The sequence below is a fragment of the Barbus barbus genome (assembly GCF_936440315.1).
Source record: "Barbus barbus genome assembly, chromosome: 2".
NCBI lineage: Eukaryota > Metazoa > Chordata > Actinopteri > Cypriniformes > Cyprinidae > Barbus > Barbus barbus.
Window position 1 is genome coordinate 19,240,336 of NC_136730.1, and position 517,538 is coordinate 19,757,873.

General features: G+C 38.0%; 21 protein-coding genes and 1 pseudogene across 48 annotated transcripts; 9 read left to right on the plus strand and 13 right to left on the minus strand.

The window, feature by feature from the left end:
• Nucleotides 1–47,330: 47,330 nt before the first annotated feature.
• Nucleotides 47,331–49,334, minus strand: LOC306887274 (potassium voltage-gated channel subfamily A member 1-like; the record flags this gene model as incomplete). The annotated part of the gene is made up of 1 exon (XM_079444901.1): nt 47,331–49,334. The coding sequence occupies one exon, from the start codon at nt 49,332–49,334 to the stop codon at nt 47,331–47,333; it is 2,004 nt and encodes a 667-aa protein (XP_079301027.1).
• A 5,625-nt stretch (nt 49,335–54,959) lies between these two features.
• LOC306881248 (gonadotropin subunit beta-1) lies at nt 54,960–56,090 on the plus strand (the record flags this gene model as incomplete). Its single annotated transcript, XM_079435253.1, has 2 exons — nt 54,960–55,112; nt 55,872–56,090. 2 exons carry the CDS (start codon nt 54,960–54,962, stop codon nt 56,088–56,090), a joined length of 372 nt encoding a protein of 123 aa, XP_079291379.1.
• Nucleotides 56,091–59,357: 3,267 nt separating this feature from the next.
• LOC306881767 (uncharacterized protein) lies at nt 59,358–78,836 on the minus strand. Its single transcript, XM_079436041.1, has 5 exons — nt 78,667–78,836; nt 78,004–78,202; nt 77,741–77,881; nt 75,701–75,759; nt 59,358–59,836 (listed from the first exon to the last, which is right to left on the minus strand). The coding sequence occupies exons 1-5, from the start codon at nt 78,735–78,737 to the stop codon at nt 59,614–59,616; spliced, it is 693 nt and encodes a 230-aa protein (XP_079292167.1). The 5' UTR covers nt 78,738–78,836; the 3' UTR covers nt 59,358–59,613.
• A 570-nt stretch (nt 78,837–79,406) lies between these two features.
• Nucleotides 79,407–82,365, plus strand: LOC306881258 (annotated as a pseudogene). The gene is made up of 11 exons: nt 79,407–79,431; nt 80,251–80,369; nt 80,545–80,647; nt 80,734–80,822; nt 80,935–81,084; nt 81,173–81,334; nt 81,418–81,487; nt 81,573–81,664; nt 81,750–81,894; nt 82,106–82,207; nt 82,318–82,365. The product of its transcript is annotated as an uncharacterized misc_RNA (transcript).
• A 511-nt stretch (nt 82,366–82,876) lies between these two features.
• On the minus strand, nt 82,877–90,765 carry LOC306844012 (transcription factor PU.1-like). 4 transcript variants are annotated; one of them, XM_079375823.1, is made up of 6 exons: nt 90,400–90,759; nt 89,728–89,820; nt 89,550–89,631; nt 87,662–87,855; nt 84,353–84,521; nt 82,877–84,208 (listed from the first exon to the last, which is right to left on the minus strand). In XM_079375823.1, the coding sequence occupies exons 1-6, from the start codon at nt 90,439–90,441 to the stop codon at nt 83,895–83,897; spliced, it is 894 nt and encodes a 297-aa protein (XP_079231949.1). In that variant the 5' UTR covers nt 90,442–90,759; the 3' UTR covers nt 82,877–83,894. The 4 variants fall into 4 exon arrangements, with proteins under 4 accessions (XP_079231949.1, XP_079231950.1, XP_079231951.1 ...); XM_079375824.1 differs by having other exon boundaries at nt 89,550–89,628; nt 90,400–90,754; XM_079375825.1 differs by lacking the exon at nt 89,728–89,820 and having other exon boundaries at nt 90,400–90,765.
• A 17,235-nt stretch (nt 90,766–108,000) lies between these two features.
• LOC306882966 (zinc transporter ZIP13) lies at nt 108,001–121,827 on the plus strand. Of its 2 annotated transcripts, none has more exons than XM_079437996.1 (10): nt 108,001–108,146; nt 109,089–109,445; nt 113,281–113,388; nt 114,246–114,379; nt 117,427–117,555; nt 117,723–117,812; nt 118,592–118,642; nt 118,873–119,005; nt 120,357–120,456; nt 120,581–121,827. In XM_079437996.1, exons 2-10 carry the CDS (start codon nt 109,097–109,099, stop codon nt 120,654–120,656), a joined length of 1,170 nt encoding a protein of 389 aa, XP_079294122.1. In that variant the 5' UTR covers nt 108,001–108,146; nt 109,089–109,096; the 3' UTR covers nt 120,657–121,827. The 2 variants fall into 2 exon arrangements, with proteins under 2 accessions (XP_079294122.1, XP_079294121.1); XM_079437995.1 differs by having other exon boundaries at nt 108,044–108,146; nt 109,070–109,445.
• Nucleotides 121,828–125,969: 4,142 nt separating this feature from the next.
• On the plus strand, nt 125,970–134,836 carry LOC306882601 (transmembrane protein 178B-like; the record flags this gene model as incomplete). The annotated part of the gene is made up of 4 exons (XM_079437324.1): nt 125,970–126,348; nt 130,780–130,893; nt 132,125–132,262; nt 132,506–134,836. The coding sequence occupies 4 exons, from the start codon at nt 125,970–125,972 to the stop codon at nt 132,754–132,756; spliced, it is 882 nt and encodes a 293-aa protein (XP_079293450.1). The 3' UTR covers nt 132,757–134,836.
• On the minus strand, nt 134,631–157,438 carry LOC306882586 (growth arrest-specific protein 2-like). Of its 2 annotated transcripts, none has more exons than XM_079437304.1 (8): nt 157,271–157,438; nt 151,847–152,009; nt 147,906–148,015; nt 146,915–147,056; nt 145,087–145,150; nt 144,587–144,995; nt 144,370–144,477; nt 134,631–136,084 (listed from the first exon to the last, which is right to left on the minus strand). In XM_079437304.1, the coding sequence occupies exons 2-8, from the start codon at nt 151,989–151,991 to the stop codon at nt 135,875–135,877; spliced, it is 1,188 nt and encodes a 395-aa protein (XP_079293430.1). In that variant the 5' UTR covers nt 151,992–152,009; nt 157,271–157,438; the 3' UTR covers nt 134,631–135,874. The 2 variants fall into 2 exon arrangements, with proteins under 2 accessions (XP_079293430.1, XP_079293431.1); XM_079437305.1 differs by lacking the exon at nt 134,631–136,084 and adding an exon at nt 142,253–142,564 and having other exon boundaries at nt 157,271–157,325.
• Nucleotides 157,439–173,121: 15,683 nt separating this feature from the next.
• LOC306881821 (uncharacterized protein) lies at nt 173,122–176,614 on the minus strand. 2 transcript variants are annotated; one of them, XR_013785166.1, is made up of 7 exons: nt 176,285–176,614; nt 175,750–175,866; nt 175,549–175,580; nt 175,335–175,382; nt 175,167–175,234; nt 173,776–173,908; nt 173,124–173,473 (listed from the first exon to the last, which is right to left on the minus strand). XR_013785166.1 is itself a non-coding variant. In XM_079436127.1 (4 exons), the coding sequence occupies exons 1-4, from the start codon at nt 175,401–175,403 to the stop codon at nt 173,300–173,302; spliced, it is 444 nt and encodes a 147-aa protein (XP_079292253.1). In that variant the 5' UTR covers nt 175,404–175,417; the 3' UTR covers nt 173,122–173,299. The 2 variants fall into 2 exon arrangements, 1 of the variants encoding a protein (XP_079292253.1); XM_079436127.1 differs by lacking the exons at nt 175,549–175,580; nt 175,750–175,866; nt 176,285–176,614 and having other exon boundaries at nt 173,122–173,473; nt 175,335–175,417.
• A 590-nt stretch (nt 176,615–177,204) lies between these two features.
• Nucleotides 177,205–187,933, minus strand: LOC306888043 (vesicular glutamate transporter 2.1; the record flags this gene model as incomplete). Its single annotated transcript, XM_079446144.1, has 12 exons — nt 177,205–177,617; nt 178,023–178,150; nt 179,086–179,196; nt 179,412–179,544; nt 180,159–180,308; nt 181,758–181,900; nt 182,251–182,337; nt 182,645–182,732; nt 183,195–183,309; nt 185,551–185,669; nt 186,173–186,428; nt 187,848–187,933. 12 exons carry the CDS (start codon nt 187,931–187,933, stop codon nt 177,276–177,278), a joined length of 1,758 nt encoding a protein of 585 aa, XP_079302270.1. The 3' UTR covers nt 177,205–177,275.
• Nucleotides 187,934–191,185: 3,252 nt separating this feature from the next.
• On the minus strand, nt 191,186–219,613 carry LOC306886580 (anoctamin-5-like). 4 transcript variants are annotated; one of them, XM_079443791.1, is made up of 20 exons: nt 219,317–219,543; nt 208,942–208,986; nt 207,472–207,533; nt 204,555–204,662; nt 202,935–203,003; nt 202,189–202,593; nt 201,122–201,237; nt 200,822–200,956; nt 199,821–199,926; nt 199,685–199,745; nt 198,963–199,114; nt 197,192–197,266; nt 196,517–196,745; nt 196,042–196,220; nt 195,842–195,939; nt 195,575–195,705; nt 194,461–194,666; nt 194,039–194,241; nt 193,817–193,922; nt 191,186–193,072 (listed from the first exon to the last, which is right to left on the minus strand). In XM_079443791.1, the coding sequence occupies exons 1-20, from the start codon at nt 219,390–219,392 to the stop codon at nt 192,842–192,844; spliced, it is 2,793 nt and encodes a 930-aa protein (XP_079299917.1). In that variant the 5' UTR covers nt 219,393–219,543; the 3' UTR covers nt 191,186–192,841. The 4 variants fall into 4 exon arrangements, with proteins under 4 accessions (XP_079299917.1, XP_079299918.1, XP_079299919.1 ...); XM_079443792.1 differs by lacking the exon at nt 208,942–208,986 and having other exon boundaries at nt 219,317–219,613; XM_079443793.1 differs by lacking the exon at nt 204,555–204,662 and having other exon boundaries at nt 219,317–219,571.
• LOC306886591 (U5 small nuclear ribonucleoprotein TSSC4-like) lies at nt 218,877–223,109 on the plus strand. 5 transcript variants are annotated; one of them, XM_079443833.1, is made up of 3 exons: nt 220,486–220,534; nt 220,846–220,972; nt 221,439–222,846. In XM_079443833.1, the coding sequence occupies exon 3, from the start codon at nt 221,516–221,518 to the stop codon at nt 222,437–222,439; it is 924 nt and encodes a 307-aa protein (XP_079299959.1). In that variant the 5' UTR covers nt 220,486–220,534; nt 220,846–220,972; nt 221,439–221,515; the 3' UTR covers nt 222,440–222,846. The 5 variants fall into 5 exon arrangements, with proteins under 5 accessions (XP_079299963.1, XP_079299959.1, XP_079299960.1 ...); XM_079443836.1 differs by having other exon boundaries at nt 220,497–220,534; nt 220,846–220,961; nt 221,439–222,755; XM_079443835.1 differs by lacking the exon at nt 220,486–220,534 and adding an exon at nt 221,214–221,232 and having other exon boundaries at nt 220,844–220,961; nt 221,439–222,755.
• A 2,475-nt stretch (nt 223,110–225,584) lies between these two features.
• On the plus strand, nt 225,585–235,796 carry LOC306886818 (anoctamin-9-like). Its single transcript, XM_079444135.1, has 24 exons — nt 225,585–225,834; nt 228,458–228,514; nt 228,881–229,012; nt 229,112–229,257; nt 229,360–229,409; nt 229,775–229,833; nt 229,943–230,028; nt 230,113–230,247; nt 230,365–230,458; nt 230,977–231,037; nt 231,126–231,208; nt 231,299–231,403; nt 231,483–231,647; nt 231,728–231,764; nt 231,847–231,958; nt 232,037–232,094; nt 232,239–232,336; nt 233,356–233,552; nt 233,756–233,908; nt 234,000–234,147; nt 234,291–234,404; nt 234,526–234,619; nt 234,742–234,854; nt 234,956–235,796. The coding sequence occupies exons 1-24, from the start codon at nt 225,808–225,810 to the stop codon at nt 234,996–234,998; spliced, it is 2,367 nt and encodes a 788-aa protein (XP_079300261.1). The 5' UTR covers nt 225,585–225,807; the 3' UTR covers nt 234,999–235,796.
• A 438-nt stretch (nt 235,797–236,234) lies between these two features.
• Nucleotides 236,235–254,791, minus strand: LOC306886807 (plakophilin-3-like). Of its 2 annotated transcripts, XM_079444112.1 has the most exons (14): nt 254,652–254,791; nt 253,409–253,556; nt 248,604–248,698; nt 247,312–247,949; nt 246,156–246,279; nt 244,846–245,050; nt 243,024–243,198; nt 242,516–242,633; nt 242,140–242,304; nt 241,318–241,497; nt 240,815–240,968; nt 240,162–240,357; nt 239,028–239,115; nt 236,603–237,784 (listed from the first exon to the last, which is right to left on the minus strand). In XM_079444112.1, the coding sequence occupies exons 1-14, from the start codon at nt 254,676–254,678 to the stop codon at nt 237,743–237,745; spliced, it is 2,355 nt and encodes a 784-aa protein (XP_079300238.1). In that variant the 5' UTR covers nt 254,679–254,791; the 3' UTR covers nt 236,603–237,742. The 2 variants fall into 2 exon arrangements, with proteins under 2 accessions (XP_079300237.1, XP_079300238.1); XM_079444111.1 differs by lacking the exon at nt 254,652–254,791 and having other exon boundaries at nt 236,235–237,784; nt 253,409–253,821.
• Nucleotides 254,792–257,682: 2,891 nt separating this feature from the next.
• LOC306886824 (CD81 protein-like) lies at nt 257,683–280,093 on the minus strand. 2 transcript variants are annotated; one of them, XM_079444150.1, is made up of 9 exons: nt 279,905–280,093; nt 271,007–271,121; nt 259,740–259,837; nt 258,976–259,050; nt 258,770–258,883; nt 258,570–258,659; nt 258,391–258,474; nt 258,208–258,279; nt 257,683–258,111 (listed from the first exon to the last, which is right to left on the minus strand). In XM_079444150.1, the coding sequence occupies exons 1-8, from the start codon at nt 279,968–279,970 to the stop codon at nt 258,217–258,219; spliced, it is 705 nt and encodes a 234-aa protein (XP_079300276.1). In that variant the 5' UTR covers nt 279,971–280,093; the 3' UTR covers nt 257,683–258,111; nt 258,208–258,216. The 2 variants fall into 2 exon arrangements, with proteins under 2 accessions (XP_079300276.1, XP_079300275.1); XM_079444149.1 differs by having other exon boundaries at nt 257,683–258,279; nt 279,905–280,081.
• An 8,678-nt stretch (nt 280,094–288,771) lies between these two features.
• LOC306884809 (voltage-gated potassium channel KCNC1-like) lies at nt 288,772–332,281 on the plus strand (the record flags this gene model as incomplete). 3 transcript variants are annotated; one of them, XM_079441017.1, is made up of 4 exons in its annotated part: nt 288,772–289,353; nt 312,302–313,229; nt 329,467–329,727; nt 330,376–330,503. In XM_079441017.1, the coding sequence occupies 4 exons, from the start codon at nt 288,784–288,786 to the stop codon at nt 330,501–330,503; spliced, it is 1,887 nt and encodes a 628-aa protein (XP_079297143.1). The 3 variants fall into 3 exon arrangements, with proteins under 3 accessions (XP_079297143.1, XP_079297141.1, XP_079297142.1); XM_079441015.1 differs by lacking the exon at nt 330,376–330,503 and adding an exon at nt 332,142–332,281 and having other exon boundaries at nt 288,784–289,353; nt 329,542–329,727; XM_079441016.1 differs by having other exon boundaries at nt 288,784–289,353; nt 329,542–329,727.
• A 12,358-nt stretch (nt 332,282–344,639) lies between these two features.
• LOC306880492 (tryptophan 5-hydroxylase 1-like) lies at nt 344,640–351,089 on the minus strand. 2 transcript variants are annotated; one of them, XM_079434033.1, is made up of 11 exons: nt 350,892–351,089; nt 350,146–350,280; nt 349,557–349,740; nt 349,364–349,464; nt 349,134–349,201; nt 348,850–349,046; nt 348,573–348,708; nt 347,183–347,309; nt 346,969–347,064; nt 346,253–346,386; nt 344,640–346,155 (listed from the first exon to the last, which is right to left on the minus strand). In XM_079434033.1, the coding sequence occupies exons 1-11, from the start codon at nt 350,979–350,981 to the stop codon at nt 345,981–345,983; spliced, it is 1,443 nt and encodes a 480-aa protein (XP_079290159.1). In that variant the 5' UTR covers nt 350,982–351,089; the 3' UTR covers nt 344,640–345,980. The 2 variants fall into 2 exon arrangements, with proteins under 2 accessions (XP_079290159.1, XP_079290160.1); XM_079434034.1 differs by lacking the exon at nt 350,146–350,280 and having other exon boundaries at nt 345,092–346,155.
• Nucleotides 351,090–354,063: 2,974 nt separating this feature from the next.
• Nucleotides 354,064–358,442, minus strand: mns1 (meiosis-specific nuclear structural 1). 2 transcript variants are annotated; one of them, XM_079438139.1, is made up of 10 exons: nt 358,291–358,442; nt 357,947–358,159; nt 357,541–357,668; nt 357,353–357,455; nt 357,042–357,271; nt 356,676–356,892; nt 356,480–356,587; nt 355,525–355,782; nt 355,269–355,394; nt 354,064–355,163 (listed from the first exon to the last, which is right to left on the minus strand). In XM_079438139.1, exons 1-10 carry the CDS (start codon nt 358,291–358,293, stop codon nt 355,050–355,052), a joined length of 1,500 nt encoding a protein of 499 aa, XP_079294265.1. In that variant the 5' UTR covers nt 358,294–358,442; the 3' UTR covers nt 354,064–355,049. The 2 variants fall into 2 exon arrangements, with proteins under 2 accessions (XP_079294265.1, XP_079294266.1); XM_079438140.1 differs by having other exon boundaries at nt 357,947–358,217; nt 358,291–358,430.
• An 11,972-nt stretch (nt 358,443–370,414) lies between these two features.
• On the plus strand, nt 370,415–373,880 carry LOC306884491 (intelectin-like). Of its 4 annotated transcripts, none has more exons than XM_079440393.1 (8): nt 370,415–370,498; nt 370,953–371,026; nt 371,113–371,247; nt 371,329–371,576; nt 371,730–371,888; nt 371,979–372,099; nt 372,294–372,397; nt 373,420–373,880. In XM_079440393.1, exons 2-8 carry the CDS (start codon nt 370,960–370,962, stop codon nt 373,570–373,572), a joined length of 987 nt encoding a protein of 328 aa, XP_079296519.1. In that variant the 5' UTR covers nt 370,415–370,498; nt 370,953–370,959; the 3' UTR covers nt 373,573–373,880. The 4 variants fall into 4 exon arrangements, with proteins under 4 accessions (XP_079296519.1, XP_079296522.1, XP_079296520.1 ...); XM_079440396.1 differs by having other exon boundaries at nt 371,116–371,247; XM_079440394.1 differs by having other exon boundaries at nt 370,436–370,843.
• On the minus strand, nt 373,751–425,849 carry LOC306884456 (integrin alpha-11-like). Its single transcript, XM_079440327.1, has 30 exons — nt 425,678–425,849; nt 416,146–416,257; nt 406,219–406,331; nt 405,217–405,308; nt 404,871–404,985; nt 404,387–404,514; nt 404,156–404,304; nt 403,829–403,973; nt 403,060–403,225; nt 402,722–402,792; nt 399,749–399,893; nt 399,342–399,490; nt 398,429–398,572; nt 395,859–396,062; nt 395,619–395,749; nt 395,079–395,245; nt 391,266–391,405; nt 390,875–390,985; nt 390,645–390,730; nt 390,366–390,570; nt 390,086–390,184; nt 384,477–384,553; nt 383,906–383,989; nt 383,728–383,818; nt 383,531–383,644; nt 382,865–382,948; nt 382,307–382,417; nt 376,250–376,345; nt 375,437–375,550; nt 373,751–375,300 (listed from the first exon to the last, which is right to left on the minus strand). Exons 1-30 carry the CDS (start codon nt 425,727–425,729, stop codon nt 375,223–375,225), a joined length of 3,573 nt encoding a protein of 1,190 aa, XP_079296453.1. The 5' UTR covers nt 425,730–425,849; the 3' UTR covers nt 373,751–375,222.
• Nucleotides 425,850–444,761: 18,912 nt separating this feature from the next.
• On the plus strand, nt 444,762–494,662 carry LOC306884463 (coronin-2B-like). 5 transcript variants are annotated; one of them, XM_079440335.1, is made up of 13 exons: nt 444,768–444,893; nt 475,064–475,197; nt 478,749–478,949; nt 484,355–484,471; nt 485,812–485,961; nt 486,178–486,342; nt 487,472–487,588; nt 488,235–488,339; nt 489,275–489,371; nt 489,957–490,069; nt 491,471–491,561; nt 491,656–491,795; nt 491,907–494,605. In XM_079440335.1, exons 1-13 carry the CDS (start codon nt 444,791–444,793, stop codon nt 492,072–492,074), a joined length of 1,701 nt encoding a protein of 566 aa, XP_079296461.1. In that variant the 5' UTR covers nt 444,768–444,790; the 3' UTR covers nt 492,075–494,605. The 5 variants fall into 5 exon arrangements, with proteins under 5 accessions (XP_079296462.1, XP_079296461.1, XP_079296463.1 ...); XM_079440338.1 differs by lacking the exons at nt 444,768–444,893; nt 475,064–475,197 and adding exons at nt 477,186–477,328; nt 478,024–478,317 and having other exon boundaries at nt 491,907–493,750; XM_079440336.1 differs by lacking the exon at nt 475,064–475,197 and having other exon boundaries at nt 444,762–444,893; nt 491,907–494,662.
• On the minus strand, nt 494,599–500,677 carry LOC306884511 (acidic leucine-rich nuclear phosphoprotein 32 family member D-like). Its single transcript, XM_079440435.1, has 8 exons — nt 500,347–500,677; nt 499,077–499,141; nt 496,924–497,073; nt 496,690–496,812; nt 496,300–496,495; nt 496,095–496,207; nt 495,952–496,006; nt 494,599–495,845 (listed from the first exon to the last, which is right to left on the minus strand). The coding sequence occupies exons 1-8, from the start codon at nt 500,360–500,362 to the stop codon at nt 495,781–495,783; spliced, it is 783 nt and encodes a 260-aa protein (XP_079296561.1). The 5' UTR covers nt 500,363–500,677; the 3' UTR covers nt 494,599–495,780.
• Between the last annotated feature and the right edge of the window lie 16,861 nt (nt 500,678–517,538).

Here is a 517,538-nt window from a genome sequence, read left to right on the forward strand (position 1 = left end):
CTTCTTTATTGGCATTCATGATTCTATGAAGAACCTGTAACATCTATGGAACTAAAATTTTCTTTACAGTGAAAACCGTGAAAAATAGATCACCCATATGTTCTTCACACTAAGAAAAAGGTGTTTCGTTTAAGAACTGTTCACTGAAAGGGGATGCCAAAATGGTTCCTCTGTTGTTTCTCCGAAAAACCCCCTTTTGGAGAGTATTTTCTTCTGAACACCAACAGACAACAGTAACCTTTTAATTTATGCGTTTTTTTTATTTATTTTTAATTTTTTTTAAGTTTCTTTTAAAGGGAAGCTGTAGTTCAATAAGCATTTCATTGAATTGTTCTCCGGATAATGCGAGTATCATTCCTGACATTTTTATACAAATCAAATTATAAAGGCAGATATACTATATTTTGAAACATTCGATACTAATAAACATTCACTCAATACATTCCATTCTTTTTTTGTATTCAGTCAAAACTACAAAGAAATGGTGAATTGTTCAGTGATCTCGACTGTAACTAACATCCTGTTTGTTCTATGTTCTTTGACATAGTGACCAAAAGAACAGCTTTACAAGAATGGGCCTCCAATAAAAACGTTCCATCCAAACAACCTGTTATTCATATTATAGACACATGAACACATAAAAATGCGGAATTTCCGGTTTTCCTGCTTGAGAGAAAAGAATGTGCCTAAAAGGTGTGTTGACATTTTATTCATCATAGACCAGCCCAAAAGCATTCTTAACATGTTCTTGCTGTCATTTGTTTCATCATTTCCTAATCTCAAATCAGTTTGAAAGTGTGAGTGTTAAATGCATACCCACAGAAGAGCACATTTGTGATGAATCTGTAAGGGCAACCCTTCCACTGAATGGAGTCGAGCCCGGTTGCCCTGACTCTTTTATCCTCTCCTAGAAAACACTAGCTCTGGAGGGATTTGCACCGGGCCATCATTTTTTTTTTTCCAGTCCACTGAGGGAAGCTCTATCTATTTTTGGCATCACATGACAGACTACCACAGCGTACCAAAGAGCCAAAACTCACACAATATCCTCCAGGCCTACAGCCAGGTGACATAAGGACCCACTGTGAACAAAACAACAGGCTGTTGTTGTCAAACACTTTTGGATTTCGGAAAACCTGATGCTATTATTCCATGTCTTTCAAAAACCCACTCTTATGCCACATGATGCAGTTTAGGGAGACAATTTGGTCTGAGAGCCAGATTTCAGAAATGAAAGAATTAAGGATGATAGAAAGCAAGAGAGTCCATTTTGATGAGCTTAAGCTCAGTCTGTGAACCCGCAGCGAGATTCAACCTGAGATTCAATCAACAGAGTTTCAGCTCTAAACCTCTTATCAGCATAATGTATCACTGGAATTAATGCTGATTATTGACTAAATTCATTCAAATCTGTCAAGGATTACGTTCTTCAGTCAAGTGAAAGTGAGCCTTAAGATAAGTCCAGACGTCTAAAAAAGCTCTGAAAGTTGTTCTTGGCAGCTCTACTTTTTGACCTCAACAGAAACGTACAGTGAATATTACAGCTTGAGGTAGCATTGCAGATTTATAAAAACACATGTACTTGTTCTGTCACATTTTTAAATAATGTGAAGTTGATTTATGAAGCTAAACAAGTCATTAATTATACTGTCATTAATTATACTCAACATCATGCGCTTGCAAAATGTTTTAAACTGTATATTGGTTTGTGAGTTTAACCTCTCTAAGAAGAGGTTGTAATTTTCCCACAATGAATGCAGGCCTTTCTTGGCATTTACTGTATGCAACAACTGGGCAAACTCAGCAAGGATATGGCAGCTAGGAAACTAGCCAGGAAACATTTACAGAGATTCTGCACCTTACTAAAGCCTAGCAATCGAGCATGATCCTCAGTCATCATTGCTCTTAACAACACACATTCACAGAGGAAAAGGAGAACACATCTGGTCCTTATTGGAACCAGAGAAAAAATGAGTCCAAGCCAAACTAATTATTCAGCACCACAGAGAGGTATTAATACAAAAAATATTTACTTACGTCATTGAAAGGTTACGTGTGATAGTCTCGTCTAGCCAGATCTTTGGCAATAATCTGGTCCACATTGCATCTTATTCCGGCCAAGAACCATCTGTTTACACAGGACAAGCTGCCTGTCATGACACGTTTGACCTCTTGAGGTAACCAAAGAAATGAACTACATCCGCCATGCTGGCATTGTCCTTTTGACCTCTTATGTTCTTTTTAACTGTTTTTCTAACATTAATTTCTTTATTTTATATAATTTTATCACAATTTTTAATTACTCAGTACATCTTTATCATTCTATATATCTGAGTGTCTTTTCTTTTGTCTAAATAAGTAATTTATATGATTTATAATGGTACTAGGCACAGACTTCATCTTAGTTTTGGTTGTATTATTGTAAGCACATCAAAGTGGTAGTGCTTATATATATATATATATATATATATATATATATATATATATATATATATATATATATATATATATATATATATATATATATATATATATATATATATATATATATATATATATATATATATATATATATAATGAAAAGTGCCTATATATGAAAAGAGACAGTAGAGAAATTTATGAAGTTTTTCAAGATATTTTAAATAAATCACTAAGAAATTTTGAAAAAGAAAGTATCCATTAAAATTAGTTTTTTAACATTTTTAACATTAATGATAATAAATGCTTCTTGAGCACCAAATTAACATATTAGAATGATTTTTGAAGACTCGTGGCACTGAAGGCTGGAGTAATGATGCTGAAAATTCAGCTTTGCCATCACATGAAAAAAATAATTAAAACAGAGAACAATTATTTTACATTGTAATAATATTTCACAATATTAATGTGTTTTTGATCAAATGCATGCACCCTTGGTGAGTGCAAGAGACTTCTTTTAAATATATATATATATATATATACCAACAAACCTTTTAACAGTATTTTAAACAAAATGAAAAATGACAGATAAGAATTTAGTCAACAAACTGCCAGTCAATTTATTGTCAGTCATGTGAAATTATACTCCATCAGCCTCACAAACAAATTCTTACAGACTGTATCATACTCGAGCACAGTTCAGTTTATTCAGGCACCTTTAAAGGTACATAATTGTTTGTGTACACTTTCAATGGACATGACTGCTACTATTATAGTGAGCGACCTACTTTTTTTGTGATACTCCAGGCACCTTAATAGCTTTTAGATGCATTTATGCATTTAGCAGATGCTTTTATTCAAAGAGACTTACTTTTTATCAGTTCATGCATTCCCTGAAAATCAAACCCATTTGCTAGAGCCATGCTTTACTGGCCAATATATAAAACATTTAGTGCAAACTACAATGATCAACAGATGATACACAACGGCTCTGCTGATGAGAACTGAAACAATGTCATTTTCATTCCACGATTTTAAATGTGGTCATTTAGCATCTCCCAAAGAGCTGTTTATTCTCAGCGAACAACTGCGGATTAATTTATTCAGCACACTTTGGAGGGCTGTATGAAAACTGTGATGTCATGCCACATATTGGATGGAAAATGATGACTCATGTGCGTTTGTACGCTCACTGAAGAGTTGGTGTTCAGCTGACTCCGTGGCTTTTTACGTTGTTTCATTGGCAGGTTACGGAGCCTGTAGTTGCAGAGCGAGGTTGTAATATGGATAATGTGCATGGCTGCAACAGAGCTAATTTGCAATAGACCGAATGAACCTGCTCTTTAAACAGGCTAGAAGCTTTGCCTTTGAATTCACAATATTTATCAAGTGATCAACACAGCGATCCTATGCATAAGTCGGTGCTAGCTTGAACGCGAGGGAGCGATAAAGAGATAGGTCTGTGGTGGGCGTTTGACTGCTCTTGAGGAGTCAACGTTGTGGGAGGGATCCCAAAGTGCACACACACTTCTCGAACGCTGGCAAAAACATTTACCCAATATCCAAGCAATGTCTATGATGATTGCATAAGATTAAGCTTGCTAGATTTTGCTGGCTAAAATGTAAGATAAACACACAATTTTTGAGTCTAGCAATATGAGACACATGCGCTCGAGCCCTTTCTCTCAGATTGGTTAGATCATGTCTCCGCTGCTGCTTTGAACCACTTGAACATCAGACATGAATACAACCAAGCTAAGTGCTGCCTAAGGCTTAACCTAACCTGCAATGGACTACTGGGAGCTCAACAGAGAGGAAGGGCGACCCGGTCATTTAAACAAAGTGAAGTGGACCAGTAAAAGAGTACCCGATACACATTAGAGGGCCGCTGTACTGACAAAACCTTCTCCAGGCTGGAGATTTCTTTAACGCTTTCTTGAAGAAATAAAACTTACTATGATACATTACATTATGTGGATCATACACAACAGCATCTTACATACAAATATATATATATATACTTCTATAATGACAACTCTCGGAGGGACTGGCATGGTAATGTACATGACAATGTTAATGTGTTTGGTTCTGACGGAATAGATCTGCTATGCTGTTGTTGCTGTGGTAGAGCAAGTACAGAGACTTGCTACTGCCAATACATCCACAACATGCTGTGAGCATATAAGAGCATGTAAGATATACTGCTGCTGCACATTGATATGAATAACCCCCATTTATAACATGCATAAAATCACCCTGTAGCAGATCTATACAGGTGGAGCTGGGGGAGGTGGAGGATTTCTGAAGCATGCTGCAACTGCTACAGCAAGCGCTAGCCAAGTATTTGAATGTTGAGCAGCAAGCTCATTACCTGCTGAAACTAAATCCAGAAGAACTGTGGCAATGTCTCCAAGATGCTACCTGCAAGGCTGCCTGAAAAACTATGTGCAAGTGCACCTAGGGCAAAAGCTGCTTTAAAAGCAATGGATGGTCACACTAAATGTTGATTTCATTTAGTTAATACAAGTTAATTGATGAAGAAAATCTATTTATGACATTATTTTTGACAGCATCCTCATGTTACAGCATTTTTACACAAGTGCATAGAAATGTGCATACGCTGCTTTCCACGCATGTATTTGGATTTATAAAACATTTATTTGGTGTAAATATGTGCGCACCGTACGGATGCTCTTGACTGTACGTACGCACGCTTTTTCCTGGAGTGAGAAATGTAATGAAGTAAACAAGGATTTTAAACTGTTTTAATTTCGATATACACATTTACATTAAATATTCCCCTCTCATTAATGGAGATAAACACTGAAATTAGCCTGCATAAAGTCATTACGCAGGAGTTAAACCAAAATTATATGAATTTAGACATTTGTAGTGGATGCGCTTGATCACTTTTCCTGTGGCATGCAATGTTTTAATGAGTGCTACAATAATTCATATTTATACTAAACTGCACATCTCTATTTATCTGATAACTAATTTTTATGGATATTTTGATATATTTATTCTAAAACATACTGGATGATTTTGGCAATAATTAATATGGCACAATGGCATTTAGTCCGTATCTCATATTTCCTTAAGGTCTTGTACCTTTGACGGTGTTAAACATGGTGTCACGTGGATGGGAATATGCATGGAAATGATATGCAGATTATGTTATGCATCGTAAAACTAGGTGTTGTAAGCTCCATATATGGTGATTTCTGGGAGGAGACGGGGTGGAGATGCATGTACGCACAATCTTCCCCTGACTGGGATTTATAAAGGGATTCTGGCGTACGCATGCTTTTATAAATCTGACAACTTTTGTGTGTGTACGCAAAATCGAGCTTTTGTGCGTACATACACTTTTAGGATGAAATCTACGGAGAGTTTTATACATGAGGCCCCAGATCTCTGCGTGGAGCACTGGCTGTTGTCAGACTTCTTGTGCAAACAAAAATCTTACTGGATTATTACAACTAATAGCAAAATGACTTATTTGGAAATATAAACCGATATCTCCTACTGACACACTACAGCAAAAGATAGAAATAACTGACTTGAAACCATTTTTATCTGGTGGAAATACTAGTGTTCTAATACTTTTGGCCACCACTGTATAAGAACAAATAACACATTCTTTGCTTCATGTTCATTCTAGAAGTTTTTCTGAATTCTAAATCAGCACAGGTGTATTCATCTTCACAGAGCGATACGGGAGAAGGTCAGAATACACCTCTGCTATATGTCATTATTTAGAGTCAGCCAAATAGTTCATCGCCCACAAACTCATCCACATCTCACTGATGACTGTGTCGTTATGAAAGCATTGCCGTGGCACTCATGTGCTTTGGCAGGTGGCCGCAGGGAGTGAAGGATTCCTGGCTCTGACTATCTGGGCAGAACAATGCCAGAATATCACAAAAAAACAAAACAAAAGAATAATGTGGAATAGGTCCATACAGAGAGGTCAAATAAATGTATTATTCAGACATGGGACTTTTATAACGTCAGATATCAGTGATGACTGGTCACGCCAAACTGACACAACACAAACTGTCATATTTAAATTAATGCCAATGAATAATATTTAATATATTTAAATTCTAACATTTACACTATTATTTAAAGGATTGGGGTCAGTAAGTCCCATTTTCACCTAGGGCTACAAATGGTAAAAACAGTAATATTGTGAAATATTATTAATATAAATGCAATTTATTTCTGTGATGGTAAAACGGAATTTTCAGAAATAATTACTTCAGTCTTCAGTGTTAACCTACATGATCCATCAGAAATCATTCTAATGTTCTGATTTGGTCTTATCAAAATCAAACAGTATAATAAGAACCTTATAATAAAACCTTATAATAAACATTTTTCTTTTTTATCGTTATTATTTTGATTTTACGGATTGTCATTTTAATCATAGCATAAATTAAGAATATTTTCATATAAAATGTTTGCATGTCCTGCACTCAAAGCTACTGGATGACTTTGCAAGATGTAGAATTGTGTGGTTGAGTCATGGAGACTAAACTTGTTTTTTTTTTTTTTTTTTCAAGGGTCAGTAAAAAAATGGCACAGTTTTCATTTTCGAGTGAACTAACCTTTGATAAGACCTTTATTAGCTTTGAATCCGTGTTCCACTCAGAGATGAGGTGATGAACGAGAAAGGCCAAGCTGGATACCTATGTCACTGCGGGTCTGAAGTGGGTAAGACTAGGATGCTGGATTTTATTCAGATACTGGCTGGGATGTGGCCTGGATTTGGATATGCTTTGATTCAGACGACTGATGGGGGATCGGTTTATCACAAAGAGCAGAAGCATTGGCAGTATTCTGGAAAGGGCAAGTGAATGGTAAACTTGAAGCTTTTGGGGCCGCTGCATTACATTTGCAGAAAATAATACATTGTAATATTGCACTCTCAGAAACCAGCCAGTAATTTTACAATACAATTAGAGCTGTTTTTGACTGAGCCAAGATGGCCAAAGTGAAGCCAACTACACTAAAAGACAAGCATTATGTTTGAAAGTCAAGACATTCCAGAGTTTTTCGACATTCAGAAGTTACCCTTTTATGATTCACTGGAGGCCGATCAGATAAATTTTGCCCAGGTGTGATGCAATGACAGTGTAACATCATCCAGGGGAGACACCTGCCCTTGCCAAAGCGTAAAACCTTCTATTAAAACAAAAAAGCTGCTGCATAAACTTTATTTTGTTAATATGGGTTAATGATAAAAATGTGAGAAGCATCTCTAAGGACAAATGTGCCATCTGTTTGCAGCATGTGTGAGTCTGTCCTTTGCCACCCAGTACAATGTCAGGACACCACTTCCTGTTTACTTGTCTCCTAGAAATCAGCGGACATAACGCTCGCTATTCCACATTTCTTTTCATTAATTACAGTAATACTAAGCAGTGTTATTTTAGTATGACTCAGATACTATTATAGTTTTCATTAATATTTTGAATTTGTTTTATTTTTATATTGGACTGTTTTCTTTATATTTTTAGTTAAAGCTTTAGTCATTTTCAGCCATTTTATTAGTTTTTAGTACATCAAGTTGCTGAAATAATTTTATTTTATTTCAGGTTAATTTTATTTTATTTCAAGTAACATATTTAATGGATTGAATTTTTTAGTTTTAACTATAAAAACTATAATAACCTTGATAATGTTTTCCCACTGCTACACAGTATTATTTTCAAAATTGAAAATAATAATAATAAAATGTTTCTTTAGCACCAATTCAGCATATTAGAAGGATTTCTGAAGGATCATGTGACACTGAAGACTGGTGTATTGGCTGCTGAAAATTCAGCTTTGCCGTGACAGGAATAAATAGCATTTTAAAGGTATTAAAAAATGGAAAAATTTGAATAGCAGTGTACAGTCGTGCATGCGACAGGGCCCTATATGAATGCAGAATGTGAAATGCACAGCTGGTTGTGGTATTGTCGTGTGTATCACGATTGTGAAATTTCTGTTTTAGTGTCCATGGTGAAGCCATTGGCATCTTTGTGTTGTTCTGGCAGCCTCCTGAGGAAAGACCACTGGGTACGAGACAACTCTCCATCTGCTTCCTGTGACAAAGCTTGCAGGGCCTCTCCGTCTTGTTCGGCCCTGCCGAGTTTACAGTCTTGGTGACTGGCGCCAAGAAGCCGTTTCACACTGAAGCAAGAGAGTGTCTGTGAGACTGAAGACAGATTGAATGATAGTAGTCTTGTAGAGTCATGCCGGTTCATGACTGCCGCCCTGTGAAACACTTAGCAGAGTCTTAGATGCGACTACAGTGACTTCTCAAGTGGCAGATATCAAATTCTCCTTTATTTTTAAATGAGTGCCTGAAGGAGTTTAGCAGTCATTACTTATTTTTTTGTTTCAAATGAAAGTTATTTAATATTTAAACAAAAACAAAGCAACAAAATATAGGTCTACAAAAAATTCATATAAAGATAATGGGTGAATTCCAAACGGAAGTGAGCATCCCTATGCCCTACTCTCTTCGAAGGGCAGAGCCCTTAAAGTGAGTTCTTTGAAGGGTGTAGGGCATTACTGTCTCGTATAAGCATCTGGAACTCCCTTGGCGAAGGGAATGACTGACCAGATGTTACCTTGACAACGCTGCGCGTGCATGCAGCATTCAGCGCTCCAACAGTTGTTGCAAATAAATATTTCTTATTGTTATTATTTTATTTAAATACTGTCTAATTGTGTCTTATTTACTATTAAACTTTTTCAAACTAAACTTGCTTACAATACAGTCTTAAATCATATATCACTGATGAAAATATTTTTTATTACATGAAAATAAAGACAAATTTAATTAGTTTATTCTACGTTTGTATGTAAAGTCAAAATAAACTCACACTTTGCTTTAAAATGCATCACAAGATCTAACTGAAGATCACATGATCACAAACGGAAATCACTTCCGTGAAGTGACCATTGCATGTTCCCTTCCCTAACGGACTTCTGGAAGGGCCCTTCTTGAAGGGATTCAGTTGTTCACTTTCGTTTGGAACGTCCCTACAAATGTTGTATCCTTCCTGAAGTGCCCTTCAAGGGCGCAAAAAAAGCCATTTGGAATTCGCCCAATATGTGACCATGGACCTCATGGTCTTAAGTCAGAATTTAGATTTATACATCATCTGAAAGCTGAATAAACAAGTTTTCCATTGATGTGTGGTTTGTTAGTATATTTGGTCGAGATGCAACTATTTGAAAATCTGGAACCTGAGGGTCCAAAAAAATGTAAATATTGAGAAAATCGCCTTTAAAGTTGTGCAAATTAAGTTCTTTGCAATGCATATTACTAATCAAAATGAAGTTTTGATATATTTGAACTTGAATTTGAACTTTACTTAATATCCTAATGATTTTTGGCATAAAAGAAAAATCAATAATTTTGACCCATACAATGTATTTTTGGATATTGCTACAAATATACTCCAGTGACTTAAGACTGGTTTTGTGGTCCAGGGTCACATATAATAAATACATTAATAGTATTAATAAATACAATAAAACAAACCCCAGTAAAAAAAAAAAAAAATACTACTAAAATGTATTTAGCATTAATTTCATGCTAAGTATACTACAAATACATTTACATATTTATGTGCTTAATAAAAATACCTTGCAATTGTAATTTTGGAGTACTAAACTGGTATACTTAAAGATAGCAAAATTGGAACAAATAATTTTATACTTAATGCATTTTAATTGTGTGAAAGTAAAGATATACTGAATTATATTGTAACTATACTTCTGGTACACTTTAAATATCTTGCATTTATAGACAAATATTATTCAAAGATCATACAATCCTCATCAATAGTGACATTAAAACACATTTTAGGCTTAATATTAAGAAATATGCATTGTGCACAAGTACTCCAAATAAGTTTATCATAATATTTTTTATGTCAGTAAGTCTCGAGTGATATGTCAGTAAATGTGTCAAGAGATTTTAACTATACTTAGAATTATTATTTTTTTTTATAAATTAATTTTTTTAACAGGGAACATACAGTAAATTTTAGATATATACGAGGCAGCGCAGGCAGTGTGACAGAATAGCTGAAGAGCGCATTAAGATCACATATTATGTTCCCGGGAGTGACGGCAGCAGAGAGGGTGAGTTATGCACACACACCTTGTACACATTCATAAGATAAGTAGACCCTGGAGCAGCTCTGGGTGAGTAGCCACAGGATGGATGTTTTAGAGGGATTTACGGCAGTGATGGCTTGTAAACATTTGTAGGCATGATGCCAATAAGAAATAGATGTAGCTGTGGCAAAGATGGAGAGAGAGTTCCTCTGATCTAACCTCACCGTGCTCTTCTCGCTTCACCCGAGGAATCGCTAGCGTTAGAGCATTTTTAACCAGCCATTACCTAGAATTAGGATGTTAGAACGCTCGTTTACAAATCTCTGCAAATGCAAGACAATAAACAGATGTTCAGGACGCGTGTTACCTTGCACGTCGCTGAATTGCTTTCACACTCACATATTCCAGATGGAGTTAGAACTCAGCACTTCAACTGAGGCAAAATGTTTGTAGCCGAAACAGTGAATGCAGATCTCAACCCACCATGTACGAGCTTTTTATATGAATTAATTTATTTATTTCCGTGAGTGTTCCATGGCCAAGCGGCAGACCCTCCGAAGGTAGTCCTGTTCATCACAGAGACAGCATGTGGATCTGAGCTTAGCCAAGTCCAATCCCAGCCCCTCTCCGCCTGTCACTTAGCCAGCACAGTGTGACACATTCAAAGCCTCTCCACTATTCATTAGCATAGAAGCTCTGTAAAATTAAATAAATATCTTTCCCTGCCTCATCAGTTTGAATTTGAGGAAAGAATGGTTACGTAAGTCTGCTAAATTTATCAATGCTCATTTTATGCAAAGCCCAAGCTTACAGGCGGAGCCTGCGTGGTATTCCAACAGGAGGATGCCTTTCATTTCCCCCCCAAGAAATTATATTCTATTTCTGTCCATGAAAAAGGAGGAAAAGATGCAAGATCTTTAAAAAGTCGGGCCATTTTTACCAAGGACTTCTTGGCTCAGGGGGCTTGTTTTTGCAGTCCGTCAAATTAAGCATCCATGAGAAATTCATTTGTGACTTGACTCACTGTTTGGGGGCAAAGCACTGCAAAAAAGAAGAGAACGTATATAGTCTGTGTCACTGAAATAGCTTTGTACATAGCAAAATGAAAGAGTCTTGTAGTGTGTGTGTGTGTGGTTTGAGTCTTTGATGAATGAATTGGTATTCTAACAGTGTGAGGCTGGAAGTGAACTGCTCTGCTCCCACAGGAAACTGTTAGTGTCCCTCTTTCTGTCTGTCTCTCTCTTCTCTCTCACTTACTCTCTCTGTGAGGCTGAATGATATGCCCCATGCCTGTGAGCTGCTCAGCCATATACAGGGCTGACTGACAGCTCCCTCAGAGCAGCTTAAGCTAAGACGGCACAGTGTAACACAGTTCAACATAGCTCAGCTGAACACTACACTGCATACCACTTACCTGCACACTCCAAAATTAGATTTGCACTACACGTGCAACAAAACGTAGGACAACACGTTGAAAGTTACACCTTTGGGTAGTGTTTTTCTAACTGTCAGAGTGGAAATAATTGGTGCAAAGTTTGAGAATATCTTGCCAGAAATGCGAAAAACTTCTCAAATTCAATTAATAAGTTTTTTTGGTGGGCATATTAACTTGTATTTGAACATTTCTGACAAGACTGATCAGTGTTTCATGAACTGCTTTTCAGCTGCACTTCTCACATTCAAAAGATAAACATATAGCACAACCAATATAGTCCAATTCACAAATAGTTGTTTTAATTAATCATTCAAAAAGACTCATAAGTTACCTGTTTGAATCTGTCTGACAAATCCTTCTGATGAATATATATATATGGGCCATTCTAAAGAATTGGTCCAAAGTCAGAGTTGGAAACGTCTTGGAAAAAAAAAAAAGGGTCTGACATCCAAGGTACACATTTAATTGTGCAGTCAATTCTCATATTGTATTTTCAGAAAGTTTTGGAATATTTGTCTTCTCCCCAAATTTGTCACTATTGAAACACAGTAATAATGATTTAATTAGAAGGGTCATATTGACCTATTATGATTTTGCTTACATCCACAGTGTAAATATATTTTTGCTCTTTGATAGAGGTAAATCTATAATTACATTTTTAACAATATTTCAAGTGTAATTTATGAGATTTGTTATATTTTGAATCCAAATTTTCTTTGTAAAAGGCAAAAAGTTAATCATACTGATTTAAAGTTAAGGATTCATTAGTTTGAATATACATTGAACCAAAAACCATCATAACATCTTAGTTGATAATTCATTCTACTTTATTTTTGACAAAACATTCGGTAGCACATTTTTGGTAGTGACATTAATGCTTTGGTAGCAAGCACATCACATTACAGAATTTTAACTCGCATACTAAAACATACTAAAATTCAAAAAATGCATAACTGTACTAAAATTGTTTATTTCCCACAAATATGAGGATTATGTGTTCCCTTTTGTTATTACTGAAACAATGATGATATGTCTCAGTTGTGACTGTTTCAGTAGTGACAGTTCTAGGGATAACACCCAAAAAACACAGATGTCACTACCGAAACTCCACCAAATGTTTCAGTATTGACATTTTAAGATACTTTTGAACCTAGCTCAAAGATGCTAATCAGTACATGGTTAGCTAGCACAGTTCTAAACAGTGGTACACATATAAAAGCTAAATGTTATGGAATAACTCCCAAAAAAGTGTGCTTAACTGCAGAAAAAAATGTGTTCGGTAGTGACGTTACACACAGATTTTTCAGATTTTTAAACACGTTTACCCCAAAATGATGGGACCCATGTACTCACACCTTGTAGCTATGAGAGAGGGGGACACGGGAATATCTCCTGATCCTAAATTTAGGGGTGTAGTTAAAATTAGTCTCGGCCAATGGACTAAAACATACACTGTTTCAGTAGTGACATGAAAAATGCGGGACATTTTTTTTTTGAACATCACTTAAAATAATAAAAAAGATGCTTTTAAAACAACAATGGAAAAAAAAAATCTATATAATTTTCTTAAATTGAAATTCAGGGGTTAGGGTTCAGCCACCTCCCAATTGAAAGTACCCAATAAATGATGATTTTATATATATTAAGCTCACTAATATTATTGTGGGTTTCAATAGATAATAGAATGATCTTAGTAAACATCTAAGATCTGAATAATTAAATGCTTTTTAAATATGTTTTTTTGGTTGTGGGACAACAGTTTGCACCAATTCTGTAAAATGGCCCATATATTCTATTTTATCTGTTGTATGTTTTATAGCTTATCATAACCCTTATACAATGAAATTGAAAAATAGGCATACCTAATTTACTAATATGACATGGAAAAATGTAAAAAGTGAACTATAAGAGAACAAATGCATCTATTCTCATATTTCACTCTGAGAAGTTTATGGTGGGCCTTAAGATTCATTACCTCTCTAGGTACAGTAGGTACCAGCATAAAGTAGTTTAGGAACCTCTGTTATGCAACACACTTCATCACTGAATGCTGCAGTTATATGCACCATCAATGCTAAAGAGGAATTCTAAAAATGAGCACCGCAGCATGTCTCAACACAGGGGGAAAATCTCAACATGGCATAACTTCAATAGGAAACTATGACACTTATTCAGATAATCCTTAAACTGTCCTGTCAATCAAACCACACGCCTGCATAAAACCCTCACGTCACTTGCATTTGCAGCCTCTCCGAGAGATGTTCTCTGCATGCAGCCTCTGTCGCTTCATTGCTATTTCATCCCAAATTACCACACACTCGTCTGTCCTCATTGAAATCAGCTAGTGACTCACTGTAGCATCAAGATACAGCACTTGCAAAAATTCCCATTTTCTCCAAATCACCCCCATGCATTATCTCAACCTCCTCCGAACATTCCTCGTTGAAATCTGAATCCAAAGCTGACCCCCTTCAACACGAAATGTTTATGCTGCAGCTCTCATAAATGTCAGCCCATCGTTAATCATGCAAGTGTACATGTGAGGATGTTTTTACAATGCATGAAAGTCATCACATGACCACTGCTCAACTTGGCTCAAGCATGGCTGTAAACAAGACTTGAATTTGATATCTATGTTTTTAAATGAGCATATTTTTATCCACATTTATTTTAAATTGACTTGGAGTGCATTTAAGGAAGGCAGGACCGCGAATGGTTGTAATGCCTGTTTTGTGCTATTAATCTCAAACTTTTCATATAATGTTCGCTCAAAATAAGTTATAATTTATCCTTTATCTGTATAAATGAATATGTTTTTTTAATACGTATAATTTAATATAAAGAGTACTTTGGTAAAAATCCACTGCATTTTATTTGAAGCATTTTATTTCAAAAAGCATTATGTTTTACTTCAAAACAAAAAACAGTACAGTGATACTTTTTTTTATTTACTTTTTTTACTTTATTTTATTTATATAATTATATTAATGTGCAAAATTTTATCAATAATAATAATGTATTCAAATATATTTAAATTAATTTAATTATAATATATTAATATACTAAATCAGATTAATGTATAAAGAGTACATTTGATAGAGATCCTCCGCATTTTTGTATTTCAAAAAGTAAAAAAATACAAATAAAAAAAGTATTCAAAAACAGAAAAACATTATTTTATAAGCTATACACACAATATTATGTTAATATGTAAATATCTGAATTATTATGTAATGTATTTGGATCTAATATTAGGTATTAAATATTTTTAACATTTAGGCGAAAGGTTTGAGATCTGCTGTTATAGCCAACAAGCTGCCACTGTTATGGCTGACCAACATGATTTGGGAATTCTGTGGCATTGTTTTAAGGTTACTTCTAAACGGTCATTGAGCTGTGTAGAGTGGCGTTCATTCCCATTCGGTCTGAAACTTCATTTGTAACTCTAATCCCCAGTCTCACGCACACACATGCATACATACACGCGTGGCCACCTAGGACGATGAGGGCACTGACAGGTCAGGGGTGTCACAGCAGAAAATATCAGGCCGGCTCCTGCTGCTCAGGTTCAGCCCAGGCCCCCGATGAGTGGCAGAAGCCTTTGAAAGTGTGTGCGTGCGTGCATGTGTCCGTGATGCGTTTGTGCGTCAGTCAGAGGCCTTTCCAAAAGAACCCGGCGCATTGTGTGCTCCGAAAGGTTGAGCAGGCAAATGGAAATATCCATTGTAGATGATTGACAATGCTTGACACCCTTATATATTACACTGCCGAACGCTCATTGGAAATATACGTCCCACCCCCCCAGTCTAAATCCTCTGAGATAGAGCCTAAGCACAGCGCTTCTGCACGACTCTGTTCGTGTGCTATTCAGAGGCATGAATGTACCATTCAGTCGCTCACAATCGGAATAAATGTAACCCGACACCTATTCCGCTGTGAGAAGGAGAACGCCTCGGAATATACGGCCTATATGAATATCTACAGCTCGACATGAGTAATATATCATATCAACTTCAGAAACTCGACAAATCCAATTATTCATGTTTGTAGTGGCTGTTTGAAAGCTTTGGCTGTGAGCAAAAGAGGGAGTTTTTTGCAATAACAGTTTATATTTGACAGCGAAAAAGTGCACCTCAGCCCTAAGGTGCGTTCGTTTCTAAAAGGAAAACATTCTTACAATCTCACTGAAAGAAAGGGTCTCCCCTAAATAGATCTACCATGTGACTTCTCTTCTGTTCTCTTCTGTTCTCTTCTCTTCTCTTCTCTTCTCTTCTCTTCTCTTCTCTTCTCTTCTCTTCTCTTCTCTCGTTCCATCTCCTCTCCTCTCCTCCACTTGTATTTTTGCTCCAGACAATTCACACTGGCAGTTTCCATGACAACAAATAGAATTTTCCCTTCACACCTCATGCGGGTGCATTTCACCGCCAGTGCATCGAAGACAGCGCCCGCCTCTCGTGTCACAAACTGTCTGTGCCATGCTCTTGTGCTCCAACCTCCATTTCTCCCAACCAAAAAGCCCTCATCCCTCCTCCTCTACCCATGTCACTAAGCCTTAGCTCCAAGCTACAGCCCACTAGCTTCCTCAAGGCCTCACGCTGGCCGCGAGGGCACGAGTGTCATATAGAATCACGCTCTCTGGTCCTCATTTCCTTATCTCTCGGAGGCCGGTTTGGTATTATGGGTGGGTTAAGATGAGTCACATGCATGGAGTTCTCAGAGCTGAGAATGATGTCAGTAATTGCACAGAGCGGCTGAGGATGTGCCGCGTGCCCGTGGCGGTGTGTGTGTGTGTATGTCATGGATGGCTGAGTATATGCGGTCTTATGTGTTCTGTTCTCTTACAATTCAATCGTTTCTGCATCAACAGTCTTCTCTCTCTCTGCCAGAGCATTACTTCCATTCACTCTGTCATGCTCCTATTCTTGTTCATACATTTTTTTCTTCTGCACTCGTTCACAATTTTATCTCTTCCTCTCATTCCCGTGGAACTGTCCCTTGACTGTTATTCTGCTCTGTCATCCATTGTCCTACTCTTTTATTTGAGTCTTTTTTCACTCTGTGCACCTCTCCCGCTCTCTTATCTCACTCTCTTTGTTTCACATAGTCCTGCAGAGCTACCAGACTGGTCTAACATATAGTCATAGCTGCCGAAGGGACCCATTTCAAAAGAGGCTTCTGTTGCCAAGACAGCAGATTTTCTCTCTGCAAATATTACAAGATGTAGTTACAGCACATTTAAGGGTGAAGTGTTGTTGTCAGCCCTTTGTGCGCCTTACTGTGAAGTAGCTCAGTTTGATTGCTATCATCCATCAATATAAGTCAAAGTTTGGAATAATTGGCTGCCTTCAAATTCATGAGTTGGAATTGAACTGAATTGGCCACATCCCAGAGGAAGTTGAATTGTAATGTCAAGAAGAGGAATTGACTGAATTGTAATTCAAAGAGATTCCTCACAGATAATGCATTCTGAGAGTGCTTCTGCACTGGTCCATTCCATTCCATAAAATAAATGTTTGTTGTTGTTTATGAAATTGTTGTTTATGATCATACGAATTGTCTATTCGTATGATCTATTATCTATTCATCCACCTATCTTTTCACGCCAATGAAAATGTTGCCATGCCGCGTATAAACCTTTAAAATAAAAAAATAATAAAAACTTAAAAACTAGGAAAATTTTCCTTGATAAACTTCTAGTTGAAATTAGTTTCTACTTCAGGTTGAAATTCTGCATCCTGTTTTTTAAATCAATTCAAATGAAATTAACAGGATTGGAATTTGCATTGTGAATTCAGTTCTGACTGGCGCACAAGCCTGACGTCAACACGTTATCGAACTTTGAACTTGATATTACACCATAAAATAACAAGGAAGCCTTGACCTTTGAACTCAACCTGTCAAAAAGAAGGATTCAAAGCTTTCCAATTAAAAGACAAGCATCGCAACGATCATTTAACAGTTGAGTAAGTACTGATCACAGACCATATGTCATTTATTACACACGTATCTCATAAATTATGTAAAAATGCAATTGATCTCTTCCTCAGTTGCTGTCCAAAGCGGGAAATAATTTGCCTAAATCTTCCTCTGCCCATGACTGGCAATCATTTTTGGGCAAATTAAAATTTTGATTATCACTTGATTGCTTTAATTGGTTGAGAATCAAACGCCGTCTGAAGAGGCCCTGGGAAAAGAGCTGGTAATTAGGGTACAGACTCGTGATGAGGAAGAGGGCACAATGGCATAGCAAGAGAGAGATTATCTGAGGATGAGTTGGGGGAACCTAAAATGGGGGGATTAGAGTGAAAAGAGAGAGGGACCAAGGGTACGGCGCAGAGAGAGTCAGGTTAAAGGAAACTGTTGGAGCGTAAAACGGTGTAGAATTTCTAGGGACAGTGACGGGCCAGGCATTATGTTTCTAGCAGTGTTAGGCATAAGGCTAGCTGCTTACTGCCATGTTCCCTGGTAGTGTGAACGCTTCAGAATGCCCACCATGTGCTTGGCTATTGTCCTGTGTCAGGTTTAATGTTACACCTTTGAGTGATGTGGACTATTTCTGGAAGACAGCCACAAGCCCCAACTCAAAGCCAGCAAGAAGGACACTCATGGCCTGTTTCATTCAATGACCTTGCATGTGGGTGATGCTTAAAGTATCGCTCTCCTCAGACCAAACGGGACTAGCTCATTGGCAAGCCAGTCGCCATAAATGAGCGTATGGCCAATGGTAACAAACATGCTCGGACACAGCAAATGCGAATGTGACAGCTGACATTCCACGTCAGAAATGTTACGTAAGCATGCCAAAGCAGAAGCGCCTTCGCCGAAAGCGAAGACGGGAAGACCTCACAGATTGTTTCAGGGTCCTCTGGCAAGTTCACCCCCGTTTTACAGACAGCAATGATGGGCGTTCGTCTATAAATATCAGCACCAAGCGCTGATTTACACCCTGTGACCGTAGCCCAGAGTCCACAGGCACTGACCTTCAAGGCGGAATGCAAACACACAAAGACAAATCTGTCTCTTTCCATGTCAGCTTCTACAGTTTACAGTAAATAAAGAAGCCCACAGAGAGCGGGACGATCTATAATTAAAGTAGAAAGGTCACCTGTACCCTAGTACCTGATGACTCTCGTCCTCCAGCCACTGGTGACTTTTCCCTGAAGTCAAACAACAGCAGCAGATAAGACTGAGACTAATTAACACCTCATTTATTTTGGTGCACTGATGTGGACAAGCGAATGTGCGTAAAAGGGGAAGGACCACATCAGCATTCAAGTGTTATTGTGTTTACATTGCCGCATTTGAGCGTATGCGTGTGACCCCTGGATGGATATTTTGTTTGCAGGATGTGAGCTCGGGCACATTGTCTTCAGTGGGAGTTCAGCTACTGCATCTGGAGCAAATCCAAGAGGCTAGTAATTGCTCCATGCAGCTTCCATGTTAAATATTTAAACGCTGCCGTACATGAATGAATGGAGGATCAGGTGTCAAAAACAAGTCTGTGGGCCCTTGCAGCAGAAAATGTCCCATAATGGCAAAACTCTTTGTCCTCGGTCACAAGTCTCAGTCAAAGACGGCACGAACACATGGCGAGGGACTTGTTAGACTCGTGCTACATCAACTGCCACGCACACAAATGGAGATTTGAGTCTCAGACGTGGAGCAGGATGACTGCTAACATAATGAAGAGTTAGATTACCAAAACCATTCATTCAAAAATGCGCACACAGAGGAAAGATAAAAAATGGCCTTCTTTGTTTTTATTTAATATATTGTTTTGTTTTTTTAATTTTCAACATTGCACATAATTTCATTTCCATCACATGTCATATTGCTGCCTACAAAATGATATGCATGTAGAAAAATCCAGAAGATTGATGAATTAACCCCCGAAAAAGAAACAGAAAGAAATGATACAGGGTCTCCAATATACAAAAAAAAAAAAAAAAAAAACAGTAATAAATAAATAACACAAATACATCGTCAATCAGGATGCAAGTTTTCAAAACCAAAGCATCATGCAGAAAGAAAGGGTAAGCCCATCCAAAACTCACATGAATAGAAGAACATCTGGTTATTTATTTACTTCTTTGAGGGGGGTGATTCTATACACTTTCCTGCCGTCTGGATTGTTCATCGTAAGAACACAGACTCACCGAGTGCATCTCCCTCGGCATGCTTGTTAGGAGGCACAAAAGCTGACCCAACACACACCAACACACCTCTCATCGAAGCGGAAATACACAGAGGTCCACCTGTGATTACCAAAATGATCTGATATTAGATTCATATTTCTGACGTGTGATTGCCTGTTTTTGTGTTAGTGACCTGTAGCTGCATACATTGCTGTAGAACGGACACTAGAAGTAAGGTGATCTGGTAATTGATAGAGATCTCTTCCAGTCAGCAATGTTCTCCTGCGGTTTCGTTACTGTGTGGAGACAATGGTGAGCAGCCAAGCGTTACACAGGTAACTCTGTCCATTACGACACTTTACAAAAGTGAAAAAAATGCCTAACGATTCTGAAGAACTTATGTAAGCTCACTGAAATCCATTAACAATGAGCAGACAGTCACTTGTACACAAAGTACAATATATTCCATGCTGTAATGAAAGTCACAAGATTGTTTTTATTGTTCATACGGTACATCAAATATCACATTGGTGTGCTAAGGTTTCAGGTATTCTTTGATTGCTATATTTTAAGTTGCATTTCTAAGGATTCTCTTCATTTTGTCTCAATATCTCTCACACAGTAGCAGGGATTCTGGCTGTTTTGCAATCAAATAGGGATGCACAATATATCAATATTAGAGATTTCTTTAATTTATAAATTGGATCGGTGTGCCGAATCCCACTCCTGGAAGGCCACTGTTCTGCAGAGTTTAGTTCCAACCCCAATTAATCACATCTGAAATCAAGATCTTCCGGATCACTAGAAAATTCCAGGAAGGTATGCTGGAACAAGCTGGAGATAAACTCTGCAGGACGTTGGCCTTCCAGGACCAGCATAGGACGCCCCTGTATTGGATAAATATCGGCCGATATTGAATATATATATTTGTGCATGCTTTTTCCACCATTTTTACATTTATATACTCGTAGCCATCATCTAACGTTCGCTTGAAGTTTTTAAAAACACTAATTCAATAACACTGTTAAACGTCACATTTAGCGAATCTTAAAATGAATATTCTCTACATTACAATTTTGTGAGGCCTAAATTCACTTGTAACACCTAAAAAACATTTGATTTTAGTTTTTCATTTTAAAATTTATAAAGAGAAAATAGCATAGAAGAGAGCCATTTATTTTCTATAAGCCATAACATAAAAAAACAATTATTGTTATGATTTTATTTTTATGCTTCCCTAACAATCAAACAGAATTCAGAATGGTAATATTGTGTGTGCATCTGATAAGTGAGCTTTTAGATTTCTCTCCGTTGCATTGCATATTCCTGTGTAAATCAGTCTGCATAAGCCACTGTTTAATCGCAGCAAGTTGAATATGAACAAAATAATCGATCGAATCAATGAGAGGATGTGCTGATATGGTCTATCTCGTTTAGCAGGTAATTCTCCTGTTTATTTCACAGAGCAAAGCTTCCTTTTCCTCCAAAGCCAGCTGACCACTCAGCACTGGCAGAGCATCTCCATGGTAACAAAGTCTCCTCACGGTTGGCTGGTAATTCTTGGCTGTTGACTCAGTGTGTAATGAAAGAGCCATGCGCATCGCATCATGGATGTTAAGGAATTATTTTGTTCTCCAATGTAAACCATTCCGATCCAATGCGTCGAGCACAGAGCAACATGTCGTTGTGACATCATAATAGCACTAACACATATTTACATATCAAAGTCACATGCAGATCTACAACATGTGACGTGACGCAATGCTCCATGTTTAGTTGCTTCATGGCGCTGATCCACCTGATGATCTCTGCTTCAGTTTATGAAAAGCACTCAGCAAGTGGTCCTCTGCTAGAGAGTCCAGTCAACTAACTAACACACACGCTAAAAAAAGAGAGAGCCGAGGAGAGAGAGTCTGCAACCGGCAGGATCAGCTTCCACGAGGTGCACAAAAACATTAGGAATTAAGAGAACGAGAGAAAAACAGGGCCCGGGACTCGAGAAGGCTAACAGTCAAAAAGTAGATCTGCCTAAAATGACGTGTGACCTTGAGGACACAATAAAATAGACATCTGCTTATGTACATACGTCGTGTTTCATGTGCATCTATTTTTACTAGGTCTAAATCTCTTCAAGAAATAAAAAGAGGTCCAAACATAGAACAGATTTTCAGGGTTCAACTTTGGTTATATAATATTCAAGGCTAGATTTAAAAAAATAGATAGTACACTTCCATAGAACTTTGCATACAGATTACTTGAATGTATTTCCATGACAACGAAGCAGCTGGTTCATTCTAGAAATTGTTTGTGTTAATATTCTATAAGATCAGAACACGTTTATCCTAAAATTCTGACACGTCATCTATTCGGAGTACTTCCGACAGGACAGACAGACAGACAGAAAGAAAGAGAGGGACAGAGAAAGAGAAGACAACTGTGTGCATAAGTCTGCATGCTTGGTTGCATGTCAGATAGGCAAGGAAGGAAAGCAAAAGACAAAGAACGAGAAAGGAGTGGGAGATGAAAAGAGAGACAGAGACAGGGAGGATTGCAGGGCGGTCATTTCAGAGATCGTATTGTCGTCTCTTTCTGTTGCTGTGTCTCCCAACAGAAAGAGAGTGTTAGTTAACTGGGAATATGACTTGCAGATCTGTTTATATGTGGCTTTATTGTCATGCTGTCGGTGTGTGGCACTGTAATTTGCAGTCTTCTGTTTGAGGGCACTATTTATAGAGGGTATTGCAAAAGGGGCGAAAATTCCCAGTTCACAACAGCAGAGTTGTGTTATTCCTGTTTGCGTTGAACTGATCGGTAATATTTATATACCAAACTCTGATATTTAAAGTGAATGCAGGCAGAGAGAAGCAGACTCAGCTCACCATCTGAGTGCTGGGCATCAGTCCAGTAATGCACCAACTCAAATGAATAACCAGCTGTTCACCAAACCTGATGGCACCCACATTTCAACTTTCATCATTTATCTGCACCTTCGAGACCATCAAGGCCAAAAAACATAGATCTATTATTCAAAAGGCTATTAGTGATGTTTTACGCCTCTGGGTGTTCAAGGGACTGTTAACATAAAAATGAAAGTTCTATCATTTACTCAGCCTCATGTTGCTCCAAACCTCAATGACTTACTTTCTTCGGTGAAGCAACTGAAATAATTTCAGTCAAAGCTCTGTTTATATGAACCCTAAATTTTGTAATCCAATTCACATATTGAAAAAGTGGACATATATGTCAGAAGAGCTTTTTAGCAAATATTTAGTACACCTCCATTGACTCCTCAAGTGTCTCAAATATTTAGTGTCTCCTCCACTGACCAGGAAGACATGACACTTAAACATATGCATGATCGTAAGATGTAAAATATGTGTAAACATTCGCTTGTTCACAAGGTATTTTTGAATCCGATTGAGAAAATAGTTGGATTCAAACGTTTATGTGCTTATTTTTTTCCTGTTCATTGATTTATTTCAGGTCTACATCATACCTTGCACTCTGATTAAAGGGGTCATCATTTTACACAAGTTGATATGATTCTTTAAGGTCTTAATGAAAAGTCTATAACATACTTTGGTTAAAATTTCTCAATGGTAGTGTAAAAACACCTTCTTTACCCTGTCAAAATCAGCTCTGTTTTCAGCACGCTGATCTAGTCCATGTTGCTTTAAATGCTAGTGAGCTCCGCTGACCCCGCCCCTCTCTTCCATGGAGTGACGAGCAGACCATAGATATGTGTAGATTCCCTATTCGACCGCTGCAGATACGTTGACGTATCAGCCATTTCGCATTCACCATAATAATCAATGAATATTCAAAGATATACAAGAGTATAACTTGCTGTTGTAGACGCACACAGTCAATGCGCTCAAAGATTCGCAGACCGTTCCAAAAATGGCGGATGGTTTATCGCGGCCCATAGAAATAGTCCATAATGAGGAATTTAAGTATATATGTCTATGGAGCATACTAAACTTCAGTCACAAAACTGGCTAACTACACTTTATTAGGAAAAGCGATTTGCAAAGATTCATAAAAACGCTTATACTCATTTCTTTTGTAGATAAAGCTGGATCACGAATGAATCGGGCGAACATAGATGCATTTATGTAGATCGGGGATCGGCGCATTCACTTCAAAGTGAAAGTAACGTTAATCCTCTGCCTCTTCAGCGGCTCAGATGTCGAGTAAATGACAACTGCTATATTCATTATTACATCCAACAACAAAACACATCTTAATCTGAGACGTCTTGTCTTCCCCTGCACCGGAGGTGGACAACTCTCAGCTCACTCAGGATGGGTCTACGGTAAGACGGTCTTGTCAATCAACTATCGTGGGAGGGGCCTGTACAGAACTACATCATTCTGACAGGAACCTCAGAACCGCCTGATGTGAGAGAGGGGATTTTAAAATAGGGATTTAAAAAAAAACACTGGGTGGATTTTTATCATTATAGAATGGATGTGTACACACACTTCCAACACACATTTATGTTCAAACAACTTGTAAAGTGAATTTTGCATCCGATGACGCCTTTAAAATTTGATTATTTGGGTCCATGCAAACATATTGACTTGCACTGTATGGACAAAAAAACGCTAATTTATTTGTCAGAAAAAGGAAAGTCATATGGGTTTGGAATAACACGATGAGGGTGACTAAATGATCAGCATATTTTCTGAAATTTGGGGTGAACCGTCCCTTAAAATACGTTTAGGGTTTCAATGACAGACACAGCTCTTCTAATCTAAAAGTGGATTGTTCTTGATTGTTGAAGCTTTGAGCAAAAGCAATGAGTCTGGTGCTGAGGGGAATGTGATTTGACCCTGCATTCATACTGTAGATGTGTGACCCGTCCAGACTGACATCATTGAGCACTGCCACACTGAATTTCTCCATTCCAGCTGGCAGTCTTTTGGTTTAAGAAATAAAAAGCGATAAAAGTAGATGGAAGAGGCTGCCACAGACAGACAGTAGACTTTCCCTTCACTTATATTTAACAGCTTTCACCAGGCCTACCACAAATAAAAAATAAAAAAAAACAAGTGGCAATATTACACCCAAACAAATATTTCTCTATTATAAGAAAATATTCACATCTGTTCTTGCAAGACACTGATTCACTCATAAAGAGGAAAATGAAAACATGTCAAGCTTTTTTAAGAAGTCTCCTGCTGCAGATTCCTCTACATAAAGATGTAATGTACTGTGTCTTTAAGGCATTTATTGGGGCGGGTCTTAAACAGTTTGACACCTGGCTTGATGATGGACTTCCTGTCTTACTGCTCGTCAAAGAGGCTGCAGTGTCCACTCTCTATCTGATGCCCAGCAGGATCTTCAGCGACACCTGCGTCGACCGGTCCGTCCCGTCCACTTGCCGTCCGTTGACTGGCAGACATGGCCGTTCCCCTCTGTAGGAGTCCAAAGGCTGACGGAAAAGTCTCTCATAGACAAGACTCACGACACTGCAACAGAAAGGAAACAACAAAAATGTTGACTACTGACACAGCTTTTATCATCTAAATTGTCTATCATCAGATTTTAGTCAAGCTGTCTCAGTAACAAATTAAAGTAAGAGTTTCCTCAGTCATGTCATTACAGCATCAGTATTTACACTGATGAAATGCAGTGTCAAGTGACACACAGAAGATTGTCCTGTCCGGCACATGAACCCAGACACCATTCACCTGTAAAGGGCATACTTTACCATTACTTAACAACAACTGCAAGCTAATGAGATTAGGGGTGAATTCATTCAAAAGCACCCTACTCACTCAGAAGGACAGAGCACTTGAAGTGAGTGGTCTAAGGGTGCAGAACATTATTGTCTCATATGTTGCACTACCGTTGTTTGGGGTTGTAAGATATCACGTAGACCATGATGCATTTTATTTTTTACAATTCTTTGATAAACAGAATATTCAAATGAAAAGCATATAGAAATCGCTTGTAACAATTGTAGAAGTTTTTACTGTCAATTTTGATCAATTATTGCATCCTTGCTGAATAAAAGTTTGTTTAATCTTATAGACCCCAAACTTTTGAACGGTAGTGTACATTACTGTTGTTTTATTTCAAAACAGAATTAAATCCTTCATAATATCAGATTAAAATTCATACAGCTGTTAGGACTGCTGTAAAAAGTAAATAAAGTTTTGTGTAAATATATACTATATGCATCTTTCATAGTAATGTCTTTTCATTTGGCATTTGGTTAAAACAAACCAACATAAAAAATGCAAAGATGTACAGGATTTTTAATAAATAGGTAAAAAAAAGGATAATTTGTCAAATAAATTACCTCAGGGTTCACAATTACTCAAGAGAAAGCACTACTCTGAATCACATGATTATAACAGTAAAATTACTTCTTTTATTACATGTACCCATCCCTGCACTTTGGTATTTGCCTTAGCTAAAATCATCCAGAGATCTGCCCTTCAACACAAAAGCATACTAGTACACATAAATAGAATGAGAAAAAAACTTTTGAGAATGTACCTCAACAGAAGATGTTAGGCAGAATGACAGCCTCAGTCACCATTTACTTTCACTGTATGGAAAAAGATATCAGTCGTCCTAACATCTCCTTTTGAGCTCCATGGAGGAAAAAAAGACATGAGGGTGAGACAGAATTTTCAGTTTTGTGAAAATCACTTTAAGTCATTTACAATACAGCTTGAATTGCAACAGGACAGCTTGCCAGTCACATGTACTTTTAACCACAGATGTCCATACAAAACAATGCCAGTTAAGCTAATACCATGAAAGCATACGTCTCAGCAAGAAAGTCCACAATAATCATTTTCAGTGCATTCCATAATGCCTAAAATGCCAGCTGCAGAACAAAAGTCATTGGTTGACAAGCTAGTGGCCATGTCACGTACCAAAGTGGCAAGACACTGCATAGGCTGCTCATCCGTCTGACAAGATAGCCAACAGAACAGATGAACAATCCATCCTCCAATGTAGACTGATTACACCAGAACAGCGCCAACACGTCACTCAGAAGTGTAAGCTTTTGCCAGCCAGTGAACATTGTCAGGCCCTCTTGCAAAAATGTGTGGGAAAACATCCTATAAATTATGCTTCAGAGCCTCTTTTGCATTAAAAAGTCAGACATGATACAGAAAGCTCTACAAAATAATGACTCATATAATGTTCACAGTTAGTGCTACTTTTGCTGACTTTTGTTCACTTTTCTTTTTTGCCAGTGAATAACTTATATATTTATATTTTTATAAAATACAAAAAAAATCACTTATATTTTGTAATTTGACATTAAAAAAAAAAAAAAAAAATACTGTCGGTGTCAGTGAGATTCATTTTTGAAAGGAATTTATACTTAAATTCTGCAAGAAAGCATTAATGTCATGGCCTAATGGTTAGAGAGTCGGACTCGTAATCCAAAGGTTGCGGGTTTGAGTCTCGGGCCGGCAGGGATTGTAGGTGGGGGGAGTGAATGTCCAGCACTCTCTCCACCCTCAATACCACGACTGAGGTGCCCTTGAGCAAGGCACTGAACCCCCAACTGCTCCCCGGGCGCTGCAGCATAAAATGGCTGCCCACTGCTCCGGGTGTGTGTTCACGGTGTGTGTGTGTTCACGGTGTGTGTGTTCACGTTGGATGGGTTAAATGCAGAGCACGAATTGCGAGTATGGGTCACCATACTTGGCAGTATGTATGTCACTTCAGTTCACTTAAATTGATCAAAAGTGACAGACATGTATAATGTTACAAAACGTTTCCTAATGTACATAAATGCTTTATATTCTTAAAAGGATCCTGAGAAAAATGTAACAGTTTCCACAAAAATATTAAGAAGCAAAACTGTTTTCACAACAGTTTTTTGAGCACTAAATTTGCATTTTGGAATGAGTTCTGAAGCATAATGTGACACTGAAAAAAATCAGCTTTGCAATCACAGTAATAATATATTTAATATATACTAAATTAAATAACATTTTTAAACTGTAATAATACTTAACAATATTACTGTTTTTACTGTGTTTTTGAATAAATAAATGCAGCCTTAGTGAGAATACATTTGAATACATTTCAAAATCATTGAAAAATGAACAGTATACAACAAGTAAAAAGTGACTAAATACAAAATGTATTTTAATAATAATCTAATCTAATAGCATTGAAAAAGGACTGAAGATAATTAGCATTCTGTACAGTTGTGTAGCTGAGTAGTAAATTACTGTAACTGTGTGTGCAATAGACTTATTTATTTTGGAGAACAGTCTTCAGCAAGCATGTCTAAGCTACTTGAAATGCCTGTTTGATTTTCTAATTCTTCTCTTACAGCTGAAATTCTAATAAACACTATGAAGTAATAAATAAACATTGATAAACACTGGCATAGCGTTGGACTGGCAAGCCATCAAATGTGTGAGATCTGTTTCTGTGCTGAGAAGTCAAACGTATAAAAACAGCCAAGCATATGGTCTAATCAATCCATAATATTTTGAGTTGATTCATGCCACTGGAAACAAGCGTACCCCTCAAGAGCCCCCGACTAACATACACTTTCTCCTTCTGACTCTCTCCTTGCTGCTCTCCTCTTTTTCCTCTCTCCGCTACTAAACAACGTTCATATTTTCCTGGCACAGGAGAGGTCAAAACATGACTGAATAAGGAATTCTCCAGTAATTGAGTCCAATTTTCCTTTTTCTGAGACATTTCATTCCGTAGCTAATTTTAGCGCTCCTGCACACAGTCTTTTCTGTGCTGTGAACAGGGATCCAGCAACAACCACAAATCCCATGAACTATGACAAGGCTGAAGCTGCACCGCTCAGATTTATTGTACAGCTGGGATTAACAGATTAACAAAAAAAAGGAAGGTAACAAAAAGAACGATAACATTTAGATTCAGAATTTAGTATTTTTTACAATAACTATATTTTATATATACACACACCACTTTTCTTTTTTAACCAAAATCAAACTTCATAATTATTTATGCATGTTAGCTACTCTCCAATTTGACTGAAGGAGCAGCCTTCCAAGATTGTTAATATACAGTCCAACAGTTCTAGGACATTTCATTGCTTGTTTCACTTAACCTGTGTGTTAGTGGTGGGAATCTTTCTGCATATTTCAACATTACACCAGTAGGTGGTGACAAGTGAATCATTCATTGACCAATTTGTTGAAAAAAAAGAATTAAGTTACTGTCTTTATGAGAAGGTCACTAAATCATTCATTCAACCTCTTCTTTTCAAACACGTATTAATTTAGCAAAAATAAATAAATAAATAAATATATATATATATATATATTTATGAGTAAGTCATTGAATCATTTACTCAACTGATTCGTTCAAACACAAAGATTCATTCAGAAATAAATAATTATTGTGGCTTTATTTGGAACTATTGTGAGTGGAGGAAAAACAGACAAAGTCACTAGCAGTACTGTGTCTAAAATGTAAGTTAATATTAATGTTTGGTTTATTGAACTGTATAAAAGCAATATCACACTAGCAATTGCACTACTGGTCTAAACATCAACACAGCCATAATTAAATAAAAACAAACAAAAAAACAATCTTGCTAGTGTGATATTAATTAGTCACCTTCATGTCGTTCCAAACCCGTAAGAACTAAAATATTGATGAAATCCGAGAGCTTTCTGAAAGACAGACAGCAACACAGCTGAAACATTTTATAGCCCAGATGGGTAGTAAGGACATCATTAAAATTGTCCATGTGACATCAATGGTTCAACCTTAATTTCATAAAGCTACAAGAATACTTTTTGTGCACAAAGAACTGTAGACTGTATTCTACTGTAGACTGTACAAAGACTGTATTCAGCAATTTCTTCTCTTCTGTGTCAGTCTTCGCCAAGTGTTCACAAGAGTACCACAAGAGTTTTCTTTGTGCACAAAAAGTATTCTCATCGCTGATGTCACATGGACTATTTTAACAATGTCCTTTCTACCTTTTTCTACTGGCGTTGCTGTCTATGCAGGGTCAAAAAAATTGGATTTCATCAAAAATATCTTAATGTGTGTTCTGAAGATGAACAAAGATCTTACGGGTTTGGAACGACATGAGGTTGAGTAATTAATGACAGAATTTTCACTTTTGGGTGAACTAGCCCTTTAATACCTAATATTCACAACAAGGCCATCATACACATTCAGTCAAAAACAAAATGTCCACAGCAGAAATCCACATCATTTATCACTGCAGATCTATCCTGAGCAATGAGCAATGTATCTCTCTTTGGCTTGCCTGAATGCCTACATAGATGCTGTTGTTTTTTCCCTCTGTCTCTCTCTTCTTATGCCTCTCTTGGCTTGCGTCCCTGTAGCAGGCAGAGCATGTAGTAAGTATGTGAGTGTAACGCTGGAACCCTCGGCATTCTGATTTCGGGGGTGGGGGGTGGGGGGTTACACAATGGAGGCACATGTGCCTGATGTGCCTCTGAGTCATAGGACTCTATGATAGACCGTCAGTGCGAATTAGCGGCATCCCGTTCACGGGGGCGGGGGCTATGGAACATCATTAAAGCAAAGACGTCCTCCGCCCCCTCAAAACAAGGCACAAACACAACCACGTACGACTAAGGCATCTACACAGAATGCCTTTTTCTTTACTGAATGCCTCTGATCAAGAACACCGGAATGAGAATCGATCCCTGACGAAGTCAGTGGTACATCAGGGGTCTCTGCGAGACAATGAAGACGGCAACATGAGGTGCTACGCTCTGTCGAGCAATTATTGATTTTTAATCAGAGGAAGTTTCGTTCTCTCTACGGACAGCCTTGAGTTTGACAGCAAAGCGTTTACAATTAGAGATTGCTTTCTTGATTCATCCATCACAAACATCTCTAATCCTGTAAACTAAGTGGGTTGACAGTCGGAGAGCTAAAATATGACACATGTAAAACCATTTGTAGATAAATTTGTACGCTGAATATGCACTGTACAACCTGTAATGTGGCAAGACTTTGTATTAAGCTCTTAAAACCCTTTCACTAATTCAGTTGCACAATGAAGCATGACCTTGAATATTAGTGTGCATTTACCAGGGTAAAAATGAAACCGAAGCGCACACACACACTTTCCATGTCAAACACACACCCAGCTTGCTGAATACTGAAAATGAGAAGAACTTAAATTTAGCCAATACATTTAGCCAAAAAAAGAAAGAATGCAGCTAAGACAACGGATAAATTATTCAGGACCACAAACACAATTATATTTCTTATTTTTCTTCCACATAAACTAAAGCACAAATCAAAGTGAGAGCTGTTATTAGAGGTTATTTGCCATTATACCCTTCTAACATTCGTGTCATTTCAGGAAAATGAAGTAGTGCATTCCCCAAGTGGATGAGCAACCAATTTTGCGACGGTGCATGGATGTTTTAGCTTGTACAGGGTTATAAAACTCCAGTTTTAGCTGATGCTTCTGGCAGTGTTAACAAACACGTTCTTGTAGCAGCATGGGGACTAAAAAGGGCAATGTTCAGAATGACGTTAAAAAAGACTTGTCAGTGGTGTTGCTCTGAGGCAGTGTTTATTAATAGATTTAAATTAGGGGAATAGTAAAAATGGATAAAGTCTAACAGATTTAATTGTACACTCTCCCTCTAGCAAGAAAATGATAAAATGTACAAACAGATGTGTGCATGAAATTTACATAAACACTTGAGAGTTATATGTCCAAATAAGGACATCACTGTCTGACTAATTCCTCTGTAAAATGATGTTTCAATTAAATCATCAAGCTTCAGTTAATTCAGCGTTCTCTCTTGGCACTGGACTCAACTTCAAATACCTGAATAAAAAAATCAAGACACAATTAAGCTGTTTTCATTTAGTATACATTTCCGTAAGCTGGTATGTGGTTTGCATTCACTTCAGTTTATGTCAAAGTTTACCCATATCAGAAAATATATACGATATATATATATGATTTGGTAATTAATTAATTTATAGGTATTTAATCTTATACGTACATAATGTTTAAAAGTTTGGAGTCGCTAATATATTAAATTTTTAAAAAAATAATTCTCACCTATTCTGTTTTATTTGATCTAAAATACCATAAAAACAGAAATATTATTTTTTTTTTAAATGTAATTGTTTTTTATTAGAGCTGACAACGTTAACGCGTTAACACATGCGATTAATCTAAACATTTTAACCCGTTAATATTTTTTTTACGCAAATTAATCTTAATATTTGTATTCTATATAATTGCACTGTCCTTGGAGCGGACCTGACCTACATTTCACTGCTGGTTATACCCTGTATAATTGTGTATGTGACAAATAAAAACTCTTGAATCTTGAATTAATCGTTTGATAAGTTTGACCCCAACTTCTTGCCATCATCACAGCACGGAAAGTAATATATCATTGCCTGCGTCCCAATGTGCCCAATGTGCACACTATCCATCCTAAATTATATGTGATATTAGTAATTTTCAGTACTATTTAGGCCAGATAGGGTGGATAGTATGGGACGTAGGGATTGTGTGATTATGAGGCGCCGGGCTAGACAAAAGTGAAGCAAACACGGAGAGAGAGAGCGCGTGTGACCGAGAGAGAGAGAGAGAGAGAGAGAGAGAGAGAGAGAAAGAGAGAGACAGTGCGCGAGAGATATGTGATAAGAGTACAGCGAACCAGTGTTGCCAGGGACGTGGTTTTCCCGCACAATTGGGCTATTTTGAAAATACAGTCGCGGGAAAAATTACAGAGCAGTTGGTTGCGGTTTTTTTGGATTACTATTATAATGTACCGCGGGCCCCCAAAGTGTATACGCATGTGATCGCAAAAGTAAGTTATTACAAATACTCGATGGTGGTTTAAAGTAAGTTCTGAGTAAAAGTGTAATATTAATCTCATAAACTTATGTAGCATGATGCTAATGTTAGCTCTAATACACCTGCAGAGGTTATTCTTCTTCATAATGCATTTTATCATAATACTTCATGTAAGGTCACAAGAAAATGTTTTGTTGTATTTATTTAGAAATACTTTTAGTTGGATAAATGTATACTGGGATTGAAGCGATGTGGCTTGGTAAACGTTTTATTACCAGTATAAAGGCTGATAATGGCTGAAAAAAAAAGAATAATAAGGATTATATCTCATACTTTGCGGAGATGTGAAAGGTTCTGTTTCCTTAAACTAGTTTGTCATGCATTTCTTTATTTCAACACATTTACAGGTAAATTATAGTATTTTAAATTTTCGATTAATTATGATTAATCACAGTCCAGGACTGTGATTAATGCGATTACATTTTTTAATCGATTGACAGCACTATTTTTTATATAATAATTTTTAAAATGTCATTTATTCCTGAGTTCTTTTAGCAGCCATTACTCACATATTCAGTGTCACGTGATCATTCAGATTTTATTCTAATATGCTGATTTGGTGCTCAAAAAACATTTCTTATTGTCTTTATTGTTATAAACAGCTATTCAATATTCTTGTGGAAACGGTGACAATTTTTGACAATTTTTTGTTTTTCCTGAATGGAAAAACAGCATTTATTTGAAGTAATATAAAACACACATTTTACTTCTCCCTACTTCCATTTACCTAATGTGATCATGTAACTGATCTCCACCCAGGTTAGGTCAGAGCTTTGTGAGCCAACATGGATGGTGCTGCTGTGTGTAAAGTTCTCTAACTACTCTAACTCATACTTAATATTTATTGCATGTATGTAAGGAAGATCAATGTAAGTGATTGGTGCTGGATGATCTATGAGACAGTGCTTACATAGTGTCTCTTACAGAGTATATAATCTTTACCAATAAATCCATTAACCAATGAACATGCAGATGCCGACAGAGATTATGAAGCCAAGAGTTTCTGCTTTTGATTCGCACATCTCTCTATGAGATGAGATTTATTGTTTGCTTTCAGCCTCATCAATCACACAGACGTATCTGAAACAGAAATGATATCAGCAGTCATCCCGTGCCCGTTTTCATCTCTTTTCATGCGCTAGATTTATGCTGCCAATGACCTTCATCCCTATTAGAGGAAGACAGATCTAATGCCTCAGACGGGCTCTGCCTAATGCCAATTATGTCTCGCTATACAGCCATGAGAAACACATCTGGCCTTCCAGCAAGTGGGGGTACAATGCAAGACTAACACAATGTCACAGACCACTACATTAAATATGCACCGTACTACTGCTGTCCTAATAAAACAAATACTGGTTAGTTAGAGTGTGCATGTTAACAAGCAGGTTAATAATTATTTACATTTTTTTATTACTGTTTTAAGTACATGGTTTAAAACTTAAAATTGACAATTGACAGTGCATAAGCTGCCAAATCTGAGCCTTTTCTGTGAATATATGCTTAACTGAGGGCCAGTACTTATAAAAAACAAATCTTTTGTATTGATTTAAAAGATTTAATAATGAAAACATCATGGTCAACAAAAGTCATAGAGGCTACTTTTTTGTACCAATGACCCCAGTTATTAAAAAAAATGCAGCCTGGACTTTTGTGTTCCGATGAAAAGAAGTTATACAGTGTCAAGCAAACATGAATGTGTAGATACTGCCATAGGGTAACGTGCTTTGCTCAATGTGCAAAATGATGATTGCAAATGGAATGTGAAAGTGGGAATTGATCTTAAGAATAAATACTTTCATGACGCATGTTAAACCACAGCCTCACCCAGACTGATGTTTTGTGAAATCAACAAGAGATCAGGTTCTGTTGAAAAGCTAGTGGATGATTAAAGCAGATAAACTACAGAACACAACAGAAGTTGTCACTAACAGAAAAGACAATGCCAACACCCAACTGTGTCTCATATTTTTTTTATATTTTATGCCATATGTAATCACCCCAAAACATGCCCTTAAAAGAGAAGTGTGTCATTTATACTCTACTAGCATCACCAAACAGAATTTTAATAGTAATAGTAATAGTATTAATAGTATTGACTGTTGTCAAACAGGTTTTCTGAACAGTCCACCCATCAAACACATAGATAGTTCTGCCCCAAAACGTATACCTTATAAAACTAAAAATAAATATATAAGATTTAATATTAAAATATTTAAATTGTGAGTGATGAAATCACCAACAATGAACCCACAATCAACTACACCATATTAGCATCCAAATCCAATGAAACAACAATATTGTATGCTGATGGGTTGTCAGCTTGAGGTTTCAAGCTGTTGCAGCTGATAGACATTTTTCAGCATTTAGTGAAGGTGAGTGGGAGGTCTTGAGAGAGTTTTTTATCAGCGACAGGCATCTTCATCATGCTGTTGCCCAGTGCATGCTGAAAACACCCCCTACATAACACTTCATTCCCTTCACCCGGCCCCTGCATAACACCTGCACACAGCCATGTACTTATTTGCGATTCAACAGTCACTGCCTTTGATATTACCTCACAAAGTGAATTTAAAAGCTATTGATTTTTCTCTTTCTGCCGTAGCAGCCTATGATTCAGCTATCAGCGTCTAAGCTGCACAGTCGTTGGACTTAAAATGCTTTCTCTGCCTCCTCCAAACACAAACTCACATACATGCACGGACATAAACACACATACTCATGCACCAATCAATAATGCTTTACCTGACACTATCTGTTGCAGGAATACTCGGTTCTGTCATATGCACTGAGGCATAGCATTATGCCTTTCGTGTTTGGTTATTGCAATTTGTGACAGATGAATGAATACTCTCAGGGCTCAAGATGCCATTTACATTAGCAGTCAAGCTAATAAAAATGAATAAAGCAACGGCAGTCGGATCACATGCAGCTGCATATATTGTGGCTTTACAGATAAAGAAAAACAAATAAAAGCAATTTTTACATTTTCAATAAAACAAAGAGAAGAATCCTTAAAGAATGAACATCTTTGCAAAATTAACGAATCAGAACACTGCAATTAAGACGATGCAGATATATGTATATTTTGTATACCAATTCACAGATGTTATGGACATTTTGACTCTATTGTCACATTAGTGCTGCTCACACTGCATTTTAGCTTACTATTCAGCAGCAATGTCACTTTTACAGTGTGTCAACATAATTTTATGAAACGTCTTGCTTGAAAGTTTCACGCGTTGGCTTTACTGTTTGGACAATCCACTTCTTATACAGCCTGCTTCATCTACAATGGCATTTGAAACATAAGAGTATTTCTAGACTGAGACAAATCTCCCTCACAAGCTCACAATGAGCACTGCAGTCTACTGCCATTTTTCAAGGCTCATCTAAATGAAATCAGGGCAGCTAGGTGTGGGAGACACAAGCAAGATGTAAGTGCAATGTCACCAAAGAGAGAACGAATGTTGTCAGACAAGAACTAAACAAGAATATACTGGAAAGATTTGAGGGGAAAAGAATCCAGTGGTGTCTAAAAGTGAGGGATTAACAACTGTAAAGGTAGAAACCCATTTGAAATCATGCCACTTTAACTGAGGATTATTTGTTAAACAAATAATTGTGGATTTAACTGTTTGTTTTGTTCTTGTCAATTACAGTTAAAGTGTATTACACATTCATCTTAAGAAGACTCATATAATAAAATGTATGATTTCCTTTAAGGCTCTGTAAACAAATATTGCATTGCACCGGGGTAGAATAATATGAAAAATATTTTACATATTTAAAATGATTTAAATTGACTTCTTAACCTTTAATCTTCAGATTCTCCGTCTCTGAAATGACTTTCACTTTCGGCTGATATCACAAATCCCTCATACTCCAAATACCTGGCTCCATTCTGATTTGTAACACCCCCTTTTAACGATCCAATCAATTCCTGAAGAACAAAATCAAGTCTCATTCAGCCTTTTTCTTGAGTATTCTGTTTCTGATTAGAAAAGTGAAATGGGCAGCAAACAGCCCATGAAGCATTGTGCAGGGTGCTTGAAACTGCTCCTTTGGAGTGCACACATTAACGCACTACTGAACCCTAAAGAAAGGTGTTTTAACACATTTCTATGATTTATTCAACGGATAGCTAGTTCACCCAAAAATGAAAATTCTGTCATAATTTACATTTGTTGTCATTCCAAACCTGTAGACGTTCTTTCATCTGAACAACATAAAATATTTGGCTGAGTCAATGGGATCTGAAACTATTTGGTTGCCAACATTCTTCAAATATTTTATATTACACAAAAGGAAGAACGTCATAAAGGTTTGGAAGAACATGAAGATGAGTAAATGATGAGTAAAACTTTCCTATTGACAATAATATTAGGCTACAGTTTAAAGTGCTCAATTCTCTGCATTACACAAATCAGCTAATTATGTAATGCTGTATCGCTACAGGCGAAAGTCAGAACATACAGAACAAAAGATGCAGTCACAAATCACACTCACAGTGTCACTGTGGTTAACTGTGCTAAGCTGAGGCAAGAGAGTTTGCATTATTTAAGCGACAGGGAGAAACTTGTCAAAATCCATGTGGAAAGAGGGCAGCAGCTGCCGTGATGAGCTGTGCTTGGGGATCTAGCCTTCTCAGTAAGGAGCAGGAAAGCAGTTAAGTGCTCCACATGTTGCACGCAGCAAAGCCTGAGGGAGCGGCAGAGATATCATGAGCCAAGTCGTGGCGTCTGCCACACTGCAATGAATATGGAATCACTATAAACAATACCCAGGTAACTGAGCGAGAGAACACAGCATAAGAGATGGAGGGGAAAAAGACCTGCATCTCATAGGCATTTAAGAAGAGCCAGGGGGCATGGCACCTCCAGTGGCAAGGGCTGAAAATGTTTGATTGCTGTTTGAGCATGTGAAGAAAATGAATGACTTTTGTTAAAATGACCATTGTGGATAGAACAGTGTACAAATCTACCCTTCTGCTTCTGTGTCTTAAACTTGGCTGTTGCCATGCCAACCAGCATGTTTTTTCCCCCCTATATTTTCTGATGACAACAATTCATGTGATGCACTGTTTCCTGTAATTGTGACTACTCTGAAAATATATTTATGTCCCCTCTGCTCATTAAACAGTTCAGTGTAAACATACCTTACGTATATTTGCACCCAGAAATCAAAATGTATACTCGCCATGTGCCAAATGTAAGAAAAATCAGACTTATAAATAAATGGATTTTCTTGGCATTTGACTGGTAGCTTAATTAGGAGCTGTAACATTATGCACTGTTTCAGTGCCAAGAATGATAGTTAAATTCTGGCTGATTTCTGCTTGATGTAAGTGACATGACAGAATAAAATGAGACATACAAGCACTCTCCTAAAGTGTCTAATAATGATGGAAGTGTGATCTGTCCGGACACGACCATAAAAAGATGAGCTCATTAAGGGACTTACTTGTCCTGCACATCTAACAACTAAGCTTTTCTACTGAACCGCATGATGTGATGCATTTGTGACATTACTTGCATTAAGCCACCAAAATGACTTTTTATTATGAGAGAGTAGAGATTGGCGAATACCTGATGCTGTGACTAACCTTCACTGTGACCTTCACTGTTTGCCATAAATATGCATGGAAAAAAACAACTAATTCAATCATATTTAAACTCTATAGTCTTCTAAATCCACTATCTATTGGCAGTTGGCAAGATGTTAATTTTAGATACAGTATATGTCGCTTCAAATATAACTTGTGGCTCCTCACAAACCCACTTTCGTTTACAAGGAGTGGCACTTTTGGTAACAATTTACTTAAAGCCTTTATGTATAATGCATTATAAAAGTAGTCAGTCTCATGAATAATTGTAACCACAGTTAATACATTATAACACTTATCGATTCATTGTCACACTATGCATTTTAAATTCAGTTATAATTATTTACGACAAGATATAATGTATTACAACTCACATTATGAATAATTATAATACTTTACACCCTTTAATAACCCTTCAATGATGCATTATTCATAAAGGCTTCAAGTAAAGTGTTACTACACTTTTTTCTAATGTAAATTCATTCTTAATTTCCATTTGACGTTGTATCACTTTAACACTATTAACAAGAAGCCAATACTACAATATTTATATCTTATTTTTATATCAAAGTGAATCAAGCTTTTGCCTTTTTTAATTCACTGCCTTCAAAATAAACATTCACAGCCTCCTTCAGTGAAAACACAACTGCACAAAAGTAACTCTGCCAATGCTGAATCATCTAACACGAATCATCTAGTTAGAGCAAAACTTAACAAAAAAAAAAAAAAAAGGATAAAGAAAACATTGTTTCAATCAAGCAACAAGCAAGTCCTATCTCTCCTTCTCTCTCACATACACACATATTTAACTCTGGAGCTAGTACCATAAAATAGATTTTAGCTAAGGTTTCCACGGCAACATTAACATTTCCGCCCCCCAAACTAAGACAGCTCTATAGCTGTACAGAGGCTGAGAGAGAGAGAGACAGAGAGAGAGAGAATGGAAAGGAAAACTCTCCCTCCATTCCTGCAGACAGAACAACAAGGGGGATGTCAATCATCTTGCTAGGCCTCATCCATCTGTCTGTATGTAACTCTAGAGTGGAAATAGATTTATGTGAACTAATATGTAAAGTTTACAGACACAGTTTGACAGAGATTGTATACAAGCAATCAAGACAAAATACAATACAGCCATTCTAATACATTGATTATTTGATTTGATTTAATGTATTGCATTTCTAATCTAGAGTTATTACTTTATATTTCAAATTACTGTAAACACATCTTGCATTTATGATGGGAAGAATCAAAAACAACTTCAATATAAACATCATAACAGGATAATGTTATGGTGTTGCCATATTACATTCATAGTGTAAAGCTGGATGGGATTTTCGTAACATTATCATATATCATTGTCACCTCATTATGCCAGTGCCTCGGCCATTAAACTACATTTCGTAAAGCAATATGTTTCATAACAGTTTTTCGTTGAGGACTACATCACCAGAGCAATAAATAAATTTTTATAGTGTTACAAGAAAACATTTTGTTGATAAAACAGATTTGTATCCCTGTGCAAATCTACATTAAACATTTGGTTAGCAGACTAACTAAATGAAGCGAATAAAAAGCTCTCAAAGAAAGCCATAAATACTCTTGTACCCTCCGCAACAGTACTATAAATAAAAACACAAAAACACATTAGTCTACGTTTATACTAACAGCAGTGTGTCCATCCCATAGAGAGACAGGAAGTGCTGGCTAATTCCAAAGGCCTAAACTGCAGTTTCTCTGCCTGCTCTCTGGAGGCAGCATGACAAGCCAATTAAAGCACAGGAAATCCACCAAGATAAACATTCAGACCAGAATTATCACAACAATGAAGATTTCCTTGCTCAGCACAGAGGAGATATGTAAATAGCTGTAAAATGGGCCAGGATGCGAGGCAAATGCTAGAAGTTGATATTCTATTTCAGCTGCTATATCATAAGATCCATAGACAACATCCAGGAAATGATGGGCCTGCTTGTGCAGCAGCATACTGCATTTACAGCTCAGCAGTTTCCATGCTGTATTTCTGAGTGCATGAATGTCAGAAGGTCACTGACTACCGCTTGGCTTTGCTGTCCGCCTATAACCACCAAACAGAGCAGGAATTACATCAGGGCACAGTTGGTCCCGTTTGTAATTCCTTTCTCCTGATGAGTGTGTGTGTGTTCTGTGGATTGGAGACTATAATGCAGAGCAAGGCCACGGTACCTCCCCAGGACACTACAATGTCACGTCTTGAAAGATGGTGTAATTTGGAGGGAATGGATGGTTGAATAACTTGACAAGGAAGGACAAGAAACTGAATTGTTGTATGTTTCGATCTTATGCATTTGGGAAATCTGTCTTTAACTAATAACTAGGGCTGTAACAATTCATTGGTTTTGCCAATATGCCACCACCTGTAACTACTACAGGTGTGTTCAAACCACTGATTCAGTTGGTAAACCAAGTAAACCAAGACGTTAAATCATTATATGTAAAATACAAACTGCAATTTTACTAGTAACATAAAGGTATGATTGCTATGACTTAGAGGTAAGCCAAACAGCTAAGCGCAGACATTATTTTACATTACTGTTATGTGTATTTTATTATATATTGATTGGTATTTTACCCCATCTCAGGCTGTACTGCTTTTATTAAATTATTTGCTCTAAGTAGCCTATGTGTTTAGTATAAAATGCTTTTCCTTTCAAGTTACTTTTGCTGCAATAAATAGTCTTAAAAAGTCTGTCCATCTCCTCTGTCTTGCTTGAAATACATTAGGGGAAGTCTTTTAAGAAACCTATAAAAGAACTGTGAATCAAATCGACTTGCTGTCAACTATAATAACTGCATATATATAAATGAACAGATCCATTAAAACGTTAATATTGAGAATAGCATACTGAGATCTCTCCTGTTCCAAAAACTTTGTAGAACATGCCAAGTTCAATTGTGGTGAAGATGATATATTGATGTTACGTGTGCTATAAATGTCTTTGTTAGGGATTGCCTTCAATCTTTACTCTTTTTAAAAAAATAATTAATTACAGTGTTTTATTCTTATTCGAAACTGACAACAAATGTAGCCTTTGGAAAAATCTTGTGGCATCTAGTGATATTCAGATTGTACTGTTTATCATATTTAGCAGTCCTGAAGCATCAGTCATTATTTTCTACAATATCTGGAGAACAGAATTTACTCTGAGCAGAATTCAATTGGATTGCACGTCCTATTCCTTCAGCATTATTGAAGTGTGTTCTCAAGCATATGTCGGTCAAATGAAAAACAACTCAAGTAACCATCGGTCACAGTACTTTGTTAAGGGACTGCTCGTGTACAACAGTACACATATAATTCAACATAATTTGACAGATCAGCTGAAGAGGAACACCTGTTTTCAGTAATTGCGTGTTCGCACGCTACGCTAATAAAGGAGGTTGTCCTAAGAATCATTTTCTAAATAGCTTCAGGAGCTTTTGGAATTGTCTTTTGATTGCTTTTTTCAATCACTTGCTCTTCTTCACGCTATATGTGAAAGCAGATGACAGACATTATGTGCTGACCTCTGCTAAGGTCATGAAGTTTGTTAGAGCGTCCCATTGCGTGTGTCCCATCTTGGGTCTCTCATCAGAGGGGTCAGTCCTATTAGTACAGACAATGCACCCTGACCCTCTGGGCATGAGCTGTCAGATAAGAGAAACACAACCCAACAAGACAGAACTGCTCAGCAACACACACGTCCTGACCTCCAGTGCCCTGCCCTATGGGAGTGTTATTAAACCCCGAAGGGAAATGTTTTTGTCTATGTGTGTGTGTTTGTGCGTGCCCATGACAAGTCAAGCACACAAACAAACACATCAAGGACGGATATGCTGACAACAATAGATCGAAGCTTTAATCTTACTCATGAAATATATGCAGAAGAACATGAATATATTTTCATCAAGTCTGTTCTTCCACACACCCAGGTGCAGTCACTCTGTCTGTATTCCAGGAAAATATGAGTGTACAAACCTCAGCAGACATGACTTGAGGGTGAAAGGCCCGTCTGTTAGAAGCACTAAATCTTTTACTGAATTAGCTCTTGGGTCAAGGAAGTGTAACTTTTTCATGTCCTATCAAATAATTTATTTATAAAGCACATTAAAATGCAATTTACACGTACAGTGACTTGAATACATATATGATTGGCATGTTTTTTTTATTTCTGTAATCAAATGAATTTATTTATTTTGCTAGGGGGATTTTTTTACCCTTGTAAAATCAGAAATATAGGGGTAAAAACAACTGTGCTGATCAAAGTCATGTGGTGCAACTATGCAGAAAAATACTGGGGGGAAAAATAAAACAGGAAATGATATAATAGAGAGAACCCCTGCAGACCCTCAGCACTGTGTGTCAAGGTCAATAAGTCTCTTAAAATATCAGATGATTTGACCTTTGCATTGCGAGGCAAGGTTAGTTCAGGTTGTAAAATGTCATGTGATGCAACTAAAAAAAAAAACATTATGATATTTATGAATACATATTCACTAACAATGCAATACACATACCTTGAGAGAGATATTTAACACCTTGTTCACAAGTATTTTAAAAAAATCTAATTTTTCTTGATGTTTGCACCACATAAGTAATTAAACTGAAGCTTTTTAAAAAATGGTTTAGAAATATTTTAAAGCCAACATAAATACAAAGAGTTTTTACTCCTTTTATACTGTGCATCACTGACCCTCTTACTGAACTTGTTCTTAGCTGAGGGACTCATTGAAAGAAACCACTGGACACCATCCAAACAAAACTCTCTGCAAGCCCTGTGATCCTAAAAACTCAGTTTGCACCCCTCTATGCATGAACATGTACCTCTATGGCATGAAGATGTTAAACATTGCTTTATATAGAACAAGGAGTAATGCTAATTTGTCAGCTGCATCACACCACCTGTGCTTGGGGCCACACAATGCACTTGACACTAACAGCGGTTTTGAGGACAACACTTGGCAGAAATAAAATCGCTAATTTTAAGGTTACATAAGGGTAACGAGCTAGTGTTTTTCTGCCCAACTAATTTTAACACATGCAACACTGTTGTTTCTACTGAGACAAGATGAGGGGATTATGGAGTGAAAAATCTGCCATGACAACTCAGTTTCTAATCTATAGTGCTGTTTTTTTTTCCCATCTTCCACTAAGCCCCAATGTATGTATGGTGATCAAGCCACGTACAGCTACACTTCTGTGTCATACTACACACATCACACACAGCAGCTAATTAATGCCCTGAGTGGAGCGATGCTGATTGCTTTCGGTTGGACTAATGCCACATTACTCTGGCTCTCCACACTGCTCAAATGCCAGTCTTGATATTTACAGAGTGTCAGTGTTATGGGAATGAGTGCTGTTACTCTGATCTATCAATATGGCAAAATGTCTTTCGTAGTCATGGGTGATTGATATTAGGAAATCTAGTTTAATATCTATTTACTGTGGCATTGAGTCTGATATTTATGAAGGTGATGTGGGTGAAGGGTTTTATTGATTTATTACACTCTCGCAGACAAGCGAGCGCACAAATATGGACCTACACTTTAAACAAATAACATGCATTGTGAACTGTACAGTCCACTGATCTCACAGGAATTACATTCTGTTTTTCAGTCTCTGACACGCATGTGATTCTGTAAGTTATTTTACAGAGAAGTGAAGGAAGCCGCCACAAATGGAGGGATAAGCTTCTGCCTTGTAGAAGAAGAGGCAAATGGAAGGAACCGAGAAAGAAAAGGGAAAGACAGATTGAGAGAAAGATGCCAATAATAAAGTCTGAGAAAGAAGCCAACTTTTAGTTTGGTATCCATTTTACAAATGCCTGGACTGAAGCACAACAGATTGTTTTCAGAAAATATCCTCTGAAGCTGAAGCAGATTCATCTTTTGGATGCAGTAAATCATTAACAACGTTTAAGCCCAGAGAAACATTAAAGGGCTCAAGACGGGCAACAGCCATTACTTCATAGCCAGCACCAAATGCTTTAAAAATGTTCAGCACAGCAAATAACTAGTGCTGTGAAGTATTGGTTCAATCCAAAATGAACTACAGCAGAAAATGAAGACACAGAGCTAGAGTAACACCTCTCCACAGGCTATGCAACGTTAACCTGTAAACGAGTGCTTAATAGTCTGGGTTATCATGAATATGAGTGCCTGCGCTTATATGTGCAAAAGTACTGCATGACTCAGCAAGCAGGATCTCATAATGTTTAAGGACTATCAATATATCCTCCTTTACACTGAATATCATTTCAGATTTTAACAGTAAACAAAAAGGTTTAGTACAGAAACTATGCACTACCACTTCTTAATTGCAGTGCAGTTGGACAGCCAATGCACTCCCTTAACATTGCATACAGAAACACGAGATATGTATTAAAGAGCATTTGTGTGAAAAATGTCAATCAGATAGACCATATAAAAAAGAAATAATTCAGTCTATTACAGTCTATTATAAACAATAATTATGAAAAGAAAGTTATTGCATTTTGATTCTGATAAAATGTGGTGAAGATAATAAAGGCTTTCTTTATGACAAGCACCAATGAAATGTTCATAATAAGACCAGGAACGTGCATTAAGAAACTAAATATGGTTTAGAGTTAAAAGATTTGCATATCCTCTGTTGAACTATATGGATAAAATCATGAAGACAGTAATAATATGCTTTAAAACTGTTTCTTTCTTTTTTTACTTAAAGGCAGAGCAGTTTGCCTGGAATTTAATGTCACTATATAACTTGATATCAGTAGTGCATCTACTACAAGCTGTAAGAGAATCACTACTGAAAATGGACACTGTACATAGTGTGTATAGAGGTGACAGCATTAACAGCTGATAAATGCCACTTGTTGGTTACTTTTTCATCAACTTACACAACCATTTTTCTTGTAACAATCCCACAAGGCACTAGATTGACATGACACAGAAGGCACTTATGATAATCTAATATCGAGTGTGCACATTTTACACAAGAACATTTTAGCCAAGTAATAGTGAGAGATGAGCAGACTGAGAGAGGCCATAGTTATCTCCCTGTAGCGTGTGCTAAGAGTATGTCTTATTAATGACAAATATCGATTTACTGGAGATTAAATGGTAATTATCATGTCTATAAAAAACGGTAACAGCTATTATGACATTAGAGAATGAAGCTTTTTGGATTGCAAGGGAACACAGCACAGTTAGTCGTCTCTTCGACAATAAGCCCCTTGTTGCTAAGCAATTCAAGACATTGTTGACATATTATTATAAAACGAGAAAACATGAGAGTTGAAATCGCATGCGTGCTGAGATCACGTGGAACACCTGTTCCTAGCCATAACAGACAACTAGTAGGTCCACGCAGATGTGTAAACACCTGGATGCTGCGTAAAGCCGAGCGTGTATAATGACAACATGATTGCTGTGTGACTAAGCAAATCTTGATGCAGAAATTGCTTACCTGGGTTCTGCAAAGCACTGCGCATGCTCAGTGGTTCATCGTGCACTCCATAAGGATGAGAAACCGCTGTGCATGAAGTCCACCAAGTTCATGTTCCCTTCCGTGCTGTACATTTCCGCCAGCATTTTTATAAAGGGATGCATTGTCATTTGGTAAAGGGCTGAAGACAAATAGTTGCATGAAGCATTCCCTTGAAATATACTCCCATGACAGTAACTTGAAAACTGTGGCCAAACTGATCCTTCAAGCCATAGTGTCGTTGACTCTGTTGATCAAGGTGTTTACTTAGTGAGAGAATGCGAACCGGATATTTTGGCCTCGGTATTCCATAATGTGACTGTCTAGAAAGAATGAATCCTTGCAACGTGTGATGGATGAATTATGGTGTTTGTTTCAAATATTGTGCTACTGAACAAAAATTAACATGACTGATTTGTTTTTCAATACTCACAAAAGGGACTGACTATAAATGACTCCTCAGTCACTGTGGACAATGCACAAAGAACTACACAGGGTGTGCTAAAGGGGGGTTTTACCAGAGTGTAGAACATACTGAATACTGCCATGCGGACACATGTTTGCCATAATGGGATTTAAGATAGTACTGCATTAAGTTACGCAGCATGCTGCTTTCCAATTAGTCATAATAATTCAAATACATTAAAATAATTCATTACTATTAGCTGAATTGGTTTTCATCAGAGAAGACTACAGTGTATGTTTGCTAGTATTTCTAATTAATTAATAATGCAAGTCATAGTATGATTACTGAGTCGTTTTTCAATGTCCTCCCTCTCTACCTCAGTGTTACCTGTTTCTTTCCTCTGCATTAAACTGGGAGACTATAACATAATTGATGATAGTGCAAACGATTTAAACGTTATTGCATAATAGCATTAGATAAAAACTCGCCTCTTTTCCCTACAATTACTGACAAATGTAACTCATAAAGTGCCTATGCAAGTTCCTTTTTGTTGCCTTCATTAATGAACCGGGAGTCGTGGGCAGATAGAGACACCTCTCCACGTCACGTAAAGCTGGTGGTTTTTGCGTTGCCTGTCACGTGATTACAGGGTATGTTTCACTACAAAAGTAGCCACATTGCAAAAAATGTTTCAGCTCAGGTCCAGAAATTGTTGAGTGCGTGTATGTATGTATGTTGTGTTTGCGCACGCGCGTACTGTATATGTCTTCAAGTTGTGCATGTGTGCTGTTAACTGATTCATTTGTGCAGTCATCTTTATGAAAACCTCCCGAGGAGGTTATCGTTCGTCCCATAATCATACATCTGTCTGTAGGGTTCGTGAATGGGAACTGTTTTTTCCGCCTAAGTCAGTACCGTTCCCTCTGCTCGGGCTCTGCGTGTCAGCCCCGCACAGAGATTCTGTTACACCCTCCTCCATCTCCATGTACTCTGCCGCCTTGTCACCCAAAGACGACCCCGATGGGGACCCTTTGAATTTTCTCAGGAAATCCGGAAAGTACGGGCAGCCCGGCGGGGGCTGTTCCACAACGGTTGTCTGGTCCTCGTTATCAGTTTCCCGGTGGTAGAAGTAGTTGAAGTTGGACACGATGACAGGGACTGGAAGCGCAATGGTCAGGACACCGGCGATGGCGCACAACGAGCCCACGATTTTGCCCCCGACCGTGATGGGCTTCATGTCCCCGTAGCCCACCGTGGTCATGGTCACTACAGCCCACCAGAACGCGTCTGGGATGCTGGTGAACTGAGACGAGGGCTCGTCTGCCTCCGCGAAGTACACTGCGCTGGAGAACAGGATGACGCCGATGACGAGGAAGAAGATAAGCAACGCCAGCTCTCTCATGCTCGCGCGCAAAGTGTGCCCCAGGATCTGGAGACCTTTCGAGTGCCGAGACAGTTTGAAGATCCTGAACACGCGGACGAGTCGTATTATCCTCAGGATCGCGAAACTCATCGCCTGTTCCCCTTTGCCTTGCTGCTGAGCGAGGTCTGTGCCGAGAGTTATGAAGTAAGGCAAAATAGAGACGATGTCTATGGTGTTCATCGCGTTTTTAAAGAAATCAGCTTTACTGGGGCTCGCGAAGAAGCGCACGATGATCTCAAACGAGAACCAAATGATGCACACCGTCTCAATTATGAAAAAGGGGTCGTTGAACGGCGTAAATCCATTGTCCGCCTGCGTGGAGTTTTTACCTGGGCTGAGGAATTCTTTGTCGTCCCTGAATTCTGGCAATGTTTCCAAACAAAAGATGACAATGGATATGACGATGACCAGCACTGACACGACCGCGATCCCTCTGGCTGGACTTGAACTCTCCGGATACTCGAAGAGCAGCCAGATCTGGCGTTTGAACTCGTCCTCGGGCAGCGGCTTCTCCTCCTCCTTCACGAAGCCCTCATCCTCGCGAAACTTGAGCATCGCCTCTTCCCCGAGTTCATAGAACTTGACCTCCTCGGAAAAGATGTCAAACGGCACGTTGGCAGGTCTCTTCAAGCGCCCCCCTGACTGATAGAAGTACAGAATGGCGTCGAAGCTCGGTCGGTTCCTGTCAAAGAAGTATTCGTTACGCAGAGGATCGAAGTACCTGATTCGCTTCTCAGGGTCCCCCAGGAGAGTGTCTGGGAACTGCGCGAGAGTCTTCAGCTGGGTCTCAAACTTCAAGCCCGACACATTGATGAAAACTCTCTCGCAGCAGCCGTACTCGTTGTAAACATTTTCGTAGCCTGACTGAGGACGCCTGTCCGTTAACGAAACCGTCTCCTCTTCATCAACCATGTTATAGACAAAACTCGACCTCTTGCTTTCCCTGTCCTCCTCTTCCTCCTCGCCCTCCGCCTCGTCCTCCTCGATCATGATGTCCTCCTCGGATCCTAGGAGCGCCAACTCTGATTGGCGTAGATCCCCGCCGAGTGCCGCGCGGTTCCGTCTCCAGCGCGCGACGCCTCGTTGCTTTTTTCGCTCTCGGAGAAGTTGCTGTGGCGGCTCGTGGTGTTGCTGCTGCTGCTGTTGCGGCTGTTGGGAGGAGGATGAGGAGGAGGAGGAGGGGCGCGAGGCGGTCCCGGCGCTACTGTTGTTGGCATTCGTTGAAGAGGCGGTGCGACTCTGATGCGGATGGTTGTGGGGATGGCCGCTGGACCCACCTCCCTCTCCGACCGTTCCGGCTTCGGCTGCTGCCGCGGCCGCTGCGCGAGACTGCCTCTCCCGCTCGCGCTCTTTCTCCCTGGCGCGAGCCTGGGCATATCCATATGGCAGGTGTGTGTTGCAGCCCCCGCTGTCCGCGCCCACCATAGCAAACTCCATCTTCTCAAACTACGAAGCGTTCAGAATGATGGAAAACGGGCTGAAGAACCAGGCTGAGCAAAAGACGGCCTCAGCAAGTTCATAAATGCACTTGACTGGCACTGTAGGTCCGCTGCCTTCGGAAGTGCTTTAAGCTCTTTCAGTGCACTTTTACTTATTGTAATTGGACTTTACAACTGTGGCGAAGCGATGCGCTTCTGGTGACATCATCGTCATCATAATCATCATCATTATGAGAAAAAGGTGTCCAACAGTTCTAGAATCCATGTGTGCGCCGCGCGCCTGCGTTATCCAAAAGGAAACCGAATGCAGGAGGAGAGCTCCGTTTTCTGAGGTGCTCGGTAGAGACTTTATTCGCCTATGAAATCACTGGTCCCCATCGTCGCTGTGAGGGAGGGGTGGGGTGAAGGTTTGTTCCGTCCTCTGCCCCTTCAGTGGCTATGAATGAATCACTGAATCCGCTTGACACCAGCAACAGCTGCAAAGAAAAGAAAAACGTGTTGTAGAATGCAAACTGCTCGTAATGTAGCCCAAGCAGACTGTGATGGATAGCCTATGTACACCAACATAAGCAGAACATTTGAAAAAAAGTAATCAGTAACAGAGGCATAAGTCAGTATTCCTGCGCTACATATTTATCATAATATTAATAACAAATAATAATATTAATAACAAGTACTACTGTGGCACATCCTTATTGTAACAGGCCAGCCAAGCAAGGAAACAGGAAACGTGATATTACTGATCCAAAATCCCTTGACAATTAATTATAAACAGTCGTCGCACGCAATTTATCAGCCCTCTCATGCACTCTACTTTCCATTATTCGAGCCACTTACGTAGGAAATGATATGAGGATGTCTTCTGAGCTTCCACCCTCAATATAACAAGCTAGAGACGGCTTTGGATGTAAATCCCAGGTTTGTCCAAATTTCCCTCTCGCTCAGATATTCCTCGACGTAGCCAAACGCAGAACATGACACCTCAACAGTCAGGTGTGATCGCATTCGAGGGATGACAGTTTTGGCCACGGCTCGCCGTCGGGTCTTTATTCAACAGGATCTCTCATCACCTGCCCATCTCCCCCTCCCCAAAAAAACATGCACCGCTGCATTAAGCCTGGACTCGCACTCACCAAAAAGCAGGTGCTGCTACCGAGAGCATGCTGCGTGGCTCCATAAATTACATGAGCGGCGTCAGAATCGAGATGTATCAAAGTTTAAGGATGCCATGTGAAATAGCCTTAGGTTAGTATGCGCAGCGCGCATCTGTCTGCCGCTCAGTCTCGCCCGTTGACCATTGTGCTCGTGTTATTGGGGAGCTGCGCTTCGCCGCGAGAGGCACGTTTGCGCCGCGCGGAAAGACCTCGATCGCCCCCCCGTGGTCGTTGTAGGCGCGCACCGGTATGCTGCAGTTCTCAAACTTCGACTTATGCATCTGTTTACATCCAGTTCATCGTAACTGCCTACCCGAGGGACTGCTGCAGAGCACGAGCTGCACACACTAAGCAGCCTGTGTGTGGCTCTGTCAAAAAGCCACATACACTTTCTGTCACGGCCTGTTTGTGTATAGTCATCGTTTGGAAAAAGTTAAGAATGTAAACACAACATAAAAAAGATGAATGTGATTGTGTCCTGTGAGCTCTGCACTTCACTCTTCCACACTCTATTAAACAAGCAAGCTTTTATACAAAGAGCATAAATAAAAGATTCACCTCCTTTAGCTTAGCATAGAGGGTTCGAAACTGGGGCCCGGGGACCTCGTAGAGAAGAAAAGTGGGTGCTAGGATCTTCTGAAAACTTTAAGAAAAAAGAAAAAGAAAGACTTTACAACATTTACACTTTAAATGTTGATGTAATTAAATATGTTTAACACAATAGTTTTCAAACCACTTTTATCAGAATTTGAAATAATTTCTGTTCTTTCTAAACACAAGGAGACACAAGATTCATCACAGTTTTCAGTTTATTTTGTTGTAAAATAGAACCTAACTTAAACATTTGGTAACACTTTATTTCGATAGTCCACTTTAGACATTCTACTAAGTAACTTTGCAACTACATGTCAACTAGTAGTCATTAGAGTATTAGTAGACTGTCTGTTTAATATCTTCTAACACTTTATTTTTATGGGTCCACATCATACAATATACTAACTATCAGAAGCTTTGCAAATATACGTCAACTTATTCTACTAACCCTAAACCTACCCTAACAGTCTACACTGAGAGTTAATAGATATGTAGTTGCAATTTAATGAGAATTAGTTGATATGTAGTTGACATGTAGTTAAAAAGTTATTTAGTTAGTAGCATGTCTAAAGTGGACTATCAAAATAAAGTGTAACTAAACATTTATTTTAATAAATCTATTTTTTATAAAATGTATTTTTATTTTATAATCAAATAATATTTTGTATCAATTTAGTTTGCCTCTAGAACATTGATAATATAGGGCAAATTATTTAATTTGGTGTATAATATGATAATATGTGAGTTGGCATTAGCCCTCAGTCATACAAACTATAGTGGCACTGTAAAAAAAATAAAAAAGACAATCAAGATAATTTAAACTCATTTTAAACTGATATTTGTTTTTCTGAGATAGTTAATCATATGATGCTTTGTATGAAAGTGAAATGCAAATGATTACTCCCACTACGCCACCTGCCTGTTTCTCCAGGCACTCTATTTTGCAACGGAGAGCTTTAGAAAACCAGTTTCAGCAGTAGCACTCTGAATGCGTCATATTTATCACCTAGAAAATAAACATTGTATTTCACAAGACAGAGAAATGCTTAACAAAACTCATGTCTTACTCTGTTGTAGAAGGGGAAATGTGTGTGTGCTACCAGAATGATTGTGCTGTTTGATCCAGCTCATTAGTTATGCAGCAGACATTGTGTTTGCTCTTGTTAAAACAGTTTTCATTGACCAACCTTTACTATCTTGACAAATGGACTTCTTGCTGTTTTATTACTCAAATACCCCACCTTAGCTTGTTTTGGACTTAGCTTATGTTTCTTTCTACGCTTGTCTGTTCTGTGAAGAATCTGCAGCTGGCACTATTCAGAATAGAAGGGGGCAGTATTTCACAAGACAACATTTAGTCATTGTGGGCAAGCACACAGGATGGCTGCTTTATATGTGTAGAGAGTAAAGATTCTGACTGTAGTGTGAAGGTTGTGGGTGTGCGATTGGATAATGGCTTATAGTTATTAGAATAATGGTGCTGACTGCATAGTAGGCCAGGAATGGGGTCCTGAATATGACTGTGGCAGCAGTGAGAAGTACATTGAGACCTGAGTAAATGTGAGAATTACTGGATATATAGAGTCAGACAGAAGCATTTTGGATGCACTTATGGGATTGAAAGGCAGATTTTCTCTACATTAAAAAGCCTTATTCGGATAGAGCACTTGTCGCAGTGTGATAAATGAAGGTCAGTGGGTCATCTTGGACAATTTCCAAATTTGTACACATCAGAAGTCAATGACTGTACAACCTTCAAAAGCGATGGAAAGAGACTGGGGGCGGCTGAAAGAAAAAAGAGCTTTGTTTTGTCAAGGTTGAACTGGAGATGAAAGGCTGTAGAGCCAGACTGAGATCTGTTAAAGAAAATGAACACAATCAAAATGAAAATCTAGGGCACTGTATAACTTTAAAACAGATAATGGTCAAGGCAATAATGGCTAGGCCTGCTGTTAAAATAGAAGTAAAGAATAGTTATTTTACAGAGGACAGTTTTGAAGACTATATCGAGGGGTGAGAACCAGGAGGGAGTAAGTGACATTTTTGGTGAAATGGAGATATATATACATCAAATGAAAGCTCTTAATGAGCTCTTTCTACTGGAAAAAGTACTGTCATCCAAAATTTGTATTCTAAACAATTGAAATCAGTTCACAAAGTCAGATCAAACTATGGTAAAATATTTGCTTTGGCTCTCCTGTAAAGTTGGTGAAATGTCACTTATGCCTTTCTGGTTCTCACCCCTCGATATACTGTCCATAAAATGTTCAGACGTTTGGGGTCAGTAAGATTTTTATGTTTGAAATAAGTCTTTGTCTTCATGTACACTGCTAGATATATCTTTTGACATTTGTATTTGAAAATTCAATGGAGATTGAAATGCTCACAAGCTTTGAAAAGTGTAATGGGTGATTTGATTTCATGCATTAAATTAGTGAAGGATGCTTTAAACTGATCAAAAGCGACAGTAAACATTTAGCATTTTTTTAAATATCATTTTTAATTTATGAGATTTCAGTTTCAAATAAATGCTGTTGTTGACGGCACAGCAGCAGCCATCACTCCAGTCTTCAGTGTCACATGATTCTTCAGAAATTATTTTAATATGCTGACTTGGTGCTCAGTTACTAATAACAATTCTTATTATCATCAAAGCGGGTTTTTTCAAAAAAAGGGTTTTGCCGCTTAATATTGTTGTGAAAATCATATTACATATTATTATTATTTAAAAGAATAATAATAGAAATAATAGAAATTGTAAAAGAACATCTTTCATTTGAAACAGAGATTTCTTAAATTAAAAAGTAAAAGTTTTTGATCTGTCAAAGACATCTGAACAAACTGCCACATTTGATCGATTTATTGTATCATTTATTAATTTAATGCATCAAATTGCCCATTACACTTTTCAAAGCCCATGAGCATCTCAATCCCAATATAATTTTTAAATATCAATACATGGATCTAGTGGTTACAAAAAACACACACACACACACACACACATACACACACACACACACACACACACATCACCTCCATCTGTTATGAGAGACTGTTTCAAAAGTTAGCCAGGTAAAAACCGAACAGATGCTGCGGAGACTAAAAACTGATTGATTTTTGTGAAATATTCTTAAAACTATCCTGCAGAAATACATTTTTGAAGCAGCCAAGTGTGGATCTCTTAGAGACGACGAGCTGTTGTAACAGTGATTTTCAATCCAAGAATTGTGTTGCAGAACACTGACCTTGAAAAGCAGAACATCAGTGGTGGCCTTTACATGGATCCTGTTCTGTCTAAGCCTCTTCCAGACTGAATGCCATGGCCATAGGGCTTTTGGGGATTTGTACCACCTCCACAAAAGCAAACGCAGTAGTATGATAAGACATGGCTGCTCTCAACTAGATGTGGGCGTCACGTCTGACAGGAGGATATAAGTGTCCAAGTGGACTGAGGTGAAAGGATATTGTCTCAGTGAAACTCCAGCAGGTAGGACTGACATGAACTTTATATTAGTATTTTAGCAATTATATTTATATCAGCATGAACTTTATATCAGTAATTTGACTTCAATTTCAGTGAGTTTGATAGTTGCTTTTCCCAACCCAAATCTGAATTTATTCACCTTAGTTGCTCAACTAATTATATTTTAGCCAACTTTTTGTTTATGTCCAGGCTATGTGAGCTGGTTTAGTATGGTCTGGGTTGGATTGTCCTTTTAATAGTGATTTTCTTTACAAAAAAAATGTATTAATTATGCAATAAAGCCCAAGATGGATACAAAATGCAATGCTAATACTTTACCCACTGCAGTACCTGTATTTGATTAGCTCCACACTTTCGCATTGATTCCCAGATGAGGATGCACTTCGTTGTTATGGTGATGCTGTTGCCAGCGCTAATGAGGGCAGGATCAGAATGCAGGTCCAGCTGTCGGCTCACCAATATCTCCATTACCGTGGAAAGTGAGGAATGTGGCAGCTGCATCACAATTGACACCACTGCCTGTGCCGGGCTTTGCAAAACACAGGTAGGATGAAGTAATATTCTTCTGACCTTTCTTTTAAATGGATTTGTGCACATTTTACATATATGTGAATTTATATATATGAAATTTCAGCAGCTATTACTCCAGTCTTCGGTGTCACATGATCCTTTAAACATCTGTCTAATATGCTGATTTGGTGTTGTTGGTATAAATGTAAAAAACTATTTATTTGCTGCTTCATATTTTTGTGGAAATCCTTTTTTTTTTTTTCAGGATTCTTTGATGAATAAAAGATTCAAAAAACAGTATATTTAAAATAGACATGTATTTGTAACATAAATGTATTTTCTGATCACCTGAATGCATCCTTGCTGAATAAAAGTATTCTTTTTTTTTCATTCTTACCCCAAACTTTTGAACAGTAGTGTCACGGCTTCCACAAAATCATTAAATGGCACAAATGTTTTTACATTTAAATGTTTCTTGTGCACCAAATCAGTCAATTAGAATGATTTCTGAAGGATCATGTGACACTGAAGGCTGAGTATCGATGCTGAAAGTTAACCTCTGCCATTGCAAGAATAAATTACATTTTGAAATAATAAAAATAAAATAATATTTCACAATATTACAGTTTTTACTGTATTTTTGATCAAATAAATGTAGCCTTAGTAAGCATAAGAGACTTCTTTTAACAATATATATGTGTCTATTATTTCTCTCTTTCTCTCTCTCAAGTATATATGCAGAACATTCATTCTTGCTTTAGCACTAGATAAAATGTACTTTTTTTTTTGGCAGGAAAGTGTTTACCGTAGCCCACTGATGCTGTCCTACCAGAACACCTGTAACTTCAGAGAATTGACCTACGAGACCTATGAGTTTAAAGGCTGCCCTGCCAGGGCTGACTCCGTTTTCACTTACCCAGTGGCCCTCAGCTGTGAATGCAGCAAGTGTAACTCTGACATCACAGACTGTGGAGTTCTCAGCCAGCAGACACTCAGCTGCAATACACATTAGACAAGGAAACCAAACCCCGCTCTGAAACCATTTGAAAGCCTTTTGTACAATTTCATGATGAATATTTCATAATACCATGTAAATTGCATAACGGAATAAAACAAATATGAAAGATTTTCATATTATTTGCAAGCATCAATAAATATACTGTGAGAACCTATTAAAGGCTAAATATATATTTTAAATCAGTATAAAAGATGCTTTGGCTCAAAGCTCCTGACAGGTCATCTGTGAGGTGCTGTTTCATCCTGTTGTGTTTCTGGAATCTTCTGTGGGCTCTGGTGTCAATAATCAAGGCACAAACTGCAGCATTAAAACAGCTCTCACATAGCGTAAACAGAACTTATTTCCTGTGATAAACCATCTGTTCCCAAGCGCTTACACACACAGACACGTTCATTTTGCTTGTGAAATTGGTGGGTTTTTACCGGGGCGTATAATTGTCATCCTGAGACCAACTGTAAAAATTTCTCTCTGTGAGGATGCTCTCTCTGATACGCTGAGCAAACTTCACTGAAACCATACTACATTTACATAATCAAATTAGTAATGAATCAACATGAATATCAAAGAGTTTTCGGAAAAGGGGGTAATGTCTTACATATAAATAGAGAAATGGGTTACATCACAAAGAGCCTTTAATATTCCTGTATGGTAATAAAAGGAGCGGATGATAAAAACAAGAGACACTACATCATAACAGATGTTCTTTAAAGTGGCATCTAAACGGGAACATGCATGACTTACAGTTGCTTAGGAGTTAAAACTTTACAAGGTTAATGTGAAACAAATCATCTGTGTACACATACCCCAATTTTACAGTCTCTGCACTGGCTACCTATTAAGTTCCGTATCATTTACAAATTATTATTACTTGCCTATAAGGCCCTAAATGGTTTAGCTCCTGCGTACCTAACTTGTCTTCTACCACGCTACAATCCAACGCAAAACTCTGGACTTTTGGTAGTACCTAGGATAGCAAAGTCCACTAAAGGAGGTAGAGCTTTTTCACATTTGGCTCCCAAACTCTGGAATAGCCTTCCTGATAACGTTCGGGGTTGAGCTCTCTCGGCCACCGTACTATACAAATAAAGTTGAACTTGAACTTGAACATACATTGCCCTCCAAAGTATTGGAACAGTAAAGACAAAATTGCTCTGTTGGCTGTGGAGTCAAGACATTTACAAATATGATTAAAAGATGAATATGAGACAAAACTACAGAATGTCACATTTTATTATTGGGTGATTCAACACATAGATGTTTTACCAGTTAAGACGTTCAACACTCTTAGAGTTTCATCCTCCTATCTGATGTGAGCGTAAGTATTGGAACAGTTGCCTCACATTTCTTTCTAAGTGATCAGCTGTGTCCTGTTGCATTAATTCTTCAGATATTAAAAGCAGGGAATGTGTCGTATCAGTTATATCCATTACTTCTGTACACACAAACCAGGATGAAGATGAGGGATTTGACTTTGAGAGAAAAGCAAGCAATTTGGATGCTAAAAGAAAAGAGGAAGTCCGTTAGAGCGACAGCAAAAACAAAGGGCATGGAGAAATCAAGAGTTTGGAAACCACCAGCAACCAACAACGACCTGATCGGCTGAGAAAACAACAGTAGCTGATGACAGACAAATCATAAAAGCTGTGAAAATGAACCCTAAAAGACGTGTCTGTAAAATCACCAACAACTTCCAGAAAGCTGGGGTGATGCTCTGACAATCTACTGTCCTCAGGAGACTTTGACACAGAATTACAGATGCTACACAGCAAGATGCAAACCTCTGACCAGCACCAAAAATAGAAAGGCAAGATTAGAGTTTGCAAAAAAGCACAAAGGTGAGCCAGAAGAGTTTCGGACTGATGAGACAAAGATGAACCTTTATCTAAGTGTAACGGAGGTATTTTTAAGGGACTTTTATTTTGACGGGTTTCCCCATTTTCAGTGTGTTTGCGAGAGATGCAAATATGTCTGGGAAGAAAAAGAGGAGAGAGCAGTTTTTACCATAGACATAATAGAGTTATTATGTCTATGGTTTTTACGAGAGAGACGCGCCATCTTCGCGGTGTGATAGTGATGGGAAGTCCGGTTCTTTTGGACAGTTCATTTCAATGAATGTAATATTACTGAAATTTGATGAGATATTCGGAATTGAAGCTGTTTGCTTTGTCAAACATACTTTGCGATGTGGAATATGAAATTGTTTTTGTGAATGATTGCGATTGTGACTTTAAGATGAGTGAGTGAGATTAGCTCATATTAGCCTATTCATCTCATCAAATTCTTTTGTGTATATGAAACTTGTGTATATGAAGAGTTAAAGTGTCGAACGCTTTACCAAAGCCAAAAGAAAACTTCAGAGAACTTGTTTTATTTCTTTCTTTCATTTAATCAAAGCCAATTCTTTCACAGCAAAGTCCAGTTTCCTAAAAAAAAAAAGGGAAAAAGAATAAATGACTAATTGTTAACGGATCATTCAGTTATTTGTGCAAGTTTCCTTGGAGTAGGGGTCTCACACTATTAGGTTTAGGAGGGTGGGATTGTGAATGATTTATTTTACTTCACATTAACATATTTCAGGGAGCCACCGTACTGACACTTACTTAACTGAAGCCTACTTTTCCTATTCATGTTGTTTTACAGCAGTGCAAGCTAAAACATATACACACATAGTATATTCCGAGACTCGAAGCACTGGGGTGGGGGACCAAGATCCTTTCCTCCTTAAAATACCTAACTACGTAAGACTATTGTTAGAAATTGCAACAATATAAAAATAGAAATATAATACATTTATGCATTTAATTTTTTAATTAAACAATAATATCCTGGACAGAGGAGAACTGAGCCTGGTTTCTCCCAAGGTTTTTTTTTTTTTTCTCCATTCTGTCACAGAGGGAGTTTTGGTTCCTTGCCTAATAGATATCATCAAATAAATACTAAACAAATACTAAAGTGCCCTGTAGTAAACCAACAGGTTTCGGGTTATCATAGTCGTTTTACTGAGCAAATCAACACGCTAAAAAATTACTTATTTTTACTTAAAAACAAACAAAAAATAAAACAAGTGGCTACATATTGTTTGGTATTTTAAGTAAAATATAGTGTATATAGAGTGATTCACAAAGATACATTTTCCCAAAATGTTCACAGCATTTGAAATTAGGTTAAAATTTTTCATATTTGTAAAACCTTTGAATCAGCACTGCACACTCTGCTTATTTTCAGATTTTATTTTTGTAAATACAAATTTCAAGGGAGAGAAACAGCTACAGCATAACTAAAGAAGTGGAAATCCTGGAAAGATTACAGAAATGAACAGCTGTGATAGCAGCAAAAACAGAAAAACATAAGATAACATTCTTTATTAAACTTTTACATTTAAAAAAAAAAAAAAAAAAAAAAAACAATATAGCAAATGAAGCGAGTACTTCTGCAATGTCCATATACCAAGCCAGTGTCAATCTTAATTGCTCAGAAGCAGAAGTAGTATTGTCTTCTTGGTCTTCCAACAAGTTAGCTAATTTGCAAACTTGTTGCGAATGATCTCTCCTCCCTCTACCTCCACCTGCTCATACAACCATTTCCGGTCACATCGGCACTCCACACCGCACTTCCGTGATCCGCACTCGGGACATGGGTAAAAGCAACCCATGCAGTCTACATCCAGACAGTCACAGAGATCTCTTCCACATGAGATCAACAGACCTTTGCTGTCATACACTTTACTCTTGAGAGACAATGTGTAGGAGCCATATATCGGGTTTGATTAGTCTGTTGTGATATTTCTTCTTTCCTTCTATACTGTTGTGTATATGCACGCGCGGTGTGACGTCATTTGTAACTATGGCACCGTAAGTGGTGTGGTGTGTATATTAGCGTGTGTGTTCACCTGTGGGGCATGGCGGGTTGTTTGGAGCATGGCTGCAGGGTGAGCATGGGGAAAAACTTTCTTTTGACCGTCACTACTGTCAATGACGTTACTACCATCACTATCTGTTACTGTGCGTTCTTTGATGTATCTTCCCTCGACTGAATGCATCTACCAAAGTAAGTGATTGGTGTTTGTTCTTTCTGCTGGTGAAACGGAGTAATAAAAATAACATCAGATGTAATGCTTCAGTGTGACGCGTCTTTAGTATAATCTCCTCGTGTCTTAGCCTGCTGCGGCTTTTGGATTGTTTTTGAGTATATGCCGCTACATGTGTCAAAAGAAAGTTTTACGAAGCGCAGATTCAAACGTAGTGTTGGTTAACGCTGGATTGTTAAGCGATAGACGTGAACGCGCATTTGTTTTGTGTAGAACTTATTTCATTCACAAATTTTCTGTTATAATTGATGCTCATTTTTTGATTACTACAGCTGTCTGTATTTGAAAAGTACACTGTAAACAATGTGGATTGATGGTCAAAAAAGGATTGTATTCCCTGCTAGGCTCAGTGGTACTTTCACATAAGGTGATAGTACTGGTTTGTTTGTTTTATTACCCTTTGTAGTATTTTGGTTTGTGCGTCAAGCGGGTGAAGCATTGCGCTTGGGAGTGCCGCCGTAGTTCTGGTCCCAAGACGGTTAGTCTGGTTCAAGACTATCGGTATAGAGGTACATAAATACCCACCGCTAGTATGCACAGAAGACTAGGGTTGAGTTTAGCTTAGCTTTTGTGGATAATTTAGAGGGAAACAAAGACCAATGCATCGTATCTTGTTTTTGAGTGGAAAGTTAATTCCAGTATGCTGTGTTAAGTGTCATTAGCAGGTATTTTTTGTGATTTGTTTTGGATTATCTTGCAGATAAAATGGAGTTGAGTGATACCAGGTTGAAAGAGAAAAGGCAAATATCATTGACACCTAGGGCTTTCGAATATAAATTAGGAAAGCTGCAAGAAGAACGTCAAACAAAAATAAGAAAGATTAAAGGTGCATGTAGCGGCATATACTCAAAAACAATCCAAAAGCCGCAGCAGGCTAAGACACGAGGAGATTATACTAAAGACGCGTCACACTGAAGCATTACATCTGATGTTATTTTTATTACTCCGTTTCACCAGCAGAAAGAACAAACACCAATCACTTACTTTGGTAGATGCATTCAGTCGAGGGAAGATACATCAAAGAACGCACAGTAACAGATAGTGATGGTAGTAACGTCATTGACAGTAGTGACGGTCAAAAGAAAGTTTTTCCCCATGCTCACCCTGCAGCCATGCTCCAAACAACCCGCCATGCCCCACAGGTGAACACACACGCTAATATACACACCACACCACTTACGGTGCCATAGTTACAAATGACGTCACACCGCGCGTGCATATACACAACAGTATAGAAGGAAAGAAGAAATATCACAACAGACTAATCAAACCCGATATATGGCTCCTACATTCCGGCCCCAAATTATTTCATAGTAATAATTAACCACCACTATTACCTTGTGGGAGACAGACACCAATCAGAATATGAAGAATGAACTATTAGTCCTTTAAAAGTCCAATAATAAAGTTCATTCAAACTGTACAAGATCTTCACTGCCCTTCTGCTTCCTGCAGAAGGCAGACTTTGGTTATTGGTCTGTTCAGATAGCTAGTCTTAGTCTTAATCCGTACACTTCGAACCAGTCCATTTTTATCTAGAACAGTATCCACAATTATTCCCGTAATCCAAGTGTTTCGAGGTGCCATATCATCCACTAGCACCACCAGATCTCCTGAAACAAAGTTTCTTTTTACGGAATTCCACTTCTGGCGCTCCTGAAGTCCAGGAAGGTACTCCTTTACCCAGCGCTTCCAGAACAAATCCGACATGTACTGAGCTTGTCTCCAGCGACGACGAGAATAAACGTCCTCCTTCTTGAACAATCCTGGAGGCAATAACGGCTGCGATTTAAGCAAAAGCAGATGATTAGGAGTCAATGCCTCCAAATCTTGAGGATCCATAGATGCTTTCGTTATTGGACGACTGTTAACAATCGCTTCAGCCTCACAAAATACCGTTGCCAAGCTTTCTTCATCAAGGATCTGAGTCTTAAAGACAGAGTTCAGCACTCTACGAACTGACCGAATTAATCTTTCCCAAGCGCCTCCATGGTGTGATGCTGCTGGGGGATTGAAAACCCATTTAACACCCTTTTGCAACAGTACATCATTTATGAGGTCATGATTCAGATTCTCAATAGCCTGCCTCAATTCACGTTCAGCGCCCACAAAATTAGTACCGTTGTCTGAACGGATTTCCAGGACTTGTCCACGTCTTGCTATAAACCTTCTGAAACCATTAATGAAGGAGTCCGTGTCTAAAGATGAAAGAACTTCAAGGTGTATGGGTCGTATTGCCAAGCATGTAAAAATGAGCCCATACCGCTTGATTACAGTTCTTCCACGTTTAACTTCAAATGGTCCAAAACAGTCCAAACCAACTCGACTGAAAGGAGGCTCATCAGGAGTAATTCTGTTGTGAGGAAGATCAGCCATTTTCTGCTGTCCAGGTGAAGCAGACAGTTTACGACAGATAACACATTTAGTCAGAACCTTTCTGATGGCAACACAGGCACCAGGAATCCAATACTTCTGATGTAAATGAGAAAGCATATGGTTTCGTCCACCATGGCCTGTTTCTTGATGTACATGAGCAAGGATGAGATTAGAAATGTGTTGATCTTTGGCCAGTATAACCGGATGTTTCGCTTCAAGTGGCATTGCTGCTCTACTGAGCCGTCCTCCAACCCTAATGAGATCACCATCCAGGATCGGGTTGAGCTTGTAGAGATGACTTGTCCTTCTTACACACTCTCCCTTCTTCAAATAGGACAGTTCCTCCGGAAACCTTATTTTTTGGCAGAAACGGATAATGTTTAACTCTGCCATGTCCATATCCTCTAAGGATAAAACATCCTTTGGCACTTGAGCCTTAACACCTTCCATCTGAACCTGTAGCTTTTTCTCCAACTGATCAGTACTTAGATCCAAATTAGAAAGGTTTTCTCTCAGCAGCTTTCGATGTCGTGCCAAGGATAGGAGCAAGGTCTTAAACTTGAGAAACCAACCAACTGCCCTCTTAAGACGGAACCAAGAGGAAAAGTAACCAATGAGCTTCTCCACCGGACTAACCTGCTCAACTTGAGCAGCGTTCACCGCCACAGCCTTAACCTCTGGGTCTCCAAAAAGAGAGCTTTCCAAGATCTCAGGATTTTCGGGCCACCTATACTCAGGCTCATGAAGAAAGTCAGGGCCACAGAGCCAAGCATCAGTCTTTAAAAGTGACTGAACTTTAACACCTCTGGAAACTAGATCCGCAGGGTTGTTTGCTGTATTCACGTACCTCCACTGCGATACGTTAGATGTTTTCAATATTTCAGACACTCTGTTTGCTATGAATATCTTAAATCTAGATGTCTCATTTTTTATGTATTTCAAAACAGACGTGCTGTCCGTCCAAAAGACCGACTCTTCAAGGTCCATTTGCAGCTCCTTCCTCCACAACTTGTCCATTCTGCTAGCCACCACCGCGGCAGTCAGCTCCATCCGAGGAATAGTTACAAGTTTAAGAGGAGCTACACGTGCCTTTCCCATTACAAATGCACTGTGAGTTCGTCCATTATTGTCATGGAGCAACAAATAAGTCACAGTCCCAAATCCTTCCTCACTTGCGTCTGCAAAGTGGTGTAGCTGAGCAGAGACAAGATGACCACAGTCCACAGGTTTTAAGCACCTATTGACCTCCCAGTTTTCAAGGTCGTGAAGGTCTTCCAGCCAAGCCATCCATTCTCCGACAACAGAAGAGGGCAAAGGATCATCCCATCCCAAACGTCTCCTGCAAAGGTCTTGGAGGATTTTCTTGGCAGACAAAACGACAGGGGCCACGAAACCAAGAGGGTCATAGATCGAACTAACCATGGACAGGATTCCTCTTCTTGTGAGTGGGTGAGTTTTAAGTACGATTTTAAACTTAAATGAGTCAGATTCGACACACCACTGCACACCCAAGGCACGCTCAACGGGCAAAGAGTCATTATCCAAATCCAAATCTTTTACCTCTTTGGCTCGCTCTTCCGGTGGAATTCCAGCGAGGACAGTACGTCGATTACTAATCCATTTTGTGAGCTTAAAACCACCTTCAGCACATAAGGCACTAAGCTCTTGACATAAAGATACTGCTTCCTCTTCAGAACCAACAGACACCAAACAATCATCAACATAGAAATGGTGTAGGATGGTGTTAACTGCCGCAGAACTGAAGCACTTTTGATTGTCTTCAGCACATTTTCTTAAAGCAAAACAAGCGCAACTAGAAGAGGAAGTAGCACCGAACAGATGCACCATCATTCTGTACTCCACTAACTCCTGACTGCAATCTCCATCTGGCCACCACAAAAATCTCAACAAGTCAGAGTCTTCAACTGGAACCCTGACCTGATGGAACATGGCCTCTATATCTGCCATAAGCACCACAGGTTCTTTGCGAAATCTTGTAAGGACTCCCACCAACAAATTTGTGAGATCTGGTCCTTGAAACAACTGTGAATTCAGAGATGTCCCCTGAAATATGGCTCCACAATCATAAACTACCCGCAGTTTTTTCTTTTTAGAATGATACACCCCGTGGTGGGGTAAATACCACACTCTTCCATCACTACGAGTCAGATGCTCATGCGGAACTCTCTCAGCATAGCCATCAGCCAGCATTTTGGACATAAATGCAATGTAGTCGGAGCAAAAAGATGGATCCTTATTCAAGCGTCTTTTGAGACTCAATGCACGCTGTTCTGCAACTGGTTTATTGTTAGGCATTTTTAGGTTTTTTTGTCTTACCGGCAAACCGATACTATAATGACCATCAATGAACTTGGCAGATTCAGAAACTGACTCAATGAAGCGCTTATCCTCTCTCGACTGACCAGGTTGTTCATCCTGCAGATTTTCAGGAAAATCCACCTTCAGTTGCTTCTCCCAAAGCTCATCAAGCCTTGCCACGGAGATGCGATTAACGGAGATGTTGGGCTGCAAACACTGATCGCTAAACTGATTATCTCCTCGAAGCGGACCGTTTACGGTCCAACCCAGAATGGTCTTAATTGCATAAGGGCCGCCATTCGCTGCACGAATCACTTCCCACGGTTCCAGAGCTTGAGGGATGTTATTGCCAATCAGAAGGTCTACATCAGCATCGATCTCTGGCATTTTTATTTTTCTCAGATGCAACCATCTTTGGAGATCTTCCGAGCATGGAATATTACCTCGATGAACAGGCATACTCTGAGTAAAAACCTCAGGCAGGCCAAAAAAGTTGTCCGAATCTAATCCGGCTACTTCCAAGTCTGACAGCTTATAACTGTCCACCACTTTCTCTTGTCCCATAGTTCTAAGGAGAATTCCCAGTTTCTTTCCTACAAGATTAAACCGATTCATGAGTCGCTCTGTACAAAACGAAGAAGTACTCCCTGGATCCAGAAACGCATACGTGACAAAAGTCTCTTGCCCTCTCTTGGATCTCACCTGAACAGGCAAAATAGGGAGCGTGCAGTCCTGTTTACCGGCCCCAGTCAAACCACTGGACTGAACTGACGTCACAGCACCTTCTCTGGTCATTTCCAAGCCACCGAAGGCCTGAGTCGGACTCTTTTGTCTAGCTTTGGGGTGGATATGCAACAACGTAGGGTGTCTATAATTGCATATTCTACATATCAGTCGTTTTCTGCAATCCTTACTCATGTGCCCAACGCACAGGCATCCAAAGCACATACGGTTCTCCTTCAAAAAGGACATTTTTTCATCTTGAGTCCTTTTATCCAAAAGAAGACAAGCATCCAACGAATGTCCAGCTCCACAAAACAAACAAACTTTCACTAGTGAATTCTTCTCCCTTTTATGCACAGGCTCTATTTTCTTCTCAGCAGGTGCTACATTAGTGGCAAAGCTGCTGCCTCTAGCCTTTGAACCAGTTTGAGACTTGACCATTTTTAATTCTTTTCTTCCTGTCGCAGGTGTATCTTGGATGTTTCCAAAGAGAGGATCACTTGCTATCTTGACCTGTCTCTCAACAAACTGCACTATGTCCAAAAATGTAGCTCTACGATGAAACTTCTCCTGAATATCACCAGCCACACTTCTCCAATGATCCCGCAACTTATAAGGCAGCTTTCTCACAATAGTCTGCATATTTGTAGGTACATTTAGGTCACTTACGGCGGTCCCCATGGAATTGCAACATTCCTGTAACATGAGACTATAGGCCCGCAAAGCCTTAATATCTTCAGCTTTAACCATCGGCCATGAAAGCACCTTATCCATATATGCGGAAGCTACTTTAAATGGATCGCCAAAATGTTCCTGAAGTAATGACTTTGCCTTGGTGTATCCATGAGACAGTGGCAGATGTTGACAGCTTCGGACCAAATCCCTGGGCTGACCTCTTGTATACTGCTCAAGGAAATATAAACAGTCCTTTTGACTTTGTGTTCTTCCTTCTATGTTGTGTTCAAATCCTCTTATGAAGGTTTGATACTCCAGTGGATCTCCGTCGAAAACTTGTAAGTCTTGCTTGGGTAATAGAAAAAGTGACTGTTGCCCAACCAATAAAGACGTAATTTGATTTTGTCTTTCCAAAACTGTAAGAAAACGATGATCAGAGTTATTCACTGTTACAGGTTCAGCTTCATATTGAAGGCGAGTAACTGATGGATGAAAAGCACCCTCTGACAGAGTGGAGAGACCAGCATTATTCGTGACAGCAGGCTGAAAAGATAAAGTGGATGAATCATCTCTGGTCACAACAGCAGGCAGCCCAATTTTGTTGTATGTCTTGGGCCTCACAGCAGCATAACCTGAAAGCAAAGCTTCATCTCCAGCCTCTGCAGCAGATGGTTGAGTATTGAACTCAGGAACAAATATTGCAGCGCCATGGCTTAACTGTGTGTTTTTTTTTCTTTCCAAATAGGAGTTCATCCCATCTGATCTCACAGATGCATGAGACGCACAAGATACTTCTGAAGCCTTAAACACGCTTACTTTAGCCATAGATGCTGCCAGCTCCATGTCCAGATCGAGCTCCTCCTTCTTCCTCCTCAACAGTTCCTGCTGTTCCTCCAAGGCATGCTTCTGACTCAGCAGCCTTTGACGAGCCTTAAGAGCAGCTGTCTCAGCCTCAGCCCTCATCCTAGCTGATGATGCAGTAGACATAGATTTACTCACCACTGTACTACGTTTCTTTGACCTCACTGATACATTAGAAACGCTGTCACTTGGCCTAATATCATCATCTTCTGTATTTTCCATAATTCTAGATATATGGGCCTCATTAGCATTGGAAACAGTAGATCGTAAACATGGGGCATCAACATCCTTTACAGGTATGTCTGGCGCATTCAACAGCCGTTTATTTATCTCTTCCACAAAAGCGGCTTTATGTTTTTCAATGCTATCAAACCAAGTGTTCTGTTTTTCTTGTTCTTCAGGTGGGATCATAGAAATCACAACACCATGAAGATGACTTGCTTCATTAAACAGGCTTGATATATTGTCAAGGTGTGACTGTATATCTTCAGCACTATCAGCACTTTGCATTAAGTCTTTAATATCTCTAATTGCACCTTTAATCTTTCTTATTTTTGTTTGACGTTCTTCTTGCAGCTTTCCTAATTTATATTCGAAAGCCCTAGGTGTCAATGATATTTGCCTTTTCTCTTTCAACCTGGTATCACTCAACTCCATTTTATCTGCAAGATAATCCAAAACAAATCACAAAAAATACCTGCTAATGACACTTAACACAGCATACTGGAATTAACTTTCCACTCAAAAACAAGATACGATGCATTGGTCTTTGTTTCCCTCTAAATTATCCACAAAAGCTAAGCTAAACTCAACCCTAGTCTTCTGTGCATACTAGCGGTGGGTATTTATGTACCTCTATACCGATAGTCTTGAACCAGACTAACCGTCTTGGGACCAGAACTACGGCGGCACTCCCAAGCGCAATGCTTCACCCGCTTGACGCACAAACCAAAATACTACAAAGGGTAATAAAACAAACAAACCAGTACTATCACCTTATGTGAAAGTACCACTGAGCCTAGCAGGGAATACAATCCTTTTTTGACCATCAATCCACATTGTTTACAGTGTACTTTTCAAATACAGACAGCTGTAGTAATCAAAAAATGAGCATCAATTATAACAGAAAATTTGTGAATGAAATAAGTTCTACATAAAACAAATGCGCGTTCACGTCTATCGCTTAACAATCCAGCGTTAACCAACACTACGTTTGAATCTGCGCTTCGTAAAACTTTCTTTTGACACATGTAGCGGCATATACTCAAAAACAATCCAAAAGCCGCAGCAGGCTAAGACACGAGGAGATTATACTAAAGACGCGTCACACTGAAGCATTACATCTGATGTTATTTTTATTACTCCGTTTCACCAGCAGAAAGAACAAACACCAATCACTTACTTTGGTAGATGCATTCAGTCGAGGGAAGATACATCAAAGAACGCACAGTAACAGATAGTGATGGTAGTAACGTCATTGACAGTAGTGACGGTCAAAAGAAAGTTTTTCCCCATGCTCACCCTGCAGCCATGCTCCAAACAACCCGCCATGCCCCACAGGTGAACACACACGCTAATATACACACCACACCACTTACGGTGCCATAGTTACAAATGACGTCACACCGCGCGTGCATATACACAACAGTATAGAAGGAAAGAAGAAATATCACAACAGACTAATCAAACCCGATATATGGCTCCTACAGTGCAATTAGAGATATTAAAGACTTAATGCAAAGTGCTGATAGTGCTGAAGATATACAGTCACACCTTGACAATATATCAAGCCTGTTTAATGAAGCAAGTCATCTTCATGGTGTTGTGATTTCTATGATCCCACCTGAAGAACAAGAAAAACAGAACACTTGGTTTGATAGCATTGAAAAACATAAAGCCGCTTTTGTGGAAGAGATAAATAAACGGCTGTTGAATGCGCCAGACATACCTGTAAAGGATGTTGATGCCCCATGTTTACGATCTACTGTTTCCAATGCTAATGAGGCCCATATATCTAGAATTATGGAAAATACAGAAGATGATGATATTAGGCCAAGTGACAGCGTTTCTAATGTATCAGTGAGGTCAAAGAAACGTAGTACAGTGGTGAGTAAATCTATGTCTACTGCATCATCAGCTAGGATGAGGGCTGAGGCTGAGACAGCTGCTCTTAAGGCTCGTCAAAGGCTGCTGAGTCAGAAGCATGCCTTGGAGGAACAGCAGGAACTGTTGAGGAGGAAGAAGGAGGAGCTCGATCTGGACATGGAGCTGGCAGCATCTATGGCTAAAGTAAGCGTGTTTAAGGCTTCAGAAGTATCTTGTGCGTCTCATGCATCTGTGAGATCAGATGGGATGAACTCCTATTTGGAAAGAAAAAAAAACACACAGTTAAGCCATGGCGCTGCAATATTTGTTCCTGAGTTCAATACTCAACCATCTGCTGCAGAGGCTGGAGATGAAGCTTTGCTTTCAGGTTATGCTGCTGTGAGGCCCAAGACATACAACAAAATTGGGCTGCCTGCTGTTGTGACCAGAGATGATTCATCCACTTTATCTTTTCAGCCTGCTGTCACGAATAATGCTGGTCTCTCCACTCTGTCAGAGGGTGCTTTTCATCCATCAGTTACTCGCCTTCAATATGAAGCTGAACCTGTAACAGTGAATAACTCTGATCATCGTTTTCTTACAGTTTTGGAAAGACAAAATCAAATTACGTCTTTATTGGTTGGGCAACAGTCACTTTTTCTATTACCCAAGCAAGACTTACAAGTTTTCGACGGAGATCCACTGGAGTATCAAACCTTCATAAGAGGATTTGAACACAACATAGAAGGAAGAACACAAAGTCAAAAGGACTGTTTATATTTCCTTGAGCAGTATACAAGAGGTCAGCCCAGGGATTTGGTCCGAAGCTGTCAACATCTGCCACTGTCTCATGGATACACCAAGGCAAAGTCATTACTTCAGGAACATTTTGGCGATCCATTTAAAGTAGCTTCCGCATATATGGATAAGGTGCTTTCATGGCCGATGGTTAAAGCTGAAGATATTAAGGCTTTGCGGGCCTATAGTCTCATGTTACAGGAATGTTGCAATTCCATGGGGACCGCCGTAAGTGACCTAAATGTACCTACAAATATGCAGACTATTGTGAGAAAGCTGCCTTATAAGTTGCGGGATCATTGGAGAAGTGTGGCTGGTGATATTCAGGAGAAGTTTCATCGTAGAGCTACATTTTTGGACATAGTGCAGTTTGTTGAGAGACAGGTCAAGATAGCAAGTGATCCTCTCTTTGGAAACATCCAAGATACACCTGCGACAGGAAGAAAAGAATTAAAAATGGTCAAGTCTCAAACTGGTTCAAAGGCTAGAGGCAGCAGCTTTGCCACTAATGTAGCACCTGCTGAGAAGAAAATAGAGCCTGTGCATAAAAGGGAGAAGAATTCACTAGTGAAAGTTTGTTTGTTTTGTGGAGCTGGACATTCGTTGGATGCTTGTCTTCTTTTGGATAAAAGGACTCAAGATGAAAAAATGTCCTTTTTGAAGGAGAACCGTATGTGCTTTGGATGCCTGTGCGTTGGGCACATGAGTAAGGATTGCAGAAAACGACTGATATGTAGAATATGCAATTATAGACACCCTACGTTGTTGCATATCCACCCCAAAGCTAGACAAAAGAGTCCGACTCAGGCCTTCGGTGGCTTGGAAATGACCAGAGAAGGTGCTGTGACGTCAGTTCAGTCCAGTGGTTTGACTGGGGCCGGTAAACAGGACTGCACGCTCCCTATTTTGCCTGTTCAGGTGAGATCCAAGAGAGGGCAAGAGACTTTTGTCACGTATGCGTTTCTGGATCCAGGGAGTACTTCTTCGTTTTGTACAGAGCGACTCATGAATCGGTTTAATCTTGTAGGAAAGAAACTGGGAATTCTCCTTAGAACTATGGGACAAGAGAAAGTGGTGGACAGTTATAAGCTGTCAGACTTGGAAGTAGCCGGATTAGATTCGGACAACTTTTTTGGCCTGCCTGAGGTTTTTACTCAGAGTATGCCTGTTCATCGAGGTAATATTCCATGCTCGGAAGATCTCCAAAGATGGTTGCATCTGAGAAAAATAAAAATGCCAGAGATCGATGCTGATGTAGACCTTCTGATTGGCAATAACATCCCTCAAGCTCTGGAACCGTGGGAAGTGATTCGTGCAGCGAATGGCGGCCCTTATGCAATTAAGACCATTCTGGGTTGGACCGTAAACGGTCCGCTTCGAGGAGATAATCAGTTTAGCGATCAGTGTTTGCAGCCCAACATCTCCGTTAATCGCATCTCCGTGGCAAGGCTTGATGAGCTTTGGGAGAAGCAACTGAAGGTGGATTTTCCTGAAAATCTGCAGGATGAACAACCTGGTCAGTCGAGAGAGGATAAGCGCTTCATTGAGTCAGTTTCTGAATCTGCCAAGTTCATTGATGGTCATTATAGTATCGGTTTGCCGGTAAGACAAAAAAACCTAAAAATGCCTAACAATAAACCAGTTGCAGAACAGCGTGCATTGAGTCTCAAAAGACGCTTGAATAAGGATCCATCTTTTTGCTCCGACTACATTGCATTTATGTCCAAAATGCTGGCTGATGGCTATGCTGAGAGAGTTCCGCATGAGCATCTGACTCGTAGTGATGGAAGAGTGTGGTATTTACCCCACCACGGGGTGTATCATTCTAAAAAGAAAAAACTGCGGGTAGTTTATGATTGTGGAGCCATATTTCAGGGGACATCTCTGAATTCACAGTTGTTTCAAGGACCAGATCTCACAAATTTGTTGGTGGGAGTCCTTACAAGATTTCGCAAAGAACCTGTGGTGCTTATGGCAGATATAGAGGCCATGTTCCATCAGGTCAGGGTTCCAGTTGAAGACTCTGACTTGTTGAGATTTTTGTGGTGGCCAGATGGAGATTGCAGTCAGGAGTTAGTGGAGTACAGAATGATGGTGCATCTGTTCGGTGCTACTTCCTCTTCTAGTTGCGCTTGTTTTGCTTTAAGAAAATGTGCTGAAGACAATCAAAAGTGCTTCAGTTCTGCGGCAGTTAACACCATCCTACACCATTTCTATGTTGATGATTGTTTGGTGTCTGTTGGTTCTGAAGAGGAAGCAGTATCTTTATGTCAAGAGCTTAGTGCCTTATGTGCTGAAGGTGGTTTTAAGCTCACAAAATGGATTAGTAATCGACGTACTGTCCTCGCTGGAATTCCACCGGAAGAGCGAGCCAAAGAGGTAAAAGATTTGGATTTGGATAATGACTCTTTGCCCGTTGAGCGTGCCTTGGGTGTGCAGTGGTGTGTCGAATCTGACTCATTTAAGTTTAAAATCGTACTTAAAACTCACCCACTCACAAGAAGAGGAATCCTGTCCATGGTTAGTTCGATCTATGACCCTCTTGGTTTCGTGGCCCCTGTCGTTTTGTCTGCCAAGAAAATCCTCCAAGACCTTTGCAGGAGACGTTTGGGATGGGATGATCCTTTGCCCTCTTCTGTTGTCGGAGAATGGATGGCTTGGCTGGAAGACCTTCACGACCTTGAAAACTGGGAGGTCAATAGGTGCTTAAAACCTGTGGACTGTGGTCATCTTGTCTCTGCTCAGCTACACCACTTTGCAGACGCAAGTGAGGAAGGATTTGGGACTGTGACTTATTTGTTGCTCCATGACAATAATGGACGAACTCACAGTGCATTTGTAATGGGAAAGGCACGTGTAGCTCCTCTTAAACTTGTAACTATTCCTCGGATGGAGCTGACTGCCGCGGTGGTGGCTAGCAGAATGGACAAGTTGTGGAGGAAGGAGCTGCAAATGGACCTTGAAGAGTCGGTCTTTTGGACGGACAGCACGTCTGTTTTGAAATACATAAAAAATGAGACATCTAGATTTAAGATATTCATAGCAAACAGAGTGTCTGAAATATTGAAAACATCTAACGTATCGCAGTGGAGGTACGTGAATACAGCAAACAACCCTGCGGATCTAGTTTCCAGAGGTGTTAAAGTTCAGTCACTTTTAAAGACTGATGCTTGGCTCTGTGGCCCTGACTTTCTTCATGAGCCTGAGTATAGGTGGCCCGAAAATCCTGAGATCTTGGAAAGCTCTCTTTTTGGAGACCCAGAGGTTAAGGCTGTGGCGGTGAACGCTGCTCAAGTTGAGCAGGTTAGTCCGGTGGAGAAGCTCATTGGTTACTTTTCCTCTTGGTTCCGTCTTAAGAGGGCAGTTGGTTGGTTTCTCAAGTTTAAGACCTTGCTCCTATCCTTGGCACGACATCGAAAGCTGCTGAGAGAAAACCTTTCTAATTTGGATCTAAGTACTGATCAGTTGGAGAAAAAGCTACAGGTTCAGATGGAAGGTGTTAAGGCTCAAGTGCCAAAGGATGTTTTATCCTTAGAGGATATGGACATGGCAGAGTTAAACATTATCCGTTTCTGCCAAAAAATAAGGTTTCCGGAGGAACTGTCCTATTTGAAGAAGGGAGAGTGTGTAAGAAGGACAAGTCATCTCTACAAGCTCAACCCGATCCTGGATGGTGATCTCATTAGGGTTGGAGGACGGCTCAGTAGAGCAGCAATGCCACTTGAAGCGAAACATCCGGTTATACTGGCCAAAGATCAACACATTTCTAATCTCATCCTTGCTCATGTACATCAAGAAACAGGCCATGGTGGACGAAACCATATGCTTTCTCATTTACGTCAGAAGTATTGGATTCCTGGTGCCTGTGTTGCCATCAGAAAGGTTCTGACTAAATGTGTTATCTGTCGTAAACTGTCTGCTTCACCTGGACAGCAGAAAATGGCTGATCTTCCTCACAACAGAATTACTCCTGATGAGCCTCCTTTCAGTCGAGTTGGTTTGGACTGTTTTGGACCATTTGAAGTTAAACGTGGAAGAACTGTAATCAAGCGGTATGGGCTCATTTTTACATGCTTGGCAATACGAGCCATACACCTTGAAGTTCTTTCATCTTTAGACACGGACTCCTTCATTAATGGTTTCAGAAGGTTTATAGCAAGACGTGGACAAGTCCTGGAAATCCGTTCAGACAACGGTACTAATTTTGTGGGCGCTGAACGTGAATTGAGGCAGGCTATTGAGAATCTGAATCATGACCTCATAAATGATGTACTGTTGCAAAAGGGTGTTAAATGGGTTTTCAATCCCCCAGCAGCATCACACCATGGAGGCGCTTGGGAAAGATTAATTCGGTCAGTTCGTAGAGTGCTGAACTCTGTCTTTAAGACTCAGATCCTTGATGAAGAAAGCTTGGCAACGGTATTTTGTGAGGCTGAAGCGATTGTTAACAGTCGTCCAATAACGAAAGCATCTATGGATCCTCAAGATTTGGAGGCATTGACTCCTAATCATCTGCTTTTGCTTAAATCGCAGCCGTTATTGCCTCCAGGATTGTTCAAGAAGGAGGACGTTTATTCTCGTCGTCGCTGGAGACAGGCTCAGTACATGTCGGATTTGTTCTGGAAGCGCTGGGTAAAGGAGTACCTTCCTGGACTTCAGGAGCGCCAGAAGTGGAATTCCGTAAAAAGAAACTTCGTTTCAGGAGATCTGGTGGTGCTAGTGGATGATATGGCACCTCGAAACACTTGGATTACGGGAATAATTGTAGATACTGTTCTAGATAAAAATGGACTGGTACGAAGTGTACGGATTAAGACTAAGACTAGCTATCTGAACAGACCAATAACCAAAGTCTGCCTTCTGCAGGAAGCAGAAGGGCAGTGAAGATCTTGTACAGTTTGAATGAACTTTATTATTGGACTTTTAAAGGACTAATAGTTCATTCTTCATATTCTGATTGGTGTCTGTCTCCCACAAGGTAATAGTGGTGGTTAATTATTACTATGAAATAATTTGGGGCCGGAATGTAGGAGCCATATATCGGGTTTGATTAGTCTGTTGTGATATTTCTTCTTTCCTTCTATACTGTTGTGTATATGCACGCGCGGTGTGACGTCATTTGTAACTATGGCACCGTAAGTGGTGTGGTGTGTATATTAGCGTGTGTGTTCACCTGTGGGGCATGGCGGGTTGTTTGGAGCATGGCTGCAGGGTGAGCATGGGGAAAAACTTTCTTTTGACCGTCACTACTGTCAATGACGTTACTACCATCACTATCTGTTACTGTGCGTTCTTTGATGTATCTTCCCTCGACTGAATGCATCTACCAAAGTAAGTGATTGGTGTTTGTTCTTTCTGCTGGTGAAACGGAGTAATAAAAATAACATCAGATGTAATGCTTCAGTGTGACGCGTCTTTAGTATAATCTCCTCGTGTCTTAGCCTGCTGCGGCTTTTGGATTGTTTTTGAGTATATGCCGCTACACAATGTCTGTCTGCAAGGACAAGAAAGATGGCAAAAAATGGGGTAAGTTCATCCAAACTTTTTTCTCCATTGCTTAAGACACCATATAAAACACTTTCAATACAACTGCAATTCAGTTAACCGAAACTGTGATTTATATGCTAATCTTTATAATGGCTGAGGTGATGTGATCATGAGTTTGAGAATCTAGAAAGACAGGTACCTGTCACCTAACGAGACCTTCCCTGCACGTCTCCGGTCATTCACACCTCTGCTCTGCAATAAAGAAAAAAATGTCTGATTGACAAAGGGAAAAGCAGTCAGCTGAACTATAGCTGTTCTTTTTTAAATGGAATTAAATGGCACCAATTATTTTAGGAAGCAATTCTTTGACACCTTGTGGCCAAGCACATTTCAGATTTGCTCCAAAAATACAAATTTTTTGGCACTTTGCAGACACTTTCTATAGAAGTTTGTTTCTGATACATGATATATAAAAAACAAGGCAATTGTGACTTTTCCCCCCTTGGAAATCTGAGTTTATATATGACTTTTTTCCTCAATTGCAAAATATACAACAAACTTTTTTTTAGAAGAAAAGTCTGAATTGTGAGATAAGTCAAATAAAAAAAAACAGCCCCAAAGCATGATGTTTCCACCCCCATGCTTCACAGTAGGTATGGTGTTCTTTGGATGCAATTCAGCATTCTTTCTCCTCCAAACACGACGAGTTGAGTTTTTACCAAAAAGTTCTATTTTGGTTTCATCTGACCATATGACATTCTCCCAATCCTCTTCTGGATCATCCAAATGCTCTCTAGCAAACTTCAGACGGGTCCGGACATGTACTGGCTTAAGCAGGGGGACACGTCTGGCACTGCAGGATTTGAGTCCCTGGCGGTGTAGTGTGTTACTGATGGTAGCCTTTGTTACTTTAGTCCCAGCTCTGCAGGTCATTCACTAGGTCCCCCCGTGTGGTTCTGGGATTTTTGCTCACCGTTCTTGTGATCATTTTGACCCCACGGGGTGAGATCTTGCGTGGAGCCCCAGATCGAGGGAGATTATCAGTGGTCTTGTATGTCTTCCATTTTCTAATAATTGCTCCCACAGTTGATTTCTTCACACCAAGCTGCTTGCCTATTGCAGATTCAGTCTTCCCACCCTGGTGCAGGTCTACAATTTTGTTTCTGGTGTCCTTCGACAGCTCTTTGGTCTTGGCCATAGTGGAGTTTGAAGTGTGACTGTTTGAGGTTGTGGACAGGTGTCTTTTTATACTGATAATGAGTTCAAACAGGTGCCATTAATACAGGTAACGAGTGGAGGACAGAGGAGCCTCTTAAAGAAGAAGTTACAGGTCTGTGAGAGCCAGAAATCTTGCTTGTTTGTAGGTGACCAAATACTTATTTTACAGAGGAATTTACCAATTAATTCATTAAAAATCCTACAATGTGATTTCCTGGATACTCCCCCCCCCCATTCTGTCTCTCATAGTTGAAGTGTACCTATGATGAAAATTACAGGCCTCTCTCATATTTTTAAGCGGGAGAACTTGCACAATTGGTGGCTGACTAAATACTTTTTTGCCCAACTGTACAAAATAAAAAAATGTCTGAAAAGCGAGATGTAAAGTCAGAATTGTTAAAAAACAAAACGGATTTGTGAGATAAGTCAGCATTACCTTTTTTTTTATTATTATTATTTTATTCCATACTTTTTAATAATGAAATTATTTAGAATTCCAATTTATTAATCATTTTAAAAAAATGCCAGAAAAAAAATCTCCTATAGCTTAAGGCCTTAAGTAATGACAAAAAAGGTTTAGTCTAGTCTTACATTAAAATTGTAATAATAATAATAATAATAAAAAAATTGTATGCAGCTTTATCTATACAATTGCTTTGCCAGTTATTTCCACTGGAAAAAGAGATTCATGCAAGCTTAGTTTTCCTTAGATAAACTGCCTGTCTAGAATGTTTTGGAAATCTGCCTCTCTTGATTTTTTTTTTTTTTTTTTTTTTGCCATACATTATCCATGCCATGCTTAACTTTTCATGCTGTTTCACAAGCTATTGCCATGCTGTGGAATCAACATATCTACACAGACTTGTATCTTTGACACATCTTGTGGCCAAACATCTTTAAGATTTGCTCAATTCACATACAGCAAATCTGAAAATGCTAAAAACAGACTAAAGAAAAGCTAAAAACAGACTAAAGAAAGTGTTAGTAATTGCATATTCAGCAGTGCATGTGTTACCTTCAGACTAGAGTCTCTTATAGGCTGTCTTCTGTCTTTTGTGATTAGTTTGGCTCTGTCTTTATCAGAAAGTGAACCAAACCGACTGGAATCATTTGCATCCTTTGCCACTAAACCTCCTCTGTTTTTCCGTAACTCAATCTATAAGCAATAAATAAACACCATGAATAAAACAATGAGTGGGATTGCATTGCTGAAGCAGTTACATTGATGTTTTCAAATTGGATAACAAGAATAACTCTACTACGTGAAAAGACGCACACCTTCGTGCCATCACCTCCAGAGTTTGCGAAAATAGTTGGCACGGCATCCTCTCTGAGAAACAGTTTTCCATTATAGTCACGGAAGCAGTCAGGCTGGAAATGCTCCGAGCACAAACAGGAGTTCTGAGTGGGAACAAAGTTCTTTCTCCCAAGGTTTCGTACCCATTGCTCGGCTAGCTGAGGCTTGCTGATTGGAAACCTGAACAGAGAGAAAGAAAAGGTGACTGCAACTCCATTGGTTACTGTTGCTTCCAATACAGTTTATCTAGACATGCATATTGTATTCTGAAATCAGCAACCTGTGAAAATCACCTAGATTTAAATGGCCAGATAAATATCAGCTGTTACAAGTCCTTTTTTTTTTAGTTAACACAAAAATTAATTATAATATCCATATCTGCTGCCATCACAAATAGACTATAACGTTAAGTTACATATTAAAAGTGAAAAAAAGGAGCACAGACAAACAAGACGCGCCACAGTAAGCAAGAAGGGTAAAGATTGTGTTGCCTCCTGTCTACAAGATAGAAAGTTATTGTATTTTGCATATTAACGACAAGTTACATGTTGACTATGAAACCTCTATCTGGATGTACAGCATCTCGTGCACATGTAAACAGTGAAGCTCAACACAAAGCTCAAAAATCACATTATGTTCGTTACCTGTAGAATCTGATCTCTGACCCTTTGGCAAACCGATTTGAGCAATCAATAGCTGAACAGGAGATAGGCATGGTTCCGTATTCGTGTAAAAACTTCAAAAAAGAACAAAAATCTGTTATTGTTCCACACGAACTACAATCATTCTCGGGAGCATCAAAACGCGGAGCTTCTTAACTGCGCATGCGCTGTTATTTGTTTGGAGGCCACTGGACATCCACACGGCGAGATCCGTTTAGTTTCATTGGAGATCACGTAGTATTTTAGTAGGCGATAAGCCATTGCTTCAATATGTGATAGTCAAAACAACACATTTTAAAGAGCACTTGCTTCAAAATAAGCTAAAGAAAAAAAAAGAGAAAGAAAAAAGACGTAAACTTGTAACTTTTATTTTGAAATAAGTCGTAACCGGAAGTTTAACACACATAAATATATGATGCTCTTGAACTGTTATAAGATGTTCTGTAAAACATAACTTTTTGGAAAGGAGAGTTAAACAAGTTTAAATTGATTTATTTTTCAAATGGAATTGTTCTTAGTGAATATATATATATATATATATATATATATATATATATATATTCACTAAGAAAATCCATGTCAGTGTAATATTTCTTCATACATACACATTTACCTATTTTATGAAAATATCTAAAAATAAGATCACAATATGTTTAAGGTTTTACTCTGATGATGGAGAGCATATAGTCCTGGTGCATACAAAGGATGATAAATTCTGGGCTATGGATTCATCTTGCCCACATGAAGGTTAGTTGTAACTCTTGTCAGATACAAAGAACTATTGTGCATTATTATTTAGGCAAGGCAAGGCATGTGACTTTTCTTAGATGGACCGGTTTTGATTTTAGATTCAGTTTGTCATCTGACCATCACAGCTACTTAACTGTTAAGTTTTCATGCTTTCATATGGTTCCTTTTTCATTATAATTTATTTTTTGCCCTCCCATACAAAACAATATTATGCAAAACTTTGTATAGTTTGTGTAGTCTTTATTCCATTATCACCATCACCACCTTATTCTGACTTCCCTCACAAGCCTTGTTTGCACAGAGAGTTTTGAGGCTGATGAAACACAGGACAACGTTTTTGAACCAATGCTACTTGGCCACTTTCCCATTGAGAATGGGTAACAAATTTTTATCTGGATATTTTATATTGGACGTGGGCCCTATGTTTCACCTGGTTCCCCATTGATGGCAACATTGCCCAAATTATCAGTTGCCCTGTGTATCATCAGCCTGAGAGAACTCTTTCTAGATGGTTTGATGTAACTTCCACTTCCTAGGTGAAACATTAGTGATACATTAGACGTTTGCTTGGATATTGTTTAATATTTGCTTTATCTCTAATTAAGTGAAGACGATTTGTCTGCGATTATGAACACGATATTGTCAGTGAATTATGGTTCTGTGTAGTAATTCCCGCTCCATTTGAAAGCAGGTGATGGCGATTAACTACTAATCAAGAAACCGGTTTTACTGACTAGATACGCATGATAATCAAATTCGATTTAATTGCACAGCCCTAGTTTTAATATCTGAATATAATGATCCATTGCTTAACAGGGGGCCCACTTGAGCAAGGTGATATTGAGGATCTGGGCAATGGGAAACTGGCCCTGATTTGCCCATGGCATTACTGTGATTTCAGCCTTGAAACTGGTTCCTCTTCCACTGGACTGCAGGCAAGTTGTTATGATGGTCCAGGTTAAAGGAATAGTACACCCAAAAAATACAATTCTGTCCTTTACTCATCATTTACACACCCTGTACTTTAATTTCTGGGTGAACTGTACCTTTAACGTACAGTGATCAAACTGCTAGCATTGTTGAAGTGTTGCTTGATATTTTTGTCACCAGAACCAAGTGTATGATGTCCGTGTACTGGATGGAAAAGTCTATATAAATACCCAGAGATCACTGTCCCTCTATCCCATCCCAGCGACAAAAATAACCCACCAAGGTGAGCAATGACAGAATGCAAAAATATGAATTGTGAGCATGACATGTTATGGTACACAGTGCATGCTTTTGCTGGATTCTTTGCAGATAGTTTGCCCGTGGAAATAAATTCCTCTGAAAACACACTTTGCATGTGGGCCACCAGAATCCTTCACACAGGAAAAGGTTTGGAAATGTTCTTTAACATGTAGTGATTGACTAAACTGTATCATTCACCACATCTTAGTTTTATCAGACACTTTCTGATAGCCCAAAATAAATCGTTGTTTGTTTTTCTGTGTTGTGTAGGTTTCATTGACCAAGATAGTGCAAAAGAACTGGGACAGCGGAAAAATAACAGAGACTGGGGAGGCCAGCCCTCCCGCGCAGCCTAACAGAAAAGACAATCTGACTGTTGTGGAGCCTGGAAAAATCAAACGGGGCAAGGGTGGCACACTGGTAAAGTTTGTTTTGGTTAGACACTAGTTCTTTTGTAGAAAGCTAAAGAATAATTAGGTAAAAATAAAAATGGTTTCTGTTTCAACAGGCAAGTAGGACTGCACTCTGCACTGCTAATATAGAGCAGTGGGCAATAGACCTGTCCTGGGATGTGGTAGCAAGATTCTCCACATTTAGATTGAGCAATGGTGAGCCATTACCTCGCCAGCTCTTTGATGACTTTGTCAAAGTAGCAGGAGATGAAGCCAAGGTTTGTATCCATGTTTACATCTTTTATTTATTTTGGCTAAATGCTAACTAAGTAACTTTTTTTTATTCATTTGACATCTGCCGCATTATCAGTTAATAGAGCAAATAATTACGGAGCTTGGCAGCTTCTTTGGTGTTTTACCAGTACACAACGGTCAGTGTTTTCATGTTTGTTTGTTTTTGTCTTAACATAGGTGATGTTAGAGATTCAATATTAGTCTTTTTTTCTTTTCAAAAAGGTTTGTGGCAATTGGCAACAGATACATCTCATGATCTTTTGGCGAGGCTAGCTATACTATATAGCTATAGTGTACATAGTCCACGAGGCTAGGTAAAACACAGATTCTGTTATTTTCATGTACTGTATGTACCTGAAAATATAAATTTAGTTGTGTTTTTGCATGGTTTTTGCACAGAGGTTTAGATGTGCACCCTCAGACTCTGTCCCGCTTCGCTGCTCAGGGAGACACAAAAGTGTTGGAGGGGATTTATGCTGATGAGATCACACATGTGGCTGCAGGGCTGAGATGGTTCACATACATTTGCTCAAAAGAAGGACGAGTAAGAGATCTAACAACTATGTAACAGTACAATTAAAATGGTGTTTAAAAGTAAAGTATTTAATCATAAAATCAGGTTTTATTTTTTTTAAAACATATCTTTGCTACTGCAAATAGGCTTGAAATGCTTAGACAGTAGTCTGTTTCTTAACAAGAAAGTCTTAAGTCTGTTTCCTAGCTTGAAAGCTGTTTTTTTCCTCACTATATTTCAGGATGCCTTGAAAACGTTCCATGAATTGAAGTTGCATTTCAAAGGGTTTTTGGAGCCTCCATTCAACATAGAAGAAAGGAGGACAGCAGGGATGACAGAAGAGGTATACCTACCATTGTTGAATTTCTGCAAAATTATTCTATTTTTTTGTTATTATTTGTATGATTGCATAACTTAAATGATATTCTTTTTGATCAACCTCTTTACCTACAGTGGTATGTTCCTCTTGTCAAGCCCTCCAGCTTACAGAAGACCTCCTGACCTCCAGAAGACGACTGGATTTATTTTTATTCAAAAAGAGGAAACCTGTTTTGCATTCTGTAAAAAGGACTTTTAATGTGTGCTTGCTTGATCATCAGATGAACTCTAAGGGTAAAGAAATCTCAGAATGGATCTGTGAATCCAGGAATATGTGCATACATTTTTTTTTTCCCACAGTAACCACTATTTAATGGTTTCTTTAATTCTTGTGTAAGAAATGTAATGTAATCAATGAACTTTAATTTTATGATATTTTATTTAAATATATGAAAAGACAAACATTCTTAAATATTTCAGCAGTTCAGTGGTCTTGTTGACAGGGGGCGCTCAGAGGTTGTTTTTGCTTTCAGCTGAGGTGTTCTGTGTTCGGTGTGGTTTATGCTGCTGAGAAGTTGGTTTTTGAGTAGGTTTTCATATTTAGTTAGAGGGTATAATAGCATCATTTAAATTGTTTTAAACTTAATCCAAATGCAGAAAAGCATGCACATCCAAAAATAACAGATATGGCACATTCATGTTTAGGAATTTTTAATAGAATTAAACATTTTTAATAGAAAAACATGAAATCGGATTAAGTTTAAAACAAAATTGGCATACTGTTGATCCTAAAGGATGTCTGATGAAGGTATGTGGCCTGAAATTTCATGTGTTTGGTGAGAATACCATTAAAATTGGGAACAACAGTATGCTGACTTGGTTTTATATTCAATCAATCAATCAAAGTCATTAAGAGATCTGTATCAAATGCATAATGAATTATCACTCCACCTGTTGGGTCTGTTTTGTTCACTCAGATTTCCCCACAGCTTTTAGACTCTGATTCTTGTTATTTTAAAGGTTATATTTAAATGATTGCAATGAGTCATTACACTGCTGAGAAATTACCCTGAAATATGATACAGCCTTTGAAACAAATGGTTTACAGCAAATTCACTTTTTGTATTGACAATTAATGTTTATTTGTCATGGTTCTATAAAGATTTTTCATTTTCTTCAAATGTAATGTTTGAGATAAAGACAGTACAAACATGAACTGTGTGTGTGTGTGTGTGTGTGTGTGTTACCCAGACCTGACAGAGTTTTCCGTGCTGTGTGAGCCTGTGTCATTGGTTTTCACTTCTGCTTTTTGTATTTTTGTGATTTTTTTTCCATCATGCGTGGTGGTGAAGTTTGCAACTGTCTTTAACTCGAGAATAGCTTTTTGTCTAATTTATAAAAGCTACCCACTTTGGTCATTGTATCTGCTCTTTAAATGTGTCCTTTCCCCATATATGCACACTATACAGACGTGTAAATGTTGGTCCTGCATCACAAAAGCTACTGAAATTTAAAGGACTTAAAGTTACTTAATTAATGCAAAGGTGAATAATAAAAAAAGGAATGAAAAGTATAATCGTCAACTTTCAAACCATATGGTCAAAACTATGGTAAGAGTTCTGGTCCATTTGCTGTTTTCATAGAGGAAAAGAGATCTCTCTTGTTTTCTCCAAGTCTTTTTCTCCCTCTTTCTTGCTTTTTTATGCATAGGTTTACATGTAAATCTTCCTCTCTGTGTGGCTCTTTCCAAGTACCTCTCCACTGAACTGGTAGGTGAGTTTTTTCTTGATCTTCCTGACTTCTCCCGTCTTGCCATAGTTTCTCAGCGCCCTTGCCATCTTCTGGTAGGTCATTTTCTTGCGGTTTCCCTTCTGTACGCCCCAGCGGTGTGCTAAAGCCTCTTTGTGCTTGGAAGAGAACTGGAATGTTCCTTTTTCTCGGTCAACCCACCAGATGCTGTCCTTCATGTCACCATTTCGCAGAAGGTCCAGCAGGAACTGATACAAGCGAATTTTCTTCTTGTTACCTTGAAAAACAAAAGAAATGAACACCTACATCTAGATTCTAGAAGATCGCAAAAGTCAACAGGTTTGCTTCACTTATCCACTTTCCATAGATTGCTATGGTTGTGTCCCTATGAGGTGAGATTGGTCTTAGCTTTTGTCCTTACCGTGCTCTCCTCCTGTTGTTGATGTAATGTGGTCTCTCATACACTCCTCATCAGACACCTCTAATGGAGGACTGCGACTGCCAGGGTCATCGTCATCTGAGCTGCGCTGGAGAGGAGACGGCTGTACGCTGTGAGGGTAACACACAGGTGGCCGTGGCATATACGCCATCTGTGAAGACATAAAGTATATAATTATCAGAGAGCACATAGAAAAAATAGAGGTTCCAATTAGAATCAACTAATTAAATTGAATTCTATAGCTATGTAACATACTGGTGCCCAGGGATCAAAACTTGAAATGTACATCCTGACAAAAAATTACCAGTATATTATCTGTTTACAGACTTTTCTCCAGAAAAATATAGCAAACACAAACTCTACACTCTAAAAGAAAATGGTGCTATATAGTACTAAAAGTGGTTCTTGGCTCGTAATAATAGGGGAACCACTTTTGGTGCTATAGCACCATATCTTTAAAGGTGCTATACAGCACCTTTGTCAAATGGTGCTATGTAGAACCATAAGAGGTGCCATATTGCATTGTATTTGTTCAACAAAAATGGTGCTAAACAGCACCAACAGTGGTTCTTTGGCTCGTAAAGAACCTTTAAAGGAGCTTATCAGGTTCTTTGTACGGCAGTGGTGCTATATAGCACCTTAATCACCCCAAAGAACCACTGAAGAACCATACAGGAGCTTAAAAGGTTATCTGTATATGGTAGTGGTGCCAAAGAACTGCTGAAAAGCACCAAAATTTGGTGCTATACAGCACCAAAAGTGGTTCCCCTATGATTATGAGCCAAAGAACCACTTTTAGTGCTATATAGCACCATATTTTTTTAGAGTGTATACAGCGAGAACCATTTAAGAATCCTTATTTTAAAGGGGGGAATTCTCTCGATGTGAGGAAACCATGTCTGTGCAATCAGGTGGTTTGAAATGTGTCATCTGGAGATTTCAGCCTTGTTCAACATTAAGAAAGAGGAACTTTACATTTTTATATATTTCTTATATAACAGTGCAGTGAAACTTCAAGCTGCAGAATATTTGGTGTTTATTTGTTAACGGCAAGGGCATCTATAGAACACTGTGGATTAGTATGTATAGAGAGAGAGAAGAAGAAGGAACATGTTATGAAAGAATGAATTACAAATTAAGAAATGTATTTAAAAAGAACAAAACAAAACAAAAATCTCACTTTTTTCAGTTAAACCGCTTCACTGTAAAAAGCCTTTACAAAACCCCAAAGTGTCAAGGATAGCAGTTTCAATAAAGTGTGATCGAATGAAAAAATAATAAATAATAATTTTATGTGGATTTGTTACACCCTTATTTTGTACTGGGCCTCAGAAGTCAGATGGTCATTGTTGTGCATTTAGGCCCTTAAAGACGTGCCTGTTTTTAGAAAGTATATAATACTTACATCTGCAGTTAACACTTTTCAGCGTGATAAAGAGATACTCATCTACTCAGCCAAGAAAGCAACATTGCTCTTCTCAGATAGTTATATTTGTACATACAAGGCTTAAATGCAAAAAAAGCTGTCGTTGCTTAGGGTTTGAGGTTTAAATAACTAATCTACTGAATAACTGCTGCTGAATTCACAGAACAGCCCCTGTAGAAATTACCATGGTAGCTGCAGTTTCCGCCATAAATAACAGTTATTGTTTTGGCTTAGCATTAAAAATGTGGTTGCTTGGCATTAGTCTCACATCAAAGTAATATAAAAAAGAAAAAAAAAAAACAGTTTACACTGTTTGAAAGAGATCGCATGGTAATTTATTATGGTTTTAGTAGTAAACTTAAATTGTGGCAGAACTATGATTACCATGGTAAACCACTGCAGTCACGGTTTACAATATTTATGGCCAAGTAAATATGTAATAATTAATTTGGGTTAGGTTATGTTGTGTTAATGGTTCGTGGTTTGTGTTAATAAAACCTTTTTATTGTTACAAAGATTTATATTTCATTTGAACGTGATATTCATTAAAGAATTCTGAGAAAAATAAAAACCTATGGTTTCCACAAAAATATAAAGCAGCACAGCTGTTTTCAGCATTGATAATAAAAAGAAATGTTTCTTGAGCACTAAATCAGCATATAAGAATGACTTCTAAAGGATCATGTGACACTGACGACTGAAGTAATGGCCCCTGAAAAATCAGCTTTGCCATCATAGAAATAAATAGCATTTTAAAATATTATAAATTAGAAAATTATCATAATACTTCACAATATGAATTAAATAAATGTAGCCTTGGTGAGCATGAGAGACTTCCTTCAAAACCATCAAAATTATTATTTATGAAGTTAGAATTAAAAATAAATAAAATTCTTTTATTTTCTCTAAGCATCATGCACCGTCCAATGACTCTGAGCCCGTATGACAGGCAGTATAACAGTCTGATGAAGTCAGATCTCTGCTTCCTCCTACAAGGACGTCTACAAAGGAAAAGCTTTCTTTTGCGATAGACTTTATGGTTAGAGTCTGCCTTCAAGAAGAAGTCCAACCAAAGGAAGGGAAATCAATCACTGCGTTATGCAAAAGAGATCTTAAATGATCTCTTTCAAGAGGTTCTCTTTGATTTTCCACCCACAGAGCAGTCAGTATACACACATATCCTCTTTTTGTTCAAATATCAGCAAAAACTACACCAAAAGGTCAAGCAAACAGACGGGGCGGTGTAGAAAGTTTCTAGAATGTAGCTATTTTCCAATTAACTGCCTAAAACAAACTAATAAAGGTTTAAAATACCTTATAGTTTCTATAGAAATGCTAGCATCATGTCTTTTTGGCATGTTTGTGTGGGTGCAAAGTCCTGTTCTAACAGTCTTCAAGCTGTAACACTCATATGCTAGTGTCACAATAAAGAGTGGTTTTGTTTGTGTAAGTTCTGTGTAATGGCAGTTGATGAGTGTGCAGACTGCAGTTATGGTGACAGTGTTGAGTTTTGGTCAGGATAAGGTTTAGTTGAGCAATAGCTTGGGCACAGATGCTTTCAACAACCTCCTAACCAGCATCAACACCATCTTGTGTCACGAAGCACCAGATAAATTTAACCAAAAGTCATTGCACCCAGTTTTACAGAAATACAAGCAAGACTTCTCTGTTCTCAAATGTCTCCTGCACTGTTTTCAACAAAATGGTTATTCTCATTACTAATAATGTGACAGGAGCTCACACAGAACTTGTGTGGGGCCATCAAAACGTATAAGAAAGTGTTTGCACACGTAATGTGAAAGTGAAAGACATTAAAGTGATGTGGTATTTATTAGTAGGTGTTTAATACATAATGCGGGTCTCACCTGTGGAGGGGGCAGAGTGAGGTGATGCCCGGTCAGGCCTGGGTCGATAAAATGGCCCGACTCAACTTCTGGGAAGCGATGCACATTCGATGCATGTAGTGGCTGTACGCTCTGTAGCTCTGTGAAGTGGCTCTCCGGCAGGTTCTCGAAATCCACTGGATGGACATGATGTGTATTATAATCCCAAGCGTGATCTAGACAAGGACAGTGAAGTTGAAACGGAGGGTCAGCAGAAAGCATCTTTTAACAGGCAAAAGTAATATGACAATACGTCACATGCTCTTTGTCTAAGCTGGTACCAGCAACTGATAAATCAAGCATGCCACTTAATTCTGTCCGTCAATTCAATCGCATGCAAGAAATTACATTTACTTTCTCACTGTAAGCCCTGGGACTTTGAGTGTCGCCCTGTTTCCTGTTCACACCACCATTTCCTTTGCAGTTTTTGAATAGCCTCAAGCATGTTTAGTTTTTTATTGCCATTGTGTTTAACAGTTAGATTTTTTTATTTATCTGTTTTAAGTCTCATCGCATAGAAACAGAAAATAATCCACAGCAAGTTTTTTGTGCATCTGTTACTTAAATGTGTTTTCATTTTCCACAAACCATCACTGTAAGCAATCTGATTTCACGAAATTTAAATCCCACTAGTGTTCATAAAAGTTGTAGTCAAGCCGTATATAACATTTATTGCATTTTCTGGAGAAACATCAGTGTACATTCCTCCAGAAATAGCTCTTACATAAATTGTTTGACAAGTCTTGTGAAAAAGAAAAGGAAAATTTACTCGGCACTTCTTTGCTGCTGTATAACGAAACTCAGAACCGTTTTCAGTTTCCCTGTCATTTAACTTCTTCGAAAATCAACACATAGCTGTCTGACTAAATAACACAAAGGTCTAACCCAAAGGTCACCATAAACTGTATCAAAAAACGACTCCTTCAGTCCTATACAGCAACGAAATGCAATAACCACCCTCAGCCTCAAAGTCAGAAACTGCTGCTACTGTTTAACACATTTTTTCAGACGCCCACATAGCTAAATTGCTATATTGTCTCATTTTGGACAGAAGCCCTTGGGGACATTTGTCGTTCTACGTCTGTAGTTTTCTTGCCTGTCAGAAAGAGGCATCTGTTTCCTGCTTTGTGCTAGGTCACTCGCCCGGTTCCACTCGCTCGCTCTCCTAACGTCCCCTTACAGTTTAGTCCCAGCTGCCCCTGGGTGTGATTTTGATCCGTTAGCTTAATATAACAAGATGCTGGGCCTCTTTAGGTGTTATAACACTCTAAACACTCAAAGTGTTTTATTTCCTGGTGGTCAGTAATGTCTATGAAACTGATTATATATAACAAGACATCTTCAAAAATGCAGGCCATTTAGGCACTTTGCTTAACTGGTGTTGAAGGGGGGGAAACAAAATGAAAAAAAAAAAACATTCTGTGGTTAAGGAGAAATATTGAAGTTGTTCTGTTTAAATACATGTGTTCATCCAGTTAAATTAATTGTTGGTTTATAAATTTATTTGATGGGTTTTTAATGTTGACCATTGTTTGATGATTATGATTATTATTATTTGATTGATTATTTTTGAATGACTTTTATTTTGGTATCACATACCTGTTTATAATAATGACATTGGGAAGTGAATGAGCAAGAGTGGAGGCTCAGACACAACAGCTATCAACACCATTATTATTATTACAATTTTTTCTAACTTTGTCTAACTTTGGATAATAATTTAGTTGCATTATTTTATTATCAATTAACAGAAGCCATTTGTGGAATGTTGAATGAGTAAAATAAAACACACACCACCTTTTGACTGTGTGGATATCTTATAATTTTCAATTACAAGGAATAACGGATATTAAAAATAAAAAAAACTCACCATTCTGACTGTCGTCAATGATATACTGATACTCCATTGGTGGTCGATACATCTCTGATTCAAACATTTCCTCTGTTTGCTGCTAAGCAAATAGATAAGAGACAAAGGGTGATCAGTTTGAATGACTGGAGTCAATACTAAAATAATAATACACTGTACCATATAGGAAAAGCCTCACATCTTTGGTTAAAACTGCCCAGTAATCTTTTTGTACAGACGGTGTCTGTGACATCCAGCCAGTCCAGGTTACTCTCTCTCTACTCTCTTCTTTCTATGTAAAAATTATTATCATTATTATACATTTTGGAGAACACTTTATTTTTTGATTAATCATAGCCTGTTACAACAAACATACCATAACTACATGTTAGCTATAATTAAAGACATTTATTGATTAGTATTTTGTAATATCTAAACCCAAATGAATTAACTAAACTGTTAAAGGGTCTCTAATTGATCCACTACACATCAATAAAGATGTTTAGATCCAATACGAGTAGCTGAATCTCAACAGACTGACGTTTTGAAGTGGTTGGCACAACAATACATGCATATTGACACTAACTGTTTATATATATATATATATATATATATATATATATATATATATATATATATATATATATATACCAAAAAATTTACAAATCATGCTAAAGATATAAAAGACTGATGGATGTCAAACACAAATAGTACAAAAAAAAAAAGTTCCAGCTGTTCTTTCGGTTACTAATAAGTCCTCGCAGTGTCGTTTGACTCGCTGACAGCAATATAACAAAAAGTGCACTGTGTATGCATCTATTAACAGCAGCGGCACCATATTAGGACCATTTAGTGAATAAAAAATACTCACGGGTGGGATGATGTACCCCTCCATTCTGTACGAATGCAGCATGGGTTCCTCGCCGCCTGACACTCAATCTGCAACTCTGATGCTTTCTCAAGGGCTTTCAAAACTGTCCCCGTACCATTGCTCAACTCTGCTAAATTTCCTCTTACCAAATGAAACCAATGATCTAACTCGCGCACCTTATCACGCGAGGGGCCTCAAAGGTATCCAAAGGCCCAAAAAAGAAGCCAGCCAGAGATACACTGCAGAGGGCAAACTACCCTGGCAGTGGCCGTAGAAAAGGGACAGAGTCTCTGTTTGCTACTTCTTTATTTTTGGGGTGTGTGGGTAAGTGTGTGCGTATTCGCTGGAGGTTCCTGATTTTAGGGTAATGGCAGGTGGGGATTTTATCTTTGCAGTTAGAATAGGCGTAAAGTGTCACCTCCCCCAATGGCCAATCAGAGACAGCTCAGCTGACCACTCTTCTTCCTGTCCACCTCCATGGTGCTTGTTGTTCTATAGAAAGTCCTTAATGCGGGATGAAAATATACAAAAATTGGTGCCATTTTTGGAAATGTTATGTTTTATGTAAAAACTTTCCAGACTTTTCTTAATTAAAAAGGCTTCCTATTTTTTAGAGTATAGATGATTTTTGTTAGCTGAAACCATGAGTGAATAAAACAAATCTGAGGACAAATATATCATAGTCTTAAGTCGCTGGGGTATATTTGTAGCAATAGCCAAAAATGCATTGTGTGGGTCAAAATTATCCATTTTTCTTTTATGCCAAAAATCATTAGTATATTAAGTAAAGATCATGTTCCATTATGATATTTTGTAAATTTCTTACCGTAAATATATCAAAACTTCATTTGGACAATTTTAAAGGCGATTTTCTCAATATTTTGACTTTTTTGCACGCTCGGATTCCAGATTTTCAAATAGTTGTATCTCAGCAAATATCGTCCGATCCTAACAAACCATACATCAATGAAAAGTTTATTTTATCTTTCAGTTTATGTAATTTCGAAAAATTGACACTTGACTGATTTTGTGGTCCAGGGTCACAAATAAAAAATGAAGTCTACCCAATACACTTCAAATTAAATGAAGAGATTCATGAATAATCTTGGAGTCTGGGCTTCAGCCTCATCATGGCTGCAGACAGAGGACCTCCTAACAGATAAGATGGCTGATGGTATTGCATTTCCTATCTGCATCAGTACATGCTGGGCCAGGAGATACAATTAACATCCTGAATGACAATGATGAAACATCTATCTTTATCAAACTTTCCACCTGTCTCAAACCTTCTGTAAGCCTTTCTCCTGGTCATACAATTAACAATATTATTAAAATCACTTACGGAAGAGAAAGCTGCATACATAGACAGTTGACCTAGTCTACAGTGAATGCTTTGAAATAATCAAAAATATTCAGTGATCTGAATATGGTACATTGTATGAAATGCCATTTAGTCTCCTCATCTACTATACCACATGTCTAACTTATCACAAAGCTAAGCTGCAGCATGAAGATAAAGATAAAAATGTTAAATATAACAAAAGATTGTCCTTTTTTGCTTTTATCTCGGTGAGTGTTTGCATGCAGGCTTCTTCATTCTATATGCGGGATACTTTAAATATAAAAAGCACACACAATAGTCAGGCAAATCATAAAACTCTCCTAAAAAATGTTACTACATTAAAATTGATGTACTGAAGCTTGTAATCAAAAATGGAAAAAAAAAAAACACCTCAGAACTCTTCCTATTTTTTTAAGGTGATCCCAAATGACTTATTACTGATTTATTTACAATTATTAGACAGTATTAGTAAAAAAAATGATACTGTGGGGAAAAAATTATATAACCGCTAAACCCATAACAAACTGATTAATCAAACTGTAATATGAATTATCAAATTATATGTTTTGCCATAACTGTGTCTTTAAAAAACTGAGAAATGATTGCCAATCATCGTCTAGATGCAAACATGATCATCCTGTCAACTTGCTTGTAGTGACCTAAGATGACTACTGATATGCTGTTATCACACAGACACTTGCACTTATTATAATGACTGCACATTTTTTGCCTTCAAAAAAGGAGTAGTTTCTTTGTTGCCTTTGGTCAAAGATTTAACCTTCGTCAGGTTACTGACAAATAAAAAAAAAAGATTCTGTATAACATTAGGTATGCAATAGCTAACATGAAATTTGCAGCATTTAATCAATTAATAGCCTACATTTAATACACATTTCCATAAATATTACTAAATTTATAATAAAAGAACATGAATGAAGGAAGTCGTGGCCTAATGGTTAGAGAGTCGGACTTGTAATCCGAAGGTTGCGGGTTCGAGTCTCCGGCCGGCAGGGATTGTAGGTGGGGGGAGTGAATGTCCAGCGCTCTCTCCACCCTCAATACCACGACTGAGGTGAGACCCTTGAGCAAGGCACCGAACCCCCAACTGCTCCCCGGGCGCTGCAGCATAAAATGGCTGCCCACTGCTCCGGGTGTGTGTTCACGGTGTGTGTGTGTTCACTGCTGTGTGTGTGCACGTTGGATGGGTTAAATGCAGAGCACGAATTCCGAGTATGGTTCACCATACTTGGCTGAATGTCACTTCACTTCACTTCACTTCATGAATAACATTAACCTAATAAATAAAATGCTGTAAAAATTGTCCGTTGTTGGTCAGTGATACCTAAATACTTATCTAATGTTAAAATCTAGAACCTTGTTGTAAAATGTTACCAAGTGAGCACTGCATATTAATGATGTCTGGCTGATGAAACATTTAATTTTAGTTGAATCGTTTATTTTTGTTCAACAGTTTTTCTCATCCCTCACTGTCGAACATAAAAATTCATGGAATTGACTCTGGATGCTAGAAAACCAATTAAGTTTGCGTGCAACTTCTTGATTCTCGTTGCCATCATCTTGTTTGGTGTTGAGTGTGCAAGAAGTTCTTGCATGCACATCAGATTTGAATGGCCAGTACAAGATTAGAATGCTTAATGAATACATTTATGGTCTGATTTTCAAACAAACACTAATCGCAAAAACTTTCTTTCATCTGTTTAGTATGCACTAAACACTTTTGGGAATCTTGCATTCAGCATATTGCTGTACTTCTAAATAAAGTTTCAATATTTTCAAACTGCTATTGTGTTTGCTTCGTTTCACCACGATTCAAGCTGTCCAAACCACAGAGATTACTGCGGCCCTGGTGCAACACACAGCTGCCTGCACACCCGGATAAAACTGATGACTTTCGCTGTTTTCTTCATATATTAATACACACTGCATGTGTCACAGCTACTTCAGCAGTCTATTTTCTCCAACATTATTTCAAGAGGTGCACACAAATGTTTAATGCATATGTTAACATTTCTTTTTGATGAAAACAGTGCAGTCTTTTCCAATTTTATATTTAAAGCCCCACAGATGTTTTCTTGTGAAGGGATTTATACTAATTTAGATATGATCGGGCTTTGCATTTAACACAAATATTTCAACATGGACTAATTGTTTTCACGTAACAGAAATTTAAATAATCTGGTTCTTTCTCTAATTTGCCGCTGGCTCTTCATTAATGTTGGAGGCATTTGACTATGTTTAGCTCTAGTGCCCTATTCCACCCACACTGCCTTTCCTCATCCGCTCAACGTCAGCTCCTTTAGCTCTTGCTTCATTCTCCCTGCCAGTCTTAGCATGGCGCAACTGCGGGAAAGCTGCAAATGTGTTGCTTAAACCTGTACACTCTTCCCAGCATAGTGTAACCGACTGAAAACTCAAAAGAGTGTTGCTCATTTAAAAATGCTAACAAAGGCTAACCTGACTAGTGGAGTTGGGTTTACCCATAAATGAAAATTCACTTTCACACTGTTCAAAACCTACATGATTTATTTTTCTCTTTCGCTCTTTCTTTTTCTCTTTCTTTCTTTCTTTCTTTCTTTCTTTCTTTCTTTCTTTCTTTCTTTCTTTCTTTTTAGCCATTTATTTTATTGTGTAAGCAAAATATCTTACTGTGTGTTCCACAGAAGAAAGAAAGAAAGTCATTCAGGCTTTTTGAAAAATGTGAAGATGAGAAATTATTATTATTCATGTCTCATGAAATTTACATTTACAGACTATTATGTCTGCTGGAAACATGCTTATGTAAGGCCCTATTATATTCCTGACTGAAAAAAGCAGGTAGAAAGTGAGAGAAATTTCACTTCTCAATTTCAGTGATCTGAATAAAGAGTTTTTTTGTTTTGTTTTTGTTTTGTTTTTTGCATCCTTCTCAGTGATGGATGTAGATTCGGACCTATAAAATGCAATATAATTCTTATTTGTGTATTTACTGCTAGACATATCATGTGTGGAACTTTTACAGAAATATCCAGGCAAGTCCCTTAATTTTAAATACAACAATTAACCTGAGAGAGAATGGAGAACTGCAAACGGTTTGAGAGTCAGCAAAAGGAGCACCCTGCTTATGAGTGATAATCCCACCATTTGTTTGAGTTTGTTGTTGGTTGGTAAAGGTCTTGCATGTCTTGACTTTAACCAGACCTGTTGTTATAAACAACACCTTCACACAAACCCACACAAATAAAGCAACCCACTTTGGGTATCAGAGAGAAAAGCAGAAGTAGGAGGCTTCTGTCAGATTCAGTTCCTGTAAAACGCAAGTGAATGGCTTGATGAGGACCTTTAGAGGCCTTCTCAAAGTGAAGCAGACGTCTACACAGAAGTATAACTACCTTACCAACTTATGTTATTTGCATATGTGCAATGTACAATGCATGACCTCTTGAGAGGAGAATGAACTTTTGATCTCAGAGGTTTGAATTCTGTGGAAATCTAGACGATTTAATTAATTGATAAAGAAAATCTATTAATGACATGATTTTTGACAGCATCCTCTTTTTACAGCATTTTTACACAAGTACCTAAAACTATTTAAAACTTAACTTTTAACAGTACTGTAGCTTTGCAGGTTGGTTTCTTGAAGCATCTTGGAGACGTTGCCACAGGTCTTCTGGATTTAGTCTGTCTCAGTTTGTTTTGTGTCTTCATGTCATTCCAGACAGACTGGATGATGATGAGCTCAGATCTCTGCGTGGAGCACTGGCTGTTTTCAGACTTCTTGTGCAAACAAAAATCACTCTGGATTATTACAATTAATGGCAAAATGAATTTTTGGAAATCTAAACTGATATTTCCTACACTACAGCAAAATATGGAAATAACTGACTTAAAATACTGGTGTTCTAATCATTTTGGCCACGTGTATATCTATCTATCTATCTATCTATCTATCTATCTATCTATCTATCTATCTATCTATCTATCTATCTATCTATCTATCTATCTATCTATCTATCTATAAGAATCTCAATGTCTAAAGATTGTAAAGATTAGATATAAATATTTAATTACATTTAATTACATGCCACCTGTAAACCATAATTGTTTTAAGGACTGTTCCACAGGTGCATGTGCAATGATTGGTTCACCGAATCTTCAGAAACTCTATAACAAAACTGAATTAGCTTTAGATGTTACACATATATACATTTAGCCCATGAATGTGCTAAAATCAAGAGCTCTCATAAATGCTATAGAAAAGAAATAGTTAGTAAGTCTAAGGCTGCATGAATATTTCCAAGACACAGTCTTTTTTTGTGTACCAGAAAACCTTTGTGGGCACTGAAGAAAAAATGCTTATGAGCAGTGTTGGGGAAAGTTACTTTTAAAAGTAATGCATTACAATATTGAATTACTCCCTAAAAAAGTAACTAATTATGTTACTTAGCTACTTTTTATGGAAAGTAATGCGTTACGTTACTTTTGCGTTACTTTTTAAATATGAGCGGGACCTGATTGTTTTTAATATAAGAAGTTCTATTTATAGCAAATGTAAAAGCCCTTTCACACCAAAAAGTGTAATGAATAAACCTCAGGCTGAAGGAAAAGCAAATTAACGTATGTACAGTAGAAGGCAGGAGAAGAAGGTTCAACACTCTTCAGCAATAAAAAAACAATGAAGCACAATTGTTAGTTTATCTAAAGTCATTTTTGCTTATTAGTATGGTTGAACTGGATCATCAAAGGTCAGCAGCAAAGACATTGGTTAATAAAATGGGATTAGATACATTTGTGCTGTTTAACATATTTAATTATTGCAGGTTTGTATCATATTCTGAGTTTGCATTTCACTGTTTTAATTCATTTTAATGAATAATAAATCTTTTTTTGCGAGTGGGATGAATTAATGCACATTCACATTTAGTCTAGAACTACAGTAACAGCATGTTCACGCAGAGCACTGTCAGTCAATAAATGGGAAAAAAGTAACTGACGTTGCTTTTTTGAAAAAGTAACTCCGATATTTTCTTGTAAATTAAAAAGTAATGCGTTACTTTACTAGTTACTTGAAAAAAGTAATATTATTACGTAACTCGCGTTACTTAATGCATTACCCCCAGCACTGCTTATGAGCAGAACAACACCATCCCCACATTCAAACATGGAGGTGGACCAGTCTTGTTATGGAGGTTCTTTGCTGTTACAAAACAGTGCAGTCTTTTCCAATTTTATATTTAAAGCCCCACAGATGTTTTCTTGTGAAGGGATTTAAACTAATTTAGATATGATCGTGCTTTGCATTTAACACAAACTGATGGAGGTGGACCAGTCTTGTTATGGAGGTTCTTTGCTGTTACAGGAATTGGACATCATGAATTCTTTAAAGTATCAGGCTATTTTGGCAAAGACTGGTATGACTGTCCTGCTGGAAAATCCAATGATCATTAAGCTTCAGACTATGCTCAAAAAGCATCTACTGCAGCTTAGTTTAGGCATGGGTCGTAGAACGTCCTAGAGAGGCCTGTTCAGTCTCCAGATTTAAATCTCATTAAAATATTAGGTGAAATTCATAACAGTGGCAACGTGAAAACCAGTCAGTGATCTGAAAGCGGTTTTTAAGAGAGTGATGAGCTAAGATTCCAGTAGATATCAGAAGTGTGTGTGTGTGTGTGTGTGTGTGTGTGTGTTTTCTGTTTTTAACCAGTGTTTTAGTTGATTGATAACATTGCAAGTTAAAAATCTGCTGCAACAGACAGCAGATTTTTGTGATGTTTTTTTTTTATATTTTTGATTGTCCACAACAAAAATAAATGACAATATTTAATCATTATTGAGGCTTCTAGGGCAGTAAACTTAAAATGTTAATCTGTAATGAGGTTCCTGGATGAGATTTTCCCTAGCTTTGCTGATTTTGTGACAGCTGTGCTATATGGTGTGCATCCAGACTGCAGAAGTGAAGCACTCATTTAGCACAACTGAATGAGAGTTACACATGTGTGTCTTTACTGAAACACAAGCAATTAAATATTTTTATGATACAATAACTCCAAGCCTTGTGGTCTGTTTTAAAATAATATTCACAATGGTGACAAAATGCTGCCACATGAAATATAAAAGGTTTGAAAGACCAGGATGACCCCAGATGGCATGTTCTCTATCACAGGGCAGACCAGTTTAGCTTGATCCGTTCTTATGACCACACAGTATATTAAGAAAAACAGGAAGCCGTGTGGTGAATTGCAAAAGTGCATGTTGTTAAATAATGACATGCCTTGCCTGAAGTTTCACCAGATTGATGTCCACATGCTCATGTTGACATCAAGAAGCTGTATCAAAATCCGTTATGAGATCTCCACCTTAATCGTACAGTACACTTCACAACTTGTTAATTCAAGTTCAGTAATAATTTAAGCTGTTATAATGCCCAACACCTTGTTTTTTACTGCCTAAATAAATGATTAGCTTCATTTGGGGTATGAGAAACGTCAGTTTCTGATTGAGGTCATGTAGTGTGTTATGTTATTTATATATCAAAATCAAAACACATATAAGGTGATATACAATTATAAGCACTTTGGATAACAGCTTCTGCCAAAATATTTTTTATTTAATATATTACTGTGTCCATGAGGTAGTAAGGGAAAACACTTTCTCTATTCTCCTCCTTTCAGTGTCAAAATGTAAAAGACAGCGCTGTAGGCAATAGGTTATAAGTGTTTTGGCTACTACTTCTTTATTTATTTAGGTCCGATTGCATAGAAATGTCAAGAAAAGTATTTTAAATCACAGAATTCTTTGGGGAACTTGAAACTTCTCTAATTCTGCATGCAGTCTAGCGCTTTGAGGTTCTTCTCCAGATTTTTCTCAGCTATTTTCTTTTCTTTTCATTTAATTACTGCCACAAAATGAGCTTTTAATTTCTAAGTATTAGTTTTTTTGGGCCCAGCCTCGCTGAATTCGCAGAACTGAAAGTATGCATATCAAACCGCCTGTGCCATACAGGGTCAAATTTATATATGTGTTGTGGGTACGGATGCCTAGGAACAAAAATTCTCAGATCTCTAAAAACTTTCTCGAAAAGGGAGCACCTGTTGGGAATGTAAAAGATTTCTAACACCATGCAGGGGACCTGCCACAGAGTAGCCTTTATTTCCTGTCTGCAAGTAAGAGGAGGTTTTGGTGGCCTCCTTGTCTTTCACAATGACATAAACCAGGCCTCGGACAAGGCCAGCAGGGGAACATCCAACCCTCTCACTTCTTATTCCCAATTCCTCATTTTCCTCTTAACTTTGACTGCAGAACGAACAATCCACCAGCAGATTATGGGCAAATAACTATTTATAGATATTTATAAACACACATATACATAGTCAACCATTATTGTTCAGTTCTGCTCTGTAGTGCATGAGTTCATATGAATGATACAATTTTAATCAAAAGACTAAACAAATGTTCAAATGGTGTCCACATGAAACCAGTCTATTTTAAAGAGGAGAATATGAATAACAATTAAAGCTGTTGGTGTTTTCATGATAAGTTTAATTTTGGTGCAACCTTTGTAGCAAGTATTTAGTATCTTAATGATGACTATGCTCCATCAAAAATAGTTTGTCATACAGCAAATCTGACTCAAAGGGATTTGCCCATTCGAAAAAAGAAGTGAACTCATGAACAAGATACTCCAAAAAAAAAAACTTTTATTGTATATTTGAGATGCACTAAATGGATAAAAGTGGGACACACCTTCTTAAATACTGAATTGAGGTGATTCAGTTAGACCCATTGCCACAGAAAATCAAGCACCTAGCCACGCTATTAGCATTTATAAACATGTTTAAAAAAAAGGGTCATTCTGAAGAGATCGGTGAATTTATATGTGGTGTTGTGATAGGTGATAGATGCCCATTTGTTCATGAAATTTCATCCCTGCTAGAAGTGGAAGCGGAAGACCACATAAAGTCATAGAATGGGGTCACCAACGCCCTGCTGACTCCATAGCTGAAAAGATCCAAACTTCCACTGGCATTGATATCAGCACAGAAACTGTGCAGTGGGAGCTTCATGGAATGGATTTCCATTTCCAAGAAGCTGCATGCAAGTCTTACATTACCAGGTACAATGCCAAGTGTTGGATGGAGTGGTATAAACTAAGAACACGCTACTGGACTCTGGAGCAGTGGAAATGTTTTGTGTGAAGTGACAAATCATGCTTTTGTTTGGCAGTCTGATGGGTGATTTGGTGGATTCTAGGAGAACATTACCTGCCTGACTGCATTGTGCCAAATGTAAAGTTTGGTGGTGGAGAGATAATGGTATGGGGCTGTTTTTCAGAGGTTGGGCTAGGCCACTTACATCCAGTGAAGGGAAATCTTAATGCTTCAGCATACCAAGACATTTTTGAAAATACTATGCTTCCCAACTTTTTGTGAACAGGTTGTGGAAGGCCCTTTTCTATTGCCGCATGACTGTGCTCCAGTACATTTCAGTGAGTTTGGTGTGGAAATATTTGACTTCCACGCACAGAGCCCTGAGCTCAACCCCATTGAACACCTTTGGGATAAACTAGAACAAATATTGTGAGACAGGCTTTCTCATACAACATCAGAGCCTGACCGCACAAATGCTTTGCTGAATAAATAGATGGGCAAAAATTCCCACAGAAACACCCTAAAATCATGCAGAAAGCCTTCCTAGAAGAGTGGAAGCTGTTTTAGCTTCAAAGTGGGGACTAACTCAATATTAATGTATTTAGAACACAAAGTCATTAATTTATAAGTCTGTTTTTTCCATTCTCAAATATGTCTTTGGAAAGGTCAACAGGTAACTATGGAATAACCTCTAACTTTACAGCATCAGAGGGTTTCAAACACAGTGGATATACAAAATCTCAGGGCCTTTTAGAGAGCTCCTAATTTAGCTTAAAAATGTCTAACTAGGAGTCTTATCTTAAAAGTGATTCAGGACCAATCTGAGAGCAACTCTGAGCGAGGAAAAGGCAAAAACGTTTATCTTAGTGAGGAGGCGGGGCTGACCCCATTGCTAGCTATGATACAATCTTTTGAAGACTTTGATTGGTTGGTTGTCCATGAAGGAAATAAAAGAGCGCTTTTAAGAGTAGGGTTTATTTTAAGCCTTCACTTTGAAATTACAGGCGTAATTTTTCCTGTTTTCCCGTACTCTCTCTCTCTCTCACACACACACACACACACACACACACACACATATTATATGTATTTATATTCTTTATTTTTTATTCACCATGCTGTCATAACGTATTTTATAGGAAATGAACAGCGACACAATAAGGTTCTGAAAGTGCTGTCAGGTACAGACCCAAATCATCACTGCTGCATAGTTGCATTTTTCCAGTTGTTAAATATGTTAATGTAGTTAATGTAGTGATTACGTCCATTTCTGGCGCTATGGCATTTCAGCGTGGTGTCTGAGATGTTAGTGTGTCTTTAATAAGATCAGTCACAAACATGATCCCTGCACGAGCTAATGTGTAGCGTCTTATTAACTCACTGTCATGCATTGTGTACAACATATTTCCTCTCCCTGTTCATGTTTCGTCCATTTTCTCCGCTGCTAAAGAAACTCTTAAGCCCCTTAAAAGTCCTCGTCCGTACTCCTAACAATTTTGGACCTTAAGATCTCTTTTAAGGGTTAAGATGCTTTCTGAATTACTTTTTTCTTTACTAGGATTTTTCTTTCATTTTAAGAGTAAATGCCCACATTTCTAAGAATTTTCTTAGAATTGTGTCACTAGGAGCTACTTTTTGCATTAAAATTCTTCATGAATACGGGCCCAGATCTTTATCTCTGTGGTTTTGGTGTGCAAAATTAGCCACATCAAACAGTAAGGTCTGTTTGAATTTGTGTCCGTGTACTTGTTGTGGAGGGGGCGGTTGACCAGAGGGTGGCTTCATGTTTTTATCTTAACAAAGCAGACTTCCTGTAAGGTTCAATACTTCCTCCCTGGGTCCAGCCTAATTGGTCACACCTGCACTAACAGACACCTAGACCAACACACTAACCAATGGCCACTGTAGGATGCGATCGAAAAAATCTTCAGAATACACTGTAGACACAGACATACTGTACAAGGAACACTATTGTTGTTCATTACTACATAACCACAATATGAGATGTAGGAATGGAGCCTGGGATGAAATTAGCAGTGAGTTGAGTGGATTAATGCCATAGAGCAATACCATTTCTGTCAGAAAGATGTTGGTAAAGCCATGAATCACTATATGGCAGTGAAAAGGCCCATGGAAACTGCAGAAAACCTGTAAACTGAAAACTCCTGCTTCAAACAATTGCTTAAGTCCAGTTTGATACTTGATAAGATTATTGGGTACATTTTGTGTTAAAATTGGTTTGCACAAATACAGCACATTCTAACAGGAAATATGGAGATGGCAGTGCTATAGTTTTGGTCTTGCTATACATTTTAAAAATGATCAGTCATATCCTGCTAACAACAGCAAATGTAAAATTTGCATGACAGTGAATGAAGTAATAGTGTCAGAGATGATGAAACTGGTTCTTTAAAAAATACAACATTCCAGTCTGAGCTTTTTGGGCAATGCAACCTCTCCTAAAGTTGTACACCTACATGTTTTAGCTATTCTTCTCAAAAGGAAACAATTGTAAAGACAACATACCTATACAGACAACCAGATAATCTACAAGGCCTTCCTCTACAAGGATGTGATGTCATGTCATGTTGACTCAACAGGACATCCAACTAACCACACTGATCTAAGGAGAGCACTGGAAACCATTCGTTCAACACTTTAAACCATAAATCTACAACTGGAGTTACATTGGAAAGAGTTCACAGAAACCAATCATGAAACTACAGTTTCAAGAGTTAGTCTATCTGCGCTGTTTTATAAATTAACAAGCTGAATAAGTTCTTTGTATGTGAAAGGACAACTCAAATTCACTCAAGCTAAAGCTATATTGAAAAACAAGTGTCTAAATACTTGATGGTCTACTGAAGAAAAACATTACGCTTCATATCTTGCTGCATTGTTTGAGCTGAACTTATACACTGATGCTAACATGATGTCAGGATGTCAGAGGTCGGAGGTTAGTGTCATCATATGGGTCATTTTAGTTAGTTCCTCTGAGTAGTTTCTTGAGGGATACATTTTTAATACAATATCATAAAGCACTTTCAGCCTAAACTAATTGAACAATGTTTATATTTACTGACATAAAGTCATATGATACAGTATTATGATGGTGTCTCATGGGCTGCCCGTCCACTCGCACATCATGTGCTACATCCTCAAGTAAAATTCCCTGACTTTTATTTCGAGTGAACATATGCAATCTGCCTGTCTGCACGAATAATAAATCAGGATTACTACACCAAAAGCTTTGATACGTTTGCTTGTGGATGACTAAGAGTCTCATGGCACTCAAGACTGAATTCTGATGCAACGTAAGAGTGTATTTCTATATAAATGAATGACCAATAACAATGTAAAACCACACAATTACATAGAGGTGATTACAAGCATGTATATATGAATGGACAGAGAAACACATACATACAGGCACAGACACAAGTGTCCCTGTCATTTTAGTTCTGTGGGCCCCATGGCTCCAAAACTGTTCCTCTTTCTAAATGTATTGCTCAAGTCATGATGACTCAGACACCATGTATCATCTGGAGCATGGAGTCTTAGCCCCCTCTTAAACATAACAAAATCAAAATACTATGGCACTCATGGAAAAAAATCGACTTATATAGCAATGAGGGATACTCTGAATAATTAACCGCAGTGAGTTTTGGCATGAGTCAGTATATGGTGGAAATTTCTATCTCTACATTTGCTATTTGCTATTTATATTTGCGTTGAGTCAAAGAGATGATTATTATTAATGTTTTTTTTTTTTTAATGTTATGTGTTATGTAATGCGATTCAGCAATGATTGATTATTTGAAAACTTTAATGGATGCTCATTTCAATCTTATTTACGTGTCTGAAATTGACGTATTAGAATTGTTCAACAATATTGGGTGGGGCAGGAGTTAGAATGGGCACTTTCATCATCTAATGCACAGAAGTAGTCAATTTTACATGTTTTTGGGAAAAGCATGGTATAAGGCATAATAAATGTTGTGTTCTGTGTTCCAGACTTTACACATCAATCAACTGCGCCATCTTGTGGTCAGGAGCGGCATAAATGACCAAACAGAGCGATAGTTCACCCCAAAATTAAAGATCTGTCATCGTTTATTCAAACCCATGTTGTTCCAAAAGAATATATTTTGAAAAAGGTTTTGTCCGTGTATTGAAAATCAAAGTGGTCCAATGTTGTTGAACATATTCAATGTTAAATATGTTCTTCAATTTATGTTATTTTGTGTTCTGCAGAAAGAATCTCATATACCCATGTAAAAAAATAAAGTATACTTGAATGCACTAAAAACTACTTAAATACAAGCAAGTTCATTTGTAGTACATTCTTATTTGTTGTGCTAAATAAAATTGTAAAAGTTACACACAATACATAGACTAATTAAACACATATTTACAGTAAAGTACATTCTCTCAACTGTGGTACTTACACGTAATATAAATGCACTAATTAGCACTACACTTAAATCAATTTTAAGTGTAGTCAGATAAAGTAAACCAAATATACAGAAGTGTTTTATAAGTGCATTACTTAAGTGTGTCATGAGTCCGGGTCCTGCGCTTCTCCCTGTCGCCACAGGAGGTCGCCATCTCCCGTCCTCCCGGACTCCATTTCTCATTCTCCACACACCTGTCACATTACACACACCTGTAACACATCAGACTCCCAGCTGTTCCCCATTGGCAAGGAGCCAAGGACTATTTATGCACTACACTCCCACTACTCTGTCTGGTGAAATTAATTGTATTTGTAGTTGTGTAATGGTATTTGCCGTTTTATGTATCTCATTCCTGAGTCTGTTTTGTTTTGCCTTGTTGGCCTTTTTGTTTGTTTATTAAAGGATCTTACCTGCACTTGGACCCAGACTTTCTCATTTCCACGGCGCCTGCAGCGTTCCGTGACAAAGTGTGCTATGAACACTTTACATAAACTTTTAATGGATTTTTAGATATACTATCACTAAGTTCTACTTTAATGGATTTTCATGAAAAATACAGTAGAAATGTATTAATTACAAGTAAAACCCTGTGGTTGTTTACATTTACATGAATTACATTTAAAAGTAATTTTAATCAAATATATTATTTCTAGCATTCAAATAGTTCATTTTTAATGATGGAAAACAACAGTTTCATGAAGTGACTACAATAGTTATAATTTTAGAATGTGTTAAACATCTTTGGTGCAGGTTAAATGTGTACTAAAAGTATAAGTATACTTTTAGCATAAAGTACAAGTGCTTAATTTTTTATGTGGAAAAAGTGCTACCAATGACATACTAATAGTGTACTAGATTGTCCTATTAAAGGACACCATTAACATGTAGTGAAGGTCAGTGTGGAAAGCCTTGTTCTTGAAAAAATGTGTCTCGAGTTCGAATCTTGCCCCCTTTCTCTCTCCCACTTCGCTTCCTGTGTCCTCTACACTCTGCTATCACAATAAAGGCAAAAACGCCAAAATAAAGTTACAATACATTTGAAATTACTATTTAATGTATAAAAATAACATTATAAATATATTTTGTATTTATTATATATTATTCTTAGATTTTAAATAATTCATAAGTCTATTTTCTATATTTAAGTCTATGAAAGATGGGATCAAGTGTAGGCTACTACAAGCGGCAACTAAATACTTTTTTTTTTTAAATACAGAGATAGTATATTAAAAGCACATTTAGTTCATATTCACGGTGTCTCAAAATAGAACAGTTGAGTATGCTTGGATATTCTTAACATTATCTTAAGAAGTACTAAAGAATATTTTTTACTATATTAAGTACAAAAGTATAGTCCTTGAAAATAGAGCACATAGGTACATTATAAAGTGTACCACTGAAATACACTTTATTTTATTGCACTTTTTTCACCTGCAGGTTTGGAACGACATGATAGTGAATAAGTGATGCCAGAATTTTCATTTTTAGGTGAACTACTTGCGGACAAACTTCAACAACTGGAGTTAGAAAATTATCATCACTTTCCATCCTTCATTTTTAATTACTTAGTAGTCAACAGTAACTGAACTTTAGATCTGGAAAGACAATACAAAGATGACCTAGAGAAGTCCATCAAGACAAAGTTTGGAAAGTCCTTGTCTTAAAGTTTACAACAAATTAAAAGTATTGATTAGTTGAATGTCATTATGTTGTATCAACACTCTTGCCATCTGAATAGAGACTTGATTAAACTGAATAGCCTACTTGGCATACTAAAGTTTTTCTCAGTCGCTTTGGTGCATTTCTCAGATCAGAAATGAAATTTTCAAAACTACTTGTTCAACCTCCCCATCATCTAGTCACTTAAAAGCAGTTTCTCATTCTTTCAAACAAGTTGCGATTGCTTTGGTACATTCATGCAACTGATTATATACATTTGTTTGCGGTTTCCTACATTATCAGTTGCTAATATCATGTTGCTCAAAATGCATTATATAGTTCTCAAATATATATATCCCATATATATATATATATATAGGTCTCAAAACATCTTCCGATCCGTTTCGATTTTGGCGACGCGTAAATTTGTGGACTTAGGTTTTGAACGCTTCGAAAGCGAAGCTCCAGGGGCGGCGTAGAGGGACGCCTGGCCCACGTACCAGCACCCCCGGCGGGGAAACGGCAACCGAGCCCACGCGAGCTCGCCAGGGAAGGCGGGGAGCGGCGGCCTGTGGGTGACCAGTGGCGGCTGCGGCTCCAGGACCTCCGTCGCCTGGACCGCGTCCGACGAGGGCTCGCCCCTCTCGGCCCGGCCTCGCGGTCATTAAATGCAAAATAGTTATCAAACTGTCAAGCATATTTTCTACACATTTCTATTAGACTTTTTCTTGTAAATTTGCAATGAATTGTGCAGGTGAATCTTGGCTTTCACTAATGAAGAGAATGTAGATCAACCAATGATAAGTACTCTGAAATAACTCAAAGGTGCATCTCATGAACCTTCAATTGGAAAGCATATATAGATAGAGGACAACACAAGAGTTACATATTCTGACAATGGATGAACATCCAGAAAAAGATCAAAGTCAACAGCCGAGAGGAAGAAGAGGAGTAAGGATGCATGGTGGAAGGGTACAGAGGCAAAATAGAGGAAGAGACAGAAGAGGCCAAGGACAGAGGTGCATATCAGATGAAATAAGGGCCACTATTGTGGACCATGTTGTCAATCATGGCCTTATAATGGCTGAAGGGTGCAGCTAAATATTGGGAGATCGACCATATCCTCAATAATTCAAAGATTTCGAAACAGTCTCTTTCAATCAATATCCCACATACAGTAATGTGTAAATTTGTAATTTTGAAAGTCAAGTCACCTTTATTTATATATCGCTTTTAACAATACAGATTGTGTCAAAGCACTTAACAGTATCAAACTGGAGGATAGAGTGTCAGTAATGTATAATAATAAGATTAAACACTCAATTTTCAGTTAAAGGCATTTCATTATTGAATTCAGTGATGTCATTGTCTAGCTCAGTTTAGTTTAAATAGTATCTGTGAAATCAAACTGACGATAATCACTAAAAAGGATATATGACATTCATAAAGAAGCGCAGCCTTCTGCATTTCAGTACAGTAACTGTCATCCACTGTTGCCATAGTTTACATCAGGTAATACAACAGAGTGCAGTGTTATATTGACAACATGACAAAGCATTTTGACTATATTGTTTGTGAACAATAAAACAAGGACTTTTCATTCTGATGGCACTGATATGTTCCTTGACATAAATACTTACTTTTTAGAGATGAACTAAAGATTTTGAGTAAGTTACAGGCTTTTGCAGGTAATCCATTGTGTGGTGCAGTTTGTACGAAATGTTTTGAGAAATGCACATACTTCTTTGCAAATATTAAAGACGATTCGACCGACAGACAGACAGACAGACACTATAAAGGATTCAAAACATGATATGGAAAATTTGTTTTGATCAAACGAGTCTGTCTTCGACCACCAAAACGAATGTACTTTTTGCATTATTACTTTTTGCCATTTTTACAGCAGGTTCAAGAACCATTTTCTTCCAGCATGTTCTCCACATGTTTGCTACTTGAATCTCCTCCTCTGGTTAGCGCGCGCTCAGGCCGCCCCTCTCTGCGCAGTCTGGAAATATACTTCCGGTCGGTGAGACGTGGCTGACTGGAAAATTCTTCAGGAGGCTGACTGCTGCAGTTCTCTTGCTCTTAGACAGAAGTGCCTGGATGGCAGGGTCAAGCCGGAGTAAAAACTGTAGGAATTTCAGCCGGGTAAGACAAAACGCTTGTTTATTTATCGCTGCTGATAATCTTGTAGACAGTGATTTGTTTTTCAAGGCACGCAACTTTGTATCGAGTTAGTTTGCTTGCACCGTTGCTTTTATCAGAAACATTGCGACAGCATTGTGTTTTGCGAGCTTCTGCGACAGGCTACTCATCGCGCATAAGTATCACATAAAACTGACGATTTTGTCTTTGGGCCTTCTTGCTGTTTTAATTAGTTTAGCAGCCAAACGCAGAAACGTGGCAAACTTTGGAGTGTTTTTAAAGCCCAGCGGGGCTGGAATTTGTCAGGAATCTCGCCGCTCCCTAACTCCTGCACGTCCACAGACCGTCCAAATGTGCGGATTCCTCTGTGAATGTTCCCTTTGCATTTTGTCCACCCATAACGGACATTAGTAGTGGCAACTATTAAAACTAAAGAATGTTGTTTTTACGTGTATATGTTCTTTACGTATTTCTGCAATAAAGACAATTTAAACTCATGCATTGTTTCAATATTGTATAAAGATCAGCTGCTGAAGACAGGTGAACACATTTAGCCTCATTATTATTATGGGTGTTAGTTTTATAAACCATTTGAAGGGATTGCGTTAGGCCTGACTCTAATGCATTATCTGATATCATCTTTTCATCACTGTGTAATTATTTTCCTGTGCTGACAGTAACGAGCTAAAAGGTGTGGTGGCTTTTTTTTTTTTTTTTTTTGTAGGTTGTGACTCACATTGCCATGGTCTTTTGAATATGTCTATTTATGTGGTGTAGCCTACTTTTTTTTTTTTTTTTTTTATGTCGGGTTGTGGATCGGAGTGGAAGCACTTAGTCACCATATCCAGCATATTCAGTAAGGTTTAAAACCCTAAACCTTACTGAAACTCAACTAATATTTCCACTTCATGAAATTTTGTTTGAAGGCTCCTCTCTTCCTTACAGCACCCTACATGTTTCTTCCAAGTACTTTGCGGAGGTCTGGGCTGATGAGTGCAGGACCCGAGAAGCCCGTTTGGGCATTTGCTGTGCTGCTCCTTGGAGCCGCCCTACTGGCGTCATCCCTTGGTGGGAAGATGATGGCTCAGACCGCTGTGGCCCAAGCAAAGACTGCACCTGCAGGACCAGGACCATGGTGCCTTAAGGACCTTCTAGACCTCCAGTACCTGGATGAGCTGTTCTCCATGGATAACCTAGATGTTTGGTTCTGCTCCCTTGTGGGATCGATCGCCGTTGGACTCAGTGGCATCTTTCCACTCTTAGTGATACCCATTGAAGCTGGAACAGCTTTGAAAACTGAGGGCAAGTCAAACTTATGCTTGCATGCTTTTGTGATCTAGGTCTGTGTATATAAACAGCTCATTGTAACTGCTAATCTAGAATCGGGTTACATGCTAAGCAGATCAGGTAGAGGAAGCGTTGTGTTACATTCAGTGCTTGTCCAGATATTCACAGCGGTGTCCTTATGCAGACTAATGGGCAGAGATCCAGGATTTTCTGTGTCTTCTTTGTGCATTCTATCAGACATGGAAAAACGATGAGTCTTTCTCGCCCTGTGAAGGTCATCTATAGTTTGTGAGCAGGAAGGAAAAAATGAGGTGATGGTCACATATCAGGCCTAGTGTGACCAATAGACACATGTTTGTTATTAATACAAGCAAGAGAGAACCAGCTTCTGGACTGATTTAGGTCTTCAGTTGTTTGGTTACATTAAAGCAGAGCTCGTTTCACTTTAAGCTCATATTCTCCATGGGATTTTTCCCTGCTTATTTCTGGTTCCATATTTTGTATTTCATACCATGGTAAAGTAATTTCCCAGCCACAGAATAAACCACAGTTATAATACTAATACAATAACCTTTTTGTAAGGTGTCAAGTCCAATTTTACTTATTTATTTTATATTAAATAATACTGGTTCACCCTGGATAATACTACACTTCTCACTGTGCTTTTGCACTTTATTGGCGTCTGCAAGGAAAGACTGGCTTGTTAGGTAGCTGGCAATGTGTAAGCAAAGCTAAAATATTTCACAGCTTACTCCGTTACTAGCAGGGGCGTAGCCATCATTTCAAAAGTGGGGGGGACGAAATGTAGTGTTATACCTGTTTTTTTGTTGTTGTTTTTTTTTCAGTTAACCCTTGTCTAATTGACAGGTTTTATTTTTAATCATACCTTTTTGCTTAATATGCTTTATGATTATATTATTATATATGATTATAAAATAGAAGGAAAGAAAGAGAGAAAAAAGAAAAAGAAAGAAAGAAATACAACAGCTTGTCAATGGGACAGTACCCTTAAAAGCACATCTTTGTACCTTATTTACCCCAAAAAGTTTCATAGTTGTACATTACGGTACATATTGGTACTCTAATGTACTAATATGCACCTTTTTGAGTATAAGTTACAAAGATGTCCTTATAAGGGTACTATTGTTTACATATTTCAGATTGTATTTTGTGTGTGTTGTATGGCACACAGTAATGGATACTTGCACATTCACATACTTTATTCTGTTCTGTTCTATTATACATAGTCTGATTAGTCTGTTAAAATAAATATCTTATCATAGACAATGCTGTAAATAATCTTTACCTCTGAAGCCTCACTGAAACTCTCTGCCTCATTCACTCTCAACTGAATTCACTTCTGCCTCTGTCTACAGCAAATAAAGCAGTGTTTGAAACATGTACATACAGGGAATAGTGACATACAGAAGAAAATAACTAATTAAGTACACTGCTGGACAATAACCAATCATTTGTATCCTAAATTATTTTTTAACACTTTAGAATGATAAACACATAAACACATATGCACTATTAACTATGACTTTTGCCTCAAACTCTTCATTTACTGATTATTAATAGCTTGTAAGGTAGTCGTTATAGTTGTTAAGTTTAGGATTATGGGATGCAGAATATGGTCATGCAGAATACAGAATTAATATGTGCTTAAGTACTAATAAGCAACCAATATGCAAGCTAATAATTTCCTACTGTAGTTAAAAATGATAGCTGAGAAGTTGTTCATCATACTAATGTTATTTTTTATTTTTCTATATTTGATCTTAATTATGTGTTTTCTATGATTGGTCCATATATAATCCTACAAACACTTGTGTATTAATATATTTTTTACAATGTAAAACCAGCCAGGTGTTAAAAGACACTATCAGTTCTTCTCACCTGTGAAGTTTGTTTTTCTTGCGTGTCGTCCTGATTCTGCCCTAACAAACCTAGGCTGACTGTTTCTTGTTCATTCTTGACACACATAAAAACGTCAAATTAGTGCACTAATGACAGAGCAGCCCTAAATTAAGATCGGTCCTGTATCAGATCAGCGCTTGCATACTTGATTGAAATACATCATGTAGAATTGGCAGAGTGTCACAATGCTGCAAACGCTGTAAAATCTCAGTTCAACATTATCTTTCTTATTTGAAGGGTTCTGATAACATACATATGTGTTAAAATAAAAGACGTTACAAAAGAGTTACGGAAAAAATACACTGAAAATAAATAAGTGCATGTTTGTCCAGGCAGGAATCCATATAATGGACATCAAAGGAATCCATATAATGAACATCAAAGCTTGCTAAATATTCAACAAGAGCAATAGGCAGAGTCACTCAACATTGTGCAACACTATTCGGATCCCACATGCCAACTTACGCTGCTTGACTTCTTCGTAAAAAAGAAGTGAAGAGTTTCTTGCCGCTTTGAACTCATCTCGACCTCTAATGAATGATGGATACAGCGCGGGACCGCGGGCGCGAGCCTGGGCATGTCGTGACGTCACAAACTGAGTGACTGATTGCCATGGAAACGTAAACGTCATGTACAAATTATCTGGTCTCTTTGAATTTTAAATCATTCTGCATTTATATACATTGCTCCATTAAAACCTCAACATGTCGAGAACACAACTGTCCAATGAAAAAGTGCGGGGGAGGAATTTACTTTTTATAAAAAGTGGTTGGGACACGTCCCCCGCGTAATCTACGCCCCTGGTTACTAGCTTTATGCACTTGAAGGTCAAAATGACATTGCTGTTGACTGGACGTTATAGTTAAGTAGGTACAGTTAATGAAATTGTTAGTTTAATCTATGGTTTTGTTTTTGATTGGAGACACATAAAATGCAGTATTTTTAAATGTTAAATTCATGAGAAGACTCATAAAATCTTTCTCAAACTATTAGATTAAATTTAGGAATCTTCCCCAAACTGATATAAAGAATTTTGCAGAGACAGTATCCAGCAATCACTGAGAAAAATGTGTTGTGTGAGCATGCTTGACCTATAAAAGAATTTGAGCAATCGCATCTTCAGCTACACCTGTCATGGCTTGTCTAAATAGTTATTGATGTAGTGGACATTCAATAGAAGAACCAACAGAACCATAATTGGATGCCAAAAAGTGTGCAGTAACATTGTATGGTTGACAGGTAGCACTCTAAAGCTCTTTGCAGAGGGCAATTCTGCTCGGTGAAGCTTTTGTCTGCGATGAGATCAGTCATGCAGAAATAGATCCGAGTCTGGCAATGGATCCCAGCCAGGAAGTAGACAGGCTTAAGAGAAGGTCTGTTCGGATCTACCAGTATAGGTTGCATTGGGCAGAAGAGTGGATGGTTAGACTGAATTATAAGTGGTTTAGGTGTGTCCTGTACCACAGAGACTGACCACATGATTTTCAAAGCAGTGTGGAGTAATGGCTATATATATATATATATATATATATATATATATATATATATATATATATATATATATATATATATATATATATATATATATATATATATATATATATATATATATATATATATATATATATAATTATTATATATTTTTTTTTTTTCTGTTACTGTATATACCCACAAACTCTTTACGGTTGCAAAACCAAAACTAAACTAAAGCTGTGCAGCTTCAGAACTTAAGCTGAATGAAAAACAAAATAATAAGCACTTGTATAATGATTTTGCAACTGTATGGTGCTTTCACCATCTGCTTTATGTGAAGGATTTGCTCAATTTGCTAAACACAGCAAAATCTTTGCATATGTCTTTTGTGTATTGCATATCAAGCATTTCTGCTACTATTTAAGAACTTCCGCTGATGCTCTTGTACTGTTTGCAGCTGGATGTCAGAAGCTGAAGAAGCTGCTGAGTTTTGCCATTGGTAGTCTCTTAGGCGACGTGTTTCTCCACCTCCTTCCTGAAGCCTGGGCTTACACTTCCAGTCCTGGTGAGAATTCTCACATTATAATATTTGCTGGTGCTCATGCATTAGTCATCATCTGTGTGCTCTTTCAGTTTCTTAGTCTTATCTCTGTTTGGTGTTCATTTTTTTTTTTTTTTTTTTTTTTTTTTTAATAACCCTTCCTGTGACTTCCAGTAGTCGTAAATGCTTGTTTGTTTTTTTTATTCACCCCCTCCCCCCATTTCTCTTTCCTGAATGGGAATTCCTTACATTGTTTTGCATGAAACTATGCCATTTTAACATCAATTGTGTGTAGTAATTGACCCTTTACTTAACCCTTTTCCCTCAGTTTCTCATATTTACTGTGCTACTGAAATCGATATGGAAAATGGCACTTAGTAACTTAGCAAATGTTAGTCCCCTTATTGGTCTTATGTGTTCATTTTCGGGGATTCAAAGCACACAGTGCTAATTAACATCTTTAAAAATTGTTTGTTTTAATATTATAGGTCACATTATTATTTGGTATTAGAATACCGAAAGCTTGTGAAATATTATTAATAAAGGCAGGTTTTGGTCAATATACAGTACATTTTTTAAGTAGAGTCAGTGTTATTTTAGTATTTATAGTATACGAGCATACGATTATTTACTTTTATATATTAAGTTTTAATTATAATTTTAGTAATTGTAGCTTATTGTATTTCATTTAGTTCCCAATGCAACATTTCCTTTCATACAGTTAAGTTTTTCGTCTTTATATAGATTTTTTTTTTATTTAATTAAATGTTTTTAAATAGTCTTAATTAACAAAAACAGCATTGGACAGAGCTTAGTGAAGTTTATTTTATTTATTTAACTGTATTAAAAAAAAAAAATTTGTATTTGCATGTGTTGTATAGATGGGTCCCACAGGCACTATCATACGCAGGGTTTGTGGGTGATAGGGGGACTGCTGTCCTTTCTGATTTTGGAAAAGGTGTTCCCTGATGAAAACAGTGACCCAGAGAGCAAAGCTGCCTGCCAAAGAACGGAAGTAAGTTACATGCACTTTTAGTACATATTCCAGAACTTTGAATCAGTTCGATTGATCCACGTTGGAGCAATGCAATTCTGAACCTCATGTGGGAGCCAAAGCACGATGTTGGAGTTATGCGCACTACAGACTCACACACATTCATTATACATCCACATTAACTATCTGGTAGTTTACAATTAGAGTCCAATTATTTATTTATTTTTTTCTATTTAACTACAAAAAGTTAATAGTGCTTTTTTTTTTTTTTTTTTTTTTTTTTTTTTTTTTATAAACACTTTTCTGGCACATTTTCCTTTTAAGTGCTGGCTGATGGAATAATAGTTTGTGGTTTCACAGGACCTTTAACTAGGTGTTCTTCTTGTTTTGTAAACAGTGACCCAAGTGTTGGGTTTCTGGAAAGTTCATCAGTCTCTAAATGTCTTTAAACTTCTGACTGGTTTATTGCAGCTCTTATTAGTTGGTGTGTGTGATTCTATCATGAAACAAAGTTTTTGTTTTGCTTTTATTGTTAATGAAGTTTGACATGCTGAATAGGAAAATCACATTACTTTTGTGTATCATTAAACGATGCTCCTGAAAACTAAAATTTATTGACAACTTATGCAAGCTAATCTGTTATTACACATGCATAAACATTACATGGTACATTCATAATACTGAGCTAACAACAGTGTAACAGTTACCAAAAGTGAGTCATCCAATACTTCAGAAGTGTACGTTGGATGAATTTGTCTTTTATGACTAGTCCCCACAATGTTCTGGAATGTCCCGGAAAGCACTAGAATATTCCAGAATGTTACAGAAATGTCGTGAATGTTCCCATCCCTGCAAAAGTGGAATATTTAAAAAAAAAAAAAAAACATGCAAAATTAGTCCAAAAGCCTATCTGTACTAAACCAGTGTTTCATAATAAGTTCTAAAATTTACCTGTGACCTAAAATATTGATGCTACATGAGAAGAACCACCCATTTAAATGAAGCAAACCTGTTAAATCGTTTGTCTAAAACTTGTTTATTTATAGATTAAGATGTTTCAGTGAAAACGCAGAGAGAGAGGGAATAGACCTGACTGAATAATTGATGCTATAGAAACGTTGTAGGGTCACGAATCGTGAATCACTGTTTGTGTCAGATGGATATTTAAAACTTTACAACTCATGTCCCATTCATATACCCACAGGACTGTTTCTGGCGTTCAAGAAGAACTCCAAACCCCTTTTATTCTGGCCTTATTTCAGTGTATTGCATCAGTCAGTTAAACGCACACATGCACACCTTATTTCACTTTTCGGGCTCCACCCTGAGGGATATAACAGCTTAAGGCCTTGAAATATTTGCATCTAGATGCTTCCTAAAACAAATGAATTACAGTTTTGTTCTGCCTACCTTTCAAGTGTAGACATGGCATCAGCTATGTCACTTTTTTTTAGCACGAGTCCCCCCCCCCCCCCCCCCCCCTCCCCTTCCCTTCGAATTATAATTTTTAATTCGACTTGGTCTATGAGTTGAATCTATTTGTGAATGCCTGTCTGAGTCGTCTTCCTTGCTTACGGGAGACCTGGGAGTTTGATTGATAGCCTCTGCTTTGTTTGGGTAGCTATAAATAGCATCTAGCAGGAAGCAGCTGCCACCAGCATTCCATCAGCAGACAGATGGGCCACAGAAGTCAGCCACGGTGCACAGAAACCACAGCTGAGAGGCCTTACAGACTGTGAGATAGAACGGAGGAAACGTCTAATTCTGTTATTACAATCTAAAATACCTGCTGCTATAAAGGATGATTGTTTTCTCACAGTCAGCCATTTGTTTCCTCAACACGTGGAAAGAATGTGTTTTTTGTGTTTTTAATGACACGCATGCTTACATTTTTGTACTTTGAGTATGAACTAATGTTCTGTAGAAATGGAGCTAAACTGAGTGTTTTTAGTCTGTTTGATTTAAGAATTAAAAAATAATTTGCCACTTAATATCTATTTACAGTGGTATGCTGTAGATTCCCACAAAGCATTTTCCTCGGATTATAAAAATGAATGGAATGTGTTTATAGCAGTGTACTTATAACAGGTAGCACTGTGAATAAATGTTTAAAATATGCAGTAATGGCATGTAAAATCGCATTAAATTAGGACTGAAAAACGTAAAAGTTGGGGGTCAGTAAGATTTCGAAAACTTAAGTTTCTAATGCTCACCAAAAATACAGCAAAAACAGCATTATTGTGAAATGTTACTGTTTAAAATGATTATATATTAATATTTTAAAACGTAATTTATTCCTGTGACAATGCTGAAGTTTCCGCAGCCATTATTTCTGTCTTCAGTTTCACACGATCCTTCAGAAATCATTCTAAAATGCTGATGTTGTGCTCAAGAAACATTTCTAAATGTTAAAAACCGTTGTTGCTTAATGTTAACGTGGAAAGTGTGGTGCCTTTTTTTTCTTTTTTTTCTCAGAATCATTTGAATAGAAAATGGAACGCAGCATTTATTTGAAATAGAAATCTTTTGTAACAATGTCAAAGTCTTTACTGTCACTTTTGATCGCTTTAATATGGAAGCTCGTTTCCGCCACTGAATAAAAAATAAAAAAAGGTTATTGCGACTTTTTATCTCCCAATTCTGACTTTTTTCACAGAATTGTGAGATATAAACTCCCAGTTCAGTTATATCTAGCTGTTCTGACTTTATTTCTCAGAATTGCAAGTTTATATCTCTCAATTATGAGAAAAAAAGTTCTTTTAAAACTTTTTTAAAAAGTTAAAAGAAAAAAGAATTGTGAGCGAGAAAGTCGCCATTACCTGTTTTTATTTTTTACTCCGTGGTGGAAACGGGCTAAAAAACATCTTTGCTAAATAAAGGTGTTAATTAAAATCAATCAATCTTGCTGACCCCAGACTTTTGAATAGTGGTGTACCTGGTAATTGTTCTTGGTATCCGATTTAATCCGAAAATTTGATAGTGGGTAAACTTGTCTATTTGCTCTTGAATGCTGTGAAATGAGACCCAGATTTGTTAGACTACTTGTGTTCTCTCTCTTTCCAAACTAGTCATCTTCGACAGATCTGAGCAGCGAGGTTTCTGTGTCCCCACAAACAAATGGCATCTGCTCAAACAACAACTCCGACTCCAAGCCAAAGACTGACATCAACCTTTACACAGAGCCAAAGAAAATAAAGGTAAGCTGCGCACACAAATCATGCCTTGTTCACAATAAAAGGTCTAAGTGGTTATTAGGTTATTAGAGAGGCAAGTAGTGCAGTTTCCTTGGAACCAATCATACAGCATTTGTAAAATGTCTGTTACCTATTATCTTTTCTCTTAAACCGTTTCTTTATTTTTTCAGACAAGTGGTTATCTAAACCTTCTTGCTAACTGCATTGATAACTTCACTCATGGGCTAGCAGTGGCAGGAAGCTTCTTAGTAAGCCGAAAGGTAAGAGCAAACAGAGATCAATTCCATATAAATGGGATTCAGCCTTCATTTGTACTACTACAGAACTCAAAGCAATACTAAAAGAGAGCCAATTGCTGCTAGCACAGCCAAATATAGAGTGCACTATTAATGACTAGTCCATGTCTTTGCTTAATTTGAACAAGTCTGTGTAGGGCAGTTGGATGTCTGGTAATTATGACTTTATGTGCTTTATAAATAGATTCAGAGTTCCTGTATAAATATAATATGGTTTGGCCACTTTTAATCATTTTAAACCTTAAACTGATCGCATCCTCCATAATTTTTTTGGTCAGTGGAGATCATTGCAAACAGTGAGATAGAGATGTTTATGTGATGTGTGGGAGTATTTATAGTGCAGCAGTATTTATATGGCTTTGTGAAGATGAAGTCCAGGTGGAGGAGCATAAGGCTCCCAGCATGCGTGGGGAGGGAGTTTCAGAGGAAATGGACTTGGTGCAACAGAAACCACTATACTTGCACAGAAAAACACAATTTTACACATTTGCTCGCTGGCCTGGACATACATATTTGGCTGCAGAAATGCAAGGGAGAGTATTGATGGAGAACTGTGCCATTTTACTGTTTTTGCTACCTCCTCCATAGCTTCTGTTGTCATTCAGTTAAACATATGTGCAAAATAAACATGATCTGGATTATAAAATATGGTTTTACTGTCCTACCATGGTTGAATTAGAAAACAAGGGTATACTATATATTTATCGTATGTTTACAATACCTTATTTTACTTGTCCTAACAGGTTGGTTTCTTAACGACGTTCGCTATTCTGCTTCATGAGATCCCTCATGAGGTACGTATATCAGTATCTTTCTCGCCCTCTCTCTTTTGAGTTTCAACCAGGTAGTTAGTATACAGAAACAATGCATTTCATTTTAACTGATCGATGACTTTATTATTATTGACTTGGAATGAGCAAGGAGTCATTCAAGAGTTACTGCATGTGAAATGTCTCAATATTTTATAGTACTCAGTACTTACCAATTTTTGTTGCTGTGCACACATTTCTGTCTTTATGGAAAGGTGGGAGATTTTGCCATTCTGCTGCGAGCAGGATTTGACCGCTGGAAAGCTGCCCGTATGCAGCTCTCTACAGCGTTAGGAGGAGTCCTGGGGGCATGTTTTGCTCTTTGCTCCCAATCACAGCATGGGGCAGGTGAGACACCACAGTCCTCAGACATCTCTCTTCTCTCAGGCTATAGACTACTGTTCAAAAGTTTAGGTTTAGGTCAGCAAGTTGGGTTTTTTAAATGAAACAAACAATTAGACTAAAGCTTGTATTTAATAAAGGTCCTTGCACACTGAGTCTGAAATTTTTCTTATGCGTTTTTTCGGGGAGGTTCATATTCGTCTTCCTTTTCTAATAAAATGTTTGCTACCTATACGAAAACGCAGAAAATCAAACTTTTTTTTTTATGGTGGATGAAAGTTTCGGAGGCAGTGTATAAATGTGATTGACACAATGTGAGGTCGTATTTATTGTTAACATGCGAAAAATTTCGGACACTGTTTGCAATGACCTTGTGAAAGCAATAAAATGTTATTTCAAATGAATGCTGTTCTTTTGAACTATATATTCATCAAAGAACACTGAAGAAAAATTATCATGTTTTCCACAGAAATCTTTGAGAGCCAAATCAGTATATTACAAAGAGAATAGAAGATGCGTTTTAAATTGTAATATTTTATATTACTGTTTTTACAGTAGTTTAAATAAATGCAACCTTTTGTGAGCATTAAGCCCGAGACGCACTGCATGATTTTCGGCTGTCCAGATGAATCGTGAAACAATCGTGGCGATTTCTGTGATCGTAGCTCTTAATCTGTGTTGCACAGTGAGAGAAGTTTAAAGACCAAAGATAGCCTACAATAATTTTGACAGTGTCAGAAATTCAGCATAATCATTGCACAGTGTGTTTGCTGCTACGGCCCACGTTTACCGATCAGCCAATAAAAATGCAACATGAAATCAACGCAACATTGCGCTAAAACAAAAAACTGCTTGCCTCAAGCTCTTATCCCTTCCTCTTTTTTCCGTGCACACAAAAACTACAACTGCCTGAGTGTGATTCCTCATGCTCCTTTTGTTTACCACTAGCACATGCTGATGACGTTTTATTCTTCTGTAGTAACGTGCGTCGTAGTGTACGAGTCAGTAGGTGTCGTCATCGTACAGTCGACATGCATGTCGTACCCAAGTTTATTAGGGCCATGCCGCACAGTGTGATTCGCACAGCAATGATCATATAGGATGGCTATAATCGTGCAGTCTGTATGAGGCTTAAGAGATGTATTGTATCTTTAAGCTTTTTCATGTTTGTTCTGATATCAGCATTTGTTGTTGTTTATTATTTATACTTATTTGTGACTTACCATCCCATGCCTAACACGATTTTTAGCAGCTACTGATACTTAATAAATAAGTGTTTTTATTTGTGGAAAACTCAAGCACATAAGCACCTTATCAAACATATCCTTCAGTGTTGGTTCTGCTCGTGTTTTTCTAGAGAATGCCACTGCTTGGATCCTGCCCTTCACCTCCGGTGGCTTTCTCTACATTGCGTTGGTCAATGTGGTACCTGATCTGTTACAGGAGACCAACCCTAGGTAAGGTGTCCACTTCCCTGAGAATGGGGTCTTTTCTGTCTGGCTGTCTCCCACAGTAAAATCTTGCCGTACCTCACATATTAAATAAACTGAATGTCCATTATCGTGTCCCCGGTTTCCACAGGAACTCCTTTCTGCAGGTTCTGCTGTTGTTTTGCGGTATAGCAGTCATGGCTCTTCTCTCAGTCGTCATGGACTAGCCACAGACAAGCATTGCTTTTATCAAGAGACATTTAGAGTGCTACCTAGCATGTTGGAGGACTTGGGGACAATTCACTCCACTGGTTATGCTTTAAATAACTTTTGCCACCCCCAAAGACCATGTGAGGAAAGACCTAAGAAAGAAACCGCCTTGACAATCAGGTGTTTGAATCTGTGTCCATGTGATTTTAGCCTTATCCCTCATACACTTCTGTGTCCGGATTAAAACTCATGCCTGACAGGCACCAGCTGAAATTGAAAGGAAATACAGGTTTGTACAAAAGGTGCTCCAAAATAACAGTGGTTGCATGTGGTACTATTTTACATTCTTGTTCATGTTTCTGACAGGTTTTTTTTTTTTTTTGTAAAACACATTTTCAATGTCAGTAGGTTAGAGCAATGTGATTTGCTTTAATTCTGCACCTGCAGGTTTCACAAGTCAACACTTTATCCTTTATTAAGAGAAGCACATATGCTTACATAATCAGATTTTTCATGGTCGTCATTGCGTTTCTATAAACTAATACTGCTTCACTTTTATAAGTCATTCTGTTTGTTAAACCTATACAAGCTAATTTCATGCTTCATTTACTCAAGTTAAGACATCCACACTTTGCATGACTACATATTCCTAATTGCACATGCATCAATGAACACTCCTGTTGTCAGACACTTTTGAAATACTTAACTGGCCTTATTTCCAGGTATTTTTAAATTGTGCTGTCTATGTCTTTTCTTACAGTGTTAAGTCTTGTTACTGATTGTGTCCTGACAGCTTACTACACTGCTGCATTGTGGTCCTGGCATTGCAATACACAGTTTTGAGAAATTTAGTCTTGAGGATTGATGATTCATAAACAGACAGTTCGTTTACTTTGCTGACTTGGTGCCATTTCAATCACATTTTTAAAAAGATAAAATAGTTGATAAATGGATTGTCTAAGAGTTTTGTATATGGAATGTTACTGAAAAGAGTGTTTTGAACGCGTCACATGGCTGGTCAGAATAGTCTTTGCCAGATTGTAAATATTTGAAAAGAGATTATATGTATTTATTCTGTAAACAATGCCATGTTTGAAAGAAAAATGTTTAAATTTTAAGTCCTCCCAATGTTATATTTGAAATAAAGAAATAGTACAGTTTGATTTCAAACTGTTGTGACGTCTGACTGATATGTGTGCAGCTTTTACTTGTAGGAGTACCTCTGCTCCCAGCATTGTATTCCTTGTAGAAATGTATTAATCAGTTCAGCTGACAGTTTTTCAAATATCAACCAGTTGCTAACTTCCTAGCAAAGTTTCTCTTCTCTCTACTGCTGAAAAGCTGTTTGGGTAGGTCATCCAAAAATTTAAATTGTAATTTTCTGTAATGAATTCTGTAATTTACTCATCCTTTACTAACATTTTGAATGTTGGTAACCAAGCAGTTAACAGTAGCCGCTGACTTCCACAGTAGTTTTTTCATTTATTTTTTTATATATACTGTATATACTATGGAAGTCAATGGCTATCAACTGCTACCATTTTTCAAAATATCTTTTATTCTCAACAGCTGAACAAAATTCATACAGGGTTGGAACAACATGAGGGTGAGAAAATGACAATTTACATTTTAGGTGACTACACATTTAATAACAGATTATCAAAATTTCCAGTGACACTTTTTCAGTGCAAATAAAAACAAAGATGGGTTAGATGTTTCCAGCATATGTTGCACATGACCTGCTAAATTACCACCTGTTGCTGTTACATGCCCATGCGGAGGAACCATTATGCTAAACGACACACATGAGGTGGACTCCCCACCATGTTTAACCGTTAGCAACTTAGACCGTGCTTCTGTGACGTGTGTACGAGCGTTGGCTTTCCACTACTGTTCCTCTATGCTGATGCAGTTTGCTGGATGACAACTGCGTAGAGTCTTTTTTGAGCCTATTTTGTCCCAATCTGCAAGGTCTTTGCATTTTGATGTGTCACACTCACAAATGGCTTGCATTGCCTGCCGCTCCATGTCCTGTATGTGTTCAAAGTAGCGTTTCTGCAACGGTGTCGGCTATGCCAAGATGCGTGCCACAAGCACATTTTTACTGCACAGTCTGGGTCTGAAATGTCATATGGGAATCAGGGGGTGGTATTGATTTTGTGTTCACACTTGTCCTATTTCAACACAGTCTGTTTGGCAAGGGACTGTTGCCATAACGACTAGCCTGTGGGTTGTCTTCCTTTGTCATCTGCCCTGACAGAGCCCACTGTGTGTGGGAAACTGCCTGGAACTTTAGACAATGATATGCCCGCTTTTTTTATGTTTGAACTTTGTCCTGTCCTTCAAACCGCTTTTGATGGGCACCTAATGTAGGCTTGTACTAACATGATTTATTCTCCTGTATGTTGACCTGAACCTCCCACGTTTCTGAAACTCTACTCCGTGCTCCTCTCCCTCTCTGTGGGCCATCTCCATGGATGGCAGGTGGCAAGTTAGTGATGCTACAGTTCACACAAGTATATTAATATAGGAGTTGTTGAGTGCACCTGATCATGGGGAAATGGTGAGAAAGATATAAAGAGTAGCAGTGAAAATAATGCTGAAAGAACAAGACTGTCAAAAATGTCTGAAAGGACAGATGCAACACTTTTAGGCTAAAACATTTCACACTGGATGTGATGTGGAAAGGCAAATGTCTATCAAATTTGAGATTTTGCTGTAAATGTATGTTTTGTTATAGCACAGTAACAAGTACTTTCTCAGTTCCTGTAGTATGGGTTGGATTTGTACCGTTTTTATTTATTGCGGCTGGGAATGTTTCAGAAGACAGTCTGCTTTATGTGGGCAGGACACAGTGTTGTCTTCTGGGACTTTCCTTTGAGCAGTATTCTGTTCAGTTTTGTTTACTTTTCTGAAAGTGCTAATATATAAATTTTCAGGTAATCCAAAGAGTAAGACATGTTTTTTTTCTGTTTGGTTATTTAACTTTGAGAAAGGGAATTTTGAAATTGTATCTCTCATGAACATGTAGGAAAATGAATAACTAACACCTAATTTTTAATGTTTTATTATAGACATTTGTTCTTAAGAAAGCAACACATGGTAAAGTTCTTTGTGTGTGTGTGTGTGTGTGTGTGTTAACAAAAAAAAAAAAAAAAAAAAAATATATATATATATATAACAGCTGCAAAATGTCATTTTTGGGTGTCCAAAAAAAAGAGCTGATTTGTAGTGTGACTTTAAATGCAAATGAGCTGCATATTCCCACCCCGTCTCCAGAAGAGGGTGTCGCGTATACGTCTCTCTGCATTGCATATCTACAGCAATAAACAGCCGGTAGAAGCAACGTAACTGAGAGTGAATATGGGAGGTCATATGCACTGAAAGTGGGACGAAACAGCGCAATGTTACAGAGCTCGCGCCGCGCTGACCTGTCATCGGCGCGGATCAATTGAAGAATCTCATGCTACGAAAGGCACAAACTAATCTCACAAGCACGGCACTGATCAGTTAAAAATACTTAATGTACGCACAAAAAAATACGGTTAAAACACTATAGTGACATGACATTCACAAGGCAGTCTGGAGTGATACAGTATTTAGGTAGATTTTGAGGCGCATACCTTGAAAAATGAAAGTAATCCACAGAGTTCTCAGCAGCTCAGATGTTGGGAGAAAATGAAGACTCTTATGTTCAGTCTTGCATCCAAACACAGAGCACCGGGATTGCGTGCAAGACATTGTTTACATTACAGCTGCTCGAGTGCGGAGAAAGTGAAGGACAGGCAGCGTAACTGCTGAGGGAGGAAACCATAGCAACGCAGGGCTGTCAATCAACCCCCGTGGCCCGGCCCTACGCAATGTGACGTCACACTGCAGTGAGAATCAAAACGGCAGGCCTAGTGAGACTGACTTGGTTTAAAATGGATTTAAAAATGAGGAGTGGGTGGATTTTTTATCATTGTATGGTGGTTGTGTTCATACACTGCCAACACACGTTTATGTCCAAACACCATGAAAAAGTGGATTTTGCGTAATGGGTCCTTTAAGTTGTGTTTACAGGTTATGCCTCCAATCACTCTCTTGTGCTGTTATGACTGCTCTTTTTTAGTACTATATCTTATATTTGATTGTATTTGTTGGGGATTGTGTTTTTGGGAGATTTTCATGTTATCTTTCAGAATTTTAAAATAAACATATGATTAATAGGGATTTTGGGTGTTAAGCCAGGTTTCATACAGGGTGAGAGTATAATGAAATGTATTTTTATATATATATATATATATATATATATATATATATATATATATATATATATATATATATATATATATATATAAAATTTATTTCTGTTTAAAAACCAAACCATGCACATGTTCATAAGACAAATTTGGGTAAAAAAAGAAAAGGAAATTGAGAAAAAATCGATGGGGTCCCATTTGGTATTTGGTGCTATAAGTAGGCCTACTTAAATAAGAAAAAAAATGGTTAAATGTACTTTTGTTCATATTGTATTGCAAAACACTTTTGTTGCTATTAAGTTGGGACATGGTTAAGGTTAGGGACAAGTTTGGTGCTTCGGTTAGGTTTAGGGGTATAGGGTCAACTGTGTAATCATACATGCAACTACAGAAATTAATTACAGCTCTAATTACATGCAGGTGTTTGTAAATATAAGTAAACAACTGATGGATATAAGTGGGTAAAAATTAACACTTTTATACAGTAAAAAGATTATACTGATTGTTTAAAAAAAAAAGTACTTAAATCCCCTTTCCGAAATGGAAAAGGCATTAATTTCGTGGAACACACCACCAATTTAATAATGAAAGATGTTTAAACGTCAAGGGGAGCAAGACAACTTATAGGATACAGTATAGTCTTGAAGAAATTCTTGAACATCTGGTTGGGTCTGTGATGCTGTGCTCAAGTTTGTAATCAATAAATGACCCTCTCATGTTTATCACTTATTCCTCGTGTTCCCGAGGCACCTAATTGGTCTCTTCTCACGTCTCTGAGGCCCAAGAGGCAAGAGAGAGCATTGCACTCACACCAAGCACCATTCACTGAGTACTGGTCCTCTCCTCGCATCGCCTCTCCTCTTCCCATCTCTCCCCCTCTCCTCAACTCAGAAGCAAAACAGATGGTGGAAAAGCAGCACATCTGTCCGGTCGCTCTGCAACAATAGATCGCATCTAGCTGGAGTCGAGCCTGGTCATGTCCGCGCGCGAGAGCTGCTAGAGATCCGGAGTGTTTTCTGGCTTCGCCTTTCACAACGGCTGCCGAGGGAGGACCGCGCGTCTGTCTGGGTTCTCCAACGAGCGGAGAAGATGGCCGCCATTAAGATTTTAACCAGCGCGGGGCTTTTCTTGGCGTTTTGCGCGCTGGTCTTGTTGGTTATGGCCATCTGCACCGATTACTGGTACGAGACAGATGCTCGGCGGCATCGCGAGCGCTGTAAGAACTACGCAAACAAGCGTAACGATCCCGGATACATTTATATCTCAAATCACAACTTGCCTCTCCAGATGCCTCCAAAAGGCTATGAGAGCAAAGCGACGGAGGCGCGCGTGAAGCGGCACGCTCCAGCTTCGGCGACGGCCATGGAGTCTCACTGTAGCCGCCAGTTCAATTCCACGATCTCCGGTCTGTGGAGAAAGTGCCACCGCGAGGGCTTTGACCTGGAGACCGAGGATCTCATTTACAAAGGTGAGCTGTTTTGAGGTGCGTTCATCCAGGGGTAAATTCCCCACGACTGTTGTCAATGCACTTGGCCATTGGGTTAGGTTGGTTCTTTCTGTTTTCACAATGCCTACATTGATGACGTTAACCTCCGCTTATTGGTATTTCCTTTATTTAATGGTGTTATGAAGTTTAGTTGGAAAGCAATGTTAATTGTAAACGGGAAATGTGTAAGGCCTGATCAGATCAATGTCGCTATCCGAGGTGCTGAATGTGTCCTGTGTGAAGACGGCGCAGACAGTTGCTTATATATACCACGAAAAGGTGCATTACGAAATATTAAATTCTGCATTGCTACATAAATTCATTAATGGATCGATGACAAATAAGGATGTCTGAGATTATTTAAAAAAAGCGATTTAGAAGAAGACACGTGGAAATCTGAATGTTGTTTACACCACACTGATTTGGCAGAGTTATTCCTGTTATGTTATGTTACAACAAATTATGACCTACTCAGATAATACTAAGATAAGGAATGTCTAGACTATGTTGTTTATCAGATAACATTATCCATAAGATGATTAGACTTAAGCAAAATGGTCATATTTTACTTACCCTCATCATGTGAATACTGATCTCATATATAAGAGGCTTACAGCACTCGTCTCTACCGTTTGGTACAGTATTCTTTGATAAAGATCTCGTTCCACTGTTCAGGCCTTAAATATTAAGTGTGTACGCTTTTATAGCAGCCATTTCTCTTGCTGGGCTGCAAAGAGAAGGAACGCTGCTCACTTGGCCATATCTTCATCAATAATTTGTTCATTGATTTTCCCAGGTCACCCTAAGTGGCTCTGTAGATGTCACGAATGATGAAGTAGCAATGGTGTGCAACCACTCCAGTTAGACTGTGAGCCAACACCCAGGAATACATCGCTCCCAGATTTATAGTCCAGTGTATTCACCAACCCTGCATTATCAACACCGTAATATTTGTGTTCACATAACACAGCCAGAACATTGTTCTTGATCATCCCAAATGCATTTAGGCTAAATACATTTAGTCCTGAATTTAAAAAGAGTACAATATAGATGTTTACTGGTCCTAATGTTTAAAAATAATAACAATAACTGAGAACTGTAAATCCACCAAAGCAAACTGACAGTGATCCTTAGAGAACTGGAACAGTTCAGACTAAATCCAATGAATACAGTACGCCATGTGTCCTCTTATCCAAATGTAAAAAAAATAATTTTATAATATTTTAATAATTATCTTTTAAGAGTAATCTATCACAATAGAAGCATTAACATAAAAAAGTCCATTAACATCAATAAAATGAGCTGCAAATTTATTTATTTTTTAAACTGATCTTCAGGGAATTATTTTCTTCTGCAGGATATTATTTCCTTTTCTTTTAACTTTAGTTCACCAATTAATTTGAAGTCTCTTTGTAGTTTCCATCAGAGTACATATATTCTTTTGTTTTTCATTGTTTACACAAATAAGAGTGAAAATACATGTTTTTTCTTCAGCAGAGGATGAACAGTTGAATGTGCAAAGTGTCTTTGTGACAGATTTCCAGGCTTTGATGTGTCTGTTTGTGATTATGACATAGCTGACATATTGTGAAGATGTCAAAATATATTTGACACATAGACATGATAAACATGACACAACTGCTCAGCTCACACACAGGGTCTGTACAAAACACTTCACCACAGATCTGTACAGCTACAAACTCAATGCCTTTTGTGCCTTTGAGTCTTTAAAGAAAATGCTTCAACGAATCAATTGAACACAGTCCAGTTTCTGTAAAAAATGTTATTAAATGGCGGCTCATCCTTTTCTTTATCCCTGACCTCTCCCCTCTTGTTTTGTCTAACTCACAATATTAGCGATTGACCCAGCATGCTTCTAATGACAGAGAATCCAGTAAACCAGTTTTACACACTCAAGTGCTTTATATTCTGTGGTGAATAAATCACGTTTAAACTAGGCATTTTGATGTAGCAGGATGTGGTCATGCTCTGATGGATTATATGAGAACCAATTTGTTGTGTTTTAGTCGTTCAGTTGACTGATACTGCTGAAAGCAAGTTTCTGCATCATCAAATCTCTTAAGCTATTAGTGAAGTGTAAAGAGGTGATAAATATCATCCTAGATTAGCACTCAGCAGAGGTTTCCTAATATCTTTCAGGTTGAATTTGTACACTATACATGCTGGAGATTTTATCTGGAGACTCATCGAGAGCACTTTTATCTGGGTCTTGTTAGTCAGTGTCCTGGTATGGATCTGGGTCTTGGCTTATGGTCCCAGATAAAACCACATGGTCTCAGTCTATTTTCAGCAAAGGCTGTGTGTCAGCCACTAAAATGTGAAATCCTTTTGACTTAATTGTCAAAGTAGTCGATTTTTACAAATGTGATTGTCACTTGTTTTTTAATTCTGTATAATTTAACCATTTAAAGGTTTGTTTACAAAACATGTTCATGTTCTATTCAATTAAATTTTGCTTTCGAAGGAGCAGTTCAGAAATAATAATTCAAAATTATAAGAAATCTCCATGCAGTCTCACTTTAACCCAACTGGCCATGCTAAGCTTTATGTAACATTTCACAATACTCATATTCAATTTGAGAAATGCTTTGGGAAAACTTGCTGGGGTTTAACGTTTATCGCTAACATTCATTTTACATTTTCTTTTCTTTACATTCATTTTTCATGTCCGTTTGATTAGATTTACTGGAACTATAGTTAACACTTTTCTATGGGCTCCAAAGCTTACTTCCAATTTTAAATTCAGTCAACAAATTAGATTTTACAGTGGCAGTGACAATGTATAGAAAATTTGAAAGTATTCAAAATAAAAGTTTATTGTTGGGAATCTATGGAAGCCCATTTCTGCTAAAAAATAGAAGTAATTGCAACTTTTTATCTCATAATTCAGACTTTGTTTCTTGCAAAAGTCAGTATTGTATTATATTTAGAATTCTGACCTTTTTCCCTTGCAATTCCAAGTTTGAGTCTCACAATTCTTAGTTTATATTTCGCAATTCAGACTTTTTCCACCATGGAATAAAAAATTAAAAAGGTAATTGCAGCTTTTTACTTGCAGTTGCGTGTTTATATCTTACAAGTCATACTTAAGTTAACATCTCGCAATTCTGACTTTATATCTCTAATTATATTAAAAAAATCTGAAAAAAAAAATCTTCATTTGCATAATATAAACCCAGAATCACAAGAAAAGTCTTAAATGTGAAATAAAAAGTTGCGATTGTGATTTTTATTCCATGGCAGAAAAGGGCTTCCATTGGAATATTTCATAAATGTTGGCTGAGAAAGTTTCCCTTGTTACCAAGGAGGCAATCACAACTATATGCTACAACATTGAGCGATATAGAGGCATCCAAACAGAAACCCACGTCATGTCTTTCATCACCATCACCTAGAAAAACAACTGGAAGAGTGTCAAACCATACCACGCACGTTGCAGCACTTATGAATAGAACATGAATGCCTGCTCTGATTTATGCAAATCAATCCCAGACCAAATCATCAGCTGGTTAAAAGCTAAAAATGATGTTGATGTGGGGGAGAAGAACACAAAGTTTACCTTGAAAAACCCTGCGTAGCCTGTGGCAATTGAGATGTATTTGTTATGCAAGTCATTGCAACATTTTATGCTTTCTGATTTACATTTGAGGTTTCTCTGATAAAGATTAGAATTTTTACCCGATTAAGCCTGTTTTATGTCCAGAAGGAGGAAACATTATGAAAGCAAATGACTGTAGAATGTTTCCAACTTCATGAAGTGCAAGTTAATTATTCTGAGATTTACACTCGCCTGTTCAGGATTCATACAATTCTCAACAGTGAGGAAGGCAATCATCACTAGACACACACAACACATTCACACTTATGTCATTCATGATGACGCAGAATCTCACAGTGCCAACCAAGTGCTTGTCTTTAATAAAAACATTATGTAATGTTATACCGTTTAGGAAATGCAGTCTTAACTTTTTACTGATGCATGACGGTTTTTATTTCATTTATTGGCATGTTTTTTGTTTATTTTATAGGTAAACAAACATAACTCTTCCCTTTACAAATAGTAGTTTTGCAGTCATAGGCTTTATTTCAGTAGGTTTGTTTTTACAGCCTGGTGCTCTAATTTTGCATGAAAATAAAATCAATATGAAATGCAACTCTGACATTTATGATCCTGTGCATTTGATCATATGCACCTAATTGCTCTTCAAGAAATAGTTTAATTAAAGTGAATACGAGCATGGGCCTCTTGTGGCATTTTGTGATCACAACAGACCTGCTGTTCCCCAGGAGATTAAAGCCTTGGACTGATTTGCTTTTCTTAAACAGTCACTGTAAATGTCATTAAAGAGTATATTTCTGTACAATGTTTGATTCATTGTTTTGTTCAAATAGGGTTTATTCAGAGATGCACCCCTGTGAAGTATCATTACACCTCTTCAATCCTGCCTAGAAACCTTCCTGTCAACATCACCAAGACCATCCGGCAAGATGAGTGGCATGCCCTGCGTGAGTCTGACAGTCTCTTCTTTACATGTGTCAGATTTACAAAATTCATCTCTTGGGGTTTGAGCCATTCGTTATTGCATAAACAATTGTGTCTGTGATGTGCTTGTTTCGATGCAATATTTATGCAACACACCTTTTTCTTAGAAAAGATTGTAATTGATCCTTTCCTAGTTGTAGGAATATTTTGGTCAAATATGATACTTTTGCCCGTGACCCTACAGAGGACAAACGATTTGTACAATGGATGGATGATACTTTTGTAACCCTTCAGTCGCTGCCTTAGAGACCTTATGTACACCAAAGAAGATTTATTTCTCCAAAAAGGTCATATAATTGATACTCACTAATATGAATATTTCCATCCTCTTGTTTGGATTTGATCATTTACCTCTACCTTTTTTTATTTAAAGAAATTATTACTTTTATTGCTTTTAAGGATGTATTGAATGTTTTAAGTGACAGTAAATACATTTAGAAAGCTGTTGAAGATTTCTTTTTTAAATGAATGCTATTATTTCAAACTTCTTGTTCTTCCAAAATCCTTAAAGTATCACAGTTTCCACAAAACTTTTAATCAGCACAGTTGTTTTCATCACCGCTAATATAATTGTTTTTTTTTTTTTTAGATAAAATACTTTAAGATATGTACATAAGTAATATACAGAGAAAATTATATTTTATAATTGATTATTATTTTCCTACCCTTATTTCAAATCAATAATTTACCTGGCCCTGTGTGGCCAAAATTATGTGCTTTGAAATGTGCTTTTTATTTTCTTTTTCTTTTTTTATATTTTTTATTTTCTTAGATATAATAATAATAATGGTAGTGAACAAACAATATACCTTGTTTAAGATAAGGTATAATAATATGTACATAAGTAACATGCACAGAAAACAAATTTTGTCATTGATTATTATTATCCTTTTTTCAAATCATTCATTTATCTGGCCCTGTGTGGCCAAAAATTCTATGCATTAAAATTCTATGCGCTTTTTATTTATTTATTTTATAAGGTATAGTAGTACAGTGGTAATCGGCTGCTTTGTTGGCAAAATTTTGCTGGATTTGTTTCATTCCTGCCTTTGTAGTAATGTGAAATCATAATATAAAAGAAAAGCATTGAGAATGCAAAAGTAAATATTTAGCATGCAATAGAAGTCATCACTAGATGCTTAGAAGCCCTGAATGGTAACAAGCAGGGCTTAATGTTGGTGTTTTGTGCTGCAGATCTGCGGAGGATGACAGCAGGTTTTGTGGGCATGGCCGTCTCTATCATCCTTTTTGGCTGGATCATCGGAGTTCTTGGATGCTGTCAACAACATGATCTCATGCAGTATGTAGCTGGACTACTCTTCCTCATGGGCGGTAAGAGACAGAGAGTGCGTTTGTGCGCGCGCATGTGTGTGTGTGTGTGTGTGAGAGAGAGAGAGTGAGGCGGAATGTGACTCGACTGCTCAATTTTGTCGCCATCTAGTGGACTTTTTTTTTCATTCAACAAGGTGCTTTGCAAATAGATCAAAAGCTTTGCATCCTATATTTGTGATCTAAAAGGAAAGGGTGTTTCGTGATTGTTTGATGATACATCTCAAGTAATTTCCCCTCTGACAGGAACCTGCTGTATTATCTCCCTTTGCACGTGTGTGGCGGGCATTAACTTTGAGTTGTCACGTTACCCACGTTACCTGTATGGCCTTCCGGAGGACATCAGTCATGGGTATGGCTGGTCCATGTTCTGTGCCTGGGGCGGACTGGGTCTCACCCTGCTGGCCGGTTTCTTATGCACGCTGGCCCCTTCTTTAAGCAGCCCCTTGGCCCGCACCACAGTCCACAAATCCAGGCACGAAAATGGGACCGTGTGATCAGAGACTTCTGGAGCAACACTGCAGCAACGTTTTCACAACATGTATACAGCGTCTACGTAAAGACAAAGCATCTGGCTTATTCATCATCATGCAGTATATTGACTGGATCATTTCTCTTTCCATGTTCATAAGACTCCAATGGCTCTTGTTGATCACCGTTGTCAACACAACTTGTGTACACCGTCCATTTGTTTAAAAGGTTGAAGTCTGTAAATGGCCTGAACACTGTTGATAAAGTCAAATGGAGACACAAGCACAGACCACAGAGCATCTTCCACCATCTCACATGTTTCACTCTGGTTCTTTGTGGCACACAAAAAAAACAACGAAAATGTTCACCGCTCTGCTTCATAACGGAGAAGCGAGCTGGAGGCGACTGTCTTCTCTCCAAGAGGATAAAATGGTGCTCTCTTTTCAAAGTCACACAACTGCACGGAAATCTTTTCAAAGACATCCAAGACAACAAATAAATCCACGGTTTTTCTTATAGCTGACGGACAGTGTGGAGGATTGTGAGTCCGGAATGAAGAAAGGCGCAATTGAAAGGAGCGATAAAAGTATTTCTGTCATTCAAGCTTTGAGAAGCACATTTCCCAAGGCCTCAAAGAGTCAGTACGTGTAAAAAAAAATACTTTGTTTTGTCTAGATTTCAGGTCTATTTGTATGAAATTATGCTTGGGATACAAATGGAGCCTTTTCACTCTTTGTTATGATTGGTGACATGGCTAGCGGTTTTGAGGAATCTGACCAAATTTATTACTAAATGGCATGTGAATTACCAACGTAATGAAAATGTCTGTGGGGGTATCATTTCTCATGAAGCCTTATTGCTGTTATGAGCACAACATGATTAGAATCAGAGTTATACGAGAGCTCAGCACCTTCCAACCCCAACTGAATGTTGATGCGAGATAAAGTTACAGCTCGGGCAGCACATGCAAGATTTTGAAGGAAATTCAGTGTTGTTTAGCCACAAAAAGTGACGATAGAAAAGCGTTATGTACAGAATTTAAATCGAGATGGATTGCAGGTAGAGTGTTTGATATACAGTACAGTACATGACACGCAACAAGCTATAATGTTTACATCATGTAATGTCTGTACTTAGACGACTCCAACCAAACAAAATGTTAAAAACCCCAACAGGCCTGGAGGTTTTATTCTAGTAATAATCTAGTAAGATCTTTTTTTAAGTGAGTGTTTCCACATTATCATGAATAATTCGTATTGATTCTACTCTCACCAATGGATATTATTTACTGAGGATGTTACTGTGAAAAGCACTGTTACCGTAAATCATTTACCAATGCCTCACATTTCTTTGCCAAATGTACATTCATAATCTCATAGGCCTCCACAGAACCCAGATCAATTCTTGAGCACTATGTACTGATGTTGATATTCACAGTGGGATGAAACGCAATAGATAATGTAAGACTTTAAGGATGGCAAATACTGTGGATGTATTCCGAGTGCACAGTTTGGGAAATAGGAATGTGTTTGTAAATTGTCATTTGAGGGAAACTGTGGAGTCCAGTCATTTTAGGGTAAAGCTTACAGCTGATCGTCATAGACATAAATGAACAAAGCCAAAATAACAAATCCCTTTAGGTAGATAGGAAAGTGTTGTATTGAGTGTGACCTTTCTGATGAACTGCAGATCAGGTATTGACTGAGAATATAGAGGCAAAGAAGTAATAAACACCACTTGGGAAAAGTTTTGTGTTAAAACGTCTGAAAACGTGAATGTTTTGGACAGAATTTTAAAAAAGAGCACAAGAACAATGTGGGAAAAAAGCTTTTTCTAATAAAAGCAGTGTCAGGCGTTTTGTCACTTATGGGGAGATATGAGAGACATTTGTACAAAAGCTGCCATTTTCTTTGGCAGCTGAAGTAGCACCACTTTTTTATTTATTTTTGGGTATGAACTGTTTTTACTGGTTCATTTCATAATTACAGCTGGAGAAAACAAGTATCATTGTCTTGCATGCCGTCATATTGATTCATTTCAGTGTATTTAGATTGTGTCAATTTTTTAAATGACTTATTTTATGAAATAAAATGTTAGTAGCATTTCATCACGAAGTACTTTTCATTTATATTTCATTCAGTTTTTTATTAAAATAGTTTGGAATGTTATAGCCCACCTGGGCTTCAGTTTGACTTGATTGCTAAATGAGCTAAGTACATACTTGGTGTAAAAAATTACAATAATAATTATCCTGAATACATGAATGGAAGCATGTGAGGCAGGTGGGTCATGTTTAAAACAATTTCTATACTGCATATCTATATGTTCACAGTATTCTAGACGAATTTCTACATCGAAAGGCAATGTTGCAGTAATGCCACGTGTTATATTGAAATACAGTTAATCTTTGAAATGGGGCACCACCTAGAGGATCTTTGTGGAACATGTCTACTATAAAACCCTCATTCAGATTACACTACAAAAATGTTTTTGTAAAGTCATACAACACCCGTAAATCAGAATTAAAGGTTACAATAGAATAATAAAAAAAGAAAATCAATATTGGCTTCCCAGCAAATGATTCAACAGAGATCCTGTCCATTATGTTTTTAAAATTTAACATAAGAAATAAAAGACACAGGGAGATGAAAAATTCTTAATATCTGTAAACAAAACCCAGGAGATAGAATATGAGATACCTATATAAAAAACATGGGTCAATATGATTTTGTGTCAGGCGAGATTTTACATCAAATAGTGACCCAGCACATTATCAAAATTTTATATCATACAAAAGTAAAGAGAATGTTCTTTAAAAATAAACTTAAAAATGTATTAACATAATCGTGTACTGTATAGATTCCTCACTATGCAACATTAACATGCCTTGGGCTGAATATGTAAGAAATTTTATGAATATGTAAGAAATTTTCAGCTTGCATATTTTTTCTCTCTTTTTTCACTTTTTTCACATCTTCTTTATATTTTTTTGAGTCACTACCCAAATGGTTGAAGACCACCGCCCTGAAGAAAGATGAATTACATTACAAAAAAAATTAAAAATAGATCAAGCCACCTGGGCTGCTTCCTCCTAGAAAAAAAGCCTGCTGTTGATTTAACAGAAGTAGCATTTACTGTGTCACATTACTTCTTGAAGCGGGAATGAGTACCCACGACCAGATAACTGTCCCGGGACAGCTCTCTCTTGACTGGGGACCTGCCTTTAGGCTTGCAAGTTTTGGTTCCAGGCCGAGCGATCTCAGTCATCTTACAGGGGTCATGCTTTGACAAGTAAGTACCAAAGGTCTCCCATCCACCGCCAACACGAACCATGGCATGTTTATCATTCAGCATCTGTAAAAGCGAGAATGCACAAGAGAGAATGTTCTCCATTACAGCTCAAATCAAGTACTGCGTTTAATATAATTGGAATTACTTTAAAAAAGGGTCAGACTCCTTTGTTTCTACCAATAATGTCTTCTAAATTATTGCAAATCACCAGTGTTGGGCAGTAACTAGTTAGTAACTTACAGTAATAATCCTTTCTGCATGTAACTAGTGTAACTAACTACTAATAAGATTTCAGTAATATTACAGTTACTATCCATAAAACTAGTTACTTGGTTACTCTTGATGCCTCAACCCCTTCTGATCTGAAGTCCAACAATCCAATAATTCCTAGACTTTCACCAGTGCAGCAGTCATATGGAATGTGAAAAAGCTTACATTCGGTGGATGGAAATATTGCCATTACATTGATTTTGTCAGGAGAAAAGATGATCTGAATACTAATGTGTAAGTTGTGGCATTACTTTACTCATGGCTTGCCCACACACATCCTGATATAAAACATTTTCTTATGAACTTATACGATTTATTTTGATAAAATACATCATGGAATATAATTGTATATGGGTACAACAGAGAAATTATAGCTACAATTAGCTTCAAGCTACACAAGACAATTAATGAGATTAATACAACACATTTACTTAAACGTTACCATTAATCAGTGTTTGTAATAACTTCTGACTGCGATCCAGTGTGGATTTTGGTCAAATGATGAGGCAGAAATATATTGTTAATAACATTTTAGAAGAATTTTATGGGGAAGATATGCAACTTATGTGGAGCGTGAAAGAAAAGTAATGTAACTAGTGTAACTAATTACTGTTGCCAGGAAGTAATAAGTAATAAGATTACTTTTGAAAGCAGTAACGAGTAATATATTACATTGTTTGAGTATAGCTCAACACTGCTCAATCACAAATGCAAAAAAAAAAAAAAGTGCTCAAGTGATATTTACCTGTTCTCTTTTTTAATCTTCACACTTTATGTCTCATATTAAATCTGATGCTCCTCACTGATACTGTTGTTTCCTTGGTAAATACAGTAACTACACTAACTTCTGGAAAAAAAAATTATCAGGACAAAACTTTGTTGAATTATTGGAATTTGTGTAAATTATTAACACAAAACAAATACCGAAATGGTTTCCAGTGTTTCGATTATCTTTTTAAACATGTCTATGAAAATTCTGCATAATGTAAATATATTTAATGATAATAATCTATTAAAATATTCTATTGCAATATTAATGGTTCAATTCTGAAAATGAGAAAAGGATAATTTATCTACACATAAATTTTACACATTATTTTAAAGTATCAATGTAAACTTCATAGGCCTAACGATTGTTAAGGTCTAAATCTGTTAGTCTCATTAAAAACCTACCCCTTTAGAGAAAAGTTACACCCATGTATATAAAATGCTTGGAGTTTGTTTAATGATCTTCCGAATACCCCCTCCTCCCTCATAAAATATTCAAAATATTCAACTGCTCCCCGGGCGCCGCATTGATGGCTGCCCGCTGCTCCAGGTGTTCCTGGATGGGTTAAATGCAGAGAACGTCCCTTCCCCCTTCCCCTTTTAAAAATTATGGGGAAGTTGTGGCCTAATGGTTAGAGAGTTGGACTCGTGATCCAAAGGTTGCGGGTTCGAGTCTCGGGCCGGCAGGGATTGTAGGTGGGTGAGTGAATAACCAGCGCTCTCTCCACCCTCAATACCACGACTGAGGTGCCCTTGAGCAAGGCACCGAACCCCCAACTGCTCCCCGGGCGCTGCAGCATAAAATGGCTGCCCACTGCTCCGGGTGTGTGTTCACAGTGTGTGTGTGTTCACTGCTGTGTGTGTGCACGTTGGATGGGTTAAATGCAGAGCACGAATTCCGAGTATGGGTCATACTTGGCTGAATGTCAAAGAAAAAAAAAAAAAAAAAATCTGCATCTAATATGCAGCAGATCCGATGAAAGGCAGCCAGCAGAGAGAGAGAGAGAGAGAGATGATCTGGTCCTCCTGTTGCCCACTGAAGAGGGGCTTCAGGACAACCTGAATCTGCTGGAGGATTACTGTCAGATCTGGGCCCTGACGGTCAACCTCCAAAAAACTAGAGTAATGATGTTCCAGAAACGCTCCAAATCTCAGGGACCAATACACACATTCACACTATCACACAGAACCATTGAAACCACAAAAACATACACTTACCTCGGCCTGAAAATAACTCCAAACGGTAACTTTACTTTGGCTGTGAATGAACTCAAAGAGAAAGCTCAAAGGGCTTTCTATGCCATAAAAAGATCCATTAAAATCCAAATCTGGCTCAAACTTTTCAAATCTATAATTGAACCAATTGTTTTATATGGCAGTGAAGTGTGGGGTCCTTCTATAAAATTTGATTTCTTAAATTGGGAAAAACACCCGATCGAAACTCTACATTTAGATTTCTGTAAAATAATACTCAAAGTCCAAAGAAAAACTCCAAACAATGGATGCAGAGCAGAATTAGGCCAATACCCTCTTCTTCTAAACATTCAAAAAAGAGCCCTGAAATTCTGGAAACACCTAAAAACAAGCGACCCCAACACATACCATTACAAAGCCCTAAAACACCAAGAGCTGAGCGTAAGTAAGAGTCCCCTGTGCCAGCTGGTGCTGAGACTGACTGAGCTCACACACACAGAGATCAGCCAGCCTCAGGACACACACACACACACACTCACACGCATTATAAACACAGAAAAAGACAAGTACATCACCCATTGGACAAACACCATTAAAAACCAGCACAAACTGGAATGTTATTCGGCCCTAAATCGAGAATACACTGTTGCGATCTACCTAAGCGCCGTGAGTGATGTGAGACTCAGGAAAACACTGACGATGTACAGACTCAGTGAACACAGTCTGGCCGTAGAGACGGGTCGGCGCAGACAGACCTGGCTCTCTCGTGAGGACAGACTCTGCTTGCACTGCATCCTGGGAGTGATGGAGACGGAGCTGCACTTCCTCACAGAATGCACAAAATATAAAGATATCAGAGACCACTACTACCCCAAAATTAATAAAATATTCCCCCAATTTAACACCTGTAATCCAACCCAAAAACTCAGTTTCATTCTTGGTGAAGAAGCCAAATGTTCTAATATAGATCAAGATTTGTAGTATCTTGTCATCTCCTGAGGGACAGCCAGAGAGAAACAAACAGCCAATAAACACACACTCACTCACAGCCCAAACACACACCCATTAGACCTACACACATCTATAATGTATACAATGTTCAAATTTCTAAGTTCAGTTGTTACATGATGTCTGTAATATAATCTTTTACTTATTATAATTCTTTATTTTATTAACACTATTATTTTATTACTTTTTGCTATATCTAGCCATGTGTTTATGTAATATTGCCTTTTTTATTTAGTTTCATTATTACTATTATTTTCTCTAGGCTTTACTAAATGTTCAGATATTCTAAATCATTTACTATGTTGTTTTAATGCTTTGGCAATACAAAATGTATGTTTTTGTCATGCCAATAAATCTTTCTGAATTGGAATGGAACTGAATTTAATTGAATTGAGAGAGAGAGAGAGAAAGAGAGAGACTGCGCTGTTAAAATCTCATTAAGCCTAATGAAACAGCAGCTCGCGACACCAGCTGAGCACCAGCCCGGGACAAATCCACACACACACACACACACACACACACACACACCTACACTTCGCGCGCTGCCACGGCAACCGCTCCCTAGCAAGAAAAGGAAACACGAAATAGAAAAGCATTGAAACTGAGAACGAGAGCACAGGAAGGGCCACGTCTCCAGAGAAATGTGTCTCTGTCCCCTGAGTCACCGACAGTCATATATTCCCTCCTCCCCTCCACCTTATCAGTCTTGACCCTCTCATTACAAAGCTGTTAAGCTGCTGGTAATACAACTAGATTTATATGTTGTGCACCTTCCACCCCTCCAAACCCTTTTAGCTTGATGCGTTCTAATAGAGGGATATATAGGCTACACGCGCGCACGTTTGCCAAGCAGGTAATTCTAATTACCAGGCGGCTTGATCAGTCTCAGCTGTTTCCAAGCAGATTAAAATGTCAGGGCTGACAGAGAGCGAGAATTAACAAATACACGAGAGAGCCGCCCGGGAGGAGGAGTCTGTTTAAGAAAACCCCGCGTCAGTCAAACCTTTATCGAATCTGACATGTACGTAAATAAAACACTCCAAAGTGCAGAATGAAAGTATGCGTTACGCATTAATTCAGTGATGGAGAGGGTTGTATTGTTACATTACGTGTTATTTAAACGCTATAGGCTATGTTTGTTCTGAAAAACCTGTGGTCAAATTCCAGTCTCTTTCCGCATTATTCGCATTTCCCATTCAGCCTCTCATGTCGTTCTCATTATGATGTTCCTCTACTGAAAAATTAATGCGAAAGAGTCGGTGCTGTTGTTAACACACTGACCGCCAGATGGCAGAATGTAGCTTTTATATCCTTATTTGAGTACACATCCGCTGAGTAGGATAGAAGAACTATTCAAACCAGCTAGTATGTGTACTAAAAAACGTGAATATTATGCACACCTTTATTTTAGTGAAGTGCAACGTGTGGTAAAAGAAATGGCTGAGAAGGATTACCTGTAATATTTACACACACAGGAAAAGCTATTTAAAGCACATCAAACAGCTACAAAAACCACCAGGGCCTTGTAGGTCTGTTTTGCTTTCTGCTTCCCTCCTCGATCCACCTGGATGATATCTGTATCTTAGCTTTAATTTGCCTTTTGTGTAGCAACAATGAAGAGTGAATATGTGCTTAATTACTGAACAGCTAAAGATGCAAGATAAACTTGAGTGTTGAATGATTTCACCAAGTGCAAAATGTTCCTGGATCAACATCCTTGTTGATCCTGGAACAATATTAATAGCAACCAATCAGAATTGAGGGATAAGTTTACAGGAAATGTCAGTTTTAGCCTTACAACCAGAGTTAGGTGCTTCTACACCTTTGTTATTCAACTATCATTTCCCTTTGATTTTAGGAATAAATTATGGATAGGGTTAGGGTTAGGTCTATGTTTTGGACATTAACGTTGATCCAGGATCAACAAAAAATGTTGATCCAGGAACGTCTTACTTGGAAAAATCACGGAGACCTCTTAGAGTACAGCCAAAATACACAAATGTATAAAAAGTGCTATAAAAGGATGTGACGCTTGTATTCTTTTTCATTTACTATAAATGTGGGGTCCCTAGAAAGGAGAGATTTGTCAGATAAAGGTAAACAGCTTTCCACAGTAAGTGTTAAAATTTAATTGTGCTTTCAAATCAGAGCTGAAGAAAGAAGTATTCATGATCCCATTAACATCCCTATTAATGACAGACATGGCATGAATCATATTTCTTAATACAATTCTTCACCCCTTCACAGCTCAGCTATTGTGATGATCTAATGGATCTTCCTTCTCTTTCGTTTTATCTCAGGATATCACAACAAAAGTGAGAGAGAGATAAACCATGAGAAATTATATTAAAAGCTCCCCTTCTTTTTCTCTTCGAGTGCTACAGTAAGGCTCTCTCTCTCTCTAATTGGATCTCTGACAGAAAGAGGCAGCTTTTCTTCCTCAGTCACACATAGCTACTGTTGCCCTATAGGATTTGTCTGATTGAAAAATCATACAATGGAGGGTTGGAGCCAACAAAAGCAAGGCTGTAAGTCTCTGAATACATTCGCACTGCTAATGACTTAAATCAGTAACCAGCATAGATGAATTCTGCTTGTATGGCACCTTTTGCTATCATGAAAGTACAGATCAAATCTAAAAAGGTGCCTTGTAACTCTTGCTTCAGATGACCCCTGGTGACAATCATTGGTTGCTAAATAGAATCATCTGATTTTTTAAGTTCTCCCCTCCAGCCGAGAGAAGTATTGACTTACACTTGATCTATAGATGTAAATTTTAATGTTTGGTTAGTGTTTCTATGCAGAAAGCAATTAAAAGACAAAAGTCTAAATGAAAAAAGCAAGGTAGGTTCTTATAAATGTTCACAAACACCTTGATGGCTATTAATGTGACAGTAAACACAAATAGGTTGTTACATAAAGTACAGCCCGAATTCCGGAAAATGTTGGAACGTTTTTTAAATTTGAATAAAATGAAAACTAAAAGACTTTCAAATCCATGAGCCAATATTTTATTCACAAAAGAACATAGAGAACATAACAAATGTTTAAACAGAGAAATTTTACACTTTTATCCACTAAATGAGCTCATTTCAAATTTGATGCCTGTTACAGCTCTCAAAAAAGTTGGCACGGGGGCAACAAAGGGCTGAAAAAGCAAGACATTTTGAAAAGATTCAGCTGGGAGAACATCCATCAACTAATTAAGTTAATTGACATCAGGTCTGTAACATGATTAGCTATAAAAGGGATGTCTTTGAGAGGCAGTCTCACAGAAGTGAAGATGGGCAGAGGATCTCCAATCTGTAAAAGAGTGCGTAAAAAGATTGTGGAAAACTTTAAAAACAACGTTCCTCAACGTCAAATTGCAAAGGCTTTGCAAATCTCATCATCTACAGTGCATAACAACATCAAAAGATTCAGAGAAACTGGAGAAATCTCTGCGCGTAAGGGACAAGGCCGAAGACCTTTGTTGGATGCCCATGGTCTTTGGGCCCTCAGACGAAACTGCATCATTCATCAGCATGATACTGTCATTGACATTACTAAATGGGCCCAGGAATACTTCCAGAAACCACTGTTGGTAAACACAATCCACCATGCCATCTGCAGATGCCATCTAAAGCTCTATCATGCAAAAAGGAAGCCATATGTGAACATGGTCCAGAAGCGCCGTCGTGTCCTGTGGGCCAAGGCTCATTTAAAATGGACTGTTTCAAAGTGGAAAAGTGTTCTATGATGAGACGAGTCCAAATTTGACATTCTTGTTGGAAATCTTGGATGCCGTGTCCTCCGGGCTAAAGAGGAGGGAGACTTTCCAGCATGTTATCAGCATTCAGTTCAAAAGCCAGCATCTCTGATGGTATGGGGGTGCATAAGTGCATACGGTATGGGCAGCTTGCATGTTTTGGAAGGCACTATGAATGCTGAAAGGTATATAAAGGTTTTAGAACAACATAAGCTCCCCTCCAGACGACGTCTATTTCAGCAGGACAATGCAAAACTGCATACTGCAGCTATTACAACAGCATGGCTTCATAGTAGAAGAGTCCGGGTGCTGAATTGGCCTGCCTGCAGTCTAGATCTGTCACCTATAGAGAACATTTGGCGCATCATTAAATGAAAAATACGTCAAAGACGGCCACGAACTCTTCAGCCGCTGGAAACCTATATCAAGCAAGAACGGGATCAAATTCCAACACCAAAACTCCAGAAACTCATAAACTCGATGCCCAGACGTCTTCAAACAGTTTTGAAAAGAAGAGGAGATGCTACACCATGGTAAACATGCCCCCGTCTCAACTATTTTGAGACCTGTAGCAGGCATCAAATTTGAGATGAGCTCATTCAAATTTCTCAGTTTAAACATTTGTTATGTTCTCTATGTTCTATTGTGAATAAAATATTGGCTCATGTGATTTGAATTCATTTAGTTTTCTTTTTATTCAAATTTTTTAATCGTCCCAACATTTCCAGAATTCGGGTTGTAAGTGTGTTCCAATATGCTTAATTAGGCATGTAATGAGTTTGTACCAAATGAGACAAAGTTACAAATCTGTTAACAATTTATCTAATCCCTACGAGGTTTAGATGCATTTGCCTTTTTAAAGGTTCAACAAAATAATATGCATGAGCTTTTAGGCAATTTGAGTATTAATAGAAACAATATTCTATTTGTATTTTCAGCACGAATGAGCATTTTATTATTCTGTTGTGTCTTGTGCATTATTTGTGTTCTGTTCCAGTATATGTGAACAGACTTTTCAGCCTTGATCCTAGAAATTTGTTAGTCTGAACCTCCTTTTTCCCTATTCAAAGCTGTGAACCTTTTCTTCATGTTGCCAGGCAACACCAGCTCCCATGAGGCTTTGCCTAGACAAAGTACTGAGTTCTCTCAGGTTCAAAACTAACATTTGTTCTTCTAAAGAAACATTGAAAGCACAGCAGAGCTAATTGACACGTTGATGTTTATAACAAGCAATGAAACATGATTTTACATATCACTTCAAATCTTTCAATGGAAACCATACAAATGTGGGTAATAATAAATATTAAATAACATTTTCCTTCAGCTAAAGAAGGCAGTCTGCGGTGGAAACATTACATACCCTGACATAGAGGACTTTGTCTCCAACACGATAATGGCCTTTTGGCTGCTTCTCAATGCAGAATTTGACTGGACATTTGCATGGTGGATCCTCTGATATCTGCCTCACCTGAAACAAAGCAACAAAGAAAACACATTTTTGATTATGAGCGTGAGGCCAAGCACCAGTACGCCAAGGAGTGGAAAACCGCATACAGTGTATAGCTTAAAATACTCACAATCTCATCTAGCAGGTTACCGCTGCTCTTTTTCCCACTAGTCTTCACAAGGCCATTTGACAGTGATTGTGGTGTTGATTTGATGGGTGTCCTGATGGGTGACGGTGTAGTTGGTGAAGTTTGCTGAGGTTCTGACTGGGTGTTTGAGTCAGAGAAGATGGACGTGGTCTCTGGGGGAGGGGTGGGGACCAGAGGAAGAGAGGGAGAGGGGTCCGGAGGAGGGGATGCAGGAGAGATTGATGAGGGGGTCGAGACCGGAGGGGGCTCTGGATCAGGAGGGAAAAAAACAGGTGGGGTGGAGGGAAACAGCAGAGGTGAGGCGAAGAACATGGATGGTGACAAAGACTCATCTTCCTGTTTCTCAATCTCTCTCTCGAGCTTGACCAGCGCAGGTGGCTCAATGCCATACCTGAGGGGGAACGTTTATTCAGTTCTGTCTGAGAGATGGTTATAGGATGATGACGTGATGTAAACAACTTTAAAGGATCAAAGGAACTCACCTCGAAGCAATTCTCGCAAGTTGCATGAGACACAAGCACACATCCCTGGGATGCTTCTGAAGAACTGGTGAAACACATACATTGTCATTCACACAACAAAATCCTATGATGTCAGCTCAAACATATACTGTACCCTGGGCGTAAAAATGTACAAAAGAAAAGGGCTTTGATGGACACATGCAAAGATTCCCAAAGCAAACAGACATTTGATATGTCTATTCAGCTAAATAAAATTAAACATTCTCAAATAACAGCATTATAACCCTGTAAAGTGAATGAAGATTACTGTTAGGGTAACCTCAGGTTTGTATCCATAATCCAGGTTTGTATCCATAACTGAGGAAAATCTTTTTTCTTAGTATTTTTGAACAACAAAAAAAGAAGAAAAAAAAAGACGAAAATACATTTTAATTTAAAATATCTTAACACTCTGACATTGACAAAAGTTTTTTTTTTTTTGTTATAACAATAATAATTATTATTATTAGTAGTTTATGTTTAAAATAAGAAAAACATTTAGCAGTTTTTATTTTTTATTATTTTAAATTATTCTTATTATATTACAAATGTATTAATTATTATTTATTTTTCTTACCCTGTTAGCAAATAATTTTCTTCTCACTAAATTTGGTTCAATTTTCTTTGTATCTTTTTTTAATTTTCTTGAATCTTGTTGAACTGAGTAAAAAGGTTATGACTTGTCTTAAAGTTAATAGCCATACTAAACACTGAAGAGGATTTTCATCCTAAACTAACAACAGCCTCATAAAGTCGTTAAAAGATGTTTGCATGAGCTTCCCAACCAATAAGCCTTTGCAATGCAAGGCAAAACTTTGTAGACAAACTTTGAACAGATAATAGTGATACTGTATCTTTGTTGTGCAGTGGAAAGGGGGAAAAATTGAAAGACACTAATTTGAGGGATAAAAAGGTTGTTGAAAGCAGAAATCTGCCTCCCTTACATTCTGACAAGGTTTGAATGTGTGAATCCTTATAAAAACAAAGAAACAATGGATAAATTCAATATAGCCCCATTTTGAAAGCTATAATTAATGTTGGCAAGATAAACAGTCCTAATAAAAAGGTATCGCTGCAGACTGGTGTGAAGTTTAAAATAAACATAGAATGTTATGAAATCCCTTTCAACAGGCTTGTGCAAATATAAAAGTCAACTACGGGACTCTTTGAAAAGCACAGACACAAAGTTAAATCAACTCTGATTCTGTCATTGCAAATGTCCCTCAGGTTCTAATACTATAGTATTTCAGCCCCTTCTTAATGTAATATGACCTACAAACCTGTAAACCTACCAAAAACCTACCATTATTGTATTGTATTATCTATCTTTGACTCTATTTTTCCATTCCCCATTTTTCCCCTGACCTACTGTCCTTTTATTTCTATTTCCTTCTCTTTCTCTCCATTATTCATCACACGGTGATGGACAGCGGGGGGCCAAGGGTGTGACGCAGTGAACAGTGGAGTGACACAGATATTGATACTGCTTGTCTATTCAGCAATTCTTTAGGGCAACAGCCTCACAGGACAACAGCCTGCATAGACTGAAATATAGGCTTATTGTAACTGGACATCTCACTTAATGACCTCATAATTGTAAAAATGAACAAGGCAAACATTGCTATTTCTGTGCTTAAAATCCATGGTCAGATTTCTCAGGATTGCTGGGGGAACCACCGCACAGACTTATGAGCACATGCCACTTGTATTGAAACCAAAGAATCGAGTTACAAAGACAGTATATATTTAAAATATATATGCAACAAAAAATGTAAACATCTCATGATAAGATGCTGATTTGAATACTCACCGAGATCTTCAGATTCAAACAGGTGTGATTGCTCCATTCCAATTTTACGGCACCAGTACAGAAAGTTAGCTGTATTGTCTCGAGCAAAGAACGACCCAGAGGCTGCATCAGGCCGCCAGCGAATCACACACCGAATAAAGGGCTATGGGAAACAAAACAAACCAACTGAAATATATCTCCGATTAGTTGTGCAGTTGTGCTGTATAAATAGCATAACAGATCATTTATTTTTCAAAAAAATATTGTTCAAAAATAAGCCCTGCATCATGTGTTTGAAATTTGCTTTCTCCTGCCAGTGTTAGTTATTCTCTCTTAGTCTTCAGCTAAGAAGAAAAGATACTGATGCACCTCCACAACACCAGCATGCAGACACACAGGTGAAGGTCAAAGTCAGTGGCTGAAAGATTGCCAGGAAAGTAGTGATACATATTGTGTCTCATTTCGAAGGCTGAGCCCTCTGGATGTCACATTTGTCTGCCTTATAAGTCACTGAAGCCGCCTCATTTCAGAAAAGTAACCATTACATTCTAAAGTACGAAAGAAATTCCAGCAACTCACGCCTCATGAGGAATAACAGTGGATTGTATTATGGCTACTTTTCTGAAATGAGACATCCTCAATGATGTATGCGACTGACAAATGAGACCTCTGGAGGGCGCAGAGTCTATTTATTTATTTTTTGATACAGCTAATTAGTGAGACTAAAGTCCTGACAATGATCAGACATGAAAACAGCTGACTTTGAAAGAGTATTAGCACTAATTCACAATAATTAGCAAGAATCTCAAATTACAAAAAAATCTTTATTTGGGGGAGAAAAAGCAGTCTGATTCCTCTGGATAGCATAATATCATTACTAACACAGAAATTATATATTCCAATAAACTCATTATGATCCGGTTTATAAAATTTTAATCTATTTTAAGGCTCAACTAAAGTACAAGCTTAAGATCAAAATACCCATAAATGTAATGTTTAATGCTATGAGCACCTTTCCAATGTTGGCCAGAATCATCTTCTCCTGTAGCGCCGCTGCAAGCTGACACAGGACGACACCAGTGTCTAGTCTGTCCATGAAGTTATCCACTGTTATATCCAAACCTGTGCAGAAAGCGTTAAGAGAAACAAATGAGCATTAAAGGGGTCATAAATGGAAAAATCAAAATTCCCTTGATCCTTTCATATATAAGTGCTATAAAAACATTCTGTAAGTTTCAGAACTATCTCTTTAGTCTAAAAACATCTTATATTGAAGCCAAACTGCTAAAACAACAGGTTGTGGAATGTGCCACTCTATGATGTAATAGTGTGGCTAAACATCTTTGCCTCTGCAGAAGAAGATCAACGCCTGCTTCTACATCACTGCCTGTTTTGCCCCGCCCACTGATTCACGCACATAGTAGGTAAATGATGAAAGCGCCACACGCAGGTCAACACAGAAACCAAACAAACATTTTATTTGATGAACTTTGTTTTTAACAAAGTGCCAGACCACGTCAGTAAGAACTTGGTACTTTGTTCACTTCATTTTACCATGGATTTGTTTACAAACAAGGCACAATTCGACGCAGGATTTTCAGAAAGATCAAAACTAAAAGACGATGCTGTGCCGATTATATTAGATCCGACAGTAATGTCGCAACACAAGTGTGAGTAACTGTTTTCAGTACGTGATCACTATTGCTTTGTCTGTTATTACAGATTGCAGAAAATAGCCTATTACTTCTAAAGTATGTATTTTGATTTAAAAATATTGATAACATTACATGTGGACCTCAGAGAACAGTACAAAATAATAAAAAAAGAAGTTCATGACTCCTTTAAGGCAGAGATAAAGATTGATCAACAATCTTACAGTACTAAAGAGCAATGTTATAAAGGCACTGAATGAATTATAATGAAGGAACTAGTGGCTATAAAATACATATTGACACTTAGGTTTACATACATTTCTCTACTATTTTCATGGTTTTTGTTTTACCTTGCATACAAATACTCTTCTCCATCATTTATTTATCACTCTTTCACTAACTAAGGCAACTTGAAGATGCCCAAAAAAATCCTCTAAGTACACTCGCTCTGAGATTCTCACGGCTGTACAGACACATTCCTGAGGCCTGGGTGTTAAGTACATACAGATTCAAACACAGCAGTGGTACCGGAGCTTATCATCACGGTGAAGAGGGAGTAGGGGGCCTGGGGAGGGGGAACACAGGAGGCAACGGTGGAGGGAAACCACAACAAAAACAGAAATCCTGATGTGCAGAGTGACTGGGGATGGTCATTAGCATACAGTGTTGTGCAAGTTACTTCCAAACTGTAATACATTACAGATTACTTGTTACTGTTATTTAAAAGTAATTCCTTACCTTAAAATATTACTGTCTCAGAATTGTAATGCGTTACATGACTCCTGTATTACTTTTTAATTACTTTCACCAAAATAACTACAGAAGTAGAACTTAACATTCTAAAATGACAAAATGTACTAGAGACCTGCCCTAATGGCAAAGTGTTTATATTTTGTTCCGGCTTTTTATTAAGTTCATTTAGAGAAAACGTTTGGAGCATTTTTTGTTCATTAAATAAGTTTATTATTTCTTAAAGTAACGACCAACTGGCCAGCGGCAGACCGGCAGGCTGATCATAGCTTATGTTTGATCAATTTATCCTTCTCAAATCATCACGACTTGCCTAAAATAAAATCTATAGATATACTAAAACAGTTCAAGCATGTTTAAACATTAAACCTAGATAAATGTGCGCTGCATCATAGTTTGTGCGGAGAGTGGAAGCTCAAGCGCAGGACATGGAGGCACCAGCGCAATCAATTGCAATTTTTTTTCAATGGAAACAACTTACGCCGTAATTTTTGCTAATAAAGGTAAGAGTAGTACATCATTCGTAACTGTAAAGGGTCTACTTTTATTTGTGTGCACTCACAATGTCAACAAAACGTTGTGCTTTTATCTTGAACAGGAGCGCTTCACAAAAATTAACCGAAAGTCAGTGAATACATGCCACACAGACATGATAAATATATCTATAGAAAGCTTTAAATGACTACTTAACGAAATAAATAAAAACGAAAACAAAAACTATTTAATATAATCGTTATCCGTGAAGATGCACTTCTCTCTAAAGGTGCGTCCAACGAGGAGATGGCTAATCCTTACTATTTTCCCCGGACACATTCATGGTAATTACTTTTGCTGGTGCTGCAAGCTTTATTGAGTGTATTTGAATGCAGAACTCTTCAGCTGTGCTGACGGCTCGCTGATGCTGCGGGACACTAAACACCATTGTGCCGCTTGACAGTCGCGGCAGCACAGACTCATGTTATTTCCACCAGCGCGGCATTTTTTTTTATCAATAATTGATGGATGTCTAAAATATAAAGATAAGGAGAAGCCTAAAACAGGCTCGAGGGCCGACCCGCGTCTGAAATATGACGTGAATATTGGCCCGAAGCCCGGCCCTAGGGACATTAAATAAACAAATTAATTAATTAATAATAAAAAAATTGGGCTAAAAGTGTGTTGTAAAGCAAGCGTTACTGAACATGTACAGAGTAAAATATTACTGAAAATTGATTAGTAATGCCTTACACTACTGCGTTATAGCAAAAAAGTAATCCGTTACTGTAATGCATTACTTTTGTAACGCGTTACTCCCAACACTGTTAGCATAGAGAGCGGGAGAGAAGTGTGTATAGGAAACAAAGAGATCTCCTGCTGTCTGCCAACCACAAAGTCATAAGGCTACCCTGAGATCAGCAGGAACAGGAAGAGTTGAGGAAGAGAAGTGTGTGTTAGTAAGAGAAATCCCTCATCAGCTTCTTTGGTGAAAACAACAACAACAACTCTGATTTTGTATCACGTCTCATCTCATTTCTCAGGTTGTTGTGTCTCTACTGTTTATTTAGGAACCACCAGCCTGTTGGCTTAAGGGTTTTGTGGTGTTTTGACCTTTTTACATGTTGTGTGTTGCTGTCATCATGCCTATTCAACCCCCAGTAGTATTAAGAGGTTATGACAACAAATAACATAGGTCAAGACACGTAGGGACACGTATAAGACACTCATATCCTTGTCTGTTTGAGAAAGGCAATTCCTGCTTTGGGGTCTCATCAGGGCATGTGCCATTGATCCAAGAAGCAGAGGAATTTAGGGAATTCTATTTAAAATGATTGTCTGTAAACACCATGATATTCCTGATCTGATAGGCAGACCGAATAATCCTTCGCTGTTGGCTAGTGCAGGATTTAATCAGGATTTAATCAGCAATGGGAATGCGGAAAATGGTAACCTTGAGATATATAGACATGTCCTTGTTCGCAAGAAGATTTAACAGAAAACTATCTTAAATGACGTAAAGCTAAAATGCAAAACACATACAGAAAACAGCATTTGGGTAGCACAAGGCACTGTCTTTTCCTAGTACCATGACTGATAATAAAATAAGTGGGCTGATGATTTCCAATTCACATTTCCTTGACACACTTGAGCTGCAGTTAGAAGTTTCCATGTGTTAAACTGCCAAATGCAATTTATGGTTGCTGTAAAAGACTCAATGTTGCCCTAAAGATTACATTTTTACTACAATCAGCCACTTCTGGTTAACTACACTCCTACATGAAGGATTGGTCCATATCCAGGTACTTCTCCATCCTTGTTGCTGGTGGTGGATCTTTTGAAAAATGTTTTTTTCCCCATATACTGTAAGTCAATGGTGACCAATGTGGTTTGGTTATAAACATTTATCAAAATATCTTTTTTTGTGTTCCACAGAAGAAATAAAGTCATACAGTCTTGAAAGGACTTGAGAAAATTATGACAGTAGTATCACTTTTGGGTGAACTTTACTTTTAAGGTCATTAGTTTACAAATCACTAATGCTTATGCAAATATGAACATGCTTTGATTTTCTTACCTAAGATTGTGTTAAGCCAGATGGCCAGATCTTCTTTCATGGGCAGTAGACTGGACTCATGCCTACATGCCAGCCACTCGTTGTACTGGTGCAGACAGGAGAGGTCAGGTCCTGGTTCCCGCCTGGGACTGAGGGGACCATTCATACTGACAGTAGTGAACTGCTGGATAGAGAAGGAAAGATATTGTTAGTTAAAGTGAATGTTGTTTCTAAAATGATAACATGTCTAGAAAACGTATAAAACAAACTGGCAGATATCTTTCTTATTTTTTGGCTTTTTTAACATCACTTTTAATCGATTTAATGCATCCTTGATTAATTAAAGTATTCATTTAACAACAAAAATTTGACCAACCCTAAACTTTTGAACATTTGCGTATGTTTTAAAATAAATCAGATTAGCAACTGCAATTAGATTAAATCTGCCACATCTTTGAAGACATAATCTAGCATACATTCCCTCTGCAGCAATGGGCAGGCTGAATGGACTATTAAATGTGCTGCACATATGAATTATAGCAGCACATCTGTTCTCTCATTGCTTCTGTGTATAGGCCAGTGTGTGATTTTACCTCAACCACTGCTAGATTTACACTGTACCTAATGATGCACATCTACCACATTCCAACTGTTCTTTAAAACTGACCAAAGCAATGAAAGACAAATATTAACTTTGCTGACAGGAAAACAGGCCGAGCATGAGATAGGAATAATTGTGATGGGAATTAATACTATTTTAAAGCTTTTTCCATGTCTAACTGAAGCCAGGTATCGTACAATATATCACATTGATATGAAAATACACAATATACTTGTCTGTTTGTGTATAAAAAAACACAAACACACAAGTACCAGCTCAAGGTAGGATTTAATGTACAAGTCTTACTTCAAACCCTAGCAACTGAAGAATGCTCTGTCCTGTAATTTCCCCCTACTCAAGCAACTATTCATCAGAAGGGCCTTTCACATGTAGAAACATGCCCCTGTTTCCCATAACTGCCAAGGTTTTATAAGGCAGAGGAAGGAGTGTAGACACCTGCAGGGCAGATGTGTGCAATTGAAACAGGCGCAGAGAGAAATAGTAGTAAATGTAAGTCCAACTCCATTTATTTTATTAAAACTGGATGACCAGAAGCTCTTGAGTGAGCAGAGGGGCCTGATGTTGGAGAGCTTGCCAGGAGAAGGTTTGAGAGGAAGAAGAGAATAAGGCACATGAACTCTGGAACAATTAGGTGTTGTTCTCCACAGCACAGAGTGAGGGGTGATGAGATGTTATGTATGTTAAGAGTGGTTCCATGTGAGCAGAGAGAAATCGCAAAGGAACCTTTCATAAAAGGTCTAAATCCAAGAAGATCTCAAGATCAAAGAAGAATGAGGAACCTTTGTATCAAAGGTTTTTATTGATACAATAGAAGATTGAAATAATACATGTTACGTGAGTAGATAAGAGAGAGATGAATTACACAAATCCTATAGTTGAGTTAATGTACAAATATCCTGATGATATATCACTCCAGTAAAATAACTCCTTTTACATTTCTACTTGAGGGAAAGGAGTACCAAAAATATTTTTGGCTTATTTAAAATACTCCACTCACCTGTTCAAAATACATGATTAAATATAGAGAATGTCATACCGATAGAATAGATCCTATTTAGGTAAAGGCTCAGTCTGATGTTAATATGAATTATTACGGAGATCATTTTGATTCATACAAGATCAAATCAGTGATCTGTGGAGACTTACTGTACTCCAACTGGATGAATCAATATGTTGTTGACTGCTGCAATCAGATCAGGTGGATTCACTGACTAAGCACTATCTACATCCAAAAATGAGTAGGAACTTAAAATATCAAAAAAGTAAGTGTTATAATCTGGACATAGTACAGCCACCATGCTGGCATTGTCATGTGACCAATCAACCTCAATTGTGTTGCTTCACTGCCATTCAGAAATTCTCTCCCGTGGTATCCATCGGATAGACACTTCACAATCTTGCTGGAAGTAGCAGGTCAGGGGGGTACTTTTTGCCTACTGCTTTATAAATGGACGATTAAAAAACAGCAAAACATGAACATGCCTTGAACTCCAGGCCCTTGTGTGTGTCAGTGATGAAGGCTGAAGTTCTTTGACCGATGGAGCATGGGAAGCCCACACACAACAGGATTACAGCACACAGCTGCCACATTCACACCTACACTGCAACCTGACCATACTCAGACAGGAGGAGAGGAAGATGTCTTCATCCAAGCCCACAGACAAAAAGAGCTTTATGTTCACACACACACACACAAAGATGCACGTAACACTAAAACACACACATACAGACTTACGCTCCAGTTCACCGCTGACAGATAGGTGTGAACATTCATTGATACACACTGACACAAGGCAACACATGAGATACAGAGGATCAACTGCACCCAATGATATTTTTCGTGCGAGCTCCTCATCAATCAGTCAAATTTTGCAGGCTGTAATTGTATCATCCACTCATGTTCTTTTTAATAACTTAGTTAAGGCTGAAAGCTCATGTCTGGGTATACAAGCTAAAACAGATACAAACTGCATTTTTAACGGCCATACCAATCTAAGTGTGAGGTTCAGGGTACGTCCAGCACAATAAATCACATTTCTGCTGGCCTGGTAGTCTGAATTCTTATACCTCTGTTAAATTACAGCCATGAGTTACAGTGGAGAAAGGGCTTGATATTTATCATACCTAATACTGGGTTGACAAGGCAGAATGTAGAGTACTTGTTTTATCAAGGAATTTGAGTGTAAAGAAAAGATCTCTGCTTCAAAGCATATAGAAGAACACCCAAGGCAACTAATTTACTTCTGGAGTAAATCCATGTATAAAAACAACACAGAGGCTGTGCTTATTTTAATGGCATGTGTAACACTGAACTTCAGCTGCACAATATCAATGAGAATGTTAGCGCACTCAACATATTTTTCTGCTACAAAGGTCTACATTTCAATGACATTTGAGAAACCACCGTAAGCAAAAGTGTGACACTGCTTATAGTGAGTGGATCAAAACCACAAACAGTGTGAGTGAAACTAGCAATTCATTGGGGCCTTTGGGAATGTGGGGTAAAATGAGTTGGTGTGAAAGATGAGCACCTTCTGTATCTAGCAAACTGTGTACCATTTTTATTAGGTGATCAAATACTTAGAAAGTTACTTTGCTTTCTGTGAATGTGAGGGACACATGTTAATAGTTTTTGTGTATTTTTTTCTCAAGAAAATCTACCAAAATATGCAAACATATTAGGTTAAAGGATTAGTTCACTTTTAAAAAAACATTTGCTGATAATTTACTCACCCCCATGTCATCCAAGATGTCCATGTCTTTCTTTCTTCAGTCGAAAAGAAATTAAGGTTTTTGATGAAAACATTTCTCCATAAAATGGACTTCATTGGGACCCAAACGGTTCAAGGTCCAAATGACAGTTTCAGTGCAGCTTCAAAGGGCTTTAAACGATACCAGACGATGAATAAGGGTGTTATCTAGCGAAACGATCGGTCATTTCAAAAATAAATAAAAAAGTTTAAGTTTTATAAGCACAAATGCTCGCCTTGCTCTGTTCTGTGATGCGCGTTCATGACGTCACGTAATACGCAATGACGTTGAAAAGGTCACGGTTGACTTAGGCGGAAGTACCGAGTCAGTAGGCTTTTTAATATTAAAACACCCAGGATACGCACACGAAATGGGCATTTTATGAGTATATGGTCCTCCTTCCGCACATTTGTAAACACTGACTCGGTACTTCCGCCTAAGTCAACCGTGACCTTTTCAACGTCATTGCGTATTACGTGACGTCATGAACGCGCATCAAAGAACAGAGCAAGGTGAGCATTTGTGCTTATAAAACTTAAACTTTTTTATTTATTTTTGAAATGACCGATCGTTTCGCTAGATAAGACCCTTATTCATCGTCTGGTATCGTTTAAAGCCCTTTGAAGCTGCACTGAAACTGTCATTTTGACCTTGAACCGTTTGGGTCCCAATGAAGTCCATTTTATGGAGAAATGTTTTCATCAAAAACCTTAATTTCTTTTCGACTGAAGAAAGAAAGACATGGACATCTTGGATGACATGGGGGTGAGTAAATTATCAGCAAAGGTTTTTTTAAAAGTGAACTAATCCTTTAATATTAAACATTTCCCCTGACAATTTACAGGTATTTTTAAGAAAATATATTTCAAATTGCAGAAAAATCATTTATTATAAAAGTATAATTTATTTATATTTATTTTTTTATAATCATGATTTATAATGATTTGTCTTACCCCGTATGACTCTTACCCCTTGGTATAGGTCAACATTGCCAGACTGAAGCGACAAGTTTGGCCATTGCACAAGTTTGCTCAGAGGGACAGTTCACCAAAAAATGTAAATTCTATGTGTATTTTAATGTGGGATGATCACACCCACCTTCATGTCTTTCAAAACTTGTATTTATTTATAACAGATTGCCCAAGCTGATCTTTTTAATGTAATGAAGGTAAAAGGGGAACATTTAGACTTTCATGGAATGACAGCCTACATTTTATTCTATTCCTCACAGAAAGCAAATGACTTCAAATCACTAATAATATACCACAGAATATAATATAATAATACATACATACTTAGAATGCAATGCATTATGGCTGACTTTTATGGTAACCTTTTATTAAATGGCAGAGAGCAGTAGGTTACAAACATTCTTCAAAGCTTCTGCTTTTGTGGTCCACAGAATATAGAGTCAAACATGTTTGGAAGGTCAAGAGGGTGAATAAATTATTAAATATGGCTCATTTTTGGGTGAACTAACTGCAAATACTGTCTCGTTTTCCAGTCCTGATTACTGAGCACTACCGTGACAGTGAAACTTTAATTAGGCAGTAATAGGTGCCACAAGTAAAAATCTTAAACAATAACCTTCTCACAATCACAGAAAATATGAGTGCAGAGTTAAGATTACTACAGTTAAAGTCGTGTCCTGATGGAAATACTTTGATGGGATGCTATTATTGCTGTGTAATTTTACATCATACATCAAGTAGGACCTGTCACGAAACATTCACGACGAAGACATTTTCAGCAACAGCTCCTTATACATTACATATATGTAGGCTATCTATGTGGCCTTGCTAAACGAGTTTTGTTTTATGAAAAGCCATCTGTAAGATATTCAAAACAACTTCAAATATATCTGGCCTCAGATCGGGAACAGTAAACCTTTACATTTCATTGACCGCTAGTGATATCAAAAATTTTTAGACTTTGAAATAGCCTGTAAGGCTACTGATGAATTTTGGCTTTTGCAAATAAGTAAATAAATAACTTCAGTCTATCATATTTAATTCCAGTTTAATCTAGTTTCTGTGCTATACATCTCAACACATAAAAACATGAGAGCCTACCTCTCCTCTCCGTGTGTCCTGAGAGATCCGCCAACACTGTCACCGTCAAAACTTTCCCTCTCTCCTCCAAACGAGCTCGGTGTCAAGTTGCATTTACACACTACCAGAGTATCAGTGCAGGCGTCGTGTTTAACCATCATTCATCATTTTGTAGCCAGCTATTTAAGTACTTGCAAACGTTTGAATATACATTTAATAAAGTTTTTTGGGGGGGAGCAGTCTCTCCAGTGTTTTTAGAGGGAATACTGTGGTTTTATAAACACCTTTAGTCTAGACTTCTTCAACTAATCGTTCTTCATTATTAGCAAAAACGATAGAAGTAACGTAGAAGCCTATTTGAAAATCATGTAGCCTAGGCTGCATCATATTTGCGTGATTTACAGAATTACGCGATGGAAATTTCAGGATTTTTTTTTTTTTTTTTTTTTCAGTAGGATGAATTTGAATAAGGGCTATGATATTTCTGTCAGATGAGAAGATAAACTTCCTCTGTTGTTGTTTGTACCCAGGATTTGCATATCCGTGTTAAAGTTTAGCCTATATGTAAAATCCAGTTTACGGAAGGCGCAAACTATTTTTAACAGCGTGGATCAAGTCTTTGATCTTATTTGTTGGTTTGATCTTTTATCCATATAACGTTTCGTTCAGAGACGCGCTGCAAATCATCTCCTTCTTGTATCCGAAAAACCACGAACACTCATTTACTTCAACCAGCAGATGGCGTTAATATCACTCATCTATAATCGGCATTGTCTTTACTGTAAAACGTTGATTATATGTTTTGTGGGATGAGTTTGCATCACTTGAAGGTCTGTTAACTTCATTGTTGAGTAGCACTTTTTCGCAGGTCTACGCTTTTATATATATATATGTTTTATCTGAAATATCTGTTGTGGAAATGCTAAGATTGCAAGATCTTTTTTATAGGACCATAAATTACGAATTCATTGTCCGCGTTGATATTTTGAAATGATAAATAAATTAATTTATCATCCATTAGATAAGGACTCAGTGCCTTGCTTTAGGCCTGAAAGGGCGTGTCAAACATGTCTGGTTTTCCAGCCCACTCGGTTGTTTATGGCGTGTAACGAATAAATGTGTGTTCTCCCTAGTTAGGGAGCGTCGGCTACACGACAGGGATCACTGCGCAGGCCCATGACAGATGGCGGAATTGTGCGTTTCCTGGACAGCCAAGGAACGCGTCTGGTGTTTGGATAGACACGCGCGAACCCATCGAACACCGGGCACGCGCCTGTCCAAATTGGTCCCTGAGGTCTGTGGGGCCCGTTTACATCAGATGGGACCATCACTAATTGGAGTTCTTTCTCCCACAGCATTAGTCTTTATGCTCGATATAGATTCATGGCGTGTCATGCACTCAATAGACTACATCTAAATTTTAATATTTCAGTATTTTCCCGAATTCAGAATTCAACAAAACCCATCTTAAAAAGCAAACATGAAAACAGAATAAAGGGAGGGAAATAATCACATGTAGCCAGGCTATCATAAAGAGCTAGCGCCTGTCAGTCGCGCAGGTAAGTTAATTTACATGTCATATGCGCCATGTCTTAATTTACTCGAAACACACACAGATTTAATTATAGTGTTGCTTCCTTGCAGACGGAGTGAGAGAGGCAACTCAACATCCGGGTCAATGGCCTCAGGGTGCGACTGCAGTAATTACTGTAGCTGTCGGAGTGTACACTACAGAGGACGTGAAGTTATTAGAGTTACTGTTGTAAAATGTGCCAGTCGTGTTTTGTACTCATCGTATCTTAAAACCGTTTGTTCCACTTTTTTTTTTGTGTGTCATCATTTCGCTCGTGTTCAACTGTTTAGTAATCATCAAATTAAATAAAGTAATTTTTAAAATAATTTTATTTACAAATTTCTTTCAAAATAAATAAATACACAATAAAAGTATTTCACGCAGTTGCAAGTGAAGCCTCGCACGATTTATTCATAAAGTCATCACAAGGTGGGGTTGCAGTATTCCTGTGAGTTTCAAGATGCTTCACAGGCTTGAGGGAGGCAAATCCGTATCACTACAATCAGATTTATATTTTCAGCTGCGTGAATAGGTACTGATGTTATATTATTTTAGTTTAGTTTGTACTAGAAAGATCTGCACTGGAGGCAATAAAGCACAAAACAGGAACACATTCTTATGATCCCAGTGGTCCTGATGCAACATCCTCCACTTTCTCTCTTTCGCTCTCGCTCTGTACGGTGTACAATAATATGATTACTTGTGAGCGGTGATGGGATCAAGTGTAGCTGTAATATAATTAGCACATGATGGAGAACTGGCTATCAGTGCATTATCAGCATTCACTCATCCACATCATCAGGTCTGTAATAATGTCCAAACTCTGGACCTGTTCAATTTTCTTTTATATAACAAATTTATATATATATATATATATATATATATATATATATATATACATATTTTATATAACTTTTATATTCTTTTCGTTAAACAAAACAGATGACTGCACTTTGTGATCAGTGTTGATTTGATCAGAATGATCTCTGTCCCTTCTTTCCATCTCTCTTTTGCCACCACACATACACAGTCGCCTCATATTTGTGTTCTTTATAGCTCAGTCTCAATAATTCATTGATTTTCTCCTAGTTTACAAAATATTCGATGACAACCACATTCCTTCTTTACTACTACAAGCATCTCTGTCTCTATGGCAACCTTCTCTGCTCTCCAAAGATTCAGAGAGAAAAGCCACAGGACAAAGAGATTGAGATGGAGAGAGCCAAGGCCAGACAGATGTTCTGTTTGGAATGAGCATCTCATAAAAATACAGGATGACAAATGTCAGATATTATGTGTCTATCTATCTATCTATCTATCTATCTATCTATCTATCTATCTATCTATCTATCTATCTATCTATCTATCTATCTATCTATCTGTCTATCTGTCTATCTGTCTGTCTGTCTGTCTGTCTGTCTGTCTGTCTGTCTGTCTATCTATCTATCTATCTATCTATCTATCTATCTATCTATCTATCTACTCAGAGTAAAAATCGTCAGGGTCTGGGTGATTTGGCTATATGATTAGAAATGATATAGAAACTATGTAAATCACACTACCCAGGCGGGATCACCTCTCATCTCGACCAATCACGTGAATGAACGCAAGCAGAGTCGGTCTACGTCTACTTCTTTGTGTGGTGCGCGAGAGCATGTCAGTGGAGGCGCGCGGTGTAGTAGAATAATAATTAATTATTGATTACTAATTTGAATCAGTACTTTATAACGAAAATCATATCTAAAAAATGAAAAGAAGCAGGCTTTTGCAATCACATCATTTTAAACCGTAAACTCCTGAAAAAAGTGTCGAAGTACCGACACTTCTTTTTTTTTCCACTTCAAGCACTGGGTGCAGGTTTTGGAACAGATGTCAGTGTGTTAGGCAAATAGGAAGAGAGAGCATACTGAATTTCATTGGTTTAGGAATGGGTTGGTGGGTGGGGCTAGAATGCCCCAGTGATGACTGCAACAGAATGTGCGTCAAATTCTCACGTTTCAGAATAGTAACCTTGATGGAGGGGGTAAATGGAGGAACTACTTCTCTGCTGCATGAATTTGATATCACACTACTCAAAGTTTCACACACACACACACACACACACACACACACACACACACACACTCCTTCGCACACATATCCATACTCACATTTGTAGTTCCCTTACAGTCTCCAAGCCATGCAAGTAAGTGCATGTGAGTTCTACTACAGCTCTCTGTCTGACCTTGAGTTGTTCATTGAATCAGGAGACAACTACTATCTCTTGGGTGCTGTAGCTGTGGAAACAGGTGTACGTGTCTCCAGGTTCAGGATGACTCATTACATAGACATACAGCCACATTTCTTCTTTTTTTAAACATTCAAATACACGGTCTTGTTAATTCAAACATTTTCTTAAGCAGGATGTTACAATAATTCCAAAAATCAATGAAATATTCTATATCTGTTTCAGAAGTGTGTCTGTCAGTTCCATGGGAAACACAAGACCAACAGGATCTATAGGACACACAAAAACAAACATACACCTGTTTAGACAGGTAAAGAGAGAGAATATCTATCTATCTATCTATCTATCTATCTATCTATCTATCTATCTATCTATCTATCTATCTATCTATCTATCTATCTATCTATCTATCTATCTATCTATCTATCTAATGTCTGTTGGTCTCAAAAGTATACAGTGTATTGGTAGGCCAACTTGTATCCAGGAATGTGTGTTGTGTTAGATATGAATCAGTTTCTCTCTCTCTCTCTCTCTCTCTCTCTAGAAAGGAGCATGACAGCTACTTTGATCAGTTAAGCATCTTTTCTGGTTATCTGTATTTCAGTCTTTCTCTCTCATTATCTTTCTTTCTGTCTGTTTATCACTCAATCTGTTTCGCTGCCCTCTTTTGTTGTTCAGCCCACTTGAGTGACAGTTAGCTGGTTCATCCAGACTGCTGTATACTGAAATAATCTATAATCTAATCTAATAGTCTATCTGTGAAGGAATGATAGAAAAGTGCTGTGGATATTTGTGCACATGATCCTGGAATGGAAAGATGATATTCCACTGATTAAAACAATAGAAGGTAGAAACAAGAATGGAGGTGTAGAGCACCTGGACGCTGGCCAGAAAAACAGAGCGTACTGAGTGAGAGAAAGTGCGTGCTAATGAGTCACCAACCACATCACCTCTGCGCTGTGTGAGTCACCTATAGGTTCAATGATGAAAGGGTAGAGGTGGAGAAGAACAGACAGATGAGATAGATAACAGACAGAATAGATGAATAAAATGTGATATGTTAAAGCATATGTAAAATAAAAACTCAATTTATTTATAATATACATTCCTTTAAAATCTTATCATATTTGATACTTACATTTTAACTAGATTTTTAATAATAATAATAAAACATTTTTAATAATAATAAAAAAATATGTATTAATAATAAAGGAAACCCAGTTGCTTCGACCTAGTAAGTATTCATCTTGAAATATAAGTAACAACATAGAAGTTTACTTTATAAAATAATCAGAAAAGATTTCATAGCAAAAAGACATGTGAACCACAACCTGAAGGTGGAAGGTTATACAAACCAAATTTCGGAAATGTTGGGATGTTGGGAATGTTTTTTAAATTTGAATAAAATGAAAACTAAAATAATTTCAAATCACATGAGCCAATATTTTATTCACAATAGAACATAGATAAGATTACAAATGTTTAAACTGAAAAATTTTAAAATGTTATGCACAAAATGAGCTCATTTCAAATTTGATGCCAGCTACAGGTCTCAAAATAGATGGGACCATGTTTACCATGGTGTAGCATCTCCTCTTCTTTTCAAAACAGTTTGAAGACGTCTGGGCATCGAGGTTATGAGTTTCTGGAGTTTTGGTGTTGAAATTTGGTTCCATTCTTGCCTGATATAGGTTTACAGCTGCTGAAGAGTTTGTGGTCGTCTTTGACGTATTTTTCATTTAATGATGCGCCAAATGTTCTCTATAGGTGAAAGATCTGGACTGAAGGCAGGCCAATTTAGCACCCAGACTCTTCTACTACGAAGCCATGCTGTTGTAATAGCTGCAGTATGTGGTTTTGCATTGTCCTGCTGAAATACACTTTGTCTGGAGGGGAGCATGTGTTGCTCTAAAACCTTTATATACCTTTCAGCATTAATAGTGCCTTCCAAAACATGCAAGCTGCCCATACCGTATGCACTTATGCACCCCCATACCATCAGAGATGCTGGCTTTTGAACTGAATGCTGATAACATGCTGGAAAGTCTCCCTCCTCTTTAGCCCGTAGGACACAACGTCCATGATTTCCAACAAGAGTGTCAAATGTGGACTCGTCTGACCATAGAACACTTTTCCACTTTGAAACAGTCCATTTTAAATGAGCCTTGGCCCACAGGACACGACGGCGCTTCTGGACCATGTTCACATATGGCTTCCTTTTTGCATGATAGAGCTTTAGTTGGCATCTGCAGATGGCACGGTGGCTTGTGTTTACCGACAGTGGTTTCTGGAAGTATTCCTGGGCCCATTTAGTAATGTCAATGACAGAATCATGCCGATGAGTGATGCAGTTTCGTCTGAGGGCCCGAAGACCACAGGCATCCAACAAAGGTCTTCAGCCTTGTCCCTTACGCGCAGAGATTTCTCCAGTTTCTCTGAATCTTTTGATGATGTTATGCACTGTAGATGATGAGATTTGCAAAGCCTTTGCAATTTGTTGTTGAGGAACATTGTTTTTAAAGTATTCCACAATCTTTTTACGCACTTTTTCACAGATTGGAGCGCCTCTGCCCATCTTTACTTCTCAGAGACTCTGCCTCTCTAAGACATCCCTTTTATAGCTAATCATGTTACAGACCTGATGTCAATTAACTTAATTAGTTGCTAGATGTTCTCCCAGCTGAATCTTTTCAAAAACCTCTTGGTTTTTCATCCCTTTGTTGCCCACGTGCCAACTTTTTTGAGACCTGTAGCAGGTATCACATTTGAAATGAGCTCATTTAGTGTATAAAAGTGTACAATTTTTCCGTTTAAACATTTGTTATCTCTATGTTCTTTTGTAAATAAAGTATTGGCTCATGTGATTTGAAAACCTTTTAGTTTTCATTTTATTCAAATAAAAAAAAACGTTGAAACATTTCCGGAATCCGGGTTGCATTAAAAGGCTTTTTACTTGCTAAAAAAATATAAACTATAATTCAGATGATAGAAAGGTGTGTAGTAGATTATGTATAACAGAGATTTCAGCAAAGTTTTGATCATGTTGATAATTTAAAGGCCTTAGAAATGTGCGTATTACATATGATCAGTAGGCTTTGAGTGTTAATTTCATAAAATAATTCAATTAATTCAGAAATTATGGACCTCTGAAAATAAAGACCTTTTAAAATTGGCATTTCCGCAACAGATATATCCAATTAAACATATTTCTGCTTGGAGTTAACTTGAACTTAATGTCTGTTCTGGTAGAGCAGGGCAAAAAGTGTTTGCAGACAAACACAGCCCACATCTCTTCACTTACTCTTCGTCTTCATCAAATTCTCTAGCTCAAACTCCTACCAAAGTGTCCACACTTGGCTGATTCTTTGAAATCTGATTTCAGATATTAAAGCAGAAATAGGTAACACTGCAATGCAATGTCTAACCCCATCTTGATGGTCTTTGCAGATTTTTCTATAATTCATGTGACTGTGTTAAGTCATAAAAAGAGGAGTGTTAAGCACAAGCACTCTCCAAAGAGCTTTCTGAGATCTGTGCTCACACTTGGAGATTTTATTTTCACTTTTAGCTTTTTACAGGGTGTGTAATTTAAGTCTTTCACTGTGAAACATGCACAAACACGCATGGGAAGATGCGATTTAAAGAAATATTATTTACATTTTTTTAAAATTTGTATTGAAATGTATTTGTATATGTGTGTGTGTGTTATCACAGCAGTTAAAAGACATTAATAAGAAAATAAGAAAGTAGTTAGTCAGTTCATCAGTGCATTAGACAGCAAAGTGCCATGAAGTAACTAATAATGACATCAAACCTGAAAAACCAGCAGGTGCCATAATGCGATCTCTTGCTTCCTGCAAAATATATTAAAGCATTAAATGACAGCATATTAAAATAAATAAATACATGCAGATTAATTTAAGATCATCAAAGTAGTACTCCAAAATTAGGCGGACACACAAAGAATTCAATCAGAGGACAATTTTGAACTATTTTTCTTTATTTCTTCATCTCAACACGTCTTCTCCCTCTCCCCTTCTCTCTGTCATCACTCTCTTTCATCTAAGAGCTTTACTTCCCCTCTGTCACCTCTGTGTGACTAATCAAATCTGCAGAGGAGGTGTCTACACAACAGGAGTGAAATCAATAATCAGGCCCATGAGATGGGGAGCCAGTGCACCATGTGTGCATGCGTGTGTTTTTGTGCGTGTATCTATATTAATGCAAAAGTGGGGAGAAAACAAACTAAGCATACAAATGAATATCTATGAAGCATATACAATGTAATTGTACTTGTATAATCTAACATAATTGTGATTATTTGTATTTATTGTTTATAGAGGATATATATTGTATGTAAGAATATATATAACATATATGTATATATAAACATTTTATTCATCCTTTCAGAGTGCTCTGCTCTCTCTTGGAGACCATTTTCAGTTTTACTGTGTCTAGCTTTTTTTCCTGATGTTTTTGTACATGCATGTTGACAGGAGTCCTTAGCGCTGTATGACTGAAGTCTGTATGCCGACGTCTTAATGGGATCTCAAGCCCTCTTGAGGCCTGTGTGTCTCTCTCTTTTTTAATGAGATTTTACAGCCAGCCTGTGTCACCCTGCCATGCTGCACTAGGGGTCTGACGGGGAACAAAGGAGTCCTCATGGCTGTGAGTATGGGGCACACACCTCCCACTTCTCTCGGTCCCTCTGTTTCCTCTCTCTCTCTGTCTTTTTTCCTCTCACTTTCCCCCCTCACTCTGTTGGTTCCCATCTGGTGAAGGGGTATTGTGAGAGCTGAGTAAATAAAGCTCAGTCTGGCAGCATTGACACACACACACACACACATACACACACATTCATACCCACTACCACACAAAAAGAATGACTCCACTAATTGATTTCTAATTCTCTCCCTGTTGTTCATTTTTGTAATTCTGTCATTTATGCAAGAAAAAGTTATCTTATTATATGTGAATATTTTATCTAGTGTGGAAACACAAGTAAAACATTTGATGAGCATCTGCAGTTTTACAGCACTTTGAAACATTAAAGAACTATACAACCATTTGCAAACATACATAAGGTGTACGGTATGAAAGATAACAGATATACACAACATAATGTCAATTTCCTATGCCCTGTTTCCACTGGATGTATCCTGCTTCTCTGTGGGATGCAAGTCTCATTGTGGACTGGCTTTTTAAAGGTCAGGCTTCTCCCCTGAGTCTTTCAGTCGCTCTTTCTCCTCTCTGTCACTCACTCTGTCATTCAGATGATGGTAAGGAGCACCACTGCATATTATGTATAAATCCAAAATGTAGCTCATCAGTTAACAGAACATATTAGTTATCCCCAGGAGCTATTGGCTTATATTTGATATTTAATGGAGCATGCTCATTTTGTATATTTCATAAATTTATATTTCATATTTGTTATGTTTTTGGATTATTGTAAATTTGCATTTCTAACAGAACTCAATTAATTAATAAACACTAATATTTAATAATATTGATACAGTAAATGCAGTCTGTAGCGAATTTTGAAATTAATATTTATTTTTAAACTGTATATTATAGGCTAGTATTGTGATGCAAAAATTCACTTGTAGCATTTAAAAGGGGTCATGACATAAGAAATCAAATTTGCCTTGATATTTTGGTATATAAGAGGTCTTTGTAACATTAAAACATCCTCCAATTTCATACAGTAGCTTAAAACATCCTCCTCATTATAAACAAATGATTTATTTAATCAAGCTCCAAAAATGTCCACTGGCATCCAATTGCTTTACGAAGCACGACAATCGCATTTTGCATCGCATCAAAAGCAAATAGAAATTACAATCACTGCCACTATCTTGTCTACACTGGATACAGTATACAGATGCACATTCACTTTCCGACACAGTTCACGCGTTTGAGTTTGTCATCAATTGAACAAATGAAGTGAAAGAACGTTCACTTGTTTAAATAGCTTGTTCACGTCATTGGACAGATATCAGAAGCACAGGACAGCATAAGGAATAAGTGGATAGTTTATTTTTAATGGCATCCCGAATCGTGTCAGAAGATTGTTCTGAGTATTTTGTTTTGTAAACAAGGCACAGTGTCATAGAGAGTTCACAAAGAAACATTTGTTGAAAGATGAAGCGGTACTAGATCTGACTGCAGCTGCATCACAAACCGTAAGTAAATGATTTCATAATGCTTTGTCTGGAAATGTTTTATTTTGATTATGTTGTCAAAACACTCACATGCAGTAGTGAGGGGGCGGGGCACTGATACTGTTCCCTATGCAATGACGTTAGCTAACCATAGCTACTGTGGCCGATTACTGACAAGCCTTAAAGGACCCGCCCCTTAAAACAGGTCGTTTTAGACAGAGGGTCAGAATGAGGGTTGATAATAATCATTTTCCCACATGTATTTTTTTTTTTTTTTTTTGTGCAATAAACTTTATTAACATTATAAATAAACACCAAGAAACATATTAAAATAATAATAAAAATCCATGTCATGAGCTTTAAAACAATTGTTTTATTTTCAGATGTTAATAATGATTGCTTAACGATTATCAGCCATGAAAATAATTATTGTTTTATCATTATTGGCCAGAAAACCCTAATTTTAAAATAATTTACCATCCCTAATTTCCTAATTATGTACTGTGCAGAATGCAGTGAATAGAAACAGCTAGAAGCTTGCTAGAAGCTACAAGAGTGTTAATGTTGAAGATGCATTAAAATGATAAAAATCCTGTAATCGAAATCAACAGATCTGTCTGTTATATTCTGTCCCAGCAGAAGATATAGCAAGAACATGTATTATCTTCGGCTAGGACAGAATATAACAGACATATTTGTTAATTTCTATTACATGATTTTTATTATTTTAATCAATCTTCATGAATTCATATGAATTCCTCCAGCAGCTGTAAAGCCTTGCCCTTCCTGTCTCACAAGCAAGACTTTCCCCACCCACAATATTTCCTCTTCCAGCACCTGAACATGATGTGAATCTTGATTATAGGAAGTGAATATGGGATGTCAGCATGCCGTACTGACACAAAAACCCACCCAAGGCTATGCACAGAAACACCCACACACACTCCTGCAGTCAGGTGGTCTCTAAAGGTGGTCTCATGGAGCTGAGTGGGAAAGCCCAGATGCTCCCTGATGCTTTATATAACATATATGCTGAATCGAATGGTTTCGCTTGTCTGTATTGGGACTGAGGTAGTGGTAAACATCACCACATATCATTCGCCACTTAAACAACGACTACATAAAAATTCCTTTCCATTTGCTTATATGCTCCTCTGTTGGAATAGACGAGATTTTAATGACTGTGGAATAATTGATGAGGATACTGAGAGCTGGGCCAGTGGGGGAAGGGTCTTATTCGGTTTTAATATGAGAGCTCATTCATTCACTTTTTTTCCCCCTCACACATGAGATGGATTACATAGACATCCACCCTCACCTCTCCCTCCATCTCCCAACGGAGAACGAAACACTGGATATGCCAACCAGTCGCCTGCCCCTGTCCATGAGGGGATCAGGAGATATGTATGGGTTGATGCAAGCCTCCAGGGCCCTCATGCAGGCCCCTGTCATCAAAGAGTGATTTCAGTCTCACTGCACCACCCCTCCATGTCCCAAGAGACCACTGCAACACCTGCCCCCCACTAGTGGATGCAAAAGCGCCTCCACCCACCAACAAAAATACACAGACCAGCAAAACCACACAGCTTTATACTTACAATGATGCTTTAAAATTATTATTTAAACACCACAATAGAAAGACTGCCATTATGCCGGTACACTCTGTGTGCGCTCTTCATCTTTATTCTCAGTGTGCCATTAGACAAATATAACTGATAAGCTTGAATGAACACCAAGTGAGGTGGGTGTGGACTGCAATCTGTGCTGGACATCCGTGACGGTTACGGCTGACAGAACCAGAGTAAACACATGTAATAGGGTCACAAGTGATGGGCTCATTTTGGTTGTCCAATTAGCAAAAGCAATAGCTCAACATGGAATCTGCTAACCAATAAGATGTCAAGAAAACGTCAAATTGATTTATTCTTAGATTTTTATCCATTCATATAAAAACATTATATATATATATTTTTTTTTTTTCAAATTAATTAGTAGTAATGGTGGTAATACGAGTCAAAATTTGATTATTATAGAAGTTAATGGTTATTATTTAAAAGGTTTCTAAGTATTACTATTAAAACTGTTGTTTAACTAACTATTAAAACTGAGCTATTACTCCATCTTTGTGGTTCTGTTCGTGCTATCAGGGTAGTGTGATTTAAATAAATAGTTCTGTTAAAATAGTAACCTGTGCATCTTTCTTGAGGCGCTTGGGACATAACCTCACTTAGAGCAATTACACATCCACACTCAATTGACAAGCTTTCAATTACGTTCGCCCGAGTGTGAACATGTTTCTTCAGTCAATCTGATATTGTAAATCAGCAGCTGAAAGAAAGGTTATCCAATTAGTAACTGACTTACACAATGTAACAGAGAGAAAGGGCAAAGCTGGACATCGTCCAGACTGTGACGGTTCCCTCCGGCGGGACAGGAGCTTGACTATGACTGCCCTACCGAATGCACAGGGCCACTTGGCTGTGTTCCAGGTTGTGGAGGATGTTTACGATACCTGAGCATGCAAAACTTACAAGTATGCAAATATGTTTTTCCTCTACTATATATTGCAATACAATAGCCATAATAATCTCCTCATTACAAACCAATATTTTTACAGCTAAATAGATAGATAGATAGATAGATAGATAGATAGATAGATAGATAGATAGATAGATAGATAGATAGATAGATAGATAGATAGATAGATAGATAGATAGATAGATAGATAGATAGATAGATAGATAGATAGATAGATAGATGATAGATAGATAGATAGATGTCCTACACCAAGGTCAAAACCTCTAAAGCTAGTGAGGCCAGTGTCTGCCAGTCTCTGGCAGGTGAGTGTCTCATTTGCACCTCTCTTACTGCGGTGTTCTGCAGGGATGCATTTGTGAGAGGACTGTGTTTTATCTATCTGAAAAAAACAGGCACAGACGCAAACATACTTCACCATTCCATGTCTATGCTGAGGAATAGGCTTAACCTTATTTTAGACAATTATTTTGTCAGACTTAAAGATCAAATGCTTATACTTTTTAATCAGACACCATGAATGCTCCAAATTTAAAAAAAAATAATAATAATAATAACTTAATACCATCATTTAAAAAAATTATTCAGTTCAGAACGTTTTTTTTTATTATTATTTGTTTGGTAATGATACACAACACCAGGAGGGCAGGTTTGTATTAGGAGGGCAGTAGGTTTCCTTCATGAGAGATGCTGATGAGAGACGAGTCTGAACACATCCTCTAAATAGCTTCTAAGTGCAGCCCCTCCTTCCTGTCTCCATTAGGAGGTTTGTGTGGTCAATAGGTTTTGCTATTCCCCCGGGACCCTCATATTGATTTTACTAGAGCAAGGAAAGGGCACAGAGATGCTATATGGGTGATGGATAACTAATGCTAGGGCTAAAAACTTTTAGATATGATTTACATATGTGCAGAGATACAGTACAGTATGGACAAAATACTTTGTAATCAGAAACCAATATTGGCTATCTATCTACATTCTACAATATTGGAATTGACAAAATTTACACAATTTTAAGAAGGGAGTCTTTGGCCTGCAAAGCTTAATGGAATCACAGTAAAACAACACAGACAAGTAAATTTTGTTATAATTTTATATAAAAAAGGCTATATAGAGCATTTCAGTTTCACATCAACATACCTCTCCATTTACAGTAACACAGCAAAGGAAGCCATATATTCACACTTCACTCTTAGGCAGGAAACAAGAATAGGGTACCTCAACATCATCAGGCAAATTACTGTCATTTTTGAAGATTTTTGAATACCTTTACACACAATCCTTGTGTCACTGAATATTGCAACAGTAGTGGGAAAATGCAAGGAGAAAAAAGGGAGGCAAGGGAGCACTTCTCTAGCCACAGACAAAACACAGACCAGAAACAAAGGGGAAGGACAAAAAGAGAGGATTAACATAAAGGATTCCCGACAACAACATACTCTCAAAAAGCAACCACTGGCAACCACGCAGGACGACTACAGAGGTGCGGCCGCCTGCGGAGCTGAGGACCCCGGTAAGAGTTTCACACAGGAAGCAGCTGCAGGCGGCACTTAAGAATCATTCTCTTCTGGTGAGTGGGTCCAGCGCACAAACTCTTCACTGTAAAGAGAGTTGCACTGGACTCTTGCTAAATCTAAATATATTTTCATATATTTATATATATATATATATTATATATATATTTTAACAGTAAGTAGTTGTTTAATCTTTTCTCTTTTTTTAATTGTCATCACAAAAACACTTAAACCAAAATGATTACAGTTAAATGTGCTAATGTGTTACATATTTTTGAATGAGTGACTGCTAAGTAACTGTTACCATAGATTTATTGCTTTGTACATTGAGTATGGTTATTACCTGCTGCTAGGACTATACCAGCCCTTTTCACAGGTTTTCCCTTGTTATCTTAATGGAAACTTTTTGCCACATCCCAGCTAAAATTGTGTGCCACATCCCACATTACAGGTTACCTTTGGTTAATTGTGCAAAGAAATTGACACAACAGTAACAGTTTAGTAAAGTAAAACAATATAGTCAATGTAAAAAAAAACCAACAACAACATTTGTATAAATGGAAACAGTTTTGACCCATGCATAACTAACATTCACAGATGTCAAAATGGCATGGAGTTAAAACAATGGCTTGGAAATTAAGGAGTCTATAGCCTTGAAACCCTGTGCTTTTGCTTTTTGTAGCTCTTGCAATTCCAAATATATAAAATCGAACCCCTTCCCAAGTTTCATCTATTACACCAAACACCAAATTGAACAGCCCCCCCCCCCCCCCCCCCTCCCCCCCAAACAAAATCCTATATATATATACGGATACGACTGAAACAGCCTGCTGAGTTTGAGAAACACTTTTGTTGCTTTTATAAACTGTGCTTTTTCTCTGCAGTGTCACAGACCATAGTCCTCTTTAATCTCTCAAAAGCGTGACTTCTACGATGGATGAGTAACACATCATGAGGTATAAACAAATTCACTTTGTTGTGCTGTTAAATTACATTGTACAGCTCTCTCAGTGCAATCAGAAAAAAGACAGAAACTAGTTGCTTGGTTGGAATTCTCTACAGCAGTAATTCTCCATGAATGACTCCAGGGCCTCGGTTCTGGAAGCCGGTTGCCTGACTAACTCTACAGGCTTCTCTTTGTTGCAAAGGCTCGGAATAATGGGGTGAAAAACTCGGTTTCACAATATTACACATGATTGCACTTGAAATAACGTTGCTCTGTTTTAATACATACAACATTTACAGTCTGCCAATTTTGATATGTAATATCTCCTTTGTATGACTCATTTAAATTCATATTTAAATGTAGGATTTGATCATTTAAATTTGTGCAAACATACAACAATTTTTTGTTGTTAATTGATCATCTTTTTCCAGAACTCACAGACACTACAAAATCTACACTGTAAAACTTTTCGTTGTAAATTTACAGTATAATACTGGCAGCTGGGTTGCCAGCCACATACTGTATTTTTACAGTACTACTACTGTACACAACATTTACAGTTCTGTACTGTATTTACGAAATACAGTATTATACTGTTATATAACTTTTTTTTACAGTATTACACTGTAAAACTTTTCGTTGTAAATTTACAGTATAATACTGGCAGCTGGGTTGCCAGCCACATACTGTATTTTTACAGTACTACTACTGTACGCAACATTTACAGTTCTGTACTGTATTTACGAAATACAGTATTATACTGTTATATAACTTTTTTTTTACAGTATTACACTGTGCTCTTTACAGGGAATACTGTAAATCCTGCTTTTATTTCAGTACTCTTGGATTTACAAAATTAAAAATATACTTTTTCATAACAGTATTCACAAAAAAATAGAGAAAATTATATTTTCTGAGTTTTAAAACATTTTATTTATTTTGAAGAAAAGACCAGGCAATTGCCTTATATGAATTTACTGGCTGAAATGCCAGCTGTAGTTTTTTTTTTTCCTTTTTCTTTTAAATATAAAACATGTAAAATGCAATTAACAATTAGCAAGTAATTCAAAATACAGTAATCTTATTTACTTTTAAAGAATGGAAAGGTTTTTCAGAAATATATTTTTTATAAGTCTTTCAGAAGAGAGGAAACCTGTGGGTTTACAGTACTGTTCTTTTTTTACACAACATGTCCAGTCTTCTTGTAAGTCACTTTTCCTTTCTTGGTTTTTGATGCACATGCAGGGCTGATGTCGAGAAAGCATCTAAAAGACAGAAAAGAAAAAAAGTTAACATTATGTATATGTCTAATATATATATCTAATACACACATACACACACAGCATCTCACAGAAGTGAGTTCTTTGAGACAGCACAGAGAATTGCAACACTTACGATGTGATTACATGACTACATGATAATGTTAAATATGCAATATGTCATTCAGCTCTTTAATCAACTGTATAAAATATTTGTTAAAATATACTTAAGTACTTTACAAATACTGTCAAAACAAGTTAGTGACAATTCACTCTATCATATATATATCAATGGCAAATATGCTAACCTCAGTCGCAAGGGTGCATGCCACCTCTTCCTGATACTGGAGGTTGAAATCATACAATAATACAAACAGCACTGCAAGGCCAGAGACAAAGTTGGGCTGCTCAACATTTACCGCTGGTTGCTTAGAGATTGACCTGAAAATAAAAAAAGAAAGAAAATACTTCAAATAAACTATTGTGGGTTCCATTGCAGTTCTGTTTAGTTGTCTATACATAGTTCAACTCAACATAACTATTAAACTAAATCTGAAATATGTGCAGGGAAATCCCATTTACAGGGTTCACAACTATAGCTGTGAACTGCATAATAATAGTATCTCATGAATGCACAGTCGAGCACAAAAGACCAATGTCAGTGTCAGGATTTTCATTAAACAATATTGCATTCCCTCAGAACACTTAGAATACATGACATGTTGCATGTGAACATTCTGTGATACTATTGTATCTTGATGCTGGTCACTATCACTGCCATTATATGGACAAGCGTGAGCAGGCTTTTTTTTTTTTATTTTGTATTATTCTCCTTTAGTGGTCCAAAAAACAAAGAAGGTCATAGGGCATTAGAACAACACCAGGGTGCATGGAAGCATATGGGTAGCAAAATTCAATTGAAATGCAATACGTAAAATGGTGATATATTTCAATTTACATTTTCTTATACATATGTGCAATATTTAGTGCACATATGTATTTTATTGTATATCACATAAATTTTATTTAAATTATAAAATTTACATTTGCCATTTCCTACACTAGTTTTAATACACAAATTAAAAACATATTTTAATGCTTTATAAGTTGCAAAATGGAAATTAAAATGTATTACCCAAATTGATTAGATGTTTAACATGTCCAAGCAAAAACTGTTTTTACATCATAATACCACATGATAATTGTAATTTCAGAATGCATTCTGATCCAAAGGTGCAGTAAAAAGGTAGAAAAATTGTAATTTAAAATATCTTTTATTTTTCTTAAATGCATTGACACTCATATATAAGACGTTTCAATTGCATTTTCATTTAATACCCCATGATGAATATAAAGTCAATGTGGATTTGAAAATGCATTCGAAATGTATTTGAAAATGCAACACACCCCCGACCTGTCAATCTTTAGGCTACATCAAGGCTGGGCTTGGCAACAGGATGCACAATTGTAGAAAATATCATATGTAAATTATATAACTGAATTTCCATTTTCATTTTGCACTAAACTTTGCACATTTAGGGTAAAATGTCAATTAAAATACAGAAATGCATTGCCATTTTGCATATTACTAACTGAATTTGAAATTATTTCAAACTGAATTTTGCTACCCATATGCTTCCATAGCGTTAATGATGACTTGATGTTCATTTTAGGTACTAAACCTTTACTGTTTACTTACCAAGAATTATAGGTTGTGTTCTCTGGCAAATGTAGAGACTGCTGGACATCAGATTGAGTGGTGAATACCTGAAACAATTTTTAAGAAGACAGCACAACCATCACTAACAGAACCAAGACATAACAAATCACATTTATTTGCAACATGCTTTAAGTAATCTCTACTTACATCTGCTTGAAGGGTAAGGCCATCTAATTTCTGCAAGTGTGGGAGCAGCTGTAGGACCATGGAAGACATGGAAGCAATCAGGAATACTACTTTTGAAATAAGCATTAGGAACATGATTATGGATTTTCATGTGCTGGCAAAATTATAACACATTAAAAAGCACGATCATAGAACTGACATTTTTTAACATGGACTACAAATGGGAAGCACTTACATTAGCACCGGCTCTTCATCAGATTGTTCAGCCTGAAAAATAATAATAATAAAAAAATAATAATCAGAAGCAGGTCATGTGAATGTGTGTCTTATTTGCTATTTAAGTTGTTTTTGATTGTTGGATTAAAGGAAGGTGTGCATAAACATCTTAAAAGGGATAGTTCACTTTGAAATTAAAATTTGGTATCTATCAGTTTACCCCAAGGGCATCCAAGATGTAGGTGTCTTTTTTTCTTCAGTAGATCCAATTTTGATATGTTTAGGTCAAATCGTTCTAGCTTGTCAGTCATATAATGGCAGGTATAGGTCACTGTCTCTATAAGAGGGAAAAAGAACATGCACAGAGAAATCCAAATTAAACAATTCCCCATCGTAACTACACATTGATGGCCTAAGACACGAAACGAGCGGTTTGTGTGAGAAAATGAACAGTATTTATACAGTTTTTTACCTCTTGTACACAACCATGTCCAAGTGATCTGAGTGCGCGCACGCATCCGGTGTGTGACGTGTGTGTGCGCGCTCTGGCTTAGTCCGCCAAAATAACTTTATTGCACAAATAATTAGAAAGTTATTGAACGCGGAAATATGTGAATGTTGTGAATGTGCGAATATAAAACCAATTTTACCCAAGTGAATTGCTAACTCGGGATTTAAGTTAAGTTTAACGTTCCCAAAATCAAACCATGCGTGGAAACAATGTAGAAATGTGAATGAAAAAAAGACAAGCTTACCGTATCGATACTTAGTCGAACATTAATCCATCTTCTCATGCTCCAGTCGATTAGCATCATCTCAGGCACAGGTTAGATGATTCAGATGACAAATGATCTCTGCGTCTGCTCAGGCAGCGTCGTCCATTGTTTGCTGCGTCACAGGCACTAACGCTTGAAACGCGAAACGAAGCTCACAAAGCTTATCTACGCACAGATTCACAAACCACTGGCTTATCTTAATAACGCGAATAATTATTTTGTTCAATTAATTCCCGCTGACGAATCTAGTTTGCCTGTAATACACTGTTCACATTTCTTCTTCTTTGGAGATCACATCACATTTGAATTGAGCGCGAAATAAATATATCCCACAATGCAATGCGTTTACAGTATGGTACTGTATTACAAATTTAGCGGGCTGAAAACAGAAAATTTCTGTATATTTACAGACATTCTGTAAAATATACAGAATGCTACTGTTTTATAAAAATACAGTATAATACTGTTAGAAAATGCCTGTAAATTTACAGTAAAGTTTTACAGTGTACAGTGTTTTTTTTTTATCCAGGGCTGTATGTAAAGTGGCTCCAAAAAGTATCTGGATGCTTAAGTTGCACTTAAAAATGTAGAAATGTCATTGCATTAGATTAGATAACAAAAATGCTACTTTTTTAAAGCTAAACATTTTACAAAAACAAGTTTGTTATATTAGATTATTTAACGATATATCATATATATATTATTTTATATACTTTAATATATAGCTACATACATAGATTTTTTAATTTCAAAATGAGGACACTTCATACACCCACTAAAGTAAAGCACAGAAAGACAAATTGCAGATGTGTTGCAGATTGCACTTGCATTTTGTTATTTAATGCAATGGATTTTATACATTTTCAGTTGTGACTTGGGTCCGAGTGCATCCAAATACTTTTTTGCTCCACTTAATGTTTATGTATAGCTGTGTGTATCATGTGTGTGTGATAGTGTGTATTTGCAAGGTCTAGGAGTAATTCCCACCCTGCCTGTATCCGTAACCCCCTTCCTCCACACCTTCCTGTACATACTCCTCTCGTTTATCCCATCCTTCTGCCCATCCGCCGTTCAACTGCGTTGTGGCACCATAGGTCTTGGCTGGACCTCCCAGGGCACCGTAGCTCTGGGTGATGTCCCCCGTTTCCTCAGCTAGCTCATCTTCATCAATGAAGCCACACTTTTCTTCACTGGTCTGTTCTGGATCTGCCCATGGCTGCTTCTCCCCTGAGGCGAAGATGCCATAGAAGATTACACCGCCATAATGCACCAGGGAAGCGATAAGAAACACATACTGCCACTCTTCTCGGGTCTGAAAGGAAGAAAGAGTTGTCAGGAATTCATTGACATAAAGAAACTCCAGGGAGCTGCAAGAATAACGCATGAAATAAACATAGGCTTAATGCTGATAAATCTGAGCACTTTTGGCAATGAATAACAAGTAGGCAAAAAGATCTGAAACTCTGTAACATGAAATCATTTAAAATCACAAAAAAATACATTTATATTTCAAGTGTAATAATGCATCACATTACATTTGGAACAACAAACAAACAAAATCAAGGTAACAAATTGTGATTCTCAAACCATGCAAGTGTCACAACTCAACCTTCTAATCCACCATGGGGCAACATCATTCATTCAAGTTAAGATCCATCCAATCCAAATATATAGTACTGAACATCTAGAATGCAAATGAAAATCTAAGGTGTCTTACCTTGTGTTTGGTCATGGCTCCCACAATAAGAGGGCACACCATTCCTGATAGAGTTCCCACTCCATTAGATATTCCCATGAGGATACTGGCATAGCGAGGAGCAATGTCTAAATGATTGACATTGAAACCTGATGGACAATTAAGGTACACATCACATTAACATCAGACAAAACTGAAATAACTGTAAAAGATTACACTTTTTTCTCTTTTTGGCACTGAATTAATTACAGCAAACCATGGTTACTATTGTTCACTAAAAATTTATATTTTGTATTAAATATATATATATATATATATATATATATATATATATATATATACATTAAAAACAAAACCTATTTTATTTCTGCATTGTTTGTTAATGTTGAAGTGCTAAAATAACTATTGATTAAATTAAATATAAATCGAATAAACTAAAATTACAAACTAAAACTTAAATAAAAACTACTACAAAAAAATTAAAAAGTAAACTAAAAAAAATAATGACAAAAATAACCCTCAACCAAAATGACTTAAACTAAAATACGAATAAAATCTCATTTAAAATATTAACAAAAGCTATAATAGTACATCAATGATACTGAAATAACACTGCAACAAACCACATCACAGAATGTCATTTTCAAACCACTGCATTCCTCTTGTACAATCTGCACATTTTGGTTCTGCAGCAAGAGTGCACATTTTTCAGTATCTCTAACATGATGTTGGAGATTCAGACTAAAAATAGAAAGAGCAGCCATCTCGAAGAGCTGATGAGTCTGTAGCCCCTCCCTTACTGAGTGCTCTGTCTAGATGTGCTGCCTGTGAGGGACAGTGTGTATGAATTATTTAAAAAGTCCAGCGGAATGACTTTTTCCTTCCAAGCTGCATGCAGCGGAGGAAGACTGCTTTTTGAGTGATAAAAGGAGAGCATGGTATTTTGTCAGAAATAAGCCATTATTTGCAGTGTTCCCAGGCTGTGGATGGTTCTTTTTTATATTACTGCTTTTTCTTGTCATTGTTGTGTATAAAAGGTTTGCAAGGATATTAAATCAGGCATATTGTTTCCCCAAAGACTTGCCTGATATTGCAAATCCACTGAAGCCGACAGCCAACACAAGAAATGAAATGGCCACTCCTTTACTATGTGAGTAACCGACCACCAACAATAGAGTGGCCTCCATCCCAAAGCCTGTGAAAGATAAACACAAGTGGATAGTCAACAAACTAAGCTAAAATAGACAAATATATGATTATTACTACGACTATTCATATTTAGGATGAAGAAAAATTATATTTATTTTCATTCATTCCTTTAAAAATCCTAGCTTACATGGATTTAACTAGAATTCAGTCATATAGGAGCTGTATCATTCCGTTTGTGTTCTTGCAGTAGGTTTCACTCACCTCCGCAGTTCATGATCTTCCGAACTGTCGTAGTAGACAGGATGTTTTTGCTACGGAGGAAATCGGCTAACTGTCCCCCAATGGGTACGATAATGGTCATCACCAGATGGGGCAGGGCTGACAGCATGCCAACCTGAATAAGACAGCAGCCATCAGGCTCAGAAGGATCTTATTGAAAACACACTGCAGAATGAATGCATTAGCCATTGACCAATGTTAGTTGATATTGTGGCATTTTAGGATGTAGCTGAACCATAGAAAAGAGAAAAAGAGTCCAATTTAAAATCTTAAATAAAAACTTTTACTTAAATACAATAAATAAATGTCTTCCAAAAAATCAATCAAACTGACATGCAACATTCACCATTAGTGTGTTAATATGGTAACTAGATGTAAAGACATGATTGAAAGTTTAACTGTAGGAGGTGAGAAAACAAGCGCAAAATGAGATGCGAGCACAGACTTAAATCACCAATAAGTGATTAATGAATTATTCATTATGAACTTTTCACAATGAATAATTCATCAACCTATTCAGACCTTAGGGAATGACAAAGGTCACCCATTTACTGATGCACACTGGAAGTATAGACAAAAATCATATGCAACTTAGACACCGAGGCTAGCCATTTTGACCCAAATAAAGCTTGACTGATTAAGTAATTGTTCATTTTTAATAAATTTCCAGTTTGTATAAAACAAATACCAATTTAAATGCATGCACTATGAAAGGAAAACGGAAATTACCTTGCTAATCTCAAAGCCAAACACCTCCTCGAAGTATGCAGGCTGGCTGATGAGCAGCAAGTAGAAGGTCCAACTCCTGCAGAAGTTGGCCACAATGATTGCATAGACAGGCATGGATGTGAAAAACTGCCTCCAAGGTGTCTTGAATTTCTGTAAGAGAAAGGAGTATTGCAACATGTGGAGGGAACTGTTACAATAATACCCATTCTGTTAATGATTTTAGCGTTTATGTCTTGATTCTGCATGAACATTTTTGATTCTTTGTCAGTACTGATGTTCCCTGAGAGCACGTGGCGTTTACACCAAAAAAGACCAAAGACCAGAGACATGCACACTGAGACAAATGGGCTAACTAATTTTATCAAATTATAACATAAATATTGGTATTTTAATTGGTATTTTATAAGTTGTTATACTCTCAACTTACAAATTTCATTAGATGTCCTCATATAACACCATGGCAACAAAATCACCCTTTACTGACCTGTAGTGACACTGCAAATATTGTCCCCTGCCTCAAAATTATGCCAGATGAATGAATGAATGAATGCATGATGCATTTATATAGCGCTTTATTGTGTATTGCTGTACACCCAAAGCGCTTTACAATCATGAGGGGGGGGGCGGTCTCTCCTCAACCACCACCTGTGTGCAGCATCCACTTGGATGATATTTACAAAATAAGTATATACATAAAAGTGTGATCACCAAAGAAATGTGCCTGTTATCTTTTTATTTTTCAAGGCATCCTGACAAAATTTGCTCTGTGCTTTCATTTACCCTCTATAAAATCACAAATGACTGAAATTAAGCTACACTTTTAAATTACAGCAACGTCTTGTTTACAGTAACTGCAAATGGAGTGAGAGAATGAGGGCTTTGTCTCAATTCTTAATCTTAAAGTTGATATAAAATGAAAATCCCCCCTATGTATATTCAAAATGAATACTATCATTTTACTATAATCAAAATGCCATGACTGGACCTTCCGGTCAAAATGACAGACTTCTCTTTGAAGACACATGTAGGACTTCTCCAATCATTTAGTCCCCTTGAACTGCAAGCCTATGTTTATCTGCATCACTTTTGAAAGCAACACCCACATCTCAAAATCTAATCAACAACAGATGCATAGTCCCAAGTCTTTTTTGATAATCTGTTACACTTAGATGTATGTCACAATACAGAACAAAATATTTATTGCTACTTCTGTTTCATTGTGACTTTAAGAAAGTTTAAAACTCCCATCTTTTGTGTCAGTTATTAGACTTATGTCAAGAGAAATGCACTCTTTGTACAACGCACAATTTGCTTCTGAACTCTTAAACTGGACAACCTTCCAAACCACAACCATAAGTGAAGTAGATTTGTGTAAATAAGCAACAAATGGGCATTAGAATTACAGATAATTATAGAGTGGTCCTTAATTATAGGGTTGCATGACAGGGGATGTTATGCCATTAGTTAAAACATCTCTTAAAAGAGGACATGAATCCTACACTCAAGCCTTTTTTTCTGTGTTATCCAACCCCATTATAATCCAAGATTACACATATCCAGCCAAAACAGTGGAGCAAGATTATGTTTGCGGTCACTCACTTCTGCAGGACCCAGCAGATTAGCGCTCTCGCCGATACTCTCCTCAATGTAGCAGCGTTCTTCAGCCGTGATGGTGGGATGTTCAGCTGGGCTCTCATATGACACTAAGATCCAGAAGATATACCAGAACATCCCAAAACAGCCTAAAGGGAAACAAACAATTCTTAGATGTTGGTCTTTAAAAAAAAACTTCACAAAAGAAACAGACAGGAAGATGGGCAGACTGAAAACTCTTCATATAACTAAATGGATTACAATTTGTTGCTTTCCAGAGAGGACATGCCCATTCTTGGCACAGTGACAAGCAGATTCAGTGTCAGCACAGAGGATAGACACATGGCAGCATCAGTGGAAAAATCAATGCCCAGCCTCGGTGAGTTAATCCATACTACACTTACTAAAATACACTCATCAAGACTGTTAAGCACACTCTTGCAATGACAGTTTACACCATAAACATGGCTCATACGGTACACACAAAAAACTCTCTTACCATAGACATAGAAAACTGATGACCAGCCTGTGTACTGCACCAAGATCCCAGCTAAAGGCATGGCAATGACTGCTCCAGCATAGGAACCTACAGAAGAGGAGAGGAGTTTAAATTGAACAAAAAACAAGAGGTATAGCTATAAAGGACATCTCTGAAATAAATTGTCTTTGAACAAAAAAAGAAGCTTTCTGAATGTCTCAAAACCAGTTGCAGATTATGCATTAAAACAACACAGGAAAATGCAGTTCATGCATAAATAATGCTTCCTAGAATTTTTATATATTTTATATGCACACAATAAGGTAATAAGGTAGCAACAAAACATATATAATGGCATTGGTTTTCTTTATTACTCACTAATCTACTATTTTGCTTTAAAGAGAATAAAGATTACCACAGAAGGAGGTTGTGGCTAGACGGCTTCTTTCCAGTGGGGGAGCCCATTTACTCCAGATCCCATGACAGGCTGGGTAGGTCACACCCTAGAAAAACAATAATAATACACATCAGTTCTATATCACAAAGAACTGTGACAATTTTTCAAATCACAATAAAATCTTAAGCAGTAGTTAAAGTTACAGCTAATAAAGAAAAATCTAATAATAGAGTAATAAACATTGTTGGTGTGATTGAAGTAATCTAGTTGTCTATTTCACACACACATTACTCTACAGATCAATATAGCTGTACTAAAGACAAAGCCTGGGTTATTACTCTCACAGAAATATCCTCAGGCCATAATTTATTGTTACAGGGCTTTGGGATTTTCCCAGGAATAATTCCCACAAATGTTTTTTTTTTTTTTTACTTTCTTACTTGTTTTTAGAAATTATCTACCAAAGGCAAGAGTCCAAATGTTAGATATGAAGCTATAGAGAGTTATGATATTAGATCGTTATTAGCAAACAAGCATTTACAAATGAGAGAAAATCGTACTATCCTACCTCAACAAGCCCTTGTAATATCCTGACGAATATGACGCAGCCATAGTGAGCACGTGCAGCTGAGGGGATGAACATGTTCAGTATGGATGTGAGGAGAATGGCTAAGCCAAAAACCCTGAATAACAGATGGAAACATGGCTTAATTATTGACCATAATGTAATAAATTGAAAAAAAGCAATTTGTGTGAAAATGTAAGTTGTATGTAATTATTTCCCGAGTTTCAGCAATGTGTTATTTTAGTTGCCGCGCTAACATTTTAGTTTGATATGTTCTTTATCGTTGAGAGAGAAAAAAATCAAGAATTTGTTCATACACACACACTGTTACAACCAAAATATAACATACAATTCAAATATCTGCTTTCTGTTCTTAAGAAGCAACAGGGTCGTTGACTTTGGTGATACCAGCACTGCCACAGAGGAAATATGGCCTTCCATTTACTTCCCATTTTCCTCCCGTGTTGCAGAGCTGGAGACCCCTCATCTCTCTCCCACCGGCACCACTAATCGGATTGAGGCAGTTCTCCAGCACGAGACTCGCTGATTCTATTAGATCTCAATCACGCCGACCAATAGCCTAAATATGAACTGAGAACTGTTGAATAATTAGTCAAATATGAAGACAATTAGTCAAATATTTGACGTAGCCTATAGCCCACTGAGTTAACAGCACTATAGCCTAAAATTGCACAGCATTTTAGTTTCTTGATAACGTTCATTTATTGCTGGCCAGCCGTCAAAAATGATGCTTTAGTGAGCTCAAATTGTGTAAACGTATTTCCAGCTATCGACATGGCAGTTTTATTTTTGAAAACTGTTGTGTGATAGATGAGGTACGACCAAACCCTCTGGCAACATGTCCGGGGCTGGTTGCCATGCCCCCCTCATTGAGCAGATTAGACACGCTTCCCCTGGATCTCATTAACAAGTGGAGAATGCCCCACAGACCCGCTCCCACAGTCTAATCCTACAACTCACACGACGGGTCAGCGTTCACTCTGCCACTCACATAACACTGGAAACACAAGCAGGCTGATCAACCATAGCAATGAACTCTCTCGCTCTCTCTCTGCCTGTCTGCAGCGCTGATTTATTTATTTGATTTCCTTTCCCCCTTGAACGCTTGAATAAAAATAGGTTTATATTTTATTATATTAGAATGATAAAACCACAACAGTGATGTTTCATATGCCTTCTTTGAAACTGATCATGGCTGCGCATCCCAAAAGCATTGTAAGCTTATATAGCCTACATCGCAGAACCATTGATACCGAATGGAGCTACGATCAATTTAGGGTTACAATGCTTTTGGGAAACGCAGCGCATGGCCTTCAATTAAGAACGTGAGAAGCAAGTTAGTAGGATGCTTCGGACGTTTCCTAATATATCTCTTTTGTTCGTTTTTCTGACAAAATAAAGTCAGTATAAACTGTAATAACGCATAAAAAAATATATATGTACATACATTTTCACAAGAAGTGTGAGACCTTACAGGAGTCTTTGCAAAACAAATAAGACTTGGCTGAACGTCTGCTAAATTAGCTCCTCCCATCACCCCCTTTTCTTCCAATGGCAGGTACAGTTCCATTGAATAATCATCGCTTGTATTAAACAGCATGGTTCGCCAAACTACTTACTGTGTAGAGCTCAAACCAAATATTTGCAGCTTTGCAGCTCGAATTTGGAAGAACGAATTCGGACGTGACTATCACTGTAATCATCCACTATATGATTTTTAATTATTTCAAATATTTATTATCGTCTTACATGACTGAGGCCTCCTCCTTAAATCTCCTTGCACATTAAATAATGCATTCAACGCCTCAGAAAGAACACGAAGATTCATTGTTGACGAACACTGGAGATGCTGGCGGGTTTCTCCAAAATGTCCATTTGAACTTGCCAGCCCCTGTAACAGTAAGCGATTCACCTGCAGGTTTGGAAATAACTTAGGACGTACGCTGCAGATGTTTTATAGTCTATTTTATAAGACTCGGTTTGCAGCATTTCTGACAAAAAACAAAAAAACCCGGATCAAAATCTGTGATCCGTAAGAAACTAAAATAACTAATTTTAGCCTATAAATTATAAAACAAAATATTATTATAGAATATTTATTATTATTATTTTTTTTTATATAATTTAGGCCTACTTAATGTTATTTCGTTAACATTGGGTAGGCCTATATTATCTATTAGGAAGCCTACTATTTTCTATTTCTATTATATTGGGAAATTCTATAAACCAAATGGGATTTAAAGGCGATTATTTATTGTTGCATTATGAGCTAACAACAACAACAATAATCATCATAATCTGACTAAATAAATAAATAATTCAATTCCTAGGGCTTTACCTGTTTGCCGCCAATCTAGAAGAAATGTATCCTCCGGGAATTTGCGTCACAATATAACCCCAGAAAAATGAGCCATGAATCATTCCAACTGTTTCCGGGTCCCAGTTGAATTTTGCCTTCTAATGGAGAAAAACAGAAAATATCAGGTTGCTAATTCTATCTGTAAAAGGCTAGGGACAATTGAAAATTTGAATAGCCTACACACGTTTCCATAGACTTCTATAAAGGTTAAAATATAATAATATAAATGAGATATTTAAGGGGAAAACATTTTTTATAAACTTTTATTTTCAGAACAAAAGCAAACAAAATATATATTGATTATTATGCAGAACAAAATGAAATGACAAGCGCGCAGGATTAGTTTCCAGCTGAAGAGTTAATCAATTTGAGGCCGATGACATTCAAGTAACCAAGGTCAATTTTTTTGCATGAGTAGCCTACTTGTTTTCAATATTTTCCAAGCTAGCAGTGGCATCCACTAAGCCTCTTTCAAACAGTTTAAATTCTGTCCTTTTTATTTTCCATAAATTGTTACAGTTTCCAGACGAAGTGTATGTGCATGCACGCTCGTGAGGGGTGTGTCACGAAGCTAAAATCCAAGCGTGCCACGCGCACAAACCTCTTTGATGATGATCTTCCCGTTCAGGTGAATGGTGCTGTTGTTCACCATGCTCACTATGGCCACGCCTAAGTTGCACCGAATACCGAAGGAGATGCAGAACCCGAGGCCACTCATTATGGCGATGATGTAGCGGCGCGGAAGTCCAAAGCACGTGCAGTCGCACAAAGGTGTCTTTTTCTCCTTGGGCTGAGCAGGCCGTCCATCCTCGGTCAGTTCGATGTTATCGCCAGGTTTTTGTCGCTTTTCTAACACTCTGCATCAGTCAGAGGAGAATCTTGTGAGACACTAACAGCATAACGACTACAGTCCTGAAGAACCAATTAGCAGGAGCCTCATCTACCTTTATTACTGAAGACAATAATATTTAGTTAGGAACAAACGAATCAAGATTCAATTTACATTCCCCACCAGTAGCCTGCTCTAAGTTGCACGGACAGATTTAGACAATGGTCATTAAAATGGCCTACAGAAATTCTTTGGGTTTTTTTCAACGCAAGGATTTCTATGTAAACTCCACATAGGCTTCGTGTGCTGCTGTAAAGCGCACTGTACCGCATTGCAGCATTCCCTTCACCTTCACCTTATTTACATTCACACAGGCTTATGGTCCGCTGATATTCACGAACTTTACTAACACTTTAATATTATTATACCAAAGCCATAAGGAGAGTATTTGCGTACAGTTATTTACTAGATAATCAAAATACATATTGTGTTGAGACTAATTTTATAACGTAATGTGCATCAAAATGTAGCTTATATATTTTTATTACAAAAATAACAAGCTTTATTTCAGGCATTTGATTTTTATTAACAAGTGCGGCGGGAGTAAAATGTATTTTATTTTGCGATCTTTTGTATATGTAAAATGCATAAAACGCGCATTAATTGCACTATAATTGTCAATTCAGAAATAAATAAATAAATCTCTGAAAACAAATAAGAGACAACGTCCTAATATTTTGGAAAAGACTACAAAATGACTATAAGCAAACGGAAAAAAAAAAAGATGAAGAGACACATTAATTAAAAGTAGTACTCGGGGAAAAGGTATTTCAATTTCAAAAGAACAATTCGTGAACAATTCGTTCAGATGGTAGAGGCGGTGAGTTTTTGTTGTTGTTGTTGTTGTTGTTTTGTTTTTTCTTACTCTTCTCATAAATTTCAAAGATTTTTTACGAGACACAAAAAATAACTCGATATAAAGGAGCATCAAATCAACATGAAATAATTATGTACAACCCGATTCTTTTCATGTGATTTCAATCGTGATCTTTTTTGCAGGTATTATGGGAATACGCGAATGTCTCTAAAAAAGAAGCTGCACTCAAGGGAATCCTCTAATTGCACGATTACTATTCAATCGTAAATGCATTTTAGTCGCCTGACTACAGTGGCAACCTTCAAAGATAGGAAAACTCGCATGCTTCCATCCCCTCCTCCCAAGATTATGCAGAATTACATAATTTTCTTCACGTCTCCATGAGGCGTGACGCCAAAACCGACTGGGGAAACTCGTTACTGCATAGACTAAACTAGCTGCAAATTTGTTTGCATTTTTTTCTGTTCTGTTAAAGCAATAGTTAGCATATTTATCCATCTAGCCACAACACACGCACAAATATATTATTTAAACTGAATGATTAAATTATATAATGTTAAAATATCTTACTTGTTCAAGTGTCCCAGAGTCTTCCCCGCTAGTTGCTTAAGTCCCTCTTTGCTGGGCATGAAACCAGGCTCCCTCGGAGTCTCCATGTCCAAATGTGATAATCCCTCGTTTTTTCTCGGTAATGTTAAAGTACCATGTCACAGTGTGAGATGACAGAGCATACCGGATCAATGATTCAGTCAGACAGATGAGGAAAATTCACGACGGTGTTCACAGAGCGAAGGGGGGAAAAAATCCGCTTACACAAGAGAGATATCAGAAGTGGTCTGTCTGCTCATAATTATAAACTCATAAACTGCCCCGCGCGCGATAAGAGCACGCGATGCCATCTCAGATTTGAGTCATCCAATTAATGTTGGCTTCAAATCGACGGAGTTAAAAAAATGTCGTATGGTTAATTAACAGAAAAAAAAAGAAAAGCACTGTCACTTCTTCGATGCAGAGTGCCAGTGAAGTAGCTTTAGGAGGAACGTGAATGGCGTTCAGCACCAAGGTCAGCGACAGTCTCGCCGCGACTCCTTCGCTCACTCCCGCCAGAGTGCCACTGATTTGGGGAGGGGTTAGAGAGGGCGGACAATCTTCACATTCCATTCACATTTTCTCTGATTTTGTCTTCAAATGATCTGAATTATGTTCCACGTGCGACAAATGATAGTTTTTCGGTGCGTACATGAAGGGCACGTGACCTGACATTTCAAGTTTCTACATTTGTGCTTTTATGCCTATTGCTTGTTTTCCATCAAAGGCCGTGCTAGCCTCCTGGGGGCGGTGCTATGGAAACCGAATGAGGGGTGTTTCCCCCTCCAAGTGCGTGTGATGGTGTGCAGGAAAGCGTATTAATAATTCATACATAGCCTACCTCGCAGTCCCCCTCCCTCTTCTCTGTCCTTCACAGCAAAAAATAAATAAATAAAAACTGCTTTTGTATGTACACGTATGTCGAATTCAGAGCCAATGCAGTCCAGATGCAAGCTCATTTTTATTCAAGTCAGTTTTTAATAGTTGAGGATAATAAAGGGGGTATGCTGTCGGCGCATTTTGATAAGATAATTTCACACTATCGTATTTATTATTTTAACATCCTGCTAAATCACAGACCTCTTAATAGGAGAGTAACTCTGCGCAGCTGCGACGCTCTGAAAGCTTCACGCGACAGGTAGTTTGAGAGCGCGCTCAGTGAAGCGCAGGCGCCATCTAGCGTTCATGTACAGTATTTACAGACGCCCAACAAGTGCTAAACAGGTGTAGTATACTTAAATAACTTTATTTTGGCACGTTCTATTAGCTTTTTTTCACACGGTTTCATGCAACTCATTCTCTAAACATTTGTAGACCAAATAAATAAGACGACCAAAAAAAAAAAAATGGATCATGAATAGACTGTCACATTTAACGTAGAGTACATATACGGTGCCCTTCATAAGTATTGGAACAGTAAAGACGAAATTGCTCTGTTGGCTGTGGAGTCAAGACATTTGCAAATATGATTAAAAGATGAATATGAGACAAAACTACAGAATGTCACATTTTATTATTAACCGTTTCAACACATACATGTTTTACCAAATAAAAAGAACAACACTTTTAGAGTTCATCCCACTCATTAATGTGAGCATAAGTATTGGGACAGTTGAACATAAGGCAGATATAAAAGATTAAAAGCTATTATTTAGTTGCAGATCCCTTGCGCACAATCACAGCAGTGAGTCTGTGACCCGTAGACATCACCAGACTTTAATGCAGCCAATTCCAACTGTTGCTTGTTTTGGGAGTTTCTGCCTTTTCTCTCCTCTTCAGCTGGTGACATTCATGTTCAATCAGATTTAAATCTGGAGATTGACTTGGGCAATCTAAGACTTGCCATTTCTTTGCCCTTATAAATTCCTTGACTGAACTGGCAGGGTGTTTTGGGTCATTGTTCTGATGCAATATGAAGCACTTCCCAATGAATCTGGTGCCATTTTCTTGAATATTGGTAGGCAAGATGGTTTTGTACCCTTCCAAATTCATTCTGCTACTGTCATCATACATTAAGTCATCAGTAAAGATGAGAGGGCCTGTTCCAGAGACAGCCATGCATGCCCATGCCATGACATCACCTCCACCATGCTTTACAGATGAGGCTGTATGCTTGGGATCATTTGCAGTTCCCTTTTCTCTACATTTTTGCTTTCCCATCACTTTGTTCATCTTTGTCTCATCAGTCTAAAATTCTTCTGGCTCACCTTTGTGCTTTTTTGCAAACTCTAATCTTGCCTTTCTATTTTGGTGCTGGTCAGAGGTTTGCATCTTGCTGTGTAGCATCTGTAATTCTGTGTCAAAATCTCCTGAAGATAGTAGATTGTCAGAGCATCACCCCAGCTTTCTGGAAGTTGTTGGTGATTTTACAGACACGTCTTTTAGGGTTCATTTTCACAGCTTTTATGATTTGTCTGTCATCAACTACTGTTGTTTTCTCAGCCGATCAGGTCGTTGTTGGTTGCTGGCGGTTTCCAAACTCTTGATTTCTCCATGCCCTTTGGTTTTGCTATAGACTAATTGATTTCCTCTTTTCTTTTAGCATCCAAATTGCTTGCTTTTCTCTCTAACTCAGCTCCTTCATCTTCATCCTGGTTTGTGTGTGTCATCATCGAATGCCAGATTCAGAATACAGAAGTAATGGATATAACTGATACGACACATTCCCTGCTTTTAATATCTGAAGAATTAATGCAACAGGACACAGCTGATCACTTAGAAAGAAATGTGAGGCAACTGTGCCAATACTTACGCTCACATCAGATAGGAGGATGAAACTCTAAAAGTGCTGAACGTCTTAACTGGAAAAACATCTACGTGTTGAATCACCCAATAATAAAAACGTGACATTCTGTAGTTTTGTCTCATATTCATCTTTTAATCATATTTGTAAATGTCTTGACTCCACATCCAACAGAGCAATTTTGTCTTTACTGTTCCAATACTTTTGGAGGGCACTGTATTATGCATTCTGTTTTGGATAAAACTTTTTATACAAGTATAGCAACACAACATTCAGAAAACTTCTGTAAACTGTATTTCTATTATCCATAAAAGATTGATGAATTACAGCAAAAATCAATGGACAGGCTAAAAATACATATGTAGAGAATTTATAACATTTGTGAAATGAACAGGTATGGCTCACAAAATGTGTAGTTAAATTGATAAGACACTTTAAAAACAGACAGGCTCTTGGGACATAATATCAACACATTTGCTTCTTTTCAAACATGTGGAGTCCCTATAGAGGATGATTGGCGCTGAGTTCATAGTATTTATCAACAGTGCTACAGAAAGTATTATCCAAACATCTGAAATGTTGATGGGGCAGCTCAAAATGTTTGAACCAAATTTATTTGCACCAGGTTAGTAATACAGCAGAGGACACTTGATTCATTCTATTCACTCATTTCAAAACTGTGATCTTATTTTTTGTCCTTGTGCATGTATACACCATTAGAGGCAATTCCTTGGTCTTGACATGTATGGGATTCTCTGAAAATCAGTTTCACTGATTTTATTTGTCCCAGCACTACCGTTTAATCAAATGAAGTTATAAGGGTGAATATCAAAGTCCCCGATTCAGGGGGAACTGATCACAAAAATCCAAACTAATCATGTTTGCATTTGTGCAGAAATTAGTTACAGAGAAACAGCATAATGAAAAAGACTAGTGTTCCCCTAGTCACGATTACAGATGAGTGTCTCAGATATGTGGTACATGCAAACCTCGATAGACTCTTGCAGAACAAGGTGATGAATAAGGGCTTGAGTTTCTGATTTTTGAAGTATTAGAAAACATATGTGACCCTGGACAACAAAACAACTATTTGAAAATCTGGAATCTGAGGGTGCAAAAAAATCAAAAATCTCCTTTAAAATGGTCCAGATTAAGTGCTTTGCAATGCATATTACTAATCAAAAATTAAGTGGAACATGATCTTTACTTAATGTCCTAATTATTTTTGGCACAAAAGAAAAATGGATAATTTTGACCCATACAATGTAATTTTGGCTATTGCTACAAATATACTCCAGCGATTTAAGGTCACATATAGCAAGTCATTATAGAGCTTAATCTGGTAAAACCAATCCTTCCAACCAGATAATAAATCGGTTATATGATAACCCTGAAGCAATAAATATTCTTGAAGAAAACCAACAATAGTAACAATAAAAAAAATCATTAGATTGTAATATGACACAGAACAAAATGTGTGGGTGGCAAGTTACAGCATTAATTAAAAATAACAATAAAATATAAATAGAATGTGAAACAGGATAATGCAAACACTACAGAAATGATTATATTCTTTGATAGTTATTCAGCTATCAGTGTGTTTCATAAGAGAAAATATCCACAGTGGTAAAATCAACTGGACAACATATATTAACTGTTAAACTTCACATGCCAACAAAAAATCTGGAAAAAAAAGACAATACACATGTACACATGTATACATGTACCTCTTTCACAGTCAGACGCACAGGGCAAAACATGCAGATTATGCCTTCAAAAAATATAACATCAACAAGCTTGACCGACATAAAAGCTTATTGCCTTCTAAAACATTTTTAGTCTTTTAATGGTCGTAAATGATTATTCATAAGTTGAATTCACAGCAGCTTACTTCGAAGGCAACCTGAGGAATAGTAGGTTGCATTCCAGAGGGTTCGCAGCTGAAATTTCTGTGATCTGTCTCCAAGCCTTTCTCATTTGTTAAAGTGCAGTTATATAAGTGCACTCCAGACATTTGAGAGAAACACAGAAGAAAGCGGCAATGTTTTCCCACAAACCTCAAGCAGAAAAGAGACTGTTAGGCGTGTAGGTCTTTATAAAAGTTCTGGCAGTTGTTTGGATTTGGGCAGGCAGTTTTTTTTGCAATAAATGTATGAAGGTTTCCCGAAGATTCGATTCCTCCATGCTTTGCAATGTATAGTACATGCGAGTAGTCCTGAGGGTTCAGGGATATTCAAATACATTCAGAATGCACCTGGTGTTTACTTGGACTAGAGGGCAGCAGTGAGGCCGTTTCTGTGGACAGGCAGAAACTCTGGCTCAGCTGCATCTTAAGTTTCTCCACTTCGTAGTTGTGCAGGTATTCCTGAACCAGAAAGCGTTCACGCTTTATACGGGCCTTTACTTCTGTCGGCACATCTGGAATCAGCCATGCCACGAAGAATTTGACCACAAATACAACGTGCTGAGAAAGAGAAGGAAACAGAGGAACAGTCATCATGTGTTTGTCAAATATAGTAACTAAATGCATAGCAAATATTTATGTTCATACAGTACATGTCTTTCCATTGTTCCTGTATTGAGCTTATTTTCTTTTTAGACCTCAGATGCTGCAAGCAATGCTCAAGTTTTACCAAGATGTGCTGTGCTAATTCTTATGGACAGAAATGCAGTTCTAATCTCTATTTCCTATTACTGCACAATTTTTTCTTCCCTTTAAAGGCATCAATTTTTAAAACAGACAGAATTACTGTTCAAAATGTTGGAGCCAGTAAGATTTTTAATGTTTTTGAAAAAAAGTCTCTTATGCTCACCAAGCCATGAAAATTTATTTGATCAAAAATACAGTAAAAATTTAATATTGCGAAATATTGCCACAATTTTAAATAATGTTTTTCTATTTGAATCATTTAAAATGCAATTTATTCCTGTGATGTTAAAGCTGAATTTTCAGCAACCATTACTCCAGACTACAGTGTGACGTGATATCAAATGTTGAAAACAATTTAGCAACTTAATATTTTCATGGAAACTATGATGCATTTTTCTTTGATGAATAGAAAACTGAAAAGAACTGCATTCATTTGAAATACATTTATATATTTATATTATAGTCATTTTAAATTTCCCTGCATATTCCACTATACAGCATCAACTCTGTTTCCTAATTTGAATTTAGAAGCATTTTTGTGTTATGCAAATTTCTTACTTCCATAATGATGATGAAGGCTAGTTTAGCAGCTAAGATGTGCCAGAACTGCATAGTGTGTGTGTACTGCTTTTCATGCCCAGGAGGGTATCTGTAGTCCCGATACCTGGAGAAAAGAAAAGCATAATGCTCTTAATTTAGCATATATACAGTAGCTTAATTTAGCATATATATATATGTACATCTACTACAGACTATAATTCTCACTAGGCGGTCACACACCTGCACGTTGTGATGGTAGAGCTGTTAAACCATAATGGGTTTTCTCCAGTTTCGGGTTCGTTATCTATATGGATCTGAGAGATGTTGTAAATGGAGAGGCTGTTGTTGATGTAACCTCTCATAGTGGCCTCTCTGCCTGGGTGGTAGGTGTACAGATAGACCAGGCGAGGAATCATATCTGAGGTGAATGCCATGATGAAAGCCTCGAATGCAAATGAGAAAGAAATAACAATAGATTTTAATGGTGGAAAGAGTGTTTTGATTTTACTAAGCAATATCTTCCTTTTGTTAAAAAAGGACATGATGCTGCTTATTAGTTAACTATATTTAGAATTAAGTTAAAGCCACATCCAATTTTACATAACAGTTCAAATTACAGGATGAGTCAAAATAGAAAGCAGAACAAAACAGTTTGCATTTACATTTGTGACCACGGACAAGATGGCCACCACATTAAGGATCTCTTCCCACGCTCCAATGTTGCGAGCCTTCGCTGCCACTGGCCTTCTGAACTGTGTAGTAAACTTCCAAGCATCGACTCGCACCTCCAGGATGTTGTTGAAGAGGGCGAGAAGAGGGGCCAGTGGAAAAGAGGCTACGAATAGTGTTATGAAGCCAAACTGTATCACTGTAAAACACACAGGAAACAACTAATTTAAATTGATGAAGCACTAACAAATACTCACAGAAACCCGTCAAATTTGAAGATCTAGCCACTTCTCTTCTTTGAGGCTGTTATAATAGGAGCATAAAGATAAATCTTTAAAAAAAAATTTTTTTTAACATATTCATTACGTAAATTTCTTTATTTTTATAATTTCTATTAAAAAATAATAGATTCACTACCATTCAAAAGTTTGGGGTCTGTTTTAATACAATATAGTGTAAATAAAACCCATACACTTCCATGCAAAAAATTGGATTTCTTTGATCTTTTCAAAAAAAAAAAAAAAAAAAAAATTACCAATGCTGCATTTATTTAATAAAAACAAAAAGGTAAAAACAACATTATGAATTGTTAATACAATTCAAAATAACTCTTTTCTATTTTAATATTTTTTTAAATATTATTCATTCCAGTGACTGAAAGCTGAATTTTCAACAGCCATTACTCCAGTCTTCAGTGTCATGTGATCCTCTATGCTAATTAGGTGCTGAAGAATCATAACTTATTTTGTATCATTGGTAAAAATGGTAGCTGTGCTGCTTAATATTTTTATGGCAACCATGATTTTATTTAGAATCCTATTGAGGAATAGAAAGTTCAAAAAATTAGTTTTTTTTTTTTTTTTTTAAATGGAAAGGTTTGTAACAGTAGAAGTCTTTACTGTCACTATCGACCGACGTAATGCATCCTAAAAGAATAAAAGTATTACGTCTATCAAAAAAAAAAAACATTTTGACAAGTGTACTGTATTATAAAAGACAATCTGATTGAGCACAACAACATAAGCTCTCTAAATGAATTATATAATTAACTGTTTTGGTATATGAACACCAAATAACTCCAACATGTACAAAGGAGTAAAATCATACCCATCTCCAGATATTCATAGAAGAGTCCAAACTGGCTGAAGTTCTGCAGATCGTGGTCCTGCTCCAATCTACTGTATGTACTTTCCGGATGACTTCGCCCTTTCCTGCTGCCCCACCAGTTTCTGAGAAGTCTGTGACACAGGCACAAGGGACCGTTATGTGTGTCTCTTTTTTTTTTTTTAAATATGGATAGTGCCTAGAGGACAGTTACTAAAAACATGTGTGAAATAAATATGCTTAGAGGTCAAATTTCAATGCAACGCTTACGGCAGGAGAGCCTCTTGGACGTTCCCAACCATTTGTTTTCCAGCCATGACGATAAGCAGCTGTGTGGTCAGCTCAATCAGACAGCCCCCAGGGGCACACTTAATATAAAAATGCATATTGTCTTGTTAGAACTACTTATTCTGATATTCAGCTGAAGAACATTAGGTTCTCTGAAATACTGATATTTCAGACAGTCTCACCTCTTCATTTCTCAGCTTGCTCCACTTTCCAAACATATAAGTGTAGTTTCCCGGATAACCCACAAACTTCCCTTTAAAGAAGGCCACATAGAAACAGGAAGAGTAGTAGTTCACAAACTGGAACATAAACATCTTCATGGTCAGCTTGTTCTCATACTCCAGATGGGTCTTGGGGATCTCTGAGAGTTAAAAAAGAGGAAGAAGTATTTTCCATACAGCTCAACAAACAGATGAGCAAATACGTGAGGCATAATGTACAGTCAAACGGTCATTATCAGTAAACAAATGCACACGGTTTAGTAATTTTGCGATGCTCTTCTGACTGTACATTATCCAGCTCATTACATAGCTACTAATAAGGGGATACGTTCATTTTTTAATAAACTATATTAATTACTTACATTAATTACAAAGTCAACGAAACATATCTTAGCTCTAATTTCTTTTGTGAAGTGAGGATGCGGTTTTCGCTCACCCATATCAGTGATCCAAATGGCCACATGCTCATAGAGGAAGTTGAGGATGAGGATAATGACAAAGTTGATGCAGGAAGCGGTGACAGAGGTGGCAAGTTGAGGGGTGATGATAGATCCCACCAGCTGGATCTTACTGGTGGGGCTGTCCTTCATGACGCTGGCGAACGCTGCATAAACTGCTAATCTATAAGCGATTACTCCCATTATACAGGCCACTATCAGAAACGTCTGACAAAATACAAAGAGAGGGAATGACTTTAAACCGATTGATCTTTGTTTAAATGAGCTAGCAAAGTGTAAGAATTTGCGAAGGAGATGTGTTGCACTGCATGGGGAAAATGGTCGTCACACCAGATACTTTTAGAGAGGTCTTTTATTGTGGCCAGCCTAAGGCACACCTGTGCAATAATCATGCTGTCTAATCAGCATCTTGATATGCCACACCTGTGAGGTGGATGGATTATCTCGGCAAAGGAGAAGTGCTCACTAACACAGATTTAGACAGATTTGTGAACAATATTTGAGAGAAATAGGCCTTTTGTGTACATCGAAAAAGTCTTCGATCTTTGAGTTCAGCTCATGAAAAATGGGGGCAAAAACAAAAGTGTTTTGTTCAGTGTAACTGACAACCTAATCTATATAATTCAGTTGCACTGTTTAGCTTACTAACTCACCCAAAAGAGAACCGTTGCTCCAGACAGACAGAATCGGGCACACGTGCTGGGGAAAGGAAGATAAGGCTCCATTTCCTGTTAGCATAAAAAACGTGTCATCAGTTCAAGTACTATAATTAGACTAGAGTTCAACTACAACTGCAAACTTGGTTAGTTACAATATGTAAATGATTTTTATAAATAAAAATGACTAAGATAAACAATATATTGGAGATTATGTACATAATCAGTCAGTAAGATTTATAAAAAAAGAAAGAAAATAAATTAATTTTAGTTTTATTATGCAAAGATGCAATAATTTTTTTAGTTACACAAAATACATTTATAATGTTACAAAAGATTTCTATTTCGAATAAATGCTGTTCCTCTATTCATCAAAGAATCCTGAAAAATTTATTAGTTTCCACAAAAAAAATATTAAACAGCTCAATGGTTTCAATACTGATTACAATAGGAAATGTTTCTTCAGCAAATCAACTAATTAGAATGATTTCTAAAGGATCATGTGACACTAAAGACTGGAGTAATGGCTGCTGAAAATTCAGCTTTACCATTACAGGAATAAAATTAATTTTAAAATATAATACTAAAAAATAAAAGTTATTTTAAATCATAATAATATTTCACAATATTGCTGTTTTCACTGTATCTTTAATCAAATAAATGCAGCCTTGGCAAAGTTAATATGAAATATAAATTGACCCCATAAGCTATCTTCATACATATTCTAGCTCGCTCCACAGAATAAAATATTTTGGCCTTTGTAATCTTTCATGTAAACATAATAATTTACTTAAACTTAAAACCTGTTGCCCCTAAAGTCAGTAAAGCTAAAACAACTCCACGATAACAAAAAATATATTTGGAGTACTTGAAGTTATATGACATTATTTAAGTAGCATATCATGACTACAACTGGATGCAGTGTTTACTTGAGAATCAAAAAAAAAAAACATAAATTTGAATTTATATTGAGAACATTTGTGAACAGCATTTGTGACATGGAACAATAGTTAAAATGGTTGAATTCACAGCAAAGACCTGGGAGCAAGACTTTCCTTTGCCATGATTATGATGATATGTTAAATGAAGTGGCAAAAACCAGTTCGGGCAGAAGACAAATGCAAATATTTACTCAGATCATGCAAATTACTTAAAAGATATCAGGCAGATTCTAAGTCACATATCACCACTGACAAAGGCTTGGCATGCATTTGAAATCTGAAAAAGCAATACGCCTGAAACATCCTGCCAGCGGGAGCTCTTTGTAGTGCAGATTTTTAATTAATCTGTTTCAATTATCTGCTCCGTATGGCCATGTCTTCTCTCATATTCTCATTCAACCAGAGCATTTATGAGGAACTAAACCATTAATTTAGATACTATTTAAATTTCAATATGGAAAGAAAAATGTTGTTATTATGCTTGTACTGATGATTTATTACTTCTATGACATGATTTTTTTTACTTGCCTTCTGCCTGTCAAGCAAAAGGACCTCAATTCTACCACTAGTTTCTTCCACTGTCGATTTCTCAAATATCCCAGACAAACTAATAGAAATTCTGTGAACTTAACTTGACCCTTCATTAGGTTTCATATCATTCGTATTTTATTTCTCAAATAACTCAACCTATTCCCTTCTGAATTTGAGGGTAGATTATGGTTTTGATTAGAGTGAGGCTTATGAATGTTTAAAAAGTATGTATGTAATCAAATGATGTTGATGCAGGATCATGTGTTTAATAATAAAGCCGTGATGTTTGCAGGTACCTGCGTGATGCGGTTGAGTCTGCGGCCTGTGCATTTCAACTCATACTCTGGCCTGATCTGTAGCTGCTGCTGTTCCTCCTCAAAGTCCACAAGGTCCCACTCATACTCCAGACGGGCCTGTCGCCGCTTCCAGAACTCCAGGAACAGTGTCACTGCAAAGCACCCAGGGAAAGAAAGCAAGAAACAGAGCAGAAGAAATAAGAAACACATTACTCAGGAGTATCACGCTCACACTTAATACCAATTCTATTTAAACCCTATGGTGTCACACAGTGTTGTTTTCTTCTTTACAATCAATTTACCCAAACAAGGTCTTACAAAACTTTAGAAGCTAAATAAACTATTTCTAATTTATGAGTACACAGCACAGTGGGCGCAGAAATATTCACACAGTGCCGATTAATCAAATCACTGCATAAGCAGAGAAATGAATGTGAAATGAATTCAGTGTTCAGTAAATGATACTCAACATGCACCACTGCCCTCAAGTGATTAAAGATACATTTTCAAAAAGCATACACAAATTATGCTCCTTCATTGTAAATTTATCTAGTAAACAAATTCTGTGACCGATTATGTGACCATATGAATACTTTAAAATCCTTCATGCATAGTTGCGAATCTCTCATTAGTCATTAGATCCCGAGTTTGACTAGCAATATCCTTCTAACAACTAGATGGAGCTGTTGAGCTAGTATTTTAAACAATAAGAGTGCACTCACCCCAAATGCCCATGAACATGGCAAAGAACACAGTCCCCTCGTTATCAAATAGATGAGATTGCTAAAGGAAAAAAGATCATTCTATGATAAAGAAAAATCATTATGATTCAAAGAGTGAATCTACAACGTTTCTCACCCAGGAGGACAGACACGTTGAGTTGAGTTTCCAGTAGCTGCACTTTTTATCACAGAGTGGACACATGACAATCATTCCACCGATTTCTGGGTCACAGATCTCCTTGCTGGAAACAGGGAGGGGGAGAGAAATGCTACTGTAATGCAGAAGTGAATATGACCAAAATTTCTCAGTTCCTCTGTTACTGCATCAGTGAGGTAGAAAACAATATTAACACACCATGGAAAATTTGGGCACAAATTAACTACTCGGGTTTAACAACAAACACCATATTATGAGCATGTTCCACAAAAGTCTTTAGTTCTGAAAACTAGAAAAACAAACGCATCTAGGCTCCAGAGTCCATCGGTCACATTTTGGATTGTATGTGCCCTTTATGGGTTTGCTTGTGATACAAAAACAGACACTGTTATGTACTATGAAAGCCCGTTTCTGCCAGGGAATTTGAAAAATCTCACAATTCTGAGAATTTTGATGCATTCAGAATTCTGACTTTTTTCTTGCAATTCCGAGTTAACGTCACTATTCTCAATTTGTCATATTTCTGATATATATTTTTTTTACAATCTTACAACTTCTCAATTTATCAATCTCACAGTTTATCAAGCAATTCTGAGAATTCTGAATTGTGAGAAAAAGTGTCACAAATAGCTTTTTTATAACTTTTTTTAATCCTGGCTTCTAAAACAGACTTCTATAAACTTCATTAGAATTTAACAAACATTTGACTAAAACTATCACCTAACTAACTAACACCTATCAGAGGTTACGACAAAAGAACACAAATATTAACATTGCATTCAATACAACAATATTCAGTGTTCAACTGCAAAAAACATTACAATAATAAACATCAACTTCCTGTCTGATGGCTTAGCTTGTATAGTTATCAGGCACTGTAATATTGGTTACAAACTGCAAAGGTTTGTAACCACAGTTTCAGACTCAGGAGGCAAGGATGTGTGTTCATTTGACACATATAACCTGCCAGTGTCACTAACCTTGTGATGTTGTCTTCGTAACTAAGCACACCATAAACAAAACAGATCACTCCCATGACTGCAGCAAAAAACAGCATTTCTGTGTAAAAGCCCAGCCAGGCAAAGTAGATACCAATCTTCTCACCATAGTACTTCCTATGACAAAATACAAACAGGAAATGTAACACTATGGTTTGATATGCTGCTCTAGAAAAGTGATTTTTTTTCCTTCTAAGACGTAATCTTGCAGTCAGCATTGTAAAGAAGATGCATCTGCTCCAGATTTGGTTATTGCATGCATTGTGTCTGCAGTGTCCTCACTTGATCAGATTGAGCGGCTGCTCTTTGTAGAAGCAGAAGAATCGAGCCCAGTATCTGTACAGATGATACCTCTCACTCTCACACTGCATGTCTTGCGCCTTCTTCCAATACTTGCACTGAGGAATAAACAAAAATCAGATGTTGATGAAAGACACAAACACTTTTAACATGCAAAGGGACTGTCTTTGACGTTGGTAAGATTTTTAAAAATGTTTTTAAAAGGAGTTTGTTGTGTGAAGTAAGGCTACATTTATTTGATCCATTTTAATATATATTAAAATGTTATTTATTTTTGTGATGGCAAAGCTGTATTTTAATTTTGAATTTCTTTGATGAATGGAAAGTTCAAAAGAACAGAACTGAACTTAAAATTAATTTTTTTGTACAATATAAAAGTCTTTACTGTCACTTTTAAATAAATTTAAGGCATCCTTAAAAGGATACTTCACCCAAAAATGAAAAAAAATTAATTCTTCTTCAGCAGCATCATGGAACTTTCATGAACGTGTGGTGGAGACTGACACAGAAGAGAAGAAATTGTTGTATCAAGTTGTTTTTTTTGTTTTAGTATTCCTATAGCTTCATGGCATTACGGTTGAAGCACTGATGTCATATGGACTATTTTAATGATATCTTTCTGGGCCTTGAACATGTCAGTCGTGTTGCCGTCTAGAGGTCTTCACGGAGGACCTGAGACCCGTACGGGTTGGGGTCTATATTTTAAATGGTCAGCCGTGTCCGGGTCGGGTCCCCATCTATTACTTCGGGTCCTGGGTCTGTTTAACATTGTGTGTAATACCCGAGTCGATCGGAGAACACCGGATTTCACTCGGATATCATCAAAAATATCTTAATTTGTGTTCCGAAGATGAACGAAGGTCTCACAGGTTTTGAATGACATGAGAGTAATTAATGACTATTTTAATTTTTGGGTGAACTATCCCTTTAATGAACACAAGTATTAGTTGATTTAAAAAATATATCTTCGTACTGAACCCAAACTTTTGAATGGTAGGAAGGACGGATGGACAGACAGATAGATTAAAGGGTATAAATCTCACACTCACATCATGAAGGGGATAAGCTGAAGTGTAGGTGCCATTGTTCAGCAGTCGTTTAATTCCGGTCTTATCCTTCTCTTTACGGTCTTCCTTGTAGTAAGGGCAGCGGGTCAGGATGTAGTACACAATTCTGTTGCGAGTGGAGGGAGGAAAAAACGTGTCCTTATCATCAATGAGGAAGAAGTCGACCTTGCTCTTGTCGAAAGTTGCAGTGAAGTAGTCCGGCTCTGGCCTCATGATGTTGTCTGGCAGCCGGAAAGGGTGAGTGAGCCACTCCAGAGGAACTTCTCGAGCTTTGGGAATATCACTCGCTTTAAAGGGCACTTTGATCTTTAGCACATCAGCATAGGTGGCCAACACTTCCCACGGAGCGTGAATCTTCAGATAATACGTCTTACGGTCATCTGACTCCTGCAGGGGGAGATATTTTTGAGTGGGGAAGTGTTGTTTGTGATTATCAAATGCACAAAAGAGTCTGAGCTTTGATATAGTAAATATATTCAAATAAATTATAAAAATAATACAATTTATGCGTAACAGAATTACTCTATACGAAGCAGTAAAAACAATAAAAAGATCTGAGCTTTGATATAGGAGATCAAATTAAATGAAATAAGAGAAATTAAATGAATGCATAAAATTATTTTATATAAATCAGAAGATAAAAATCTGAGATTTGATATAAATTAAATTAAATTAAAAAATAAATAAAAGTGCAACTATGAGGGGGCATGTGTGTCTTAGAACCTCACCGATTTATCTTCAGTCTCCAGCTCAAGACCAGCCTTTTCCAGGTTAGCTTCAAACTCTCTTCTTCTCTCCTGAAGGAAAAACATCAGGTGTTTTCAACCATTCATTCATTCTTGGTCTCTTTCTTGTATTTATCATTACTTAAGTCACCTATTGATTTAGCTTTGTATCTGGTAACAGTGTGACATTTTAGGCTCTGAGGGTTGTAAACAATCTTTGAACTGCGTCTTTAGAGAAAACTCGTATATTTTCCCACAAGCACCGGTGACCTATGGCTACCACATCTTATCTTATGGAACATCATCTCAAACGGGTGACTCAAGGGATATGACCTTCATTAAGCAGAGAGCCTGACCGTGCATCAACCTCTGCATACAGGAGAAAACAGATAAAACAGGTTCACCGGCAAACCCTCAGCGATTGAACTGAATGAAGGGTCTGGCGAGAGAGAAGTGGTTGACCCCTGCTCTCGTTTTACGCAATCGATCTTCAGCATTCAGTTTATTGTGCAACAGCTTCAATCTGACTCTGACCCACTGTTTCTCACTGTGCCTTATGACCCATCAGACATCTCACCAATGCACGCCTACATACAGGTCCCCATCCGGCTATTTTTGTACACAATGAGCAATATTAAGCATCAGTCATTGTTTGATTGCTTAACAAGGCCAAGTACAGAACATTTGGAGAGAATGCACACCAATTAGAAATCCTGCATCAAAGTGCATAATGGGATCATGCTTGTGGAAAACAAACAATTATTGAGAGAAACAAAACTGTCATGAGTTTGCATTTTGGTCAATGAGTGTGCATGATTAAGAAAAACTAAAAATAATTAACTTTCTGTACTTGTGTCAGTTTCATATGGCTTTGAAAAAAAAAAAAGTTATATACACACATATACATATTAGTGCTGTCAACCGATTAATCGCATCCAAAATAAAACATTTTATTTACATAATATGTGCATGTATTGTGTATATTTATTATGTATGTATGTGTGTATATATATATATATATATCATTATCATACATAAATATATTTAATATATGAAAGTAACATTGTTCTTAAATGTATACATGCATGTGTGTATATTTATATATTCATAAAAAATATACACAGTACACACAAATTATGGAAACAAAAACTTTTATTTTGGATGTGATTAATCGTTTGGCAGCACTAATATATATATATATATATATATATATGTGTGTGTGTGTGTGTGTGTGTGTGCATGTTTATGTGGTTTATGAGGACACAAATTTGTATAATGACATGGGTATGACAGAGGTATTACAATATGAAGGTGGTTTATGAGGACACTGCCTATGTCCCCGTAATTCAAAAGGCTTCAAAAACATACTAAATGGTGTTTTTTTGAAAATCTAAATATGCACTAAGTCTCCTGTGAGGGCTAAGTTTAGGTGTAGGGTTGGTGTAGGGCAATAGCACACACAGTTTGTTCAGTATAAAAACCATTACGCCTATGGAGAGTCCCCATAAACCACAAAAACCAACATGTGTGTGTGTGTGTGTTATACATACATGCACAGACACACACAAACATAGACGTGCATTAATAAAATTACTATGAAAGTTCTGAATATTAGTGGCATACCGCTTTCTTGTCTCCATCCTTGTCGTCAACGTAGGACAGGACAAAATCAATGCTCCGTGAACCATCCCTGAAGTACACAGAGTCCCTGTTCTGTCCAAGCTTGTCTATCTACAAAAGAAAAAGAGATTCAAATCAAAAACAGTCCTACTCTCATACACAACCACATGACCATGGAGATTCAGAGAGTTGACTTGTCACAATGAACAAATGAGACACGATGCATGTGATTTCTATCAACTGTGAGGGTCTCTTATCTTCTCCAGGTGATGAAACCCTAAACAATGGTGTGAAACGGTAAGTGGAAGTGATGCTCATGAAATGTACTACATAAATCACTGTAGTGCTCAGGGTAGTGAACACAGGACAAGACATTTACTGCTGAGTAAAACATCATCCCACTAGCACTGCAGAAATAGCATCATGACAGCGTGAGAGGCTCCAGGAAGAGCAGCAGCGAGATGTGCAGAGAAAACCACAGGTACGGTATGAAGAGACGTGTTGTTTTTCACTTTTGCGAGACATACATATACCTTACATCGTGCATAAAAATCCCACAAGCATAGAGGAGCAGAAAATGCCAACTGTACCTTCAAATCTGCTTCTCCAGACAGTAAAACAAGCCAAAACAGATAAGTCACAAAAACGCTTGCCTGCTTGGCACTTTCTAAATAAGGCCATTCAGAGACTGAACCTGGGAAAGCCATTAAACTAATAAAATGGAGGCACTGTGCCATTTGTGAAGGCATTTTATTGCATTCTACTAATTAAATGTGAGAGAGCTGACAGGAGCACTTATTTCCAAAAAGGTACTTTGTTAATCAGCACTTCTGGTCAGGTGGGACCTTTGTATGCCGCTCTGTTAGGAAAAGATATGGAGGATTATTGATCACTATTGATGTCAAAAGGACAATCACAGACTCTCCGAACAATCTATACAGCAACAACAAATCACCAAAACCATCACACAGAGACCTCTGATAAGAGCGGGTCACTCCCCCTTACTGCAGACAACTCAGGGACACATGCCTTTGCCTGGAGACTCTCCTGTGATGATCTGGTTTGTACTGCTCTGGGACTGAGATCACAGTGCTGCTCATTGTAATACGTCATCATTTAATACAAATGCAGAGATACAGCTTCAACTCTGGGGCCTGTACCATGAAGCCAGATTAGGTGGCTAGCCAGGTAAGTTTCAATTTAGTTTGCACCAATCCTGGGTTTTAGGTACCATGAAAGTGCCTTGGCTTTTAGCTGCGTTAATTGCCATAGTAACTTACACTCCACAGCTAACCTGCTCCGGGGCAGGTTATGTTCTGAGTTAGAGATCTCAAACTGAAATTGGACCAATCAGATGTGAGCAAAGTGACATGTCTGACACACACAAAAAAAGTCACTCCCCCAGTTTGTCTTGCTCCAAATTAAAGGTCACTTGTACTAAAAACATATGTCTGGCTCTAATGATAATTACTTAATTACTAATTACTTAATTAACTACTCTAATAATGAGTTATTTTATATGATTTATATTATTATTAATCCATTAGACACAAGCAATTTTAGTTTAACAGTTATTAAAGCAAGACAATTTATTTTATTTGTCCCCTTTCATGAACGAGTAATTTTTTTCATTGTAAATTAATGCAAATTCATCATATTCTTCAATCCTTTAATCTTTAGCAAAACCTTTAACCTTTAACCAAGTCTCATGATTGGCTGTTTGGCAGTGATGTCACACATTCATGTGCACATGCTCCACAAACTCAGGATCAAAGCCTGAGTTGACAAAGAAAGTTGATGATCAGCATCACGGTACCAACAAAGCCAGATTGGAGTGGTTTGGTTTTGTCAACTCGAAACTAATCCTGTAACTCTGAATTTGTTCATCTACTATCATGGTACAGGCCCATGGATGCCCCCTCATTAAACTGATATCACAAGGGTGATTAATTCCACAACCTTGCAGTTAAGACTATTTATTTTTTATCTGCATTCAAGTTTAGTGAGATAATGAAACAAAAATGTACTATTGCATCTAGCTTGCCAAAACTCTCCTTTATTGCTGACTGCACGAAGATGAAGAAAGTATCATTAGTAAAATGCACCAGCAAGAGAAACAGAGCAAAGGCATACTGTAATCTATTGATGCGTGCTTATATGGTTTCATATAAAAATCAATGTTTAAGACTGAGGAAAGTGAGTACTTTTTTAATGCCGCAGAACAACAATACATTAAAAAGGTCCAATGTCCATCTCAGGAACAACAAACTTCTTCAACTTTATAATAAACATTAACATTTTCTTAACATATGCAAGTTCCTTCAGTTACGGAAAACACAGGTCAAGAAAAGTCATGAAACTTAATGCCAACTTAAAAATCTTATAAACTTAATGGCTATTTCTAGATAGATTTAATAGGTATGTTCTGTTTTAAAATCTCCCTTATAGTCAAACCCATTTTGCTAAATAAAGTTTGATTTGTGGGTGAAATTATTTTGAGTTAGTTCTTTTCAATTAATTATTCAAAATCATTCACGAAATGGTTTTAAAATATTTTTATTCAGTAACCACAAATGTCCTTTTTGTTTACAAATTCATTCATCAAAAAGAGTGGAAACTTATGTTATTATATAAATGTGTTTTAGTGGGAGACAGGCCAATCCATCTGACCTGTCTTCAAGAGCTATACTTAGACATTTACAACTTCAAATTGGCCCAACAAAAGCTTTACAACAGTGATGTGAACATTTGCCAGTATTTTAGAGCAGTGGGGAGACCTCGTGTTCGGAGTATATTCACACATTTAAACTACCACAACCTCAGAATGTGACCCATTTACCACCTTACAAAATACCACTCACAGCAATAATCTGTTGCTTTTTCAGATTTCTGAATGAGACGAAAATATCTGACATCTTACCTCCCGGTGACCAGGCAGCTGTGTCTCTCGTTCAGAGATGGAGTTAATGCTGCCATTATGACCTGCAAAAGACACAAAGGAAGTGAAATCAGCATATATCAAAACCACAAATGCGATGTAGTAAAAAACATGCCTACCTAGAAGAATTCATGCACTTCAACACTCTATAGCTCGTCACCAGGGCAGTACCCTTAAAGGGAAAATTTATTTTGCACCTTATTTAACCCTAAAAGGTTCAAAGTAGTACCTTATATGTAAACAATTCTACTCTTTAGTACTACTATGCACATTTCTACTCTCAAAATCTTGCCTTTAAGAGTGCAGCCCTAATGACAAGCTGTTGTACCCTTAAAAGGTACGACTACTGCACATTTGCACAGGCAGTGTATGAAAACAGGAAATATTTGGTTACGTAAAAATAGGGCTTTTTCAGAACAGTAGTCCCTGCCCACATACTGCAGTTCATAGACCAAAGGTGGGCAGTATTAATGTGAACTACAGACTAGGGGTATTCAAATGAGAGCTACATTGATTCATTCCACTGTGCTTCAAGAGGTATATTACATTTTCAGAATCTTTTATTTATTTTTCTTTGCTGAACAGCAGCTCCAACTTAAATACACTTCGTGTTTTAGAGTGTTCGATTTCACATGCACATGAAATGACATGTAATTGTCATTTCTGTCTTTGTTGCACTTTTGCTCTGTCCACCACACACTTTGGTAGACATTCCATTGGTTAGTCAGACAACAACTTTAATGCTGAGCAGCCAACTTTGTGGGATAAAATCACTTCCTGTGGGGAAAAGTTAGGCAGAGTGTTTTTTCTCTTTTTATACCAGGATACACATAACACATATTCCCTGTCTAGTGCATGATATCACAATAAGTGAGCAGTCCAATGCTGCCAAACAAATCAGAGTTCGTTAACACTAAAATTAGTGCAAGTAAATATATCTTCCATCATGAATAGATTAGATTACAGTCTCAGACTGGTTGTTCTGTTAATTCAATTGTGGTTTATTAAATTTTGATTTGTCAATTATGCTGCGCCATTCTAATAATAAACTTTTGGAACAATGCTGATATCAATTTATACAACAAAAGCACAAAGCAACACAGCATTTCTGATAAAAGTAGCTGTAAACATACACTCATATCCAGCCTTACAGCACAGGCATGAATCTTGACAAGCTGACAAACCGAAGGTTACAGCCAAGAGGCAATGGAATGAAATAATGGACAAGGGCATCAACATTTCCTTAATCGCTAGCATTTGGAGCAAGGTCCACATTTCCAAATATGTGGCGCCACAGACAAGCAGACTTGTCACAACGTGATCTCTGAGATGCTGATGAAGTGTAATAAAATGCTGAATAATAATGAATATGAAGCAGAAACACAGGAGAAGACAAAAAAACAGCAAAGTGGGGGACGGACAGACAAGCAGCACACGTAGCTCTGTCCGTACCTGCCTGAAAGGTCCTCCGGTAGCCCGTCAGAACGGCACAGCCATCTTAACCCATGAAATAGATGGATAGGAGTGTAAAGATGGAAGTAAGAATTTAAAACCACACAAGCAACTTAATCTACATGCATAGGGGGAAAAAACACGTGCCATGAGTAACACTTTAAACTAACGTTGGGAGATTTACCGGTTTACACAACTGGTATGGCTTCTTTTTTTTTTTTAAGTACCCACACTAAATAGTGACTAAATACGGCCCGTTAATAGGCTGCATGTTAACCTGGAGTCACTCCCCATTTGTAAAACACTACATCGTCTGATAAAATCAATATGCATCTATGATCTACACTAAAGAGCGGCTATATACGGTGGTTTTGGCTATATTCAAGCGCACTGCCTACGTCTGAGTAACAAACTAAAAAAAAACAACAAACCAAAAAAGTGCATAATATTAACAGACAAACTACGATCATATTTATAATTCCAAACAGTCAGTTAGTGACAGGAGCTTGGAAATGCTGTTTTGTACTCATTTACTGACGAGTCTGCTGCGGTACGGCCAGCTGAATGCACTGCTTTCTCTGCCGCTCACTGCACAGAAAAGACGTCGAGAGAGGTGACACTGCACCGGGAGAGTCAGACCTTGTGCTCGCGGGGCAGCACTGGTAACATCTTCCAACTGAACGATAGCTAAGGTTTATCCAAAAAAGTCACTAGGTTTGTCAGTAAGTATATTGTATGGAAAAAAGCTGCTAAAAAGGCAGTGCTTAATTTGTAAATTTCAAGGTCCCGGAACAATGCAGGGTGATGGATCCGGCATGTGATTAGAGGAGGGAGAGGTAACGGAGCATTCAGCTGATCACATTGGTGGACAAGTTTAAGTGATTAACAGCGTGCATCAGCTGGTTTTATTAGGGTTCGCACATGAAAAACCAGGAAAAGCCATGAAATTTTGAAACAGCAATTTCCAGGCCGGGGAGAAGGGGTGGGGGATGGGGGGTTACTGGTTGGTGTAGGCTACTAAAAAATAATGGAATTTTATTTCACAAATCTCTGTAATAGAGTTATAATTATTCCTGTCTAGAATTCCGTGGGGGTTGTGTGTATATCACAGTTTTACTCATCCCCGCAGCTTTCAAGTTTATAATGAGGGAAATTCCTGCACACATTTATTCAATATAGCAAGTATGGCAGAGCTCTAGACTGTGACTGTGATTTTTTGAGAATGTGCGAGTTAAAATTTGACGTGGTCGCGAGTGTATGTTCTGCGCTGCTCCAAAGCGGCTCTGCACATTGTAGGATTTCACTGATCACGTGAAGAGCCTGCGAAGGTGCGCGCAGCGGACTGAGCGCAATGGAGAATTTGGTTTTCAAACTAAAGTAAAAGACCGCTTCTTAAACCAGAGAAGGTTAACATGTTGATATTCTTATAGAAAACAGCGACAGCCAGTTTAGTTTTACTTTTCTTTTAGTTTCATTTTGAAAAGCTTGTTATCTTTGCTGTTTACCTCACATTATGCTATAGAGGCTTTCCTTATTTTCTTTTTTATAATATTTATTATAAACATTCTGTAATTTAGGCTATTAGTCGGTAAATAATACAGCATGTGATGTGTCCTATGCCTCATCTTATTCCTTTTTGTTAATAAATGTTATGTAAGCTAGTTTGTCATTGTAACCTACTGTTTTATTGTTGTTGTGCTTTTTAATTAAGAATAACAATGAATCCATCTTTTGTTTTAGTCTTAAAAAGTGAAAGGTGTATAGATACAAGCAAAACAGACAATTACCTTTTCTTGTAAAACATGACACCGAGATCGCAAATTTGAAAGTGAAACCGAAAAAAGGAATTCCTGATCACAAAATTTAAATCATAAATAATACAGATGAAAAAGAACGGATTGAATGTTGAACACTTTCGTTACCATATAACTATAATATAAATTATGATAAAAGTTCATCAGCATGCATTGAGTAATCAAATGTAACAAAAAATAATAAAAATTGAGACCAAATTATGTGCTTGTGCGACAAACTGAGAAAGTTAGTAGCAAAAGTGCAACCAGTGGGAAGAATGAGTCTAGAGCCCTGTATGGGTAAATAAATCCACACAAACTAGCAGATTAAATAAGTCATTTGAAAACAGCGGGAGTGATTCAGCCGGACCGCGTCTTCTCTCTCTCACTCTCTCAAAGCGGCTTCACATCAGCGCATCTCCTCTGCAATACGAGCTGCTGCACGCTGTCGCTGATCCAAGACTTTCGCTCGCATTTCGGGATAGATCACTTGCTTAATCGGGTCATTGTTGCATCATCACAAAAATGTGTAATTTGCACGTCTTTTTAAACCAATGGGTACTGGTAAAATTACGCAAAAATGGCTGTCCTGGCCAGTATCCAGGTTTTTTCTTAAGTAAATGTGAACAGCTGAGAAAGAAAACGCATGTGTATAGGCTATGGATCCATGCATTATGTCTTGTGAGAGCAGAGCAGTTCACATGTCGTGTCTTTTGCGTGCTCAGGTTCTTTATTTCAAATGCAGATGTGCCGCAAGTGCGGTCATTATAGAGGATTTTTCATATTATGCACATAATAGGTCAGCACAAACATCTTTCATTGGCGCTTGAGGAGGGGGATCCGACAAAATGAGGTGCCGGATTGGATTTCGGAGGTTTTCTTGTTCCGGCACAAATTAAGCCCTGCAAAAAGGTCTGAAAGTTGCTAAATATAGTGCTGAAGTCACGCTGGTGAGTGTGAGATACGGAGCTGATGGCAGCAGGCGGTGGATATTTGTGGCAGTCAATGTGAATATTGTGGACAAGTTCTTCGGTGTCATCACATTCTACAGCTTCAGTTTCGGAACTTTCACGTGTGTCCTCGCCACAGTGCAAAAGTGAAAAGAGACCCCTCTCAAATAGTGTCGCGTTCCGAACGTTGTTTAAACGACATACACTGGTATTGTGGTATTTTAAAAATTCATATAAGAAAAATAAACACCGGTATTCGGTATAAACTGTATACCGCCCAGTAGAGCCCTGCGCGGGACTGTTTTCTTAAACCCGCACCTGCGGAATTTCTGACCAGCATCGCCCGCTCCAGCAACCTGCGTGTTCCACTCCCGCCCGCGCCCGCAATGTTTGTGTCCACTCCCGCCCGCTCCTGTGCACTTTCTCTCAGAGCTGGGAAAAAATGTTGGCTACACAAATACTCGTTCAACTTGACATCCAGAATAGCAGGCTAATGTAATTTAAAGCACACAGAACAAATCCTAGAAATAGATTTCTGAATATAATCTGATTAACTGGCCATTTAAGATTTAACATTACTAAATATGTTTGTTTGCCTGCTTTTGCACATTTAATTTGAATCAAGTCAACAGATATTTGTTTTAAAGCAGTGAGTATTCACTCGTTGATTTGCTTAAAGTCTACTTTGCGATTCTGTTGACAAACATGTTTATAGCGCATTCTATTCAACGTGTTTATTGCTAGCACAGCAAATTAGACAGCTGCAACCTTTACAATTTTTTTGCATGCAATGTATCTGGTTGCATGACAACCTCACTCGCTTGCTGCTGCTCTATGCAATCGTAAAACCACTTAAAAGGTACACAGAGTGTGAATTTGTACATTTACTACAGAAATGCTCAAATATATTTATAAGTTTGACTGACCAAATCGACTGGCTTGGTTTACCCCCACCCCAAACGTCAAGCTACGCCTATGGTGCAGATGTGTTTTATGTAGTACGTAAAGTTTCACAAAGTTAAAGTCAGAAATTGTGAAATTCTACAATCTAATCTACTTATCTTTTTTTTTGGATAGTGATTGTAGTGGTTCTGCAACTAACTCATGCATTCAGATTCATAAACCGTCAAACCATCACAATCCTTAAAAAAAAAAAAAGTAATACAGATTTTTGGTCATTACCAAAATCACAAAAATGTGCATTGGTAAATTAGGTCTGTTCTCTATCGTTTCCATTCTATGAGAAGACCAATATTTGCTCTGAGCAAAGCCAACAGGTGCTGTGGTCTCGCAGGCTTCCTCTGATCATGCTATTATGGGTGATGATTAGGCCTGCTGGGATACAAAGCTTTGATAATGGCACCTTTGTGTAATACTTTGAAGCAGAGAGGGAAAAAGCAGCAGTAGTGTTGATAAAACCTGTCTGAATACAAACCTGCGGCCCCCACAGTAATTTCCTATAAACACATCAACAGTTTCACTGAATCCATTTTTTTTGGTTCAGCAGATTGACTGAGATGGGCTGAGTTTGTTCAGCAGATGGGCTGAAAATATATTCACAATTCCTAACATATCACATGACTCACCATAGTAGGAATATATAGTGAACTGAATTTTTATCGGCTTACATCATTGCACTCTTTAATGCATGACAAAACACATAACTCTCAACAATAAAAGAGTGTTAGGAAATGCCAAAGAATAGCTATTCCACATTAACAGCAACGAAACCACAATTCTTAACCACATCTTGTGTCCAGCACAAAGTCTTTTGAAAAAGCTGTACAATAACATAGGAACTTTTTATAACTCTTTATCAACAGGATGCAATTGCGTCTCTGAGGAATTGAGGACTTTCATCTCCACCAAAGTCTTATGTAGCAAATCAAACAATAACTACACTGTGAGGTCGGGAGCGGGACTGTAAATAAATTTACTGATAAATATATTCATAACCTAACACAGAAACAAACACCTCTGAGTCACATACACACAAACCAATGCATAAATATTCATACAGACTGACAAACTACTGAAGGAAAACCCTGTAGCTTGCATTTTTCTATATTAAATATGTAGAATGCTTCATTTTCTTATCAATCTGTTGATGCTCAAGAGTCATGATTATTTTAAAAATGGTTTCCTTAAAACAGAATGATCCCTTTAAGAGTATATTTATGACTTTTACTGGGTCAACTACTTGTTCATACAGTATGGCTATCAAAGAGAAAACTAAATTAAAGAGCCTGTTACCATAGCAACAACACTCACTCTCTTTCTCACTTTCTCCCAGTTACCGACAAGTGTAGACTCACTTGTTGGCTGTTGTCTGCAAGTGGTGCGACAATTAAACAGATTTAATTCAGATATGTTCTTTTGAGAAAATAAATTGGTAATTTCATTTTATTTCAATTGAACTCTGGAAACATTTTAGTAAAGTTACTAAATTCACCTCTATCACCTTACAAGAGAGATCAACGGAAGGAAACCACACATGCAAACACATAAAAACAAACACAGCAGGCATGGTGTAACAGGGAGGACTCTGAAATCTATTCAGGGTGCACATGGGTGTCAATGTTGCACTCTCTTAAGAGGATACCATGAGGTCTGCCTTGATAAGAGACTCTGTCTTCTGTGCGGCAGCCCATGGTGACAATGCACTGATAAACACAGAAGAGACAGCGGACCGATTCACACTGTCAGACACTATATTATGCAGCCCCTTTGAAAAGCAAAAGAGTCAATAAATGTTTTTCCGCAGGACAGAAATAACAAAAATTTGCACCGACTAAATTACTTTCTGATGATGAGAGCTTAGAATGATAAACTTCAAAATCAGCTTCAATAATGGCATTTTTATGATCTAATTGGACTAACAATTGTAATGTGTGCCTTGCCAGGGGACGCTGTTTTTTTTCCTCTCAATTTTGTCTGTGTCCTTCGGTTAACTCTCTAAGGGATGATTTCCATAATGCTGTTTTGAAACATTACGCACTGTGAAAAATGCTATACAAGTTCAACTGAAGTCGGTCAGCCCATCTCATCTCAAAAATCATAAAGTTGGTTGCTTGACCATTTTTAATTTTTCTAGTTTTTTAAATAATTAAATCTAAATCTTTTTGTGAACATTCAGTTGGACTTTGATTAATCTCAAGTTGTCCAATTAAGGTTGCTTGACCATTTGTTCCTAATTTTGTTTGAGTAATTAATTACCTCTACATAACTGTATTATAAACCACCATTTTTTTTATTTTGTTTAACCACAGTAGCTGTCTTTGTTATGGTCCACAACAAATTTTGGTTAAACAGACGCTATCAGCAACCTCCATATCTCAGCTTTGAGCTTTTTTACTTGTCACTAGATCATATTACAAGGTACATGATATGTAAACATTTAGACTTAAAATTTAAGGTCAAATGAAGATAAAGATTTAGCTCAGGTTTCCAAATGTAGAGTCAATTTACAATGGAAACATTGTCTCAACCCTAAGTCTTTACCTTGGTAAATATAGTGTACATATATTTATATTGGACTTAAATTCTAAGTCATACATGTACAATGAAATAAGCTCGAGATATTTTTTTTTTTAGTTTCAGACCATCCCGAGCTGAGATATTGAGGTTTAAACATCCATTTGAAATATTGCCTATATACATTTTGTAAAAAAAAAAAAAAAAAATACTAATACAATACTAATACATAGGGCCCTATTTTAACGATCTAAGCGGATGGTCTAAAGCGTAAGGCGCAGGTGCACTCTTTTTCTTGTTTAATGAGGGTGAATTAAGTGTGAATTAAAGGTGAATTAAAAGTAAATAAATCCTTGATTAATATGAATATTTTCATTAAAAACATGTCTCCATGTAGCTACCATTCAAAAATTCTAGTGCATTTAAAATATTAAATAACAGCAGAGCGAGCGAGTTTTTGGATATGTTAAGATTAAATTTATTTTAGTGAATAAAATGTGTATGCTCTTCCGTGTTAGCCGTGACACAAGGATACGTTTTCTACATGGATTTACGCTTTGATTTGAATGCAAACAGTGCATCCCTATGTCACGGCTGACACGGAAGAACGTATGCATTTTGCGTGCAGCAATATTCTCCAAAATGCCACTACGGTGAAGTTACGGTGCCGAATTGTTGAATAAAGTTATTATTTTTGTTTTATTTCCATACAAAAAGTATTCTCGTCATTTCATAATGTTACAGTTGAACCACTGATGGCAGATGAAGTATTTTGGTGATGTTTTTCATACTTTTCTGGACCTTTACGGTGTAATTTACTTGGCAGTCAATGGGACATTCACAAGCCTCCCGGTTTTCATCTGAAATATCTTAATTTGTGTTCTGAAGACGAACAAAGCTTTTACGGGTTTGGAATGACATGGGGGTAAGTGATTAATGACAAAATTTTCATTTTGGGGTGGAGTATCCCTTTAAAAGGGTCATATGATGCTTTTTTTAAAGATACTTATTTGGTGTATTTGGTGTAACAGAATATGTTGACATGCTTTAATGTTCAAAAAACATTATTTTTCAAATAATGTACATTATTGTAGGTCCTCTATGCCCCGCCTCTCTCAAACGCTTAGTTTTCTACAAAGTCCCTCCTTCCAACAAGCGCAGTCTCCTCTGATTGGCCAACTGGCACAGTGTATTGTGATTGGCCGAATACCGCAAGCACTCTTCAGAAATGTAGCGCTTCTTTCCATAATCGCGAGCTTAAGCTTTCAAAATAAAAGTAAAGACAGTTATTAATGTCCTTAGTTTTACCATCAGTTCAAGCCCGAGAGGGGAACAGAGTCATGAACAGAGTGATGAAGCTCGTATGTGTTTGCACACAAGCTGCGATTAAGAAAGCTGACTCCACTGTGATGTGACCCTGTCTCTCTCTCTCTCTCTCTCTCTCTCTCTCACATGTGTGCACACACACACACACGCGACGTGCAAAACTCCCCATTTGAACAGTCAATAGCAAATACTTAAACTAATAACAAAACATACTTACAGTAGCTGATTGAGAAGCCCAGATTGTCATAGCAAAGCCAGAATTACAGGGAGAATTCTGAATTTTGCACAGAAACACACAGCGTCTCCCTGACATGGCTGCATCAACACTACTGCGGTTACTGAAGCCACGCCTTCTTTCTTTGCTTGAACATTTGGGACGGTATTACGCAAATATTTCCACATCGTGACGTAGACATGTGGGGGCGTGTTTGAATGAGCCGTTTTAGGGGGCATGGCAGAGTCTTAACTTTGATAAAGAATATCTCTTTGGTTTTGAGACTTTAGTCTTTGCAATTTCAGGGATCTTATCTATGCACAATCAGCTTGTAACACCCCAAAGAGAAAGGAAAACTTGAAATCGCATCATATGACCCCTTTAATCACTCAAAGAACGTTAGGAAAACTAAAAATGGTCCAGCAACCTCTATTGAACCACATGAGACAGATTAACCATCCAACTCAATGTTTACAAAAATATAATTGGATTTAATTGTTTTAGCATATCTGAAAAGTGTAATATAGTTATAAAATGACTATCTAAAACTAAACATAATTACACTGATGCATAGTCATGATATGCATGCTGCAATAACAATGATTATGAAAAGTAATATACTACCATGCTTCAGTTACTTCCACAACAGGAAGCTTTACAGCTAAAATGAAATAATGTACAATATGGACACTGTTGAGCAGCTATAATGAGCTGACCATTACCTTAGCTGTGGGTTTTAGGTTGAATCTCTTAAGAGAAGTTAAAACTGTTTTAGAGCTGCTTAAATGTAGTTTAGGCTAAGCTCTGCTGCTCTTGTTCATTTTACTGTGAATTAAGCACCTATAAATCAAACTTATATTAAACTCACAAATCTTGTAGTGCGCATTTAGCTGTGATTGTAGTGTGCTTGTAGCTTGTAGCAGTGATATAAAACTTTTCAAATTAAAATAACTAACTTGGAGTTTCAAGGCATTTCAGTGCAAATTATTTTTGTATATTAATGAAATACAGTGCCAGTAAAATTTATATTTGTACAAAATTGTCACAGTAAATCCCTCTGTTTTTTTCAATCACACATCACAGGCATAATTTGAGCCATGGCAGTGCAGTGCCACAGTCCCAGCCGGGAAGCATAATCAAATTACTATCCAGTAAATCACCTATGATCAGTACAAAGATTAAACAGTGGCAGTGACAGGCAAAGCAGGAGGGATTAGACTGGGGTTCCCCTGAGATATAATTTAGATGATTTCCAAACGAAAAAGCCGCTTTCCTTACATTCTAGTTTTTCTCTTTCCTTTCCCTCCTACAGAAAACACATTCATGACACAGGCAATCCCCGGCATCAGTCAGAAGAACAGCAGAGCAAAATAATAATAATAAGTCACTTGGGCATACAAACCCACACACCTATGTGAACACAAGTCGTGGACATAAACATACACCTACATGCCACACACTTAATAAAGTCTCCCTCAGACCTTAATGCTTTAACAACCATTTCTCAACCTGTGCAACAAAAAGCCTCAGGGTGACAGGAACCAAGCACCAGACCCAGGACTGATTCATTTCAGCTCTGCTCAGCTCAATAATCCATTTTACATTATTAAAAAAACAAGCTGAGTAATATCGAGTGGGATCAAACTACACTGTTGCATGACACATCTGTCACATCCCTGGGCTAAACCACCAGTGCAGGATATTCTGTTCAGATAATACTCTATTTAGTTGTCGTGGGGGAAAACCAGGAACGTTTTCCCAGGCCCCGTGTCAAGGGCCCCTCAAGGTCCTCTATTGCAAAGCCTACTGGGTATCATTCCAGATAAAATAAGGATTTTGCTATTTGTTTGATGCAATACTACAAAATCGAGTACACTACATTACACTATTCAATACTAGACTGATACAAAGACTATTTGCTTCATTTTTTATATCACATTCTTAAAGGAGGAGCCTTATGTTTTCTAGTCTAATAATGCCCTGTGTGCAGTGGAACTGAATGAACTCAGAATGAGTCACAACGACACCAGACATTTAACTGATTCAACACAAGGACTGTTTGATTCTCACGTTAAACTGGGACTGAGGCCAAGCCATGTGGCAGACAGAGTAACGCGAAAACTAATTAAAGGGGTGGTCCAAACTGCTCCTAAAACTGCTATTCATACAAAGATACGCACACTAAAATACGATGAATTTAATATAAAATATATTCATGCAGGTAAATGAACACCAAGCGGATTTAAACCCTGTTAAAGCACGCTTTCGTAATGCAGGATACAGCTCAGTGCCAGGTAACAACAGTCTCTGGGTGTAGACCGCAACTTTTCCATGCCTTGTCATTTCAGGAACTTAGGCTATTTTAATTTTAGCTCAAAACCGCTCATCTGAATACATGTACTTTGTTTATGCTTCTTTATTTTGTTATGGCGAACATGTATTAGTGTTTCTTTTTTCATCGTTCTTTGATTCTGCGCTGATCAGTCGATTAAACGCGGAGGTTATTTATTTCGCTTTCTTTTACGCTGACAACAACTCCCATGAGACTGACCTTCTCATTATGACACTGAATAATAAGGCATATTATTGTTACACATCTGTTGTAGCAGTTTTCTTACCTTCAGTTTGAGAGTCAAGCGTGTTGGACATTTCTATCAAAGTGGCTTCTTTCGTCTTCCCCGTTATCCTCTTCATGTTAAGTTTGTGCGTTTCTTTTCTCCCACGGGACAATTAAAAAAAATCTGCCGAACGGGATTTTCTCCTTCAAGCTTTAGGATAGTAGTAGGGAGAATGCAGTGGCTAAACTGTGAATCCCTCGCTCGCTTTCTTCTCCATAACATCAATTAATAGAGGAGCAGCAGCAGCAGCGAGCTGAGGAGAGGAGAGGAGATGGTGATGATGTCTTAAAGGGGAGTGGCTTTCCGTCGGCATACTGACATGCAATTTGTGAAAAGTATTACGGGGCTCTAGGGTCACGTTCTTTATTTCCTGTCTCTCTGTTAAGACACGGTACATATGTTTGATTAAATTTAAAATTTATCTGTAAAAGTATACACCTCTGTTTGTCATGTTTGTCCTGTAAAGCAGATTTGAGATTATGATTCTTACTATATGCAATCCTATACATTCATTACCTCCATTCATTTTTAATGAAAGCACACCGGGTCAAGTCGCACGTTCTTAGAGCATTTGCTCCCTCTGCTGGTCATTGAGCAGATAGCGAATAGTACCTGTAAAGTGGACTTAAAAGGGTATTCAGAAATGTTCTAAAAGTTTTTGCCATCTATGGTTCCATAAAGAATATTTCACATACATGGAACTTTTCCAACCCACAAAAGATTCTTCAAAGTGGTAAAAAGTATTTAGATGTTTTAAAATGTTCTTCATACTAAGAAACAAATGGTTCTTTTAAGAACTGTACACTTAATATACGAAATGAATATGAAATTGTCAATAATTTCATACCAGTCATTACGCACCACCTTTATTTATAAGTTTAGGTTAAATTAATAAACATGGTGAAAATATTTTTTATTACGACACCTTGATAAAATTAAGCACATTTGTTTTCACATTAAACATCACAACATTAATTTATTATATTACATTTCGGCGTTTCAATCATTTAAATATTTATTCAATATTATTTTAATATTTAATAATATCTTATATAAACTCACATATTTGTATTATATAGATTTATATGTTTAAACGTAACTGACTTTATCTTATATTTGAGAAGAAGTGAGCGACACAGCTGTTTTTCTTCTTGAAGGTAAACTACATTACCCACAAAGCACCTCTTCGTGTAGCATGCGCATTCACTACAGCTAAAGGTATGCTATTGCTTATGTGAACAGTCAGATACGAGTCAAATAACTGAATAATCTTCAAAATATAGATGCTGTATTTAGATCATTTTGTTGTCGTAAATTCTGTTGGGTCTAAGGGCGTTTTGAGTTCTTTATCACGTTAATAATCACAGCTAGGCGGATTAGCTGCGTTAGCTGTTTTAACATGCGTGATCAGATTAATGTAAAGTAATGATTAATTTAGTCATTCATTTCGCCTCTGTTTTGCTAATTTCTTTAAGTTAATAAACGGACATATAAAGATATGCTGATCTGTTTCGTACACGCTTACATAGGAAGAAGTGGACAGCCTCAAAACGAAGCTCTATGGCCATAACGTTGATCCGTGCCCTGGACTCAGTGATTTTAGCTAAAATGTCCAGCTCGCAGTACCTGTGAGTCCTCAAGCCCAGTAAGATACCTGCATGCACCCATGCGTCGTTCCATCTGTTTAGCAAATCCTCTGCTTTCTTCAGAGTATTGCCATTATGAAACATACAAACGGCTTCATATTAAAGAACCACAGCGTCACAAGATCTGAAAAATATGTATTTTAAATATTATTAATGTAATGGAATACCTGTGCTGAATACATGTAATGTAATTGTTTATTTACTAAGTGAAGATCTCACTGCCTGTTTTTTTTTTTATCTGGTTCTTACAGGTGTCTCAAGATCCATTTGGTGAGCGAGTAGTTTTTTCTCCATTTGTCAGTTTATCTTTCATGAGTTGGTAAAAAAATAAAGTTCAAGATTCACCATTTGATTTAGTTTATTAGCACTAGTCTCAATACTTTACATTTACTTTGTTACTCTCAGAGAAACTCTGTCAGGAGATTCTGGTTTAGTGCATCACTAAGTAAATATTTCTTCATTTCTTTTATCTTCAGATCTTTCAGAAGATCTCTCAGCACAAATATCCAGCTTCTAATTGTATCACTTGACCTAACCCCAGAGTAGCAGCACAATGAGTGACTCAAACCGCAAAGAAAAGGATGCCAACAGTCTGTCTAATAGAGATGCAATTGAACTCCCAGATGATCTTTGTCTGAGTGACTCTGACTCTGATGAGCCCACTGAGCATTTCAGCAGAAAGGTTGAGCACTTGTCATCATCCTCAGAGGATGAAGACGAGACTCTGCAGCATGTCCAGTCTGTTCCTCAGGATAATCCCACCTTCAGACTGACAGGTGGGAGCTCTGGTTTCTGTGATCGGAGCAGGGACATCTTTGCACAGTTGGATAGTGCTGCAAAGCTCACATCTAAAGATCTTGGCGAAGACAACATCCTTGATGGTACGTTTGCCCGTCCTGCTCCACCATCACCTCCACAGGAAGCTCTAAGTAAGTGTGTTGGCCAAGAGACAATCAAAAAACAACCTCCAGTCAAAAAACTCCCAGACTACCTTGCACGCCCTGAGCGCTGGACCCACTACAGTCTTGAAGATACTGCTGACACCAGCGATACAAAGAATAGTCAGATCGCTCATCAGTTTGTACGAGAACTTCAAGACAGCAGGAGGTCTCAGAAAGATGTGCTTGAGACTTTCACTCCAGCTTTCAACCAGGATCATGGCAGCACCAGTGAGAACAAGATTGTGTTCACTAAACCCAAGATTAAAGATCAGAGTGGGAGCAAACTTGATCATGCTAAGAAGGAAGAAGTTGAACTTCAACACTTGAATGACAGACAAGAGACAGATGAAAGAGAGGATGGTTCTCTTCATCACCGCTTCAGCTCAAGGGAGAATAAAGGGAAAAAAAGAAAGTGGGGGACTGAAAAAGAGCGGGAAGACAAAAAGGTGTCCAATGTTATCTTCAACAGTAGCAAGAAAGTAAATCGCAAACACTTCCGTAAAACACTTGAAGATGATGAAGGTGGCACAGAGTGAGCACTTTGAACATAAATACTTAAAACTACTGTTTTAATGTTTGTTTTTCAAACATGCTATTTTGTATAAAGTTGTTTGACTTTCCACGCATCTTAGTTTTTGTTGTATAACCCATGAAAAGCTCTTGCTGTCATACTGTACAGACTGTACAGGCTCAAAGGATAGTGAAACAAAATAACCCACATAACTATAGATTGAAAACCTGTCTGCAGCCTATCAGTGTTTTAGTGTGTGTACAATTATTCTGAGGTACTGTATCGATTTTTTTTATGACTACTCATGAATAAATTTGCCTCAGTTATATACTTTGAGATCACATTTAACAAGTGCGATTTGTCTTAATGTTGGTGTAAAATGTAAAGCTCAATGTTTTGCATGGCCACGTGTTGATTAAACATGAACAATGCAAATTAGGAGAGAAATTCCTCTTCTGGTACAGTAGCAAGGCTACAACGACCATGGGCATTGAGTTTGATATAATTTTGAAAATACAGAGGAGTGACAACTAACCACCACCTGTTCACATTCAGAGCTAAATGTAGGCAGTAACCTCTGTGTAGTGTGAACTGCTTGAAGGAGAAGGCGGAGTTGAGTTTCGTATGGAGCGAATTTTGTGCCAATATTTATCAAACAAATCCAGTGTTTTGCAAATAAACACAATCTGCTTTGCAAAGAAAAACTCGACTTTCAAACAAACGCAATGTGATTTTCAAATACAAAACTCTTTGAGAGAAAATGCAGAGGTATGGACAAATATATGTATTGTGTGTTACAACTGTGAGACTCATTTGCCTTTTTATGAGGAAACTTGGCTTGATTTTCTCACAAATGCATGCAGGCTGATTTTCTCACATGTGCAATTGAGCAACTTTCTTTTCCAAAACAGCAGATGGCGCTGTTGGTCAATTTACGCTAGTCTCCCAAGACCGATACACCTCTTTACCTTTTCAGACCAATATGAGTGGGGAACAGGTGAGTTTCTGTCTTACTAGATCTATAATTAACCATTTAGATGTGTTCACAAAGCGACCCTACTACAGAGTCAGTGAAATTCACAACAAGTGCTGTAAAGTTGTTAACATGATTGATTAGTTCAAAAATCAGAGGTGACATGGCTAAACATTTAACTAGGCTGTCTTTCCCTATAAAATCTGATCCATTCTCAGTACCTCTTATCCTCTGTTGGAGAATATACATATATATTGATACAATTGTTCAACATTCAAAACAATGCAGGGGTATAACAATATATTGTAATACTAAAATGCAAATGTATAGTGGATAGCGACAATATTGTGTACCAAAAAATGAAAGCATTTTGAATTTTATTTTTACGTTAGGTCAAGTAAGATTTGTCTTTCTTCTACAGTATATATGTTGAAACATAGCCTACAGTGGAGAGAAATGTTGTAGGCTACCTCTGCGGTAAAAGTTTAAACAAGTATAAAACTACACCTAGACAATGTACTGAAAGGAGTAGACTAATCTAATTATACAAATAGGCTACTATAATCAAACTAGTTTAAGTTCAGGTGAGCTTTATTGTGATTCAGCTATGTAAATGTACCAAAATATAATCTAAACATTAATATCCCTTATGAAAATTAGCCATGGTTTTACTAAATAAATACCATGGTATTTGTAGTAAAGCTGCCTATATTGAAATGGTAACCTGCAAAAAAACATGGTTACCACACTTTTACAATAGTAAAAACAACATTAATTTTCATAAGGGATATCATAGTTTATTATCATATTTATGTTTATATATAGTATAGTAATATACATGCCTTGTACAACGTTTAAAACTAAAAGTAGCCTGTAAGGAGATATTTCCTATTTCAACCAATATACCAGCAGATTTTATTCTGACAGCCTGTTTGGAAAAATTCAACTAAAATGTTGTAGCTTTTTATATATGGCCGAGCAACATTTTAAATCATGAAATTAAGAATAAAAGGCTACCGTCAGGAATTATATTAGTGGCTCTTTAAAATGCAAACGTTGGTCATCTGTGTCACTCTTAGAAGAGTCCTCGCTGTCCAGAGTGTGTCGTCACCCGTGTAGCACGCTGTTTATTAAACCACTGTTTATTAAAATGCTGAATTTAGTATTATATCAGCGTGATCCTATCACTTGATCCTTCTCCCCAGTTGACAGGACAAGAGTGACACCAGAAAATAAATATTCATAATTTTGCTAAGCTAAGAAATACGTAATTATTTTAGACAAATGATTGCACAGTTACATCATTTAAAAAAAATTATTAATTTTATTAATAATTAATGACCTCTTGGGTGATATTACTATATCTGATACTAAATTAAATTGTTTAAGCTTTCATTTTTGGTACACAATATTGTTGCTATCCATTATACATTTGCATTACAAATGTATACATTATACAATACATTGTGTCACAATATATTGTTATACCCCTGCATTGTTTTGAATGTTGAACAATTGTATCAATATATATGTATATTCTCCAACAGAGGATAAGAGGTACTGAGAATGGATCAGATTTTATAGGGAAAGACAGCCTAGTTAAATGTTTAGCCATGTCACCTCTGATTTTTGAACTAATCAATCATGTTAACAACTTTACAGCACTTGTTGTGAATTTCACTGACTCTGTAGTAGGGTCGCTTTGTGAACACATCTAAATGGTTAATTATAGATCTAGTAAGACAGAAACTCACCTGTTCCCCACTCATATTGGTCTGAAAAGGTAAAGAGGTGTTTCAGGTCTTGGGAGACTAGCGTAAATTGACCAACAGCGCCATCTGCTGTTTTGGAAAAGAAAGTTGCTCAATTGCACATGAGAGAAAATCAGCCTGCATGCATTTGTGAGAAAATCAAGCCAAGTTTCCTCATAAAAAGGCAAATGAGTCTCACAGTTGTAACACACAATACATATGTTTGTCCATACCTCTGCATTTTCTCTCAAAGAGTTTTGTATTTGAAAATCACTTTGTGTTTGTTTGAAAGTCGAGTTTTTCTTTGCAAAGCAGATTGTGTTTATTTGCAAAACACTGGATTTGTTTGATAAATATTGGCACAAAATTCGCTCCATAGTTTCGATCTCGTTATCAGTGGTGATATGTATCGACAGTAAATAAGCCCCGCCCTTCAACAGAGCGATGACGTATGTGGTCTCACCTGTAAAGGTAAATGGCACGAGCATACCGTCGTGCTTGCGGATCTCTTAAACATGAAAATGCGGAAGTTCTCACTGCTTTCGATCGCTCTCAGTTAGTTTTAATTTGTCGCATTAGTGAAGAGCTGTTCCTCGGTTATGTGAGGATAAAAGAAGAGACACCGACGTTAGTCTCCCTGAACTTAACTGATCTGCTTTGGGAACTTTGATGAGGATGTTCTTCACTGATCGAGAGGTACAGTGTGTGTGTGTGTGTGGTTTCGCAGGTGCATATATAAAGGCAGGGTGTGATGTGTGAAAAAAGCAGAGGGGGAAGGTAATAGCCTAAAGTAACCATGTTAGTGTAATCTGTTAATAACGCACATAATTTTTAGGCAAGTAATATGTAATGGTTTTCATGTCATGAAATGTTTTTAATACGACAGAAACTGTATTTAACGTGCATGACCACGATCTATTAAAAACATTGTAAGTTAGGACTATTATTTGTTATGATTTTATTTCCACGGTTATTCAAGCAACGAATAAGGCACAGAGAAAGCGAGCAAAGAACGCCGTATCAACTGAGCTTTTGAAACTCCGCATCAGTAAACCATTGAGTCGCAAAATGATTCACTGTTTCGAAGCATTTGATTTAGATCGGGACCTCGGAGCGAGATGGATCTTGAAGTGAAGTGTTTATTCATTTCAACTTGAGACTTTTGATCGCTCATATGAAGAGAAAAGACCAGTGCTGTTTTCTGACTAAATAGTTTGAGCTATTTAGAATAGCAAATATGCTGTATAGTAGTTTTAAATGTACAGTTTATGCCCTCACACTGTTGTGATTAGATCAGCACATCATCAACTGCTAAATTAAAATCTGCGTGCTGACTGGCATGGAGATTTTCTACAGCACTGCGCATTATAACCAATCACACATGATTCTGTTGAGTTTATGAGTACAATGACCAATAAGAGGCGTCCAGATGAGTCATCGCTGAAACAGCTGTTTTGTTCAGTGCTCGCTCCCTGAATGAATTCTGCTCTCTGCCGACTTCTCTCGTCAGAAACAACAAAGTGCAGAAGTGCGTACGATGTAAGCACGATATTAATTAATGATATTAATGATAATTTACACTAAATACGTTATTATTGCATACTGTTTTATAATGTAATACAATACTGAGTGAAGTGCAGATAATTGCCACTATTTTGCAACAAGTAGTATAAATAGCAGAAAATCATGCTATTTAAACATAGTGTAAATGTAATCTATAGCTATTTGCACTTAGTGTAAATAACATATTGCTAAAAATACTGCTATTTTCACTTAGTGTAGATAAAATCCATTGCTATTTGAACTTAAGAAAAATGACCGCAATTTCAACAGAGGGGGGCCTATAATCAATCCGTCCCCAGGGCACCTCTGCGGCATAATCTGTCCCTGATATAGAGAGGCAGTTTACAATAACAATATATCCCAAAGCACGGTTTAAAGTAGGGAGGTGCATCATTTTGTTTACAGTCTTCTGTCAAGCAAGACAAACCCTTTGTTATGACTATAATTTTTCCTTCGTGAATGACTGGAATTTAAAATAACTGTCTCATTTGAATTATTAAAATGTGTGGTATAGTTATTTCACAAAAGTGTTATTTAGGAGATATAGATTTTCCTTTTCTGAGGAACACTCACCCGACCTGAACATCTTGTAGCTGAACTCTCAGGTGTATGCTTCAGAGGCTTTGCTGTGACTATAAACATACTGTATGGATGTTTATGTACTCTCATGTTTTACTCAGACAGCTCATTCATTGCTAAAATCTATATTTATTTATTTATTTTATGGATTAGATGTTTTAGACTCATTATTAATGGATGTTGTGAGGTGTTGAGTAAAATGATAGTGATATGTTCGTATTGCGTAAAATGTGTGCAAAATCTGAATGAATAATAGTGTTGTTGTGGTTGAACAGGTTATTTGTCATGAGGCTGTGCCTTTTTTAAATGTCATAAAGCAAGAACATACTTTAATTATCGTGGCTTTAGTTAATGATTAAGGCAGAGGTGAGGAATCAAAATCCATGTACTTAGTGATTCCTCAGTGGCTCTGTCTTTCCAACACACACTCAGACAATTGTAGTTCTATAAAAGGTTACCCAAAGGCATGCCTAGGCCTGTAGTCATACCAGCAGTAATGGCTTCTGTCAAACAGAAAGTAACACACAGAACAGGAAGAAGAAATAAAGCTTTAAAACGCTACCACAAGGAGTTATTTTATGAAAAAAGTTCAGATTTAGTTTTTTTACATAGGCCCTAGGTGATTTGTTTCGCATCCTTTGACATTATAAATGATACGCATGATCCTATAATATAATTCCTATCCCTATTTTTTTTCACAAACACATGATTTCTGAAAGACTGTAAACAAGCTCCATTGAAGTCCCGATACACTTGGGTCCAAAAATCTGAAACGGCTAGTAAAATTAATTTATACTATTTTAATTAGAAGTGTAATTATAAATTATAGCCTACTGTGAGTATAACAACGTGAGTAAAAATCTTAATTGTATCCCTCTGTAATAGTATGGTCAGTTAGCTTTTTATAGTATAAAGGTTAGTCATTAAGTGTTACTGTCTAGCTGTAATAACTTGCATAAGGGTTGGTTAGACATTTGCATTTCAACTGCGATGAGGCGGGCTTCACAAACAAATGTCAGTTTGCATTATGCACATTTCCCTTTACAGTATGTAAACAGTGGCAGCAGATGTAGAATTCTGATTCAGACTGAGGGAGTTCACATATACACTGAAATTAAGCATTGTTTTGTATATAAAGTGTTCTTTACCTTTTCTTTGTCATTCCTGTGTACTGCAGGAAGATGTGGCTCTGTATGAGCTGGACAATGGAAATGAGCCTTTACTTTCATCACAGGTATGAAAAGAAACCATGCCATATGTGTTTTTGTGCATTTGCTGACCAACTGGCTTTAATACAACAGTCACCGCAGTGATATTTCTACATGAGCACATGTTCAGTTATGATAAGTACACATGCAAAGCACATGATAAATTACCACACTATGGTCATAATGCCACATTCACATCACCACTTGCCTTGCATGACCTGAACTTCTTGAGAAAACCAAGTGACAGTCACAGGCACAAATACTGACACAAAACCAACAGTCAGCAATAATACAGTCATCTGATTGATAATTGATATTCCCAGAAAAATAGCATGTCTGCAGCTAGATTCTCTCTGTCTTAACCTAGTTCTTTCTCCATTTGTTTCATTCAGCATAACTTGCACCTTCCTCGATTATATGACTATGTCCTGGTGGCTGATAAAGTGGAGGACATGGAGGACCAAATCTTTAAGAAGCAGGATGCCTTTATCTGCGAACTGAAACAGAAGAACATTAAAGTGACTGTATGTTATGTCACCGTCACACACATTAGTGCTGTGTCTTTCAGTTACATTTTTTCAGCTAAAATTTTCTTACTTAAGGCTCTCATTTCTTTTGAACAGACAATTGAATATGCTGGAAAGGTGTTCTTCGGTGTCTGTGCACCTGAGGATATTTTTGCAAAGTACAAGTACTTACTAAAGGTTTCTGATTCCTGTAACTGGAGTGGAGAGCAAAAGTGTGATTTGTCTGTCTCATTGTGCACCAGGTGAGGGTCACAGTAATCATCCTCACTTTGCTTAAAATTCCTTTGAAATCTGTTGTTCCATTCAAAGCTTTTGTAATGAGTTTCTATTTCTATGTTTCATAGAATCAGGATTGTCCACTTTGTCTTGAACAATACCTTTATAGGATCAGGAGGTACATGTTTCCTCTCTCTGTCTTTCATTTTCACTTTCAGTTCATTGTTGTCTTGTCTCATTCTGAACCGGAAACTAAGAACTTAAACTACCTTTGGGATCATTAAGTTTTTTTTAATGTTTTGAGATTTTCTTTTCATTTTTAAGCCTTTCAAAAACTTTGGGAATGTTTTAAGCTATACATAAACTGGGTGTAATGTAAAACTAAATTGAATCTAAATGTGTTTACATTTGCCTAAGCACATATTAAAAGGCCTCAAATATAAATACACCCATTCATGTTCAACTTAAGAAATATTAAAAAGGGACAAGGACTGAGCCCCTCTAATTTGATCAATGTCTCTATCCACTATTTTGCTCTGTAAGAGGGCCTTAGAGACCTGTTGTGTCAAGGTGCTTTTGAGTCCATCTTCTGTCTGCATGAGGTAAATGTTGTATTCATCTACACTGTAGCCAAAAACAAATCATAAAATAAATATCTGAGCTTTTTTATCCTAAAAGGTTTTGTTAAACATTGTTGATTTGTCTCTTCAGAAAAAAGAGCAGAAAAAACTAAAGAAGAAGTGGGCAAGCTGGTTGGCAGTAATGAAGCTTTTTCAACAGCCTGTCACTGATATCAAGTAAGCTCTCCTTGTTTTATCTTGTGTTCTCTGTTCCTTGATTATATTGTATTTTAACACTATCTGTATGCACCTAATTTTTAGGGACTATTTTGGGGAGAAAGTGGCACTGTATTACCTGTGGCTGGGTTGGTACACACGCATGCTCGTCCCTGCAGCTGTTATTGGTATTGTTGTGTTCTTGTATGGCCTTGCCTTCTTCAATACAAGTCCGCTCATGTGAGTATATTTAGAGCAAACAGATTCACGTGAGTGTTGATGTGTAGAGACAGATGACAGATCAGATTCAGTCAGACTAATCTGGTTTTAATTTGTTGTTTTGTGGTGTATTCTTAGTCATGAAGTCTGTGACTCCGACATCATCATGTGTCCAAGATGTGACAAAATATGCAGTGTGTCGAACCTGTCTGACACCTGCACATACGCCAAGGTCAGTGAATAAACAAGTGACTGTTTAATTTAATATGTTTAATATGATATACAACAGTTAATAGTGTTGAAAAGTGCTGAATATTATTGTACACTATCATTTAAAAGATAGGGGTTGGTAAGAGTTTTGAAAGTTTTTGAAAGAAGTCTCTTATGATTACAAAGTCTGCATTTATATGATCAAAAATACTGTTAAAACGCTAATACTGTGAAATAATATCGCAAGTTTTCTATTTTAATATATTTTAAAAATCTATTTTTTTCTTGTGACGACAAAGCTGAATTTTCAACAGTCATTACTCTAGAACAGCGTATATTTCAATAAGAAATATCTTGTAACATTATAAATGTCTTTGTTATACAGTATTTGCTGAATAAAAGTGTTCATTTCTTTCAAAAAGAAATCTTACTAACCCAGAAGTTTGAACAGTAGTGTGTATTCTAAATAAACGGCACTATTATCTGCTTCTCTGTGTGTTCTTGACTAGTTGTGTTAACACGGTAAATGCTTACAAACAGGTGAGCCAACTATTTGACAATGAAGGGACGGTGGCTTTTGCCATGTTCATGGCAATTTGGGGTGAGTTTTTGCCATTTAGCAAAAATGAAATCCATATTTCTGTGTGAAATGACATAGATGCTGAAGTACTATGATGTTGTTTGATTAGCAACCCTGTTCTTGGAGCTGTGGAAGAGACATCGAGCTCTGCATGTGTCAAATTGGAAAGTGTTTGACTGGTGCGAGGAGGAGGTAAGGGTTATTACTGTTTTCCTCATCATCATTTTTACCACATCTAATGTGCATCTTCTAATGGAGCCGAATAACTTGGTCTATGCACAGGAAGAATTGATTTTGGAGATCGTAAATAACCCCAAGTGTAAGCCAAAAGAGTTCAGACATTCCTACCTGCGCAGCATCGTGGTGCTTCTTTTGGTCACATTAGTGGTGAGAAACTTTCACGTATACTACTTACACATACAAACAAATAATGTAACAAATAATCATTTATCTTCATTGTGTGCAGCTGGTGGTGATCATAGGTCTGACCCACGCTCTGGTCATCTGCCGTGTTTTAACTGCAATGTTGTTGTCCCAAAGTGATTGGCGCTTTCTGCGTGATCATTCCACCACAGTAGCCATGTTATCTGGAGCAGTGCTGCACTACATTACTATTCAGGTCATGACTCGGGTAAGTACTGGTACGCAGATAAACTGTCCAATGAGGAAAGAAGTTGCTTGGAAGTAAATAATAGATTCTTTTCTTTTCAGGTCAACAAAACTGTGGCCTTCAAACTGTGTGAGTTTGGTGAGTATTAAATGTTGTCAGCATGAAATCAGTACATTAATATACTGGTAAACTACCTGTACTAATACCTGTTTATTTGCAGAAAAGCCCCGCTCTTTTGCAGCCACAGAGAAGCGCTTCACAGTGAAGATGTTCACATTTCAGTTCTTCACTCTCTTCTCATCTCTATTTTATGTGGCATTCTTTCTAGGAAGGTAATTGTGCGTTTGTGCTTTTGTAGTTATTTTCTCTTGTTGCAGACTATTCAAAGCATCTCTTTATGCTGTACTTAGGATCAATGGACATCCAGGAAACTATGTTCGAATTGCTGGGAAATGGAGACTAGAAGAGGTATGTCATGCCGGTATTATTGTATATTACATTTATATTTCGAAATGTACATTTAGCTATATTTATGCATTTGTCAGACACTTTTAGTCAAAGTGTGATTCTAATCTTGAAATCTAATTGCAAACCAAAAATTCTGTGATTTAGTGTCATCCAAGTGGCTGCCTTACAGATCTCTTCATCCAGATGGCTGTTATTCTGTTGCTCAAACAAACAATCAACAACATATTTGAGTTCACAGTGCCGTAAGTGTTTTCTAAAATACTGTATGCACTAAAACCAAATAAGATAATAATTTGCCTCTATCTAAATTCCTTCCTTCAGACTTATGTGCCCTCTAGAAGCTTGCGTTCTGGAAATGAATGTGGCTTTATTGTGCCATCCCAAAGAGGCACAAAATCATTTTCATGGACTTTTAAATTAAATGTTCCGTCCTGGTGGAATGACTTACCCAACTCAATCCGAGCAGCTGAATCCTTATCCATCTTCAAGATTTGGCCAAAAACAAATCTCTTCCATCTTTATTTGACCCTCTAACTCTAGCACTCTCTATAAAAAAACTTGCCCCTTTTAGACTTCTATTCTATCTTCTAATTCTATTCATTTACTAACTGCTTGTCTTCTTTAAAAATAAAAATAAAATAACACTAGCTTCTCTAATCTTTTTGTATTCTATTTGTTTTATTTTTATTTTTCATACAATTAAAAGTGCTGTATGTAGAATTGACAGAGACCAACATTCCGACCCGGAATGCACATTTTCAAAGGAAAATAACTGACTGTAGCATTGTTTTTCAGATAAACAAGTATGTCAACTTAGTATGTTTCTTAAATATCTGCAAATATATTATGGTATTTTTATGCTTTAGCAGAGTCAAAAACTTACATACAGCACCTTTAACAAAAGCAAAAAAGGCCTCTAACACTATATTGCTCTATTCTTTTTCTATTCTATCTGTTTTCTTTTTATTTATTCTATAATTTAAAAAAACAAACAAACCTTGCTACGTGTACTGCGTTAAGCTAACTGAGACTTGTTATAGCACTTGTATATCATTGCTCTTTTGTTGAGTTTGAATGCTTCCATTGTTCTCATTTGTAAGTCGCTTTGGATAAAAACATCTGCTAAATGACAATGTAAATGTAATGTAAAATAAAATCTTCATATTTTTTCCAGATAAAAAAAAATACAGTATTTATTGGACTTTTTGTATTTCTCTCTTATTTTCTATCTCTGTTTCTTTTTCTTTGTTGGTGGTTGCAGCTGGTTAAAGTTGTTTTTTAAGCGGACGAAAGCCAAGACGTTGCGCAGAAAGTGTGGTAACTGTTACCGGAAGGCATGTCGAGAGGAGGAGGGCAGCTTCGACCCATGTGACCTCTGCAAGCTTCGTAACTGGATGGAAAACTACAACCTGAATGATGTTAATGCTTTCAGCTTGTTTAATGAGTTTTTGGAAATGGGTTCGTATCTTTCTCAGTTACCTGTCTTCAGTATAAACTAGTTTTTGCAGTACCGCTGACTGACTGAAAACATCTTTTTATTTATTTTAGTTTATATTTTGACATTTGTTTGTGTTTACAGTAAACCCACGTGCTTTATTTTTTGTGGTAATGTTCCTATGCTAAAATCTTCCACTAACATATACTGTTCTCTGTGTCATTAGTTCTTCAGTTCAGTTTCACCACCATCTTTGTGGCTGCGTTCCCACTGGCTCCCTTATTGGCCCTAATCAATAACATATTTGAGATCAGACTGGATGCCATCAAGATGGTCAGCCTTGAGCGCCGCCTAGTGCCAAAAAAGACAAATGACATCGGTGAATAGCTACTGTATTTGTGTGGAATAGATGAGTTAGTCAGTTTTCAGCATCTAGTAAACACAATATGCCGTTTATTCTCCTCTGGCAGGTGTGTGGACTAGAATATTAGAAGCTGTTGGGGTGATGGCTGTCATCGCTAATGGACTAGTGATTGGGATTTCCTCTGACTTCATACCCCGTCTGGTGTATCGTTACCATTATGGACCTTGTGCTACCAGCAATAGTACAACCCTGGAGTGAGTAGTAAACCAAAGAAACCCCCCACACACACACCTTTTCATCTGACCACAGTTTCTTGGCGAAAAAGTTTGATGGTTGATTTTAAGCATATATGGCACTAGATTTCTCCTGTAATGAGTACATTTATTTTGTCTGACAGCTGTATGACAGGATATATCAACAACACTCTGGCAACAGCGTTCATGTCCAATGTAAACATCAAAGAGGACTTCAAGCACTTGATAGAGAATGGATATAATATTACGCAGTGCAGGTGACACTTGTTTTGTTGGCTTTGATGTCAGTTTGATGCAGAGGAACATTATTGGTTTGTTCTTACAGGCTAATAAGGGAAATGCTTCATGTGCATTTAATGTGTATGGTGTATTTTACAGTTACAAAGACTACCGTAGTGATGAAGACCAGAGTCTCACCTCTCAGTTTTGGCTCATTCTGGCACTTCGCTTTGCCTTTGTTATTCTGTTCGAGGTACAAATATTAGAGCTATTCAACTTAATTTTATGTTTTGTTGTATGTATCTTTTATCGTGCATTACTGTGTTCATTTTTGGTTAAACATTGTCTGAGATCTGTGCTTCTCTCTCTGCTCAGCATGTAGTGGTGATGTGCAAGTTTATTGCAGCCTGGTTTATACCCGACAGTCCTATCAGAGTGAAGAATGACAGGCTAGGCGACAAACTGAAAAGACTGAAAAAGGAACTTGAGTAAGTATACATGAGTAAGACTTGTGAAGTAATTTAGGAGTCCAGTTTGAAGCCTCAACAAATCCTCTTATTAACGGTTCTTGATTTTCTGTCTCTAACAGGGAAGCAAATGCAAAATATAACAGCAGATGCACTGAGGTGTGAACAGTGAAGGTTCAAAGAGATTTGAAAACCTGATTTCCTTTACACAAGGAAGATTTGTGTATTTGATATGATTATCTCGCTTGTATCCATACGTGAGATGTATCTCTTCACTATTTTTAGAGCTATTATTGGAGCTTTGCTTTAGCCTTTTTAAAAAAAGAACTGTGAAAATGTAAAATCAGTTGTTGCATTTTATTTAATTTAGTATGAAACAAGCCTAAAAGTATCCCTTAATTTTGTTGCCAAAATGATTTATGTTGCCGAGAACAGGATATATTTTACCAGAATATATTTATATATTTTGGTGTTTACTTTTTAAAAAGTACGAAAGCTTCAAGCCGTCATTGTCTTCACTGACTTTTTATGCAAATCCAAAGACCTGAATGTGACAAAGGAAAAATACGGGAAGTTATGCCAGTGTATGATATGCTCTTTACAATGCTATCCATGGCTTTTCTAAAAAAAAACGTCTTCTCATTAAGTATAAATATATTTTAATATTGTATTTTTGATATTGTCTTATTGATGTATTCATTAATTGTGTTCCAGAAATGAAGTAATGGGGTGAAATAAATGTTGAAGTTGAAGTGGAAATAAAACTGTCAATATTTTTTCCTCCTTAAGGTGTCACTGCTGAGTTGCTTCAGACAAAGAATGAGTACTTGTATTGCACAAACAGATCACAGTTTCTTTTGGCCAATGTGTTGTGTCTTATTCTGTCAGTTTCTTAAAATAAGCTAAGGTTTCTTCATAATTTTGCAAGAATTTAATAGTAGAAATAATAATAAACGGAATGTGAAGAAGGTTTTTGTTGTTTACTGTATTAAAATATTCATAAACCTTCCTAAAATCGAAATAAATCTTGCTTTTTATGTATCCTCTAATAATAGTTCTGGAAAAGGTGAGCCTGCTGTGTTTTATCTTGTAGCATAACTTATGCATTCACTCTTTTTATATAAAACAGCAACTTTTTTAACTACTGCTTTCTCCAAGTATTGCTGGGTCACACATGGGGAACGGAGTAATTTCATGTGTGCATATTTCTGTGGCTGCGTTAGGCTTTTCTGTTCAGCCAAATATACTTGGCTCATACCACTCAAACCAGATATGCATAAAATGTGGAGTGCCTTTGTAATTTAGAGACATTACAGGTCTTAATCTTCATTTTTAATGACCATTTTCCTCTTGCGGATAAACTGTCTTGACTTCTGTCTTTGAGAATTTTTTTTTGTCTTTAATGTTTAGAGAATAAACATTTCAAACCATTCCTCTGTTAGGAAAATGCTCGGAAGAAGATTTTAAAAACAAACATCTTTCTGTTCCCTCCCTGTCTCTCTGAGTGAAGTCAGGCCACAGCAGTTTGTCAGCGCTTTACAATTCTGTCTCTGTATTAAAGAGAGAGCTGTTTTGGTCAGTGGTGGCTCAGGATGTTCCCATGCACTCAACTAAAGACCACAACAATTGTACACTGACCCATAATGCATTCCAACCTGTCAGCCATTAGCCTCAAGAAGCCTTCCAAAAAAAAAAAAGAAGAAAAGAGTTGAGTATGCATACACAAGATTAAACTTTTTTTGTATCGGTTCCCATTCTGGAGAGTGCATAGTGTATGCTCAACATGAATCAATTCATTTATTCATAATTACTATCAGAACATTTTTGATAAACAGCATAAAGATGATATAATTATGCTCTGATGCATGCATGGATTGATTCAGCAGTGAAGCAGAAAGAGGGAGTGTCTGCAGAAAAAGGATATAAAGTACATTAAAAGCAATTTAGTTCATGTGTTATATTTGTGTGAGGTGAAAAATAAAATTGACTGCACATCAAACTTGAGAAAATTTATATAAAAATTATTGGTGGTTATTTGTTTAATGTTTGTAAGTGGCACACAACAAGGCAGGACATTATTTTTCTACAAAATTCTGTGGAAATGACGCATACAAATGTTCAAATATGCATTTCTATTTATTTCCAAAGGCAATAGGTTTATCATATTTGTGCTTTCAGAGTAAGGCATCAAAAGTTTATTTCAGAAATAATGTAATTTCTAACACTTTTGCACTCGAAATCCAACTGTAACTGTAACTGTACCAACCCCAAAAGCCTGCAGCAGTGTTGCATGGAAAGCAAAAATTTCATATTTATTGCAAAACCAAAAAAAATCTGTTTCTTTAGTTGTAAACAGCTACAACATTTTAGTTCACAGTTCAGTTTCTCTTTCCAGACTTCATGATAAACTGTGAATTTCTGTGTGCAAAATAAAAATACATATTTGGGATAAAATGGACAAGCTTATGTTTCAAAACTATGTAAAATAAGCAAAATGATGAAAATGAATTAGTCTTTGAATTCTTCATAGTAAAATGTTGCTACTGGAACTAATGGCTGTTAATGTTTCATGTCTATATGCTGCCTTCCTCTCAAATAGGCCTCGGGTTCGTATCATTAATTCAACCATTCAACCACACACACAAGTGCGCATATCAGCCTGTCTGTTAGTCTGTTAGACTCTGCAAGCATCTCTTTCCGGCATGTTGTAATACTTAAGTGTGCCGCTGACTAAAATTTATACTCTAGTAAACATTTTAGAGTTCATTCACTCCACTACAGGTCACAATATGTGTGTGTGTTTGAGAGAAACAGGCTGGTCACATTCCCTTTGTGACTTTGGTGTTAAATCCCATGGACGCCTAATTCCATTTTGTCCACTGAATTTAGCACTGAGTCATGGACAGAGATTAGATGGTCATTTCCGTGAAATCCCGTCTTGTGAACCCTTTCTGTAAAATTAAAAACAGAAAAAGAGAAATTACCAGCAATTCTAAACTAGCAGTGTATACCACTCTAAATATAAACAGTAGCAGTCATATAATGCTGAAATATATTGGTACATTGTCTCTAGATAATGGAAAGAAGAATGGAACATCCTGCATTCCACTGTCACATTTCAGATGGACCACTGATCTGACCAAAGCCACTTTAAACACCACAGACACGCAACAGACTTTAACTAGTCTCAGTCTCAGACAAGCAAACCCATGAACCGCCCACAGTCCATTTACTGACCATCTGATGCACTCTACACATAAAAATGGCAAGAGCTGGTAAAAAACAGCCTCTTTGGTAACAAAGTACTGGCCTGCAACAATGAGCGCTTCCATGGAAGAATGAATCACTGGATTGTGCTTGGAATCAAGTTTTGTTTGGGCTTTGTTGGATATCTATGAGTAGAACTGGGCACTTCGCTTTATTTTTTGGGTTATATATTTGAGAGAATCTGTACAATCACATTCTGATCACAAAATCATTTTTTTTTTCTGTACATTCATTCACCAGTTTATTGTGGTATTCTCTTTACACTGCCCATTTACTTACAGTTGGTCACATATGAGTCAAACGGTCTCTTCCTATGTAACTTGTCAATGTGACTAGGCTATTTAATATTTAATACAACAAAACCATGTTAACTGAGATGTCTGACAATCATGATGCTGTTTTTGGGGGGGGGGGGGGGGGGGGGGGCTTTTTCTGAGTTTGTTAATAGTTTCTTTGTCATCAGTTTTTGGCATGTGTTCACAGTAAATTGATTTTGTGTAAATATGTTCTAATATAATTAAAGACACAAGAAAAGAAAAGTCATTTGAACAGTAAAAACAGAAGACACAGAAGAGTAGTGTCTGGTAATCAGTAATGGGTTGTAGGTAAATATTTTTCCAGCTCAGTAATATAACTGACTGAGACATCTGAACAGCTTTACATTATCCTTAACTGAGCTATTCACACACTGTAACCGCCAATTTTTATTGACTCTCCATAATATAACAGCTGACCATTGGCCAAGCAGGCTGATACTTGGTTAGCAAATAAACTCAATACCCATCAGTGCAAAGCCTGTAAACAGTAAGGTATTCATTTTCATATCAAATTACAGAGAAGAGGCTTTTGTCACACGCCTACTACTTGCAACTCTGAACAGTAACACATTCACTTGTGCTTTTAGCTGGGTTTTACACTAAGACTTACCTGTTTGTAATCTTTGTGAAGTTTGGTATACTGAAACATGTTGGACAGGACGGTGGAGGCGGCCCTGGCGGCTTTTAGCTTCCCAGGACTGAGACAGAATAAGAAGGAGAAACATGAGAAGCAATGCTGGGACATTGTGCTCTTGATTAAACAGCTAAATAATGCAACAGCATGTAGTCTATATTACAACAGTAGTGCTATGAGAGATGGTAGGTGAGGTCCAATATAAATGGATCATTTAGAGTATGATTTATGCCTGAAAATGTCAAGAAACCTCTTATCATATGAGTTGGGTTAAAGATGAACTTCAAAGAAATGATACTTTCTCACTTCAGGTTTAGAGTAACAGGGCTGTAAGCAGCATAAAAGAACCAATATTCTGAACAGCGGACTACAAATATGGGTTTTTAGTAACACTTTACTAAAAGCCATTATGAATAATGCATTATAAAAGTATTTTTAATGCAGTAATTATGCCTTGTAATGCACATTATAATGCATTGTATGGTCTCATGAATAAATGTAACCACAGTTATGATACATTATAATTCTTATCTATTCTTTGCAACACTTTTAGAAAGTATAATGCATTGAAACACATGACAAACAGCCAATTTTATAATCTGCAAATATTATAATGCAATTTAACTTTAGTCACAATTATTTATGAAATGTTACAATGCATTATAACATTCATTATGAATAACTTTATAACACCTTATACATAAGGGTTTTAAGTAAAGCATTACTTAAATTAGTTATTTATTGTTAAGCGTAATCTTAAAATGCCACATTATTTCAGCTCCATCACAGTAAATTTGCAATTTATACACAGCGTTGACCTTGTTTTGGCCAGATTCGGTCAGATTTTACTCGCAAATGCAAATATTCACATTTGTGACATGCTCTTTTTTTCTCCTTCTGCATATGTAACCAATTTCTATCAGCTTTTAAGGACGTCTTGCTCTTTTCACTTTTTTTCCTAGGACTCTTTGAGGAATAGAAAGTTCACAGGAACTGGATTTATTTGAAATAAAACCTTTTAGTAACATAAACGTAGTTACTGTCATGTTTGATCAATTCAATCCTCCCTTGAATAAACATATGAATTTCATTCAATTGATTTCTTTTTACCTGTTGTCATGAGATGTCTTAATGCTGACCAGCTTGGCTAGTCCATCAAAGTAAGTGATATCTCTCGCAGCTAGAGAGCTTCCTGTAACCAGGTTGTTGAGAACTCCACAGATGTTGACCACCACGTCATTAGAAGGTTCTTTCTGATGCCCATCGCTGGGGAGTTTGTTCACCAGAATATTCACCACTTTGGTAGCTATGGATAGGAAGCAATAACACATTTAGCTGGAATTACACAAACAAAAAGAGTGAATGATATATGTGTAGTGTGAAGAAAGAGGCGGCCTGTGGCCCAGCGGGGGTGGATTACAGTGAAGCAGAGAACTGAGGTCAGAGTGGGGATAAACGGGCGGCAGTGGATACTGGGAATGTTACAAGTAAGAGTCTGATGGGAGCTGAAAAGTATGTGTGGGAGTAAAAACAATGTGCATTTAATACTATGAGGGGGAACGGCGCACTCTGGGCAAGTGAGAAGAAAAATATAGATTTTCAGAGGCCTTTTTTTCATAGTTATCGCCTTGCGCAAATCTTCATGTAGGTTTTTACTGATCCAGACATTTTCTTTGCCAGAATGTTGAAATCTTGGCTGGGATGTTTTACACATTAAGTTGTAATTAAAGACAGAGAGCTGGAGCAGAAAGTCATTCACTAACCCATATCAGCTTTGTTTTTGCAATGTCGGGAGAGGTTCCTCAGCAGACCCGTGAGAGAACGGAGCTCGGCATCTGTGGGGCTTCGCAACAGGTCAAGAATCACTGGCAACATCCGCTCCTGCTCCAGTGCCACACGACTCAACACAGAGGCCCACTAACAGAGAACACAGGAAATTGGTGAGAGAAGAAAAACAAGCGAGACACAGAACAATTAGTTATACAGGCAGCCAAATAAAACACAAAGAATCTTAAAGGTTAATAAAGGTTCCAAATGGGGGATTTCACAGAGATTTCTTAAGAGTGTAGGAGAACAGTGAGAAATGGAATGGAAAAATTCTATGGGAGAAACATGCAGACAGAATAAGTGGGAGTTTAAGAACACGCTGAACATTACAATCAGTGCTAAAAGTGGCACATTTAATTACAATTAAGATTATGACATAACATATGTTTACATCTATTTAAATATGAGTAATGGAATTCAGTTGTGAAAAGTATCTCACCCTGCTGTCGCCCGCTGTGATGTTCTGCAGGGCTCCCGCCGCTGCCTCACGTGTGGCTGTGCTTGTTTCGGAGCTCTGCAGGATGCGGTTGTATAGAGCGACTATCTTAGGGTGCCACAGCCACTCTGCTCCTTTAGGGACTCGTGCCACTTCAGAGAAGGTGGTCAGGTCTTGATTGCTCTGATGGGACACATTATAACCTCATTAGTGACAGACTGCAGTATAATATGAAGTCTAATACCTCTACTGTTCAAAGGTTTGGGGTCAGTAAGATTTTTATAAAGAAATTAATACTTTTTGTTCAGTTATTTTTGTACTCATTAAATTCATCAAAAGTAACAGTAGAGGCATTTATAATGTTCAAATAGATCCTGATCTTTTTTTCAAATAGATCCTGATCTTATCAATGAAATTCTAAAAAAAAATGTATCATGGTTTCCACATTAATATCAAGCAGCACAAGTGTTTTCAACATTGATAATAATAAGACATGTTAGAATGATTTCTAAAAGATCATGTGACATTGAAGACTCAAGACATTGAAGGCATTTTTTTCCCAAAACATATTAGAATAGAAAACAGTTATTTTAAATTGCAATAATATTTCACATTATATCTGTTTTTACTATATATTTTTATTAATAAATGTAGCCTTGATCAGCATACTGTATATACCATATATTCAAAGAATATCCTATTAAAAAAAAAAACAGGTCAGCAATTTTAATGAAACATCATGGTTTGGGAAAGATCAAATTTCCCAAGAAAGGTTGATAATATTGCTAATACATTAAAATTTGTGTAGAAGATTGAGTCACTGACATCTTTTGCTTTCTTGCTCTGCAGTGTGAAGCAGCCGATGGGGTCGTTGTGCCGTGTGTCCTGTGCTCGAGTGGGTCCTTCCAAACGCATCTGAACTGAAGCAGGGATCTCAGAGTACAGCTGGTACGACAGGTTGCGCAGGACACATACACAGTTTTCTACTCCCTAGAGGTGCAGAATTGCAGAATTACGATTCAAGTGCTTTTGGATATTATGTTGTAGATTACAGCTACTGATGTTCTCGATTTAATATAGATTCCTTTTCTAATTGCCATCTGAGAACTACATCTAGAATGTTTTCACTTAGCAAAGACACAGTTTGTGCACTGGCTCAAGGCTAGCATATTCCATTTGAAAGTTGATTGTCAGGGCTGACCTTGTCCTCTCCTTTTCCCTCCTGTAGGGAGTTTTCGATGTATCCAACCAGAGAGTCTACCAGCCCTCGAGTTTCCCGCATCTGCTGCCTGGTTCTTTCATTCACTGAGCTCAGGTTCCTTCAATGCATATAAAAGGGGTGTTGTTAACATCTCAAGATATTTTTTTTTCAGGCTTTTATGTTGAAATATTTATAGCAGGTTAATCTTTATTGTGGCTATAAATCTTTCCCGTGGGAAATCTGACACATTGTATACTCTTTGTCCGGTGTCTTTTACAAACTTGCATATTATAAACAGTGGCAACCAGCCATAAACATTCATATTTAAGGTTGTTAACCAATGAAAACGTGTGACTGATTGTGTGCGCAGTTTATCTGTACATCAGAAATGAACTTTCAGGTACATCTGTAACAAATATATAAGTACCTGACATAACACACAATGTTCCCACAATTTAAATGCAGGTATTGGAACTTAAATGCATGCATATACATGTGAGGTGTGTACCTGAGGCAGCCTGTGGTGTTGTAGAAAATATCAGCCTCAGACGCACTCTGTTGAATGACACCAGCATCTCCTCCTCCAGACAGAGGCACCAGCACTCTCTCTGTCAGCTCAGACAAACTCTCTCTGGCCAGCCTCTCCTTTAGACTGTCTTTAGAGGATAAGTTCCACAAAATGCCTATAGAGACAAAAAGAGACATTTATAATTTACATTATTTAGTCCTCTTTATTTGGTTTAGCTTTTTGGTTGTAAATATAATATATATTTGTAAATGCTAATTGAGTGTAACAACTAATAGCCTATTACATTTTAGTTATATCACCGTATTTATATATATATATATATATATATATATATATAAATACGGTATAATATATTTATATATATATATATATATATATATATATATGAACTTTCATATGTGTTGCATCCCAAAAAACTTTAATCCAATTTTACCACTTGAACCATGTGGTTTATAATAATAATAATAATAATAATAATAATAATAAAAAAAAATCATATGTGACCATGGACCACAAAACCAGTCTAAAGTCGCTGGGGTATATTTGTAGCCAAAAATACATTGTATGGGTCAAAATTATTGAATTTCTTTTATGCCAAAAATCATTAGGACATTAAGTAAAGATCATGTTCCATGAAGATATTTTGTCAATTTCCTACTGTAAATATATCAAAACTTCATTTTTGATTAGTAATATACTTTGCTAAGAACTTCATTTGGACAATTTTAAAGGTGATTTTCTCATTATTTAGATTTTTTTGCACCCTCAGATTCCAGATTTTCAAATAGTTGTAAATATTGTCCTATCCTAACAAACCATACATCCATGGAAAGCTTATTTATTCAGCTTTCAGATGAAGTATAACTCTCAATTTCATAAAATTGACCTTTATGACTGGGTTTGTGGTCCAGGGTCACATATGGGTTTCTGCCATTAAGACTATTAATAATTAGTAATGAAATTCATAAATAGTATTAATTCATAACACTAAATGGATTTGTGTAATAAAAAAAAAATGGTTGATAAACTGTATTATTAAATAAATAAAGTTATGTTCAAAATTTAAAACGTCTATTCATTTCATTATGAAAATAGCTGTTGATCTGACATTGCAGGGATGAATATATTAACATATGACTGCGTATGACCACCCAGTCATGGAAAACTAGTCAAGCATTAAAATTAAAATGTTGCAAAAAGTGCATAACTGAGAACTACTACACATATTATAAGTAGTAATCTAGTAATATGTTATGTATAGTAATATGTTAATGTCTGATCAATATGTGTAAAAATGATTATTTTTTACATTTATAGTCCAAGTTCTTGAATGTTGTTTAGTAGGGGATGTTTACTACACGGAGCACTAAGCAGCTAGTGTCTTGTGAGGTTTTAAAGCCAACACAGATAATAATACAAGTCATAAAATTTTACTAAGAGACCTGGCAACCCTGAGTCCAGCAGGAAAGAATGTCAAGGATTGTTTACTAAGTGAGTGTGGGTGCGTGAGGGGATGGGGGTGATAGCAGAGTTCACAAAGCACAAAGGCCTCTGGGAGTCTACTTCCCACTGCATCTGAGACTTGGAGTGATTCCAGGAAACAGCCAGACCACTTTTTTCTTTTCTGCTCTCTCTTTGTTTCTCCAAATACAGTCGCTGCTCTTAACTCACCACCTGTCTGCACTGACAATTCTGCTCCAAGTTGGATCACCAAACAGATGCAGGTGGATTTTGTACTGAACAAAGTGCCACTTTGTTCACAGTCACAGTCCAAACAAATATTTACCTCACACAAACATACCTGTGATATTTTTGCGTAGTTCATCATCAGGTTCTCTTAAAGCACCAATTAGCTTGCTAATGCCACTGGCTTCGATAAGTGCTGTCTTGTTGTCCATATTCTCGTAGATGAGGTTGCGTGTAGCACCTGTTGCATAGCGCTGAACCTCTTGGTTCTCACTGCTAAACAGCTGTACTAATGCTGAGATGCCCTTCAAACTACGCACCTGTGCAACAAGAAAAACATCTAGTTTAGTTCTGTGAGAATTAAAAAAAATTATTCCTAAGTGATCCCATGTCTCTAAATCCCATTTTTGCGCTTCAAAGTTTATAGACAAAAATCGTTAATCTCCTGAACATTTTTTCAGCCCAACATGGCAACCTGCTCAGACATCTGTCTATGTTTTGCCATGATGTGCTCTCAGGCTGAATGTTCTGCCTCCTGAGGTCCAGGACAAAGATTAAGGGCAGGGTGAAGGTATTCTCTCCCTCTGGCTTGAGAATAACATATAACAATAGCAAAGAAAAAGCAGCTTAGTCTTGATCCGCGCCATGCGAATTTATGCAAATATATATTTTGCTGACAACTAGATTTGTTTAACCAATTGTAGAGTTTCCTCTTTGACATAATTTCTTCCCTTGAACATGGATTATTTTTATAGATTCTAAAAGAAATTTTCGTCAATTTGTCTATTGATCACTCAACATAGAAAGCAACCAACCACTTGAGGAGGATTCCCTCTGCGTCATTTTTTTACACAGCTGGTTTTTGTACTTAGGCATCGCTGCTGCCTGTTTCTTCAGTGTCTCACACCATGAGCTTTGCGTTTTAAAGACGGATTGTGAAGTTCATAAGAGTTCAACTGTTTAAAACACGTCACTACACCCAGCATTCTGTTCCTGTCGGATACACTTCATTTAGCTGTTTTTGAAAGGAAGAACACATCCTGTGTGTACGCCCTCTAATCTTATCCAAACAGAGCTCTGTTGCTGCCCTGGACTGAAAGTCGCCGTATACAAAGTAAACAAATTGCTGTCTGCCCAGGATGGACCCCAAGATAATGGAAAATATGACACATTAACCAATCACAAAATTTAAAAAAATCTCATTTTTGAAGTTTTGAAGTAAAAAATAAAATAAAATATTACTGGTTATTTGGAAAAATCACAACAATATTAAATATATTTCACAAGGACATTAATAAGAGCATGAGGTTTACAGACTAGTGTGAAATATAAAGGCAAAATTGGATCTCTATTTCCTTAGTTCTTGCATAATACAGTCTGTGTTATTTCCATATGTGTCCTTTGTATATAACTATATATTTTTACCATGGTCTTGGCTTCATTGCTGTGGTAACACTGATGCTGTATGTAGGCTGCTCCCAACATCTGCATGGCAACATCAGCGGAAGAGATGTAACTGATTGCTGTAGTCATGTCCAGGTTATGGATTCTGTTCATTCACACAAAAACAAAATGGAATATTGAATATGGAATATGGAATATTAATCATCACAGAATATTGTTATCATCACCATCTTTATTATTTTCATTATTATTATTATTATTATTTTTATACATGTTAATATTACTTAAATACTACTACTATTATTCAGATTGTCATGACTGTTTGCTTTCATCGCTGTTATTGTCATTGCTGTTTTTTTTGTGTGTTTTGTGTTCACCATATGTTGTATGTTTTGCACTCCTACTAATAAAAAAAAATGGAAAGTGTTATAAATATATAATATAAAAATCTAATATACTTGAAATTGATTACACATGAATTTTATAGAATAAACATATTTAATTTGTGAGTCATAATTTGAAGCATTTAATACATTTCCATTTAAAGGTTTAGGGAAAGTTAGAGTAAGATTTTCTTTTTTTAAAAGAAAGAAATTGCTACTTTTATTCAGCAAGGATGTATTACATTTATTAAAATTGACAGTAAAGACTTTTAGATTGTTACATATTACTAACTTCAAATTTTTTTGAACGTTCTATTCATCAAAGTGTTGTTTCAAAGGTTTCCCAAAAAATATTAAGTAGCATTTGATAATTTATTTTTCTTGAGTACCAAATCAGCATATTAAAACTTTCTGAAGGATCATGTGACACTGAAGACTGGACTAATGGCTACTTAAATTTCTGCTTTGCAATCACAGGAATGAACTACATTTTACTACAACAAAAACAATAATTTTAAAATGTAATAACAATGTCCAATATTACTTTTTTAAATCAAACAAACTGTTGAATGGTAATGTGTTTAAGATGTCTAAATAATTGATGATGTATCATCATGCGTTTAAAGCAAAAGTTCTCATCATGCATATTGCATTGTATCACATGCTTCTACGTTGTATATCTACACAGGCTTTAAGTACATAGACATGGCATGAGAACATGACTAAATCTTTTTTTATTCTTAGGAAATGACTGTGGCACTAAGCTGATCAATTAAAAAATAATTTAACATTACCCGCCAAGAGCATCTGTGGTTCCATCGGCCAATCCGTCATAAACGTCCACACCACGACCGACACTCTTCATACTATGTACAGAACCCGCTCTCTTCATGGTACCCTGGTAATGCCCAGCACCCATCATACTGGTGCCCCCAGTGGACATCTGCTGCCACTGCAATGCGCTGCTGCTCAGCCTTTGCTGCGGTTGCTGCTGCACTTGACGATTATTTATGCGGCTGATGGTTCGGTGGGAAGGGCCTTTAAATGAATATTGATTAGCCAACTCCGCCTCCCTCCATCCTGTATTGTAACCTTCTCGCACCAGGGTCCCACTAAGGGTGTGCTGTCTTTGCACCACATTGGGTGGAGAACTGTGGCCATAGGATGCCACCCAGTTCCCCACAGGAGATGGCTGCCGTTGCAACGTGAGCCCAGCCATTGCTGCAGCCTCCTGGTCAGTCCGACTCAGCGTCTTTGATTCCGATGTTTGCATCTGGTTGTAAGAGCCACTCAGATGAGCATCATCATGGTACATGTACGGGCGGCCCACTATGGCGGGCATAGGCACACCATGGCTGATTCTTTGCCGAGTGCCCATTTCTACTGCAGAGCGAGAGGAAAATTCTCCCGTGTACTGAGACAGTCGAGGCGTCTAAGTAAAAGGGAGTTGTATAAATATCAAAATTATACAAAAAGCAACATTTTGTGTCTGATATGAGTGATTAAGCACATGCTAACTGCTCTTGCAGGTTCACTGTTATCACACAAAAGGGGTAATGTGGCCTACAGTCCACCATTTGGCTCATGAGGTCTTGGGTTAGGAATGTTTCAGATGCACATTGGGCTCTGAGCTCAATTCCGCAGCTTGCTAGTACTGCACTTCACCTTCTAAACACAGCTCCCACAGGAGAACGCAAAATACCGCATCATTGTGTTTGCAGGGTGCAGCCACACAGAGTGTCATTGTCAATGGATTGTGGACTTTGCAATCAGTCCAACAAATAACTATTCTTGGATGGCTGTTCTGACCTGATTTTAATAGTGCTATCCGTGTAAAACAATATAAAATTATAGAATTTAACTCAGTAGCTAATATCGAGAACTTGCCGGCTGAAATTAACAATACGATTTCTTCCTGTAGACAATTTCATTTCTGTCTGGGCTTTTAAAATTGGACCTTGAAATGAGACGGAAATGTTATCGCAGGTCTATTGTAAAGCTTAATCCTTTACTAAAACAAGCTCAGTTAGCATTTGCCTCAGATAAATGGTGCAATTGGAAATGTAGTGAATGTGGTCACACTTACCGCCATTGTTCTGTTGCCATTGTAGATAACAGACTTGGAACTGAATCCAGGGGTTTTGGTTTGGTATCTTACAGTGGATGCGTGGCCGTCAAATTCTGAAAAAGAGGACAATTAAGTCAAACGTTTTTAAAAAATCTGTTTATGAGCATTTGTGTATACTCTTTGCCTTTCACCAAAAAATGAAAATTCTGACATTATTTGACTTTTCAAAAATGAGTTTCTTCTTTTAACTGTTCTAGTTCATAAAGTTGGTGGTGTTCAAAATAACAGTGGACCCTACTACCTTTCATTACATGGACCAAAAAACTAAGACATTTGTTTCACAGAAGCGAGTGAGTAAATGACAAATTTTACATTTAACTTTTGCTGTTTCACTGTTTTCAGAGAAACAAGCACAACCCAGGAAAATCTCTCTCCCAGGTGCCTTTCATTTTGATGGGATTTCTTCCAAAGTATTACATTGGTCAACAGTGACATAAGACCCAGTGTGCCACCTGATCTTTGTTTGGCATTCAGCTCTCTGACTTTGTGCTTCAACAAATTTTAGGAGATCAGGTTTCTATCAGTGCTTGGCTTCTCAGCACAGTCTGCTGCAAATAATGCCGATTAGTTGTTCACATCTGTTAGATATGTGAAAATACATTAGGTTTAAGTCTCCAAAACATGCTCAAAGGAAGTTATTTCACAGGTGAGAGGGGAAGTCTGCTATAACAATCATACGGTAACAGAATGAAACAGAAGGAAAGGAGGATGACATCACAGGGTGGTACTTTGTCATATTTTCAATGGTACTTTTCTTTACTGTTTTGCTCTCTTTTTCTTTTTCTTTCCTCTGTACACTGACTTTTGCTGTCAAAAAACAACAGCAACTTTAGTGGTTGATCCCTACGTGTAATAGAACCTTGTTAAAATGTTGTAGCAAGAAACCCAAATTACCTACATACAACAAACCAATGTGAGTCAGCTCTATCGCAGTACCACTGGACATAAGAAAATACAACAAGCCCAGGTTGGATTGAGAGAAGTGGAAGACGTTCAGTCCTTGCAATGACTGAAAGATAAGGTCAACCATATTTTTCCTCCCAGAGGAGAGATGAATGACGGGATGTTGCACAATAGATGAAAAGAGCAGATTTGGCACATCTTTAGAATGTTTATCTGAAGAAATAAAAGAAAAATACTGAACTCATTGGGTTTAAGAGTGTTAACCATTTATCTTAATATTGTATTCGTTTCTGCAACCTAATTAAAACATTATGCACAACTAATTACAAGTGCATCATTTTGGAAATAATAATGTTGAAAATGGTATGATAATGCAATCTGGATTTCTCTAATCCTTCAAAATGTTCAAAATTTCTTCATTAGCATCATCACACCCTCTTCCTCAAACTGTCTTACCATAAAAACACATTCATTCCTGTTTCCAGAGTTTCTAAGCTGTCTGTGGGAAGTCTGACAGGAAGCCTAAATGTTAGGGATGCACCGAAATTAAAATTCTTGGCCGAAGCCGAACAAAATGAAACACTGGGCCGAACACGTTTTTTTGCATTTTTTCCCCCATGTAGGCCTATTTTGCCATTTTTTTTTTTCACTATTGCATAAATTAAATAGCCAAAATGTGCTTTTTACTGTTTTGTCCTGCTTTTCAAATAAAAAAAAAAACAGCAATTTAAAAATATTTACACTGAACATGTTTTAACATTCGATCAGACATTATACCAACAATGCACAATTGAACTTAAAATTAATAAATTACCGAATTAATATTTTTGGGACCCCCTTCTTGTATCAGGCATGTATTTTTTTCCTGTACAAATAAATGCAGCCTTGCTGAGCAGAAGAGACTTCTTTTAAAACATTAGAATATATTACAGATCCCAATTTGAACACTATGTGGGAATGTTATAATAAATGTATAGAGCTGTTGTAGGGTAATTATTATTATCATTATTATTGTCTTATTTTTTAATTTTATTTTACAGAACAACAGTAAAATAACAATACTAACATTTATGAATGTTGATGGAGTTGTTGCTTTTTCTTAGATTTTATTTTGGCAGAAACTCACAGGAAGATCTTAGCGCTTATTTTTGTTGACAACAGCATGCAGATATTTAAATGATTCTCATTAGGAATTTGGGAAGATGTTTGTCGCACGTATCACATTGTCACATGTCCTTAAAAAAATGATAAAAATGTGATTGCGAATGCAAAATTTAACGTTTGAAATTTCTTCCAAAATGAACATTTTTATAAGGCTCCTCCGTGTTTCAGTAATTTCACTTTAATGGCAATGAATAGGTTATTTTCATTGCCATTAAAGTGAAATAACTTAGAGGCACTTAGAGACTTTTGCATCTGAACTCTTCATATTACAATGATGGTGATGATTTTAAATACATATATTATTAGAATACAGATAAAAAAATAAAAAAAAATTCTACAAAATGTAAAAATGAAAAATACATAAATTACAAAAAGCATGGCAAAACTGTGCTATGACCATATATGCCATGTGGCTGGTCCATCTAAAATGTTCCATTACAAACCCATGTACAATAACAACATTCTAAAGTTGTTGCTTTGTTACTGATAGAGAAGTGAGAGCTTCTTATACCACATGCTCAATAAATCACTACAATGAGTCTGAGGATGATTAAAACCCATGCAATCCCTACATTCCCTGGGAACTATAAAATCTGAGAAATAGAGCATAAATTTTGATGACAATTAAATAGCGTGTACTGTGCACCATATTCTTAGGATAATTACAAAGCAGCAGTTGGCTGTTATATGCGAATGAATGCAATTTCAAAGCAAGACAACTGCTTTATTCAGGGTTATTCTTTTCCGAAACGATTTAACATCTCACATCCTCCCATTCAAGTCTCCCATAAGCTAAAATAGAACTGGCCTATTGATAAAACACTGAATCAAATGGCAGGAAACTCTTTGGCAAAAGGACATGGAGGTGTGACCAAGAATGTAGCACAGACCAGGTCAAACTGAGCGTAAGCTGAGTGTGTAAGATGACTACAAAATAATTAAAAAAAATTGTGTGGATGTTGCATGATAAATACTACAAAACCATGACTAATATATTCATATATATTGACTTGCTCTTCTGTATATATTCTATAGAAAACTGCAGTTGGAAAAAATCACTCAAGACTCTTAAAAATAAAGGTCCCAAGAAGTTTTTCACAGTGATGTCACAGAAGACCCATTTTGGTTCCCTAAAAAAACCTTTCAGTAAACAGTTCTATTCATCGTTAGAACCTTTTCCACTATAAAGAACCTTTTATGCAATGGAAGGGATCCGTGGATGTGAAAAGTTCTTCAAGGAACAATGGATACAAATAAAGAACCTTTATTTTTAAGAGTGAAGGACAGCAGCTGAGTCATTCCGTCTTCTTTTTAAAAGGTCATGTCCAAACTCATTCTCTAACATTGACCAGATCCAGCTGTCCAAGTCACTTATTGTGATTAGGGTCAACAATAGGGTCAAAGGTTAAATGCCTAACATTCCTCTCGCTAACAGGCATCCCAAAAGCTATAGTTTCTGCCAGATTTTTTCAAGTGCTACTGGGAACGTTGTTTCCTATTCATATTAATCAGACTTTTGATTTGCAATCACAACTGCAAAAAGTGAAATATTAAGAAAGAAATGGACTTTGCTGGCTTTCATACGTCTAGAAGTATGATACTATACTACTAGCTCCTATTTCTGTTAATTTGTGATTTTTAATATAATGTTTGACTTGCCTGCTTCTGTCAAGCATTAGTAAAGTTATATTTCAGCCACCTTCTTGACGAGAGAAAGCTGTACTTATACGAGGCAATGGGGGTGGAGTGCTGGGGAGGTGGAGAGAGTGAGGTTTGCCCTAATTTCTACCTGCCTTTCTAAGCCAGAGAAGAAAGTGATACCTTTCCCACGGGTTATGTACACAACTCCTCCTCCTCCTCCACAAACATCCACATACACACACTGCTCACAATGGCTTACATCTCTAAATCACGTGCTGAATGATCCATTTTACACATTTGCATTTGAAAGCATCTATATATCTTGTCAAGGTTTCATTAAAGAACAATGGGCCGGTTTTCCATTCATATGAGCTTATGTAACGTTTACAAGTTTTACTTCATTCTTATGAGGGCCAACATGATTCAGGAAAGTGTCAGGAAATCAGTTGTTCCAATGTCCTGTTTTAGGGGGTTCCCAGCAGTGGAAGCCAACCAAATACAAAACAAAATGAATGAAATGACCACTTGAACACACACAAAGCAAACAAAGCAACATTACAAGCATGCTGGAAAACCAGTGTGTGCACTTGCAGCAAATGCAATGACTGTGGCCAAAACATGAAGACCAGATATTTGCATTCTGATGCAAAACAAATCCTATCAGTGTCACTGAACGTCGAAACAGAGCAATTGTGTTCAAAAGTTCAGCTACTGTAGGAATGTTCTGCTTATACATTTCTGATTGCTTACTTAAACTTAACAATATATTATACAATTAGTCGGCTCTTATTCATTTTATTGTGTATTTACATAAGTACTAGTTTGATAATCCTAGGAGTTGAAATGAGTAAGAATGCTTGCATTTTAAATGAGGAAAAAATCATCAAGTCAATAAAAAGGCTTGTATTTATTTATTTACAATTTTACAATTTTGTATAGATATTCTAATATACTGTCACCTAAAATTGAATAGGCTATAGCCTAAAACTGTACTAAAGTTCAAAAGTTTAAGTTTAAAGTTTAAAAAGCTTGCAGAGTATCGGAGTTCTGCTCACCTGTGGAGGCGTTGAGTCGGGATGAGCATGAGGATTTCTCCGCCATGCGCTGCTGGACCTGCTGCTGGACGCGTCTGGATTTAGATAGCTGATCCCTCCTGGGATGGTCATCGGTCGGGATCGCATATGTGGTGACCGAGGTGCTGGGCTGTAAGGCGGAAAAGAACAGGCCCTCAGTGGCCACAACAGCACTCATCATGAAGTCCGACAACTCGCTTCAGTAATTAGACAACCCAAACTTTTTTTTTCTATCCGAAATCCGTATTCCGTTGGAAACTACGTTTTTCCCCCTCGAATGTTCTTCTTAAAGTATTCCGATATCAACTGAAAGTAATTTTCCCGCAGCGCAGGTCAGAAGAGCAGCGCCTCGTACACTTGATCTGTCCAGCTCTGAGAGTAGGCAGCTGTGCGCTACTGTAGTCAATAGATACAGAGATTGTGTAGCCGGGGCGGAGCCTCCTCATTCACCATGCTCTCAGCACTGAGATATGCATTTATCAGCCCCAGTTTAGAGTTACACAGGTTATATGAGCTCCACTATGCAGATTCGGTCTGCCTGCTGTGCTTTAGTCATCCCTCACCTAAAAGTATCATGGTATGACCAAGTTTTTGACATGATACAAGCATAATGCTTTCCTCGGAGTGAATGGTATTTGAATATGGTATATATAAATTTCATGGTATTATCATGTTTTTGGCATGATACCATAGGCATATTATGCCCTTCTCGGAGTAAACTTTAATTACAACGGTATTTGAATATGCTAAACATTAAGGACCATGATATATATCAAAGTATCATTGTAGCCTATTACCATTAGAATATCATACGTTTCTCTGAGTAAACTTTAATTACAATGGTTTGATATGGTTTCAGGACCATGGCATATATATATATATATATATATATATATATATATATAAAGTAACGTGTTACTATCATCTAATAACATCACGGTACTACCACAGTCTTTTGTAATGGTATGCAATGTTGAATGCCTTATATTTTTTAAAGTTATGTTTTTAATTCTGTATATTTTCACACATTTTATTTGTTTTAACTAATACAATGTAACTGTTTTCAAAGTGGCCAGGTTCTTTCATCGTAGCATGAAGGGTTACAAAAAAGTACAATGGCATTACAACGAGATACATCATTTTTTAAAATCACTTTTTGATCAATCTAAATGAATTAATATATTTTTTTAAATATATAAATTAAACGCCTGAAAAAATCACTCACCATTAATATAGAAGACTTTGGTTTCATTGTTTGATATGTTCCTTATTTATTTTTTCCTTTGGGTTTTAAGAAGAAGGCCTCACTGTTTTCCTTTTATAAGCCCCTCTAGCTTGTCTCTCTTCCTCCTCGTCTTTAACTATTCTGTTTAAAGAGGAGTAACATAAAATATCTGTTACCCACCCAAATTCTGACATTGCATCATCTCTCCTCCCAGGAACTTCAGTTAATCCTAAAAAAAAGATAGGAGGAAAAATGCAGGGTTCTAAAAATCCCACTTTGAGGAAGAGAGGATGAGCCAACTGTTTAGTCAACAGGCTGAGTGAGATTTGAGGGGGGTTTCAGTTGAGTTGGTTTAAATGTGATTATTTTGGGTGTATATTTAAACGATTAGAAGATCACTGACTCATACAGTAATGAACATATTATTTTGGCTGATTGCTTTATCCATTTACTGCTGGAAATGAGTTGCCAAAACCTTTTGTTTCAAACAAAGGGAGGCCCATAGCTCAGAAGACACACCCAATGCAGCAGTCCAGAAACTCGCCAGAGTGGTCACTATATCCCACAACACTGAAACTGACAAATGATTTCATAGGTGTACACCTTTGGTATCTATCTGGAGACACAAATGAGAATGACAAAAATAAAATGCCAAAAATAATGGTAAAAATTAAACAAAAAAGTTCAGGACAGAAGAAGAATGTGCTGATGCACAAAACATGATTCATGATAAAAAATAGATTCTGATTGATCCCATTCTTTAAAAAGAGTATGACAAGTATCAGCGGTATTTGATGACAACGACATTTTTTAAAAATACAGTTTTCTTTCTTTTTTTTATTGGCATCAATGGTTAAGTACCTAGCCTATAACATCCATGGACCTTTTCCATTGCTCAAAACGTTCTCCCAATGGTTCTTTTATAAACTATTCACAGAAAGCTTCGTGGGAGAATACAAAAAGGTTCTTCTATTACATCACTAAGAAAATACCTTTTCTGGAACCATTATTTTTAAGAGTGAACTTTTTAATCTCTTTTTTTTTCCACCAACAAAGGAAAAATGTAGACAAAAGAACAAATGAAGAGATGTTATTTGTAAAATACATTTAATTCCTAAATATTTGGGCAACAAATCCAGACCAAAATCTATAATTGGTGCATCAGGGTAAAGAGAGCTTGAGTTACAGTTGTCAATTTGGGTATCAGATAAGTATGAGATCCTTTCAACCCAACAGTAATATTTGATAGTGTTCAAACATGCTGATGTGTTGTAACTTCAACAGTTAATTTCATAAACAACTGTTTCTCCTTCATAATATTTAATAGTTAGAAGATCATGCTTGACTTGTCAGGACCCCCAAAATTTTTACATACTTCAAATGAAATAATTGCATTTTTTTGACAAGTACCAAAAAAAAGAGATATCACAATTAAAGGCATACATTGTCTTTACATGGTAATTAGTATACTATATAGCTGTACATATTACAAGACACTTTCTAAGCATATCAGCATAGGCATTATGTGTTAACAAGACAGGGTTGCATAATGCATGTAGCAAATCACAAATATTATGGTATTTATGCATCAGGGATGAGGGCGCTTCGTATTAGTGCGGTCTAGAAGAATAAGTGCACGACAGACATGTACACAGGCATACAAAGAGTGTAGTCACCAGTTTTCAAAGTGAATACTACTGGAGCGCCACCTAGTGAAGGTGACAAGGTATTACAGCAAATACATCTGTGATAGAGGTGGCAGTGAAGAGTCAAGAGCTTGCCAATCCTATAACCAACCAAGTCTGTCCTTCCAAACTCACTGTCAACTGATATCACAAATGCAACTACAGACAATCACGCAAACTCCTTGGATTTTCCAGTCAAGGGATATCATAACACATTACAGCTATGACAGCATAGACGGTTCCATTAGGAATCAATCTGAATTAGCTATCTAAGTGATTAAGGGATAGGGTGTTTTATTAATAAGGCTAACAGGTATGTATGAATCCTCTGTATGGCTTGGTTAACTGCAAAGAGGGCCAGAACAGTGACTGGGGCAGTGAATCTATATGTGGTCCAACTCCTTGTATGACGGTCATCCAGAAAATTACATTACAGTGTATTAAGAGAGCATAAAGAGATTGTAGATCGTAATGGGCATCAGAAGCTCTAGGTTTACAGCTTTCCACAGCAAGAATGCTGATCTAGGATCAGCTCTCTCGTCTATGTGATCTCACATAATAAGAAACACAGTGATCATAGATCAGTGCCCTTTCTGCCATTAAAGGAATATTACAGGTTCAATATGATTCACAATTTAAACTCAGTTTATAACATTTGCAGCATAATGTTGGCACAAAAACAAATTTTGACTCTTGAAAAATGCAAAAACCAATGCTATGGTGAGGCACTTACAATAGAAGTGAAAGATTGTAACTTTCTAGAGCAGGCTATTTAAAACAGAAATGTGTCATTTTATACACACGCTTACATTAACGCATCTGTTAAAGCTTGCATATTATTTGAGCTTTTAAGTTGTTCTAATGATTTTAAGTTCTAGACTTAATTTGATATGGCAACTAAATTGTAAAATTGTAATGTTTACGAATCAGCCTCATTCGCTGTCATTTTAAGTACTTCATTGTAACCCAGATTGTTGCTGCTCTTTAAGGAGTGCAAATTACTTTTTGTGGTAATCAACATTATGTTACAAGAGCTGTTGACTGACATTAACTTGATGATCCACAGAACCCGGCATATAGTAAGTTTTGAACCGACTGAGCATGAATGGCACACAATGCATGAAGTAACGTAGTGCTCGTCAACTTCAGTCATTTTAAACTGGAAGTATAGGCTACTTTCCTTGTCCGAATTCCACTCCAGCTGACAGTCGTGTGATGCAAGTCCGCTAATGTCAGTGCATACACAGACAGCTGTGCGCTAGACGGAGCAGAACAATTGAGTATACATGGGTCTTTAACGAAATGAATCCTTTTACTCTCACTTTCAATAAGCAGTCTATTCTGACTTGCTCTCTCACCTAGCTAACACTGTTTATTTTTTGTGGTTTCTCAGGAAGAAACGTGAACACACAAACAGCAGTCTCAGAGAGGAAGATGGACAGGAGTGTTCAATACAAGATTCATGCTTAAGAGCCATACAGGGCTGCAAATATATACAGTTTATACATGTACATACATAAAGAATGATATTAACCGATAGCAATAGCAGTACTTCCAAAGTTAACACAAAAAAACTACAAGCAAATAAATGTATCAATTCTTCATGTGATAATGTACTGTGTTTGTAAGTCTACTGCTATAGCTACAGATCACAACTAGTCTTTGCCAACTACAGCGTAAACAATAGCAGACTAGCTGTTGGTGGTTCCACTGCAACATTTGAACAAAAAAATGCACAAAATTTGTTCTGAGACCTCAGGAACTGGACAGGGTGACTACATTAGGAAACAATGGTAGATACAAAACAAAATATGAGATGGTAGATATAAAACAAATTTTTTTTGGCTGATGTTTTAAAGGTAATATCTTGCCCTTCTGTTTCAGTAAACAGGGCTGTTCCTGATGCCGCAGCAAAGGACCATGCTGAAGATCATCTCGAAGATCTATAAAGAGTGAGTAAAATAAGGGTAAAATGTGATGCAAGCAACATCAAAAGCAAGGAGAATATAACTTAACACGCAGGCCCCTATATAAACACACTCAGACTCACTCACCATGATAACAGCAACAACCAAGGCGGCGATGCCAATCAAATAGATCTTCTCAGAGAAAAGCTCTTTGATCTTGGTGTGACAGTTCTGAAAAATGGAGAAACAAGTTATTGTCAAGCTATGTGGCATGATTTGGATGATAATTCCTCAATATGAGGGTTTACTGAGGAGAGGCTTATTACGTCAGCAAAAAGTATTTTGTCTTGAGGACAGGTCTCTGAAAACCACATTGTAGGACCTGAAGCCAGGGTTCCTTTGCCACAGCAGTTCAGCTGAAACCCAGAGATGACAGTGATTAGAAATATGTACTATAATTTGGTTTGAGAGGAGTTTGTTTTAGCTTGATTAATTGTGTGCTCCTCAGAACATCAGGACTACTTACAGTCTCATGAAAGACTTTCATGACAGCAACGGCAGCCTGCTTTTGCTCTCTATCTGCAAATGAAGTGCCTCTGTCATGCACAGAGTCATAGAAAGTGATCAGCTCTTTGGAGATCTGGGGAAAAAAAAGGTATAATTACAAATATGTAACCAGATGTGTATGTATCAGCTTGACACATTGTATGCATGTTTGTCAGAGAAACTGACCTTGTCTTTATTCATGAATCCCCAGATTCCGGCAGCAACCTCACAGGCAAACAGAATGACCAGGCAGGCAAAGAACTGTGGGAGAGAAAGAAAACGGATGTGTACTGTATGGACAGGAGTCTGTCACTGAATTCATAATGAACAACAATGTGGATTAACTCTTTAGAGATATATTTAAATGTTATACTTTTGATATATATTTCTGTTACTGACAAATATTAACTCAAATTAATTGCATCAGTTCACAATTGATGTATACAAGGGGCACAAATGTAATAATTAGTCTTATATGAAATAAAGTTGAGGCTATTTATTAAGAAAGTTCATATTAAAAAGTTAACCTACCTTCATTTATAGTGCAAACCAATAAGTATGAGTTGCCAATGTCAGTAACAAAGCCATAAATTAAGCAACCTTTTAAAAACTACACTACCATTCAAATTTGGTGCTCAAAAAACATTTGTCTTTTTTTTATCATTTATATAAATGTTTTCTTTAAAAAAGCTTATGGGCACCAAACATTTGAACTGTGGTATAAAGAGGTAATTATTAAAATAATGACAAAAAATAAAGTCATGGTGTTTTAACAAGTTCAGTTAATACATTTACCTAAAATAATTTCAAACTAAACTAACTGAAAAAGTCACAGAAGCTGTTTCCTTCCATTTTTACAGTGGGGATTTACAGTCAGTCCATTAAAATATACTTCCGATTATTGTTTGGCATCATGGGACTTTGTTGAGAGGTCAGGATTTGTTACTCACTGTTCCGAGAAGACACTGGGATTCCTGTATGGCTCCATAGCAACCAAGGAATCCAACAAACATCATCACAGCACCGACAGCAATCAAGATGTAGACACCTACAAGAAGGAGCAGGATGTGTGTTATCATAAAAGAGAATCCAACACCCCTCAACAAAACTAGGACTAAAGAGTGAGCCATAAAGAGGCGCTAAATTGAACACACTGAACAACCAAACTATATTGGACCAGTCGTCCAGTCTAAATGCTTTTTATATACCGAGGGTGCAGTACTAGATTGTGACAGCAGGAGTCCCTGTGTGCTTACTTTGATGGGGCGGCAAGTTTACTTTAGGCAGAAGGAAAACTGCAGAACATTTTTGGAAGTCACGAGGGGCCAAAATTAACTTCTTGTTTCCATTCCCTCATTCACATAAAAAAAAGCTTCAAGTTAACAACAAATCAGGATTCTTATGTAACATGACGCGCACTAGTAGAAGGAAAAAAGAAAATAAAAAGCTGTGGAGTTAAAGACTAAGAGAAAAAAGAAAGAAAGAAAGAAGGAAAGAATGCTCCCTCTTTTCCCAGTGTTTACATCGCTTAGGCTGAATGATAACTGCTGTATCCATAGCAACTCAGCAGGCCTTAGGGTGCAGCAGCAGTGTTTGCATGGATGTTCAAATGGCAGCAAATAGAGAGGCGGACAGAGAGAAACAAACAGAAAACTCTCACTCTTAAGAAACACACACACACTGAAATCTCTTTGACTCAGCACACAGAATGAGCAAGCATGATTTATCCTGCAACTGTATCTTTCACTGTGGCAATACCTGTTCACTCTTGCATGTTAGCTTCTGTATTTCTTTTTTTTTTTTGTACCATTGTTTTTTAATGTTTTTTGTTGTTGTTGTTTTGTTTGTTAACATCATTAGCTATATTATTTCTTATCTGCAGCAAAATAAAATAAATGAAAACAAAACAAAACAATAATGTGGTGAACTGTTCTGAAAGCTGTTTTGTCAGGTTTAATCAATTCACTGATTGATTCTATCTTCTCACTCAGCACAGGAGCAAATGGATGTAAGGCACATACATGTTTACATCTAAACAACCTGTTGATTTATTTTTGATTACTTACCCAAAATCAAGAACAGTTTTAGGCTAACATTTTGTAACACCCTTTGTTTATTTTTGTGTTGAACATTAGTCATGAATTATACTATTTATCAACTAGCCTACATTTCAACAAGCTATATTTTAGTCAGGAAAAACTAAAAAAATGCTAATTGTGATTTTATGTGATGCTTTGTCTGGTTTTAAGTCATTACTGATTCCTGAATCAACCTAAATGTAATTTTACATCAGATTAAGTGGAAACAGCTTCTTAAAGTCTGCATAAAATCTAAATATACTTTGTTAGTACACAGTACTAGTCTTGTGGTGAACAATTAATCCATAAAGTTAATCCACAGAAAAATTTAGTTTGATCATTTGAATCCCTTCTAAAATACGTCCAAATACTGAAGTAAAGTTGGTTGCAACTCCCGTTTCACACAGACTTTAAGGAAACAACCACATGTAAGCACTTTTTAAAGGAAGAGAACAGAACAGAAAACTCTCTCTCTCTTAAGAAACAATCAGCCACACACAAATGAAAATCGCTGTGATTCAACACACCGAATATGAGTGAGCATGAATTATCTTCCAACAGAATCTTAAACTATTGTCACACCAGTACACTCTTCAACTTTAGCTTGTTTTAGCTGCTTTTTTACTTCTGTATTATTTGTTCATTTGCCATTGTCTTTTTGTTTTGTTTTGTTTGTTCAGTTTAACATCATCAGATGTGCTTTCTTTTCTCCAGCAATAAATAAATAATCAATCCCATTTGGCGCACTGTTCTGAAAGCTGTTTTGTCAGGTTTAATCAATTCACTGATTCTCTTGTCAGTCACGCAGATACTGGACAGAACCTGAGATTTCCCTACCCAAAATCAAACCATCTATATATCTATTGAACTGTTAATGTCTGCATGCTCATAATATTTTACTACATTGTAGGCACACCACAAAAAACAAAAGCTGTTCAGCATGATTGGTTTAAAATCAAATTAATTCCTTGCTCTGGAAGTGTGATGCAAACCCTTCTTTCTTTGTTTCTCCATCTCTTATTCAAATTCAGTTGATCTTGTCCTTCCACCCCCTCTGTCATGCTCTGGCCTGCACAGCGACACGCCCAGGGCACTTTAACTTACAAACTAAATCTCCAGAGAATAATTCAATTTTGTTTTTAAAACATCTAAATGTCCTGCTGTCATTTAGCGACTGTGCCCATTCTTTTGCAAGAGAATTTTGAAAAAAATCAATGCAATGTGGGGTTGTGTGGGAGGGGACTGACCGAGCCCTGGTTCCATTTACTTAATTGCGGTGGGTAAGGGGCTAAAGGAACTGCCACCAGGCCATTTCTCAGCGTGACAGGCCTGAATGGAGCACTACGATGTGACTAGCATACTGAACAGCTGCATATACACACCAGCTCTCCCTCTGTCACACTTGCACTTTTTCTTTAAACAAACCACTTTTTTTTGCTTATACTAATAACTAGTTGTACAGAGTGTGGTAAGTTTGAGACAAGTTTCATGTAGTCTAAAAATAACTGATGTGAATAAGTAGAAGAATGTAAGGATATTTCTATGACCAGGTGCTTCCTGTAGGGAATGAGCGTCTTATGACACAATAAACTGAAGAGACCCCCATCTCTCTATACTGGCCCCCCAGATCGAGGCGCTTACTCAACTATCTGCATGTCTGTCTGAGTGCATGTGAGTCTTGGAAAGAGTATTTAAAATCATGTGTGAGTGCAAAGAAAGTTGCCAAATGCAGCTGCTATTTTCGTTAATTCGAAGAGCAGACATCTGGCTCCTGGCCAGTGAAAGACACAGAGTGAGAGAGAGAGAGAGAGAGAGAGAGCGGGGCGTGTCACACGAGGAAAGGAACAATGGAAAAAAAGACATTAGCGCAAAAAAAAACCAAAACCAGGAAAATATGAAGGAGAAGAATGGGCAAAGGAGGAGTGGGAACAAAAGAGTATCAGAAGAATGAGACAAAGGTGGTAAGAAAAGGAAGTAAGGAGTCGAAAGGGTAAGAGTGTGTTCACCGTTCAGCAATTTTTCAGGGGGAAAAAAGCAGTTATTTCAATAGAAATCTATGCAATCAGAAATTGTGCGATAGCGGAAAATTTCCTAATGCAGATTTTGTAATGGATTTAAGTTGGTCACATGGATTGATCATGTTGACCTCATCCATCACGACACTATTGACAACAGACAACTGAACTTTTTTGGCCGCAAAATGTTCCAACAGGTTTCAAACTGTTCAAACCATCACAAAGCTGCTTGGTTTGAAATTGATTTCTGTGTTAACTATGCACCACAGTATTGACAACTGCAATTTTGCTCATGTGACCACACCTTAAAGGTGAAAAAGGAATAGGAAAGTCAGTGCACACATTGCAAACTTTAAGCACAAACAGATGATGCCAGTGTTCAGAGTTGAACCACAATGGAAGTAACGGTGAGAGGAAAAGCTGCAGTGTGAGAGAGAGAGAGAGAGAGAGAGCGGGAGAGGGAGGGTGGCATGTTCTCAGACAGCAGGCGGAGCTGTAGTTGGAGGAGGGGTGCTGGGATGTGTGAGCAGATTTTTCCTCTTGTTTTTTTTTTCTCTAGAGACCGTTTTCTGTAACTTACGTCCTTTGAACACAGTAACATCTTTGCTTTTGAAAGTCCAGACATGCACATTTGATTTATTGTATCTACATACTAAAGAAATGTGGTAAACTGCAATTGTTACTTATAAGGCGCTGTTTCTAACCTGATCTAACCATTAAATTTAGTTTTGTAGGTGTGACCGAATATATTCAGGATGATCGAGTTAATAATGTATAGATTTTTTAAAATGTTAATCTTAAATTATGTATAGATTTTTTTTTTTACTTGAATAAAATAAAAATGTAGGGTCTTAGTACATGAAGGATATTTTTAGGTTAACATTTGTATTTTTACTTTCTATAATTTTGGTTTAAAATGCTTAAACTTGAGTCATGGATTGTGAAACTAGCCTACAAAAGCTATTACTGTGTAAGAAAAATATTATTTAACACTACTGAATCAACCTAAACACATCAGGTTACACTAATAAATGTGATTTTAAGGGTCGGATTAAATGGAAAGAGCTCCTTAAGGAAACAACTGCATGTTAGCACTCTGAGTTGTAGGCCTGTGGCTAGTGTTATTCTGGAAGTACATTTGTTGATTCTCTAAGTATAATTACTTCCTTTTCCTGTTTTCCTCATCAATCTTGCCTTTTTCCCCCTGATCATGCTGCCAGCTCCTTTTCCTCACACTCAATCATCACCATTCACTCCGTCTCACAAAGATGTGATATCATCAGGACCTTTGTGTTCCCACTCTCACATCTCAGATTCTGTTCAAGATTCCCTCACCATTCATCTTGGTTCCCAAATATTTTTTTTTAAAACACTCACTGTCTGTATTTGATGGAATAATATCTAGAAGCTATGACAGTAACTACTACAGTGCAAAGAGAGCATTTGAAAAGGCTGAATACTCTCCTTTCACAAAAGAAAAAAACACACTTCGTTTAAACACGTCAGCCCAAACTGGATTCTTAAGATACGCCATTCAAATTTGAAGAAATAAGACAAATTGAAAGTCTCTTCCTAAGAAGGAAATGTAATATTTGCTCAGCTAAAACACTCAATTTGCCCTTGAAAATACAGCAAAACAAGCCATTCTTATGGAAAAGCAAAACATCAGAACAATGAATTAATACTAACTTGAAATTAATTTTGGGTCTGTAAGCCTGAAAAGAACTGGAGATAAGTACACAAATGCATGTCTGTAGCTGTCTGTTAAGTAAGAACATACCGAAGAAAACTGCATTAGTTTTGCATTCCAAGGAAGGTTGACTGCTTTTGAAAAAAATGTTTTATATGTTTCTTCCATTTTTTTCAAAGTTATATAATAACTCATATTTTTACACTGTACAATATAGCATTATTAACCAAAAAAATCCAATATTACATTATTATTACTAGCAGTAAAAGTATTGCTTAATATATGTCTCAATAAGGTCAGATGATTATTGTTTATTTTTTCACCAACTCATCACACCATGCCTCCATGATCTGGCAACCAGCAAAAACTCTCTTGAAATTAATTTGTCCACTTGAAAAGGCTTTCAGTGGAGAAGAGCATAAATCCACATCAGTTCTGTGGTACAAATAACTCAAAGACAGTGAGCTGCAATGCTACTGCTGAGTGCTGATGGATTTTCAAAGTGATTGTGATCATAGGAACAGGAAGCCATTTGTGCTAATTGAATATAAATGAATTCTAAGTATTGACTGGAAAAAAAAAACATTTTAGCTAAGTGTCTCATGAGGCCTACCGACACTGGTATGCTGTCAGACGAAATTTACGCTAAAGGGAATATTCAACAAATAATGTTACTACTTTCAGTATCATGTTGGTTCAAAAGGTTTATCTTTGTATTCCATGCAGGAGTATTTGAGTTTTACTTTCAGACTGACAGCCCCCACTGGTGATCAACACAGGATGTTTTTATTAGATTGCCATTGAGTTAATAGTTTGCCAAGTGTCTGATATTGGTCCAAAAATACATCTCTTTTGCCACAATCAGCTTGTTGCTCACTGGGTGGAGTTGGCTACTTAAAGAGGCACCAATAAGACATTCATTCATGTTTTCTGTGCTAAAAGGAAGATGTGGGGATTTCTCTGGTGAATGAATCACAAAAACATCCTTTCCAGAAAACAATTACTCAACTGTACCGTACATGAAATTGTTATATAAAATAACCAACATTTTTGTGGGGTAACCCCACACACTGATTAGTGGTTAGTGGTAGTTTAAATATTATAACACAGTGAATGTTTTGCATTGCATGCCATAGAATCTGTATAATTTCCAGTTAAGGTTTTAAATAAATAAGATCATTTTTAATTATTATTTTATTTTTGTAAATTAAGAAAATAAATAGCATTCAAAAGTGTGGGGTTGTAAGATTTTTAAATGTTTTTGAAAGAAGTTTCACAGAGGCTGCATTTATTTTTTTTTCACAAAGACAGTAAAATCAGTAATATTGCAAAATATTAATTTCCAGCACCAGTGTCAGATGATCGTTCAGAATGAATTTTGTTGATTTGGTGATCAAGAAACATTTATTTCATGTTGGAAACAATTGAAAATTGTTAAGCTGCTTAATAATTTTGTGGAAACTGTGATATAGTAAAAAAAAAAAAAAAAAAAAAAAAAAAAACCCCTTTTGAATGGTAGTGTATAGCTTCACTTGTGCTAAGTTATCACTGTGAAACAGGCCGCAGAAAAGAGCCCTATGATTAGTTGCCAAATTTGTGCACCCAAAGAGCCAATACAGCTAGAAGAAGCACTAATGGCACTAATGTTATATTTGTTTGAGTCCTGAATCCAGTCTTATCCAAACTGTAGTGTTTAAGTACAGCAGCACTCACTCATCTAATTTAGTTGCTATGGATACATCCCTCCCCTGCCATTATGGAATAATTGAGTCACCAGGGCCAGCTCCATTCCCCCTCACACTCAGCAGTAGGCATTTTCAGGGAAAGGCAGACCTGACCACACACCACCATGAGGCTTACACAGTGGATGATGGGAATCACTCAAGAACAGATAAGAGAAGGGAAAAAGTCTCAAATGTTTGTACAACAGAGACAATGATGAGTCTTTGGATATTTTTAGTCAAAGAGTTTGTGTTCACCTGATGCTGTTTCTAGAACATAATGCATTTACGAGTAGTAAATATCACAACACTGCTTTATGGAAATGAATGATTGACTTTTACTATTTAATATTTATGAGTGCTTATTCTTTAATCGCATACTATTTTGTAGCTATGAGACGAAGTGATGACTTTTAAAGAGACAAGCGTGATTCTATTCAGAGCAAAAAGCTTCCCCACCTGGAGCAGCTCACTGCTCTTTCTCTGATGGACTTGAGCTCTAGTTGTGTTCTCTCACATTACACTCTATAAAGAGCAAGGCAGGGTGTGTAGAGCTGCTGGCTGCAGGCCATGTCCTCACATTAAGATGTTGAGAGTTGTAATGTTTCATCTGCAGCTCCTTACATGGCATCTTTGCACTTTGCAGACAGACAATAGATCACAATATACTTGTTCTGTTTCAACCTGAGTTCTAAATCGCATTCTGTCATTCATCACTCACATTGCGTCATTCATATGAGGGAAGTCGTGGCCTAATGGTTAGAGAGTCGGACTCGTAATCCAAAGGTTGCAGGCTCGAGTCTCGGGCCGGCAGGGATTGTAGGTGGGTGAGTGAATAACCAGCGCTCTCTCCACCCTCAATACCACGACTGAGGTGCCCTTGAGCAAGGCACCGAACCCCCAACTGCTCCCCGGGGGCGCCGCAGCATAAATGGCTGCCCACTGCTCCGGGTGTGTGTTCACAGTGTGTGTGTGTTCACTGCTGTGTGTGTGCACGTTGGATGGGTTAAATGCAGAGCACGAATTCCGAGTATGGGTCACCATACTTGGCAGTATGTCACTTCACTATGTCACTATTCCCTTAAATCTCTATTTCACTATTCTGCCAAGTGCATGTCATATCACGGAATTTGCTGATTCTCCGGCTTTGCTTTCAGATCTGCTGCCTTACAGGAATAAGCAGCTGTATTTTTTTCTGACAGTCCTCTTTATTGGGATGCCACAAATCTGAATTTTACGTCTTGCCTTCTTGCCCCCCTGACCACTGCTGCTGCCATGGTGCCTGAGCCCTCAGCTGTTCCCAGACATCACGCAGGCCACCCGCTGGGCTTTTATAATAGGGGCTGTGTCCCGCTGAAGCACTGGACCTTGGTGGTCAAAAGGTTAAGGCCCAGATATACTAATGGCGAAGTTCTTTTTTGTTTTTCGTTTAGGTATGTATTTGAAGCTATATGGTTTTTGAGATTTAAATTGATTGCTGTTCATGATTAAGGGCTCAAGCTCTTAAACTCTAACTCCCATGGACTAATACATGAATCAGTATTAAAATTGACACAAAGCTGGAGATGGTGTGGTAAAGGGATGTCTGAATAATTTTTAGTGGTGTGAGTTAAGCAGCCATTTATACATGCTTATTCTTGCATCGTGAATGGCAGGATTAGAGGAACATGCTCCTCCCAAACCTTTGTTAACTACAATTTGTACAACTACAATTAATTACTTATACACGCAAGGTGTACACACACACACATAAACACAAAAAGTTAGTCACATCTGTAACCAGCCCTAAACGTTCAGGAAATACTTAACATGACTCACTGTGAATTTCACATTTTCCAAACCCTAAACAGGGTCACAAGTATTAAACTCCTCCCTTTAGCACACAGAGCTGCAAAATATCTCCAACTGAGCAAAACAGAGATAATATTCTGCATTCCAGAAGAAAGAAATTGTATGTTAAGTGTGTTTATGTGTTTGATGGGGGTAGGAGATTGGGAAAGGGGCACAGAGAAGGAAAACATACAGTACAAACCCTGTATAATTGTGGCTCTTAAACATGATATTCCTGTTTCCATTAGTTATATGCTCATTAACAAACATGTCGAAAATACTAGGTTTCACTTTTGGATGAGTGTGAGCCACGTGTTTTCCATAAAGCAGACAAAATGATCTAGCTGAAAAAAAACTCTGGCAAGTACTTTAAAGACCAATGGATAAGAAAGGAAAAGTGAAATAGAACAGTGCTTTTTACAGTCTGAGAAAGCGGACACCTGTACTTAAGCAAATTATAGTTTCCAGGTATCACGAGATAAAATACACAGCTAAGCTGAAAATTAAATGAGAAAGAGCTTTAAAAAAAAAAAAAAAAAAAAAGAGGTATATTGCAACAAAACACAAGAATGGCGATAGATCGCTCTATTTCCTCACAAGTGCCTCTTAAGACTTTAAGCATGTATTTTTATGTGCTAAACAATTTATAATATTAATTTTAAATAGTTAGAGTATTTTGTATTCTGTATATTTTTCATTGAATGTTGCATTAAAAAAAAAACTGATAGCTGGAAAACAACGGCCTACATGATTCAACTACCTGTATGTCAAGCCAACCTGGGTGGTGCCATATTTAAATCAGCACAATTTGCAATAACAATATTACAATAATAATAAGCTCAATGTTGACATTTGCAAGCAATTAAAAGCCATCTAGAAAAAAATGCCATAAAATGTGAAAAAGATTAATAAACCATTCCTTTAAATAATTTTTGTTAACACTTCAGGTATAGATTTGTCTCTTGAAATCCACGCCTCAGTAAATATTAGGTCTTATAACAGCTATAACATGAAACGGAGAACTATTTACCCTCTTGTTAACCTCTGTGCCTTAACAGACACAAGGCCTTCCTAACTAAACAAAATGCTTTTAACAGTTGCCATCAGAAACAGCCCACTTGTGCGTCTGTAAGGGTCCTTGACACTAACCTCTGACCTCACAAATGTCCAGGTGAAGCATCTAATCAGTTTTGCATGGATGTCAACTGATCTGTAGATTTGTATTTGGAAATTTACTTGTCATCAATCACTGGGAAGAAACGGAACCATCTGTACTGTTGTGGAAACTGCAGCGGAAGACTTTAAAACCTTCACAGACGCAAAACCATCAGCTAGTACTAAAGTGAGAATTTCTTCTGTTATGTGTTTCAACTGACTTCTCTTATGGGTGAAATTACAAAATTCATTTGGGTGTGTCACTGCTTGGGTCACTGCTCCTCACCAAGATAGTTATCCAGTGAGCTAAATATTTATTGAGCAAAAATCCTCTTTCTTTATTTTTATTATTTTATTTACTATAAGACACATACTGTATAAATATACTAAAATGGATCTTTGTGCCATTTTAAAACAAAGAAAATAAAAAATATGCAATAGGAATCGCTGGGCAAGAGCAGCATCTGTGTTTAACACTACTGTGTTTATTCTGTGTGTTACTACTGTGTTAAAAAAAAAAACTAAACTAAAAATATAGTTTCAGTATGTAAATTTAGGTACTAATAAATTAAACCAGTCATAAGGTGCATTTCCATTACAGATTTGCGCAAACCTTTTGCAACATTTATAAATGTCAATAAAAAACTATTCTAATGACTACTAAATCGTCATTTTTTCCTCTCGCAATAAGTCATGGCTGCAGATGACTTGGATGCCACCGCACTAGCCATTATTTTTAATTGAAGGAGACGTATGCGTGTATCTTTAGCAAAGCAGTGCGGAGAGCCGTTTCTGGGATTCTTACATGCCGCATTACGTGTGCAGTGTAAATAAGGGGTTATCCATCCAAGCGTTAATGGCAAGGAAAACCCCTTATACTTGAGAGCGGCCATGTATGAGGTGTTTCCTGGAGGTTATAGTACATTAAGGAATGATCATGTGATTTTTACATATGCTAGGTGACCTGTAAATGCCCAATAAAACTGTTTCTATTGCAGTTTTGCGATATATTCCTTTTTCAAATTGTCCGAAAACCTACCTAATGCGAGCGTACAAACTTTATTGTGATATATGGGAGTTTTTACGAAACATTTTTCCATTAGGTGTATTTTTTCAATTTGCAATTTCAATTTGCGCAATCTGAAGGGTCCTGGAAACGCAGCTATTGTAAAGTTCTTCAGCAACAAGCTGCCTCTCAATATTTCAGCTTAACAAATTTTACATATTACTATTTGCAGTTTAAGTGAAGTGTGTCTAGACATCCACACAGGTGACTTGTTAAACTTATCCATGTTGTGTGCACGAAATAGATGTTGACACAGTCAAGACTCACCACCAGAAAAGAGGCAACTAAACGTCACTGTTACAGTCAATCATTTCAGCAGCAATCCAAAACCATTCAGCCGTAACTGAAAATTATTATTATTATTTTTTTGCTTTTTCAGCCAAATATTTTCAGTTGCGAAAATGTCAATGCATTGCTAATTAGAATGGCTAATAAAAACATGTTTGCCACCCAGAGGAAAAACTGAGAAGACTCAGATAATCCTGTGTAAAGACATGTATTAAAATTATTCATAAGAGACTGTGTTAAACCACTTTATGTGATCACATAAAGCGGTAGGATTTCAGACTGGGTTGAGAGACTAAGGAATGAGAAATGGAAAACAAATGAGACTCAGTGAGAAAAGAGGATAATAATGGGAAATCGAGCAACTGATCTCTTACTGATGTAGAAGGTGCTGGGTGCTTCTGTGCCCTCATACTTCAGTTCCAGAAGACTGCTTGTTTTATTGTCATGACGAAGCCAGAGAGAAACCCCCAAGATTACACAACCAGCCAGCTATAAAAAACACAGAGAGAAGAAGAAAAACTTTAATACATTTAATCACACAGTTATTAATGGCACAAACAAACCCAGTGAGTCTTTTTGCAAACTTTATGCATGTTGTTTTTTTTCCTAATCTATAGGCTTTCACATTTTTAAACACAACTTTCTTCTGCATCTCGACTCTTAAAGTGGTTTGTGGAAGCATCTTGTCAGTCTCCTTGGGTCTATCTCTTGTAGTCTGCTTATTTTCCATTCAACAAAGAGAAAGGAGACACATTCTGTGAGGCGGGGGGAGGGAAGGATCTTGTTACTGACCCCATCTAGAGGCCCACACTGCCGAAGGTTAAGAATATCAAAACATCACTGTACGCTACAGCAGTATGGTTGTGCCCGCTTTTCTCTTCACATGGCTCACAGCGATGAGCATTCAGTTGAGTGAGGCTCATAAACACATGGCATATTCACGAGAGAGGGTGCTCACAGACTCTCGCGGCTAGGGGGAGGGAGAGATAGAAAAGTAGAAAAGGGGGAAAGGAAAGAGGGCGTAGGCAGCTGAGAAGACCATTTAAAGTAGAATGTGTGGTACAATGTGTGGTATTGTATGCGCGAGCGGATAAAAAGCGGGACAGTTCGGGTGGGGGAAGGGCGACTGCGTGACAAGCAGCAGAGGTTTATTTGGCTTTGTTTATAAGGCTTTATTTAGAGTGAAATCACTGTCAAATCAGACAAGAACTGGACCCTCTGAGAGCAACTGGATCTTGTCAGGAATGCGTAGGCTCTGTGGAGGAATGCAGTGCGCAGATGAAGTGCACTAGAGACCGCCAAGAACCTGGTGGGTGCCGTTAGAAGCAAAAGAGATCTGGCTACACCGCACAGGGGAGAGTACCGGGAATGTGAGACAGAGCAAAGACCATTAGCAGGAATGCTGGGATGGGCAGATCGCTCAGCTCTGGCTGTGAAAACAATGGACTCGTACTTCCTTTCCATTCTCTCGTTCTGTAACCCCTTTCAGTCAAGAATCCAGCACCAGTCCTACCGTACATCTGCGAACAGCTGCATCGCCACAGCTATTCACCCCAGGTCAAACCAAAAGGCATTTGTTGGTGCAGTTCTTACACACCACACCCCAATAAAGGATCACGAGGGGAGCACTTTCTCTTCTCTCTAAATGTTTTTTCCCATGGTTCTTGGTCTTTCACACCTGTTGATGTAAAAGAAACCACAGCCCCTCCTCTACAAAAAAATCAAGACAGTAACTGAAACTAAAACTATTAAAATTGTTTTTGTCAATTAAAATTATGCTGAAATAAAAAATAAAGAGTGGATGAAAAGTTAAACTTAAAAAAAAATATGAAATGTTGCTTTGCCAACTAAATGAAATCAAACAAGGTGAAGTACAAAAATATCTAAAAATAAAACTGACATAAAAATATACATTTTTTAAAATAAAATTAAAATAAAAACTAAATATGTAAAATGTAAATCTAATTCAAAATTTTAATAAATACTGTAATAGTAAATTTAATAATATAATAACTATAAAAAATATTACTTCATGTCATCCGTCTTATTTACTTGGATATTTTAATTTGCCTAAACTTGTGCATTAGCGTGCTGGATAGTGTGAGGCTGTTTATCCATAAACAATTTCTGAATAAGGAATTTTCTCTCCAGTTAAACACAGGAGAGAAAAACCTTTTCCACAGAAGGGAAAAGTGTGAGAGAAAGAGTTCCTTCCATTTCCTTCCAAATCTGTCATTATCCCTGTGCCAAAGAACAATAAACCCTCTTGCCTGAATGACTATCGCCCAGTTGCCCTCACATCTATAGTCATGAAGGTTTTTGAGAGACTTGTAAAGAGCCACATTTGCTCCTCCATACCTGATACTTTGGACCCTCTTCAGTTTGCCTATCGCCCAAACAGATCTACGGACGATGCCATCTCTCACGTCCTCCACTCTTCCCTCACACATTTGGACAGCAACAATGGGAATAATGTAAGGCTGCTATTCATTGACTATAGCTCAGCTTTCAACACTATAGTCCCCATCAAGCTGGCTTCTAAACTCACAGACCTCGGCCTGAACTCCCCACTCTGTGACTGGATTCAAGACTTCCTCACCGGCAGACCTCAAGTGGTAAAGTTGGCCAGTTCACCTCAAACCCTATCACCCTGAACGTAGGTGTCCTGAGTCCCCTGCTCTACTCTCTCTACACGCATGACTGCGTGTCCTCTCACAGCTCCACATCTATTGTCAAATTCGCTGATGATACTGTGGTTCTGGGCCTCATCTCCAACAACGATGAGACCGCTTACTTGGACGAGGTAGAGAGACTCACATCATGGTGCCAGGACAACTGTCTCTCTCTGAATGTGAGCAAAACTAAAGAGCTGATCATGGACTTTAGGAAAAGACAGCAGCAGCCCTACACTCCTCTTATGATCAGTGGGACCCCTGTGGAGAGGGTGAGTAGCTTCAAGTACCTCGGTGTAAACATCTCCGAGAACCTGACTTGGACTACACACATCCAAACAGGTTAAGAAAGCCAGGTAAAGACTGTACCATCTGCGACAGCTGAGGAAATTCAGGGTCTCACCAGCAATCCTGAAAACTTTCTATTCAGGGACCATAGAAAGTGTATTGACTCAGTGCATCTCAGTGTTGTATGGAAACAGCTCAAATCAGGACTGCAAAGCACTACATAAAGTTGTGCACTTAGCTGAGCGCATCTCAGGGTCTGCTCTCCCCTCTCTGCAGGACATCTACCTCAAACGCTGCAAAAATAGAGCTGTCAAAATCATCAAGGACTCAAATCACCCTGGTAACCGACTATTCACTTTGCTTCCATCTGGTAAGCGCTTCCGTAGCCTGATGGCAAAAACTGAGAGACTTAGGAGGAGCTTCTTCCCCCAGGCCATCAGGCTCCTAAACTCTAACTCTGTGTCATAACATCACTTGACTCCATGTAAATATCACCATATCAATAAGCTATTCATAATTTTTCTCTACCTCATATTGCTGCTATTTCAATACCCTGGACAACTTTTTGCACATTCCTCTTATTACTATTTAAGTCAACAACATACTGACCTGCACATTTATATTTATATTTTTTATCTTTTATTTTATTTTATTCTCTTATTTTTTCTACTTTTCTTTTTCTTATTATCTGTATACTTTATAATTGCACTGTCCTTGGAGCGGACCTGACCTACATTTCACTGCTGGTTATACTCTGTATAATTGTGTATGTGACAAATAAAACTCTTGAATCATTTCTCTTTCTGTCTTTCTCACTCTCTCCAAAGGCCAGATAGGCCCATTCCAGAGCTCAGGCAGCCTGCTGCTTAGCAACTGAGTAAACAGAGGGCCAGCCAAAGGGAGAGGTTTTGAAATGATGGTTCATGGAGAAGCTCTGTCACTTTAAGCAACCCGTCCTCAGTGGACTCCACATTACATTCACTCATAATGATTTCGGGAATATCTGAGTAGACAGAAGAGATTCCCCTAAACACAAGAGTTTCCAGTTGACCAGAGGTGTCAGGGGGAGCTATAACCAGAATAACACATAATTCTTGTGGGGCGATCTGGGGGCATTCTCCCTTCTCACTTTCCATACTTTAACTGCATTTATGTAGGAAAAAACACGAAATGCCATTTATTTTGTAGAGCAAAACACAAGGGTTAATTTAATAATAATCTATTTGTCTTACAGGATATTTGGCCATATAACAAGCTATTACAGGCAATAATATGGCAATCTATGCTATAATGCTTTAAAATAAAAGCTGAGTATGCTCATAAAAAGTTTTACTGATTGAATTACAAGCTTTTTTGTCATTTTATTGTGAATTTTTGAAAACAACAAATGGCCTGTTTACACAGAAGAAAACTTGAACAATGACTACTCAATCATTGCAGAATTGCTTGGTGATACAAGACTGAAGGTTAAATCTGTTGTATGAACAGGAAGCTAAAAAAATCAAAATAAAAACCTGCTTCTCGAATGAGAAAACAAAAATGTTGGGTAGGATTTGATTTTATCTACAGGGAAATGATTGGATCGTTCGCTAACTACTACTAATCGCTTCATGTGAGTGACAGGTTGTTGGACTGGAATGATTGGATAAACGTATTGCTTAGCCATCACGGCAATTTACATAATGCTGTAGTGAGAAGATGGGCACATTAATGTTTCTGATTAAAAAATTAAGAGGGCACAATTTTTCTGATAAAAGAAAAAAAGATGTGCACAGATAAATTATTTATAATAAACTAGTGTTGTCAAATGATTAATCGCATCCAAAATAAAAGTTTTTGTTTGCATAATATTTGTGTGTGTACTACTCTGTATATTTATTATGCATATACAGTATAAAGACAAACACATACAGCATATATTTTGAAAATATTTACATGTATATAGTAATATTCATATAAATTATATCATATATACTGTAAATATATTTAATATACAAAAGTAAAAATTTTCTTAAATATATACATGCATGTGTGTGTATTTATATATACATAATAAATATACACAGCACACACACATATATTATGTAAACAAAAACTTTTTGGATGCGAATAATCATTTGACAACACTATAATAAACAAACACGAAGACATTCCAAAATATCAATTTTGAGTTTATGGTAATTAATACTTTAAGACAAACCTTTTTTTTTTAAATATATATATATATAATTCAACTATTTAATTACGAATGGCAAACTCACTTAGAAAACATACCTAACATTTCATAGTATTATTACACAGAATCTAATGCCTTTTGTCATCAAAGCAGAAACTACAGAGTGTGATTGACAATACAGCTAGCAAGACAAACCCAAATGAGCAGAGTAGTCAGCATGCAGACACTTAAATGCTTTGAGAAGACATTTATCCAAAGTGATTTTTAATTTAAGATTTTAATGCGCAGAGAATCAAACCAGTGACTTTGGTGTTGCTCTAGTGTTTGTGCTACACACTGACATGATCATCATCACCACAAAAACCTACCTACTAGTTTATGGGGTTTTACTGGTTTAAACTTGATTACATAAAACCATGAATGTTTCAGGGAACTCAAGAACAGAAGACTTTTTTTTTAACTAATTACATAAACATCTTCCCTCTAGTTCTAATGCTCTAAATATTTGCAGCCTGGTCAATAGTGTTTTTTATTTTATTTAAGTGTTTTACTGTATTTCTGCTGAGCAGAACATCAATATTTTGAGAATTACCTCTCTGATAAGGAAGGAAATGTGACCCAGAGAGAAAGAATAATAGAGGACAGTCACAAGGTTTGTGCACATACACAAATATAATCATTCTGAATTATAATAATAGCCTATGTAGTATGTAGGTGTAATGACTAGGCAATTTTTACAGAACAACACACATGAACTGTATTACCAGAAAAAACAAGTCTATGCGAAGTATCCATTTATTCTGAATAATTACAATACACAGCCAAAAAGACCACATTAATAAATCATACATCATTAGTTTTAAGTACAATTTTGCATAAGCCATACAGTAGCCCTAAAAAACAAAGCTAACTATGTACCATAAAAAACAAGCATTGAGTAGATGAAATTAGCATCCACCCTCACACATACAAGATTCAAGATTCAAGATTTTTATTACACTTCTCCTTATCTCTCACACACAGTTATCAGTCTGTGTAAGGGTGTTAAAATCAGAGCCCCCTTCTCATATTTCTCCCTTCTGTTGCCAGGAGTCTGGTGCTGCTTCTATTTTTGACCCATGACCCAGTGTGAGGTGGTTGTAGAATGCTTGGCATGTCAAAGCATGAGGCTCAGAAGTATAAGGCCCAGACCTTGTGTCAAACCCCCGCACCCATCCTCCATTAACCACAATGTACTGTCAAACTCATTCTATGGGCTTGGCAATGGACTCTTACATCTAACACCTTCTTTATAGGTATTTTCCACCATCTCTATGAGTCAGTTCTTAAAGCAAAATTTCTAGGTATTTTCCAAGGTAGGAAGCATCATGCTGTTTTGCCATGTCCATTCACACATGAGGGGTCTCACCACCTGTTGGGCCTGTAGAGAAATCAGCATGGGTTTTAAACCCATTAGCAAGCGGGAAAATATTCCTCTGCTTTCTGGTGAAGTTGGTTTCTTGTTTCGCCACAAGGTTCTTATTGGCTTTAAGATTTGGTTTCTCAATGTGTCTAAAGTGAAGTGAAGTGAAGTGAAGTGACATTCAGCCAAGTATGGTGGCCCATACTCGGAATTCATGCTCTGCATTTAACCCATCCAACGTGCACACACACAGCAGTGAACACACACACACCGTGAACACACACCTGGAGCAGTGGGCAGCCATTTTATGCTGCAGCGCCCGGGGAGCAGTTGGGGGTTCGGTGCCTTGCTCAAGGGCACCTCAGTCGTGGTATTGAGGGTGGAGAGAGCGCTGGACATTCACTCCCCCCACCTACAATTCCTGCCAGCCGGAGACTCGAACCCGCAACCTTTGGATCACAAGTCCAACTCTCTAACCATTAGGCCACGACTTCCCACCCCTAAAGCAGGGGTGTCCAAACTTCGGCCCGCGGGCCATCTGTGGCCCGCTATCACTCCTGTGGCGGCCCGCGAGGGATTTTTAAAAATGATACGAATCTGCAGAGGTGGGCAAACTACGGGCATTTTCATCCAGCCCATGAGGCACTTGTTCCAATATGCAATATCAGTAAAATCCAATAGATGGCGCTGTAGCCTGTATTGCAGTATATAACCTCTGATTTACACCATCCCGCCATCTGACGCGGCCACCGGAGCTGATCTCGCCCACTCCAGGCGATCCGCGGCACGTTTCAGAAGCGGCTCTCTGCGCGGCTTCACTAAAGAGAGGCGCCTAGTCTAAAGGGGAATATAAAAACATGTTTCTAATGTTTGTAAACGTTTTGTTTATTTTACATTATTTCTGAATGAAATTATAAAATGTGTCTTATACATTAATTGATTTGTACACCGATGCAACTTATCTGTGTGTCATAAAGTGCTCATAAAAATAGGTAGAGATGATACAACAATAGAGCTGCAATGTAGGTACAAGTATACATAGTACAGTAGTAAGTGAGTGTCAATTTAGAAAAAATAAATAAATAACTCAAAGCTTCATATTATGCCGCCCCTCACTTAATGTGGAATACTTGATGTGGCCCTCGAGTCAAAAAGTTTGCCCACCCCTGGTCTAAAGGCTCATTCACATCAAGAACGATAAGCATAAAGAAGATAAGAATATATAGTTTGGAGAGTGATTCAAACAACATCGATCCTCTGTGTTGTTATCGTTATAGCTATGGTTTTGATTTTTATGAGTGTAGGGCTGGGCGATATGGCCAAAAAATTATCACAATATTTTTTTTCATATCAGTCGATATCGATCATTATCACGATAAATGTCCAGTTTAAAGCCAGAATTTTGCTCCATTTGCTAATTTTCCTTAACAAAATAAATATCTAAATAGAAAAATTAATTTCTTTTTTTCTGCATGTTGGATTGAATGATATTGTTTCAAATCAAGAAACAGGTTTGGGTTGCCTGATAATATTAATAATAGCTAATATCCCTTTTTTGTCTCTTATAAATGCACATTTGATAGTTGATAGTAGCTTGAGTTAGGATGCAGAGGTAAATTTTTGTTCATTTTTAAAATCAGTAACATCTGTAAAAATTGTACCAACCTCAGTTTTATATGGTGAAATTTATTCTGACAGATTTTTTTTGTCCCGTTGCACACAGTGTTTCTCCTGTTTGGCTATAAACTAGTTTAAATCACGGAGTCATTTGTGTTCATCGCTGAATGCAAGCGCTTCATGCTGGATCTCACAGCGCTGTTTAGTGTTCGCGTGACCGAGTAAACGCATCAGCTCTAGCGAGCTCGCGCCGCGCGGCAGTTTCACTTTGATCCGAGCGGATAAACGGTCCGTGTGGCGCGATTCAAATGAGTCGCGCTGTTTCCTTCCGCGTTTGGTGCATAAACATTATCTCTTTAATATCGAGTGGATTCTAATTGTTTTTATCATTCATCGGCTGGGAGAAAAAAACAAACATTATTAAAGTGATTTCAGTGATATCGTTCGACTGTGGTAACTTAGCTGTGGAACGGGCTTTTTTTAGACAGTTTAGTAAGTTCTGAAAAGGAAATGAGTAAAAAAAAAAACACTTTGAGATGAAGAAACAGTCAACATGACTAGAATGACTATGGCATGATGAACTGGGTCTGGCTGGGAGGAATATTTTATTGCCAAACTACCGCGAGTGGGACCAGACTACACCAATTTAATTAACTTAACGTTACTTCATTATGTCCCCGAGTGTGAAAAGCTAAAGTATTAGTTAAAAGCGTAGTTTTGTGAAATTAAAAATATAATAAGGAAAATAAAACGGTAAGTTTGACGGGTATAATAACCAGGAGCTGTGATCAACTCCTCGCTCCTTGTCCGTTATTTTCGCTGCGAGGTCGGAAAAAGCTTTAATAGCGGTTTACTGTGCGCTGTTTTTATCGTTTTGTCTTAGCGATTCTATAATAGATATGTATATCCTGCTTAAAACATCTGTAACGTTATTTAAAACAATTTAATTTGCCATTAATTAGTCAAAGCAGAAGTTACAGGGTCATCTGCGTTTTCCGTAATCAAAATTAGCGGCGCAGTTTAACATGAAGGATAAACAATCCTCTTAAAACAGAAAACCAATGGCGGTTTCTCAGGCCAGACACAGGACCGATGCACAAAATGAATGGCCACTTACCCAGAAGATGAAATTGAAGAAGAAGAGCATGTATTTGATGCATTTCGTGCAGCCTTCCACGCCCATGGTGTCGGTTTCTGGAGGATGTTTTTAAAGCCGGTGAAGTGTCTCGATGCAGCAGCCGTTATGCGCGCGCGCTCACTGAACTCTAATCTCCGCGCGAGCTGCTGCTTGGATTCAGTCGACGTCAGAAAAAAAAACGGGCAACACCCAGTTTCCTCCCCTTAGAAAGTCCCCCTAAACACGGCCGACTAACAGCATAGAGACCATACAAATATAAAGAAGACTAGATATAAATAGATTCAAAATAGATTAGCTGCACAAAATCCTCAGAATCCAAGGTTCATCCCAAACATTTCTGAACGTTTTGATCTGTCTCATTATTTGCAATACAGTTCAAAAGAAGTGCTCTCTTATCCTCTGAAAATCGTTAAAAATAACTATATCGATATCCTTTGTTGCAGGTGGGAATGCAATATAAACAATAGGAAGGGTACAAATGAGATTTATAATAGCATAATAGCCATGTTTACAGGATACTTGCCTTTTATTCATGCAATATTAGTGTATGTCTCCACCTCGTGGCTGAGAAGGAAACCGAGTTTCAGAGAGTTTAAACTTGAGACAGCGCAGCTGGGTGCACGTATAACCCTATACGGGGAGGCTGCAGACCTGGAGCAGGGCAGATCTACGCCCCTGTTGTTCCTGATGCGTCCAGTACACATTACACATTAATAGACGTCCCAGTCATAGATGTTGACTTCTTTTTTTTGTGAATTTAAATTTAAACGCTACATTAACATAACAGATAGAGCGTGTAATAATGCACTAATGACACTTTAGTTATAGATATGATTTTCACTGTTGGTATTCATACATAGCCCACAAAGGACAACTGAATTGCAATTGAATGTAGGCTGATGTTTTTGTGAATTGAAAAATTAATACACAGTTGGATCAGATGGACAATTTAATGATGTGATCAACTGTAACCTAGTTACCGTAGGTTTTCATATAGAGAGATTGTGTGATAAAGTTACATTCAGATAATAACCAAATTTATCCCATCAGACACACAGTGATATGGGCCATTGATAAGATATATGTTGTATTCACTATGGTTGTCATACAGCTACAGGAACTTTATGAAGACAAACAGAATTCACCCCTTTCTAAAATTCCAAGGCCATTTTGCCATCTGAGAAGAAAAAGACAACTTTTGTGTACAACAATTTTTTATTAACACCATTTATTAATGAGACACAGCGATGACCCTAGGGCTTGTCAATCTTCTTTAAGTGTTGTTCTATCCTCCTGTCAAAATGCTCCCTCTCACTGATAAAATAAATAAATAAAATTGGACAGTTGTAAAGAAAATGGTTAATTGTAAATAATGTCAGTATGTCATGTTTGATCATTTTCCCTTTATATTATCCCTGCAATACCTTATTATCACCCTCCAAAAAGGCACAACAGCGCCTACACTTTCTCCGTCGGCTGAAAAGAGCAAGTCTCCCTCCACCCATCCTCACCACATTCTACAGAGGCACCATTGAGAGTGTGCTGACCAGCTGCATCACTGTCTGGTACGGGAACTGCAGTGCTGCTGACCGCAGGACCCTCCAGCGGACAGTGAACACAGCTGCAAAGATCATCGGTGCCCCTCTCCCCTCCATTCTGGACATTTTCCTTACACGATGCTCCAGCAAAACCAACAGCATCGTGAAGGACTCCACCCATCCCTCCCACAGTCTCTTTCAGCTCCTACCATCCATACCAGAGCCCGCTCCGCCAGACTGCTCAACAGCTTTTTCCCCCAGGCTGTGAGAGCCCTGAACTCAAATCACCCCGCCCCCCTCTGAAACCCCATGCAAACCCCTACCTCCTGTAACATGGACCACACCCCCCAACCTTACCACACCAAAGGAAAACTGTATGGAATCTTTTATTTTTTATTTTTTTATTTTTTTGTGCGCAATTCGAAGTGTGCTACACACAGGTGAGTGGGCCTGTACAAACCACCTGTAGTAACACACTCTCCTCTATGTGCACTATGGACACTTTAGACTATGGACACTTTACACTATGTGCACTATGGACACTTACACACACTGCTGCGTGAACACAATCCCACAAAAGACTCAGCAATATATGAATGTTTACATGCTCATGTACTACAAATCATCCTGCACTGTTCCCCAACCAGCTGCTGACTCAAATGTCTCTCTTTGCACATGTACAGTATTTATGTGAAGCATTCGTATAGTTTGTATTTTTTATCTTCTATTTTTTTAGTTTGTATAGGGTAAATACTTATATATAGTATACTTATAGTTAAATCTGTCAGTAGGTTAGTAGTGTATAGGTTTATAGTGTTTTTTACTCCATTGTTGTATGTCTGTATTTATGTAGCACCGTGGTCCTGTGAGGCACGACATTTCGTTCCACTGTATGTCCCCACATGCAGCAGAATGACAATAAAACTCAACTTGAACTTGAACTTAAACTTATGTCGATGACAAGTCCTCTCAGAAATTTCTCCTCAGCCTCCAGGACAGACAGATTTTCAACAAAAGCAAGGGCACAGATGATGGACTACCAGAGAAAGAACTGAGATTCACACCCTGAACAAACCAAGTATTGTAATTGGGCGGCCATGGCTGTCTGGGACTTGTTTTTTTACATTAAGCCATGGCAAGGAGATCTTAAGCTTTCCCTCCTTTGCCATCTTTATGTTGTCGTCTGTTGGGTCAGCTAGACTCCCTTCATGTGGTGTGAAGGTTAACATCTCCGGATAGCGAAGATTGGTGTGTGTGGCCAGTCCACGTGCAAAATCATAGATTACTACGTTGGGTGTGTGTTTCCATGAGAGGAGGATGTCTGCAAAGTCTCTCGGACTCTCAGCCCACAAACAGCATTTTATGCTGTACACAATTCCACAAGGGCACATAACCACAGCCCACCCTCCTGTAAGAAACATCTATGTCAGGCAGCAGTAATAGAAGTATAAGGCCTACAAAGGTAAAGTGGCAGTCACAAACATGACAAAACACAAGCATTTTCTTCTCACCCGAGGCACCCCAAATTTTTTCAAATACTTCGTCGTAAGTCTGTCTAGATTTCATCTCAGATGAAAGTCTCTCTAGGAGGTCACTTTTTAATCCAATGGAATCAACACCATACTCCTCGCATAGTTTCCTTATCACTGATACCTAAAAAACAAATCAAAATATACTTGCAACAAAAAAATAAATAAAATGACGTCCTACTGAGCCCAAAATACACTTGATGCTAGTTGCAAAAATAAGAAATTAAATCAATTTTATCTTTTTGTTATAAAGCTCATATTTAAGCCTATCTTTAAAAAATTGAAGAACAATATACACAATGGGAGTGTAGATTTGTCCTACAATTCAGACCACACCGGTGTATTGTATAATCTGAAAAAAATAAAAATTCACTCCCTTACTGACATTCCAAATTTATGTGATCAGCATGATGTTTTAGAACAGTGGTTCCCAAACCTGTCCTGGAGGACCCCTAGCCCTGCACATTTTCAGTGCGTTCCAAATGGGATATCACCCTCCAAAGGGCACTTCGGAGTGAAAACAATCATGGCCGCCATATTGAAGTGTCATTCCGAACCGAAGTGCTCAAAATTAGCCACTACAAAGGGCCCTTCGGAATGAAGGATTTCGAAGGGTACAACTGATGGACACTTCGGGCCCCCATGATCCTTTGCACGATGACGGCGCCTCCGTATAATGACGCAGAAGGGCACTTCAAGAAACAGTTGTTTGGACCCCTACACCCTTCGAAGCACTTACTCCGGAGGGTAAACCCTCTATTAGGGATTAAGGCATAGGGATGAGCCCTTCCGAATGAAATGCAGGGCCAGTATGTCTCCCTTATCAGACACACCCAATTAATGTCTTGCAGTCTCTACTAATGAGCTGACGAGTTGAATCAGTTGTGTTAGATAAGGGAGACATACAAAATGTGCAGGCCTAGGGGTCCTCCAGGTCAGGTTTAGGAACCACTGTTTTAGAAAGAAGGTAACAATACCCATCACGTTGCATTTGTAAGCTATTTGTAAAACTCATATGCAACATGCCTTGACAATGTTGACAGTGTTTTGTTTCAGAAATACCAAAACACATCAATCATGCATTTAACATCAACATTCCATAATATTTTTAGAAAAAATAAAAAAGTCTATCACAAATGATGTCATGGACAACTGCCCTCGGAAAGTGAAGCTGAAGATGAGCCTGTACTTTACTTTTCTTTGAGGGTTTGTAAAAGGTAGTAGAACAGAAAGGACAGTGGTACAGGGAACAGCAGGAGGTGCGTTTGTTAAGTGTTGGTAATTCACCACCTCTCTGTATTGATGGAATTTCTACACCTATAGAGTAAACAATTTACATTAGATGGAAAGAGAAAGAGTAGATGGGTGTTTATAGTTTATACAAGTTGAGAGATTTACATTTCCTTAAGTAGATAAAATGCTAGAGAAACCACACACCTTTGTGAGGTGCAAGTTAAAGAGAACATGAAGAAAGAGTATAACTGCTCACTGACTTAAGTATTTTTATTATTTCCAACATTTCGGCAATTAACATATAATAATTAGCCAGCAAACAATTAAAATACTCTCTTAACTTTATATTAATAAAACAAGATACACCATAAATAATTGAGCACCAACAATCACAAACATGATAAAACCACATTAAGTTCAAATAAACTTTAATTAGATATTAGATAATCTCATTTATAAAAGAAACAACTCAAACCAAATGTTTACATTCAAACCATATGGGACCAAAGTTTTTAATGTGGTATTTATCATGTTTGTGATTGTTGGTGCTCAATTATTGATAGTGAATAATTTGTTTTCTTAATATAAACTTAAGAAATAGTCTTTTAGTTGTTTGCTGTAATAAAAATACTTGAGTGTGCAGTTAAATTCTCATTACTTAGAGATTTACATACATACATGCCTATTATAAATCTGTCTTTTGTATGTTCATATCCAACATGTACCCAAAAATTGCTGCAAAATCCATGTGGAGTGTGAAAAGAATAAACGGTTAGAAGAATATCTTACCAGAAAAGGCCATCTCACGCAAGCTAGAGACAGAAAACAAAAAATTAAAAAGACAATTAAATAAGTGAGACAGAGCGAGTAGGCCTATAAAATATGAGGCAGCTAAACTTACACGTGGTTAGCTAAAATTGAGCCAGACAAACCATCAACCTGACCGTCAATATTGTCTTTGCATATAAATAAAGATGTCTCTTGATGTATTGAAACGAATTGATTGCGACCTTTGGCTAATCGCTTATAAGTATAGAACAACAATAACTTTAACATACCGTCTTCTTCTTCTTGGGGTCGTCATGTGACACACAGCAGCCACTACAGCACTTATGTTTTATTTATTTATTTTCCTTTTTATTCAAAACATTCCCAAACGCATTAACTATATCATGAAATATCTTGATTCTAACCTAGATTATGTTAGTTGATCTAGTGGGCGATGGTCAAAGTAACCTAATAATGTAATCTATTAAATAGGCTATGCATAAAAACCTGTCTGTTACTTAATTAAGGTGTGGGTGTCTTGCCATAACATATTTTAATACGACTGACTTTATATTTATTGTGAATTTAACATTGAAAGTTAATAAAATGTTAATAAAAACATTGTAAGTTAGTCAACTTATAATCATAACACTTTCATTGTACAGAAAGAGAGCAAAGAACATTTAAATTATTAAAAAAACATTTTTACTGACAGTCTAGAGTTCAGGCACTCTGAAAAACTCCCATTAAAATCACTAAAGCTGTTTACAATATTAAATGAATATTTGTACACACATTTGCACTTTGTTGTTTCTGACGAGAGAATTCGCCAGAAGAGGTATTCAGTCAGCGAGCGAGTGAAGAAAACACCGCATTTTAGCGATGACTCATCTGAACGCCTCTGATTGGTCATTGCATTCATAAGCTCAACAGAATCGTGTGTTATTGGTTATGAAGTGAAGTGACATTCAGCCAAGTATGGTGACCCATACTCGGAATTCGTGCTCTGCATTTAACCCATCCAACGTGTGTGTGTACACACACACACACACACACACACACACACACACACACACACACATGTTGGTTTTTGTGGTTTATGGGGACTCTCCATAGGTGCAATGGTTTTTATACTGAACAATCTGTGTGTGCTATTGCCCTACACCAACCCTACACCTAAACTTAGCCCTCACAGGAGACTTTGTGCATTTTTAGATTTTCAAAAAAACACCATTTAGTATGATTTTTAAGCCTTTTGAATTACGGGGACATAGGCAGTGTCCTCATAAACCACCTTCATATTGTAATACCTGTGTCATTATACAAATTGGTGTCCTCATAAACCACATAAACATGCACACACACACACACACACACACACACACACACACACACACACACACACACACACACACACACACACACACACACACACACACACACCCGGAGCAGTGGGCAGCCATTTTATGCTGCAGCGCCCTGGACATTCACTCCCCCCACCTACAATTCCTGCCGGCCGGAGACTCGAACCCGCAACCTTCGGATTACAAGTCCGACTCTCTAACCTCTAACCATTAGGCCACGACTTCCCCTTACTACGCTTATAATGTAGCGCTGTACAAACGCATCTGTCTCTGGCTCAGCGCCAGCCAGAGAACACAGATTTGAAATTAGCAGATGATGATATGAAGCATTGAACGAGTTAATCACGCCGGTGTGATTGTATTAAATATAGAAAATATGAATCGGCTATTTTTTGTCTTTTGGAAGCTGCATTCAAAATCCACTTGGCTCAAAAATCTGAGGGGGCACGTGCCCCCTCACTCTGAATGGGCATGTCGCCTCTGAGTATAACCATTTTCGTAAGGTGCAAAATAAACATAACTGTTTCATTTTCTCACGTGAAATATTGGAAATTAAATGTCATGATAAAATATAATAAATAATGTTTTATTATCCATAAATTTCATGAACTTTATTTTTGAGTGTCCATAAAATATCATGTTTTAAATTAAATTTGCTATTTGTTATAAACTTATTAGTGAAAGTACAAAATGCTACAGATATTTGCAAACATTATCAGTATGAAGCAAAATGGTTTACGTATATAAAGGAAAATTTAGTGGAGACTATTTACATTTAAATGTAAAAATACTAATAAATAAATTGTCATCATCGTGAAATTCAGCAAAATCCTGCGCTGTCAAACCACTTTCTGCCGCTAGATGTCACTAATATTATCAATATAGCATCAATTTACATAGTTACCAGTAAAAAGGTTAGTATCGAGTATAGCAGGATTATGAATGCAGTTTTTGCCATTTAAACCATGTTTTATATAATAAATACGCCTGCTAAAGTAATGTCAGAGCTCTTTTAATTATGACGTCTTACTTGATCCACACAGAAACCTTACTTTATTCCATATGTTTACTATTATGCATCATGATAAAAATTATGATATCATAACAAAGGTTTGTGATATATGAATCACTTGCTATTACAAGCAGTAGATGAATGCTGAGGCTATTGAAGGTTTTGGCTGCCAATGGTCATTCCTACCCTGGAAGAGTTCATGGGTTTCTGATAGTGGAGGTGATGCACACCAACAACCCACCAGTGTGAGTGGAAATTACCCCCCCCCCCCCCATATGATTTCTGACCCTGAATCACACTTAATATTATTATTTATTCTCTGGACTTTCATTTTAGCAAATGTGTTTTATATGGGCTACTGAGCAGCACGTATAGGCTCATGCAGACCTGCAGAAACTGCATAATGAGGGAAAGAATAGCATGGCGCAAGGCTTTGTCTTCTCTGAATAATATTGCATGTCGTTTCGAATAGAGCTTTCCACCGTCTGAAACCATCCCAATATCTGATCTAGTGCTCGCATCGACTCGTCCACTCAGCAATTGCGCATGCGCGTCGGTGGGCTCTAGAGGAGGCTCATGTTGTCTCTCCGCAGGAATGACGAGCCTCGCTCCACTCTCGTCGACAGGCACGCGCGGAAAGGAAGACTGAAAATATTAATTTGGTGTTAATAAGGAAGATGCAATCGATCACTTCCGAACAAACACCGGAGGACGTCGCCAAACTGGACATTGTGGAGACAAAAGAAGATTTCTAAAGGACCCGTCTTCTTCCACTTCAAAGCTGACGTCTCCTGTATGAGTGTAGCTACATATCCAGTGGCAAAGCATTTTCTAGATGTGATGTCTGTCGTGTTTGTCAACAACCTGCGCGTGAAAATGGGCATCTGGATATGTTTTGAAGAAAACGACTGATGTTGCGTCGAAAAAACGCTTAAAATGTGACCGTTCCAGTGAGCCTCGATCCCTCCACTTTTTGTCGGATTTGAGGAGGCGTCCACTGGGAATCAGGGCAGTGCATGTGTCTCGTTTTGGAGAGAGGAGGGAGTGTGCGCGCTAGAGCTGTCCGTTCAGAACCACACACACACATCTGCCACCAGCGGTGCACCACAAGCCATCAGCCTCGCACCTTCTCCGGACCTCATGGCGCGGAGCGCAAATTCTTGACAACCTCTGCATTCATTTAACGTCTTTATTTTCTCTTGGCATCTGGAGGCAATCCCCTATTCACCTGACAAGAACATCAAGCGCTCATGCAGCGATTTCCTGCAGTTGCGCTGCTTTTGCGCACCTGTTTTTCTGCGTTCTTTCAATTCACTCTCTTTTTAGCGTTTCCTAACAATTGCGCACATGTATCCACCGGGTCTTTCAGCGTTGTAATGCCTGGCCCGGGCTCGAGACATGCCTAAGCGACGAGATGGGCCAGGGAGACGAGAAAGATCGTGTTGTGATTAACGTGGGAGGGATTCGACACCAGACCTACCGCAGCACCTTGCGCACTCTCCCCGGCACTCGTTTAGCCTGGCTCGCTGAGCCCGATGCCCACAGTCACTTCGACTATGACGCCCAGATCGACGAGTTTTTCTTTGATCGCCACCCTGGAGTTTTTGCACACATTCTCAATTATTATAGGACTGGCAAATTGCATTGCCCCGCTGATGTTTGTGGCCCTCTTTATGAGGAGGAGCTGGCCTTCTGGGGCATCGATGAGACAGATGTGGAGCCCTGCTGCTGGATGACGTACCGGCAGCACCGGGAGGCCGAGGAGGCACTGGACAGTTTCGGTGGAGGGCCAGCTGAAATGGGCAACGATGAGATGGACACAGAAGTTCTGGGTGATCCAGGGGATGGAGACGAGGAACTTGAGATGACTAAACGCCTGTCCCTCGGCGACTCACCTGACGCAAAAGGTGCAGGGCTGTGGCAACGTTGGCAGCGTCGTGTTTGGGCGCTCTTTGAAGATCCATATTCCTCTAAATATGCAAGGGTGAGTAATGAATTTAAATTGAAGTTTTAAAGCGGCAGCCCCGCTGTTCACTGATGGTAATATATCCAAGCACGTGTTGCATTGGATGAGAATGGCCTGCCAATATTAAAGTCTACTTCAGCTTACTTAAAAATATAAATTAAAAATGCAATTAATACAAATAAATAAATAAAATAAAATACTTAAAATAATTGTACATATCTTTTAGAATTAACAACTGTCAAGACGTAAAAGAAAATGTGGTATTAAAAGGCTGAGATTCTTTGAAAATATATTTTTTGCCTAAATAGTTTGAAGCTATCTTTTATTTATTTCAAAAATTAACAGTAAAGCATATATACAACTTTTGATTGCCCCATCTAAGTCACTAGCATTTTAGGAGCCATTTTGTCATGTGAAAAAAAGTTTTTTTTTTTTGTTTTGTTTTAACTTTATAAAACCTTTTTCCAGGTCTTTTTTTTTAAAGTAATGATAGTTGTATGCATGTATTTAAGATGCAATGCAAACACTTTCATTACATTTTTTTATTGGAAATGTTATAAACTATTTTTAAGCTATTTTTTATCTATTAAAATGCATGAAATATGTTTAGAAAGATAAAGATGCATTTTAATATTGTTTTTAAAGGACCTCTACTTTTTATGATTTTCAACAGCACTGTTTGACCCATGAAACACGTTTTTGAAAGCTGATCACAATTTGCTTCTGTGCCAAAAAAAGCAACTGGTTGTCTATATATTTGACCATGTGTTTGATGAAATTATTAGTGTAGCGTTGTTAGCGATATATCAAACTGAAGCAACTAAATTGGGTCACCCTTGGGAAAACATGTGCAGTCATTCCAGGCATCTTGCATGTAGCATTGATCGACAGCTCCTCTGACTGCAATACTGCTGTGCCACGCGCCGTGAGCTCCCTTCCCTGCCGCGGGCGTGCTCGTGCACAAATTAATCACTACGGGAGAACATTAAAGAGAATACATCACGAAGCAAAGGCTTTTCTTTATTTATGTGCCCATGCTGCTTTGAGATAAGACACACAAGGCCGATAACATCATATTGCTCAGGAGGTCTGAGTGACAGCACTTGAGTTGCTAGATGTGTTAAAAATTTTTTGGTCCTGACAGACTTTTACAGTGGGCATTAGCTCTTGTAATGTGTACAGTAATTGTTGAATCCTGATGCTCAAACAGTAAAGCAAGGATCTGACAATGCCAAGGACATGGTTTCGATTCACAGGGAATGCCAGAACTGATAAAATGTGTGTCTACCTTCAATAGAACGTTAGTTGCTTTAGTTAAAAGTGTCAGCCGGATGGGGTCAATAGGATTTTATGCATTCTATGTCAATTACAAGGCCAGTCTGGTTTGGACAATTATGAGATTGCCCTGTTTGTTTTAATGGACCAGGACCACTGCCAAGATCCGGGCATTGCACCCTATAGGCTACTGAATACTGATAAACGAGACAAGGAATATCGATGTACAGTTAGAAGTAGAGTGGACTTATGTCAGAAATCAATGAATCAAATTAACTTTTTCTGTGATTAGAACACATTGAACTTGCCATTACGGAAGTACACATCTATTACTACAAAAAACATACATGACTGTACAGTGCCACTTACTAGTAGTTTATTTGTCCTTTAATTGTAAAAAATATTCACAAAACATTACTTTATTAAAGATGACACGCTTTGACATTTAGTCAAATGTCATTTCATTTGGATGATGAAAACACACCAAAATATTTTAATAATGTGGCACGCAATAATATTTATTTGGATATTAATGCTTTACTTATTATTATTGCCATTTCCTGACATGACTTGTATATTGATTAATAAAGTATTGAAGTGTTTGTGAAGAGCTCTGAATCAGATCTGAGCAAGTCAGCCTAATGGCATTTTAAGTGATCAGTGAATCAGCTATTCAGCACATCTGAATTAATAATAAGAAAAAAATGAGTCATACATCTGAATGAACTGCAGGCTTTACCCAACACACAATGGACATGCTTCAGACAATCTTTATGTTTATTGTCCCTGCATGTGTGTGGGAGCATGAGATTGAGACAAAGACAGAGCAAAAGAGTGAAAGAGAGACAGAGTTGTTATCCTGTTGTCATCTGACAGATGTTTGTGCTGGCTCCCAAAGGCGCCTGATATTTTCATGTCCTTGGCAGGCAAGATGCTGCTTTTTACAGTGTATGTCTTGGGAATAAGTTGTCATGACAACGCTTCCAGAGCTCTAATGAAACTGATGAAAGCTGGTCTTCCTCATGAAATGTCAAAAAATGCGGCAAACTTCTCTTGAGGCTTTTGGATGATGATTTGTCTGTGTACATGTTTACCCCTGTGTCAGTTAGTTTATTTAGTTAAACCATCATTTAGTATGAAGTTTTGTACAAAATATAAGCCAATAGATGAATAAAACACTGGAATGAAATACAAATCTTCAAGCATGAAAAAAAAGGGTGACCATGCCGACTGGGTATACAAAACTTACCACATACTCACATGATAATCAGGTAAATTATACAAATAAAGGAAATTTGCTCAAAATATGGCCCATACTCATATGTCTTCCCAGTTGTGCTATGCGATATTCCCATAATGTCCCATTCTCCCAGGAGGCCATCTAGGCCATTACATGCTCCAGTGGGCCTTGCCCTGTACAACAACAGGAAAAGTGTTGGTAATTAATGCACTGGTCGATATGTGAATGCACCTGCTGGCGCTTTCCTGGATGAGGGAGTTGGCATGTCTCCTAGACTTCCTTTTTCATCCCAGGTTCTCCCAATGGAAGCCCTACCAATGTGGGATGTGGGAATGGTAGCTGCTAGGGCTTTATCTAGTTATCTTGTCACACGCTTGTCTTGTGAGAAACAAACCAATTCTCGCTTTTCCGCATATGGTGAACAACAACTTTTTAACAAAGAAAAAATAAACAGTTAAATAAGGGAGCATTTTTGTTTAGGTTTTATGGATTTGGATTCAGCTACAATATAAGGAACAATGTATTCATTTAGCAGATGCACTTATTCAAAAGTGACTTGCATATAAAGGTAAAATACAAAACAAGGGATTAATTATTAACAATGCTGCAATCCAAAATTTTGACATGTGATTAGATGAAAAAAGCTAGTTCAGTGCTTTGCTTGTCTAATACAGTGTGTCACGTTTGCTTTAGTAAAAGATTAATTAATTCAGGTCATTTGGGTTGTAACAAATACAGATCCAGATAAAAGCTTACAGTCGCATGTGAAAGTATCAATGACACCTACAGCGGTTTACAATAAACAGTAGGATTTGATTTTAAATTATACAGAATGAAAAAGTACTATGGAAATAACCGGAATCTTTGCAATTGGTAATTAACGTCACAATAAAACAGAAGTAGAAACAGATATTTTCATCCATATCGTATAGGCTGTTGGATAATCGAAAAAGGTGAGGAGTTGGTTCGGGTCCACTTTATATTAGGTATCCTTAACTACTATGTACTTACATAAAAAAATAGTACAATGTACTTATTGTGTTCATATTGTATTGCAAAACACGTCTGCTGCTATTGTGGTGGGATACGGGTAAGTTCAGGGACAGGTTTGGTGGTATGAGTAGGTTTAATGGTGGGTTAAGGTGTAAGGGATAGGTCAACAGTGTAACTATAAATATAATTACAGAAATTAATTACATATGTAATTACATGCAGGTATTTTTTAAAATATAAGTACAATGTAAAAACATGTACACAATATGTTCATTTTATCAAATTATTAATTTAAATTAAGTACTTAGTTAAGGCCACCTAATATAAAGTGGGACCCGCGGTTCTATAATTGTTGACTGGATTTCCGAGATGTCGGTGTTGTGCTTAAAAATAAATGGGTGTTTCTGGAGTGCAGGGTGGATTAAATGATTGGAGAAGTTTGAGAAGTCTTGTCAGTTGTCATTTTGTTGCTACGTAAATGTCACATTTGAAGAAGTACAGTGTGAAAACAACATGTTGTCCTCTGCATGTCAAGCAGAAGTATGTGTATACACTGTGAACATTGTTGAGAAGTAGTGGTAAGTGGAAAAATGAAGCCAAATCAAGGCATTATTAGTCTTCAGCCATGGTCTGGCTGTGATGAGTTTGTTGTCACAGCAAGACCTCTCTGTAGCTGCAGAGAGGAAGGATTCACACATTATCACCTTCACCTCAACAGACTCCCTCCAGCCCTAACCCTGATACTCTCACAAACACAGAGCAGAAAGCACTAAATCGCTCACTCCACAACAGGACTGTACATGCCCCTTGGCAGATCTCAAAACAGCCTAATTAGGAACAAAACAGGTTTTTAAGCGGCTTGTTATTGCTGCTCATTTAAATGGACAATTTTGACTGGCTTTCAGTTCTTGAGGATGAATGTTTAAAAATAAAATTAGGTATTTTAGGTATTATTAAAATAGTATGTAAGATGGTGAGGGGAAGACTTTCATTTTAAACTTGATTAGCTTGAACAGCATGAAATCTGAAAGATGCTAATCAAATTTATTTGGTTGCCATAGAGACATTAGAAGGGGGATTAGGAATCATGTAGAAAAGAAAACCCACCACTGAAAAAAATGACAAGATAAAATCTGTTATCATGACTTCCAATAATTATAACTCTTATCAAAGAGCCATGGCTCTTAAATTATGTTCCTGCGTGGGCCACAGTTGACAAATCGAGGGGGTCAAACATTTTCAAATGTCCTCTCTTCTTTTGAAAAGTATTAAAACAAAACAAAAATGTCCATATTTTTAACCTCTTAAGACCCTGCGGCCTCATATGTGGACATTATCTTTTAGTGAATTTCTCTGAGACTATACATGCCACAGTTTTAAGTCTGGATGTCCTGTGCAGAGCACATTCAGGGCTTTTCAGAGATACTAAATGATTGGATGTTTCACCATGAACACTCCCTCTCCTTGGTCTTCAAAAATGTCTGAAATTAATTTATGGAAATATGATAATATTTTGTAATTATCATTTAAATTAAATTGTGTGTCATAAATCAACATCTCAGGAAAATGTTATGAGGTTTTTTTTTTAGAGAAATTAATACTTTTAATCAGCAAGGATGCATTAAATTGATCAAAAGTGAAAGAGTTCTAAATGCTGGTCTTTTGAACATATACTTTTCATCAAAGAATCATGAAAAAGGGTTTTTTTCACAAAAATGTTAAGTAGCACAACCATTTTCAACATTATAAGAAATGTTTATTAGAATATTTGAATTATTTCTGAAGGATCATGTGACATAATTCAGCTTTGCAATAAATTACATTTTAATATACAATAAAATGTTTAAATGTTAAAATTGTAAAAATATTGATGTTTTACTGTATTTTTAAGCATAAGTGATGTCTTTCAAAAACATTTAGCAGATCTCCGTATACTCAAACCATGGACAGAAACACACACACACACACACACACTCTCTCTCTCTCTACAAAAGGTTATGCACTGAATCAAGTGACAATGTGCAAATCATAATGTGTGCAATAATGCATTCAAAATATTGTGATGTTGGTCTTATATGTCACATCTGTTACAATAAACTGAGATTTTGATCCATAAACAGGCCAGGTTACACTCTGGTTATATATGCTGTGCTTGGTGTTTGAGGACTGTGGGTACCAGAGTATCAGAAGTATTCAGGTAGGCTATATAACAGATCCCTCTGAGTGTGATTTGTTGTTGCTTTATGCTGAGTCATTAAGCATGGCTGTGATTTAAATGGAAAGGGATTTAATTGATGCCTGGTCCATCTTTTAAACTGAACACATCATCTTAAACAAAATATCTTTGCTCCCAGTGTCCTTCACAGGACAGAAACTCCTTTAAAACATTATGCTAGGATCTGTTTTGATTGTAATGTCTATTGTCAGCATGTGTTCTATCCACCTTATTTTTAACTTAAGAGCGGACACGTCCATATTTAACATCAATGTGCAAGGCTTCTTGTGTTATCCGCTTCTATTTATTTTTGTTAAAAAAAAAAAAAGTGTTATGATGCAAAACTGATTTGTTATCAGATTTATTATCATAATCATGAACACACTGATTTGTAGCGCAAATAGTTTAACCATTTACCTCACTTTGTTGTTCTTTTAGTTATTTAACAGTTTCGGACAATTAAAATGAAGTCTTGCACATTTACAGGAAACAGCATTGAAAAATAAGGCGGATAAGTGCTGAAATATTTGGAGACAGAATAAAGCACTGGGGACATATGGTAATGGAGCATTATTGGTACATACACATAACTGGATTTATGAAATATATGTTTTTATGTAATATAAATCACCATGAAAAATTGAAACAGGACTAGAAGAGGTTTCCCAATCCCTGGATTCATTTTTATTTAATGGAAGACTTTTCTATCTGCCTTGTGGCCACAGGCACATTTCTTTCATTCTTTCCTTCCTTCTCCTTAGTATTTATTCCCCTCTCTGTCTCCCTTAGTGAGTCATTTGTTTACAAGCTCATTTTCAATATGGTACAACTCAAAGGTTCTTCTCTTGGAGAAAGTTTTCCAAAACACTGAATGTAATGGAATAATTATGGGGCAATGGTAAGACAGTTATATGACACCTTATGTTGTGATACGTCTTACCCTCCTCTCATCCGAACTGGCAGCCGATCCTTGGATTGAGGCTTGCACAGATTCTTGCTATGTAAATATAGAACAGAAGTCAGCCCCAGATGAAGCCTACAGTGATTAACATTAATTAGATTGCAGTAGCTGAGTAGAGCCCAGGCCCCCTTAATTACCGGAGAGAGATAGGGTGGAGTACCTTGACACAGCGTACTGGCTAACCTCCGGCATGTTCTACTGAAAATGATCTGCTGAGAAAGGGACAGAGTAAGGTATTTCTTATCATGCAGAACATTTAAAGAAAAAAAGAGCAAGGCACCATTAACTGTAATATACACACCCTGCTGTCCCATTCCTCCTAATTTTTAGGACACCCTGTGACTACCGCCCTCCCCCATCCCCCATCCCATCTCCCCCAGTTCTGTCTATGAGCTGTATGTAGAGCAGGACACCCTTTTAAAAAGCTGGAGGGCAGCGGCTCTAGAGACCCAGCAACTGTGAATAGCCTTGATACCATGGGCCATGAGAATTGGGTGTTAGACACTCAAACTGGGGCACCCAAATCCAAAAAGCTCTGGTTTTATGGTGGATTTTGGTAGGTGCACTGTAAAAAATAATACACTCAATAAAATTGTGGCAACAGATTATATTTTCAGCAGCTAAAAAAGACAGACTTATGATGATCAGATCAGATCTCTGTGTGGAGCACAAAAATCTCACTGGATTATTACAATTAAAGGCAAAATGAATGTTTGGAAATGTAAACTGATATTTCCTACTGACACACTACAGCAAAAGATAGAAATAACTAACTTAAAACCATTTTTTAGCTGGTGAGAATACAAGTGTTCTAGTAATTGTGGCCACCACTGTACCTCAAAGGTATACAGATGCCTGGGATAATGGAGATTCAGTGCATACACGAAACCAAGGAGAGCCTGTAACAACTTTCTTGCCTCGATAATTCCAGTGTCCTTTGGACTGTCACTGGAAGCTCCTGTCTTGGTCACAAGTCCTGCCATCACAAGATGTTCAATTCCTGTATGGTCATCATTGTCCTGTAACAATAAACAGCAGTGACACTCAAAACCTATAAAATATTGATAAAAAGAGAAGATCTGAATCTCAACAATCTGTTTGATCAGAAAGTCCAATCAACAATATTATAGCCTCTTCAGGAAGTAAACAACAATAATTTTGAAATAAATTCACACTTCTGGTACACTGAAAGTAAGATTGCATACTTTGTTCTTTGATGAGGTCTCCATGTTCCCCAAGGAATTAATGCAGCTGATGACCACCTCTCGTCATATCAACAGAACACTGCTCATCCTAAAAAAAATAATAATTAAATGTTATGTCCTCCACAGAGAGGTTTCTTTCATTTAGTGGTGTAAAACAGGCTGCAAGAAATGTCAACAGGTGAGCAACATAACGGTATAAGCCTCTGCCAAGGTGTTTTTGCCTCCACAATATGTTGTTCCTTGCTACTTTGACCATTTGGCTTGATCACATGGGCTTTAGTAAATTTTATAAATTAAACCATTTGAATCTATCAACAGAGGTTGCTGAATAAAAACGTGACTTATTGAATAGTTACTGTGAAAGTCCATGAAATTAACTCAAGGTTGTTACTATAGTTTGTTACTGAAGTTGTTACTATAAATTTAAATTTATAAACTTTAAATTTTAAAACTTATACATAAATAAATATGACTTAATTTTCTCTGTGAAAGTCCAAGAAATTAACTCAAGGCAACAAAACGTAACCTCACTGAACTGTTGTCACACAAAAGCATTTGTCAGCTTTTTTTGTTTAAGTACCTAAATATCATCAAGTTTAATATTTAATTTATCGTAGAAGGGGAAATACTACCTGCTGATCATGAAGAAAAATACAAGAATAAACAATTCCTCTCACCCTTACATAAAACAAGTAGCCAAATGGCTTGCATGCTTCATTATAAACTGTACCTTTAGTAGTTCCATCTTAGTTTTCAGTCTTTCTCCAAGTGCTCCTCCTTCAGCACGAAACAGTTGTCAGCAGCTTGGGAGCGTGGAGATCCAGTGAAGACCAATTTAGGTTCCAGCTGCACAGTGACTATCCTCTGAAATTCTGTATTCACCTGAAATATGGAATGAGAGAAAAAAAAAATGTCTCACATGTTTTGAGAGGAGGTTTTCAGATACATTATGTTATACAACACTTTCTGAACAGTGACTGTTCATCGGCAGATCTAACGTTAAATAATTTTAATAATAATTTTTAATGTTTAAAATTAACCCCTTCAGCCATTAATCGGTGTAAAACATGATTACCCATATTTTAGGAGCAACACCCTAGTTCAAACATAGGAGCCAATAGCATTACATGACATGGATATAACATGAACTAGGCCACAACATAAGAATCCGTTGCCCAAGAACGCACACTTGCTACAGCCATTATTAAACAATATTGCTCGTTGCCCTGTTGGTTAAGATAACTTTAGTAAGCTACAAAAAATATAGGCTACATGAACGAATTAGCATATTTATTTTTCAAGAGTAAGTTACTATAACTTGCACTACAACCAATCAATTTTAAATAGCCGACCGTTATGAATGACGCCTATATCAGACAAAGTAGACCATTTGAATAATTTACAAAAGCTTTCCCCTATATAAATAAAATAATAGCCCTTACCTTTGTGAAATGAACTGAAAAAGAGCAGGTGATCAGCCTTGCCTACAGGGAACTCCAGCGCATGCGTGTCTCGTGCTCACGAGCTGATTAAACCGCGCGTTGGAACAGGAAATGCTTGTAAATTGAAAACAGCTCATTTCAGTCATGTTGGATTTATTCAATATTCTCTCTATTTGTAATTATTCAAAATGAATAGCTAAATCCTTAACAACTGAATTAAGTATTGTTTGACTGTTATAAAATGGTGTCAATCTTTTCTTTATATTACTTTTTCTGTATAAATGTATTTTTCAACAACGGGAGTACTTAATTTAGTTGTGTATATCCTTAATACTAGATTTGAGAGAAAACAGAACACTAAAATATTTATTTGTTTATTTTTTTGACTGTTGTCATTGCTTATCTCATTGCACAAACCAATGATGAGCTGTCATCACGATTATTTAATATAAAAAAAATTATATTAAAACATTAAGATATTTTCTTCAAAATATTATCTTTTGTGTTCCACAGAAGAAAGTAAATTGTACAGGTTTGGAATGACATGAGGGTTAGCATTTCATTTTTTTTTATAACTATTCCCTTAAAGTCTCTCAAAGATTTAAACTGCTGAAAGACTAACTCAAACAAACATATATGTTATATGATTAAGTTAATCTATTATTATATTAAGTTAATATATTATTAAGCTCATTTGAACTTTGCATAAAATCTGCACATTAAATAGGCCTATTACATTTTCAAATAGAAGAAAATATTCATTTTATAACAACCTGTCTATACCAGTGTTAATTTAAAATCTAGCCTTTGAATTCATGGTAGATTTAAAGTCTTGTTTTATCATGAAGGGAGATCCCAGAATAGAACAAGACATTAAGTAGAGCTTTAAACAAAGCACACAGTGAGAGCTTGGGGTATAAAGTGCTGCAGGAGGTGCTGGAGAAGAGACCTCACTGTGAGGGATGTGGCAGCGTATCTCTGAAAACAGAGGAAGATAGCTGATACCTTTCATTTTAATGCACTCTATTAGTCAGACCACTGACTGTTGTTCTGAATTTCGACCTTTGTTCCTGTGACTGCAGTAAGCAATGAGTTCACATGATTCCCAAACAGCCCAACAGGGCTAATTCATCTGTTTGAACACAGAAAAAAGAAAAGAATCAATATCACAGGTAAACAGTTGTGCTGACAAAGCCATTCAACAGTGCATGAACTGGTCATTCAGATTCAGCCACCTGCTAGCCTCACAGAAATTAATGTTCTAATGGCCATTGAGGGGTGGCTTACTATGCATTTAGCCAAAAGGCATTTGTGTAAACAAGAGAAGATAGCTGATACTTTTCTTTTTAATGGACTTTATGATATGCTGACTCTTCTGCTTCCATTCCAGATTAGTCTGACCACTGTCGATCGACTCACTTTATTGAGGCAGGGCAGTCTGTTTTCACTAATAAGCGAGGTTATATGATTCTCAACCAAAACAATACAGCAGCAGCAGTTCATCTGTTTGAATACAGGGGAGAGATAAAAATCTTTGTCACAGGTAAACAATTGCGCTGACAAAGCCAATGAACACTGACATTGCATCTTATTCAGATTACGCCACCTGTCAGCCAAACGGAACTTTACATGCAACATTATAGGGCGAAAATTGTTGAATGGTACTCCAAGGAACGTCCCAAAAATTGAACTTTTAGTGTTTTTATGCAGCGTTAATGTTATCTCCTAGATGGAAGATTTTATTTTACCTGCACAGACTCATTTGCATTCACAAGTTGCACTATGTGAATTGGCCACCCAAATAATTCAGACTGAATCAGACAGTTTTGACCTGTTCACGTCGTAAAGAACCGATAATAATGTAATTCATTAAAAAACCCATTAAAGCTAATACCAAACATATGACAGAAAATACAGTACTTGATTTGTTTTAATATATAATTATCTCTAGTATCCTCTACAGACAAGGACTTATCAGTAAAGTTTCTAGCAGCCTTCTTTGGAAATGTGGCATGTGTTCTTTGTGGAAGTCTGCAGTTTGTGTTACTTGTGTGATTATGGGCATGCCAACATGATGTTCAACAGTCAAGCGCTGCATACACCGCAAACTAAATGTGGAAGAGGTCAGGCAGAGGCCCTTGTTCCTTATAAAAAACTTAAATATACCATATACCATTTGCTGTGTTTTTATGCATCATGGAGTTAATGTTTGTGCACCTGGATAAATGCATGTATTGCTCTATTTAGAAAGTCATTGTGCAATCATTTGCAATTTCCTCATTAATAATCATTTGGACAATGCTGGCATTTGAGATCTAATGGTGACAATGCAAACAGATATGAAGTTGATGAATGACAAGCTATTAACTGGTTAATTAGCTGACTGACTTCATAAAGCTGTTTACTGTGAATGTTAATTTAGTACCGTGTAAACAAAACTACGCAGACCTCATTGCTTCCATACCAGTAAAACTGAGCTTCAATAATGTAACCAATAGCACCAAACGGAATTGCAAAATAACTTTTTTTGGAAACAAATAATATTCTAAACTAAAACATTGCAATGAACAAAGTTAAAACACATTCATTGTTTTTTAAAGAGATTTGAAGAGCCCTTGCTGGCCAAAATGATTGCATGACTTTATCTGCTCTGAATTTTTATTTTTTATAACAAATAATATATGCAGTCCAAATCAGAAACAGGTGACAGGAATTTAATTCATGATTTTGTCCTGCTTCTGTCTGCATGCTTTCTAAAAGACAAAGCACATTTACACTTAAAGTGGTTTTCTCTTGTGGATCAATATTCACCGTATTTTAAAATACAGGGTGTGTCCCTGTGTATTACACACAATGAGTGAGAAAAGGAACCTTTACACTGTTAGGAAAGTTGGCTTTGCTGCATCTGTAGGTCTACCAAAACAAGCATCTGACTCATTTCATTCCCTATTATGAGAGGCATCTCAAATATTGTTTTATTTCACGCCATTCAAATAGGTAGTCCCATTCCCAATTTACACTGCTGGTGGAGCCAGTGTGCTTATGTCACGCCCAGCAGGCCACTCAAACAAACAGATTGGTGCAGAAATTTCATACATATCATACAGTAAAGCTCCTTTCATATTCAAAAGTGTCTTTGAAGCTGTTCCGCTGCTAGCCATGAGCATGCACACACACAGAAAACCCAACAAACCAGACCAAAGAGTGTCGGTAGCATTTTAGGTTGACCACTGTTTGAGAGGAAGCCAAGGGAGAGGCTGTGTTTACATTCTGAGAGCGGAGTGTTGGTTTTGGTGTTGCCTGTGACTAAAAGAGTATATATTGGTGGCTTGTGCTAAATTCTGTGAAAAATTACTCTGAGGTTTGTGATGGAATAAGTTTAAATAATCTGCTGTCAATTTGTGTTGCTACAACAGGCTTCTTGACTATAATCAGTTCGAAGTTCATTATGAGATGATGACGTCAACATAAGTAGGCCTTGCTGTGGTTAATAAATTAGTGGTGTGTTTTACTGAATACACAATAATGAATTGCTACCTCTCACTCCTTTAAGAATGGCCAGCAGCACCATCTTTCCCATTAATCTCCCATCAGTGGAGAAAGCCACTTATTTCTGCTTTGAGTTGAGGAACTTCACTGCACATTAATGGCGTAATAGCAGTGTGTAATGTACATTTAACAGCCCTCCTTTCTGTACACATCATCTTCACTGACCAGCCAAGCTGGGCAATCTGAGGCATGAGTGGAATATATTTATGAATTACTGCAAGCTAATGGAATTGTGTTGTGTGGATTCAGTGTCAAGCATGCTAGCACACATACACAGGAAGTTTATGCTGATGTCGTCAACAGAGTTTTATGCCTCTGCTCTTTTCTGCACTTGCCTGTGAGTCTTTCTATTTTCTGTTAAAATCTTTAATATACATAATTTATAGAAGATTTACACACATAGCACAGTTGAGCATATTTTGAAAAGGCTGTACTTGGTTAAATCTGCCATTGCACTGTTAACTGACAGACATGTGCTTATAGAGACTCTGGATTTGGCATAAACACAAAATTGTCAAAAAGGACCTGTGCATTAAAAATAATGGCTTCTTAGAGGAAAGGGTTTAAAAAAATTTGTGCGGTGCCTCTCTAGTCAATGATCTTTTTGAGACTAGTATAATATTCTCTGCTAATGTTTACTAAGCTTCAGAAATTAATTTTGGTACAAAATGGCGTGAAATTAGCATAAATAAATAAAATAAACATTAACATTTAAAATAAACATTAACATTTAAATATTTAGAATATTATACATAATAGGATAATATAAAGATATATTTTGTACAAACTTGACCTCTAGAATTGATAGACTCAATAGTAATCTCTGAGGCTGGATCTCTGACCCTGTTTATTACACCTGCATGGAAACTCAGAAAGAGTCACTCATAGGGAAAGTGGAGTGCTCTTACCTGGGGTGTCGCAAGACCTTTTTTACTGGAGCATGACCTCTAGTGAAATACGGCTGTGCCCCAGTAAAATATTACTGATAAATCCTTATGTGCCAATGGAATTGATGTACACCAACCTGAGAATAATTTCTCTGCTAATACCTCAGCAATCATGTTGTGTGTTTTCTATCTGCTGTTTAGAATCTGAACTAGTGATGTCAGAATCATGAATGAATCACTCTGACTCTGTACTGCAGGGATCGAATTACATCCATTTATATCCAAAAAAGTAGTAAAAAAAGAACATCAAAATATGAGCACACTTTTCAAAGATGGTGGGCCTGTGCCCCAGCACTGATTAAAGGCTACTGTAGAACGCCCCTGGTTCCTACATTTGAAGTGTTTCTTGTCATATTTTTTAGAAGTCAGCATTGAGTTTACTTGTTTTATGATATAAAAAGAAGAAACAGAGTTTCAATTAATGATAGTTACTTTTTTGTGGTTTCATTACTGCATCAATTGGCTGAGTGAAAGATTGATTCAATGATTCATTCAAGCCAGTGACTGTGTGTGAAATTGCATACACTCTGCATAAGTATTTTGTTTTGAAATGACTTCACGACTGCTAAAGGTTAAGTTTTATGTAATTTGAATGTGCTCACAAATCCTGTCTTGTGGCCTCATGGGATTGTAAAGTGTCCATCGGATGCACATTTTACAATTTCATCACAAGTAGTGTGTCGTCTGTGTACTTTTTGCCTACGATTTTATGAATACCGTAGATTCAGACATACAACTTTTTCACGTACTGTTTTTTGCCTCCTATATAGTACGGAAGTATGTCATTTAAGGTGCAGACAGTCACTTCCAGTTTAATTCATAAATGAATCTAAAATCAATCAGTTCAATGAATGATTCACAGATACACTCACAAAGACCATCATTGATGCCACTTACTGGTGTAACATGCAGAAAGAACTACTGAAAATATTCCGGTGATGTTGGTGTCTGGTGTGGACTTCTGAAAGGAAACAATCTGCAGACATGTGACAGGATTTGTTGCGATTTTTGTGTTTTTGGTATTTTTCAAAAAAAAAAAAAGCTCTGCTACCAGCTCCTTTTATAATTAATACATATGGTCATAAACTGGTAGGAATTAATCAGGACTCCCCAACTGTCTTTTCTGTCAAGCACCAGTGGGACATTATTACTGTCCAAAAATAAAAGCACAGCAGTGCCAGCACTCTCAGCCATATACAAAAAGATCAATACCCAGGCCCTTCCTACAGACACAAAACACATGAATCCACAAATACAGACGTAGTCCCAAATGTGGGTGCACTGTTTTAGGCAGTGTTTGGTTACATAAGAGAACGTGACAAGCTTTCATCTCCAGGAAGAGAGGTACAACCAGAGAATAAGAGTAAGAGGTGATGTAAGGGAGAAGGGGGAGGATTTTGTGCTATTTCTGAGACAATTGAATGAGCCTCTTCCTTCTTTTTCCCTCTGTCTCTCCCTCTTGCACTTTCTCCATTTTGCCATGCAGTGCATCAGAAATGCTTTGGCAAAGGGGTCACTTAGCACTTTTCATTTACTCACATCATGTTTGTCTGCACAAAAGCTGGATGTTTTACTTTAATAATGTGATTTTAACTTTCCTATTTATTATAGAAATAAAGTAACAGCCTGTTTCATGTGGGCTGAGTGTTTTGTCACTGCAGAAAACAGCAACTCTGCCATTTGCCTGAATCAAACAAATATGTAACCCCATAAAACCTTAAGAAGGTCATATTTTATTAAAAAATAAATATATAAATGCACTCTGTTGTATACTGAGTGTTCAGCATTTTAATCAGACCACAGTCTGTCCACAAACAATGTTGTGTGTTTTGTTAAGATAGATCTACTGTCCGAGACAGAGTTTCGGGTAACTACTCATTCATCTTTTGATGACAGTAAGCGGGGTAACATGATTCCAAACCTAAACAGTCCAGCAGGGGTAATTCGTCTCTTTGAATAGAAAGAGAAAAGAATCAATATCATGGCTAAACAATTGTGCTGACTGAACATGGACATTGCATGAACTAGCCACTCAGATTCAGCCACCTGTCAGCCTCACAGAAATGGATTTACTGATGTTTTAATGGCAATTGTGCTGATGAATTATAACTGCTAATGAGAACCCAGAAATTCTAGCCTGTGATTTGATTCAGTCAAACAGCATTAAACACTAATGTTCAAAGGTTTGGAGTCTGAAAGATTTTTTGATGTTTTAAATTAAAAGTAAAATTGTGAAATATTGCCATTTAGAATTTAAAATAACTGTTATCTATTTTAATAAAATTTCAAATGTAAAGCTACATTTTCAGCAGTCATTAGTTATGCGATCCTTCAGGAATCATTCTAATATGCTCAATAATTATTTCTTATTATTTACAATGTTTGTTGAAAACAGTTGTAGCCTATTTCTTAATATTTTTGTGGAAAATATATATTTTTTTCACACAAACAGCCAGATGTGAAAAAGGTTTGAAAACTCAAGGAATGTTCTTGAATTTGAACTTTGCTACATTCCTCGGGTCAGTCAGGGGTCAGAGGTCATCATCAGAGCTAGTTTTTGCTTCCCCTTATATTTGTCTGCTGCACTGCACTGCACTATTACACCTGGCTTGTTGCTGAGATCTTTATGCTGCCCTACAGTGTTGCTGCATTGAGTTTCACCTCTGAGACTGGAAGTGTTGCTCAAGCATGTGGTTTTGGTGTAAGACTTCATGCGTGGGACTTGCTGTAGGAGGCTTGCACAAGGCCACGTTATGCGAACCATTCTGCTCACCTGTAAAGAAATGTAAAGACACGCTAATAGGCGGAGAACTTATTGGATTTCTAAGGATTTACATAATCGAATCTGAATTTTGAATCTTGTCGATAGTTGACTGATAGTTGAATCATATGTTTGGGGGCGAGGCAAAATACATTACCAAGAGTCAAATCAGAAATTCAACAGTCATAATTACTGACGTTAACAAACAGGGAAAATGTGTATCATACGCCTCATAGAGACAAACGGGGTGAATAACGTTTTATGTTTTGGTTAAAAGATAATTAACATTAAACGTCAGCGAAACCCTAAGAATTCACAACATTTTTTTACAATAGTGCTCTCATTATAACATTATGTATATGAAAGTAGTAATTAATGTTCTGCATTTCTGTTTTGAGCTGCGCGCGCTGAAGATGGCCAGTAGAATGAAGCATATGATAGCATGTTCTCTTTCATCATCTCATGTTAGAGATCCACCTATGGGAAGGGCATCCGCGCCTGACCTCTGAAGAAGCATCAAATTGCATCAAGTTTGGCTTGACAGACGGAAGCGCGTGCCCAATGGCAGGTAAGGGGCCGCCCCTTAACCGAGCGCATATAGCCCCCACATGCACTACCTTTCCTCAGTTGAAATTCGCATCTCGCTACCTCTCAAATTTACTCACAGCTCGATGTCAGGTCAGCTGTTTTTATTCTGCCAGCCGCCCACACTCGCACTAATTACTAGGCTGCTCGCCTCCTACCTGTCCTTTTCTATTGTCCGTTGTAATTGGCTCCTTCCAAACCGAGTCTGATTACCACCGTGGACAACCTGTTGCGAGCCTGCGCTGCGCCCTAATCGCCACTGGGGATCCCCATCCCTTTTGCGTTTTTTGCATGGGACTTCAACATGCGCAGGAAGCCATCAAATTATATAAATAAATATTCGCTCTTCTGCATCGGAGGCTCAAGGTGGCCGAAAAACAGGGATTGTCAAGTTTGTGTTTTCTAACTCAGGGTTGTCTGACTCAGATGGGATTAAGGCGACACCGGTATGCTCCCGGGGGCCTCCCACGGAGCAGCCTCTCTTAGCTTGGCCGATCAATGCGATCTCATTTTGAGGATATTTTGCTGACCGATCCCCATTTCATTGACGGGCCGCCCGGCTCTGGGGACGTGGACAATATATGCCTTCTCTACGGCTCGAAGAACGAGAAGGCCATCCCGTCATCCGTAGTCCCCTCAGGCTAAAGCTCCTGCGGCTCTGTCCCAATCGGTCCTCCTTCAGCTTTGTGAGCGAGCGGCTGCTCGCCTCAATATCGAATGGCCAGCACTTCAAATGCGTCGGTCCAGGAAAAGGACTCGTACGACAAGACTCATCTCCTTACAGCCCCACATGTCCTCCCTTCGTTACCCACGATATGGCACCTGACTGAACTAGCAGCTCTAAGCAGTTCTCCGGTTTGTGTGCTCGTGAATCTCGTAACAGTCTGACTGTCTTTGTCAGCTCCAGAATGGGTGATTCACACAATAACGAAGGGGTTCAGACTTCAGTTTGCAAAAGACCCTTGCAAAAGAGTTCTCTCTTCTCATACGGAAGAGAGCTCCACTCACATTCTGAAAGACGAAATCTCCTTCCTCCTCGAGAAAGGGGTTGGTTCGAGTGTCTCCCCCGCACTTTGCAGACGGGTTTTACTCTTTGTTATTTCCCAGTTCCAAATAATGACGGTTCTCTCCGTCCTATTCTGGATCTCAGTGTTGAACAAACATTTGAGGAAATTCAGTTTCAGAATGTTAACACACGGCTCTCTCTTATGTTCAGTAATCGATTGGTTCACATCATTCGATCTAAAAAGATGCTTTTAACACATAAGCATTTATCCTCCACACAGGAAATTCTTTCATTTTGCCTACCAAGGCGTGTGCTAAGAATTCAGAGTTTGCCTGTTCGGGCTCGCTCAAGCCTAGAATGATCTCTCTGTGTGCGTGAGCAGGGTGGCCATGCTGAGAATAGCGAGTTTCAAGATCCTGACATATAAAAGATTGGCTGATTATAGCCTATTCAAGAGAGAAAGTGATGCAAAACACTGCCCGTGTGCTCGCTCACATCATAGCGCTCAGCGTCATAGTGAATTTGAGCGAAAACATTTTCACTCCTTCCCAGAATGTGATATTTTTCTGTCTGGAGCGGAATTCCAGTACAATGCGCTTGTTGCAAGAGCGCTTTCTCTTCTTCATGAATTGCCTCTCGCAATTCAGGGAAGGAGTGAGTGTGCAGATTCGCACGTCTCAGACCAAAGGGTCTTATGGCTTCGGCTGTCCATGTCCTACCTCTGGGCCGTCTGAGAATGAGGGTGTTCATGATTCATGAAATTATTTGGTGCTCCTCTCAGTTTGGAAGGCTCTGAATAATGTTCTGCCCTACCTGCAAGGACTTCACGTGCTGGGTTGTGACAACACCATAGCCATATGAACCGCCAGGGGGGATGCGCTCCTCCAAGCTTCATGCACAGCTCACAGGCTGTTAGTACGGAGCAGGCATCACTTTCTGTCGTTTAGGGACAACCCATGTCCCGGCATTCTGAACAGGGGCTCAGTCCTTTTGTCGTGGGGGAACTCACTCTACGGAGAATGGCGCCTCCACCCTCAGATAGCGGAACTGCTATGAAAGAAGTTTGGTCAGCCAGCCGTTGATCTCTTCGCCTCATGTGAAAACACCCACTGTTCAATGTTCTTCTCGCTACGGGATGAGGACGCCCCCTTCGGCGTGGATGCACTAGCCCACCCATAGCCCAATGTGCTGCTCCTCTTGTTTCCTCTGCTCTGCCTAATAACTCCTACCCTGGTCAGGGTGAAAGAACTGAGTTTAACTCTGATTTTGATAGCACCCAGGTGGCCCAAAGCTCCATGGCTGGCCGAGATAATCCCTTATCTGTATGTCTAGCCATGGCCCCTCCCAAATTATGCATGGACCTCCTGTCCCAAGCGAATGGGGCAATCCACCAAATTCACCTGGACTGGGTGGCTCTCTGGGCCTGGCCCATGAGAGGGCAAACTTAAACACATTGGGGCTCCCCCCACGTGTTATTTCTACTATTCAGAAGGCTGGAGCCTCTTCTGCATGCTCCCTTAATGATTGCAAGTGGCATGTGTTTGAGGAGTGGTGTGAGGGGTACCAGCTAATATCATATCAGTGCTCAGTCACTGATGTTTTGGGCTATTAGTGGCTATGGCTGCATGCCATGTTGGGTTTGACAAAACTACGGTAGGGCAACACGCCCTCATTTTTTTCATAGATTTATGAAGGGTGCTCGCCTTTCCCTTCCAGTCACTAGAATGTTAGCTCCAGTATGGGAACTCTCCAGAGTGCTGGATGCTTTGTCTCAACAGCCCTTTGAGCCCCAGGGAGATATCTCCTGTAAGCTTCTGTCTTTCAAGACAGCTCTGCTCCTGGCCTTGACTTCCCCCAAATGTGTCAGTGATTTGCACATGCTCTCTGTTCATCGCTCGTACACTAATTCTCTCGCAGTGGAGTTTTTCTCAGGCCTAACCCGGCCTTTATGCCAGAATGCTTCCCAGCTTTCACTTGTAAAGTGTTTGAGCTTCTGCCTTTCACCCTCCTCCTTTTTCCTCTGTGGAGGATCAGAGGCTAAATGTTTTATGTTCTGTTGTGCAGGGACCAGCCGACAGGACCAGTCCTTTCAGGAGGAGTGATCAGCTCTTCATTCCTTGGGCCCCCTGAACACGGGGAAGCCCATTTCTAAGCAATGCCTCTCTCATTGGCTCGTGGAAGCCATCTCTCTGGCATATGAATCTAATGGAGTGCAGCCATGTGGGCCTCAGAGTGCAATTCCCTAGGGCCATAGCGGCCTTGTGGGCTCTGTTTAAAGGGGTTTCCTTGCAGGACATTTGTGCAACTGCAAGCTAGGCCTCTCCACACCCATTTGTCAAATACTACCACCTTGATGTTACACACACTCCGGTAGCTTACTCTGTTTTTGGTGTGGGCTCTTTGTAGCCTTGTGCCCTTAGCCCCTTTACACCTTTTTAAGCCTGGGTTGTCCAGCCTGGCTTATTCAGCTCATTAAGCAGGCCATCTGTACCCTCCCCTGACACATTATTATATTTTTATATGTATGTATATGCCAATATATTCATTTGTATATTTCTATAATATATGCCTTTGGCATTATGTGTGTTGTCAGGTTTTGTATGCATGAATACCACATGTAATTTCTTACATGGCCGGTATTGCATTCTTACTTTGCGTGGGGTCAGATACTTGATGACGTGTCAAGCACCACCTTGCCAGGTGACCGCCTCTGGCTTACAGGGCCTCGCTGTGAGTGTACTGGGCAACCGGGGAGCTGTCCATATCTCCCATAGGTGGATCGCGAAAACAAGATGATGAAAGAGAACAATAGGTTACTCTTCGTAACCCCGGTTCTCTGAAATATCAAGTGGGGAGATCCACCAAGTTTGCCCCACTTGCTGCACGAGAAGCGCATATGCTCACTGTGGAAAGCTAGCGTGTGCAGGGGCTATATGTGCTCCTTACCTGTCATTGGGCACGCGCTCCTGTCTGTCAAGCCAGACTTGGTGAAATTGGATGCTTCTGCAGAGGTCAGGCGCGGATGCCCTTCCCATAAGTGGATCTCTCCACTCGATGTTCCAGAGAACCTCATGGGATTTAACTCATCATTTATCTCATATAGAATATGCTTTGTTATTAATACAACAACGTTAATATTGCGACTTATAGGCTATCTGCACAAAATGCCCTGAATGCACATGAACGTGTCTGCGTGGCTCTGAATAAACTCCTTGTATGGACGCGTTCTTCACGCAACAACGTGCAGAAACACGGCAACTAAACTCTAAAAATTCACAGCATTTTATTATAATAGTGTTCTCATTATAATGTTATGTATATGACAGTCCCAGTCATAGTTATTAATGTTCTGCATTGTTGTACTGCTCGCGCTGCAAAGAGATAATCACTGTAGTACTACAATTAAGCGCTTTACTGCAGCAACTCAACCAAATGCATTTTATACGAGATAAATAATGCATAGGCTAGACGATATATAAACCGGCTGAAATGTTTTAAAATCACTTGTACCCTACCTGATGGAAAAAAATCCAGTCTTTCACGCTGCCTGTGTCAATTTGAGTCTTTAATTTAAATCCCTGCCGCCAAGATTCTCCTCTGTCAGTCACGGATTATGGAAAGTGAAATTTAAATCTATAGGTGTGGTTGGATTTATGCACGCACTTTAAAATATTTATTTAAGCTTCTTTCTTTTCAGATTCTTATTTACAGCATTATTTTAATAGGCTGTATATTAACTTATTTGGAGAAAACCGGTAGTTCTATGTGAAATCAGACATTTAAGCACCTCCATATAGCCAAAATGGCATGATCATAACACCCCGCGAATAGTCCACTGAGATTGTATCAGGCTCCTCCTATCGAAGCATCGAATCTTCGACTATTTGGGGTCACCCCTAAAAGAAACAATACATTTTTGTGGCATTTTGCTATTTTCATTGCAATGTATATCATAAAACTGTAAAGAGAATGAGAGAGTAAACAAGCCAGAGGATGTGCAAGAAAAAAGTGATCCACATCCCATGAGCTGCAGGCAGAGTTGTTTATGTTGTTTATGCTTTAAAGCATCTTTGAGAGCCCTTAGCTTCTGAAATCACTGCTTAGATCATTCTAGCTTAGTTTTATCATAATTGGTTGTGTTTAGATTTTGTTTCTGACTGGTATGGAAAATCACAGTATTGGAGTGTACTTTTTGTGGTTAACCTTACTAAAAATTAACACACAGACTAGGTCCTATATGCCATTATACATTAAAAATTCTAAATAAATGTACCTTTGATTATAAGGTGATCTTTATATTATTATATGAACAGAAATTGGCAATGATTTCAAAACCACCATAGAAGCGCTGCTCTATTGGGTCCGAGTTGTTTATTCAGTTGCTATTCTATTAGCTTTTAATTAGCTTGTGTTTGAGTGTGTTTTTTCAATACTCTTTGTTTGCCTGTAACATTATTCTGTATTTGTCCAGATTGCTGTACTCACAGTCTACACACACTGCATTCTTCTAGATGGCAGAATGAGCTTTTTTTTAGTAGTCTTTTGATATTTTAATCACACTATTGTTTAAAAATTTGGGGTTGGCAAGTTTTTTTTAATGAAATTAATACTTTATTCTGCAATGATGCATGAAATCAAGCAAAAGTTACAGTAAAGAAATGTATAATGCTACAAAAAGATGTCGGTTTAAGCCTGTCTCTTTGGGAAGGATGCAAACAAATGGCTTTTTAAATTAACATTGTGTTTTTCCCTTCTCATTTGTTTTCACTGTTCTCTCTCTCCTGCAGTGGGTGGCATTTGCCTCGCTGTTCTTCATACTGGTTTCCATAACCACATTCTGCCTGGAGACACACGAGGCCTTCAACCCCATCATTAACCGCACATATATTAACCCTGACAACAGCTCCAGGTTTCACTTGGAGACAGAGACGGTGGTCTACCTAACCTACATTGAGGGAGTGTGTGTGGTGTGGTTCACCTTTGAGTTCCTCATGCGTGTCACCTTCTGTCCAGACAAAAAGAAATTCATCAAAAACACCCTAAACATCATAGATTTTGTGGCCATACTGCCATTTTACCTGGAGGTGGGCCTGAGCGGACTGTCTTCCTCTGAAGCGAAGGACGTTCTAGGTTTTCTCAGAGTGGTGCGATTTGTCCGGATCCTCCGAATCTTCAAGCTGACGCGGCACTTTGTGGGCCTGCGCGTACTGGGACACACTCTCCGTGCCAGCACCAATGAGTTCCTCCTGCTCATCATCTTTCTGGCGCTTGGAGTGCTCATCTTCGCCACCATGATCTACTACGCCGAGCGAATCGGTGCCAATCCCAACGACCCACGTGCCAGCGAGCACACCCATTTCAAAAACATCCCCATTGGCTTCTGGTGGGCTGTTGTGACTATGACCACACTGGGCTATGGAGACATGTATCCTCAGACTTGGTCAGGCATGTTGGTGGGCGCACTGTGTGCTCTGGCGGGTGTGTTAACCATCGCTATGCCTGTGCCTGTCATCGTCAATAACTTTGGGATGTACTACTCTCTAGCCATGGCTAAGCAGAAGCTACCAAAGAAAAAGAACAAGCATATTCCCCGTGCGCCCCAGCTGGGATCACCTAATTACTGTAAGTCTGCCATGAACTCGCCCCACCACAGCCCACAAAGTGACCACTGCGCTCTTGCTGCCCAAGAGGAGATTTTAGAAATGAACAGAGCAGGTAGGAGACTTGTTTAAATAATGTCATTCTGAATTAATGTCACAGAATCAGAAATGAGGTTTAACTCACCTTTTTTCCCTTCCACCTCACAGTCTTTCTAGACCTGCCTGAAATCACGCATGTAACCTGTTTTTAAAATCCCTCATTTGGGAATCGGTCAAATGCAGCCCAACCATCTGGAGACATTATAAAATCTCATCGCACTGCATTCTTAACAAAGATGCGCGTAGAAACAAACACACGTCTTCACCATGGTTGCATAACGACTAATACCCCATGCAACATTTTGCATATCTATATGTTTTTCCATCAGACTCCTGTGAGGATAAATTATATCCACCCAGACAAACAGAAGCACACTCATTCAACAGCTTGCTTTTGTTTTTGTCTATCAGCTCGGCTTAATTACATCCAATAAACAATAGTTTGCTTTTGTGACCTTATTTTACATAAAAGCTTGCCTAGACAGTGACTCTTGTTGTGGACAAACGTTTTTTTTTTTAAATAATGTTTATATTTTAGACATTTTCATGCAATTGATATGTATATTTGTGTTTATAGCCTGCTTTATATCTTTTTAGAGGAGAGCAGAATGTGGAATTTTTTATTTATTAAAATTTTTTGGTAATATAACTTTTTAGAAAATAACTAGATTTAAACAGTACTTTTTAATCCAGTTAATCAAATGAATCATCAGATTAATCAAATATAAAAATAATTATTAGTTGTAGTCCTAAAGTCATAATTTCATCCTCCTGAGAAAATGATGGTCACAAAAAAAGCAAAAAGAGTTTGAGTTTGTGCAACATTATGTGCATAGAAAAGGTGTAAAATGTAAACCACATTTTAGGGGGAAAAAAAAAGTTTGTCCACAGTTTTAAACACACCCATGCATTTAGGCTGTTGCTTGAGCTTCTGATTTACTTGAGAGGGCAATCAGAACGACCAGCTAAAATCTGAGGTGTACTGTTTTGTTTAGTATTTGTTGCAGCTCCAGAAGTATGGTGTAGTAAACAGCTGTGATTTTGGAGCTACTACTGTGCTGTGAACCATACACTCATAATCGGTATTCATAATTTGTCATGTTGGTTTGAGTTCAGTTTTATGGTAAAATTAAAAAGTGAAAAAGCAGTGAATTTGTGTCAGCCACACACACTCACATGTGGATGTGACACAGTAAGAGGGCCTGACCAGCATAAATAAGATATTTCAACCCACTTCACTCTGTCCTCAGCATTCTTAACAGGAGTAAGTGGTGGTGAGTGCCTTCATTTTGAGCACTCAGTTAGAGTCTGGCTGTAAAAGAGAAGTGAGTAGATGGGCTTGTTGGCTGTGTCTAATCAGACTGGGTAAAGAATATCTCATTAATGTGTGAGAACGTGTGAGTGAATCCTTCATAAGTCTGACTGGAGGGATTCCCCCACTCTTAAATGCTATAATAATAAATTTAATCAAGCTTTTTGATGTCAAGAACCACCAAATATTATGATCTGTTTGTGATGATGACACTCTGAAATATAAAGCTAAAGGTGGAAAAGAGAAACTCCATTGAAAGATACAGCAAAGGTACAAAAAAACACTAGAAGCAATGTATGTCTCAGAAAAACAAAACACAATAAATCTCCCTCATCAACAGAATTAAATATTGTATCATGTAATAATATCAAAATAAGCATTGCCTTGCTTATAATTACATTTAATTTTGTTAACATTTTAGTGAATTTAGCTGAAAAAACAAACAAAAAACAAAACAAAATCAAAAGTCTGGGGTAAGTACGATTTATTTTTGAAAGAAAATTATACCTTGTTCAGCATTGAATCAAACGTGACATTTGTAATGTTACAAAAGATTAATTAATATTCAAAACATTTGACGATTTTACTAACCTCAATCTTTGAATAGTAGGGTACATGTTGTTAAAAATATAAATCAAATCTTCCATTTTTGTGGACCCCCATTTGAAAACACCTAGATTAATCCAGTGTGAGTAGATGGCCAAACGGTGCTTTCCATTGATCATAGGACTCAGGATCATTCCATTGTTGTGAGAGTTTGTGACAAACACTAAACTTAACTAAAACTCACTCAATGAATAATGATATTACAGACAACCTTAAGTATGTCAGCTATTTATACAAGTTAGTAAAGGAGAGTAATATCTGCAGTGTTTACTTGCGTGATCATTCTGTCCAGATCATTCTGTCCAAAGCTTTGTTATGAAGTGAAAGGATGGGTAATGCCTTCTGTTTTCATGCAATCTCTTTATTATTTCATTCTCTGTGTTTTTACACTGCACTAGAGCCTGTTGCTATAGCAACAGTGTCCAAGCAACCGCACAATAGGAATTGCACTCTGCAATGAGCTGCAGTCATTCACTCGCCTTGCACGACTCCTGTGCTATTCACACGGTATCGCAAACACACACACACACACACACACACACACACACACACACACACACAGTTAGATGGTCTGAGGATGAATGCAGTATAAATCAATACATGACCTACTGTTAATTACTGCTCAGGTTTTTAGGGGATAAAATGTCTCTGGATGTTTTAGTGGTTCATCTGATTCGTCTGTAATGTTTACATGAGATAAACAGAGACACTTAATGGATAATGAATCCAGTTCATTTTGGATTCATTGCCAGTTGGATAAAAAATTTAAAATAATAAACTATACCAAAAGAAAATAGATATTCTTCCTGTCCTTTCTTCTCTCCCCCTCTCTGTTCAGCACAGCCTTTCTAAATCTCTCGTGTAAATGAGTTTACAGATGGCACAAAGGCCTTGATTATCAGCTCCATCCATTTGACTTTGGGCAGAGAACCGTTAAGAATCACCAGCACATAGAGCGAAAGCATCTGTTGAATTGGCCACGGTCGCAGAGAAGCACAGCAAACACTCTCACTACAGCTCTGTGACACACACGCACACACACAGAGAGAGTCACTGTTTGAGATGAGTCAACTCTCTGTCCTCTATAGACAGTGCCTATATCTGTCCCTGTTGTATAGTTATTTCTAATTCCGAGGTCTCCTGAGAAATATGAGTTGTGTAATTATCATTATGCTTTTGGCCCTGTTTTTATTCAAAACGGTCCACTCACACTTAACACATCCAGCATAATGGTGTTTTATGAGCTGCTCTTGCTCTCACTGTAAATTGTGGCATTCAAAGATATGACAATATTTATATTTTGTTATGGATAATTTTTTTTAAAGATTTATTTATGGGCTTTTTTATGCCTTTCTTTGGACAGGACGGTGTAGAGTAGACAGGAAATCATTGGGTGAAGAGCGAGGGGAGCGGGATCGGCAAAGGACCACAAGCCGGGATTCGAACCCGGGTAGCTGTGAGTTGCGCTGTATGTCGGCGCACTAACCGCTGTATGCTCTGTATGCACTATATGTAGGCTACTGGCGCCAATGTATCATTAACATATAGGTTGGTTTTGATATATTGTAGGAATAGTTGCTATTAATTGGATTTAATCACAGCAGGGAAACAAAATTTTAGGCACATTCATTATTTTAATACATTTTTAAACAATTCTCTTCCAATGTCCGTGTGTATTTTCAGTTTCATTGTGTATTCAGACCTGTCCCACAACGAGCACAACGGATACAAAATTAGCACAACACAACTGAAACAAACAGCAACACAGCAAAATAGCACAACACAATAGAAACAAGCCGCAACACAATGAAATTAGAACAGCACAACAGAAACAAGCCGCAACATAGTGAAATTAGCACAACACAACAGAAACAAACCACAACACAGCGAAATTAGCACAACACAATGGAAACAAGCTGCAACTGTCAGACCTCTGTCGTGTGTGTCATGTGTTCCCGCCTCATGTTTCCATATTTGGTTTGTTTCCTGTCCTCTGCTAGTGTGATTATTAGTTCATTCTTGTCCAGCTGTCTTTGTAATTATGTGTGATTATCCTGTGTATTTATAGTCCTGTCCATTCAGTTTGATTTTGTCTGGTCTACTTGTTATTCCCCGGTGTTCCTGTCTGTCAGCCTTGCCTTGTCTTGCCCTGCCTTGCCCTGATGTCTACATTAAAGACATCATGTTCATTTGAGTTTACTCCCCGTCTCCGTGTGTGCACCGTGACAACAACACAATGAAATTAGCACAACACAGCCAAATAGCACAACACAACAGGAACAAGCCACAGCACAATGAAATTAGCCCAACACAGCTAAAATAGCCCATCACAATGCAAACAAGTCACAACAAAGCAAAATGAACACAACACAGCGAAATTAACAAAACACAATGGAAACAAACCACAACGGAAACAAAACAGAAACAAGCCGCAACAAAACGAAATTAGCACAACACAACTAAATAGCACAACAAAACAGAAACAAGCCACAACACAATGGAAACAAGCTTCAACACTGCGAAATTAGCACAACATAACAGAGCTGCAACACAACGAAATTGGCAAAATGTATGCGTTGTGTTGTTGTAATTTCATTGTGTTGTGCATTACTGGGCCAGCACAGTATGTATACACAGCTAATTGTATATACCATGTCTTCATGAGCATAATTGAAAGTTTGGTCCCACTTTATATCAGGTGGCCTTAACTACTGTGTACTTACATTTAATCATTTGGTACAATGCACTTATTGTGTACATACATGTTTTCACATTGTACTTATATTTTTAAAAATACCTTTATGTAAGTACATCTGTAATTCATTTCTGTAATTACATTCATAATTACACTGTTGACCTATCCTTTACACCTTAACCCACACTTAAACCTACCCATACCACCAATCCTGTCCCTAACCTTACCCGTATCCCACCTCAATAGCAGAAAAAGTGTTTTGCAATATTTGGACGGGACTAGTTTTACAGGGACTAGTTTTACAAATTTGTGTTTCGCAGACGTACTTGGTGATTTTAATCCCGTCCGAATCTGCCATGTCTGTGTTTTTCTCACACGACCTCTGTAATAATTCCATACCAGAGCAAATTACCTACTGTTTTTCAGCAAACTCAGTGATCCTCTGAGAAAACTAATCCCGTCAGAATGCGATGTCTGTGATTGCTGGTGATTTTTTTTTTTTTTCACAACGTGTTTCCTTTTGTGTTTTGGCCAACGTGAATTACCGTAGACGCTCTTATACCGCGCTCATGTTTGATATATTTGCATCCAGGCAAAGAAATAAATAATGATGGAAAAAAAGACAACAATAAAATCAAGAGCCAGATCACGTTCAGATCACTGTTAAGACTGATTTTAATCAGCGTCAGGTAAAATGATTCGCATTCCTTTCTGCACTCAATTACATAATGTTTTAATTACATGTACCTTTATGAAAATTAAACACGGGTTTACTACAAATAAATAACTAAAGTAAAATTAAAGTAACCACACACCTGTTAACGTTTACCAGAGCGACGGCGCACTGAAGCGTTTTTTCCCCACTAGTTTAATGTGTATGAATGAATTTAACATGAAAGAATATCATTAATCTTGACAAACTATATATCATTCTGAAGGTCTAAGCCTTAAGCATCGACAACAGATCGCTGTTTTTCAATGGAAAGCTTATAAGGAATGTATTTGCTACATTTGCGTAAGTAAGTTAGTACACATCAAAACATGCAGAATAAAAAAGCCGTACGTACCATTATCATTGTAATAACGAGTCACAAACGCGTCCACTGCTGAAATCCCAGTTTAGTTAGACATTTCTTCGGGAGAGTTATTGTTCGCGTCTGTTATGGAATAAATTACGCTCAAAAACAGCGTCTTGGTGGTAAAAAAAACAACACAGTGTTGTAGCATACAGTTTTACAAACAGAATAAGACCATCCACGGAAAAAAAAGTCTCAGAAAAGCGGAATATAGTTTATTTGAATTTGGCGCTCTCTCCTGAAAGTGTGACGCACGCTGTGACGCAGCTGTCATCTGAGCGGGGCATAATTTAGCGATCTGCTTTTTACACATTTTTTTTTTTCTTCTACATTTTTTATATGTGTGTGTGGGGAATGTGGCCGTATCTGCATGATTATCATCTGTATGGACGAACGTCAGCGTGTTTATTACCGACTCTATGACGGCTATCATTGTGATTCATTGATCAGCTATTATTGATTATATGGCCCATCTGTATGATTATCATCTGAATGGGAGCACATCAGCGTGGGATTACTGACTGTATGACCATGTCTGCCAATATCACTTCATGTCTGGCAATCAGAATATATACTTCAGAATACATACTATATACAAAGCATTTTTTCTTTTTCTTTTTTTCCTTTTTATTACTCAAATAATTATTTTTGTATTTTTTAGTGCTCAAATAAATCACTTATATGATGTCTAAAATTCTGTCTATTATTTTATAATTGAAAAACTATACAGGAGTATTTATAATGACTAAAATAGTTTGTATAATTCTGCAATCCATTTGGTGGTTATTTTTCCTCAAACAGGGGTGGGGGGGCTATAAATAGTTTCAGAAAAAATATTGCAGGAATCTAATTTTTCATGGTATCTTCTTCAAATTTGAAATATAAACTCATGAGACATGTGGCTTTCAATCCATTACTTTTCTGGATTGCTCCAGGACTTATTTCATGTATTTGTATATGAAATAAAAAAACATTCAGTGTGGAAAAACATTTTTCAAGGCACGTCAGTGTCTATAACTTTTTATCTTTTTGAGCATTATCAACTCTGGATGATGGATAGTAAAGCCTAGAGTGTCTTCTTTCCAAAGATACCTAATTTGTTTGTGTAGCACACTTTGTCAGGAACAGTTACCGTTTTAATTTAGGTAGGTTATTTTCACCTGTGAGGCCCAAAATGGGGGGCGAAGGTTAACTTAAGATGGTTTTAGCTTCACCATGGTATTTGTGTGATTATGGTAATCAATTCGAATGACTGTACGCAATGCAGGCATACAGAGCGCGTGATCTCTGAAACGCCCAGATGTCCAAAACAGACCCACCCACCTCTGTAATAAACACGGAGATGTTAGTCCCGTCCGAATTGGTTCATGAAAATCGCAGTGATCAGGTGACAAGAAACTCAAACGTAGTTTAGAAAACTAGTCCTGTCCGAATAGGACTTATGACCACAATAAATACATTGTACTTTTTTTTTGTGCAAGTACATAGTAGTTAAGGCCACCTAATATAAAGTGTGACTGAAGGTTTTTTTTTTTTTTTTTAAGTTGTGCATAAGACCTTCAATTGTCCTCAGTTTGAAAAGATGGCGGAACAGTAATTTTTAGGTCTTTTAAGACACATAGATGAATTTACGTTATTCAGCGGCCACAAACCCAGAAAAGTTTTGGAAGTGAGAGCATTTAAAGTGAGAGCGTCTCACGGCTGTAAACAAGAAATATGGATGCCAAACTGCGTACTGAGACAACTAGTATTTCAAGTTGGTCCTGCGCACGCTACACATATTTATTGCAAATGTGCATTACAAAAAGTCATTACATGAATTTTTCAACGGTGAATTTGGTTGTAGAATGTAGTTGTAATGCCCACTAATCCATAAACAACTCAGTACAACACAAAACAAGTACTGACAACTATATTTACATTAGTATGTGGCCAATCTCTGAACTGATGCTTGAGGTTGTTTATCACTTCCTGTTATAGGGCTGAGTGCTGAGGAGAGGAAAAATGAAGAGAGTGCTGAAAGTGAGGGGGATGATGAAGAGAAAGAGAGATTTGAGGGTTTTCAGAGTAGAAATAGCAGTGAGGAAGTAGGGCAGGTGCAGCAGGGCCCCAGCAGATCTGTCCTTCACTACAGACTCTACACTGAGTCTCTACCTCTCATATGTAAATAATAATTACTGTCTGTGTACTTAGAGTGAGTAGGTTCTCATTCATACAGAATTACAGTTGGATAGTCCTGCTTGAGGAAATAAAATACAGCCCATGTAGTCTACAGCTAGAAGTCTCTGGATTTTTCTTTTAGCAGAAAAAAAGATACACTCTAAAATAGACATTATCATTTATATTATACATTTACCATGTTTTAGCACACATACACACTTTGAGAAGAGACGGTATTGAATTGAGGATCATTATTAGATGAAAGGATGAACTGAATGAACCATTTACACTAACCAGCTGGAAAAGCCTTTGAGATTGTAGTTGTTACATTAAATGGTACTACATTTGGTAGCATTTTACCATTATATTCCCTTACATTTCACACATTTTTTTCACCATTTATAAATGATCCATGCCCAGACATCTCAAATGTGACAGGTGGCAAAACCAGGGATAGCAGCACCATACAGAATCATAATCAGCATTCAGAGATGACTTCAAGTCAATATCAAAAAGATTTCTATAGAAACATAAATATCAACTGATGCTTCTGATCTTTTTACTTTTTACGTAAAAAAATTGTATAGCAAAATAATCAACTTAACACTGATTTGAAATACGCTATCTTTGTTGATGAAACTTTTTAAATCAGCCACCTAAGCTGTAAATGCCATCTGACTCCTAATATAATTAAGTATTTTAGACTTAAATATTGCTCAAATTTGTTTTGTCAGAACACGACTGTTGAGTCATTTTTGATTGGCAGTGCTAGAGAAACAGTTTTTTTTTTTTTGCCTGCAGTGTAAAAGAGAATCAGAAACAATGGTAGAGAGAGGAATGCCTGTTTATCAAATTATTCATAAAGATGAGTCATCTTGGCCTTCTCTCCATCACAGATGCTTGCATCACTTCACAACTCTTTCTGTGTGTGTGTTTAAGTATCACTGTGCTGTTAGCTGTAAACTGTAAATGCGCACATACACATTTATGCAAACCAAATTAACACACAAATCCATTCAAAAACTAATATGTTTCTGCTTTAGAATTTTTTCTCTATTCACAGTTTCACTTGCCATAGTTGTTACGTGCGGTGCTGAGTAAGGCGCATGACGAAGGAGAATAGGAATTAATCAGTCTTTTAATATACAATCCAAGAAGAAGATACATGGTGTCTCAGGAGTCAATCTGCACAAACACGTAAACATGAAATAATAACTGGCAAACTCAAAGACAGAAACTAATATAACGAGGGGCCGATAGGTGAACACAATGACTAATTAAATAGAACGGGGAAAACTAGGTCACAAGGGAAACACAGACATGTTACAATAGTAGACTGGACAAATAATGACAAATAAGACATGACCTGAATCATGTTTAGCCTTATGTTTTATTTTCCGGAAGAACATGACCTGAGGGAATTAAAATGTATTTCACCCCAAAAAAAACAATTGTCATCATTTATTCAAAATTGTCATGCCAAACCTGACATGACTTTCTTGCTTCAATAATTAAAATAAATAAATAAAATTATATATAGCCTATCCTGGCCGCTCTTTTCAGTGTAATGAAAGTGAAAAAGAACTGTGGCAGTTTCATAAAGTATTGTAAAATTGTTTCAGATGACTAGGGCTCTATATTTTGAGACTTCTGTTTGAGGAACAGACTCCTCGGTGCATTCATCAGGAACTATGATGCCCAATTCTTGAACAAATTGTTCTTTTGAACCTTTCCAATGAATGAGTTGATCCAGTTTCAGTTTGTTCAGCACAAAACTTTTTTGTTGTTTTGCTAGACTTGAAATATAGTGCACAAATTTTATAGACTTCTTTAATGATATTTTTAAAATACATTTTCGTTCGAAGCTTAAAAGCTCCAGTTCTCATTCACTGTAATTGCAAGTAAAAGAACAACCAGATATGTACATGTCTTCAAAGAAGAAAGTCAGACAGATTTGGAATTACATGAGGATGAGAAAATGAGGACAGAATTTTCATTTTGTGTTGGGTGAACTATCCCTTTAAGAAAGTATCAATATTTGGTTGGGTCACAGTGTTAATATAAACCATAGTGTATATGTGTCTACAGGGTGTTCATGTTGTATCTATCAGCAGACCATAATGAAATGTAGCCACAGTAATATTTCCAACAGGACTCATGTCCCATTTGAATAACCACAAAGTTAAAGCATGCCGTAGTTGCTGATAGATGCTCTTTTGTTTACAGTAATATGTTAGCAAGAGCGTGCTTGAATCAGTGTTGGCGATACAATGGAAAATCCAGGTGGGAGATATAGTTCCCAGTGCTTTTTCCCCTGAGGAGCTCTGAGCTCTCTGCCTTCTCACAGGTCTGATCGATGAGGTGTAAATCGAGTGAGCAGAAGCTGGCTGCCAGAGAGCTCACAGGTGAACAGGCTGGTTGCCATGAGCTGTTTCTATATATTATGCCATGGCTAGGAGCTATAATTCAATGCTCCTCCTCCTTTCTTTGAAGCAAAACGTCTCGGTTACGTATGTAACCCCGGTTCCCTGAAGGGAACGAGACGCTGCGTCGAAGCGCTAGGGGAACGCCCACAGCGTGACCGCGCTCTGAATCAAAGTGTAACGTGTCCAATGGAAGGGCGAGACGTCATAGGCGGGTGACGTCACTGACCGGAAAGCATATAAGCACGTGCGGTGGAGCCGGCGTTTGCTTCCAGGAATGAAGCAACCGCCCGCAGGGATACAGGAAGTATGGCTTCGAGACGCAGCGTCTCGTTCCCTTCAGGGAACCGGGGTTACATACGTAACCAAGACGTTCCCTTCCAGGAACTCGAGCTGCGTCGAAGCGCTAGGGGAACGAGATGCCCACGCCTCCAGACTTCCAAAATACCTGCCCTGTGTGTATCACTGGGAGCACAGCGAGGGCGAGAAAGAAGAGCCGGGAGTGGCCGTAAGATCAAGGTGATAGAACCGAACAAAGGTGAGGGGCGTGGACCAACCCGCAGCATTGCAGATATCCTGCATCGAAACCCCTGCCAGAAAGGCCTTGGAGGCCGCCATACTCCTAGTTGAATGGGCCTTAAGCCCCAGAGGCGAAGGGATGCCTGAAGATTCATAGGCCAAGGAAATAGTATCCACAATCCACCTGCTAAGGGTCTGCCTAGAAGCAGGCAGACCCTGCTTAGGAGGACCGAAGCAAACTAGCAATTGGTCCGTCCTTCTCCACAGGGCAGCTCTGTGGACATATGCGTCCAGTGCTCGCACTGGACACACACAGTTATGCTTTCGCTGGTCAGGCTCCCGAAAGGGAGGAGGACTGAGGGCCTGCAGCACGACAGGCCGTGGTATAGAAGAGGGGATCTAGGAAATAACCCGCTCGAGGGTAGAAAAACGCTTTGGCCAGACCAGGGGCAAAGACGAGGTAAGAAGGGGCCATGAAAGGCCTACAAATCCCCACTCTCTTAAGAGACCACAGCCAGGTCCCCGTAGGGACACGTCGTACAGGAGGCCTCAGCCTCAGCGCACCGTGGAGGAAACCTGTAACCAGGGGGTGTCGACCCACTGTAAGGCCACCGAGAAGGGCGTGGTAGGCCGATAAAGCCGCCACGTAAACCTTCAGGGTGGAGTGAGTTACCCCTGCGGAGAAACGGGCCTGCAGGACCTGCAGCACTGTACCAAACGGGCAGTTAACTGGGTCAAGGTGGCGGTCTCCGCACCAAGAAGTGAAATATTTTCACTTCAGGGCATACAGTTTCCTCGTAGAGGGAGCTCTGGATTGGAAGATGGTCTCAGCAACCTCGGTTGAGAGACCGGAAGCTATGAGCTGCGCCCCCTCAGAGGCCAGAACTTCCACACGTAATGCGTGCGTCGCCTCGGCAACGTGCGCTGCAACAGCGAGCACTCACTCAGAGGGGGAAGAACCGCACACGCGGGCTTCCACGAGCGAGAGCGCTAGATCTGGGGAATGCAGGAGGAGATAGGGCGAACCCGTCTCCAACCTGTTCACCAGATCCCTGTTGCCATCCAGAACTCCCGGGAGCAGAGCGATCGGGAAAAACCGTACAGACGAAGCCTCGGCCAGGTCTGTACCAAGCGTCCAGTCCAAAGGAGCTGGAGGAACTAGAGGGGCATAGCGCTGACTCTCGAGTCGCACAGCCAAAAACCTCCATATCTGCTTCACCACCTCGGGGTGAAGCATCCATTCCCCGGGCCTCAGCCCCTGCCTCGACAGGATGTCTGCTCCCACATTGAGATACCCAGGGATATCGATGGCTCTGAGCGAGCAAGGTTTGCCCTGGAACCACACAAGGATCTGGTGCGCCAGCTTGTACAAGGGGCGCGAACGCAGACCTCCCTGGTGGTTGATGTAAGAGACCACCGCTGTGCTGTCGGTGCGCACCAACACATGGTGATCTCTTAGGTCCGGGAGAAAGTGCTTGAGTGCCCAAAACACGGCCAACATTTCCAAACAATTGATATGCCACGTTAGATGGCGACCGCTCCACAGACCGCGGGCAGGGTGGCCACTCATGACCGCTCCCCAACCGGTGAGGGATGCGTCCGTCGCTAGCATTACGCGGCGACAGGAGGCTCCCAGCACCGGGCCCTGAGACAAGAACCAAGCTTGGCTCCACATGTCTAAGGCACGTAGGCATCGCCGCGTGACCTTGATCATGTGAAGCGGGTTTCCCCTCGGGGAGAACCCCATGGTCTTGAGCCACCACTGTAGGGGTCTCATGTACAGGAGGCCAAAAGTAATCACGTTGGACGCAGCTGCCATGAGCCCCAGCAGTTTCTGAAACTGCCTGACAGTGAGTGACTGGCCCTCTTTCACTCTCTTGACTGAGGTGAGGATCGACTCGCTCTGAGCAGGAGACATACGTGCCTGCATCGTGGTCGAATCCCACACCACGCCTAGATAAGTGGTTCTCTATACTGGAGAAATCACACTTTCTTGGCGTTCAGTCTCAACCCCTTCATGTGCGCGAGAACGACATCTCGATGCCGAGTCGCCACCTGCTCTGATTGAGCTAGAATCAACCAATCGTTGATGTAAAAATGCGGGGTACGAGTGCAGGGCCAACGGGAAGAACCCGATTTCGGTGAGCTTTGCCCCTAAAAGCAAACCTGAGGGACTTCCCTTGAGAGGGAAGGATGGAGACGTGAAATCTGCGTCCTTAGATCCATCGTGACAAACCAGTCCTCGGACTTGGTCTGAGACACGACTGATGAGTGTAAGCACCCTGAACTTCAGTCACATGACTGAGCGGTTCAACTGACGCAGATCTACCATCCTTCCTTGGAACAATGAAGTACCGGCTGTAGAACCCGGACTCTCTAACGTGAGGAGGGACCACCTCGATGACCTCCTTTCCCAAGAGAGTGTCTACTTCCTGTTCCATGATCAGAGCCTGCTGGGGGCCCACGCACGTGGGAATCACCCCGTTGAAAGGCGGTGGCAGAGCGCCGAACTGAATACAAAAGGCATTTCTCTACAGTACGCAGGACCCAATGAGATCCATTTGGCAGTAGTTTCCACGCTGCCTAAATGGTCTACTAAGGGAACCAGTCTCTCGAGACTGGCCTCTGATGTACCCAGAGCTGCTGGCACGGTGCCCTGAAGCGGAAGACCAGCAGGAGACGGCCGAACCAGGAGCTCTAGGGACCCCCGCAGGGGTGGCGAGCTTCTCAGCGCCGCTACACTTCGGGGCGGAAGAAACTGAGAACATCGCTCGCTGGAGCCAGCTGCGCCCTGGAACTCTGGCAGGGTTGGCAGACTGCTCTCCCGAGGGCACTGGGGGAGACGGACACCCGATCTGCCCCAGAGGGGTCTGCCCTCGTAAGTCCTGGGCACAGCACCAGGACTGCGTCAGCCTCAGCCTCCTAATGAACGACGGTCCTCAGACCCGCGTCATTCCTAGGAAGACCAAGCTGAAGAACCAGACCCTGCAAGGCAGGACCCAAAGAGACACATCGGCAGTAGTTCCCACACTGCCCGATGGTCTCCTAAGGGAACCAGTCTCTCGAGACTGGCCTCTGGCGTGCCTAGAGCTGCTGGCTCGGTGCCCTGAAGCGGAGGACCGGCAGGAGACGGCCGAACCAGAAGCTCTAGAGACCCCCGCAGGGGTGGCGAGCTTCTCAGCTCCGCTACACTTCGGGGCGGACGAACTGAGAACATTGCTCACTGTAGCCAGCTGCGCCCTGGAACTCTGGCAGGGTTCCCACGCCCGTAGGCTTCTTGGCCGAGAACCCCCTTAGACTTAAGAACGGTCCGCAGATCCGGCTTAGCCTTAGAGGTCCCCGACCCAGAGCGTTAGCCGCCACGGCCCCACCTCGGTGGGGTGCGAGTAGCCACGCTCTGTTTTGCACCTCTCTAAAGAGGGGCTGGCACGCGGCGAGGGCTGCTCCCGCCCAGCAGCCCCCTGAGCTAGAGACAGGTGAGGGAGAAACCGCTGAAACGCCGCCGCTTGTCTACGAGCCTCCTGGTACCGGTTGACGACGTAATTGACGGCGTCGCCGAACAGGCCAGAAGGCGCAAGCGGGGCGTCCATGAGGAAAACCCTATCTTCTCCTTCATGTCAGATAGGGTCGACCACAGACAGCGTTTCTAGGGAGCTCAGAGATCAACTTATATTTCAATCAAGTTGAGCCCCAATCCCTCATCCAGCTCTCTAAGCAGGTACGTCAGCTTGGTGCGCCTGCAACACTCTCTTTCTTTCTTTTTTTTTTCGGTGTGCAGACACGCACCAGCCTGACCTGCAGCCGCGAGCCTTCAGAGACAACGCCACGCAAGTGGACAGATAGCTCGCGAGCGTCTGTTCCACCCGGGGCATCGCTCTGATATGAATGAGAATACGTAACGCGCGCTGCGATCCCCACACTCACACTCGCCGCCGTGCCTCAGCAGCGGCGGGAATGCGAGATGTACAGCGGAGAGAAACACAATCAGCCCCCTTTCTCCTTTTTTTGAGCTGACTGCGCGCCGTTCTCATTCATAATATGCTTGTGCAAACACTGTTTCATTGACGCGTCCACCTCGGAGGAGGAAGACAGGTCTAGGAAGGAAGACACGGGCTCGCCCGTCTTCATTCAAGGCTAGTGAAACTCACTCCTCTCTTTTTCTTTTTCAAAGAGAGCCTTCAGAGAGCAGGCGTAAGAAATGAAAAAGCTCACAAACGAGCAGTCAGCTCCCTCGAGAGCTGAATCTGCGCGCTCTGCTCTCAAGCAGACCACACACAGACTGCGTGTATCCCAAGCAGTGATATAATGTGTGCAGGGAGGAACACACAGCCCGAATGCGATCTGCTATCGCCCCAGTGCTTGCACATATTGCTGGAGCCTATTCAAGTGATTGTGCAGGACAAACAACACTAAATAAGACTCACAACATGCAAAGACAGCACACACAGACAGAGAAGCGGTTGCTGAATGACGAAAAGCAAACGCCGGCTCCACCGCACGTGCTTATATGCTTTCCGGTCAGTGACGTCACCCGCCTATGACGTCTCGCCCTTCCATTGGACACGTTACACTTTGATTCAGAGCGCGGTCACGCTGTGGGCGTTCCCCTAGCGCTTCGACGCAGCTCGAGTTCCTGGAAGGGAACCAGAGCTGCACCCTGCTGTTTGGTCAAATGTAATGCTGAAAACAGAAGAGGTTTAGGTTTTTGCAGTACTAGGAGTTTTTTTTTTTACGTTAACCAATGCATAACTAAATTTATTCTCATTCAATTCATATGTGAGTAAAAATGTGGGATACAATTAGATTATATTATTTACATTTATGCATTTTACAGCTATTTTTATCAAATACAAAACAAAATTACTTAAATTGCTTCTAAGCTATATCAGTTTATTTTGGGAATTGAACCCATGACATGTTGCTAGCACCATGATCACAACATGCAAATAATCATTTGAAAATGTTAATGTAATTTGGTTGATCATTTAAATTAGGTACAACAGATGAAAAATAGTGGGAAAAAACATTCTGCAAATGGAAACTAGGGATGTTTAATAAAAATAATTTTTAGCATTTCTATATGCATATACTGTGCATAAATAGCATATTAAATATGAAGATGATCAAATACAACTTATATTTTTGTGTTTTTATTTATTTATTTATTCATCCATCCTAACCAGTGAAAAAAAGTATGTGTAAAGCAATTTAGTGGTTTTCAGACATTTTTAATTTTTGGTGTGTAGTTTCCCAGAAAGGTTTAGGCAGCGTAGTTAAAATATGACCAGAACTGCTAATAAAATACTGTGACCAGAATAACATATTAATATTACTTTTGCTGTTGAATGAGTATGCTCGCAACCCCAAAATAAAGGAATGTATGCATACATAACATACATTTACATCCATGTCACTAGAAGGGCTACCCATTACCTTCTCTTACCTATCTCTTTGTCCTGCAGAAAGCCTCTCTTTCATCAGTCTTGGTGTTTCACCATGGCTACGTGTTCTTCTTACATGTGCTTGTGTGTTTGAAGATCCCAAAGTGAACGGTGAGGCAGCTAAAGCAGCGCTGGCCAATGAGGATTGTCCCCACATAGACCAAGCCATTTCCCCTGAGGACGGCCAGATCTTTAACCCAAGCGAGCTACGGGGAGACACTCCGTGTTTTCTGCTGAACGTCGGCAGACGATCCATACACACGGGCACCCGAGTGAGGAAGGGTATGTAACCACTGTGTGAGGCTATTGCCTGACACACACACACAAACACACACAGATGTACAAATCAGGTGCATTACACAATAAATATAGAGAGTCCAAACATACAGACAAGCAGAGCGCGCCCACAACAGACAGTTTGTAATGATGCAGTTTAATAACTGCTGTTAAAGACCAAATTTGTACTTAAATGTCTAGCTCAGCCATCTCAGATTTTAGTCAGATGGGCTCAAAAACTGCATCTTTTGTTGAAATTTTCACTTCCATTAGTTCTTTTATTATCTTTCAGACACTACCGTCAGCATTTTTCATATGTAAATAAAATGAGACAGGGAGTATCAGATAAAGACCCTTCCCTGCACGCTCAGATCCTTCCACAAGTCACATTTCTCCAACCCTCTTCTCTTTTAACATATTGTAAATAAGTTTTTTCCACACCACGCTGCATTATCAAACTCATATTAACACACATACAGCTGCCTCCTGGGGCCAACCTTAATCTTCCCTTTTTTCTGTTTTTCTTTGTTGTTTGTTTGTTTTTACTTGTTTCTTCCACCACTGTACATGCCTGTGGTCTGTTTCTATGTTTGTGTACCTCCTTCCATCTCTCCCTCTCTCCCGTCTCCCTTATGCTACCCGTTTGGCTCATAGCCGGAATGTTCTCAGGGAGGTCAGGGGCGGAGCTGGCCGGCCCGACGCATGGCACACAGGGTTACCCTCTGCTGCAGCTAGGCTGGGCGCACAGCCCAGAAGACAGCCATGCCAGGGTCACCACCTGAGATCCATGCCTGTTTCACTGTCATACGCTCAAACCGCTCACAGCAGCCTTAGATAAATAAAAGGTCCCTACACGCTATGTAGCTTTACAGGCTGTCAATTAACGTCAGCAAATGTAGTGTTATAAAAACAAACACACGTTCATGTTATCTCACACCCTGACCCCACCGGTATGAATAGACTAAAGATGACCTCTACACAATAATTACAGCACCGACAGCGACAACACAAACTGGCCGTTTCTGATCACATTAAAAAAAATGTCCTGCTATCATCCAACAATTTGTCACGTGATCATTTTCTAAACAATAGCGCTGTCTGTCTGTGTCTTATGACATGTTGCTCTGTGTGAGCATGCTCTGTTTGACTTCAGATCTTACCCACAGTCAAAAGCACCACAAGATGGTCAACATCATCACCAACCAGAACTACACACACTGTTCCCAACAAATATGTGTTTTTGTCTTTGTGTGTTCTACTGTATGTGTACATGTAAGTTTATGAGTGTTTTGAGATATGTGTGTGTGTGCGTGCGTGTGAGTATGCATGCAGTGCTTCAGAGTGCACAGTTATTTTTTCGGTAGCATTATGTTGTGCATGTGTTGGGGCAGTCCTGCGGCCTTGCTGCACAATCTGTCCTGATGCCTGTATGGTATTGGATGAGAAAGTGAAGACTTGGTTTTGCACAAAGGCAAAGAATATTATGGTGTAGATAAGACACTGACATATGTGACATGCTCTTTTATTTCGAGTCGAAAGACCCAATAAGCCATTAGTGAAGAAATGTGATAACCAAAAAGAAAAAAAATGATTTTTTTTTTTTAAGTTTTCTATTTTGTTGTTTTAGAAAAAATCAGAGTCTCTGCATTCAAATTATGTCAGTTTTATTATGAAATTCAAACAATTTCCCCTGCCTCGGTTCAAACAGCAGCTCATAAATGCATGTGAACTGATCTTCTCTTAATTTTTAATAGCGAACATGAATGAACATCAGAGGGTATGTTGATACACAGTAATTGTCCCTTAAGTAATTGTCCAATACATTTTCAAACCATGGAATGAAATGGCTTGTTTCACTTAATGATAAAAGAAAAAAGAATGCGTAAAAAAAAACAACAAAAAAAACAAGGTATGAAAACTGCCATGTTTTTAACACAGCCACCATGTTTGGCAACATAATAATTATATCATTTGAAAGCTGAGACTTCCGTTTTTCATTGTGCATATACTTAAAATGTGTTTCTTGTCAAAATGACTCAAAATGATGTGCAAGTCATATAGAGACTGTGGAAAAGTGCCCGACACTGAGGGTCTGACTCTGACAAATCATTAGACAGGATTCTTGGTTGCCTTAATTTCAAACGGACCACTTAATTTAAATTTCTAGATTAAAAAATCTGTGAACTTCTAAATTCTATTTGCAACTTTTGCCTTGCAATCCACAGCCTTCTTTGCTCACTCTAATGCCAGATTAAGCAACCGATCTTGGTGCATGCCCTCACAGAGATTGCATGCCATATTAAACCCTTTAAACCTGACCCATAGCAGCAAACATGGTGTGGAGCAAATTGACAGAGGTGAAAACGAAACCTTTGAGTCTCAGCAACCGCAATGTGCACATTTCTCTCCACTAAACCAAGGTTATCAAAAGTCCCGAAGCCTGGGCACCATAACCAGCAAGGCCCGAACGCTGGCCGAGGTGGTATCGATGTCCACCGGGTCCTGCGGCCCACCTGTTCTCCTGCGGCGGTCCCACTCTCCAATCCCCTCCATTCTCTAAGAAATGGAGCAGTTGTGTAGTTAGAGCTGTCTCCCTGGGTCTTTCTACTGCTCTGCTGCCTTCTGTTCTCTGCGCTGTTTGATTTGGTCTGGTCTGTCTTGTTCTCTGGTCCTTGTTTTCTGGAGCTGTGTTTTTGTCTCCTCCCCTCCTCCTTTTCCTCTTCCGTCTGTTTTGCTTGTTTCTTGTCTTTACGTACCAACTCTCAACTCATACAAAGCCATCAGAGAGAAAGAAAACCTCCAAATTATCTCAGGGAAATTTTTAAGGATTTCCTAGTTACGAGTGTTTATCAGACACAATAAAAGAACTGGGATGAGAAAGGTAAACCTGTCTTTTAGAGCACACTGTTGTTGTTCCTGGAACCACTTCAGAACTGGAAAGACTTGCATCTTTCCTTCAAACGATAGAAATAATGATATTTTTAAGGATTTACTATGAATATTTACTTATAAACCCTCTCCTGTCTGAGTATATTCTCACATAAAACCCTTTCAGGCACCTGGAAGACGAAACACCTTTTTAGCGGTTTCTTTTTTGTTTTCGTTTCGCTTTTTAATTTTTTACCGTACCTCCCTTTTGCACTGGTGGAGTCTTCCTCCATTCTTTCTTCATCGCCTCATTAACAAGACCCCAGGTAGGAGGTATCAGGACTCCCTTTTCCTCGCTGTCCACAGCAAACATCTGTCCTTCCTCTGCACTTCTTTCACTCTCCCTGTGCATTTCTGTCCATCTCTCTTTCTCCGACCTCCTTAGCCCTGGAATGTGAAAGCAGCCCAATTGAACGTTTTTACAGTGCAGACAAAAGGGAAGTCTTATTTTCGCAGCCCATTTCCTCCTCATTCTGTGAGCTGAATGAAAACAAGGCCCAATGGCAGGATGACCCTGAGAAATCCCATCCTCCCCTGTATTTTCTACTGCAGATCCCTGCAAAGAGGAAACTGCCCTAGTTAAGTATATGCAGTCAGAGGTGCTCAAAGTGACCTGAGAAGGCAGCAGCATCTCAAAACCCTGGTTTCCCTTCTTCAGACTTGCTGGACTCTACACAATGGCCAGAGGGATTTCAGGATGGAGACGTATATGTAGAAAGAGAGCACAATAGAGGATGTTTTTCGACGAGCGGCAAGTGTTTTTATCCAGATTCCGACTGTCTGAGGAATCTCATGGACCAGGACTTTTTCTAATGAAGACCTTAAAGACCATCGACCGAAGAGTGCGATGAGCAGATGGCTTTAAAGCCAGCAAAATGAGTTTTATAATCATAATACTAATGATAGTACCTGCAGTGACAGATGTAGTGGACTCTTACCTGTTCATTTTTGCATGAACTGCATGGTGTTACATTAAAAAAAGAGGAAAATATTCTATCTGTTATGAATCTGTCTGTACAAAACAAATATTTTCTTTCAAGAGTTCTTGACTTTTGCAGAATTGACATGTAGCCATGGATAATGAGATGTTCAGAGACCATGTTCTTTATTTCAGCAACTGATTTCTTCATTATGTCTTTGTTGTTAACCACATGACTCAGCTCTGGTCACATTGACCTCAAATTCTGAATGAGACGCTAGTGGTTACTGCCGTCAGATAGATTGTAAATTCCACTTTCAGCTTTGTTTCTGTCTGGCATGCTTGTGATTCTGGATCTTATAGAGAAAAAAACTGAGCAAAATGAGTTATTTTTCTGTTTTATGTCTTACTTATTGGTGAATAGATCCTGTGGAAACTGTCGTGAGCAACTGTTTATTTCACATATCAAGTGCAGACTTTTAACAGTGTTATTTTTGGAGAAAAAACATCAAAAAACAAGAAAAACGGCATCCTGTTGAGATGTTTTACATTTTCTCTCATTACTTTTAGGTACTAAAACACAAAGAAAAGCAAAAAAGACAAATGTATATTTACATTATAAGAGAATTGTATGCAATTTAGCTAACTTTGGGGAAAACAAATGCATGCACTATGTTATGCAACAATAACTGCATAGAAAAACAGGAAAACGTGACTACAACCATAGCATGAAATAAATTTTCTATGAAACCTGTTAGAGCGCTTGTTTTTTTTTTGTTCAAATTTTTTTCATTGATTGCAGTGGAATGTTTGTTTTATTTCTGTTTCTCTCATTGGACGATGTACCAATACTCTCTTTGACCTGAAGTCGACAGGCACAAAGAGCTGAATTGGAAGGTCTTTGATGCGAGTGAAAAGAAAAAGAAAATACAGTATGTCTCCAGGTGGAGCAGCATGGCAGACTGCACCGATGAGCATGGTGATGAATTAAATCATTAACATTTGAAGGAAACAGTGAAACACCTGCATGCTGTGAACGAGCTGAAGTTTTGAACAAGCGGTGTCAACATACACTCTGCTCAATGAGGTATGATGCTAAAGCCTGCCTTATACGCTTGCTAAATGTGCTTGCTAGCAGACCGCATTAATGTCACCCTCTGCTCTCCTTTCAACCCTTCCTCCTACTCCTCCTGACCCCTTCCATGTCTCTTCTGCACTGGCTCGCACGTCATCCCGCACCTCCTTCACCTGTCTTCGTTCTGTAGGTGTCTGGGTAATAACTCGTCTGTTGTCTCTCTTCTTTTTCATGTCTGTAGAGGCTTCTCGGCAGGGCCGGCACAAACCGCCTGCAGACTCTGTGTGTGTCATGAATCGTGGTGTTCCAACCACTGTGTGCATGGCGCAGAACACCCCTCCCACTTCTTGATAACGTTCTATTAAACTTTGTTGTACACGAATGGGTGGAAGACCCCTTTCTACACATTTAAATGTATTTCAAAGGGACTTTTTTGTCGGTGGCTGATTGTACTGTCAACTTGTAGTGGTGTGTAAAATGTGTATTTGAGTGCATGCGTGTTAAATATGTGTGTTTTTGTACGTGTGTCTATACTTTAAATATACTTTTCGTGTTGCCGACGCTTGCGACTGAATATTTAGAGTATCTAGTAATCTTTACAGGGTTATAAGGTCAAACCTATCCAATAAGTTTTTGCTCTTTTTGTGAATTACAACAAATATTCACAAAGCTGCCTTTAAATTAGAATGGGCTCAAACTAATGATGTTGTTCTCTGTTGTGCTGCTGCTGTAAGTCATCAGTTGCCTTTGTTTGCTGTTTGCACTTTTACAGTAAACTTTTACATTCCGGGGCTCAACAATAAGAATTCTTTGAACGTACATTAAATTATTTCCTTACATCAAAATTTATGACTAATACATTATTAGGTTTTTACATGTTTTATAAAAGGGTTTGAAATTCTGTCATTATTTTCTCCACCTTATGTTGTTCCAAACTGGTGGTGTGATTTCTTCCTGTGGAACATGAAAGAAAATATTTTGAAGAATGTTCATTTCTCATTGACTTCCATTTAATTTTTTTGTCCATACGATGGTAGTCAATTGGAAACTGGTTTCTAATATTCTTCATAACATGTTCGTTTGTGTGCGAGAAGAAAAAAGAAATGCACACAGGTTGTGAACGACATGAGGGTGAGTAAGTTGTGACAGAATTTTCATTTTTGTGTGCACCAGTTTTAAAAGAAAATTCACAGTTTGTTAGTAAGACAAATAACCTTGATCTTAGTGGCCTTTTTCAGCAGACTTTGCAGACCTTGCAAACTTTTTCTATGTATTTCTGTATATAAAGATCAATAAACATCATCACAATATAGCACTGGTCTGACTGATCATCTGACAACTGAGCCAAACCCCTGAGCCCTTATTGTTGAGCCCTGTATTTGCTTAGTTTATAAATGTTAGTGGACAAATTGTATGTATTTATAATGTTCTTGTAGTGAGTGGGGCGGGGCCGAGAGTCGTGGGAACGGAGCGAGGCCAGTGGAGTTAATGATAATGAGCAACACCTGCAACACTCACCTGTCTCCGGAAGGATAAAAGGAGGAGTGACGACAGTGGAAGACGAGAGAGGACCAGGCCACCGGCCTCGCTCCGTTCCCACGGCTCTCGGCCCCGCCCCCACTCACTACGGTTCTTAATTCCATTCTAACTCTTTCTTTCCTTAAACCCAGCAAGGACATCAGTACACTCCAGTAAAAGCAAGTGGTTATTTAAATGAAGTGAGATTTTAAACTTTTTAAACAGAAAATGTGTCAAACACACATTGATGTGTTCTTTTAGAATCACGCAGTAAAAACTGACATCAGTATATCTATATCCAGTTAGTTTGAAGTAAACTCACTGCCAATGAGTTAGACATGTTTTTAATGGAGTTTTTAAAATCTACAGGTGAACAAACGAGATTAACAAGTAGCAATACTTCCTAAGAAGCTTTGTTGCAAATTTTGTGTTGAATTAGACTGTAATTCTCTCAAATAGGTTCCAAAATAGATTAATAAAATAGATTAATAAAACAGTACATCTAATACAATCTAACATTTTCACAAATAAAAACCTTCTGCCTTTTAATTAAATAATTTATTTTTTTACATTATAGCACAAGACAACACTTCTCTAGATTGAGTGGTTCACTTTAAACCGAAGAGAATATAATGTCTTTATATTTTAAGGGGGTCATGAACTGAGAAACCAAATTTCCCTTCCTCTTATCACAAATAAGAGATCATACTATAAAAACATCCTGTAAGTTTCAAAATTCAAAACTCTCTTTTTAGTCTAAGAACAGATTATATTGAAGCCAGTCTGCCAGAATGACAGTTTGTGGAATTTACACCTCTATGATGTAATAGTGTGAATAAACACCACCTCCTCAGAAGAAGATCAACGCCTGCTTCTACAGCGCTGCCTGTTTAGCCCTGCCCACCGATTCGCGCATGTAGTGTTTATGAGAGAGGTGAACACGCAGATCTTCACAGAAACCAAACGATAAAGATGCTCCAAACACAACAAGGGACTTTGCAGTGCCAAGTTGTGGAAAAACAGTCTTTGTATTGCCTTCCTTCTGATCCCAACATTAGGAAAGAGTGAATGAACTTTATTTTTAATTAAGTTCCAGACCGTGTCTTGTAAGAGCTTGGTGGTTTGTTCACTTCATTTTACCGCAGATTCTTTTCCAAGGCACAATTTGACACAGAATTTTCAGAAAGATCGAAACTGAAAAGATGATGCTGTGCCGACTGAGTATTTATGTGGTATTAACCTAAATCACAGCAGCGTCCATCTGTGAAGGATGTAGGCTGTCAAACATGCACAACTATTAGCAAGTCATAGCAGTGGGCATTTACTTCCGAGTTTATAACCACACCTATTTAAACAGAGCGTTCTGATGAGGGGGGTTAAAAACAGGACAGAAAATAGCCTATTACTTCTAAATTATGTTTTTTGATGTAAAAATCTTAATAACATTATAAGTGGACCTCAGAGAACAGTACAAAATAAAAGGCAGTTCATGACCCCTTTAAGAACCAAGGTTGACCCTAAATCTGTCACCAAGTATTTATATGTTTGTAAATATTACAGCAATATTACCTATATTATACTATGTAGCAAAACTTTGCAAGGTTATTCTTGATAAATTTTCCTCACATCCTTAGGTAACTACTATACAATCCGCATTTGTTTGGTGGATTAAGAAACGTTATTAATGAATGCAAACGGCATGATATTGATGGTAAATATTAAATATACCTCAGTTCCACGTGTGCATTTGAAAAAGTCAAATAAAAGTCTTTTATGAAAATAAACTATATAGGCATGATTCCAGTTACACAATGAGCTAAATATAACTGAATTATGTTGAGAGGATGCTTCAAAGACTCTTTTATTGCTTCTAACAGATTACCAGTTTTTTTGCTAATTGCAGTTATCAGCTTGTCAGAAAGGCTGTTTCAAATGAACTCTCTATGATAACCTACTATTTATTTAACCAACTAAATGTTTTAAGGGGGACTTCTAAGGATTTCAGTAAAGACAAATTAAGTTTAAGAAAAATAAATGAACCATTTGAACTTTGTTGTATTTGTCCTTTTATATACTGTATATCTTTAATTCTTTGCATGTCTGTCGTATATGTCTAAATACATCCTAAAATGTGTCAAACAAAAGGTTCCCAAGGTTTGATTTATGATTTTGTCTTTTTTTATATCCATGTTAACTGTCAGGAAGCTAAATGCACGTGTGGCCGTGTGTGAGCGTGTGTCCGGGTGCAAGAGTCTGTGTTTTCTCTGTTTGAGTGCATGTACCCCCAGTTCTTTGCTCTGCTGCTGAGCTTTGATCTTTTCAGACACTATGGCAACCTAGTTACCTAATAGGGACCGTAGCCATAGCAACACAAGTATGTGATCTGCTTTCAAGGGCAGCCATTTCTCTCATGCCGCCTCCCTGCTGCCTGGTTACATTTGTATGTGTTATTTGGGTCCGCGATTCATCAGACACGTTTATACATGAGAACACAAAGTTCTTCACATAATTATCACTGATGCTATTCTATGTCAGTAACGGTATCATTACAGTCTGTTGGATCTGCCTACATATATCTAACGCCGTTCATGAGGTACATAAACAAAACTAGTCCCTGTGGGTAGCTGAGGTATTTACAGTGATAATTACCTCGCCAGTAATTACATACCTGTGTTTATGTGTGTGCAAGAAATCTCAACCCTGGTTATTCACCTTCTTCAATTGTGGTTATCATAAATTACCATCCACACACCCTCACACACAAGAGGCTGAACACCTGTAAAATTCTGGAGGATAGCCTGAGTTGAGGTAAGGAGACAAATAGTAACACTTCTGAATGCAGAGCACTGCAACAATGGGGTTTAACCTGCAGGAACAGCAAAGCCTCTGTGGCAGCCCTGCCTAGTGTCCAACCAGTGCCACACCATCAAAAAATATTAAGACAAAATTTGGATAAAAGCTTGGGAGTCATCATGAAGAAATTAATAAAATGTAAAAATATGAATGTTTAATTGTCACTTAATGGAGTAGAATTTGAGTTCAATGAATAAATATAAATCTATTTCCAGTCAGGTTTTTTTCGCAGATTTACACATTTTTATTAAACTGTGTGTGTGTGTTTGTGTGTGTGTGTGTGTGTGTGTGTGTGCCTGGCATTCCCTATATTATAGCGACCAAACAAGTAATACTAGTAATTTAGTCATTTTTAAATTACTAGTATTTTATACTAGTAATAAATAGAAAAACCATGTCATATAGAAAAACCTTTTTTTTTTTTTTTTTGAAAATCTAAAAATGCTTTCTGTGAGGGTTATGGTTAGGGTTAGAGGATAGAATATACAGTTTATATACGCAGGTTTGCATATGAAAGAAAATTAATACTTTAATTCATCTTGGATGAAATTAATTTGTTTAAAACTGAAAATAAGACTTTTACATTATCACAAAAACTATTTCCAATAATTGTGTTTTTCAACCGTCTATTCATCAAAGAATTCTGAAAAATGTATCAGGGGTTCCAAAAAAATATAGGCAACACACACACACACACGCACGCACACACACAGATAGACATGTATGATATCTTATATATTTATTATTATATTATATATACTGTACAGTACATTATTTATACCTGGTTAACATCTTGCTTAATTGAGCATTGTGCAAAGGGAAAATATGTGGTAAATGTATACAACCTGAATTCCGGAAATGTTGGGACATTTTTTAAATTTGAATAAAATGAAAACTAAAAGAATTTCAAATCACACGAGCCAATATTTTATTCACAATAGAACACAGATAATATAACAAATGTTTAAACTAAGAAATTTTAGAATTGTATGCACCAAATTAGCACATTTCAAATTTGATGCCTGCTACAGGTCTCAAAATAGTTGGGACAGGGGCGTGTTTACCATGGTGTAGCATCTCCTCTTCTTTTCAAAACAGTTTGAAGACATCTGGGCATCGAGGTTATGAGTTTCTGGAGTTTTGGTGTTGAAATTTGGTCCCATTCTTGCCCCATTCTGAAGAGTTTGTGGTCATCTTTGACGTATTTTTCATTTAATGATGCGCCAAATGTTCTCTATAGGTGAAAGATCTGGTCTGCAGGCAGGCCAATTCAGCACCCGGACTCTTCTACTACAAAGCCATGCTGTTGTAATAGCTGCAATATGTGATTTTGCATTGTCCTGCTGAAATACATAAAGCCTTCCCTGAAATACACGTTGTCTGGAGGGGAGCATGTGTTGCTCTAAAACCTTTATATACCTTTCAGCATTAATAGTGCCTTCCAAAACATGCAAGCTGCCCATACGTATGCATTATGCACCCCCATACCATCAGAGATGCTGGCTTTTGAACTGAATGCTGATAACACGCTGGAAGGTCTCCCTCCTCTTTAGCCGTGATTTCCAACAAGAATGTCAAATTTGGACTCGTCTGACCATAGAATACTTTTCCACTTTGAAACAGTCCATTTTAAATGAGCCTTGGCCCACAGGACATGTTCACATATTGCTTCCTTTTTGCATGATAGAGCTTTAGTTGGCATCTGCAGATGGCATGGAGGATTGTGTTTACCAACAGTGGTTTCTGGAAGTATTCCTGGGCCCATTTAGTAATGTCAATGACAGAATCATGCCGATGAGTGATGCAGTTTTGTCTGAGGGCCCGAAGACCATGGGAATCCAATAAAGGTCTTCGGTCTTGTCCCTTACACACAGAGATTTCTCCAGTTTCTCTGAAACTTTTGATGATGTTATGCACTGTAGATGATGAGATTTGCAAAGCCTTTGGAATTTGACGTTGAGGAACGTTGTTTTTAAAGTATTCCACAATCTTTTTATGCACTCTTTCACAGATTTGAGAGCGTCTGCCCATCTTTACTTCTGAGAACCTCTCTAAGATATCTCTTTTATAGATAATTATGCTACAGACCTGATGTCAATTAACTTAATTAGTTGCAAGATATTCTCCCAGCTGAATCTTTTCAAGATTTCTTGATGTTTCAGCCCTTTGTTTTCCCCGTGCCAACTTTTTTGAGACCAGTAGCAGGCATCAAATTTGAAATGTGCTCATTTAGTGGATAAAAGTGTACATTTTTTCCGTTTAAACATTCTCTATGTTCTATTGTAAATAAAATATTGGCTCATGTGATTTGCAAGTCTTTTAGTTTTCATTTTATTCAAATTTTAAAAAACATCCCAACATTTCCAGAATTCAGGTTGTAAGTTTGTGGTAATTGTCCATGAAATAACTAAAAATAAGCATTTTACAAATCTTACAATTCCAGAAATATGGTAACCTTGAAGCCATGGGTTTAGGCATATGGCACTAAAGCGACTAAACCTCCCATCGGCTGACAGCAAATCAGACAAGTAATTTTTTTCAAGTCTTGCACTGTCCTTTCTTTAAATAATACATTACAAGTAAGAGAAACCTTTTCACTGATACAAAGATCAATGCTGTGCTTGGGAATAGGGCAGGATTTCACTTGCAGGTTGGACTCCAATTAGAACTGAAATCAGGAAATCCCTGGAGGGTCTTGCCTGTTTGGAGCCATTATATCTCAGAGGGATTAGGAGATCAGATTCCAAGGAGATTCCAATAGGTCTGCTGGACGTTCCAGTTTTAAAATAACTGCTGTTTATATAGCTCAGTTTCCTTAAGTGAATGATAGTTACATGTTTTATGACAGGACTTCTTCCTATGCAAGACATAACCTCCTCTGCTACTCACTGGAGGTGAGTAATGAGCTGAACTATCTGTGACTGTGCTGATGATGAGGCTGAAGGCCACTGAGCATGTGCAGTAAGTCTGCTCAGGGCCTTCTGCTGCTCATGCTGTTACTTCATCTTCCTATGCCGTCACAGGATGGCCTGCCATCGAGCAGCCAGCCCTGAAAATTTAATGAACACCAATTAAGCCTTCACAGTCGCTTAAGTGGTTGGAACTACTGGCATAAGAGATGGAGGAGCTCTGCGAGGAGATAATGAAGAAAGAGATAGAAATAGGGAGTAAAATGGAAAAAGGAGTTGATTATAAAAGATTATAAATATATAAATAAAAATATATATATATATAAGTTATGAACTTATTTTTTGTATTATGATTATATTCTCTTGATGGTATTATGCTCTCATTGATATTATATAGAATATAATATCATTACTACATTGTTAATATTAATGTCAAAATATTTAATAAATCCAATAATGTTGCTATACCCTTTAATATGCCTTAATATGAATGATAAAACATATATTTTTTCATTAGTGTCATTCTGTAATCTTTATCAGTGCTGAGTTGAGAGCAGCCTAGACTACATACTGACTGCATGCCCACATGAAACATCGACACATGCATTTCATCTACAGCTCTTTGCTGTCTGCCCTTTCATATCTCCTCTGGTGGGAACCCTGTAAAGCAGCCAAGCCCCCTTTGACTCTCTATCTCTCTCATCCTATCTCTTATATGACTACAAAAGAAGCACTGGAGTGTGTGTATACAGATTTTTTAATGCCCCACTGGAATAAGCTTGAAATGCACACTAAGTTTATAGAATATGCATATAGGAAAGGCGAGTGAATATGCAGAAAAGAAAACTTGTTGTTTTCGGCCAACATATGTAGCCTACTGCTGCAACTGACAGAGACTCATGCATCATAAATTGGGTCTACAAATACAGAATAACTGCATGAATGAACTTAGTCTCTGTGCAATGACATATGCAAAATCTACAGAAAATAACCCCATACAGACCAAAATGTTATTTAAAATGCAAGATGACATGTTTTATTGTCATAGTGCATGGCATTTTTATGAAAACTGAACATCATTGATTTTTAATGTGGCTGTCTACCAGAAATCTCCAGAGGACTTTGAACGTTTTGTTGTTGGAAGCAGTTCTGGAAACAGTCGGAGTACTTTGATGTTAGTGCTCCTCCATTAAATACAGTCCAAGTATCTCCTTCATCACAAGATATAATGTGCATGAAATGAAATCTTGAAATGTAGGCTACTCAGGTGGTAATCTAATTACATGTATTCATATCTGTAATGAAAGGGGATCTTGGAAATATCCCAAGTTCTTCTTTATTTAACCCAAAAGCAATGGTCGCAAGTTCTGTCGTTACCAATAGAGTTCAATGGAAATAACGACCATAGTTAGCTAGCAATGCTTTTGGGAAAACACCCCTGGTTGATTCTAGAACAGACACCTTCAAATGTAGGCTATGACCCAATAATCTGAAAAACTTTGACTCTCATAGTTTTTCAGAAAGATGTGTCTAGAGATATAATGTGAACAGAAACTTGCTCAGTCAAAATCAGTATGTTAATAGAAACTTATGCAGCGTTCACGCCATATCATAATTGTAATTTCGAGATGACAACACGTGACGTTCTGGGAGCTGTTCACACCCTTGGACTAGGAGACTAAACTTTTGCATTGTCAATGCCAAAACATAGCGCGTAGGCCTAATGAATTTGAGGTGGTCAGGTGGTAAGTCGTAGCTCTCAGAAAACTCCCAGTTCACAAGTTGTAATTACAAATTCTACAAGGACACGAAAGCTTTTTAGAAGTTGATATCTCGTAATTACGGTTATGGCATGAACACACCTAGACTCACCCATAGATATATACGTAGATGCCTCATTAGCGACTGTTGGGCAGATATATTTAAGCCGTCTGCCATATTGTAGTGGTCCACTTGATGTCATTCACCATAGTAATCACTGAATATTTGAAAGATGCCACAATCCTGCACAGCTGATGGTCTGCGAACCCAACGGCTCTGTGCGAACCTACAGTATGACGAAGGACATCAAGTGGACCATTCCAAGATGGCGGCCAAATAGGGCATCTATGTATGTCTATGCTTGGAGCGGTCGAATAGGGTGTCTATGGGTGCTTCTCAAACAGAAGGCTGCATCCTACCGAGGCTGCGTCCATCCTAGTTCAGTCCTTCAGAGTCTTGTAGGCTAGAGTCCTAATCACCAAGAATAAGATGGTCTAGTAATTGCGCCTGGCTACGTCATGTGTTCCTGTCCTCACAGTCACAGCATGAAAATACTATTAAACTATTTTCATGAAATGGAATGGGGACAAAGGATTGTGGGTGATTGAAGGTTGCAAAGGATACATCCCATGCATCCTTCAAATTCAGCTGAATGAAGGACGTGAAACGAAGGCTGCCTTCCAAGGATCCTTCCGTTTGAGAAACACCCTATAAATGTCTATGGACTTACCTGACTGAATAAATAGCTAGCACATCCGGTTTAGTTTTAAAAACATCTAACTGTAACTCTGTCGCCCCCTTCAGTACTGACTGCAGACCAAAGCAACAGCGCACGTCAAATGTGTTCAACCGGACGTAGCCTTGCCCAGTATCCGTTTTCTTTAAATAAATGTTTCCAAACGCCATATGATTGACTCATTAGATTGATATAAACAAAAGAGACCAGCAATCATTACAGTTTTCTTACATATTTTAGCAAGATCTGTGATTTCCTCACAACTGTAAACACAAAACTACAAACACTAAATGCAAAATAGCCTACAACTCAAATTAACCAAAAGCAATCAACACAGTGACAGACACAATGGTTATTATCTCGATTATTTAGAGAAAACGTTTGCAAACAATTTAGGAAATATATATTGATTTTTGCAAACATAGCTCTGGGATTTCTGACCTGAATTTCAAGTTTTATCGATATTCAGTTTTACTGAGTTTTCACTGCAATACAACAGCATTGCCCTCTGCTGGCTACAGTATCACACTGCAGGGTACAGCAACTTCACATCTTAGCGAATGATGATGTTTACAGGCCAACAACAAATCAGAAGTGTGGGTTTTGTAAGCTTGTTTCAATAATACCGTTTGAACCATTTGTATCATTCAGAGTTTGCTAACAAATTATTTAATAAAAGTTGGCTACATTTATTATTAATTACCATTTGATCTCTCCTTATAAGAATCACTTAATTAGCATTCAGTAAGCATAAACATAAATGGCCATGGACAAGCAGCAAGGATTACAGTCTTCAGAAGACAACACGCACAATATACACACCACAGTTTCAGATTCACATCTGGATAATAAGAAAAAGGTGAAACATTTTATTTAATATATTTTTATATCACAAACACCAATAAATAATTTATTCAGCTCATGGTAAGAAATCAATGGGTTGATTTACTCGAAGATACAGTAGGTTTGATGTTGGGAAAGCAACAAAGGCCTTTAACTGGTCACCTAAGTTTTAGTTTAGACTGTGTTTATTTAACACTATAACACAACTATATCTAACTATAACACAAATGTGTGAAAGCTTCAAGATATAACGTTTGTACCAGTGCTTTTCAAACCTAAGCTTTGTTTTCAAAGATTATAAACTCTACAAGATGAACCATTTCCATGTTTCCTGTGTATTTACAGAGACTGAAGTTGTAGTGGAGTGGAGGTTAGCGTATATAGACTGTTTGAATATAGTGATCATGATATAATGTGATGACTGTAGTTTTTGCTGTGGTGGTGTTTGAATAGCAGTGAAGGACTCTGAGCTGGTTGGTGTACTTAAAGACTTTCCTGAAAGCAGTGTTTGGATATTTAAGTGCTCTGTGGTATTTGGCAGATTTTCAGGAGCAGAGGAAAGGTGCTCACAGAGACATTAAGAGTGATTCACCTCTGCAGTCAGAGAAGGCAGATAATGAGATAATACTATTGCAGTGTTGAATGTTGAGTAACGTGCTTTGATATAAGAGATAACAGGAATAAAAGCTATTAATATGAATGAGAGTCATAATGGTTTCAGACCCCAAGGTGTGCACTGAGTCGACAGAGAGCGTCTCCTACAATGTCCAGCTCATGTCTGAGCTCCTCGACCACATCGTTGATGCTGGGCATGTCCTTCAGCACACACACGCTCTGTGTGTACGGGTTATACCGCAGGGAGAATGGACGCTGGATTGTCTTTGCAAATTCACTGTGAAGAATAAAATGGAGGAAATATATGGTCAAAGCAAAACAACAATGATATGGCGTGCAAAAATAACAAGTCGCGTATTTAAAAACAGATTTACCGCATTCTAAATTTGGCTTCCTCGAAGCTCTCCGAAACAAAGTAAACATCTTGAAAGGTGGTGATGAGACACTCCTGTTTACAGGTGACATTGGGCTCAAAGGACAGGATTTTAGCAGAACCTGAGAGAGAGTGCTTCAAAACAAAACAAAATATATGTGTTTCAGAATCATTCACTTTAGTTAAATTTATTAATAGCTGTTACAATACTGTTCAAAATATGGGGTCAATAAGATTTTTTATTTTTTTTTAATTGATACTTTTATCTAGCAAGGATGCAGTAAATGTATCAAAAGTGACAGTAAAAACATTTATAATGTTACACAAGATTTCTATTTAAAATAAATACTGTTCTTTTGAACTTTCACAATACAAATATTTTAAACTGTGACAAATTTTTCTTCAGAATTAAATCAGCATATTGGAATGATTTCTGAAGGATCATGTCACAGCGAAGACTGGAGTAATGGCTGCTGAAAATTCATCTTAAAATATATTAAACAGAAAACAGTTCATTTAAATTGTAATAATATGTCACTATATTCCTGTTTTGAGTCTGTGCCTTTGATCAAATGAATGCAGCTTTCGTATCTTTTAAAGATATTTAAAAGGTGAACTAGTATTCATATTTATTGTTAAACTAGTTATTAGATCGTTCGAAACATAAAAATATTATTGTTGTAATCTATCATTTTAAAACTGGTAATGTGTATCTACCTTAAGTTCGCTGATAGAAGAGAGAAGCCCAGCGCCGTACGCTCTGAGTGAACCCTCCTGCTTACACAGGCCAAACTCCACCGTGAAGAAATAGCACTGCAATGACACACACACACCAACACAACAACCATCAAAACTAGTGCAAATAATCTTAAGGCTTTATGCCTATATACTGTATAAACAGCAGGACAGCAAAATGTATAGAAATACATACTGTTGCTAACTTCTGCACAGCATCATCAGACGCCCCGAGAGAAGCCAGTCCTAATTCCTGAGAGAACTGTGCAAAACTGGGTTCAGCCAACAGAGGAACATGACCTAGCAGCTCATGACATGTGTCCCTGAAAAACACAGACATAAAGATTGTTGGTTAAATAAGACAGAATAAGGCCTAGTCCACAAGACATATACAAACAGTGTGCAAGTGAAGCAGGAGCAAGCTCGCATAAAGATTGAATGTGGACTCAGTATCTGCTGTGCTCTGTGCAGAAAATGATTGATTTCTGGATTACTACATTGAGCATTTCTTTTAAAGGGCACCTTTATGCTTTTTATGATTTCACTTTTCCTTTAATGTGCAATAAATCTATTTGTGCATGTAAACCATCTGCAAATATACAAAGCACAACAAAGTCCACACCAAATGGAGGTAATCTCTCCAGTAGAAAACACCTGCCTAAAACACTTTGTTTGTAGTCCTGCCTTAATTTCCATGACTTCGCTACATAACTGTATAATAATATTTACAGTTTCTCATGAGGCCTCAGAAGCTAAAAACCCAATTGACCAATCACAACAGACTGGGCCAGCTGACCAATCAGAGCAAACTTTTTTTTTTCCAGAAAGGCCGGCTTTAAAGAGATGGGAACTAAAACAGAAGGTTTCAGGCAGAGGTAAAAAGAGGTGCTACAGCAGCGTACAGTATGTTTTTTTGTTTTTTTTTACTTTGAAATCATGTAAATGTATTCTAGCAGACCAGAATAATACATTTATGACTTTTAAATAAGCATAATAGTGGCACTTTAATAACGTCCATAAATATAAAATTATTATTGAGAGCATTGGCTATGAAGAATTATTACAAACATGATCATTCTGAAATCATGTGACCAAGTTTCAACATTGCAATGTTGCTGAAAGAATGTCAGCTTCAACTATTGAAAAAAACTAAAAAAAACATTAAAACAATGTTTAATGCCAAATTATTGTAAAAAGGTCAAAAAATACTTTAAATCAATGTTAAAATTTTAACAAGATCTGTACAAAAAAAGGTAAAATAATGCTGCAATAGATCAACTTTTATTTAATATTCAAAACTGAAACAAAATTAAACTGTGATTTAACCTTGATCCATTAAGTTGATTCACCCATGAATGGAACCCAAACCCTAAATTGTAAAATATAAACTGCTTAAATCATCTGGATTCAGTTTGATTAAAAGGTGATGTGTTTGTTTTCATTTCTGCGTGTTCATGCATCAGGTGTGACAGACAGCGGGTGTTGCCTTAACAATGGGTGCTGCTTCATAAAAGCCTATTTCAAAAGATTGTGTCAATAAACAGGCCTGAAGAGATAAAGGGATATACATTATGCTTTGTACTCACGGTTCAGGAGTGTAAAGAGGATCTGAGCTGTGACGCACATATTGTGTACAGTGAAACACTCTGAAGGCCAGACCAGCCAGAAAGTCTCTCGGTGACAAGTACCCAGCAACAGGGCGAATGGTGAAGCCAGTTCGCTCTGAAACACACATACAGCAGCTTTATAACTACTGCCCTCTGTTGGCCACACAACTAATACTTCTCACCAGCTTGTATTGTATCAATTGTAAAGTTAAAATGTATCACATACTTTATACTGATCGTGTGTGCTCACTCTCACCTCTCAGGAAGGTGGACACGTCCTCCAGCTGTGGTATGTTGTCCTCTCTGTAGCCACAGAACTGGGTGAGCAGAGGCAGGTTGTTTAGGTACTCTCGACAGGCATGTGTGGGGTACAGCTTATTCAGCTCCCGGAAAACGACACCCCACGTCTTCACCTCTTCCTCTGTAAACTCAACACGTGGTATAGGTTCTCCACTGCAGAGTGAGAGAGAATCGTGTGAATATTAAAGATAAATATGTGGAATTAATGTAAGAGTTTTAAAACCTTATTGTTAAACGTACTGTTTGTAACTCATGGCAAGATCAGCAAAATATTTCCTTCTCTTACGATAAATGTTGTCTTTGAATCCCTGAAATCATATAGGAACAAATGCATACGGTTTTCATACAAAAGGTCATGGAATTTTTTAGCAGCTCAAATACTGAAGAGCGTTACATGATCATGACATAAATACTAGTATCAGTGAATTTCTATAGCCTAATTCTCGAACAAAAAGTAAGACAATACTGACCGGATGATCCGCGTCCAAATCTGAACCATACATCAGAACACGACAGGCACTCTTATCCAGATCTGAGATCTTCTTGGGGAACCAAGGCACCTCAGCAAGATCTGAAAAATGTATTTTGACAGTGTTACACAAGATTTATACAAAGATTTCTGTGCAGTACTCATTTATCTAATGAAGGAGTAAAACACAGTACCGTTTGCAGGAGTCCAGAACTTATCAGGTGAGTCCATGGTTATGATGCTTGTTTGTTTGCGGAGCAGCTGAACGATATCTTTTAGAGTTTCTCGATCGCTGTCACAATCCACCAGTACTTCCAACTCTGAGTTACGCCGCCGGGACTTACGGGACTCAATATGCAAAAGCTTTACCTGGCTGTCCTGTTTATAATGAATAAAAATGTCATTTAGCCCACTTTAAATTTAAATGGAAAATTTTCAGTTTGAATAATATTTATACAAAATACATTTATACATTCATTTGTGTTATAAATATATTTGAAGACATACCAGATGTATAATGTGTGATAACTTTTACACTGCAGTGGCATGGAATGAGGTAGAACTTGATCTTGGACAGTGCATACTTTCCATTATAGGATTATAGAAGTTATTTTTTATTATTGCTTTAGCTGGAATTACTAAACATCTAGCTACTTAACCATTAATGCCTTTTTATGTGTCAGTTATGTATAACATGATTCTACTGAGGCTGAAAATAATCAAAGAAAGAAAGAAAGAAAGATCAGACAGGTAACATTTAAATAAGGGAGAACATTAATGTACCTGAAATAATTTTAATGCTTTCACAAGCCCTCCGACTTCATTCTTCAGAGAGAAGACAATTGCTGCATGTTCTCTCTTGGAGGAACGTATCTTGTCTTTGTTCTCGTCTGTTTTATGAAAAGTCGTTTTGTTCAACTTAATAAATGAGAGAGAGAGAGAGAAAGAGAGAGAGATTGTAATCAGTATAATTGGGTTTTAGGTGTCTTTTCACATTAGCATGACAATCTCGCTACTACAGCAGATGTTTAATATCCGTGTGCTTCTGTTTGTTTTTGACATGTTTTTCAAATAGGAAATTGTTATTCACAGGCAAATAACATGGAAAGATCATTATTTTCAAAAGGTTGGGTAGGATGCTTCATGCCATCAAATATAGGCTAGGATATGACTAGATCTGGTGGACAGCAACAGGTAAAAGCCAATGAATGACATTAACAAACGACCATTTCAATATTCAATATTGCAATATTCAATGCACAAGTGATCAAAGTTCATGCACATTCAAAAAAAAAAAAAAAAAAAGGATCATAATTATTAAATGCATATTAATGATGTTAAAATATAAATATATATCAGCTATTTTTTAGTCTTTAGACTGCACTACACCCTTTAATTACCTAGGACTATCAGAGCAATAAAATTATTTTTATCATCCGTTCTGACAACTCACTTTTCAAAAATGTTTGCATTTTGATATGTAAAAATATTAGCATAAATGCTACACGTATGTCAAAAGTTCTTCTTACCTCATTGTTGAGTTGCTTCTCTTCGTAACTCTTATTGATGGAGTCAAAAGACCGACCTCGACGCGGTCCGTCAAGCTTGTTGGAGAGCATGGATGGGTGCTATATTCTTTTATAGTAGAATATAGGGGTGCGTGGCTCAGATAGACGCTTCTGTCAGTCTGATAATGATGTTTTCTCTCTGGATTTATAAAGAGATCTGGCGGAGGAGGGGGAGGAGCGCGCGGCTCTGGAAAGTCCGAACTGAGAAGAATTTCACTGGAAAAGGTTGAGCAACCGAAAACGATTCGAGCGTTAGATAATTATGGTGCATTAATAATAATAAAAAAGGAAAATAAAGTGGGGGAAAAAAAATGTGTTGTTAATTATTGATAGAACGTAAAATAGGACCAAACAGGATTAGCTGTCACTTTTTTATTTTACTCTAATGATTAAAATTATTTTCAGTCACGTACTGTACTTTAAAGTTTACTGCCTGAATGTATGCCAGTTTACTGTTTTCCCAAGATCTACAGGAAAAATATATGTTGGATATCTGTATTCATTTTTCACAAAAATGATATAATTTAAGGACAATTTTAAACTATAGTAAAACACATGCAAAACCGTAAAGTTAACCAGATAACACAGAGACAACAAGCCCCAGAGCTATTGAACAGCTTATTTTGCTTATATTGATAATTATCTATATCATATTGCTTAGGCCTCACCCTAAAGGGTCAGCTAATAGCATAATAGTAACATTTCATATTTATTGGAGTATGCTAGGCCTTTTACAAAATGTCAATAGAATATGGCATGAATTACCAGCTTATCAGTAGTTGAGCAAGATCACAAGAAAAGAGAAGAAAAAACAGAACAAAAAGGTAAGGAAATGTAAAAAAGAAAAAAAATAGAAAATTGACAATGGCTCTGTGCTGATATGCTTCAGCACTATTGCCTGACAATCCATTAAAAGATTCATAAAAATCGTGTCGTAGACCTTGGCATTTAAACACACCCAATCTTTCATTCGGTTCATATTGTTGACATTCGTTTATTTATTTACTCTTTCCAAGGTTGGTCTGGGATCAGTGAGCTTTATTTCCACACCTCTGCGGAAAGACCAGTGATGAAGTGATGTGGATAACAGCAGGCCTAGATTAACTGGCGATGACTGATTCGGAATGTGCTCGTCACTGGTTCCTGTTATCTCCAAACCAAAGGCCCCAGTCCACACTATAGTTCCAGTCCGGGGGTGATTTGTTCCAAAGGGAGAAACATGGAAAATAATACAAGCACGTCAATGAGCACGGCTCAGATTAATAATGATGTGGTAGTTATGAGCAATGGCTGTTTACAAGCTCACACCAGCATTAATTAGCTCAAACGCAATATAATTAGGTACTGCTGTACGTCCATTTCCAAACAACATGACTAATCTTTTATTCAGACGTTCTCACGCTGCTACTGTGCTTTATTGGTCCATTGTCTGTGCCTCCCACTGTTTGGTCATTGATCTGAAAGACCTCCATACCCCTCTTCAGGGGGACACACAGACAGTCTTTTGTAAGGCAGCCCATAAGTACACATCTCATTAGGCTTTATGAAGTGAGAGATTCACCATCTATTGAAACACAGGCAGTTTATACCAGTTCCAACAGCATGTCGAGACTTTTTGCACTATTTAGTGCAAATGTAGAATAGCTTTAGCTTTGCAAACCAATTTCTTACAGTATATCATTAAAATGTTGAAAAGCAAGACGTGAGCAAATCAAAATGCTTTATACTTTATGACTCAAAGAAAATCTCATTTATATAACCACAACTCATTTAGAGGCAAGACACAGGAAATGCTTGAGCTTTTTAGTGGTAACAGCTATCTGGGGGTCAAAAAGAACCAGGGAATGAGCAATGCTCCATCTAAAGATGCATGTATCTTAATAGGGTTACCATGTACACCTTATATTTCCTTTTGAGATTATGTTCATTTCCTTTTGACCATATATATGATAATAATGTTTGCGCAGAACCGGTGACGTACAGCATGATTGATCCAAGTCAAGTCATGCTCGGACTAATCCAATGCAGCACTGGAGTCTGGTCTATTAGCATAACCTTCACGGTAGACACACAGCTTCTGCAATCAGAGACTTCATTCTGAGACAATTCAATCTGCACTCAGTCTCAGCAACAGGAAGTTCCCTTCAATCTTGGTTGCAAGGAAAAAAGCAATGATAGAGTAAGCTATGATACATATTGCGAGTTCATTGGTCTGTCAAACAACTTGAAGTTCCTTCAAGGTATTAGTGCTTCCTGCCCTCCCAGGTGAGCAGGACAAGTTATGTGACGCAGAACAAATGTGATGTCAGGAAAGATTAAGTCTGGTCATGATCACTGAGCTTCAGTTGAAAGATGACAGTCGTAAGAAATATTTGACCAGCCTAGTAAGAAAATCCATTACAGTAGGTTTTTCCCATTGCTAGGAAAAAGAACTAGGTAACTCTCATTAGTGGTTTAACTGAGCTGCGAGGCACTTGAGTCAAGTTTTGGCACGGTCTGCAAACTTTATGAGACTGTAGATTTTCATGTTGACCTTTTATATCTGTTATTTAAATGCAAATGTTCATTGATATACAAAGAAAGGAAGAAAATATCTCAGAAGCTCTGAGAGCTAATTTGTGTGACCAGGGGTAAACATGTGCGTCAGCATGCTGCATGTGCATCTGGCACGCTCAGCAATCTATGATCGCTTCATCACCCGGTATGGGATGATGGAGAGAGCAAAACAGAGCTGTGACAGGACAGAGGGGTATATCATTCCATCATAATCTTTTTAAAGCTCAAGAGGACTTCCGGTTTCATTTAGTGAAGTAATGACATATAATATTCCAAAAGATTTCTATTAAAAAAAGTGCTGTTCTTTTGAACTTTCTATTCATCAATGGTTTCCACAATATTAAGCAGCACAACCGATTTCAACATTGATTACAATAAATGTCTCTTGATCACCAAATTACCATTTTAGAATGATTTCTGAAGGAACATGTGACACGAGGACTGCTGTAGTCAGTTATTTTAACAGTTCTTTTAAAAAGTTATAAAAAGTTTTACTGACCTTTCTTTTTTTATACAATATACAGTACCTCTCAACTATTCTGAGGTAATTTCTAGAATATCATTAGGAGAATGGGATGCATTATGCAGAAAGCAAAGGAGCTTTTATTTTCAGTGTTGTGAGTGTGCGATCTAATAAAACTGTTTTTGCCAGGCTTACATTTAGACTTAACTTCTAACGCTGGTTGATGGTGATGTTGCATTAGAGTTTGTTGCAATTCAATTCATTATATGATTACTTAAAAATATGTTGCATTTCAGCATGTTTCTTACAATTTTTTGAGGAAATTTCATAATAGCAGTTACAAGAGAGGCTTGACATTTTCATAGTGCAGGTATAGATAACAGTCAACACGTAAATGGAAGAATTGAACGGCCATGACAGTAGCCAGACCAATGTAATGGACTAACCAAACAGAATGACTGACAGCTGTAGACACTCTGACAGACTTGACTGTACATGAGCAGTCACATTTGATTAAATTCTTGCTCGTATGATATACTGCCTGCCAACCATCATCAACCATATCCAGTTCTTTCTAAGTAAGCAACAAAATCCCTCAGAGTAAAGGATATGCGTGTGTGAGGAAGGCTTATCAAGTCTAGTCTACAGATGTCAAATATTTGCTAAATTCATTTAGAGGTCTACAAAAAATGAAATTTTACTTTATCGGTTCAGGGAAAGAGGGAAAAACAATGCATTGCCCAGTATAAACACTAAATGCTTACAAAATGTGACAAATTCATTATAGGAGATTTGCACATCTGTTTAATAGGTGGTATCATTTTGAGAGCAATATTTCATCATTAACCAAACTCCTTAGCCTAATTAAGTTTGACATTATACCATTTACAGTTATAAAGTAACACACTATACAATTAGTTCCAATATACTGTATAAATTTATTCAAGATAAAGGTAAATTTGTGTCATGTATGAAATTTGTTCACTAGTTTGTGGAAGTGGCAGATGCACCAAACAGTTCATAATGCACTGTTAAGTATACCAGCACTAACAAATTGGATTTAAAAACAGCACCATAAGTTGGTCATGACAGGAATTACCCTACTGCGAATCATCTCCCCAACCCTCATCTGAGAAAATATCAGCCTGTCGTTGTTTGAAATTGTTTTTGAAATCCTCATCAAAGTGCTCCAGGTCATCTTCTTTGAAAATACCCTAGAAAACAAAGAAAGTAAAAAAAATACATTCCCTAAGTAATGAGTCTGATCACATAAGAAATGTGAGAAGTGAGTGTCTGTGTATATGATGTGGTGTTCTCACCTTTGGTAGGTATCCCAGCAATTTTGTTGCATGCTGTTTTAGGAGCCTCTGTCTCTCCTCTTCAATGATCTTTCGCCGTTGAGCCTCTCTCTCCTTCTCCATAGCTCGCTCCTCTTCCTCCCTCTCCTGTTGAATATTTAGATTAATTAATTCCATGCCGTCTGTACTATCAGCGGTTACTGGTATAGTCTGAATCAGAAGGAGATAATGTCTAAGCTGCACATTTGCATGCTTGATTTGTGGCTTTGAGTCTTACTTGTTCAGCAAGATACTGCTGTCTCCTTTCTTCCAGTAGCTTCTCCACAGCCCGTTTGTGTTCCAACTGCTTCATACGGCGCTTCTGGGCATTCATCTGCTCAATGCGGTCATCCTCTGCAAACTTGGCCATCATCATCTGTCTAAAGGTCTCCTCTTCCTCTTTCTCAGCTTGTATGCGCAACTGCTTGAAGGCCATCATCTCCTGACATGTCTGCTGCAGCTCTAACCTCTGCCGGATCCTCTTCTCCATCTCTTCCTGAGAGTGACATAATGGTAAAGAAATAGTAAATGTATACAGTCTTGAAATATGCTTAATTTTCTTGGTTATTTGAAATATAACTGGGTCTTTTTCTAGATAGGCATCAGAAGATTAGTATTGCCAGGGTCGTGGTTTTCCCACACAATTGGGCTATTTTAAAAATGTCACAGGACAAATTGTTGTGTTGTGTGCTTTTGGGCCAATTTTATAGTACTGCAGCCACACCAGGCTTACTAGAGGTTACATTTAGACAGAAGTTTCACCCACATCAGGAATTTGAAAGCAGGTAAATTAAGTTTGCCATTATAGATTAATTGTGCATTTATGCTTGTGTGTAGACAAATCAAGAGTGAATGTGGAGGGAAAAAGAGTGAAACTTAAGAGGTATAACATACAGATTAAATAATTAATAAACGTGCACATACCACATAAAAACTAGTCTAGCTGAAATTATCAAAAAAAACAAAACACTGAGTAAATAAAATCTAAATGTTTATTGTAAGGCCCTTTATCTGTCAACTCAAAAATTGGTCTAGTTTTCATTACTTTTGGGTGGGTTTTGCACTAGAATTTTTTTCTGGGATCTGGCAACCCTGCATGAAATTAACCTGTCTTTTTTTTTTTTTTTTTTTGGAAAATGCAGTGTATATAGTAAAGTGAGATGTAGTAAGAGACACGGTAAGAGAGTTCTCACAATTTCCTGCCGTCTTGCAGCCTCGGCCTGCTCTTCTAAGTGAAGTTCCTCACGGACACGCTCCATCTTCTCACGCTCTCTTTTTTCCATCTCGATCTGCTCAGAGAGCTAAACAAAAAGGAAAGAATGAGCACTAAAACTTGAATCTTGATTACTTGCCTGTACTTAACGGTGCAGAGGGTGAGCTGTCATGTACCATTTTGTGCAGGGTTTCCTTCGCCTGTTCTCGCTCTCTAACTTTGGCCATCCTGTCCTCCTCCTTCCTCTGCTGGTAGTGGGCAAACTCAATGATGCGCCTGTTCTCCGCTTCCACCTTTTCTCGCTCTAAATGTCTCCACTCTGCTTGCTGCTTTTTAAAATCTTCAATGTATCTCTGAGTGGCCACCACTTTCTCAAGTCGTAACTGAAGCTCCCTGTCAATAAAGTTTGTCAGTTTCAAACCATCCTAAAACCATCTTACCAGCTCATCTAAAACAGATGATGTCTGCTTTCTCCAGAATTTCTGAACATTAAGTAGAAAATATTATATTCAGGAAAATGGGAAAATAAAGAACACATTTACCTCTGATCCTCCTCATAGATCTTCCTCACTATTTCATCCACCATGAGTTTCTCTTTAAGAAACTCCTCATAGGCTTCCTCTCTCTTGCGCTCCTTCTCCTCAAGCTGCCGCTCAAGTTCTTGCTGGTAACGCACTACCTCTTCATACTTCTTCTGCTCCTGCTTCTCCTTCTCCATCTCTGAACGCTCATGCTCATCCTTCATCTTACGGGCAACAGCAGCCTCTTGTCGCTGGTAGGTAAGATGTAAACTCACAATAAGCAAAACCACAAAATAAGAGACCCAAATGTAAGACACATATTTGCAGATCACCGTGGTCTCATATCGCATGGCTTCCTTTTCTGCCATCTGTGCTGCCCGTTCTCTGTTCAGGTATGCAGACTTGAGCTTTAACTCTAGCTCTCGAAGTTCAACGCTGCCAATAAAGCGCAGAGCTTAATAAATGATAAACATATATTATGCACTGCTATATAGTGCCATTAAGCTCTCCGGTCTCCTACCTGTTCTCTTTGATGTACTGCCTCATCTTCTCTTCTCGGAGTTTCTCATTATTAATCCTCGCCAGCTCCTTGGCCATCCTCTCTTCCTGTTCAATCAGCCTCTCTCTGAACAGTCTGTCCTCTTCTGCCTAAAACATACATTTTGAAGTGATTTTATTTATTTTCAAATAAAAATTGTAATGTTACATATATGTTTTGATTTAGAATAAACCGTATTTAGTGTCTGTTCTTAAATGCATGGTTAATGTTTCATGCATATTCTTAAAGGTATGTTCATATTTTTGGACCGCAGGAAAATTAACTGTTGGTCACAGCTAAAGGGGATCCTAACAAATAAACAAAAACGAGACCAGGCATCTCTTTTTGAACAGCTGACATAACATGAAACGAATAGAGTAAAATCAACCTTGAGAAGTGATTCCTCGATTTGTTTGCCATACTCTTCATCCTGCATTTTGCGCAGGAATCGCTTTTTCTCGACTCTCTCTTCGCACTGCATGTTGGCTTGCAGCTGCTTCTCTTTGGCGATGCGTTTGGTTTGATCTTCACGCATTTCCTCCTGTTTGCGGTGCTCCAGGATCATCTTCTGATGGTGGTTGCGCTGCTGGCTCATGAAAGACTACAAAGAGACGGTCTCTCATAAGTTCAACAACACAGCCTCGCATCGTTTGTAGCATCTGTAACGATTACCTAGTTCGTGAAACAGACTGCTCGTGGTTATTTGACTACTAATATCTGCATCATTCTTACCATTCCTCGGATGTGCTGAAGGTTTTGGATCAGGTCCGTCGAGTTTGCGATGTAAATGGTTTTGTTTCTAACTAAACAAAGTGGGAAACACCACACTCATTTGTTTGTGAGTCGTTGTCCTAGAAACGCCGGGCTTTCAGACCTGGGAATATAGACGAATATTATTGGCCAGCGCAATTCTTGCATAGCCAACCACGTGCAACTGGTTGCGGAAGTAAACATCCTTTATTTTTATTATTATTAAACAAAATAGAATACAATAACTCATAGAGGTAACAGCATAGTATAAAACCAAATAAAATAACATTCAACATCAAACCTTAAGGGGATCCACAATACATGTAAGGCAAAAAAATAATAATAATTCAAATTAAAACACAAGAAACTTGGACATCCGATCCGATGATAGTTTCGGGGCACGACCATTATTAAGTAATCTCAGTGAGGAGTAGAATAGTTTCAATTCGTTCATGAAATGTTCAAAGCAGGGGCGAGAGTCTCTCCACTTACAACAATGAATATGATATTTAGCAAGTAGGAAAACAACATTCACAATGTATGATATTGAATTATCTAAACCATCAACATAAAACAGGATATGGTTGATGTTGAATACAGGGATGTTTGACATTTTTAAAGTCAGCCAGTCTCTAACATCACTCCAGAACCGGCATGAAATGGAGCGGGTAAAAAAACAGGTGTTCTAGAGATTCATCAGTAAAATCACAAAAAGCACAACCTGCCTTGTCAAATTTAAATCGCTTGTGAAGAAAATTGGAAACTGTGACACATTTTGAAATGTGTTTCTTTAACTTTAGGCGGAATTGGCCATTTAACATATTTAGAGAAGGCTTTTCCAATCCCAGCATATCAGAAAGGTTTACAGGCACATTGTTTTTATTATAATCATGGAACAATTTAGATTTAAAAGCATCCGTAGCAACCCTATTATTGAAATTTTTATCTACTAATTTATGATGACCAATTGATAAATTCGGCAATATTGGAGTGACATCAGAGTAAATCAAAGTTTTCTGGATTAGGTGGCTACAGGGATAGCTTTACAAATGTGTTGATACTCTGTGAGAACAGTTTATATCAGAATGTTCAGCAAAGCTGGTGTGATCCAGTAGAACGCCTTTACAACCCATCAAGTCAGTTACAAAGAGAATTCCCTTGTCAAACCATTCAGCTTTAAATACTGATTTTCTGTTTATAAGTATTGTTCCACAGAACCGAACTGTGCGGAGTAAAGTTATGTGTGAATATCATTTTCCAAAAGTGTAGTATTTGACTATGAAATTTAGACAGTGCAAGTGGAATCTTCTTAATATTGAAATCACATCTCAGTAAAAAATCAATACCACCAAGCTTTGCAAAAATAACCCTAGGTACATAGAGTTGGAACAAGCAAAAAAAAAAAAAATTTAACCAATTAATTCTAAATGAGCCTATCAAGGCTTCAAAATCTAAGGCTTTTAATCTGACATTTTTATACTCTTTAACTAACTGGGACCTTTTTAAATAATGCGTTTTATTTCTCCATATAAATTGAAAAATGACTGAGTTGCCGTTCCTAATATTGTTGTCAGAAATAAACAAAGAGTGACAAGGATATATTAGCTTAGAAACACCTTCAGCTTTAGATAGAATAACTCTTCCAAATACAGTGAGATCTCTGGTCAGCCAGTGACTAAGAGATTCTTCATATCAACGACACGTTTCTCAATATTAACCTCCTCTATCCTACGAACATCCTTAGATATTGTTAAACCCAAATATTTAACCTCAGTCTGGACATTTATTGAGGCAATGGAGCCCTCTGGACAAGAGTGGATAGGTAACAGTACACATTTCTTAATATTGAGAGACAAACCTGAAGCATCAGAAAAAGCATTAATTAATTTTAGTGCAATATCAACCATACTTTTATCTTTTTTTTAAATTGCAGTATCGTCTGCAAATTGGTTGATCTTAAATTCCTTTTCAAAAATCTTAATGCCTTGTAAATTTAAATCATTAACAATAGCCAAAGTGAACATCTGCTAGTTAGAATAAATAGTTTTGGAGATATGGGACATCCTTGGCGAATTCCTCTAGACATCTTGAAGCTAGGAGTGATATCAGATCCCAAAGACACCGAACTAGTTATATCGGAATAAAACCTTTTGATTATGTTACTAAATTTGTATCCAAAACCCATACATTTGAATGTTTCTACAGTAAAACAGTGCTCAAGCGAATTGAATGCTTTATAAAAATAAAGAAATAATATTAGACTCTCCTTATCTATTAGATGACTGTAATCCAACATATCAAGAATCAGTCTTAAATGAAAATGTATATTCCTTCCCTTTATAAAGGCAGATTGACATTCACTAATAACTTTTGACAAGCCATTGTTCAGGCGATTGGCATATACAAGATCTAGTAATTTGTAATCCGTACACAAAAGGGTTATCGGTCTCCAATTATCGATCAAAAGTGGATCTCAAAAGTGGGCCTTTGGGATCAACGTAATGAGACCACGCTTCATTGAGGGAGAGAGATTTTGTCTTAAGATGCATTCACCAAGGGCTTCAAATAAAAGCTGACAGACGTCTTTCCAAAAGAAGACATAAAAATCAACAGTTAAACTGTCTAAGCCAGGTGATTTACCCATGGCCATTTGATTGATAGCTTTATCCAACTCTTCAATTATTAAATCATCCTCCATAATACTTTTAAAGTCAAGATTCAAGATTCAAGAGTTTTATTTGTCACATACACAATTATACAGAGTATAACCAGCAGTGAAATGTAGGTCAGGTCCGCTCCAAGGACAGTGCAATTATAAAGTATACAAATATTAAGAAGAAGAAAAGTAGAAAAAAAATAAAAATAAAAGAATAAAATAAAATAAAAGATAAGATAAAAAATATAAATATAAATGTGCAGGTCAGTATGTTGTTGACTTAAATAGTAAAAAGTCATCCTTAACTAAATCAATCCATCCTTGAATTGACTGAAAAAAGGATTTACAACTAGTCTCAGAGTATCTTGAACAATATAAGTTACTATAGAAATCTCTAACTGCCTTGTTAATTAGATCTAAATCTCCAGTAACAGCACCACTGATACTTAATTTAGAAATGTTCTTTTTCATTTGCCTTTGTTTCTCAAGATTAAAAAAGTAAGAAGAATTTTTCTCACCCTCCTCTATCCAACGAGTCCTAGAGTGAATAAAAGCACCCCGAGCTTTAACTAAGAATAAATTATCTAGTTGATTTTTGAGATATTCTAATTGGGCTTTTTCCAACATAGCTTTAGCGCATAGAATGTTAATACTAGTAACAATTTCCTTTTGTTTAACCCGCATTTGCTTAGAAGAATATTTTCCTATTTTAATTGCTGCTTCTTTAACTTTGAATTTAAACCACTCCCATTTATTTAATGGTGAAGAATCGAAAGAGGTCACCTCAACAATGAGATTAACTTCTTTTTTTTTTTTTTTTTTTTGATTCTTTATTTATTACAGATTTTTGATTTACAACTTTTTACAGCAGTGCCCTAGATCTGCCCATATATAAAAAATAAAAATAAAAAAAAGGTGATAAATAAAATTACATAAATATATGTCATCTCAGGATTTCGAGAGGTCTGATAAATTGTCAGTAAGGTCTAACCAAAATTGTATTGTCTTTCTGGTTGCACCATGTATTTTGGCCGTGGTACACTCCAACCGGGCAATGTCCAGCAAGTATGACATCCACGTCAATCTAACTGGGATAGATGGATCCAGCCACAGTTTTAAAATAACCTTTTTAGCAGCAGTAAGAGCAGCAGACAGAATCCTTTTTTGATTGACAGACAACGATAGTGATGAATCATCCAGCAAAAGAAAAAGCAGTGGGTCCTTTTGGATCTGAGTCTTCAGAAGATCCGACAATAAGTCCTGTACCAAGGCCCAGACCGAGGCAATTCGGGGACAGTCCCAGAACATATGTATATATGTACCTTGACTAGAGCTATTACACAGGTGACAGAAGGGGTCAGACTTTCTTTTCATTTTATATAATAAACAAGGAGTGGCATATGCCTTATAGATTAACTTATAATGGATCATTTGGTGAGCTGGGTTTTTAGAGGTAGCAAAACAATTTCCCCAGACGTTGTCCCAATCAATCACAGTGTCAAGTTCTCTTTCCCAGAAACCTTCAATCGGAATGTTTGAATACTGTCGTACTACAAGTGATTGTATAAATTATATTCACAATACCTCTGGAAGCCATACTAGAATCTATCCAATTTACCATAGGATGAGGAGATATTTTAATCGACCAGGGTACTCCGTAAGCTTTCAGTGCAGATCTTAATCTTAAATACAGAAAAAAGGAAAATCCTGGGAGCGAGAACTCATCCTTTAGCATCTGAAAGGACTTAAGCCCATAATCGTTGTACAGGTCTTTTAAAGTGTAGATACCACATTCAGTCCAGCATTTGGAAACGAACGGTTTGTTGCCAGTACAAAGATTATTATTATGCCAAATGGGGGTAGAGTCACTGTAAGAATCTGAAGCTCCCATAATCTTCTCTGCAGATTTTTAACTTCTTCACAGAAGTCACTGTTGCGCAAAAGATTACTATTAAATTTCCAACTTATGTTTTGAGGTTGCTTGTTATTATTTATGGTAAGGATCAGAATAACTGAGCAATGGTCTGTTAGGGGAGCTGTAGAGATTTCACATTTAGAGATATTATCAAACCAGTTAAATGGAATAAGCCAGTAGTCCAACCTGGAGCACTGCCCATTGTTAGATGCATTGAACCATGTGTATTGTCTAACATCTGAATTCTTCAACCTCCAGCAGTCAATCACATTTGTAAATGAAACCAGGTTATTGAAAATGTCATCAAATGTGTGATGGTGTCCTCTAGAGGGAAGACGGTCAACTGAGTTGTCTGGGACCAAATTAAAATCCCCCCTATGATAACTTCATCCGTTGAATATGTCATCCTCCATTGGTTAATCTTAATACATAAATCAGCATAAAATAGTTTGTTTAGGGCTCTGCTATTGTTACCATATACACATACCAAGATGAATTTAACCCCGTCAATCTCCACAGTCACCATTAACCAATGACCATTTGTATCACTTTTATGGTCAACAATTGAGCCTTGAAACCTATAAAACAAAATCATAACCCTAGCTGAATGAGATGTCCCATGGCTGAAGAAGACAGAGTCCCCCCACTGAAGTTTCCAAAAACGTGTGTCCTCATGTTCAGAATGTGTTTCTTGCAACAACAACAAAAAAGAATTCACCTTCTGTTCCTTACAATAAAGAAATGTTGAAATGTTGCTAATAACGTTTAACGTTATTGTTCAGTCCCCTTACATTTAACGATAACAAGGATAGCATAAAATAAAGATTCTATAAATGCACAGATATAACAGTAACGTTAACAGAAAATATGCACAGGAATGAGTAACCATACTAGCCACAAAACGTCATGATAAATTGCAATAACCCTGTAAAAAATACAGGCACTACCATACCTTAAGAACAATAACAATAGTGCGAAAAGAAAAGTAAGTCTGGGTCCACTCTCTTGTTGTCAATCAGCGCATAGCCCTCCTTCAGGTACGCACGCTTTCCCCTCATTCGGGCCTCCTGCACCAACGGCTACTGTTTAGCACGGGCTAGTCTGTCCTCCTTGGAAAAATCTTCCTTGAAGCTGATGTGAAGGTTTTTGCAGGCTCTAGCATCCTTATAGTTTTTCCAGATTTCATCCCGAATCATGCACTGTAAAAAAAATTCCGGTAAAAAACTGGCAGCTGTGGTTGCCAGAATTCTACCGTAAAAAAATATGGTAGCAACGTTTTAGGTTTTAACTTAAATTTACAGTTAAATTCCATAATTTCTTTAACTGATATAATCTTAATATACCAACCTATTAAAGTACTGAAATCTGTTTTGTTCCTTTGAAATACACTGATAACCACCAAATGTAGGAGATGATGAGATAGTCACTTGATAAGCCAAAGCCCATTACAGGCAACTTTTAAACAATAGCATATATAGAAGGTGCACAATGTCATTCACACAAGCACTAAACACCATCATGGTGAGACTCATTAAACTGAAATTTGCTATAAACATTAATTTAACAACATTAGATGTAACATACAACCCTAATAAACATAACTGATAAGAAAAAACTAAGAAGAAACAGTTATTTCAAAGAAAAAACGTCAAATTCAAACAGAATTTGAAATGGAACGCAGGGAATTCTGGGAACGTCAGTTTGCGGTTTTTCCCTGTAAATTTTACAGGAACTTTCCGTTAACCATGTAACAGGTTTTTACCATAGCATTTTCACAGTTTTTTACCGTTAAAATCACGATAATTTTTACAGTGTGCGCATTCCAAACTGAATGATGACAGCTCTGGAAACGTTGTTTGAGGTGGTGGTGCTCGCTCTCTTTCCAAGCCGGTGACATTTCCAAGCAAAACTGAAATGGACAAAAATGTCCATAAGGTCGCACAAGGGTTAAAGTGTCGTTATGAAACCCCTTGTTTCAGCACTGGTCTTTTACACCTGGTCTGAAAAAGACTCCAGAAATGGGCGTGTAAAGCTGTGGAAAAGTGGGAGTGTAGAGGGTGGGAAGAGGGGAGAAAACAACCAATAAAACACAGAGCTACAACACGCTCATTATACAGACAATTGAATATTAAAATATATTTAAAATAGAAAGAATAAAGGCATAATTACTTTTTGTTTACTCTTCTTTGAATTTTCAGTCTATATCATTGTTTGCTGTGTATCATAATAATCCATCTTGTCATCACATTCATGATCAGATGTACCGCTGTATCAGCGCCCTTATTTGCACATATTTCATTTGAAGAAGACATGATATGTGCGCATACATGGTGCTTTTTCCGCCATTTTGGAGAGTACCCCAGAACCCTGCAAACATGTCGCTGCGGGGCCCATGCTGGCTTTTTGCGGGCATAGTGTGCAAGGGACAGCCCACACCAAACCTAAACAGGCCTAGTGCGGGCTTGCTTAGGCGAGGCCCACAGCTTTGGGCTCACGGTGGTCTCTCTGTGAGCAGGCCACACTAGCAGACTGCCCACATTAATCCCATGATGGCCCAATGTGAGCCAGCCCGTTCTGCCCCAGAGCAACTTTTGTATCCTTTGGGCCCATGCAGGTTTTGTGTAGGCAGGCCTGCAATGCAACTAGGAGAATACAAACAACATTGGCTGGCCATTCTTTAGCCACTCATTTGAAGTGGAATGGCTCAAACCAAAAGACACCTTGGCAACACTTTACAATACGGTGGCATTAATATGCATTAATTCATGCTTAACTAATGCACAGATAATCATGAGTTAATGTATAACTCATGAAGAAATAAACCATTTATTAATAATTACTGCATCAGCAACAAATGAACATTCTATATGAGTCATAGATTATGTAATCAATAAATTAACTAACCAATGCAAAGTCCATAATCGCAGTGACATATTACTTAACAATTAGTTAATACAACCCGAATTCCGGAAATGTTGGGACGTTTTTTAAATTTGAATAAAATTAAACCTAAAAGACTTTCAAATCACATGAGCCAATATTTTATTCACAATAGAACATAGAGAACATAACAAATGTTTAAACTGAGAAATTGTACACTTTTATCCACTAAATGAGCTCATTTCAAATTTGATGCCTGCTACAGGTCTCAAAAAAGTTGGCACGGGGGCAACAAAGGGCTGAAAAAGTAAGACGTTTTGAAAAGATTCAGCTGGCTGAACCCGAACTCTCTTTCGTGAGGAGGGACCACCTCGATGGCCTCCTTCCTCAAGAGACTGTCTACTTCCTGTTCCATGACCAGAGCCTGCTCGGGGCCCACCAGTGTGGGGAATCACCCCAATGAAGGGTGGCGGTGGGGCACTGAATTGAATGCGATAGCCTTTTTCTACAGTGCGCAGGACCCATTGAGACACATTTGGCAGTAGTTTCCACGCTGCCAAATAGTCTACTAAGGGAACCAGTCTCTCGAGCCTCTGGTGTACTTAGAGCTGCTAGCTCGGTGCCCTGAAGCGGAGGACCGGCAGGAGATGGCCGAACCAGCTGCTCTAGAGACCCCCGAAGGGGAGGCGAGCTGCTCATCTCTGCTACGTTTCCGGGCGGAAGTAACTGAGAGAAGCGCTCCTTGGAGACAGCTGTGCCCTGGAACTCAGGCAGGGTTGGCAGACTGATCTCCTGAGGGCACTGAGGAGAGATGGACACCATGTAATCCGGTGTAACCCGCTCCTCCCCAGAGGGGCCTGCCCTTATAAGCCCTGGGCCATGCCTGTCAGGGCTTCTTGGTCGGGGACTTCTTAGACTGAAGTACGTTCCACATATCTGGCTTAGCCTTTGAAGCCCCCGACCCAGAGCATTTGCCACCACAGTCCTGACGCGGGGAGCGCGAATGGCGACGTTCTCTTTTTGTGCCTCTCTAGATGAGGAGCTGGTACGTGGCGAGGGCTGCTCCTGCCCAGCAGCCCCCTGAGCTAGAGATCGGCGAGGGAGGAACTGCTGGAACACCGCCGCTTGTTTACAGGCCCCCTGGTACCTGTCGACGATGGAGTTGACGGCGACGCCGAACAGGCCAGAAGGTGCAAGCGGGGCATCCATGAGGATGACTCTATCTTTCTCCTTCATGTCAGATAGGGTCAACCAGAGATGTCTCTCTGCTGCCACCAGCGCTGCCATAGACCTGCCGATGGCATGGGCGGCCTCTTTGGTAGCGCGGAGAGACAAATAAGCGGTTCTACAGAGCTGGGTGATCAGATCTGAGCTCCTCTCCCTCATCCAGCTTTTTTTTTGCAGGTCGGCTTAGTACGCTTGTAACACCGCCATGGTGTGCAGCCGCGTACCCCTTGCCCACCAGCGCTGATGTTGTACGCAGCGGCTTGGAGGGCAAGGTTGGAGCCTTCAGAGACAATGCCGCGCCGGGGAACAGATCGCTCGTGAGCGTCTATTCGACCAGGGGCATCGCTCCGTATCCACACTCCCTCAACCCCGCCAAATTACCGTAGTAGTCAGAGGCGGGGATGAAGAGGTGAGCCGAGAAAGGTCTAGCCCACGATCTCGACACCTCGGTGTGGAGATTGGGGAAGAACGGCAGGCTCTGGCGTGGAGGTGGTGGCTTAGTTCGCAGAAAGCGTTCGTCGAGTTTGCTTTTCTGCGCTTCAGCCTGTTTCTCGGCGGGCCATTCATTGTTTAACTTGGCCACAGCACGAGTAACCATCTCCACTAGCTCCTCATATTGGGACGATTGAGGGTGTGAATCCTCGTCGACAATCACCACGTCAACCTCCTCATAGGAAGACAGGCGAAGCGTCGAGCCGCCTCCCCAGGGGCAAGAAATCGCAAATCGGGCTTCTGATCCCAGAGAGCAGCCGCTGGATCTGGCGGGTGAGGAAGAAGATAGGGACTTGCCCATCTCCATTTCCTCCACCAGATCCACCTGCGAACCCCACGAGTGCAGCCGCCATGCCGCCTCGGCAGAAGCGGGACCAGCACTGCGGGGAACGCTGTTGAAGTCTCCCTCGCAAAAGAGAGCCTTCCGGGAGCGAAGTGCACGCAGTGAGAGGCGCTTGCAGTTCTCCCTCGAGAGCCGACTCTGCGTGACTGGCTCCCAAGCAGACCACACACAGACTGTGTGTATCCCCAGCAGTGATGTAGCGTTTGCAGGGAGGAACACACAGCCTGTAGTGCGATCTGCTCTCGCCCAAGTGCTTTGTCTTTCCTGCACTTTTAGACATTGTGGAGCTTATTCTGAGTGATTGTGTACTGGGACAGACAACACTAAATAAGACTCACAACAGAGAAAACAGACATGCACATAGTAGTGGTTGCTGAATGACAAAAAGCTGACGCCGGTTACATGCTTTTAAGCTTCCTGGTCGATTACGTCACCCGCCCGTGACATCTTGCCCAGAGGCGTCATGCCCATTCAAAGTGAGTGGGCACGTGCCCCCCTCAGATTTTTGAGCCAAGTGGATTTTTAATGTAGCTTCTAAAAGTCAAAAAAAAAAAAATAGCCGATTAATATTTTCTATATTTATTATTTAATACAGTCACACCTGCGTGATTAGACGTTCAGTGCAGCACAGCATCAGCTGCTAATTTCAAATCTGTGTTCCCTGGCTGGCGCTGAGCCAGAGACAGATACGTTTGTACAGTGCTACATTATAACCAATCACACACGATTCTGTTGAGCTTATGAATGCAATGACCAATCAGAGGCGTTCAGATGCGTCAGCGCTAAAATGACGGTGTTTTCTTCACTCGCTCGCTGACTGAATACCTCTTTCTGGCGAATTCTCTCGTAAGAAACAACAAATTGCAATGTGTGTCTGTAAATAAGATATTCGTTTCATAGTGTAAACAGCTTCAGAGATTTTAATGATAAAGATTTTAATGATTTAATGAAAAAGTTCTTTGATAATTTAAATGTTCTTTGCTCTCCTTCTGTACGATGAAAATGTTATGATTAGTAGCCTAACTTACCAAGTTTTTATTCACATTAAGTTTAAATGTTAAATTCACATGAAATCTTAATTAAAACATGAAACATGAAACATATTAAAAATATGTGAAAGTGACATGTGGCCAAGTATGGTGACCCATACTCGGAATTTGTGCTCTGCATTTAACCCATCCAAAGTGCACACATACAGCAGTGAACACCGTGAACACACACCCGGAGCAGTGGGCAGCCATTTATGCTGCAGCGCCCGGGGAGCAGTTGGGGGTTCGGTACCTTGCTCAAGGGCACCTCAGTCGTGGTATTGAGGGTGGAGAGAGTGCTGGACATTCACTCCCCCCACCTACAATCCTTGCCGGACCTGAGACTCGAACCCACAACCTTTGGGTTACAAGCCCAACTCTCTATCCATTAGGCCACGACTGCCCCCCGTAATGGCATGACACCCATATCTGTTAATTAAGTAAACAGACAGGTTTTTATGCATAGTTAATAGATTACATTACTTTGACCATCATCACCCATAGATCTAAAATAATCTATAAAGGTGAGAATCAAGATATTTCATGATATAGTTAATGTGTTTTGGGAATGTTTTGAATAAAAAGGAACCCCCCCCCCCCCCCCCTTTTTTTTCTTCATTATTTCAGTCTCTCTAGTAGTTATGGATGATTGTGTGAGATCAGTTTGATAACATCTATTTCTTGATACGTTTGATAGCACCTATGTGTTTTAATTAAAAAAAAAAAATTATTATATTTTTTTTACAGTCCTGCATATTGTTTTCTGCTTTTACAATGCCAAATCCATATTTTTCTTCTTTGAGTAACTTTAAATATTTCCCTTCTCAATCTACATTTTAACATTGTATAATTTCCTGTTGTATAATTTTTGCACTATTTCTGGACACTAGTATAATGTGCAATTTTTTGTACATAAATTTGGTCAACAATCAATTGTGCAGTAAAATCTTTGGATGCTAATGATGATTTACAATAACCAAAGAACAAAAGAAACAATAGGAATATTGTTGATTCACATAATAAAAACCGTATACAGCAAAATAATTATGTTAGGTGTGAATGGAATGGTTGGAACCAAGAGTATTATACCTTTAGTTGTAACATACTGTATGATGTTTTTAGGAGCTCCAAAGATCCCTGGAAACAGAGGTTCTGGTACAAAGTAATAATTGTTAGATAGGAATGGAGAAGAATGGGATGTTTTATCTCAGAGATGGAGACATTGCTGGAGTCAGAGCCCCAAGAACCAAGCAGGAAAGTGGTGGTAGAATATTGGACACTGTAAAAATTGTGAGAGTGATGGGAGAGGTGCAAGGATCCAAACGAGATTAGCAGCATGCCAACATGAGATAACCAATATACTATTATTGAAGCACAAAAAAGAAAAAAATGCATGAATATAAAGATCATGAAGAGAAGACATGTTGAAGCCAAAAAAAGGGCAACTAACCTAACCCTAATCCAAAAAGAAAACTATAGAATTACAACACTGCAAAGAGAAAACCACATCGATATGTTTCCTGTTGGAAAAAAAAAAAAAAAAAAAAAGTATGTTTAATCGGCCACGCGCATCCTCTGACTTGCCCAAGCTAGAAACCTGGACAGCGAGCTGGCTGAATCAGAAGAGGGAGACAAACGCACGACAAAAAGTAAGAATTTTTTAACCATACAAAGAAATAAAGAAAAGAAAGAGAGTAAACAAAGCAGATGTTACCTTTAATGGATTTAATGTATTTATTTTTTACGAAAGAAACTTAAAAGTGAAAGTAGGCCTTACCAGCGGCGCGTTGCGTTCACGGGCAGAATGACAGCAGCACGAAAAAATACAGAGATTCTTATCTACATCACAACGTTATCTTCCCTTACAATACAGCGCGGAAAGAATCTAACGCTTCACACCTCTCCCTTCAGTAGCGAAAGTCAAGATTCTCTTGAGAGCAATTCATCAGTATGAATCAACTTCTTGACAAATTACAGCATGACTGAGAAAAACTGTAAGCAGAAAACAGCGATGAGGCAGGCAGTTGCTGTAGCACAAACTGATTATAGAAAAATGTGCTTAATGCGTTATTGTGAATAACTTTTCTCCTTTTGTTTGCAAAGTACAAAAATGTTTTCAGGGATCCTTCTCAGTCTCTCACTCTCACTGAATTTATGGTTCTGTGAGGTAGCATTAAGTGAGTGTATTTTTTTTCTTAATTTAAATGAATTCATCTAATTTCGTATCACAATATATTACATGTCTTTATGTTTCATATTTTAGCAGCTCCACAAGAAGCACTATCTATTATTGCGGATGAAACCAACACCAGCCCTGAGGCTGCAAAACTTCTGGGCGGAATTAAATATGTTGCTCGAAGCTGCAAAGAAATTCGTGAGAAGTATCATGTTTATGATGGTATGATCTTTTCTATTTATTTTTGCTATCTTAAGCACCAAACTGCATTTTTTTGACTCAGAAATACTTCTGTTCAATCAGACGGCCTGTACTATCTGATCTCATCAAGAGGGGTCCTTTACCAGACATTCTGTGATATGACCACTGCTGGCGGCGGCTGGACGCTGGTGGCCAGTGTTCATGAAAACAACATGCATGGAAAGTGCACTGTTGGTGATCGCTGGTCTAGTCAGCAGGGCAGTAACCCAGACCGGCCTGATGGTGACGGGACATGGGCAAACACAGTCACATTCGGAGCTGTAGAAGCTGCAACAAGTGATGATTATAAGGTACTTTTTATTACAATATTGGTTATACACGCATGGCTCAACATAAAGGATATTAAGACACTGGACCAACAATCAAATGAGGTTTATCTAGAATCTGAAACAGAACAAAACTGTATTTTATAAAGAACTATATAAATAAATGTGACTTGACAGAATCCTGGATACTATGACATTGTGGCACAGGATGTGTCTGTGTGGCATGTTCCTAATAATAATGAGCTGGAACACTGGACCACTGCCTCCATCCTGAGATACCACACTGAAAATCACTTCTTGACCCTACATGGAGGAAACCTTTTCAAATTATTCAAGGTCAGATAAACTTTGACACCAGTTTTAAATTTGAAACATTCCCAGACATATAGGCAAAGCTAAAGTGGAGATTTATCTTAATTTTCCCAGAAATTCCCTGTGAGGTTTGGAATCGGGACATGCAACGTTGATAATGGACCTGCTATTCCAATAGTGTATGATACTGGAAATGTAATGTCAACCAAATATCTGTATGGTCCTCATTCAAGAGGTACGGCAATGCATCTTGAGCCAATATTTTTCAAATATTTTTAAAGAAAGTGGATTGACAGTCATAAAATCTTTGTATTATTCAGTGATGCTATTAAGCCATCATCCCTTTTGTAATCTGATTACTTTATTGTTGTATGTGGATCTACCATGACAGAACATCATCAATGATATATTTTGTGCATATTTTTTTAGGAATATTTGAGCCTGGATTCATCACATTCAGGGTCTTCAATACCGAAAAGGCAGCTATGGCTATTTGTTCAGGCGTTAAGCCAACTGGTTGTCACACTGAACATGTGAGTTAAAAATAATATGGATTATTTTTGACAATATTAATGAACAAGATTTGTGACACAATAATTCAGACAGACAATATTTCATGGATCAGTGTAAAAATGAAGAGTATGTACATTTACAGTAATGGAGCGTAGTGTTAGTTTTAGTGTTAGTACGTCCACCTATAGGAATATGACGCCAATCATAATTCCCTTTATAAGGTCCTTTCAGTCATTATTCAGCAGCTATTGCTTCGCTCAGGAGCTAATCAGTTGGCGAATTCGGCAGGCAAACCGTGTCTTCTCTAAAGGAAGGGAGCAATCAGGAACATTGCGAGAGGAGTTCGTTCCCCACATGGTTTCACCAGATTCAAGTTCACAAAATTGAATGCAAATTCGCAACGTCACTGATATAAGCTGCCAGTTTTGAAAGTGGCCACACTCACTGACAGTTCACTCACATCTATGCCAGCTGCTGTGCGGTCAACAGAATGCACTGCTCATCTCTCAGCACTCACTGAACTGAGCAGACGCACAGAGGGGCATGACAGCAGCGGGGAAGAAAGATCTTGTGCTCGCACAGGACAGTACAGCTGACATTTGGAAAGTTGCTAAGGTTGTCTAAAAGTTGCTAAATATGTTGCTAGTCACTTTTTGGAAAGTTGCTTAAGGTGTATGAAAGTCGCTAAGTCTAACGAAAAAAGTTGGCAACACTACCCTTCGCTGCCACTCTCCTCCTGAAGGGGCAAGCTGCTCTTCTTACCATCGCATAGCAGAAGAGCACCCCTTCACCGCCTCTCTCCTTCCGTAAGGCATTTCAGTTAGATTGCTGTCAGCATGTGGTTTGGGGGTGGGGGGTGGGGGGTGTTTTCCCAGAACAGAACCATACTGCTAACCTAAAATGTATGCTAATTGTAAGTTATGACAATTGTAGAAGTACAATTTAAATCAGAAATACATTTATAACAGAAATAAATCTACAGCACTAATGTTATTTGAAGAATGTTATTTGTATTGCTAGTAATGTACTAATATTGTTGTAGTTCTGTATTGGTGGAGGTGGACACTTTCCTGAGGGCGCCCCTAGACAGTGTGGGGACTTTGCGAGCTTCGACTCGGATGGCTATGGTACTAATGCAGGATGGAGTGCTTCCAAAGAGATGACTGAAGCAGTTGTACTTCTCTTTTATCGCTGACACTATGATCTGTCTAAAATTTTCTCATTGAGATATATTACACTGAATAACACCTGACTGCCATATGCACAATTACTTTCACAAATGTATTTCATTACAATATATATCCTTCATCAGTCTGTACTCTTAAGAATGCATTTGCATAAGGTGTTTGTCAATGATGAAAAAAATAACCTGTCAGATTATCCATTTTTTGAGACATTTATATCTTAACATGCTTTCAGTGTTCATTCTTTTTTTTTTCAATTGTTGAAAAGTGGAACAAATGTATAATGCTTCAATAAAACAGCCGACTGCCAATACTTATCAACAAGTTGTGGTCTACAAGTTACTTTGACAATATTTTCTGAATACATTTGTGAAGATTTGCTCATATAATTTAAGCATTTAAGAGCTATCATTCCCTATTTATAAACACTCATTCTATTTCCAAATTCTTTATTTAGATATGTATTTATATTCTTGGACAGATATATTTACACATATATATGATAAAGCATTGGAGAATAGGGATCCCTGACTACAATACATCTGCAAATGATAAGGATGTTTCATAGCATTGTAAACACTCAACATCATTTGATGTTAGGGAACATTTGAACAATATTCTAAATAATTGAAATGAATGAACCATCATCAGTCTGGATGATATACTGTACAGTAAGCATACCCTTTCTCAAAGGCTACTTGTTGAGGTGTGAAGCATATTTGAGGATGTGCTGCTCAATCATGGAAGTTTAACTGGGGCTGATGTCTCACAAGAGATGCACTACAATGCCACAATCCTCATGAAAGCAAACAATTGAAATTCGTGTAACAAAGAAAACCTGTATATTTACAAAATTCAAGTTTGTATCACTACAATATAAAAAGTGCATCAATATAAAAAAACTCAAATAGTTAATGTCCACCTCTATTGTTATTTGAGACTGAAGAGCATATAGAAAAAAATAAAATGTTGATGTATAATTATTTAGAGTATTAGAGGAGAGTAATTCTTTACAAAACTGTAGTAAAGTCCACAACAGTTCATTTTCTATTCAATAAATTATGGCCACTGCAAAAAACAGAGCTACAAACTCCAGTGCCTAATATTACATTACATATAATAATGATGGGCATTACAATAAAATGAGCTAACGTTTGCACCTTTTCCCCTCAAAAATGTCCCTTTTTTTCCAATTGTCCAAGAAGAAGCACCAGAAAACATGGCTGTTTTATAGAGTTACAGCCCTTTGAGGTTTCTCTTGTATATTTTCAGAGTCAGACATTGGAAATGACCATGGATCAAATGCAAATGACTGGGTTTCCAAAGACCCTGTGAAAAAAGCTTTCATTTTGAATGCATCTTCAGAAGACTGTCCTCAACATGTCATCTGAGGGTTTTGATCTGGAGTGAGAAGTGAGATGCAACCCCATCTGCAGGGTCGGCTCAGTAAGCAGTGCAGGCATGGTGAGCCTCATTGCAGTGTTTTTCATGGTTGAACAACAGGTCGTCCAGTGCACAGAGCAAATCCCTCTCCTTTCTTCATTGCATCAATTCCTGTTTTTCTCTCTTTCTCCATTTCTCTCTGTTTCAGAGACGTCTAATGTTGCTGTTGGTTGGTCCCTGAGATGTAGGCCTGCCTGAACCCTCTTAAGCAGCCTGCGTTATCGTTCTTCCATCATCTTGCCATTAGCCTCATTCTCAGTCTCCTCACGCCTCTTCTGCCTTTGAAAAAACCCTAACTATTGGAGTGAAAAAAGTAAAAAAAAAATATATATATATACACAGTATATACAAATAATTCAGATTTACTCTATCCATCCTTAAATCCATCCATCCATGCTTCTGTGCATGCTTAAAAAAATCAGGACACATTACCTTCCAAAGTGCCAAAATGAGAAGTGAGAGGAGTAACAGGCCTCCAAGTGTGCTGCCTATGATAATCCAGATGGGAACACGGTAATCCTCCTCTTTTCTGATCTCTAGGATTATCTGAAAAAACATACACGTACAAAAGAAAAATATAACAAGCTATACTGCTTTATCAGAGATTTTCATATAGCTGCTTGTGGTATGAATGTTGGGTTCCTCATTGATCTTTTCTCTTTATATCTTGGTACTGGTTTTCTGTTCTAAACAAGTTGACACATTTCATGTTTCATCTGCTGCAGCGGAGTTCAGATTTCCTAATGTTAGTATTTATGTCTAATTTCCGTCCTGCCTACAGATGGCAGCACCACACAGCAATACAGAAGAGAACAAAGTCAATTGTGCTGCTGGTCCTTTCGGTCCCCTTGGCTCCAGGTTCTTTTACTGTGGTGAAACAACACACAGTATCTCACCAAAAGACACACCAATGTGTAAAGAGAAGGTTCTGGCATGAGAAAACCAGCGAGCCAGATTGTATGAAGTCAAATATTCAGTAATGTTAACATAAAGACGTTTATATTACATGCTTGTGTACAATTGTTATTAACTCTTTCTGACAGATGAATAAAAACACATCATTTGTCAATGTTTTAGTCTCTCAAAATTGCCAAGGATGGAAAAGACAAGAGCAACTTCTCATACTAACCACATCGTCACAAATTCAGACATGGATTTATTTTTACCTAGTCTAAACATGTTGTCCAGCAATGTTTCTGTAACGTGGCTTTCTGTAAATGCTGATGTGTATAGAGGGCGACTCACATGTCTGACCGGCCTCTCTTCGGGCAGAAACATAGGGCTGGATGGGTTCAGTTCCACTGAGGCTGTCGTCACCAGCTCCAGGGTTTTGAACTTCAGCTGCCCGTGACAAGAAAAACAGTGGATGTCAGAAAGTTGGAGAGAGCAAGCACTAAAGGTGAGAAGCTAGAGAAGTGGTAGAAAAAGCCACACATGTAGCAAAATGTCTGACCTTAGATACAAAATATCAAACCAGGTGGACACTGCAAACAAATGATGCTTCACTCAAATTAAAACGTAACTTCACTTGGTAACATTTTAATTTTACAGTCAACTTTAGACAATTTCACTAACTATAAGTAACTTTGTAACTACATACCAACTACCAGTCATTAAATTATTAGTAGACTGATGTAGACTATTAGTAGACTGAATTTTTGCTGGTAACTTACACCATCAATCTATAACCTGAATTCCAGAAATGTTGGGACGTTTTTTAAATTTGAATAAAATGAAAACTAAAAGACTTTCAAATCACATGAGGCAATATTTTATTCACAATAGAACAGAGAACATAACAAATGTTTAAACTGAGAAATTGTACACTTTTCCACTAAATGATGCCTGCTACAGGTCTCAAAATAGTTGGGACAGGGGCATGTTTACCATGGTGTAGCATCTAGCATCTCCTCTTCTTTTCAAAACAGTTTGAAGACGTCTGTGCATCGAGGTTATGAGTTTCTGGAGTTTTGGTGTTGGAATCTGGTCCCATTCTTGCCTGATATAGGTTTCCAGCGAGTTTGTGGTCGTCTTTGACGTATTTTTTGTTTAATGATGCGCCAAATGTTCTCTATAGGTGAAAGATCTGGACTGTAGGCAGGCCAATTCAGCACCTGGACTCTTCTACTACGAAACCATGCTGTTGTAATAGCTGCAGTATGTGGTTTTGCATTGTCCTGCTGAAATACACATCGTCTGGAGGAGAGCATATGTTGCTCTAAAACCTTTATATACCTTTCAGCATTCATAGTGCCTTACAAAACATGAAAGCTGCCCATACCATTTGCACTATACCATCAGAGATGCTGACTTTTGAACTGAACGCTGATAATACGCTGGAAGGTCTCCCTCCTCCAAGGTGTCTGTGATTTCCAAACAGAATTCCAAATTTGGACACGTCTGACCATAGAACATGTTTCCACTTTGAAACAGTCCATTTTAAGGCCAATTCACACTGCACAGACAAACGCCAACAAACAAGTTGGCTCAAGTTGGCTGTTGGATTTAGAATTTTATTAAAAATAAGTATAATTATAAGTAATAATTAAATAATTAAAAGTAATACCGTGTCTACACCGGACGTGACAGTTGTCACATCGCGCCGCATCCAGTGTAGACAGCGTCACTGATTATAATCAATAGAACCTCTATTGTATTTTGTCGCATTGCATCGCGCCAATCGCGTCTGGTGTTGATGGTGTAAGTCTGATTGGCGACGAAAGTGATGATCCTGTAACCACAATCAAAATTTTACTGTTATTAATGTCTTTGTATCATTCTTCACCTGAAAAGATGACGAATAAAACGAAAGAGGCCGAAGGTGAAGCATGCTTTAAGTGAAATATGCGCATCGTCATGGAAACGGTTCGTGGCCATGTCAGAGTTTGTTGTAGTTTGTTGGAAAACCCTTTCACACTGCTCAGACATTCCACGACCCAACAAACGCCGATTAAGCATGTTCAGTCGGGTGAAAACAAAGGTATTCAGCCTTGTCCCTTACGCACAGAGATTTCTCCAGTTTATCTGAATCTTTTGATGATGTTATGCACTGTAGATGATAAGATTTGCAAAGCCTTTGCAATTTGACGTTGAAGAACGTTGTTTTTAAAGTATTCCACAATCTTTTTATGCACTCTTTCACAGATTGGAGCGCCTCTGCCCATCTTTACGACATCCCATTTATGTTACAGACCTGATGTCAATTAACTTAATTAGTTGCTAGATGTTCTCCCAGTTGAATCTTTAAAAACAATTTTGCTTTTTCAGCCCTTTGTTGCCCCCATGCCAACGTTTTTGAGACCTGTAGCAGGTATCACATTTGAAATGAGCTCATTTAGTGGAAAAGTGGAAAATTTCTGTTTAAACATTTGTTATGTTCTCTATGTTCTATTGTGAATAAAATATTGGCTCGTGTGATTTGAAAGTCTTTTAGTTTTCATTTTATTCAAATTTAAAAAACGTCCCAACATTTCCGGAGTTCGGGTTGTATAAGTAACTATATATATATAAGTGAAGTAGCTTTTTAAATACATGTCAACTGATTCTACTAACCTAACCTAAAAGTCTACTAATACACTAATGAGTTTGTTGACATGTACAGTAGTTGCAAAGTTAGTTATAGATGTCTAAAGTGGACTATCGAAATAAACTGTAACCCCTTCAATTTTTGAGCCATATTATCTATGGACATGTTTCATTAACATTTGACTTTCAAACAATATATCTATTGTCTAAGCAAAACTTATTCTTGTGAAATGTTTTATTTAAGTGTTTTTTTCCCTTTAAAAATAAATGCCACCTGCTTTGACTTTTTACTGCAGACATTAAGCATTTTGGTTGTGGATTAAATGTCCAAATTACTTTCTGGTGTCACTGTAAATTCAAAGCATGTGCTTTTTTTTTTTTGGAGCAAGAGAAAAAAGGGATGAAAAAAAGTACAAAATGTAAACAAAACAATAGGTTACTGTTCGCAACCCCGGTTCTCTGAAACATCGAGTGGAGAGATCCAAATATGGGAAGGGCATCCGCGCCTGACCTCTGCAGAAGCATCCAATTGCACCAAGTTTGGCTTGACAGACAGGAGCGCGTGTCCAATGACAAGTAAGGGGTCACCCCTTAACCAAGCACATAAAGCCCCCACACGCTACCTTTCCTCAGTGAGCATATTCGCTTCTCGTGCAGCAAGTGGGGCAAACTTGGTGGATCTCTCCACTCGATGTTTCAGAGAACCGGGGTTACAAACAGTAACCTATTGTTCTCTTTCATCATCTCGTGTTCGAGATCCACCTATGGGAGATATGGACAACTCCCCGGTTGCCCAGTACACTCACAGCGAGGCCCTGTAAGCCAGAGGACGGTTACCTGGCAAGGCGGTGCTTGACACGTCACCAAGTATCTGACCCCACACAAAGTGAGAATGCAATACAGGCCATGTAAGAAATGACATGTGGTCACATTCATACAAAACCTGACAACACACATAATGCCAAAGGCATATATTATAGAATTATACATATGAATATATTGACATACATATAAAAATATAATAATGTGGCAGGGGAGGGTACAGATGACCTGGTTAAAGAGATGAATAAGCCGGGCTGGACAACCCAAGCTTAAAAAGGTGTAAAGGGTCTAAGAGCACAAGAGAGTATGGGTAACATCAAGCTGGTAGTATATGACAAATGTGTGTGGAGAGGCCCAGCTTGCAGTGGCACAAATGTCCTGCAAGGAAAAACTCCTTTAGACAGTGCCTCATTTGTGGTACAATGGCGTCATCTCATGGGTAACGAAGGGATGACATATGGGGCTGTAAAGAGATGTTCTCTCTTATTAACGAGTGCATGTGATTCGTTTGATTTATCTATTTGTCTTTATGTGTTGGGCAACACTGAGACCTACTTTATAGAATTTGTGAGAGAAGTGTGAAGGGAGCTGTGTGGTGACACTGCTTGTGCACTTTTGCTCACTGTATTCCCTCTGAAAACGGGGAAACAACACTGGGCAACACTGGGAACAGTGAAGCCCGTGTCAACACTGAACAGGTACCCCTGACTGCGCAGACAGATAACCTCTGTTGTTAGATGGGGAAATACGAGGGATAGAACTGGTGTCCGGAGGGCCGGCTGCCCGTGAACTTGAACTTAAAGCTACCTGTGGCCGTTTTTTGTTTTTCCACAGGTTTCCTAGGAAGGGAACTTTTTAAACCCTCGTCCTCCTTATCATCTCAGCGCTGCTGTATTAGCGTGACAGCAAGACCGAAGAGAGCCTGGCCAGGCTAGACAGGTACTTCGCTCTGTCAGGCAGACCGGAAAGATTAAGCCACAGTGCGTGCTCTCCGTCCACCGAGAGAGCCCGCTTGTCCAGACAGTTTGATGGGCATTACGGAGAACGAGATCATTCACCGTGAATAACTAGTCCTTTTTTTGGTCAGATGCATTAGAGGTGCTGGTCATTTAATACTGAGGCGAGCAGCCGCTCGCTCATAAAACTCGAGGAGGACCGATGGGGCAGAGCCGCAGAAGCACTAGCCCCATAGAGAAGGCCTTTATTGTTCGCGTCCCCCGGAGCCGGGCGGCCCGTCAAAGAAATGGGGATCGGCTGGCAAAATATCCCTGTGTGTCGGCCACCTTGAGCCTCCGACGCAGGAGCACGATTATTATTTATATATTTATTTAAATCGATTGAAGACCCATACAAAAAACGTGAGAATGGGGATCCCTAACGGCGATGAGGGCGCCGCATGCGGCAGGGCAGGCTCACGACAGGTTGTCCACGGTGGTAATCGGACTCGGTTTGGAAGGAGCCAATAACAATGGACAATGGAAAAGGACAGGTAAGAGGCAGGCAGCCTAGTAATAGTGTGATCGTGGACGGCTTGCAGAGTAAAAACAGCTGACCTGGTAAATTGACAAGCACGCCTGGCGGAGGCTGATCCAGAGATGTGTCCTCCTGTAGACGGTTAAGTGAAGTCAAAACCAACGAGCTGTGAGTAAAATTCAGAGGTCGCGAGAAGCGAATTTCAAGTGAGGAAAGGTAGCGCCATTGGACACACGCTCCTGTCTGTCAAGCCAGACTTGGTGCAGTTGGATGCTTCTGCAGAGGTCAGGCGCAGATGCCCTTCCCATAGGTGGATCTCGAACACGAGATGATGAAAGAGAACCGGATTATAGCATGTCTACATGTACTGCATGACTTGTCTCTAATTACTGGTCTGGGCCCGTATTTATCAAGCTTCTCAAAGTGCCATTTTAGTCTTAAGTGCTGAGAATTCATGAAATTTACTCCTACGTTCAAACTTAAGTATAAAAGCAAGTTATCAAATTTCTTAAAGCTAAGAATCACTCTTACTCTCCCAGTTATTTAAGACAGCTCGAGAGGTCCTTCAAGTGGTTAGGAGTTGCTAGTAGGGGCTTTTGATGACGCTGAGGAGACGTGCGCGAATCTTTCAGGAGAGGAAGAATGTTCTTGAAATTTTTGACGACGAACAGTTAATGAAACGGTTACATTTCCTCAGTTATTCAAAACGAGCAAAGAACATCATAACTGATTTCAGTCTAGCGTAAGTATTACAGCTCCACGGCCACTGGAGCTGATCAGCCGCACCTTGGGACGTTTCTGAAGTGGCTCTCTGCACTGCGTCACTAAAGATAGGCACCTAGTCTATTTTTGACGGATAATAATAATAATCATCTCTTTGTCGTCAAAGTTATCAGCAACAGACAATATACACTATACTATCGTCTATCGGCACCCTAAATCGAGTTGTGATGTCGCTTCATTTCCTTGCCATAATGTATTCTCTTGAAAATTCTTTATTGTCGAATGTGTGTTGAATGTAAACTCCTATTAGGAATTTAACCATTCAATGTGAATTTATCTGAGAATATTCTTAATTAAGGAACTCTATTCAGTGATTGGTCAATGCGTATGTCATCATCCAAAATCCCGTATGTGGCACAGCAAAGTGTTGTGAATCATCTCTAAGACTGACACTTCAGATTTAGTCTTACACTTCGCTTAAATTACGACTGAGATGATTGATAACTAACTTTTAAGCGCAGCTTTGAGCCAAGAATTTTTTTTTCACTTAAGTCAATTCTTAGCAGTGTTCTTGAAAGTAATTCTTAAAGGCTTGATAAATACGGGCCCTGATCATAGTTTTGCATTAGTTTTGGGAGATCCTCCTCTCAACCAAAGCCCTCATGCAGTGTGTGAACACTCTGACCTGATTACAAGTTTTTTCCACATTATACTTCTTAATTTTCCTCAGATTGTTATTTCAAAGTCACAGCTACTGACCGCATGCAGTGCATCAGTACGGAGGGATCCACCAATTTTCACGCTGACGTCTCTGTAGGAAGGCAGGTTGACGGTACACTGCACTGGCACTGTCAGGGTGTTGGAGTAGTTCTGTGCAAAGGAGCAAGGAACAGTTCTCTCACAAACAGACAATCTTACTGATGAAACCCAGTTGCTTGTGGTGGGAATCTGATGTGCATAGAGTTGCATTACAAAACTCCTTACCTCAGACATACAAGAATCTTCAAAAACACAATAACATTTCTATAACTGTTTGAAGATGAACTAGATTTACCATTAATTTATGACACAATTTATTAAACTATAGTGGCTTTAAACAGAAAGTACAAAACCAACTATTTTGCAGGGAAGTGCTTTGCTGTTATGCATTAAAACAACACCTCATATCTGAAAGCCCCTAAATCAGGCAAACTATAAAGCACCATAACAAAACAAGCCAGACTTTTATGAAGTGCTGAAGTACAAGTGTAAAATGTGGCACACATTTTGTCTGTGATAACAGGCAGAGACTTTCAGTCTGTGCAGAGAGGGTCTTACCAGTCGTGATGTTCGTGAGAGGTCCTCTGGAGAGGCCCGACTGTGTGCCACATGCTGAGGGGGGATACAATGACTTCCACCTACCTGATGGAAAAATGGCACAAAGCACTATTAATATAAAAAAGACAAATCACTATTAATATCATTCCTGTAGCTCAAACAGTAGAGCATGATGCTAGCGATGCCAATATAATGGGTTCTACTCCAAGAGAATGCATGAACTGATAAAATGTATATCTTGAATGATATGTGCAGTAAGTCACTTTAAAAGCTTCTGCCAAATGCATAAATTTAACTGTAAATATCAGTTTTTAAACTATTTGAATAATTAGAATATTTAGATTTAAGCAATCGACACGTGGCAAATGAAAACAAATGTTTTAAAATCGGCTTGAAATATAAAACATGTTTGATATCATCCAAATGGATGCAATCATAGTCTGAAGCTAAACATTTTTTGAAATCTCTCAACTCAAATCTGCAAACTGGCTCTGACTTTCGGCAACTAGTACGGACTCATCTGACTCAGACTATAAATCAGGCAAACATTTGGGCAAAAGCCATGCAGTGTATTTCAGCCTTTAAAAATATTTTTGGAAATCTAAGGCAAATTGTAATAACAAGTAGAGGAAAACTACAAGTCTACTGTAGTTGTGTCCTCCTCACCTGGTCAATATGGAAATCTCTGATCTGCAGAAGTTGATTGCCATTTTTCGTGACCTCAGGGATTGCAATGTACAGTTGCAAATCCTGGATTGGAAAATAACCAAGGTTCTGGATCTGTGATGCAAACATGTTTGGTTAGTTCGAAACATGAGGGCCCTCCTCTCTTTAGTTATAGATAGCAAGGAAGTTGACCTCACCTGAAAGGTAAAGTTGAACGGAGGGTTGAAATCACTAGGTTCCTCTAGAGAGAGGTCAGGTTTAAGCTCATATCGGGTAGGGTAAAAATCCCTGAGAGAAAAATCCGTGTCTTGTAACTATTCCAACTTCCACAATCACACATATTGATTAGAGCATTCAAACAAATACACATCTCACCTTGTGAAGAGCAGATCAGCTTCGTATTTCAGAGTGTAGAATATGTCATTAATGTTATCGTGTAGGACAACTTCCTCACCCTCACTGCAGAGACATAAGAATAGGCATGAGAAACCTCCCAGGCAGTTATGCTCACCCTGTGATTCACTGCGCAGTGACACTTGGCTGCATATATCAGGAGTTTAACATTTCAGTCCAGGATCCTTTTCCCTCAGAGTTTCATAACATTCCAAACCATCAGCAATGTTCTAGACACTTTAACTGAGACCACATCTAGCAGATTTCAATGTGGCCATTTAGTCATCCAGTGATCAATGTGTTTTTTTTTTTTTGTTGTTGTTTTTGTTTTGTGCTCCACAGGATAAAACTGTGCTCCAAAAATAAAACTGAATTTAAGCAAATCATTTGCCTGAAATTTAATTTCCTTCTGAATCTTATAATAGTTTTTTAATCATAAGATAAAAAAAAACAAAAAACAAACAGTTTTTCAGTTTCATCAATATTCTTAATTGCATTGTACACTTTTTTCATATCCAAACATTTCCAACATCTCAGACAAAGCATGTCCTACCTGGTAACCTCCAACATGATCCGTACGTGATCCAGCAGCACAGAGTGACTGAATTCAAATTCCAAACGAAATGTTACCTAGGGAGTCAGTAATAATGTTTAATTAAAGTGTATTTGTCACTCCTTATAATTTCTTGCATGCAACCGTTTAGTTTTTCTTTCATCCATTCTAACGTCACACACATGCTCAAAAATGAGCTCATCCCTAGATTTTGGATTCCTTTCATCCAAAATTCTAATTTATACCCTGGCCTGATCACATCCAAAACTTACATTTTTAAAGATAAACTAATATTTTCCAGGGCAAACAGCCTGAATGGATATACAAGGCTGACACAAACAGGCCAAGACCCTTTACGCTAGTCTGCCTCTAGCCTTTTTCTACAGAACAATAACATCATTTGTGTGGAAGAAGAGGCTTCATCCACTGCTGCTGGCTATTCACTGAGCAGTCTAACCACCGCATGAGATATTAACTTCCATATCCTATACAGTATATACACATCACTTCATTGTGACAAAACACAGATATAGGTGATATACAGACTCTCCCAATGAACATCTGCTGCAGTTCATGAAGCACTGGCTCTAGCCACCACTTCAGTGGTAATCCAAGTCTCCATGCAGTTTAAAAAAATGAATGCTCGTCTTTTTCTTTGTTATTTGATAATGAACTGTAAGTCTGATCCAAATGAAAGCATTTGTATTTGTGTCATTCCAAAATTGTTGGACTTTATTTCTAAAAGAAATGAAGAATGTTTCAACTGTTAGGTCTAAAACAACATGGTACCCAAAACAATAAATAATTTATTGCTTTATTGCATTTAGCAGAAAAAGAAAGTCATACAGGTTTGGAATGGCATGTAAACAATGACAGAATGTTCAATTTTGGGTGAACTATCCCTTTAAAGCACAAGAGCTGGCTTTTAGTTTTATTTTTGCTTAGAGAAATGGAAGCATTTGGATACAGCTATAACTATGTGGGCAAACTCTTCATTCCCCCTTGGTGAGTAGTGGCACAAAGCTGCATGGAAAATCCTTTTTACATTCTCTCCTCCCGAGTTCTCCTCCTTTTATTCCACTTTCGCCCCATCACATACTATGGCAAGCCGTTTTAACATTTAATCTATAAGCCGCACTAGTATCTAATTTAATGTTACTGGTATTCATTTTTCAAATACTAGTATATTTTCCATTAAGTACTAGTACTTAGTCATTAACTACTAGTGCTTATTCATTAGGTACTAGTGCTTATTCTTTAGGTACTAGTGTCTTTTGTAAAGTTACTAGTACTTATTCATTAGATACTAGTGCTTATTTATTAGGTACTAGTACTTTTTCATTAGATACTAGTACTTATTGATTAAATACTAGTACTTATTTATTAGATACTAGTACTTATTTCAATAGTGACTAGTAACTATTATATTGTTACTAGTAACACATTTTACATTTTTGCCATTGACTTCTATGGGGATCCGCCATTGAGATATCAACTATTCAGTTTTGACTAGTAAGTATTCCACTAGTGACTAGTACTTAATTTTTATGAACTAGTAGTTATTCATTAGGTACGAGTACGTATTTTTTAGATACTTTTACTTATCCATTAGATACTAGTACTTATCCATTAGATACTAGTACTTATTTATTAGATACTAGTACTTATTCATTAGGTACTAGTACTTATTATTAGGTACTAGTACTTATTATTAGGTACTAGTACACATTTATTAGATACTAGTACTTATGTTTTAGATACTAGTACTTATTTATTAGATACTAGTACTTATTCTTAGGTACTAGTACTTATTATTAGGTACTAGTACACATTTATTAGATACTAGTACTTATGTTTTAGATACTAGTACTTATGTTTTAGATACTAGTACTTATGTTTTAGATACTAGTACTTATCCATTAGGTACTAGTACTTATTCATTAGGTACTAGTACTTATTATTAGGTACTAGTACACATTTATTAGATACTAGTACTTATTCGAAATGTTACTAGTAAGATTTTTTATTTTACTAGTAAATTTTTTAATTGAACTCTGCTGTAGCCATTTGGACTAGTCATAATATAAGACGAGTAAAAAAGCAGATCTGACTAGTAAGATACGAATTGTTACTAGTAGTAATCACAAAAGATACTAGTGTCTAATAAATAAGTACTAGTACCTAATGAATAAATACTAGTATCTATTAAATAGTTACTAATATCTAATGAATAAGTACCAGTATCTAAAACATAAGTACTAGTCGCTAATGTATGCTTACTAGTAATATTTAAATAGATACTAGTCACTATTGCAATAATTACTTGTCAGAAATTAAAAGATGATATCACAAACAGAATAACTACCACTACCTGTTCATTTGGAGATATCTTCCACCTCAATGAACTAGTAAGAATGTATTTGGAGATATCTTAATTCAAACAAATCATGACATAAACACGAGTACCTCTCAACCGACCAATCAGAGTCCACATGGCAATACATACATTAATATGCTGATTTAATTTGATTGTTAAGTAGGGCTAACTGGCTTTGTATGTTAGCCTACCTTGCTAATTGGTTACCATAAAAAACACAAAGAAAAGATTACAAACCTGTTGTCCAACAAAAGTATATTGACATGTTTTTACTCCAAATTCACATCATAACATCAGTCAAGCGTTTGAAATCAGTTCCTTTTGTGATCTGACATGGTTTCATTAAACAGAATGAGGCAGAAATCATGCCACTTTATATTATTACAGTGATAAAGGCTATGTCAATTTGAATTGCATTTTAGACATACTTTTTTTAATAAAAATACCCGAGATGGCTTGAAGAGCATAGATAAAACCATATATTGCTGCAATCATTGTTTATTTTCTTTATGCTTCATCATTAAAAGGTCTATCTGCATAGCTACTAGGCTACATAAACAGCGAAAGCTGAATGTCTTTGTCCATATGGGGGATTTTCTGGAAGGGAGTCTCACTAGTGGAGTTTCGTGAGGGAGCCCTCTGGAAATTACATTAATTGAGTATTCGTTATTGCTCACAAAATAATGAGTAAAAATAGCTAAAATAATTATGAACTTTGAGGTAAACATTTGCAAATCCTTAAATTTTTCTTCAGTGTAGAGAAGTGTAATGGTTTTTCCCTTTTCTTGCAGCTATATTTATTATTATATTTATTCTTAAATACTCAGTTCTGTATATTATAGTGAAATAGTGTTATTACAAAAGTAATATTCCTTATTTTGCTTAATGTTTTTATTTATTGGTATATAAAAACAAATTTGTTGACCAAATCGTGCAGCCCTACACGTACAGAAAACCAGTTTTTTTTATTAATAATGTTTGGCCTTTTTCTCCAAATAAAGAAAATGTTTGTCTGAAAACCATACGGTTCGGATTGTGTGTGCCCTGTACAGAACATTAATGTAAAAACATTCAGTGTCTGTAGCACCAGTGTTATATGCAAAAACATTAACATACAGCCTTGATATGATATTTATTGTTTTTACTGGAGGAACAAGAGGAAAATAACAGATAATAAAATTGGTGTCTTATCTCCATCCTGCCACTAGAGGTCACTCGATGACCAACAAACACATTAGACTACGATGTTTACGTAATTACAGTGTTTACAAAACTGACAAAATAGGTTTTCTATGTGCTTGTGTACAAATGATTGTTTCTTTTGTATGTGGTTTCCACAAAAAAGTACATTCATCTCCTTTCCGTTTCTGGTCTAATCTCTCTCCTATATGTTGCTGGTTCATTAATATTCAACATTCAATTAGCATACTGGGCAGAAATGCTAATTTTAAAAGTACTAGTATCTATTAAGTTCAGGATATCGCTGGTCTAAAAAGTTACTAGTAACTAAAAAATAAGAACTAGTTCTATTTCTAACAAGAAGAATATAAGTAAATACTAGTCACTATTGGAATAAGTACTAGTATCTAATAAATAAGAACTAGTATCTAATGAATAAGAACTAGTATCTAATGAATAAGTACTAGTAACTTTAAAAAAGACACTAGTACCTAAAGAAGAAACACTAGTACCTAAAGAATAAGCACTAGTAGCTAAAGAATAAGCACTAGTAGCTAAAGAATAAGCACTAGTAGCTAAAGAATAAGCACTAGTATCTAAAAAATAGATACTAGTACGGCTTATAGATTAAATGTTACAACGGCTTGCCATACACATACTGTCCCAAGGCTCCCAAGTGGGCCAATAAAATCTCTCCCTGTAGCCACAAGTGTAGCTCCAATGACCCCCAAACCTCAAGAAAATGAATCAGGACTCTGTGAGAAGCTACTGACACGTTTCCTATCAAAGCATTGCCATAGCACAGGACATACTTCTGTGGTCCAGGCCGTGTGATTGATGGGCTTTGCTCTGTATGGACGTAGTAACCATATGGTAAAACTATTCTTGCATTACATTCTTGCCTCATGTTTTCTTTTTCTGGAGACGCCTGAACACAAGCTTAAGGGTCAGCAGAAAAAGGGACACTAAGTGAATCATTCTGTAACTTCAGGATGCTGGTGACCTTGTGAGTATGTTTATGACCTGTGGAACATTCCAGATGTAAAGACTTGGTATTTCTGTGATCCTGACAGTTCTGCAGATTGGAAATATGAGAAAGTCTATATATAGTTTTTGACTGTGTTGTCCAATATGTTTGTGTAAGCAAGGCTTTCTAGAACACAGACAGCTACTGTATATAAATTCCTCATTCATTGATTCATTCATTCACGGCTAGTGTTGTCCCTGGAGTAACCTCTAAATGTCTAGTGTTGCTGAACATGGCAATAAAACATCTTTTAGGATTATACAATACATAATTCTGCATATATAATAATATGCAGTGCACATCAGCTGGAGTGCAGTATGCTAAAAGCATTAGTTACTAAATTACGTTTGACTTGGCTCAGGCTCCTGAAAAACGTCACATCAACCATATATTTAGACAGACATTTAGACAGGTTTAGTGAAACTACATGCTAATTCTTTACATACTTTTCAAAAGCTTTTTAAATAAATTTTATGCATCTTCTGCAAGGATGCATTAAATTAATCAAAAGTAATGACATTTTCATTGTTACAAAATATTTCAATTTCAAATAAATGCTGGTCTTTTAATCAAAGTATCAGGAAAAAAAAAGTGTAATTGTTTCCACAAAAATATTAAGCAGCACAACTGTTTTCCACATGTGGCATTAATCATGTGACACTGAAGACTGGAGCAATGGCTGCTGAAAATTAAGCTTTGTATCACAGGAATTGTAAGATAATTTTAAATCATATAATAGAAAACAGCTATTTTAAATTGTATTTAATGCTATTTTTACTGTATTTTTGATCAAATAAATGCAGTCTTTGTAAGCATTAAAGACTTCTTTAAAAACATTCCAAACTTCTCCAAACCAAAACTTCTGATCAGTTGTGTAGTTACAGTAACCTCACTGGAGAACTAATTTGGCACAAAAAGCTTTATTAACATGCCAGTATTGGTTTAAGAATATACATTTGTTATTTTGGGCTACAGCTTTCTGATATGGTTCAGTGTAAATGCATAAATGTGGCAATAACAACTCACCTGTGACTTTGCTCTCATAAATGGTGCACTAATATTGCAAGATTTCTCATATTTTCGTCTGTTCTCACTGCGGCAGTCTATATGTATTTCAGAGTTATCCTATAAACAGAGACAGAGAGAACAACCTAATCTAACTTTCCATTCACAATTACTATTGCAGATGCATTCCTAAAAGGTCATTAGTATCAATCAAGATCTGAATGGACAATGGAACAAACCAACCAATCAATCCTTATCAGGTATCAAACAACCAACGTAAGCCATCAGAGTGATGTTGTACCTTCACTATAAGGCTGGAGAAGCATAGGTTCGGAGTGTTAGTGATGTTAAGATGAGCTCCATATGCATTCTCCCCTCTGTTTTCCAGACGTACATCTACTACCATCCTCTTCCTGGATCCCTCCATAATGCGTTCAGGAGGTTCTGCTGGCGTCTGACTCCGACATAATAGACTGCCTGCTCGAAACGCCTGGGCACAGAACTGCCTGTGGAAGAAGTGAGGGGCATGAGCATGTGTACGCGTGAGTGTTTCAGCATATGTGTGTGAGCTTTATCTTACTTGCGATTCATTAGATCAGTCTGAGATTGTAACACCAAGTCTGGAACACAGTGGTCATCTTCGTCACACCCGTTCCAGAAGGGAAGCTGAAGATAATTTTTTAGATGTAATTATTGCTATTACATATATGTGTTTTAACATACTTCATAATGAATGCATAGTGCGTGTTAATGTTATTAACAAAAGATATACAGCGTAACAGTAAGGTTTCTCGACCTACAGACACTCACCTGTGTTTTCACTGTAGTCGGCCAGCTATCATCCAGTTCTGGGCCTTGATCCAGTTCCAATAGCTCAGTTTCTACAGTGAATATAATGGGCCTGGCATAGTCTGTAGTTTCCTGTATCAACATTACAATATCATAAATCTCTCAATCTAAATAAATGGCTATAAAAGAATAAACTGGAAGAATATAATCTGCTATTGTAATGCTAGAAAGTGAACTTAATAAAATAGGAATGCTGCTATTGCAACGGAAAATCTGAATGAACAGAAAAGAAAGTACATATAACAGAACAAACGAGTTGTCATTGTAGATTATGTTATCATTACCAATGATTTTAAATGCAATGCAAATGCCCTCTTATGACACTTTGGTGACCTTAGAGGTGAGAGCTAACCATGACGTGGAAGTAGATGTGGTCACACTTCTCCTCTCCAGGAAGCAGTGTGAGATTCTGTGGCTGCTGGCGATCTGGGTCATCAAACACGGCTCGAGGGTTGAAGCGCTTCTCCTCAAAGAAAGCATTGTAGCTAATAGCTAGGAGAAGTGGAAAGAATGGATTGAACATACAGTGAAATATTTATCATTTAACATTTGTCATATTTATCGAAATATTTATTAAATATTTAGTTACTTATCACTTTGCACATCATTTACAATTAAATGGTAGATAACGTGTTGGAATATGAACTACCATGCAAAAGTTTAAAGTTGGTAAAAAAATTTGAATGTTTCTGAAAAAAAGTCTTATGCTCACCAAGGCTGCATTTCTTTGATCAAAATACAGTAAAACAGTAATGTTGTGAAATATTATTATAATTTAAAATAACAATTCTAATTCATTTTAAAATGAAATTTTTGGATTCTTTGCTAAATAGAACGTTTAAAAGAAGACCATCAATTTTAAACAGAAATCTCTTTATGAACATTATGAATCTCTTTACTGTCACTGTTTGATCAGTTTAATGCATCCTTGCAGAATAAAAACATTAATTTCTTTTTAAAAAATCTCATTGTCCCCAAACTTTTGAATTGTAGCGTGCTCATGTATTGGTTTGCATCATTGTTACATTGAAGGCATTAGTTATCACCAAATGAAAGAAGCATAGCATCAACTTTATGGCCATTTATTTATGGGCATAATAGTGCTCTACCATGTGTGGACTACAGACAGATTTAAGAGACTCTAGAGATGAAATTGATGATACTCAGGAGATCTGAGAGCAATTTTAGAGTTCTGAGGCCTTAAAAGACATATAATCAAATCTTAAGGGAAACCCTTTTAAGAGACCTGAATGACGTGAGGATGTTCGGCTAGCCGTCAAGGTTCAAACCCGAGTTTGCTAAAAGACAATTTGAACCTTGTTCATGGGCTGAGAAAAGCCTATAAACTTATTATCCTACTTTTTAAAATCTCATAAATTTGAAAAATGTGTACCAATAAACAACACATTTAAAAGCTTAACATATTCAAAACCCTCCACATGCGAGGAGAATTAGTTCAAAATAAAATATGTGCCTTCATTTGTTTTGTCCCAGAAGTCAGATCCCCCTGGATGACCCTAAAGACTAAGACATGACATCTCTCTGAGACCATTACATTGGTTTCACACCCGTGAAATTTGTGATGGAGATGCTCTGGGGTCGTGAAGGTTAACTAAAAACAGTTGTGCTGCTCTGTGGTCCCATGTGTTAAGGAACCTGACCTTCCAGCACATGTATTTCAAAGCAAACCTATAATGGTTACCAAAGCCTTAAGCAGAGGTGGTAGTAACGAGTTACATTTACTTCGTTACATTTACTTGAGTACATTTTTTGGGTAACTAATACTTTTAGAGTATATTTTAAAATGGGTACTTTTACTCGAGTATATTTTTAGAGAAAACAATGGTACTTTTACTTCGTTACTGTGGGCGACTCTCCTCTCGTTACTTTATCTTAATGAAATACAAGTTAAAAATGCTTCAGTTTATTCCAAAGGCGCCGTCTACTTTTCTCTGGGCAATGAACGATGCCCATTCGCGAATGATTCATTCTTCTGAGTCGATTCTGTTTAAAGACTTTATCAAACCAGTTGGCAAACCAGTGAATCGGTTCGCGAATCAGTTTGAATGATTCGTTCAGTTCCCTGCCGCACGCGCTGAGTCTCTGAAGCGGTTCTCTCTCAGATAACAGAAAATTTAAAAACATCAAGAGCGCTGAAGACGTGGCTTTGGATTTACAGTCAGTTGAAAGCAAATCTGCAAAGGCTTGTTTGCTAGAGCTATATGAAGATCTTTATTAGATGAACACCGCGTGTGCTGTCTACTGTTCCACAGGTAGGCCTATAGGCCACGATACCACTATGACATCACCAGTTTGTTGTACATGTACCTTACATTAAATACAAATGTATAATTTATACATTAAATAAGCTGTCATAAAGTATGAAATGAACACCCGCGGAACCCGCTTTAGCTCTGCGCAGCGGCGCGCGGCCTGTTCTAGACACAATTAATATTCATATTTTTACAATATTTACGCTTGCAAAAATATAGGCTACATTTGTTTACATTTTGCAGAACAGAAGATCCGTCAATATGCATTTGTTTCGTTATGTTCAGAGCAGTCATGTGAGGAGTTTTCAGAGGTTTCAGTGTCAGAGGTTATAGGATAATACATAATTAATTTACTTTAAAATATAATTTAATTCAGTGATGCAAATCAGAATTTCCATCAGCAGTTACTCGTTTTCGGAGTCATATGATCCTTCAGAAATCATTATAATATATTGATTTATTACCAGTGTTGGAAACAGTTTTGCTGTTTAATATTTTTTGGAACCTGTGACATTTTGTTCAGGATTCTTTGATGAATAGAAAGCTAAAAAGAGCAGCATTGATAATAAATCAACATATTGGAATGATTTCTGAAGGATCATGTGACACTGAAGACTGGCGAAAAAGGCTGATGAAAATTCTGATCTGCATCACTGAAATAAATTACATTAAAAAATAAAACAAAAATAAAAATATTTTGAACGACACACACACACACACACACACACACACATTACATAAATGTAATCTATATATCTAAATAAAAATAGACTATATTCAGTACCTATATGATCCAAAGTAACTAGTAACTAACTACTTGAGTAGTTTTTTTATCCAATACTTTTTTACTCTTACTCAAGTAACTATTCAGACGATTACTTTTACTTTTACTTGAGTAAATATTTCTAGAAGTACTTTTACTTTTACTTGAGTACAGTTTTTGAGTACTCTACCCACCTCTGGCCTTAAGTCAAACTGCATGTGTCAAACACTAACTAGCCCTGTCCTGAGGGACTGAGGCATTTTAATAGTCGAAAGTCTGCCTCAATTTGTGCTTCTACTTAGTGTTCTTGCACAGCAACTACTTAATGTGTAGGGCATAAAACACAACTTTGATATCTATAATATCTGCGGCCATTTAGGCCACTGATCTTGTCTGCTGTTTTAGAGACTTTAGATTCCAGACACAGTATTACACATGCTAAAAAGATTTTTATACTAATTTCTTTTGTTATTTCAGCCAGAGTCATCATACAATGTGTCTGCTTTACTTTTAAATTTCCAGAGCTGGCTAAGCAGCTTTTCTTTTCCATTCCCAAGGTAAATCTTGAATCAACAAAGCAACAAAGGAAAGATCAAGAGATTAGTATATGTTGAACAATTCATCACTACTGATGATATCTTTTTCATGCTAATACGTGGCATACTTGGCAGCGGAACCTTAACTGAACTACACTGGATATGCAGCTGGTCGGTGGTATGTAAACCTCGCCAGCTGTCAACTGTTTAGCTTTAATGATACTGTAACCAAGAGATACTCAAAGTGAGTCAAACGGCTGCTTTCAAAGCACTTCCATAACTTCCTGTTCTCCAAAACGATTTTCAGTATAGAGTGTTTTTGGGTGAAAGCTAAGCTTTTCACCCTTTGACCAAAGAACTGTTGCAATCCAGCTGTACAACTGATGTGGTCGTTTCACAAAGATCATTTTATTTACATAAGTTCATAAATGAGCACCGATTTCATAAATGAGCAACAATCTATAGAGATTAAATGTTTTATATACCAATTTATGTCTTTAGAAAGACTCAGAAAACATAAAAGTTCAGTATTTTTATTTATTTACAGTCACAGTGGTATTTTAAATTTGTTTGATAAAAATATTAAAACTGACCTATTTCCTGTGAGGCTCTGATAGGAGTCCGAGCTGTGATATTCAGGCATACAATAGCTGACATGCAGGTCACATCTTTTCCTCCTCTCCGACAGTCTTTATTGAATATGTTTATCTTGCTGGGCTCAAATCGAACAATAGCATGGATTTGGACAACACTTCGAGACCTGCAGCACAGCAAAAATGGTACATTATTGTGGTATTTAAGGGGATAGTTCACCCAAAAATGAAACTTTTGTCATCATTTACTCACCCTCATGTTATTCCAAACCTGTTGTTTCTTTCTTATGTTGAACATAAAAGAAGATATTTTGAGGAATGGTCCCTATTGACTTCCATAATATTTATTTCCCTACTATGGAAGTCAATGGAGACCAACAACTGTTTGGTTCTTCAAAATATCTTCTTTTGTGTTCAACATAAGACAAAATCTCATTAAGGTTTGGAACGACATGAGGGTGAGTAAATTATGAGATTTTTAATTTTTGAGTGAACTATTCCTTTAAGGAGAGTGTAAATAACCTTGTGTTAGAAACCCACCACAGAAGTACTGCAGCACCAAGGGAGCCCACAGCTAGATCCACCAGGTCATCTCCATTCATATCCATCTTCCCATGGATACTACGACCAAAGTACTGCAGACCCGGGGCCAGCTGAATAGCACCAATCCTCTGACAGAGAGAAAAGATGGATGTAAAGTCTTGCCATAATTAACTACTCAAAGCAAATAGATGCAGATTAATTAACACACAAGAGAGTAGCTGGACATTTATGCAGTACCTGTTTATACTTCCTCAGTATTCTGTTGCGTTGGCCATGGTAGATGTAAATGGCTCCTTTGTGGTCATCCTCTAATGGAGCCCCTATTACCACATCATTAAATGAATCCCCGTTGAGGTCAGGCACAGGGGCCAGCGCAGAGCCGAAACGGGCATTCTGACCTTGATCTAAAATCTCCAGCGAGCCCTCCAGTATGAAACGAGGCTGATGTGAAAACAAGCAAAAAAGGCTGCCATGAGGGAGGATATAATTTAGTTACAGCATGATGAGAACAAAATCAGCCTTGGTGCTCCATAAAAGTTGATAGCTTGTACACCAAAATTGGCAGAGGCAGGGGGTAAACTAATAGGTTCTCAATGCAACAATGTTCAGATAGTTTGCTCTTTAATGAAGTCAGCTGACCCCACAATGCACTGAAAACGCACTGGATTGTACTCTGTCTATGTGTGGATATAAAATCCTATTTCTACATTGGATGCTCATCTAACCCATAATTTGTTGCTGCTTTTGCTTAAAACTGAAATTTTGAAGTCTTAATAAAAAAAATAAAATACATTGGGAATACAGTATGTTTAAATATTATGGTTTAAAAAAAAGATATAAAATACGGAAGTTCTAAGCGGCCATGCATTATTATAAATTTTCTGTCTTTTTTCTCGTGAAAGTTGTTTTGTCGTTATCACGACTTAATTTTCTCTGTGTATTCGGCATGAGAAAATGCTATAGAAGCAGCATCATCGCAGCAACATGGATGATCGTATTCGCTTTTACTTTGATCAGGGACTCACTCAAACTGAAATAGCTCTGTGTCTGTCAGTGATTGACGACTTACACATAAGTGTTCGACACTTGAAGGAGGCTGTCGGGTCTGCAACTTTATCGTCGAAGACAATATAGCGACCCTGATTTTCTTACGATAGCTACAATTACATCGTGAGAAAATGGTTTTTACGTTGAGATAAACAACTTTCGTTATGTCGAGATAACGACAAAACAACTTTCGTTATGTCGAGATCACGAGAAAATTAAGTCGTGATCACAAGAAGACAAGACAGAAAAATTATAATAATGCATGGCCGCTTAGAACTTGCGTATATAAAATAATCCTATTTACATGAAAGTTTATACTGCTGTTGGGCAAATATTTTCAATGCAAACTTTTAATGAGAAATTAGAGCATTTTTTATATTTACTGTATATCACATTCCAATCATGAATAAATGTAGAAACTCTGAGAAGAGGCTATTTATGAGGGAAATATCCACTTAGGTCATGGATAAGAGCTAAACTTTTCTGTAACCAGAGACAATCTTTTGAGGAATTTGTTATCCAGATCCAGAGACCACGACGACAACCCACCATGTGTTTATGTAAGAAATTTGGGCGACATTGTTGACTAAATCCAACAAATCGAAAAAAGTCTCTGCTTCACAGAGACTGCGTTAAATGCAGTCTCACATACAGTACATTTTAAGAAATGCAAAAACATTTCACAAGACTGAAAAATAGAGTTTTAAATTGTTTTAAGCACAAACATTCACTATTACAGTCCAAACCAGACTCCCATGGTCAAATTAACTCCTGTATTATCACTTAAGGTGAGGTCATTTAGCAGGTATTTGTGCTTCTGAAATCAATTAGTTTCAAATGGGTGGAAAGTTTGAGAGAAGGTGCAGTTTCTCAAAGCAAAGACTGTTCACGTCAGCCAAGTATTTGGGAGAGTAATTAGCCATGCACATCACCCTCCTCCTAAAATCTCTCTCTCTCTGAAAATATACGGCTATAGATGACAGACATGTGAAATCAGTTGTTTTCTCAGCCTTCCTATAATAGCATCAGAAGAGAAGAGAAGAGAAGAGAAGAGAAGAGAAGAGAAGAGAAGAGAAGAGAAGAGAAGAGAAGAGAAGAGAAGAGAAGAGAAGAGAAGAGAAGAGAAGAGAAGAGAAGAGAAGAGAAGAGAAGAGAAGAGAAGAGAAGAGAAGAGAAGAGAAGAATGGTGTGCATAATAAACGGACAGTATATACTATACATTTTCTGAAGGGCAGTGACATTAACCATGATATATTATTTCAGTAAAAGATGACCAGCACTGTCGATGTGCCCAGTGTCTGGATGCAACCTGAGGTATTGTGGTCTCCTGGTTAAGGCCGTAAGGAAATAGCTTATACGAGCTAAATGAATAAAGATGGAGATCTGCTCTATTCACAGCATTGCTCTTGCATGTGCTCCAGCTTTTTCCATTTATTATAGCAGCTCTCTCTCTGTGAGCTTCATATAATTACATTTCAAGGGGGAAATATTTTCCTGCTGAGTTCACCCTCCACTACTCTCTGATGCGAAGTATGGCAGGTGGCAAAAGCCTGTCTGTATTTACGTGAGACCATTAATGAGGAAGTGCATTAATGCACAGGCACAGTTTTGGAGCTTGGATCCCTCGGCTTTAAGACAAGATGCAACATCTGTAGTGTTGTATTCTGGGTGAGAAGTAAACAGGAGGTAATATAATAGCTAGTCAATAGCTAATTAACTTGTTTTCACAAGAATATGCCGAAGGGCTGACGATACTTTACCTGCTCCGTGACTCTGTAGATGTAGACTTTGCCCTTTTCCCAGCCTCCACTGAAGAACATGGGCGCAGCCACCAGCAGGTTATCAGTCACTCCATCATCATCCAGATCCACTGGAGCAATCTCACTGCCGTAGTATGACCCAATCTGCACAAACACATCCATCAAGACCAAAATGATTACTAGTGGTGCACAAAGACAAATTTAACGACTGTGAAACACCTCACTTGGATATGCACTGAGGTAAGCATAAAAATGCATGAAAACACATGCATACTTGCATTGTCCTCTATGTAAAACTAATATGCTTATAATTATATTTGATAATGTCTACCAACTTAAAGTGAATAACATGAGGACAGAAATATGGCAAATATAGGGTGAAATAAACATGCCATAATATGGTAATGTAAGTTCCATATGAAATCTCATTCCAAAGTCTTTACAGCAGTTGGTCAAAAAAAAGGTTTTAGCATAATTAAATGGACTACTATCACTTTTCTTTATAGATATGAAGTCACATGACAAAATAATGCACAGTTAATAGGGTTATATTTAAGGCTGTTTACTGTGGTGCTAATCACCTGTTAAATGTTAATCTCCTTTAAAAATATTCATTATCTGTGTGTTTTATTTGTGAAAATTTATTTGCATGCTTTAGGATTGTGATGAGAAGCACATGGGCTGTGTGGGATAAATTTGCAGTCTAGACAGTCCACTCATCGCAAATGAAAGCCAGGAAATAAATGTTGCAAATTGAAAACACAATGACCAATTGATCACTGCTGTTTGAATAGTATGAGTACTTCGATACAGTTAAACAGGACTGCTGTAAGCACACAAAAGCCTTGAAGAATGAGTCCGAGCAGCACTGAATACAAACACTGTGCGCTGCAAGTGTTTTTAGTTTCATTACCTGCTGTCCCTTGAGTGAGTGTAATATAGTGAGCTCTCCAGTATTTTTCAGGGTGAAGATGATGACCTTGCCCGTGTGGTTAAACCGAGGAGCTCCTGCAACATATAACTGGCCACCGCGAGCTGATACCACTGATGTCACTGTGTAACCTACAAACACAAAATGAGAAAGATAACAATAAATGTCTGTCTGTCACTTTTAAAAACAGTATACTAGATGAATCATTTTGCTTGGGAACAAAGAGGAGTGGAGAAAAAATTAGACCAAAAGACAAAAAAATGCACAGAATGGAGAATGAAGAACATTAAAAAAGCAGACATCATTTGGATGTAGCCAGACCATATACGGAGCATTTCCATCATTAGTATTGACAGCTGCTGTTGTAAGTATAGGTGTGAATTCTTTACCCAGGTATGCTCCATGGTTCTTTAGTTCTTCTGGGAACTCTTGTTCATAAGAAGACTTTGGTGGGACCACTTTACCCTGACGAGTCTCCTTCAGCACAGCCCCATTCCAGTCATAAGCTCCCACTGCTCCCACTAAAATACCATCCTGCAGACAGAGCATACTCTGTCAGAATTACTCAGAATTAAATTAAATTCTGGAAACTAATGATATTCTTCATTTCTGTCTGCCATCAAACTATAGACTTTTGGTCTTTAAAATAATTAATAGAGGCATTTGTTGTGTTTTAAGTTGCCAGTTCTCCATCTTCCGACTCATTTTTTATCTGCAGTAGGCTATTTTGCATTGATGTGCTTTTTGATATACCAATGGCACTACTTTAGTCAAATATTCTAAAAATATTAGTAAGACATGAACAGAATGAATTCTGAAACAGTTGCTGAAGAATAATGAAATCAATCACTGAATATCAAAGCTTAAAATCTTAAAAGCCAATCATGCATTTATAGCATAATGTATGAAGGCAGTAAAATCAATTGTTATTAACAAAATATCTTTTACTGTAGATTAAAGAAAAAAGAAAAAGAAAAAAAACAGAAAAAAAAAATTATGAAGCATTGCACATTTTTCTGTTGTTTGTACAGCTCTCAGGAACTAAATTCAGCAAATTCATAATACAGTGATGCAATATAGTGAGAAGCTCATACAGTGAGAAGATTTTATCTTCTCAGTGTTCATTCAGCTCCTTCATAATTTCTCTGCTTTGCAGTCAATTGCCATGGAAACCTCATAAACAATTTATTTCCTTAGTGATGAGTTTATTCTGTCGTAATTTATGGACAAAATGCTTGGCATCCTGCACTGATAATTATGAAGACAGTAGTCAGAATTAGAGGAAGTGGAATGGGTTCATGTTTAGAGAGAACTGAAATTCCCGGGCGGTTTCCTACATGTACTATAAACAAACAACAACGTTCCGAGCCATTCCAGTCCAGACGGAACATTCTTCCCAAACTTGCAGGCCACTGAGAACACACTGCTCTGGCTCAGTTGATACTTCAGGACTTAAACATAAACACACAAAGCTAATAATCTTGATTTTTTGGTTTTTAATCAGAGAACAAAATGCACCATGGATGAAACCACCAGAGTTTTCCAGAAAGTCTCCTGTATTGTATGCCTTTATGGTGTGACCTCATCCTATAAACAACTTCTGCTCCAGCACTACTGGGAAAGGAGTCACAAGTAAATGGAACAGTGCTGGCTACATGTGATGTTGAACACCTGGTGCCCATTGCACCTGATCACCGCTGCCATAAATACAGTCACTTTTCTTTTCTACAGAACCAGCTCCAAAATCGCATGCCGAGGATGTGCTAAAAGGCCAGCATGAAGTCACAAAGCAGGACTGCCTCTAAACCCAATGCCACCTGGTCTGCATTGCTTTACCTTTTCCCCATCAGCCATTTTATCAACCCCTGAACTTCATAACACTTTTACTGGACATGCTTTTTAAATGTCTCTCTTTTGTTAGTCTAATTTTGACCCAGTTAAAACTCGGAAGCTTATTTCTGCTACACTCCCCATCACAGTGGATGTGTTTACTCTGAAAAGGTATATAATCACATGGCATAGAGTCTTTTGACACAGTGAACTGAATGGGCATTTAATGAAAGTGAACCTAGTAAAGGTCAAAATAAATTGATAATCATGGGAAATTAACTGGGAAATTGTGCTGGTATCAGTTTGTTTTATTCAAGTATCCTCTAAATCTGAATTTGACTTTTTTAAAGTGTGATCTATCCTAAATTAACTTAAAATTAAGTTACACCAACAAAAGTATTTTTTTTATTGCCAATCAGTCAAAATGCTGAATTCACTGTTATTCATGGCAATCACTTTATATTGCTACTGCATATCTCAATAAATAATGTTCTCTAGAGATTTAAAATAAGAATCCACAAATAAAGCTAATAAAACAATTCAGGGGCATGAAATAAAGTGTAAAACTCAAATATGTGTAAAATATAAGCATTATTTAAACCTACACATATCCCACTTTTAGAGAGTACCATCTGGAATTAGGGGTATGATTTTCTCCTAGAGTGCAAACATTCTTTCCAACAACTTATCCCTCTCAACACTTAAGTTGCTTTTGTTACAGATGCTGTTCCAGGCATTCAGAGGCCTGATGGATTAGATTTCCAGTCATCTCAATGGCCATCTGGAGTTTTACTATCTGCTTCTTCCACAAAAGATATTAATAACTCTCACAGCAGTTTGTGCTTGCCTTCAGGGGATGGAGTGGAAAAAGCAGAGGAGTTGCATCAGGAAACTGTGCAACCTGGACAGAGATGATTAGCACTACAATTGGGAGCAGGTCTTGGATGGATATAGACCCACCAGGTACAGTAAAAGCTGATTTTTTTTTGGATGGAGCATCGCAGATGGCCTGTCAGAGCAGCAGGTACAGTATGAGACAGCCAGATGCTGAGTCTGCTCTGATATCAGCTCTGGGTTCAGACAGAAAAGAAAAAAGAAGACATTTTCCTTCTCCCCTGAGGTGCGGCTCCTCCATACTTCTCAAAATAATCCCTTCCCTGGGAAAACCTGGGCCTTATATTCATTTCTTTGGAATGAGAATCAGAAAGAAGCTTGTTTGAATTATCAGGGAGGAATCTTATCTGCTCACCATTGTAAAGGTGTAATATTTTTGGTGTATCATATTACTGACAATGACATATAGAGATGACCTACAGAAAGAGAAGAAAAGAAATGAAGAGTGTTTAAGAATAAGAAATGATAAGGTTTAAGTTCAAAGTAAGTAACCCTAACCATTCACTGAATGTCTGACTTTTGGTTCACACAAATTAGGTCTTAATCTGATCTCGGTCAACTGAGATGAAATAAAGAGCTGTGAATTTGAGGAATAGAGTTGGCTGAGAACCTACAGACTGATGGACACCCAGACTCACCTCCACTATGTGTGTGGAGAAGCCAGCTTGAGACATCTGGAGACCAAATGCTGTCCCATTCTTGCTAGTCCCTACAAACAGAGACAAAATGAACACACGGGAAAGCAAAAGAATCCGCCATTTCCAACAACAGAGCAGTGCAGATTTCAGTGGTCTTAAAGAGTGAGTTGGCAGAGGGCATATATCAAAGAGATGTGGTATAAAATTTAAGATTTGGTCCAATGAGATTTACAGTTCTGCTGTGCAGAGATGTAAATGTTTTACAGGCTGAGGTTTTGGGCTGTGTTCTCAATATGATGCAATGCTGTGTGTGGTGCTAGAGTGGTAAAGTCGCCAACCTTCTAAACTGAAGATCCTCTCTCCAAGAGCGTCCACAATGTCCTTCAAAGCTGCTTCGTCTGTCACATTAAAGAAATGCTTATCATCGGGGTCACTAGCAATGTATTTGATCTCATTGAGGAAAGCTTCTGGGTTGATGCCTCTGCGGTTGTAGTAGCCCAGTACCTGTTGTGAGGAGCAACCCCAAGAATCAATCAGCCTGAACATGACGCATTTGTCTCGAGTGCCCAAGCCCACATTTTAATCCACAAGTCTCCATAAATAGGGCTGAAAGCATTGGGTCTTTTTCACTGGTGGCAGCAGCTGAATGTGACCTCAATGGTTGGTTCTATGCCCATTTTAAAATGGGTCACCTCATAATTTCAGCATGAGAAATTATGTTTTATTAACAAGGTTCGAGAGGAGCGCGTCAGATACTTAGCTTAATTAACACAGGAGGTTCGCACTCAAGTTAATCAATTTACGGCTATAAATACAGCTGACATACCTCTGTTCATTTGACGGATAATCAGCATCCCTCCACCACCCCTTCTCCACTCAAGAAGGTATCACTAGAGTTCTCACCACACTATGGGGGGGTACTCTGGGTTCGGGCCATTCCTGAGCCCGGAGCCCTTCCCCAGGACAGCATGCCAACTACGCATTACTATACTCGCCAAATACGCATTACCTTACTCGTGCTAAATATATGTAAGTGTGAACTCGTTAATGGGCATTTGATCAATGCCACAGCAAAAAAAAAAAAAACTGAAGAAAAACAATACTTACAGCAATGGCATATCGGGTGATGCCATCCTTCTCGCTGTCCTCAATGACCTGCTGCAGGTCAGCGCTGTCATGTGATTCTCCATCTGTGATGACGATCATAACCTTCTTTGCTCCTCTTCTGCCTCCCTGTTTAAAGGCCTCTGAGCTGTGAACATCCATAGATAATAACTTATGTTATGTAAATGTCATTCTAGCACTCTGTTGATGTCAATATGTAAAATGTACATTACTGTCATTTTTAAACAATTTAATAAGTCCAGGCATAATTGTATTAGTTTCTTAAAAAAAACTACTTTTGAACTGTAAAGACAATTATTTTAGTAGTACCGTGCAACACTGATTCCCAGCGCAGTGTTGGTCTCTTCTCCTCCTCGCTGGCCTATCTTACGGGCTGCTTTGACCACATCCTCCACAGAGCGGAAGTCATTCAGTTGAAACTCAGACACCACCTTTTCTCCATACTGCAGTACTCCAACCTGACAAGCACATGATCCACACATTTGATATAAAGACACATCTGATATTTCACATTCTTATTGTTCAGAAAGTCTAAAACACCTGAATCTGTCCTGGTCCAACATAGAATTTCCGCAGGATGTTAATAAGGAAGTCTTGAACTTCGTTCCAGGGGTAGATTGAATTTGAACCATCCAGCACTATCACTATGTCCATGTATGTCTCACACCCTGTAAGAGGAAATTAGATATTTTGATGCCTTTAAACACATTAAACAGTAGTAGTTCTGTTCAAAATAAAATTTGAGTTATTAATTTAAAAACAAGGTCTGTGACTCTTTCGTCAAAAGGAAAAAAAAGAGGAGATTTAACAACTCAGCACTTTATGAGCAGTTAAGATCATTTTCTTTTTAAAAAGAAGATTAATTTCACAATATATTGCCTATGGCAGATCCAGAAACTGTCATGGCCAAATTCAGCAAAAACATTAAGTTCATGGTTAGCACAGAAAGTGGAAACATATTACCAAAAATTTCACTGCAAAAACTGTCCTAGTTAAATCAAAAGGTGCAGGTGCGTGTGCTTACTTTGGAAAGCAGGAGCGATAGTGCGGGAAAATTTAAAGCTGGCGTTGACTCTGGAGCAAATTCCAGTGCTGTAGTATGAGCTGCCACATTCATACGACCAAAGGGGACCACAAGCCTGTGAATTATCACAAAGGCTATTAAGCGCACCATTAATAAATGCATTTATGATTTACATAAAGATCATGGCCTCATTCTACATAAATTATAATTCCATAGCGTTCTACAGGGAATGGATGGTGTTTAAACACTTAACAATATTAGTGTTGTGGACCATTTAAACACCAGATGACTTTAATATGACAAAGAATATGCATTCTTAACTATCTAACCAGCCATCCAAACTCACCACAAAGCTGTTATCTTTAGGGTTGGACGAAAGGGTCATTCCAAGTCTCATCTTATCCTTTCGCTCAGAAACATTTGTCAACGATATCCTTCCTTAAGAAAAATGTTGGAGGCAAATAAAAGGCTGTGCTATAAAATCCGACCACAGTCCACATGTGGCATATGTACTTTGCAGAAAGACTTCCTTTTACTGTAAACATATTTGGTAATCCTGTCTAGACATTCCTGATTTTATCTGCAGTGTGCATCTGTTATGTGTGTACATTTATACACATTCACATATTAAAACTGGCAGAAATGCTGTATCGACACTCTTAACATTATATAGAACACATATGCTTGACATAGATGTTGTGTTCTGTATTGAAGAACCCACATGTAAACTTCATTACAGATCAGGAGTGCATTTGAATGAATCAATGTGTTTCCCCCCTTTGCTTTTCACAAGGCATGCCTGGTAAAGCTTTACCCAAACCGCAACTCTAACCCATATTGTGGCAGCTTTGTAAAGTAATTATTTGCTGCTAGTAAATAATAATTTATTTTGAAGTGTAATTACAAATGTATTTATTATATATAGTAATTATAATCCTCAGTCACACAGTGTTAATACAGTCAACGAAATTACTGATGAAAATTTGTAACAAAGAGTTTAATTTTGCCAACAGTAATGAAGGAAAGTGTGCATTAATAATAATAAAGCTTTCAGTGTTCGTCAGAATGTGTCAGTCACAATGTGAATACACTCTATTAAAATATAACACTGAATATAGCATGTCTATAACACAAACAATGAATAAATATTTTGCAATTCTATGATACAGTAGAAATAATTGCATTTAGGCATTATATTGTCAACTAAAGCGTTATGTTCAACTAAAAGTATATGCTATTTTAATCATACTGACATGACAAAATACTATTACTATTACTACTACTATAATTTTTTTTCAAAATACAAAAAATATAACAGACAAAAAAAAGTCAAAATTAACTCCCATACCAAGATTGAGTTTGGTGCAGCTGGGTCCTCCAGATCTTCTGCTTAAGGGACATTTGTACACATCTCCTGTCTGATGCTGTCCATTTGTTTCCAGTGGGGCTCCTACCAGTAACCTAGAAACATCCAGAGTCAAAACATATAAATTACCTTTGACATGGTACAATATTCATCTAACAAAAAACGTCAGAAGAAACACACAAGCAGGTGTGTGATCCACTTCCCTGTAAATAATACAGCCAGAAGCCTGTTGATTTAAGCTCCCTCTGAAAACAGGGACGTTTAAAGGAGGTTAGAGGAAGTGAATCAATGAGAGATGGCAGGTAAGTGGAATCTACTGGCAAAGGAATGTTTAAACAGGTTTAAGTTGAAAGTTGACGTCTGAGGTAATGTATCAATGGAAGTGCGCAGGGCGGTTAGGTATGCGAGACTCTGCTGACATATGTTTGCATGCGTGTTGAAATATGTATCCTACAACCCAGACTGACAAAACACATTGCTCCATTAATGCTGGCATGCTTTACACGTAATACAGCTCCTGCAGAGAGCAATCAGGGACACACACATGAATCAGACCCAGTGGCAGTAGCACTGTAGGGAGCAGTACGTACTTCTCATGGCTCTCAGAAGCATCTTTTATAAGCAAAGGCCGTCACTTTCACCAAGTAGCTGTAGAGGACTCATTTAACTAGTCACGGATCACTGGAAGACTAGGCATCCTTAAACACAGCAAGATGTGTACTTTCAACTGTTTATGGAAGAAACGCAGAATTCTTTCATGCTGATAGTGGTCTCGAGGGAGATAGAAAACTAGCTTGACTTCGCATTTATGTGCCTGTGCCAGGTCAGGATGGGCTCTTAAATGCCATTTAGAACTTCATAATTAGTTTATGGTTAGGTGGTACTATTAAATATTCTGTCAGACGTAAAGGCAGTCTCTTTGCATCGGGGTCAGAGAGTGACAGTAAAACTACACTAATCATGGGAAACAAAAGTCAATTTTCTGCAAAAGAGCTATTTTACGATCCTCTGGTTATTTTTTGCCTTTTAAAGAGCAGCTCTCATGTAAAACGTTGGATTTTCTTAAGAGCAGCATATCAGTTCTAAATGATTGAGGTCTGTTCACAGCTCAAAGAAGTGTTTACTTATCTTAATATTAGGTGACATTATTAATCTGGACTAAGGACATATTTATTTGAAACCTGGGGCAGCAAAGGAATGGTAGAAGACCTTTCAAAACACAACACAACAAAACAAAGCAAATCAAAACACACACACACACACACACACAAATAAAAATAAATAAATAAAATAAATCAATCAAAACAATAGACCGGGGCAGCAAAGGAATGATAGAGGACATTTCAAAGCAAAGCAAAACAAAACAAAATATTTTAGTAATTAATTTAATTAGTTAGTTAAAACAAAACGAGAATAAAGAAAAATGACCAAAAAATAGAAAGTATAATTTCATATATTTCAAAATATAAGTATGGTATAAAATATATATTATAGATAGGTATATATAGATTTCTTCATTTCTTCAATTGTCTTTATGTACCATTGCATAGTGTAAGTTTAAAGTATATGTAAAGTATCTATGTAAAATATATTATAGTTTGATTACCTCTTCAATAGGTTAGCTACTGTATGTGTATATTTATATTTATATATGTTTACATATGTACAGTGGCACCATGGTCTGTGAAGCACAACATTTTCTTCCACATATAGCAGAATAACACTAAAGCTCACTTGACTTGACGCAGTATAAATGGCTCTATGGGAAAAAAAATTGAGCTGCTTTTATATTTTAGGGAGGAGATCATCACATCTGATGATTCTTGGCGTAGTTTGAAAACGCCTCTTCATTCTGTACTACACATGAAAAATTCAAATCAAAGGCACTATCACATCCTTCCACAATGAAAACAGTTTCAAACACTGCATCTCACACATGCCAATAATCAGCACATCTAAAGCTGATTCTGACAGGTGGTAAAGGTTAATGCTCTAAACAGGAGCAATACCCACTGAGGGACAGAGCTATTCAGAGTGATTTCTGACACTAGTTTACTGCAGATCCAGACCTCCATGAGTGTTCTGCCATAGGCCAGGGGTCGGCATCATGGGCCCCTCGAGAAAATATTTCTGTTTGGCAAGCTTCAGCAGTGAAGCATTCCAACAAAATCTGGATCCAGCTTCCCAAACAAATGGATTTTACCCATTACAGTTAAAATATAATTATAAGACACCCACAGGCTATTTACAGTGGAATTAAGAGATGAAGTAGAACAAGAAGCCCTGCACACGTCCTACTGCTCAGCCTGACTTAGGTAATTCAGTCAATACGAACAAATAAACAAAATGAATGAAATTTCATATGTAAATATGAAATTTCTGTGATATACCGATTTTTGGATAAATAAACACCAAGTTTGACACTGGTTTGAAATTAGCATGAAATAAGGAAATAAGCTTACACATAAAAAACCAACAGAAGTCTCCAGTTAAAAGTTCATCTAAACATTTTGAAATGTCTCTGGAAATGATTTTTCACAGAAGGAGCTCAGACTGTGTGAATATTTTCGCTGCTATTAATATTGTGAATATTACTGGTGTTATAGCTGCCTTTGGCACTATACTTTACACTTGAGTTCAGCTCAGGACACGCTTAAAAAAAAAAAAGGAGAGAAGGAAGTATGAAAGAGAAATAGAGATGAGCATGAGAAAGAGGACCTTTGTTGCAGTGATTTAATGGTCTAGTCAAACTTCCAGGGTAATGACACAGAGAGCTGTTAAAACAATCAAACTCAGACTCATTAAGCTCGCAAGTTTTTTCTCTGTGGCAGGGCTACAAAAGGCTAATAGCACTGAATGAAACAGCCTCACTAATACACAATCCTTTATATATTCAATCTGCCGCAAAACTCTGTACTAGCAGCCCAGATCCTTTGGAAAAATCTAAGAGGAAAGGGTTTGCCATTAGTAGCCAAATGTTTTTCACATTTGGAGAGTGAGAAAAGACTTTGTTCATGGTACCATGGTGCCTAGGTCTATGAAGTGCCAGTGAGTCTACTGATATGGCGTTTCATTACTTTCATTTATGATGGGACAGAAAAGGAGAGATGAACCACAAATGCTTTATCCTTTTCATAGCCTGTGTGAAATTTAAAAAAAAATTGTTAAATTAATTTATTGATTTAAAAGGACACGTTAAGCATCACAAAAACCTCATCAGACTGATGTTACCATGAAACGCAACACTTCTGTGATGTCATTTCTTTAAGTAAATATAGCAACTCCTTAAAGGGGTCATCGGATGCAAAATTCACTTTATAAGTTGTTTGAACATAAATGTGTGTTGGAAGTGTGTGTACACATCCATCCTATAATGATAAAAATCCACCCAGTGGTTTTTTTTTTAAATCCCTATTTCTCACATCTGGCTTCTGAGACTTCTGCCAGGATGACATAGGTCTGTACAGGCCCCTCCCACGATAGTTGATTGAGACATCTCGTCTAAGATAAGACGGTCTTGTCAGATTAAGCAATTGAAGTGTTTAGTTGTTGGATGTAATAATGAATATAGCAATATAGCAGTCGTCATTTACTCCTGACATCTGAGCCTCTGAAGAGGCAGAGGATTAACGTTACTTTCGCTTTGTGAAATGCGTTTCGATCTGCATAAATGCGCCTGTTTGCCCGAATCATTTGTGATCCAGAAGAAGTGAGTATAAGGGTTTTTATGAATCTTTGCAAATCGCCTTTCCTAATAATGTGTAGTTAGCCAGTTTCGCGGCTGAAGTTTAGTATGCTGCATAGATATATATACCTAGATGCCTCATTATGGACTGTTTCTATGGGCCGTGATACGTAAGCCATCCACTATTTTTGGAACGGTCTGTGAATCTTTGAGCGTATTGACTGTGTGCATCTACAACAGCAAGTTATACGCTTGTATATCTTTGAATATTCATTGATTATTATGGTGAATGCGAGATGGCTGACACGTCAAGTCAACAGAGCTCACTAGCAACGTGGACTAGAACAGCGTGCTGAAAACAGAGATGATTTTGACAGGGAAAAGAAGGTGTTCTTTACACTACCAATGAGAAATTTTAACCAAAGTACGTTATAGACTTTTCATTAAGACCTTAAAGAATCATATCAACTTGTGTAAAATGGGCATCCGATGACCCCTTTAAACCCATAAAACTATTACAGTGCGAGTTGAATTAATCTAATCATTACTGCTTTGTTAACCAAGACATTCATGTACAGATGAATTCTCCTAGACCAGTGTAAACGGCTTGTGAGCAGTATATCAGCTATGTTTGAGTGTAGAGTTGAAGAACGCTTCAACCCTCCTGCTGCTTGAAGAATTCAGAGGTCACAGGCCAGACAAAAGTAAAAACTCAGCAAGGAATTCAAACTACTACCCTTCAAAAATAAATAAGCTGTGCATGTGTGGCAGGGTAAGGATTCTATCCGCTATTGGCCCCGATTGAGGTGATTGGCAGACCAATGAGGTGTAAGCGGCCATACATACATTTTATTGATTCTGGGTTCTCCTCTCCCTGGCGTTCCCCTTTTCGCTCCTGTTTTGTGTTCAGGTAGGTAGGATTGTGTATTGCTGTGGGTGGCTCGAGGCTAATCTGTGCTATTTATAGTTTGAATAGAGTGGGGGCTGGTAGCATCGGCATTGTGGCAAGTTCGGGCGGAGTTCGCTTGCAGGTATGTTTGGGGATTGTATTAAATGTTTTTGATCGCTTGCGGTGGTGGTATTTATTGTGTGTTGCCCTCAGTAATAGCAACAAAGAGCGGGGATGCGAATGCTCGCCGGTATATTGAGCCACGGTACTTGGAGTAACCATATAGCTTTGAGTTTGCTCTTCGTTCAACCTTAATCGTAAGTACGCCTTTCCCTCTCTTGCACATGGGGTTTGGTAGACTTGGTTTAAGGTTTTGATTTTTCCTCTGTTAAACGTAAAGGTGGAATGGAACATCACAATCTCTAAACCAATCCCTTGTTGAAGACGCTACATGTGACACCACTGCGGTTTTGCTAATGGGCAATTTTTTTGTTTTGACTACGGACATTTGTACGTCATTGCTTACGGCTTCGCTGTCAAAGCGAAGTCTTCTGTACTTTTGCTAGGCCATCTATCCGTTTATCTTGATTTAGTTTTTCCCATATAAGGTTTGTTTGCTTCTTTTACAACGGTGTTAATTTATTTTGTTATTTTTGGTTGGTATTTTGTAGCTTTAAAATTGTTAATTTATATTTTTTTGTTTTGTGTCATGTCTTGTACTGGGTCATTTTAACGAGTTTAATTTTTCATGCTTATTGTCTTGTAATTTTGGTGCCATTCAAGCACTGCGATCTGCTCCCGCTGCATCTTGTGTCATTAGGAGGCCGGAGTACTGGAGTCACTACATCCAGCGCCTGTACAATTCGTTTTTTTTTCCCTTCATTCTTTATTATTTATTGCAATTTTCTTTTGTAATTTTTTGGTTAATGTGTTTATTTTTTTTCTCCAGGAGCCAGTAAGGACTCTGTGTGGAACAGGGGATGCTAGCCGCTTTCCTTCAGTGGTCCTTCGTGTGCGTCACAGGGTGCCATGTGTGTTGGTACGATCTCCTTTACAGTGTGTGTGAGGTGTTTGTGGTGTGAATTTAGGGGGGTTTCGACAATTCCCCGAGTTGCAGCCGGCCTGCCCTGTTCCCGCTAAACTGGGCCCTAGAGAATAATTTTAATAATCTTGTGGTGTGATTCCTGGGAGATAGAATTTTATTAATGCTCTTATAAAAAAAGTGTATTTTTGTATTGACACTCACGTCTCGCTATTTATTTCTTTGCCCTTAATTGGTAAAACGTACCTGTGTCCTTATTGGGAGTATTTCCCTGGCGCTCCACCAGGGTGGCGTAGTCGGATTAAACTAATTGTGATTTAGGGTCTTTTAGACCTATGTGAGTGCCACACATGTGTCCACTTTTGTCTGTATGCCCATCCCAAGGGATCTATCAGGCCAATTTTGTGGATGTGCATGTCAGTGGCCACCCAGGAAAAAATCTCATTGGCAGCCAGAGAGATGTCAGGAAAAGAATTCATGCCTTTTGGACAACCAAGTCCTAATAGTCATGCAAGTTATAGTCATACAAGTCATAACCAAACTCCGCTATTTGTGTATTGCCTTGCAGTTTAAAAAGTTCTCTACATCTATGAGCTGTGTTTCTATCCAAACTACTACAGCAGAAAGTGACACACAGAATAAAAAGAATTAAAAAAATTGCTCCATTTGGTATTTCTAACAGCTGAAGGTAATGATGGCTACAGATTATTTTGTATAGCTCTTAAGACCTCTGATATTTGACCTCTGACATTTATAAATATTACATATACTACAAAGGTTTGGGCTCAGTGAAATTGTATTTTCTTCTATTCAGCAAGGATAAAATTGCAAATGCTCTCTTTTTGAACTTTCTATTCATCAAAGAACCTTGGAAATGTATAGGTGCTTACGCTCCGCATAGTTCTATGAACTAGCCAGCATTTACAAACATCAACAACCACTGATTGGAGGATGCAATGATCGCAGCTGTTTTTGTTGTGCGTCATGGATTTTGTGATAACAGAGATGGAATGTAAACACACAATTAACACGATTGAAAGTGCATGAAAATCTGACTAAATCTGACAACTTGCTATAATCATCAAGGCTGAGAAAAGAACAACACTGCAGACAATATGTAAATGTCGTTATCTCTGTTTTCCATGTTTGTGGAGTAAATATTTTTACACGGCTTTTTAAAAATTTGTGTATGCGTTGGCCAATCAACGTACACTTATGCCACTGGTAGTTCCTATAGAACTGTTTTAGACCCTACTCTGTTTGGGGTAATTCATTTAGCTCCTACTTCAGAGTTCCTAGAATAAAATACGCTCCTAGTTCCAGCGGTGCAAACATGCCAAAAAGTGGGAACTTCCGCCTATAGTTCTAAGAACTATGAAAAGGTTCTTTCGGTGCGAAAACGCCTTAGTTGTACTGCTTAATATCTTTTTGGAAGACAAGATGTTTTTAACATTGATAAGAAATGTTACTTGATCTAAATCAGCATATTAGAAATTCTGAAGGATCACGTGACGCTAAAGAGTTGACTGATGCTTTAACGTTGCCATCACAGAAACAAAAGACATTTTAAAATGTTAAAAAAGGACCCAAAACTTTTGACTGGTATTGTATAGAGGAAGGATGTAAATTTAAAACAATACAAAACAGAATGAAAAACACAAATAAGTGTAAAACACACGCTTTTCAATATGAAACAGTAGCAAACATATTCATACTTCAAAGAAGCCAACACAGCAGTCATGTACACCAAAACAACAGATTCCTGAAATAGTTCAAATATTCATCACCCATGAAAATTTCCTGTGCCCCAAAACTCCCACATGCTTCATATGAGTTGTGCAATGAATGCTGTATGGGGCTGGATCTGCTTTTATCATCATCACAGAGCTAAAGAGTTCAAATTTCTCTATGTGATGCAAGTTCGGCTCACTCACTGTGACATATGCAAACGTTAAAATAAATTGTATATATTTCTGATTTAAAATAAAATTCAACATGCTTGTTTAGTGGTTTGTGGCACTTCAAACATTTCAAAGTTTCTAGCCTGTAATTATGTATCTGCTACATGGTAGCAAATTTTGATAGTGTTCCAATACACAGCACACAGGGCAATGCCTGTGTCTTGAAACATGTATTGTGAACGTGTTCCAAACAATCCTGGTGTACTGACCTGAAATAAAATGCATATGTTAACAATGTTAAGAAATATAGAAAAATATGAGAGAACAACGGCTACATACTCCCTTCCACAGCAGTAACCACAGCTGATGTGTGTTGCCAGCCCCTTTCCCCTATATTCCTACACCACTAAACCCCTTCTGTGCCTCTGAAACTGGGATAAGACCTCTTGCCACTGCATGCTGCTGTTATAGGACCCTCTCTGTGCCCGAGAGAAAGAGAAAGAGAAAGAAAGCAGAGTTTGGAATAGCATACAACTAACGCAACATTTAAACAGTGGACTCATTATTTTATTGTTATATTTACAGTTATAGAAAAGTTTATTACAGTATACTAGTTAAACAATAGTAGTATATACTTTGCAGTATGCCTTAATAAGTACATTGTTTTTCTATTTTGAAAATAGCCAGATTCAATGCGAAAGAGACAAAAACGACTAATTGGGTTATAGTCTTTTGTCATCATCATTAGCCATTCTCTTTCAGATGGATGATTTGATCTGAGATATGAAAAAAAATTTGAGAACAGTTTTTCAGTAACATTATTTGTGGATAATTTTGGCAATGTTCACTCAAAAGTAAGATGAATAAGGTGTATAAGATTAATGATGCCTAAATCAGTTAGTTGTTGTGCCTTGTTTGAGCAAAGTCAGTAAGTTTTAGTGTAATGTAAAAACATTAACTAGCATTTTTGGGGAAAATAAAATCTCGGGTCAAAAAGATCAGAAAACTACATGAGGGTTAATTAGTGCTTCTCTGATGGTGCGTTTGAGTTCAATTACCCAGTTTTTTCTTAAATGAAAAAAAAAAAAAAAACAGTATATATATATATATATATATATATATATATATATATATATATATATATATATATATATATATATATATATATAATAAATTTTTTTGGTGAGCTCAACAAGTAAGTTTTATAGAGGAACTTAATGCATCCCCTCAGAAACAAGTCTCCACAGACCCTCAGTCAAGTATAATGTCAAAACATTTGAGGGCAAGTGACTACGTTTCAAACCTCAGAAACAAGTCTCCATGGCCCCCTGTCAAAACAGTCACTTCACTGAATATAATAGTGTAGGTATGCTGCACTGAAACCTGCATGAAAAAGAGCTTGAACTGTCAGAGTGAATGTATTGTGTGTTATCCACACTGAAAGGCTTTGGGGTTGTGAGAGAGGTGAGACACAGCTAGACTCCATTCTTTTCTTGGACTAAACATTCTCCTCTGAGGATCTGTCTGCGCTAATCAAGACATTTCCTGAGTCAAACTGTGCACCAGTACACACACACACATAAGTAAATAGCCAGCAGTGTCCAAAATGTTTCCCCTGTTCAAACGCTCTGAGGTAGCCTTACCACATAATGGTGATTAGCTACTGTCTATTGCCAATTCCTGCAAAAACCTTTTCCTCTCCTACTGCCTAGAGTCATGGCAGCATAAACACAACACACTCTCTTTTATGATCTGTTTTTCTATCATATACACAGATGTTCACTTTCAAATGTTTGCAGCATACTGCTGTTCAAAATATACCTGTATTGTGAAATCTGACTTAGTTACTGTAATTGGGCTTTCAAACAGTATCTCTTGGCTTTGTGTGTAGTAGAATCTGTTACTACTTGTTGATGTGCATGTTTCTAACTGAGTCTGGTTTTGTGAATGATGTTTAAGTGCGTATTCACAACACACAACTCAGTTGAAACAGCTCAGACTTAGAGTTTAGTCTAGGATTAGGTTTAAGCCTTGTCTGTGAAACCAGGGGTACATCTTGTAAATAATTAGAGCTGAATTTAAAATACATAGTGTAACAACGCATTGATAAGTGTTATCATTGTTATAACTGTGCTTAAAATTACTCATAAGATTGTACAATGTATTATGAGGTAAATTACAAGGCATAATTAATACATTAAAACTACTTTTGTAATGCATTATAGGCCTACATAAAAGCTTTAAGTAAAGTGTTACCAAAAATTCATCTTTTATGATATTTTGAAGAAAAAAATCTCTTGTCAGCATTCACTACTGAGGTAAACTATCTCTTTAGGGGGAGTAGTTTAGGGGATGAAGGGGTACAGAAAAAGACCTAAGAAGTGCTTCTTACCACTTCTGCCCTCCAGCCATGTGTTGTTGGACAGTGTAGCCAAACTGTGTCTGCCTGGGGCCCTTTATGATCCTGTGATTTCTGGTGTCAATGTTGAAACAGTCATGGAACCCTGTAAACGGACACAGACAATTCAAATATGAACCATCCACAGCATGCTTGGACATAAGACTACATTTACTGGCAATAGATTCTACAAGCCAACGAGCTCCCGCAATGACCCAAAACTAAGCTAAATTTAATTGTGGCTAAACCGAGTTTCTGCCAGAGTCCTAAACAGTAGTTTCCTTTCATGAACTACACTAGATGTAATCTGAATCATTTCTAAACAACTCACAGATGAACAGAAAGCAAACAATATATTTTTTTTTTTGTTTTTGCAATGTTTTGCACTTTAAACAGTGGGGTTGTTGCTTGCAAGGGCAAACACAATAATTATTTTGTCAAATCGGAGTTATAACCTAAAATGAATCTGGTCTCAGAGACTATGATCTGTCATGTGATTTGGCTTAGGCCAAATATGCACAGACTCACAGAAAATGAAGTGTGAAAATGTATATCACAATCTAAAAATCAATAAAAAAATATTTTGATTGATTTAGTATATAGAGTTTTACACTTCATTTTCTCTGATGCGAGTTATTTACTGAATGTTGTCTTAGTTGTGAGTTTTTCCTTAATTTAGCTTTTTGCAGGTCGTTAAAGATGTGGTCCAGAAATCAAATGGAAAAGAATGGACACTTTGGTGCTTTGATGTTTCTCATTCAGAAAGCAGACTTTAATTGTTTGGACTCCATCAAAGTTCAAAGGTGCCTCTATTTACACATGCCTGTATGGCTTCGGTTTATGTTCGGACAGACTCCCAAAGAACACAAGATCTTGGTCACTGGATTAACAAACACATTCATGGAGGTCTTTTGCTGAAAACCCTTCATAATCAGTGTAATGCTCACGGTCGTGGAGAAAGCCTGCAAGATTTTCACTGCCTGACCTGACACTCTCCAACTCTGTCAACAGACTCTGGTGTGGGAGCCAAAGGACTATAGGACCTCATTATGGATGAGACTAAACAATGAAAGCTGCCAGTCATCACAACCATAGGTGCAAATCCCGGGGGGGACAGGGATTATATTTACTTTAAACTTTACTTTATAAGGTTACCAAGTTTAGCTTGTTTAATAACGCTACCGTAACTAACACGGCAATAAGCCTGTTTGTGAACTGATATTAGGCTAATATTGTAGACCTAACGATGTGTTGGGTTTTGCTCAGTATGACGTTTAGTGACAGCTCAGTGGGCTTGCTGCGGTTGAATATCTAAAGAGACATACTCGGTCCCAGACAAAACCTAAAATGCAATGGAGGACGCAAATAATAATTATAATATGACCGTGTGGTGAACCTAACTCATATTTAAACACAGTCTCCATGTACACATGCTGTGTACACCTATCTATCCGTACAAGTACAATTTTGGCTGTATTATTTGTGTCCCTTTCAAAAATTGCTCTTGAGAAATTTGTTGAAATTTACGCTCCTGATCACAACAGATTTGACAGTCTGTCAGTCACAGAAAGACAGCAGTAAGGAAGTTACATCTAACTCACAGAGCTTTTACAAGCAGGTCTAATTTCAGTCCCAATTAAAAGACTATTTTGTCTTTTAAGTTGCTTCCTTTCAGCACCATAATTATAGCTTAACGTGAAGCAAAGGCTGAGAACGATGACTGTTTAGGCTACAGATAATTATTTTTTTAAATTAAAGGGATAGTTCACCAAAAACTGAAATTCTGTCATCATTTATTCACCTTCATGTTGATCCAAACTGGTATGACTTACTTTCTTCCGTGGATAACAACAGAAGACATGCTGAAAGAATATTTCAATGTTTTATTGTTGCTTCGGTTTTTGTGAGGTTTTGGACCCCACTGACTGTCATTGCATGGACAAAAACAGTTGAAACATTCTTCAAAATATCTTCTTTTGTTTTCTACAGAAGAAAGAATTAATGTCATACAGGTTCGGAATGACATGACGATGAGTAAATGACAGATGTTTCAGTTCTTGGTGAACTAGACCTTTAAATATTCAGAGAAAGGCTTATGCAAAAATTGTCAAATCGTGTTTTTAATGATTTGGCAAATATTTTTACATCAGTTGCACAGTACAAAGATGGTCTTCTCACGTTAGAACACCACATGATGGCAACCCCATATCATAAAGATCAGTATTCAGAAGCATGGCTCTTAAAAATAAATCAAATGCAGGTGCTGAACTTAGAAATATAAAAAAAAGCTTTGATCTAAGTGTAAACACAACGGTTAATTTATCTGAGAATTACACTGAATTACTCTGTTAATCTATGCTCTGAACAACAGCATATGGATGTCATATCCTTGCACACCTAGAAAATGGAAAAAGGATGGCAGAAAATGGCAAGGATACAGAAAACATACAATGGGATCTGATGAAAGGCCTGATTCTTTCTGGTGGCCCCAGGGCTCCTTACCTCCAGTTTGGCCTCTATACCAATGAAAAAACAAAAACAAAAAGGAAAAACACACATCTCTGGATTCAATTAAGAGAAAAAGACTTTCAAAATAATAATAATAATATATATATATATATATATATATATATATATATATATATATATATATATTTTTTTTTTTTTTTTTTTTTTTAATTTTTTTTTTTTTTTCCAGCTGTCACCACCAGTGAAAATGAAATAGTTTATTGATGACAGTGCTGATAAGTATAATGTCTGCTACTATAGTTTCCATTCATCGTATTATATCTTGCAGATGATGGATGGATGAGATGAAGAGATCTTCCTCTTAGTAGAGGGGAGAGGAAGAGAAGTGAATTGCTTTTAGTGTCTTCTCTCTCTCACACACACACACACACACTTTTTCTCTTTCCCACGTTCTCTGTGTGTAGACAAAAGAATGAATGATGACAGGCTACTGTAGTGTTGGAGATGATGTAAAAGCATTTTTTTTACATTTGCACATTAATCTGCTCAAGCACAAGAATGCACAGGGAATAATGTGGACCACATGTTTTTCCTAGCCTCATTTTTGGTCACTGCCTTTCACAGAAAGTGATGAAGAGTTGTGAGTGACACTGCCAGTGACTGATGTACAATATTATTGTGAGCAGGAGAACGTCTCAGGTTACGCATGTAACCCTGGTTCCCTGAAGTGAACGAGACACTGCGTCGAAAACGCAAAAGGAACGCCTTCAGCGTGACCGCGCTCTGAATACATGTGTAATCTGTCCAATGGAAGGGCGAGACGCCAGGGCGGGTGACGTAATCGACCAGGAAGCATAAAAGCACGTGCGGTGGAACTGGCAACCGCCGGCAGGGATGCTGGAAGTATGGCCTAGAGACGTAGCGTCTCGTTCCCTTCAGGGAACCAGGGTTACATACGTAACCTGAGACGTTCCCTTCCAGGAACTCGAGCTGCGTCGAAAACGCTAGGGGAACATGATGCCCACGCCACCAGACTTCCGAGTACCTGCCCTGTGTGTATCCCTCAGGAGCACAGCGAGGGCGAGAGAAAAAAAGGGCCATGAGTGGCTAAAGTGGTTGGGCCTGCGTCCCAAAGGCCAACTTCTGAGAAGTGAGTCTTGATCCCCAAGAAGGGGGAGAGCAGAGGACTCGAGGCTATGGAATAGCATCCTGATCCACCACATAGCATAAGCTCTCTGGCCGGAGGCCTCAGCCTCTGGAGGAAACATGTACTAGGGGGTGCCTACCCACTGAGAGGCCACCGAGAAGGGCGTGGAGACGGCCGAACCAGGAGCTCTAGAGACCCCCGCAGGGGTGGCGAGCTTCTCAGCTCCGCTACACTTCGGGGCGGAAGTAACTGAGAGAAGTGCTCACTGGAGCCAGCTGCGCCCTGGAACTCTGGCAGGGTTGGCAGACTGGTCTCCCGAGGGCACTGGGGGGAGACGGACACCGTATAAGGAGGTGTAACCCACTCTACCTCAGAGGGGCCTGCCCTCGTAAGCCCTGGGCCACGCTCGTCAGGGCTTCTTGGCCGAGTACCTCTTAGACTAAAGTACGGTCCACAGATCCGGCTTAGTCCTAGAGGTCCCTGACCCAGAGTGTTTGCCACCTCGGCCCCGCCGCGGGGGTGCGCAAGTAGCAACGCTCTGTTTTGTGCCTCTCTGTATGAGGAGCTGGCACACGGCGAGGGCTGCTCCCGCCCAGCAGCCCCCAGAGCTAGAGATTGGCGAGGGAGGAACCGCTGGAACGCCACCGCTTGCCTGGTACCTGTCGACGAAGGAATTGACGGCGTCGCCGAACTGGCCAGATGCCGCAAGCGGGGCGTCTCCTTCATGTTAAATAGGGCTTTCAACCACAGAGGCCAGCGATTCTACGGAGCTTAGAAATAGCAGATTTGAGCTTCTATCCCTCATCTAGCTCTTTAAGCAGGTACGTCGGCTTTGTAAGCCTGTAACACCGCCATGGTGTGCAGACACGCACCAGCCTGACCTGCAGCCGCATACCCCTTGCCCACTATCGCTGAAGTTGTGCACAGAGTCTTGGTGGGCGAGGTTGGAGCCTTCAGAGACGACGCCGCGCCAGGGGACAGATAGCTCGCGAGCGTCAGGGGACAGATAGCTTGCAGAGCCTCGGCAACGCGCTCTGCAACAGCGAGCTCTCAGTCAAAGGGGGAAGAACCGCACCGCAGGTTTCCAGCCCCAAGTGAGAGCGCTAGATCTGAGGAATACAGGAGGAGATAGGTGAACCCGTCTCCAATCCGTTCGCCAGGTCCATGTTGCGATCCCCATGATCTCACTCGCCGCCGTGCCTCAGCAGCGGCAGGGACGCGAGATCGTACGGCAGGGAGAAGCACAATCAGCCCCATTTCTTAGAGCTGACGGCGCAAATATAATGATGTCGTCATTCATAATATGCTTGTGCAAACACTGCAGCTTTACAAAGCTCATCGACGTCCTTCACGTCCACCTCCTCAGAGGAAGACAGCCGGAGCGTCAAGCCCTCTCCCTGGGGGGGGAAGAACCGCGGGGCGGGCTTCTGATCCCAGAGAGCGGGCGTTGGATCTGATGGGAAAGGTAGAAGATAGGGGCTCGCCCGTCTTCATTCCCTCCACCTGATCCATGTGTGATTCCCACGAGCGCAGCCACCGCTCCACCTTTTTTTCCTTTTACTTCGGCAGAAGCGGGACCTGCACGGGAGGAACGCTAGTGAAAGCTCACTCCTCAAAGAGAGCCTTCCGAGAACAAGCATACGCAGTGGCAAACTCTCACAAAGCAGGCAGTCAGCTCCCTCGAGAACTCTGCGTGCCCTGCTCTCAAGCAGACCACTCACGGACTGCGTGTATCCCCAGCAGTGATGTAACGTTTGCAGGGAGGAACATACAGCCTGTAATGCAATCTGATCTTGCCCAAGTGCTTCTTGCACACATTGTGGAGCTTATTTCAAGTGGTTGTAAGGGACAAACAACACTAAATAAGACTCACAACACAGATTGACAGACACACACACATACACACAGAGTAGCTGTTGCTGAATGACAAAAAGCTGACGCTGATGCTTTTATGCTTCCTGGTCGATTACTTCACCCACCCGTGACGTCTCGCCCTTCCATTGGACAGATTACACATGTATTCAGAGCGCGGTCACGCTGAACACGTTCCCCTAGCGTTTTCGACGCAGCTCGAGTTCCTGGAAGGGAACTGTATATCACACTGTGAACAGCAATGAAGGCTCATATAAAGAGGTCAGTTTGATCCTGGTTTACACACAGACTTATTCTCATCAGACTTATTCAAACTTTTGAACAGTAGTATAAGTATTATATAAGTCAAGCTGTTTGTCACCTGCTCATGCTTTGTTGAATATCAGACAAAAATCTCTTTCCTGAAAAAAAGAAGCACTGGCCGAGGTCAAGCATTAAATGAACTGCTTGAACTCATTTAACTACACAAACTCAAATAGTTACTTATATAAACACATATAATTCACTTATATCATGGCAACATACTGTTGCACTAATTGTAACACTGTCATCCAGAGCCTTTTGATCTTATTCTGAAACATTCTCCCAGAATTCCTCATTTATGAATAGTCAACAAAATAAGAACCTTGCATGCATTAATCTTAAAATAGATCAGTCAGCTGACCAGCAAAGAAGAAAAGCTGAATAATACCTGTGATCATGCTGGATAATGTTACCTTTTTCTATTTATTTTTTTTAACCTAAATGCTCTCCCACATCATTGATCACTTTTTCCAAAGAGCTTAAATACACATCTAAGGCATCCAGTCTGTTACTGAAACCAAACTGTCCCAGACACCAGCTGAGAACAGCTTTACCCTTTAAAAAGAAGAGAAAAAAACCTAAGGGAAAAAAGAATGCGAAAAAAGGGGGAGTAGAAAGGTTCTAGTTTCCATTTAAAAGCCCTAACGTGGCAGACACTTTAATATTCTCTGTAATATCAGCAGGTCCTATAGAGTGGGTTTCCTGTGTGTGGATTCTTTTGCCCAGATAAATAAACCTCAGTACAGTGGCTGCAAGGGTTGTGCTCTGTGTCCAGGCCAGGCCTGCGCTGCTTTTGGACAACAATCAAGCTACAGGATCCACACCACAGTCATACTGACAGAGAAGCACCAGTCTATGAGAATGTCTATGCATCATCAAGACTAACCTAAAACACTTACTGAAGATCCTGTTGATTTTCTGAGGAACTTATTTTAGAAAGCTACATGCTTGATGCTGATTTACATAATTTTTGTCAAAAAGAATGTACAACTCGACAGTGGCACACAATTCAAAACAAAATTCCAGCTACAGCCTGCAGCTGCAATATATTATGACAAACTTCTTAAAATGCTAGGACTAGGACTCTGAAATCGTGATCAGGTTAACTCAGGTCATGATTAAAATCAAAACATTTGGAAATAAATATTTGAGCTAGTGCTAGACCATATCTAGGGCACATCCACCACAAACCATCCATCAAAATCTAATTCATAATCAAAACCCACTTCAATGCCACCAAAGAAAACTACCAATACTAATTCATTACCAAGGCCTCAGTTAAACATGCAGCTGTGTACAAGCTCACATGTGACGGACATCCCCCTCTAAACATCTGCTAACCCCTCAGCCGTCTCTCCCCTCCTTCACAAATATTTACGTGAGGAACTGCCCTGATGCTAATGAGCCTCACTGATGCCCACTGGCGAGGATTATGGGCCAGCAGATTGGCTTTTAATAAACTCCACATGCAGGAAATGCATTGCTTTAAATGCTCTTCTGCTTAAGATCTCATGGGCTTTATGCTTTTACTGTATGTGCTGCACCTCAGGGACTGATATACATTCTGTTACACTCACAGATCAAGAGTAAAATGACCAGACGTTGCTCATTTCATGCTGACTTTCCAACTGTGAGCTCTGTGGTCTGGAAAGCTCATTGAAGGGCTGCTGAGAGATGGCTAGCAGGGGATGAGCCTGGTGGCCTGCAACTGGGTTTGTGGCCAAAGTAAACTATCCGTTAAGCACGTGGTATCAGCAGACTGATATACACCACAGTCAGGCATTACTCACTAGCTCTGGAGTTCCTCACTCTCAAAAAATAACCTTATTCTATAATTAGTATTTCCAAAGTAGTATTCCAGGTAGAAGCATCTGATATCACAATTATTATTATTATTTTTTTATCTCAATATAAATCAGCTGCTACTAAGAGCTAGGGTCAGATTAAATAACTGTTTGTTGCAGAGCATAACCTCTCTTGCAAACTACATAAAAGAGGTAAATAGATGCACTATTAAAAAAAAAGTAGTAGTATTTCCAAATGGCAAGCTTAAATCAATGTATTAGTTGAGATTTCTTTGTAATTAATTGTGAAAATTACTTTCAATGTTTCTAAACCATTTTTTCAGTATTGCCTGTTTGTATCATTACTCTGACAGAAAACTATCATTTATCTGAAGAAATTGGACCAGTAATGACATTTTCACCTATTGTTTGTATCGCAGTGATTACCAAAGCAAAACAGATATTTGAGTTGTGAGTTTGTAGTCTGAATGTAGTGATAAATATTTCTATTGAGTTGTCCTTTCCTTGCAAACTTCTCACTAAAACAAAGTGACAGCACAAGCTGTGTAGTCTGGTTCATGAACAGAATCATGTTAGTCAGTTATTTTAGTGAATCCTTAAAGACTCTAAAACTCAGGAGTCACTAAACCTTTTTTCACTGAATCCATCAGAGCACTTACTGAAAAGTTACTGAAAATGAGTTGCATTTTTGTGTACTGAAGGTTTGTGAAATGTAAATCAGTGTCATAACTGGTTATGTGGAACAGAGCCACAGCTAAGCCCTGCTGTCACGTTTACTTACCTGCTTCTGTACTTCACTCTTGAACACAGAGCCATAAGTGATCGCACTTGAGTGAATTACCTCAAGAAATGCTGAGTAATATCTGGATTAACCAACCAGTTCCACTGTAAATGGCAAAAAGTCAGAAGGCTATTCAAACATGAAATTGCTCTGTTAATTGGATGACAATGTGAACAGCTGAATATTTAATGCTTCTCAAACAGGTTGGATTTCCTGCGGTTTCAACATCGTTCCATTGCAACATTTGTCATGAGTGTGCACCTCACTTGCGATGAGGCATAGTGTATGTGAGTGCAGGTCAGTTTAAGAGTGTCACCCATTCAGATGAGTGTCTGATACATGCCACATCTAAAAGAGCATAAGCCACACCATAAAAAAAAAAAAAAAAATCTCTAATTTAAAAAGAAGTTCTAGATGTGGGCCACATTTAATGTGACCAGAGAAAGGCTAAAAGGAGTACAACAGACAGTAGTATTACAGTATTGTACTAGTATAATGTTTACATTGCTGGACTTGATTAAAGTTGGCCTGGTTCACAGCTGGCTTACTGGCAGTTGATCAAGATGGCACTAACCACAAAAAAAAGCATGTTTGCACATAACAACAAATGTTATTTATATCTCTTACACATTAGCGATAGATGATAGATAGATAGACAGATAGACAGACAGACTTAAAGACCTAACTTATGACAAGAATGCACAGACATGCAATTTTGAATTTTCTCAAGAACTCTTGACCCATGATGTCACTGAGCTGCCAAAGTCCTTGAATATTCTGTCAAGAGTGTCATTTCACAAGTGAACTTTCATCTGGCTGCTCACCAGATCGTTCCCAGACACATGAAACTATGAACTCCCAATATATTCCTGATAACATCGCATTTCATTTCAAAGTATGCAAGTGCTAGGATGGAAATTGGAGCAAGGGTAAACTCAAACCATTCCACAGCCAATCCAGCATCCCCATCTATCAAGGGAGGTCAGTTTAACAGTGCCTGACACTGGAAAGCAGACGTAGGAGATGCACAATGCACACAAGTCACATCCATTGTACTTATTAAAGTCTCATCTCAAGTTGCAAAGTATTTTGTAGTATTAAGTATTTTGTAGTATTGAAAACAGGCAACACACACACATACAAACTCACCTGGCATCACGCTCCAGAGAATCCAGAGTAGGTGGGTCCAGTAGTACTCCATGTGCGTGTGTGAGAGGGAAACGTGAGAGAGTGTGTTTTAGTGTATGCGTGTGCATAAGGATGGAATATCCTGACAGTGCGCTCTCCTGTACACCCGGCTCTGATTGACTCTGCTTCTCCTAAAAACACTATATCTGAGGCAAGGAGGAGGGGACTGTGGCCAAACTAAAAGGAGGTGCTCATTCAGCCAACAGACAGATCTTCTCTCTTTTTCTTTCCATCTCACTTCCTCCCTCCCTATTTTTGTCTCTTCGTCTATGCTTGATTTGGGTCATCCTGTTATGAGCTCATGAAAATGCTTTTTGTGATGAATCTGGAAATTCAGGTTTTGGGGATCACTGTACATCACCTCTACGACAAAAACTGATCTTCTATAATCTTCTAATTTGCTTAACATGCAGTTTAAATTGCATACATTTGGATAGATGCCCTCCGTCTTGATTGATGCAGAGATTTGTGGTTAACATAGCTGCATGTTACCATATAAAACCCACTGAAAAACTCTCAGCAGAACCTCAGACACCATCCAAACCACACGACCCAAGCATATAATTACAGATTATATAATAACTAATACTGACGTTCTGGCTGCTCTAATAGTGAAATATGGCCCACCTCCATTTCAACTTGACCTTGAAAATAGCAAAACCACATTTACTAAGTTTTGGTCAAAATGAACATGCAGTGTAAATGCAATCTTGTACACTAGTAAACTACCCAACACATAATATCCTGTTTATAAAATTCATAAGACAATGGCAAATTTCCTATGAGCAAATATCTACCGTATCACTGTACTATCCACAACATTAATAATATTATTGTCAGGCCTTTTGCAAATACAAGTTAATTGGATCATGGTTTAGATTTTAAAAAATCAGTTTTTATCATATTTGTTGGGTACTGAGATATGTCTGACTCCACGCCATTTTTTCATGAATGACTTTTGGGACTTCACCTTGTCCATACAGCCCAATACAGTCATTTACTGTTAGCTGCTCTCACAGCAGGAAAAAAATTGCTAGTCAACCGTTGAAATCCTCCTCACACAATGGACAGAAGAACCCGGACTGTGTATTTGTTTGACATTATCTCAATGGAACTCTCTACTTCTCGTATACATGGATCTATTGTGGAAACTGTAAATTCATGGCATTCAGCTTTTAATGTTGTTTCTTCTTTTCTAAAATCTTTGTAAAAAATTATTTTATTGTTATTTGTTTAGCTATTAATATTAATTAATGTGTTTATTATTATTATTTATTTTATGTTATTTATTTTCCAAGTCTACCAAGGGGTGGGATGGGTTGGGGTGGGTTTTAAATTTATACAGTTGCTTTTTGTTTTGTACTGCGGTTCCAAAAACATAAAACTCAAACAGTTGTTAACAACAACAACAAAAAATCTGTTTTTTTATGAGAATTCAGCCTCTAATCTGAAATCAAAGTGACTATAAAACATCTGATGTACATTGAGCTGATTTTACTTTAAACATAAGTGACCAAAGAAATGGGTGCTGCTTTCATTAAGAGTACTTAAAACTTCATCTTTCTTTCCTTTCATCAGTTGTTTCTATCAAAGCCAAGCATTATAATTTGCAGTATAATTCACCCTCTTTGCAAATGAGTCAGCTGGGAATTATGTTCTTTCAAATTCTGCAGAGGAATGTGTAGTCAAACCAGAGAGCTTGTTAGTTACTCCAACAGACAGATGCTGACACATAGGAAGGGAAAGAGTGAGGCAGAGATATTTAGGCTATTCATACACCGACTAAACAATATAGATATAGCGAGTACACCTGAACTCTGTTCTGAGCGTGAATACATCAACTGATTCATCAGCTGATACTGACTGCAACAGCAGAGCAGAAGTAAACGAGGGAGGGAGTTTAACTTATAGTATAATTGATCTAAGTCTCAAAAAAAAAAAATCCATCCATACTATGGGCCATATCAATTAAAATATAAAGTAGCTAATTAAGATGTCTCAGTTTCTTCTGACTCCTCTTGCAAACTTCTGTCCTCTGCTAAGACAAGCAAATTGAGGAATGAAAAAGTGGGTAAATGGATAAACGGATATAGAAGGGGCCATTTTGGTTACACAACACAACATGAGGCAGCTTTTACCAGTATTGTGAGGTTGTAACTCATAGCCCAAGAATCCCCACTGTCAGTTTGCAAAATGTCAACAGTCCAAACAAATGATAAATTAAAGAGGAACCTGCAATTAAAATTAAAGTCTAATTCTTTCTCTCAAAAGAGGCTGGGGGCCTGAGAGGGAGCTGGGTTGCTTCACTCACTGTTTCCACATGGAAGGAAAATGCTTTCGTTCATAATGTTGAGCTACTGACCAAAATTGCCATGCCAATACTTAAAAGTCAGAGAAGAATTCATAAAGAGAGAAAAAGAGGGACTGACATATAGAATGGACTGCAGAAACTAATTTTTGAGAAGTTGTTTTTACTAGAAATCATACCTTTCTACATGTGGGGGTCCTAAGCCCCTTGTTGAGAAGAGGTTGGCAATCAATACATATCCTCTGCAGGAGCAACACTTACCTCATGACCACAAACCACAAACAATTATCCCAATAACCTCCACATTACCTGCTGCATGATGTATGACTGACTATTTAGAGCAGGGGTGCCCAATCCTGTTCCTGGCCTCTTGTGCGAATGGATTTTGTAATCTGAAATAGTAATAATAATAATGGTAATAGTAATGCTTTTCAGAAACTGTTCTAATCGCAAGGAAATTCAAAGTGATTAAATACATTTTTGGTCAATTCCAGAAGTCCTTATTTTGAACTGTGTACTCACATATAGATTGATTATTTCTCTATCAATAGAATCAAATGCATTTTTGGCCAAATTTTGGTGATCACATTTTCCTTTCCTTTAAGCCTGGTTGCATTGGCAAGGACATACAGCGATGTCAGTGACAACCCTGCTGTGGTCAAACCCTAGAAGTCACCACAGTGTCAAGTGCCAGTCAGATCAAACCAAATCTGGACTCTCCAGCTGTTTCTGTATGATGTTGCTCAAAACATGGCAACCACACTCAATAACGCTGAACTTTGGTAATATCTGAATGCCATACTCCTGCTTTGTTTTGTTGCGGTTTCTTTCCACTTCCAGAATTTAAAATAGAAACTGCCAGAAAGCAGATGATGGTTGACCTATACAACCCCAAGTTGAAAATGTAAACTTTCCACGATTCTGGAAAATAACATTGTGAAATTGCCAGTAGGGAATCAACACATTAGTCAGTTGTAATAAAAGATTTTAAGAATCAGTCTTGAAAAAATAGCATATGATGGACGTTGTTCATTTTGCTTTTATATAACATGAATACTCTTTCATTAAATGAGTACATATCATATTAATCTATATGGCGTGACTCTCTAAGCCCCAACATAAATGTGCTCATGAATCATATGAAATCATCCTAGGAATCAGAGATTTTGTGGTTAGGCCATGGAAGCATGAGTCAACCAATCAGACATGCAGAGTGTGATGTGTTTGGCCATTTGACTGACAGGCAACGTTCAACTGGAGGAATTCAGTGGTTTGGGCAAAAACGCCAGTGTCCTCGCACTCGCAAGTTGTGATGAAAGCTTTGCTTTCCCACAATATACAATCAAGAGCTCAACTTGTGTAATCTCGGTATGCTAAAACCCGAATCAACACTCTCGCTGTGTTGAAATCCAGCGGTTTGGACTGTAAATCGTGATCTCATATCCATTTGCATTCCAGCTGCTCTTCTCTCTCCATGAGATCTGCCATGAAAGGGATATTTTAGCTGGTTATGCTGTTCAGTTCAAAGACAAACTATGACAGAACTACACAAATAAACAGGCAAATATTATTGATGAAAAACGATGTGAGATTTTCATAACTTCTAATGGTGTCAGAGTTCCTTTAAGGACGCAGCAGTCAAGGTCAGGTTTGATGGTTGATTTGCGGCTTGTTCTTGAATGAGTTTACACTGAGCAGAAACACATTCGCTAAACTTTGATTTGTTGTTCTGGAAGCCATAGGCACTAAAATGACGTCCACAGACAATCATCTCAGTTCTGTGCTACCGTTCCATTAACAGTAGTGCTGAACTGGACGTCATCCACAGTGAAGTCAAAAATAGTAGCTTAGACACTTTATGATGTGCGAGAGACTGAATTGCACCTGCAGGATTAAGAGTGAGCTTTTTTCTATGTTTTTTGGGGGGGTCCATATGTATTTCCATCTAAGTAGGGTGCAGCAATTAATTTTAAGTGTGGAGGTTTAAATGAACTCACTTCACAGAGATGTTCTGACTCATTATTTTGGATCCTGAAGATTAATATACACTCTGTAGGAAAACAAATGTTTTTAGGGAAAAAAAAATATTAAAGAAGGTTCACTCCTAACCTAAATCTGGTGTAAAACATACAAATGAGGTTGAATTTCATATTAATTATACAACAGTTCACCAAAATGTAGCTACAAACTGCCAAAATACAAACATACAATGAAAGCTATTAAAACTACCCCCAAGTTAAATTAAAAAATAAATATTTAAAATTATCATCTAAAATGCAAACGAAGTTCACATGCGCTCCTTAAATATATTGGCAAAATGATCACGAATCTGTCACGGTGCACACACGAGGGAGGAACCAGGAACACGCAGACGAGGATATAACTTCAAATAATATACTTTACTGATGACATCAAGGCAGGGCAAGGCAAGGCAGGGCAGGGCAAGGCAAGGCAGGGCAAGGCAAGGCAGGGCAAGGCAAGGCAGGGCAAGGCAAGGCAGGGCAAGGCAGGGCAAGGCAGGGCAAGGCAAGGCAGGGCAAGGCAAGGCAGGGCAAGGCAAGGCAGGGCAAGGCACAGACAGGAACACCGGGGAGTAACGAGTAGACCAGACCAAGTTTAACTGAACAGACAGGACTAATATACACAGGTAAATCATAGATAACGAGACGAACACGGCTAGACAAGAATTAACTAATGATTACGCTTAACAAGGACAGGAAACAAACCAAATATGGGCACAAGAGGCAGGAACACATGACACACACAACAGTTCCCTGACAGAATCATGTTAGACATTTTTTCAAAATTAGCTAATAATTAAAACTCATGTGTAGAAAATAAATCAGTAAACTGCATGTCACATGACTAAATAACTTGTTCACTCTCTAAGCCTTGGAAACTGCTTTGAACTGCACTACATGATATTCCCACAGTTTACACTGTTTATATTTGTGCATCACGTTGCCCTTTCAAAATCTAAGTCTATCACTTACAACGTTTGAAAGAACTAACAGAGTACTGACAATAATTAGCTAAATTCTTGCCACCATGGAGGTCTGTTCTACTCTTGGAGCACAACATTTTCAAAAGTGTCATAGAATCTTGATATTTCTGATGGAACATCTCCATATTTCTAGTGCCATGTGCCAAGGCCCTTTAACTCTCTCAGTCCTTACTGGTTTTATTATTGCACATGATGTGGTTACTCGCATAAGAATACTGCTGAGAGAATGGAGAGCGGTTTAATTGTAAGCAGGGCAACAGTGTACCAATGGAAATGCTCATATAATGTGAAAAATGGCAGAGGCCTTTAATATAAATACTGAAAGCAAGCAAGCGAATGGTCTAGTCTGAGCAGTGAGTCATTCTTACTTTTCCAGATATCTGGCATCTGAGCTGACTGGTGCTCAGAGCCAGTAGCAACATCGGGAGATGTGGAAACTGAAACCGCACCACCACAGCAGGAATAGCCACATGATTTGCACCACGTAACACACACATGCACACGCACAAAGTTCTCAAACATGCAAACAAATGCATAGACATGGAGACACACAACCAGAAACCGACCAGGGACAACACAGCTCTGTTTAACCCTGCAATTTATAACTGGGCCACCTAACAAATTATATACACAGGTAAACTCAGTGTACACATTAAACGACTGGACTAACAAAATCCCTGACACCATAAATTCACAATTCCTCACTGTCATCTACAGCAAAACAAGGAATTTGTGGACAGAAGCTGTCCTTTGTAACCTTTAAGCTGCAAAAGTAATGACTTCTGAGGCTGAGCTTTGGCCTTGGTTTGTTATCGCTTGAGTCAGCCCTTCAGTGGCCGCTTGAGCACAGGCAGTTGTTTCAACATCGACCAATTAGCTCATAATGTGGTCTAAAATCACCCAATGCCTTGTGCATGCCTGCTAAAGGGAAATGCTCCTGTTTCATAGAGCTTCCGCATCACTTCATATGGAACCGAATGGAAAAATGTAAGAGAGGGGGAAAATCATATCTTTCTTTTCTCCTGCATCACCATGGAAAACCCAAAGCTCCGTCATTTCCAGCATGTAATTATTAGGTTTGAAGAGCCTTATACGTAATTATTTATTTCAGGGTTGACCGCTTAAACACCGAACTGAGCCCCTGTGAGCAGGCCCTGTAAATGCATCCCATATGATGACATATTAGCAAGAGAAAGCATAATGCTGCTTGTGGTTGAGAAGATTTTTGCAGTAATAACGCAGAGTCATTTCTTTTTCGCATAAATGTTTTTGTTGTCCTCTTATTTCCTAGCAATACAGTCATTTAAAGGACATTTCACTCAGTAGAAAGTGGAAACATTGAGACACTTATCATACCCTGTGCTCTAGCCACTGCTATTAAAGGGATAGTTCATCCAAACAATGACAATTCTGTCATTAATTACTCACCCTTATGTTGTTCCAAACCCATTAGACCTTTGTTCATCTTCAGACCACAAATTTGAAAACCGATGAAATCCGAGAGCTTTCCGACCCTGCATAGACAGCAATACAACTGACACATTCAAGACCCAGAAAGGTAGTAAGGGCATCGTTAAGATGTGACATCAGTGGTTCAACCTTAATTTTATGAAGCTACAAGAATACTTTGTGTGCAAAGAAAACAAGAATAACAACTTTATTCAACAATTCTTCTCTTCCGTGTCATTCATAAGAGTACCATGACACATGCGTGTGGACAGTGCCGATCCTAGACTTCTGGGGGCCCAACGCAAAACTTTGTCGGCGGCGGTTGGGGGGTGGGGGTTCGTTGGTGTTATGGAATGGGGGTTGTTGGGATGAAAGAATGGATGTAATGCATTTGTCCGTGTTTCACGCTGTCTCGAATCGCGTTTGCGGAAATCGCTCGAGAAATAACATCTCTTCCGCAGCGGCTCGGTATGCTTTCAACCCGTTTTTTTAGTCTCGAGCAAGAGACTTTATTACATTCACGTTACATGATTTGACTGATTTTTACGTAGAGAGGGTGACAGCGCACCGCATTAAAAGAAATGATCATTCATGTTTTCAATAACCGCTGGCCAAACTCAAAAAGGAAACTAAAATTAAAACATCTTTGAGAGCAAGGGGACCCTACGCAGCTTGCGTATTCTGCGTATAGCGGGGATCGGCTCTGCTTGTGGAGACACTGCAGCTTGTTTCCAAAGAGAGGAATGCACACGCATGCATCGTGGTACTGTCATGAACATGTGAGGAATTCTGGCATGGAAGAGAAGAAATTGTTGAATAAAGTTGGTATTTTTTTCTTTAACATTTAAAGAAACTATGAAATGAAAACTAAATGAGAGCATTTTTTTTAACTGAAAAACTTAAATCTAAATCTTTGGATACATGGCAAGTCTTTACATTAAACGTTACAACTTAAAACTAAAACATAACACTTTTAAACATTTTTAAATCATACAAGTGCATTAACTTTAGCAGCCATACAAATACTTGAACTAAAATTAAATTATAAACTAAGCTTTAAGTATCAATGACTTGAACAACGACAAATTGAAAATAAAAAATAGAAGTAAAACCTAAATATTAAGATAATACTGGATTAAGAACATATACAACTCATCTTCTCATTACCACAATCACTGTAAGTGAAATAATCCAATATAAAAACTAAAACAAAGGCCATTTTTCTCATGAGAATCTCAGAAAAAAATGGAGCTATTTGAGAAGATGGGAAGTAAACAGTGAGTACTTCCCTGTTTACCACTTGCTTCTCTGATGTTTGGCCAGGTCAAGGGTTGCTGGACAGACTTCAGAGAAATTAGCCGCTTTTTGATCCTATAGTGACCATTTACAGTAACAAGACATCATCAATAACGTGGTCATGCACACATTTCTAACTGTGAATACAATTGCCCTTTAAGGAAACTATAAAATGGAAAAAAATCACAATTTCAGTTTTTTCCTAATGGGACTTAATCTCTTTAAATAGATTTGTGCTTTCTGCTTCATCAGCTTGTATGATAATCACACCCAGAAAGTTATGGTTTCATTGCAAGTCATTCGTCAGGAATGAACAAGCCAGGGATTAAGCACTCAACAATATCAGTTTCCTGGACATAAGGCACAGACACCACAGAAATTGAAAATATGCTATGGACAGAAGTGAAAATAAACACATAATTGCTCTACAAATGGGTATGACTCACTTCCTAAGTCTTTCGAAAGGTCTAGAAATATCGCATGGGCATCTTTACAAAGAGTACTGAAATATAGCTGGACGGCTGGGTTTGGATCTGGCCAAACAGCTGGGGACCTGGAGCGAGTGTTCAGCTGGAAATACCAGCTCAGATTTTCAGTCAGTTGATTTTACATACTGCTTGGTGAATTAGAGGTAAAGATTATTTCAGAGGCGTAGAAGCACCACTCCATGGAAAGAATGGAAAATCCCACAATGCCTGTATTGAATACAGGTGACCTATATGCTAAAGTAGAAACACATTATCTGAGCATATAATGGGCACAAATAACATTATCCAGCAGAGCAAAAGTCAAGCAGAACATAAAGATTATTTTCAATCAGTCTGCCCAAGTGAGGGAATCATCACAAACTTAACAATTCTGCAGAAACTTCCCGTCAAACATTCCAAGAATACAGGATCTGTTTGGATAGTCACCTAAAAGTATATTGATACAGTCTAAAACATTCACAAGATGTCTCATAAGGTCCACATATGGGCATGTTTCCTTACATAGGTGTATAATTGGTCCACAGATGTGATGGAGGATAGATGTGATAAAAAAAAAAAAAAAAAACTGTGTTCTTGGTGAAGCATCTCTTTCTCTGAGAGTTTTAATGATTTCATTAGTGAAGTGACATACTGCCAAGTATGGTGACCCATACTCGGAATTCGTGCTCTGCATTTAACCCATCCAACGTGCACACACACAGCAGTGAACACACAACCCGCAACCTTTGGATTACGAGTCCAACTCTCTAACCATTAGGCCACGACATCCAACACTTTCTGGAAAACTATATCATATGATGCAAAACATTACTGATTGGTTTTTCAAATCCTTTTATGCAATTTCAACAAAACCTCACATTGTCAGACTTTGTTTCCCTGTGTCTTGTGTTTCCACCTGCTCCCTGTGTTTCCTTATGCCCTTATTTGGACTTCCTGTTCCTTTCCTCGTTTAGAGTCATTATTAGTTCATTTGTCCCCAGCCCTGTGTTTAATTACTCCTCACCTGTTTCTGTTCTTCCTCGTTTGATTTCCTAGTGTTCTTAAGCCCTGTGTGTCCCTGTCTCCCATGTCCGGTATTGTTTGTCTTACCCCCGAGTTCTACGTTCCATGTGCTGGCTTCAATAAAGAAGGATTATAGAATGTTCTCCTTGTCTCCTTGCTCCCCGAGCAGTGTGACAGAATACCGGACCAATACTCGCCGCACGCTTCAACGCCCTTGTCCGCCAGGATCTCCCTTTCCCCGAGTTTTCGTGGGAGTTCTGCAGGCTCGCCGCGGCGACGGCCCTCAATGACGCCACCATCCTCTCGCTGTTCTGGCACGGGGCCAATTCCCACAGTCCCGTAGACCTCCCAGACACCACAGGACTATGCTGGAGGGAGGGGATCCTCCGGTGTCTGGAGAGTGTCCTGCCCCGAGTCAGATCCAGCCTGCCATCATCCGCGGCTCTCCCTAGCCCGCCGCTGTTTGTGGCCAACGCAAGACAGCCGCCGTCAGCAGCCAACGCAAGTGTGCCGCCCGTGGCTCTCCCAAGCCCGCCGCCGTTCGCAGGGACGTTCACGCCACCGTCCGGGGCTCTCCCAAGCCCGCAGGCAGAAAGTATGGCAAGCCTGCTGGCAGAGCACCCCCAAGTACCAGATCGAGCCCCTACTTCCCCCAAGGATTTTTTTGTGGGGGGGGGGACTTGCCCTTATTTGGACTTCCTGTTCCTTTCCTCGTTTAGAGTCATTATTAGTTAATTTGTCCCCAGCCCTGTGTTTAATTACTCCTCACCTGTTTCTGTTCTTCCTCGTTTGATTTCCTAGTGTTCTTAAGCCCTGTGTCTCCCTGTCTCCCATGTTCGGTATTGTTTGTCTTACCCCCGAGTTCCACGTTCTGTGTGTTGGCTTCAATAAAGAAGGATTCTAGAACGTTCTCCTTGTCTCCTTGCTCCCTGAGCAGTGTGACACACATTGGCTATATGCTTATTTTTGAGCCCTGTCAACTCAATGTTGTATTTATTTTAATTATTTTTACAAAATATTCCATTGTACCAGATTCATTAGTGTCCAATTTTGCCTGTTGTTTTCCACCCTCATTTGAACTTTTCCATTTTTCTCTGGTCTTTATAAATGTTTTGCACAAGTACTCCAGACACTGTGCAATCCTGTGATCTATCCTATAGGCAAACACACATAAATGAAGGCAACACCATCATGCTTTGACAGCTTGCCACCTGCATGTTTCTTATAGACTTCAGTAGAATTTCCTCTTCTTTCATTCTAATCTTTGGTTTGTTAATACAGCTTTGCATTCGAAGCTCCATGCACCTCTGTGAGAGGTGTAAGCAGGCTCACAAAACTACTATAATTAAAGCAAGACCACTGGACTCATGGTTAAAGCCACATTGTGCTTCAAAGGTGAGGTAGCTGAGCGACCACACACACACTCACACAGTCCATATTGTTCTTTGGATTGTCAGTCTCACAAAAGTCACACACACATGAAAGTGCTGACCTTTGTACACATACAGTACCTGGCACTGGATCAGCCCAGCATACAAAAAGCTTAACCAAACATTAAATGCATAGATAAATGGATCTCTGACCACATCAAAGCATTTGTGGCCACTAGGGATGTAACGATTACCGGTTTGACGATAAATCATGATAAAATTCCCCGCGGTTAGTATTACCGTTTCATATTTTAATTATCATTAAAACGTATTCGATTACCGTGATTTAAACAACTCGCGATAAATAAATACTGTCCGGCATAAAGCAGTTTTCAGTAACAGTGTCACGAGCGCACGGCAGCACAGTGGTTTCGTTCTGAGTGAAAACAGGGCGGAAAAGCTGGGAGGTTTTAAAAGAGTGCTAAGGGAATTATACAAATTAATATATCAATGAATTAATTATATGAATGTACCTCTGAAGGTTCGGACTGTCTTCAGAAACGATTTGATGGCATTTTGTTCTCATCTTTGCTCCATGTAATACCTAAAGGAAGTGTTCGCGGAGTTCACAGGAATCAGCTGTAATTCAGCTTTTCCGTATAAAGCGCCACCTGCTGCCAGAGAGTGGATTTACAGACACTTATTTACATTCAGTCTGTGTGCAGTTTCTGTCTGGCCAAAAAATTGACCAAATTTGCATGACCTGCTGTAAATTTTAACCGGTTGATGAAAAACAAACTTATGTACATTTAAACAATTCAGATATGCTATATAGAATTATTTATGGAGCAGATAAAATACATATAATCATTTATTAATTATGATTTTAATTTAACCCTTTTCTTTAAAAGCTGAAATGTGTGGTCTACCTTTATGTTAAACTTTTTCAAAGCTTTATTTGAACATTTACATTATTTATTTGAACATGCTATTAAACTGGTGTCAGTCAAGTTGTCATTTAAAATCCAGACCTCATTGGTAATGTTATTGTTTTAGTGATTATGCAAACAAAAAGTAATTTTATTTGCTGTTTGTTGATTTTTAAGTATGAAACTTGGTGAAGTGATTTATGTTTCGGTACTTTTTGAACATCTCCAGCACATTTTAACAATACCGTGATAATACTGATAACCGTGATAATTTTGGTCACTATAATCGTGATGAGAAATTTTCATACCGTTACATCCCTAATCTCCAGACAGCCAGTTAACCCTCTAGAGCAGCGGCAATAACTCACCAGAATAAGCCTGTAATGATGTGACGGGGTTAACAGGCTAATGTCTTTATGAGGGGAAAAATGCCACGTGTGCAATGCAAACCTTAATGTATCACTCTGAGGAAACAAGCAGGGAGAGTTATGGTGGATGTGGGGGGTGGAGTCCCATGGTTTCCTTCCACTTGTAATGTTTTAAAGGTGCAGATCTATATGGGTGAACTTATATAGTTGGGAATAAATCCACTACTACAGCTCAATACAACATTATATAGAATGGTCAAGGTCAGGTGCACTTATGAGAGTCATATCGACTTTTTTGACTCATTAAGAGCTTTTAGCACTAACGATTTCCAAAAAGTGCACAGCATCCCTTATGAAAGAAAGTTTTAATTGTGCTGAATGTGCACTTGTAATGTACTTCAAACCTTAAAAGTATAGAAAAACTGTAGGCCTACTTGCAGACAAAATAATACTAATAAAATAAATGTCCAGTTAAGTATACTTTAGTTCATCCAAAAATTGTACCATTCACTCACTCTCATGTCATTCTCATGTCTTTCTTTCTTCAACAAGAACACAAATTAAGATATTTTAGAAAAAAATGATTAAAGTGTTAGTATGCATACATTTTTAAGTAAACTAACGTTTAGCTATAATTTTCCATATCCTCTGTTACACCTCATTCTTTTTGTTTGTATTCCATAACACCATCAGTTCATCAGCTCCTCTCCTGTCTCCTTCCTGGAGGCCCTTACTTTTTCCCTTCGCCCCTGACTTCAGAGAAAGTGGTTTCTGTGCAGACAGCGTGTAGCTGGAACATTGTGTCATGTACATGGGACGCTGTAACCAAAGAAGTGCACATTAAAAGTTCCACTAGAGTAACACTTTCTGTGCAGACAGATCTGGTGGACTGTCGAGCCAGAATTGGGGGTCTGCCTTGGATCTCACCATAAGTACGTGAGTGTGTGTGTCCGACTTTTAGGCAAAGTGTATAATACTTCCCCCTAGTGTAAGCATTTTGCTAGTGGGCACTGGGAAATATCCTTGCACATGATTTTAAGTAGCACATTACCACACTCATCACTATCTATTCTATAACTACACTTTAAGTTCCCGTAGAGCCTTACTCTCCAGATCCAGTCAAAATCATAAAGAAGTATCTCAGGCATGAGCAGATAAGATCCTTTTATCTTTTATCTCTGCTTCTGTAGGTATACAGTAATTCCAGTAACTAGGCTTCTGAAGTTCAAAAGCATGGCTTATCTCAGGCAATTCTCCATATTGTTTTAATGAGACATTATTTACTCTGCATGCTTGCACAAATTTAACTATAATGTAACTTTAAGGACAATGTGGTAAATGAACACATAACTGAGCTTTAAGACCTTTTAGCCAAATTAGGAGTCTTAACTTAAAGGGATACCACCCTCACTTATGTCTTTCCAAAACTGTATGACTTTATTTCTTCTGTTGAGTATGTACAGTATGTGTACAGTATGTGTATATATGGTGTGTGTGTGTGTATTAGTGCTGTCAAACGATTTATCGCGATTAATCATCCAAAATAAAAGTTTTTGTTTACATAATATATGTGTGTATTGTGTATAGTTATGTATATATAAATACACACACATACAGCATACGTTTTGATAATATTTACAAGTATTTACATGTATATATTTATATTCATATAATTTATATCATATATAAATATATTTAATATTTAAAAGTATATACAAATATATGTTAAACATATACATATATACATGCATGTGTGTATTTATATATACATAAATATACACAGTACACACATATTATGTAAACAAAAACCGCACTAATATATATATACACACACACACAGGTCCTTTTCAAAAAATTAGCATATTGTGATAAAGTTCATTATTTTCTGTAATGTACTGATAAACATTAGACTTTCATATATTTTAGATTCATTACAACACAACTGAAGTAGTTCAAGCCTTTTATTGTTTTAATATTGATGATTTTGGCATACAGCTCATGAAAACCCAAAATTCCTATCTCAAAAAATTAGCATATTTCATCCGACCAATAAAAGAAAAGTGTTTTTAATACAAAAAAAGTCAACCTTCAAATAATTATGTTCAGTTATGCACTCAATACTTGGTCGGGAATCCTTTTGCAGAAATGACTGCTTCAATGCGGTGTGGCATGGAGGCAATCAGCCTGTGGCACTGCTGAGGTGTTATGGAGGCCCAGGATGCTTCGATAGCGGCCTTAAGCTCATCCAGAGTGTTGGGTCTTGCGTCTCTCAACTTTCTCTTCACAATATCCCACAGATTCTCTATGGGGTTCAGGTCAGGAGAGTTGGCAGGCCAATTGAGCACAGTAATACCATGGTCAGTAAACCATTTACCAGTGGTTTTGGCACTGTGAGCAGGTGCCAGGTCGTGCTGAAAAATGAAATCTTCATCTCCATAAAGCTTTTCAGCAGATGGAAGCATGAAGTGCTCCAAAATCTCCTGATAGCTAGCTGCATTGACCCTGCCCTTGATAAAACACAGTGGACCAACACCAGCATCACTGACTGTGGGTACTTGACACTGGACTTCAGGCATTTTGGCATTTCCCTCTCCCCAGTCTTCCTCCAGACTCTGGCACCTTGATTTCCGAATGACATGCAAAATTTGCTTTCATCCGAAAAAAGTACTTTGGACCACTGAGCAACAGTCCAGTGCTGCTTCTCTGTTCAAAAGTGGCTTGACCTGGGGAATGCGGCACCTGTAGCCCATTTCCTGCACACGCCTGTACACGGTGGCTCTGGATGTTTCTACTCCAGACTCAGTCCACTGCTTCCGCAGGTCCCCCAAGGTCTGGAATCGGTCCTTCTCCACAATCTTCCTCAGGGTCCGGTCACCTCTTCTCGTTGTGCTGCGTTTTCTGCCACACTTTTTCCTTCCCACAGACTTCCCACTGAGGTGCCTTGATACAGCACTCTGGGAACAGCCTATTCGTTCAGAAATTTCTTTCTGTGTCTTACCCTCTTGCTTGAGGGTGTCAATGATGGCCTTCTGGACAGCAGTCAGGTCGGCAGTCTTACCCATGATTGTGGTTTTGAGTAATGAACCAGGCTGGGAGTTTTTAAAAGCCTCAGGAATCTTTTGCAGGTGTTTAGAGTTAATTAGTTGATTCAGATGATTAGGTTAATAGCTCATTTAGAGAACCTTTTCATGATATGCTAATTTTTTGAGATAGGAATTTTGGGTTTTCATGAGCTGTATGCCAAAATCATCAATATTAAAACAATAAAAGGCTTGAACTACTTCAGTTGTGCACTGTAAAAAATGATCGTGATTTTAACGGTAAAAAAACGTGAAAATGCTACGGTAAAAACCTGTTACATGGTTAACGGAAAGTTCCTGTAAAATTTACAGGGAAAAACCGTAAACTGACGTTCCCAGCATTCCCTGCGTTCCATTTCAAATTCTGTTTGAACTTGACGTTTTTTCTTTGAAATAACTATGTTTCTTCTTAGTTTTTTCTTATCAGTTATGTTTATTAGGGTTGTATGTTACATCTAATGTTGTTAAATTAATGTTTATAGCATATTTCAGTTTAAGGAGTCTCACCATGGTGTTTAGTGCTTGTGTGAATGACACTGTGCACCTTCTGTATATGCTATTGTTTTAAAGTTGCTTGTGATGGGCTTTGGCTCATCATGTGACTTTCTCATCATCATCTGCATTTGGTGGGTATCAGTGTATTTCAAAGGTACAAAACAGATTTCAGTACTTTAATAGGTTGGTATATTAAGATTATATCAGTTAAAGAAATTACGGTATTTAACTGTAAATTTAAATGAAAACTGTAAAACCTAAAACGTTGCTACCATATTTTTTACGGTAGAATTCTGGCAACCACAGCTGCCAGTTTTTTACCGTAAATTTGACAGATTTTTTTTTACAGTGTGTTGTAATGAATCTAAAATATATGAAAGTCTAATGTTTATCAGTACATTACAGAAAATAATGAACTTTATCACAATATGCTAATTTTTTGAAAAGGACCTGTATATATTCCACAGAAGAAAGACGTAGATGTAAGGGAACTGTTGTGTGTGTCTTGAGTTTCCGCCTTATGGTTCCTTATTTGGTTTGTTTCCTGTCCTTGTTAAGCGTAATCATTAGTTAATTCTTGTCTAGCTGTGTTTGTCTTGTTATCTATGATTTACCTGTGTATTTATAGTTCTGTCTGTTCAGTTGGATTTGGCCTGATCTACTCGTTACTCCCCGGTGTTTGATGTCTGTCTTGCCCTGCCTTGATGTCAGTAAAGTATGTTATTTGAGTTTATATCCTCGTCTGCGTGTTCCTGGTTCCTCCGTGTGTGCACCGTGACAGTAGAGTCATATGATCTATTTTTAAAAAGCTTTAGCATTAGCCATGACAAACTAACTATGAATTATTTTTGGTATTCTTATTCCAAAGCCATTATTTTTATAATCGTACACACTAGTGCATGTAGATCTATAATTCCTGAAGAAAGCTATGCATTGGCATTTCCATTCATCTAAACTGTAGTTGCTCGGCTGGCAGAAACACCTCCAGGAAATATAAGTACAGTCACTGGTAGAACATCTGCTATAATGTAATGATATAATATACTGCATGTATACAAATGTAAACAAAAATGTGTTCAAACATTTTGGCTGCGTGAGATGTTTTTAAAAGGAATGTACAAAATTGACTAAATTAAATGTATCAAATTAATCAAAAGGAACAGTAAAGATTTTAAAATTTCAAAAAAAAAAAGTGCTGTTTCAACAACAATATTAAGTAGCAATGTTTTTAGAAGTGATATCATAAAAGTTATTTGAGCTCCAAATCAGCATATTAGAATGATTTCTGAAGGATCATGTGAAATTCTGAAAATTAAACTTTTGCCATCAATACAGTATTAAAATAGAAAACAGTTATTTTAAATTCTAATAATATTTCACAATATTGCTTTTTTACTGATTTGTCATCAAATAAATTTTGTTTGGTGGGCATAAGAGACTTATTTCAAAAACATTAAACTATATTACAACCCAGACTTTTGAATGTTAGCGTAATCTCATCAGAGCACAAAACTAATTTTGAATGGCTGTCAATGGTGACTTTTTTTTTTTTTCCTCTTTAAAAATTGTGCAGTTATGCTAACTAAGTGGCTGCTAAAAAGCTAAGTATGCTGCACAGTGCACACGTCCTAAAAAGTGACGCTAATGTAATTTCAAGTGTTTGTAAAAGTTTGGTTTGGTTTTAAATGATTTGATGCTATAAACATGAGCTGTGGCGTAGTTGTGTCATAGTTGTGTTCTTACAAATGGGTCAGCAGGAGTTTGGGCAGGACCTTGATACCACAGTTCCAGCTCATAATCGCTACTGCACAGACTCAGGCTCCAAATTTCATCAGCAAAATATGACATTTCTGGTACATTTTGGTACAAATGTACCATTTCTGGTACATTTCAATCTCCTACAGCAAAAAGAAGTGGAGACACGCTTTAAAATTCTGCTGTCATCTACTTATTGTCATTCTGTTATAAAGTTAACCTTAATATGGCTTTAAACCATACAACATAAGACATTGGCCAGAATAACAGCCTTAGTCAACATTCATTTTCATTGCATCTTTTTCCATTGGGCTTTTTGTGTGTGTGTGTGTGTGTGTTTGTGTGTTCCACAGAACAAAGTACATCACACATGTTTGGAACCACATGGAATTAATTATGACACAATTCCTGGGTGAACTATCCCTTTAAATGTGTTGTTCAATAAATATATATAGTGATATAATATTGCTGAAGCCCACAAGAGGGCAGCAGAACATAATAAAGCTACAGTTAATCCTACATGTTTAGATGTTTTTCGTTCTTCACACTTCTTACTTTAAGTAGAATCTTGAGTATGATAATCTTGTTAAAGTATATACATTTAATTAAGCAATTAATATACGTTTTTGCTTTATTATCATACATTCCAAAAAACAGGGTAACCACAGTTTCCACCAAAATACTAGTTATTGTATAATTCATGATCCCATAAAATGAACATAGAGTCTTCTTTAACTGCTTTTTAAGCTTTCATAGTCTTGCATTATGGATTTTGATTATAGCAGCCAAATTACCTGAGTATCATGATAGTAGATACAGCAAGGAGAGGGCGCATATGTGACCCTGGAGCACAAAACCAGTCTTAAGTCGCTGCGGTATATTTGTAGCAATAGCCAACAATACATTGTGTGGGTCAAAATTATAAAAAAATTTTATGCCGAAAATCATTATATTATATATATAATCATGATATTTTCTACATTTCCTACTGTAAATATATCAAAACGTAATTGTTGATTAGTAATATGCATTGCTAAGAACTTGATTTGGACAACTTTAAAGCTGATCTTCTCAATATTTAGATTTTTTAGCACCCTCAGATTCCAGATTTTCAAATAGTTGTATCTGTCAAATAGTGTCTGATCCTAAAAAAAACATACATCAATGGAAGCCTATCTATTCAGATGATATATAAATCTCAATGTCAGAAAAATTTACCTTTATGACTGGTTTTGTGGTACAAAGTCACATATGTTGTTAACAGAGAGCTAAAGAGAGAGAGTATGCCATTGTAAACAGTGATGCTGTTGTGGACATCAATAATCTTCATTAGAAAGAGCAAGGAGTAATAGTACTAATATACTATGCTGACTTCACTGCAGTATCCTGACTACAGGACCACGGCTACCGCGGCGCTGATAGGTTTGGATACTTAGAGAGAGACAGCAACCAGACCCTCCCTCCCTCTCTTCTCCTCCTCTTTCACAATCTCTCGTGTCTCACTCTGCTGTCGTAGAGACTGCAGGCTGCATGCGCTCAGTGAGTCCTTCTCTCTCTGTCCTGCTGTCTCACTCAGCGTTTAAGGAACAGAAGCTGACTCTTCTGCACTGTTCTCTGCATGACTGTCACAAAGGTAAGCGTGTGCTGGAGTGTGCGATGCTGGGAGGGGCTGCTGGGTTTGGGCTTCACTGCAGTGGGATGTTCTGCTGAATCTGTGGCTGTAGTGTGCTGCAGTGCTGGACAGGTGGAGTGTGTGTGTGTGTTTATGCAGGTGAATCTTATGCCTGCTGGATTTGCTGTGCTGTACAAACTTCTGTGTGTTTGTCCAGCTGGATCCCCGTGTGTGTTTAATATGCAAGTGCCTGTCCCGCAGTAGGGCAGTGGGTCTTGGCTGGGTGAGGCATGTTTGTGTGTGTGTGTGTGTGTGTGTGTGTGTGTTTCAGGCTGATTACGAAGTGGAGCTCTTAATCCAGTGCTGTCCTGCATAAAGCCTGAGCTGTGCTTTTTTGCTGAGGAGAGACTGAGCATGTCACATACTATAACTATGCGTGAGGGTAAAAGAGAACAGAGGAAAGAAACAAGAAGAGAAGAGGCAGGCCAAGGGATATAGAAAGAATTCAGGTCAACTGGGCCACTTTTTGACATTGGGATTATGATGACAGTCGAAAAGTAGCCCAATTTAGTTGAATTCCTTTTCAACTACGTTCATCAAGTATTAATTTAGATCAGGCTAATTATGTCTTTGTTGTGTTTGTTTGTACGTTTATCAATGTGTCTGTTTAAGTTTGATTTATGTTATTGGACTCTCACAGCTGTCATGAGCTGCAGGCTAATTTAATTTAATTCATTAAAGTTGGCCAAAAATGACCCTATGAAATTATCATAAATGCAGTACACAAACAAGTCTGTAAATCTGGAAACATACCTGGTCTAAGCTTAGTATTGTAGAGATGAACACAAAGAGACGCTGTTTATAAGTCACATATATATGTGTTTATGCAATATATATATATATATATATATATATATATATATATATATATATATATATATATATATATATATATATACATACATACATAGCGGTATATATTTTATATATTGGTATCGGTTTATATTTTATAGTTGTGTGTGTGTATATATATATATATATATATATATATATATGGGTTTTGTATATAAAAAAAAGATATTATATCATGTTATAAGCCTCACAATTCTACACAATTCTAATTTTGAAAATGGATAAGTATTATATTATGTTACGTTAATTATGTTATAAGCTCCAGCATTCCTGCAACTTCACATTGGGAAAGCAGTTTGCAAAGTAGATGGATATTATATTATATTATTTAGAGTTGCATATCTTACTTAAATCTCAGCCAGTGTCCGTGTTCATGCAGTGATGTGTGTTGCAGATATTCCCGGCTGAATTACCCGCATGACGCAGGTGCTGACTGTGTAAAAACTGATGTGAGTGTGTGTTTTGCTCTGATGGAGAAGGCTGAGATGTTGAGTGGGGGCTCGAGTGATGGGTACTGTACAGAGCTAAATGACCTTGGAGTGTTTGTGTATGTGTGCTGACCGAGCAGAACAGCACTCTGTATCAGACAGTGAGAGACGGAGAGCAATTCCACTCCAGAGTGTGTCTGCATATGTTAGAGTGAGTGCACATATAGACTAATGTTTAACCACACAGCTGCGTGGCAGGATATCCTCACAGACTCTTGGGACTGAAACAGTCACACACCCAGACTGTCATGAACAAGACAGGATGCATCTCTCACTGCAGGGCTACAAAACAGCTGGCTGCACATCATTTCCTGTCACACATTAGTTAATAAATCACTGTGGATGTTAATTTCATATAGTTTCAAGGCAGGAACTAAAGCCAAAAATCCTCATAAAAAAGCCAAGCATAATTACATATATTATTCAGTAGTGGGGAAAAAAGTGTACAAATAGTGCCTCTCACACAATCTAAGAAAGGTCCCCATATAACAGGTGTTAGAGCTGGTTTACACTGGTTTAACTGAAATAATAATAATTTATTGCACAAATACAAATCTAGTTATTAGCACACAGATTGAATAATAATTGACTCTTATTTTAGTGAAATATTTACCATTATAAAAAATATATATATATATGCTTGTGGCTGCATAACCCTTGCCAGATTGTCGAAAATACTTTTATAAATAAGATCTTAAAAATTCCAATAAAATTTACATCAAAATTCTCAGTTGCCTCAAAGTCCCTCCCTAATTCCTACACTGTCTATAAGGTATGAAATCCACAGAAACATTGTAATCAATTTCATATGAAGAGACAAAGAAAGCGAGAGGAATGGATGGAAAGCTGGAGGAGGGGTCAGAGATCATTTTGTCTCCATAGAGTCCAAGGCCAACACATGTGCCCTCATGCCTTTGTTTAAAGCTTAGCATATCTTTCACCCTGGGACAGAATTTCAGCTGACAGAAATGCCAATAGGCATCAGATTCTCCAGTGAATTTGCAGAATGGACCCATTGGTTAATTTTTTTCCCCATTATCAACACAGAGCCACACAGACGTCACGGGTTCATGATCACTGAGTGTGCTGTGAGTGTATTTATTGGGCGATTGTGAGAAGGGTTCTCATCTATGGTGTGTGTGGGTGGGTTTGCTCATGTCTGCATGTCAGTAGGTCGAGAGGCAGGTAGGAAGTGTACAGGTGTGTTTATAAAGCTAAGAGACAATTGCACATAAAATGCACAGAAACACTTGTCAGGAGTGTTTGAGCGACTGAGAAGACCCTGCGTGGGAAGGAGGACTGTAAATTTACAGGTGTAAAACACATTATTATAACTACACTCCATGTGCACAACTGACCTCATGCAAGATAGTCGTGGGTGTTTTTTTTTTTTCTTTTTTTTGTGGCAGATGTGAATACAAGTGTATATGCAGGCTATATGTTACTCACACATAAAACTCCCACAGCTATGTTGGTGCCCACCCATTATATATAAAGTTACAGCGGAGGCTTGCCTCACTTTGGTCCATTGACTTTCTACAGAGACCCCTTAGCGTGCCGTGACTTTTCCGGAGGCTCATTGAGATGAATGGGGGAAAATCACGTGAGAGGACGCAATGCCTCCATCGCGCTATAATTGGATATGATCGGTTATGATCATGTGCAAGCTCTCAAAAATGGCGTAATTGACTAATTATAAAGTAAGTAGGGGTGGGCGATATGGGAAAAATATAATATCATGATTTTTTTTAGAAATATCACGATTCACGATTTTATCACGATTCTTTGTCATGTTGGTTTTACAAGTTGTCTGAGCATTACAGCCAAACTAGAAAGACAAAGCCTTTCAAGGTAACAAAAAACAAACAAAAAAGACATGGCAGATATTTAGGCCAAAGTGGGCGAAGATAAAAAATCTTTGTCATCATTTTATCTTTCTTATTAAAAAATAAGAACAAAGATATACATTACAAATACACATAATATACAAATAAAACAAACAGTGCTTGTATGCAAATAATGTACTTTTGCGATCGCGAATAAGTGCAGTGTCCTGTCAGAGTAACTCTACTGCTGTATGTCGTCTTGTACAGTATATAGAGACGGAGGCGCCAGAACTGTATTTGACATAATGTGCGCTGTAGCACGATACTACGATATTTCTTAAAAAGCAGATCGTGGTGACATTTTTATCGTCCACGATCAAAAATCGTCATATCGCACACCCCTAAAAGTAAGTAAACAAATCTCCCACTTAGATATCACTGCTTTGTGTAACGTCAAAATAAAACATGAAATTGCTTGAAAACGTGATGTCAGTTTATAGAGAGCATTCAGCTTGATGAAATGAAAGATGTATCTTCGTGCCTGTAACAATGTTTGTGACAGGGCTTTTATGACGATGACCCGAAAATAAGTTGAATATTAAAAATAACAGCTGAACATCAGTTTCACAAATAAAAGTGCAAGTGCAAATAGGCCGCCTTGTTGGCAGAGGTTATTTACACTAACTCCGCCCACCAACGTGTGATTACAAAGCGTTACAGAAAACCATGTTTCATTAACAGCTCCAGTGGCACAGATGGTGAAGTACGCGTTGAAGTCATTTTTCACGCGATCGACTGGGTTTCAAATCCGCATTTTGCAGAACTTTTTTCCCATACCTTTTCAAATCAGATATCACATCGGAAAGGCATGTATTTTCATGTATTTTAATGAAGGAAATAATCTAAAAGTTGAACTTAAAGTATCGGGTAGGTTTAGAGTAGGTGTAGGGAAGGATTTATTGTCCCAATAAGGTGACATACATTGAATAATTTGAATTAAAATGATAGTTTACACTCAATATGTTATTACTGCATACTGTTTTTTTTAATGTACAATACTGATGTGCAGATTGACACTATTTGCAATAAGTAGTACAACAGCTAGGTATAACTAGATGTAAATAGAATATAGCTATTTGCACTTAGTGTAAACAAGTGTAACAGGGACATGAATTTTATATACAGTATATATATATATATATATATATATATATATATTTCTGTCATGACAACTCTCGGAGGGATTGGCATGGTAATGTACATGACAATGTCAATGTATTTGTTCTTGGCGGAGTAGATCTGCTACGCTGCTGCTGCTGCTGCAAAAACAGAGCAAGTACCGAGACTTGCTACTGACGATTCATCCACAACATGCTGCTGTGAGCATGTAGGAAATACTGCTGCTGCAAATATAACATACATGAAATAACCCCCTATAGCATACATGAATCACCTCGTAGCAGATCTATACAGCTGGGGAAAGTGGAGGGTTTCTGAAGCACTCTGCGAACTGCTACAACAAGCACTAGTCAAATATTTGAATGTTGAGCAAAGAGCTCATTGGCTACCTATTCAGGAGAGAACCAATCAGCTATGCCATGTGATAAAGATGTCATTAGGTCAGATTGAGTTAGACCTATCGGACTGCGCCAACTAGAGTTTCATGCCAGAACTCTGTATATATATATATATATATATATATATATATATATATAAACTGCCTCCTCATTTTAAAACTCCACCCTATACAGTATCACACAGAAGTGAGTACACCCTTCAGATTTTTAAAAAATATTTTATTATATCTTTTCATGTGACAACACTGAAGAAATGTCACTTTGCTACAATGTAAAGTAGTGAGTGTACAGCTTGTATAACAGTGTAAATTTTCTGTCCCCTCAAAGTAACTCAACACACAGCCATTAATGTCTAAACCGCTGGCCACAAAAGGGAGTACACCCCTAAGTGAAAATGTCCAAATTGGGCCCAAAGAGTCATTATTTTGTGTGGCCACCATTATTTTCCAGCTCTGCCTTAAAGGATTAGTTCACTTTTAAAAAAACTTTTGCTGATAATTTACTCACCCCGAAAAGAAAGTCGAAAAGAAAAGGTTTTTGATAAAAACATTTCTCCATAAAATGGACTTCATTGGGACCCGAACGGTTCAAGGTCCAAATGACAGTTTCAGTGCAGCTTCAAAGGGCTTTAAACGATACCAGACGATGAATAAGGGTCTTATCTAGCGAAACGATCGGTCATTTCAAAAATAAATAAAAAAGTTTAAGTTTTATAAGCACAAATGCTCACCTTGCTCTGTTCTTTGATGCGCGTTCATAACGTCACGTAATACGCAATGACGTTGAAAAGGTCACGGATGACTTAGGCGGAAGTACCGAGTCAGTGTTTACAAATGTGCGGAAGGAGGACCATATACTCATATTCAAATGTCTTTGTGTCAGTTTATCGTTTAAAATGCCCATTTCGTGTGCGTATCCTGGGTGTTTTAATATTAAAAAGCCTACTGACTCGGTACTTCCGCCTACCTCAACTGTGACCTTTTCCACGTAATTGCGTATTACGTGACGTCATGAACGCGCATCACAGAACAGAGCAAGGCGAGCATTTGTGCTTATAAAACTTAAACTTTTTTATTTATTTTTGAAATGACCGATCGTTTCGCTAGATAACACCCTTATTCATCATCTGGTATCGTTTAAAGCCCTTTGAAGCTGCACTGAAACTGTCATTTGGACCTTGAACCGTTTGGGTCCCAATGAAGTCCATTTTATGGAGAAATGTTTTCATCAAAAACCTTAATTTCTTTTCGACTGAAGAAAGAAAGACATGGACATCTTGGATGACATGGGGGTGAGTAAATTATCAGCAAAAGTTTTTTTAAAAGTGAACTAATCCTTTAACCCTCTTGAGCATGGAGTTCACCAGAGCTTCACAGGTTGCCACTGGAGTCCTCTTCCACTCCTCCATGACGACATCACAGAGCTGGTGGATATTAGAGACCTTGTGTTCCTCCACCTTCCGTTTGAGGATGCCCCACAGATGCTCAATATGGTTTAGGTCTGGAGACATGCTTGGCCAGTCCATCACCTTTACCCTCAGCTTCTTTAGCAAGGCAGTGGTCGTTATCATGTTGGAATACTGCCCTGCGGCCCAGTATCCGAAGGGAGGGGATCATGCTCTGCTTCAGTATGTCACAGTACATGTTGACATTCATGGTTCCCTCAATAAACTGTAGCTCCCCAGTGCCGGCAGCACTAATGCAGCCCCAGACCATGACACTCCCACCACCATGCTTGACTGTAGGCAAGACACACTTGTCTTTGTACTCCTCACCTGGTTGCCGCCACACACGCTTGACACCATCTGAACCAAATAAGTTTATTTTGGTCTCATCAGACCACAGGACATGATTCCAGTAATCCATGTCCTTAGTCTGCTTGTCTTTAGCAAACTGTTTGCAGGCTTTCTTGTGCATCATCTTTAGAAGAGAATTTCCCAAACACAACCTCTGGATATGACGCTGAGCACGTGCACTCAACTTCTTTGATCGACCATGGCGAGGCTTGTTCTGAGTGGAACCCGTCCTGTTAAATTGCTGTATGGTCTTGGCCACCGTGCTGCAGCTCAGTTTCAGGGTCTTGGCAATGTAGTCTTCGCCATCTTAATGTAGAGCAACAATTCTTTTTTTCAGATCCTCAGAAAGTTCTTTGCCATGAGGTGCCATGTTGAACTTCCAGTGACCAGTATGAGAGAGTGAGAGCGATAACACCAAATTTAACAGACCTGCTCCCCATTCACACCTGAGACCTTGTAACGCTAACGAGTCACATGACACCGGGGAGAGAAAATGGCTATTTGGGCCCAATTTGGACATTTTCACTTAGGGGTGTACTCACTTTTGTGGCCAGCGGTTTAGACATTAATGGCTGCGTGTTGAGTTATTTTGAGGGGACAGCAAATTTACACTGTTATACAAGCTGTACACTCACTACTTTACATTGTAGCAAAGTGTCATTTGTTCAGTGTTGTCACATGAAAAGATATAATAAAATATTTACAAAAATGTGAGAGGTGTACTCACTTCTGTGAGATACTGTATATGTGTGTGTGTATATATATATATATATATATAGGTGTGCCTTAGGCTGGCCACAATAAAAGGCCACTCTAAAATGTGCAGTTTTACTGTATTGGGGGTGGTCCGGGGGGGTCTGAAAACCAGTCGGTATCTGGTGTGACCACCATTTTCCTCACGCAGTGCAACACATTTCCTTCGCATAGAGTTGATCAGGTTGTCCACTACTCTTCAATGGCTGTGCGAAGTTGCTGGATATTGGCAGGAACTGGAACACGCTGTCGTATACACCGATCCAGAGCATCCCAAACATGCTCAATGGGTGACATGTCCGGTGAGTATGCTGGCCATGCAAGAACTGGGATGTTTTCAGCTTCCAGGAATTGTGTACAGATCCTTGCAACATGGGGCCGTGCATTATCATGCTGCAACATGAGGTGATGGTCATGGATGAATGGCACAACAGTGGGCCTCAGGATCTCATCACGGTATCTCTGTGCATTCAAAATGCCATCAATAAAATGCACCTGTGTTCGTTGTCCATAACATACGCCTGCCCATACCATAACCCCACCGCCACCATGGGCCACTCGATCCACAACGTTAAAATCAGCAAGCCGCTCACCCACACGACGCCATGCACGCTGTCTGCCATCTACCCTGTACAGTGAAAACCGGGATTCATCCATGAAGAGAACACCTCGAATGTGAGCATTTGCCCACTCAAGTCGGTTACGACGACGAATTGCAGTCAGGTCGAGACCCCGATGAGGACGACGAGCATGCAGATGAGCATCCCTGAGACGGTTTCTGACAGTTTGTGCAGAAATTCTTTGGTTATGCGATTGTTGCAGCAGCTGTCCAGGTAGCTGGTCTCAGACGATCTCGGAGGTGAAGATGCTGGATATGGAGGTCGTGGGCTGGTGTGGTTACACATGGTCTGCGGTTGTGAGGCCGGTTGGATGTACTGCCAAATTCTCTGAAACGCCTTCGGAGACGGCTTATGGTAGAGAAATGAACATTCAATTCACGGGCAACAGCTCTGGTGGACATTCCTGCAGTCAGCATGCCAATTGCACGCTCCCTCAAAACTTGTGACATCTGTGGCATTGTGCTGTGTGATAAAACTGCACATTTTAGAGAGGCCTTTTATTGTGGCCAGCCTAAGGCACAACTGTGCAATAATCATGCTGTCTAATCAGCATCTTAATATACCACACCTGTGAGGTGGATGGATTATCTCGGCAAAGGAGAAGTGCTCACTAACACAGATTTAGACATGTTTGTGAACAATATTTGAGAGAAATAGGCCTTTTGTGTAAATAGAAAAAGTCTTAGATCTTTGAGTTCAGCTCATGAAAAATGGGGGCAAAAACAAAAGTGTTCCGTTTATAAATTTGTTCAGTGTATATGTAAAAAGATTAAAAAAAATAGTGAACTATTGTAAAGTATTTAATCAAATTCAAGAAATTCATAATGCTGATGCTAATTTCATGGGTTATGTTTTCTCTGTTAATACTTCAAATCAGATAAATGGAAATGATATGTTTAAAAACACATAAGTAGCAAAACTATGGCAAACAAAAGTCACACTATAAATTCATAGAAGGAAAATCCATGCCTTAAACAGTGTTTATCAGTAATTGTATAGCTCAATTAAATGATTTTATATAATTTCAAGACTTCAGTTTTATTAGGCTATTTTATGATTAAAAAAAAAAACACATTAACATTATTATAAACTTTCTCTTCTGAGAAAATGCACCAAAAATATGAACGACTCCTCTACAAAGATTTTTGTCCAATCAAATGCTCTCTAGAATGAAGAAGCCCATCCTTCTAATATTATCTTAAGCAACTAGCAAGTCAAAAATCAGGATTCATGGCTGTGTCATAACTAAACCCATGTAAAAAAAACAATAAAAAAATAAAAAGGAACTACCCTATCAAGATGTCCCGTCCAAGCTTCCATCTCAACATGAAATATTCCCTATTATTCACAGTTCCTGTAGAGGATATCTCTAATGAATTCCTAACAAATTTATGTAGGTTTGTTTCAATGCATGTACTCATAAATTCATGAAATAATATTTTATAATTGCTAAAAAATGCACTATAGAATATTTTATTGAACAGAAATAACTAACAGAGTGGCACGCGTAGTGTAATAAGTGTATTAGATGGACGATTGTCATGTCCACAGTTGTATGTAAGGCTATTTTTAAACTGCTGCTGCTGGTTGATTTTTAAGATTAAGTTAAAGGTTTGAAATATTGCATAAATTGTATTTGACTGAAGTGCCGATATTAACATATTTTACCCATTTTATATTCTACCAATAATAAAACTGCTAGATGATGAGTTTTGTGAGGGAGAGACACTGGTAGGTGGACTTTGAGCTCCTTAATTAAAACAGAGAAGTATGACACATAAAAGTAAATATAAAATATGAAAATACTTATTTCAGGTATGGGAGTGCATATTTTGAGTTTTGATATTTCGGATAGAGTCATTACTCTAGTTTTGAGCTATTTTTGATGGGCCATCGGGCTAGTAATGTTTAGCAAACCAGGCAACCTTGAATACACGCTTGATTTGAATGTTGTTTTTTGTTTTATCCTCAGAGGGAATCTTATAATCTGGACTGAATTTGCAGGCTATTTTGCCCTATGCAGGCAGTGTGCACACATGCTGAGAAGAGTCACATTAGATCCAAGTCCTAACAGCTAGCTTAGCAACCCGAACCTCCCGCTGGCCAATGTGCTTATACAGAAAACATCCAATAATGAACAAATGACTAAAAGGTCCAGCATTTCTCCTCAACTTTTTTATGAAGCCTGAGAAAGCGCAAGAGTATTCATTGATGCAGATATGAGAACGCCTCTGTCGATAGAACCAACTCCACAGAGACTAAGAGTTTCAGTGGGAATTTCTATAGAAAAGGAAAGGAGATCATGTCACTTATAAATATCCAGCTCAGCTCCTGCAGAGCTGTAGTGAACGTAGAGACACTGACAAGAGGATGTGCTTCCTGTGGTCCTGGGCTGGTGAGACTCAGTGTAGATAAACAGCAGCTGTGGGCCATGTTCCCCATGATGTTCACACTGTCTTGTAATTCCCATTGTCTGTCTACTCTCTTTTCACTCCTACGCTAAGGCACAGAAACTGAGAAAATATTATATTAAGATTCTTTCCTTGAGATATCTTTATCTATTGCCACTGCAATCCTAGATGCATAGACATACACTTACAGGGTGTCAAGAAGAATGACTGTATATGTCATAATGTAAAAACATCCACAAAAAAAGCAACCAACTTTCAGCTCAACAAACAGCGTGAGTTTTGGAAACAGTCATTAATATTGCAATCCTGTTTTTGAGTCCCTGTGTGTAACATGGGACCAGAGAAGGAAATGCTACAGCCTACACAAATCAAACAGTGTGGGAGTGGGAACTAAAGCGTGACAGTATGATGAAGATAGGTCAAATGCTTCCACTCTCAGGATTTCAACACGCTTCTCCTACTAATACAGTCTCATGAAAATGGAGCTTATTATCTGAAATGCAGTACAGCAATACATTCCACTGAGTGATCCCACTCACCCATGACTCTTTTAAATTTAGAAATGAATAGCATTCTGCTGAATAATAAAAATTAAATTTAAGCAGAAAAAAATATTTTACAATTTATGTATAGTAGTCAATCATTTTCATGACATCTTTATGTATAAAATTTGTTTTCATCATAATATATGTGCATGTCTTCACACAGAATAACAATCTTGTCGACCTGAAGTTAGCATTTATGTTTTTTATGTAACATTTAATGCAACATTCCAAAATTTGCATTAAAAAAATGGATGGCCTTCATGATCATTAACAAGCCCAAGCCTAATCTGATAGTCCAAAACTAGAATACCTGTTAATCACAAATCCATCTCTCATCTTTTGCACATTTATTAAATATTAAGGCTAATTTTGTGCTTCCAGCTATTAATAATAGTCTAGTATTCTCAGCTCGGTTTAACACATTTTCTCTTTTTTAAATCCATTTCACAGATTCTCTGTCCTCCACAAAATTAGCACAGAAATATAGCAGATTCCATCAGGGCTTGGTCATAAGAGAGAAAGCACAATACGAACATTATGAAAATATTTTTGATACTTCAGGCTGAAGTAAACAATACCTACAAGTTGTCTGCGGTTATTGCCACTTAAAAGGAAAAAGAGAGCAGCTTTCTTTGAGAGCAGAAAGAAAGAGAGAGGTCAGCTGAGTGCTGTGAATGTTCACATTCCTTCCCAGCATTCTCTGTCCCTCAGCAGTGTTTTTTGAAGTGATATGCCAAAAACTCAAGCCTTTTATTTTCTTAGAAAACGCATCAGTGAGAAAGTGCGAAGGAGCAAAAAACTGTGTTTGTTTGTGTGTGTGTGTGTGTGTGTGTTTAAGAGCATTGTTAGACCCTTCAGTTTCAGCATGGGCTAGCAGTTTCCAGGAAGAATGATCAATATTTTTATAAACACCAGCCAGAACATAACATATGATCAAATAAATCAAATTCAGTTCTAATATCAAATCTATATGCTCTTTATTGCAATAAGGCAAACAAAAACCAGCTCAGATGGAGAAATTAAGAGTGGAAAATATGGGCTGGATATAAAGCAGACTTGGCATGAGAAATGCATTTCATGTATTACAGGCCTCAGGTAGAAAGTCAGTGTTGTGGAAGGCAATTTAAAGAGGCACAGCTCTAACCCCATGTGATCCTGGACTTACGGCAGCCCAGACTTTCTTCAGGCAGTTTTCCGAGTGCTTAGCTCTGCTTCCAGCCTCCAATTACTCCAATTGCACTGATGAAACAAATCCCACACAACAAAACAGAGCTGGAGGATTCAGAGAAAGATACATGTAGAAGGACCAAAGAGAATGTGCAAGAGTGAGAAACTAAAAGAAGCATGAATAAGACACTAGAGAGGATGTCTGAGAAAGAAGCAAGGCAATGTTTTGGAAATTTTCAGAGCAAGTCAAGTCAAGTCACCTTTATTTATATAGCGCTTTTAACAATACAGATTGTGTCAAAGCACTTAACAGTATCAAACTGGAGGATAGAGTGTCAGTAATGTATAATAATAAGATTAAGCACTCAATTTTCAGTTAAAGGCATTTCATTATTGAATTCAGAGATGTCATTGTCTAGCTCAGTTTAGTTTAATTATCTGTGAAATCAAACTGACGATAATCGCTAGAAATCAAGTGTCCCCAACTGAGCAAGCCAGAGGCGACAGTGGCAAGGAACCAAAACTCGCTCTGTGACAGAATGGAGAAAAATACCTTGGGAGAAACCAGGCTCAGTCGGGGGGCCAGTTCTCCTCTGGCCAGATATCATTGTTTATTTATTGATTTCATTAAAATTTTAAATGTATAAATGTATTATATTTCTATATACATGTATTATATGTATTATATTTAAAAACAAAAGGCACCGCTTGATGAGGCCTGAACAGACAGATTGCCAGGTGGAGACCCACTGAAACAGATTTCAGCTCTACCACTCCAACTGTTCATTGCATCTGTTTGGGAAGTTATACTATGGCTACGAATTTTAAATATACCACCATTTAAAGAAATAGTTGACCCTAAAATTAACAATCATCTAATCAACACTAACTGAATTTTTCAAGACCTCAAATCAATGCATGAATCCAAAATGGGTCACATGATGTAGGACACGTAGGGGACACACATACATGCATGCATTTGTGCAGACACAGAAATCTGTCAAAAAAGAAACTTGATTTCCTCTGATGACGTCAGTGACACGAATAACATGCACTACAGATAAGCACAGGATCTTTAAAAAAAACATATGGAGCGGCAAATTGTCATAAACATTAGACTACACTGTAAAAAATATGTGTAACTTTAACTGTAAGATTTTGTAAAAACGCTACTGAACAAAAAAACTGTTAATAGGTTAACAGTAAGTGCCTGTACTATATACAGGGAAAAACTGTAAAAGATCTAACCAGACATTTCATGTAATTTTACAGTAAAATGCTGTTAATTGTACAGTTTTTAGAAGTAAAAAATAACAAATCAATGTATAATTTATAGTCAAAAACTGTAAACTTATGTTCCCAGAATTCCCTGCGTGACACTCCACATTTTAAAGTATTTTGTTTAAATAATCATGTTTTTTAATAGTTTTATTTATCAGTTATGTACATTTGGACTTTATGTTACATCTGCTGTCGTTTAATGAAAGTTTATTGCATTATTTAAGTATCATGTGATGTGTGTTACCAGGATGGTGTTTTGTGCTTGCATGAATGACTCTGTGCACCGTCTATATATAAGGGATAATCAACGGCTAGCCATGCATTACAGGATTTTAATGCACGATGTGGAAGCAAAGAACCGCCCGACGCGAAGCACGGCTAGCCGTTGATTATCCCGCTTATTCCATGGTCATTTGCCAAGTTATAAACAAGTTAAAACTTATTGCTCTTTGCATGACCGGAAGGTATGCAAAGAATATTTTAATATAAGGTAATATAAGAATATTTTCGTCAGTTACGGCTCGTTAGCGCTAGCATTCTGCCCGCTTCAAAACAGACACAGAGATGAAATAGTGCGGTAAAACCACATTTATTTGAATGAATTATAGCATGTATTTCAATTAACTGTCGATTGAGAGAGAGAGAGAGAGAGAGAGAGAGATGACAGTTGTGTGCACCTGCTTGCTGCTTCTCTCTCTACAAACAATTACTTCAAAAACCTCGTTGCTGGGGAATATAATGTAGCGATCTAGTATCTATCTTTTATTTTAGTAAAAAAAAAAACGCGGAGAAGCGTTGACAACAGGTTTATGTGTGTGTGCAGCACAATCTGCAATCTCCGACCTTTCTCTCTCTTACTCTCTCTCTTCGTGTGTGTGTGATGTGTGTTGGTTAGTGTGCATCAATTAGCAGGGCATTAATATGGAACGGTGATTAAACCTGGAACTACCTGTGCAGTTAAACGAACTTAATCAACACCTGCCAGCCAATCAGAATCAAGTATTCAGACAGACCATGGAATAAATTAGTATATATTTCTGTTTGTGGCGAAGCTACTTGTGATGAGCTTTGATTCTTCATGCGGCTTTCTCTTTTACCACCTGCATTATTATGATGGTTGTCAGTATGTTAAAGGTACAAAACAGATTTTAATAGCAGCGTGTGTTGTTGAATTTAGTGGTTTACATTCAAATCCCCTTGTTTGTAAATTACAGTTTTATACTGTAAATTTTATAGTTTTGTTCTGCAAATGTATTTACAGTTTTTCTGTATTTTTAAAACAATTATTCTGGCAAAAAAATATTTTGGCACAGCTGCCAAAATTATTTTGTAAAAACTACAGAATTGTTTTTACAGTGTATGCAAATATCTTAAAGAATGCTTTTGGTTAAACTTTAGAATTTGCAAACTGACAGCTTTCTCATGGGATATCTTAAAATAGATCAGATGTGAACCTTTTGACATCCACTGGTATGTTTCTGAAAAAAAATGGCTTTGAAATACAAAGGTTTAAGTTGATAAAGAACAAATATGACAGTATTTAGAACAATCACTTTGCAAGTATATTCTTGCAGTTAACGGTCTAACCCAGTGCTGCTCAATCTTAGTCCTGGAGCACCACCAGCACTGCATATTTTGGATGTGCCCCTCATTTGACACACCCAGTTCAGTTCATGAGCACTCTGCTAACAGGCTGAGGAGATCCCAAATGTGCAGTACTGGGGGTTGCTCCAGGTCCAGAACTGGAAAAATGTTGTCTAGCTTATCATTTAAAGTTTAAAAGGAACAAGAGGTCTTACTATACCAGAGCCTGATTCTTAAATGCCTGAAATTCTTAAATGCCTGAAATTGACTTTAACATTTATGACTAAAATATTTTACCTGTTTGGTGGCTTTAAACCTCACAGCTCAGGATAGCCATTATTTGTATTTATTTATTTATTCAGCCAGCCAGTCAGTGTTGCCATGATGTGATTTTCTTGTGGATCTAGAAATTAATCCCATGTCATGTACACTACAATTTAAAAGTTGGAGTAAGATTTTTCAATAAGAAATTACTACTTTTATTCAGCAATGAAGCAATAAGTTGATGTAAAGTCAATGAAAACAACAACATGTTACAAAATGTATAATGTTTTAAACTGTAATACAATTTCACAGTGTTTTAATCAAATAAATGCAGTCTTGTGCCTACAAAACAAAGTGCCTACAGAACTAGTACTTCTGGCATCCTGCACCACAGAGCATGTGCCATTGATATAAATGGAAAGTTAATGCAAAGTTTTCTCCTTGTACCATGGACCTCCTGATGTGCCTGGAGTTTCATATAAATTTGAGGAATAGACACTGAAATGCAAGACAGAATACAAAATTAGGTTTAAAACTAATTTCAGTTTCTCACAAGTGCATGTATTAGATCACATTTCACAGATATCACTGTTTTTGCCCCTGAATGCTATATTAATATTGCCATCTTCACTGAAATTTTTTGCTTAATAGTTTTACTCATCAGCTCGCTCAGCCACTCATACAGCTGTTTTGTATTTGACAGTAGCCTGAACACATTTCAGAGCACACCTTGCAGAATCCAGTTTTAGCTCAGAGTGCTGTGCTGGCGATCACGCTGAAACAGAATCCTGCCAGCAATGAGAAACAGTCAGAAGAGATTAGCCAAGCAGGAAGACAACAGGCTAATACGACATTGTCATGTCACTGTGGAAGGTCACGGTGCTCATCAGTAGCTGGGTAACACTACTACGTGATGCCAGCCTCTGAGGTCTGGCAGATGTTGTTATAGCACCATCTGAAATGGCAGTGCTTTGATTGTGGCTTCATGGGTCCTATGGAAATATATTTATAAAAAATGGGAGAAAAGGGTAGAATACAGTCATACAGAAATATGAGTATAACAAAACTTGCAATATTTAGAAATTATTTCTTGAATGTTTTTTATGAACTATACACAATCAAGCAATTTGACAGACAGTCTACTAAGTAAGAAAACCTATATTTATCTACCACTATTCGTATAGCTTAGGTGTAATTAACCTATTGCACAATAGGTTATGGCACTGTGACTGTTTTGGGTTTGGGTGTGGTGTGTCTGGCTAATTTATCCAGGGCAGATGGCATGTCTGAGCCATGATGCTCCTGTTCTGTGTAGCATAAAGGAGCAGACTGTTACTTACACAGGGAGCCAGAGACTGCAGGAGAGAAAGTCTGTCTAGTCAGCAAAGCATTGCCAAATCTGAACCCTTAATCCAATTTATAAAAGGACTTTCTCCAAGATGGAGAATGCAAGAGAGGGACTAACTTATTTACAGCTTTCATAGGATTAGAAAGCACAGAATAGACTGAGCGGTACAAGGGCATGACGGTGTGAGTGCCACCAAATGGTTCAATCTCATATCGACAAAATTCTTTACTTCAAATTGTCAAAATGCACATTTCTGCTCTACAGTTTAAAAGGTGTCATCCATAGTTTCACACCAGTGAGCATACATAAATTAGCATTTTCATGTGTTAATTAATTTACATAAAAGCCATCATTCTGGTAAGAATTTTTATACTGTATATACAAAAAAGACACTACTGGCAAAAGCTCTATTCTAAAATAAAAAATAGCCTTTTTACCAATACTTTTACAATGATATGTAAATATATTGTTAATCAGACCTAGTGCAGTCTGGGATTGAAAGACACAGGCGATCTACCTCAGAATCTGGCCAAAACAAGTATCGTTGAAGGCAGCATAGTGTTGCTGCCTTGGAACAGCCTTTGTGTCGGAAGCATTTCTATGCCTTAAAATGCTGCCTACATATGGATTTGGAACTATAAATAACCCACTCTCATACATTTCCATTTTTGCAAATTCCTATAGAAATGCTGCTCAGCAGAAAAGATGGACTGTACAGACTGTAAGGTTCAGTATTAAAATATTGTGTCACTGACAGAGGTTTTTGTCAGGTATGATTATTATGTGTGCTGTCATACTGTGCGCAATTCTTCCGATAAAACATTTGGCATATTTAACTCTTCTGCCTTCAGTACAATTCAACCTCATGTCTTACTAGGTAGGCTTTTAGAACAATTTAAACTGAGTTATAATTTATTGGGATGGATCTTAGACTTTCTAACTAATAGGATGCAAAGAGTAAGAATAAACAATTAATTCTCTGGACAGGTTACTTCCTCCACTGGCTCCCCACAAGGATGTGCACTTTTGTCTTTATTGTTCATACTCTACACTAGAGGTCGACCGATATGGGTTTTTCTCTGGCCGATGCCGATATTTAGCAATCAGGGCAGCCGATGGCCGATATATGATGCCGAATGTTTTGGGCCGATATATTTGGCCGATTTTCTTTCTTTTTTTTCCCCCCTTCATCTCAGGGATGTTCATTTTTTTCAGTAATTTATCAAAATATTTAAAAAGGTTTGCTGCATGGTTAAAATATGCTGTGCATATAAAATAAATAGTTTTTTAGAGAGAGAGAGAGAGAGAGAGAGAGAAAAGTCATGTATAAGTCGCATTTTATTATTTCATTCAGAAATAGGCCTAATGCCGACCACAAGGCAATGCAGAGGGTGGTGAAAACCGCCCAGCGCATCACAGGGACACCACTTCCTGCCATTGAGGACGTCCAGAGAAAACGCTGTTTACGTCGAGCTCGCGGCATTCTTAAGGACTCCTCTCACCCTGACCATAGACTGTTTAACTTACTGCCCTCTGGGAGGCGCTTCAGGAGCCTCCGAACAAAGACCAGCAGACTCAGGAACAGCTTTTTCCCTACAGCTGTCTCCCTACTGAACTCTGCCCGATGATACCCCCTTACACACCACTACAAACTCTTCACCCCTCCCCATCACTAAATCGGTTTAAAAAAAAAAAATCCATCTACACACTGAGTAGTATGTACTGGAAATTTTTATTTTCTATGCACTTTCAGTGTTCATTGCACTAGTGTTTATATATCTTAATGTATAGCTTATTCATATCATTTGTAATTATGTTCATAGTTTTTGCTCATAGTGTACATACATTTACTGCATAATCCATCTGTATAGTATGTATAGTATGTTCATATCACCCATCTGTATATCATACTGATAGTATTTAAAAATTAGTAAATTATGTCCATAGTACTACTGCCTTATCTGTATATTTCTGTACATATGTAACATATTGTAGGCACTGTATATCCTGTACCTCTGCTTATTGCACTTCTGGTTAGATGCTAACTGCATTTCGTTGCCCTGTACCTTACATGTGCAATGACAATAAAGTTGAATCTAATCTAATCTAATCTAATCTAAAAATGGGCCAGTAGGTTGATTGGGGAGCTGTTACTTAACCCTGCTTCGCTGTATATCAGGCAGGTACAGCGAGTGGGAGCTTCAATCTTAAGAGATAGGCACCATCCCTTGTATTATGAGTTCCAGTATCTTCTGTCTAATCGACGGCTGAGAGTACCGCATTACACAACGAAACGATACAAGAAAAGCTTTGTTCCAGCAGTGATTGATCACTTAAACAGTAATAAGATGATCTAGGGGGTGGTATTTATGTTTTTATTGTATAACAATATCTTATAGTGTGGTTTTCTGTATTGTATTATTTATTATATTTGTGAGAAAGTGCCTGAACTTATTCATTGAAACCTAATTTACCTACGGGTATGAAATAAAGAAACTCTGAACTCTCTGGACTGTTTGTTTTAGTCACTATCAATCAAAAAACAGCAAGCTGCTATTAAAACTACTTGGGCAGCTTCAATGAATTATTCCTGACAGGTGAAGTGGATATCTATTGAATCAGAGATGACAGGCTGTTAGTCTTTATGCAAGTTTGCTGGACTCTTGGCATTCCAAACTAAGAAATATGTAGGTTGGGATGGAAGTAATTTAGCAAATTGCATCTACATCTGTGTTGGAGCTCTCTAAATAATGAAAAGTATTCTGCCAGCAGAGAGCAGCTCCTGCGGTAAAGAAGCGTTGCATGTCAAACTCAGAGAGAATGGACTTTAACCCCATTTGATCCCACTCGTAAAAGACCAGATGCAAGAGAACGGATCTGGTGCACCTATTTGAAAATACAGCAGTGACTTTGGTCTATTTTGTTTGTGTCTTGAACGCAGAGTCAGTACCGAGTATTCTTCTTGAGCACTTGCCAGATAGACGTCATCGCAACTGGGGCTTGTGTTTTAGTTGCATGCGGTTCAGAGTTGGCATCAGGACACCTCAAGCTGTGTCAGAAAGCTCACACACATAGCAGTCACTCTGTATTCTTTATGCATGCTAAAAAGTCACACTCTATACCTACTTTCATTCAGAAATTTCCTCATTTCATGCTGAATTAGTCACGTCTTAATGCAGCAAAGTGTCATTAGTGAATTCTGTGTAATTTGATCGACAGTTTAGCAGAGAGCTGAGTCATGGTCTAGTCTCATGGTGACCATAACGATCATCTTCTTGCTGCCCTACCCCCTCCATCTCCTAACGTGTGCCATCCTTTGTTCTGCTTATCACACCCTGTCCATTAACAACAGGGAGGTTAGAGGAAGGAAAACAACAGACAGCTCCTCTCCTGGGAATAACAATCTCTAAGGGGTGCTCTTTCAGACCCTGCAGCAATGCTTAAAGACACAATGACACAGGAGGACATATGGGAGGAACTAGGGGTGGGCGATATGACCAAAATCTTATATCATGATATGATTAATTTTATATCACTATAACGATATAGTATTTTTTTTTCTTTTAAAAAGGTTATGATATTCAAATCTTTGATACCATAAAATGTTCGTAATCCTTGTCACCAATGTCAATATCAAACCAATATAAACCTAAAAAGAGACGAAAAAACTAAACAAAAAAAACTCAAGCTCACTGAAGATGAATAAACAGTCAGTGATGAAATAAAGATAAGAAACTAATTGCAAGCAATAGGACAAAAAAACTACAATAAATAAGAAACGCTACATTGTGTAAATTATTTAGTCTTCACTGTGTTAATTATATCTATGTATCTATCTATCTATGATAGATATAATTAACACATGTAGGCTATTATGTATAGAATCTATACATAATAGCCTACATGTGTTAATTATATCTATCATAGATAGATAGATACAATAGATAGATATATAATTAACGTGTATTGTGTAGATTATATATATATAAATATATATATTTTTTTATGTGTTCTTATTAAAAATACAAAAGTGATTTAGTCAAGAGCAGTGAGAGATTTTCTAGAAATGTGCTATGATTAATACGAATGGCAGACAAAACAAAAATTGGACAGCTTCCCCTTTAAGACACGAAGTCAGAATCCAATATACTGTTATATGCGTTTTCTCTTTCAGCTGTTTACTCTCTCTTAAGACCTAAATCGCTGTGTTTATGAGGATACTTACAAAGACAGGGATTCTGACACATATAAGTGTGTTTATGTAATAGTTCAAAGCCAATAAAGCGGCAAAAAAAAAAAAGTGCGCTCCTCTCACACAGAAACGGAGACGGCGCAGGCATATAGCCAGGGATGGGCAGTATTTCAAATACATGTATTTAAAATATGTATTTGAAATAAAAAAATACTATTTTGCATTTAAATACCTTTGGAAAAAAAATCAAATGTATTTTGTATTTAAATACATTTAATCTTAGTATTTTTGTATTTTCAAAATACATAAAATACCTTTTTTTAGTTCAGACATGCCACTTTCATGCACGTGAGCTGCAGCTCTGTAACTCCATCTAGAATTGGGTAATGAAATTTTCTGGATTCCTGCAAGGAAACAAGGAATAATACTGCCTTCGTATACTATCAAAATGTCCTATTTACAATTTCAGAAGTCCTGATTACAAGCATGTCGCATTCAAGTGCTTTGCTGTTGGAAAGAATAGGAATCGTGGAGGACACCAGGTTTCCTGGGAAAATCTTATTAAAGCCAAAATTTTAGATATTTAAGATATTTCATTTTGAATAAAATGTAGCATCCCATTTATTGACAACTATATCATCATTCACAGTATCTTTATAATTAGCTTGTTGATTATTGATTACTGACAAACCCCTCCTCCCCAAGTCAGATTCCTGGTAAAATGCTCTCCGACAGCAAATGCAATGAGTTTGCTTCCTTCTTTTCTGAGAAGATCAATAATATCAGAAAGGAGATTGGCACATCTTCTAGTTATGCAGAGGTCACACAGATTCGACCGCAATTTAAAAAAGAAGTGACTATGTCTGTTTTTAAAGCAATTGATAGCAAAATTTTGGAAGAAATAGTACAGGACCTTAAATCGTCAACCTGCTATCTTTCCACACTTCCCACATCTTTTATCAAAAGTGTGCTTAACTGTTTAGAAGTTGATCTCTTAGAAGTGGTGAATGCCTCACTTCTTTCTGGGACTTTTTAAAACTCCCTTAAAACTGCAGTTGTTAAGCCCTTTCTGAAAAAGCATAATCTTGATAACACCATGTTGAGCAATTATAGACCAATATCAAATCTTCCTTTCATAGGTAAGATTATTGAAAAGGTAGTTTTTAATCAGCTGAACAACTACCTAAACTCAAATGGATACCTGGACAATTTTCAATCTGGTTTCTCAGCGCATCACAACACAGAGACAACACTCATTAAGATAATAAATTATATTCGCTTTAATTCTGATTCCGGCAAAATATCAGTGCTGGTACTATTAGATCTTAGTGCTGCGTTTGACACTGTCGATCATAACATACTTCTAGAGAGACTGGAAAACTGGGTCAGGCTTTCTGGGATGGCACTCAAGTGGTTCAGGTCATACTTAGAAGGGAGAGATTATTATGTGAGTATAGGAGAGCATAAGTCTAAGTGGACATCCATGACATGCGGAGTCCCACAAAGCTCAATTCTTGCACCGCTCTTGTTTAGCCTGTATATGCTCCCACTAAGTCAGATAATGAGGAAGAACCAAATTGCCTATCACAGCTATGCTGAAGATACCCAGATTTACCTAGCCTTATCTCCAAATGACTATAGTCCCATTGACTCCCTCTGCCAATGCATTGATGAAATTAACAGTTGGATGTGCCAGAACTTTCTTCAGTTAAACAAGGAGAAAACTGAAGTCATTGCATTTGGAAACAAAGATGTAGTTCTCAAGGTGAATGCGGTCAAACAACTAAAAATCAAGTCAAAAATCTTGGGGTGATTCTGGAGACAGACCTTAGTTTCAGTAGTCATGTCAAAGCAGTAACTAAATCAGCATACTATCATCTCAAAAACATTGCAAGAATTAGATGTTTTGTTTCCAGTCAAGACTTGGAGAAACTCGTTCATGCCTTTATCACCTGCAGGGAGGATTATTGTAATGGTCTCCTCACCGGCCTTCCAAAGAAGACCATTAGACAGCTGCAGCTCATCCAGAACACTGCTGCCAGGATTCTGACTGAAACCAGAAAATCTGAGCATATCACACCAGTCCTCAGGTCCTTACACTGGCTTCCAGTTACATTTAGGATTGATTTTAAAGTACTTTTACTCGTTTATAAGTCACTCAATGGCCTAGGACCTAAATACATTGCAGATTTGCTCACTGAATATAAACCTAACAGACCACTCAGATCATTAGGATCGAGTCAGTTAGAAATACCAAGGGTTCACACAAAACAAGGGGAGTCCACTTTTAGCTATTATGCCGCCCACAGTTGGAACCAGCTTCCAGAAGAGATCAGATGTGCTAAAACATAGCCAAATTTAAATCCAGACTAAAAACTCATCTGTTTAGCTGTGCATTTGTTGAATGGGCACTGTGCTATGTCCGAACTGACTGCACTGTATTTTATGTATAATCAGTTTCTATTATTAACTGTTTTAAATTCATTTTAAATCAATTTCTGTATCATTTTAAAATTCCTTGTTTTTATTATTATCTTTAATTCCCTGTTTTTATTGCTGTGATTATTATTTTTAATGACTATTTCATTTTCTTTTATGTAAAGCACTTTGAATTACCACTGGGGATGAAATGTATTATATAAATAAACGTGCCTTGCCTTGCGCATGACATTAACATTAAAACAAGGTGATCTTGCTTTTGTAAGAGAAGAAAAGCATCCCTGTCCCAGCAGGTAAAAAAAACACTAGCAAGGGGAACATAGCATTAGCACTAGTTAGTCTTGTTGGTCAGATTTTGGTTTTATCAACTAGCTAGTCAAATGTGTTCATTAAACTTTAATCATTACTGCTCGACATGGCGATATGACAATATATATGGTGGCGATGATATAAATTGTAAATCGATTGAACTTTTTATTTATAAACTATATCATGAACTATATCATTTATATATCATTGTGGTAAGCAAATATATCTGTGGAGCTTTTAGTGGGCAGGAACAATTGACACGTCAGAGCGATAAAAAAAAATGGATAAATGAGTAATAAGCAGCTTTCTGTGTGTGTGTACCCCAAGACAAAGATAACTATAATGCTAATAATAAAATATAATTTAAAAAAAAAAATTGTTCTAAGGACACATTAGGCACAGCTGCCTTGTACTAAAGCCCAAGTGCGATTTTCCTTTCGTTAACAGACAAATATCACAGGATTATTACAGAGGCAAGTACATTACCACATTACCTGTTCATCAATAAGATGAGAACCAGACCCATTATAAATCTAAATGTACTCTAAATTAAATTAATTAAAAAGTGTGCTATCCAAGTAGTAATAAAGATTTTTGCTGTCATAATGATAACAATAGAGCATACAAAAATTGTAAATTAACTGTTCCATGCTCTGGTGTGGTTAGCGATCACACTACATGTGTACTGCACCTGAGCAAACTCTTCAAGCAGGCCAGGGCATGGTTAAAATGAACTGCACTGGACACGGTACAGAGCAGTCACACTTGTGAAATGAACTGGACTTTGGGGGTAAATCGCGCTCAAGCATGGATCAGATCCCCTAGTGTGAGTACATCCTAAATCTAAGTGAATAGCAGATAGCACACCACAACTATAACCATAACAGCAAAAAAATGATGAAAACACTGACAGCCAATCGGAATCATTTCTGCTTTAAAGAGCTTGAGCATTTAAAGTGACAGATGACACAACTGCATTGTATACTTAGAATACACTAATATAGTTATCTTTATAATTATCATTCTTGATGTAAACAGGCCTTAATAGTTTTACATCACTGGATGGCCAATTTCAAATGTATTTTGGGTTTTTTCAAAATACAAAATACTGTATTTGTATTTAAATACATTTTTCCACACAGTATTTTGTATTTTTATTTTAAATACATTTTGATGTATTTGTGCCCATCTCTGCATATAGCTTTGTGTTTCAACGGCTTAATATCGGTTGTTTTAAAACTGCATTGCTTAAAAACGCATGCCCATGCTACATATATAGTCTCTCGTTTAGGAACGAGCTCCTCGTTTTGTTCTGGTCTTTCTCCAGCTTGTTCTGTCTCCCCTTCACGCCCCGTGGTGGCGTGTAAAGATCACTGTCATCCAAATGATGAAAAAGTATTACCGTAAACAATGTATTTTGCGACACCACAAAATAAATGATAGAACATAATATGAAACGATAGAATTTTTATTTCGTCCATCCGATGTATATCGTCATATCGCACAGCCCTAGGAGGAACAAGTCTTTTTAGTACTGATTTTGAATATTAAGCAAATAAATAAATCATTGTACAGTACAGTATTATTATTAAAAAGTCAAAAGCTGATTGCATAGAGATAGACTTGTTACATCTAAAAGAATATCATTCTGTGATCATAACACCAGATCTTCCTGTCAACCCTATTGGCAAAGGGCATCTCAGGAACTGCACTCCAGTGGTTTGAGTCTTACCTCTCAGATAGGTCCTTCAAGGTATCTTGGAGAGGTGAGGTGTCCAAGTCGCAACATCTAACTACTGGGGTGACTCAGGGCTCAGTTCTTGGACCACTTCTCTTCTCTGTCTACATGGCATCACTAGGTTCTGTCATTCAGAAACATGGCTTTTCTTATCACTGCTATGCTGATGACAATCAACTCTACCTCTCATTCCATCCTAATGATCCGACGATAGCTGCTCGCATCTCAGCATGTCTAACAGACATTTCTTGCTGGATGAAAGACCATCACCTTCAACTCAACCTTGCCAAGATAGAACTGCTTGTGGTTCCATCAAACCCATCGTTTCATCACAATTTCACCATCCAGTTGCCACCATCCAAAAACTCCTAATTCTATTCTTTAAAAAAAAAAATCCCTTTTAAGGTAATTGCACACTGTGTCTGACATTTTCACATGCGTTTTTCAGTTTTTTCGTATTCCCCATCCTTTCCTATCAAAATGCATGCTACGGATGCAAAAACGCAGAAAATCGAACCTGATCCGAATATTTTTTGACGGATGAAAGTTTTGGAGGCAGTGTGCAAACGTGATTGACACAACGTAAGGTCGTATTTATTTTTTAACGTGCAAAAATTTCGGACGAAAATTTCCGACTCAGTGTGCAGAGACCTTTAGACTTGCACTTTATTCATTTACAAACTGCTTGTTTTCTTATATATTTAAAAAAACTAACAGTAGCTTTTCTAATCTTTTTGTATTCTATTTATTTGTTGTCTTTTTATTTATTATACAGATAACAAAAACGAAAAAGGCCTCTAGCACTAGCTTGCTCTATTCATTTTCTATTCTATCTGTTTTCTTTTTTATTTATTATATAATTAATTATATATATAATTAACTTGCTACGTGTACTACGTGTACAAATGACTTTTATGAGCTGGTTCTTTAAATGAATAGTTCAGACAGATGATTTACTGCTTTACTTAGACAATATTTGTCAGGACTGCAGTGTACCTCTAGTCGAAGACCTCTAGTCTAAAACAAGGCTAATTTTTCTTAATTTTTCTCCTTTTATACAGTTAGGCCATTTACAATGAGAGCCCTGTTTCAGTATGTTATAGATCGAATACAGTGTGTGGAATTTTCAAATCTGAGTGTCAGTTGCTGCTTCTGCACCGTCTGGTGGAGCAAAAAATACAGCTAAGTAGACATACAATAACAAACAAAGGGCACCACAGTACACAAAACACCCTCCGGTACAGTAGTAATGAGGATCTCTATCCCATCTCTGAGCCTTTTTCCTCCCTCCCCTGAGCTCTGTCCTCACTGAGAATTGAAGGGATTTAAATACCCTTCAGCTCTGACAAAATGATTCTGTTCTGGAACTTAACTTATACATGTGATTATTTTCCTCAGGGTATTGTCATTGCTTAATAACACACAGTAAGCGCATGGCTTAGGATGATTTCATTGATGTGTGTGCATGAATTTAATGAATCCAGTGAAAACAAACAATAAACATACATATACAAAACAGTGTTATAATTTGCCGCTTGGTAGCCATATATCGGGTAAATCTGATAATATCTTTGTTTGCACGGAGTAAATGCTGAATTTTCTATAGCAAGCTTTCCAAAGTTCAGGGCTGGCAGACTTCGGACAGGTTTAAGGACAAGATTTATCGAAGCCTATGTGATAAACTGTCTTTGCAGTCACCAACATTCATTCTGACTTCTCTGTGTGTGAAAGGACAGCATGCAACTTGACCTGGCTCTCTTTCAGCTGTATTTCATTCACAGCTGGAGCCAGAGCTGCCAAAACAGGCAGTGGGTCTCCAGGCTCAGTGTTATTTAACTCCCACAGAGACAGAATGGCATCAGAACTCACTCCTGCTACTCAGAAGCGGGAGTGTGAGGTTAGCTGCTCTAATGCCCAACAAAAACGGGCTCCCTGGCATGGTGAGGGGCTGAAAGCAGTCTAACCAATCACCAGCTGTGGCCCTCTGGAGGCCTTTCATCAGTTTTTGTGTCCCATTTTAAAGACAGAAGAAGCTTGCTTCCTAACTTGGAAGCTGTTGGAATATCAGTTTCTTTGAATGATTCTATACATGAATAAGACAGAATTGGGTTGGGGAGATCTAATATTTGGATACTGTAATGGAGTGATGAATGGGACAGGGTGAACTATGAAAAATTAATGATAACCTGGTTGGTCTTGTATTTTGGCGTTCTGTTTCATCAGTCCAGCAGTAGTGTTGGAAAGGCGGGGCTTAGTGCACCTGTCAATCATCGTCAGGACGCCCCGCCTTTCCAACAAGTAGTATTAATAAGACAAAAGAATTAAAAAAAAAAATACATGTCACCCAAATCATTTTCTCCCAGATAGTCTGCTAAATTATCCATACTTTTGACTAACTGCACAAAACCATACTGAAACTGGTAAAGCACTACCCAGGAAAAAAAAAAAAAAAAGCAACATCTGGCTAACAATTAAATTGACAAACTCCAGATTGTGATTGTGCGTTATTTATATATATATATATATCGTTTAGGGGCAAGACCTATCTGAAATAGCCTAGATTACAGTAATAGACCACCATCAAAAAAGATGATCTGATCGGAATTTCTTCCATCAAAAAATTGCATGTTTTGATTATTTCACTGACATACTCAGAAAACAAATCTGAACTTTATACTGAGTGCATTACATTAAACACCAAGTACTGTAAATTTCAAAGGTTTAATACCATTAATTTTTCATTTGGTAAAAACAAGCTCTTTCTGAAAAACACTAATTCTATCAGTTCGGGACACTCTCAGGAAAAATACACAAAAATCGTACCTTTAGGCTTACCTCCAGCTTGTCACTATAGATCGTATTCTCAAAAGGACATCTTTATGCTTTATTTACCCCTACAAATTCATAATAGTACCTTAAGGTACTATACCTTACGTACTACGATACTAAAATGTATGGGTAGATAAGTTACAAGGGTGTCCTTTTAAGGATTGTAAGGAGGACGCTGCGGCAGAACTAGAATCCATTCGCAAAAGTTTACTAGAAGGATTAGCAGTAGACAGAAACGTTAATTCAGGCAAAGGGTCAAAACCAGAGTAACAGTTGAATCCGTTTACCAATACAGGGGAAATCCAGAAGACGAGAGTCAGGAGGCAGGCAGAGGGATCAAACACAAACATCAGTCCAATCAGGCAAACACAGCAAAGGGACAAATCCAGGAAATCAGAAGTCGTGGTAAACAGGTAGAATAATGCACAGGTAATTAGTCAGAGAAATAACAATGGATAACGCTTGGTAAGGCAGGTAAACTGGCAATACTTCACAGTCTGCCATGTGCTCAGTATCCAGCTTATAAGGTCACCAAACAGGAAATAAAAGCAGAGGGAGCAGCATGCAGTCAGTACTCGGGTGAGGGCTCCCTCTGCTGGTTTGGGGTTACAGAATCCCCCCCCCAGGAGCACCTCCTGGGGCTCTATGTGGCCGTCCCCGTGGTCTGGGTGCTGGTCGATCGGGTCTGGCTCTGTGAAACTCCTCAATAAGAGAGGGATCCAGAATGTCCCGGGCGGCTACCCAGGACCTCTCCTCAGGCCCGTAGCCCTCCCAGTCCACCAGGTATTGGAGCTGACCCCTTCTCCTCCTTGAATCCAGCAACATGTTCACCTTGTAAGCGGGGTTTCCATCAATGTCCAAGGGGGGTGGTTGCTCTAGGATTTCAGCTCCGCGGTCAGCATTGAGGTGAACCGGTTTGAGGAGGGAAACATGAAAGGAAGGAGAGATCCGATAGTTAGTGGGAAGCTCAAGTTGGTAAGTGACCATTTATACGTTTGAGAATCTTAAAAGGGCCAACATACCTAGGGCTGAGCTTCCTGCTGGGCAGCCGCAACTTGATGTCCCTCGTGGAGAACCAGACCCGTTGTCTGGTTGGTAGGGAGGGTGTGGACGCCGTCGCCTGTTAGCCTGGAACTCCTGTGTTCGTACAGCTCGCTGGAGACGAACGTGAGCGCTGTCTCACACCCTCTCACTACGCTGTGTCCACTCGTCCACAGCAGGGACCAAAGAAGGTTCACCAGACCACGGGAACAAGGGAGGTTGAAACCCCAGAATGCACTGAAAGGGGGTTAGACCTGTAGAAGAGGGAGTCAGGGAGTTTTGGGCATATTACGCCCAAGGTAGGAATTCTGACCATCGGTGTTGTTCACGGCTACAGTAGGTGCGTAGATATCTGCCAATCTCTTGGTTGAGGCATTCCACCTGACCGTTAGATTGTGGATGGTACCCTGACGTGAGACTCACATTGATATCCAGGTGTTTGCAGAACGCTCTCCAAACTTGGGAGGTAAATTGGGTGCCTTGGTCGCTGACGATATCCTCTGGTAAGCCATAAACTCGGAAGACGTGGTTAAACAAAGCTAGTGCTGTCTCCATAGATGTGGGTAGACCCTTTAGGGGAATTAGCCGGCAGGACTTTGAGAATCGGTCGATGATAACCAGTATGGTAGTAAAACCATTGGAGAGGGGTAGGTCGGTTACAAAGTCAATGGAGCGGTGAGACCAGGGACGTTGTGGTATGGGAAGTGGTTGGAGGGGACCAGATGGTAATTCCTTGGGTGTCTTGGATTGTGCACAGACTTGACAAGCTTTGACGTAAGCGGTGATATCTTTGGTCATGGATGGCCACCAAAAGGAGTTTGGCCATTCGGTGACTGCTTTGACTTTGGCCTCGTCCATTTTCACTCCCTTGTGGCTGATGTGATATCCCAGGAAAATTGTTTCCTTGACGTGAAACTCGCATTTCTATGCTTTGACGTATAGCTGGTTTTCAAGGAGTCATTTGGAGAATCCATTCGCAGAAGTTTATTAGAAGGATTAGCAGTAGACAGAAACATTAATTCAGGCAAAGGGTCAAAAGCAGAGTAACAGTTGAATCTGTTTACCAATACAGGGGCAATCCAGAAGACGAGAGTCAGGAGGCAGGCAGAGGGATCAAACACAAACATCAGTCCAATCAGGCAAACACAGCAAAGGGGCAAATCCAGGAAATCAGAAGTCATGGTAAACAGGCAGTATAATGCACAGGTAATCAGTCAGAGAAATAACAATGGATAACGCTTGGTAAGGCAGGTAAACTGGCAATACTTCACAGTCTGCCATGTGCTCAGTATCCAGCTTATAAGGATACTTATAATCACCAAACAGGAAATAAAAGCAGAGGAAGCAGAGGGAGTGGCATGCAGTCAGTACTCGGGTGAGGGCTCCCTCTGCTGGTTTGGTGTTACAAGGGTACTGCCACTGTGATAAGCCCTTAAGATAAAATATTTGAACAATTTTAACTGTAACTTTTTTTCAGAAAAAAAAAAGAAGTTCTCTTACTCCCAGAAGTCACGTAGCACTAGCCATTCAAATTAACATGGACATTTCAGCCAACACTGCCATATTTGTGGGCAATATCCATCAGACGGTCATTAAACAAGCTGTGGGCGATCACTGGGCGTGCCGTCTGAGTCTAAGACTAATGCTTCAGTCCATGCATACACACACCGCCTTGCATCCCCTATATAAAGAGAAGTCCTCAAAATGAACATATTAACTTTTCTTGAGGCTAAACATCAATACCGTACACTTAAATGAACATGACTTTGTTTTATTGTTTAATTGACCACGTTTTCTACCCTTGTTTTTCTTGTATGACGGTTACATAAATGCTCACAGCTAAACAGACATTATCTTATTATGTGTAGTGTACTGTCAGAAATATTCTCTGGACAGTATTTGCATCAATGTCTGCAACAGACCAGACTGCCTAATATCTGCATTTGACATACACATGGTGAACAGAGAGCAGAGCTAAAGGGAAGGCCAAGAAGAGAGTGCTGTTTCACTAAAGTAAAATAAATCTTGTCTGTCTGCATAGACGTTGTCAAGAGCCAGCCAAATATCCCATTTAATCATTCAACATAATTAGAGACTGAGAGACAGAGAGAGACATTTGTTTTAACATAGGCCTGAGAACACTCCAGACAATGTTCAATGTCTTATTACCGTTCCTGTGTTTATTTCTAAAAATATCACACAACCTAAATATAATATATTAATTATATCTGAGAAGTTGTAAATCGCCCAACCATAGAAAAACAATATCTCTCATATATCAATATCTCTTCCACATGTAGGGTCAATGTAGGACATCCTACCTTCCTAGTAATATCATGAATAATATTTCATGATATTACTGTTTTTTTATTTACTATTTTTTATCCAATAAATGCCACATTGGTCAGCGTAAGAGACTTTTTAAAAACATTAACAACCCTTATCAACCCAAAGCTTGAACTGTAGTGTAAATATACAAATACAAAGTGACTTGAGTGTCATTTACTGATACTGACACTGATGCACATCTGATGCAGTTTCAACATACTGATGAAACTTCTAATCGTGTCATATACTGCAAATGCAACTGTAAGACGAATAGCTCAAATATAGCACATAATATTCACTATTTTATCTGGAGGACTGGACAGTGAATGAAATGATTAAAAAAAGAACAAAAACAGGAACAAAGATGGGGAGAGAGCTCAGGAAGAAGAAAGCAATCTTGTTATGTTTTTAAGACCATAGCTGTCTGCTATAGTGGATGCACATACAGCAATAATCATCCTCCAGTGGAAATGAGGACACTTCCCCCAGACATAAGTAGACATAGTGCAGTTGTGTCATATTATATAACTCTACATTCTCTTTTAGTTTAGATCAATATGTTTTATAAACTGAATGAGATGGTGAGGAATCTGTGTGTTCAGTCAGTGGCAGTAATAAACAGAAAGACATTAATAAGAAAACACAGGCATACATTAAAGAGAGGATGGAGCAACAACTTGCGCCTGTGAGGAAGATAACGTGTATATGTTAGAAAGGGAGAAACTATGTGTGTGTATGTTGCAGGCAGAGAGAAAGATATTCAACCTCTAGCAATTACAGTAGCTAATGTGGGGCTGGGCCTGGGAAGAGGGAGGGAATGAAATAGTAAGGGAGGGATGAAAGGAGGCTGTGGGAGGAGAGCGCTTGGAGGCAAAAGGAAAAGAGAGAAACAGATGCAAGTAACTCAGGCCGGCAAACTAGATGCACGCAAGAAGCCGAAGAAGATACAGGCTCTTTTTGTAGATGACTGCAGAATTCAGAGGGTTCTGAGCTCAAAACCAGAGGAAAGGTAGGAAATTAGCTTGAATAATTTGGAGTCAGACATTGAGGTGAAACTAATAATAAATTATGCATATTATTCTCATATGTTGAATAAGAAAATATATTTTGTGGATACAGAAATACTGTAATACAGATAAACAGTAGATAAACAGTAGTATACAGATAAACAGTAGTAGGGAGTGGTAAGCTGGTCTTTTAGAGAAGTGAGCGAGTGTGTATGTACATGCAGTATAAACTGAATAAATGTTGTTGTATGCAAATATCAGGCACAGCTCTCTATAGCCGAAGGCCTCTCTCTGTTTGATTCGGTTATGGTTAAACAGACAGGACAACAAGCACTCAAACCACTGAATGCTTTAGGACTGCTGTAAAAATTCACACAGTAGGAGAGCTCAAAATTACACACGTGGATAGATAGATGTCAATTTAAACCTCACTGCTAACAGCAACACGATTAACCAAACTTTTTAACTATGCTAACACAAATCCCGATTAATCTCATACAAAAGCAGAGGGAAATTCTCAATGCAGTCTTTAGTCACGAGTAATGTCAATCTCTCATAAAGATTCAGATCAGACACTGGTGATTTAACACTTCCTGTTCTACTGTGACTACTATCTGTTCGAATCGCAGCTCATTTTAGTTTGAATGGCACAGTCTCATTCATTATATCCTAAATTGTTGCTTGCGCATTCCTCTAGGCTAAACTACAAACGGCGGTTTGGGTTGTGAGTGAAATTTTACAAGCATCCACCAACTGCTTCCTGTTTGAGTGGCAGAGTCTTCCAACAGGTTTCATAATGGAAAATGGAGGCAAATCAGCACCAATGGCTCCAATATCTGTATTTCACTTATCGTATCATGGTGCCAATGTACATTTTAATTGTTATATATTTATTGACAAAGTCTGTATCTGAGTTTGCTTAAAGGCCCCAAGACCCCAAGTGATGTTGGGGTATGATAACAACTAGCTGGGATCTGGGTGTTGGTTTGTGGTCAGTCTTGTTTACTTTGTTTCTTTCTCTTTTTTTTCTGGTCAATTGCAAAACCACAGATTCAAATTTACCACTAGTATTATACCAAACCACTTATCTTTTAAATTCAAAGCATTGTACATCTGTCATTAATATCTGTTATATATTTTTAAATTGCCTGTTTCCGTCTAGATTAAAAAATTATTCTTGGCATTATGGATTTTTCTTTAACACTAGCCTATTGGTTCATATACTCACCTGTGCATATAATCTTTCAGCACAAAGAGGTACTGAACCTTTAAAAACATAGCCTAGGCTTGATTTGGACAACCCCATCTGCCCACGTAACAATTAAATAATAATAATAATAATAATAATAAAATTAAAAGCTAAAAAAAAAAACTGATGTCACAGTACTAATCTCGTTTGTTGTCTTCGCGTGTGTTTTGCAGATGTCATGGCGGCCGACCTACCGGAGCTCCAAGTTTCGAAACGTCTATGGCAAAGTGGCCAACCGAGAGCACTGCTTCGAGGGCATCCCGATCACAAAGAACGTCCATGACAACCACTTCTGCGCGGTGAACGCCAAGTTCCTCGCCATAGTAACGGAGAGCGCAGGAGGAGGATCATTCGTCGTTATCCCGGTCACTCAGGTAACCACGACGACGCAGCACGCGCGCGTACACGTGTCTTCTCTAGACAGAGTTGTTTTATGGCTTACACTAAATTCATGACCTACACAATGTAGGGCGTCAAACTAGCACAAACAACGGCATGAATTATGCGAACTTTTCAAGAGCATTATTTTGGCGACTTGTATGCAGGCAGTGAGTTTAAAATGAAACCTGTAGCAATGATGTTGTGTTGATGCGGAGACCGGTGAGAGTTGTAAAACCGTAATTTTAACCAATTAGAAATGAGCTACATGGGTGAAATGCCACTCATTAACGCCACCGTGCAATATATAGGCTAGTTTGTTTATGTTAGGCTGTATTATCCTCAGTTTTAATCTCCGAGGACAAATTTGCCCCAAAGCACGACTAAATACAACTACACCGTTATGGCTTTTAGTGTGTGTGTGTGTGAATACATATGAATTAAAATTAATGTCTCTCTTGAATAAAAAAAAATTCAACCATGTTAAAGTAAAAAATAAAAAAATCATGTTTTATTAATCAATCTACCCCAGTGCTCTTTGTGCTTGACTTTAATTAGTAGCAGACAGGTATGGGAATATTAAATCAAAGTTTGAGACATAAAGCACAAAAAAGGGCATTGGAGTATTACAACACTCAGTGAGCAAATGTCTCTATATACAATATGATATTTATATATTTAAAAACAAAAACAAACAAGTGTGGCAGGCAACTGCCCTGGCCTGCATGCTGTAGAAAATGAGCATCTTAAGGTGAACTGTGATTAAAGTGTGCACACACTTGAACCTTGATGCATCAACCAGTGTGTGTGTCTATGGTCTTTCATTGCAAGACCAAACACCCAAGCATTTATATTAATTTGACTGCAAATATGCATAAAATATATCCAAAACAAAGCAATGCTATGGAGGAGTGCTAATGGATGCTTTGCACAAATTCACATTTATATTAATTGGTAGAGAGAACATGAGCAGTGGTTACTGAACAGTGGAAAAACATAGATGAGTCATCCCTCGCCCTGCTCTTATACACATGTGGCGCGCACTTAAAGAAACCCACAGGCCTCTCACTCTCTCTTTCTGTTGAACACTTTAGTTGGCTCTGTTGTAGAGTAATATGCATTTTCTTTGCAAGGTTTAGATTTCCTTTGCACCAATACACAGTCATTTCATGATCACCTACAAGGAAAAGATCTCTTTCAACATGATATTATCCAGAGAGCACAAGAATGTCAAATTAATGAGCAAAATGTGTTAGAACTATTGCCCTTTTGACAAATGTAAAGTTCATCATTTTGAGAAGCACCAACGTTTGTTTTTGCATCTTTTAACGTTAGTTTTTGCATTTTTTAAGAGCAAGTTGCCATCTCCATCACCCTCTGAGTCTGAAGCATGAAGTCCCTCACCCAGTTGCTTGACATGCTCCAAACTGAATATTTCTGTTACCCTTTTTACAGGCCAAGCAAAAGCCTGAGCAGAGAGCAGATACTTTTCCTTTGATCTCTGGCTTTGATGCTGTTAAATGGACAAGCACTGGAAGCTGTAAACTCCTGGTCACTGACACTGATATAACAGTAGTGTGGATTAATCAATGTGGACATCAGTGTGCTCTGGCTGGAACAGCTTTATATGTCTGCTTCATAAGGAAAGATAGAAGACAGGGGTTCTGCAGGTTAAAGATATAGTTTATCCAATAATGAATATTCTGTCATCATTTACTCACCCACACACCCTTGTGTTGTTTCAAACCTCTACGACTTTCATTCTTCTGCAAAAGAAGATATTTTGAAGAATGTTGGTAACTAGTCACCATTGATTTCAAAAAATAAATATAAAATAAACAATTAGACATTTCTCAAAATGTCTTCTTTTATGTTCCAGAGAGAAAAAAAAGTCATGACAACATTTTTTTCCGTGAGCTATCCTGTTTTGTAAAGATGCAAAATGCAAAGTTAGTGAATTTAAATGTAGCTCCAAATTTCACCTTCACAGCAAGTGGCCAGACTACACAAAAATCACAGACAGAAAAAATTACTCACACACCGTTTATCATTGACATGACAATGAGATTTTGGCACAGCATCTGATGTCCCATTCTTCTCTTCAGTCATCTCCACCCTTTATCCTGTCTATTCTTCTGTCCCTCCTCTTGAGCGCATCCGGTCATGCTACACTGCCCATTGGGCCTGCAGACCCTCGGTCATGGTCTCAGCCAACTTGGATAAAGTATCAATAGCACTTTTGTGATGAACATTCAGAGTCGCCCAGTAAATGTGTGATGTAGAAGGCCAGCTTTGTGCCCTTAATGTGCTCATTCCACAGTGTTTGCGACTCCAACTGGGCTCCCAGGCCTTGGAAAAGAGCTCAGTCCCTCCGACTTCCGCATATGTGTTTCTTTGGACTGTTTTTCCCCAGCTTCTTCATCCTCCTTCTCCCTTGTGTCCCTGTCTTTCTCTGTCTAACACTGACAGCTCCCGTCGAAGTTTGCATACTTACTGTAATACTGAGAAATTCTCTGTCACATCACTGAAATCTGCCATAGAGATCATAGAAATCACTGTGAAGTTATTTAATAACTGACAATAGTTCAGCCTTAGCTGCATTATATACTGTATGTAACAAATATATAAACTTTTAGTTTTGCTTTTTAGCTTTTTATAGCCAATTTTTGTAGTTAAATATGTGAATTTTGGCAGTTGAACCCAATTTTGTGTTTGTTGTAATGTCTGTATGTAGCTTATTAAATCTGTCTAATGTGTTTATTCAGTCCAAGACATTAGTCTATATTACAGGGACAACTGTCTTATTAAGTATAAGCAATTCTCATAGTAAAATCCAGACACATGGGTGCAATATAGTGGCAGAACATTGGCTTTTCAAATGGAATTCCTCGTATGACAAAGGAGCTTCAGTTGTGGAATGGAAACTGCATTCAGAAACCATGATGAGATGGCCCAGGGAAAGAGAGAGAAAAAAAAAAGATCATGAATAGAAGACTGTGGTATTCGTGATGATGTCATCATTAACTGTTTAACCATTTGGAAATGAAACAGTTCCTTTCCTTGACCTGCTAAGCAGCTGTTGACAGAAACTTCTGTGAATGATAATGTGTGAGGTGGTGCTGTAATGATTTGGGATGATACCAGAATTCTTAAAATAATGCAGGCTCAACAGTCAGGCATACAGTTACACACACACATACCCACACATATATATAAAAGGGAGTTGGGCCATCTGGCAACACTGATAGGAAACTGCCAACCAGTTCAGACTACTTTAACATGCCCGAAAGTGCTTTTTACTAGACCCACACCCATTTTTATAATGCCCCAGTTAGCATATAGTAAGCTCAGAAAACTGAAATGCCCTTTGCTTAGAATTTTGTTCCGAAACCATGGAAAATGTTGGACTTAGAAGAATGTAGGATCATTTTGAACAGGCTTTAGAAAAGCCAGATATGTTCTGATGATGTGGTAGGGTAAAACTCCACACTCCTCCTACTGTCTCTGAATATCTACAACAGAATAATAATTATTTGTTAGGCTCTGCCAATCAACAGTTTGTAGAAAATAATTTATTAAGAGGTGGTTCACCCAAAAAAGAAAATTCTATCATTAATTACTCACCCTCATATTGTTCCAAACCCATAAGACCTTTGTTCATCTTGAGAACACAAATGAACATATTTTTTATGAAATCTGAGAGCTTTCTGACCCTGCATAGACAGCAATGCAATTGAGACGTTCAAGGACCAGAAAGGTAGTAAGGACATCATTGAAATAGTATGTAACACTTTATTTTAAGGTGTCCATAATACAGAGTAATTACCTAATTAATTACTTAGTAGTAGCCATTGTACTTACATGAAACAAAATGTACTTACCATGTAACTAAGACGGAAAATGAAAAGTTACGATTTTCTAGGCTGATATGGCTAGGAACTATACTCTCGTTCTGGCGTAATAATCAAGGAACTTTGCTGCCGTACCATGGCAGTAGTCCCCAGCTATATCATAACTAGTTACCTAGCTGGGGACTACTTTCAGGCGCTGTGTAATATCACTGCGCCTGCTGCACTCATGGTACGGCAGCAAATTTCCTTGATTATTACGCCAGAACGAGAGTATAGTTCCTAGCCAAATCAGCCTAGAAAAGCGCAACTTTTCATTTTCCGTCGGTTTTAGTGCACGATGTAACTACAGAAGAGTCAAGTTTTAAATAGGAAAATTATCGAAACTCTTTAGTCATTTTTGAGCGAGATGCTAATTCTAATCCAATTCAATGATCGCTAAACTAAACTAAGCTAAAAGTGCTACCGCCAGACCCGGAGATCGGCTGAATGGATTCAAAAACGGTAAAACTCAACTGTTTATCTCTAGGGGAGTTGTAAAATGAGTAATTTTTTTTTATCAATTATTTTTTTGTAAAATTGAGTTATTTACCTATTTCCAAAAAAAGTGGAGTGTTCCTTTAATACTGGTTTTGTGGTCCAGGGTCACATATAGGCTTGGAAAACACCTTGACAAATCAGAAATCCTCACATATATGCAAACATTTGCACAAGTGTAACTGAGTGCTTTGGCCACAGTAGTAAAAGCTTTGACATTTTATAATTGGTAATATTTTCTGTGTTCTTTTAAGTTTTGATCTCCTGTGGGAAATCAAGGACAAATTCTATTAAATGAACACCCCTCGAGCAATTGTAGTGCTAATTTAATGCAATAATCTAACACAGAGCAAATCACAGACATGATTTCCATCATGCTAATCTAGGAGAATAGCACAGAGAGGACAGACATGGAAACAGAGAAAGTGTGTGACTGCCAGGAGTTCATTGCTATAATATATGCTACCAAAAAGCAACATCCTATTCAATATCAAGCTGCTTTTGGTTTTTCATCTCTCTTGACTAAAATTTAAGCATCCATAATTTCTTCAACAATGACTTCTCAGATATTAGAGTACCAACAGTACTATCTCTCTGCATTGTGCAGAAGGCCTTACTTATAGATGAAGAGTCTTTCATAAGCAGCCCACTCAGGGTGCACTCATGCATGACCTGAACTACAAATCCCACAGGACCTCAGAAGAAGGTCAATGGACTAAAGTGACAGCGAACATTCATGACTTCATGACTAATGTTCTGTCTACTACTCACTGTATGACTGTAGTTATGTAGCGCCACAAAGTGGATGTTTGTGTGTATTACAATGGAGCTGTATTTGTGCAAGTGTGATATTGGTCAATTGTATGACCATATATAAGACATCTCATAAAAATGTGAATGTTTTCAACTATCCATATACATCTTGTTATGTTTGTCCATACATTATTTTGTTTGTATTCTCAGTTACATTTAGGGGAAAAAACATCTGGTCAGTAACCTGTACTTCCCTCCTGTAGTTTGGTCGTATCGATCCTCACTATCCAAAGGTCTGCGGTCACCAAGGCAATGTGCTGGACATCAAATGGAATCCTTTCCATGACAACATAATCGCTTCTTGTTCAGAGGACTCGTCTGTGAGTACACTTAATGTTCAAAATCACCACAATAGTCAAATTAGTCAGCACCATTTAAATAAACAGTGGAAACCTCTTTCCGTGCAGTGATAACCTGTTAAAATTGTTATTGTTTTCAGCAATGGAAAACCAGCATTTACTTTTATATTTACAGCATTTGCATGTCACAAATATCATTTAAAAAGAAACTTTATTTATTAAACCTAAACCAGTACACCACAAGGATATACGTGTATAAGGAAAGGCATAAACATTTAAATGTCATTTTCATGTGTACTTTCGTTTTACATAAATCATAATAAATAACCCTGCAAATAATAATACAAAATAATATAATAATAATAATGAAGAAAAAATGAAATGAATAAAGAAAAAATAATTACATTAATTTAAACACACACACACAAAATGATGCCCAAAATGCCTTGCTCAAAATCACAATAGGTATAGAGCAGGTGAAAACATAAGATGATGATTAGATGGCTCTCAAGAATACTTGATCACTGTAATGCTTCAGTATGTTATATGTGACCCTGGACAACAAAACCATAATGGTCAGTTTTTCGAAACTGACTTGGAATCTGGAATCTGAGGGTGCAAAAAAATTTCAATCTCGAGAAAATCACCTTTAAAGTTGTCCAAATGAAGTTCTTAGCAATGCATATTTTTTTGTAACTTTATTTATGATATTTATATATTTTTTATATTTTTAAAGAACAGCCCCATCCCCAACATTCAAACCCCTTACAAATGGGGGGGGGGGGGGGGGGGGGGGCTGTCATACTTTTTCTTTGCGGAGGAAACATTTGTACATCAGCAATGCATATTACTAATCAAAACTTATTTTTGCCATAAAAGAAAAATGTATCATTTTGACCCATACAATGTATTGTTGGCTATTGCTACAAATATACCCGTGCTACTTATGACTGGTTTTGTGGTCCAGGGTCACATATGCTGTATTTTGAGGGGTGAGAACCAGAAGGGTATAAGTGACATTTTTGGTGAAATGGAGGGATATATATCAAATGAAAGCTCTTAATGAGCTATTTCTACTGGAAAAGTATTGTCATCCATGAGTGTACAAATTTTTATTATAAACAATTTAAATCAGTACACAAAGTCAGATCAAACTATGGTAAAATTTTTGTTTTGGTAGTTGGTAAAATGTCACTTATGCCTTTCTGGTTCTCACCCCTAGACTTGTCATTTGAGAGAAATTTAACCATTTATGAAGTTATAGTAATAACTAACCTGACATTAGAGTTTAAAACTGACTTCATATTTGAATGATTCTATTGATTCAAAAGTGATATTTGTGTGTGTTCTACATGTGTCAGGTGCGAATATGGGAGATTCCTGATGGTGGACTGAGGAGGAATTTGACAGAGTCTGTATTAGAACTGTATGGCCACAGCAGGCGTGTGGGGCTCATAGAGTGGCACCCAACCACTAGTGGGATTCTCTTCAGTGCTGGCTATGACTACAAGGTAATGAAATCTTTTGTAACAGAATTTGGTAATATGAGCTATAAAATTAAAACATCTAACCAACATATGATCATTTAAAATAACAGTGTAAACAGACAGTACTAAAGATTGTATTCTGATTGTCCATAATATGAACTTCATAGTGCCACTCAGAAAAATAAAACTGTCAAAAGACTGCACCCAAGGTTCGACTATTGTGTTTTTCTCTTTCTCTAGATACTCATTTGGAATCTTGAGATTGGAGAGCCAGTGAAAATGATTGACTGTCACACAGATGTGATCCTCTGTATGTCATTTAACACAGAGGGCAGCCTGCTGGCCACCAGCTGCAAGGACAAGAAGCTCCGCGTCATCGAGCCCCGCTCTGGCAAAGTGCTTCAGGTGTGGATTGTTTGCATTTAGTCTTACAGTACATGCACTTGAACAATCATTGATGCAGAAACACTCATTTATACCAGATTTCAGTCATGTTCCTTCTTAAATCTTGAATTGACACTTTGTGTAAAAAATGCATCAATAATAATACAAAATGTTTCTTGAGAACCAAATCAGCATATTAGACTGATTTCTGGAATAATGACTGCTGAAAAATCAGTATTACCCTCACCAGAATAAATAAAATTTTAATATATATTAAAGGTGGCGTATGTAATTTTTCAAAAACTTTGGGGCCAAGTACCAAAACAAACTTGTAGTCAATCAGCAGTAAGGGGCATGTCTATTCATGATATGAAGGCGAGACTAGAGGGTTCATTGAACAGCTAAGCCAAGCAACAGAAAGATAGAGATGGCAAATAAAAAACAAAAGAGGAAAACGTCTGCGGAACGATAAGGCAAGAAGTAGGACCCGTGTAAATATCGGATTAGCTTTCCAGCGCTGGAGAGAACTCAAGGAGCGGAAGGCCTGTGATCGGACGTCGAGGTTGCCTTGTTTTTTCCTGATAAGTGAGTAACACCGTGTCTACACCGGACGCGGCGCACCACAACAGCTAAAGTCTGCCAACACTGGACACGACAAAGCGACCGTTGAAAATCATTTGAAATTTGTGTCAGCACGTCATAAATAGAAGGCGGCAGTGGTTTTCTGTCAGAGATTTGTCGCACCACACAGCATCCAGTGTAGACAGCATCTCTGATCGCTTACCCCACCTTTAAAGTAGAAAACAGTTTTTTTATATATATTTTACAATAGTACTGTTTTACTTTTACTGTTATTTTGTATTTCTAAGGTAAATAAATGCAGCCTTGGTGAGCATAAGTGACTTCTTTAATATATATATATACATATATATATATATATATATATATATATATATATATATATATATATATATATATTTGAATGGTATTGCATTTTTTTATTTATAAAAATATTTCATTAACAAATAGACCATACACAGAGAGTAAAACACTCTTTAATTTATATAATAATTATAATTTTTCATGCATGATTGTGTAAACGCACTATTGAGTAAAATTTTACTTATTTTTGTTTTATATTGTCAAGCAGGAGGCGAACGCTAAAAACCACAAAGTGAACCGTGTTGTGTTCCTAGGCAACATGAAACGACTCCTAACGACAGGTGTGTCTCGCTGGAACACACGACAGATTGCTCTCTGGGACCAGGTGAGAAGAACCTGTGTGTGTGTGGGTCAGGTTTTGACCTGATCAAACATCCCCACAAGGGTAGTTAAACCTGAAATCACCTACATTCTGTGACCAGTCAATGGTCCCTGTAAGGAACACAAATTAATAAACACAAAATATTGCCTTAATTAAAATGTATATGCTAAAACGTGTCTGCGAGGGTCAGGGCTAGGGGTTTGTGTAGTTTTAGGGGTTACAATATATCATTAGTTCAGTCTAATAATGTCAATGGAAAGACTTCACCATGACAGAAAAACAAATGCATGTGTGTTTTTGTGTGATTAATTCCCAAAACTCATCCAGAAATACACTTTGTCCCTGATGTCTGCATTACTCTAAAGATTACCATGCTGAAAGTCATTATGTTTTCTTCTCAGCATCTTCCCTGTAATTATTGTGTGATAATCACATTCATTGTTCTTTGTAAGTGTAGCTAAACAGCTACACTCAACTGCAGTAATGAGAGAATGTGGGTAAAGTCGCTGGTTGCGTTGCTCTTAGTACATTGTCAGGGTTCTGAGAAAGCCTTGTATCGCAAAACATATTTTGTAAAATGGGAAAATTGCTCTCTGCAAATCTGGATTCAAAGATATTTGCTCTCATACCACAATGTCTCTCATGACAGGAGGATCTGTCCATGCCAATCATTGAGGAGGAGATTGATGGACTTTCAGGGCTGCTTTTCCCTTTCTATGATGCAGACACACATATGCTCTACTTAGCAGGCAAGGTACATATTCATATAAGGATACTTACATGCTTGTAATGCAAGACGTTCAAACGTTTAGGGTCAGTAAGGTTTTTTTTAACAACATAATCTTTCTTGAGCACCAATTCAAATGTGACCCTGGACCACAAACCAGTGGCACGGCTATATTTGAAGCAATATCCCAAAATACATTGTATGGGTAAAAATTATTTATTTTTCTTTTATGCCAAAAATTATTAGGATATTAAGTAAAGATCATGTTGATCATCATTGAAAAGATACATTTTTGATTAGTAATATGCATTGCTAAGGACTTAATTTGAACAACTTTAAAGGCGATTTTCTCAATATTTAGATTTTTTTTGCACCCTCAGATTCCAGATTTTCAAATAGTTTGAAAATCTGGTCAAATATGATCATATCCTAACATATGATCTTATCCATACATAAATGGAAATCTTTTTTATTCAGCTTTCAGATGATGTATAAATCTCAGTTTGAAAAATTTGACCCTTATGACTGGTTTTGTGGTCCAGGGTCACATATTAGAATGATGTCTGAAGCATCAAGTGACACTGAAGACTGGAGTAATGGCTGCTGAAAATTGCTGATTTTATTTTTTAAATATATTCAAATAAAGTTTTATCATGATGGTTTAAATTGTAATATTTTACAGTATTACTTTTTATAGTATTTTAAGCCTTGGTGAGCATAAGAGACTTCTTTCAAAAGCATTAAAACATAAAAAAAATACTATTCCCAAACTGCTGAATGGTATATTTAGAAATAAATGAGATATATCAATATTTTGTTCTAATTATAAATTGAAAAGACATATTGATGCACCATACGGCATTATACGTTGCTATAGCAGTTACTTGAACTGCCATCACAAATGATCACCTAAGAAAAAAACTGTAATTGTGTTTGAACTGACTAAGACGGTGTAATTGCAGGGTGATGGGAACATCCGGTACTATGAGATCACCCTGGAGAAACCCTACCTGCAGTATCTCATGGAGTTCAGGTCCCCTGCACCACAGAAAGGGCTCGGTAAAGCTGAATCCACAGCCTTCGATGATCACACTACACCAGCAACGTCTGTAAAAGGGTGTAGGAAACTTCCCAAATTAACCCTAGAATGCAAAAACCCCAAAGCAAAACCATCTACACAAACTGATAAAGGGGATCAAAATGGCCCATGTTGGATTCAGTAGTTCTCTTCATAGAAAGCATCCTTGTTTTCTTAATTTTCAGTGCAATGAAATCAAGAAAATAATTTGTTGATAATGTTCATTTGTTCACTTTGACAGCATTCTAAATGTTATTTCTGAATCTATGATCAAAATATGTAAATGATAATAGTTTTATGAGGAATATAAAGAATATCACAGAATTCTATTTATTTTTAATGAACAAAAATATGCAAAATATGTCTTTATGCAGTCTAGGGTTAAACCTGGAATTTTGTATGTATAACCTTAGCACTTTTATTTTCTCAGTAGGTTCCCTCTCTTAATAAACCAACTATGTGTTCTGTTATGGTCTCTTCAGTATCAAGATAAAACCAAGAATAAGCATGCCAATTACCAGTGCCAACTTCTCATACGTTTCTCTCTCATGTGTGTATTCTGATAGGAGTGATGCCAAAGCATGGGCTGGATGTAGGAGCGTGTGAAGTCTTCAGGTTTTATAAATTGGTGACTCTAAAGGGCCTGATTGAGCCAATCTCTATGATTGTACCTAGAAGGGTGAGCACAAGCACCATGAAGCTATTAGTTCACAGTGCACGGTTCCCAGTTAAATGAATCATTGAGAGTTACACTGAAGGATGAGAGAAATTTGTGCTAGACATGTCCCTTGTGTAAGATCTATAGTTGAGTATCCTGCCAAAATGTCTCTTTTTAAGCAAGCAGTCTGACAGGATGGAGGAATCCATCACCTCTCTGCTGCTGGTGTAACCGCGCCTCAGTGAGATGAGAGTAGTGAGCCATGTAATAACCTCCATGTGACACACAGCATGTCCGTTTTGTGCTCTGTGCATCAGGTTGGCCCATTATTGGAGGGCTTTAAAAACAGTGGGAGAGACAGCCTCCTATCAACACCACAACTTTAAAACATACCCCAATAATTCCAGTGGCAGTTCTGTTTCAGTGCAAACGGTCCTGATACCTATCTATTATTCATGATAGAGGGCAAATCAGCCAACCTTTTAACCCAGGGGTTTTAAAATCAGGATGCAACAAGAGGGTGTTATAAATATGTGGGAGGGAAAGAAATTACATTTATAATTGTATTTAACAGTATGAATATGGTTATGCATATTATGTATGCGTACATATGTTCAATAATTGGTTTTATGTTATATCTGATATCTTTTTTTTTTTTTTACCACTGTTGCCTTTAACTTGCCATTTTTATTGAACAGTTTTTGTGTAAAGCTGCTTTGATATTTATGTACATGCTTGTACAAATAGATTTTAAAAAACATTTCTTTAATATTTGGTAGAAAAAAATACACAGTGAAGGTTTCATGTTTAATGTTGTAATATTTAAATATATGTTTTTTTATTTTAGTAAAATGACTAGGCAAATATATAATTATTTATTACTATAATTTAATTTGGAAAACAACACATGTACAGTTTATTTCATTTATTTATCACATAATAATACATATTCTTTGTACTTTTAACTGCCTTTTATAATTTAGGAAGGATAACATCATATTTGGAGATTACAGGCATTAAATATTTAGAAAACCTCTAGTTTTACTCATACTCAAAACATTAGTAATTTTGCTTTATTTGTAGCAGAAGCCTTGCAATTCAGCAAACCAACATGAACCTGTAAGAATAAGTGCCTGAATACCTGGGTTTATTTTCACTCAGATACTGAGTTACCTTTTCATCCAAAGTTTTTCACAGTATACTAATTACACATCCGGGAGAATCCCTAAGTGCTCTGCACAATGAATGATCACAGTGATAATAGTGCTCTTTCTGTGAGCCTCTGGATTCCACGTATTAGTTTAGACTGAACATTTACCTGCCCAGAGCCTAACACATCAGCTAAATCTAATGAAAAACTAAAATCTAACTGTACAAATAACAGTAAATGAACAGTAACTTTAAAACCCTCTTTCTTTGCAGTCAGAGACATATCAGGAGGACATATATCCCATGACTCCTGGGACAGAACCTGCTCTGTCTGCCGATGAGTGGCTCAGTGGAATCAACCGAGGTGAAGACCTGCAGTTATTTTCAGAATAAAAATATTTGAAAAGAAAGACAAAGGCTAAAATTAATCGAATTCATGTCTGTATGTACACATCTAGGTCCGGTGCTCATGTCCTTAAAAGAGGGCTACAACAGACCAAACAAGCTGGTGTTCAAGGCTCCTGTGAAGGAGAAGAAGGGTGGAGTGGTCAATGGGATTGACCTGCTAGAAAACGTGCCTCCCCGTACAGAGAATGAGGTGTTTCTGTAATTCTGTTAAGATTTATTATGGTTGTTGAAAGGACAATTTACAGTTTCTGGCTGACAGGTGTTTATATATGTGTGTAACCCTGTACGTTTTGCTCTGCAGCTCTTGCGGATGTTCTTCAGGCAGCAGGAAGAGTTGCGGCGACTGAAGGACGAACTTACGCAGAAGGACATTAAGATTCGACAGCTTGAGCTGGAGCTCAATAACATAAGAAACAGCCCAAATATCAACAACAATAACAACAGCAGCAGCAATGGTAGCAGCATTTGACATTGGATCTGTGCTGTGTCTACTGATTTCATAAAGTGACACACTATAAGCCCTGAGCACTGCTGAAACACACAGGCTTCCTTTTGCCTAAAACTCCAATATCCCTCCTCTAAGACCACAGGAGAGCAAGCACTTGTCTTTATAAAGCAGCATTTCGCTCTGACCCCACAGCTGCTGTGTGCTAAGTCGACTTTATTGGAGTGGTGATTCACTAACCCTGTGAAAACTGTCCCATCACGTGACCTTCAGTCACTGTCAGTTTACCTGCAGTGGATTGATTCTCTCTATGAATTGGTTTTGGTACAAGCTATTCTTTGCATTATCATCTCATCTCATAATTGTAGACTAAATTTAATTAATATAATTATTTATATCTCTTTTTTTCTTTGTGCTACTTAGCCTTGTTCTAAACAGCTTAATAAACTCCATATAGAGAAGAAACATGTTATAATAAGGTCAAACAGACATGCTTCACCCATCAAGCTGTTATCTCATGTAAACACTAGGTCTATTGCATCATTTTGATATGACCCACAGTGCCGTTTTAATGTAGAAACTCAAACACCACAGTGCAGTAATCTTACACTGCAGATGATATTTATCCAGCTGACATGCTCCTCAGAAGGTTGTACTAATAGAAGTTGGGGAATTTGTAGCTTCACATAATTTAGATGGTTCTCACACTGTGCAATGTGAAATATGTTCAAATCTGTTCATAGAAGCCATTCAAATGTGTTTTTAAGTTAAACTTAAGTATACATTTAGAAAAATTACATTTTGCACCAAACATTCAAAAAGGCCACAAATTGTAAAATGCAGTTATGAAATTAATTAGTAAAAGATGTAGTTTTAGAGACCTACACTGTAGTTCCATAGGAAAGTAAAGTTTAAAGAGGACGCGAGTAAACGAAAGTTCAACGAATTAAAGAATGAGAGACAGAAATGGTTACATTTTTGATTCGGTAAGTTGAATGAATGATAGCTACTTCATTTTAAAGACTGGCTGTGATTTATAAAGCATAATTAAGCATTGTTACTTTTTTTTAAATGAGCATTTAAATCAAACCTATTTATTGATTTCCGTTTTCAGTTCAAACCTTCAAATGAAATGTTTCAAGTTTTCAGGTTTGTAGCTTGTTACCATGAATTTACTGTAGGCTATCCTTTCCGTCCTGTAACATTCAAATTATTGACCCTTTTAAACAAATTGCTTCTCAGATGGGATGTAAGCTCTTACAAAGTGCATTGTATTCAGCTTTGAACTTTTAATGTAAACCCTTTCAAATGTTTTATTGCAAAATGGACAAATAATGCGCCACGGCCCCACGAAACACTCCAGGTGCAGTCACGCTGCTCTCTAAAGGTTAACCTATTAATTATGATTTAAAACATTTATTTTGGAGGGACAAACTGGACCAGCTCGTTTTTTAAAGTTGAATGGCACATTTCCTCGACCGCCTGAGCTGATGTGTTCAAATGTTATCCCTTTTAAAGTATATATCCAGGTACCTAAATGAACTAGTGGTTATAAATAATCTCGCTCGACCAGCACGAAAAGGAAAGTGTGAATTTAGTGAGTGTTTGACATTTTCCTGCTGTCGCTATTTAATAAAAACAGTATAACCCTCAAGCTTTGTTAATATTTTGCTTCATAAAACAATAACACAAACTCCAGCAGCTCTTGCTTCGTTATTGCATAGTAATAGCGCGTTTTGAGGAGAAAGTGCATTTTAGGTGTTTTGACATTAGGGGGCGGTAAAGCCACAGCCTTGCTCATCTCAGCACAGGCCTACACTTGCCATGAAACAGACCACACAGTTAACATGTTAAAGAGCAGTTCAGACACAAGCAGTGGTGCTTAGAAACCGCTGGGTAATAATAGCACTGGGCCTAGCTAAATGGGCAAAACTGTGAGGAACAGGTTATGTAGCCAGCAGCTACATTCCAAATCTTGTGCCTTATAATTATGCATCATTTTAGATGTTGAGGTGAAGTGGTTACTAATTTGTTCAGTACGAGGTGCCAGAATATTTGTTGTACTCAGGCCCCTTTCATTTGGTGTCAGACAAGGTGCTCACTGCCTACACAAGCACAATTAATGTAGAAATATTTCGTGCTGACAATGCCTGAAGAATTATGAGGCAAGACATTAGGCTAACCTTTGTCTTTGATTAAAATGAAGAACATTAATTGGTAATCACTACTCTGCATTTCACTATTCATTATGATTAACTGACTAACTAAAGCATGTTGCACAAAAAGTAATTGCATGCAAGGTAAAAACACTAATGTGCTGAGCTGAATTTACTTGAACGGTACATCAAATCTAACTGTCTAGACTGAGACTAGCTTAATTGACCTTCGATCTCACACACACACACACACAAATGACAATCTGTTCCCACAGATTGCAAGAGACACCTCAGTTACTCTGTTTGCAATGCTTTCATGCTCATCTTAACAAAAGCACACGCTTATACAGTAAATATTCATTTGAACAAAAATGCTGACTTCTATTCATGTGAAATCTTAAGTCTTCTTTTAATAAAAAAGTTCAATCAGTATGATCTGACAACTGGATACAGCTCAGTTAAAATTGTGAATGCTTTCTATTTAAATTGGCATGATGCTTCTGAATATTTACACAATATTCAGTCATGTATCATCAAAAATATACAAGCTATTTTCCCTGAGCTTCACAATGCATTTTCACGTCATATATTCAGTTAACCCGCATTATCAGTGGCGAGATGATATACACTTGTCATCTCTGCACAAGACTTCAAATACATAACCTATTGATCAAGTATGTAATCACATCTAATTACAATAAGTGGATTTTCGGTGGCTGTCAGAACAGAGAACTTCAATTTATAGAGCCTCTTGCGTTTTTATTCATTTTATTAGTTAATGGTTACAACTGAGATTATTTGTGAAAATGTCTGCCATTATCAAAGGGAATCAGAAAAAAAAATATATTTGGTCATTATTTACAAAGAACACGAAACCTCTGAACTATCCACACAAAAGGGAGAAGGGGTTTAGGGCTCATTTGACAAGGGCAGACATTCGGCTCTTTACATTTAAAAAAAAAAAAAGAAAAAAAAAAAAAAAATCACATTGAGAGGTTGAACTGTGCATGTCCAAGCAGACATCATGATGTATTCTTCAAGCCTAAACAGCACGTCACATGGTGGTGGTGGTGGTGATGAAAACACCAAAGAAACAAAATATACAAATAAATGATGCAATAAAAAGTGGGTTAGAAAATGTTCTTCCTTGAAATCCAGTAGTCAACTTTAAAATAGAGTCAGCCATGCACTTCTAAAAGGTTTTTGGTTGTTTTTTCTTTTTTAATACATAAGTCATCACCAGCATTTAGGCATCAACAGTAAAGACAGGGAAAAATTACAAGAGCATACTGGTCTTTTTTTCCAACAATAATAAATTTCCACACTGTGTTGTCAGCCATTTGAAGAGCTTTTGGAGAAAATGAAGGGAATCAAACTGAAAGTACAAACCAAACCAAAAGAAAACAACAACAACAACATCAACAACAAAAAAGCTAAAAACAAATATTTAAACTGTGTCCTTGTTTATACTAACCATCCCCTACCATTTGAATACCTCCCAAACCATCGCAGAGTGACAATAGGACAGATATACAGGGGTTAAACGGTCAGATCACAATGGTGGGAGTGCATGTTCAGTCATCATCTTCCTCCCCTTCTTCATCCAGCTCTCTTTTCCTCTTCTGACCCCGCTCCTCCTCTGTAAACACAACACAGGAGGACCAGAAGTTTTGTTTACTCTTACTCTCACGCTGCTTACAGCATTCACTTCACGGGTGGTACAAACACTTCATCTATTCACTTACCAAAGTCTTCCTCATCCTCTACCTCTCCGTCATTTAACTCTTCTTCCTCCTCTTCCTGAAAGCATGCGAAAGAGGCACAAATTGACACCATGTACGTGTATTTGTAAACAAAAAATGAACCAGCAATATTTTCCAGCATTAACCTCTCCACTGATGTCCTCTTCTTCCTCTTCTTCTCCCTCTTCCTCATCATCCTCCTCTCCCTCTTCTTCATCTTCTGGAGCTGCATCTTCATCATACTCCTCCTCTTCTCCCTCTGCAAACAAAATTAGGTCAATGACAAATGAATTTCTTTAAAAACTGATACATCTTGAAGCACGGTGTCAGTCAGACTCTTCTGAAACATACCATCTTCATCATCCTCGTCGTCGTCTAGGCCGACATAAGCTTCGGCATCAGAGTCTGGTGCTTCTTTATCCTCTTTGTCATAGCCGTCAAGATATGTCAACTGAGGGAGCAGCTTGAAAACATTTTCTCTGTAGTCATTCAGGTTTGTCACCTCACAGTTGAACAAGTCTAAACTTTTGAGGCTTTCCAATTTTTTCTGTTGGGATAAAGACAGGAGGACAAAGTAATAATTATAAATTGGCGGAAAATTCTAATAATTATAAATTATTTAGATGTGTTATTCAAGAACGTTAATAATAACAGTACTTTAAAGTCTCTCAACAGTGTTATCATTACGTGTGATCAACTCCACTTGTTTACACCTCTTATGATGCTATAAACGGATCTTACCAGGGGTTCGATGGTGCTGAGGTCTTTAATTTTGTTGCCGCTGAGGTTGAGATGGGTGAGGTTGGGACACTTCTCTGCCAGTACCTCCAGACCCCCTGAGATTCTGTTATCGCTAAGCTCGAGCTGTGGAAAACATGATTCAGTGCCATATTAAAAAGACTGGCAAAGACTTCACACAATCCGAAAACATATTTTTGATACTTCTTAAGTAGTGGTCAAGAAAGCACCTATTACCTTTTTGAGTTTGTTTAGCTTCGGCAAATTGGCGACTGATGTTAAGCCTACGTTGATTGTGCTTAAAAATTCCAGTTCCTCAAACTCATCAGTGAGGCCCTCAATTTTGCCCTCATTTGACCGACAGTTGTCGAGCACAAGCTCTTTCACCTGGCAAAGGGCACATGAAATGAAATGTTATGATTAACGAATACAGCACTTGTTAGTCTCCACCTGAGAGTCTTAAATTCAGTCACAGCAAGAACGGTTTCTTTGCAGCATGCCAAGAGCACCATGTGTGTTTACAGAAATCATGTTGACCCACCAAAACAGCAAAAAAAAAAAAAATTAAAAAATAAAATCTGGGGAAATATTTCTCTATATAATCACACAGTTATCAGCAAATACTTGGAAAAAAATAAAAACATCTATTCTTAACACAATATGAATATATTAAATCAGGTTAGAATGGGGGGGGGGGGGGGGGGGAGGGGGGGTAGCAGATAAACACGTCGGGCGCCATTCAGTTGTAAAGTTTACTTCAGCATGCGGTCTACAGTAGCAGATAGGGGTGCATGTTTCGGTGCTTTGACAAAAACTCACATTTGACTCCCTATCCAACAAAATGGCTGACTCCGCAACAAGCGGCGTACATGGTTTTCCTGCGGGTAGAGCATTTTTACTATAGTGCGTGCTCGAACAGCAAAGTAAAGACGCGTAAACGATAGCCTGGGTGTTACACAAATGCATTACATTGTCTTGGAAGAGCAAAGACACGAGGACGGACCCAAGAATTCACGAGTAGGAGGGGCTGAGAGGCGCATGATAATGCAATGGAGTCGCTCTTTAAGCGAAAGGTATCGACTTTCACGGAATAAAAATGAAATTCCCGGCTTCGTACACGGTCGACTCGATATATTCAACGGTTCTGGTCGGTTCAAAGCATAGAGACGGCGGCAACGATTCTCTGCTCGATTAAATATCGTGCGTCTTTGTTGCGGGTTAAAATGGCGGCGTGTCCTAGATCTTGCAACTAGAGGAGCGCAGCTTCAAGTTGCGTAGCGCTCACATAAGCGCCCAGTCTGTGTCAATAACAAGCAGAGCCACACGGCTGAAAATCACTTTATCCTGCCAGTGGAGGCGCTCAGAATACGGTTATGACATTTTAATTACGAGCTCTATTACAGCGTATTTGGGTATGCGTAAAGGGGCAATAACAGGGACCTTGATAACGTTGCACGGAATTGATCAGAGACGGTCGCTACACTTGTGAGAATTGATATATAGTAAGAAAAACACGGAGGACATTTAAGAAAGAGAGTGTGCCGATTTGGTCTTTGCATTCTGGCAATGTCGTCGACATATAATGCAGTTTTAAATAGGTTTGGGCACCTTTACGCAACTAGATATGCTGTGACACGATTCCTTTCCATACCGCGATTGAACAACAAATGCGCTCGTTTTCCATCCAAATCAAAGAGGCGACTATCAGTAACGCGCTAGAAGCCCTCGAAAAGATCCCGCCTAAGTATTTTCACAACTTTTCTTTGATTGAGAACCGTAAATACTTTCGATTTAGACTAAAATCCCCCAATAAAAGCCTTTTGCTGGAGAGATGCCACGAAATGTATTTGACCGATCGGGTTATAGCAAGCTATCTGCCAAATCGCCTGCACAGCAATTCACAAAAATGCGTCCCACAACAAGTTAGCGAACTGGCCAACGACCACTGTGACTGGCAAGTATGAATGTTGAACTGAAAAAGATGTGCGAAAGTGTGAGAGAGGCATGAACTGACGGCAGGCGACTTTTGCAGCACTGAGGATGCAAAGGAAAAGGGCGCGTTCAGGGGCTACAAAGTTACAAATATGGCTCCTCACGCCGCTTCCCTTGTTTATACACTGAATGCATGGAGCTCTGGCAGTTTCCGAGCACAGCATCACCAAAAGGTCTCGCGAAAGTTGGGGAAAAATAGCCAGTAAAACTGCTGAACTTATAGGCACACTGCGATAACAATATCCAAGGCTCTAGGCTTGTAACAAAGTCGCCGCAAACTTTTCATTCAATACATCAACTTGACGCGTGCACATCTAGCGTTGTCCATCCACGCAGAACTACTCTAACCAACAGTTTTATTAAAATCATATCACTCAGCAATTAATAAAGATGCTTACGTCTGACGGCGTCCGGTTCCGCAACTCCAGGTGAATTCTCTTTTTCATATCCATCTTACTGAACTCTAAAAGAGTGATTTAAACCAAAGAGCGCAGTTAGACTTGGAGTCTTTGCTGCACATTCAGCTATAGCCTCTTAAACTAGCTATTGCGAGTCTCACAAACTTGATGCCTCAGTGGATGGGAGTTGGGTGTGGGATTGTCGTCACCGGTGACCAATTAGAAGCGCGGAATGGAATGTGAAAATACTCACATCTACACAGCCGACCAATCAGCGGTCGATCACAAACTGGGTGGGGTTACAGGAACTGTTAGGTTGATCCAGCGAATCTGTTTTAGGGTGACATCTATGCGATAAAATCAACCGAACTGCCGAAGGCGCAGAGACTAAACAGGGGTATGCTAGTTGCTTTAGTTTTGAGTGGCTTTATCCACAATTAGACCAGGAAATAGGAGTCACAGGAATACGAAGACGTTTTGAAACAAACTGACGCGTGTTGGTTACAAACGCTCGTGGAAGTGAGGGCTGTGCACGTATTAAATATTGTGTCAAACTACTGCTTTCTGTCTCGAAGCACATAGTTTCCTGGCAGTCAAGTACAGTCACTTTGGACTGATGAATGGTAGACCGTCAGGAAAACACGACCCCTCCCCCTTTTGGAGGGAATGCACGGCGGCGACCACCGAGACTATCTGCGCTAAATCTTTATTACTTTTCTATTTTACGCAGTGAACGCTGGGGATTTTTCACACTGCTTGTCACAATAAAGGGGATTTCACGCAGTGTGGGATTTAAACGAGTTAGCCCTCTTTCTATAAACGCCCATATGTAAATAATAGCCTATAATGGTTTGAACAGATGAAGCATAATATTTCAACGCGAACCAGTGAATGGTTGCATAAGCGGTGATACGACACATATCGACGTAGTTTAATTATTACAAACGAGCCCCGCTACAGCAGAGCCCATAAGTTACCAGTAGCCACTGGTCTTATTAAAAACAAGTTTGTCACATGCACTTGACTGCCACATAACCCACTCCAACCACGAACCCACGCTTTTTCCTACAGTTCAAACCAGCCAATCGTATTTCAGGGGGGAGCATTCACTTCCGCTTCTCGTTTTGACTATTGTTGGTATTGAGGGGGAAAAAAACAAGGTCACCTGACTGTGCTCCGGCGCCATCTTGACTCGCAAAATACATCACATTCAAATAATTATAATACCATTTATTGACTCTTAAAACGAACAAAAAGCAATAGACTTTACCTATATTTGATGTCATGTCTGTATGTCGCTCCGCTACCCCTTAGAAAAAACTGTAGAGCAACTGCTTGGCGCATGATTGTTTTCACAAGTGCACCGGCTTGTTTGTTGAGAGAGCGCATTTCACTGGCGACTCTGTCGTTTTACAACGTTATTTCGAAATCACTTCATACCAGGACATTTTGCCCTTGAAGAAAACAGGAAAAAAAATCTTCTTCTCTCGATCTGGCCACTGACTCCAACCCGCGCAAGCAGGCTATTCTCAAGCCCTTTTGATTGTACTTGCGCATTAGTTGAGACCATTTTTCCTCTGGGTGTGTCACACTCGTTGTCTGAACGCCCTTGCTAGCAGTACTGCATCAACTGTGTGTGTGGATTGCATTGCAGAGTGCGTGCACGATGTGCGCAGAGCCAAATCGTATTCGCACGCTTTGTGGCACACACACACGCACACATTCGCTCCTTTTCACACCATCGACGGCTAACTTTTGTACGTGAAAGGCGAGGAACGTCATCAGGACAAAACGTAGAAAATGAGCGAACGTGCACCAACATGTTTGCTCATGCCAGTTAGAAATCACTTTCAGGAAACTATTTCTTGCGCGGAAGACTTTGTCGTTTTCACAGTGACAAAGAAGACCGCGTGCATCATGTGACCCACCACCGAGAAGGGTTAGCTGTTTGCATAAAAGGCATTTAACGCGGGGTTATTTTAAGAGGACAGATGGATTGATGAGCATTTACACCATCTGCTATAATGCTAAAAGGGTGATGCAAGGATCAGCTCGTGACTTGTTTAATCATCAGCCAGTGCCACTTTAAAACAATGCATCTTGTTTTATTACCATATTCGTTACACGAGTTCAGTCATTTTGTGAGGCAGCGTCAGACGCATTCGCTACATTTTACAAAACAGGAGTAGCATGTGTCAAGTTTTATTTGTCACAACAGCACTGTACATGCAAAAATGAAATTAAAAAGTGCAGACAATAGGACAGAACCGAATCATAATGTCACAAATGTGTAGTCACAAATGTAATGCATACTTCATGACATTAAAAGCAAGTTCAATCAAATTCACTCCTTGTCCAGGAATTAATCATAGCTAGACTTCTTTAACTGTATGCCACACACTGAATACTACAATTTCTTTACACGAAAGAATCACCAGACCACTCTCTGGCAGCTGATTCTGTTAGTTAAACAACCCTGTCTAAATGCACCTTATTTGATTCACACAATTGCAAATAATGCAGTTTATTAACATGACTATCATGCATTTCTCACAAAACCACTACATTTGAATATCTACCGTGCTTGATTTGACTAATGTTTCAGGGCGTTTCTGAACTGACCCGGGACTGTAATAAAGAAACTTCAGTTTAGATCTGACTAGTTTTCTAAATGACATCCTAACTGAAAAATGTTTCATAATGCCCCTGAACAATTATTTTGACTGTGTTAGCACTGTTTTCACAATCGGTGAAAGACTTCCTGCATAATTTCGTTAGTGATCTCAAACTCTTGAGGCCTTAGCTACCTGCTAAATCCTGCTTATGCTGTATGTGCATTTTTGATGTTTTGCTCTTTGCTAAGAAAGCATTGGATAACGACATACATGTAAATGGAGAGATTTGGGGAGTGTTCCATACAGGCTAGTGCAGGGGCTGTTTAAGCATACATTAGGAGAAGCTGCTTTTTATACCAGAGTTGCTTTGCTCTGATTTGAAGCCTCTCCTGGATGGAGGGTTTTGACAGTAATCTGTCTCCACACTTTATCCCTTTTGTGTATTGCAGGGCATTGATAGAGGGCAGCTTACAGCCGGTGCTGTGAGAATGCATGCAAAATTGAAGTAGACTGGTTGTGAAACATTTGCATGGAGAGCATCCTGTTTTAAACTCTGTGAAGGTGGTCTCATGATGGAGTTACGACACTGGCCTTTAGAAACTTGATTGTCTCGACAATATTTCCATGTATCAATTACAAGTTAATGGAATATGATTAGATATGCATTTTTATAATAAATCTAACAGCTTTAGATACAAATGTTACAACACAAGGCCACCAATCTGACCTGTGACTTATTCGATTTCTCAATTGTGCTGTTGAAGACTCACTTTCATAATTTAAGGTCCACTAAACACCAAAAATATATGGGTGAAAGAGTGACATAAATAAATGCTGACCCATGTGTTAGGTTGTGTAATTTATCTGTCAACATGTGTAAAGATTGCATTCTCCTGAAACACCACTAGATGACAGCCTTTCATAGGCTGAAAACTATGCCACATGAGATTATGATTTCTGGATGAATCATGAAAATACATTGATATTTTTTTCTAATTCATGTTTCTATAACCTATTTTCGTTAAATTACACAAAATGTATAGATGCCGCGTTCTTAAAGAAACTTGTTCAGTACTATTAGGCATATTATGAGGATTCATCTGAAAAGGATATGTATTTGGGTCTGAGCAAATGGAGCACATGCTTTCAGTGACCAATTGATTATGACCATTCACTATTAATACGCTTTAAGGTTTAAAAATAAGGCTTATTTTTCATAAAATTAAAATAATAAGAAGAAACAAACAAACAAAACTTCATTCCGTTTTCTTATCGTTTCTCTGTAAGCACACATTGCTGCCATCTTCTGGTTTCCTAGTTAAATACAACAGCCCGACACAATCGCCTGAACGGTTTCATATCTTTTTTTACTCTCTGCCGTTAACTGGTTGACTTTATGAAACCTAAATATCCACTAAATATGACCGTACTCGTATAGAGTACTGTAAAGTGTAATTTTAATTTTCCTATTTTTATAGCACAGGCCCATATGTCGAACTTGTTTAGCACACAAATGTACAGTCATTGACATGATGGCAAATTTGCTGTTACATCATACATACAGCTAAGTACGACCTCCAACCTTATAAATAAACCTTTTTCTATTGACAATGTGTACTTTATTGAGTCATAGTTCCAGTAAAATATTTTGACCACACGATGGCAGTATAAGAAAACAAGACAACAGTCTTTTTGGAAAAGTATGAATAATGCTGGCGAGGCCTGTATTAGGGGCTCATGAATGCATGTCTCGCTAAATAGTCCCAGAGGAATCTACTGATAGAAAATGAGAATCATTACAATCTCTTTATCCATTAGGATACTTGAACAAGGCTATATGTATGTACAAAAGCTGTCACTGAGGTGGTACCCTTTCAAAAGGTACTAATATGTACTGTTTAGGTACTGATATGTGTTTTTTTAGAGAACAATATGTACCTTTAAGTTACAAATGTGAATGATAATGATGCAAAGGTGTTTTGCAAAGGTACTGCCCCTTTGATAGCTTTTGTACCTTTTTTTCTGAGAGTGTATTAAATTAGATAAGAATACAAATACATTTTCATTGTACCAACAGAGGGTGCTTACTGCTAATCATCTTCTGAAAATCCACCTCTTTTTGGACTGCATTGAACAAACACTCTCTGACGTCAACAAGATGGAGTGATGGCCAAACAGGGATGGTTTTGGAGGGTGGGGTGTTTGTCAGATGAAACAAACTGAAATAAACCCCTGCATTCATTATTAATGTTAATTGACTCTAGGATCAGATCTAAGATGGAGATTGTAATTTGATAGCCACTTAGAGGGTATGGATATCCTGCTCTACAAAAGCATTCAAGACCATGTGGCTGAATCAAATTATGCCGTCTCATAGTAACATTACAAGTGGCTAAGATAGTTTTATGCCTTCGAAGGGCCATGATTTAGATTTTAGAAACTGTTATGGATGCACAACCTCTATGCAACCAAGGGTTGAAATCTACATTACTCAAAACTGTTAATTAGTCCTATATATTCTACCTGCGAGGGGAAAAAAAGTTATTTTGTGCTCCATGAAGCAAATATCACCATACGGCTTTATAATGACATGAGGATGAGTAAATAATGACAGAATTTAACACCACATGCTCAGAGAACAAACATAACAGCGTTTGCACAAAGATGCAATGATTCAGAAACTTTCCATGATTCACTCACATGGGCGACATGAACATGTCCACATCTTTCTTTCTTTTTTCTTTTCGTGAGCACAGATAATAAGACAAAATTGTCTAGATGTTTTTAGTAATACGTTAATTTCTTAAATGTATTATTGTGTGATTATGTGGTGCACAATTGAAAAAAAGAACAGATGGCCATAATAAAGTGCTAGAATGAGAGGAAAATGCAAGACAAAAAGAAAGTGTGCCTGTAGGGTTATGTTCTGTGTCATTAACAGTGTAGCTCTCAGCTCTCTTCTCAAACATTCATGAAGATTCTGTCCAACAGGATCATGAGATGTTGTTTGTCTTCAACTGTTCTGTCGTCCTCCCCCACAAAATTTGAAACGTTACCTCTTGCTTTCTCTCTTTAAATGTTCAGTTTCAGTTTTAATGTGCTTTATTGGCATGACATAATTGCACATTTGTTCTGCCAAAGTTTTTGCAGCTTACAAAGTGACAGAAAACAACAAGAAGAATGGTGCAAATTGCAAAACAATGTAAGTTGGGAAAACTAGCAAAAGACAAAATGTACTTGTTAATTTTTTTTAAAAAAGAGAGAGAGATAGCATAAATGAATAACATTAGACAAAAGGTTGAGCAATAAAGGCAAAGCAAATGCAGTAATAAGAAAGAAAAATAAATGAATAAGGATGAACAATAGCCAAATAATGAGCAAAAGAAACTGTCTCACATTGCTTCTTTGCCTTCTTGTTTTTTGCTTATTATTTTCTTGATGTTCCAGATCCATGTAGGAAATACACACCACATGCAATGAGTTTACATACCTTATTCTAAGGCATTAACAATATAAAGTTTAGCTCTCAATACTTGTATCCGCTTTCCAGTCCCTCAAAGTCACTTGACCAAGCCACTAGTGATCTATTAGCGAGCGTTGTCATTCATCTGCTGGAGAGAGACTGGAGGAGAGAGCTGTGACGGCTCTCTGTGTCTAATAACCATATAAGACTGATCTACACAACTACTCTTTCACTCGGATTGCTTGCACATCATTTTGTAGGATTCCCCAGTGTCTTGTGTCTTCTTACACTGCTGTGGTGCAGTGTACTTTAAAGATAGATACTAAATAAAGTATATAGGCTCAGATGGGGGAAGTTGCTCAACTTAAAATGCATATTGCAGGTTAAAATTTTTTTTTTCAAATGAATATGTAACCTTGTATGAAAATACCACATGAACCGTTAATGCAGGATTTGAAAATGTTTTACAACACGCGAGGGCACAAATTTAGATAAAAAAGTGAGGCTTTCCTTGACAGAGTTCTCAAAAACCGCTTTATCACACATCGCGTCATATTACGTCACATAAGGGAGTCGTGTGCCGCACTCTGCTTTGAGCACGCGCGAGTCAGTGTGTTTTTGGTAGTTATTTTTATTTCAATTGATCATTGTTATGGTAAATTATTGTGTTTGTGGAGGTTGCACAGACTCCAGCCTGTCAGGACATCGAGTCCACAGGTTTCCTAACAAGAAATAGGACGGTATCTTCCGGGCCTCGGTGCGTTAGTGCAGCTGAAGAGACTGGACTTCACGAATGCATCTGCTTCAAACACCGCGGTGGTGTGTAACTTAACAGATGTGATGGAGGCCAAGTGGAAAAGCATGGTCAGCAGTGAATGTGATCTAAACTTGTGTTTGCTTCTCCCAGCATATGCCGTCTGAGAGAGGAATACTGCAGGAGAACACAGCACTGTCATGTCCACTACACCTGCTCCTCTTTCCAGATCCCTCCAGTCATGTCCACTACACCTGCTCCTCTTTCCAGATCCCTCCAGTCATGTCCACTACACCTGCTCCTCTCGCCAGATCCCTCCAGTCATGTCCACTACACCTGCTCCTCTCTCCAGATCCCTCCAGTCATGTCCACTACACCTGCTCCTCTCTCCAGATCCCTCCAGAGGATCAACATGATCAGGCTGTTGGTGTATATCTAGCACAGCCTTCACCATTTAACACACTTTAACAACACATTAGTGTGATACCCAGACTGAAAGATTGAAAGATGTTTTTAAATGGGTCAGATGGTATTTCTTTTGGTAGTATATGTTTGGTACATCTACTTATATATATATATATATATATATATATATATATATATATATATATATTAACAGTTGAAATGTTGTGTTTTGAGTTGTATTAACAGTGCTATGAAATAATATTTATGATTTAGTGCTGTATAAATAATTTTTTATTGATTGTCAACAAAATGGGGCCATTCAAAACCTTTATAAAGTCCTCCTTCCTCTGTAAACTATCTTCTAATGGCTGACACAACACATGCACCATAGGCCCAGCGGACAACTTGTCTGTATGCTGTCATTATTGATTGTGTTATACCAATGGCATCAAAAAGTGTTACTTATAGGTGGCCTAAATAGAGTTAACTTGTAATTGAGAATCAAAAATATTCAGACTGTTTTAATATTAAAATCTTTAACAATGTATTTATACATGTATACAAGTATTTAGCTTAGAGTAATAAATGATTTCTGCCCTAAAACGTGTGTCTGCTGGCCTGGAGAGGTCTCTGCTTTCCTCGCATTTCCCACACAAGCACCTGTGAATCAAAAACGTGTTTATCTCTCTCTCCTGCGGTGATAAGAAACCACTATCACGTAACGTTAGTGTCGGATATTAACGAGTGTGACACGCCTGATCAACGCTTATTTCTATTACTGGTAGTATCAATACTAGCATTGCTATTGCCTGATTACATTAGCTAACGTGTGTATATCTGTAAGCTAACACTGATCTCTCACCAAACACCTGCCCTGTTCTCATCACATCAACTCAATTTATCTTCTCTGACCGCTGTTCTGTCTAATCCTGGCCTGTCCTGCTCTCTTGGCTGCATAGCAGGCTCGTCATTTTATCTGTGGTCCGTCATACGAGTGTAAATACACATTTAACATTTCCTCAGCGTCCGAACTGTCATTGCGATCCATTGTTTTCCTGTGGTTTAAATGGACCGCTCTCCCTTTTGATGCGTCACTTCCGGTTTTGGTTTTGATGCAGAAGTAAAATTCTCTCACAAAAACGACTCCAGAAGCCTTAATAGCGTATTTTAAATTATATTTTAAAAATCTAGTTCCTACAGTATTTTTCTATACATCGACACACTGGAGTCTCTAACCTGCAATATGCCCTTTAAGAACTACTTACCACAAGAAGTCCACCATCCACTGTTAAGAAATGTATAAATATGTATTGTTTTTTATTTAATGTCAATAAAATATTCTACAATATATCAACTATTCTATTTCAAAATGTATTTTGATCATTTATTTGAATAATTGAATAACCAATGACAGACCAATCAGAATCACAGCAAAAGAGATTCACCTGAGAGGTAGATTTATTCTTTATATTCTAAATGTATATTTCAAAAGTATTCTTTATATTTATATTGTTATGAAGTACACTTATTTAAGACTATTATTCAGACATATTTAATTGCCCATATTTTATTTAAATATCTGTCATAATAGCAACATGAGTGCAAATTGAATTATCTCACTCAATTAGCCAGCAAGTTTTAATGAAAATCGAAGATGTCTGAAATGTACAATAATACCAACATGACATTCTGCGCCTCCTGTGCCAATTCCAGGGGTACCATCTTACCCCAAGGTTGTAATTTGATCTTTTAACTTAATTCTTATTCCTTAATTAAAATAATAATAATAAAAAAGTCCACAAATCCCCAATTAATAAATTAACAACAACAAAATATTATTAATAATAATATAATGTGATAGATTAATATTTTACAGTTTTTTTCTGACTAATTTAATTTTATGATCTTTCTGTTTTGAAAGCGCCCAGTCTGCTGTCTAGATATCATACTGAATCCTCTGGATTTTTTTGTCCAAATCTTTGTTTCTCTCTCTCTCACTCTATTCTCTTTCCTAATATCTCTCGCTTTATCTGTATTATGTGTATGACTCCATCCTCCAGCTTGTAGATAATCACATCAGCAGCAGTGGATTCATAATTGTATATTTACTGTCTGCAATACGCCACACTGGTGCCAGAAGGACATGAACCAGACAGACAGTAACTTTGGGTTCTATAAATGGAAATCTGCCAGAAGGTATGAAATATTATAAGTATGGCTCTTGCTATTCAGTCATCAAGTGATAAAGTTGATGGACTCATTTTTATTTATGGAGCATCTTTTTAAATCTAACAATTCACATTTAAACGGAGGCCAGCGCAAGCTTATAAAGAGGATAAGACAAGGCTGAACACAATCACAGAAAACAAAGGAAAAGGTTATTTCACCCACTAAGAGTACAAACCATCCCATACTGTAATAAATCAGCACTCTCCTCTAAAAGTGTACTAAAGTTTCTCCCTGCAGAGAGCTCAAACTATTTTTTTCTCCCAGGTTTACAACCTGGCTTCTCTCCAATTGCTCCCTTGTCCTCTATAGGCTGGCTTCGCTATCATGAAAGTGTGATTCACGATTCATGATAAGGCAAACTGATTTACTTACAATGACAGTCATTGTGTCCTTGAGCACCGTCCTGCTGAGAACATCAGCATAAATGGTCACCACTTTATACTGAGTTTTAGATACTTGTCTAGAGAACAATGGTGTATATATAGTGCCAAGTTTACAATAAAGCTGCAGGTGCCAGATCTTTACCATATGGGGGTAGTATTTTGGTGAAATAAAGAGCATAGTGTTGCCCAGACTAACACACAATCACACCACACTAAAATAATTTAATACAACACCAACATCTGAACTAAACAACATAAAACACTCCAATAACTGATGGCAAAAATAAAAATTTGACAAAAAAAACTTTGTGCAAGAAATTCAGATAATGCCCCATTTCCCTATTAATTATTAGAAGTGTCATGTGTCCTGTCCTGTTGCTGTCTCTCTGTTGCACTGTGGAGGTTCTGTCACTAAATCAAATTCCTCGTATGTGTAAACATACTTGGCCAATAAAGCTCATTCTGATTCTGATTCTGATTCTGATTATAAACATAGGACTGTTAAAAATAATTTATGGGTTTAGTTCAGTGCATTTTAAAAAAATGAATGCTGCTTCTACTTTTTCACTTCCTTGCATTTTCCAGTGGTAGAGCTGCAAAGGTTGATACCTCTTCATATAAAAAGTAAATCTCTGATTATATGCTGATACAATTTGTTTCTGGCTTAATTTATCAAAGATATTGATAATAGCAATATAGGGTTGATGGTATTTAGTAAAAACATGCCATTAATCAAATATATGTAAAATGCACTCCTTGTTGATTCTACATTAATTTGGGGGTCCAATTTATAAATATGTTTACAATTATAAATTTTGTGTGTGATTGTGATTAATCACAGAAACCTGTGCAATTAATTAGTTAAAATGTTTTATTTGATTCACAGCCATAATAAAAACAATATTTTACAATAAAAACATACATATTTGCTAAATATAAAATATATTATATACACTCACTGGCCACTTTATTAGGTACACCTTGCTAGTACCGGGTTGGACCCCCTTTTGCCTTCAGAACTGCCTTAATTCTTCGTGGCATAGATTCAACAAGGTGTTGGAAACATTCTTTAGAGATTTTGGTACATATTGGCATGATAACATCACGCCGTTGCTGCAGATTTGTCGGCTGCAGATCCATGATGCGAATCTCCCATTCCACCACATCTCAAAGGTGCTCTATTGGATTGAGATCTGGTGACTGTGGGGGCCATTTGAGTAAAGTGAACTCATTGTCATGTTCAAGAAACCAGTCTGAGATGATTTGAGCTTTGTGACATGGTGCATTATCCTGCTGGAAGTAGCCATCAGAAGATGGGTACACTGTAGTCATAAAGGGATGGACATGGTCAGCAACAATACTCAGGTAGGCTGTGGTGTTTAAACTATGCTCAATTGGTACTAAGGGGACCAAAGTGTGCCAAGAAAATACCCCCCATACCATTACACCACCACCACCAGCCTGAACCGTTGAGACAAGGCAGGAGGGATCCATGCTCTCATGTTCTTTACACCAAATTCTGACCCTACCATCTGAATGTCGCAGCAGAAATTGAGACTCATCAGACCAGGCAACGTTTTTCAGTCTTCTATTGTTCAATTTTGGTGAGCCTGTGTGAATTGTAGCCTCCGTTTCCTGTTCTTAGCTGACAGGAGTGGCACCCGGTGTGGTCTTCTGCTGCTGTAGCCCATCTGCTTCAGGGTTCGACGTGTTGTGCGTTCAGAGATGGTATTCTGCATACCTTGGTTGTAACGAGTGTTTATTTGAGTTACTGTTGCCATTGTATCATCTCTAACCAGTCTGCCCATTCTCCTCTGACCTCTGACATCAACAAGGCATTTTCATCCACACAACTGCTGCTCATTGAATATTTTCTCTTTTTCAGACCATTCTCTGTTTATATAAGGGGCAGTCGTGGCCTAGTGGATAGAGAGTTGGACTTGTAACCAGAAGGTCGTGGGTTCCAGTTCGAGTCTCATGTCCGGCAGGGATTGTAGGTGGGGGAGTGAATAACCAACACTCTCTCCACCCTCAATACCACTGAGGTGAGACCCTTGAGCAAGGCACGAACCCCCAACTGCTCCCTGGGCGCCGCAGCAATGGCTGACCACTGCTCTGGGTGAATGTTCACTACTGTGTGTACACTTGGATGGGATAAATGCAGAGCACTTGTATGGGATGAATGCAGAGCACAAATTCTGAGTATGGGTCACCATACTTGGCCACACACCACTTCCCTAAACCCTAGAGATGGTTGTGTGTGAAAAGATCAGTAGTTTTTTAAAAGTCACGTTCAAAGTCCCCTTTCTTCCCTATTCTGATGCTCGGTTTGAACTTCAGCAAGTCGTCTTCACCACATCTAGATATCTAAATGCATTAAGTTGCTGCCATGTGATTGGCTGATTAGCAATTTGTGTTACCAAGCAATTGAACAAGTGTACCTAATAAAGTGGCTGGTGAGTGTATATCTATCTATATATATATATATATATATATATATATATATATATATATATATATTAGTGCTGTCAATCGATTAAAAGATTAAATAATGTTAATCACAGTCCTGGACTGTGATTAATCACGATTAATCGCTAATTTAAAATACTAGGATATACCTGTAAATGTGTTGAAATAAATGGAATACATAGGAATGCATGACAAACTAGTTTAAGGAAACAGAACCTTTCACACCTCCGCTAGGTATGAGACATAATCCTTATTATTCTTTTGTTTCAATTCAGCCATTATGAGCCTTTATACTGGCAATAAAATGTCTACCAAGCCACATCGCTTCAATCCCAATACACATTTGCCCAACTATTATCAAAAGTATTTCTAAGTACAACAAAATTTTTCTTGTGACCTTACATGAAGTATTATGATAAAATGCATTATGAAGAAGAATTGGACCTGTTCTGCAGGTGTATTAGAGCTAACATTAGCATCATGCTACATAAGACAATTTAAGAGATTAATATTACACTTTTACTCAGAACTCACTTTAAACCACCATCGAGTGTTTGTAATAACTTACTTTTGCGATCACATGTGTACACATACACATACACTTTGGGCGGCCTTATAAAAGTAGCCCAAAAAACGCAACCCACGGCTCTGTAATTTTTCCTGTGACTGTATTTTCAAAATAGCCCAATTGTGCGGGAAAACCGCGACCCTGGCAACACTGGTTCACTGTACCTTTATCAAATATGAGTATACATATCTCTCGCCCACTGTCGCTCTCTCTCTCCGCATTTGCTTCAATTTTGTCGAGCCCAGCGCCTCATAATCACACAATCCCTGCGTCCCAGTACTATTCACCCTATCTGCCCTAAATAGCATTGAAAATTACTAAGATCACATGGAATTTAGGATGGATAGTGTGCACATTGGGACGCAGGCAATGATTACCTTACGCGCTGCGATGACAGCAAGAATTTGGGGTCAAACCTTATCAAATGATTAATTTACATTAAAAAAATATTAACGCGTTATAATTTTTAGATTAATCACATGCGTTAACGCCTTAACTTTGACAGCCCTAATATATATATTTGGTATATTTAAATGTATAAGAATTATATATTTTTATATGAATGTGTTCATTTACACAACAGTTTACAGTAAAATTACTTTTTACTTTTTATTTTTATTTTAAATTAATTTTTAAAAGTTAAGTTTTTTTCTGACCATGTTTTTTTCTCTTTTTTTTGGTCAATTCCTGGTATTTTTGGATATAAGTCCTCGTGCTGTTCTATAAGCAATAAGTAAGGAGAATTTCATTACCAGACAGATCTGCATGATAACTTTATATTCATTCTCTTTACATTGTTTTCAGTGTGGTGTATCAGCAATATGATGATTATAATGTAATGAGCCAGAACCTCACTTTTGCTTGTTTAGAAAGAAATAATGAGTCACAACAGTGATTAACTGTGACAGGGACAGATTGTGAAGGATGACTTTATCTATTTACCTATTGTGCATATTCATGTGAAAAAGTATTAGTTTGTGGATTGTTGTTATAAAGCTCTTCTACTGTATGTTTTTTACCGCCATACATTTCAAAGCTGAAAACAGACACTATAGGCAGATTATTGGGTTATTAACATTCTATTAATATTCTACAAGTAATATTTTAAATCAATACATTTGTTCTGTCCTTAAAATGTTAAATGAATACTCTTCTGTTAACTGGTGACATACACAGCTGTTTGTTCCACCCACCTTAGAGGTTCTGTGACACTTTAGAGACAAACTAGAGTGCATTTGCATGTTGTATATATATATATATATATATATATATATATATATAAGCAGAAAATTTGTCACTCATCGTACCCTGCTCTAGGGGACAGTCTTTGAGACACAGAAAGAAGAAAGTAACAGAGAGCTGATGGCAGACTGAGCAATATAATAGATGGATTTGTGAAAAGGCTTGGGAGGGGAGCTCATGATGAGAGTAAGAAAGCAGAATAGATAGACAGCCGAGCTGTCAGACGTATAGACACTGAGGAGAGGATTTAATGAGTATGTGCATGTAGGGGGAGGGATGAGAGGAAGATGGAGATTTGATGAGCAGTAGTGGTCCCGTTGCCACAGTCTTCACAAGCCTCCCTCACCCCCAAACCTCTCTTTTTCTCTTTCTCTCGCAGTCTTTCTGTGTGTCACCCAGGAGAGGAATGCACATCTGTTTAACATGCAGCAGATATAAACAACCACACACACTGACATTCAGAAAGAGACTCTATAGGGTGAGCAGCAGAAAAAGATCTACAAAGTATTGGATGCATTTCTGTTTTATAGCAGGGGTTTGTATTGATAAAATGTTTATATTTACAGTAAAGAAATCCTAGGCTATAAAAAATCTGCTGTGTTTGCTAAGAATTCACTATGAAAATATAGTGACAATGATTCGCATTATATGGGATTTCCATTTTGTTTGTTTTAACATATAAACTTGTGTTTAGGTAGTGTAATGTACTATACCAATCTACTTGAACTTCCAAAACTTGCGTGTCCTAAAATGTGCCAATACAGGTGGTAAAATAAGCCATCGAGGGTCATACACACAAAGACAAGGTAGTGTCAGGGTAACATACATGACACTAAAATCACACAAAAAATATTAGCTAAATAGCAAAAAATGTAAGACAAAATACCAAAAAAGGAACAAAATACTTAAAATACCTCATGCAGGGGTTTCTGGGAAAGTCATCTTAATGTTTTTCGCTGTAAATTACAAACGGCTCATATTTTTACTATAAGAAAAATGACAAAACATAATTTTAATGATAATTTACTGTAAAAATAGCTGTATTTTCATTATAGAGATTAAAAATGGAAATTATATGGAAATTCATACATATAAAATTGCAAATGCAATGTTAATTTTATAATTTTGGTATCAGGCAGTTGTTTATTGGTAGAAAATATGTAATTGTAAATATTTAAATATGAAAATTGTAACAATATTGTGCACACGTTTGAATGTCTCTCAGCATACACTGAATAAAGTGCTTCAGTAACACCAGGTAATGGATTTGATGACAAAGAGAACATTGGCATAAGAGTTTGGTCTGTTGTTGCTGTTGTCAGTCTTGTTTAAGCAGATAAAGTTCAGCAAGTATGTCTCATGCAGTGACCCACTGATGTTTTACCAGCTCGCTTTTCTTTTTGGATGTGTGTGTGTGTGTGTAAGCACACGTATGTCTATGCTTATTTATTTCTCATTGACAAATAAGCATGTTTGGTGTTATTAAGAGTGTATGCTTTGCAAATGATCAATATACCTCTGACCTACTTATGAGAAATACCCATCAATTACTAAAAATAAACAGATTGTCATGTTGTCAACCAGTGTCACTTTGGCCTCCTCATGGTGGCAAGATCTCAAGAACAGTGTGACACCAATAAGCAAAGAAATACAGAGAAGAGGAAAGCAAAAGAAAGAAGAGGCCAGGCATAGTAAATATTTATGAAGGGGGTGCTGATGCTCTCTGGCTGGGTGATGCAGCGTGTTGAAGTACATTAAAAAACACAGTAAATAGTCCGCATGAATCTTTTATATGCTTGGAGGTCAACAACAATAAAAGACAACAAAGGATTGCACCAAGCACACACAGCAAGCCTGAAATCAATCAGCTGTCAGCCCCCCTCACTCTCTCTGCAGACCAACAGGATGTACCAAACTAACTGAAACCCAGTTGTAGCTATTGTCTGGAATGTCTGAAAACATCGATCTAATGTGCAGAGCCATAAATGTATTCTGAAAGAAAACAAAATTATGTGTAAGAGCTGGATTTGGCAGAATTGTGTGGATTATTAAAATATATGTGCATTAAATAAAATGTGTAAACGTGTTTACTAATACGATTAAATCAAATTTTGAGGACATCTATATGATTGTATGCTCCTAAAAATAGACTTAATTAAATTATATAGCAAGTATATATAATTAACATTAACATTCTTTCTCTTCAGGAAAAAAATAATAATTTGTATTATATTTTTAAATCAAAATAAGCTCCTGGATTTGTTTTGCCTAATAGATAGTTTTTTTTTTCTTTACTTTCTTTTAAAAATTTGATTGATAGTCCTAATATTACATTTGAATAGCAATATTTAAATTGTAATGGATTGTCCATATAAAAATGAAAATTCTGTCATTATTAACCCTCATGTCGCTCAAAAGCTGTATGACTTTTTTGGTTTCTGTGGAACATAAAAGAGGAATGTGAGAAATTTTGAGAAACATCTGTGTGTGTTTTTTTGTTTATTTTTGAAAGCCAATGGTAACCAAAACTCTTTGGTTACCATTTACCATTGTCCTTCAAAATATAGGAAGAAAATTATACAGGTTTGAAATGATGTGTGGGTGAGTAAACAATAACACAATTTTCTTTTTGGATCTACTATTCCTTTGAGAGAACTACAGTTTTAAAATCTACAGTCTTATTATATTTTCTTCTAGATCAGGGGTTGACTACGTCGATCCTGGAGTGCCGCTGTCCTGTAGAGTTTAGCTCCAACCCTAATCAAACACACCTGAACAAGCTAATCAAGGTCTTTAGAATGACTAGTGCTACAGACAGGTGAGGTTTTTTTCAGGGTTGGAGCTAAACTCTCCAAGACAGCGGCACTCCAGGACTGACGTTGCCCACCCCTGTTCTAGATGCTTTTGAATGTCATTGGATTTATTGCATTCAATCATTTCTATCCACAACTCTCTCATTTTCTAAGATGAGTGTTTTCCATTAAGGTGATAATCACGAAAGGACACTGGAGCATCAAAAGGGGCATCATCACTGTTTGAGAGAAAATGAGAAGCTGCAGTGGACTATAAATATCCAGGGTCTACCTTATCTCTGTCATTCAGTTTTCTCTGTTGAATCACTGAAACTACAAATACCTCGGGAACAATGCCCTCTTTTCCTCTCGGTGGCTCAGGCCAGCACACACACACACACAGAGTGAGATAACATCAGCCGTCTTTGTGTTGAGCAGTTCCAGACTGCCTTTTTCCTCTCACACTAGTAATTCTTGTGCAGCTGTGGATGAGCAAAGAAACTGCAGTCCCTGAGGATTACTCTGACTGTAGTGACTCAAGAACTGAATGGACCATTTTTCCAGACCCAAGACTGCCCATTCTTCAGGATTCAGGAGAAATAGACGTTATGTCAAATTTCAGAATATGCATTCTTATTTGCAGCTGTGGTTAGAGTCTGACAGGTAAAGAAGCCATGGAGTAGAAAACAATCTTTGTCAATATAGTTCATTAAACAGTGAGTAATTAAGTAAATAAGTATTTATATTATTATAAAAGTTAAATATTATTCTATATCAATAAAATGACAAAGTAGAACAATAGCTGAGGGCATTTATTTGTAGTAGCTAGGATGACATGTCATGTCTAACTAAAACAACTGAACACAGATATAAAAAGACTAAAAAGACTCCCACACTTCCCCGAGAGAGCTGTCAAGATAAAAGATTAGGCTTTTAAAGTTGTTCTAAAGGCGTTTGTTTCTCAGCTTTAGCATATTTTAAAAGGAGGTAGTTAATTCAACATCACAGCACTGTGTGCTGGAACAGTGTGTGGGTGCATAATCACAAGCATTTTGTGACGGTTGGCGCAGCTTGACATGTTTTTGCTGGGGAACTCATGAGGGTCATGGGGCTGGTCATTAGGATTGCTTCCAGATGGATCGTGGGTAGTGATGCAGTACAGTGGCAGTGTACATGATCATTGTCATGCTCCTTCACTCTGCAAAGTGACTCATTGTGTTAGTCTGTGCACCACATGCACATGTTCTAGAAAAGAGACATCAGTGTCTCTAATAATGGGCCTCTTGGGTCAGACTATTCACAGAGGCAGCAGTTTAAAAAAACAACAAAACAAAACAAATGCTGATTTGAAGCATGGAAACTTACATTCACTTGTAGATGTTAAATGTGCTAATCAAAAGCAATTTTAAGTGTTTTTGCTCTGTCAACAGCATTTAGGGAACTATGTTGATTATTAAATGCCATTAATTTGTTGAATATTGCCATAGTATATACATATTTTAGCCTACTTTATTAGCTTAATTAAAACCAAGAGCTTTAACC

Bases quoted from the DNA above. Each gene is read 5' to 3' on its own strand.
- LOC306881767 (XM_079436041.1), bottom strand. From the start codon at position 78,737: ATGCCTATCTCCTGTTCAGCTATTGATTGCTCAAATCGGTTTGCCAAA. The intron at 75,760-77,740 runs GTAACACATGCA...TCTTTATTGCAG, and splicing joins TAAGAGACTCTAGTCTGAAG to AGCAGAGGTGTGAATGACCG. The intron at 59,837-75,700 runs GTCTTTCTAGAT...TGGCTCCTACAC, and splicing joins TCGTTAGGTGACAGGTACCT to ATTGTCTCTCAAGAGTAAAG.
- LOC306844012 (XM_079375823.1), bottom strand. From the start codon at position 90,441: ATGCTGCATTCGTACAGAATGGAGGGGTACATCATCCCACCC. The intron at 89,821-90,399 runs GTGAGTATTTTT...ATTTTTACATAG, and splicing joins AGGGGTACATCATCCCACCC to AAAGAAGAGAGTAGAGAGAG. The intron at 84,522-87,661 runs GTGAGACCCGCA...ATGTCTTCACAG, and splicing joins TCACTCTGCCCCCTCCACAG to ATGGCGTATATGCCACGGCC.
- LOC306882966 (XM_079437995.1), top strand. From the start codon at position 108,102: ATGGCAGGGTCAAGCCGGAGTAAAAACTGTAGGAATTTCAGCCGG. The intron at 108,147-109,069 runs GTAAGACAAAAC...TTTTGTTTGAAG, and splicing joins ACTGTAGGAATTTCAGCCGG to GCTCCTCTCTTCCTTACAGC. The intron at 118,643-118,872 runs GTACGTATATCA...CTTTATGGAAAG, and splicing joins TTCATGAGATCCCTCATGAG to GTGGGAGATTTTGCCATTCT.
- LOC306882586 (XM_079437304.1), bottom strand. From the start codon at position 151,991: ATGAATGGTCCCCTCAGTCCCAGGCGGGAACCAGGACCTGACCTCTCC. The intron at 144,478-144,586 runs GTGAGTATTTTA...GCTTTGTTTCAG, and splicing joins GTAACCTGCTAGATGAGATT to GTGAGGCAGATATCAGAGGA. The intron at 136,085-144,369 runs GTATGTAATGTT...TCGCTTTTACAG, and splicing joins ACAAAGTCCTCTATGTCAGG to ATGCTGAATGATAAACATGC.
- LOC306881821 (XM_079436127.1), bottom strand. From the start codon at position 175,403: ATGTCTTCCATGGTCCTACAGCTGCTCCCACACTTGCAGAAATTAGAT. The intron at 175,235-175,334 runs GTAAGTAGAGAT...AAATTGTTTCAG, and splicing joins GCCTTACCCTTCAAGCAGAT to GTATTCACCACTCAATCTGA. The intron at 173,909-175,166 runs GTAAGTAAACAG...TTTTATTTTCAG, and splicing joins AACACAACCTATAATTCTTG to GTCAATCTCTAAGCAACCAG.
- LOC306886580 (XM_079443791.1), bottom strand. From the start codon at position 219,392: ATGAAGAGGATAACGGGGAAGACGAAAGAAGCCACTTTGATAGAAATG. The intron at 208,987-219,316 runs GTAAGAAAACTG...TCATGGGTTAAG, and splicing joins GCTTGACTCTCAAACTGAAG to ATGGCTGTGCCGTTCTGACG. The intron at 199,746-199,820 runs GTGAGAAACGTT...TTTTTCCTTTAG, and splicing joins CAACGTGTCTGTCCTCCTGG to CAATCTCATCTATTTGATAA.
- LOC306886591 (XM_079443837.1), top strand. From the start codon at position 221,516: ATGAGTGACTCAAACCGCAAAGAAAAGGATGCCAACAGTCTGTCTAAT.
- LOC306886818 (XM_079444135.1), top strand. From the start codon at position 225,808: ATGAGGATGTTCTTCACTGATCGAGAG. The intron at 230,248-230,364 runs GTGAGTATATTT...GTGTATTCTTAG, and splicing joins TTCAATACAAGTCCGCTCAT to TCATGAAGTCTGTGACTCCG. The intron at 234,620-234,741 runs GTACAAATATTA...CTCTCTGCTCAG, and splicing joins CCTTTGTTATTCTGTTCGAG to CATGTAGTGGTGATGTGCAA.
- LOC306886807 (XM_079444111.1), bottom strand. From the start codon at position 253,607: ATGATGAGTGCTGTTGTGGCCACTGAGGGCCTGTTCTTTTCCGCCTTA. The intron at 243,199-244,845 runs GTATGTTTGTGT...TTGTCTCTATAG, and splicing joins ACTACGCAAAAATATCACAG to GCATTTTGTGGAACTTATCC. The intron at 240,969-241,317 runs GTGAGATACTTT...GTTCTCTGTTAG, and splicing joins TCACAGCGGGCGACAGCAGG to TGGGCCTCTGTGTTGAGTCG.
- LOC306886824 (XM_079444150.1), bottom strand. From the start codon at position 279,970: ATGGGCGTGGAAGGCTGCACGAAATGCATCAAATACATGCTCTTCTTC. The intron at 271,122-279,904 runs GTAAGTGGCCAT...TGTTTTTTATAG, and splicing joins TCTTCAATTTCATCTTCTGG to CTGGCTGGTTGTGTAATCTT. The intron at 259,051-259,739 runs GTGAGTAACAAA...TCTCTCCCACAG, and splicing joins CCCAGTGTCTTCTCGGAACA to TTCTTTGCCTGCCTGGTCAT.
- LOC306880492 (XM_079434033.1), bottom strand. From the start codon at position 350,981: ATGCTCTCCAACAAGCTTGACGGACCGCGTCGAGGTCGGTCTTTTGAC. The intron at 349,465-349,556 runs GTACTGTGTTTT...TACATTTTTCAG, and splicing joins GTTCTGGACTCCTGCAAACG to ATCTTGCTGAGGTGCCTTGG. The intron at 349,202-349,363 runs GTCAGTATTGTC...ATATGATTTCAG, and splicing joins ATTTGGACGCGGATCATCCG to GGATTCAAAGACAACATTTA.
- mns1 (XM_079438139.1), bottom strand. The intron at 355,783-356,479 runs GTGAGAACTCTC...TGTCACTCTCAG, and splicing joins CTGCAAGACGGCAGGAAATT to GAAGAGATGGAGAAGAGGAT. The intron at 355,395-355,524 runs GTAAGACTCAAA...AATATTCAACAG, and splicing joins AGCAGTATCTTGCTGAACAA to GAGAGGGAGGAAGAGGAGCG.
- LOC306884491 (XM_079440393.1), top strand. From the start codon at position 370,960: ATGTTTTCAGGGATCCTTCTCAGTCTCTCACTCTCACTGAATTTATGG. The intron at 371,248-371,328 runs GTATGATCTTTT...CTGTTCAATCAG, and splicing joins GAAGTATCATGTTTATGATG to ACGGCCTGTACTATCTGATC. The intron at 371,577-371,729 runs GTACTTTTTATT...GTGACTTGACAG, and splicing joins CAACAAGTGATGATTATAAG to AATCCTGGATACTATGACAT.
- LOC306884456 (XM_079440327.1), bottom strand. From the start codon at position 425,729: ATGGAGTACTACTGGACCCACCTACTCTGGATTCTCTGGAGCGTGATG. The intron at 390,571-390,644 runs GTAAGATAAAGC...CTTCTTCCACAG, and splicing joins ACTGATCTAATGAATCGCAA to GCAGTTCTGTGCCCAGGCGT. The intron at 390,185-390,365 runs GTACAACATCAC...CTCTGTTTATAG, and splicing joins TCTCCAGCCTTATAGTGAAG to GATAACTCTGAAATACATAT.
- LOC306884463 (XM_079440335.1), top strand. From the start codon at position 444,791: ATGCGCTCAGTGAGTCCTTCTCTCTCTGTCCTGCTGTCTCACTCAGCG. The intron at 484,472-485,811 runs GTGAGTACACTT...TACATGTGTCAG, and splicing joins CTTGTTCAGAGGACTCGTCT to GTGCGAATATGGGAGATTCC. The intron at 491,562-491,655 runs GTGAAGACCTGC...GTACACATCTAG, and splicing joins GCTCAGTGGAATCAACCGAG to GTCCGGTGCTCATGTCCTTA.
- LOC306884511 (XM_079440435.1), bottom strand. The intron at 496,496-496,689 runs GTAAGATCCGTT...TTATCCCAACAG, and splicing joins TCAGCACCATCGAACCCCTG to AAAAAATTGGAAAGCCTCAA. The intron at 496,208-496,299 runs GTATGTTTCAGA...TTTTGTTTGCAG, and splicing joins CGACGAGGATGATGAAGATG to AGGGAGAAGAGGAGGAGTAT.